Source organism: Lissotriton helveticus, chromosome 3_1, assembly GCF_964261635.1.
Source record: "Lissotriton helveticus chromosome 3_1, aLisHel1.1, whole genome shotgun sequence".
NCBI classification, from domain to species: domain Eukaryota; kingdom Metazoa; phylum Chordata; class Amphibia; order Caudata; family Salamandridae; genus Lissotriton; species Lissotriton helveticus.
This window is the reverse complement of record NC_136061.1, coordinates 445,151,758-445,728,473: the sequence shown is the minus strand read 5'-3', so window position 1 is coordinate 445,728,473 and position 576,716 is coordinate 445,151,758.

Genomic DNA, 576,716 nt, shown 5'->3' with positions numbered 1-576,716 from the left:
GCAGTTTATCAGGGCCCGAGGCTTTGCCCCAAGCTAAACTTTTAATAGCTATCTCGAGTTCTAGCATTGTGATTGGAGCTTCCAATTCCTCTCTTTGAATATCCTCCACACAATGTCCTGTATAGCAACTATTAACAAACTGCTCTATTAACTCTGGGGAGGCATTGTCTTGAGTGTAAAGCTCGGTATAGAATTCTTGGAAAACTCTCATAATACCTTCAGGTGTCTCTATCCTTAAACCATGTCTATTTTCAATAGAAGATATATATTGCATCGACTGTCGTTGTCGCATTCTTTGCGCGAGACACCTCCCCACCATCTCACCATACTCATACCTTTCGGCCTTATACACTTTATATTGAGATGCAATTTTCTGACTCCAGACCCCCGTGATTTTCGCTTTGCATTTCGCCACCTTCTCTTGAGTATTACTGCAATCCTGTCCTCTCCTTATATCATCTATCAAATCACATTCTGCATTGGCCAGGTCTTGCAGTAACTGTTTCATTAGTTCCTTTTCTTTACGTTGCATTGCCCAGCCGTAACTGCATGTCTCACCACGCAACCCCGCTTTAAAGCAGTCCCATACCATCGCATTAGTTGAGGATCCTCGATTAATATCGAAAAACTGTTGGGACCATTCTAACATTTGAGATACATACAGCGTATCTACCAAAAGTTTTTTATTAAATGTGAACAATCTTTGCATGCGAGGTATGCTAGGTATTAACATATCCAACACTACGGGTGCGTGGTCTGATGTGATACGTGGCATTAAGGACATCCGAGCGCCTACTATCAAATCTCGTGTTGAAAAAATATAATCAAGCCGAACAAATTTTTTATGTGGGAAAGAAAAAAAAGTATAACCAGGATCTTGTGGATTTGAAAGTGGCCAACAGTCTACCAAACCATGTTGTAGCAGTAATTGTTTTACCCCCCTGAATACCTTCGGTTTTCGACCCCTATAGTCTTGAAATGTTGGATCCCAGGTATTTATACCCCCATGGATGTTGAAATCTCCCATTACTAACACGGGGGTGTGCCAAAGTGCTAATTCAACATTCAAAAAGTCAAATATATCGGAGTCATCAGTGTTTGAGCCATATACAGTACATATTGTCACAGGGATGTTCCCTATCACACATTCACAAATTGCCCAGCGGCCCATATTATCAGCTTTAACTCTTATGGTTGCAATAATTGATTGGCGCCCCAAAATAGCAACCCCCCGGTTCATAGTAGACTGTTGTGATACAACTAAAACGGTATATCCCAATTCGTTCAGCACTTTACGATTCCCCCATGATATGTGTGTCTCCTGGAGACAAATAATATCTGGTTGTATCAAACGCATTTCGTGCATCACTTTCCTACGTTTTACCAAATTATTCAACCCACAAACATTAAAGGAACATATTCGAAAATTTGTACCAGCCATTTTTTTTGTTTCCTTCACATAAAGCAGTAAATGATAGCCATCCCTTGAAACCAGAACCTTTCATTTCAATATGTCTCACATCTTGTCGGTCTTGAACTGAATTTTCCCCCTTTTCTGCCCCCCTCCACCGTGCACCCTCCCCCCACCCAACACTACCCACAGCGCCCCCTCCCCCACCCCAGTGACCCTCCCCCAACAATGAGGCAATAGGGCCTATTGCCCCTTGATGTGTGTGAGAGTACCTCCAGTGGCTATGGAGATCCTAATCAAAAATAGAAACAGAAAACCCTGAGATTCCAAAATATAGAATAGGATAGTCACATAATAATCAAGTCTATGTTATCTCAGGGTAATGAGTTCAGATATTCTTTGGCTGAGTCTTCCGTTGTAAAAAATCGATTTTGCCCTTTATAAATCGTTTTCAAAGTAGCAGGTTGCAAAAGGAACACTTGCACCTCTTTTGCCTGAAATGCAGGAATTAGTTGACGAAGTCGCCACCGGTTCTCGACAGTAGCATGACAATAATCAGGACGGACGAAAAATTCCACCCCCAGACCTGATCTCTTTTTGTCTGGTCATGCAAGATCGTAAAGTAGCTGTCTAGCCAAGAAATTGTTGAAGGAAATTAAGATAGCCCGTGGATATCGAGCGCTTTGGTTCGCTCGTGCTGGTTGTGACCGAAATGGGAAACGGTGAGCCCGTTGGATTTCTTGCATCCATTGCCACTCCTTAACTTCAGGAAATGCAGCATTAAATAAATCTATAACGAACTGGCGCACATCTTGGCCTTCACGTCCCTCGGGCACACCCAAAATGCGTAAATTATTACGCCGTAACCTATTTTCTAAGTCAGTCAGCTTTGAATTAACATCGGACTTTTGAACCTTAATTTCCTTAATATCACTTTGGTTTTGAACCATATGATCTTCGAGTGTAGAGATGCGACCTTCTGCTTCAGTCATTCTGTCCGTAAAGTCGTTACAGGATTTTGCTAATCGGCGGACAGTATTCTGTAGCTTTTTACAGGCATTGTGAGTTTTTTGATGGTCCGCTTTGGCCTCTGCACGTTGATCAGAAATGGCCTTCAATACTACATCCAATGCCTCCTGCGCCGTTGCACCCATATTATACACCGCCCCACCAGGTTGATCAGCATTGAGATTGTTCTCGATTAATGCCCATTCAGGAATTTCCATAGACCCAGAATGACCACCATTGTCGTTGACCTTATTGCCAGCGGTCAGGTCTGCCCAATTTGCATTCCCTTGCTCGACGGCAGTAAGCTCGAGAGATAGTTTCCCAGTGTTTTCGCCACCGTCCTCCAAGTCTCCCTCCTCTTCCTCCTCCTCTACCTCCTCTTCTATATCCTCCGAGGCGTAGGAGTGCTCTGAATGTTCAGATATTGAATAGTATTCACTATCCTTGCTACCAATCGGATCCCCCTCTCCAGAGTCAGCTATATTTTCTGTGTTAGAAGTCAGTGTAGGGGTAGATATTAAAATGGTAGTATGAATGGAAGCAGGTTGTATGGGCCTAGGGGAGACCACCAAATCTGATAATGCCTCAGTCAAGGTAGTATCTACCAGATTCTCGATATTATCAATATTCTCAGTATTCTCTTTGAGTTCTGTGCCTTCGATACTCTCCTTTTGAGACTTGATCTTATTTTCTGTATCCAATGTGGCCGCTTTTGTCTTTAACTTTGCAAAAATATCGTTCTCAGGGTGAACTAGTAATTCAACAGCAGGGGTCGCCGAGGCCGATACTACGGTCGTTATTTTTGATGTTGTCGTTTTGCCCTTGAGTTGAAACATTTGTGTAATCTTTGGAGTACCAGCTTGGGATCCATCAGCCTCTGTAACATTACTGGGCTCCTGCTTGCCTTTAGCTGCTAGTGCTGCACGTGTACCAATCTGCATCTCTCCAGTCGCTCTGGTTTTCCCGCCACGTGCAGTTTTTGGTGCCATGGTGGAGCCGTATTTAGATCTTTGCCTTTTATCACGGGGAGTCTATCTATCTTCTAAAGGCAGTCTATGTAGCTATTACTTTGCACAAATAGATGAAATGAAAATATAAGAAATATACCTGGTGAATGTCTCTCTAACTTTATGTATGCTGCTACACGATGCACAGACGTCCAGGCACACATCAACTTAAGTCAGCAGAGCTCCAGTTAACCACAGGTCCAGAGGTCCAGATACCGCAGGAAGAGGGCGAAAGTCAGTGTATCAAAATATTCCCTCGAGTATAACCTACAAGCTCCACCAAACGCCGCTTGGGTTAAGTTCGTCAATTACTCCATTACTCCACATTACTCCACATTTCCATTACCGCATTGCTGCAGTACTCCGTCGTTCCGCAGCTCCGTATCTTCGTGGCTCCGTAACTCAGTGACCCCGCCCGCAGCGTCAGCTCAGCTTAGCACACACCTTGGTCGGCGTGACTCCGCCTATGCCTCCGCTCAAGCTCCTGCCCGGGCTCCGTCACCCCGATCAGCTTTCATCGAGACAGTAAGTTTAAAGTTTTTACATTGCCGCCACCGCCGCCAGCTTCTTAAGGATGAAAAACGCGAAGATTGTGCGCTTCAAACGCCGACACAGCCAAAAGCCGGTTTGCTTCTCCCAGCCGCAGTGGGAGCTCTCACACTCGCGTCTGACCGGCAGACGCCATCTTGCCTCTTCGTGGTAAAAGTTTTAAAGTAAAGTTAGTGTAAGCTTAGTCTTTTGTATGCAAAGGGTTTCCTGCTGAACAAAACCAATGTTAGACGTGCATAAACAACTTTGCACAATGTTGATGTCACGGGCAGCCTGATTGTGTACCAAGGCTTGGGAAGAGAACAGATGTCACTGTTCAGCTCTCTCCCGGTCTTGCAACGCAGCACAGTAAGTTTGTCCCAGAGTGCTTAGAATAGTAGGAATGAGGTGGGAAGACCCATATAAACCAAGTAATTATTATAAATGCCTTTAATTAAGAGCTACCCTCCAGCACTTGTTGTGCCATACGGTTTTTCTGGAAAGGAATTTTTTTTTTTATTACAATCATTTTCAATCATTATTATTATCATCATTATTCTTTTCTGGGGCCCACGGTCATTACAATGACAACAGAGCCTCTAAAAATACCTCTGCCAGTAATAAACCTGTTAACAAAAAGAAGTATGCTACTAAGGTAGAAACAAAATTAAAAAGTCTTGATTGCTTCATTAAATAAGTTTTTCTTTATACTTCACAACTTGACAGGTAGGTTGTTCCATAATTTGGGGCCCAGCTGTCTGAAAACCCTCCTCACAGCACTTGAGCTCGTGATGAGGGAGACGCAAGTCTGCCAGAAGAATGTGTGGAAAATCTCACCTTAAAGCAGGAGCTGTCCATGAAATAAAAGACTTTGGGGCTTATTTACAATAAGTGGTGAAGCGTGTCGCTAAGCCAAGAGAGCTAACAACACACTTTGTCACTTTAGAAATGCAGGGCTGCACCATATTTACTAGAATCTGGTGTAGCCCTGCTATTCCCCCTGTGATGGCGCTAACTTTAGCTGCCTAGATACTATAATAATTTGTGCTATGTAAATGTTTATTTTAAATGTGCTTTGGAATGCTGAATGATGTATTAACCTATACCGTGCAAAGAGACTTGCAAATTATGTGCGAAATAATAATGAAATATTAAAACTTCTTTTTAGGGATATCTTATACTTACATGATGAAATTCCAAATAATTAATCCGCCTAATTGGAGAAGTAATGCACTGTATTAAAAAAGTGAGATTCATATTTTAGCACGAATTCATCGTGCAGTGCACAAGCTATGCTTCATGAAGGTCTTAAAACTTGCTTTTCTTTCCTTGCACGCACTTATGAACTGGATAGTCCTGACAAAGGATGAGAACATGAACTCACCTACTTCCTAAATGTCATAACTTATCATATGACTAAAGTACAGTTTACCTAAGGAAAATGCAAAGTAATGGATTACTTAATTCTTCCAGGTTTTTATACTTTTACCTCTTACATCATCTCATCCTACTAAAACTGACTAATGGGACAGAGTGGTCTGACAAATTTGGTGATGTCAAGGGGTGTAAACCAGAAATAGATGGAGTCTGGACAGGGGCGGTTCCTATCTTGCCCATCTCCCCTCTACCCATCTTGCGGAACAGAGACTGACAATTTGGACTTCCAGAAACAACGCAAACTATGACAAAACTACTGCATTTGCTGCCAGCTGTTATGCGTGCATTGTGGTAATCTTTCTGGCTGGAAGGTTTCCAAGACCAGCGCTCCATCTGCAAGGCTGGTTGTCTTATTTTTAAGCCTGTGAAAAACAGATGTCACAGGACCCAGACCGACCTCACTTCCTTGATCTCTACTCAGATGGTAGCCCCCTGATTTGATTAGGAGAGGGGCTGGAAGGGGAGTGTAGTCAGTTGTTTGCCACATCTTTGGGATGGGTTACACAGACACACACACCAAGATGAGAATTTCTCTAATTTTGACTTTTGGGAGAACAGTGCATTCTGGGGCAAAAATATGCCACTCTTTGCCAGAAGTGGTCATAGTAGACAGGAAAGCTTTAGCCGTACTGGTTTGGGTGCCCCCTCCTGCCAGCAAAGAAGGGATGATGAATGTGAAAGAGCTGCAAGAGCGCCTCAGAACACTGCATGGAACAACAAAGAAGGACTGCCCTGTTGGATCCTTAGACTGAACCACAGAAGGCATGAACTCAGAAGGACTGCACATGCTGCACTCACAAGGCTCCATAAAGAAAGGACTGCACCTGTCTCACGGGAAAAAGAGTGGTATCCCTGATCAGCACGCGTACAGCAGACCTGGAAGAAGTCACTCGGAAATTCAAAAAGAGGATTACCTCAGCTGAACAGTTGCAATCGGATTTTCCTGGATTAGACAGGCACAGTGTGGAAAATTTGGCTGGTGCTACTGGTGTATTTCACTGGGTCACTTATGCAGACAACAGAGCCAAGCTCCATCTTATTGTAATAGTGAGCTTGGAATGAGGATGTTGGCCTTAAGAAGGTAGTTGTATCTTTTCCCTCCCAGTGGAGTTTCTACTGGGAAATGAGCTTGAAGCTTCTTAATGGTCAGGGGTGGAAAGGCAGTTCTAAGCTCAAATGCTGAACCTCCTTCAGTGGTTTCGTGTTGTTACGAGGGCACAGGCTGCACACCAGAGGAGTAATGGACAATTGCCCAAGAGTAAGGGCAAAGGGTCTGGTGAGCCAGCCCAAGCACCTCAAGAGGCCCAGGAGGAATCTAACCCTGAGGGGGGAGGGTCTGGTACCAGAAGTGGCAATTCTATCCCAGAAAGATATGTTCGACTTGGCAGAGTTGCAAGGAGCCGGTGGACCCTCCAGAAAGGAGCTGTGCCAGGGACAGCAGGAATGTCCCACCCTTGAGACCTGCGGCAGACTGCCTCCAGGAAAAAGAAGGGTGAAGTCAGTGGTTTCCACAGAGTCTATTCGGAGGATGGTGTTCTCTCTACTGATTTGATATTTTCTAAAGCACGTGATTGCCCTCAGGTGACTTGGCACTGGCAAAATCCAAAGTCCAGCCACATTCTTTTGACAGTGAGAGCTATATGCAAAGTGAAAACAACCAGGTTTTCAACTGCTTACAAAAGCAAAGAAAGTTGACCTGACTTTTAAGAAGCAATGGCAGTCTATTCCAAAGATTACAAGTGGAATGAACAAAACTGCGACCACCCTAGGCTCCTTCCTTGATTCTGGGAATAATCACTTATCTTGAATTGGCTCCACCTGTGCACCTGTTACAGATTTAAATTTTGGAATTTTCTAGAGTAAATTGACAGGCTGTGCTCTGCAACATCTGAAGCTGTTTCATGCCCAAATAAAGGGCATTGCAATAATCAAGTCTAGATATAACAAGGGCGATGACCACTGATTTTTGCAAATCGGGAGGGAGTGAGGTAAACACCTTCCTTAACATTCTTATTATGAAAAAATATGATGATGTCAATTTGTTGGTCTGATTTGCGAATGACAACTCACCATAGAAAATGACCCCTAGGGTTCTTACTTTGGAAACTGGCCGGGAAAGAGGGTCAAGGGTCTTAGTCCACCATGATTGTTTACAGAAGGCAACATCTTTACCAAAAAGAAGAACCTCTATTTTTTGGGAGTGCATCTTAAGGCAGTTACCACTCATCCAGCTGAAAATAGCCTTCAAACATCTATTGAACGGGTCTGCAAACTCCTCTACATTGCTTGAGATTGACACAATGATCTGAGTATCGCCACCATAAGCAATTGTGGTAAAACCAAAAGAATAAACAAGCTTGGCTAAAGAGGGCACATAAATATTAAATAACATAGGCCAGAGCGAAGACTCCTGGGGGACCCCACAAGGCAGGGTGAACAAGTTTGAATTGAAGTCCCCAAAGGCCACCCACCATTGTCCATAATAAGTCCTATCTCTTCTGAGTTACCAAGGCAGACTCAGTACTGTGGCCAGACCTGAAGCCAAACTGAGGTCAGGGACCTCAAAACAGGGGCAACCAGGAGAGTGGGGGCCCCCCCAGATGTATAGAGAGTTCCACCTGATATTGGCTCATGACATCCCCTTAGCTGGACATCTGGGACAGACCAAGACCTTGAGCAGGCTGGTCAACCAATTCTATTGGCCCCTTATGTCTGACAAGGTAAGGAGTTCATTAGCTACTGTGTCAACTGTCAAACCAGTGGCAAGACAGGGGCAAGCCAAAGACAGCAAGACTACAAATAGGGGAATCTCGATCAAACAAGTGATTTGGTGGAGATGTCCTCATATTCTTTGGCATCAAGAATGCACCACTAAAATTGGTGGGGCCTGGGGGTGGCCTTTTGGTAAGCTGTCCATCATGCTGGGAAGACAGTTACACACTTTTAAGGTATACGGGTTGGGACCAAAGAGGCACAGCTTCCAGGTGATTTCAATATTTGCGTACTGGTAGTAATTTAAGAGAACCATGGACTCTGCTCTCACCAGGAGAGGACAACAAAACATTCATGAGGATGGGGGACCATGCCCCCGTTCTTGTGCTGATATTTGCTCCAGAGATCCCATCTTTCATAGCCCGGCCTCTTGATGCCACCCAGGGCAGTGTTGGAGACCGCAAGAGTAGCTGCAATGCCCCCACAGTCCTTGCCGGCTCCCTGCCTCCATCGGCAGACGGCATTGCTCCCACACATAGGGAGCAGCAAAAAATGCTGCTCCCTGCATGTTGGAATACATTTTTCATCAGTTTCCCTGCCCGCTTGAAAACAGGCAAGGAAACAGACAAAAAGTCCCCTCCCAGCGAGAGGGATCCGTTTTCCTGCTCCCGCTCAATGGGAGTGGACTTACTGTTTGCTTCTGCTTGGCAGGAGCTGTCAAAACTCCCGCCAAGCAAGAGCAAACAGCTCAGTCCTAGGGGTGGGCACCCTCGGACATAGGGAGATGGCGTCCCCTGAGGCATTAATGGCTCCAGGAGGGGGGCCACATGCCCCCTCCTTTGTTCTTATAGGGCCTGCCCCGGGGAGGTAGTAGTTGCCAGAGTCAAAGATGACCTGGGTAGGGGGCCGTGCAGCCCCTCTCCTGGTTTAAATATGACCATGCCCCGGCCAGGTTTTGGTCCCTAGGTGTAGAATATGGCCCTGGAGAGGGTTGCGCAGCTCTCCCTCCCTTTTCGTAAATTTCCTTCACCCCAAGGAGGTGGTGGCCCCTGGGGCAATTTTAAACTAAAGAGTGTGGCCCTCATCCTCATGTTTTGTAAATTGCCTGTCCCCCAGGAGGCGGCAGTCCCCAGGGCCCATACTGGCAGTAGGGAGGGAAGCTGAATGCATCCCCCTCCTCATAATATATATAAAAATAAGCACCAAGGGGCTGGACGACATGGGGACTTTTATACAAACAAGCACAGAAGACCTTGCTTTCAAAAAAAATATACAGGATTTTTGTCATGAAAATGTTTTAACAAATATTTTGGGGCCATGGTGTGGTCCCTGAGTGACCCCAGCACTAGGCCTAGGAAAGCAGGATATTCCTAGCATACCCCGTCTCTTTTTTTTACTCTTTTTGTTTGGGACTCCGTTAAATCCAAGTCTCAAAATGGCTGCCAACACTTCCTGGTTAGAGTGTTGGCTGCCAATCAGATCTCTGTACAAAATTGGGTTGATTCGCAGAGCGTCTGGGTCCCTGGATATACAAATTTGGTTTTCATTTAATATTTTGAAAACTACTGAGCGGATTTAGATCAAAACACAAAAAGGGCTCTTTCTGGACCAAGGGCCACATTTAGTATAATTCTGTCTAGCAGTTCGGGCTGTAGTACTGGCTAAAATCTCTGCGGGAGTTAACATGGGAAATGCACTACCCCACCCCCTTTTTCTCGGTCGCTGCTTGATGAATTACCGCTAAACTTTCCATGCACAACTAGAATCAGGAGGTCACTTTTTGTTTATTTCACAAAGATTTGCCAGAAAGCATCAAAGTTATAAGCAAGTCAAAAACACTTTTCCAATGGAAACTAGGCTCTAACCAGTGTGTTTATATATATATATATATAGTGAATATATATATATGTATATATATATATATATATATATTCACTGAATGATGTAATTTGAGATGTCATCAGTGATGTCATCAGTGATGTCACTGACCATGTCATGAGTGATGTAATATATGACATCATCAGCAGTGCATTGTGGGCACGCCAGTTATAGTTAGCTCAACTAACTATAACAGGCGAATTTCTATGCTTTTATATAAGTCAAATGTTCAACTAACTTTAACGTCCCTGAAACCTACGTTTTTTTTTGTGAATTTCTAAGGTTTTTTAAATGATACTTCTTAACTATAACGTCTGTAAAACCTATGGTTTTTTTCAGTGAATTTCAAAGGGTTTTTAAATGTTAATTTCATATTTTAATGTTTATAAAACCTATATTTTTTCTACTATATTTTTTAATATTTTGGAACTTTATTATATTTCATTTTTTTTACTTTAAAAAATACGTAATGTTTTATATCTGCCCCAAAAAATATGTATATTTTTTTTGGGTGAGAAAACTGCGTACAAAGCTCCATCACCACAAGAATCTTATCCGCCAAATTGCTAAACTCGTAAATGATGTGCATTTCGTATCCGACAAGTTCGTGGCACCGCGTCCCGCATAACATCATATTCGCATGAAGTCACCCCAGGTGCTACTTTGGTATCCAACGGGTACGCAGTACCAAGCCACGCGTTAGGTCATGTACATATGGGGTCGAACCCACTGCCCTTTGCGTATTCGACGAGTGCACGCTGCCAGGCCCTGTGTTACGTCACAGACTTATAGTATCGCGCCAAGTACACCATTCCCTTTTTTATTTATGTTTTGTCTCAAAAGTATATCTAAATAACTTTAAACAGTATATGAGAGCACACAAAATCTAAATTATTTTAAACATTTATATTTTTAACTGTAATAAACTTATATTATGATAAATATATTTTGTAAAAATCGCGTCGGGTGCGGCCTTCTTGCTCCCCTGTGCGCAATTGCCATGTGACCTTAAAAAAAAGCATTTGATTGGTTCATAACATTTTCCATTGTAAAAGTTGTACGACCCCACCCATTTTACTCATTCTCTCTACAGCGTTTGATGAGAGACACCTCTTCTGCTTAGAAAGCTTTTTTGAAAAGTATTTTCCTGTATACACATATCTCATACTACACACAACATGCAACGATCATCTTGATCAATATTCATGCTCTGTCCATTAGCCTTCCACGTGTGTTTGCATGCATCTCAAACGTTCCATCGAAAAACAAATATGTGTTACACGATGCCCCTGGTGTGTGTGTGCACATTATTCTGCTGCCTTTTGGCCTGGGTATTGGTGACTCTAAGGAGTATCATCAGCCACGGGCAGACTGCACATCCTTGGTCACATGCCATCTCATTAACAATAGTTTCCGTCTAAATTGCACACTCTGCGAGGTTAAAACTACAAAAGAAGCACACATAAGTGCACTTCCTGGCCAGACAGGAACTGAACAACACCCAAGTTCCCAGAACAATTATTCAGACCCCTACGCTGGCCTGGCGTATGCAAGCCCAGCCCACTTTCCGTACTTATAAATAAGATAACCATGACGCCACACGTCCCTCTTCTTCCACACTACCTCAAATGATATGCCGCATCCACCTCGCATATTACAATGCGCAATAATAAAGAGAAATGCATCCATAAGGTGTACACCATCCTGGCAATCAAGACGGGTTCTAAATTGTGAGCCCTACTGCCCGTCGTCTATGAAAGGCATCCATGAGTTAAACACTCTCCTGCAATCAACATACTATCTGAATTATGAGCACTGCTGCCCGTTTTGTTCGCTCACACAACAATGACAGCAGGTAAGCAGAGCAGCCTGATTGCACAGGGCCTCCAATTGAGCACAGTGCGGCGGGAGGGGTAGAGTGCTTCAGCCTGGCTGCGCAGGTGTGAACAAACGATATTGCCGTGCGTAATGATGTGATCTCTGACCTCATTCAGTCGCATCGGTCTAATTTTAAGGACCAGCTGGACCGTACTGTAGGCCTAAGCCAGCCGGCACCGGTGCCCTAGAGACACGTGGCTTAGGCTTTTGGAACACTGTAGTGAGCTAATTACTAAGTGTACATTACACAGGCTCCCACCATTGCATTACACGTGCATATTATGCTTCTAGCATGCCCTCTGTTCCTTTGCATGTGAACGTTGGCATAACATATTACTATTTAACCTTATGTATTCTCATGCACTCCAACTCCCCTTTGAACCATGATTACCACTAACAGTTGGTAGATCGTACTTCAAAAACGAAGGATGCACTCAACTCCTATTTTCTATCAAGCTTGAAATAAACCTTCATTTACCTCCAGACGTTTCAACCATTAAATTATTTCTCCCTTTTCAGATATTCCATTGATTGCCACAAGAAGGGCAGAGCGGGAGCTGACCCCACATTGATGCCCTGGCATTCTGACACCTTCCATCGTGGTATCAAGAGACCGTCCCTGACCGGAGACCTGGTCTACCGTACAAACGTACCCCGGACTAGGAGCTTACACCGACACGTCGTGGGACACACCAGTGGTGGCAGGTGAGCTGTGAAGCTTTGGTGTGCAAGACCTACAATTGAGCACAGTGGGGGGGAAGGGGTCGGGGTGCAGCACCCTGGGGGCACAGGTGCATACAAGCGATTTTCTTGTAGCTAATAATGTAGGACTATATTATCAAAGAACAGCGATATTATCGCCACTTTAGCGGCAGGAAACTGCAGCTAAAGCGACGATAAGGGGTTGATAATATTCCCTTGTGAATTCCCATAGAAACCCAGGTTCACACTAGAACCTGGGCTTCTAAGGCAATTCACAAGGGCAAATTATCAACCACTTATCGCCGCTTTAGCGGCAGTTTCCTGCTGCTAAAGCAGCGATAATGTTATCGCCCTTCCTTGATAATATGGCCCATAATCTCTGGCCTCATGTATTTAATTTTAAGGACTTGCTGAATCACACTCTTTCTCACAGACCCCAGCATCCTAGTCAAACGGGTGACGGAGGGTAAACACTAAGGGCTGGGTACAATAGGCCGAAGCTCTGTCTCCTCCTCCCTCTCTTCTTTTGACCCTCCCTCCCCTTCTCCCTTCCACCCACTCCCCCTCCCTTCCATTCTCACTATGGTCCTTTCATTCGGACTAACTTTCTTTACCTCTTCCACATAGCACACATACTTATGTTTTATTTTGTCTTGCAGGTTTCCTATGCTGCTTCCACTCACGTTTGTTTTTTTATTATACTGTTCTTTTAAAATTACATTTCGATTTATTTCAGTTTTAATAAAGGTTACTTTTTTCAAATAAATAACTGAGTGTATAGGTCTTCTTTTTCTGACAACACTTGTCTATTATTTATTGTGAAAATCATCTGTTTATAGGAGATTTAAAGGACAACATTATTTAATATTAGAGTGCACCTACCAAACATAATCTAACTGACTATTAGACAAATGAAGCCTGGGTAACTGTACAACTGCAAGAGTTCAATGAGTTTATCACTTTATAACAAATAAGGCACTGCCTAGGACCACCGAGGCTTCAGGGACTGCCGAGGCCCACCCTGCATATTTAAATAAAGACCTGGAGTGTGGCGATCCCCGGACTTCATTTGGTCTCGTACCCCCCGAACATTAAGTAAACAATACCCAGGAAGGTGGCGTTCCCCTAGGCTGCAGAACGTCTCTGTGCCCTTCCGCGCCTAGTTTACATTTGACATTAAGATCCCCAGTCCTACAGAGACCCCGCAATATATTAATTGGATTTGCTACGGAACATTACCCACCAGGGGCCTTATTTAAAAGAACGGGTGAGACCCCTTTTGTTCTTTTCTCTCCATTTTTATCATCTGCATCCCCTCTATTACAGCGATGCAAGGTTTTCCTCCTCTCGCTTCAAGTAGTCAAACAAGTATTTGCTATCACAGGGTGGAAGCCATGCACCACTCTCTAAAAGCAAACACAAATGTCCCGCGAATGCACACCCCGGAACACTATATGAGCTGCGCTTGAGAGGTCGCCCTTCCTAGGACCATGATGCATTTGTAAGTATAAACGCATACTAACACTACTTACACATGTGTAGCACAGCGACCAGAATGTAGTGAAGAAGCAGAGGAAGCTCAAAATCTAAAAATATAAATCCTACCAGAAGTTGGATGACATAGTTCAATGAGCCGACGACCCTGGCATGAGTAGAAACAGCTACACGATGAAAACGGGTCTTCAGCACAGAGCAAGCAATTTTGAAATATCTGTGAGTGGTGCCTTCTTTTTACCTTCTCCCGCTCCTCACCAAATTTATGCAGTGAAGAGGCAGACAGCAGTGCATCCAATAAGTAGATTTATTACAAGAAAACAAGACACCTGAAACAACCACCAACAGGAGCAGACAGCAAAGCAACCGTCTAATTCAGCACCGTGTGCAAACTCCGCAAGGTTCCCCTCATGACAGCCCTACATTCTAACATTACATACCGAGGGGCACATTATCATAGTAGAATGTTAGTATGTAATTCTACTAGAATCTAAGGGGCATATTATCACGGAACAGTGTTAAAATTATCGCCGCTTTAGCGGCAGGAAACTGCAGCTGAAACGGTGATAATGGGTTTGATAATATGCCGTAGAGAATTCCAATAGAAGCCCATGTTCTGGTGTTAACACGGGCCTCCATTGGAAATCAGAAATGCAACGTATTCTATCAACACACTTTCTAGAACATTCTACAACACGTGGAGGTTAAAAGTTCATCAATTTTTTTTAAACCTAACGATATTTTTTTGCAGCATTTTCTCAAACATTTAACGGCACGTGCAGGTTAAAAGTTCACGATTGTTTTAAGTTTGAACGGTGCCTTCCAAATGCAAGTAGCAGGTGTGGTTGAGTTGCTGCTTTTTCTTAACCAATCACAAAGATACTTTTCCACAAAAACGAATGTGCACCCTACTTTTAAAAAACAATGCTTTTCATCTCCCAATCAGGTACCGTTTTGTATGCGAAAAGAAACTAGTTCCCCATCTTTAAACATATCTCTTATTCTACGAAGGAATTGCATGAGCTACAGACATCTTTCCATACCTTCCAGCCATACCTTCAAAATGCTAGTGTGGATCGTAGGACATAGCTATGTTTTCTGGTGCAAGATGTATGCAGAACAGAGACGTATTGACTTAGACCTAGGTTTACAAAATGTGGACATTAAATGGTTTGGACAGAGAGGATTGAAGTGGCACCAATTGTTGCCTTTGGTTAAAACCTGTTTGCATCTCCAACACCCTGACCTCATGATTGTGCACTGTGGGGTAGGTTTGGAAATGCTTATGAAGGACACCTTTGGACAATTGATATTACTTTTGCCTCAGACTGTCTTTGTATATTCTAATATATGCCAAAGACAGAAGTGGAAATGGTCCAAACAATTTTGTCCTCAGATTGAACAATCTTGGGAAAAAGTCAACAAAGCTGTCTCTGCATACCTCAGAGACCACAAAATGGGGTCCATATACAACAACAACATGCGTTTTGATATGGCAGATATATACAGAAGTGATGGAGTACACTTCACAGATCAGGGAAACCGAGTTTTCCTGAATAAATTGAAGCTGTGCATCCGCACTTATATGTAGCTCCAACTAATGAACACAAGGGCTCTTTTTAGAGCCACCCTATAACTTACAACTTAGGCCTGCTATTTTAGGGCCATATAACGCCAACTCCTGCACCCTCGCCAAAATGTATTCTCCACACAGCTGTGGCGCAGTGGCCACACCATCTCACTTTGCAGCACAGACCTCTCACTTTGATCCCCAGCTCTACTCACCCATAAATACACCGCCTAGGCACCATACACAAACTACAATATTTTAAACAAAAGTTCATCCAAGTAGCTATAACTACATGCTGATACTACTTGCACAGATGTGGCACAGCGGCTAGAGCACATGACTTCACAGCATATGACACACAGTTTGGGCTCACGCTTTAATCTCCGACTCCGGCAGCAGCTCAGCTTAGCAGCATGAGACTTTAGACAATACCTCACATATATTCCGTACCCCAGGACTTTCATACCAGTACGGGTCAAATGGCGATCAACACTTCCTAGTTGCAACCGCTTGCACCGCTTGCAGCCAATCAGCAGCAAGCTCATGCTCGTAACGCATCAGCCATTCAGATGGCAGAATTCCCAAATATCGATATCTGTAAATTTCAATATTTCTAAAAAACTACTGAACGAATTTACACCAAATAAACAAAAATGTGCCTTCTAGACCAAGACCCTTCTACCTGCCAAATTTGGGGTAATTCCGTTCACCCATTCGACCTGTAGCTTTGTCTAAAGTTTCCTATGGAAATTAACAAGGAGAAAACACGTTTTGGGACCCCCCCTTTTTTCTCGGCTCCCCCTTGATGAAACACCCCCAAACTTCCAACATAGGAGCTGATCTCAACAACGAATTAGTTTGGAAAATTTCACGAAGATTCATCAATTGGCGGCAAAGGTATTGCGAATAGAAGATTGCCATTTTCCTATGGTAACTAGGTCCCAAGTACGCCAGTAGGTAGTTAGAAACTAGTTTTCATAGGAAAAGCCTTTTTTATATAGCAGTTACTCTGCTACCAAACCCCGACCTGTTAGGCTGAGGCAGCCTTTCCGTCAAGACTTCAATATATATATATTTCATTGGATGCTGTCAGAATGAAAGTGAATAAAATTAGGTAGTGTGTTGGATGCCTTAACAAGAAGTCTTATTATTGGCTGTTGCTTAAGAAAATAAATGAAATACAGACATGGATATGTTTTTAACCTATGAATAAGGCACACCTGCTTTATCTTATTTGGAAGCAGCATGGGCCTATTAGAACATGCTGTGAACATTTTACCTACTGCTTCCACTGGGTTGCTAGGTACATTGAAACAAGACTGTTTTTGGGGGAAGGGTGTTAAAGAGACAGAACATTTTTTTTAAAGTTGGGGAGTGATGTCACAATGTAAGTAATGGCAAGTTTTAATGTCCAACTTAGGAGTATGTAATAAACTGTTGAGTAGTATTTAAATTTCAGAAAAATTAAGCTAGATATAGGTTTGAACTTTCGTCTGTTTTCGCAATTATTCCACGTTGATCGCGCACACATCGTGAAAACGCTTCGACAGGAACCTCGTTTTGAAAGAGAGGGAAAGGTTAACAGATGCAGTAGTATAAAATAAAAGACATGATTGTATTTTGCTACCTTTCTCATTATGACAGAGTGGAAAATTGAACAGGTTGACATTTTAGACTTGCTTTGTATGAGAGTGGTTCACCATTCTGTGCTTAGTTTTTACACATTAACAGTGTCAAAACTATGCAGAAAGAGCTAGAACAACAATATAATCTACAAACTGAATTAAGTGGTATGTATATAACTTTGTATATATTTAAAAAATGTACATTAGAAATGAAGATGTATATGGGAGTTTGATTAAAAGAAGTATCACAGTGATGAGAAAAAATATATGAGATGAACTGTATTTATTAGAAGATATGTGTTTAAGATGTTATTGGTGAAACATTAATTAGTGCTTGCTTATTAAACTGTGTATTTTATTGGAAAATAACAGTATAGTCTTCCGGAAAGTTGCAATGAGGAACTAAGAATGTTTTAAAAGTCTAATCATCATATGCAGAATAGATACATTAGTCATTTGCACTCTGGGATTTGTAGTACTTTTAGTAAAATTAATAAACATGATTAGTGTAGAGAGAAATAAAAGATGAGAACATGTTGTCTGCCTGTATATGAATTAGAAAGAAGTAATACTTGGTATTATTATTATTATTACCACTTATAGAGCACGCAGCTACCCCCAACAGGGGTGTCCCGGCGCTAGCAGCAGCAGTATGATGGTAGCACGGCGATTCATGGAAGGCTGAACAGCCAGGTTTTTAATGTTTTCCTGAACAGTCTCTCTGACTTGGCTTTCCTGATGTGTATTGGCATGGTGTTCCAGAGTGCAGCTGTTTTAACAGAAAACGAGCACCCACCGATTCTCGCTTTTTTATAGCGAGGAACCAATAATAGTTCCTGATGGTTCGATCTAAGGGATCTAGTCTAATTATATTTCTGTACTCGTGCTTTAAGGTAGTTAGGACCTCTCTCCCTCAAAGCCCTATGTGCTATGGTTAGTGCTTTAAACTCTATCTTTTCTTTACTGCAAGCCAGGGAAGGCTCTGCAGGTGAGGGGAGATGTGATGGTGGAGTGGGACGTTCCTGATCAGCCTTGCGGCTGAATTTTGGATGATCTGAAGTTTCCTAATTAAGTATGCAGACTGTTGACGTAGTCTAATTGTGAGGTGATCAAGGCATGAACCACCGTCTTCCTGCTATCCATAGGGAGTAAATGTAGTTTCCAGAAACATTGAGAGGAGACCTAATTAACCTGTGCTTTGATTGTGAGTGCAGATTCAAATTTGACGCCCATGTTTTTTGCCACCTGGGCAGGTTCCGGGGGAGGATTGAGCTCCACAGGCCACCATAGTTCTGATCTGGGCGGTTGCACCTGATTAAAAAATAGCACCTCTGTTTTGTCGGTGTTTAACTTCAGGCATTTGTCTGTCATCCAATATGCGATATTGAGCAGACTCTGCCTGAAGTTAGAGAAGGCTGCCTCCATGTGCTCTTTAAAGGAGAACACCAGATGGGTGTCATCAGCGTAGGAGACAGCCTTAACATTCCATTCCTCGACCAGATAGGCCAGAGGGGTCATATAGGCATTAAAAAGTGTTGGGCTCAATGCCGACCCCTTGGGCACACCACATGTTAGGGATTTAGCCGATGAGATGTGGGGGTGGAGGAAGATTAGCTGGTACCTGTCTTCAAGGAATGATTTGAACCAAGCAAGCATGGTACCCTTTACACCCATCATTTCCAACCGTTTGATCAGTATCCAGTGGGAGACCGTATCAAAGGCCGCGGAGAGATCCAGTAGCACCAACATTGCGCAATTTCCCTGATCAACAGTTTCACGCACAGTCTCTGCAACCTCAAACAGAGCTGTCTCAGTGCTATATCCAGCCCTGAAGCCTGACTGAGAATCGTGAAGAAGGGAATTAGACTCAAGGTGGGCTGATAACTGTCTCTGGACCTCTTTCCCCAGGATTTTTGCGGGTATGGGGAGAAGGGAGGTCGGCCTTTAATTTTTGAGGATAGTTGGGTCAGCATCCTCTTTCTTTAAGATAGGTCTCACATGTGCTGTCTTCCAGGATGCAGGGAAGGAGCCTGATCTCAAAGAGGAATTCCAAATAGAGTGCAGGATCGGGTTGAAGCAAGTGGATAGTAGCTTAAAAACCTGGCCGGACAAGGGTCCATAGGTGAGCCTGAGCTTATACTCTTTAGATCAGCAAATGAAGTATCTAAGCTGAAAGGGCAGATTTCTGACCATTGGTTAACTGATTGGGAAGGTCAGGGGGGTTTGTCTATCTACTCTGACTGCGGGAAGGAACTATACATTGTCTGGATTTTCTTCTGAAAGTAAATGGCTAGGCCTTCACGAAGAATAGGTGAGGAGGTAACCGAGCTCTTTAAAGTCTGGGGTTTAACAAATCCTTGCACTAGATTGAACATCTCTTTCGTCAAGTTGTTTGAGGATTTAATATGCTCTGCAATATAATCCCTGATAGCATGGTGTTTGAGTTTCTTAAATTTCTCAAGCTCAATTTTATATGTATTTTTTGGTAGGTACTGTTAATGCACTTATTCAATTCTCCAGGCACTACTCATATAGTTATGTAAGCATTCAGGCACTGCCTGTTCAGTCAACCAAAAAGAAATGGGCAATATCCATTTGCTGAAACACTCATCCAATAGGCTAGGTGCTATGCATGGGCTTAAACAATCATGTATGCACTATCCAGGCACTGCATTAATAACCTATGTACTATTTATGCACCCTTGCAATCATCCAGGCACTAGAGTTGTACTCATTTAAATATCCTACCAGTATCTATGCATGTATTGAATTATTGAAGCATTAGTCACGCACTTGTCAAATCATTCAGGCTCTACTCATGCACTCATCCAAACACCCACATACTAGTAGTATACTCATGCAGACGCACAGGCAGTAAGTATGCAGAAATGGAATGATCCATGAAGTTACACATAGTCAGGGAATCATTTAGGCACTACTTGTATCCTCAAGGGATCACCTAGGCATTACATATGCACTCATTCGATCATCCAGGGAGTATTGATGTATTCAATCAAAACCCATGTATTTACAAGTTTTACTGAGGAATATGTAGTCTCTAGAAAATATAAGTGATATGTTTACTACAATGGTACTCTTTACGTAATTACATGAGTACATGAGTAGAGCCTCAGTGTTTCATTAGTGCATGCCTGTGCATCAGTATTTCAATGACTGAATGGGTTGTAAGTTGGTGTTTAGATGGCTGCATAGGTTCTGCGCAAATGTTATAATGATTGTATAGTTACAGCCTTGTAAACTTAGTGTTACATTTAAAACGTTTAGATGAAGAGATGTAGTGAAACAGAAAGAACGAGTTGAGAGAGTAGTTTATAAGGCCTTTGCTTTGAAGAGGAAGCGTTCATGTTGGTTCTAAATAGACTGAATAGTCTTGGCAAAATAGTGTTGTGCATGAGGAGACCAAATCAGAAAAAAAGATTTGTGAATAGAAGTAACTGTTGTACAGTTTTTAGTGGACAATGGATACATACTTCTTGAACAGAGGCTATCTTTAATGAAGAAAGCTATCTCCAGGATAATAAATTAGTTCATGCTATTGATTAAAGAGGATGATGTTATGAAATGAAGAATGGTAGTCCTCTAGCAAAAGAGGTGATGGTACCTAGAAATGTAGATGAAGTTATTGCAGAAGAGGGACAAGGAAGGCGTAGTCAGGATACTGCATACAAATGAAATTGTAGTAGCGTTGCTAGTATTAAAAAGTAGTCCATTGATATATTAACGAAATTCCTAAGTATCATTTCACTGCAAAGTTTAAAACACAAAATAAGTCATGCTATGTGGTTTTATAAAGTGCTCAGCTGTCCCAGCAAAGGGGCGTCCGGCACTGATGGCAGAAAACTGCACCGCCTACAACGGAGGAAAAGGGAACGTTTTGATTGCTTTACGAAATGCCAAATAATTCTTAAGGCCGTGGATGGAAATAGGGAGTGTGTTCCAAAGATTTGGAGCTAGAGTACGAAAGGAACGCCCCCCAGCATGGACCCTCCTAACCCAAGGGATAGCTGCCATATGCTGCCCCATCGACCAAAGTTGGCGGGAGGGGGTGTATGGTGCAAGCAGATTGACCAGAATACCTGGGGATGAAGAGTTCAAGATTTTAAATGACATACATAGAGACTTGAACTCTATATGTTTGGCCACAGGCAGCCAGTGAAGCCGATGGCTAGCACTAGATGCTGAGCATGTCCTAGGTAGGACCCTTTGGATTCTAACAATTTCAGACTTGTTGGACCCCAGATAAAGTGAGCTGGCATAGTCTAGTCTCAACAGAATGGAAGCCTGAACAATAACCTGCCTAATGGGGGGGGGGTAAAAAACCCCCAGTAACGGTTTGAGCCCCCATAGTATACCAAAACAGGTCCCCGCCACCTTCTTGATTTGGGTCTGAAAGCTAAGAGCGGAGTCTACCCAGACACCCAGATTTTTTACCACCTGTTTGGGGGAAGGTGCATGTCTCATAGTGGTAGGCCACCAGTTCTCGCTCCACAGCTCAGAATCTTTCCCGACCGGCAGTGCCTCAGACTTGCTGGCATTGAGCTGGAGACAGTTGGCAGTCATCCTCTCCGCAACGGCCTCAAGATCACTCTGGAACTTGCAAGCATCCCGAGTGGAGTCGTCAGAGAGGTTGACTACCAACTGTCTATCAGCCGTGTATGAAACTGCTGTAAGCCCTCTGTTCTTAGCCACCTTGGCTAGCGGTTGAACATACAAGTTAAAGAGGGCGGGGCTCAAGCCTGAGCCCTGCGGCACCCCCTGTTTGGTAGTATGGACTCTAGAAATGAAAGGGGGGGCTGCTACCTGGAAGGTCCTCTCTGAAAGAAAAGAGACAAGCCAGTCCAGGGCCGAGTCCACGATGCCCGCCTCCTCCAACTGCTTCAGCAGGATCTGGTGGCACACAATGTCGAACGCGGCACTAAGATCTAGTAAGATCAGTGCCAAGGTATGACCCTCATCTAGGGCCCGTCTCAGATGTTCGGTCACGGCGAGCAGAGCAGATTCCATGCTGTGACCAGGATGGAAACCATTCTGACAGGGGTCTAGTATGTTATTTTACTCCAGATAGCCCTTTTAAGATCGAATTGACGTAGGCCTCAGAGATCTTGGAAACCCAAGGCAGGAAGGAGATGGGGCAGAAACTCTCTGGTTTGGCTGCGTCAAGACTGTTTTTTTTAACAAGGGCACCACCCTAGCATGTTTCCATGAGTTGGGGACAACAGCCATAGAGAAAGATAGATTGATCACCTCTCTCAAGGGTGCAATGAGCACAGGTAACATTTTCATGAAGTGGTCAGGCTTAAGAGGGTTGGTGTGGGAGCCAGACTTGACCTTGCTACATAGAACGGACAACTCCTCTTGGGAGATAGGCAGAAAAGCGGCTAGAGTGTGCAAAGTGGGGGTCTAGGCACAAGGTCAGAACATAGCGCTGCCTGTGGGAAGGATTTATAGATCTTATTCACCTTCGCCACAAAGAAGGAGGCTAGAGCATCACATTCCTCATCTGACGATATCAGGATTGCATTAGTGGCCGTGGATGATTTAAGTTCTTTGAGTGTTGAAAAGACACTTTTGAATGGGTTATTACTACTCCTGATCTCATCCATATAGTAGGTTGCCCGTTCCGTCTGGATAGCCCTATGATATTTTTTCATCGCTACTTGATAGGACCTCTTCAGGTTTGGGTCATAGTCCCTTCTCCAGGTTCTCTCCAGCCTTTTGCACTTTACGCTGGAAGGTGAGCTTCGCATTGTACCTGGGACTGGATTTGGTGTTATGGCTTTTTGACCACTTTACAGGAATGAGTGAGTCCAGAGCACAGAGAATCCAGTCCGACAGTGATCTACCGGCCATGTCTGAGTCATCTGGAATGCTAGGCATGGTGATGGAGAGAAGGTCATGAAATTGAGCATTATTGAGTTTATGCCAGTGGCGTCTAAGTAAAAGATTCTGTGATACCCTTCTTGCGGGCACAACCCCGAAGAGTCTCACCGATATTAAATAGTGATCAGACCAGCACATTGGGGAGGGGGGTGGACAGTCAGGAGAGACAGGTTAGAAAAACTGGGTCCAGTAAATGGCCCGCAGAGTGTGTAGGGCCCTGCACCAATTGAGATAGCTGACATGCCGCAAGATCAGCCAAAAAATACCACTCACCAATGCAAACTTTAGGTAGGAGGCTGTGTTATGTGAAACTCCTGCTTTATGTTTAGGAGAAATAAGTGCAGCACTTTAGTATGGTAGTGTGGCAGATATAGAAAAGGTTTGTGGTGATGTGCTGTTTCGTTTGTTTGTTCCTGAACAGGATTCTAGGGAAAATGAAGAGTCGTTAAGAGGTGGAGTTGCAGAACAAGACACATATATTACAGTTGATAGTTTTAAAAAAGAGATTACAAAATGTAACACAGTGTTCTATAAAAAAAACAGAGGATTTTTGTATATGATGTTGATGCACTTGCTAGAAGATTTAAACACAGAATGTTGACCTATATTTAAACATTTTAAAAGTAAATTAAGATAATTGGCAAAAGTTACCTGTGTATTTATGTGTAGAGGGACGGTGTGACTTGTTTATACGGAAAGTTATATGTAAGTAGTGTTCCAATAAATTGGAAAATAATAAAATGAACAACGCATAGATATTAGATACCCATTTTGTAAGATAATAACATGCCTGCTAATGTAGAAAAACTATGAAGGGACAAAAATAAAAACAAATCAACATTTATTATTCTTTCCAGCATTGCGAATGGCCGTGACTGCTCTCCAACACTAACTATAACTCCACAATCTATGCAGTATGATGCCATAGGAGAAAACTGTGGAGCCAAATCTTGAAGTTGAGATTGGACTTTTGAATGGACTCGCTGCATCAGTGTTGTTGTGCTGCTATTGTCGTTGAGGGTCCTTCAACTTTGCATTGCCTTCTTGCTTCTCACTATGAACTCCTCTTATGAAATGTACAAAACATATAAAAGGGTGAAAAATTACCATGTATGATATTTGGCAGCATTGGAAATATCTGTATCACACTGCTCACTAGCTGTTATAACAACACTACAGTCCATGCAATACGTGGCCATTCTTGAAAACTCTGAAGCCATATCTGTTAGTAGCCTGTACCTCTAAAGGGACTTTCTGGCCGGAATTATTGCTGCTGCCAGTGATGTAGATGGTCTTCCAGCTTCCTTCTGCTTGATCGGCAGTTGGAGACGTTTTGTATAATAACATTAAAGATGATATAAACGTGAACGACGTCCCACATGTGTCCAAAAAATGTCTCCAGTCAAAATATACCACCTACTCACAATAAACGTCTGGAAAAAAAGATTCAAGGAGGAGTAGGTATATACTTCCTATTCATTTTACTGAACAGTATATTATCCAATGATATTCAGTACTTTCACGGTCATGTGATGTTTTGAGATTGTGCATTGCAATCGTTTGGCAAAAGTTTTTCATTCACCATTTGTTTGGGTGACAATGGGTAGTTTGATGGGTGTTTGGAAGTTATGTTCTATTTGTGATTTCAGATGTTAAGTTATGTTTTGAAACTGTTCATGTTTTATAGATGTGTTGTTAAAATAAAGGTAAACTAATATGCTACTAAACAGCTAGATTAAAACTCTGTGTAAAATATGGGTATATATCTGTTTTTCACTTAGTCATTTGTATTCGTGACTACTCATGTCATTGCGACCTCTGGTGTTGCGGTGTTAAAAAAGACCCAATATTTGCAGTCTATCCTTGGCAATGCCACTCAAAGAATCATACAGGCACTACCTGTGCAATCATCAAGGATGCCCCTTCTCCATCACTCTGCAAATTTGCCACCTCTTGCCATAGTACTAATTGGGGGATGAAGTCTCATTGGCTATTGAGGGTATTTGGGGGCCAAGTATCCCTCTTGTTACCTCCATCAAGTCTCACACAGTTAATTTGCTAAGAGGTCTTTGGAGGCCACCCCCTTTCTACATCACTCTGCCAACAAGTCTCCTGGCATAATACTGGTTAGGAAATAAAGTTATCTTGGATCTGAAAGGACCTTGGGGACCAAGAAGCCCTTTTGGTACTTTCTATTAGTCCCACTCAGTGGAACTTCTGAGAGCTGGTCAGAGGCCCTGCCCCTTTTCCACACCATTCCACCATTCTGCAAAGACCATTGCTACATAAAAACCATGGAAATTCACTGAAATACATGAAAGGACACAGGTAAGTTATAGTTAGGAATTAACATTTAAAAAACCTTAATATTCACTGAAAAAAATCAAAGGTTACAGGGCTTTTACAGTTAGGAAATAGGATAAAAAAACTTCGATATTCACTGAAAAGAACAAAGGTTACAGGGGCGTTATATTTAGGCTGATATTTCACATGTAAAAAACCAGACAAATTCAGTAGTTATAGTTAGCTGAGCTATCTATAAATTGTGCTTTGTAGAAGAGGGTTCCTCTGAGGGTGGTCTTGGGGTTAGTATGGATCTGGAAGTGTAGATGTCCGGCGGAGGGGAGGGCGTCCTCGGTGTTGGTTGTGACGCTGATCGAGTTCCTGTGGATGATGGCAATTTCTCCTCCGGTTTGGTTGATGCGGTCCTTCCGAGTGATCTTGTAGCTGTCCAGGATGGCTATGGCGATGTCGGGGGCTAAGCAGGCGTTCATACAGGTTTCCATGAGGAAGGTGACGTCCGGTGCAGTTGTGTCGAGGAGGTCCCAGAGTTCGATGTCGTGTTTGTGGACGGAGCGGGTGTTGAGAAGGATGCACTTGAGGTGGTTGTTGTTGCATGGTCCGGGGGGCGGGGTGGCGGTGCGGAGGCAAGTGAAGTTGCACGGAGGGCAAGGGCAAGAGAAGGGTCCATGGGTGCGCTTTGGGGTGGCTCGGTAGCAGGTGGATGCTCGGCCGGTGTTGAGTGCGTGGAGGGTGGCGGTGTCGTAGCTCAGCCTGGTTGTATGGCTGCTGCAGGGGCCAGGGGTCATTGCACTGGGCGCAGTCCAGGCACGGACGGGCGCAGACGGGCTTGCCTTAGGCGTGCCTTCGGCGCAGCGGCGCGCCCGCGTCTGCTGCGTGGCTGCGCAGCGGCCTGCATTATGAGGGGTTGAGGGAGGGAGGAGCAGCTGGGAGGAGGGAGTGGGAGCGAATCGGGGCTCGGGGGCGGGCCGCAGGGGAGGCAGCGGCGGGAAACAGATGCGGGGCAGACACGGGATGGGGTGAGGGGAATGAGCGGCACAGACAAGGCAATACAGAATAATGGGATACAACAGTGGGAAAAGCAAAGAAAGATAGAAATCAAGATAGCAAAAAGAAAGACAGGAATTAGGGAGAAGAGGCACAGAGAAACAACAGGTACCAGTGAAGGAGACTCACCACTGGGCCACCGGGGATCGAATCAGCAGGCAGCAGGGCTCAGGGGCACGGCAGGAGCAGTGTGTGCTACCGCGTTGGGGGAGCGACCTGGCCTGAAAACATCGTTAAGGGCTGCCTTTAGATCCTTCAGATTCTGTAGAGCTCCACAGGGGTATACAGAGAGTCCTAGCATTTATAGCCAGGCATTGAAAAGACAGCTTGATTCTTTCCCTGTACCGAAAGGCATGGCTCTTATTCAATATGTCGAGGACATCTTGTTGGCAGCCGATACCCCTGAAAAGTGTGAAGAAGTAACACTGTTATTACTTTCATTTCTTGCATCCCATCATCACAAGGTTTCTTGAAAGAATTCCTAAAACCTAAAAAGGCTTTTTCTTCCACAATACAGGCACTCTCACAATCACTCACTCACAAAACAATCACTTATAAACTCCAACATTCACCTATGCTGCCTTTCACACATTCAGTTACTCACCTATATACCACTGACACATCCATTCACTCAGAAACACAGCCATAAGCACACTCTCCCACCAATACATCCCCTCTCAGATGCACTCATGAACCCATATAGCCACTGATTCACCCACTCACTCATCCATGCATGGAGTCACATGCCTGCACCCACCCACACAGACACTTGTAAATCCATACATATACTCAGAAAACCAATCAATAACCCATACAGCCACTCACGTACCTACTCACTAACCTAAGCAGCCACTTACACACCAACTGACATACTGATATAGACATTCACACAAATTAGCCACTCACCCATACATTCACTGAGACACGTATAATCACTCACTTTTACAGTCAGTCACGCACCCACTAAATCATCCATACGGGCCCTCATACACCCACTAACTCATCAATACACATTGGTGTATATATATTTAACACTCAGAAACATTTTAAAAACACTCTCAGTCACTGGATGATGTAATCAGTGATGTGATTTGAGATGTCATCAGTAATGTCACTGACCACGTCAAGAGTGATGTAATATGTGAGGTCATAAGCAGTGCATTGCGGGGACGTGAGTTATAGTGAACACAGCAAACTATAACTGCAGAACGTCACTGTTTTTATACGAGTGAAACTTGAGCCTAAATATAACGTGCCTATAATCTTTGGGGCAGATTTACAAGCCCCATGCGCCACTTATGCATCACTTTTCCCATGTTAAAAGTGACGCAAAATTGGCGCAAGGGGCTTGTAAATCTGCCCCTTTTTTGTGTGAATTTTTAAGGTTCTTTTTTATTCCATTTCCTAACTATAACGTCCCTATAATCATTGTTTTTTTAAGTGGATTTCTATGGTGATTTAAGTAGTAATGGCATTTGAAGCATGATGCGGAGGGGGGCGGGGACTCTAACCAGCTCTCAGAAATCCCGCCATGTAGGACTTACAGAAAGTACCAGTAGGGCTTTGTGGCCCACAAGTTCCCTCAGCATCCAAGAAGACTCCATTTCCCAATCTGTAGTATTTAAGGAGACACGTTTGTCAGAGTGGTGAATAAAGGGGGCGTGGCCTCTGAAGACCTATTACCAATCCCACTATGTGGGACTAGCTGAAGTTAACAGGTGGGGTTGTTCGCCCCCAGGTCGCCAAGAGGACTTCAATACCCCAACTAGTAGTGCACCAGGAGGCGTGTTTGCAGAGTGATAGAGAAAGGGGGGTGGGGCCACGAAGACCTCTCAGCAATCTCGCAGTGTGGGACTTACTGAAGGTAACAGGAGTGGTAGTTGGCATACAAGAATGTGGAGGTGGTGGTCCCCAGTGCTGCGGGGGGCCCAAGCACCCCCCTACATTCATTTTAATTAAAGCCCCAGCATTAATTGAAAATGAAGCCCTGGGGCGGTGGCGGCCACCGGTGCTGTGGGGGCGGCCCATCACACTTATTTTCAGTAAAGCCCCAGGGAGGTGGTGGTCCCCGGACAGCGGGTGCGGCCATATGGGCCTCTTCTGCATTCATATTTAAATAAGCCCCGGGTAGGGGGTGGTCCCCGGGGCATAATAAGCCCCAGGATGTGGGGCCCCATGCACACCCCCCCTCCTTCATTACTCTCATGTCCACAGGACCCGGTCCACCCAGGGGCCTATAATAAGCTAAGCACGGTAGACACGCTTTGTTTTTTTTCCACTCATCTATCCGTCTATCCTGCCTTTCACTCATCCCATCCATCCATCCTTTCATTCACTCACTCATCCATCCATCCTTTCATCATCCATCATCCTCCCTTTCACTCATCCATCTATTCACCCATCCATCCATCCACCCATCTATCCCCCCTCCCTTTCACTCACCCTTCCACTCTTCCTCTTATCCATCCATCCGCCCTTTCATCCATCCATTCACCCACCCTCCCTTTCATTCAACCATCCTTCCATCCTTTTGTTAATTCAACTACCCATCCAGCCTTTCACTCAGCTATCCATCTACCTTTTCACTCACATCCATCTATCCATCCATACTATCACTCACACACCTTTGTCTGCCAAGTTGCAGGCAGAAGAGGTCCATCAAGAACCTCAACACCGCTTTAGCTGCTAAAGTAGGGGGTGGATTATGCCCCAGCTTCCATTCTTTTACTCATCCATCCATACATCTATCCTTTTGCTCAACCATCTATACACCCTTTCACTTCATCCACCCATCCACCCTGTTACTCCATCCATCCATCCTTTTACTCAGTCATTCATACTTTTGCTCTCTCATTCATCCATACTTTGTGTTATCATCCATTTACCCTTTCAGTCTTCCATCCATCCACCCATTCATCCATCCATCCACCCTCCCATTCATTCATTCATTCATTCATTCATCCATCCATTCTTTCACCTAACCATCCATCCACCTTGTTATCCATCCACCCTCTTTCACTCATCCATCCATTCATCCATCCTTACATCCATCTTTCATCCATTTATCCATCTTTCACTCATTCATCAGTGTTATTATCCATCCATCCTTTTACTGACCCATCCAACCTTTCACTCACACACCTATCCATCCATACTTTCACTCACTCATGCACCCACCCACCCTTTCACAGTATTTATGAGACTTTGCCTGGCGAGTTCCAAACAGAGAACTCCATCTCCACTGTAGCTGCTAAAGCAAGGGGTTCACATCACCCCTTACTCCTTATGTAAGGGATGTGCTTGCAATATTAAGAATGCAAGATGTATCTGGCTGTGTGAGTAATTACAGAAATATTGATGTAAATGGCACCTGCTATTATTTTTTAATTGTTTAATAGCGCTACTCACCTCAGTGTACAGGGTCAGAGCTCGATACATGACACACTGAGGCACAATAAATCATACACATGTGTAAATCAATCTACAGGAAATGTTACATTTGACTATGAGGGTTATAATCTATAAGGTGTAGAAATCACATATCAGCCAATCTTGTAGATATTATATGTTAAGACTGAAAGGTCAAGAGAAACAAAACGTTAGAATATCAAAGCTAATGCAGTGATGGTAGTTGTCTCTACTAATAAAACATTATTTTCCAAAGGAGCCCTTCTGTGCAATCTTGCAATAACAACAGATTGAGACAAAAACAATAAGGATCGAAACACATGACTTAAAGATTGCAAGCAGCTCTTTGAGGCCGGTAAACAGATCATTTTGCTATACTAAAAGGCTTTCACATTATGAGCTGGAAGTAACAAAATACTCACTCTCAAAAAGCTGTAGGTCACTTACCTATCTAATAAAACAAAACAAACCTATGATCTGCATCTTTCATGATTTGCTTTGCAGCAGGTAAATTAGCCCTCCATGCTACTTTATGAGTCAAAGCTGTAACCGGATAAAATATAAAACTCTTCCAGAACTGTGTTAACTAGTTGAGGTATTTGATAACTATTACAAATCCCTCACCATTTCTGGGCACACAATGATCTCTGCAGCAGGCGTCATAACCCTGCGAGCTAATTTAAAATGCAGCTTCCTTGTGACCAATTAAATAATGTATAACACATTTACTGTCACATATGCCCCTATTGCCAATTTTTTGAAACACATACATTGACTGTCAGACGCTGCTATTCAAGTTCCACCCTTCATCACTCCACCCCTTTCCCTCTGCCACACCTTAACCCCTAATTTATGGGTTTCCGGAGAAAAGTTTTTTCCAACTCCAGCCCGGTATGTACGTGTTGAATCGTTGGTGTTTGGTTGCATGTGGTTAGAGTGTAGGCACTATGCAGTTTCTACGTAGCTGGTGTGAGTTAGCGAAACAGTAGAGTGAGCTCGATTTTGGACGATCATGGGTTATTTATTTGTAGGTAAGAATGGAGCGATGGTGTTGCAGTTTGGTAAAAGTGACTACTACTATCTCACTTTAAAACAGATAGGGCCGTGGACGACGTAGCACAACACACAGGAGTGCTGCAGACCACTCCCATCACAAGGACGGGACCACCCTGCAAACAAAACTCCAGTTTAGAGGGATAAGTCTAACCAAAGAAGATATGCTTAAAGCACCACATGCATGTAGATTGCTGGGCCTGCACAAATACACACATTCTTTTTTATAATGCTTGAAGATTCCCTTTCACACAAAGTGTACATTTCTACTTAGGTTAGGACATCTGGGTTATGCAATAGTGTTTGTTGTAGGTTTTTGGTTGTAGGGGCATGTTCTGTCGTGCTAGGCACATCTCTCTCTGCTGTCTTCTGTCCCCGTCACACTCACTCCTCTTAGGCGGCTGTCATGACGCGTCGTCTCGCGCGCTCGCAGCGCCAGACTGACAGGCGATTGTCACTTTGTGGCGCTGCAGGCATCGGTGAGATCGTTAAATCAGTAGCAGAGGGTTTGATTTGGGATTTTAATATGCAGCTAAGCGTGGCGCGTTCCCTGTGCTGCATAGTCCCAGCGGAATAATTGCAGCACCATTAAAATGTGTCCTTTGATTGTTGCGGGGATAGATTTACTAGGTAGCCCAGTTTGTATGTTCTTGTAATATTCGTATAGTTATGCGCCTGGAGGGACACTCACTTTCCCTCAATTATTTGTCTTATGATGTACTTTCACGCTATAATTGCAAGAGTGAATGCTTGTGTGGAGATGTAGGCAGACAGGCACGTGGGATGAGGGCTCATGGGATTCGGTAGCTCAGCAGGATGAAAAGAACGCTTACTTCCTCAATGGCGCCCAAGAAAAAATTTCTAGTGATTGTGACTGACTGGTGGCAGTGCTTGCTGTGTCAGGCTTCTGCCTCACAGCAATGAAGTGAAGTGAATAAATACTTTATTTAGACATGAAAGTTCATTAAAGTGTGTATCGACATTGTAATTAAACTTATTTAATAACACAAATATTGTGATTCAATCATGATAACACATGTAAAACACCTTATAGAAAACACTTAAATCTCAAGAGCAGCAAGGTAGATTCAACACATACTGGTTAAAAGACATTAACTGTAGGGAGGAACAGTCTAAAGTGTTCCTAGCATACCAGGTAAAGTACAAGTGGCTCTTAGCGTAAGAAGGCCACTTGTTCATAAGACAGTAGGACTCAGGGGGTAAAATTAGCACATAAGGTTAAAATACAAACTACTATGGAAAAGTGCAGTCTAAAGTGCTCCTTACGTACCAGCGAAAGTGCAAGTGAGTGTTAGCATAGAAAGGCCACTTGGGCGCAACCTGCGGTGTAACTTTGAGAGTGTTATTTTGGGGTGACGATTAAGCAGACTTTTTGCCAGTGGAGTTTCTATTTGCTTACCAGCTGAATTTCCTTTTTTTTTCATTAAATTTTTATTTGACAAGCAAGTCAAGGAGATTAACATATCCAAATACAAAATCAGAAAAGTAAAATAAATCGAGTACAATTTGGTGCAAGTTCATATTATAACAAATAGAAAAAAGAAAGCGGAGACAAAAGTAAAAGAAGTAATTCGTAGTCAGGACAGATCACTAATAATTAATAGCATCGTTAACCGAAAAAAAACATGCATGATTCTAATCATTACTGGCATTGCAAAAAAATTGCCCCATATTTTAGTAAACTTTATTTTAGCTTTAATTCCTCTATTCCTAGCAATAGCATCTTCCATGGTGTAAATTTCATAAACCAATCTCCACCATTCGGTTGTATGAGGAGGGTTCTGAGCAATTCAGGCCCTAGCTACCACCAGTCTAGCACAAGCCAATGTGATATTTAGCAGATCTTTATAGATAGAGCTAGCCGGGTATATGGACATTAGTACCGCGGCGGCATTTAATGAAAAATTAATCAGTTGATTTTGTATTAAAATATTTTCTATGTCCAACCAGTATTTCCCTAATGATGGGCACGAGGAAATCATATGTATGAGGTCTGCTGCCACCAGACCGCATTTAGGACATTTAGTGCGATCATTATAGAAATTATTTTGTGCCCATTTTGAGAACTTTAATGGAGTGTAGTACAATAGGCTAATCGTCCTATAGGATTGGAGTTTCAAACTGGAGGACTGGACGGATTTACTAATGTTGACTAAGGCAGAAGAAATATTCTTGGTTGTCACGTTAGATCCTAAGCTAGCAGTCCATTTTAGAGCCAATCTAGGGGCTTCATGAAAACTATTTTGACTAAGAAACTTGTATCCCGGACTAATTAAGGATTTTCTATGCACAGAATAAAAGCAAGTCCATATATCCGAGCTGGTAATTTCTACCAGATTCATTTTACGTATTAAATAATCCCTAACTTGAATATATTTTAATCTAATTTTTTCGGGCAATTTATGCAAAAGTTGCAATGTTGGAAATTGTAGAAAACCGTCCGAACCGTAGAGATCCCCTAGTGTCTCAATACCATAGTTAGCCCATTCTCGGGCGGTTTTATCTCTAAAAATATCTGGAAGCCCATGATTGTCCCATATTGGCAGCTCTTAGTGGAAAAACGAAGTATTGCACTTAGTCAGCATCTGTTTCCATATAAATACAGCATCTCTCGCAGTCTTACATTTTACATGTTTGAAGTAATTTGGGTCTTGTACATTTGCCAGAAATTGTTTGGAACGACCACCGAGCATAAATTGGTGGAAAAAATATTGATTATTAACGACAAATAGGCTACGAAGCCGACCTAAAAAAGAGGCAAAAAAATAAGCTTTGAAATCAGGGAAGTTTAAGCCTCCCTTTTCGAGTGGGAGTTTTAATGTAGTCATAGACCTACGAGCCTTCTTATAGCCCCAAATGAAACTACCTAAGATGGCGTCTAATTTTTTAAAGAATAAGTTATTAACGCGGCAAGGTATGGAACGGAAAAGATATAAAAACTTCGGCAGTATGTTCATCTTAATCAAATTTATACGACCTCTGAGGTTTAATGGGATCTTGTGCCATTTTTTCAAAAGATTAGACACTTCTTTTAATAAAGGATCATAATTTAAAGAATTTATATCAGCAATGTTAGATGATATCTTTACCCCTAGATATACTGCAGATTGACAAAGTCCTTGCACTGGTAGATTGGCCTGATAATTCATAATGACTTGTGTTTTATTTATGTTTAATTTATAGCCTGAAATAGTCCCAACATTTTTAGCTTCTGCTGTTATCCCTATTAATGCATCTATAACATTGGTGGTATAAATGGATAAATCATCTGCATATGCGGTAATTTTTAAAGGTTTACCTTCATGTAAGATAGGGGCAATCTTAGTTTGAGCTTCCAAAGCGTTAATAAATGGCTCCATGGAGAGAGCGAAAAGCAGGGGTGATAACGGGCATCCCTGCCGCGTCCCCCGCAGAATTGAAAAAGTTGAAGAGAGTGCCCCAGCATAGCTAATTTTAGCATTAGGGTCCTTATACAATGCCTGTATACTACTCAAAAAACGCCCTCTAAAACCGAATTGCCTTAGGACTCCCCACAAATATTCCCACCCCACTCGGTCGAACGCCTTCTCCGCGTCTAAAAGTATCATACCGAGTGGGGTGAGATTAGTTGTAGCCACATCGAAAGCAGTAATAGCCATGTGTGGTGGTATCCCTCCCAACAACAAAGCCGTGTTGTTGATCATTTACTAATTGGGGCATAAGAGGAGCTAATCGTGTTGCTAAAAGTTTAGAATAAACTTTAGCATCAGTATTTATCAGAGAAATAGGTCTGTAAGACCCACACTCCACAGAAGGTTGGTTTTTCTTTAAAAAAAACATAATTTTAGCTGTCTTCCATGAATCTGGGGCCTTCCCAGTAACAGCAATAGAATTAATGACCAAGCAGAGCAATGGTAGAATTTCATCTGCACAAGTTTTGTATAGCTCTATGGGAAGTGTGTCCTCAACAGCCGCTTTATTAGATGGAAGAGAGTTAACAGCGAGACAAAGCTCTGTTAATGTAACCTCCTCTTCCAATTGGTCAGTTAATGTTTGTTCCAAGTATGTTCCTACAGGCAAGTTCTTATTAATATAGGATTGTATCTGAGATTCAGTGTATCTACTCTCGGGGGTATATACATTTTCATAATATGAGACAAATTGTCCCAGAATTTGTGCTGGTTGAGTGTATAAAATGTTATGTGGGCCCTTGATAGCTTTAACTAGGGTTGTTGCGCGATCATCTGCAACCTTATATGCCAAAAGCTTCCCAACTCTATCCCCACATTCATATTGAGATAATTTGTATTTGATAATTTTCTGAGAATTTTTCTCCCTAAGAGAGCTTTTAAGAGTTGAGCGCAGACTTACCAGTTTAGTTTCTAATTGAGCAATGCTTTGCGCGTTCATCTCATCAGCTCTGAGTCTATCAACGAGTTCATTCTCAAGTAATAAAATATTAGCTAAGAGAGCCTTAGTCTCTTTCTTGCAGACAAAGTTTTGTTTGAGTACGTATTGCTGCGCAACTCCCCTAATAGAAGCTTTACAAGCGTCCTAAACTGATAGGAGATTAGCAGTATTAATATTAATTTCGATGAATTCTTTGATATGTTCCTTAAGCTTAGCTACAAATACTAAGTCTGTTAACAAATATCTAGGGAACGTGAAGGGTCTAAGTTCAGGTACCCTTTGAACAATATTAAATATCAAAAGTATAGGCCTATGATCGGATGAGATCCTTGGGAAGATCTCCATATAACCTGTATTAATTATTTCGTCCAAAGCCCAAGCCAGATCTATTCATGAGCAACGTTTATGTGGTGGGGAGTAATAAGTATATCCAGGTACATCTGGAAACAGATTTCTCCATACGTCTTTAACATTGTGTATCCTTGCTAATTCTAAGATTGCCGCCCTAACTTTACACATGCGTCGAAATATACATCTCTTTGTAACATCCTGATCATAGTCTAACACACAATTAATATCTCCCATCAAAATAAGTTCCCCTTCCCATGCCAGTAGTTCCATATTTAACCAGTCAAAAATATGTGGGTCATCCGTATTGGGCCCATAAATAGCACAAAAAACAAATTAACGATTTTCCAACTGCAATTGGGTAATTGCCCAACGACCCCCGTTGTCCGCCGCTGAATTAATCACTTCTACTCTTAACTGTCGCTTTTTCAAGATGGCCACACCTCGAATAGGAGCATTTAAAGCAGTGCATATAACCAGGTCATATCCCAAATGACCCAATAACTTCTTATCCTTAAAACAAATATGCGTTTCGGTTAACAAAACCATATGTGGATCATATATTTTCAATTCTTCATATACTAGATTTCTTTTATTTTTATTATTCAAGCCTGACACGTTCCAGGCTAAACATCTAAAACGCAGCATACTGGCTAGTTTACAAAGTCAAAATAAACTGCACCTTTCCTTAAATTCAAACTCATTCTTAGTCTATAAGGTACTAAGTCAATCACCCTTAAACTTGTCTTGTCCTTTTCCGTTTTTTCCTCCCACCCTTTCCCCCGTTGTCCTTTCCCTTTCCCACTGTCACCCCTTAACCCTAACCCCCAACCCTTGAAGCACCCCCTCCCCGTATCTCCCCGGAAGCTTACCCCTATCTTCTGCTGCCGGTCAAAAGGCAGCCAGTCAGAGAGGTCTCCCCTAGAGCTACATTCCCTGTATTAACCTCATACAAGAAAAATTAAAAAATCACAAGCTGAGAGAAAAAAAAATGCCATAATGAATTTCCAGTGAGCGTTACAATCTAAAATTTCTTTCCCTTCCATTTTTTTTAGCTATTTCTCGTCTTTCCCCCTCTCTCTCAATCCTTCTTTTCCTTCAACGATCTAATATTAAGCATTTGAATTCATTTTTACAAGTAAATGCTCAGCCTCCTTTACATCATTACAAAAATAAGTATGACCAGACTTCATAACTTTGAGACAAGCAGGTTTTTGAAGAAAAACTGTGGCACCCTTAGATTTGAAAGGATCGATCAGTTTACGCAGCCCCCACCTTTTATCCATAGTGATCTTACTAAGATCAGATTTAACAAACAAAGTTATATTGTCCAATGTCACGGGAGTGTTGGGTCTGGCTTTAATTGAGACTGCTTGTCTTAGCATATAATTGCCAAAGTAGATCATGATTGGGCGTGGATATTTGCTTTCCTTGTTTCTTAAGGTAATAGGTAATCTGTGCACCCGTTGTAGTTGGGAGTCCCAATCCCAATCGGACAGATCAGGAAATGCCCGTTCGAATAATTTGACCAAATAGGCCCTAGCATCTGAGCCCTCTGATCCCTCGGGTATTCCAAAAAGTCTCAAATTCTGTCGCCTCTGCCTGTTTTCCAATTCTTCCACTTTATTCAATAGGGACCCAATTACTTCATGATGTTGACCTGTTTGGGCCGTAGTAGTAGCTAAGGTTTCCTCCACTTCGACAACCCGCTGATGTAATCCATCGATCTCTTTGGTTACCCCGTTCCGTTTATTAGTGACTTCCTGTAAGCAAAGTTGCATCTTGCTATTGTCTTCCCTTAGTTGAAGAAAATGTTCTTGAGACTCTTGACGATGTATCAATAAAGTTTTTAAAATTAAATCCAAGGAAGAAGTATCAGAAGATGCATTGGAAGAGTAAGAGGATGTTACAAATTGCAGAGAAAGGGCCTTGTCACCTAATGGAGTATTAACCGGTGATTTGTCCTTAGAATTAGATTGAGTATGGCCAGGAGATGGCGTAATGTTCTCGGAGGTTGCCTTTGAGATTAACTCCAATGACTCTAGATTTAAATCTTGATCTAGATCTTGATCTTGACCTATCAAAGCCCCATTTTTTACGGGAGTATTTTGCAGATCTTTTAAGGTGCCCCCTTCTGTAGCAATAGTGGTAGTAGTTCCTGGAGAACACAAAACAGTATTCTTAGTGGCCCCTTGAGGTTGCATCCACTTGAGCAAAGGTGTTTGGTCTCTAATGGATTTCCTTGCTGTGTTTATTGGTACTAATGTAGATGCTACCATTATAGGTTTCAGTTTTCTCCCCCCTTTCTTTGCTTTGTTTTTTTCTCCCCCACTTCTTAAAGCCCGAGGGATTATTGTCTTTAGCTTCAAGTATAGCATGTTCTTACTTTTTGAACCCTCCTTCTTCCTCGAGGAGCTCCTCATACTCATACTCATCGTTAGAGTCATTATCCAGCATTTCTTCTGACACCATAGCACACTCTCCATCTACTCTCTGCCCACCTAGGCTCTGATCTGATGCCGGGGGCTGTACTGGTGTAGGTACTAGTACTGGCAAGGAGGTGTTGATATTTTCAGTTATTTCCGTTGGAGCAGAAGCAGCTGCCACTACCGCTGCCCCCATCCCTACCCTCGCCAGAGTAAGTTCCTTAATTGACCCTGCGTTATTGTCTTTTGATTGAATGGAGTAGATGGGTGCATAAGATTGTGGGGATAGAGATAGAGATGGGGATAGAAGGGCAGGATTTACAGGGGATATTGCAGGCTCTTCATCTGACTTTTATTCCTGTATCGCCAGTGTTCCATTTGCCCCCCCTAGCCCCACTACTCCCTCCGGTGTTTCCATATGCTCCGAGACCACACCGGCTTCCAGTTCCGCATCCGTGCTCTTACTAGGGGCACCGGTCCTGGTCCCCATAAGCTTACCAGATTCTGTCTCTGTCTCTGTCTCTGCAGCGGAGGCAGCAGAGGTAAGGCAACCCTTGACTTCTAAGCCCATAGTTTTCATTGAAGCTATCACGGCTGCTAAGTTTTTATTTTTATCCTTGTCTTTTAGAGCTGGTGAAGGAATTCTATCCTTGAAGGGCGTAGAAAGAGAAAGAGGATGCGGGGGAGTAGGTAGCAGCTTACCAGCTTTAGTCTCTGTGCTGCCGGGAATTTCAAGAGCATTGACAGCACGCCGTGGCGTCCTCGCAACTACTGCAGGTGAAATTGGCTTAATCATTTTAAACGCCAAAGTAGACCCTTCTTCTGCACTTTCTCCTGAAGGAACACCTTTCCCAGCTCGGTTCTGTCGGACTGGGTTTTTCCACGTCATCAGCGCTGCTCTTTCGTTTTTTCCGTAAGTAAGTGAGCAAGTCTTTGAACCTTTAAGCTTCTCTCCCCTCTCTCCCCTCTCCTCTCCTCTGTAACAAGTCCTTACATTAATAAAATATAGCAACTCACCGCAGCTTTCTCGGTAGCTTACAGCACTTTTGGAAACTTTTCTCCCAGAGAGCTCCCGATAAACAGGAGGTATACAAAAGAAACGGGTGAGCAACCTCACTAGAGCTGTGACCGTGGCCTCACACAGCTCCTCCGCTAAATCCTCTGCTGAGCCCCCACGCTCCAGCCGCCTCCATGCCTGCGTGCCGAGGGAATGTCAAAAGGGCGCAGGAAAGAGATGTAAAACACCTGCGCAGCCTCTGCCTCTGTCTGTAACAGCGGAGCAAATGGAGCAATAGAGTGGAGCACGGAACGCCCGTCGGCAACAGCATCAGCAGCTCAGCTCGGCTCAGCCCGACCTCCCTCCACGCCTCCGGATTTGCAGCAAGCAAAGCCGTCAATCCAACTATCCCGGTAAATCTGGTATGTCAAGCGCCTTCTCTGTGCTTGCGTAGCGCTCAACTTGTATTTTATCGGTGAAAGGAGGCCAGTGTCTTTTCGGAGAACGGGCTCAATCGGGGAGCGACCTCTCAGTGGCGTCTACGATCCGCCATCCTGATTCCCCGTTATTATGACTCCTATGCAATCCTATGCAGTGCAGTCTTAAAAGACATGAACTGCCCAGTGCAATGGAAAAATTGCTTAGCAGCTATATCAAAAGCCTCATATAAAGACAGATTTTTGATAAACAGTAGAGAAGATCCACTATTCTCACAAATCTAATTTTACTGCCACCTGTTACACAGATTTAGTAAAGTTAGTATTTAAGGTGGGAGTTCATTGCCTTAAAACAGGCAGTTACCATGTACCTGAATGTACTTATGCCACATTTGTTAAAAATACATCTTAATAGATTAATTTCAAGCGACAGGCCAGGGGACAGGCACATTATGTGAGTGGTGTCCTCCTTCCCAGTCTTACACAATCTGCAACAAACGTTATTGATGGTCTTGAGCCAAGGCACTGCATGGATAAGGCCTGGGAGGAAACCACTGTCATAAAAAAACCCTATAAACTGCTTTGGCCACCAGTCTTCCAGGTAGGGCTGTGGCTGAAGAACCTTGTTTTCGCCTATGATCTTACATGAGTGGGATCTGGCTAAGAAGACGCTTTATCTTTCAGCGTAGATGTTTTTTCACAACACTGTTCACCGCTTTTTTAAATGATTCTGGAGGTAAAGTGCTTTCTCACAATGGCTGAAGAGACAGGTCATTGCTTGCCTGGTCTAAGTACTGCCAAGAGTCCGAATTTCTATTTGTTTGTACTTCACACAGAGAGCCTGGCATAGTTGGTTATCCAACAATGACTCAATTTTCTTCCTAACTTTGACATAGCTCCTTTTCTTGCAATTGTTTAGTTTAATAAGCCAAACTTTTGCCTTATCTGAGCCAACTAGGCATTGCACAGAAGTCAAAAAGTGATCCAAATAATTTTGCGATGATCGTGTTTAAGTTAGGCCCATCTCTGCCTAGTAGGGCCTGCCCCAGAGGAGATACTTGGTGAAAGCCTTGCTGCAATTACCTTTAGCAGAGGCATGTAGTTATGGCCTCCTAAGGATCTCTGCAATGCACAGAATGTGAGGAGTAGATTGCTACCCTTCCTCTGCTGGTCCTACTTATGTTGGTGGAAGGAGGCCTTATCGTCAATTAGTACCCCAAGCTATCTGTAATGTTAACCATTTCCAGTTGACAACCTTGTAAATACCAGCTGCAAGAATTCCGCTTTCTATTGCTGACTTCCATTACCTTGGATGTTTTCTCGTTTATTGACATCCTGTTGGCAGAAGAGTAATGAGATGATGTGTCAATGAGTCGTTGCAGGCCAATTTTGTTTGACCTAATAATATTACATCATCTACATAACAAAAGATTTGAGATGTATATGTCGCCCAGTCTTGGGGGATGTGCATTTATTACATTCAAGGCTACAGGGAGAGGTTGGCCAGGAAGAGGTTAAACAAGTACAGTGCCAACACACTTCCTTGTTTTAAGCCGTGGGTGGTGTATATTTTCCTGGACAGGAAGGCACCATCATCTATTCTCACCCTTGTCCAGGTTCCCAAGTATAGCATCTGTATTGTCTTCAGTAGCCCAACTGGGATACCCCAGTGGGCCATCTTTTGCCAGAGGAGTTTGCACTGCACACAGTCGAATGCAGATTTAAATTCTACAACGTAAGATGGGGGCGTGGCTTACACGGCAACAAGATGGCCGTGTAGCTCCGAAGCTTCAGACACCGTTTTCCGATGTACGCTGTTTCGGGACGGAATTGCCCTTTATAACGTCGATCGGACGTCGGACTTTTTCATTATTCAATGCGGTGAGCATTTTATCCATCTTTTGCCACTTCTTTTGCTTTTTAATGATTTCTAACGGCGTAATTCGGCTCCTCTTTAATAATGGCTGCCATTTTGTCTGCCTCGCTTATTGCGCCCAATGTACCTCAAAATTTTCTTTTTCTCTTCAGTTTTCGCTTTTCTACAGCTATATTGATGCCTCTTTTTCTGATTATATTGAGGGCTTTGTTTGCTTGCTGCAGCAACGCTGATGTTATTGGTTCTGCTGTCATGTGCTGAACTCGCTCTTCCTCTTTAGTGAGCTGCCACCATTTTATGCCTCATCAAATGTTGTTTTTGAGGAACTGTGCCATGGTATCTTGTTGAGCCTTTACCTTCACCTCCTTTTTTGTCTATAGTAAACGATATTCATTATTTGCTGCCACTTTGCTACTATTGTTTTCTCTTGCTAAATATGTGCTAATTGCACTGCATTCTCAGTCAGCAGCCGTCATTTTGTACTTCATTTGCTGCTTAATTTGAGGAACAACTTCACATCTCCTTGACTTGATTTCATTGCTATTAAACTTTATTGCATTTGTTATGGGGAAAATCAGGATTCCTAAGCTTGCTGCTTCCACCAAACCTACTGTGTGTTCAGACTCTGACTCTAATTGTATGGATGACCTATCTTCTCAGAAATCTGATCATCCTTCCGGCACCATTCCAAAAATGCAGCCATTAGGCAAACTACCAACTCTCTCTTCCAAAGGTCCAAAAAAAGACCCTCCTTCCCCAGTGAATTCTTCCTTAGACTCCATGGATATCATCCTCAAAGAAATCAGTGCCTTGAAACCTTTTATGGAGGAAACCACCAGAACTCTACAGTTTTTGCATGATAAATGGTCCTCATTAGACTTACGAGTGCTCATTGAGGAAAACACAAATGAATCTCTTCAAGCTTCTTGTTCTCAGATTTCTTTGTTGCAGTCAGATATATCTCTCCTTAAGAAACAGACAGAGGCCCTGGAAAATCGAAATCGGAGGAATACCCTTCAACTTTATGGTCTCCCTGAAAATATTGAAGGTTCCAACCAGACTGCCTTTTTTCAGTCTTTTTTGCCCAAACTCTTGGACTTGCCTGCCATTACATCTCTTAACATCCAACGGGCTCACAGACTTGGTCCTAAAATGTCAGTAAAACCTCGTGGTGTCATCATGCTTTTTCTACAATACACGGACCTATTGCAGGTCCTATCTGCTGTCCAGGCTAAAAAACAAATCTTCTGGGAAAGCCATCATCTTTTTCTTTCATAAGATGTAGCTAAAGTCACAACGGATCACCGATATTTTTTTCTTGATTTACGTCCTTAACTGCATGCCATTAACGCCAGGTTGAACTTCTTCAACCCTGTCTCTTCAAGGTTACATACCAAGACAAGACTACAACATTTGAAGATCCAGTGGCGCTGCAGGAATTTCAACGCCATCATGGAGCTGTGGTTATGGACACTTCCAAACCGTCTTAGTTGGTCTATTTGCCTCATGTTATGTAGTTATCGTCTCCTCTCGGTTGTCCATTGATTGTTGTTTTGTTATTTTTACAATATTTTACCATTGTATTTATTGTTGTTTTGTTTCTATTTCTTGTATTAATTTCATATTGTGTTTTGTTCTCTCTATATTTCTCATACATCTCTTTCCACGGTTATTACTTTTCCTTTTATTAATCGTTTCTTCCTTTTCACAAAAAGGTGTCTTTCTCTACAATCCATTCTTTGTTGACCATCCTGTTGCGTTCCAGTCATGATTTTTCCTCATCGGATTTCGGTGACGCTCCGTAAATGTCGTCATCGTCTTCTGGTGTAGTCATTCCCCACTCGTTTTGTATTTGTAGGTATGTTTTTCAGTTGTCTTTTGTATGACATGTCCTGTCTCTTTATTTTTCATCTTAATGTTTCTCCTTTTGTCTTTTCTTCTATTGGTCCTTTTTTACGCCTTCTTTTTTCTCTTTCTTTTCTCTCTCTCTCTTTCCTTTTCTATTGTTCTCCACTCTAGCACAATTTCTCTATCCCTTTTACCTTCTTCTCCTCTATTTGTTTTAACCAATTGTAATTCCTGTTTCTTGTAAGCATTATACCTGTTCATACTCCTTTTTCACTAAGTCACATTTCAGGTTACTACTGGAACATTGAAGAGTTAAACAATCCTATCAAAAGGCAACAGGTGCTATCTCATCTAGCCAAGCTAAAAACTGATATTGCCTTACTCCAGGAATCTCATATTCCTGCAGATGAAGCTTACAAGCTGAAGAGATGTTGGGTGGGGCATGTGTTTAACTCTCCTGCTATAGGTAAGATAAATGGAGTTTTGATTTTATGTCATAAAAAATTACATGTTTCCATCGTCCACCAAGAGCATGATGTTGAAGGTCATTGGGTTATTGTTAAACTTTTTGTTGATTAGATTTCTTTAGTTATTTTTAATGTTTATGCCCCTACAGGGGTTGATAAGGTTTTTTGGTCTAATGTCTCTGAAAAGTTACTTTCTTATGATGATGATTACATTATTCTTGGTGGTGATTACAATCAAGTTTTTGATCCCATTTTAGATAGACACATCCTAAAGTTAAGATTATCCCTTCCAAAATGCATTCACAGTTTACCTCCACTGTTCACCGCAAAGCTTTGGTAGACATTTGGAGATTATTACACCCTGACCTTAGAGAATATAGTTTCTACTTGGCCCCCCATCACTCCAAGTCCGGTATTGATTATCGTTTTCTAAGTAAATCCCTGACCCAACACTCCATTCATTCTGAAATTGTCTCTATCCTAATTTCAGACCACCCCCCTGTGCTTGTAGATATTGACCTTATGCCTTTTTCTCCACACCCAGGAAGATGGCGATTTTATAATTCTTTACTCCTTGATCCAATTTTTTTGTAACCAATTCAACTCTTTTGCTACTGATTTTTTTGCTATCAACAATATCCCTGTTACGCCATTTGTTATGGCATGGGATTCCTTTAAGGCTGCTGCCAGAGGCTTTATTGTAAATTTCGCCCAATCCATTCAATTACTTAATAAAATTAACAATTCGAATACACATAGTATCATTCCAACACTAAATCCTCCTTGAAAAGTCTCATTGACGCTAAATTCACTTTCAACAGATTATCCACTGATGCGGCCTCTAATTATTTATGGAAAAGTAGTTCCCGTTATTATGGGGGTCAAAACCAAATGGGAAATTTACTGGCTAATTATTTAAAAGTGAGAAAAGAACGTACAAAGATAGAATCTCTTCAAGACCTCGCCGGCACTTCTCTTTTCAATGATAAGGATATTTTGCAGGAGTTTGTTTCCTTTTATAAGACTCTATACCAGAGGTCTTCAATCTGTGGGGCGCGACCCCCAGGGGGGTCGTGGAGTTCTGGGAAGGGGGTCACAGATTCTGTCAAAGACTGCAGTTCCTTTGCCTTAGTGGCGTTGGTCGGGCTGATTGAGGGTGCTCACGGCGGAGGCCTAATTCACACTGAGGGGTGAAAAACATCAAAGCCTCATTAACAAGTAAAAGGTCTTTTAAAGACCTGTGAAGTACTCGGGCGTGGCTTTGTGTGTGTGTCCCTGAAGCTGTTTCAGCCCGGCTCACATACACGAGGAGGGGGGGGCTGGTGGAGGAGGCTGTAGTCCTTTGAGTTCAATGGCACGCCTGGAGCTGTGGGTCCTGCCAGTAAAGCACGTAAAAGGTCCTCTCCCCCGTCCCCCTCTGACACGTCCCATAAATCATTGGTTCAAGTCCCAGGAGCCCTCATATCTGTTCTTCACTGTGAGATGTTGTTACAGCCTGTCTGCCTCCCCTCCCCGCTCCCAGCAGGGAGGCACAGAGAACTGGTGTAAAGTCGGACGACAACCTGCACCAGAAAAGGGAGCCCAGCCCAGAGCTACACCTGAAGGGCAACAGCCATGGAGCCACTGATCATGCAGGCCGGACACCCAGGAGGGCCACAACACCCATGCCACCATCTCCAGGAACCGCCACCATCCCGGACCTCCACAGCCCCCACCAGGAACAACACTGAGGCAGCGCAGACAAAGACAGCGACCTTCAGAGAATACTACAACCTCACAGACCCAACACGAGAGAATGTCATGGCCCACTACAGGGATATCCATCCTCCGCATCCTGACCACCATTGCACACAGGCTGACGGTACCAACACAGCGGACAACCAACATCCCACCTCAGACAAAGCTGCTGGCCATGCTGTACGTGTTGGCCTCTGGTACCTTCCAACCAACAACTGCCAGAGTCGAAGCAGTCTCTTAGCCAGCCCAATCCATGTCCCTCACAACGGTTGTGGATGTCATCACCAGCTTGGTACTCCACTATCTATACTTCCCCCACACTGCCCTGGAACAGCTGGAGACCAAGCCAGGCATCTACGCCATAGCTGGATTCCCACACATGTTGGGGGCAATTGACTGCACACATGTCCTACTTGTGCCCCCTGGCAACACTGTACACAATACCCGCAACAGAAAGCACACATATTCCATCAATGTGCAGGCAACAGTGGACCACCGGGGAATCTCCACCAACGTCTACACCAACCACCCAGGCAATGTGCATGGTCCCTACATCTTCTGACAGTCCACCATCAACCAGCGCTACCAGGATGGCACCTACGTAAATGCACCGCTCGTTGGCAAGTACCAAATGAACACACCTCAACTCCACAATCATGCAACTCACAAAACTGGGAATGCACACATTACAAACTCACATACAACATGCCAAACAACATGCCCACCCACCAGACACAACAGCACAACTTACTGAGGGAACCTGGGCCAGCCTTCTACATAAGCCATCAATGGCATGGCACCTCAGCCACAAAAAAGCAGATTGTGGGGAGAGGTGGGGACCAGGCATGTGCGAAGGCAGCAAATGACCGATGAATGAGAATGTACACAATGCCAAGTGTGGCGTGGATGAGATGGCCAGACTGCAGCATGCAGACCACACACATATCCATGTTGACATACACTGCTGGTGTTTGGAGTGTAGTGGACAGTGGACGCAACCATGTCACCCCAGCCAGTGGGGAAGATAACAGAAATGTAGCTTGTTATGTTCCCCTCTGTAAGCGTTAACGGAGTGGCCTGGCCTGGTATACCCCAGGCCAGTGTAGGGGTGTGAATAAAAAGCACGTAGCTCTGGGCATGGTCCTCTTCCGCAATGCCCAGCGTCTCTGCCAAGCCGGCGCCCCTCACCCCGCCATGGGCCGACGCCGTGAGCAATGCTACCTGTGATCTTCGGCACCTGCTGCGCCCCTGCCCGCTGGTCCTCCGAACCAGTCTTGCTTGCCCCTGCGCACCCAGGCCTAAATGCTCAACTGCAGACATCGGCGTGTGTCAAGGAGGGCTCACCATGTGCTGGTGCAAGCTCCAAGCCCTCGACCATCAGGGCCTCCGCAACACAGGCCTGCAGTACTCCTTTCTCGTTGACGTACTCCACCGGCATACACAGCGGACTAGTAGGTCACACATTTGGAACTGAGTCTTGATTACACCATGGCAGAGAACATTATTTTTGGCTGATTTTAAGTCACTATACTCCCTTCGATGTGGTACCACCATGTCTCTGTATAGCATTCCAACCACACGTGTCTGTTGGCCCATGCAGACTACTGACCTCGGGCCACACTGCGCTTGAATAGGTCACACATTTGGAACTGAGTCTTGATTATTCAAAGGCAGAGTACATATCATTGCACCCAGGAGAGGTGTAAGAGGATGACGCGTTTCAGTCAGGAGGAAACAAGGATCATCGTTACGGAGGTGATCGAACACTATCGACAACTGCCCTGGTGTCACTAACTCTGTGCATCGCAAGCTGAAGACACATGGCTGTGGGCCACTGCTGACCGCTGCCTCCGGCCTTCACTGCAGTCAAATAGGTCACACATTTGGGATCGAGTCTTGATTTAGCATTGGCCGAGTTCATATCACTGTACCGGCATCAACGCAGACTGCATCCCCTCTCAGCCCGGGTACCACTAAGTTCCCCGACATTCATGGACACTCTCTGGTTGAACTTTGGTGGCGTCTTAGACTATGGACTGGGGGTTGTCTTCATCCTCATGTAGCTGATACCGACATGCTGGTAATAACGAGGCTGTAGCATTCCACTGACCCATTTGCCGCTTCCAGATGGCTTCTGCCCCCTGCATTATGCCCTGGAGGACACTTTCCACTCTCCCGCCGCAGCCCTCTGCCACATTCCCCTTGGACAACGACGAGAACCCGCTCAGTCCGCGTGGCCCTACCTCAGTGCACCACAAGTCACGTCCCTTTGCGGTGTGCCTGTGCTGGCCACTGTGCATCCTGGACCACTAACTCTGTGCAGCTCGAGTCGGGGACCCTACCTTCTGAGATATTGGATGGTCTATGAAACGATGGCCTTGGGGTCATTGCTGCCATGTGTATGTGGTCCTGCGCTGTCCGCTGCCTCCGGCCTCAACTGCGGTCCACCAGGGCTCACACATCAAATCGAGGCATGACCGGCCAGGATGTCGCATCACCGCAGGAGCCACACACCACCACCGCTAGGACCATTGCCAACTGCCAGAGTTGAAACAGTTCTACTGGCAGACTAACGGAGTTGCTCACATCTGTCGTGGATGCCATCATCTGCCTGATACCCTGCTCAGCACTCCAGGTGCCACTAAATCAGTGCACCGCAACCCATGGACCGTTACTGATGAAGTTTTGTGTTGTGGAGATGTAACACAGCAATGCCACCTCAGGTATTGTGGGACACCTGGGAAGATGATGAGGAAGATGATGCAGGTGTAACACACCCCACTGCAACTGCATCAGGTATATCCCAAAGGGACACTATCCTAGACAATTTCTTCACATGAATGCGCTCAGCTCTAGTGCCCCAAACTCAGTGCACTGCAACTCACAGACACTTCTGTTTGCATATTGGGTGACCTCTGTACTTGCTCCGGCTACCTTCAAGATGCTCTGCAGTTGTCTCTGTTATGCTGGTGTTTTCAGTTTCGGTTTTGATGGTGTTCACTGTTCAAGTTGTTGCCAGCACCTACCACTCCTTGAGGGCTGGCTTACACTCACCACACACACATCCAGCACAGGCATCACTGTACATGTGGCCCTGCCAATAAAGGGGCCGGGCGCACATGCCCATAGCCAGTTCCACAAACTATCTACATGTATCTGTGTGGTCATAATGTATGCATTAGGGCCCAGGCCCTACAACATTACATTGTGCTGTGTACAGCGGGCACACATATATCACTGCAGGCAGTGGGTTAAATCTTGGACATGTAGCTTTGTTGTCACCCACTCAATATGTAAGAGGAGTGGACTTTGGCCGTCGTACACAGGTCCAGCGTGGGTGTGTGAATGATAATTGCATGTCTCTGGGCGTTGTTCAGTCCTGGAAATGTGCAAATGCATGTGTCTCTGTCGCAGTGTGGGTCTCCTTTGTGTGGTGTAGGTGGTCCCTGAAGTGAATTAGACACCCCCGTATGTGATCTAGTTTGTCTTACATGGGTTCAGACCCCACCTGCACTTGTTCGGCCACCTCCTTTTGGCATTCTGACACCTGGCATAGGAATGCCATGTGTGGCTTGGTGAAGTGTTGGGAGCCAGCCGTGTTGGCGGGTGCTTCCTGCCTTGTGATCTGTGCAGGGGCTGGGTTCTCCTCTATGTAGCTTGGCTGCCCTGGTCTTGGTGGTGAGTTGCCTGGGATATCCATGAGCTGTTGTTGGGTGTCGGTGTCAAAGGTGTGGTGGTCCTCTCCAGCATCACAGATGAGTGGCCTGCTCTGCTCTGCTGGAGGTGTTGTTTGTCCCTCTGCAATGTGGAGGCAAGATGCATGTAGAAATTGTGTTGACATGTATGTTGGTGCATTGTTCTTGTTTATATGCAGACTGTATGACAATGTACATTGTGACTGTTTGGGAGGTGTTGGATTTTGATGCGGGACAGTGGACATTTGGACTACATGACAGATGTGAGGTTGTACGCGTACATTTCCATCTTACAATTTCCTGCTCTGTTAGATGTAGTTGGCCTGTTCCTGTGCATGTGCGGAGCCAGTTGTGTCCTCTGTTCTGCAGTGTCGGGGTTGCACATTGTACCACATTGTCGTCAATGTGTGTGTGCTGTTATTGCTGTGTGTGTGTGTTGCAGTGTGCCACGGAGATCAGGGACATGATCCAGGGTCATTGTGGGTGTGCAGGCTGCTACAAATCGTTGTGCATGTGTGCCATTGTGCCCATCTCCCCTCAGACACCAGTCCCTGGTCTGTTGATGTTGTGTCAGGACCTCTCGAGCTGGATACCAACTCCTTGCACCATCTCCACACTGATGACTGTGGCCTCCATTTCCTCCAACTCCTCCTGCGGCGCTGGACTCCCACCTCCTGTCACCGTTGCTGCCTTCCTGTTGGCAGCGGGCATGTGCTTGGTTTTGCTTTCCACATCATGCCAGTGCCTCTTGGCCTCCTCCATTGACCTCTCGACACTCCGACTGCATTCACATTCGTCTAATTGTGGGTCAGTTGATGGTAGTGTTCTGTCACCTCCGTCACGCTGATCTGGTTTTCCTGCGGACTGCACCCCGCCTTCCTCTCCCTCTTCTCCTTGGCCTTCCCCGAACCCGTTGTTCTTTGCTGATGTGAATACTAAGTTAACACAGCATTATTTTCCTGCGATAGACTGCGATATTGGCAACCCCTTAAAATCAAATACTTGGGCCTATGGTTCGCTCCTTCACTATTGGACACTTTAAAGTTCAACTTTGATTATATTATTGAAAAATGTAATGATACCATTACATGCTCGCATCCCGTTTTCCTATCATGGTGGGGTCATTTGGATTCCATTAAGATGATGCTTTCACCTCTTATCTTATACATTCTCTCCATGATTCCTATTCATATTCCTGCAAAATGATTCTATTCTCCTAAAATTGTTATGGAAAGGCAAGCGTTCTCGCATAGCCTTGTCCTATTTAAAGAAAGGCAAACCTAATGGGGGTCTCCTGTTTCCTGATTTCAAAACTTATCATCTCTCTTTCTCTTTAAAACAAGCTGCTCACTTGCTCTCTACGAATCTCCCTTTATAACCCCCTCTTTGGTTAAAAATAGAAACTATTTTTATTGCTCCTTTCTCTTTTAGAGAAACTTTGTCCTTCACTTCTAGTATGGCTTCTCTTTGCTCTCCTATCATTCCAGTTCTCGTAAACTTTTGACTCCTATATTATCCTCTTATCTCCCTATTAGCTCCACTCATCAACGATCCATTTGGCATAATACATCTCAATGGATTCATAATCGCTCTATATACTGGAAATCATGGCACTCTAGAGGCTCAAATTGGATCTCTCAACCCACTTCAGATAACCAACCCCTTACTTTCGCTGATCTCTAATCCCAATTTTCCTTACCTTCGTCCTCTCGATCACAATGTAATCTTCTTTATCCTTCTCTCATCCAATATCTTCAAAATGTACCTATTGCTAATGCTTTCCCTCCTGTTGCAGGGATTCTGCTCCTATACAGAACTCTGTATAGAGACTTGGGACCCCAGTGAATTAGGGTGTGCCAAAACTCACCTTAGTAGTACCCAAAATCCCCTACCAGACTAGCATCAGTGTCTCATTGTCTCTTCCAAAATACCAATGATTAGACACCCCAGAACATGTGACTTAGGTTACCTCAGGCCATGTGGAAAACATGAACACTCTTTCGTTATACTCTCGTACCAGTCCAAAACAGGGAGTAAAAGAAGACACGTGCAAGTTTGAAATATTTATTTCTAACGCCGTGTTCTCATGCGCAGCATCTTAGCTAATACAAGCAGACATATTATCAGAAACAAGATTGTCAGCATAGTTACTATTCCATAAAACACAAAGGGAGAAAGCATGTTATAATGCTAAATGGAAACAGGTTTAAAATATACCTATATTTCACCCTTCCTTGCTAGTAGGTTATTTTATATCTACAGAAGGTCTCTTGGGACTACAAAGGCGGCCCCATACCTCTGGTATTAACAGAAATGGATCACATCAGATTCTGCACCAGCTCTCAGCATACGAATGTTCTCCAAGTGTGTGTAATCATGCCTACGCAGTGCATTATTAAAACGCGCCAATCTAAGAGGTGGCCACAGCTGCATATGTGTCATGTCTAGAACGTGCACTGATCAGTCCGAACAACAACCACTGTGTTGAAATAACTTTGAAGGCCTCGGCAGTCACTGTTCAGACTAAGCTTACCAAGCAAGGCTGCTAATATAGAAAAAGGCACATAAAGAGAGTGGTCCCAGTACGTAGTGTCTGTGTAGAAAAGAGCATAACAATCCGAATTTACATGTAAATATAGAAACATGAATGCATATATATATATATATATATATATATATATATATATATATATATTCACAGAAAAAACCATAGGTTATAGACCATATATAGTTAGGAATTAGCATTTACAAAACCTTGAAAATTCACTGAAAAAACCATAGGTTATAGACCATATATAGTTAGGAATTAGCATTTAGAAAACCTTATTTTACTCACACAAAACCATTGAAATTCCATATATAGTTAGTTGCACTAACTATATATCGCGCACCCGCAATCCACTGCTGATGATGTCACATATTACATCATTCATGACATGGTCAGTGACATCACTGATGACATCACTGATGACATCTCAAATGACATCACTGATGACATCACTGATGACATCTCATTTGACATTACTGATCACATCACTGATGACATCATTCATGTGATGATACAATGAACCTCTTCAGACTCTAATATAACCTTAGATACACTCAGTGTAAACAGACACTCACAGACTGTCACTCATCCATGGAGTTACTCACACACCTAGTCAGTCTTGCAAAGAATCAATCACACCTCGATTTCCTCAACTATATAGTTATACACACCTTACTTATTGGAACATATAATAACACATATTTACTCTGTTATACAATCCCTGATACAAGTTCACAATAATCCATACAGCCACTCACACATTCACTGGCTCTTATGCACAGTTATTTATATATGTCAACTATCACATGTACTGTGTTTTACATATGTACTTACTTTGACATGTAGCACTGAGATATCCATTCACTCACCAATACACTCATGCACACAGTCAACCGCCCATACAGATGTTTCCACATGCACTTTTGAACCCATACATCTAGTGAATCAACTGCTCACACATCTATGCACAGAGTCATACACCTCCCAGACACCCACACACACACTCAGTCTCCCATACAAATACTTGGGCAACTAATCAATAACCCATATAGTTAGTCATATAGCTAATGATCAACACATGCATCAGATTACAAAACAACAGACACAATGATGCACAATTTAAAACAGTTTAGTCACTAACCCATGCACTCAGTGAGACACATTTAATCACTCACTTATACAGTCAGTCATGCACCTACTAAATCCTTCATCCAGACACTTATACATCCACTCATTCTTCAATATGTAAGACATATTTTAACTTTACAGAAGCATACAGTCACTGGATGTTGTCATCAGTGATGTCATCAGTGATGTCATTTGAGATGTCATCAGTGATGTCATCAGTGATGTCACTGACCATGTCATGAATGATGTAATATGTGACATCATCAGCAGTGGATTGCGGGTGCGCGATATATAGTTAGTGCAACTAACTATATATGGAATTTCAATGGTTTTGTGTGAGTAAAATAAGGTTTTCTAAATGCTAATTCCTAACTATATATGGTCTATAACCTATGGTTTTTTTCAGTGAATTTTCAAGGTTTTGTAAATGCTAATTCCTAACTATATATGGTCTATAACCTATGGTTTTTTCTGTGAATTTCATTGGTTTTTTAACAGCTAATATCTGTAGCTGTAAAATGTATTCTTCTTTAAATCCAAAAATATATTTTATATGTTTATGAATAATTTTTTTTTAAAATATTTTTTTTTCTTCGTTCCCGCTTTGCGAATCGGGAAGCTTCCCGTTAGCTGACCTTGATGCCGCGAAATAGACCGCGAGCCGGTAAACGTTTCTTTACCGCAAGTGCCGCGTTAGAAAACAACATCGTGACGCCTCCCGTCCGCATGACGTTCCACGTTGTCGCGTGATACGTCATATGACGTGCTACGTTAGCGAACTGGTACGCGAAGCGAGTGCCAAAGCGCAGGTTTCTGGAAGCAAACCGGGAGGCCCTGCAAAGCGCTTAACGTAAACACAGCAAGTCATGTGACTTGGTAATAACACTTTTCATTGGTTCATTTCACTTTTGGTTTCCTAATGATGTAAGACTAGGTCATATAATCTAAAATGAACACTTTTGATTGGTTGAGAACTCTTGTTTTTCCCAAATGATGAAAATCCCTCCTTCTTTCCTCACTCTGACTTTCATCATTGTGAGAGAAAGACCCTTTGTGATCACTGAGCAATGGCTTCTTTAGTAGCTTCAGCTGGTGCTTCCCCACCACCTCCACCACATCCAAGGAAGAGTGGACCACCTGCTCAAGTTGTAATTCAACAAGAAGAAGAAGAAGAGGAACAGGAGGACGAGCACGAAGAGAGGCAGTTTTTGCCTGAGCAGCCCAAGACGTCTCACCGGAAAGAAAACTTCATTTGGCAATTTTTTTAAATTCCCAAAGGTCAGAAAAAAGTAAATGCAAGATACGTAACTTGCCTTATATGTCAAGATAGACTGTCCAGAGGGACCGACAAAAAATACAGTTTCGGAAACTACACAATGCATCGCCATATGACTAGGTGGCATCCTAACAACTACAGTGCTGCACAGTTTCGGAACGACCTAGATAATCTCCCTATTATGGCCAGAAGATCTGTTGTACCGGAAGTAACGGGACCAGAGGGCAGGGAGATGGTGCCAAATATACAAATGAGATTTGGTGAAGTAAAACACACCTGCGTATTTTGCGATGGATTCATTTCCTACGGAGAAAGAAGCATCACTCTGATCAACAGAGCTATTGACTATCATATGCAAGTTTGTCCGAAACGCCCAAAATAATAAATACTTCTTTTTTTTGTTTTGTTGCTCCTGTTGAGCCCTTTACAATGAATCGTTTTCATTGCCCCCTCCAAGAAAAACCCAAAAAAATATAAAACTGTTCCGAAAAATTCAAAAACAGTAAAAAAATGTTCAGAAAAAAAAAAAAAAAGTTCTTTTCAGAACTACCTCCCCGTTATTAAAAAATTGGTACAATATTTGGAACTGTGCCAACCTCTATTTCTCTTAGTTCGCTTCCTAGTTCGCTCGCTGGTACGCGAACTGGAAGCGAACCAAAAACAGTAAGTATAAGGGAAGGAAACACACACTTATGTTAAAAGAAAGACAGCTATAGGGGAGTAAACTAGAGATACTATTACCCATAATCCACTACTGATGATGTCACATATTACATCATTCATGACATGCTCAGTGACATCATCAGCAGAGGATTGCGGGTTTTTTGGCAACATGCCTTATCCACGGTTTAATAACGCTGCCTTTTGCTTTATATAAGTTTTCAAATTGTATGAAATATATACCAATAGGTCTTTATGAACCTTTAGGTAGTGCTTTTGTTCATGAGGTCTGGTCGCTTCCATACACATACAGATGTTTCAAAGATGATCAAGAAGTTTATCTGAATGGAGAGGAATGCACTGAGACGCCAGATCATTCACTAATGTGTAGGCACATACAGTTACACGATTCATGCAACAAACACCGACCAAATATGGCTTGCGTGTTGCAAGGCACGCCAGTTCCTGCTATCATCCCCACGTTCAAGTTGTTGGAAAATGGTAGTTATTTGATGCTCAATAATGAAGATTGTTCTGAGTTAATTAAAAGTATTCCTTTTATCGTAACAGTAAGTGAACGGGTTATTTGCTGCAGAAATGTTCTATTTCCTCCCACACATGAACATAGGGAGTTTTCAATCTGGCCACAAATACCAACCTTGGGACACGTTTCAACGGCATGACAAGAATAAGAGCTCTTTTGTCTCAGAGAGAGGTGGCCTTGAGTTCGGCCCGTGAAACTTTCGTACTTCACATAGCGAACACCCGTACACAGGTTTGCCTTTCAATTTCAGCAACATGTTTCCGACTATCTTTAACGCATCCTCCACAAAATCCCTGGCACACTTTTTTAAAGTTGTTACCAGTGGTCTCGTGACTTCATTTGAGAAAATCTTTGGAGTCATCCCTGCTCCCTTTCATTGTATTTTCTGCACTCTGGTTCGTGGATTGGCATTTTTACTTGCATTACCAGCGGACGCTCTTGTGCTTTTTTACATTTTTAAATATGGATGTCCCTCCTATGCAACCTCCGACCCTGCAGCTGCTGACACTGTTCCGCAATCGCATGCTAGAATATTATGGCACAATGCCGTTGGCGATATTAAGCACGGCATATGGATTATCTTTTCGGTTCTCCTACTTCACCTGTGTCCAGCCTGTATTTCACTGCCTGACCTGTGATTTCGATTGGGCCATTGATTTGTGTCTCTGCGGACCGGTTTCTCCTGACGTCGACTTTAATCAGCTGATGACTCCTATCATTACTCACGAGTTGATTTGTCCTGGCGAAAGGATTATGGCTGTGGCATTGATGCATGGACTACTTGGTCCCTGGAATTTACTGGCGGCAGCACAGTCTTTCTTGGAACACAGCTTTCTTGAAAACCCACCGAGCTGTCCTCTGATGGTGATAGAGGATCCGGTGCTGGGAGAGCACGTATGTTCTTTTCCGCTTTTAAATTGGATGGCTGAACTGTTTTCGGATGAAGACGGTGACTTCCTATTGGAGGCTGTTGCAGCTTATTTTGCATACACAGTTATGTCATAGACCTTTTTCATGTTTGATATGCTGAGTACTAGCATTTCATTGACAATTCATTGACTTATTTGTCAAGTTTTTATTATTTACCTTGCCTATTGGCTTAAGACTCGATAAAGTACTTGGCTGTTTTATTTTTCTTTAGCATTGAATTTTCCTAGTTTTTAATGCTTTACCTTGCGGACCGTCCACATATAAACTTGCAATCTGCTCTCATGAGATGGCACTTCTATTATCTTATTCAGTTCGTTTCCGGATCATGAGGAGGTGTCATCTAGGTCCTGGATATCTTTACACCGTGTTAAGTTAGCATGGGCTCATTACCGGTTTAAACGCCATTTTTCCTTTTTTGCAACTTCTGCACACGACACTTAGTTGTTGCTTTAGCTTTCCACCTAGTAGTTCATCGTGGTTTACATGAGAATAATATGTTATTGGTCTACTATCTGCTTTACTTGTTAAACTATATCTGTACAGCGAGTGCTAAAGTTTCAAGAACAACACGATACAGAATTGTTATGAGGTCTGATCTCCACGACTTCATACTCATAACATAAGTGCAACTTCTGCCAATTCTGGGCATGAGGCGGGTTTTATATTGCTTTGCCGAACACACATACACAACAGTTGATGCGGTTCACATGAAGAGAGAGCTGGTGTATGCTGATGTGATTCCTTCAAATCTAAGACACTAAAGTATGGACACGCCCTAAACCAACACAAAGAGACCTTCTTAGCAAATAATATAATATGTGTATTAGGGAGGGTGAGATATAAGCAGCCGCGGGCCGTGGAGGGAGTTACGATGGGGCAGGGAGGCGGGGAGGGGGAGAAGCAGGGTGGAGCCCTCTCTACCTTGCCCCTCCCCCTCCCCGCCTCCCTGCCCCACCGTAACTCCCTCCACGGCCCGCGGCTGCTTATAAGTGTTGCTAACTCTTATTCATTTACAGCATGTTAACATACTGTCACCATTCGCTTTTTATGTACTAGTAACTATGCTGGTAATTTTGCTACTGATAATATGTGTACTTGTATTCTCCACCCTGCTTCTCCCCCTCCCCGCCTCCCTGCCTCACCGTAACTCCCTCCACGGCCCGCGGCTGCTTATAAGTGTTGCTAACTCTTATTCATTTACAGCATGTTAACATACTATCACCATTCGCTTTTTATGTACTAGTAACTATGCTGGTAATTTTGCTACTGATAATATGTGTACTTTTATTATCTAAGGTACTACGCCTGAGAAGACGGCATTAGTAAATAAACATTTCAAATACACATCTGTTCTTCTTAACTCCATGTTCTGGTTTCTAAGAAATCTATAACGACCGACTGTTCATGAGTTCCACGTATCCTGAGGTACTATAAGTTCATATTCTGGATTGTCTAAACATTGAGAGTTTGTTATATCCAATGTGACACTGTACCTAGCTTGCTAAATAGTTTTTGATTACTAACGTGAGTTTTGGGACACCCTAATTCGCCGAGGTTCCAATCCTCTGTCCACAGTTCTGTGTGAGAACAGAAACCCTGCGACAGGGGCACCCCCGACCCTTGCTGGAGCTTCATCACACTTGCGATACAACTCCAGCAATGCGCCACCTTTACGGCACAGATACATCACGCATCTGTGCTGTTTTTGCCCCATGATGCGCCGCATTGTAAATGCAGCACACCATAGGTGACGGAACAGCGGCACAGAATGACTAACACATCCCTGGTGATGCGCCAGTCATCATAAATCTATCCCTATGCTTCTTATCTTGTTAGAGATGAACCGCCATATGTATCATCAAAGTTATTTGCATTTCCTAAATAGCGAACTTTAAGGAATAAATAGCGATTCTTTACCATTCCTAGTTTGCGATGAGCTATTTGCTAATTAGCCGAATGTAGCCCAATGAAGCCCAATGTAGCCCAATGTAGCCCAAAGATGGCCGCCAGACACACAAAAAAACAAATGTAGCCCAAATATCAGCCAGATGTAGCCCAACTATAGCCCAGTGACAGAATGACCAATCAGCTTCGCAAACCTCCGTTACGCGAAGCGGAGCGCTGTTACAGATATATATCTTTTTTTGAACGTTAATTTCTCAAAATCCACTGGAGCACATATATTGAGACCTAGCAAAGGCACATCGGGCTACCAGTCCCTAATATTTTGCCAAGTTTCGTGCAAATCCATTCAGCCGTTCAATTATTATTTTTATTATTTTTTTTTGCCCCGCGGGGCCCTTTTAAAACCTCCACATCAAACCTAGGGGGTCAGCGAGGATCTACTATGCCCCCTTATAGTTATTTCCCCCTTTGTTTTGACCTCCTCTTGTCTCTCGATCCTACCGAGAGACAAGATGGCGGCCGCTACGGACTGTTTGGAATGTTGACAGACGCCGGAGAACCAATCAGCTTCGCTTCACAAAGCTCCGTTGCGCGAAAAGTCCGCGAACCAGAGCGCTAACCGGTCCGCTGTTACAGATATATATCTTTTTTTAAACGTTAATTTCTCAAAATCCACTGGAGCACATATATTGAGACCTACAAAAGGCACATCGGGCTACCAGTCCCTACAATTTTGCCAAGTTTCGTGCAAATCCATTCAGCCGTTCGGGCTAAAAGTGAGGCCAACCGCCCTATGGAAAACTCAATGTTAAAAACACGTTTTGGGACCCCCCTTTTTTCTCGGCCCCCACTGGACGAACCCCCCCCAAATTTTCAAGGGCTGCTCAGAAACAAAATGTGCCATTTTCCTGAAAATTTCAGCCAATTCCGTCCACAAACGCCAAAGTTATTAGACATAGAATTTTCAAAAAACCCATAGAGAAAAAATCCTAACTATATATACCTACTGGCGACCGCCAGTAGGTAATATATATATATATGTATATATATATATATATATATATAGATATATATCAAGTTAGCACACTGTTATTTAATCACAATGTGCATGAGGGTGCAATTTGTCATATATACATTACATTTTCATAATTAGAGTACATTAGTGCCCCAGGGATTGGAGGGGTGGGATGGGGTGTTCAGTGGAAAAAAGGGAATGGGCGAGATTTAACACAGTACAACATGCTGGTCCTGAACTTGAAAGTACATGAATAGGTTATTCCACCCTGGCTTCACCATAGAGCCTGCTTAAAGAAAGAGACAATCAATGTTCAAAGCTTATTTGATTGAAAACCATGCTGCATGCGCTTGTATAAATATCCTGGATACTGGTTGCGCAAGCCGGTAGGGGGTTAGGTCTGTCGACGTTCGACCCCAAGCATAAAGTTAGGTATCCTTAGGACCTTAAAACGGGGTCTTCATCAGGACGTGGGGGGTGTGGTGGGGCAGGATTATCTGTAATAATGAGGTGCAGTGAGTAATACAGTATAAAGTAGCATAGTGATTAAAAACGTAGAAGGCGCCAGAAGGCCAGAAGGCATTTACCCTGGTAAGTGACATCAATAGTTGGGACGTCCGGCTCCAATTAGAAGGAGAACGCAAAGCAACCTGCAAAACATAGAAAGCAGAGATTAGTTGCTGTGCCTGCGCCTTGTACGACCCCAGATTGCTATAGAAGAAGACCTGTGAAATGTTTGGCCTCTGTGTCTAGTAATGTTATAAGACAATAGTTTTCCGGGCAATGGCGATTGTCTACTTTGAAATGGAGTTGATGATGGATCCCTTCCATGATTCAAGGATTGTCTCTAGTTGAAGAGCACTGTTAAAAGCTATCAACAAGTTGGATGTCCAAAAAAAGCAGCACTTTTTTTATACAGAGCTTGCGGGATTCCATTTGGGCTAAGTGCTCTATCTTGTCTGCTCTTGTTAATTAAGGCATGGATTTGCTCTACTGTCAAATGTCGCGGAAACATGACTGGATTTGTAGGTGGCAAAGCGATGGTTCAACTTTCCTTCTCCTGAGTGAAAGATATTATATTCACTGGAGTCTGAGTAAAATGCTTGGTTAACAAGGCGATCCAGTTCGCTTTTATCACATTTGAACTCAGGACGACTGTCATGTCCCAGTTTAGGTTGTTGATCAGTCTTCAGAAGTCTCTTGAATGCTTCTTTTTCCTAAGATACAATGCTTTTGCCCAGAGGTTTTGCTTTACTTTTGTTTTCTCCTCCCAGACAGTTCTCCAGTATATTTTGTTTACTTCTTTGAGGTCTGCGTGCAATTCGGAATTCCACAGGTGTCTTTTGATAAGCCTTAGGGCTCTGTTTAGGTTTCTCCTTATGATAAATCAGGAGGAAGTTATGGTCTTCTTTTTTTAAGTCTTGCAGACACACTTTCGCTTGATTGACACTTGGACTGGTTTTTGATGAAGCATCCAGTAATTTATTAGTGAAAATTGACTACTTTAGTATGTGTCAAGGCTTTGGTTGTTAAGGCATTGGTAAAGTAGGTCTGAGGCAATAGCTACAGTTGACCTCATTGTGTCATTGGTCAAGCGTAATTTCTGGTAGTTTGTTGTAACAAGATCCCCCGGCAGAAAATTAGCCTCTTGGCGTAGATGGCAGTGAACCTTGTAGGCTATAATTTGTTGCCCATGGCCACTCTCATCTGTTTTTATGATGCGGTATGTCGAGATTAAATGGAATAGGGGGAGTGATGCTATAGTATAATCAATAGTGGGGTGTGAGCCTCCTGAATAAAAGGAACTTCTTGGTACATGCATTCAGGACTCTTAACTGAAGAGATTCCAGATCTTTTACCAGTGAGACAGCCTCGGCTTCCCTTGGTCTGCTGGTTGCAAGTACATTGGACTGTATGAACTGCCCAGCTGTGGTTCTGTTGCAGTGTGTCCTCTTCTCGGGTAAAGGACCCCAGCAAGTTAATTTTAAAATCCCTTGTGATAAGAAAACCCAGGGGTTGGATCTTGAAGACTATCTGATGCATTTACCAGTTTGGAGCACATTGTTTTCCTGGCTCATGTGTCAGGGTGAATGTAGAGATTAATGAGCAGCAGAGGTCGTGTAGCTGCAATGTGCCATTTCTAGAGTTTGACTATTAAAATATTGTTGTCATCTAGTTCCACCAACCTGCTTTCCGTTTTAAGTGCTGCAGCTATAAAGGTAGCCAGTCCCTTCAGACAACCAAACGTATTTGATTTCTGTGCTAGATTGAAGTAACCAGAAAATCCTTACATTGCCAATGGACGTGTATCCCAAGTTTCTTTTAGGTGAATAATTGGAAATTCCCCTCAAAGGTTTGTTAATTTCTTGTTATGACTTTTTGTGTACACCCCATTTATATTTATATGCATACTTTCATGACATCCACTGATTTAGATTATAAGTTTGAGTTAAGCGCTGCAGGTGTTTGAGACAACTGCATTTCGGCCATCAGGGGAGACTGTTGCCATGCAAGACTGCAGACGGACAGCCTATATTTAATTCAATGGAACTCAGCTTGACCTTGGATAATGTTGTTTCTTATAACAGCAAAAGGGAGGGCAAGGACCGTGCTATTCTGCCAGTGGGGTTCCTGAGGATTGATTGGATTTGTTTGTCGCCATCAGAAACCCTCTTCCACAAGATCTCCTTCTGATAAACAAGAAGTGCTGGATAGGCAGATGGGAGAGGCTTGCTTATTTTAATTCCCTAGCTGGCAAAGTATTCTTTCTACTGAAGGACTTCACTAGCTAGTAGGTTGGAGGACCATGTTACGAGGGTTGGCTATTGCACATTGTCCCCCCTAGATGGAAGGAATTCGATTGATTTAATGTCTACCGACGTTGTCTTCTTAAGAGATGGAATTGCCTGCAAGAGTTTCAGAATGTTGGCATACTTACGAATATCATGTCTTCCCACGGACTGAAATTGTGGAGTGAAGATCATGACAATTTGCTTTTGGGGCTGGGGGCAGGTGATCTTCTCAGTGGGTTCATTACTAATGAAAAGCACCGCCGGGACAGCACCAATTCTCTAATCTTGAGTTTGAACTGCTGTAGAAGTAGTTGATTAATCTGACTGATTTGAACAGCATATTGACTGTCCCTGCTGGTAATCATGGGCTCTTATGATGGACGAGCCTCCTATCTTTTGCAGACTTCCTGATTGATGGGGCCTGAGACTGGGCTTATTGCGGAGGGTCCCAAAGTTCGACCTAGGGTGGGTAGCTCTTGCACTTCAATAGGGCTGTTGCTCCGAATTAGAATGCTTGAGTGTTTGACGAAAACTGGAAAATGCTTCCTTTTTGGTAAAGTGACAATGCTGCTTGGTACAGCCCCCCTCTATCCCTGATTTCCCATTAATCGGGCTACTGGGAACTCTGATGTTGCTGGGGACCTGGGGTGGTTACCCTGGTGTACATGAGGCATTTATAATGCAGGAAACTTCCATGTTTTTTAGATCTTCTATTAGAGTAGATAGAAGATTTGGGATTGTTGCAAATGAGTTGATCAGGGGGGCACAGGTGCAGTCTACGTAAATTGCTGCAGCATAAGTTTGTGCTCGGATTATGAGATTGTTGAGATCCAACAGCTTTTGGTTGATACCTGCAACCGAGTTTTCCATAAAATTATGCAAATCCACTTGGACATCAATTTCATTGGACTGGTACATAAGGGCTTCTAGCGTCAATTGAGATGTTCTGAATAGGAGACCCCAAACCGGCACAGCTTCAGTCTCACCTTAGTTTTGGAGATTTTCATTGTATGTGACAGTGCGTGATTGTCTATGTTTCCTTTGGGTTGTTTGTTATGGGCCTCAGGGGACGGGTTATTAAGTATACCTGAAGGGCTCCAGTTGCTGATGTCTTCGTCCTTTTGGGAGCATAGTTCATTCACTCGCTGACCTGCCCTGGGTGGCATTGGCCTGATGGTGCTTGATGGAACTTAAATCCTGGCCAGTGCTCTTGATCCATATGGTCTGGGAGTTAGGGTGCTGGGAGGGTGTTTGAGTTGTCTGTAATGGTGAAAAGGGGCCTGGCTGGATCTTTTAAAAAGCCAAATTGATGTGGAAGGTTTCTGTATTTCTCGAACATGCAAGTACAAGGTGAAATTAAAGGCTCCTTCTCCCAGAGACATTTTGCCTTACTGCTTTTCGTTGCTAGGCAAGATTGCATTTTTTTCTTCCTCTTTGTGCACGGTTGTGGTGACCTGACTCTTAATTAACACATGTTGCCTGCCTCAAACAAAGTCTGCAAGAAGGGGGGGCAGGGAGCGGGCACCAAAGTGTACACCAGCCACACTGGTCTAATGTCAGCTACCTCTAAGCACTGTAAAGTGACAGCAGTTGAGCTAATTAGCTGCATTGTCCAATCCTCAACTGGAGGACGACTGTACGCCCACACCATAACATAACGTAACACGTGTATTTGTAAAGCGCACTTATCATCCATGGGTCTCAAGGCACTGAATATCAGATGTTTATTGTTACCCAACTCAATGGTACTCATTTTATCGACCTCAGATGGATGAAAGGTGAGTGGACCTGCTGAGATTTGAACCTGTGACCATAAGGTCAAGCACAGGCCCCTGCACTGAATGCATTAGTCCATTAGGCCACCAGACCCGGCCTGGTTGGTGAAGCAGCTTTTATTAATTCTCTCAAAATGTACCCATGATACTTTTCTCGTACTCGATTAGATGTGTGCTTGGCTACTTAATTGACTGGCTGTTTAGTGAGTTAGTGCCACTTCTGGTGTCTACTATCTGTGGGGTGGTGGACAACAAGATCCTTCCAGTACCAGGTTATTTAAGAGCTATAGAATTTTTGTCTGGAGGTCGGGTGCTGATGGCCGCAGCTCTGCTGCCACCTGTTGTACTAAGCCACGTTGGTGCCCCCTGCTGAAAGCTGTGCTAGAGCTCCCATGCCTCTGCATGGCATGAGCTGCAGCAGCTGCAGCAAGTCTGCATCAGCGGCTGGAGCTGGAGGGGCTCAAGCACACCAGTGCATTCCAATGAGCTCCAGCATCATTGATCTACTTTCTCCAAATGCCCTCTTTGGTGTCTTGCAGCTTCCATGTGTATGATTTCTCACTGGTGGGAGGCAGAGTCCCCTGAAGTCCATGGGCTGCCCCCGCTTTGATGCCCCGCTCTACTGGCTCCACTTTTCCGCTATTCTCCACAGTCTTTCTCAGGAGACAGCCGGGTGTCGAGGAGCACGGAGCTGAGCGGAGCAATGTTGCGGTGTGCAGATAAAATATCGAGATTTAAATTTCGAACTACTGGAATATCGAGTCCTAAATATCTTCAGTGAGAAATATTCACAGCAAGAATATTGTGGGTCAAGAATATTGATTTGAAGGTAAGAAACATCGTTAAAAAAATATAGAAATCAATAATATCGTTTGCAAAAATATAGTTGTTTAAAATATCTTTTTTTTAGTGTTATGTATTTTAGTATATATTTTAAATGTATGTGATGTATATTTTGTATAAGTATTGTTGTTGTTTTTTAATATGTGTTACATTTACAGCAGTAATCAGTTTTATTTTTATTCAATTTTGCTTCTTTCAGTTCCATAGCGGGTTGTGTGTTTATAGGGGAATAAGATTGGAAGTAATTTAATTATAATAATGAATGATATATTTTGATGTATTAATATTTATTTAATTGAGATTTTATACGGTTAATTGTGGAAAGTAATTTATTTTTTAAACTAGTTGGAATATAGCCTGGAGATAGAGCCCGAAAATGAGAGGAGTTACCTCTAATAGTAGCAAGGGAGGGATCCCCAGGGGGTGTGGGTCGGTTTTTCACTTGAAATATAAAAAAGCAAAATGTTCATTTACACACTGGGTGGGGGAGCAAGTGGGAGAATTTTGTTTTTCTCATTTAACAATTCTAATTCAAAGGAGCTCTGGACCTATTTTTTAAAATCAGTAATACTGGTAATCATTTAGTACTCTATGCCTAAAAACATTAGAGTAAAAGACATGGAAATCATGTCTTGGAATGTGAACGGATTGAGGGTCCCCTCTAGAAGAAAAAGGATACTAGAACATCTAAGATTATCAGACAGATTATCAGTGGAGAAGTGTGGCTCACTGGTTAGAGCGGCAGACTCTGAAGCAGAGATCGGGCCCGGGACCAGGGTTCAAGCCCCGACGCGGCAGGGTCTTGGGCTTAATGTCTGCGGACTCGATAATTCTTGCCTCGACGCCTACTCTAATCATGGGTGCCACGCTGCAACTCTGGGCAATAGCTTGCTTAATCTCCACAATGGCCCCTACAACACTGGGATGCCGGGCTTCACCTTGGGGGTGCCCAGGAGGGGCATCTCACAGGGAGAGCAGGAAGGGTTCCACAGCGTTATACAGCCCCGGGACGCCCCGTTGGGGCAGCTGTGTGCTTTACAAAATACACTACATTACATTACTGTACGATTTTCCTTATCCAAAAATCTCATTTACTTAGAGAGAAATGGACAATGGTTTTAAAGCACTAGAAATTTATTGAACACTGTATTTGTACAAACCAATCTTTCACAACGAAAGGAGTAGCCATCTTAATAAAAGAAACACCGTTAGCAATGTTAGGTGAATGTATAGTTGATCCACTGGGGAGGCGGGCAATTGCTAAGGTAAAAATCAGTGGGGCTTGGATGACTTTTGTAAGTTATTATAGACCGAATTTGGATGATCCGGCCTCTCTATATACTCTACTTCTCCGTCTAACTGAAGCTAATGATTATATAATATTGGGTGGGATTTTAATCTGGTCTTAGACTCGAGTCAAGACTCTACCTCACGTAGAGTAGCATCTAATACACAAAAAATGAGAGTGGCTTTAAGACAATTATTGTCAGATATAGGGCTAGTAGATATTTGGAGAGAAATGGCTAATAAGTCCAAAACAAATGGTGGGAAATTTACGTTTCATAATAAAAAATGTGGACACCGGTCAAGAATTGACTTTTTTTTAGGTTGCGAAGTGGCAAGCAGAAACACAACGCAAGTTAGTCATGTCCCAGAGCATATGTCAGTTGTTTAAAAATAGCTATGTATAATGCCCAACCACTGCGGAGGTGGACCATCAATCGAGCACTATTATTATAAAACACTATAATTGAAAAAATAAGAGCAGAAACTAAATAATTCTTTGACATTAATCCTAATTCAGCTCCAGTCCAAATTATTTGGGATACTTATAAGGCTTTCTTGAGGGGTGCCTTAGTAGCTATACCTTGTTCACAAGCTAAGAAAGTACAAGAGGAGACCAAAAAGTTAGAGAATGAGATATACAGACTCCATGAAAGCCTTGAAAGGGAGCAGGGGAACCCAAATATCTTAAATAGACTAGCAACTGCAAAACATAAGCTTGCTGATTTCTTAGAAATCATAATTTTAAAAAAGTGCGACACTAGCAAACTAGCTTATCATGAATACGGGGAAGGGTGTAGTAAACTCCTCGCTTGGATAACAAAAAACGATCAAATGAGAAACTGGATAAAGGATCTCCGATGTTTAGACACTGGAAGTAGAACTACAGATGTTGCCAAAATCGAGGAGGGTTTTGTTCAATTCTTTAGAAATCTATACACGGAGGAGATGACAATCGATGAAAATTTCATGGATACGTTTCTACCGGAGTTAGCTCTTCCCTCCCTTCAACAAAACAAAAAAGAGCAAATAAATCACCCCATATCTATGGAAGAAATAACTCAACTAAAAAAAGGAAAAGAGGCTGGTCTCGACTCTATTCCCAATGAGATCTACAGTATATTGAAAGAAGAATTGGCACCTATTCTTCAACAATTATTTAATTCATCCTTTATTAGAAGGCCATAGCCACCCTGTTTTATGGGAAGTGGCAACCATCAAAATTCTTTTGAAACCAAATACAAATCCCTAACTCTGCAAGTCCTATAGGTCTATTTCTCTCTAAAACTGTGATTATAAAATCTATACACAGATTATCACTAAACGCTTGGATAAAGTTTTGGGTCCGCTTATACACCCCGACCAAAAAGGGTTCATGAAAGGGAGGCAGCTCAGTGAACTAATACAAGATCTTATTGGAGCTATAGATATGGCTCAGACCGACAAGACCCCTTTGGCAATAATGACATTCGATGCTGCCAAAGCTTTTTTATTGAGTCAACTGGTCTTTCCTGTTTAAAGTTATACAGCGTTTTGACCTAGGTGAATCATGTCTGACAGCAATTAAAGCCATCTACAAAAAACCCTCGGCAAAAATCCTCATTAATGGGAAACTAACTAGATCTATACAAATCGGAAGAGGAACTAGACAAGGATGTCCCCTTTCAACTTTACTTTTTAATATCTTTATCAAACCTCTGGCCTGTAAATTAAGAGCCTGCCAGAATATTATCCCCTTCAAATGTAATGGTTGGGAGAAAAAAATTAGGTTGTACGCGGACGACCTTGTCATTTATACCGGTAATCTAGAAACATCATACCCAGAAATTTGGGCAGAGATAGAGAATTTTGGAAAGGTCTCAGGATACCTTCTCAACCAACAAAAAATAGAATTAATGAAATGGAATACTAATTTTAGGAGCATTTACACAAGAAAGGAAATAAGATACCTGGGAAAACATCGACAAAATAGCCCTAGCTAACTTTGAAAAAGTGACAAAGAAAGTAAGCTCTCAATTACAATCATGGGAGGCACTTTCTCTTTCCTTTTTGGGTAAATCTAATTTATTAATAATGTAAATTGTTCCAAAATATACGTACCTGTTTAATACCATCCCTCTAGAGTTTCCAAAAATTTTGTTCAAGAAGGTGCAAGGGCTCTTTTCAAGCTTCATATGGGGAAACAAAAGCCCAAGAATAGGTTTCAAAAACTAAGGGGGTCATTAGGATGGCGGGCGGATTGCCCCCACTAGGCTGGCGGTAGCCACCACTGGCCTGGCGGGGGAATCTGCCCGCCATCCTCACACAAATGACCACCCCCGCCATATTAGTATGACGGGGGGACCGCGGCGGACGGAAAGACCGTCTGCAGCTTTTCCGCCCCAGTCGCCTTGCGGCCGGGGTCGGAAAAGGTTTAATATGGTAGCGGTGTCTATTAGACACCACCAGCCATATTACAATGGGCTTAGTTAGATGCCGCTACGGAAAGGCATGAGGTCTTCACTTTTGGGGCCCCCAGAATGAAGGAGAGGTAGGGAGTGCACACGGGGTGGGGGTACCCGTGCTACCCCCCAGCATTTGTATACACGAAGCGGCTGGCACCGCCCGGTGCCTGCCGCTTTGTGTATGCAAATGCATACATGCACTTTTAGCATTGTGGCGGGCGGTGCTGAGAGCACCGCCCGCCACAATGTTAAAAATGAGGGTTGAGCCCGCCACTGTGGCGTGCGCATCCTAATCCCCACCACGGGATCCCCATTCTTATGGCCGGCGGTCCCAATCCCCGTGAGCATGGTAGGTGGGCAAAGTCCACCCGCCATCCTAATGACCCCCTTTGAAAGAGAAAAGAATATAGAGGAATAGAAACTCCTGAATTGTATCTGTATATGTGTATGTGTGCCTTTCAGTTGAAAAACTTTCAGCAACTAATGTCTTTATAAAGCTCTAACAACTGACTTTACTCAACAAGCAGGGAGCTTCCTTTTAAAATTTGCCCACCCAAAATGTTTTAAAAAGGTAAAATTGAAGATTTTGTTATCAGCTATAAAGCTTTGGTCCCAAGTGAGACGCCTTTTAAAAATCCCTTACTATAATGAGATCACCCTAGTCTGGGATTCTCCAGGGATACCGCTGTGTTTAGAAGATGCCCTGGCGGTTCCTCTGCGGAGGTGCGGGGTCACCATATGGGGGCAACTCCTGTTCGATGCAGAACTTATCTATTGGCCTCACCTATTGGCGATCTTTTGAGAACTCAGTTTCGAAGTTCAAATATTATCAATTACTAAGCTAGACAAAATCTACGGAAAAAGAGTTAAAAGGGAACTCAAACTTGGCTCTAAAGATGTGCTCCCACCAATCAAAAACAAAAGAAGTGGCAGAGTGGTCTTGGCTACTTGTTCAAAACAGGAAAGAAAAGCAGGCTACGTTTACGGAGATATAGACGAAGGACCTGCCAGATGATGACCTCGAAAATATTGGGCAAGTATCTATGTCTTTTCTATGGTCTTGTATAAATGACGCACCTTTAAAAAAGAACCACCTTTTTACAGTACACAAGGTCTATTAGACACCCCAGAAAATATCAAAAATGGGGAACCGGGAGATTAAGAAGTGTCCTAAATGTGGAGAAGACATAGCAAACGAGGTCCATATGTTCTGGAGCTGCCCGGTAAAATATTCTTACTGGAAAAAAGTGGGTAAGACCATTTCAGATATTATGGGGTTGGATATAAAATTGATAACTGTGTCTATTATTTTTGGGTTACCTCCAAAGGAGGTAGACGGATGGTTATTAACAAAAAGCAATAATGCTCTTTTTTTTACTTTGAAATTACTAGCTAGTAGGGAGCTTTGCATTAAATGGATTTTGCCCTGCCCCCCCCCCACAGAAGAAGAATGGATTCATTACATTCAGAGGGTAACCTCTTTAGACCAATCTGGTAAATACACAAAAAAGATAAAATACTGGGAATGATGGGATAAATGGGTGGAGGCAGGTTCTGGGCACATATAAAGTTTCCTGTAGCGGGGTTTACTTTTCCTTTCTCTGGCTCAGATAGGTGGAGGGTAACCTTTTTCTCTAATTGTTTCTCATTATGGTGATATTATGATTTCTGGGTCCAGTGATTAAGAATATGCTCTAGACAGAGCCCCCTGGATGGGACCGTTTCTATCCTATGAAAAGAAGAAATACAGTGGTCTATTGCTAACTCAAGATTAGGTTTGGAGGCCATATAAGTAATCTGGAGATACGTGGTATCCTTCTCTCCTTTGGGGTGTGACCAGGCCGGTAAAAACTACCTTTAGATACTTGAAATAGTCAGAGTAACCCCTTCTTGATTTTGGAGCATATTAAGGTTAAAGGAGGACACACAAAAAGTATTGTTTTTGTTTTTTAATATATTTGTTACATTTATAGCAGTTATCAGTTTTATTTTAATTCAGTTTTGCATCTTTCCGTTCCATAGCGGGTTGTGGGTTTATAGGGGACTAAGATTGGAAGTAATTTAATTATAATAATTAATGATATATTTTTATGTATTAATATTTATTTAATTGAGATGTTGTGCTGGTAATTGTGGAAAGTAATTTATTTTTAATTAATTAATAATTAGTTGTTAATTAATATTATTTCATTAATTGAAAATTAAATATGGGAATTGTTTAATTAATTTTAGGTGTGGGTTGCGGGGTTAATGGGGTGAAGGGTGGGAAGTTAATTCACTATATGTGTTTTAATTAGTTTTTCAATTAATAATATTTATTTAATTGATAATTAATTATGTCAATTATGGAAGTGCATTGTATTTTTAATTTAGATGTGGGTTGTGAATTGTGTGGTGTTACAGGCTAGGATGGACATAAAATAAATGTATGTAATAATGTTTTTGTTAATAAATAATTTCTAACGAAAAACATTTGTTTGTTTGAACAATATTTATATATTCAGCGGGGCGGGCCTCGGATTACTCGGCTTACTCGCTTGTGCTTCCTTGCACGGAGACCAGACGCCGCGAGCATCGACTGAACTGCCGGTCAGCCCGGAATCTCCCGCGGAGTCGATGACATCGAGGCAGACCCGCTCTGCAAGAACCGGGAGGACTGAGAAAGCAGCGAAGCTGGACTGCTCAGGTACGATGGCTACTGGCGAAGGTAAAACGCCATTGGGGGACTCTACTGTTAGAGCTAAAATGGCCACGGGTGTAAACATTACAGGTAGAGTTTTAACTAAGGCTATGGCGGATAAACAAACAACATCTCCTGCTGTGTCTGATGAAAGCGCTAGAAACACAGCTGAAATATTGCTTCCGTGTAACGAGACTGCGAGAGTAACTTTAACCTGTCAAAAATTGCCTTCTGTGAATGAATTAGAGGGAGCAAAGGGCAATGAACGAAATAATATAAATGCAATTAACACAGCCAACGGTGCCCGGATGATAATGGTGGCAGCAGATAAGGCAATTTCTAAGGGCAAAAATAAAGGTACGGATAAAATTGCTAAGGTGGACAAGGCTATACCCTGTGTAGATAGAGATTCTATCATTGAGGGTGAAACAATAACTGTGATTCAAAGTGACATGGTAGAACTATACAAAGATGCGACTGTTGCCATTTCTACTGCTGAAATGAGTGCAGATACAGGCAATTTAGATACTGCACCGGAACCTTCTCATGTTATTATTAACATACCTATCGAGTATATCAACCTCGATGTAACACAAACCACTTTGGCGAAAATTGACGGGCTTACAGCTGAACCTATAACGATATCCGATAAACAACACCGCGAGAACTTATCAGGAAAGAAAACTGTAGGCTGCTTGCATAAAGATGACATTGAGATAGCTGAGGAGAGCTCTAATCCTGAATATGAAGAGATTTCTGATGAGGGTGAAATGGATGGAGCCCGTAACAATAGATCTAATGTTGGCAAATCAACTGGATTAAGAAAAGCAAAAATGAAGGCTAAAACCAAACAAAAAAATACAACCCGCAAACCACTGACTAAAGAACCTGCTGTAAGTAAGAAAGGACGCAAGGCTATAGTTGATGATAGCCCATTGAGAAAATGGATTGAAGCAAAAGGGGGAGTAAAGAGTATGGCTCTAAGACTTTCTGGTACAAGCCCTGAGGATGACTTAAACCTGCGAGGTAGAAATATATCTCTCAAAATGGTGTCCACAAAAACATCAATGCCTATAAACGATGATATAACAGCTTCATCAATTATTACAAATATTGAATCTAGAGATGCGGACTCCAATCTGATAACTCAAAATGATACTTTAGAAACAACTATGTCTATGAATACTGGGAGTAGCCCTGCAATCAATAACCTTACCAAGGTACAAGAGGATATGGCTAATTTAACACCCAGCTTAACATCGATTGAAATAGCACTTGAGAACAACCCACTGAAATTGTCTAACATTGGATACATCGAAACAGAGGAAACAGATATGGGCTTCAGCTCCTCTGAGACTAACAATTTGCTTACAATAGCAGACCACACGGACACTTCAAGCCAATTGCAAACCCAAATACGGATACAGGGTACAACACCAGATCTCTCAGATACTATATCTATGGACTTAATTATGCAAACTCTCTTAGCACAAAGAAAGGAAAGCCAACAACAATACTTACAATTAAGAGAGGACAATACCAAAATACAGGCTTTTATGAGTGAAGTTTGTCAAAAACTTGGAGGGGTCGCAAAAGAGATGGATGATTTAAAACAACGAGTTGTAGAAGTGGAAGAAGGTGCAAATAGATCAGAATCAACTACAAGATCTAACTCTATACGTGTTTCTAAATTGGAGGCCAAAGTGGAAGATATGGAGAATCGAGCACGCAGACATAACCTCAGACTTTATGGAATTCCCGAAGGCACGGAGGGGGCTGATCCCAGATCTTTTGTTGTGAATCTATTCCAAAGAGCCTTTAGTGATTTATCGGATTGGGACTGGGATTCCAAACTCCAGCGAGTACACAGACTACCTCTTTTCCAAAAAAACAAAAATAACAAATTTCCTAGACCGTTCTTGATTTATTTTGGAATTTCTTATTGAGACAAGCAGTATCACTTAAGGCCAAACCCAATAGCCCTGTTACTATTGATAACATTACTTTTTTTGTGAGGTCAGACTTGAGCAAAGGTACAATGGACCGACGTTGGGAACTTCGTAAAATGATCGACTCCTTCAAGGCCATAGGATGTACGGTTTATTTACAAGAACCTGCCCGCCTTAAGGTTATAAGAAATGGTCAATCTCTATTTTTTACTGAACCGGAAGAGGCGGTGCAGGCTCTAGAGATATTTACACTAGAAAGAGACAAATGAACTAATATTAACGGGATATACTCACGGTCTAAAAATTTGTTGATATGATTACTTAAAAAATACAGGCTCCGTACTCTATCTATTCTTCTTTCTTTTTTCTCTTGCTTTTCCTTTATGGTGAATCACGACTATATTTTGGAAGTGGGTGGGGTAGTCTCCATGCATGTTACTTCACAGTGCTGCCCTTTCAGTGGCAGCAAGGGATAGAGGAGTGCTCCCCCCGAAGGGACGAGAGGGTGAAAGGGTGGGAGAAGGTAGAAGACAAGGGTGGGGGGGAGGGGTAAAAAAAGGGAGAAGACTCTTATTGCAAGAAATGGATATGCTTTAAGTAATAACAAAACATATTTCTACAATAAAGTCTATAAACTGAGGAGAATCAATACTATTGAAAGGACTATAAGATATAAAGATGTATAAATTAAGATTATTACGTTGGAATGTTGCTGGTCTCAATAGTAAATTGAAGAGAAGATTAGTACAAGAAGAGATTGAAATGTATAAACCCTACTTTGTGTTACTTTCAGAAACTCATATGAGCTATCAGGAAAAAAAACTATTATCCCAAATGGGCTATGAACTGGTGGTATGCTCCACTTTAGGAGCTTCTATTCGGGGGATTGCCATTCTAAAACAAAAACGAATCTTGTCTGAAATTATTAAGACAGCTTCAGACACACGGGGAAGGTGGGCGATAGCTCAGATACAGTGCAAAAATAAAAAAATTGTTTTCTGTGTGTTATATGGGCCTAACATAGACAATCCTAAATTATATGAGCAATTAAGCATAGAGTTACTAGAATGGGAGGGTGAAGTTTTAGTCATGGGTGATTTCAACTGTGTTATAAATTACAAAATAGATTCCACAGGGCAAGGTTCTTCAAACAGGATGTGAAAGGTCAGATCTGCAATACTCGAAATGTAATTTGAAGGATGTATGGCGCTTCAAATACCCCCTAATAGCAGGCCATACTTATTACTCAGCGCCTCACAGATCTTGCTCTAGAATAGACATGATTTGGGCATCTGACCAAATTGCAGAATGTTGCAACCTGGAATTATGCCCAAGAATCACATCTGACCATAATCCGATGCTACTTGAAATTGAAATTAGAGACCAAAAGAGGGATACACGAAACTTCACATTCCCAAGATATCTACTTGTAGAACCTGGATTTATTACACTATTGAAAGAACACATCAAATACTTCATATCACTCAATATTAATTCAGCCAATATAAATATTGTATGGGATACTTGTAAATGTAGTATTAGGGGATTTGCTCAGCAGTATATATTGAGATCAAATGCTGAGAATCGTCGAGTTATTAAAACGACTACTACTAACATACTACAAGTAGAACAACAACTCGCCGAAGCTACGATACAATCAAAAATAAACACTGATGAGCTAAGAATAAAGCTGGCTGAACTACAATCATCTATCAAAAAAACTCTTAGAGAAAGATATAGCGCGAAAATTCATAAATATAAACTGGCTCAATATGAAGGGGGAGATAGAATTGGTAAAGTGCTGGCATATAAGACAGCTGATAAAAAAGCTAGAACTAAAATTAAGACAATTATAGGTCTAGATCAATGCGATTACGAACAATCAGATCAGATTTTAAACCAGTTTGTCAGCTATTATCAAAACCTGTACACCCCAGATAATATACCCCCTAAAGCTACATTATTGCAATATCTTAACAAATATCTACCAATACAAAGAGATTTAGGTAAAGAAATTTCTCAACAATTAAGCTAAAAAATAACAATACCTGAAACAAATTTAGCAATTTCTGCCCTACCTCTAGGAAAAGCAGTCGGAGAGGACTGTTTATCGCTGCAACTATATAAAATCTGTGCTCAGGAACTAGTACCTTTATTAGAAGAAGTGATTAACTCGATAACCAGATTTGGGAAGGCTCCAGCATCATGGAAAATAGCCAAAATAATTTTCTTTCTCAAAAAAGGCAAACCCCCGAAAGAGTGTGGCTCTTACCGGCCAATATCTTTGCTCAACTCGGATGCAATTTTTTTTTCCAAGATTTCGGCTAATCGTCTTGCTCCCATCATGCCAAACCTGGTTCATCTACAACAACATGGCTCTGTGATGGGAAGAGATACTACAGCCCATGTAAATACAGCAATTACAGCCTTTGATGTTGCCGCAACTACTCTCACCCCACTCGGAATGGTCATGTTGGATGCGGAAAAGGCATTTGATCGAGTGGGGTGGGAATATCTGTGGGAAGTACTAAAGAAAATGGGCATCTATGGACCATTTTTTGATTGGGTCTGCGCACTTTATGATAACCGGCTGGCCAAGATTAGCTATGGGGGGGAAGGACTCAATTAACTTCCGGATAGGAAGAGGAACAAGGCAAGGCTGCCGTCTCTCCCCTCTGCTTTTTGCTCTATCTTTGGAGCCTTTCTTAAACGCATTAACTGAACAGGCTAATATTATCCCAACTTACCATGGTGAAAAGAGCTTAAAGATAACGGCTTTTGCAGACGATATCGCGGTATACACAACAGACCTAGTCAAAGCTATACCCGAAATAGTTGAAGAAGCTATACAATTTGGCAACGTGTCAGGTTATAAATTGAACGTGAGCAAGACACAAGTTATTGCTAACTATAACCCAGAGGAACCAATCCCCGGCACATGTCAAAGTGCGACATATTTAGGAATTAAGTTAGCAGCCAATACTGAGAAAATAATAAATATGAATTATGAATCTTTATTAAAAGAAACTGCTGTAATTTTTAAAAAATGGCACAAGATCCCACTTAGCCTAGTAGGGCGAATTAACCTGGTAAAAATGAACATACTACCTAAAGTATTATATCTATTTAGGGCTATACCTTTACAACCAAATAAACTTTTTTTCAAAAAATTGGATGGCATTTGTAGTAGCTTTTTATGGGGATATAAAAAAGCTCGTAGGGCTATGAAACTCCTGGAACTACCAATCGAAAAGGGGGGTCTTCCTTTTCCTGATTTTAATTTATATTTTCTTGCAACCTTTTTTCATCGTATAAGAAGTTTGATGAAAAATGAAAATCCTTTATTTTACCATCAGTACATGCTGGGACCAGACAGTAACCAATTTGTATTTCGCTTACACGATCCTAACTATTTCAAACGTGTCAAATTCAAGACGGCTAGACACATTAAAAAAATTTGGGATCAAATTATGACTACTGATAAAAGTTCCTTTTTTAATGCTGAACTTAGACTTTGGGGCAATCCAGGTCTTCCAGATATATTTTCAGACGGGACAGGAAATCTGTGGACCCGACATGGTATTAGTATTTTGGGAGATTTATACGGCCCAAATGGCTTTCTGGATTTTGATATACTTAAAACCATATTTGGTCTAACAAATGATATGTACTTTAAATATATACAAATAAGAGATTACCTGCTCCGTAAAATGAAAATATTGGAAGTAACCCAATCAGACTTATTAGCCTATCTATACTCTGAAAAAACAAAATCACTTATTAGTTTGGACTATAAATACTTAACAGGTGGCAAATATGACGATAGCACCAAAATTGCGTCTAAATGGTCTGGCAGACTTGGCATGAACATTAGCCCTGTACAGATTGCAGCCTCACTATCTCATATAAACTCTATAGTACATTCCTCCAATTTAAGACTACAATCATATAGAACACTTACACAACTATACTACACCCCACAAAGAATATCTAACTGTACACAGGGTAACTCAGCAATTGATAAAACAAAATGTCCGAAATGCGATTTGACTGCAGCCGGAATAGAACACATGTTGTATTCTTGCCCCAAGCTATTTACATACTGGAAGGGAATAATGGATGTTCTAAAACGTAAACAAATTACTACTCTGGTGCTTTCTGCACATTTGGTCCTTTTAGACATTCAAGATGTTAACTGCCAGCATAAAGATCTCATAACTATAATATTTGCTTGCGCTAGGTTAGTGATAGCAAGATCATGGATTTCTAAAGAACCTCCAAATATATCAGAATGGTGCACTTTGATAAGCGAAATAAGAGTAATGGAACTTACGCTAGCAAAACATAGAGGCCCAAAAGCGTGCAAAAAAACGGAAAAGATCTGGAAACATTTTCTTGAACTCTGAAAAACTTACTGTATAACTCTTACTCAAAAAAGAGGCCAAACTTATTTGTGATTCTCTCTCATATGTATAAATACTACATATGTTTTTCTATAATGTATTGTTTTCCTCTCTGGTCTCTATATATGTTTTTTATATCTATTGATTTGTGTATCCACTATATTTTGGTATATTTTTGATATGTGAATGTAATTTGTTCCTTCTTGCAATAATAAACATATTTTAAAAAAAAAAGAACAATATTTATATATTTTATTCAATATAATATTTATAGGTATTTGTCATGTGTATTTAATATTATAATGTGCTTTTATTTTTTATAATTTATAATATTAAATATATTTGTATTTTAATTTGTAACATTTATAAATATTTTAATTTATTTTGTTTTCAATTATTTTTGTGATTGTTGATATTTTGTTTGTTTTTAATTTTTAATTGACTGTACCAAGAATATATTCATTTTTATCCCTACGCAATCCAACACTTTCCCTACTGTTGCACTCACTGGTGTGGGAATAGTATTTTTTACTCCTCCGCTATCCAACACTTTTCCTACTCTTGCACTCATTGGAGTGGGAACAGTCATTTTTACCTCTCTGCTATCCAACATTTTCCCTACTGTTGCACTCACTGGAGTGGTAATAGTAATTTTCACCTCTCCGCTATCGAACACTTCCACTCTGATGCACTGACTGGAGTGGGAATAGTAATTTTTACCCCTCCACTAAGCTGGAAATCATAAAGCGGTGGCATGACTTGAAGAGGGTTGTCAAAGAAAAGAGGAACAAGAACCATGAGCTGGCTCAGAGGACTGGTGGGGGCCCTCCCATTCCACCAAGAACATTCACTGCATGGGTGGAGAAGGTGCTTGCCATACTGCATCCAGAGAGTCTCACAGGAATACCCGGGGAGTGCAGGCTGGTAAGTACAAACAAATGTAGACCATCAGACTGCTATGTACTGTCCAGCACAACTACAAAGCTAAATCTCAGAGGCCCAAGTACATTCAAATGCACCACAAATATCCAACAGATGTCCCACAGATGTGATATCCACTCCATCTGAACTGCCCCATAGGTAGACAACACATACAGGGTTGTATGTGTCCAGGCAACCAGCACTACATCTCCCAATAGGCCCCCCTGTCCCACCCCTGAGCAGGATGTAGCACTCCCCCCACCCAGAAGCATGTGCCAGCCATTGTATGGTTCCCACTCACCTAACAGATAGGTAGCCATCTTCCCAGGTTGTTCTGTTTGGGGGTGGGAGGCCTGCAATACTACTCCCAGCATGCTCCCTTGTTCCCCAGCTGAGCAAGATAGAGTACTCCCCACCCACCCAGAAGCATGTGGCAGCCATTGTAATACAACAACAAAACTCACAGGTAGGTAGCCATCTACCCAGGTTGTTCTGTTGGGGGGTGGGAAACCTGCAATACTACTCCCACCAGGCCCCCCTGTCCTACCCCTGAGCAGGATGGAGCCCTCTCCACCCACCCAGAAGCATGTGCCAGCCATTGTATGGTTCCCATTCACCTAACAGATAGGTAGCCATCTTCCCAGGTTGTTCTGTGTGGGGGTGGGTGGCCTGCAACACTACTCTAAGCATGCCCCCTTGTTTCCCGGCTGAGCAAGATGGCACACTCCCCATTCACCCTGAAGCATGTGGCAGCCATTATAGTACACCAAACAAACTCACAGGTAGGTAGCCATCTACCCAGGTTGTTGTGTTGGGGATGGGAGGCCTGCAATACTGCTCCTACCAGGCCCCCCTGTACCACCCCTGAGCAGGATGGAGCACTCCCCACCCACCCAGAAGCATGTGGAAGCTATTGTATTGTATGGTTTCCACTCACCTAACAGATAGGTAGCCATCTTCCCAGGTTGTTCTGTTTGGGGGTGGGAGGCCTTCAACACTACTCCCAGCATGCTCCTTTGTTCCCCGGCTGAGCAAGATGGAGCACTCCCACATACCCAAAAGCATGTGGCAGCCATTGTATGGTTCACCCTCATCTAACAGGTAGGTAGCCCAGGTCATGCTGTTTGGGGGTGGGAGGCCTGCAATACTTCTCCCAGCATGCTCCCTTGTTCCCCAGCTGAGCAAGATGGAGCATTCCCCACCCACCCAGAAACATATGCCCGCCATTGCATTACAACAACCAAACTAACAGGTAGTTAGCCATTATCACAAGGAGGGCTCTTTGGGGCTGGGAGGCCTGCACTACAACTTCTACCAGGCACCCCTGTCCCACCCCTGAGCAGGATGGAAGCCTCTAACACACACATACAGAGATGTGTCACAAATCCAACACAAATGTGAAAACAGAACAGGTAAATAGCCAGTACATGCACCCAGCCATTCCTTTCAAAAAGCATAGTGCCATATGACAACACCAGCCCTCACTTCACACAAAAATACACACACATCCTATTGCCACTCACAGTGAGCAGACAGCTAAGCAAATGTAACTGTCACAGCAACCAAAGTGTGACACACCAATTCACATGTAGAAGAAAGTCTGTGCACAATCATGCACAGCACTGAATGACATGTATAAGCGCCATGTGGCCAGAGCATCAAGGACCATATGAAAGCAAAGAAAGCATGGTTGGTGGTACAAATTTAGATTTGCACATGACATGACAAAGGTATGCATGAGATGTCAATGGCCAGTTCAGAGTAATCAACAAAGAGGCTTCACATAAATTCTTTGCTGCGCTAGTTGCTAGATAGCAACATTTCCCTGTAATCACAAAATATGCATGTGGCTCATGGTATGTTTCAACATGATACACCATGGACAAGTAATGCATGTACCTCAACATCATGTCAGGAGGCACAGTGGTGTGCATACAAACAACGTGATCATTAGTCAACAGTGTGGTGTTCAAACAGTGAATAATACACATCTAACACAAAGCTTGTGGGGTGCACTACAATGACCATTTCTCCTCTGTCCCACAGGTGACCAAGAACTGAGTGCAGAGGACAACACAGCAACCTGCAGAGCCAATCTCCCCCTGCATGGAACATGGACTCTCTGATGTTGACTCTCGGAATTCAGAGGACAAGGAGCTTGAAGCCGCCCCATCTGTTGTGCCAGGGCACAATAGGTCCCACGACCCCATTGTCCCCCCGACTAAATCTGCACCAACACCAACCTATCCGCAGACCCCTGCTATTACTGCCTGTGCGTCCTCCACCGCTATTAACAGCACCACCAGTGCTGCCTAAAACACCCTCCCTGACATAGAGGATGACCAGCCCATACCACCAATTGAGGAGGGCAGGGAGATGATGCGGGGGCCCACATTGGTGAGGCAACAGCTCCGTGGCAGCAGGGCAGGTGGGAGGGCAATGGTCAGTCACAGACAGCCAGACCTTGGGATTAAAGCCCTGGACAACATCAATCGAGTCCTTACTGCCTATGAGCGTGCCCAGTAATGAATGGGCCAATCAGAAGAAGATTCACAAGAGATCCACCTGCTGTTGAGGTCCATGGACACCCGCATGGGCCAAATTGTGTACCTCTTGGGCCAGCTAGTGGCAGTACTGAGGGACAGGCCTGCACACAACCAACAACTCCACCTCCCTTTGGTGTGCCACAGGATGACAGTTCACCATCCTCCCCTGCGACCACACAGAGGGATGAGTCTTTAGACCCCACTGGCCCTACAGCAGAGGCCCCACTGCCAAGCGATGAAGGGACCGTCCCAAGAAATCCCTGGGAGTATCCCATTACAAAACACCTGCCAAACGTCAGTCACGGAGCCAGCCATGAAGGCAACCCTCTTCACTACTGCATTTACTTTTTGGACTGTCCTTACCCACACTGCCTTGTGAATGGCATCTGTCTGTTGGACTGGGTGACTACTCGATTCTCTCATTTACCATAACTGTCAACTCACTGCTTCACTAATCACCTCAATGTAAATGTTCAGCCCCCCTCACATGTCACCATTGTAAATAAATACTCCTTACACACATGTCGCTGTTTCAGCTCCATGTTTATTCCAGGATGTGAAGTCTTCACCATGATTACAATGTACCAGAAGCATGGAATGTATGTAGGCAAGGAGAGGCTGAAGGGACCTAGGAAAACACAACAAAACAAGATTCAAAAGTCAGGGGTTGGCATCACAGACATCACACAACACTTAACATAAAGCTACTCCGTCATGCACACATCACAATGAGCAACAGTGCCAACATACACATCCTGTAGATGTGCCAAAATACCCTGTTCGGGAAACAACAGTCAACTGAGTCAACAACCGGCTGCAGTCACAAAGTTCACATACGCCTTGCCAACAACAGCAACATCATCAGACAATGGGTCCGTTGTACAACGTCGCTCATCTTCAAGTGAAGTTGCGGGTGATGAGCTGATGAGGCAGGTTGACACCTTCCTCCTCTTCACTATCCTCGTTACTGGACACGGGTTGGTTTACAGGCGGGGTCCTTGGCTGCTCATCAGCATCTAGGAGCAGGGAGATCTCCTTGCGAATGGCCACATTGCAGACAACATGCAGCATGTAACTACAATCTGATATACCTCCTGGGTGAGTACATCAGTGCACCTTCATCTTGTCCAAGCACCAAAATCGTGACTTCAGGAGACCAAATACGCTCCACCACACGAAGTGTCCTCCCATGGGCATCATTGTAGCTGACTTGATTCCGCAGTGGGCTCAGCAACCAAGGTCGGTTGGGATATGCAGAGTCACTAGGTGTGAGAAACACAGAGAAACCTGTAATGATACTGTGGCAGAGGACAGCATGCAACACACACAGCATGCTAATTGACTCTGAGTACTCACCCACAATCCATGCATGCTCAGGTAGCAAATTAGCCATCAGCTGTGGTACAATGCTGTTACGCATGATGTACGAGTCATGGGCCGAGCCTGGAAATTTGGCACACAAGTGCTAGATGATCACATCTGCCTGGCACACTACTTGCACATTTATTGAGAGGAAATGTTTACAATTCATGTAGATGAGCTCAAGTGCCGGTGGTGGAACCAGCCCAACATGTGTGCAATCAATGGTACTGACAACATGGGGGGATGTGTCCAAGGGCATAAAAATCACCCTTCACACCTGCCAAATCACGCCCCCTGGGGAAATGGATATATCTGTCCTTGTAGATCATCATAGCGGATAGGATATCACGCAACACTATGCTGAACATAGGTTGCAACATCCCACCTGCATTGGACACCATGTACTGGAAAGATCCAGAAGCAAAAAAGTGCAGGGCCGCCATAACCTTAGATGTTGGTGTGAAAGCACCCGGATATGTCCTGCGAGGAAGCAGGCGGGGCTCCAACATAGCACATAGGTCTTTGAGGGTGTTTCTATCCAGACTGATTTTCCATAGGACATCCTCATCCTCCATGTCTGTCAACACTGTGAAGGGACGATGCACATTTGGTCTCCTCCTAGGTGAGATAAGAGAGGACACATGTCAATGCAATCCACCAGGAGATATGTCTGACATCTTATGTTTTGACTGACACAATGGCAACAATGACTAGCATCACAGTTGAGCCTACAGCATACCTTACATGTAGGAACACCTTTAGCTACACTAGTCGTACATTTGTCCACCTTTCACACAGCAAGTACCTACAACACAATATCTGACCATGAGAATGTCCTAAGGGATATGGCCACATCTTGCATGAGCAGCCCTGAGAGTATTTCAGATAGCATATGTGTAGAACAGCAACACAACTGTCTCATACCTAGCTGCAGTACCTGCCAGACCTTCAGGTGTAAGAGGACACATATCAACAACACAATGAGCACAGTCTGTGCGAGAAAAACAGGTATGTGCATGAGCCAGGAAAAGTAGGGACTCAAATCAGCACATTGTTCAGTAAGACAATCCTCACTGTGAATTGCTCAGCACTTACACACATTGCTATATGTACCCATTGGAGGGTCCATCACAACACTGTTATAAGGGCATGCCCAGCAATATCACAAGGGACATGTGAGGGAGTACATTCCAATGTCCCAAAGCATAAACACAAACATGGCATATGTAGTCAACAGTGAGGTAAACGTGACATTGGCATTGTGTGCACAATCATGTGCCATATGATCATGTGGCCACTGTGCACTGTTGAGAACTGCACATTAGCCTTTCACACGTGTCCATAGGTGCTGTCAAAGTGCACCGCGACACAAATCACAGTCATTCATGGCAATTTATGGCACCCGTATGTCTGTAGCTACCGCCTGGTACCAGCGGTGTGTCACCGCAAATGCCCAAGATACACTTGCTGTAGTGATACGCATATGCACATGGTCAAATGGCGGTTGGCATGCTCCACCACTAAAATCACGGTCATTCATCGCAATGTATGGGACCCATATTGCGGTAGCTACCACCTGGCACCAGCGGTGTGTCACCGCCAATGCCCAAGACACACTTGCGGTAGTGATAGGCATATGCACATGGTCAAAAGGCGGTTGGCATGCTCCGCCACTAAAATCACAGTCATTCAAGTCAATGTTTGGTACCCATATTGTTTTAGCTACCGCCTGAAACCAACGGTGTGTCACCGCCAATGCCCAAGACACACTCGCGGTAGAGATAGGCATATACACATGATCAAATGATGGTGGGCATGCTCCGCCACCTAATTCGCAGTAGCGCCTGCCTGGCCCCTGCGGTGTGTCACAGCCATGGACCATGCCCTTCGAGCCAATGGGAACCGCAATCACGGTAGCACAATGCAAGATTTGAAGATCACGGTAGGCGTGCTCTGCCACTGCGGAGCCGAACTTTTGATGCATTTGAAAACGGATGACCTGGAACACCAATTGCAGCAGCTCAGTCAGAACCACTGAAAGGACCCCAGGGGGCTATATATGTGTGGGAAAGAGCCCCACATTTCCGAAGCACACAGAGCCTGCTTTCTGAGACCCCTCACCATCACCTGCTGCTGCTCCTGTCTCCAGAGACTACTGCCTGAGACCCCTCACCACCACCTGCTGCTGCTCCTGTATCCAGAGACAGCTGCCTGAGACCCCTCACCATCACCTGCTGCTGCTCCTGTCTCCAAAGACTGATGCCCAAGACCCCTCACGATCAACTGCTGCTTCTCCTGTTTCCAGAGACTGCTGCCTGAAACCCCTCAGCACCACCTGCTGCTGCTCCTGTCTCCAGAGACTGCTGCCTGAGACCCCTCACCACCACCTGCTGCTGCTGCTGTCTCCTGGCCACAGTGATATTGAGGACTGAGAAGATCCATACCAGTCTCTTCACCAGCGAGGAGCGAGGTGGACGAGGTGCTCACACAGTATCCAAGGCCATATGATGTTCCATATGTCGTGGTAAGTCTTCCAGAGTGAGAGTGAGAGTGCAGTGGTGGGCACACATGGAGTTGATCTGCTGCAGTATGTGCCTGAGAGTGTGGGGTTGTGTCATGCTGTGACCAGCATGCTGTGTCCTGGGGAAAGGGATGTGTAGCCTATTTCACATGTCTCCCTGCCTGCTCATCAAGATTGAAGGGACATGTCAGCCATACAGTGACGCAGCAAGTTGGTAATGTAGGAGTCAGGGCAGTGATTGCTTGTGTGAATTGCTGTGTGGGTCCCTGATGTCCTTGACAGGCCCATCTGAAGCCTTAGCTGAGGTTTTCATACAGAGGATAGTGATGGAATTGTGCCTGGCTCCTAATTGTACATCATCTCCAGTTTAGCACTATGCTCAGGACTTCATTACCCAAGGGTGACACTATTGGTGACACAGCAGATTGCCGTATTATTGTGCGCAGCACCCTCCATTCCCACCAGCATGTGTACTGACTGGCATGTGTATGCGCTGTTTCAGCTCTTAATTTGTCCCTTCATGTGACATTTCTGATGCCCCATGTTGGACCTCAGTGTGAGCCCACCTGGCCTGCACAGTCACCACCAAAACTGCCAAGGACACATCACTGAATGTACAGAGTGTTACATGTGGGTATTTAGCGGGACTCTCCATCAATGAGCCATCTCAGCCTTGTAGATTGCACACAACAACCCTTGTGAGGAGGGTGTGGGTTTGTAAGATCATGCCCCTCAATGTGACATCCATGACACAGTGAGCCTTTCACAGGGATAGGACATTGAGGGCTGCGCAGTGGTGGACACAGTGAGTCAACCCTCAAACAGATATAGATATGTACTGTATGTCTTGCTCAACTTAAAAATGGACAGTAGATGTGGGCAGCCTATACATAGCTATCTGTGCTGTCATCCTGCATGTGTATGAGATGGGCAGGTACTGTGTCTACCCTCATACCTGCATGCATTTATGTGTGATTCTCCCATGATAATGTACTATGTGAGATGCTGTATTGTCTCTTTTGGACATATCTGTGAATTTGAGATGAGTTAGTATCATGGTCCTGTACTGAGAGATATTGGTACATAACACTGTGTCACTAAGTTTTCTTCCTCTTGTCTCCCATGCCTGCAGCTCAAAGTCCACCTGCGTAAGGCCTTGTTGAGGGCCATTGCATGCAAGGTGCGGGCTCTGAGTGCCTCCAACCGACGGCACACCCACTGTCACAAGAGGCGGGATGACATCTGCCGGCTGAGCAAGAACATGGCGGAGATGACGCTGGGGCTGCTCCCTCGGCTGGCAGGTTGGTGTGGTGGAGCATAACACAACTATTGGCCCGCATCTTGGCTGTGACACAGCCTGAGCTGGATGCATTTTTAAAGGAGCATCAGCAGCAAGCTAGGGGTGAGTATTCTTGGAAGGGTGACTTTGGCTATGAGTGGCTGCATGTGTTCACCGCCTGTGCCAGCTCTGGGCTATGTGATGTTGGTAATGTGATGCAGGGTCTTGTAAGTGGCCTCTGTGTTGTGTGCAGCTGTCATGCATTTGCCCTGTACTTCCTAATATTGTTTGAGTAATGGGTCCATTGTTACCTCCTGACTGTGTTGCTGACCATGGCAGGGTACAGTCACACGCATTCCCTGTGGAGCTTCTCATCTACTTACTCTGCACTTTGTGCTGTCCTCGCTGTTCCCTGTTGTTTGCCCCAGGCCTGTGCAGGATCTCATGTAACTACTCTGAACATTGGACTGGTTACTGGCCTTGGTGTGTGCCCCTTGCCTGTGCAGGATCTCATGACATACTCTGCACCTTATACTGGCCATTGTCCTTGTTGTTCCCTGCTGTTTTCCCCTTGCCTGTGCAGGATCTCATGTTACTACTCTGCACCTTGAACTGGCCACTGGCCTTGTTGTTTCCTGCTGTTTGCCACTTGCCTGTGCAGGATCTCAATTAACTACTCTTAACATTGGACTGGCCTTGATGTGTGCCCCTTACCTATGCTGGATCTCCTCTACCTCATCTGCACTTTGTCCTGGCCACTGGCCTTGATGTTCACTGTTGTGTGCCCCTTGCCTGTGCAGGATCTCAAGTAACTACTCTGAACATTGGACTGGCCACTGGCCTTGATGTGTGCCCCTTACCTGTGCTGGATCTCATGTACCTCATCTGCACTTTGTGCTGGCCACTGGCCTTTATGTTCACTGCTGTTTGCCCTTTGCCTGTGCTGGATCTCATGTACCTCATATGCAATTAGTTCTGGGCACTGGCCTTGCTCTTGTCTACTTTTGGTGCCTATCTGTGTCATATGTGAATAAAAACAGTTATGCCTGTTGCTGCCTTGTCAGTGTCCTTGCTAAATAAAATGATTTCTGTGAGGGTATGGTTTACTGTGACACATGCACTATCCACTTCAACATTGCCAAATGGCTTGTTTCCTCTGATCATGTTTTATCCACTTTGGGGTCCCAGACTTGTGCATCTGTGGGTGTTGGATTACCAGTATGTGTGTTTGATGAATGACAGCTTAACTTTCTGGGTGTGGTGTTGTCTGTGTGCTGTTTTGATTGTTGCTGTGGGTGTTCATGGTGTGTCACCCATATCTGTCTGGGATTGGTATGTTTGTTGTGCACACACTGCTTGATGTGTATGCAGTGCTGTGAGTGTATGTTGCCGTGTCCTTGCCTGGTGTGCATCCCCTGATGTACTGCTGTGTTTGCAATGTGATTTCTTGGCATGTGTATCTGTTGTGTGTCTGATGTGGCTGTGTGCAGTGTTTGGGCTGTGTTGTCTCTTGCATTTGACAGATGTTCTGTGTGTGGTGTTCTATTTGCATGTCAGTGGGTGTGTTTTGTTGGTGTGTTTCATTCAGATGTGTGTTGCCAGTGTGTTGTGCCTTACTTGTGTGTCTGTCACATGATTTTAGGTCTATTCTAGTCATTCTTGTGCATGTGCAGGCATATGGTACACTATGACAAGGGGGCGTGGCTTGAGCGCCGATGGGAGAGGAGGCGTGAGCTGGTGGCTCCGCGCGCGATCCCTTAAAATATCCTGTTTAAACGTATGCCAAGCTGCACAAATTAAAGCTTCGAGTGTCGGAGAAGTAAAGAAAGGAAACACAAGCGACCTCGACGCAATCGGAACCTTCTGCGTGACCTAGGCACGAGTTGTGGTAGTGGAGCGGCTCTGTGAGGAACTGCAAGATGGCGGCGGAGAATAGCGGATAAAGGGACATCGCAATAAGTAAACCCTTGGGAAAGCCGGTGCGGGGGTGCAGTACGAACGCGAGGAACGGGAGGAATCACCCTGCTGAGACCACGGAGGAGAAGGCGAACACGATGAGCCAAGCGCCTCAGTGCCCAGAGTAACCCACGAACTGAAGGGGAGCACCAAAATGGCGGCCGGGGGGCTGTCCGACCCTTGAGAGGCAGGATTGTGGTGACACGGGCCATGGGACATGGTATCAGCGGTCTGGGCGGGAGAGCAGGCACAGCCGAGCAAAACCTGTGAGCGCTCACAAGGAAGCGGGGAGTTGGTCTGTGGCGGAGCGGCTGGGGGTCAGCTACTACAGCGCGGAGATCGCGGGCCTGGAAGGAGATAACCGAGTGGCCCAAGGACCCTGAGAGACGTGGCGGCGGGGGAAGACAAGCCGAGTCCAACACGTTGGAAGAGGAAACGAAACGCCAGCTGCAGCGCCCGACAGCTGTGCCCGGGTAAGTGTGGTGGAGTGCGCCTGGACCCTGTACTGCAGAGGTGGGAGCGGGAGACAGGTACGCAACACCGCATAAGCAAGGGCGAGGGTGTGAGGACAGCAGCGACAGGCAGAGAGAGCGGACCCAGAGTGATACGAGGAAGGGGCACCGAGGGGACTGGGAACGGACACAGGACATAGTACGATCGAGGGGAAAAGGAGAACACCCCAGGGCCCACAACCTACGTGATGGGCAAATTAAAGCGTATCGTGGAGGAAAGAGACTCTGTAAGCGGGAAGAAGGGGCCCGGTGTCCTGTTGTAGGGAGAAAGCACTGTTGAGGGCCGAGCAGAGAGCGCAGCCGTCCGGGTCACGAGAATGCCGGAGGGGCCGACAATGTAAATACTGAGACCTGGGCAGAATACGGACACACGGCTAGGCGGATAAAGCAATAGGGCCTGTGACAACAGGCGATAGCAGAAACAGGAGATCACGGCGGTTGGGGCTTTACAGGAGTTGGCTGCAGGACCTGCGCGCTGGGGTGGTGAGATACCCAGTGCCCACACCATCAAGGATTAGACTCTATGTGACGCACACTGTTGGACCCTTAAGAGCTGTTCCACGAACGATCAGGGTGATTCATAACAATCAGGGCATTGGGAAAAGAAGCAAGAACCAGTGCGCCCTGGAGCAATGCGGCATAACTTTACGGCACAAAGGGGCAACCTGTTGAGGGATATGAAACCGAAAAATAAGAAAGAGGAGGCTGCGGGGCAGGACGACACTCGTGGAGCAGAGCGAGGGGCTGAGGAGGCAATGTCAGAAACAGGGCTACATCAACATCTTGATAAGATCTTAGAAGCCATTGCGGCAACGAAAGAAGCCCTGCATCAGGACATTGCGCAGGTGGCAGCTGGGCTGGGGCTCCTGCGTGCAGACCACTCGAAGCTGGTAGATAGAGTGAAAGCGAATGAGATGGCCCTTCAGGACCTGAGGCCGACCCATGCAACTGTGGAGCTCAAAATAGGGAATGCTCTGGAATGTATAGTGACATTGGAAAAGAGGGCAGAAGACTCCGAAAGTAGAAACCGATGCAACAACATACGCGTAGTGGGCCTGCCGGAGAAAATAGAGGGGGCCGACATGATTGCTTACTTGGGGAACTGGCTCAAGACGGAGGTTGCACCAGAGGGACTGTCTTCCTACTTCACGCTTGAGAGGGCGCATAGGGTCCCAGCTCGGCAGCCGCTGCCTGGCCGTCCGCCTAGAACGGTGGTGGCCAAGTTACTCCACTATAAAGACAGAGATATGCAGATCCAAAGAGCATGTACAGCTGGGCCCTTCACCGTAGAAAATAGTAAACTCACAATATTCCAAGATTACACGCAGGAGATTCAGAGACGCAGGGCCTCTTATCTGGAAGAAATAGCTCAGAGTGGAAGGGATCCAGTATTCATTGATCTTCCCGGCAAAGTTAAGAGTTATTGTTGATGGTACAATGCAGTTCCTTTTTGCACCCGCAGAAGCGTGGACATGGCTTGAAACATACAGAGCGGGCACAGATCATAAAGGCCACCGACACTCCGAACCGCCTAAAACATCCCAGATGCGTAAATCCCAATGGCTGCAGACAAGAAACAAGAGCCTGCGGAAACAGCAGCCAACTCAAATAGCTGCGGATAGACAAGGGGCATTGGCGGCGACGGCAGAGATAACTGGATCGCAGTGGACTAAATCGGCAGTGGGAACAGAATCAGAGGAAGACAAGATGAGATCGGACATTGAACTCTCAGAAACGGACAGCAGTAAGGGTCCGGCAGTTATGCCCGGAACAGCGGAAGGCATGCTGGATGAATAACCTGCCCGAGTGGACTCTAGCAGTTGGCACCCCAACATGGACTGGTTGAGCATATCATTGCGCCAGGGGGCCGCAGGGGGAAGAGCAAATGCAACAAGTTGAAATATGGGTTCAAGGGCGGCCGGGCCTGAGGCGAGGGCCGCTGCCCGTCGGAACCGAGTTACCCCATAATTGCCCTTAAGGCAACCTGTAGTGGCTACTACAGAATATAGTTGTGCGAATTGTTGTAAAGTTTGGATGGGGGCTGATAGGCTGATATTAGGTCCTGTTCTGGGGGGAGGGATGGGGGTGTTGTATGGGGTGTTGATGCATGGGGGAGTAACGGTGGTGTGGGTGAACGTACCATGAGAAGCGTGAAGCTGAGGGTAAACACAATGGGAACATTACCTGAACTGCGATGTATCACATGGAACGTAAGGGGTCTGAATACAATGACAAGGCGCCACAAGGTTCATGCGTATCTAGTGAGGAGGGGAATCCAAATAGCCCTACTACAAGAAACACATCTTACCAGAGCAGAGGGTCAGGCGCTGCAGCGTAGGTGGAGGGGACAAGTTTTCAGCACAGCATACTCGGCATTCGCTACGGGAGTGCTAATCTGGGTGAGAGCAGGTGTCCCTTTCCAGGCCACGAGACATGTCTTAGACCCAGAGGGCAGATATGTAGCGGTGGAAGGAAGGCTGTACGGTAGGGACATTGTACTATGTAGCATATATGCCCCAAATGTGGACCAGGCACGCTTTCTGGATCGACTATCGGGAGCACTTGCACACTATTTGGCCGGTCCAGCAATAGTGGGAGGGGACTTTAATTCAATAACGGATATAGAGCTGGACAGGTCACATCCTCCACTAGTCGACTCTTCAGTTCGGAGATTAGCCAAAAGCAGATCCGACTGGCAGGACAGATGGGGGTTGGTAGATACATGGCGCAGGCAACATCCCCGAGACAGAGATTATTCCTTCTTTTCAACAATACATGAGCTCCATGTCAGGTTAGATACAATTTTATGCTCTTTCTCGATTGTCCACGTGGCAGCACACTCTGAGTACCTAGCAAGAACTATATCTGATCACAACCCGCAGTTAATGTCAATTAAATGGCTGCGTGTGTGGTCCACGATCCCTACATGGCGGCTCCGCCCGGAAACACTGGAAGACCAAGTCTTTCGTACAGAATTACAAGGGGGCATTGAACGTTATTTTGAGGAAAATCAGGGAACGGCTTCTACCAGAGCAGTTGAATGAGTCGCTTTTAAAGTAGTCATAAGGGGGCTATGTATCAGTAACTATTCAGGAGTCAGGAAAGCGGTGCTTAATGATGTGGCAAAAGCAGAGGATAACGACAAAAGCACAATGCTAAAGAGGGTCCGGTCCAAAAGGGAGAAAGATTTAATGATCAAAGTGCACCCTATCCCCTAATCCTACTTACAATAAGCACAAAAAAGGGGGTGCTACTAGTCAGAATAGGCTAGAAAGTGTCTGCTTTCTCATAGAGGATGTGTGTGTGTAAACTACAACGTAAGACGGGTGAAAGAAAGAAAACCCATCAGCCCACCCATTGGCGGAACTTCATCATCTGGGATTTTTGGAATGCAAACTGGTATCCACTAGGTTGCTCACTGTTGTTATTGTGAGCAAACTCTAGTAACGGATCCGCCAGTAATGGAAAGCCATAGAGTGGTGGTATGAAAAGCTGTGGGAAGAAAGAGTTGCAGTGCTCGAAAAATGTGTATGTGCTAATAGAATAGTGATGTGTTAAAATTGACTAACATGGTGCCAAAAATGAATTTTATTATGGTGGTCACCATGGTGCCAAGGTTAAAAGCAGAGTGTGGATAGCGTTTAACAAATACTACTACCTTGATGGAATGTTAAGTGGTCGACATGTTTCAGCCAAGAATGGCTTTCTTCAGGACCTATAATAACACTACTGCAACTGTGACAAAACAGTGTAATGAAGACTACATACCATGCATGAATGACCTACCATCTGAAGAAGTAGTGAATGGTGGCTTCAATAATCATGGTTGTGGAATCACCTCTCCTGGAAGAAAAACAGTGTATACAGACACACACAGTGTAACAGATGAAAGCAACATTTGAGAGAAGACATATAACAGCCAACGAGACATTGCTCATTCAATATTTTGTTAGATAATCACTCACCCAAATTTTACTTGGGAGTGGCCTCACCTCGCCTGGCACTCGCTCAGGTAATGAGGCCCCGCTCTGAAGAAATGGAAACAAATCTGATGACCTACTGACTTAGTACTATAGAGGTGTACACCATCACTCAGAAAACCTGGTACCGACTTGAGTTTTACCTTTCAATCTCCCCTTTTTATTCATTTTCTGAGATGCTTGCGCCTCATGGAGTGAATCTAAGTTGGGATTTTGCTGGCGTCCCATCGCAACCCTGGGGGTGTAAGCTGGGCTCCTATTGGCTGTTCTCTAAACCAGTAGCGCCTCTAGGCTTATATAAACTCATTGTGTGTTAATGGACACATTTGCCCATTCATCCTGGTGAGCATGGCTTCCAATCTGGTCCGCCCGACTAGTGTATGTCAGCACTTTGCAGCATCGAGAGCAATCCGGGTAGGCATCTCTACGTTTTTGCCACAGTCTATGTACATTGGACCTCGCTCTGTTCTGTTGCCTTGCAATTTACTGCTGTGAACCGCCGTCGTGGCTCTCCCTCTGGTCCTCCGTCTTTCGTGGACATTAGCACATGATTATTTCTGATACACCACGAAAAACTGCATTTCCTATTGATATGCTTCCTCGTTGGTCCGAATACATCTGGCTCCTGCCTGCGCCCAAGAGAACGAGGCATAACCAGGTTGACCTTGCCGTCTTCACATTACTATCGCAGGGCGGAAACTAGGTTCCTATTGGCTGCCCCACGAACTAATAAAAAGACTGGTAACACTGCCTTGCTGATTCAAACCTATCAGGCTTTCTTTTATATGCCGTTTCAGTATTATGCTTTACTTAGGGCGAGCATGTTTTCCTTTCTGGTTCGCCCTGTACGCTAAACATCAGCACTGTAAAGCCTCGAGGTACACCCTTGGAAACGGGAACTTCCGTTTACACGTTCTCTCGATGGTCAGCATACATCACATTTAAGCGGCCCTCCCTGTCCGTCCAGTTACCTTCCCCTCAGCTCAGTAGGGGTTTGAGGTACCGACGGACAGGTGAGTGCAGCGGATCACGACAGCTTCAGAATAAGCGCTCTGGAAGGTTCTATAGTCCTGTCTTTATGGGGCTTTACTTTTGAGCCATTTTTGTTACATTTCAGAAATTGGAAATTTAACAGATCAGCGCTCCTTATCCAATGTCTCTCTGACCTTGCGCCATGGTTGTACTTTTTCTACTGAATATTTCACTCTTTTTTCAATTGGTAAATCATGCTACAAGTTTGAGTGCACAGTGTTTCCTAAATTTAACAATACATGCGGAGTTGCCAAATGGTCTATTTGCAGCTTTGCATATGTTCTTTACTTTACTGAATTTTAACCTTATTAATCATCAATTGGCTGGACTAGCTGAGAACTGCGGTCCTTGCCATGCCCATTTTTTGACACCAGGGGATACATTTACAAAGTGGAACTAATACCAGAAAAGCGACTCTAAAGGTATTTTTGTTTCCATTTCTTCAGAGCGTGGCCTCATTACCTGAGCGAGTGCCAGGTGAGGTGAGGCCACTACCAAGTAAAATTTGGGTGAGTGATTATCTAACAAAATATCTAATATCTAATAAAATATGAAACTGAATCCAGACAAAACTGAGACACTCCTCATCTCGAACAAGGAAGACAACCCTCAAATCACAGAATGGCTAAAAGCAATCGATGCGCTTAAAGGAAATCTTACTCTAGCAGACTCCGTTAAATCTCTTGGCATCATCATAGACCCCAAACTAAACATGGTAAAACACATCAAGAATGCAGCCAAAGGTGCTTTCTTTAACCTCAGACTGTTGAATAAGATCAAACCCTACATTCCCAACAAGGATCTCAAACTGGCCACTCAATCTCTGGTACTATCAAGACTAGACTATGGGAACGCAATACTAACAGGCATCCCGAAATTGAACTTGGCACCGATCAAAACAACACTACATGCTGCAGCTAGAATGATTACCGGCATCAAAAAATCGGATCACATCTCCCCAGCACTCAAGGAACTCAAATGGCTCCCAGTAGAAATGCGTAGTAACTTCAGAACGGCCTGCCTAACCCACAAAGCCCTCCATACCGGCAAACCCGAATACCTGGCAAAAAAACTCAAAAAAGCAGGCCAAGCCAGGAATCTGAGAAGCTCTAACTCCTTCCTGCTCATCCTACCTAAAACCAGAAAGAAAAGAACAGCGGACTGCTCTTTCACTGGAAATGCCCCCAAAATCTGGAACTCCATCCCCCCGCACATCAGAACTATTCCATCTTTTGTGGAATTCAAAAGGCAACTCAAACCCTTGTTCCTGATCCGCTCCCTTGGTTGTGGATAACAGGGGTCAGCAAGCAACCCCTGAACTATGTGACTACAGTGAATCCCATAACCAAAGAAGTTCGGCAACCCACCCATGTTCCGCTTACTATGTCACTCATTGAATGCTAATACCTTACATATGTTATGTTTATACAGATTTTTGTCATTCTATTACTGTAAAGCGCTATAGAAAACTTCCTAAATAAATAAATAAATATTGAATGAGCAATGTCTCGTTGGCTGTTATATGTCTTCTCACAAATGTTGCTTTCATCTGTTACACTGTGTGTGTCTGTATACACTGTTTTTCTTCCAGGAGAGGTGATTCCACAACCATGATTATTGAAGCCACCATTCACTACTTCTTCAGATGGTAGGTCATTCATGCATGGTATAAGAAATACAAGAGTATTCCCTAAGCACAACGTACACATATCTGTGAGTATTACAGATAGTATCAATTCACAAATAATTGTCCATACCAGCGCATCCAAAGTGTGAAAAAATCCTTATTTTTATTCTCAATCCATAGGTGTTCGTGAAGACTTGTAGATGCCACTTTAAAAATAATTTTTTCCTTACCATTTGCCACATGGACTATGCGCTGTTAAAACCTCACCATCTGTTGCTTTAGTCTATTCATGCATGGTATGTAGTCTTCATTACACTGTTTTGTCACAGTTGCAGTAGTGTTATTATAGTTCCTGAAGAAAGCCATTCTTGGCTGAAACTTGTCGACCACTTAACATTCCATCAAGGTAGTAGTATTTGTTAAACTCTATACACACTCTGCTTTTAACCTTGGCACCATGGTGACTGCCATAATAAATTTCATTTTTGGCACCATGTTAGTCAATTTTAACACATCACTATTCTATTACCACATACACATTTTTCGATCACTGCAACTCTTTCTTCCCACAGCTTTTCATACCACCACTCTATGGCTTTCCATCACTGGCGGATCCGTTACTAGAGTTTGCTCACAATAACAACAGTGAGCAACCTAGTGGATACCAGTTTGCATTCCAAAAATCCCAGGTGATGAAGTTCCGCCAATGGGTGGGCTGATGGGTTTTCTGTCTTTCACCCGTCTTACTTTGTAGTTTACACACACACATCCTCTATGAGAAAGCAGACACTTTCTAGCCTATTCTGACTAGTAGCACCCCCTTTTTTGTGTTCATTAAAAGCAGAGGATAACCTGAGGGAAATGGAAAGACGAAGGCCGGAGCAGCCGATGTTACAAGCGGGGCTACTAGAAGCAAAGGAAAGGGTAGCGGTTGAAGTCGAGCGGTTGCGAAGCTTTGACTATAAGGGCTATACAGCGAGAGTACATGCAGAAGGAGATAAAGTAGGAACGCTTTTGGCACGGCTAGCGAACCCAGTACCGAAAGGTGGCCCGATCATGAGAATAGAAATAGACACAAGAGCTTTGGTTCATTCACGGGCAGAGGTGCTTTTGCGGTTTCTAAATTACTATGAATCTCTGTACAAGAGTGCTCTGGAAGCAGAGGATGCAGACATAGAAGAGTACCTGGCAGAGGCCCACTCCCACAATTAGAAGAAGAACAGGCAAAGCTGGTGGGGCAGGGCACAACACTAGCTGAGATCTGGAATGCAATTAAACACATGGCCCGGAACAAAACACCGGGAGTGGATGGTCTGCCCATAGAATTCTACACAAAATACATAGACATTTTGGCACCCCGCTTGTTGGAGGTCTTTACAGAGGCCGGGGAGCTAGGCCACTTGCCAGTGTCGTTGCGAGAGGCGCTGATTATCCCTCTACTAAAACCAGGGAGAGCGGACGTAGATGTGACCTCTCATAGGCCATTATCCATGCTGACAGCGGAATATAAGATTTTGAGTCGGATACTGACGAGCCGACTCCTGCCACACATGACTAGGCTGGTGCATGCAGACCAAGCGGGGTTCATCCTGACTAGGAACACTGATTCAAACATAAGACGGTTAATACGGGTTATTGGTGAAGGCCAACATGACTCACGATTACCAGCGATCCTTTCTGTGGACATAGAGAAGGCTTTTGACAGCTTGGAATGGACATTCCTACACAGGGCATTGGAACGGTTCGGGTTGGGCAAACAATTTGGAAACTGGACGAGAGTATTGTATTCCTCGGCAACGGCCAGAGTGTGACTGGGGGAGGTAATATCCACCCACTATCCAGTTCTGAGGGGGACGAGGCAGGGGTCCTCGTTGTCCCCACTGCTATTTGCATTAGCAATAGAGCCCCTCGCAGCCCGAGCGCGATTAGGACAGATTTACCAGGGTTTGAGGTTCAATGGCATACCGCAGTATATATCTTTGTACGCGGATGACTTGCTCCTCTTCTTGGAGAACACTGAGGAAGCATTGCGAGGAGCAATATCTTTGCTATCGCGATATGGGGAGATCTCGGGCCTTAAGGTAAATTGGTGTAAGACGTGTCTCTTCCCGATCCGGCCTTGCTCGAATCCACCGATGGTGGTGGGGGAGATTACATGGGACCCAACGTGCCTCACCTATCTGGGGGTTAGAATCTATCATGACAATACAGATTTGCTGGAAGGGAATGTGTGGTGCTGTATAAAGGCTCTGAAAGGGTGTATGGCGTTCTGGTCAACACTCCCTCTATCGGTGATGGGAAGAGTGGCTTTGCTCAAAATGGTGGCTTTACCCAGATTGCTTTACTATTTTCGTACCTTACCAATCTGGATACCACCACGAATATTTAAGGAACTAAGGTCCCTGACCATAGCTTTATGTGGGGTAAAGGGAGAATGTTAGTAGCGTTGACTACTTTGATGAGACCTAAGCTGGAGGGCGGAATGGCTGTACCTGATTTTGAGCTTTATTATTTAGCGGCGCAGCTGCAGATTCACAAGGTATTGCAGTGGAATTTAGGGGCCCTGAAACTATGCGAGGAAAGGGGATACAACGACATGTCCTGTCTTACATAGTCCTACAGCAGAAACTGGATCTGCGGGACTTAATAATGGAAGAGAGGACGCTGAGGCTATGCTGGAATAGGAGCCAACGCAAGGCCGGGGTAGCCCACCCATATGCACCGGAGATTCCACTGGGAATGCTGACAGCACTTCCGCATGGAGGGGACTGGACCCCCCTATTGGAAGGGGAACAATTGGGAATCCAAATGGTGGGGGATTTGTATACGGATGGGGAGTTGATGCCATTTCAGGCGATACAGGAAATGTATGGTTTCCCTGAAGGTAGCTTCCTGATTCATGCAGCAGTTACGGCGGCAATTCGGAAGCACTGGAAAGGTGGAAAGGCGGAGCCAGTGACCACAATGGCCTGCCAATATGTCGTAATGGCAGCGGGAACCATTAAAGCAGTCACGTGCCTTCAATCTAGGATGTTACATGAAGAATTGCGACTGTTAGTAGACCTGAAATTAAAGTGGGAAGCGAGTATAGGCCGACCAATACCAGAGGCAACATGGGACCACATTCTTAAGAGAACATGGAAGGGAAGCAGAAATGCGCGGTTTCAGCAGGTACAATTCTTTATACTACATCGAGCTTACCTGACTCCGGGAAAGATCAGGAAATATTTCCAGGTCCAGGACGCGGCGTGCCCCAGATGCCTGGAGAGGGATGTGGAACTGGAACATATGCTATGGCACTGCCCGACTATGGGGAGTTATTGGGCAGAGGTGGGGGAACTCTTGAATGCTATAACGGATAGACAACTAGAGTACGACATGGCAACTTGCTTGCTGCACTGGTTACCACACACAGCTAAAACCAAAATAACCAGCAAGTTTATTGATCTAGGGCTATTATTAGCTAAGCAAGAAATAACTTGGCACTGGAAATCAAGGGAAGGACCATTGAGCAAGCGCTGGCGTGCAGAGTTCTGTAAGTGGGCGAGCAGCGAGAGTGTCATCAAGTTCCAACAAGCTAAACAAGTGGAAAATGAAAAGACTTTGGAGATGGCAAGAGCTTGGGAGGCACTGGTCCAGGTTTTGCTGGAATCACAATTGGAGGTGGGGGATGAATAAGTAATAATCGTGCATGTGATCATCAATAAGTGAACAGTATTGTGAATAACTATCTGTACAGCTAATAATGTGATGAGATATGGGAGTCTGAAAATGCCAAGAATTGCATCCTTGTTTTCACACTGGTGTCCCCACGGAGTGGACACGCCTTAGCGAGCGTGGACCCCCGGAGGACTCACTCTTTTTCTTTTATTTCACTGGTCATAACACGCATTAGACAGCAGAAACATGTTGACCATCCACACCAGGACACTGGGGTTCTAATACAAACCACCATGTGGCCTCACTGTTTTTAATGTGAGCAGCTGGCCCACTAATAAAGTTATTTGGGTCCAGCTGTGATCTTTTAACATTCACCTGTATCACTGATCACTCACTTCAATAACACTTTCTTAACAAAAACCCGCTCCGCTGCAATTGCAGGCGTCGTAGCACACAGGGGGGGCATTCGGTCCCTCCTGTGGGAACCCTATGATGAAGCATGTCACCACTATGGTGAGTGAGGGTTCTTTTAAGAAAATAGTTTTTTCTCCCCTTTTTCCAGTCTGTTGACCGCACATGTTAGTATATTTCTTTCTATAACTGTGTTTTCCTTTAGGTAGAGACACTGTCACTTGTGAATTCACAGTAACAGGCACTCTTTTGTTGTTATAGTCTGAAAATGCCCACACCAACGAGAGAAAGGGGGGAGGGATCCCAGGGGTGAGTTGGGAGTTAAAAATGGGGACATATTTGATGGATATGGATGATGTGATAAATGTTTCAATCTGTATGGTGGAAGAAAACCAATAAAATATGTTTTTTTTTTAAAAATGGTACACTATGACACCATGTTGACTTGATGGATGGTGTGGTATGTCTGTCTGTGTGTCATTGTAGGCCCATTTCTCCCAGTTTGTGTCCATGAATGTTTTGTGATGATGCACTTCTTGTCTGTGTTGTGGTACGTTGTCTGTGCATTGTTCCTGACTGATGAGGTTGTGTACTACTGTTGTGTCTGTGCTCCCATTGCATTTCCACAGTTTTGCTGCACTGGTCATGCCTGGTCTTGTTGGGGGTCTGTGTGTGTTTTTATTGAGTTATGTGTTTGGCTGTTATTTTTGTGCACACTTTGGTTCAGGCTTCCCTGTGTGTGTGTGATGTTTGTGGATCCCCCCAGGGTGTGTGATTGTTTGTCAGTGTATTGACTGGATATTATTGGCACCCTTCTGTGTGTTTGACACTGGTGTTGTGTTCTGTAGGAGTGAGAGTGTATGTAGGAGTGAGAGTGTATGTTGTGAAGGTTCATACTTGTGTTTGACAACCATGGAGTGGTGCAATGGGGCCTGTGTGTTGTGCTGCTAACATACTCCGGTCAAGTAGTTGGATATAGATGTGTGGCTGATCACCGGTTGACGTCATACCCTTCCTTTCATCCCTGTGTATATACATAGGTTGCCTTGCTGTCTCCCTGAGGTGACTGTGGTTTGATTTCACTCACTGTGCCTGCCGTGTGAAATTTGATGGGCTGAGGTTGTTATATGTTCCTTCTCTTGCATGTGCTGTACACATGCTTTGTGGTCCTTGGCCTTCCATTTGTGTGCACCTCACTTTAGGTTTCCTATTTGTTGTCCTCCATTCTGCTGGTTTGTTGTCTGTGTATGTAGCTGTGTGTCAGTGTGTCAGTGTGGGGTATGTCTGTGTGACTTCGCAGGCTGTGTGTCCAGTTGAGTGTTTGTTCATTATCTGTGTGTGTGTTTATTTTGCGCTTGTACTCAGTTTTCTTGCCATGAGTGTGGTGTTGTTGTGGTGTGTGGGTTGACCTGGCCCTGTGCTTCTGTGCTGTGTATTCCTCTGCAGCAACGCCTGCTGAGGCTATCTCCCTAGTTGTTTGGTGTGTGGTGTAGGTTGTGGGCTCACCTGGCTGGTCGTTGTGCAAGGGGGAGCACAGGAGGGGCACATGGCATGTCCCTTCATGTTGGGGGGCCTGGTGCGTGGAGTGCGGAGGTTTGGCCCTGTGAACCTTGTGCACTGCCCATGCCTGGTGCTGGTCCTGCCTACTACATTGTGCGCATGTTTTCACGCAGCTCCACCGCTGTGGTGACGTGATCTGGACATTACTTCAAAATCGCGGTTGATGGGTGACCTGGATGCGGAGGGGTGACTCGGTGACAGGTAGGACATGTGTGGGTACACTTATGGTTGTGTTCCTGTCCCCACCAGGGTGTGTGGTGTGGACAGGAACCCTGCATCTGCACATGGGTAATGTGTTGTTGTTGTGTGCGGAGTGGTGTTATTGTGTACCTGCGTCGTCGTCAGTGACGGTGCATGAGTTGCTGGTAGTGTATCAGGAACAGCACCGGGAAGACGTGTAGAGCTTGATCCATTGCGGTGAGGACCGGGCGGTGAGGACCCGAACTCTGGTTTCACGCTCCACTGTTGAGCTTCCGATGTCTCTGGTTGGGCACTTTCTCTGCTGCGGTGCGACTGGTTGTTTAGAGCATCCTGATTTGTACAGCGGTCGAGATGTAGTTCCGCACAGCGGTGGGTCTCTATTGGCTCCCGCCGCCATGGTGGTGGGCGCTTTTTACGCCAGTTCGCATTGCACCACGGCAGACAGGAAATGGGCTATGTTCGGCCATACTAATATTGCAGCTGGGAGGACCGCTACTGGCGTGCAGAAAAAGCCTTTTTTCCCCAGCACCGCGGTGGTGCCTCCGTCCGCCATCATAATGGGCCCCTTTGTATTCAGATCAATTATGTACCATGAATCGAGGATACGCAGTTGTTTTTCCCTGTTGCCACCTCGTATGTGTTTCATAATCTGATCTGTGCCAAAGAATTCCAATTGTTTATTGTTGCCATTATGTATATTATGGAAGTGTCTTGCTATAGGATAATTCAAATCCCGATTGGTTGTGGCCTGTTGGTGTTCTAAGATATGTTTCTTCAATTGCAATTTAGTGCTCTCTATATATCTGAGGCAACAAGGGCACTCGAGAACATAGACCACAAATTCAGTAGTGCATGCGATAATTTTACGAATTTGTCTTGTTTTGCCATGTTCGGTCTTAAGATCCTTACAACTATAACTGTTTTTACAGGCTTTGCAAGAATTGCATTTGTAAAAACCTTCTTGTGATCCCAGCCAAGTTGTGGGGGGCTGAGTTGCCTGAAAGCTACGGACAAGCTTGTCTTTGAAGGACCTTGATCTTCTGTAAGTGATCAGAGGGGAAACGCCAACACTTTTTCCAATTACTGGGTCTGACTTAATGAGGCCACAATGTTTTCACAAAATTGTTTTAAATTTGTTGGATCTCCTGTTAATGTGGTAACTAATCTGGGTACCCCATCAGATTGTTTGTTTTTAGGGTTTTGCATCTTTTTGAATAGGACATAATCCCTTTGACATCTTGTAATTTACTTTTTGCCTGTGACAAAACTCTGTTCGAATATTCTCTCTCTCCAAACCTTTTTGCCATGTTGTTCTGTTCTTTAGTAAAACGATCCTCTGAACTGCAATTTCTGTTTGTTTGCAAAAACTCACCATATGGACTACTGTTAACGAGAGAGCTAGGATGATGACTGCGGGTATGTAGTGTACTATTGGCAGCTGTTTCTTTTCTAAATAAAGTGGTGACCAGAGGTGACCCCAACCTTGTCCTCATGGCCAGGCGTAGCACGCAACCCTATCTGCTGCCTGTCTCGACTTCCTCTGTCGCGCACTCCTTCTTGAGCCATCCCTCCTGCGAGGACATCTCACACTGGCAGCAGCTGCCCATAGAAGAAACATCCTCAGTCGCCTCAATCGAGCGCAAGCATACTCCCACCTGAGCCTAAGAAAAGGCAAAAAGTAAAAAAAGGTCAAGGGTGCTGAAACAGGACAGCTGCCAAGATGTAGAAGAAGGTGACCAAGTACGGTACGAAAGAGGAGGTGAGTCAAATTGGAGCACTGTTAGAGGGCGATTGCCATAGTAGGCACATTTAGACTAGAGCTGGCTGTAGAGAAAGCTGACTGGAACTACAAATGTGAGCACTGGGAAAACTAATAGGGAGGACTTCCAAGGAGAAGATTTGGAAGGGGCTATCCACCTGTGAGACGGAGTGATGGAAGACGCCAAACCTCTGAACGGGAGATCTTGGACCTCAGAGTTCCTTTATGCACACAGAGAGCCACACCTACCTACTCTATATATATATATATATATACATATATATATATATATATATTTATATATATATATTTCGAACAAAAGAGGCGGCACTCCCAGATGGATTTTAGCATTTTAATTCAGCGTTTTACCCCACCAACGCGCTTCAGCCACAGTCACGGTTGGTAAGTCCTTCTTTGATTTCTACATTTATACCTTCCCATCTCTGCCTTTAAGTGGCATTATGGGATATGTAGCTTTTCATATATGTTCCACAATTTCACAAAAAATAGAAACAGTCCAACGAACTCCAAATCCCAGCAGGCACTATTCCGGCGCTGCAGAGCAGGTGGTGTGTGGGAGTGGGAACAACTGTAGGGTAGTGCCAGCTACAGGTGAGTTGGGTGGTCGTAGATCAAAGAAAAGGGCGGGAGACCGCCCTGAGTCCCCTATAACTGCAGCGGCCAGTCCCTTCAGATAGGCACATGCGTGGGGGCAGTCAAATATGAGACTCCAAGCTTCCTCGAGATAAAATATCTCAGTCCACACACGGTGTCCTGTTGTTCCTGGCGGACATCGGAAATACTGATCCCTCAGTTTTGAAATCGCTGCGAACAGCGGGTTGCCAGTGTTTCATTCTGTGTCACTGGTTGTCAAAAGTTTTTATTCCCAATCCAATCTATACAATTGTAGGAAAAGTGTTAGAGTCTGGAGGGGTAAAATGTACTATTCCTATTCCAGTCAGGGCAATGGTAGTGCAAGTGTTGGATTGCGGAGGGGCAAAATGTTATGTTATGATAATTTGTAGCGCGCACAGCTACTCAAAAGAGTGTCCCGTCGCGAGCCCAAGAGTAACAAAGAAACAGGTAGAAGAAGAAAAGCCAGGACAAGCTAGTTAAACAGGACAGTTTTGTGTTTTTTCCTAAACTGAGTAGGATTCTCAAGACTACGCAGATCCAGGAGAAGGGAATTCCAATATGTTGCGGCCAGATTGGCCAATGAGCTGCCCCCCTTACGTTTCAGGCGAAACCTGGAGACAGTAGCCAGGAGCATGTTCGAGGAACGAAGAGACCTGCCTGCGGTGTAAAACTGAAAGTGTTTCCTGAGATAGGCAGGGCCATACTCGTAAAGCGCAGCATGAGCAATGACCAAAGCCTTACTGGCAACCAGTGTAAATTACGCATATTTTGCCTAACACTGGAGCGCTTAGGTAAGTCCAACAGCAGCCGAGCAGCAGTATTCTGGACAACCTGCAACCAGAGAGACGACACACAATGCATTCGCATAATCAATGCGAGAGGTGACCAAAGCACTAATGACAGTTTCTTTAGCAGGAAGGGGCAGCAGCGGCAAAAATCTACGTAGGAGTTTTAAAATGCCAAAGCAAGTGCCAGTTAGTTTACTGATCTGATTACCAAGGCTAAGCTTTTCATCAAACCAGATACCAAGATTTTTTACAGGGTGGCCAGATGGAGAGGGACTAAGCGATTCATTGGGCCTCAAGTTATGCCAAAACAATGGGGGGAACTCCCCAAAGAAAAGGATCTCAGCTTTGTCTGCATTACATTTCAACTGAGCCAACGAAAGCCAGTTAAATACAGCAGACAGGTGAGCCTTGACATGAGAGGTAGCAGCCTCGTGCTTCTTCCAAGTAAACAAAAGTTGAGTGGTATAGGCAGACACTTTAGCACCCAAGTCCTCGGCCAGCTGAATAAGAGGGGTCATTTAAAGACTGAATAACAAAGGACTCAATATAGACCCCTGAGGAACCCCTGTGAGCAGAGCTTTAGATGTTGACACAAAAGGGGGGATTCAAACTTGTTGGGTTCTATCTTTCCAAAATGGATTTTAACCACTCCCAGGCAACACCAATGATGCCCAACTACTGCAGACGGGCAAGGAGAAGTGAATGGCGGACAGTGTCAAAAGCGGCCAAGAGGTCCAGTATCACCAAGGCAGCCCTGCCCCAGCATCCAAAGTCTCACGAATGGACTCCGCTACTTCCACTAGGGCAGAATTAGTACTGTGTGAGGTCCTGAACCCCGATTGGGCAGGATGGAGAAGGCCCTGCTGCTCAGTGAAGGAGGTGAGCTGTTTGTTGACTATTTTCCGCATACTTTGGCAATGGCTGGAAGCAAAGAGATGGGGCAATAGCTGGAAGGGCCAAAGTCGGCGTTTTAATAGGAGGGACAAGCAACGCCTGTTTCCAATCAGTGTGAATGGAAACAAGTGTTAGCGAGGCATTAATCACCTGATTCAGGAGTGGATTGATAACAACAGCTGCTTTAGCTATGAGTTTGGCAGGGCAAGGATCATGAGTGTAGCCCTATTTAAGGCAAGATAAATCAGCTAAGGAGCCCAACTGAGATACAAGGTTGAATGAAGAAAGAGTAGCATTGGCAGAGGGACCAGATAGGTGATCAGAGGACATCTGAGAGGGCTGGATATCAAGGTTATGAAAATGCGATTGCACGCCCTGACCTTATTAGTAAAACAATTGGACGGTTCTTCACACCATGGGAGGGAAGGGATGCGGGCCAAATTAATTGCATTGGGGGAAGTAAAGCTTGGTAAAATGTTAAACAGCTCTTTAGTGTTATTGCTCGACAGGGCAATACGATCAGTGTAATAAGTTCGCTTAGCTAAAACAATAGCCACATAATAATTTTTGGGCTGCTTTCAATTTGATCTTGGCCTCTGACCTATAGTTTTGTCTCCATTTCCTTTCGACCCATTTACAATTCTGTTTCTGAAATTTAAGCTGGGGCGAGAACCATGGTTTAGACAGAGGGGAATTATGGCGGATGTATGACGTTACAACGCAGGCTATTACAACGCCTGCCTTTACAACGCGGTTTTTATATCGCAATCCATTACAACGCATAGTGCTTTTGGGTGTTGGATAGTGAATTATTTAATTTACTATTCCAACTCCAGTCCCCATGGATAGTAGGGAAGGTGTTGGATAGTAAATTAAACGTATTCCCTATCCTAGCGCGCCCCCAGCGCAATGCGTTGTAATGGTTTGCGTTGTAATGACCGCGTTGTAATGGTATTGCATTGTAAAAGTTTCCATGTAAAGGTTGTTTACCATTATGGCGACTGGGTTTAGCTTCCGGAGTGAGATCGACCACCACCTTCTCAATCCAGCTATTAAAATGAGCAAGAGCAGGAGCAAAATCAGCAGGGAGTGAAGGCTGACATTCTGGTAGAGCAAAACAAAATGCAGCCGGCTCAATTTTAGAAGGAGCCCTACACAGGCCATTAAAACGAGGCCTGAGAGAAGGAGGACCTTTGGAAATCTGCCAGGAAAAAGGGATCAAATAGAGCAAATAACATCTAACGTGTGCCACCACAGTGAGTCGAGCAGACACATATTGTTGGAGGAAAGACGATTGGACCACAGCTAGAAAGTCACACGTGTCACTCCCATCCGTGTTATCAATATGAATGTTACAGTCACCGAGAAGCAGAAAATGCAAATATCGCAAAGCCCTAGGCATGATCCAGTTGGCAAGCAGCTTGGGGAAGGGACCAGCAGGTCCAGGGATGATGATAAAGCAATATCCCACCCAGACCATAGTGAGGAGGAATTTTGATGCAGAAATCGAGGGTTTCAATGCCAGGCAAATCGTCAGTTCACTGCATTGACACTCCCACTCTTCTCTCACAACCAACGCAACACCCCCGCCCCACCCGAATTTGCGATCAGCTCTAAATATCGTAAACCCGTTAGGGAGAGCCATTTGAACCACAGGATTGGAGGAAGGGGTAAGCCAAGTTTCTGTTACAAAAAGCAGGCCCAAAGACTCATCTGTGAGCAAATCAAAAATATCCTGATAATGCCTTGAAATTGAGCGGGCATTAATAAGCACAGCCTTAATAATACGGGACACATTCCCGCCCTAAGGCTCACCAGCAGAAACGAGGGGGAACAGAGGGAGTTCAAGCTTACACTTATAGCAGGTGTAGTTGTTGTGCACCGCAGCATCCCATCTCCCACATTTATTAGAGTTAAGGGACAGCAGCTCATTACCATTACACAGAAAAGGATCAGCACTAGTATAGACTAGTGCACTGGAATAGTGGCTGGTTCATGGCGCTACTGGGGTGCTGCCGGGCGCAGTTGGGCTTGCCTTAGGCACACCCGCTGCATGTGTCCACTGCCCACTCGCGCAGCACGCATTTTTAAAACCCCCGCACTCTTAGATCACTAGAGCACGCACTACACTAGGCTCTAGGCTGGCTCAACCAGGCAGTGGGAGCCACAAAGGGAAATGCGAGGTCAGGCAGAGCGAACAGCCGCCAAAAACAGAAGCAACAGATTCAATTTACAAAAAAGATACGATTCATTAAGAACACAGCAGAACACAGTAAAAACATGCAAAGATAAAAATACTGCAACTAAAGGAGTGTCAACTACAGAGTGCAAAGGTTCAGTGTGCTCTGGGCGAAAGAAGGGAAAGAAGCCCAGGTTAGATGTCCTGCACATCTAACATGGGCTTCTCTTGGAATTCTATAACACATATTAGCAAGTCCATTATCGCCATTTTAGCAGCAGTTTCCTGCCACTAAAATGGCGATAATTTTAACAAGGTTCTTGCTAATATGCCCCAGAGTCCCATGGAATCAAAGAGAATTGCCCAGAACCACACAATGTGGTTAACTGAGCAAGCTAGGACTTTAACTCAAGTTTCTTGATTCCACAGCAGGGGGTTTAGCCCCTCCAGCACATCTCTATGTAGGGTGATTTTTGCGGGCTGCTGCTGAATGGTAGCTGACTCATAGGGCCTATGAGAGGTTAACGGGGGTGACTTTACTTTCCCTGCTGCCACTGCTGGGCCTGAGGCAAACAGAGGTGGACTAGTACATGAAATAGCTACAAACACTGAGGTATGGTAAGGTGGCGGCAAAATGAAGTCACAGCAGACACAGGAGGCTTGACATGTGACTGCATCTGTTCACATGCTACTTCCCTTCCTGGTGCTCGGGTTTGCCTAGAAAGTACTCAACTGTTCAAAGAGTCAGCCCCCCCTCGAGCTCTCACTCCTATGGCCACATTTTGTGATTGGTCTGTCTCAAAAGTCAGGTATATTGAAGCAGGGAATGGCTAGGCTCATACACAAGAAACTTATATTTAGGCCCAGTCGGTGACAGTGACTTCTGTTCTTTTGTGGCCACTGGAAAACTCTGTGGACTGCTTTGAATCCCTAGGCATGGATCAATTCACAGTGAGTATACTGCAGTAGAGACGGTCAGTTCACCAAGAATGCACACTTCGCAGTGAGCATGCTGCAGTAAAGATGCTCATCTCATCAGGCATTGGCAAAGCTATGCAAGGTCTATTGGTTTTGTCAATTTCTTTAGCCATGTTGTACAGCAGCATTGCTGAAGGTAAAAATAAAATGCTATGGCGCGGCCAGTATTGACCATGCTATAGTGCTTTTATTTTGCTTACAGTCAACATGATTAAAAAAGTATTGACAAACCCAATAGATCTCGCATAGGCAAGACCTACTGGCATTGCTAATGCTTTTTATGGTTAAGCACTCTATGGAACTGCATGTGTTTTACAGCTGTCTCCCTCGTGTACTTCTCTCCCTCTACACTCTGTGTTGCTCTTCATCAACCTTGTGCTTCTCCTCGTCCTTCCTTCATGCACTCGTCCTGTGTACGCACCCATTGCTTCTTTCCCACCTGCTTCGTGTTGCTCTGTTGCTCCTCCTCACTCCCATCTTGTGTTGGTTTCCCAAAATTGTCTCCTCTTTTCTTGCCTGTTACTTCTCTTCCCTCACCCCTGCCCTCCATGTTGCTTCCCCCACTGTGCCCTCCTCTCTCACACTTTGCTTCTCCTTGTGCAGCATTTATCAATTTTAGAAATGCTGCACAGAATCAGGTATGCTGTACAGCAGAGTAAAAATCACTGGCAAAGTTAATAAGTCTCAAAGGAGCGAAATACGGGAAATGCCAAACATTGTTTTATTGTCTAACTTCTAAGGCAGTGCCCATATGGTGATGAATCTTTATTTTTCATCTGTAGCCCCGCAATACTTTTTTCAAGTGACTGTGCACTGCTGTGAGAGAAATGAGGCAGTATTGAAAATTGCAACTATAAAGCCAATTTTCATTTTGTGAGCTGTAGTTCATTTTAGTTGAAAACATATACAGGCCTAGTCCAAACCTGCGCTCTCGCAGTTTCTTTCACCCCAAATGAAAATGGGTTGAGCTAGGACGCCAAGATTATTGTGCACGTGCTTAAGCCTTGTAAATAATCGTTTCTTGTTATGTTGAGCATCATCAGCTCAGGACACTGCTGCAGGATCAGATTGAGACATATAAGCATATCCAGATGGAGACCTGGACACAGATCTGCGTATTTGGGAAACTGTGAGCATGCCCATAAACCTACATCACCCCTGTCAAGGAGCTCCTGCAGCTCAGACCGATGCACAACACTTGCAACAAGAAACAGTATGGAAATCATGTTCCTCCACTTGAATAGATGCCTGGGGCTCTCTCAAATGAGGATATAAGGAAGATTTACCTGACGAGGTAAGTTAGCAGAGCTGTTTGCCTATTGAGGGCACCATGATTGGACCCTCTCCTGCACTGTCAACAACTAAAGCCATACCCTAATGAGGCTGCTTCAGGAAATCTCTCCACCTATACCGTTGAAGTTAAGCTGCTCTCACAGACTCAATGTTTCACATCTTCACCCGCTTACTTTGGGCTTTGTACTGGACCTGTACTGTGGTAGAGTGAGGCTTTCTGTTGTATCTATCCCTTTAAGTTGTACATTCTCACCAGAGAATGCAAGCATGTCACTAAAGAATTCTAGATATGTGTCAGTTGTTCTCCAGGTCTCAGATGTAGATGACTTGCCTCCTTGTTGGGTTAATAAACCTCTTTCAACTACCTTTCTGAGTATTGCATCTTTACAATACTGGCGACGATGAACCCAGCAGGTGATTACGAACCCAGCGCTATGAAGACCTCATTTTATTGATTCGTTTTTTTTTCTCAACTTAAAAGAAAAATCCTCGTTTTCTGCTCTTCATTGTGCACTACGTGAATTGTGAGGAGAATCTGACTGGCGGCACCGGCACCCGGCGGAAGGTACATTTTATGACTTTAGACTGAAAATTGGTGTGTTTTGTCGAAATATCCCTACCTCCGTTACTCGGCATTTTTTGAATCCGACACGAGCTGGTCAACTTCATTGGAGCGTGCCTGTCTGGAACGTGATCTGCACGAGCTGTTCTGTTACATCGGAGTGTGCCTGCCTGGAGCGTGCTCGCCATTATCTCTCCGCGTCTTCTCTCCTCAAGTGTCACGTCACACGCAACGTGCCTGACGCTTTCGAGCCACACGTCACAGACAGCAAGTTACCTAGGTGAGAAACAATCAGACGCGCCTCTGTTAACATACGCGCATTCCAGTCACCTAGCAACCGCGTGTCTGCCAGTGCGACGTGCTTGATCCTCGGCCATTTGTCAAACGCGCTGTAGATTTTTCCTACGCGCTGAAGATTTCTTATGTTTACCAAGTATTACATGGACATTCCTACATCTACGAAGTGAGGCAAGTCATAAATTTTTGTTGATACAGTTGACCTTGGACGTATTTATCAGACTGTACATAGTAGTCAAGATTGATTACTTCTGATCTTTTTGTTGATCTTTTGATGTGTATATCTGACTGAGGCAGTAGAATATCAGTCTTTAAAATTGAACTAAACTTTTTCAAATGAAAACGGCTGTACGCAGAGTACATTAACTGCATGTGAAACAAGCAAAAGGAGTTTGTCTAAAGTAGCGAAACAAGCAAAGCACACTAGGATAGTGCGGAAACCTTTGTTATTTTAACTCCTTATTTTGAGTTATTATTTTGGATTGTTGTGTTAGCTTATTTATTTATCTTGTTATTTTAGTTTGTTTAGTTGTTTTCTTTCAGCATGTCATCTTCTACGAGTGGAATGAATCAACCTCCCCAGTTTTTAAGTGAGCAAGGTGAACCTATCTTACCGTGGAAAAAGTGGAAACCTATTTTTGACTCTTATTTACTTGCAATTGGTGGAGAGAAGTTTTCCGCTGTCAGGAAACAAGCTGTCTTACTAAACAACCTTGGAATTGAGGGTAGAAACATTTATGACAGTTTAGATCCGATACCTATTGGCAGAGGTGCTGGTGAACCTTCGGATGTATTTGAAATGAGTGTCCTTCTACTCAAAAATCATTTTGGTGCACGCATTAACGTTGTCATGGAAAGACACAAGTTTTTTATGCGTGTTCAGGCTAAGAATGAGAGAGTTGGGAATTACGTTGCTGCACTCAAATCCCTTGCACAGACTTGCGATTTTGAACTCTTAACTGATTCTCTCATCCGTGATCAACTCGTCCGTTGCACAAATGATCTTAAAATCCAAGAGAAATTGTTGTCCAAAAATCCAAATTTAAAAGAGGCTATACTCATTGTTGAGAGTGTTGAACATACCTCCACTTGGGTCAAAGAAATCAGGAAAGGCCCTTCGCAGAATGATCCGGTTGCGAATGTTAGTCAAGAGCACCGACAAACTCCCCAACCTGAGTGTAATGTTGCTGTTGTCAGTAAAACTTCCTCCAAACAAGAAAAAACCACAACCAAAACAGAAAAACCTAAGCAAAACTTTGGTGGTAATAGTTTTAATAGAGAGAACAAATTTAGATGCCCCAGATGTGGTAGCGAAAAACATGGCCCAAATTACCCAAACTGTTTTGCAAAAAGTACAGTTTGTAGAAATTGTGGGAGGAAGGGTCACTATGCAAGGATGTGCAAGAGTAACAAAGTCAATTGTATTGATGATGATGAAGCTTATTCTCAGGATTCCATTCATTGCATTACGGATGATGTTATCAATGGTGTGAATCAAGTTGATGATGATATAGTTGTCATGCCCTCTTGTGATATTCAAATTGCCAACAAAGTCGTTCCTATGTTAGCTGACTCTGGTTCCCTGTTCACTCTTATCAGTGATAAGTTTTGGTTTGCAAATTTTGATGGAGACAAAATTAAACTCATAGCCTCTGATATCAATCCGGTAGGGTATGCCAAACAGAAGATTGAGGTATTGGGATATTCCATCCAAACTATTGCATTTAAAGGGAGGGAAACGGTTGGTAAGGTGTACATTGCCAAGAGGGGGGATAATCTTCTTGGTTGGCGCCACCAAAGAAATCTGGGGATCACGTTAAATCCCAATGCAACCGAACAAGTCATGTTAGTATCTGTTGTAGGTGATTTTTCTGATGTTCTTGAGAAATTCCCAGAAGTGTTTACTGATGATCTAGGATTACTCCAAGGATTCAAACACAGGATAATTCTGAAAGGCAGTGCCAAGCCTGTAGTGCATAAGGTCAGGAAGGTGCCCAACCTTATGTTGCAACCCCTGCAAGTTGAGATTGACAGGTTATTGAAACTTGGCGTTATCGAGGAGATAGAATCCTCAGAATGGCTTGCGCCGATTGTTTTGGCACCCAAGGACAAGGGAACCAAAATTAGGATGTGTGTGGACCTCAGGAGTCTCAACAGTGCTATTTGGGTGGACAGGCAGCCTTTGCCTAATATCAATGAGATTTTGACCAAGTTAGGTGGTGCTACTCTATTTAGTGTCATGGATCTGTCATCAGCTTACCACCAGGTTCTGTTACATGAGGAGTCAAGACACTTGACTTCTTTTGTTACTCCCATCGGTGCATACAGGTTCGTTAGAATGCCTTTTGGTTTAGCCAGTGCGGCCGCTTGCTTCCAAAGGATCATGAAAAATGTCCTTTCCGGCATTGACTGTGTCCTCTTTTTTCAGGATGACATTTTGGTCCACGGTGCCGATGTCAGCAGACATGATATTACCCTTTTTGCTGTTTTGACAAGACTTAAGAAGGCGGGTCTGACGATTAAACGTGAGAAATGCAAATTCAGGGTTAGGTCTGTGTCTTATCTGGGACACAACATATCTGGGGAGGGCATCAGTCCTAAGATTGATCTTGCAGAAGCCATTCTTCAGGCCCAACCTCCTTCTAATAAGGATCAAGTAAAGTCTTTTAATGGGTTATCGGAGTATTACTCCAAGTTTATTCCAAATTTCGCTAGCGTTATGCAACCTATCAGACTTCTACTTAAGAAGGGTGCGGTTTTTGATTGGAATAAAGAATGTTCTATTGCTTTTGGGATAGTCAAGGCGGAAATTGCTAAAATGCCTACTTTGGGTCATTTTGATGTATGCAAAAAGACAATTTTATCTACTGATGCCAGTTTACGTGGTTTAGGGGCAGTGTTGACACAGTTGGTAGATGGTTCAGAAAAGGTTATTGGTTTCGCCTCGCGCTCTTTGAAGGGTGCAGAGGAGCGTTATTCGGTCATTGAGCGTGAAGCTTTAGGATGTTATTGGGCCATTAATCATTTCAGATTCTATCTGTGGGGCCTACCATTTATAGTAAGATCTGACCATAAACCTTTGGTGCAGTTGTTCTCATGTAGAAATGTCGAATGTACTACACCCAGAATTAAGAGATGGGTTGAAGGTCTTATGGAATACAATTTTTATGTTGAGTATTTACCTGGCCCCAAGAATGTCCCTGCTGATTTTCTTTCCAGGTTGCCTATTGAAAAGTTGGCCACGTATGATCTGGATGCTTCTACCGTTTCATGGGTAAGAGAATCTGCCTTAAATGAAGTGGAGTGGAAAGGCTGTTTTCCTGGCGACCCAGCTAGGGAGTTTGTATTGGAAGCCACAGTAAATGGTTGGCCTGTTTTGAAAGAAGTTCCCAATTTGGCAAAAGGTTTTTGGAATGTAAAGGACGAGTTGAACATTGTTCAAGGCGAACTATTTAGGGGCGACAGACTAATTCCCCCTTCTGGTATGAGAGAAAAGATAATCAACCTAGCCCATGAGGGACATTTAGGTCGTAGCCTCACCAAAGCAAGGGTGAGAGAATCCTATTGGTGGCCCGAGTTGGACCGGGAAGTTGAAACAGTTGTCAAAGACTGTCACATTTGTGCCGGTAACGATAAATCGAGGAAAGTGTGTACTCCACCTCTTTCTCCTGTTGCCATTCCTGAACGACCTTGGTCCAAGGTGGCCATTGATATAGTAGGACCTTTTGTGAATCTCGGACTATCTGAGAGATTTGTTGTCGTCCTTGTTGACTACACTTCTAAGTGGTTGTCGGCTGCTTGCATGGGAACCGTTTTGAGCAGAAATATCATAAAATTCTTAAGGATGCTTTCACCTGTGAAGGGGTACCAGACACTTTAGTTTCAGACAATGGTGTCCAGTTCACCTCTCAAGAGATGTCTGATTTCTTGAAAGACCTCTCCATAACCCATCATAAGTCTGCCCTTTATTCTCCACAGGCGAATGGTTTGGTGGAAAGTATGAATAGATTGATTAAAGCGTGTGCCCAGACCGCCTTGGAGAGAGGACTTCCTCTAAAACCCATTCTTAGAGAAAAGTTGTGGGCGCATAGAAATGCTCCCAATAGTGTGACTGGTATTTCACCATTCGAGAAACTCAGGGGCCGTGTTGCTGGTTCAAAACTCAATCCTTTGTGGTTGTCTATTAAAGATAGAGGCATTGTAATTAAAGATCCTAGGTTGTGTAATTATCAGGAAAGATACAAGCGCAGGTATGATGCATTGAAGGGTGTGAAAGATCCTTTTTGGAAAGTAGGTGATTTTGTATTCATCAAAAAGGGTCTTTGGTCCCCGAAGGGAGAATCTAAATTTTTTGGGCCAAGGCGCATTGTGAAAGTCATGAAGAACGTAGTCATGCTTGCGGGGGGTGATGTTTGGAGCATGTCACGTTTGTCGAGGAGTGTGGAGGGGGGTGATGGTGTTATAGAACCCGCTGATGCTCCTGTGATACCTAACCCTCGGAAAAGTGTTAGTAAGGAACAAGTTTGCCCATCATCTTCTCAAGATGCGTGTGTTTCGTCTCGTGAGAATTGCCCATCACATTCTCGTGATGTGTGTGCTTCCTCTTGTAGGATGAAGCCTAGATCCAGGAAACCACCTCCGTATCTCCAAGATTATTGTACTGATTAATTTCTTCTTTTTCAGGTCCTTTAATCTCTTCCTTTCCAGGTCCTTGGTTTTCGCCTTTTTCCCTTTTCCTTAATTTTCCCTCTTTCCCTTTTTATTATCATTATAAGGGAGATGTGTTGTATCTATCCCTTTAAGTTGTACATTCTCACCAGAGAATGCAAGCATGTCACTAAAGAATTCTAGATATGTGTCAGTTGTTCTCCAGGTCTCAGATGTAGATGACTTGCCTCCCTGTTGGGTTAATAAACCTCTTTCAACTACCTTTCTGAGTATTGCATCTTTACAATACTTTCACAATTGCTCTCTATTTTGTACCTCTTCTATGTGTTTGGCAGCAACTTGTGCTATTTCCTGCCCTTGATATGTACCTATTTCTTTTGAGCTGTGAATCTGCCATTGTCATGAAGTGCTTGTGGTGTGTTTTAATGATGCTTCTAGTAAAACATTTCACTATCCGAAAGCTAAACCGAATGCCAATGTCATTGCTTGTTCTTATATATAATGACTGACCTCCCTTAAATATGTGTACAGTTTGTGTTTGATGTTGCGTGTGAAACACACATTTTAAAAAGACCTAGACCACTTTGACTCAATACCACTTGTGCAACACTTTAACCCAACCCTTATTTTGCCAAAATCATTGCGTTAGTTCTGAATTTTCAGTCAGTATGTGCAGTTTTTGAAGCAAAACTACGTCCCTAAATGCAAGATGCTGTTTGTAGAATCATTTGTAGTCCCTATTAGAGATGACGCCACTGACCACTATTAAAAAAGGGCATGGAGTCTTTGAAAGGGTATCCCTCAAGGGCTAGAGAGTGCAGAGAACACCTTTCTAGGGCAGATGCTCTCTCTCTTCCTATTGCTCAAGGCACATATCATTACTCCTTTAAAAACAAAATGAGGAATGATAAAAGACATTGCCTAACACATAGCGGCGTAGCTTCAGCGTTGTGTTTTGGATGTGACACCGCCAAAATAAATGCATTGTTTGGGAGGTAGTCAGGTCTGGGGACCTTGAGTCAGGTCTGCTATGTCTGTGCTGATTTTTCTCCTTATCCTGATTTCACTAAGAGGTTGTAACACAATAATTATTTGGATCAGGACTTAAATACTTATAGCGACTGGTTTACCAAGTAGCACTTCTGCACTTATAGAAGTACTCCTTAAATAGATAAAAATGTGTTTAGAATTAACAAAAAGTGGCAGTAGTAGGCTTGGAAGGCTGCACAAGTCTCAGGTTTCCAGGCATATTACTGGCAATCAACCATCCAAAAGGTGATGCAACCAATACTTGCAAATAGTCTAACCACTGGCAATCACTTGGGGGGGGCATTCGAAATCATTGTTTTTTGCTCACTGTGCCACTCTAAACAGAGGTCCTAATTTACGTTATGGGGGATAGAATAACGGCAGACATGGAAGCAGAGGATTTATGTCTGCTACCCTGTCTTTATTCCACCCACCAAATTTAGAGATGACCGCCGGTCCTGTGGACACCTCTGTACATTGGCAGGAACCAATTCATTGTGGTGGTTCCTGTCAATGTAGGAAAAGTCTGATGCATGGCTCCATAAAACATGACAGCTGGCTGTCAAACCTTCCCATAAATGTTATTGTTCAAAAACAATCTCCCCCAAAAAATAGTTTGTTTTTGAACAATGAAAAAAACGGATCACCCCCACACCAGGAGAGTTTTATTCCATGGTGTGGGGGTCATTTTTCTTTTTTTTACTGTTGATCCTGGTGGTGATGGAAAGTAAAAAAGAATGCAATCTAACCATCCACTCGAAAAAGGATGGGCAGTCAATTGGCTTACCTTCGATGGAGCCCACTCCTCTGGAGGGAGTATTAGATGACACTGTAAAGCTTTCTGTCCTCCAACTAAAAACTGGGTGAGCAGACCTGGAGTTTGGTATAAAGCGTACCTTGTTGTTGATTCAATCAAGTATCATTCTGCCAAACTCTAAATCAGTCCCTGAGAGGCCCACCTAATGCAAATAAATACTGACCCTTTTACTCATGGGAAAAGTCCATAACGAACCTTGGTCAGCTCCCCCTTTCTCCTGTGGCCCACTTCTCTTTTAGCTGAGAAATTTGAGATTCACAACTCTGACTCTTACTGACTTAGCTACGTTCCTTGTAAAATAATAACAGTATCCAATGTGAGCGTGTAAAGGCACACTGTAGGGGTATTTTGCAAGTAAGGGAGACTTCATGCTTTTGTGTTTGCTGTAGACAGTGCTTGAGGCAATATCAGTGCCATCAATAGGGAAAGAAACGGACAACCTGGCCACAAAACAGGGCCACAAACCCTAAAAACGATCCCACTCATTAAGCTGTGAGACCAGACCATTGGGCACTGCCTGATTGCCCTAAAGGCCAGTCGGACCCTGCTCAGTCCATGCTTTCAAGATATCAGGCACACACAAAACTGCAGCCTGGGCTGTGGCAAGGTGTGGAGAGGCTTGTAGCAGAAACTCATTTAGACAAATGGGATTTGAGCTCCTGGGTCTTGGTCTGGTTAGAATTCTATCTGGGGAACTCATCACCGCTATCTTTTACAGGAAGCAGAGTTTTTATTTTGTAATTGGCCTGATGGATTATAAAGTGTCTTAAAACGACCAAATATTTTTAGACCATTTGCCCACCTAATCGTCTGACCATAATTCTAATTCCGAATAGCCAGAAACTATGAGTGACACAACCGGGCTGTAAAAAAGACAGACCTTTACTCTCCCTAACAGTGTGCCCTGTCTTTGGTCTCCTCTGTTTCTTAGAAACAAAGAAATAACCAAAACAACAACTAACAGACACATACTTATGGCCTTATTCAGATGTTAGCTGTAATGTATTTTAACACCTGAGAAAGCAGCTGGGTTATAGTGAACTGCACTGCCAAGTTGAGTCACATAGTAATGGGTATTGCCTGCCTCAACTGGTCAGCTGCCACTTGTCCACAAATAGTAACATGCAAAACAGGAGATGAGAGGCAACACAAGCTGTTTAGTAAGTAGATACAGTTTAGTGTACAGTTGGCAAAGGCAATAATTAGACATAATCATTGTAGTCTTTCCGTTCCATTATTTCAATTGTGCTTGGTTTGCAACATATAGTCAGCCGATGAGTTTCACCCAAACATGGACTTCTTCGGGGCTGCAATAGCATACAATGTATAGATATTTTAGACATCAGTAGAGAAAGACAGCATTTCTAAAACGAGAGAAAATAGAAAGGAGAATTATAGGACGAGAAGACGATCCAAAGAAGTGTGAACCGTAGAAAAAGCTTATGTGAGAGCAAGGTGACGTGAGCTTAAATGAAGGAATGTAAGTGAATAGAAAGAAGGGAGAGAATAAGAGACGAGGAAATAAGAACCACAACGACAGCCCGTGTAAATGACAGAACTGACAGACACTATAATTCGTAGTCGGTCATGGATGAAGTGCGGAATGGACATACCTCTGAGCCAAGAGACCGCCTGTACATCAGTAAGGTTGTGATCCTAGTTCAGTAAGTGGGTGATGTATTCAGAAATGTCCAATTTATTAATACGATCTAGGGAAATTATATTTCTAAGGTTATTTCATTGCTGCGGGACGAGCAAAGTGAAATAAATAAAAAAAGTGTAATATCCTGCGCATGTAACCACAAACTAAATACAAAAAAAATAATAAAAGGCCGGGCTCAGCTAGGAGGCAGTGGTATGAGACGTGTGAAAAATGCCCATAGCATGCTTGCTAGACCGGTACGGTCACTGGTGAAGGTTGCCAGTGGCCTTAACTCCACTAAAAGGCGCCTCAGCGATTATCGCAAAAGGAGCTGTGCGGTCAATCACCCAAAGGTAACTCATCCTGGAAGTGTCCAGTCATGGGCTACCTCTGAACTCCATTAAACTAGGTAGGTTTATTGCAAAGTGGTAGTCTATTACTTCATGAATACCTCTGCTATGGTAACTCAGTCTAGTAGTAAAAGAACAGTTCATTAATGAGCGTAAGCGCAAAGGTAACATTTTCTAAGCACAAGCACTTGCGTGGCGGCATGAAAATAAAAAAGTAGTCAGATCTAATGAGTGAATCATATTAAAAAATTAAAGATAAGTGTAAAGTCCGTATTTAAATATGTCAGCTTCAGAAATGAACCCAAGAAAGTTAAAATCACGATTACGGTCAGTTGTGCATAAGGCTATGTGGCCTAAGTGTATGCTCACAGCACGTCCCTTCACTTACTTGTATGATTCCCAGTGTCGCGTCCATGGTAACCGTGTCAGGTAAGCATCTGATATTTTGCGGGATGGAAACCATCTAGGGGTGCCATGTTTCCTCTGGAATAAAATTAAACAGTGCACGTAGTACTTCTAGGTGCCGGTAGACTCGTCTGTCAACCATCGAGTTGACAACTAGCCTTTCATTGACTTCAGCTGGCTGAACTGACCCCCCATAGTGTCTGTGTTCGGCCATGTTGGTACTGGTTATGAAAAACGTGTAAAAAGGATAATATTCTAAAAGCGAGCCGACATCCGTAGAGTCGGTGGAGACTATACAGGTTCTGGTAGTTGCAAAACAGGTTGCGCCCGGTGTAAACATATGTGCGTAGAATGTTGAGTCCTAACATATCTAAAAATGGCGGATGAATTTGTAAATTTGTAAAGGATAACTGCATGGAAAAATCTAAGAAAGACATTTTTGCAATACAAGAGACAGAATAGGGAAGTGAAGGTAAGAAAGAAGGAATCGAAGAGAGTATGATGACTAAACATACCAAGACGGTGAGAAATTAAAAGTGACTAGGATCTTCCATAAGGCAAGCAAAGTTGCTAGTGAGTCCTTAAGGCAATAGCGTGAATTGGAAGACAAAAATAGATAGTAATAACTTGCTTATTTTAAAGAGGCACGGGGATAGAGAAAAGGCGTCATTTTTTGTGACATAGCTCCTGAGTCAGGAATCAGTTAAAAGTAAGTTCCCTAATATTTCAAACGTAGGTGCATTGGTGTGCGGGCAGTATGGGTACAGTGCCCCACATTCCATTAAAAGCACTGTTTGTGGGATTACAGAGGGAATTCAACATTTGATTCAGTGGGGTTAGAGTGCCCCACATCTAATTAAAAAGCAGAGTGATATGTAGTAATAGGTGAAGTGAACCATTGATACAGCAGGCAATTAAGTCATGTCCTAGTTACATACACAGGTTTACAGCAAATGAGGTTAATGTGTCACATGTCTTAATTCGTTGTTACTCAACATTGTGGGAAGCCAACATTTAAACCAGTTGGTAAAGGGGATAGTGTTGAGAACATATTTGAATTAATGTCATTGTTATGCAGGCAATTGGGTAACAGTGTCAAATAACACAAGCTACAGACAGATAGAATGTACGATGGAATCAACATTTATGTAAAACCGGTCGGCAATAGGGATACAGTGCCACAATGTCCAGTGAAGCATGTTTTGAAAAGTGGGCAAAGAATGAGGATGGAGTCACAGTACCACTGTATTTACAATTACAAACTGAATTGGAAATGTGGGCAATAAGGTTACAGTGCCTCACAATCCAAGGTCCGAATGGCGCAGTGTTTGTTAAACTTAATATTTAAATCTATTAGAGAATTGGCTTATTGGATCAGTAAACCATTGTGTCTCGCAATCCAAGGGTCTGCAGTTGGATATGTAATGGTGCATAGCCTCAGTGTATGTCAATCCCCAGAAGAAAGAAGAGGAAAGTGCACATACATACTGAAACTGAACATTATAGAAAGTAATGCATTTCCTTGTCAGTGTTAAGACCTAGCAAAGAGGAGCATAGAGTGCATATCCATCTGGCTTCTAACTGCCTGAGAACCAGTTCTCTATCCCCATCTCTTTTGTTGCTGATGGCAACATCAATACCATGAAAGTGGAACTTGGTCTTGTCAATTCCGTTCTTGCATTTGTGAGAGACTAGTGCGTATGCTGTGTCACCATTTAGCACTGCTCTACGATGTTCCTGGATGTGTATTTTTAGCTGTCTTGTGGTACTACCCACATAGATCTTGTTACACCCACAGATCAGTACATAGATCACATAGCTGGTAAGACACTTAATAAACTGTTGTATCCTGTGTTGTGTGTTCTTGTTGTAACTAAAAGTCGTGGTCTTGTTACAGCCCAAGCTGCAGATGTTACAGGTGCCACAGATATAAAACCCAAGTGGTTTGTGGAGCCAACTCTGTCACTGTGTTGTCTTACAAAAGGTATAGCTAGGACACAAAGAGTCCCTGATTGTTCTGCATCTTTTGAATGTCATGGATGGTCTCTGCGTGATAATACTATTGACACCTGGAACTCATTTGAGTAGTGCCCAGTGTTTGCCAAGTATCTTGAACACACCTGTCGTGATTGAGTGCAGAGAGTCTTTGCTTGTCCTATTAAGTGCCCTTTCCTTACTCATAAGTGTGTCTTCTCTCTTAAGGGTCTTAACCCTATTTTCTGCCACATTAAGGACACTTGGTTCATAAGCTCTTCTTTTCAGTCTGCCTATTGCCAGTTTCACTTGTGTCAAAGTTTGCTCTCACATACCCTTTTTCTACGGTTCACACTCGTTCGGACCGTCTTCTCTTCCTATCATTCTCCTTTATACGTTTCTCTTGTTTTAGAAGCGCTGTCTTTTTCTACTGATGTCTAAAGTATCTATACATTGTATGCTATTGCAGCCCTGAAGAATCCCATGTTTGGGCAAAATGCTTTGGCTGTCTATAAGATGCAAACCAAGCACAGTGATTACGTCTAATTATTGCCTTAGCCAACTGTACCCTAAACTGTCTCTACTCACTAAACAGCTTGTGTTGCCTGTCATCCCCTGTTTTGAATGTAATGTATTTTATTGGTGGAAAGGTGTGGTAATCGGATTAGCATACATGTTCCCCATTTGTGCAAAATTATTGAAAAATGGTAAAACTGAAAGCCTGCAACATTTATAGTGCATCAGCAAATTGCTAATACCTCACCACGAAACACACTATGGGGCACATGCATCAAGGGTTTTTGCATTCGCAAACGGTGCGATTCACAAAATTCGGCCGTTTGCGAATGCAAATCCCTTTTTTGGGATGCATTAAGCTTTTTGCTTTTTTCGCAATTTAAGAAATCACAATTTATTTGCGATTTCTTAAATTGCGATTGCATTTAAGAAATCGCAATATTGCGATTTCTTAAATGCAATGCATGATTTTTTTTAAATTGCGAAATGGCAAATAGGTAGTGGTAAATTACCATGAAGTTAACCTTCATGGTAATTTGCGAAAACTTTCAGAAGTGCACAAAAGTGCATTTTTGAATGTTTCATTTTACACACACACATGCCCTTGGGGCATGTGTGTGTGAAAAATGTACTTAAAGGTACATTTCAGGGGTGCGGGGGGGGGGTCCTTTGGACCGCCCTGCACCCTTGAAATTGCATTCTCATTTTGCGATTCCTTAATTGCGAATCGCAAAATGAGAATGCCTTCACATTCATTCCTATGCGCCTCTAGGCCCATAGGAATCAATGGAAAGGGATTCCTTAATTGCGATTCGCAAATTGTGAACCGCAATTAAGGAAAATTAAGAAATCGCAAAACAAATTCAATTTCTTGATGCATAGCCGTTTGCGAATTCTTAATTGCGATTCCTTAATTTTCGCAATTAAGAAATCGCAAACGGGAACATTGATGCATTTCGCCGTATGTATGTATGTGCCATCACCACCATGAAACTAAAAAAGCGAGAAACATGCAGAAATAGGGAAAAGTGCATGCTATTTATAATTGTTACCACTTATAAACCGTATCAGTGAGTCGTTAGTAACATCAGTAGCCTTATTATATAACATTGATAGCGTGGTAACTTAATGTACCCGTGGGTTTATCATACCAACCTAAGTAAGAGCCCCAGATTATGAGAGTGGATTGTACAAAGGCCCAGTGGACATGATCAGTCTTCTGTTGTGAGAAGCTAACATTCTGATGCGTGGTGTGCAGGTAATTCCCCAATTAAACTTCCACAGAAGGACAGGCTTGTCACATTTAAACCTTCCACAGATTGGAGCCTGGGATCAGGCGTAGGGGGTGACCTTTTCCTTTTACAAATATTCATGGTGGGTTATAGATTTAGTGAGGGGTTTCTGAGGAGGATTTTTTAAAACGGGACTGAAAAACAATAGCCTCATGAAGAGGCTCTGCAATATTAAAGCACATGCCTCAGTAAATTACGTTTAATATTTCCTTGATTCGGGTATATCTTCTACCCTATTCACTCTTGTTTTTAAAGGCATTTTGTTACTATTGGAAATGAAAATCTCTAAAGAGATCCGAAACCAATAACCTGCGATTAACCCTTAGAGACTGGAATCTCCAGGAGATGAAGAGAACTCTCTGTACAACAAACAGGGCCAAAGCCAGCACACTGAACCGAAAGAAATTAACAAGCGTGCACGGGAGGCGAATGCTCTGTGCATATAAATAGTGCTGGGAACCCGTGTTTAATTAACCATGCAAAGCAGCACAATGAATACAGAATACCTTTATTTGTTGAAAACTGTCAGGCATCGAGAATTATTGCACTGAGGAGTGTTTTTTTTTGTTATGGTAGCTTTAATTCAAGCTAATTGTCTCACTGAAATGTAATATTTTGTGAAAGGTTTTACTTCCGGGATCACTGCCTTCTTGTAAATGGTCTTTTTCATAAAATTTCACTCTGCGTATCATTTCACTTGAGGTACAATCCTCCTGACGAGACTCCATAATGGAGAGGAGATTTCGTTAACTCTTTTTCTATTTTTTTCCAAAGCCCTCGAGCTGCTGTGTACCATTAAGGAGGGCCAACCACAAGATGTTGATGAAACGCTTACCTCGAACCTATCCCTCTCCTTAGACCCCTTTCATTGGAATTACTGACGAGCGGTAGCTTCACCACACGCCACACAACTCACCACTAGACATTACAGAGGTATTGTATGTAATTTCTGGTATGATGGACATTTTTTAGTATTTGATCTTATATGAAGACATGATTTCCTCAGAGATTAATTCACTGGGAAGTCTTACTCAGTTGTGCCTGTCTTGCCAGGGACCAACGGGATTTCTTTCATGCTACCTGATAAATGGCAAGTGGTGTTTCCAAAAACATATCATTGCCATATTTGCACTGTTGCAGGTTGCGGAGTAGCACTGGTAGTTATGTGATTTCTCAAGAGATATCATGGATCATTCTCTAGATGCTGCTCCCTCTTCCAGACTGTGGCATAATCCAAGAACCTCTTGTCAGTCCTCCAGAGAAGGCAGGGTTATTACTGTATAAAATAATTGGGAATATAGAACATATTAGTGAATACAATACAATATTTTAGTGAATATAAATAAGATAGTGAAACACCAATAGAAATAACTAAACGTATTATAGAATGTGTAGGAAAGTAGGATCTGCTTTCATGGTTACTTTTTGATGGTGTTGCTCTGTTTTGTGACTAGTGTGACTTGGATTTTGCTAATCAGGGCCCCAGTCACAGTGCTTTCTCCCTAAATTGGACAGTGGTGAGTACTTTGGTACCTTTGCATTTGGTTGCTGATTCCCTTCTAAGCTCCTAGTACAAGGTGCTAAGGTACCCAGGGCATTGGTACACCAGGGGTTTCCCATGGGCTGCAGCATATATTGTGCAACCCATTAGAGACCACTCAAACTGTGACTAGAGGCCTGCCATTGAAGCTTGAGTAAGCTTGTGCTAGTACCACTTATGACAGATATAGGTTTTCTTATATCTGAGATCACTGCACTAAAAACCTATGTCACCCCTAAGGCAGGTCTTTCAATCCTGAAGGCAGGGTGCTAGGCTATAAGTTTGAGGGTACCCTGCATGAGCAGGAAAACCCCTACAAACCCCAGAGTTGATTCTCCAGGCTTTGTAAGTGCAGTCAGCGATTTTGATACATATAGTGGCCATGTGTCATTACGCGATGACTAACAATATATTGGCTGTGCCGAACCTGGGTATGTTTGATATCAAACATGTTGGAATCATACCCAAAACCATTACCGGTGTATGAGGTATGATTCCATGCACCTGGGGCTCCTCCGGGAAGTCCCAAGTGCTCCCAGAAACAGCCTTCCAGGGTCTGCTAGCAAGCTAATACTGCTGCCGACTCCAGACACGATTCTGCCCTCTTACTGCTGAGCTGAGCTCAAACAGGGAAAGGTAGAACAATAGGTTTCCTGTCACAGGGAGGTGTGACCACCTCCCAGACAGGACTTAATGTTTTGGGCTCGGGGCATTTGCCAGCACCACCAGACTGCTTTGATAGGCACATTTGGTGCCCTCCTTGCATACTCCAGTTTGAGCCAGTTCCAGGAGCCCTAGGCTCCTGCTCTGGCGCAAAACTGGACAAAGTACATAGGAGTATCCTCCTTCTGTCCAGCCCCTCCTCAGGAGGGAACTCTGAATCGTTTCAACCCTTTCCCTAGGGTACTTAAGGGCTTACCTGTGGGTGGCTATTTAGATTCTTTGTGAGATCAAGATTCAGGCCCGAAACCACTTCAACTTCGACCATCTGGGAACCGTGGACTACGTTGGACTTCGTCTGGAACCGAGACTGCACCAAGGAATGCTCCTGCTGCTCCTGGTTTCACTGTTATGCAAATCTTTTTCATAATGTGTGCCTGTGCTTTATCCAGGTTCCTCTCCAGACCTGTGGGCATCAAAGACACCCATAGGAAACTCCCTTGGAGTGAAGGAGTCACTCCCCTGCATCTACAGGCATTGCAACAAAGCTGACCGGTCTGCTTCTTCAGGCATCCTATGGACTCCGAAAGGCTCAGCGACACAGCTGGTGGTTCTGCAACTCCCTCGAGGCCTGACCTGTCCTCTCAGCAAGTTTGAGGCCAGTATCCCTTGTCGAAACTGCTGGAACAGAATCCCTGTGCACAACATTGACAGAATATGGAGTACAAAATATCGAGTCATTAACATTGTGGGTCAGGAATATCGACAGCAAGAATATCGTATTGAAGAATATCGACTTAAGGTAAGAAATATCATTTTTTTAAATATTGAAGTGTCCAATATCGTTTGCAAAAATATAGGAGCCGATTCCGATCTCGCTGGGAGTAGACTCCGTCCGACTCGGATCCAGAGGGCTTTCCGATCGACTCGCACTCCGGGGCTGCGAGCACCCGAGTACGATGCAAACAAGCGCAGACGGAAACGGGTCGCTCGGAGCCCCATTGAAGTCAATGGGAGCCTGTTGTACGACGCGTACATAGGCTCCCATTGACGAAAAAGGTACGTTGCGCACAAGTGCGCCCCCTGTAGTGGGGACGCGTGTGTGTGCCACCCACAACGTAAATGTATGTGTAGGGGGACCCTTGTGTCCCCCCCTGTGATCGACTCATACGACTACAGGTGAAGGGGGTCCGGCGCGGACCCCCGAAGTCTGCTTCCCGGGGAGTTTACGTGTTGGAGGCTCAGACTCGATTCGGCTGTCCGAATCCTGCATTGTACTGACTCAGTCGGAAATCGCCTCCATTGCTCGGTGCGGTTTGCTTACAGATGAGACGCATGGAGCGGTTCAGACTCAGAAACGATTCGGTTGGTTATTTCGCGTTTTCTGCATTGTACTTGCTCGCTCGACCAGCTGTACGAGTCGGTCGGTAAACATGCGTAAAGGCTCGTACTTTTTCCGGCCGTATCGCGTTTGGAGCCCTTCCGAGCAAGATCGGAATTGGTCCCATAGTTGTTAAAAATATTGTTTTTTTATTATTGTTCTGTATTTTAGTATATATTTTATATGCATGTGATGTATGTTTTTTTGTATAAGATTTGTTTTTTTTAAATGTATGTGTTATATTTTTAGTAGTTATTAATTATTTTTTATTTGAAGTTTACACTTTTAGTCCCATAGCGAGTTGTGGGTTCATAGGGGAAGAGGGTGAGGAGTAATTTAATTATATTACATTTATTAATATTTTTAATCTGAATTTTGCATTTTTTGATCTATAGTGGGTTGTGTGGGTTTAAAGCAGATTAGGGTGAGAAGTAATTTAATTATAATAAATGTATGTATATTTAATTTTGTTTTTTGTTTTTGTTTAGTTTTGTAACGGGTTGTGGGTTTATAGGGGAATAGGATGAGAAGTTATTTAATTAAATTTAATTTATTGATTACATTGTATTAATTAATATTTGTTTAATTGAGATGTTATAGTGTTAAATGTGTAAATTAATGTATTTTTAATTAATTATGAATTTGTTTTGAATTAATTTGTATTAATTAATTATGGTAATAGTGTAATTAATTTTAGGTGTGTGTTGTGGTGTTTATAGGTGTAAATGGTGGGAAGGAAGAAATTTATTTTTAAGTTATGAATTAATAATTGGTAGTTAACTAATTGTTAATTAATTTTGGTAATAGTGTAATTAATTATATTTGTGTGTGGTTGTTTTTAGAGGTGTAATGGGTAGGAAGGGTGGGAAGTAAATTATTTTTAATTGATGAATTAATAATTAGTTGTGCTATTTGTGTAAATAATTTTATGTGTGTGTTGTGGTGTTTATAGGAGTAAAGATTGGGAAGTAGTTTGTGTTCAATTAATTAATATATAGTTTTTAATCAATGTTCATTATTTGGTATTTATTTTGGGGAAATGTTCATTTTTTGTGTTTTGTTTTTACTTTTAAATTAGTTAAAATAGTTTTTCTTTAAAAAATAATATATAATTGTGCTTTATTATTTTATAGTTTAATTTAGGTGTGTCTGTTGGCTATTAGAATGTTAAAGCTTGTGTACTCAATGTTTTTTTTATTAATAAGAAGTTTATTAATTGATTATTAATTGTGTTAATTATGGAAATGAATGTAATATATAATTGTTCTTTATCATTTTATAGTTTAATTCAGGTGTGTATGTTGGCTATTAGAGTGTTAAAGCGTGTGTACTCAATGTTTTTTTATTAATGAGAAGGTTATTAATTGATTATTAATTGTGTTAATTATGGAAATAAATGTAATTAAAAATGTTGAAGTGTTTTGTAATTGGTGTGATGTTATAGGGTATAAAATAGAATAAATACATTTATGTTTTAAATAATGTTTTTGTTTGTTAATATTTGCTACATTTTATATAATTATTTTTTATAAATATATTTATTAATTTATTTTATATATTATTTGTAGGCTTTTGTAATATGTAATTAATATTATAATATGTGTTCTTTTTATATGTTTAATATAGTTAAATGAATATTTTTTTAAATACTTCTTTTTTATTTTTATGATTTTTAAATTTTGTTAATTTTATTTTTATGATTTTTAAATTTTGTAATTTTTTAGTTTTTTTTTCAACTGTTTAAGTGAATGTTTGCCTCTCCGCTATCCAGCACTTTCCCTAATGTTGCACTCACCGGAGTGGGAATTTGTAATTTTTACCCTTCCCCTATCCAACACTTACCCCACTGTTGCACTCAATGGAGTGGGAATACAATTGTATACCCCTCTGCTATCCAACACTTATTCTACTGGTGTATTCAGTGGAGTGGGAATAGTCATTTTTACCCTTCCGCTATCTAACACTAAAATGTTTACCCCTATCCTATCCAATACTTTCCCTACTGCTGCACTCACTGGAGTGGGAATAGTATTTTATTTTCCACCTGGCTATCCAGCACTTTACCTACTGTTGCATTCACTAGAATGGAAATAGTAATGTTTGCCTCTCCGCTATCTAGCACTTTCCCTAATGTTGCACTCACTGGAGTGGGAATAGTAATTTTTACCCTTCCGATATCCAACACTTACCCCACTGTTGCACTCAATGGAGTGGGAATAGAAATGTATACCCCTCTGCTATCCAACACTTATCCTACTGGTGTATTCAGTGGAGTGGGAATAGTAATGTTTAACATTCCGCTATCTAACACTTTCTCTACCGTTGCATTATTTGGAGTGGGAATATAAATGTTTACCCCTATCCTATCCAATACTTTCCCTACTTCTGCGCTCACTGGAGTGGGAATAGTAATGTGCCCTGAAGATATCTTTAATGTACGTGGAACACGGTGTTTAGCAGTTGTCCGTAGATTTAAATATGTTTATTTCAATGTATTTTTTGTACGTTGACAGTGTCTGAAAGTTCTCTCCCGTCACATAGTGAAAAGGTGGTGGGCTCACCCTATGTTAAACATATGAGAGAAATGCATACATTTATTTAAACCTTATCTATAACCTGCATTTAGAAAAGTACATTCAGTATTTTCAAGCCTGTAATATGCCATTGTAAGATAAATTGCTCAGATTCGACTGTTAACTTTCTCGATTGTATTACTCCATTAGAAAAATAAACACAATAACAATGAATAATGGAACATTTTAGTATTAGGCACCGTATTTCAGAAGATATGCACTGGTCCATAAACAGGTCAAATTAGTCTGCACTATTTTACTAACTGCGCAATGCGCAATGGAACAAACAATAATCCCCTCATGCATTAGGAAAACTAGGTAAAAATGAAAAAAATAACATTGTTGATCCATTGCTGCTAAATATATATGGCAAACGTTTTTGCTTACAAATCTTTTTAGTAGTATTTACTAGTATTACAAAGATTTTAACAAGGAAACTCTAAACTGTTAAGAAATCTTTAAAAATCTTTAAAAAAGAGTGAGCATGCTGATTTTTGACTGTTTGTTCTACTAGCCTAATAATGTTGCTTCCAACATAGACCGATAATTATAAAGTGCAAGACATATTTCTCTGTTTACCTTAGTGCAAATACGGTTTGCTCCATTTCACAAACAGCAAAAAATGGTGCAAATGCAATTGGCCTAATTTATTTTGCATCGCTGCATTGTTTTTGGATCCGGAGTGACAATGCATCTGTTACCAATTATTTAGAATAGCCTTAATGTGGGCAGCCCAGAAGAGTATTTTTTTCTCACCTCGTAATCTTGGCTGTTTGTTAGGTGTTTCATCCTGCCTCCTATTGGATGTCTGCATCCCAATGCACGGGGACTATTGTACATTGGAAAGTAAAATGAATAACCACATAATACATTATTTATCTGATAGATACATTGACTATATAGAAAGCAATCATTTTATATTTTTGCTTTATCACTGTAGTAAGCTTTTTACAAATGTTTTAGTCAGGACTCAAACTGCAAACCAGTTCTAATGTCTTTGCCAATGCTTGTTTAATGCGACTTTAGAGATCAGATAGATGCTATCCAGTCATCTGTTCTTAGTGCTTCGAACATCTTGGGAATCCTGTGGTGCTAGACGTGTTTCCCATGGATTGGTTCATCAGAGGCGTTCAGTGTGACGTGCACAGCACTCCCAAGGACAAACATATGCTGTGGGAAAATGAGAGGGCACAAAGGCAAATAAAGTTCTGCGGCGCCTTGAGGACGAGGTCTTGTCCAAGGCAGTGTCTAAGAACCCCCCTGGATAGCCGGAAACAGTTCACTTGGCTATCAAGATGAGCGGCAGAATGGCGAAGAAGGAAGTCCTTTTGTTTGCAAGGCTTTTCTTTTATTCTGAAACTAAAAAGATCGGCTTTACGGTAAAGAGTTTGAATTAGCATTGAAGTCGAACTACCTCCCCCTTCGCCACAAGTGCCAACAGGATGATGTCACTGGCGGTGAGCAATCCCTGCACAAAAGAAACAAAGCCTCCTTCCCCTTCCCACGCCTACCTTAAAACAGCAACCATTATCTCATGACCTCAGACAGTCATGACCTCAGGAGAGCGCTTATGGTTGCCTCGAATTGAGGTCTAAGAGCTCTCCATGAATGTCTGTTCCAAATCATCCCTCCCTTAAGAAGTCGGAGCAAAGGGTTTCAAAAGATCATGGCTGTTTCCTGTTTTTGTGTAAATCCAGGGTCCGATTGCGACAGAAAATAGGCCGGGCATCAAAATTGAAGTGGCCACATTAGATAGCTAATTAAGTGTCCCACATTTGCAAATCGGGGTCATTTCATTTCAAATCTTTATTCGGCTATCAAAGAAAAACAGCCATAAAAGTACAGACAATAAAATACATTTAAAAGAGAATTAAAACATAGTTTACAATGACAATTATGAACATCAATTCATTTGTTACACTATAACAGAATGCTTTTCTTCGTGTATCAAATCGGGGTTGTTTTTAACTTGTAGGACATACTGCATATCTGTTTTCCAAGGTGTGCAATTAGGCTTGCTGCAGGCAACGTTTGTGGTTGTATAAGAGAAATCAACTGTAAAAACTGTCCCACCAGACCCTAGAAAACGCCAAGCAACCAAATAAACCGACCACCCTATTGGGCACCGCCAGATTGCCATACAGGCCAGTCTGACCCTGTGTAAGCTTCACACTGAAAACACACACGTTTCCAACATCAAACTCTAGTTTCTTACAGGACACACTCAGGCAAGCACTGTGAGGCCTAGATTTCTCAAGCCTTTGAGTTGTCCTTGCATTGCACAAGGTGGTGCAGGGACAATGCAAAGGCTTGAGTAATATTTACAAAGCCACACAAGGGGCAATTTGAGCCGTCTTGTGTGGCTTTGTAAATAAATCGAATGCAACGCAGCTGCATGAAGGCATTCCATAGGTTGAGCATGGTCACTTACCAAGCACCAACCCATGGCTTCCTGGGCATTTCCAGATTTCCTAAAGCTAGTAAACCTTGGAATGTGTCAAGATGCTACACCTTACCCAGTGAGGTGTAATGAGAAGAAAGATCTGTATTTCTCATAATTTCCTCTTTTCACATATGGTAAATTCTGTGGCACACATTAAAAAAGCAACAAAAAAAGGAGAATTCCTTTCTGAGTGTTCGAATTCTAAATAGGCACTGAGGTCTATTCTGGCTTTCTCAAAACAACAGTTAACCCCAAGTAGTGTTACTAACCAAACCTAACAATGGATGTATCAAAATATATTTTTTATTTTGATTTTTTTTAAAAAAGAAAACAAGTACTTTCATATAGGTGCATTCACAGTACATTAAAATCCAGATAACATAAGTATAGTCACATAAAATCATAAAAACTTTTTCAAAAGAAAGACATTTTATACACATACATTCAAATTATTATAGAAACCATAATTTCAAGGTACACAAATAATTTTGATTACTACAGTTAAAAAGAATTTGTCGACGCGTTTCGGTGATTTGTCCTTTGGAACACCTTCTTCAGGACTATTTTAAAAGATCTTCTTTATCTAAAAACAGATACATAACATTTGTTAGTTGTTTAAACTATCAAGGGGATTATTACTTGTAACTGTTGGCAAAGCCCTAAGATTTCTTACATTGGAATGTGGTCCTTTTATGCATTGCCACATCAAATCCGGGAGTTGTAATTCATTATTGTTACTCCTTCACCCTGTTATTGCATCAGGGAATCTATACATAAGAGAGACACATTTTTAAAAATTCACGCATGAATTTAGGAAATACACATACTGGTCCCTTGTGCTTAATATGAGAATTAAACTGCCCACCTACTTTTATTCCATCAGGAAGCCGATCGGCACATGGGTCTTTCTCAATCCAATATTAAGCAGGATTTTTTTCTCATTATTGATACTTGTGCGGCATAGGTCTGAGCACTTCGCGGATCAATCTGTATGTAGACAGCACCTCTTTTTTAAAATTAGATGCGATCAACTCCGCCTGGATAAACGATACATACATTGTTTAGTCAACCCCGTTTTTTTATGTACTTTTAAAACAGGTTGTAATTTAGGATTCGCATCTTATTCCTATACTCGCAGAAAAAATATATATATATGTATACACGTCGCTCAATATTTTATAATGTGAATGAATTTTTCGTCCTGTCCGCCTTTAGGACGGCTTGCATTCAAGTTTGCATTCGTTTTCGCAATTTTTACAAAGAGAATTTCTTGAAAGAAATATATACATATTACGCTCGTTAATCTATACTTAGAGCGAAATTTGCAGATGCAACAACCCTCCGTGTGGGGGACTGTTTACCCTTTTACTCTTTTAAGCTACGTATGTGGCTCTCGACTAATACCCATAACTTAAAACTCGCTATTGACACGGCCCCTCTCTCTTCCAAAATGGATCAGAGTACAGGTCCCACAACCTCGATCATAGGTCCCCCTTACCTCAATTTCGTAATGCGGTCGTTCGGTCTCCCTGGCTATCCCGTCTTGGTTGAAGGCTAGTGTGTGTCTTCCATCTTATATACACACGCTAACCCGGGTTTTACGCAATTATATAAAACACCTGGGTTTCCTTGATCAGTGGGGGATCCTATTTTGGCCGCCATGATGGTAGTTTTGTAATGGCAGGAAGAGCGTCCACATTAAATGACGGACTACTAATTTGGTCGCCCGTATTGCCCTGTTCCAATTATTTAATAGCTTGTCTCGGTCTTTATGATATAAATCTAGTAATTTAAAAAAGCGCTATTTGTTCGTTCACTTTTATTAAAATATGTAACGAGCAACATTTAAATGTGACATTAGATCTTCTCATTAAATTATTTGACATGATGTTATCGGCCATTTTTGTAGTTTTTTAAGTGCCCGTTTTTTAACAACATTTAACTTTACATCGTATTTCCACATGTGCGTTTTCTTATGCATATTCGAAGATGCAAGCGTTTTAGTAGCGCAAATTGTTTATATTTATATTTAATTTATCCTATTTCAATCCGTACATTTTTCCTATGCATAATTGGAAATACCTACATTCTATTTGCGCAAATTATTTATATTAGCGTTTACAATTTTATAATGCTAGGGGCTGCACGTATTCACTCTGCACATGAGGATGTTTTTGGCTTATGAGTAGTTATCAAATGTCCCATTCCTTCCCGAAGTGTAGCTGTGCCAAATAAAACCCACAAAAATTGTATTCGTATGAGTTGGATTCCCTGGCTGAGTGGAGACATGCTTCCCCTTTACAAACAAACCATATACACCTTATTTAAAATCGGCTACCATTATTTAAACATTAAAAAAGGACAATGACCTTAAGGATTGTTTTGTGCAGGACTGTGTTCCTTCCTGCACACATTCATGCCAGTAATACAGACACCCTTGCACTATGGGAAAGGGTACCTGTGCTGGCGCTTGGCAGTAAGCAGTGCACAAGCACAAGAAGTGGGCAGAAATACTCCATATATTTTTAAATCTGGATCATTTCTGCTCATTACTTTTCTTGCAATGTAGTGCAGTAACTTTACTTGCTTCCCAGCGTTGCATGAAAGGTTAGTGTGTCTGTATGTGCCTACCCTTCTTACATCTCTAAATTCACACATCTGAACACTCTTTTGTCTTTGTTTACATAGCCCATCTGAAGACCCATGTGTGTCTGACAGTTGGCCTTATTGTCTACCTGTATCTCAGAACACATATCCATCCGCCTGCCAGTCAGCTTGTTGGTCATTCTCTTTGTTCACACATCTGTTGCATCTCTCTGCTCCTGTGCACATTCATCCATTATCACTATGGGTCATATGTATCAAGGTCAAATGGGTTCGCAAACGCCGAAATTCGTAGAATTTCAGCGTTTGCGAACCCATTTTCGCAAAATGGTATGTATGAAACAATTTGGGTGTAAAATAAGGAATCGCAAAATTTGCCATTCCTTATTTTGCGATTGCATTTAAGGAATCGCATATTTTGCGATTCCTTAAAAGCAATGTATCAAGGAAAAAAATATTCCAAAATGCCCTTAAGGAATCGCAAATTACCACCAACTTCTAGTTGGTGGTAAGTTGCAAATTCTCTTAAACAATAATTTATTTTAAAATCCAAAGGTGCCATGTGACGCTCATACATGCCCTTATGCGCACACATGTCATTTTCAGGGGTGCAGAAGGGTGTTCTTGAGACACCCCTGCACCCTTGAAATTATTCTCAATTTGCGATTAGCAAATTGCGAATCGCAAATTGAGAATCATTTCACATTCATTCCTATGGGCCTCCTGGCCCATAGAAATGAATAGGAAATTATTCCTGAATTGCGATTAGCAATTTGCTAATCGCAATTAAGGAATCTTAAGAAATCGCTAAAAAAAGCAATTTTCTACATACATACCATTTTGCGATTTCTAAATAGTGATTCATTAAAATTTGCTATTAGGAAATCGCAAAAGGGTATGTTGATACATATGGCCCTATGTCTGTTAATCATTGCATCCATCTGTCCATTCACCTGCCTATTCTTGTTAATGTTGGGTAGCCTTGGGGGTCATTTCCATCCCCCCTGCTTCCTAATATATACTAGAATGATCTGTGAGAATTAATATCGGGTATAACCATTAAATGAAACGCCAATAACACTCCACAAAATATTTTTTCATTGTTGTCAAATAATGACTTCCTCTGTTGATTCAATGTGAATGAAATCCCCTTTGCAGGGCAGGGCCATGAGAGCTGCAAGTGATCTTTATATGTGTTTTTTCCAGAAGTTCCAGAATACCTTTGCCAGGAATGCTCCACACAAGCAAGAAAAAAAATGAAAGATGCAAAACATGCTCCTAAGAATTGTTAAAATGCGTTAAGTAAATACCACAGAACGTATAAAAAAACTTATTGAGGAAAATAGGAAAAAGTCATACATATGGCAACTGTCAATACACAACAGTGGCATAAGTTATTCTTGTAGAGTCAGAGGGACCTAATGCAATTCCAACACAAAAGATGGAAATCTTGGAAAGCCTTATATGTGTTGCTATTGCTGGTTAATACATGATAGACCTGGCATCTTTGGCATGTTTTTCTCCTTTCTATTTTGCTTCTGACCTCCTGTTTTTGACTTTGTGCCACATTTCGTTTGTGCTCTCTGTGTAAATTATGATTGTGATTGGTTGTCCATGATTGGCATAGTCGATTTACTGGTAAGACCCTAGTAAAGTGCATTGTGTGTGCCTAGGGCTTGTAATTCAAATGATACTAGTGGGCCTGCAACACTGAATTCGCCACCCACATGAGCAGCTTTGGAAACATTTAATTGCCATGTCGACCTGGGAAGTGCACCCATCTGCCAGGCCCAAACCTTTCCTACTACGACATGTAAGGCACCCCTAAGGTAGCACCAAGGTAGCACCATGGGCAGGGTGCAGTGTATTTAAAAGATAGGATATGTACTGGTGTAGCCAGCAGGATGTAGAAAGCAAAAGTTCTGTCCTTTCACTGCCTATAATAAAAGTACAAGCAGTACACCAGCACAACAAAGCAGCAAGCAGAGCAGAGTGGCAGTTCTCCTCCTGCAGCATCTAGCTCTTCTTCTTGACAGAATCTCCTCTTAGTCCAGACGTTTTCCTAAGTTCTGGTGTCACAACTCCAGTACTTATACCTGTTTCTGCCTTTGAAGTAGACAAACTTCAAGGAAATGCCTCTCTAGTGCACAAGACCCTGCATTTCCTTGATCTGGCTTCAGACACAATACAGGGGGGTGAAGACAACTTCGTATGAGGGCAGGCCCAGCCCTATTCAGGTATCGGTGACAACTTCTCCCACCACTCTAGTTCTGGAAGATCCATCAGCCTTGTTGGTGATGGACATCAGGACATGCAGGGCACACCTCAGCTCTCTTTGTGTGACCATCTAGAGTGAATGCACAAACAGCCGAATTGTCAGTCTACAGGCAGGCAGAGGCACACAATGATAAAGCGAGAAGATGCCCACTTTTATAAAAATGGCATTTTCAAACACGCAAATTAAAAACTAACCTCACTAAACGATGTATTTCAAAATTCTGAGGACAAACAAATCTCTATCTCTTCCCAATTGAAAGTAACAATTGTAAGAGGTTACAAGGCAGCTCCAAGGATAACCTATGGGAGAGATAGTCTTTGCAATAGTGAGAAACGAAATTATAAGTATTTCACTATCAGGACATATAAAGTGGTTTACCATTTCTCCCCCCGTTTCTTGGCTTTGCGCTGCTAAGCTCATGAAGCCATGCCTCTGGACACGCCTCCGGCCCATGATGGGCCATTTAATTCCACCAATAGTGCATACACGCAGTGGGTGTGCCACTGGCACACCAAAGGCAAGCCTGTCTGCGCCTGCCCGCGCTATGGTCGCATAGAGCTCTAGTCCCCCTGGCCTTTCCAGACAAGTTGTAAGGTTTCCGACTGGTTGCTCACAAGAGGCACTTCTACCGCTGAATTACACCACTAAGTGCCTAGCCCCCCATTCCCTTGACATTGCTAGTCTCCCTTTGAAAGCTATCGCCACATGCCCAACTGCAACTTTCTTCTAAAACCTCCCCCTCATGTTCAGGATCCCTCTATTACTACGTCCAATGCCCAGGTGACACACCCTGTATGTAATTCTCTTCTGCCATGCATGCTCTTTAACGCCTGGTCCTTAGGGAAGCATATTATAGAATTGCAACTTTTTATGGAGGATCATGATTTCTCCCTTGCTTTTGTCACCGGAACCTGGATGGACCTTGCTTCTGACACAGATCAGATGGAAGCAATTCCCAAGGGCTACAATATATAAAGGTTCGGCAGACCACTCAAGCGGGGCGGCAGGCTAGCATTTATTCACAAATCCAATTTAACAGTCAATTGTGATCCCTGGTCTTCTTCCATTTGTAAAGTTCTTGCGTTCAATATCAGGATATCTAATTTCTAATACTTTAAAGGCACACTGATTTACCGCCCACCTGGCCCATGAGCAACTTTTGCTCAAGACCTCAGCAGCTTGCTTGCTGAATTTAATTTTTACCTGGAAGCACAAACTGACCCAGACATTTTAAGCCTTCTTCAAACATTGTCCGCCCTGGGCCTCTCTCAATTGGTTGGTGGTCCCACTCACTCAGCTGGGCACCCACTGCATGGCATTTTTACTAATTACCCATCATTTTACATCTCACACTCTATACCATTACTTGGTTCGACCATAATGCTATCTTTTTTCAGATCTCCATTAACTCGCTGCATTCTTCGCCCTGTTCGAACCCGCACATAAGCTCTACTCGGGTTACAACGTTTACAACGCAACTTTTACAACGCACTACCATTACAACGAAAATTTTACAACGCAAAAACTATTACAACGCATACATTTACAACGCATGTTTTTACAACGCAGATACTTTTACAACGCATACCATTACAACGTAAGTATTGGTAAGTATATAATTATATTTAAAATGTTATATGTTTGTTTTTTTGGGTAAAGGGGTATTTTTAGGGTTCAGGGTCAGTTTTGGGTTTTTGGGTAAAGGGGTATTTTTAGGGTTCAGGGTCAGTTTTGTGTTTTTGGGTAAAAGGGTATTTTTAGGGTTCAGGGTCAGTTTTTGGTTTTTGGGTAAAGGGGTATTTTTAGGGTTCAGGGTCAATTTTGGGTTTTTGGGTAATGGGGTATTTTTAGGGTTCAGGGTCAGTTTTGGGTTTTTGGGTAAAGGGGTATTTTTAGGGTTCAAGGTCAGTTTTGGGTTTTTGGGTAAAAGGGTATTTTTAGGGTTCAGGGTCAGTTTTGGGTTTTTGGGTAAAGGGGTATTTTTAGGGTTCAGGGTCAGTTTTGGGTTTTTGGATAAAAGGGTATTTTTAGGGTTTAGGGTCAGTTTTTGGTTTTTGGGTAAAAGGGTATTTTTAGGGTTCAGGGTCAGTTTTGGGTTTTTGGGTAAATGGGTATTTTTAGGGTTCAGGGTCAGTTTGGGGTTTTTGGGTAAAGGGGTATTTTTAGGGTTCAGGGTCAGTTTTGGGTTTTTGGATAAAGGGGTATTTTTAGGGTTCAGGGTCAGTTTTGGGTTTTTGGGTAAAGGGGTATTTTTAGGGTTCAGGGTCAGTTTGGGGTTTTTGGGTAAAGGGGTATTTTTAGGGTTCAGGGTCAGTTTTGGGTTTTTGGGTAAAAGGGTATTTTTAGGGTTTAGGGTCAGTTTTGGGTTTTTGGGTAAAAGGGTATTTTTAGGGTTCAGGGTCAGTTTTGGGTTTTTGGATAAAGGGGTATTTTTAGGGTTCAGGGTCAGTTTTGGGTTTTTGGGTAAAGGGGTATTTTTAGGGTTCAGGGTCAGTTTTGGGTTTTTGGGGTAAAAAAAAATTAAAAGAAATTAATTAAATGAAATGAAATTAAATTAAATTATATTAATTTTACTTATATTACATTAAAAAAATTATTATATACTTACCAATACTTACGTTCTAATGGTATGCGTTGTAAAAGTATATGCGTTGTAAAAAATTGCGTTGTAAATGTATGCGTTGTAATAGTTTTTGCGTTGTAAAAGTTTTGTTGTAAAGGTAGGCGTTGTAAAAGTATGCGTTATAACGTCATACATCCGCTCTACTCGCGTATGGCATAACATTGATCCTGCTACTCCTGCTAGCTTCCTAGCTCTCGATGCTTTTGATGAAGCCGCTGCTCAATACTACCATTGGTTAGCTGCGGCTGGCTCCTCCTTGGACCCTCCTAAGCCAGACAAACTGAAGAGGAACAAGCTCTCTGTCTCCTGGATTTCAGAGGACCTAAAGACCTCCAAGCAGGTTTGCAGAAGGCAATACAAATGTGGCATTGCAATTATAACAGTGAAGAAAAGGCCAAATACAAGTCATGTTTAAGGATTTATATATCTTTTTTTTTAAAGCTAAGACAACTTATTTTGCTTAGAAAATCGAATCTGCTAAGAACTCAAAGAACTTTTTCTAACTGTTACCAAGCTTACAAGGAATCCTGACAAAAAACTCACTATCTCCAGTCAGCCCTTCTGTAATGAGATTGCCAGCTTTTTTTTTCAATGAAGTTGATTCAATCTACAAAGACCTTTCCACTATTCACAATCCACTGCAGGACAATTCCTATTCTCCGGGAGCTACTAGCTTCTCGGCTTTCAATCCCCCATCTATCGACACAGTTACTAGCATGATCAAATCACCCAGATCTTGTTCCCCCAATGACCCTTGTCCTCCTAGGATCGCTGCTTCTATCGCTGACACCTTGGCCCGGTTCCTTACTGATTTCTTCCAACTCATTTTTCAGCATATCTCTTTCCAATTGGATAGAAGAATGCTTCTGTCCTCCTTCTTCTAGGGAAACCTTCACTTGATCCATCGTATCCTAATAACTATCATCTGATATTATGCCTTCCTGTGCGGGCCAAGATTGTTGAGAAAGAAATGAATTCCCAACTTACTGAATTCATTAAATTCCACAACTTACTGGATGTTACTCAATTCGGTTTCCGTTGAGACCATAGCACGAAAACAGCTTTAATCAAGGCCAGTGAAGTGATTAGAATGTCCCTGGGTGCTGGAGGCAAAGCCGCTCTGATCCTCCTTGATCTGTCGGCTGCATTTGACACTTCCACCATAGAAAACTGTTGTCCCGCCTAACTGAGATTGGTATCAAAAGCTTCGCCTGGGACTTACTCAGATCATTCTTACAATCGCATGAACAAGTGGTTCGTCTTGACAACTTTGTCTGCCCACCGTTCTCCCTCCCTGGCGAGGTCCCACAGGGGTCCTCGCTCAGCCCCACAGGGGTCCTCGCTCAGCGACATGCTTTTCCATATTTATGACACACAACTAGCTGAACTCATCAAGTCTTTCGGCTTTGCCCCTATATCCCATGGTGACGACACGCAAATTGTTGCTTCTCTGTAGTGAGGGGCCTGGTTTGAGCACCAACTTCTGTAATTACATTCAGGCAGTCAGCACCCGGATGTCTGTGAACTGCCTTCAGCTGAATTCGAGGAAGACCGAGATCTTCCAGCCCTCTTTTTAGACTCCTGCCTGGTGGCCATATGATTAGGGTCCTCTTCCATCGCCTGTTAGCAAATCTGGGAGTCAACATGAATGACAAACTTTCCTACACTGACGAAGTCAATGCAGTTTCCTCTAAAGTCTTTTGCATTCTTAAGCTGTTAAAAAAGCTCCTTCCTTTTTTTCTACCGCAACTTCTGAAAATCAGTTGTTTTATCTCTTGCAAGGTCCAGACTCTATTATTGCAATGCTCTTTACCTTAATGCACAAAAGTCGGTTCTTGACAAGCTTCAAACCTTACAGAATGCAGCTGTTCATCAACTTCTCAAAATCCCAAATATCAATCAGTGTCTAAACATCTGAAGAGGCTTCACTGGCTCCCCATCAGACACCGAGTTACGTTCAAGCTCCTCTGTATCTCCTACAAAGCCTTACATGACAAGGTCCTGCATTTCTGAAAAACATCTTCAGTTGGTACAATACCAATAGGGCATTAAGAACAGCTTCAGCCAAATCTGTGACTGCCCCTAGATTCAAACATGCGGCATGGGGAGGCCGCAGTTTTGTGCTGGACGCTTCTACCGTCTCAAACAATCTTCCACACTTTATCAAATCCTCTACAAATCTTCTGACCTTCATGAAATCTCTCAAGACCTTGGGGCATATTACCAACCAATAGAGATAATTTTTGTCTCTCACTTGTTTAGAGACAAAAATTATCGCCGCACATCGGCGATTTTTATCGCAGATAAACCTTGCTATTAGCAAGGTTTATCGCAAATGCGATAAAAAACGGCCGCAATGCATGAATATCGCTGAAAAGTCAGCGATATTCATGCATTATCGAGCAAATGCTCTTAGCCATGTTATCCACCTCCCATTGGTTAACATGGCTAAGAACTGCTGAGGGCAGGTGTTAGCTTTTGGAGATATTCGCGCTTAGCGCGAATATCTCCAAAAGTTGGTAATAGGAGATAGCGATGTTAGTGACTGTTTTCAGTCGCTAACATCTTGGCACGCCCACTTTGCATGTCATTAGTGATAAATATCACTGACATGCAAAGCGGGGCCCAAGATGGTGACTATCTCCTATTAGCTGTCGCTAACTGGTGTTAGCGACAGCTTGGTAATAGGGAGATAATTTTATCTCCGCTTTCTTGGCTTTTAAAGCCAAAAAAGCGGAGATAAAGCCCCTTGATAATATGCCCCCTAGTTATTTGATTCACCATAATTCCTTCCATCTCGCACTCTGTAGCCGGTGCCAAGACCCCCTCGAGTATTCTTGCGCTATACAAAGGCATTTAACCTGTTAACATAACATACCTGCAGACTGCATGGGCAAGGCTGAAGTCTGAATGTCATGCCCTATGGACTCTGGAGTAGATGGATTGCATGCAGGGGACTCTGCAGAGGATGTTGTCACAAGTTTCACTCTGCATCTAGAGTCCGCTGGGCATGGATGAATGGTGATAAATGTGGGGTGAAAAATCTACAAAATTAAACAAGTTCACAGTGTGCATTGGCGGTCCATACCATGGATTAAGTAATGCACTAAAATAATGGAGTACAATCACTAGTGGTCACAAGGAGTGGGTACACTTTGTGGCAAAAGGCTTTGCTCTGTTTCCGGACCCCAGTAAGCATAGTTGAATGTTGTTCATTACAACCACTAATGGGATCAAAAAAAACCTAGAGGAATGAAAAACGTATTAAAAGTTATAAAAGTTATTTACAATGCATGGTGGTGGACCACCACTGGAGTCTGCAGACCATAGAAAATTTCATTCACTAGAAACAATGAGCAAGTACTAGAGGTCTACAAAACATAAAAAATGGATCACAATCAGTAGAAGTTCAAATAAAAATAGATGGTTGCGATCAGTAACCATGGACTGAACTACAAACAAATATATTTTGTTTCATATTTTCAGTTTGTGAAATAAATAAAATGTAAAAAGGATGACCATCCTCAGTGCTCAAATCGGTGCAAAGGCCATGAACTACGTCTAGCTGAAAGCTGTGAATATTGGGATCTTTGAAATTGGTGTTTATCATAACATATGACATACTGCTTACATTTCACGGGGGGGGGGATGAGGGGGGCTGCAGGCTATGTGTAGTGAGATCTGGGGGGAAGAAATGGGGTCCAGTTAATTGCTGAATGTCACGGCCTGCTCCTAGTTTCAGATTTGCATGGTGAAGACCTGTGTGAAGCAGACTTTGGGGACAGGAGGGAAGGATGAATTGAGGACACAGTGCACTTGACAGGGTGCAAGTCATGTTTATAAGGCTTTGTTGGATGTGGTGCTGAGTGCAGAGACTGCCCTGAGGCCAGGCCCTGCACGTAGAGTCCATAGAGCGTGGCCAAAGGGCCGATGCCAGTTACCCTATCAGAAGGGCTTCTGGATGCAGGGTCTGGCCAGATACCAGCCATCCACCCAGCGTCAACTGAGTTTAGTTAAAATTCAAACATACAAGCCAATGATGTCAGCAGTGAAGACATTGATGATGTCAACTGTGTCATCACATCTGAGGTCATGAACAGTGGCTAATGGATTCCTATTCAACTATATTTACTTCATTTCAGGGAAGTTGAAGCTTTATATCATAACATAATAGTCCGTGTACTGATTTTAATTAGATCTTTTTAGCTGTTGATTGCCGTATCCATGTATTAATGGGGGAGCATTTTTCTGTGATGATGTTAATATTTCCAACTGATGTAATCGGACTTTGGCTGCAGCAGAGAGAAAAAAATCCTGCTGATTTAAATGTAATTTAAAAAGGATGGAAAGAGTGATCTCATCTTTGCTAACCAATGGTTCATTACTCTTTTTGTGCAGATCATGTTTGCATCACAGAAAATGTTCTCAAGGCAGCAGTTACAGATCCTCTCATTTTTCATCCTTTTTAAGCTTTGTTGTTTTGAATCTCTCAGTGCCTCCTGGTGAGATACTTACATGATAAACATATAGGCCCATAACACAAAGCCATTTGTGCATTAAGAATGATGTTTTGTTCACGAATAGCTGGACCTACACATGTGAAGTATTCACAAATTGTGACCTTGCCTATGTAGATTGACTTAGTCCCACATAAAATTAAACTATGTTTGTATGATTGGAGATTTACACCAGTCAAAGGGGTGAGTAAATCTCTTATCAGAGTAGGAAAAGGAATAGACCCTTCCAAGCTTCGTGGAGTTGCAGAAGAAGGAAATTCTTTCACTGTGGAAAAATGAAAAGAACAAAATGTGCATTCGCGTAGTAGTGCTGCTTTTCTATGTTGTGGTCTGTGCACGTTATTCCACATTATGGAAGTGCTATCATATGATTTTCCCAAGTATGTATCTGGAAACCGGGGATTTGGTACAATTCTACAGGTGTGCCATTAATGAAGTCACAAAAAACCTAAACATTGGTTCAAGTGTTATGTTGTTATGTTATGCAGGTTTCTAGAGCACACTATCACCCGAGAGGGTATCCTGACACTGAGCAGGTGTGAGTTCAGCCGATCCAAGGGCCTAGCAGGACTACTTAAAAAAGCCAGCTTTCAGTTTCTTTCAGATTTCAAGAAGTGAGGAGGAGGCTCGTGTGTGTAGCAGCAGGCCCTTCCACACTTTAGGAGAGAAGTAGGAGAAGGCTTGACCACCATATCTGATTGTCTGTACACGTGGGATGTGTGCTAAACGGAGTCCAGATGAGCAGAGATTTCTGGAAGGTATTTGAAAGCAGATGCCATTGTTGAGGAAGTCTGGGCCACTGTTATATAGTGCCTTGAAAGTGTGGGTGAAAAGGAATTGTCCTGCAGAGGACTGCTGGGTTTGATAATATTTGTGTAGCTTCCATGGAGCGGTCCTCAAAATGCAGAAATAGTATTTATTGGTGTAGTGCTGTAGTCTTCAAGAGGCTGCATTCCTAGAAGGGTCTTGCTGAGGCCATGTAGGTGAGAAGAGAATGTTACAGAATTAAATTACTTCCTTGGTCTTTTCAAAGCCAGTTTAATTTTACTTCAAGACATGCTACCTGTGTTCTTGCATTTCTCATTTCTGTGTCTCAGAGTATCTTTGCTGAAGCTTTGGTGGTGACTATAGTTCTTTTAAGTGAAGTGTGACAGATTTATCAATGCTTCAACATAATTTTAGTTTGTAGCACATGGGCATGGGCCAGTAGAGAAATGTATAAAGGCTGGTGAATGTTAGTTGCTGAAATTTTAGGTCAATAGATTTTCCTGTTTGACCCCCCCCCCCCCCATGAGGCTAAAAATGTTTTCTCACTGCCATGTGGTTAAGACCAATTGACCGCAAACTACTGGGTTTATATTTTCAAGTTTTTGGATAGTAAAAGCGTATTTCCCTCCAATATCCATGCAATGTGCAGGCGGGGTTATAACTAAATCCAGGATTACATTTTTTAACTGTCCTTTGAGTAAAAAGTCAAGTGAATCTGCATCAAATGAGTGGTGGCAGGCCAGCGTAACTTTTAATAATTAGACCATGGCCTGAGAGGCGCTAAATAGCCAGACAGATGGCTCAGTGAGCTACACTGCTTCTGTGACTCTCAAGATTGAGCCCTACCAAAATCAGCAACCTTTCAAACTTCCGAGGTCTATGAATTGAATACAATTGGCTTGGATACTATCAACACATGTGCTGCACTTGGAAACATCAGATATGAACTGTTAAATAAAATAAGAAATGATTATGTAAGTGATCTCCCTTAAAGCTAGTCGATGTGGAGCACTTCAGAATGTATGTCTGGCATGTCAGTATTTATATGTATGTAAGAGGGATAAGGTACATGAAGATTTACTTTCTGTTGGCCTACTGAAGACACTAACGAGGTCAGTAATATCAACCTACAATAATGTTGCATACATTATAGAAACCTACCACTGTATTGTAAAGTAAATATATATTTGCTGCTCTATTCTCCACCCTTACTTATCTTAGTATCTTAGGACATAAACATAATCGTGAATAGTAAATATATTTATATCCTAACAGGGATGTATGACGTTACAACGCATACTTTTACTCCGCGTACCATTACAACGCGGTTTTTACAACGAATACCGTTACAACGCATAGCGCTTAGAGGTGCTGGATAGTGGTAAGTATAATTTTCTATTCCAACTCCAGTCCCCGTGGACACTAGGGAAGGTGTTGGATAGAAAATTAAACTTATTCCCTATCCTAGAGCGCCCCCCAGCGCAATGCGTTGTAATAGTATGCGGAGTAATGGTCGCGTTGTAGTGGTAGTGCGGAGTAAAAGTTGCGTTGTAACAGGTGTATACCCCTAACAGTGTAGTGGTTGCAAAACTATTCACATCTGTTTAACACATCTGTTATAGTGACCCACCACTGGTCTAGCTCTTAACCATGAGCCACAAACTAAAAACGGCAAGTTCCATGTGAGTGTAAAAGTGTGACCGGGGTGCAAGCAATCCAGTGTAAGTGAATCACCTGTGTTTGGTTTGCCTAGCCAAGAAAAAGTGCTATGAGCCTATTTGATTTGCAATATTGAAATCGCTTTGGTGATTGATTCGTTCATTCAGTTAGTCTCTTTTAAAAGTGTAAAACATATTGCCAGGTGACTACATTGCACTGCCGTTTATACTCAGTATGGGTGTGAGGTGTATCCTTCTGTCCTCAGCCATGGTTAAGGTGTTTGTTTTCAGGGGGAAAGTCTCACAGTACCTCACAAAATTACATAATTCATGCCAAAATTCTGAAAGAATGTAGCAATTCCATAAATTATATTGATATCTAAACATAAGCAACACAATGTCGCAGACAATAAACTGGAAGGTTCATCTGGGCCTGCCCTCAATTCCTGGCCTTGGTGTCTCCTTTTGTTCAGGGTGGGGTGGGCCATTCATAGTCATGCACAGTGTAACTGCACGTGAAATCATTCAGATGGCAAGAGCCACAGCGCAACCCACTGCAAGTCTGAGCTCTGTAGAACCACTGTCTCCTTCTAATCTAGTCTCCACTCCTATCTATCTATCTGTCTATCTATCTATCTATCTGTCTATCTATCTATCTATCTATCTATCTATCTATCTATCTATCTATCTATCTATCTATCTATCTATCTATCTATCTATCACATGCCCATCATCTAGGGGTCACCAGGAGTTGCAGCAGTGAGACCTGGCTCAAGCTTGCGCTTGGTGATCTCTGGTCTCAGAGATGTCAAAATCAGTGCCAGGAACCTGTTCTTATGGCATCCGTTGGGGTTTTACTCTCCTGGTTTGTTACTATTTTTTTGTTACACTAATAGTGAATATCATTATGTCATTTATATACAAAATGGAGTACAATTAGCTGGAATGGGACCTTCCTGGCAACCAAAGTAGGTAAACATGTTTTTACATGTATGTTGTGTGACTGCTTGTTGGTGAGAGTGTATTTGTGTGAGTGTACATGTGTGTGTAATCATTAATGTGACAGTGAATGAGAGCAAGAGTTAATGACAGGTAGTGTGTGACAGTGTATGAGTGTCAGTGTGTATGAGTGAGTCAGACTGAGCGAGACTGAGTAAGAGTGACTGCAAGTGCGAGAATGAGTGAGGGAGTGCTAGAGAGTGTGAGAATCAATGTGAGAGAGAGAGACCATGAGTAAGTGGGTGTGAGCAAAACTATTTAGAATGCCTGAGTGAAAGTATACAGAGAAAGTGAAATTTGAGTGACTGTGAATGTGTGAGTCATAGCGAGTGAAAAGTGAAAGAGGGTGAGAGTTAGGAAGTAAGAGTGTGTGCAGGATAGTGAGTGACAATAAATGAGTGAGTGCAATTTGGTCAATATGAATAAGTGAGTGTGAGTGAGAATAAGTGAGTAAGTGGACATAAATGAGCATGATTGAGGTTGTGATAATATGCTTGTGAGTCTGCTGTATGCCATGGCATACTGAAGGTAATTGTTGATGGAGCCACCCATGGCTAAACGCTGGCACTGGCATACTGGAGGCAATTCTTAGCGAGACAAAATACTGGAGGTAGTTGTTGGCATAACAGTATAATGGTGGTATTTACATGCTGGAGGTATTTAGTTCTGAAGGTAGTCCTTGACTTAATGATAAAATACTGGTACTGGCATATGGGAGGTAATTGGTGGCATATAGGGCATGGAGGGAACAATTCTGTAGCTGGTATGCTTGAGGAAATGTTTGGCATCTGTCAAAATGCTGGCACTGTCACAATGGAGGTAATTATTGTCATAAGTGACGGCAACAGGGGTGCATGAAAGGGGGATCCACTACAAAATGCTGGCCCTGACATACCGAGGTAATTGTTGATGTAAGTGTCACTCATGGTATAGGGATGGTATTAATAGCAAAAAATCTGGCTCTAGTATATTGTTTGTCATTTTTGGCCTAGGAGTACACCCATGACAAAATGCTGGTCCTGGCACAATTAAGGTATTTTTTTATATATATATGGGGGCACCCATAGCATATTTTGAAAAAATGTTGTAAACTCCACAGGAATGTCTGGTTCCATTGGCTTGGCACACCATTCGAGGACTTGAATATTTAACGTGTCCTTTCAGAGACTATTGCTTTGTAGAAAAGTTAGGTGAATGTTTCCTTTAAAATGCACTATTTGACCCCAATTTTTTAAAAATGTTCTCAGGGGCAGCCTTCCCGAACCCTATTAGGAGATGTCTGTCTTGCATGCCTCACTTAGCCACTACAATTCAGGGCTAATATTCTGCCCCACAACTTTCAGAGATCATGCACCACCCTAATATATGTGGTATATAAAATAGACGTGTATATGTTGTGTTGTTATATAATCAGATAGCAGTTATGGAACTTCAGTAATGTCACTTATTGTGATGTCACCAGAGTAAAGGTCCTGTGACATGGTCTCCTCAGAAAATTCGGAGTCAAAGGTCATATCATGTCTCTACCTGTGATTTCATTAAGGCCAACAAGCACTTCTTATCATGTAGGGTGACAGAGCGCTTTACATAGCACACATATTATACAAAGACAATAAATCATACAAGTGTTTACAATCAACATAATGGAATTGCTACATAAGACAATGAGGTCTAAAAGATGTAGGAGTCAGAGTCACTTGTTTGTAATTGATACTAATAGATATCATATGTTAAGAGTCCTTGGTCTAGAAAAAACCAAATCAGGCATTAGCACTCAGGATTAAAAACATAACATGGTGGTTGTTGAAGTCTGTACTAATGACAATTTCTAGTCTAGACTACTAGAGAGTAGGGAAGGATTTACAAAAAAAAACCAGTGCATTTCTAAGCCCGTGCATTCAGTTTTCACATGCCACTTTCATTACACTTCATAGCTCCATCAGTACTGAGTGGGGGGTCCCCTCCATGTACTTTGCAGGGGGACCGCATCAGGTTTTGTTATGCCCCTGAGCATGTGGAGCAACAGTCAGGGTTGAGGGTGCGGAGGGTCACAGCATATTAGTGGCTGGAGGTAGGAGGACCAAGGTTACTTGCGTTAGGCACAGATCAGGCGCAGATGGACTTGCCTTGGGCATACCAATGGCAGCATGCTGTGGTCATCCATGCTGCAGCCACTATTTAGAAGGTCCTGGGAGAACGGAGGAGTGATGTCACTTCCTGTGCAGATGGATGATGGGAACTACAGAGGTGTCTCATCCTGTGCAGATGGATCATGGGAAATCCAGTGATGTTGCATCATTTGCATTTGTATCAAGGTCTGTAGTTGGGTCTTATTTGCACCAGCTGAGATTACAGACGTCCCAAAGAATTCCCTCAATGAACGAGAGAGAAGATGGAGAAATACACACACACAAAACGCATAAAGCGAGGAATTCACCAGAGTCCTGCAGCGTCTGAGAAGGTAAATACTAATTGAACACTGCTGCAGAGGCACATGATTTTGGACCTGACACTGTGGGTCTAATTTCAAACCTACAAGACACCAGGCACCAGATTTACTAACGTTTTACGTTGGTGTGGCACCACATATTTGACACAGCCCAAAGCAGAATGTATTTTGGGGTTAACTAATCCACAATAAGCCCGATTTGTGAGGCTTTGGTGGTTTAGTTAAAAATTAAAAGTAACGCAAGGCATGCTTAGCATTACTTTGCATCGGGAAGGCATTTTATGGTTGGAGTATGGACATTCCCGTGCAGCCACCCATGGATTTTGATGGAAACCCAGATTTACTAAAGTCTGTAAAACTGGGTTTGGGCTAAAATGGTGCGCCTATCAGAGGCTGGCATAAAGAGGAGAAATATCTTTAATTTTCCTTAGTACTTCTGTAGCATCCTCCTAGCCTTAGTACCCAGTAATGACTATGCCACAAACAGAGCTTAGTATAACAAGCCTTTATTCATATGCGTGTAACTGTGAACTCAACATTCTAAACCTTCATTCACTTCACCACGCTCCAACTCTTTGTTGACGAACTTATATACAATTATAGCTCTTTGATAAGTCTTCATGGTCTTCTGATCACACATCCTGATTGTATCATCGGAAACTGGGGACACGCAGTAGAAGTGTTATGATCTGCGTTGGCGATGTGGGAGCAACAGCAGTCAAGGGGTTTTCAATTGTCCTAGTCTCTGTATTTATAATGCCCAAAGAGCTGTGAGTTACATGGAGGAAATGCAAGGAAACTCATGTAATGGACTTCCCGGGACATTGGGTAGTCATCATGTGTCATTTGTTGTTTACATGAAAGGGCTCAGCATTGAAGAGACCATCAGATTTTTATTTTCTAGATTGACGGACAAGCACTCAATCTCCTCTATTGAAAATAATGTCTTTTGTATGTCAGTGCTTGAATGCATAGGCCTTCATTTTCCATTTACATTTCAAGTCTTATCACTGATTTCTTCCTCAGTACTTAATCTAATCTTCTGGTGGTCCTTTGAAGTAACTTAGTCACCATGGCAACATCAAGGTTGCAGGGCTTTCAACTGTGGTCAAGTGAGGGGTCAAACAATAAGCTCAAAGAGTAGAGTTCAAGACAGTTTTAAGGTCGATCTTTTCCAATACAGCACGCTGAACACCTTTCTTAAGAGTACTCATGAAATGTTCGATAAGGCCATCTGCCTGTGGCCAAAGAGGTTTGCTCTTCTGATGCTTCACATGAAGATGACTGATAAAGTCTAAATTCTCACCTGTTGAAACGTGGCTCACTGTCAGATTTTAAGATCTCATGAACACCCAATGTTGTGAAGATGATATCTAATCACTTGAGGACTCTTTCTTGAGTAATAGATGGGAGATCATCTATCAATGGAAAACGGGATTATTCATCAACAACCACCATCTGGTGATGTTCATTGTCAAGAAGACTGAAGAAGTCAACGGGAATTCTTTTCCATACATGCTTTGGCAACTGCGACAAGGTGTGATGAGTGTTTTTCATTTAAAGACAGTTGCATAGATGACAGATTTTCAATTCTCTTTCAACTCTCTCATCGAGATGAGGAAACAGGACTTGGTTTTGCAGAGTTCGTTCTGTGGCAATGATTCCACAATATCATTCATGGGCCACTTCAATTAATTGTTGTCGAAGACTCTCGGAAAGAAAATTCTCAAACATCTCAGGATAATGCCTTCCTGAGTAATGGGCAGTTTATCTTTGACATTTTTAAACTTCTGGTTCTCATTGTCACTACTAAAAGGTCAAGTGTGCTTATTCCAAGACTGATGCGTAATATTATTTTTTAGTTTTAAGATGTCACTATCTTGACTTGTGGCAGTGACAATTTGTTCCAGTGAAATGGCAGCTGGTGTGCTTGATTTCACAATTAAATTTATGTAGGCTTCAGCTGTCTTAGAAGGGGTACCAATGCACTGTAGAGGCATTCATGAGAAGTAGCCATTAGGATGTTGCTCTTTTCCTGGATAGTGCGCAATGGTACAGTAGTATTCTTAGCATAGACCCCAACGTTCAATGCAAGGAGGCATCTTTGCCTTTTGTTTGCCAAAGATGGTCAACAGTACTTGATAATCTTTCACAAATTTGAAAGGCTTTCCACATAAGAATACGTAAAAAAAACTTCACAAGCCCACACCACTACTAAAGTTTCTTTCTCAGGTTGTGAATAATCACATTCAGTTTGGGACAAACTTCTGCTTGCATATGCCTCAATATGTCTTTGAGCATTTGGGTGGCTGCTGCGTTGTGCAAAGATTTCGCCTAACCTGATGAGGCTAGCATTAACAACTTCTGTATGAGGCTTTGGATCAAAGTATGCATTCAAGTAGCATTCTCAGTAGCTAGTTTGATTTTCTTGAAGCTTTGCTCGCATTCATGTGACCAATGAAATGAAATATTCTTTTTCATCAGGTCTCTTAACGGAGCACCTATGGTGCCAAAGTTTTGCATATATCTAGAAGAGTAGCTGACCATGCCAAGGAATGAACATAACATGTAAAGATCTGTGGGGGACTGGCAGTTAACAATGCCCGCACTTTAGCTGGACCGGGTGCCATACCCCCACCAGAAAAGATGTGGCCAATAATTTTGGCTTTGCCTTGTGGAATTCACATTTCTCAGCATTCAGGGTTAAATCTGCATCAGCGATCAAATGACACACTTGGATGAGAGCTTTGCATGCTTTTTCTGCGTAGATACGTTAGCCAATATGTCATCGCTCTAATTGATGGCATTCATGGCAGGCTAGATCATATGTCTAATGATACTTTGAAAAAGTTCTGAAGCTGATGAAATGCAAAAACTTAGTGTTGTATAACAGAACAGACCAATCTGTGTAGAACAGGTTGTAATGTATCCACAATTTTCCTCGAGTTCCAACTGATGATATTCTTTATTCAAATCAAGGCGAGAGAAGACCTTCGCACCATTAAATTGTGTTACAGTGTTGGCAATGTGTGGACCTGGATGTCGTTCTCTTTCAATTACCTTCACTGTCTCTTTTTGGGTATTAGCACTATGGGAGAAACCATTGGAGTTGGACCAGTGGAACTTTCAATGGTTTCATGTTTGAGTAAGGATTCAAGTTCTTTTTCAACAGCTTCCTGTAAATGAAATGCAATTTGTCTGTGTCTCTGAGCAATAGTCAGCATTCATTAATGTGTAATTGTACTTTCATAGTCTTGAGCTTTCCTAACCCACGAAACAACAAAGGGAACTGACTAACTATTGGGTGATGAACATTCATGTTATAGTTCACTGATATCAGTCCCTTGTCAGCAGCTGTGCTGAAACTAAGTAAACATTGAGGTACTTGAATGGGTGCTTGTACTTTTGTTCTCTTGTGTTTCATCATTGCTCCAAATCAACCTTGACTTTTTAATGGCGTCGATCCAGCCCATGTATACACTTTGGTTTGAATGCCGTAAGTCTTGGCAATTAAGATAGTCCACAGTATTTCTCCTCAAGCAAAATGTTTTTTGACTCACCACTGTCGATAATAAAAGGATTTGAGCAACCATTTACTTTTACTTCGGACAATGTTTGAATGAGTCTGGTGATTTTACATGCCAACTTCTCTGTGACCTGCATTTTCTTTCACATGAAGCCAATCCAATATATGCACCTGTTTTTCTGAGTTAAACATCGACATTGCACAACCATCTTCTTCACCTTCACTTGACATTGAAACTGAAAAGCTGTTTGGCATTGATTTAGATGATGATCAACTTTGTTTGGTGTCGATATGCCTCAAGTGGGCTTGCGTTGAACATCGCTTCTGGAATGTTCAGGCAACCATTTTGTCTTTGTGCCATGGTTATCCTTCGCCTTGCAAACCATTACAAAATGCTTCTACTGCCCACAGCCTATGCAGATCTGCCCAATGGCGGGACATTTACCTTTGTGTGGAAACGAAAATCCACACTTAAAACACAACTTCTTTTTCTGTGGAGACATCACTTTGTGCTATTCTGCCTTATACTTTTGTTTGCTTTTCATTTTCATGACTGACTCACTCTGGGCATCTCTGTCCTCCATGTTAACAGCTTGTCGACCAGCATGATCTTCAGCTCCAGCAGCCATGTGACCTTGCTTCAGACTAAGAGTTTCTCCCATCATTTGTTGTTTGAATGAATCTGCTAGGAATTCATCTATAACTCTGAGACATATAGCTTCGTCATCATCAAATTCATTGAACTTACAGTGTTTGATGAGTTTATTCAGTATCTCAACAAATTCATCAATGATTTCACCAGCTTTCAATCATTCTTGACCGAAAATGTTCCTTTGGTATCCTACATTTGTCCTTGGATTGAGCTTGAGATTCAAAGCTGCTTTGATTTGAATAACCCTGGGCTTAGGACTACGCTACGCTCGCGGAGAGGCGTAGTTTGCGCTAGTACGCGATTTGTGCGTAGCACTGTGCAAAAACGCGTAGCGCAGCGAGCGAGCATTTTTTGCTTGCTCGTGGTCCTCAACATCAAGTTAGCGACCGCGAGCGAGCAAAATCAACATCCTGGCAAGACTTTTTCCTCATTCGCGATCAGCAACATCAAGTTGCCGATCGCGAGCGTGGATAATAAACCTACCGGCAAGATTCTCAATGCAGGGAGGTCAGGTTTGTCATTGCGAATGGTCGCGTATGTTCCCGACCGCTCGCAATGAGAAACTACCAGTCCGCATTGAGAAAGCCGTTGCTTGAGTACAAATCTACTCGATTGGCAAAAAACTGCTGCTTGCAATGTGCAAGATGCCGTTTGCAATGATTGCGCAGTGAGGAGAAGCATCCGGCACTGTGCAATCAGTGTGAACAGCATATTCCCTACCGCACTACACAGTTCGCGTAGCTACGGGTAGCTTATGAAGTGCGAAGTGCACTTCGTGAAGCTACGCGTAGCGCAACTAATGCGCAAACTACGCCCAGGGTTAGATTTGACAGTATGTCATTTTGTCAGCTTACGTCATTTTCTTAATGACTTCTTTTACACCTTCGGCAGCAAGATTCTTGGGCATTTGATAATCATCTTGTTATCTGCTTCTTCTATTGCATCAATGAAATCATCAAATGCCTCTGTCTAAGCAGTCCATCTATTTATGAGATTGGCTGACACTGAGGGTGGAGTTCTCTACAATACTGTCTGCTATCCACTCGAACCTGTTTCCTCCATACCATCTCTACGGCCCTATGCTGTGCTGGCCTCTTGGTAATCCTGCACAGTCTGTGGAACCTTGACCTATCTTTTAGTCTCCTTTGGGGCCCATCACTTTCATTGAGACATTTGGGGGGATATTCACAACGATTCAATTCCGAATTATCCCCACCTTTACATATTAAAAGTGAAGACAGATTTAACACTCCATTCACAAGCTGGTGCAAACAGCAGACATCGCCTGTATTCCTGCAATAACTTCCCCAAAATACATCTCCAAGGTGGACACCACCAGCTAGCCCTAATGAGATGCAGAGGAGGCGCTCTCGTGCAAAAACACACCAAAAACCACAATACCACTTTCAGAACGAACTACCAGATCTGCGATGCGAAACAAAAACAGGCGATAAGCTGTGGTAGCAGCAGGGAATTAACACATGCTCATTGCTGGTGTAAAACAGGACGATAATCTGCAGTATAAAAGGGAGCTCAGCAAAGAGCCACACCAGAAGACTCACAGTTGCCATGGAGACAATGACCATGCACCAAGGATTCCCATGAGGGCCACAACCCCCACGGCAACCACCCCAGGCCAGCCACCACCCCCAGGACCCGTCCCGCAATCCCCCGGAACACCACAGAGGCAGCGTACACAAAGACAGCGGACCCACCTGAAACGCACCTGCTGCCCACAGTCATGCAACTCACGACACTGCTAATGGGCATGCAGCACAACTACATCCAACATGACACACAACATGCCAACCGACCAGACATGACAACACGACTCCATTAGGAATCCGGCCTTGCCATGCTCACAACCCAATTTGTAACAAAAAGGGGTACCCCAAATAACGTTTCCTATATCAAGGTCTACATAGCATACATGTGGGCATGTATGAAAAAACTTGTTGAATCAATGAGAGAGCAAGGGTAACAAGGGCGCGTCCAGGTCCCCAGAAGCGTATTATGTGTAAACAATATGGACAGACCCAATATATGGTAGTAATAGGTCTAGTCACTGTTTGTGTGGCTGGAATAAGGACCCACTAGGTACTTTTAAAAGACCCCTCACACACCAACCTGGTTGGTGTCATGCTTCATCATCGGGGTTCCAACCAGGCGGCCGAGTGCCACCTGGTTGTGCTACGACGCCTGATTACAGCGGAGCGGGTGTTGGTGCAAGTGTGATGTTAATGGTAATTAAAAAATACCTCTGGGAATCCTTGCCTTTGTATTTTAATTTTGGCGGCCCAGGGTATCGATTAAAATATGTGTAGTGCAACTCCTAAAGGAGTAATGATCCTCTGGGTTGTCTATGTGCAGCGGTCTACTTGTTTCAGCCCCCTTTGTGCTTCTTAGGGCTTTCTTCAGGACCAAAGTGGTGAGAAAAGTGATTGGCAAAGTGGGTAATGCCACGTGAATTAACAATTGTGATATCCCTATACACGCGCTAAGGTAAATGTAAATGTAAATGTAGTATACTTGTAAAGCGCACAGCTGCCCCAGCAACGGGGCGTCCCGGCGCTGTATAACTCTGGGGAACCCGTCCTGGCTTTCCCTGTGGGATGGTCCCTGCTGGGAGTCCCCAAGGTGGAGCCAGGCATCCCCGGAATTGGTGGGGCCGTTGTGGAGATTAGGCAAGCTAATGCCCAGAGTTGCCGAGTGTGATCCCTGATTAGAGTAAGCACCGGAGCGAGAATTATCGAGTCCGCTGACCAAGGTCCACGACCCTGCCGCGTCGGGAATCGAACCCTGGTCCCGGGCCGACTTCTGCTCTCGGGTCTGCCGCCTCTAACCAGTGAGCCACACTACTCCTAAGGTGTGTGGAAAAGAAATAAATAGCAATGGTGTACTCACTGGTACTCCAGAGTAGCAAAAAATCAATGCTACCAGGTTATTTTCAGAGATCGGGGCTCAGAGGGGAGGCACTCCCTGTTTCCGATTTGGAATAGAAGTGGCCTCTCTGGAAACCTATCTGTGGTCCCTCGCGGTCCCGGCTGGTGGCCTGGGGGTACACCTTCCACTGTCCACCGAGACACTCCGCAACACGCTCCTTTTACATCTACAGAAACCTGCTCTTCAATCGTGACCCTGCCCCAGTGCCCCGCAAGTCAGCGTCCCATGGCGGTAGGCCTGGGCAGGATGCTGTGCATCAGGGGCCACTAACTCTGTGCAGCTCAAGTCATGGGGCCTTTATGGTTGAATGGTTGTGTCCTTTGCAATGTACACTGTTGTCGATGTCTGACTGCACCAGGCAGCCCTTGCCGGCTGGTGTGCACACACTCCACACACATCCAACACAGGTGTCACTCAGTATATGTGCCTGCTAATAAATGTGGTCGTGCACACGTGCCCGTAGCCATTCACACCATCTGAGCAAGTGTGTCTGTGTGGTCATTGTGTCAGCATGATGGGCACGGGCCCTGCAACATCAGGCTGGATACTGGACCGGGAGATTGCACGAGTCCTCATGTGCAGTGAGCACATTGAGCCACTACCCGATTGGGCTTTGGTGCACATTGGGGCCAGTAGTTGGAGTCAGCACATCTGTTCGGCTCAGCTGATAGATTACGTCGATGACATGTCAGGTGTGGTGGACTACGATCGCTCATTGGACATGTTGGCCTATGCAGCTGTAGTCACGTTCATGGACAAGTGACAAGGTGCCTGCAGCCACAACAGGATGTGACCCATTGCACTTGTCCCGACACCTGGTTGCATGTTGTGAATCTGGTCACATGTCCCAAGATGACAATGGACATGGCTGCATTGGCTTGGACTCACGATTCATGCGTGGACAACGGACGTGGGTTGGCACTGACTTGTGTTGGTGATGGACTACCCCGAGGTAGAAATGGGCGCTTTCCTATGTTTCTCATTCAGACATGTTGCTGTGTTGGTCTGCATATCGTGGCACTTCTCTTGGCTGTACTGCCACGCTTTCACTTGTCCTAGACTGTGTTGTGTCCTGATTTGTATGGCAATGTGTGTGTCACGGACACTCTGGCTCCCTGCCATACATGCATTGCTACCCCATCAGGACTGTGGGTTTGTACTTGTGCATTGTCATGTCCCTGTTTCGTGCTTAGCCAGATGAGTATGGCCGTTCACCGTTACCAGGCGAGTGTACTTGTATCCTGTGTTCGGTTGTGCAAATGTTGGTGTTTGTGCCACATTGTGTTTGAGGTTGAGGTGCTCTGGTTCCTATGTGTGTGTGCTGCAATGTGTGTGAGATGTCCCATCAGCTCTGATTTGGCTCACCCTTCTCCCTTTCAGGCAATGTGGTTTTCACTTCTGTGCTTGTTCAGTGGTGTGATGTTGCCGGGCTGTGTAACTTGTGCCCTTCGTTGGTGTTGTTAGTCTTGGGCATGGTTTCACTTCAGTGGTGCTGTGCTTCATTGTGCATGTGTGCCATTGTGCCCATCTCCACCTGTCCCCCAGGTCCCTGTGGGTTCCTCTCCCTGTTGCTGTTGTGTCTGTTTTGGGCAGTTTCCGGTCCCAGAGTCCTGCCACCATCTCCAGACTGATGGGGTGGACACCATTTCCACCATGTCATCCAGCTCCAGGTGTGGCGCTGGTCTCCCACCTCGGGTGTGCATTGCTGCCTTCTTCTTGTCTGCGTGTTTCTGCTTGTTTGTGTGTTTTGCATCATTCCGGATGTTCTGTTTTTTTTCCATTATCCTCCTCCGCTCTCAGGCTGCATTCACCTTGTCCAAGATGGCCTGCCATGTGCAGTGTTTTGTTGCCAATGGGGCTTGTGGGGTTGTATGCCGGCTCAGGTTGCCTCCATTGTGCTTGGCTGTTGTCATCTGTTTGTATTGTCTCTTTTTTTCAGGCTTTTGTTGTGCTTACTTCCACCTGTGGTGTGTGACGCGGGCCTGGCGGTGCTAATCCCTGCTTTCCTTATCGCGAATGGGCATTTTTTTGTGTGTTGTGGTTTGTGTTTTTATCTCCGTCGAGATGGTTGTATCGCTGACATCGGCGATCGACGATCGGATGCGATGTGTTAGCTTTCTTTGGTGATGTGTTCGCTTTCTTTGGTGATGTTTAGCACATGTTCTTGTGAATATACCCCCTGGAGTTGTTCTGATCCAGTACCCAGCAGCGTTGGTGGTGTGCCACTTCATGTATGCTTCGTAAGCACAACCCCGGGTACTTCCTCTGGGCTCACTTCCCCAGTGCTATGGTATGGTGACTCTCTTTACTTAGTTCTGGTAAGCACATGACTGTTTATTGTGTTTGAATTGCTTTGCTTTTAGGCGTCTCTTGTACTGTCTAACACCTGGTTGATCTCTGCATCACAGCTCTTCTGATCGCAGTGTTACCTTGCAATTTGCTGTCGCTATTTGCTGCTATTCAAAAACCTGGTTGTATTCGCCTTATATTTTATCACTCATTTTGATGTAAAGCTTCAAGTAGTGTAGTTGCACAGTACCTCTCTTTACTGCCATTCCAGCAGTTTCTTGGCCAACGATATGTAGACTTCTCAGTGAATCTATATTTGTCTTTGAATGTTTTACACTGGCTGGAGATTCACTTTGACTCCACATATGTCAAACGTTGATTCTGCACTTCGACTGAGGTACACATGGCACACGCAAGCTGTTTGCTGGACCAAGGAAAACTCTCTGGGAGAGTACTGTTGATCTTCACATGGTACCACAGCTGGTTCTGAGTAGAACTCAGACCTACACCCACACTGACAGACAATGCTCACAACCTCAGTGTCATCCTCGACAGCCAACTGACCATGAAACAACAAGGCAATGCAGTCACCTCCACTTGCTTCCACATCCTTCACATGCTCCGCAGAATCTTTAGATGGGTCCCAATCAACACCAGAAAGACAGTCACACAGGCCCTTGTCACCAGCTGCCTAGACTATGGTAACGCTCTCAACCTAAAATCTCAACCCAGTTCCTCAACAGACTCCAGACCATACAGAACACTGCAGTGAGACTCATCCTCGACCTCCCCAAACAGGCCCACATCACCAACCACCTCAGAAACCTCCACTGGCTACCCATCAAGAAGAGATTCCAGTTCAATATCCTCACGCATGTATACAATGCCCTACACAACCAAGTACCATCTGCATCAATCATCGACTAAACTTTCACCTACCCACAAGACACCAGCTCTCCGCTTCTCTTGCCCTGACACACACCCTGCATCCTTTGAAGCCACAGCGGTGGCCACTCCTTATCTTACATCACTGCCAAGACCTGGAACACCCTGTCCCTCCACCTCCGTACAGCACCCTCCCTGGTGGACATCAAAAGAAACTCAAGACCTGCTTCTCTGACGGAGACACAGCATCCTCAGTGCCCAGATACCCCTAGGCATGGCATTGCTGCACTATACAAATTGCTGATTGATTGATTGATCTTCAGGTTACTTATCTGCTATCTCAACACCAGTACTATCATCCTCTTCAGCCTGGGTACCAGCTAATGACTACACCACACACGGAGCATAGTATAACACGTCTTTATTCACCTGCGTGTAACCAAGAGCTCACCATTCTAAATCTGCATTCACTTTACTACACTCTAACTCTTAAGTCATAATTCTACAGAGTCCTTAAGGAACAACAAGGGTTCTATCATTGCTAACTCTACTGACACTACAACTTTCTCTTTGCATGTGGGTTGCATTCTGCAGGCATATGCAAAGAGTTATAAGCCTCTAAGGATTGTATCCCTTCCTGCACAAGAACAATCCTGGCCACAATACAGGCATCTTTTCATTTTCGCACAAGAGTGCCTGCCTTGGCTGTAGGCAGCCACAAGGGAGCCAGCGCTGAGAGAGAGCTGAACAGCTCCATATCTTTGTAAATATGGCCCAGTTTAGCTCTCGTCCATTTATGGAACCCAGAGTAGCAACGTGCCTTGCTGCATTGCGTTGTGAGAACCATTAGTAAATCTGTACCAATATACCATCAAGAGACTGATCTTTTAGATCATAGATACGGTAACTGACTCACTCTTCCCACTGTGAGTCTACATCTTGTATTTGCCTTGATAGAAAACCATTGTCTTACCTGTAACACCTCATCTCGAACTTGATGTTCTCTTGAATAATAATAATTTATTTATATTGTATTAGGTATTTGGTGTGATAAAGTATGCTTCCATTTTCATAAAGCTAAAGCACTGGGCTGAATAGTATTTACTATGATTTCTTTTATATGGTTGGTAAGTTCAGAGTCTCTACCCCTACCCTGCCTCCCTGAGAAGCCTAGGACTGCTTGCCTCGCTATCTGGAGAGGCAAGTGCTTAAAGGGTGCACTTGGTTCTTAGTTTTCATGACCAGAGAAGGTTAGGTCCTGGGACATCAGTGAAAAAAGGCCTCAACCAACCATAAGTGCCCCAGGACACCTAAAATAGTTGTGATAGGTGCATTACAATGTAAAAGTGATTGTAAACAATGTTGGGCTAAAACATTGCTTCCGTTTATATCTCCTAGCTTATGGGTCTTTCATCTGAGCATGGTTGCTGTATGAATGTCCTGTGGATCCAAATGAACCCTGGGTGTAGTTCGCGTAGTAGCGATACGTGTAGCTACGCGAAGTGCACTTCGCACTACGCGAGCTACGCGAACTGCGTAGTGCACTTTGCAAAATGCTGTTCGCACTGATTGCACAGTGCCGGATGCTTGTCCGCATTGTGCAATCAGGTCGCAAACTTGACGTTGAGGACCGCTAGCAAGCAAAAAATGACCGATACGCGTGTTTGCACTGTGCTACGTGCAATGCGTATAATGCGCAGTAGCGCAAACTTCGCAAACTACGCGAGAGTAGTGTAGCACTTCGCTCAGGGTTAATCCAAATAGGTTGAAAAAAAAGACAGGTATCACATATATGGCGTAATTTGGGGACTCTCTGTCTTCAATTCGTACACAATACACCAAGGCTGGAAACAAGTGTCTCCTACTAAATCAGTTCTAAAGTTTCTTAATACTCGGGGTAGTTTACTTGCACCCTTTACTAATCAGATGTTCTAACTAGGGCCTACAGAGGACACCTGGCAGTGATCCAAGACTCCCCTTTGAGAAAGTGTATGCAAATATGCTCACACACACACACATACATGCACACACATACACACACATACTCATGCAGGTGCAGGCACACACACACACCCAACCAACCAACACAGACAAGTATACATGACTGGGCTGTGAAGAAAAGCTAAGGATCTCACTGACCAGGTTAGAGCTTTGGCTTGACGTGCAATCTCTAGTTTATGGGTCTTTCATCTGAGCAATGTTGCTGTATGGATGTCCTGTGGATCCAAATTAACCCTGGGTGTAGTTCGCGTAGTAGCGATACGTGTAGCTACGCGAAGTGCACTTCGCACTGCGCGAGCTACGCGAACTGCGTAGTGCACTTTGCAAAATGCTGTTCACACTGATTGCACAGTGCCGGATGCTTGTCCGCATTGTGCAATCAGGTTGCAAACTTGACGTTGAGGACCGCTAGCAAGAAAAAATGACCGGTACGCGTGTTTGCACTGTGCTACGTGCAATTCGCGTAGTGTGAAGTAGCGCAAACTTCGCAAACTACGCGAGAGTAGTGTAGCACTTCGCTCAGGGTTAATCCAAATAGGTTGGAAAAAAAGACAGGTATCACATATATGGTGTAATTTGGGGACTCTCTGTCTTCAATTCGTACACAACACACCAAGGCTGGAAACAAGTGTCTCCTACTAAACCAGTTCTAAAGTTTCTTAATACTCGGGGTAGTTTACTTTCACCCTTTACTAATCAGATGTTCCAACTAGGAACACCTGGCAGTGATCCAAGACTCCCCCTTGAGAAAGTGTATGCAAATATGCTCACACACATACATGCACACACATACACACACATACTCATGCAGGTGCATGCACACACACACACCCAACCAACCAACACAGACAAGTATACATGACAGGGCTGTGAAGAAAAGCTAAGGATCTTAAGGATCTCATTGACCAGGTTAGAGCTTTGGCTTGACGTGCAATCTCTAGTGTTAGTCTACTAACAGTATTCTCAGTCTTTCATCGTGCCAATGGACCCAAGCAAAGTGGTAAATAATGAAAAAAGACAATGTAGCAGTACTCAAAGTGGTCTGTCAGATTAAAAAAATAGATCAGACTTGAAAATGGTACCCCCACGGTCCCCAATGGATAGGGCCGGCCCCAGGGGATGGGGTCCCCGGGGTCATAAGTGGCCCGGGGTGGGCACACGGCCCCCCTCCCCATTATAACATAAAAAAGAAACATAGAAAGGCCGGCCCCGGGGGATGGGGTCCCCGGGGCCATAAATGACCTGAGGAGGGGGGGCACGCAGCCCCCCTCCAATAATTGAATCCAATTTTTAAAAAAGGCCATGCCCCAGGGGATGGGGTCCCCGGGGCCGATTATGGCCTCGGAAGGGGGCCAGGCGGCCCCCTTCCAATTTTTTAATAAAAATAAATAAAATAGGGGTCAGGCCCTGGGGGGTGGGGTCCCCAGGGCCGATAAAAAAGGTAAAGAATGGGGGGCCATGCAGCCCCCTTCTTAAAAAAAGAACATTTTAAAAAAGACCGGCATGGCGCCGGAGGCCCCGACCCCTACCTGCTGGACTCTGCAAACCCGCCCCCTGGCGCATTTGCAGATGGGGAACTAATTCCCCTTAAATACTGGGGGTCCCTGGGGGCCAACTAGCCCACCAGGAACCTCCAGTATGCGCCACGGAGCTGTGTTGCAGAGAGGTGTTCAGAGGCCACACCCCTTTTTACATCTCTCTGCAACGCAGCTCTGTGGTGCTTAATTAAGGTACCTAGTGGGCTAGTTGCACCCCAGGGACACTGAGGATTCAAGGGGACTTAATCCCCCAACTCAAAATGTGCCACAGGGCGCGTTTGCACAGTGGTGAAGGGAGGGGGCGGGCCTAAGGTGAAATGTGTGCAAACACGCACTGTGGCGCATTTTAAGTTGAGGAATTGATTCCTCTACAATCCTGAGGACCCCTGGGGGACAACTAGCCCACCAGGTACCTCTAATAAGTGCCATAGAGCCGCGTTGCAGAGTGTTGTAAAAAGGGTCGTGGTCTATGAACACCTCTCTTTAACGCAGCTTCCTGGTGCATGCTGGAGGTACCTGGTGGGCTAGTTGCACCCCAGGGACCCTGAGTATGCAAGGGGATTTAATCCCCCAACTCAAAATGTGCCCGGGGCGCGTTTGCACAGTGGTGAAGGGAGGGGGCGGGGCCTGAGGTGACATGTGTGCAAACACATGCTGTGGCGCATTTTAAGTTGGGGAATTAATTCCTCTACAATCCTGAGGCCACCTGGGGGACAACTAGCCCACCAAGTACCTCCAATAAGTGCCACAGAGCTGCGTTGCAGAGTGTTGTAAAAAGGGGCGTAGCCTATGAACACCTCTCTGTAACGTAGCTCCCTGGCGCATACTGGAGGTACCTGGTGGGCTAATTGGCCCCCAGGGACCCTCACGATTGAAGTGGAATTAATTCCCCAACTTAAAATGCACCACAGGGCGTGTTTGCACACATGTCACCTCAGGCCCCGCCCCCTTCCTTCACCACTGTGCAAGCGTGCCCCCAGGCAAATTGTAAGTTGGGGAATGAATTCCCCTCCAATACTGAGGGTCTCTGGGGGCCAACTAGCCCACCAGGTACCTCCAGTATGCGTCAGGGAGCTGCGTTGCAGAGAGGTGGTCAGAGGCCACGCCGCTTTTTACACCTCTCTGCAACGCAGCTCTGTGGCGCTTACTGGAGGTACCTAGTGGGCTAGTTGGACCCTAGGGACCCTCAGGATTCAAGGGGTCTTAATCTCCCAACTTAAAATGGCCACATGGCGTGTTTACACAGTGGTGAAGGGAGGGGACGGGGCCGGAGGTGACGTGTGCAAATACGTCCTGTGGCGTGTTTACAGTTGGGGAAATAATTCCCCTTCAATCCTGAGGGCCCCTGGGGGCCAATTATCCCACCAGGTGCTTCCCGTAAGCGCCACTGTGCTGAGTTGCTGAGAGGTGGTACAGGCCGTGCCCCTTTTTACACCTCTCTGCAACGCAGCTCTGTGGCATTACTGGGCTAGTTGGACCCTAGGGACCCTCAGGATTCAAGAGGACTTAGTCTCCCAACTTAAAACGGCCACTGGGCATGTTTACACAGTGGGGAAGGGAGGGGACGGGGCCTGAGGTGACGTGTGCAAAAACACCCTGTGGTACATTTTAAGTTGGGGAAATAATTCCCCTGCAATCCTGAGGGTCCCCGGGGGCTCACTAGCCCACCAGGTGCTACCAGTAGGCACCACTGTGCTGCATTGCAGAGAGGTGGTCCAGGCCCTGCCCCTTTTTACAACTCTCTGCAACGCAGCTCTGTGATGCTTACTGGAGGTACCTAGTGGGCTAGTTGGACCCAAGGGACACTCAGGATTCAAGTGGACTTTATCCCCCAAATTAAAACGGCACAAAGCGTGTTTGCACACATGTCTCCTCAGTCACCCCTCCCTTCACAAGTGTGCAAACGCGCCCTGTTGTGCATTTTAAGAGGTAGTTTTAATTCCCCTGCCCTATTATGTACTAGGGACTTACAGAGGTGGCCATGGTAATCACAGGGGTACCAAGATGCATAGTGTTCCCTAGTGTATGTAGGTGTTTTCTCTGTATCCTAAGTGTCTTTTAGCATAGCACTGGCTCTAGGACTGGTTAGTCAGGGTCAGTAACCACCAGTACCCATCTGAAAAAGTTGAGGATATAGGATGATTTTGCAACAAGGACTCTTTCTGCTCCTCTATTTGTTCTTTCTGCACGTCTTGCTTCTTCCTGCACTTTTCGTCGTCTTTGAGGACTTCTGTTGATTATTTCTGCATTTCTTTTTCTTCTTTTTGTGCATTTGTTCTTCTTTCTTCACATGTCCTACCACTGTAGGCATAGTTAGAAACTTGCATTTAAAGAACCTTGGAAGGTCACTTAAACCGTAGGTTTCAGGCATGTTATAGTTAGAAATTAGCATTTCAAAAACCTTTGAAATTCACTGAAAAAAACATAGGTTTCAGGCACGTTATAGTTAGAAATTAGCATTTAAAAAACCTTTGAAATGCACTGAAAAAATCATAGGTTTTAGGCACGTTATATTTAGAATTTAGCATTTAAAAAACCTTAGAATTTCACTGAAAAAAACATACATTTCAGGGGCGTTATAGTTAGTTGGACATTTCACTCGTACAAAACCATTGAAATTCCCCTGTTATAGTTAGTTCTGCTAAGTATAACTTGCGCGCCCACAATGCACTGCTGATGATGTCACATATTACATCACTCATGAAATGGTCAGTGACATCACTCATGACATCTCTGATGACATCTCAAATGACATCACTGATGACATCGCTGATGACATCATCCTTGTGATAGATTAGTAGACCTCCTCTCACCCTAATATAACCTTTTATACACACAATCAAAAATAGAAATTAACATTTTGAAGACAATGGACATATCAATACTAGTTACAACAACCTATTCAGTAATTCCAAGATCTACACACACATCCACTCATTCACCAACAGTCCAATACAGTCACTCATACATGTACTCACTCATCATATGTACTCATACACATATACATCATGTTACACACTGACACTCATCTATAGAGTTACTCACACACAGTTACACATGCAAAGTATCAAACATCCATTTACTTGCAGATACAGTTATACACACACCACCACACTTACTTCTACAGAAACGTACACATACTTACTCTCTTAAACAATCACTCATGGAAACACATACTTATTTATACTGGAACTCTTCCAATCTCTCACTCTCACATACACCAATACTCACATATACTGGTTTAAAGCATATGTAGTTACTCATAAATACACTATTGAGACAGTCATTCACTCACTAATACACCCATACACACACTCATCCACCTAGACAGTCCTGCATACAAGGTGTCTTCAACACATACAAACAGTGAGTCACTCATTCATGCATCTATGCACTAAGTAATACTCCCCACCGAACCATACAGGCACTCATACTGATACTCAAAAAACCAATTAATAATCCATATAGACACTCATGTAGCTACTCACCAACTCATGCAGCCACTTATACACAAAGTGATAGACTGATTCAGATATTTACATGTTTAAACATTACTCACTAACCCATGTATTCACTAAGATACACTTAATCAGTCAGTTACACAATCAATTTTACAAACAAAATCATCCATTGAGACACTTATATACCCATTTATTCTTTCATGGACCCTGAGATGTACATATATAAAACATATTTAATTTTCAGAAAAACACACATCCACCGGAGGATGTCATCAGTGATGTCATTTGAAATGTAATCAACCATGTCATGAGTGATGTCACTGACCATGTCATGAGTGATGTAATATGTGATGTCATCAGCAGTGCATTGCGGGCGCGCAAGTTATAGTTAATTGAACTAACTATAATGGGAAATTTCAATGGTTTTGTATGAGTGAAATATCCAACTAACTATAACGCTCCTGAAATCTATGTTTTTTTCAGTGAATTTTTAAGGTTTTTTAAATGCTAAATGCTAACTATAACGTGCCTGAAACCTATGCTTTTTTCAGGGAATATGTATATATATTTACACGCACACAAAAAAGATGCAGCCTCACTGAAGGCAATGGAACTGAATGTGTTTATTTTTCTGGAAGTTCGTCACCCATGAGGGTTATGATATTTGTTGCTTGAAACCACATGTCCAATAATGCAATCTGATACTTACTCACGTGGGTCCAATAAAAGGATGTAGTAAAATAATTTTGATGGTTTGACGGTGAAGTTGCACTTGAACAGGTGGCAGCCTGGGATCAAGGATACTGAAATCCGAAACGCGTTAGGCAAAAATGCAGTTTCCAGCAATTTGCATCTTTTGTCACTTACCTGAGTGTGATGATTATATTATAAAGAATTTATACTGACTTATGTTATATTTGTTGGTTATAATTTTTTTATAAGTATATTCCTTGTTTTATTGTAAAATTATTTTATTATTTTTAAAATTAATGTATGTTTTAAATTTAATATTTAAGCATAATATTAAAAAAAATCAATATACTTACCCATTTTTTGATGATAATGCGCTCTTCTATATTTTTGTGCATATTTTTGGCTTTACATACAAAGGGGCTGATTGCGATGTGGCCCGTAAAAAGGATCTGATCGTCAGAGGGCCCTTGCCTCTACCCACGGTGCCCCCTGTTCACCCTGAGGTGCCTGCCACACGGTACAGGGATGAACACAGACTCCCATTCCTCTACGGGAGCTTGTGTACCGGCCGGTTTACAGCCATAACATGAGCTCCTATAGCGGAATGTAAGTATGCGACCGAACATTGGGGGTGATTACAATGGCGGGTGGATTGCCACCGCCAGGCCGGTGGTGGCGATCCACCCGCCATCCCTACTGGATTTACCCCCGCCACATTATCATGGCGGGGGGTACCGCGGCGGACGGAATGTCAGTCTGCCATTTTTCCACCGGTTGGCAATTGGTATGATTGCCAGCCAGGCGGAGCTGGGGCATAATATGGTGGCGGTGCCTGGAAGACACCGCCATCCATATAATGATGCCTGGTTTGAAAGGCCTTTCCACGGTGGCAATGCCGCCATGGAAAGGCAGTACAAAAGGGGGTGGTGATGGACGGAGCATCCGAACCAATCAAACACTCACACCCAGTCAAAAGATCTGGGTTTGACCCAGGAGCGTTCTTTAGCCCACTCTGCCACCCCAGTTCAGACATGGCTATATGCAAATCAGTCTGACCCTGTGCCTCATGGGAACAGTCCAGCCCGAACTGCCAAGCCATGCCTTCCCTGGACCGGAAACAAGCTACCGAGGACCGGTTTCTGGCATTACAGCCGTCTTCAGCCCGGCTTGCTTGAATCCAGTGGCAAAGTGAGCAAGGGACTCACGTCTGAGCATACCCTGCCACACTTATTGCGGCCAAAAGCGGTACAAAAGGGGGTAATGCCAGAAACGGGTCCTCGGAAGCTTGTTTCCGGTCCAGGGAAGGCATGGCTTGGCAGTTCGGGCTGGACTGTTCCCATGAGGCACAGGGTCAGACTGATTTGCATATAGCCATGTCTGAACTGGGGTGGCAGAGTGGGCTAAAGAACGGTGATGGATTAAACCCAGATCTTTTGACTGGGTGTGAGTGTTTGATTGGTTCAGATGCTCCGTCCATCACCACCCCCTTTTGTACCGCCATGGAAAGGCAGGCAGGGATGTGCTTTGGGGGCCCTATGTGGGCCCCTGGGGGCTTGGGGGGTGGGGGGCTGCACTTGAGGGGTACCTATGGTACCTCCCTTCATTGCCATGCACAAGGTGGCAGGCACTGCGCGGTGCATTTCACGTTGTGCATGGCAATGCACAACATGCCTCTTTGGCATTGCAGCACCCGCCGCAATGTCATAGATGCGGAAGGCGACCGCCAGGGTGGAGGTCGCATCCTAAGTGGCAGTGTCAGACCGCCGCACCACTGGCAGCCGGACCCAGCAACACTAGGGTGGCGGGCAGATTAAACTCCGCCCGCCATCCTAATGGGCCCCATTGTCCAGTCGCATCATGATGAGGCAGTCGAGGCCACCAATCAGAGGTCAGTTGGTCCCGTTTCCGAGACGGTGTTACGTCCGCTCGCTCAACATCATAATAGAACCCTATATGTGTTGTCGATATTTCTGTCCTCAATAGTTTTGTTGCCGATATTTTTGTCACTGATATTTCATCAAACAACTTCATGTGCACTTGTGCATTGTGACACATGCAAATTACTGGCCAATTGTATGCATGCACATGGCAATGACAAAAAGCATTGGGAAAATCAACAGCTCACTCTTTGGGAGCAGAGGCCTAGTGACCTTGCTAAATCTGCTCTGTGTATACTGTGGCGATCTTTGTAAGAGAAATATTGTTTCCCTTGGCTGTGAATAGACTCATCCTTTACCATCTGCCAACAACACTGCCATGTGTTATTTGAAGAGCTAATCGTCCTACTGCAATTATTTGAAGATTTTTCGTTGACATTCTTTTTATTCATACTGTAAGGTTTAGTATGATTCCAAATAACCTCCGAAAGCCTGTCAGGCAGTCCAGGTTTTGAGAGGGTTGTGGGCAAACATAAATCCACCACATCCTAATCAACCCCTGAATCCTAAACTTCATAATTAGCCAAAAGGACTTTGAAACTGCAAAGCATCATTTACTATGTTGCTCCATGACTCGGTATGAGAGATCTACGTATATCAGCCTGTTATTGGTTTTAGTGACATGGGGGTCCTGTAAAGTTGTTATATATTTTATTCACATTTCTCATGTTAGAAAGGTATATATCAATGTAGCTAGTTGTTTTAAAATAGTTCCATTTATTTTTTTCTAATGAACATATTGATTAATGACGTATAAACTTAATGTTTTTCTTTTTTATTTTATAATATTTACAGTTTCATGGCATTATTGTTAAATCATAAACCTATTTTAAAATAAATGAATTACCATTTAGGATTAAGGCTGATCAATCTATTCTTCCACCCTGGCATTTTCCCAGTGTGCCATACCCCGGGGTTTGCCACGACCCAACCATACCTCTATGGCCCTATTCTAGTGTAGAGCCGGGCTGCTTTTAACAATTTTGCCAGGTCTGATTTTGGTTATCAGTTCTGTCCTGGGGCAAAGTATGTTGATCTCTGGAGCTTTCTCAGAATAGATTCGGCAACATACCATGAGCTTGCAGACGTTCACAGATTATTTGGTGTGAGTTATGTTATTTGGAATTATAAACTGCAAATGAATACCAGAAGGTGTCAAGGCTTTACCACTGAGGAAAAGGACAGAAAGAGATTCCAGATGAGACTACTTTGGGAAGACACAGGTTTTAAGGCTTTTCTAAAATTGAGTAAGTTATGAATGGATCTAATATGTGGTGGTAAGTTATAGTCGGAAGAGATGTGTAATTGTGTAGATATCTCAGCCAGTATGTGAATTTCTTGTACCAGAATTTTCATGTCTTCATCCTGTTTTACAAAATTGCTGTATTAGGGAAGTTGATTACATTGATGGATTTTCCACAGGTGAGATTTTCTGAAAAGTGGTCACTAATGAATATATCATCTGTGTAACTGAAGTAGGCCAGCTGTTCCACTTGCTGCTGTAGAAATGCCTCTTCTTGACTGATAGAAAAAAATAGCATTTTGTCAAGTACGTTGTTTTGCATTAGGCATTTCAAATGGAAAGTGAATTAGTGTGGTGTGAAGCTCAAATCTCTGATATCTGTAATTATAGTGATTGGAATGGCCCCTGTGTCAGCTCACACCACACGGACGCCATCTTTGGAGTACCAAGGAAAACCCCCAATCTACAATGGAGCGGCCACAAAAGAATCCTCACGCAGGATTACTCAAAGACTACAGTAGACATAGGAAAAAGGTTTCTAGCCCAGAGAGACCAGTTGAGGAATGAAAACATCCTATTCTCCTTCGCGGGCCCAACTAAATTTAGGATAAGCAACAAAGGAAGAACACACATATTTGAGGATCCAATGGAACTATCAAGATACCTTCAAGGACCAGTCCAACAAGAAATGGAGACCACAGCCTCGACGTCAGGAAAGAGAAGCACGTCACCAGATTAAGTGGCGGAATAGGCAAGGAAAGCCAAGCGAGAAGATATGGACAATCACAAGTAACCTATATGCCCAAGGGGGAATCAAGAATGAAGCAACAACAAGAGACAATTTATCTACATCAAGACAACAAAGTCTGCCTCACAAACTCTAGATTCCCAAGGGAGAAACAAGAATGAAGCAACAACAAGAGACAATTTATCTACCTCAAGACAACAAAGCCTACCTCATAAAATCGCCAAATAGACCCTGAGGGAGACCGAAACCGCAATGAAAACAGAAGCTCTGCAGGAGACAACGCCAATGATCAATGTGTATATTGTAAGATAACAAAGACTACCTCTTATACAAACCAGGCAGTAACTGCTGTAAGCTGTATCCCCAAAGACAATTAATCATTAGACTTCAGGTCGTGATTTTGGGGAACAAGGTCGTGACCACACTCAAGAAATGTCCACGCTCATCGAAGAGAAGACAACCAGGAGCGGAGATAAGACTCTGATATATCCTTTTTACTGACAATATGGGGAGAACTTAGTATGTTAAAACATCTATCATATGAGCCCATAGATCAGCTCTATGTAGAGTAAAGGAGACACACCAGATGTGAGCCAAGATATCCCGGGGAGAGGGCGGTGCGGGGGGGTTCTTGCCGTCGCACATCTACAGCACGAGATCTTAGCTCAGGGGAAGGGGGAGGGAGGAGGCATAGGGGGGAGGGAGGGGGCATGGGGGCAGTTTGTCTGTTTTGTTTTGTTCGTCATGTTTGTCTTGTCCACGTAAAAGCACACACAACACCGTTGGGAAGGCCGTCCGATACAATGTTGCTACAACAGTCACCTACCCTGACACACGACACTAAGCGAAAGGAGCTTAAAAGCCACAGTCAACAAACCAGCACAGGTACCAATACAAGTAGATCCACAAATCACTATGCCTGTCCTTACAAGTTCACTGGGTAATCACCTGCATCACTTCGGTATATTTATTCTCATCAGTAGTGGGTGTATTTATCGCCTACTACCTACTAGTGTTGTCTCTAATCACTCTTTGTGTAGATTCTCATACTTAAAAAAACCAATGTGTGTGTGTAACCTTATTCCCTGTGCTGGTCTAATGACCCTCTCTACCCTACTCTAGTGAAAAAAGGGGAGGGGGGTTGGCAATGCCTCACGGGAGTAACCACCAGGAGGAATTGTCAAACTGGTACTCGCTTGACTCCCTACTATCTCATCATCAGCAGTTGCCAACCCAGAAAAATAAAGGGGATAAAATGTGCACAAAAAGAAAACTCTGTGTAGTTACGTGAGTGACCCTGTAGCAATAGGACCTATCCTCTAGAGTATGAGTTATAGGCCCCACCTAATTTAAAAAGAACTCAGCTCCACTAGCATTTCCCACTTTATTCTTTGCCGTGTGCCTGTCCTAGTTAAAAACAACCAACATGTTTCATCGCCGCAATTTACTTTACCGGCGAATTCGTCAGGGTTATTCTGGGTCACTGTGATTCTTGCACTTTTCCCTTTTGATTTTCTCCCTTTATTGTACCAGGTCGCCTTATGTAGCAACGCGTACCAGGCTCCCGTGGAAGAAAATAATATTGAGAGAACCCCTTTTATCCATGTATGGGTTCTTGCAACCGCCCTCCGGTCGGTATCGTTCGTGCAGTAAGATGTGGCCTCCGCTCACCCTGCTGCTCAATACAAGTAGAAACAAAAGGGAAGTCTGGAGAGAGGAAAAGCAACGCCCAAATAGGGTAAACAATGACACATAATAATAATAGAACAAGTCCACCTAGCACCAGCACATCCCTGCACGCACATCTGAAGATAGTTTCCCTCAACGTTAAGGGTCTAAATCACCCAGTGAAGAGAAAAAAGGTACTAGACTACTTAGCCAAAACTAAGGGTGATGTTATTCTCTTGCAAGAGACCAAGCTATCCAGGGAGGACGCAAGCAAACTTAGGGCAAGGTGGTTTGGACAGATAGCCTGTTCACCAGCAGTGAGCAAGTAGAGAGGGGTCATAACTCTGGTAAACAGGAAATCTAAGATAACCATTGAAAGTGAACAGCACGATAGAGAAGGGAGACTACTAATAACACAATTGAAGAGAGGCGAAGAAACCATAACCGTAGCTAACACATATGCACCTAACGCAGATGACACAGTATACTGGGAGGAAATATCGAAAAGACTAGAGACAATTTCCCCGAATGACATGACAATACTGGCAGGGGACTTCAACCTACCTCTAGACTACACACTAAACAGACAGTCGACGTCCCAAGTCAGACCTCCAGCATCGCATAACACTTTAAACAACATATGTAACACATTCAACCTGAAAGACCCCTGGAGACTACAACACCCGATACCAGGGACTACACCATTTATTCAAACCCCCACAACTCTTACAGTAGAATAGAATACATCTTCATATCAGGCTCACATACACACTTAATAGAACACACCAAAATCGCAGCTAGAACAATTTCTGAACACTCATGCATAAGCTTAGCCTACATCTAACAGGCGGACACAACGAAAATCCAACCCGCAGATGGTGATTTATTAACATAGTCATGGCAAAGCAAGAAGACAAGACCAGAATAGAGCAAGCCATCAACGACTACATCGCAGACAATGACACGCCAGACATAGACCCCAAAACACTGTGGAATGCACTCAAAGCGACAATTAGAGGGACACTGATAGAAATCAAAGCAAGACGGGATAGAGAAGCAAAAGTCCAATTAGTCCATCTGGAAAGAGATAGCAAGCAACTAGAAACAAGACACATAAGGGACACTTCGAACCCAGACTTGCTAAAAGTGCTTACAGGTAAAAAGTATGAGTTCAACAGAATACTGAGCAAGCGTGCAGGCCTTTGGATAAAAAGATACAAACAAATTAACTTCTATGTGTCGAACAAGGCAGGGAAAATCCTAGGGTCATACCTTAAGCACAAACAGAGGCAACACTCCATCGCATCAATCACAGACGCAAACAACACCACACACACCAAACACAAAGACAACCTCCGCACATTCAGGGAATTCTACCAAGAACTCTATAAAAGTGATGAGACTCTAGACCGGAAGGGCTGCAGCGCCTACCTAGACATACTGAACCTGCCCAAGATATCGAACGAGGAGGCCAAGGCATTAGGACAAGAAATAAAGCCTAATGAGATTGCCCTGGCTATCAAAGCCTTAAAAGACAACAAAGCTCCAGGGCCTGATGGCTACACAGCACCCTTCTATAAAGCATTCCAAACTAACCTTCTCCCAACCATGAAGAAATCCTTTAACCACTGTGAGAAGGAGGGGAAAGTCACCAAGACCATGGCAGAAGCACATATTATAGTCATACCCAAAGAAGGCAAGGACATACAGCACCCCCATAACTTCCGACCCATCTCACTAGTTAACATAGACTGCAAGATATACGCCAAAATCCTAGCCACTAGGCTAAACAAACTGCTTCCTCAGCTGATTAAGAACACACAAGTAGGCTTCCTGAAAACACGTATGTCCCACGATAACACTAGACTCCTCCAAATCAGACAAGCCGGCAGTTGCGATCACACTGGATGCTGAGAAAGCCTTTAACAGAGTCTCATGTCATTTCCTAGAACAGAGTATGCGGGTATACAACCTAGGTGAAGACTCCATAAGGAAGGTAATGCCTCTTAGAACCCCCAAGGTTCAGATAGCCATAAATGGGTTAATAACACACCAATTCTCTCTTCAAAGGGGCACGAGACAAGGCTGCCCCTTATCACCAGCGCTATTCCTGTTAGCTCTCGAGCCCCTGATTAGGGATATCCTGGCCAATACTAGTATGAGAGGAGTAAACATCAACAACACAACAGTTAAAATTGCTGCATACGTAGACGATATACTTATAACGACAGAGGAATCAGAATCGTCTATTGTAGCACTGATGGACACCATAGGAGTGTATTCTTCTCACGCCGGGTACAAACTAAACAGGGACAAATCGGAGTGTATGCCACTCAACATACACACCACTAGAGAGGTATTAGGCGCCTCAGGACTAGCGTGGCAGCCAGGGTTCGTGAAATACCTGGGGATCCAATTTGGGAAGAATCTAAAGACCACTCTCGAATATAACGAGAAACTAACCTTAGGAAAGATTAGAGGGCTCTTAGAAGGATGTTCGCCCAAATTTATCAGGTGGTGGGGGAGAATAGACACCATAAAGATGATGATCACACCAGTCGTAAACTATCTGGCAGGAATGCTCTCCCTCATACTCACAGACGACTTCCACTGCAAGATAGACCAAATGATAAACAAATTCATATGGCGAGACAAAAAAACAAGAATAGGCCTCCCAAAACTAAAGTTAGAGAAGCGACTGGGAGGACTAAACGTGGCGGACTACAGGACATTCCAAATATCCTTCATAGCCAGACATGGAATGTACTGGGTATTGCCAAACCAAAAATACACACCTACCTGGCTTTCAATTGAGAAAGCCATTCTTAACAACACCGACCCCATGATTCTCCTTACCGCTAACAAGCAGCCACAAAAGAACAACACAATACTTAAAAACACAAGACTCACACTTCTTAAAGTACATCAGAAACTTGAACATAGCATCAAAAACTCGAGCTGGGAATCCCTATGGGCGATCCCCAAGATCAAATACAGAGGAAAACCACTAGACATAGAATCTTGGAAAAAGCTAGAGATCTCATTCCCGGCCCACTTGGAAGAGGGAGGGAGCCATGCACATTCAACAACCTTAAAAAATGCCATATCCTCCCGGACATAGAACTCTACAACTTCCTCACAATCAAAACAGCCATAGCAAAGTAAAAAATAACGAAGCACAAACCCTCGATCATCCAGTATTTGGAGAACCGAAACAAGGTAGGACACTAGGTGTCTCACTATACATACTCCTCCCCCCCAGCTCCTCAAAACTGACCAACAAGAATACCAGGTACTGGGCATCCCAACTAGACATCACACTCACTGAATAAGAGGAACACACCCTCTGGGCGTCCCCAGGGAAAAACATGATCTCCCCAGTCCTAGCACAGACAAAACTATGGCTATTACACCAAACATACTGGACCCCAGCATGCCTAGCGTCATTAGGACTTAGAGAAAACGACCGCTGCTGGAACTGTGACTCAGAAAAGGAAGACCTTGCGCACCTTATATACCACTGTGCTAAGGTTAGCTAGTTCTGGAAAAAAGTCTTCGCATTCATAAATAAGGCCCTAGACTGTACACTAAAAGAAGAATTTGCCACAATCACCATGGCGTTCCTAACAGCAGACATAGCCACACAACATGACAGAGACCTACTAGACTTCCTATTAAAGTCGGCAGCCAAAATGGTGCTTGCCAAATGGAAGGACACATCCAAATCCGCATTCAAGGGGTGGCTGAACTGGGTGACATTCCTTAGAGGAGCTGACAGCACAGCGCTAAGAAATGCCCCATGGAAAAACCCCAACTGAAGGCTGTGGACAACCCTAGACAAGTTCCTAGGCACATACGATCCACCTTGAACAACAAGTTCAGAGCCCTATAGCAGGGGACCATGGTAAAGCCAGCGGCTGTAGAACGATACAACGAAGGGATAAAGGGATGAGAGTGTATGGAGAGGAGGGTGACTGGAAAGGCAGTAGATTCAAACGTACCCTCCAGATTGACGGTCAACCATAAAACCTGCGCCATCACTTCTATGTTTTATGTTTTATGTTATGTGTTGGAACCTACACAGGCCAGAACCGACACAGAACTATCACTAGTGCTTACATGTTTTATGTTAAATGTCTGGCAAGTCAGTGGGGCATAGCTCGATGTCAGTCACGCTACAAGCCAATACCCATCATCGACCTACAGCCAAAATCAATGTCGTGAGCCCAGGCGAGAACAATCTGCGCAACACTGTGTATTATTGTATGTTATATATGTCCTATTTTGTATTGTGAAAATTCCAATAAAAATTTACAAAGAAAAAAAAAAGGAACTTCTGGCATGTAGCAACACAACCAGTACAGTACACCATCATCCACAGTGGCAAGGAAGGTCTAGGCCCTGATTTAGAGTTTGTTTTACAGCTACTCAGTCACAAACATAAGGGATCTCATGTCAGCTTCTTGCAAGCATGTTACATCCTAAGAGATCGTGTAATAAAGCAAGAGAATATCTGCCACCTTTGTGATGGAGTAACCTGTCCGCCAGGCACCAAATTAGGCCCTTCGTGTGGCAGATGCCTTGTATGTGGCAGGTTGCAGAAGAAGTGAATTATAGCATGAAAAAGCATTTAATATTCAGAGCAGGTTAAATAGGCCAGAGATATTTTCTATGAAGCTCGACTTCAAAAGTAATCAGTTGATGAGGATATTGGGGACTCTGTAATTTAGTGAACACGTAGGGGCAGATTTAGAAGAAAGTGACGCTCCTGTATAGATGCGTCACTTTTCCTGCGCCACCATTAGAAACCCTTGCGCCACTATGAATGCACTGTGTGCCGTGTTTACAATACGGTGCACCATGGCGCAAGAATTGACAGATGCATCAGAAATTCTGACACATCTGTTGACACAAAAGTCACATATTGCTGGAGTTGTGTCGCAAGCACAACGCAACTCCAGCAATGCAGGGGGAGGCCTATCCTCATTGCACTGCGTCACTCCTTCCGCCTGCTTCAAGCAGTGTTAAGAATTTGACGTAGTGGCGTCCTAGAAGTTGTGCAGTGAAATCTTGCAGATTTCACTGCGTCACTTCTATGAGGCTTATTTTGCGCTGGAACGCCCACCCTGCACACATTATACTTAATGCAGATACAATGTGACGCAGTACATTACAATGTGACACATCTCCCTAGATGCGTCACGTTGTAAATGGGCCGCATTTTTACGCTGCTGCTGCGTCACAAAAAGTGACGCAATAGGAGCGCAAACATGATGCAAGGGGCTTGTAAATCTGCCCCTCAGACAGTTTCTGTGCATAAGCACAACTCTTTAACTATAATGAAGGCACATGGTTTTTCACATTCCTGTGTGTAATTTTGGCTAGTTCTCAGTAGTGAAGTTTTGCCAGTTGCTGTCAGTATTCTTTCTCAGAATTCATTGAATTTGGAGATTATAAGCAGGGAGAGACGAGAAATAGGTAAAGTTGAATAAACGATGGGCTGTGAGGGGCAGTAGAAACGCTGCCCCCGGTGGGGTGATTCGGCGGAAGCGGTGAGTGCTGTACCGAGCGGTGCGCTGCCGGTGCGGAGGCCCGACACATCTGCGGCTGGGGAGCGCATCAACGCAAGCACGGGGTCAAGTGGCGGCCTACCGTTCAAGAGGCGGCTGGCTGCGGACGGAGCCGGGGGCGGACCGCCGGGTGCCTCGATATCCCTGGGCACGACTGAGCGGAGGAAGAGAGGCTGAATGCGGGGATATTGCACGCTGATAGAATTCCACAGGCCCGGGTGACAGGATCTGACCCGGAGGCCTGCTCAAGGTACCCCCCCACTGTGCTAGACGACCGCAGCCCCGACACTGCGATGCTTGGAATGTTGGAACGAGGAGGTAGGAAAGCCGTATTACCCCCGCTGCTGTGAGGGCTGGCACTACACATTTTATATTTGTGACACTCTCTCCGCACTGGGGTGTGGAGTGGCATTGTGTGCTATGTAGAGTGGGGTAATGGACAATACTGCCGCACTGCAATGTTAATGGCACAGTTGGTGGCTGAGTCTTAATAGCCCGCACGGTGAACGGTGCGCACTGCATATATACTATACAACCACGGTGCTACCTAACTGCGACGCTGCCAGCAGACACACAGTGGGGACTCCCTGGAGGTGATACCAGAGGCCACCCTTGCCACGAAGAGACGGAAAGGGTGCCGGCGAGCCGGCAGTGTCTGGTGAACAATATAAACACAAGTGCCTTGCACGCTCCTGGATCTGGCCATGAGGGAATAGCCTGAGATACTGCGATTTGCAGGACCTTGCATGAAGCGCACCCGGGGACCGGTCCCTGGGCTGACACAAGCCGGACACTGGAATAAACGCGGAGTGAGCTATGCCATCAGACAGGCGGTGATTTGCCTGCCCCTCCGGCTAGGGGCCCTTGCCGAACGCGGTGGGATCGTCTTGGCTGACGCACATTTACCCTCCTGCCCTATGAGATCGGCCCGGTGCGGCCGAGTGCTGCACTGACTGGGCGCTAACGTCGTAGGAGCAAATCACGAACCTTGGGGGCAGCGAACTCCTTCTCCAGCCGCTCGCCACCTCTGGGGTCCCTACGCTGCAGTTCTCTCACGCCGCAGTTGTCCAGTCTGGTACAAAAGGGGGTGGTGATGGACGGAGCATCTGAACCAATCAAACACTCACACCCAGTCAAAAGATCTGGGTTTGAGCCATCACCGTTCTTTAGCCCACTCTGCCACCCCAGTTCAGACATGGCTATATGCAAATCAGTCTGACCCAGTGCCTAATGGGAACAGTCCAGCCCGAACTGCCAAGCCATGCCTTCCCTGGACCGGAAACAAGCTTCCGAGGACCGGTTTCTGGCATTACAGCCGTCTTCAGCCCGGCTTGCTTGAATCCAGTGGCAAAGTGAGCAAGGGACTCACGTCTGAGCATACCCTGCCACACTTATGGTGGCCAAAGCAGTACAAAAGGGGGTGGTGATGGACGGAGCATCTGAACCAATCAAACACTCACACCCAGTCAAAAGATCTGGGTTTGATCCATCACCGTTCTTTAGCCCACTCTGCCACCCCAGTTCAGACATGGCTATATGCAAATTAGTCTGACCCTGTGCCTCATGGGAACAGTCCAGCCCGAACTGCCAAGCCATGCCTACCCTGGACCGGAAGCAAGCTTCCGAGGACCGGTTTCTGGCATTACAGCCGTCTTCAGCCCAGCTTGCTTCAATCCAGTGGCAAAGTGAGCAAGGGACTCACGTTTGAGCATACCCTGCCACACTTATGGCGGCAGTTGTCCAGTCCAGCAGGAGGACGCCGCGGGTAGACTACAGCTCCCAGAGTGCTTGCCGAGCACTTCCGCCTGCCAGCACGCCCGGACGCGCTTGAAAGGGAGCAGGCTTCGTCCGCATCGCAGGACGCGCGCGGGCGAGCGCAGGGCTAAGCCCGGGCAAAGGGCGGGCCGTATGTGGCCGTCTGGAGACGGAGGAGGACGGGACGGGCCCGGTCCCTAACATCTGCGGATTGGAAAACACCTGGGAAAACCCACGGACAAGATTCGGGTCAGTACATGATACTCCTTTTGCCATATGAGTAACAGGTGACGGCGAGAGGCACCTCGAACTAGAGACGCTTGGGTGTAATAGTGGGCGGGTGACATTGCCTGGATATCTACTGATCATAGTGTGGTGATACCTGGAAATAAACTGCTGCCTGACCCATAAAGAAAAACGATTAGCACATGAACACGGCAAGCACAGTGCAAACAAGGTCATCAAAATTAACTAATGGTAACCCCCTAGTCGCCTCTAATGGTAGTAAACCTAAAGGTATCCCTAAATTGATCCCGGACAAACCTACTGCCATTGATAGAATGCTACGTCAAGCATTAGGGAAAGTAGCATCGGAGATTGAGAGAACAGAGAGAAGTCTCTTATTAACTCCCCAACCTACCCCACTAACCCTGGAGCTAGACTCAGAAGACCAAACATCGCTATTAGACCCACCTGATCTTGAGATATTTGAAATTCCCTGCGCTCAAGAGGGGACCTCATTGGTACAGGAGATAACCTCCGGGGGGGAAACACCACAAACCTGCGAGGCTAATAAACTAAGAAGAACAAGGCCAGGCGCAAGAAAGCCACCCCGAATAAGGCTCCGTTAGATAGTCCCACCACAGATAAAAGGTCCACTGGGGGGGCTGCATTAAACACACAAGATCCCCCTATGTGGGTATCCCAAATAATCACCAACTTACAAACCCATCTAGAACAACTTATTACCAATCAAACTAAATTGATTCTCAGCAGATTGGACAAAGTAATAAATTTGGTTAAAACAAAGGGGCTGCCAGGTGGTAGTAACTCTGCCCCTCCAGGGAAAAATCAATCGAAGGAGGATACTATCACTAGTTTAGAAATGCCATCTGTAAACACCCCTGGAAATGTCCAAGGCAACATTACTCAACAACCCCTGACTCCTCCGAACACACAACTAGAAGGCCCGACATTGCTTCCACCGACTCTGCCCGCTGCCAGTAGAGACGCACCTCAGGGAGCGTCAAAGGACACACATCGAGTAATGGTTCATAGACAATCCACGAACCCCCCCATAAGCCAGAACCCACCAGAGAACAACACCAATAAGGGGCATTTTAACACAGCAGTAACCCTTAATTTACCCCCTGACTCAGCACCATATGTAACTATCCTTACAGGAGTCCCAGTGCTGAGGCCAGAACAGGTGGAAACATATGGCGAACTCAAAAATAAAACCATGTTCTGGTTAAATAAGTGCAGGCCCCTGGTAGGCATGGAACAGGGTGAGATAATAATGGTCAGGCGGGTGAATTGGGTGGGAACCAGACCCAATGAGGATACCGGGGACTGTGTGGTGGCGAACTTTAGAAACAGGCAGGTCGTGGTTCAGATATTAAGTTGGGGCCCAACCTCTGAGATTAGCAACATCAGATCCATGCCTCTTAGATACTTTTATCCCAAAGGGGTCCATAATCGGGGGAGTGCCACTGGAAAACTGAAAGCTAGGGAGTGGAATTTAGTGGCGCATAATCGTAGACCGCACCATGTAGGCATAAGGAACCAGGGCTGGATTGATCTTCAGAATAGATTCGGCCCTCTGCCCACCCTAGAAGGAGTAGATTGACTAGGGACAGACACAAACCTTAGACATGTACAAGTTAGGGACCAGATTCATGGACAGACAAAGACACCTTGGACTAAAACACCTCAAAATGAGTTAGCGCAGAGAGGGGAAAGTAAGGGGGCAAGCATGGAAGAGAGTATTCAACCAGGTAGCGTAAGGGAGATCGAGCCAACGGGACTAGACAGTACTGATTCAGGCACCCAAGTGATAAATACAAATAAGGTAGCTGACCCTAATGAAATTACCATACTGGAAGGAAACAAACTTACTTACCCCCCCAGAGTCAGGTCAAGAAGAACAGCTGGGCGGGACGGTCTGAAAATACTATCCTGGAATGTGGCAGGACTTGCGGCCAAATATGAAGATCAGGAATGGAGGCAATACATCGCCGGGTTTCATGTAATATGCATGCAGGAGACCTGGATGATTGATTGTAACCATTTCTCCCTTTCTCAGTCCCGGCACACAGGTCAGCCACAGGGAGAGCTATGGGAGGGCTGATCGTATATCTAGACCTTCTTATACAAGGGGTCTGGTCCAACTTTAACTGGGCATCACAGAATATGATGGCTGTGGGCTTTCGCTCAAAAGGGTTAAACATCATCCTGGTTAATTGGTATAACGCGGTGGGGGCAAATGGGAAAGGAAATGCAATAAAAGACCTAGATTCCCGCCTAAATGCCCAGCTGACGATGATGCCAAAAGCAAAATCGGCAGCAGCCCCATCTGTAGTCCTGGTAGGGGATTCTAACTGTCATCTCTGCGCAAAACTTAGGCCACTGAATAAGGATGGTCACGGTGTACAGTGGAGAAAGGCCCACATTTCTCGCATTCTAGGGAAGGGGTGGAGTTAGATAAGGTGCTGAAAGGCCATAACTTGGTCCACACAATGGACCTGATAGAGATGGGCAGTGGAGAGGAGCTCAACCCTACCTTTAAGGGCAGAGGATGTAGGTCGCACATTGACTACATTATGGTGTCACCTATACTTAAAAGTTAGGTTAGTAGGGTGGACATAGAAAATAGCATATTTAGCAACCACAACCCCCTGGTGCTAGAATTAAAAGGCACGACTATTAAAAACATATCATGTGGGGTAGGAGCGATAGAGAAGATATCGGACCAAGGGAGAAGACTTAGATGGTCTAAAATAGATGGTGATAAGTTTTACAAAAACCTAATAACTACAGGGGCAGATCCATTAAATACATGCCTCGACCCCAACATTGGGGGAGTCGCTGTAGTAATTGCATTTGAAAAGATGGCACACCTCATTGATGGACTATTAAGGACCACTAGGACGAGGACACCATTGACCCCTGAATCCAGATGGTTCGATAAAGAATGCTCAAAGGCACACAAAGAGCTCAAATATAGCCTAAAAATAACACCTAGAGGCAGTATTTACATAGCTCAATGTAGGTTGAACTACAAGAAAGCACAAAAAACCCGTAAAAGCAGTCTCCAATTACAAGCTTGGGCGGATCTAAGAGAGGCGGCGGAAAGAAGAGATATGACTGAGTTCTGGAAAATTATAAATAAACCATGTTTCCAGGACTCAAATGCCCCACAAATTTTAAACACTATTCTGCCTGAGCAGTGGTACTCCCATTTCAGTAATTTATATAATCATACGGGCGAAATAAACAATGATGAAGGGCAGAGGTTAGAACTGACTGCACGCCTAGACATTACCCTGGCTGAAGTAGAAGGAGCAATCTTGGGGCTAACTAAGAATAAGGCGCCCGGCCCGGATGGAATTCCTCCTTACCTATACCTCAGTAAAATTGAGCTGTGGGTGCCGATTCTCACTAGGGTCTTGAACGCGGCAGTGGAGGCGGGTCTGCCGCGTTCTTGGTCCTCGGCCAGCATAGTTCCAATTTTAAAAAAAGGAAACCGAGACGATCCCAATTGCTATCGCCCGATATCTCTGATTGATGTCACGGCGAAGGTCCTGGGTAGGGTGGTTTTAAATAGCCTGACCGAATGGGCAGATACCCACCGGGTAATAACGGACACGCAATATGGGTTTAGGGAGGGGAGGTCGACCACGGACCAATGCCTGAATCTTTACTTGTTGGTCGCAAAGTACACCTTAGCTAGCAAGGAAGCTGTCTATCTGGGATTCATGGACCTCTCTGCAGCATTTGATCATGTGAACAGAGAGAAGCTATGGGCCCTGATGAAAGGTTTAGGGGTGGACTAGAATTTAGTTAATGTCTTAAAGGCTTTGTACTGGAACACAACAGCGTCCGTCCTTTTGAACCAAGACGGAAGCAAGACCTCACCATTTCCATGCACTAGTGGAGTGCGGCAGGGTTGCATCTTAGCACCTTTTTTGTTTTCACTCTATATTAATAATTTAGACAGGGACTTATGTAAACTTGGAGTGGACTCCCCCCAAATAGGCACCCGCCCAGTCCCCGTCCTGCTTTATGCGGACGACGCGGTGTTATTAGCCCGGACACCGCGGGGGTTACAGAGGCTTATTGATGGATTTGTGAGTTTCATGGCCTGCCTTGATATGACGGCAAATTTGGACAAATCATATGTTATGCTCGCGGGAGCCAGGCCAGATAAGAAATTTGCTTATAAAATAGGAACCCACAGAATTAATCTAGTGCAGTCCTTTCCCTATCTAGGTGTACTATTTGATGGGCTTCTAAAATTTAGATCTTTAGTGGACAAACACTGCGCCAAATTGGTGACTTCATCTGGTGCCATAATGGGGTATGGGAGAAGGCTGGAGAGATGGTCTCCCGAGCAAGTGATGAATTTGTACAGATGGATATGCTGCGCCAAGGTAGCCTACGGGGCGGAAATGTGGGGCTTTGTGAACATACACCCGGTTCAGGCAGAGGAAAACAAATTCTTCAGAAGGATACTGAAAGTTCCATCTAGTACATCTGCCTACATTCTACACGAGGAACTGGGAGAACCCTACATTGAAGACCAGATTAAGATCAGACCTCTTTTGGCCTGGGTGAAAATCTGGTACAACCCCGAGGCAGACCTCAGCAGACAAATTATCACAGACTGTTTGAAACGAGACAAATGGGGTTCTATCCCCTGGCTAAATTATGTAAAGTGTACCCTGGAGGCTATTGACTGTAAGAATCTCTTTACAGAACCTGAAGCCCTTACTGCCCAGAACAAAACAATGGTTAAGAAAATGTTTGGGGAATGGACAATTGCCAGGAGGGCGGCTACTGAAGAGTGTAAATCTACAGTGGGGGCTTATAGATTATTGAAAATAGAGAGTGGAAGGGAACCCTATCTCTCACTGATTCATAATGCACAGGACAGATTTTACATGACCCGATTTAGATTAAACCTGTTGCATCACTTGCTGGCTGATCCCCCTGGTTTTACCTTAACGGTCGAGCAGAAGGGTACCTGCGGCTGCGACAATAGGTCTCCACAGGATACCCTTCATTTTGTTTTATTGTGTCCTTTTTATTCATTACCTAGGCGAAAGTTCCTGGTGGGTCTACTGAAACGGGCCAGGTTTAAACATGCTAAGGTAGCATTGATGTTCTTGCAGATGGCTAATGATGCATATACCCTTTGCTGTATTACAAGTTTTATTAAGATGGCAGTGAGGCTAAGGAACTCAAGAGAGATGAGCTAAATACGATGCCCTATAATTTGAGATGTTGGACTAACTGAAATGAAATGTACTGGATGAACTATTCTTTTACATATTTTTTAATGTATTTTTATCTGTTTTTATGTACTTTTATGGTTTCTTTTTAAGTGCCGAATAAAGAAATATTTGATTTGATTTGATTTGAATAAACGATGAGTATAAACAAGGGTTTTGGAGAAGAATGCTGTAAGAAATAAAAGGAAGGATTCTTGTGCAGACACAGCTTACAATTTACAGAAGCATCATGTATTTTGTGCATTCATGATGCAGTAAAGTCAATTTCCTTCACCGCTCATCCGCTCCAGTCACTCCCTAACCCCCTACAGCGCTAGAAGTACAGGGAGACAAACTTGAGGTGGGATTGCCATACCTGTTCAGCGTAACTTTTCAGTATGTTGAGAGAACAACAACATTTTGAAATTATTTCTGGAATGATTGATAACGGGACTCGAGCCTTTCCTTTGGGAATACAATATGTGGGCCGAGGTGAGTGGTAGGAAAATGATTAAAAGTAACAGCCGTAAAAACTCTTCATATCTGTCCCGCTTTGCTGTCAACCCCGAGGTCCCTGTATACTTCTCATTATCTAGCAACACGTGTTAAAGACACAAATCAATTCAAAAGCCTCTTCACAGAAAGCGCATTCAGCAGCACCATTGGGTGTGTTGTCAATGATCAGGAGAGACCTCCAGGGCTAAGGTTTCTGCTTGTCTGCGCGCGTGAGCATGAACGCAGCGAGTGACCTGCAGCAGCAGACCATGGGCACTAAGCACCTCCGTATGGGGAGGATGCTTTGAATGAAGCAGTCACTCTAACTCCATAACAAGCCCACTTTGGGCATTTATTTAAACACGACTGTGGCGGTTTTTGATGCGCTGACCGTAAATCTATGTACCTTACCTTGGACTACAAGCAGCATCGTTTTACACTTTTAACCAGCTATTGTTTTTTAATTATTGTGTAAATTATTGATGAGTTACTGTCCCCGCCATTTTTTGCATTTTGTGATACCTATTCTATTTATACATTATTAATAGGCGGATTTGATGGGAGCACATTCCCCATGGATTACACATTAATATGGAAATTTACCGAAGCATGAAAGACACTGATGAGGTTTTCAGTTTCATAAACTTTTATTCGATTATCAATTGTATAATCATAAAAAGTACATAAAGAAAGACATTTCCAACGCTTAAATGAGTTTAAAAAGTACAGCAAAAAAGTAGAACACGTACTAGGAATAAAATTTACAGTTTTAAGTACTTCTAGTTAGTTTGAAATGTTTTGACGTGTTATAATAACTGCTTTAAGAAAGGTCACTATAAGTTTTGCTACGTGTGGCGTGTACAGAGACTGCATGAAAAAGAGCGCAGTATTGCATTGTCTATAGCCACTGGACCGAAGAAATGGAATGATCCACTTTTTCCGTGGAAATTTATAGTATTTACAGAATAAAATAACGTGGATCGTTGACTGTGGGGAAGTTCCATCGCATGGGCATTTTATCAGGTTGTGGGACCAATTTTGAGTATCAGGAAATGTAACTAAGCGAAAAAAGATGTTAAAACGAAATCTTGTTAATAAAAATTTCTCGTAATTTGATAGAAGGCGTCAAATATGGTTGTATGCCTTTGCAGGACTGTTGTGCACAGATTTTTTCGTTAGAGGGTTTTAAGATCTCAGTTTGATTCCGCAGTTCTCGCAGGTGGCCCAGACACATTGATTTTAATTTCTTCCTGGAAATGTCTTCGATTGATTCGGGGTCATCAAAGTAAGATTTGTGTCCTAAGTCATTAAAAAAGTTCCAGATGTAAGTCAGCCAAGGAATTTTTCACCAGTTAGCCAGGGCTAAGCAGTCTGTGATGAGAGAGCGGGTTAGGTGGCATTCAGGGTTAGTCCATATTCGGTGCCACAATAAAATTGGTTGGGAGCGGATGGTGTCTCCAATGTACTCCATACCTAGCTCACAATGCGAAGCTAGAATTGGGGAACTTTGGGGGAGGGCTAAAACATATTTAATAAAGCCATTCTCTGTTATTTGTAATTGGTCTATACGTCCATAACCCCAGACACCAGCTCCGTAGGTAGCCACACTGTCGCACTTTGCATAGTATATGGTTAAGAGTTCAGGTGGCGCTGGTTTTCCCAATTTCCTCGAGAACGACCATCAAGGCCGATGTTGCCCTCCGAAAGTGAAGGTTTCTGGCATCAATTGCCTGGCGCCAGTTTACCGCATCATCCACTAAAATTCCCAGGTAGGGGTAGGCTGACGTTTTTTCTAGCTTCATTTTATCGACCATTATCGGTTTAGGGTGTTTGACCCTAGGACCAATATGCATTATAAAGGTTTTCTTTATGTTTATTTTGAGGCCGAGTGAGTCCATAAATGTAGCATATTTGTTAATTTGTCTCTGGAGTTGGTTTAGAGTTCGTGCCAGAATTACTGAGTCATCAGCATATAAAAGTGTTGGTATCGGACGCTGACTTATCTGCGGTAGGTCCTGGCTCCCTTCTAGCATAGCCTGCTCAAGCCCATTTGTATAGAGGTTGAACAGGAAGGGAGCCAGTACACATCCCTGTCTTACTCCCTTGGTTATTTCGAATGGGCGGGACAATTCACCACTGGTGCCAAATCTAACACGCCCTGAGGCATTAGAATATAGTTCACGTACAAAAGCTATTAGTGGAGGGTCCACTCCAAGGTCGCTAAGTATTTGCCAGAGTTTAGGATGTTGGACGCAGTCAAATGCCGCACTTAGGTCGACGTAGACGAGGAAGATGTTACCTCCTTTGGCGCCAACGTATTTCCCGGCCAGAAGGGCAAGGTTAAGAGCCTGCTCCACAGTCCCAAGCCCCTTCTGGAAACCATATTGTAGGTCGGTTATGATGTTATTCTCCCGGGCCCATGTTTGTAAACGGTCCAGGAGCACTCGACCCGCGATCTTACCCATGGAATCCAGAAGAGAGATTGGTCTGTAGCAGGCTGGGTCGTTACGGTCGCCCTTTTTGAAGATAGGTAAAAGGACTGACGTCGACCACGACTGGAAAAGCCCGACCGAGGTGACAGCTGACATGACCCGAGTGATTAGCTGGGACCAGAACTCTACATTGTGGAGAAAGATGTCCATTGGAACTCCATCGGGGCCAGAGGCCTTGCCAGATTTTGATGCCCTGATTGCTTTTATGACTTCGGTAAGATGGAAATGGATGTTTATCGGATAGGTGTAGTTTTCCTGTAGATGGTCCTCGCTTGTTCCTGTACCATTTCCTGCTACACCGCCCGCAGGTGGGCCAAAGATTTTTGAAAAATGGGTGACCCAATCCTCTTCCGTTATTGCCACGTCTAGATGATTGGTTTCTCTGCCATTTGTCAGGAATGGGGACCTTATGACTTGCCAGAATAGGGTACTGTCCTTTCTTTGGGAGCTGTCGTGCAGTTGTAACCAAAGTTCTTGTTTGATTTGTTTTTTACGATCCCTGTTTTTCTTAAGTTGGAAATGTCTAAAAGGTCCCTCGTAGGTCTATGTAGAGCTTCTTTTAGAGTTGAAAGTGCCTTTCGACAAGCGGTATCAAACCATCTCGTGGTAGGGGGGTTGTTATTCTTTTTTAGCTTGACAAATAGTTCATCCCTTATCGTTTCTTGGATACTTTGGAAACTGCTGACGATTGTTTGAGGTGATGACTCCAGGGACATACATTCAGATATCAAGTGCTCGGATTTTCCGAGGACCCTCTGGGATATCTCTTCCGGGTCGATCTTGGCCCATTTGACCGTATAGCCATTTAATTTGTTCATGACAAGTGAGTGCTGGTTGAGAAGGCTCGGCTTTGCAGGGTGGTCATTTGCCATTGTGATGGTGATCCTTATACTGAGTGGATAGTGGTCACTCATTGGGTTAGTCTCAGTTTCAAAGTGTGCTAGTTGCCCTTTAAGTGAGTGGGAGGCTATTATGTAGTCTATAGTTGTTAGAAAGCCTCTTCCATGGAAGGTTGGTAGGAAGTCCTGCTGCGGGTTTACTAGTTCGTTCATAAAGTCCAAGTCTAGGGAGAATATGATGTCATTCAGCTTACTTCCACAAATCGTATGGGCAAAATGTGGTATGGGGGTTGCAAGTTCGTTTTCCAGCCCACAGATTCCTCTTTTATGGTTTGGACATAGAGGCAAGTTAAAGTCGACGCCCCATACAAAGTATGTTGTGTTTTTGTCGTTTTCGGTTTGGAAGGTTGTTAAAGAAGTGGCAATCTCTGTTAAGTTTGACCAACAGTCCAATGGGCCGAATTATTATAATAGTTGATAAGAATATAGATGTTACCAGTTGTGGGGATTATCTGCATAATTTGGTATGTTGACGTTTCTTTTAGAAGTCTTGTGGATTTGAAGGGAAGAGTATTAGCAATATAGATCATAAGCCCCCCCTTTGGCCTGCCCATGTTTCCCTGCACTGCTGGGGTGAAGAAGGTTTTGTATCCCGTTAGATGCATCGGGGTTGTGCACCATGTTTCTTGCAGGCAGAGGATCTGGTGTTCCCTGGCTGTATCAAGCCAAGGCTCTGATGTTATCTTAGAGGACAGACCTGCGACGTTCCAGTATGCAATGGAAAGACTCAGGTCGGTGGGTTCCGGGGATATATGGGAAGGAGGCAATTCCCTCAAGGGACTCACTGGCGGGGTTTCTGTCGGATACCCTGTCTGAGTCTGGGGAAAGTTGGTAGGATCTCTTGAAGCTTTTGTTGGAGGAACTTGTGAATCGGGCCCTATCCCTAGGGGATCAGTGATTAATGCGAACGTAACATTTGAGGAACTGAGGGAGACATCTGCGGTTGTCTCTGGCTTTTGATTTATACTGAAAGGGGAAGTTTGTTTTACTTTCAGAGCAGATTTAGGTGAAGGTCGCTCATGAGTTAGATGCACTGGTGGATAGGTGATATTAGTGTTCTTTCTCTTGGATTCAGACCAAAACGGTCAATCCACCATCTCTAGACAGTCAAAGCGATTTTGCGTGGGAAAGCCCTGCCAACCTTCATAAGAGTGATAGGGTCTATCCTGCCAGTTCTGCCTTGGCCAATCTCTAAGTATGTTTCTGCTTCCGTGGTCATAGGTATGCCCCACCTGCTTCCATTGTTCAATTTGGGGCTGATGCCAGTTCCAGGTTGGGGTATAGTGATGTTGCTTAGTTGGAGGATAAAAGAAAGAGAGATGGCGAGCATCTATTCCTCCCTTTTTTTCCAACGAGGGCCAAGAGCAAATATGGTCCACAGTGGAAGGGTCTCTACAGGATACGATGATACAATCTCCGTGGATCAACTTTGGTACTTTACCTACCCAAGTCACCCTGCGGACTGTAGAGATCCCTCCAGAGTGATGGAATTCTAGTGGCCTGTTAATGCTTAGCCATTGTATGACCTTGTTTTTGAGTGACCCGGCGGTTTCTGAGGTGTCTTCTGTTAGTTCGGGTACACCAGTGAGTATAAATGTATATGGCGTGGCCTCTGGGGGCAGATGAACTGGACGTCTAACTCTTGGTGTTTTTTTTGGGATCTTTTTTGGTGAAAGCTGGGGACGGGCCATTGATTTAGATGGTAAGGGTGTTGTCTTTTTGGTATTTTGAGTTGGAATCACATTTCCCGGTATGGCCCCTGTTGTACCTAAGGTTACCGGGCCAATATTAGGTGTATGTTGATTCGTCGCCAAGATTGTTTTGGTCTGTTGTGGTTGAGACGTTACTTTTTGAAAGTTTTGCTTTGAAACGTTGTGTTTTGGGTTTTGAGGAGAATGGGTGATCAAAGTTGATTGTTTTGTTACTTTGGGTGGTTGTTGTTGGTGGGATGTTTTTGGATACTGAGTCACATTACGGGGCTCTTTTATTGCGGAATGTGCACTCGTAGTGTGAAGAGTAGTGGAAAGAATTGCCATTTGAGCTTCGAGATTCCTAACACTTAATTGTATAGGTTTCAAGTGCTGTAGCAAGAGGTCTTTTAGTGCAGTTAATATGTAAGAAGTAGTTTTACAAGTTCCACAGGGTTTGTCAGTAGCCTCGTTATAGGTGGTAGGAGGCAAAAGATTAGTTTGTAATGGGGTTGTTGAGATTAGTTGGACAGATTTTGTGGTTTGATTTAGTGATTCCCCCCCCTGTACCGTCGCGTGACCGGGGAAAGACACCATGGGTGCTACACTGTCAGTGGGGTTTGTACTACCTTGTTTAGGGATGGCTCCTTCTCTTACCCCTCGAAGGTAAATATCTATGTTGGTGTCAGAACCTTCGAGCGATTGACAAGCTGCTAAATCGGGAGTTGCCTCTAAATTATCTGACGATGATGATAGATCTGACTCAAATTGAGTTACAGATAGATCTACTGTAGATAGAATTGTATTGGTGTCATGAGCAAGCACAGTCACAGGGAGAGAAGAGTTTGGGAGAGTTTGATGAATGGGAGAAGCTGCAGTTGCTATGGTGCCCAGTGACGAGCGTTTCGCATTCATTAGGTCCAGAGAGACTCTTTTTTCAAGTAGAGATATGCTCTGGTTGATTGCCTCGTTTGTCTGTGAGATAAATAGGTCAATTGGTCCAGTTATTTTGGCTACGGCTTGGGCGTTTTTGGATTTGGTTTTGGCGTTTTTTCTGGTTCTGGTAAGCATGATGCAAGTATGCTGAGAAGTAATGAGCTCTGGAGTGGAGTAGGTTACAAGCTGTTGTAAACCAGAGCCAAGGGGAGTGGCCCGGGCCCGGTCTCTACCGGTCACTAACGGGCAACAACGGGCCCGCCCTTGGCCCGGGCTTCGCCCCGGGCTTCGGCCTGCGCGCGTCCCGCGATGCGCGGTACTGCTTTCACCTAAATTCCTGTTTGTTTAGAGGGGGCGTGGCACTGGGAGGGGGCGCGGCTCTCACGGGAAGAGGACACAGCTGATGTTGCTTGCTGGTCCTCGCAGTCCCTGTGCCGCGCCTCTCACCTCCGCTGCGGCCTCGATGTATGTCTTCTCCTCACGCTAGGCTCTGGAAAGGCTGGAAGGCGGGTTGGCTACTCCTGTAGCACTGATCCAAAGTCAAGTGGCAAAAACCTCTGTGCGAGCGGCACCTGCGAAGCGGGGGCCGCGAGAGGTGAAGAGCGCTGCTTGAGGGGGCGTGGCACTGGGAGGGGGCGCGGCTCTCACGGGAAGAGGACACAGCTGATGTTGCTTGCTGGTCCTCGCAGTCCCTGTGCCGCGCCTCTCACCTCCGCTGCGGCCTCGATGTATGTCTTCTACTGATGAGGTATGTTTGAACTCTCTACTGGGAAGGGCTTATAGATAATAAGTTATCGCAGTGACCACTCTTAAACGCTCTATCAATATGAACATGCTTTACCGAAAGGTACATTTGGAACATATTGTAACATGTGGTTCATGTGTTTGATTACAACATGAGGTCCACAATCTGGTTTCTCTATGAATCTCGAGGTGGAAAACCTATTGGATGACACTTTAGATGGAATATGGCACCCCTTTGGTTTGCCAGTATTGCCCCAATCTAGAGGAGTAGGGGAAGGGCTCCTCAACACACTGTTATTTATGTTGTGTTTTTTCTTTTTGTGTCTTCCGATGAATAGTCTTGTCTTTTTTTTTAGCATATTATGTCTATTGTCATGATTATATGTATGTATAGGCCCTTTATTTTCAAATTATGGGCTTTCTTTATATTTTTGCTTGTTTTAATGTATGGATTTTGTGCTAGTTTTCGTGTTTTGTTGAGAATCTTGTGAATATTCTTTTCATTGTTATTTGCCTATTCGATGACTGTATTTGGTTTTTTTTATGGTGTATTGCACAGTTGTGTTTATATATGTCTTTGTATGTTATTTACAGCCCCGAGGAAGTTCGGAAAAGTCCTTTTTCTTGAACGAAACGCATTGGCTGGACATTTTTCATGTACATGTGTTGGTATCTGAGGAGAAAATAAAGGATTGAACCTGATTCTGTAAAGATACATTGTTTTGAATTTCATTTGAACGTGATATACCCTCCTGGTGCACCATTCCATTCAAAATACCAGTTTCTATCTGCAAAGCAGTGGTACCAATCAGCGGCAGGTACAGGAATTGCTGTGCACTGGACCATACTCCGTTTAACGTGGAAAGAGGTGCAGGACCTAATGTCCGTCGTTGGTTCTTAGAAGTTTTTGACTTTTAACAAGCCCACTTTGGGTAAAAGATGGAGGCTTTCTCTCCCCTCTATAGACTGAAGTGTCTAGAGGGAGCTTAGTGAAACAAGGAGGAGCTAGGAGTCAGAGGTCCCTGGTGCGTGTGACTCAGTCATGAGTCGAGAGGAAAGTGGCAAATTCCGGCTTTGGCTTTTACAGCTTTGCTCCACTCCTCTCCATCTCCGCTTCCTTTCCTTGGTAAAGATGATATGCAAAAGCTAAATGCAACTGACAGCAAAACACAGGAAATTAGTATTTTTGTGAAGCCCCCTAACAAGCCTTTTTCAGCCCATTTGCTAGGTTCAATTTTCTTTCATGAATCATTCAGTCTCCCACACTTACAGAATCCCTGAGGGAGAATAGCAGTGCTTCGGGTCTACTAAGCAGGTCTGCCTGTAAGTATTTAATCATAATCAGTCATCCACACCTCTGTTGTTCTGTGGACTTAATAGAAATAAAGCAGCATAAGCAATCATCAGGGGCCATTGCCTGTCAAAAATGCTTTTACAAAAATTCCTCTTTGAAAATTGCTGCCGCTCCCTGCAAATCGCAAGGGTGTGCCATTAGTTATTCTCCCTTTGGGAAGACTGACCTATGAGGAAGGGGCACTTTGTTCCTCTCCCTTTATTATTAGGCCATTCAGGGCTGGGCCGCCTGTTTCTTGAAAGGCGTCACTTCTGCTTGGGGTGTGTTGCACCTAAGGGCATAGTATGGGGTTTAAACCTCACCACAGACCCTTCTTTGTCCTCTTTTCCTTGGGAGCTGTAGCCACTCGGCGTGCAGTACTTTCCCTTCGAACATTTAGAATTCAATAAAACTTTGAGGGTAGCAAAGTGCATTTTGTACTACATCAATAGTTGTAAAAAATGCTATTTGCATACCTACGTGAAGTGGTCTCTGCTCCGTCTCTCTTATCTTTTATGAGAAATCTTAGACTCAACTGTAGGGTCTCCACACACATAAGTGAGGGACATAGGAGAGTGACTGGAAAATGGGCAATATTTATGATCTAAGGGAAGAGGTCAGGGCCGGAGGGGCTACCGCGCAGTTTGGAATGCTGCTGAGCTGGGGGATGATTTCGTTCATGGAGACCTGCGTGTGTTAAACGAAATTCGTTTTGCATTAATTATTTCGAAGCACACGCAGGTCTCCATGAACGAAATCAGCCCCCACCGCAGTGAAAGCAGCCCCCAGCTCGGCAGCATTCCAAACTGCCCAGTAGTCAGTCCGGCCCTGGAAGGGGTAAAAGGCGGAGGATAAGGGACGGTTGAGGAGGGGTTTGGAGAGGGACATGCACACACGCATAAAATAGTAAGCCCATTGCTATTCACAAACTAACTTTCTATAGTGTCTGTAGCCTAAAAGCCCCCAAAACAGTTGTAACTGTACTCCAGTTCATAGCTGGAGTAAGTGCAGCTCCACCCATGGCCACTTGCATGTACTGCAACACTCTCTCATAGAAAACAAGCATTTGCAATGCAATTTGTCTCGCCTTCGGGGTCTTATATTTATTTAGCTATGCAACACATTAACCTGGGTGCTAAAACATCTACTGTTCTTTAACATGGAGGGAGAGTAAGCACCAAACCGCGTAACACGCCAGGTATGGGAACACATGGAGAGAAATATTGCCTTTCAGCGGGAAATGGTATAGGCCAAAGCTCTGTTTTTAATATAAAATCAGGGCCTTCGGTGGTCATATCACTGAAAATACAAGATTGCGGAAGACAATTTCTATGGACTGGAATCTAGAGAATTCTAAAGTGATTCTGGTATTTTACTGACCTTTGCTGGTCATTTTCTATCAAGAATATTAAATAGAGGCAGTTGCCAGAAAAATTAAAAAAAGAAAGTCCCTCAGCAGAAAGCAGTGCAGGTATTTTACTGACCTCTACTGGTCGTTTTCTACCAAGACAGTTAAATAGGCAGTTGAACAAGCAGAAAGCAATTCTGGTATTTTACTGAGCTCTACTGGTCGTTTTCTATCTAGACAGGTAAATAGAGGCAGTTAAACAGAAAAAATAGTCCCTAAGTGGAAGCCGACAAGTTCTAGGGCTGCTCTCCAGAGCCCACAAAGTACATACACATAGAAGTATATACTAAAGTATATACAAGAGGTCTTGAATGCTCGATCTAAAAATGGAGCTAGGGACTTAAAATAAAACCCATAGGATCTAGTGGTAAAATAATTAAATTATTTAAACTGTTAAGAAATATATTTACATTTTATTTAATGTAAAAAAACTAAAAACAAAAGCTAATTGCTAATTTATTTTAAAATATTTTATTAAAATGTTTTCAATTTCAAAATGTATACATATTTCATATTTATCGAGAAATAATGGGGATTTTGATGATTCTATATATCCCTTTTAATAAATTGAAATTCCTAATGAAAAATTGGGGGTACATGCATCAAGCATTTTACCGGTTCGCAGAATCGGCCTGTTTAATACCGGTAAAATGCTATTTCTGATGCATCAAGCCCAAAGGTATTCGCAATTAAGGTAATCTCAATTTTTGTGATTTCCTTATTTGCAAATGCGGTTAGGGAATCGCAAATTGTGATTCCATAAATGCAATGCATCATGCATTCACAAATTGTGTTTTCGAAATTTGGAATTGCAAATTACCATCAACTTCAAGTTCATGGTAATTTGCGATTTCTTAGAAAAATGCATAACATTGCATTTTCTAAGTGCCACTACTTTGATTCAACACCCAATATTTTGTCTGATTACATGCACCTAGCCTGATCTATTCAGAGCCTTTTTAAATCTAGAACAATTAATTTCTATTGCTTCTTTTCACAATGGAGATTCCTTTCAAACAGGACAGTAAGTGAGGCTTGTGTTTTACCACCTAAGCTGCCAGAATTTCGAACATACTATAGTATCAAGCAGGAACCTTGGGCAGTGTCTTACCAGATGAATGTGACAATTAACAACATCTGCATATAAATTGTGATATGGGTGGATATGCTATGCTATGCTATTACTATTTGTATAGCAAGAATATGGGTGCCTAATATGATCCAGGGTTCCGTGTGATAATACCTTGGCTGACTCAGAACAATGGAAGTCATTGACAGACTAAAATTCAGATGTAATGGGGTCATACATAATCTATTTTGATACCCACCCTCCTTGAACAACTGCAGAACCCCGTGAGACTTCAGGAACTGATCATGTTTAACTTAAATGACGCTCCCAACAACTTGAATATTGTTGAACTGGAGACACAATAAAAATGTATGTTGCAGATTAATAAAATGTAGACAATATCCTGGTTAAGATAGAAAGGAGTGCGTTGATTCTTCCTGGCAAAGAAAGACAGGATAGATATTGAAGAAGAGGTGAGCACATTTACTTGTTTGAGAGGGCAGAAGTAATAAAACAGGTACTCACTAAAGTAAGTTGAGCTCTGATGCTAAGTATTGTATTACATAGAGTGAAGGTAGCTAAAGGGCAGGAGGGATTCTGATTATGGTGCACAGATTGCAGAGCGTATGCAGGAAACTGGACTTAAGAAAGAGCAAGTAATTTAGTTACCACAAGAAAAGCAGGCTTCACTACTCATAGAAAGGAGAAATGTCCATCTACACAATCAAAGCAGGTGTAAAGACAAGGCCCTGCCACAAAGGGAGAGTTGTTACTATCAACTCAAGTGTCATAGGAAGTCTTGAAGACTAAGCTGAATGAATCTGAAGGAGAGCATTGGACTTGCAGTCAATAACAGGAGCTTTCAAGCACCCCATAAATGCAAAATCTACCAAGACAACAGAGCAGAGGCAATGCCAAAGAAAAGCAAAAATGTTGAGCCTGTGGGAAGCAAGTATTGAGTTCTTGTGAGGCAATGATAAACAGATTCAATATTTCTGAAATGCTTTGGAGAGGCAGCCGATCTCCAATTAACATTGTTTCTATCTTCAATACTTCAAAAATACATCTTCAGAAGGCAATAGTCAATGGGTATACTCATGCTCGTACTTATATCATGACTTCATGATGCGTGAAAGTTCACAGAGCACAGTTTTTCCTCCTCACTAGTTCCGCCTTAGTCTTTATTAGTTGTGCAGGTACCCGACAACAAAGCTCAGGCACTAGGCTGCTATTCCATGGCAACCTAAACCCCAATAAGAGTGTACCATTATCTCAATAGAAGTCAATAGATGTTGATTTATCCTAGCAGAGAATGAAGGAGAAGAGAGAATAGTAGAGTATACATTGTAGATGCTGGTTCATTAGAGCATTCTTAATGATCATAACCTTTTTAGTCAACAAGGTATTGAACACAAGCTGACACTAGATCAATGGCAGAACTTATTTAGAGGGTCATCAACAACCTCAATAGATGCAACAGGAAAATTCAGTTGATAATGAAATTGGAGGAAAAGAAAACTGTATTCAATAAGAAAGTATAATATGTCTTTTGTGTGTGGCAATACTTATTTGTAAGCTCCAGGCACATCAGGGACATTGTTTTTCTTTTTTGTTGTTGCTGAATCAACCCTCCATTTGGGAGACTCTTTCTGTAAAACAAAAAAAGCTTTATATTTTTTTCATACTTGCTCTTTCCCTGTTGACGGGGACACTTTGACATGGTGCGCATCTCGAAGTTTGGTGAGTGTTTTTTATCAGATTATGGTGGCTCATCTGCTAAGCCTTGTATGAGCCCTTCTATTTTTTCGAAAAGTCATTTTGAGGTGGTGGCCTTCGATGTTACAAATTATCAAGAGCCTGAATCAAACAGTAGGGTGTCAGTGGGGTGCATACTTTCAGGTACAGCAAAGTATGTCAATGTTAGAGGTAGGGGTTGTCAGAGTGATTGAGAACAGATTGAATACCTATGTGTATTTGTTGAAGAGCTAGATCTCCAACTGGGTGTTGCAAAATTTTATTTTCTGGGTTAAAAAGGAATAAAACCTCACGCAGGTCCTTTCATTCATTCTGAGACATTCTGTTATGATGTTTAGACGAGCGTGGTGATTAGCTACATAAAGCACAAATAATCGATTTGGAAATATGTATAGATAAGAGTCGTGATCACCCAAGTTCGTTTTCTGATATGCAATGTTTGAGTTAGGTAGCAGATTTCAAGGATTTGTGTTAAGAATGGAAGGTATGTTACACTGTGAAAATAGTTTAGGTCTTCCAGGTCAACTGTTAGTTTGTATTTTTTAGGGGTTACTTGACTTATTTTTAAGCCTATCCAACCTACCCGTGTTGTCTACCTTCATCCAGGTGGGGGGCATGGTTGTGCCTTTGTGAAGAATTTCATAATTTAAAACTTTGAAAAGTTGTATGAAGGTCATGAAGGATCAGGCTTCAGTGTCAGTGTTGTGATTACTTCATTCAGAGCAACCTCTTTGGACGATGGCAATATCTCTATTATTGAGAAGCAACAGGGAAGTTTCAGTCTGTGTTTGTTACTTCTCCTAAAACAGTGGCAAATCCTCTCTCTTTTCTTTACAGTTACACACCAATAGAGCAGCTAAGGCAGTGATGGTATGTTAGGATAATGCTCAGGTAGGTTTCCATCATGATCGCTAATAGTCTCAATCTTGGGCCTTGTAATTTATGGAGCTACCTGGCTGGGCTGCAAAATTGCATAGGCTAAGTAGGAGCATAGGTGACAGTCGTGCTGTGAGTTCTGAAGGTGTGGTAGGTTGGCTGTGCAGGAGGGGAGGGGTAGTTGATTTTTTTAGTCTGGTATTCTTGGTTAACTAACCCTCTTACATTATAAATACTAGTTTAGGATACCAGCCCAATCTAACTCTCTCTGATCATCGCTTCCATCAGTCAGGTTTGGTCTGTGGCATAAAGGTGGTAGGAAGGGAAACCAGTAAAATCAAAATGTTGACTTAAATACTTCACTTCTCTGTTTGGGAGCTGGGAGGAAGCATAGTTCACTATTGGCATTAAATACCTGTGCTGCTGCCTAGTTGATGCGTATGATGAGAGTCCTGAAGATCAGAGGATATAGTTAGGGTGACATAGTTCTCAGATACTCCTCATGATGAGTCTGCACATAATGGTCCTCAAGATTGGGAGCTTAAGACTCCAGAAAGTGGAAGTAATTGATAGACAAATTGTTTCTGCTGCAGAGGTTCCTATTCTAAGATACAAATAATTATCTAATCCTAAGGGACAGACCCTGGAGATATGGTAGAAGGTCCTAGCCTCTGCCACTGAATGACTACTGCTAACTGACATGCAGAAAAATTAGACCATCAAAGGTAGACTTTTATCAGTAAACCATAAACCATGCAACCCTTTAGTATGAGGTGCTCCACAATACAAAGTGGGTTAGTAGAAAAATTGCAATAAAGCTGTTGGTCTAAGCCCCCTCACAGCTTGGTAAAATTATGCCATCATGGCCTGTAAAGTTTTTCCAGTTTATCTGTGTTTCTTCCCCAGTGAACTTGACAGTTATGTAATTCTTCTGGAGATACTGTTTGTCCTTTTTTCATGGCCAGTGGTGTGCTCTACTGACCGGGGGAGATGCAGAGTGTACTCCCTTTATGAGTAATGGTGGCTGCTATTGTAGATGTACCATTGTCTCCCCTTCACCTCGGCTGACCTATACCTTGAAGATACACCTTAACGTGTTTATCATGACACCGTCGACCATTACCACATCAAAGGGTAAGAGGGTTAAAATATTTATTTTCAATTTAACTAAGGTATTTATAAATTCATTTGGAATACTTGTGTGTGCTGCACAAGAAGGCGAATTTGTTTGGGAAAGCTGGCTGTGTCTATTTTGGACATGACTACATATACTATTACTTTTCCAGTTCCAAGTGGCTTGTTACAAAACAAAACCTAAAATTCACTAACATTTTCAAATTGCATTAAGCTATGCAACCTATAAACCACACCCTAGAGCTGCACAGCTTATCACAAACATGACTTCACTAACGTAATCACAAATTACATCATCAATGATATCACTTCATCATATATAATACAACTGATGAGATCTCATTTGAAAATCAGCATTGATCATATTCCTTGAGTAATAGCTCTACCCACAGGGTGTGAGCAAAGGCCTCAACACAGCCAGTTAACACCATGCAGTCTATTCAATGGAAATGCAATAATAGGTGCTATTGAGACAATTGGGGCTACTGCACTTGGCTACGCAGAGTAGTTATGTGCAATTGGTGGCTGGATGCAGGACCTGGCAAAATAAAAAATCTACAAAGATGAATGATCAACAGTCCTTCTTAGGGCTGTAGTCCATGCCCAGCTGGTTATGTTGCCTACGTGAATACATGAACTGGTGCAGAGCCTGGCTAAAGGTCGAAAGCAGGTCACCTTGCACCTGTGCGCAACTATTGATAGTCACCACATCACTTGTGTAATTGTCGTGCCTTAAATTAAATGTTTACCTTTCCTGTCTTCTTGTGAAATTGTGAACATCCACCCTAGAACAAAAGTTTGGCTTCATTGAGGAACTTTGATGCAGCCTTAAGGATAGCCCTGTGGGATTGAGACACTCCAAGATGTGTAAAAGCTGGATCTAAGAACTCTATCGACCCCGTGTCCTCACTGTCCTCGGGCCCTACTTTTATTGGAAGGGACTTTAATGCTGTTTCCTCCCCGGATCTGGACACGTCCACCCCCCGTCCCACAGTAAGATCACTGGTGAGACCACTGTTGAGACCCGAGGCGATGATACAGAGTCTTTGGATTCGGCAGGTAACTTTTATTCCATGAATTATCTATCTCAAGTGTTGGACTCTGATAGTACAGAAGAGATTGTACAAGATACGGGGTTATTGCAAGAGCGAGAAAAATCTTATTCTGATTTAGACCAAGAAGAGCTTGATTCAGACCCAGAGGAGTCCCCAAATAGACCCGACTGGGGAGGGGAAGAAGAAGCGGAGAACTCTAACTCTACATTGCGGGGACTACATAGGTCTAATTCACCTCAAACACCTCAAACACCTCTAATTCCCGGATCTCATAATCCATCTGATGAATTACCTGAAATAACATTGGAAGTATTATATCGTGTAATGCTACACCATAGAGAGGAATCTAAAACTGAAAATCTCCGAACCCAGGGAGCTGTAAAAAAGCTACAAAATAATCTGAGAAAAGTAATGAAAATTTCTAATGATACAATTTTGAGAGTAACTGAGACGGAGAGTAGAATTTCACAAATGGAAGATTCTATGGCACAGCAGAGTATACAACTGAAATCAATGGAGGGTCTGAAAGAGGAGATTAATTGGAAGCTCGTAGATTTGGAAAATAGATCTCGCCGCAATAATCTCCGAGTCCTGGGTGTACAGGAGGGGAAGAAAAATGCAAATCCACGTCAATTTATGATAGAACTTTTTTCTGCTGCTTTCCCTGAGTTAAGTCAATGGAAGTGGGAGATCGAAATTCAAAGGGCGCACAGATTTCCGTTCCAGGCGAGACAAGATTCAGCCTCAGCTTCCAAACCACGAGCTATTCTGATTTCATTGAATAATTTCCTTGCAAGAGAAGCTCTTTATGACTTAGCAAGACCTAATAAAAAGCACAAGGTTCGAGATATTGAGTTCTTTGTACGACCGGACTACTGTCATGCTACTGTGCAACTAAGATGGCAATTAAGACAGCTAATTACTTTTAAGCATGGGCGGATTTTGCGGATCCACGATTCACGAATTTGCGGATTCACGGATCGTGGATCCGCAAAATCCGCGGATTTTGCGGATTGGCGGATTTGGGGGCGGGGCTTCCTCGAGTGTGTGGGCGGGGCCAAACGGACGGGGCTTCCATGCGAGCGCACATGCCCCTTGTGTGAATACAAAAGGTCAGAGACCGATCAGAGCAGCAGATTAAGAGACAGACGCCCCTGGTCACAGCACGGGGATTGCGCACGTGAAAGCCAAAGATGCAAATGCCTCTGGGCAGCATCACAGCGGATTTCCGATGGTATATTTGGGAAGAAGGCACATCTGCCCAGCCTCCCAACGCTCACGATTTTTTTTGGGCTGATGAATGAGTCACTGCATTTGCGCTTCAACTAGTTCCAGCGACCAAGTGTGTGTTACTATGCAATCGCGCCGAAGTGCGCAGGGGGGGTCCCTTGAGTGAAATGTCCATCATAGTGGGTAAATGGCGGGAAGACGGGCGGGTGCACACCTCGAGTGTGTGGGCGGGGCCAAACGGACGGGGCTTCCATGCGAGCGCACATGCCCCTTGTGTGAATACAAAAGGTCAGAGACCGATCAGAGCAGCAGATTAAGAGACAGAAGCCCCTGGTCACAGGAACAGCACGGGGATTGCGCACGTGAAAGCCACGTGATTATTTTTGGGCTGATGAATGAGTCACTGAATTTAAGCTTCAACTAGGGCACATATTTATTCACGAAGAAAGACACACCATGTAACTAATTTACGATGGCGCCGGCAAGCTGCCAGCGCCATCCTGCAAAAGTTACTTAATTAGCTTCAACTCGAGCCCCTGCTTTATCTTATCTGTTAGAGCTTCCTGTCGAAGCTAATTAAGTAACCATTTGAGGATGGCGCTGGCAGCTTGCCGGCGCCATCGTAAATTATTTAGGTTTGAACTTTTGACCGCAAAATCCGCTCTGATCGCGGATTGCGGATTCTCGGTAAATTCGCGAGAGTTCGCGGATCGCGGATTTACCGAAAATCCGCAAAATCCGCGATCGGAGCGGATTTTGCGCTCATGCTTAATTACTTTATTTCAGTCAAAAGGAGCCCAAGCATTTCTTCTAAACCCGGCCAAACTTAAAGTGATCCATAAAGAACGTTCTATGTTCTTTACTTCCGAGGTAGCAGCCAAAGAATTTCTAATGTCTCTTTGAGAGGATTACGAACTATGGAGTATGAGCTATGAGCTATGTGTAATGAATCATGAACCATGAACACAATTGAAAATGCGAAAACTACCTAAAAACTATCTAAAATCTGCTTTCTTTTCTTCCACCCGGCTAGCAGGGTAGTAAGAAAGTGATGTAATATGTTAATAAGGGGGAAAGAAGGCATGCTATAAGTTAGCAACTGATATAGTAAATGAATATAGCAAATGAAGGATAAAATTTGCTCTGATATTTTTTAGGTAACTGACATAGTAAATAAATATAGCAAATGAAGGATAAAATTTGCTCTGATATTTCTAGGCATGATTGACTGATTCGTGGCTCTAATGATTATGAAGAGAGTATAATAATCATGACAAGAACCACATGAGGAGAACCACCTAGCGCTCATCACATCATCAATACGAGGGACCAGTATGTCCCTCTGCCCTGACAGTACTGAGGGGTGGGGAGGGTGGGGGGGTTCAAGGGGAGCCCAGAGGGAGGTGTGGGTGTGGGGAGGGTGGGGGATAAAAACGAAGTTGCAAGTAAAAATAGATTTTTTATTATTTTGTTACGGGTAGCTATTCTGTTATGTTTTGTTAAGTTTTTCGTCAGAGAGAAAAATTTGAAATCTCATTGGATTACACACTTATACACTCATATTGTTTGTCTAAATTGGTGCCTCATATGTGAAGTAAATGCTGTTATAAATATTGTTATAAATGGGAAAATTACGTGTGTGTTCTTGGAACATATGTGGTTTGAATAATAAAAAGAAGAGGGGAATAGCGGCACAAATCTTACAGTCTATGAAATGTGATATACTGTGTATCCAGGAATCACATATTGTGTGGAAGGATAGATATCTATATAAAGATCTAGGTATGCAGCTAGCTGTATGTACATCTCAAGGCTCAACAACAAAAGGTTTTGCTATTTTATTTAGGAAATGCACAGGTATACTAATTCGACACAAGGCAGACAAATATGGTAGATGGGCAATAGCAGAGTTTAAAATTAATAATGTATTATGGACTATATGCGGTATATATGCTCCAAATGTGGATGATCCAGCTATGCTTGACTTTTTAAATCTTGAACTACCTAACTGGTCTTCATCATTAATACTTTGTGGTGACTTTAATATTCATCTAGATTCTAATAAGGATATATGTGATGTATCTTGTTACCAGGGAGTTAAAAAGAAGTCATTTTTGTCTTTGCGATCATTGGCTCTAGATCATGGTTTGGTCGATGTAGTTTATGAAAAAAAAAACTTATCTCCCGTGTTTACATTCTTTTCCCATCCACATAAAAAGTTTGTACGTTTGGATTATTTTTTTCTTAAAAAATCATTTATTTATGACACAAATTTTGAGTTATTTCCACGCATAATTTCTGACCATAATCCAATACTGATTGAAATTAAAACTGATAAAACAATTATCCAACCGAATCCCTGGACTTTTGATCGTAAACTATTATATGATCCAGAATATTTAGATATATTGGCTATGTGGATGAAAGAATTTTTTGATATTAATAGAGGAACCGCGTCTACTCAAATTGTATGGGACACTTTCAAATCAGGGATAAGGGGAGAGACTCTGTCTTATACTATTAAAAAACAGAAAATTATGCGTGAAAAGAAGGATAAGGTATTTGAGAAAGTATTATTTTGGGAAAAGGAATTAATAACAGCAATAATACGCCAACAACCAATATCGGGTATAGAATCAAGTTTAGCGAGCAGCAAGGCTCTCTGCTATGAATTCTTTGCAGATAAATTAGCACAATTGATGGCAAGCTATAAAACCCAGATATACGAGATAGGTGAAAATACAGGAAAAATCTTAGCAAAAAGAATTAGACAAAAAGAAGCCTATAATGCCATCAACATAATTCAAGACGAAACAGGTCAAATACATAACATACAAGAGGAAGTTCTGGAAGTTTTCCGCAAGTTTTATCTTAAACTTTATACACAAGAGGATGACCATTACTCATCTGATACATGTTTGAACTTTGCCACGGGAAATCTTCTGCCATCCCTTTCTTATGACCAAAAACTAGTGTTGGATGCCGCGATTACATGGGAAGAAATTGAGAATGCATTAAGTTCACTAGCAATAGGTAAAGCAACTGGTCCGGACCTCATTCCACTAGAATTCTACAAGGTTTTTAGAAGGTACATAAAAAGTGATATGCTTGCTACTTTTCTAGAGGCACAAAAAGGTATACCACCAGAATCTTGGGCTACTTCAGTAATTATGACTTTTTTTAAAAAAAGATAAAGATCCGGTTAACCCAGCCTCTTATAGGCCAATATCTTTAATCAATGCAGACAGTAAAATTTATTCGAAAATACTTGCCACAAGACTATCAAAGATTATACCATCAATTGTCTCTCGTTGGCAACACGGATTCATTCCTAATAGAGATACGGCTGACCATATACGTAGAATTATAGCTATGATGGATTGGGCAGAAGCCTCTAATACATCTATAGGGATTACTTTGCTCGATGCTGAAAAAGCATTCGACAGAGTGTCGTGGCCCTATCTCTGGGATTTGTTATATATGAAAGGTTTCGGATCAGGAATGATAAACGCACTTAAAGCATTATATAAAAACCCAGTATCAGCAATTAAAATAGGTCCTAATAAGTCTGCATCATTTCCTATTCAACGAGGAACACGTCAGGGATGTCCATCCTCTCCTCTTCTTTTTGCTATATACATAGATATCTTTCTTAACCAGTTAAATAGGGATGAGAATATAGCTCCGCTACAGCTAGGAGGTATGACATATAGAGCTCTTGCATATGCAGATGATCTGGTAGTGGTTACTAAAGATATTGAAAGAACTTTTATGAGGATTGAAGAACTAGCGGGCATATTTGGATCTTTTTCTGGTTATAAATTAAATCTGTTTAAAACGCAAATTCTGTTTATAGGATCAAATCCACCGCCAATTAGAAACATAGTTTCTGAGGCAGTTTATTTAGGAATCAGATTAACAACACCGATTTCAAAAATACCTAGTATAAATTACACTCCGATTCTCAAAAAGGCTAATTCAACTCTGGAAAGAATAAATCATTTACATCTGTCTCTCCATGGTCGAAACAATGTCTTAAAGATGCTCATACTACCGACATTTCTTTATCTATTTAGAACAATCCCTCTGGAATTGCCCTTAAGCTTCTTTCAAGAAATTGAAAGAAGTGCAGTAAGATTTCTGTGGGGTTATAGAGGTATTAGGAAAGCATATAAGAAATTGATTACACCGAAAGATAGAGGGGGCTGGGCCGCACCACATTTTCTATTTTACTATCTAGCAGCTGTACTTCAATATATGTTTCCTTTAATTGTTGGTAATAAAGTCCCCACTTCTTGGGCACAGTATCCGAATATTTATGAAGTTGTATTGGGCACCGAAGCGAACTACCATTTGTTAAAAATAATAGAGCCAAGCTATTATAAAAAAACAAAATTCAAGATATTAGCAGCAGCATATAAAGCTTGGCGAATTATCAAAAAAGTGCTTGGTATTAGAAAAGTTACAAGGTACACTCCATTAAATTCTATTAACTGTTTTCCACCTATATTTAGAGACCAGGTGATGAAAAAATGGAATATTAAGGGGATTCTTTTTCTCTCTGACCTATATACAAATAACCATGAAACATTACTCTCTTTTGGTGAACTTCAAAATAATTTCAAACTTCCTTCTTATGATTATTTTAAATATCTACAGATCCATAGTTTTTTACATTCACCCTCCAACATAACAAGACAGGATTTAATGCCAAATCTGCTTATAGATAGCCTAAATAATAAAAGAAGAATAGGGTATTATTATAAGATTCTAATGACTTATCTACCGGATGACTTTAACAATTTGGTAACAAATGGGAAGAGAAATTAGGTGCAAAGGACTTATCTCTAAAAGAGTCAATTAAGATGGCCACCTCTATATTATTCTCTGGGCGTAATCGTAGTCAACACTATATGATTTTGTGTGACCTCTATTATACACCTGCAAAAGTTTTGAAATGGGGTTCTATTGCTGGAATCAAATGTAACCGGTGTAATCAAAGAGGGGCTGATACATTACATATGTTTTATTTGTGCGTAAAGCTTGCTAGGGTAATTTCTGATATTCATAAATTTATTGAAAATATTCTCTGTAAAACTATGGTTATATCACCTGAATTAATATTATTTGGTGTCTCTAAAGATTCAATAGACATAGAAGAAGCAAATTTATTATTTATTATGATGGCTGAATTACGTGCATGCATATCACAACAGTGGATTAGCCCAGAACCGCCAACATTTTCTACATGGAGGGGTCGTCTCTTAGCTAGATTTAAACTTGAATCAGCAATTTATGCTACTAAAGGAAAAAGAAGGAAACTACTTGGCATAAAAATTTGGACACCAATTCAAAAATGGATTGATGGAGTAACGACTTAATGAACCTTTTTCATTTTATTATTGTATTGTATACTGTACTTCTTTTGAATATACGATCATAATATGCATTTGAATACTATGATAAAAGAAGGATATGTTATATGTTTAATCTTGCAACTTAAACTTCAATAAAAAAAAAATTTAAAAAAAAAAGAACCGCGCAGGAGAAACAATTACTGAACTGGTCCGAATCGCTGGGGCTTTGCGATGCATGGCGTATCTGGCATCCACAGACCAAACAGTTCTCCCACACCTCGGCAGCCCATCACACGCATGCGCGCATCGACGCAATCTTTGTCCCCTCGACGGACTGTGCTGTAATTTAAGATTTACATATTCTCCCTAGGGGTCTATCTGACCACTAGCCCGTCTTACTCAGCTCGGGACTCCCTCCTCCCTCACTGTGTCCGACGTGGAGGATGAACGCATAATTCCTCCAGGAAAAGGAGTTCGGGAAGGTAGTGGGGCAACAACTCAAGCAGTACTTTTTGGCCAACGACGGGTATGTGTCCTCTCCGGGTACCCTTTGGGAGGCGAGTAAGGCCACAATCCATGGTGTTGCTAAGGGCCAGCTTAAGCGTCAGCAGCAGGAGCAACTGCAACAGATTTCCTCCCGCGAGGAGCAGGTGCTGCACCTTGAACAAAACTTGTCTGTAGCTGGAGACGCGCTCGGGGAGAGACTACTGGCTGGCCTCCACGCTGAGATTAGCCAACTTTGCCAGGGTATATGGATGGGGTGACAAGAATGGCTTCCTCATTCATAGGTTGGCCACCTATCTCAGGGTGAACCGCATTATTCCTGAAATAGTTGATCCGGATGGCTCGGTGCACCGCTCCTCTAGGAAGATTGCCCGCGCCTTCCTCTCCTACTACCACCATCTATACACGGCCAACTCCCCAACACTTTCGCTTTCAGGCTTGCTAGAAACCGGGAGCGCTTGCCTTCTGCGATTAGACCCCACGGTCCAGGCGGATCTCGACCGTCCCATCACTCATGAGGAGATCGGCGAGGCAATAACCCTTTCTGCCTCTGGAAAAACGCCCGGTCCAGACGGCCTCCCACAAGAATTCTATGCTCTATATCGCGAGACCCTCATTCCATACCTTGCTGGATTGTTTGTGGAGGCGGTTGACAAGGGTTCCTTCCCCCCAGAGACAGACCTGGCCACCATTGTGCTTCTTCCCCAATCCCAGCCACCCGCTCCTAGATGTGCTGACTACCGCCCCATCTCCCTTATTAATACGGATCTAAAACCTTTTGCCACAATCCTGGCTCAGCGGCTCCAGCCACACCTGTATGTCTTGGTTCACCAGGACCAGTGCGGGTTTATCCCCTCCTGTGGTACCCAACATTGTCTCCAATGACTGCACCTGTCCGTGGCCCACCGTCACTTGCTCACCCCATACTTGGCGGTCCTCCTGATGGATTTCAAGAAAGCCTTCAACTCGGTAGATTGGGAGTTTCTGGACGCCGTTCTCATCACGATGGGCTTCGGTCCAAACTTCCGGAGTCTGGACCGTGTTCTTTACGCCCACCCAAGAGCTTGTGTTTTAGTCAACGGGGTCCTGTCGACGCCCTTTCCTGTCTGCCAAGGAACGCAACAGGGATGCCCTCTCTCTCCACTACTCTTCGCCCTAGTGATGGAAGCCTTAGCAACTTTGATATGGTCCGAGAGGAGTGTGCAAGGTTGGGCTTGGCCCAAGGCAGAGGCTGACAAGATCTCCCTCTAGGCGGGCAATGTTCTTATCTATTTGGTGGACCCGGCCCGGTCTGGGCCTCACTGCCTCCGGATTCTCCAGTCCTTTGAACCGGCTTCCGGCCTCCGGCTTAACCCTGGCAAGTGGTGGTACCTCTCCACCTATCCAGAGATTGTTATGACTGGCAGTCCAACACACCAATCCGGCGGCATTCGTTTAAATACCTAGGGATATGGTGACCGTGCTCCCTGACTTGGGCTGGGCCCTTAACATTACTCCTTTGATTAAGAAAGCCAAATCGGACCTTCAGAAATGGCAGACGCTACCTCTGAACCCCATGGGGGAGAGTCGCCCTGCTTAAAATGATGATTCTTCCCAGGTTCCTCTACGTCCTTCAAAATACCCCCCTCTGCTTCCCAAAGAACTGGTTCCGGGAGCTAGACAGTATGGTCTCTAAATTCCTATGGGGGAACGGGAGAGCTCGCCTCGACCTAAACACCTGCAGGATACCATCATTTGACGGGGGTCTGGGGATGACTCACGTACATTTTTATTACCTGGCAACACGCTTACTCTCCATACATGATTGGTTTAACGGGGGTGGTCTGACCCGGCCTACAGGCTTGAGCTGCACACGCTGACACTGACTGACATCCAAACCATGCTTTATGGGAACCCCATTCCTTCCCGACTACTGGACATGACACGCTCCATTCTCTTTGCCTGGTGGGCGGTGCTGCCGCACACTCAGTGGACACACAGATTGACCCGGTGCACCCCCCTCTGGCACAGCACCTGGCTTAAGGAGGTGAGTGGCCCACAGGGCTTTCGCTCCTGGGACCTAATAGGGATCTCTCAACTGGATGATGTATGGGCGAGTGACCATATGTGCTCCTTTGCAGACCTACGGGCCTGTTATTCACCAGTCCCAATTCTACAAATATTTGCAGCTTTGCCACACCCTCCATGTACACCTCCCTGAGGGCACACAGTTCCCTGAGCACAACCCGCCTGAGGCACAGATCATGCTTGGGGACCTGGGGAAGGGGGGAGTCTCCCGCTTCTACCATACACTAATTAATAATACCCCGACCACGCTAGACAGACTCCGACATCAATGTGAGCAATGGGTGGGAACTCTGGACGAGGCGGATTGGTGTGATGCCCTGATGGCCCCTAGGACTATCACCGCTTCCGCCAGACTTCGCTTGGTCCAACTATACTACTTGCACGCAGCCTACCTGACCCCAGCATGCCTTCATCGGGCTGGACTTCGTCCATCCCCCGCGTGCACTAGGTGCGCACATGAACCCGCTGACTTCTTCCACATGGTATGGGCTTGACCCAAGTTGACACGGTTCTGGGGTGACATTGAAGAATAACTTATGGAGGTGCTGGGTTGGGAGGTCCCCCACGATCCTCGACACGCACTTCTGGGGATTACAGTTGGGCTGGACGGGTCCAGGAATGAAAAACTGTTTGTCACTACTGAAATGGCTGTGGCTAAAAGGGACATAACAACCTCCTGGATATGTCCGGATTCCACGAGCGTTGGACTCTGGCGGAGCGGTGTTGACTGGTGCGCTGCGCAGGAGCAAACACTGTATGAGGCACGTATTTGTCCCAAGAAATATCATAGGGTGTGGCGGAAGTGGCTGGGGGGACTTGTTTAGATTTATAGGAAATGTCTACTTATACTATTTTGTAACCTGCCAAATTCGTACATCGAGAAAGTCTTACCTGTTGTATATATCTATGCTTTTATGCATTGCAATATGTGGCTGGAATTGTGTGTGAAAACAATAAAAATTGGTTTATCAAAAAAGAAATGGATCTAATATAGCAAATTAGAGGAATACCAGATGCAAATAGTAATACTGGGCATCACAACTGTTGGTGATGAAATATTTGGCCTTTGCACCACAGCAGGAACCCATACTAAGGTAAAAAGACTATCTCTTAACTACTACCTTTGCGTTAGTGGTGGGTATACTTCAAGCTATTCATAGATATTGTTAAGTTTTTTTGTAGAGCCACATTGACACACATAGTACATACATATTATTTCTCATATAATTTTATTTTCACAATTATAAGCATTGCCAGTCATTTTTTTATTTTCTTTTTTAACAAAAGCTTATTTTTTAAATAGCAAAAATTCCATATATTAGGAAAATAAACCGTCCTCACTTACCTATCAAAACCATGAACATCTCATACCACATACATACCACACTCTCTCTCATACAACACATTCAGTTAAAAGCAGCACTAAATGGGCAGAATGTCTCTATATTTGTATAAGTACTTATTCATGCAATATAATTTTTACTGAATTATAAGGTGCCAGTATCCAAATTTGTGATTGCAGACATCTCACAAAAAGTGAAGAACTGGTCTTACCCACCACCTGCTGTCATGCTTCATCATAGACCAGTCCTCGCTCTCTAAAAGCTCGGTTTGATAGAGGGCGGGCATGCACCTGGCAACAGGGATGCACTTCTAAAGCAAGTGGTGGCCCTTAGAGAAAAAAAGTGAATTAAAAAGCCATTGCAGATGTCAAATTGAATTTAATATTTCTGGCATCTATATGGTGTTTTAAAAAAAGGGTGATCGGTGTGTTGGGGATGTAATTGTCCCCCCACCGATGTCAAAGGGTCAAAATGTTTCTGCCAGGTGGCCCAGTAGGGTCCATGGCATTCATCAGGACCTAAGTGAGAAAAACTATGGGCTCCGCTCTTACCAAACTGTGGTGAGAGGGTAACCACTGTGTCACTTTTTTCTGTAAGGGCCCCCACTCAGTTTAGAAGGGCATCGTTAGGTGCATATCCGCCCTCTATCAAACCGAGTTTTTAGAGGGCGAGAACTGGTCTATGATGTAGCATGACACCAGGTGGTATGTGAGACCAGTCCTTTACTTTTTGTGAGATGTCTGCACTCACAAACTAGGAATCATTTGCACCTAGATCCCCCCCACTAGGAGCAGCTCTGTTGTGTTTAAACAGTTATGATGGAGGCTGCTGACTCCCAGTACCCAGTGCCTCTAGTTCCCTCATCCCAGATACACTCTGGGTTTTGTGGTTACACTGTATCCAAATTCACAGGTTCTAAATAGATATACACAACCATAGAAAAATGAACATTTCATAAGTTATATGTCATCCACTAGAAATTAAGGATTCATTTGAGTCAGCAGACAATGCGCAAAGTACCCAATCTTAGTGTAGTTGAACAGTGTCAATGTGTGGGATTCTCAATCCACCCTAAATAGGGCTCAATGCTGCATTTTGTAGAAATGCTAGCATACCTAATGCTAGAATGTATGACCTGAGACCTTCCAAACTAATGTTCATAAGTGATTCAGGTAAGATTGTTTGACAATCAATTTATGTTTGGCTCCAATAAAGGAGGATTTGTCAAACAGATCCTCAAGGCCTAATGCCTTGAATGTGTTTTTAATATATAAGAAAGCCATGGTATCTGGGAAGCTTTATCTAATGACAGGCAATCTGCCAGGCAAGTTCTGGTGAAGACATTCTTAGATGTAACTCAAATTGTATACAGAAGCTTCCAGGTATGTCAGCCCAAGTTCTTCATGACAAATTAAAGTGGCTGTGGTGCCTGGAACGGAGACTAAAATGATTGACTTTAATGAAGATCATTGTTTATTTCTTTAATGTGGTATGTTGGAAGGAATTATATCTGTGCAGTTTACTTATGGACAAAGGTTGGTAGCTGGTTTGATGTAATATTTAAAGATTCTTGGAGATTCAAACTATTTTTCAAAAGAGAATATCCCTGTACCAACCAGAAGGGAACAGCCTAGTTGACAGAAGTAAGAGAACCATTAAATAATATATTTAGCTGGCTAACAATCATGGCAAAGCCTGGAAATAGGAGGTAAGAAGATGGTTGGTGATGTGCATGTTGACCCCTCATGCCACTACAGGGATTGTACCCTTTGAAATATTGAAGGGAAGAAAGGCAAACATCTTGTTGTCTCCGACTGGTGGTGAAAATGCCAACTATGAAAGGGCTTTCCAAGTTTGTGTCTCCCATTGCAGTGGTTAAATTGTTCAAAGGTGCTCTGAAACCTAATGAAGGGGTATAGTATATGAACCATGTATCATTGTATGAATGAGTTAGCATTTGCTATAAATAGTCTAATTTATTTTTCCTGGGGAAATGTTGGTTCCTTTATTTACCCTTTCCTTATTTGCATTCTGTTTCCTAATTTAATTTTGTATGTATTTCGGGCATTTTAGATGTGTGTAGTGGGAGATGTAATTTATTGTACATATGTAGGGTGTTTACCTTTGTTGTTTTTGTCACAGATGAGGTCTGTGGCATCCTGTGCAGTGAAACTCTGCATAAGTTCTATGCCTGGTGCTCTTTAGGGAGTTCCAGAATTATTGGAGAGTGGGATATGTTGAACTCTGGTAGTTATAGTCTGGGCTGTGGCTAGAATGCTAAATAAATTAGCCAATCACTCAATCAATCATAGCATTTGTATAGCGCGCTACTCACCCGGAAGGGTCTCAAGGCACTTGGGGGAAAGGGGCCGCTACTGCTCGAACAGCCAGGTCTTGAGTTGTCTCCTGAAGGCGAGGTGGTCCTGGGTCAGCCGGAGGTGGATGGGGAGGGAGTTCCATGTCTTGGCCGCCAGGTAGGAGAAGGATCTGCCTCCGGCGGTGGCTCTTCGGATGCGTGGTACGGCGGCGAGGGCGAGGCTAGCGGACCGTAGCTGGCGGGTGGGCGTGTGGAAGGTCAGGCGGTCGTTGAGGTACTTGGGGCCCAGGTTGTGGAGAGACTTGTGTGCGTGGGTGAGGAGCCTCTGAACCTGATCCTATTATCTTTGTGTTTTCCTTTCAATATTTTAAAGGAGATGAGACAGGTGGGGAGAGTGAGAGTGAGAGTGAGTTTTCTGTTAAAATTAACCCCTTCAAGATAGCACCCCCAGGAGGAAAAGACCTTTTGTAAATTCAGAACATTTTAAGTGCCCAGATCACCCTCTATCAATGCGATGGGTAATAGATGCCGTGTGCCAAGCAGGGGTGGCTCCTCCGCTATGGCGGAGGAGCGTCGCCACCCCTGTCAGCACTTTCCAAATCATGAAAAATAAAACAATAATAAAACGGGTGTAAAACCCCTTTTATTATCGTTTTATTTTCCTTTCCCAAGTCTTTGGGGTAGGGCCACAGTGACGACAGGCACTGAGGGGAGTGGTATGTGCACTTCGTTCAAGGCAAATTACAGTTTGGCTGGCTGTTTCAGGCCGCCAAAACCATCATGCTCAATGAAAGATCTCTCCAACTCAGTAGTGCTGCTGGGATGGAGATAACAGAAATAGACTCACGGTCTGTCCTGGAGCGGAAATTGAGGGCACTCAGGCCTACCCATAAGCTGCTCTCATGCCATAACAGGCACAGACAATTTAGAAAGTGTAGCTATTATATTAAAGATTCATAATCAATGCATACAAGCAGCATTTTAAGTAGCTCAGTTATAATACCAATAGCACATGGCATAACACCACACATTTAGTCAAATATTTTCAAAGAGGAGGGTTAAAGCATTAAAGATTACCACCACCAATGAAGGCAGGAGAATGGTTAAAAAAGAGGAAACATCTCATTCAGTAAAGGGTCAAGTTAAAGTACTCTAGGGAAATATCACTGAACATGAGAAAGAACAAAAATCGGGAAAGTTCAGTTTTGGTATCTCACCAAATCAGTCCAAAAGAGTTCAATAAGCAAGTTCATTGGAAAAGGAAAATCAGAGGTTGTCAGCAAGAAAAGGAATTGTAAAAGCATTCCAAGTCATCTGACAACAAGGGTCAAAAAGTATGAGAGCCCTTCAATCTGCTTCTCCGTGTCTAATCCTCAACTATCCCTCCTTTGGGGAGATTGTCTTCATAATATTGATGATGCAGTTGTGACATCAGCGATTGGACCACAGTGGTCTGTCCATTGTGTAGTCATCTTCCATTTGTCAGGTGCCATTTGCTAATCCAGCCTTATTTCCCAAGCTAGTCATGAGAAACCAAAGTCTTTGATATTCTCAAAGGCTTGCTAGTGTTAGAAAATAAAATAAAAACATTTATTTATAGCTCCTTCTTGGGTACAGTCCAAGGATCCATTTCCACCAATTCACACACACAAGGAATAAGGCTTAATTCATTGTCAAATTGTTACATTAGGCAGGAACAGTTAAAGCAACATTTAAAAGACACAAGTCAAAATTAATTTCACTAGGCCATGAAATAGGGCAGCCTAAGAGAATTTCAATGCATTAAAATAATCTTCTTTTAGTGAATCAACTCATTAACCCTTTCTGTGTGGACGATGGAACGGTTCCATACTCCGCCACAGTGGACGATGGAACTGTTCCATCCTCTGCACACATCCAGGAAATACCTTTGCTGTTTACAGCAGCAGGGTTTTTATTTTTTTTATTTTTCAGCCTCTGGAGCATGTGAAGAACTTCCCCTGCCACCCAAGGCATTTTTTTGTGTGTAATGACGATCAGCTCCCATGGCGCACTGTCATCATTACTTTGAAAGTGAGATGTGACGATAGGCTCATTGGAAAAAAAGGATCAGTTTTTGCTGGAAAAATGCACTGCATCCATGTTGCGTTTTGGGCTGTTTCCTGTCGTGGGCACTAGGGCTACCCACACAAGGGAGATACCATTTTTTATCATGAGACTTAGGGGAATGCAGTGTGGAAAGAAGTTTGTATCTCCCTCCAGGATCCAGAACTTTCCATTACAGAAATGTAAGGAAAATCAGTTTTTTAGTCAAACTTTTAAGTTTGTAAGGGATTCTGGGTAATAAAATGTGGTGAGAGCCACACAAGTCAGCCTGCGGTGTCTTATTTTCACATTGTGCCAGTTGGCTAGATTTGCTTAGTTGCCGGCTGAGCTAGGGTCCAAATCTTGGGGGTAAGCAGAATAATAGAACATGTGTTATTACCAATTGTCTGGGCCTTAGATGGCTTTTCCTGCATGGCTGAGTTCAGAAGTTCTGACTGGGCCCCCGCTGGGCCATGGGTAGGGAGCCCCTATCCTGGGCAAGGGGGTCCATCTGGCATGGGGAGGCTTTTGCTGCTTGGCCAAGTTCAGAGGTTCTGACTGGGGCCCCTACTGGCCCCAAGGTGGGAGCCCCCAATCCTGGGCCTCATCCTCATGCCCAATACTTGGCAAATCACCTGGGGCAGGATTCCGCTGGCCAGGAGAGGCCTCCCCTGCGTGACTGGGCACAGAAGCTCTGACACGGGTTTGCCGGGCCTAGGGTCAGGTGCTCCCACCCTGGGATCCATCCGTGGGCCTGTCACACCACCAATGACCTGGGACAGGGGTTCATTAGGCCCAAACAGGCTTCTCCTACTTGGCCAGGTTCAGGAGCTCTGGCCAGGGCTCAGGCGGGCTCTAGAGTGAGTGCCCCCCATTCTGACACCGTTCTCTGGCCTGCCACATGGCACAGTGCCCAGGACAGGGTCCTGTGGGCACAAGGATGCCTATTATATACACATATGGAATCCATGGGTCTCCAGTGTTCCTATAAGGACCAATTCAAAAGCACAAATAATAGTGACACGAGTCTAGTGTAAAAACCTGAAAAAGTCATGTTTAAGAGGACGGAATCCCATCACCCACCGAGGTTGCATGCTTTCATCATCTGGGATCTCCTCTTAGTTGCAATTCCTAGTGCAACCAAGGGCTGCAAACCCCTCACTGTGATGGTGGAGCTCACATAGGTTTTATAAGAAGGACAATGAGTCTGATCTCCTAAGATCTCTGAAGCATGAGTGAGATTGTGTGGAGTGAAGTGTTTGCAGTGCCAACAGAAGGTAATTAAGTGATTTTAAAATTGACTACCAAACGAAAAAGGTATATTTAATAGTTATTGCTTGGTGTCAAACAATAAAAACAGTGCAAACGCAATCTGGATAAATTTGCGATTGCGTAGGTCTAGAAAGAGGGTCTACATGTTTCAGCCATGACGATGGTACTTTGATCTTGGCCTTCCTCAGGACCAAAACGGAAAAGCTACTGCAAAATAGTGTATGTGAAAAAATAATAATCAAAAAGACAGTGATAACACGTAGGTGGAACATTACAATCTACAGTAACCTGTGGTCTTCATTGCGAAGGATCTACAGGATTTGTCTTGTCACCTGGGAAAGAATCAACACAGTGATAGTCTATTTGTCGTTCATACCTAAATCATATCAGTATGGATGCCTACCCTGTGCCGAATGCTAAAGCTCTGGCTGCGTCCCAGGACCCATCAGGCCTTGGGTGGGTACTCCTGGACCCGGCTTTGTCCTCCGGCCTTCTGCACCACCAGGGGCCTTGGACAGAGGTACTGCAGGCCTGGGGAGGCCCCCCCACTTTGCTGGCATGTTAAGGTGCCTTGGGGCCCTGGGTCAGAGTCCCAGCTGGTGCTCAGAGCACCCGGGCCACAGAGTCCCCATTCTCTCCAAGGACAATCAAAAGCCCTTTCTTTAAATCACAGAGTGAACAGATGGTCATCCTTCGAGTCAGGCCACCAGGACGCTACAAGCTCCTAGGCAACCTGGTCATGATCAATGCTTTCCAATGGCCTGTCCAGATGGGAGTTCTGCCCTAGAAGACCCGATGAGGGTTCATTTGCTTCCTTATGCCCAACCAGAACTCCAGGAGGATAGGTGCGTTTGTGCGTTCGTTCCCATCTGTCACTCGGTGTGTACAGATTACAAGAAAAGGGGTAGCCTTCCTCTGGATTACTTGGGACATGGTACTCTGGTCTCCCTTTGGTCCAGTGGTTCTCAGCCAGTGACCAGATGGCCCAAGACCCAGGACCTCGACCTGGGCCCCTTGAGCTCCCCGGGGTTGGGGCCCCCCATCGTGGGCTCTGTCATAAGGCCCGCCGCATAGCAAAGTGCTCAGCATGGGGCCTAGAGAGGCCTCCCCGGCGTGGCTGGGCACAAGCTCTCCGACCAGGCCCAGGGGCGGGCACTTTCTCCATGGGCTCCGTCCTCCAGCCTGCCAAACTGGCACAAGGGCCCAGGACTGTGTTCCATCTTGCCAGGGGAGCCTTACCATGTTCAGCCATGTTCAGTAAGTTATGACCAGGACCCCGGTGAGCCCCAGGGTGGGAGACCCCATCCTGGACTTGCCACTAGGTAAAGAGCCCTGGACGTGTTTTTGCGGGCCCAGAGGCTCTGAATGTGCCATGGGGCAGCAACGGTCCACAGGAAGTGTCCTCCAGCTGTCTGCACATCCAAGGGTCCAGGACAGGAGTTCCTTTGGGCCTGGGAAGGCTTCCCCTGCTGGGTCAGGTTGAAAAGCTCTGACCAGGACCCGGAACGCCCTATGGTGGAAGCTCTCAATCTTGGACCCCGTCTTCAGACCCGCTGTGTGACATAGTGCTTAGGACAGGGTCCAGTGGGCACAGGGAGGCGTCCCTGGCACGGCCATGCCAGGGAGCTCCTTCTGGGGCCACTCTCGGCCCCAGAACAGAAGCTCCTACCCCGGGTTCCATCCTCCAGTCTGCTGCATCACCAAGGGCCTGGGGTGGGTGTCCATCAGGGTCCCCCTCGCAGCCCCGTGCCTGAGGCCAAGCTGGTGCTTGAGCACCCAGGCCACAGAGTGTCCGTCCCCGCCAAGGGCATGCAGAAGCCCTTTCGTAGAGGCACAGTGAGACCGGATGGCCAGCCTTCGAGCCCCACAGCCCTCTGGATGTGTGCAATGCTTTCCAATGGCATGTCCAGATGGACGGGCTACACTGGAAATCCCTATGAGGGCTCATTTGCTTCCTCGAGCCAAGCCAGGGTTCCAGGAGGTCTGATGCATTTGGCCCTGCTGTCCCCTCTGTCACTCGGTGCGCACAGATTACAAGAAATGGTGGTAGCCTTACTCCAGATTATTAGGGAAAGGGTACTCTGGACCCTCTTGCGGTCCAGTGGTTCTCAGCCGGGTGCTGCAAGGCCCTGGGCTGGTCTTTCCAGTCCCCCAGGGGCCTGGGCCCACACCTGCCTCCCAGCTCTGCCTGATGGGCCTTTCCTCCGACCATGCCTTCCCTGAGAGCACGCAGGGACACAATGCTGACATCTTGGTGCACGGTGGCCAGACTGTGGAGGGTCCAGCCAGCCCCATATACTCTGAATGATTGGGCAAGCTTGGCCCATTTAGGGATGAGCTGCTTGGCCACCCTCAGCTGTTGTTTCAAGCAAAAAGCTTACACCCTGCCAGGCGCCGTCTGACTCGAGGTCTTCCCATTCATGGAGGCCCTAACCAGCAGAGTGAAGACCAGCAGCCTGGGCAGCTTGCGCCCCCCAGAGTTCCACATAGAGTGGAAGGGGTCAGGTGACGCCTGGTCCCGGATGCTGCCTTGCGGTCCTGGCCCCTGCGTGCCACACCATTGCCCCTTTTGCCCAGTGCATTTTCACAGCAGTTCAGAACAACCATTCCATGGGGTGTCCCCGCCTCTCAGTCCGGCACCCCAGTACCTCGCTCATGCTGCGTAACAGCACTCCTCTCCCTTCTGTGGAGATGGCTGGGCCCGTTGGTGCTACACCTGTACCCCCAGAAAGCCCCCCCAGGCATTTGGGCTTCCCCAAAAGGCTCCGGAGGGGTGCGAAGGTCAGTCCAGGATGAGCACATGGCTCCCAACTCCGGTTCCATCAGGTATGGCTACCAGGTTGACCATGCCAGTAGCATATGTGTGTCTCAAAGTTTAAGCCATGCATGTGTAAGTGCTCACGGCTGGTACAGTGAAGTTGCGAATGGCTCATTAAACAGATATGGTTTATTTGATTGCTCTTTCTGTTACCTGGATAACTGTGGGAATTCTAGAGCTAATTCATGACAATGATTGCTGTACTCCCAGGATGCGTGCATTTATCAGACCAAGACCAATCCGGCCTCGTCTGTCCGCTTTGGTGACTCTAGATAACCTCTGCCCGATAGCACGGCCCAATGAAAGTGACAACACATACAGATGTCTAGCACATCAACTTTCATGGTACTTTCTGGGCCTACCATGGTAACCACAGGTAATGGGGAATCAGGGTTCAATTCCGGAGAGGGAGCCTGTGAAATGGCTACCACACCTTTGGAGGTAGGCAAGTGCTCAAATTACCCATGCCCGACTCGGGAGAGGTAGTGATGAAAAATAACAATACACAACTCTTTTGAGGCCCTGTAATTGAAATGAGTACACTTCAAATCCTTTAACGAGGTGCCAGCAGCTGTGGTAATCCCAGCTCCAACAGCATATATTAAAGTTACTGCTGTTTAAAAGCTCATAGTTGGATCTTGGGATCCAGCTGGCAGTCTGCCACGAGGCGAGCTACCGCCTGTCCTAGCCCATGCCTCTCTGCACCCCTTTGATGGTCTTGACTGAGTGTCCTGGGGATCCGAAGCATTTACTTTGAAAAAATTAGAGTGTTCAAAGAAGGCCAGTCACCTGAATACTCCAGCTAGGAATAATAAAATAGGACTCTGGTTCAATTTTGTTGGTTTTGGAACTGAGGCCATTATTAAGAGGGATGGCCAGGGGCATTCAAATTATGCCGCTAGAGGTGAAATTCTTGGACTGGCACAAGACAAACCAAAGTGAAAGCATTTGCCAAGAATGTTTTCATTAATCGAGCAGGGGCAGCTCCTCTGCTATGATGGAGGATCGGTGCCCCACTGCTTTTAAGCAGTGCACTGCAAAGGAAACATAAAATGATCATTCCTGTTGCTTTGCGGGAGAGCAGGTGGGCGGGGCTCCTCTACTCCCGGAGCAGGAAAGGGGAGGAGTGGTTTTCCCACTCCTAAGTGCACAATGACTGTTTCGTCAGCCCTCTCGGGCCACCCAAACCAGTCATGCACACTTTCCCCGTTCTCTATAAAGACTGCTTTACAGCTACAAATCCCAGGACCCCATCCCCTGGCTGAGCACCAAGCCAGGACGGTCAAAACCAATCCAAGCGCTGCATTGCAGCGTTGTGATTGGTATGGGGAGCCTGGGTGCTGACCAATCACATAGCTGCATTGCAGTGTTGTGATTGGTCAGGGGAAGCTTTTCTGTGTTTCCTGTGCCTCTGAAAGCAGGAGCAGAGATGCAGGACCTGCAAGGCAAGTGTTTCTTTTTTATTTTACCGTTCCCCCCAATCCCACTTGCCCCCCCACGGCCCGGGTACCCACCCCACCACCCGCAAACCACGCCACTGTAATCAAGAACAAAAGTCAGAGGTTTGAAGACGATCAGACATGATAGTAGTTCTGACTATAGACGATGCTGAATAGCGATCTGGTGGTGTTATTCCCATGATTGTCTGTGTTGTCCCACCGCTGCCTAAGTTCACCGTCTCTGGTGCCCACCTCCCCAGTCCCACCAGGTCCGAGGGGGTGCTTGCCTGCCTCCATGGCAATCAGCCTCAGATCTGGGAAAAAGTGTGCGCTGCTGCAACCTCTGCCCAGACCAAGACTAATCTGACAGCCCAGGGGTCGACTTCCGATGCACCCCCAAGCTTCGCCATCCAACTACAACCTCAGATATAGTGACCGGCTGAATTTAACCATATTACTAAGTGGAGGAAAAGAAACTAACCAGGATTTCTTCAGTGACAGCGAGTGAAGAGGGAACAGCCCAACGCTGAATACCCACCCGACGGCAGGCATAGGAAAAGTTGTCATACAGGAGACCTACTCTCTGGCGATGCTCAGGGGGCTAATGTCCTTCTGATTGAGACTCACCCCGCAGAGGTTGTTAGGCTGTTAGCAGCATGTGGTGCACCTGGATCAGGTCTTCTCAGAGTCGGGTTTCTTGGGAATATAGCCCACCGCTGGTGATAAACTCCATCTAAGGCTAAATATGGACATGAGACCGATAGCCAACAAGTACCGTATCTTTGAAGAGAATGTTCAAGAGGGCGTGAAACCATTGAGAGGTAAACAGGTGGGGTTAGTGCAGTAAACCCGGAGGATTCAACATGGCGGGAAAGTCGTTTGTCTGGGAGGGCAGATCCCCTCTTTGGGACCGGAGACCAGGCACACCCGAACCCTTCAGGGTGCTTTTCCTTCTCAGTGGTGTACCACGACTGGCTCTCGATCAGCTGGGAAGGCTTCAGGGTGGCAAGTGACTCCCCTCCAACAGAGAGGTTGCAGACAATCTGGCAGCAGCTTTGCTGTGTCCATGGTGCTGAGGGTGATTTGATCACCTCCGCACCCTCCCCAGGCAACAACTCCTGGCCCCTATCGGGGTGTGCCTAGAGTGAGGAAGAGGGTTGGGTCCCCTGCTTCCAGCAAGAGTGTTGATGGGAGGGACTGTGCCAGGCAGAGAGGCCTGCAGCAATGTTGGTTACCCACCTGAACACGTACCAAGGAGTCTAAAATGTGCACAAGTTGGAGGACCGACTGAAACTTGTGATGCAATGAAGGTGAGAAGGTGGGATTCCTCCACAAAGCCATTTGCGGGCTCACCACTGGCCCATCTCACCCTCCCCGTTGGGGAGGTGGAGCATGAGCATGTGTGATAGAACCTGAAAGATGGTGAACTATGTCTAGGCATGACAAAGCCAGAGGAAACTCTAGTGGAAGTCCTTATGGATCTGACATACAAATCGGTCATCCGACCTGGGACGCTCATCAGACCCCAGAAAAGGTGTTGGTTGATATAGACAGCAGAACTGGAGCTACAGGCCAATACCCGCCCGCTACTGGCGCTAAGAGCCATGAGGGCTAAGTTGCGTCGAGTAGAACAGCCACTGAGGTGTGCACGAAGCCCAGGGCAAGGGTCTGGGTGGAGCCACCACAGGTGCAGTGCTTGGTGGTAGTAGCAAATAATAAAACAAGAACTTTGAAGTCGAGAAGAATTCCAGATGAACATCAGTGAACATGGGTCAGTCAGTCCTAAGAGATGGGCAAGCGCTGTTCGGAAGGGATGATTGATGGCCTCCGTTGCCCTCGGCCTATCGAAAAGGAGTCAGGTTCAGATCCCTAAACCCAGAGTGGTGAAGATCGGTGCCCTTGCAGCATCCAGTGCGGTAACATAAGCGATCCCAGAGAAGCCGGCGGGAGCCCAGTGGAGAGGTCTCTTTTCTTTGAAATGATACTACAGTGCAGTGGAGCCTCAGTTGGCCTGGGATAGCTGACCTCTTTGGACAGTGCATAGAGCCGCTCACTTGGGGACCGGAGCATGGACGGAAGGGGGCTGCCTCCATCACCCTTAGTATACTGCATCTTCGTGGGGCACCCAGTGCTAAATCATTCATGGACAACCTGATTCTGGGTCAGGGTTTTGTAAGCAGCAGAGCAGCTACATCACAGTGATCTATTGAAATTTACCCTCAGAGCCAAGCTTTTGTCTCCGTCTGTGGGTACCTGCGACTCCACCACACCCGTAGGTCTCTCTGCTGCCAGGCTGGCGGGAGGGTTGTGGAAGGGTTGTAGGCCAGTGGGAGGCTTCTCCCACTATGGGTCGCTGGGTTGTCCCTGGCCCTCTGGTCATCTGGCTATGTGACCAGATGGTCCGGAGGCAGGGCAACCAGATGGCTGCCACCGGGGCTAACTCCAACTTTTGCACTCTAACTGGAGATCTGTAAATCCTCACTCTGTGGGCTTAATAGTCAAGGAAAGTGAGCATCCGGGCAAGCCGGTCGGAAGAGGATGGCTGGGCTTTACCCTCCTTGGCACCAGGAAGGTGGAAGGCACCCACTCAAAGCAGCACCTTGACCTGTGGACCGGGGAGGACTCTCTTGCTCATTCCACTTGGTTTTCGGGCAAAGAGCGACTGTGAGAAGCTGGCTCTGTATATACTATAACAAAGTAAAGTAGAGTGTGCACAGAGTCCAGTGGATCCCCACAGGCTTTACAGAGGCTAAAGTAGCCAATAGTAATGCTATGTGACCAGATGGCCCGGGGGCAGGGCAACCAGATGGCCAGCAACCGGGGCTAACTCAAACTTTTGCACTCTAACTGGAGAGCTGTAAATCCTCACTCTGTGGAGCTTAATAGTCAAGGAAAGTGAGCATCCCGGGCAAGCCCGTGGGAAGAGGATGGCTGGGCTTAACCCTCCTTGGCACCAGGAAGGTGGAAGGCACCCACTCAAAGCAGCACCTTGATCTGTGGACCGGGGAGGACTCTTTTGCTCATTCCACTTTGTTTTCGGGCAAAGAGCGACTGTAAGAAGTTGGCTCTGTATATACTATACCAAACTAAAGTAGAGTGTGCACAGAGTCCAGTGGATCCCCACAGGCTTTACAGAGGCTAAAGTAGCCAATAGTAATGCTCTCTTTCGTTGTAGTGTGGGCGAGCAATTAAGCATATCAGAGGGTTACGTTAAGTATTTGTTGTACACACTCGGGTAAGAAATGATCACACACACTCAATGACTAAATCTGAGACCACTGGTTTATAACAATATTACTTTGTTAATTTTATTACTAGAACCAAAGAAAACTAGTTGCAGGTAAGTACAGTTTTCAAACTGGCAATACTTTCAATGCAGTAAATGATTACTTAGTACAGGACTTCAGTTCAGCAAGATAAACAGTTTTTAGAAACAGCAATACATTGCAGATCAAGAATAATATACTCTTATTGCAATATTTCACATGAGCAATGTTATCTTACTGAGAGGAAAACAAGAATGCAATTTCACAGGTAAGTACTTTATTCACAAACCCTGTCTTCACAGGACAAGATTCTAGTGAAAACCAAGACTGTACTATCAGCAGCACTGGGCTCCTCAAGGCTGGGGGGCTGTGGGTGCAGTGGTGTCCTTGGACAAGGGAAAAGCCTTACAGGGGCCGGTCACGGCCTAGGGGGTCCTTCGTGTTGAGGCTGCAGGCATCTTCATGGAAACCAGGAGGGGTCAGCCCATGGTGGACTCTGGATCTGGATCGCTGGGGAATCTCGCTGGGACTGGTGGGTTACTTGGACTCAGGCCAGAGGCGTTGGGTGCAGTGGTGGATCTGCAAGCAGGGTTTTGCGGGTTTGCAAGTCACAAATGCCTTTCTTGGAGTTTCTTGTTGAACAGGGCTGCTGTTCTCGGGGGGGGGGGGGTCGGATCTTTGTTTAAGGCAGCCGTCCTTCTAGAGGTTTTTGTAAGCTGCTGTCCTGCGGAACGATTCATCGGTTTTCGCAGGATCTCCGTGTGCTGTAGACATGCCCATAGGGCTGGGGGCCAAGTCAGTAGGTGTCTTTAGTGTTCCTCTGCTGCATGGCTTTTCTTTTTAGGTCATCAGGAACTAAGGATTAAGGCTCAGCGGCATTCCTAAATACTCAATTTAAGGGTGTTAGAGGGTCTGGAATGTAGTAGCCAACAGGCTACTTACCATTAAGGTGAATGCACCCTTTGTATGTCCACTCCATTTGGGTTATGGGGCATACCCCTAGTCCTATTGGCTAGAATTGTCCCCAAAAATATGGAGGATTCTCAACAGAGGGGGTCACTTCTGCTCAGGACACTTAGTGGTGAGAGGGGACACACTTCGCCTGCTTACTAATTTTCCCATGACCTTGCCACCAAAAAGGTGGGCTTGGTCAGGTGGGTGGCCATCTCCACTAGCGGAGGAGGCCCTGGCCAGCATAGCAAAGGGCAGGAAGCCCTTGAAGTGTACCACCCTTCAATGTTGTTCCTGCCTGGGGGTAGGTGTGAAGCACCTCCACGCAGAGCAGGCTTTGTTTCTGACTCACAAGAGCAAAGGCTCTCACCTCAGGGGGTCAGAAACATGTCTAGAAGTGGCAGGCTGGTGCATACTAGTCTGGCACACACTAGTGGCTTGGTACGTTTTTAGAGGGCTCCTCTTAAGTGCCCTCTGTGGGCATTTATTAAGGAATCCAACACTGGCATCACTGTGGGCGCATTAATCTGAGATGTTTGGTACCAAACATCTAGGAATTCGTTAAAGCCAATATGTAGCTGTGGAACTCATAGTGACAAGTTCCCAGCCCTTGTGTCAGTATGGCTTCACCTTGCACTTATAATGTCTAAGAATGGACTTAGACACTATAGGGGCATATCTACGGTGTACCCTGCCTTAGGGCTGCAAGGCCTGCCGTAGGGGTGATCTACCTATTCCTCTTGCAATGGTAGTAGTCCTGGCACACAGGGATGTGTGCCAGGTTGACTCGTCACTTTTATCTGCATCAAAGCTCGCAGGCTGCAGTGGCTGGGTGCATGGGTTTAGTGAGGGGTCTCCTCGGGTGGCAAAATACATGCCACAGCCCTTAGAGACCCCCTTTGGTCACAATGCCCTTGGTACCACTGGTACCTTTTACCAGGGACCTATATGTAGGCCAATGGTGTGCCAATTGTGGAAACAGTTTTGGGAAAAAACACAGGCACTGGGAACCTAGTTAGCAAGAGACCAGTGCAAAGATGCATCAGAATCAGCAAAAAGTGGGGAGTAACCAAGCCAAAAGGGGTACTTTCCTACAGCGGAGACCAGCCCTTCATGAAGACCCAGCCCCCCAGGGGCCGAGCTGGAACACAAGCTCTAGAGAACTCTGAGAAGCCCTCAGCAGATGCCTGGGCACAGTCTTGAATGGCAGAGACTGTTGATGATGTCCTGCGCCATATATAACAACAACAAAGGAGTGACTGGGATTTAAATCATATCAAAAATAAAAAATAAAAGAGTGTGATATTATCCCGCTTGGTGTCGCAAATGTGATCAATACTCACACACGTGCTAGCACCTAGCAAGGAAAGGAAAATCTGTCTCCTTGTGTACGCCTGGTGGGTCCTACTTTGAGGAAGAAACCTAAAGGGCTTAATAATCACCCTGTGCTGAAAAGAGGGAAGAACCTTATTTATTAGAAGGACCCTCACTCACCACTAATTGGTGACATGCTTCATCATTGGGTCCCCGCTGGGGTGACCGAGTGTCCCCCCAGCGTGCTACGACGCCTGGTTACAGCGGAGCAGGATGTGGTGAGTGCAACAGTGCCGAAATTAGGAGGTGACTAATAGTGAAAGTGTAAGTGTATTAAAAAATGCAAGGTTGTGCCTTTACAAAAATCTTTAATAATGGCCAGCCTGCATTAAATAAAAACAAGGTGGACGGACTCCTCAGGTTTTGAATTAAGGAACCGGAGTCCTAATCAGAATCAAACAATGGTCAACATGTTTCTGCTGTAAGTTGCATTTTGCTCAGCATTCGTCAGGACCTTAGCCAAGGTCCTCCGGTGGTGTGCGCGCGCTAAGGCGCACCCTCCCAGGAGGCTCGTAGTGTGAAAAATATGTACAGTGTTGAAAATCAGGAAATTTTCGTGATTTGATCACTATAGATTCAGTAGCGATACATAAAAAACCTGTAAAGGAAAAGGAGACAGACAAACAAACACACATGGAGAGAAATTAGCCAATTAATTTCTTCTATCAGATGCAGTTCTGATCACTGTGATATACAGGTTGTGGCGTCAGAATTAATTAGCATAACGCCAAACATGAGGTGTTACCCCAGATCATGGGGTTAGTTGCACCTAGATCAACTTGATTTCCCGTCCAAATAATGTAACGGGTGTCAGTCACTTGCTCGGCTGGGTAAATCGTGGCGAACAGTGTATTGTTCGTTTCACCATTATAAAACGATGTGGTAAAAAATGCAGTGTTTAGAACGGTATGTATGTTAATAAAACTCACAGATAGTGAGGATCGATAACAATGAGTTGACAAGGGCACCCCCTTCTAAGAAGAGGAAATGGGTGAATGAACCAACCTCATTGGAGGCAAAATCATGCCCCGTCGGAACAGACAGCGCGGGACATCTTCACGCGGTGTAAATCTGTTGGAAACCAAGACCGCACGGAGTTAGCCAGAAAAGGACCCTAGGAAAACTTAAATTTGGGGAAGGTCGGTGTTAAGAAGAACTTACTTTAACCTCCGCGGCTCCCCGCAATGTACCTGCTCACTCGGCTGCTGTCTTCCGGGAATGCCGTGAGAGGCGGGGGGGGGGGTGGCTTAAAAACACACGCTCCGTGATAGGTTCTGAGGCACACGTGGGTAGATCACATGTTTTGCTTAGTGACGCGCCCTCCGGGTTAAAGGGAAATAGACCCGGAAAGGAGAGTGCACGGGATGGGGTTCGAATCCCGGTTCAGATGCAAATGCATTTCGGGATAGCCCAACCCGATTGCTAAAATATCAAAAAGGCCAAAACTATTTAAACACACAAATGTCCGTAAGTTTTATTAGGACCCCAGGTGTAAGGTTATTATTAAACAATGGATGTCCTCCCGTCATGTACACAAATGGCAAAAAATATGCATTGGAGGTGAATGTTCCTAAACGGTGTATACCTTGCCTATATTCTAATGAGAGTTACACCGCAAATAAGGATACAGATACAGGCTAGCAAAAGGGCCAGCATTTGGTCACTTCAACGGGAAAGGGGGGTGGAAACCCGAAAGTGTGTTAATAATTGAGCATAAGTTTATATATATCTGATATTGGGTCAGTCTCTGTGTATTGTGCTGTACTTAAAGGGTACTCAGGAATTACTTCTGCCAAGCGGTGAAATTAAGCAGGTTAGCTAGATGGAAATGCTGTCAACTGAAGTCAAAGCTGAACCTCTCTATCTCTTGAGCACACTAGCCCATGGTATATCATCGTTGAGGCCAGTTTTATTAGTGCCCAGGCGATACACCCAGCGTTGTTCTTTCTCAAATAACGTGGATTCAGAAGCGTTATCCAAGTGCTCAAGGATTGTCCATTCTAGGTCATTCGGTGTATGATTGAATTGTAAGAAATGTGATGTCAGTTTGGTTGATGATTTTTACAACGTATATTACTGCGATGTTCGCAGATTCTGATTTTTATACGTCTGGATGTCATTCCCACATATAATAGTCCGCACCTACATGTAATCAAATACACGACATTTGAGGTATTACAATTTGTATGGCAGCGCTGCTCCCAGCGTGTGCCATCTGTCAGGTCAAGGAACTTGGTGTGGGAGGTGAGGTGGCAGATATTACAATTCCCACACGGGTGGTGACCAGTGACCGGTGGTAAACCCCATGCATTGAGAACATTTGGTATTTGATTGTTAATTTTGTCATCCCTTGGTCGCGTGTGGACCAGGGAGTCCTTGAGACTAGTAGCCCTTTTATATGAAAAAAGAGGCTTCTGCCAATGTTTTTTATTGCTGGTGATGATCCTCCAATTTTTGGATATACACTTGCTCACTGCATTTGATAGCGGGTTGAAAGTTGTCACACACGTTAGAGGGATCTCACCTTCCAGAAGAGCATCCCTTTGTTGGTGTCTAGCCCTCTTCTGGCTCTTCTTAATTATCCCCATCGGGTACCCTCTGTGTTCCAATTTGGCGGTCAATGCAGTAGCTTGTTGTTTGTAGGTAGATAGATTGCTACAATTACGCCTTAACCTCAGATACTGGCCATACGGAAGATTTTCCCGCAGTGCCCGTGGGTGATAACTGGTGAAGTGTAGTCAATTGTTTTTTGCGGTCGGCTTGTAGAAGGTACTTGTCTCAAGCCGATCACCTTCCCTCCTGATGGCAACATCCAAAAAAGTTAGTTCCTCGTGGGAGTGTTCATGGGTGAATCTCAGGTGGTCATCGCAAGTATTGACCCACGAGAAGCGCTCTGTTAGTGTGGTCTCATCTCCTTGCCAAATCATAAACACATCGTCTATGTAGCGTTTCCATACGGCGATGTTATTGCCGTATGGGTTCATGGGATGCAGTATGTGTTTTGACTCAAAGTCAAACACATAGAGCCCTGCCACCTATGGGGCAAAGGTGCTGCCCATTGATGTCCCTGTTGCTTGCAAATAGATCGGGCCATCATATTAAAAAAAGTTGCGTTTCAGGGCGAGGGTAGCGCAGTCAACTACAAAATCACGGGTAGTATTGAAACTCCAGACCACTCGGTCTAGTGCTTCCTTAACTACCTTGAAGGTGTCATCCTGCGGAATGCAGGTGTACAAACTCTCGATATCCATCGAGACAAGGAAACATGGGTCATTGGGCAAAGTGATTGTACTGAGCAAATGGAGAAAACTCTTAGTGTCCTTGAGATAGGTACTGGTTGATTGTACTATAGGTCTTAGAAAGAAATCACAGTATTGTGAGAGGGGTTCCAGAAGTGAGCCCAGACCGGACACAATTGGTCTCCCGGGGGGGGGGGGTAACACATTCATATGTGTTTTCGGTAGTATATAGAAATAAGGAACTCGCCCCTCCGACATTGTCAGAAAGTCTGCCTCCTTCTTGGTGATCCAGCCATCCCTTTCTGCTGTTGACACAAGTTCAATGATTTCGTCTCTCAAGTCATCTGTTGGGTCCACTTCGAGGGGGATATAGTTGACAACATTGCTCAAAAGGCATCGACACTCGGTTTCATAATCTTTTTTGTTGAGAATCACGATCCCTCCCCCTTTGTCCGCACTCTTGATGATAACATCCTTGTTCTTTTTTAAGGATTGGATGGCCTTGAATTTATCAGCGGTTAAGTTCTTAAAAGGGGTGGGTTCTTGAAGCTCTTCCACTTCTTTAAATACAGCCTGTTCAAAGGCCAGAATGTCTGGTGTAACAGTATGTGGGGGTGGAGTGAAAGTGGACTTGGATTTAAAATCAGTATCACTTTCAATCCCTTCCACTTGGACTTTATCAGTGGATTCAAAGAAGTTTTTCAACCGGAGCTTCCTAAAAAATTGGTTCAGCTCACAGTGGAGTTTGAAACGGTCAAGCCTAGGGGTAGGAATAAACCCTAGTCCTTTTTCCAGTACCTCTGTTTCCGATTGTGAAAGGCTATGGGAAGATAAATTAACCACTAAGGTTTCACGTTGCTGGGCCCTGGCCTCTGGTCGGTTGTTGTGGTGGTAGTGAGATCCCTTGTTCCCTCTTGCATGTCCCAATGTACTTGATTGGGGCCTTTCTGTCTCCCCCAATTGCCCCGCCTGCCTCTGTCCTGAAAAGGATGCGGGTATCCTTGGGGATTGAAATTTGGATATGGCATGAAATTTGGATTCCAGCCCATCATGGGCAGGAATGGTGCCTGAAAAGGGTTCGGATGATACGGACCCATTGCTTGTTGGGGGAATGGTGCTTGCCAATTTGACGGGTGGTATTCCTGTGGAAATTGCTGTAGTCCCCGTCCTCGTCCTTTGCCTCTGCCCCTCCCTCTAGGTCTTCTCCCTGTGCTATCAGTACTAGAACCACTAGTGTTAGAGTCTGCTGAAGTGTCGGAATTATAACCTGCACTCGTGGGAGGAATAAAGTCAGGAGTAGAGTAAGGATAGACTTTGGAATAGGACCATCTTTTTAGATCTTTCTGTAGCTTCTGCGATTTGGATTGGGCCAGATTTTCTTTGAACTCGTTTTGCTCTTTGGCGGCCTGTGTCTGGGGCCGGGCCGGACCAGACTGGTCGATCAGGCATAGTTGGGCCTATATGCCTACTTTGGACTGCTTGTTTGGAAACACCAGATTGTGGCCCTAGTCAGGGCTTCCAAGCCACAGAGCAGACAGGAAAGGGCTTAGCAGGGTCAGAAAGCCACCCAGGAGGTACCATCAGTAGTCCCAGTGCAAGGCTTACCATTCTTTTAAGAACAAGAGGGGTCTGGCAAAGGGAAAGCAGAAGACCAGGGAAGCCCACTCCTCTTTCTACGGCATGGAGGGGGGCTGTGGTAGTGCCCTCGGTCTGAACTGTGGCAGGCCTGGGCTCCATGCGCCGGCCATCCATGCTGCCAAGAGTGCATGAGAACTGGGCTCCGCAGTCACAGACAGGGCGGCCTGTGCCCATGGTCGGTCCAGACCAGAGTCTGGTTGATCGGGCATAGTTGGGCCTATTTGCCTACTTTGGGCTGCTTGGTTGGACACACCAGACCATGGCCCTGGTCAGGGATTCCAAGCCACAGAACAGACACAACAGGGCTCAGCAAGTCAGGGAAGCAGCAGACCCAGGTCTACCTAGCATGCGGTGTTGTAAAGGGAATGCTGCTCCTGGGTGGCCGGGTTCTGAGGATATTAGCAGGGCCCTCGCTGGGCAATGGGGTCGGAGCCCATGTCCTAGGCTCCATCCTCTAGGCTTCTACATTGCAAGAGGACTGGAACGGGGGTCCTGCATGCCCAGGGAGGCTTCCCCTGCTTGGTTGAGTTCAGAAGCACGGGTCAGGACCTGGGCCAGGCCTCTACTGGGCCCTCTGTTGAGATCCCCCATCCTGTGGTCTGTCGCATGTCCAAGTGCCCGAGATGGGGTCCCGTGGGCATGGGGAGGCCTCCCCTTAATGGCTGGGTTCAGAAGCTCGAGTCTGCAGTAGTATTTTTTATTTTTTGTTGGTGCATGAATCAGCATGTACAATGCGATGAAAGCGATGCCATGACGATTTCTATCATGGTTTGTCTGTTTTTATTGCAGAGCGGGGCCCCCTTCCCTGAGTAATTACCAGGTTGAGGTGAGGGTAACACCCATTGATGATGGGTAAGTGATGTACTATATATATATTATGTAGACTAATGCGAAACCAGTTAAGGTTTCCAGCCATATACTCACTTATGGCTTTTTGAAATTGTGTAATTGTAAGTGCGGTTTAGAACGTTCTGTAATTTTCATTTGTCTTTACAGGTAACCGATAATTTCCTCTACTACTTCTTAGATTGGACATTACCGGTGGAGTATAAAAATTGTTACTGTTGCCAATTTTCACTAGATCATATAATTTTCCACGAATTGTGTTACTTGCAGCAATTTAAAATTCTTTATTGATCTGGTCCTGAGGAATGCCCCGATACATTTGGATCTTTTAGTGGGCAGAAACATGTCGACCTATAATATTGCTTAACATTTGATCATTTCGAATGTTAGTAGATTGCTTTTTAAGTATGACAAGTGATCTCTAAGAATAAAGTTTGGAAAGAGTTCCCTTAGTCATTTTTAACACACTTTTTTTGTATCATTTAATGCTGCACACACGTTTGACCCTCTTCACATAGCATGAATTTGTGCCCATGGGTTTTTGTGGTAAACTCTGTTGAGTGAACATCCATCCTCGAGTCTTCGATCTGCTCAAGACTGTCCAGTCAATCACTCGAGACTGGTGTCTGAGTTAGAGGTGGTCAGTTCCAAATGATGAAATCTCACGAAATGTGAATGATGGGTACTGACAAGAAACACTCTCCTCTCTGACTGAGGTGGCTGGTACCTTTACCTGTTGACATATCTCCATCCTATTCCGCTATTCACTTTTACACTATTTTGTTTAGACCCAAGGTGCATTGTGTTATTTATGTAGATTATAGGGGATATACACCTTGCTGGTCTTTAAACTACTCCCTGAGACCCCCTTAATGTTTTGTGTTTCATGTTTTCTGATTCAAGTCTGCCTGTTCCTGAAAGCTGGGAAGATGGTGATTTCAGCACCACAATCCCTTTGTTGATGCCGTTTGCAGGAGAGAAAAAAATACACTTTCTTATGCAGCATTTGTTTCCCAAATAAACCCAAATTGAACTATATTTTGACTAATTTCTCATTCCCCTCTAGGGGAATCCACAAATTCCAGGTACCTTTAGAAGCCCCAGGATGCTGGAAGAAAAGGATGCAAATTTGGCGTGGATTCCTTATGTCGCCTAAGAGCGAAATATCCCAAATACCAAAAAAATGCTTAGCAAAGTATGGGGCAAAGGCCTAGCAGCGAAAGGGTTAATAACTATTGAAAACATTATAAAATAAATCAAACGTTTCATATTAAGACATAATAATAGTTTTGTTGGCAATTACATATTAAAAATTAACAATCCTAAATATGGCCTACTCAAAAGGAACAACATGTAAACCAATTTAAAAAATCATTAAAACAAAATTGTTTTCATTAATATACATTCTTTGTGATGTTAGGTACTTATGTTAAACATTTCAAGCATGCGCCCCTTATCAACATTGATTTGCACCAATGTCAAGTTTGTGAAAACAATCTGCAATTGAAATCAACAAAAATGCTAAACTTCTCATTAGTCTTCATAACATCTTGTTATTGTTAATATTTTATTAATGCTACTGTTTCTAGCTAATCAAGCACGCTTTTACTGTGCTATTTCAACGTTTTCTCTGTTTCTGTGTTGTTTTTCTCCAACTTGTGTAAGGTGCATGTTATTATTTCTCTGTCAAAATTAGTGTGTATGTAGTGTAAAGAATAATCAATCACTACGCTGTTACAAAATCCATGCTCTTGCTACACATCTCGCCTCACTGTGTCTTGTATTGAGAATTCCTTGCTTGGCCTGCCTTGCATATAATGTTCTTTTACCTGGCAAGGTAATCCAGTATATTACCCCGATGCCAACATGCATTATGAGATAAAGGTGTTTGGGTACTTACTTTGACAATCTACCCACTGGGATCTCAAGTTTATGCCCTCTTTCATTTAAAGAATAATTATTGTTTGCTCTTTTGAATGAATGCACCCTTTTAAGTATTTCACCTTTTATATGTTTACTGTATGTATGTCAGGGAAGAGGTGTGGCGCAGCAGCGAGGGTGCCTGACTCCGGAACACAGGGGCTCACGGTTCATTCGCTGGCGGCAGGTTAGCCCAGCATCATGTGACTCTGGACAAAAGGTTGCTTAATCTTCCAGACGGCCTCCAGCACATTGAAACACCCTCAAGGAATTGTTCGAGCTTTACAAATACTGGTATTTTATTATTAAGCATTTTTATTTGGTTTTCTTTTTCCTCCTTCTACCATGCGTTCACCTTTTGGAATTGATCCCTGCCGCCGGGTCCATTTATTTAATATCCAGTTCTGTATGTACGCAGGCACTACTCAGCAGGTGTGCAATGCCCTCAGTGGTAAAAGACTGCGACTTCCCAGAAGCAAACAAGAACTCTAGAATTTTACTTGTACAATGTTAATTGCACATCTCAAATTATTACAAAGTGCCTAGCTGTAAAGCACTATGGAAATTCAATAAATGAATAATTAATTAGGTACCGTAGTGAGAAAGAGGAAGTAAGGGGTAATGAGAGACACAGCGTTCCTAATGATTATGATTAAGGCTCCCAGTTTTCTGTTTTCACAGATTTTTACAGATAAATACAGGCAGAAACCCATCTTTTTTCCTGACTGCATTCATTTTTAAATATGAAAAAATAAGGAAAATAGTTTTTTGTTTACGACTCACACTACTGTCAATCATGAGTACTCGGCCGGAAGCTGTGCATATTGGCAGGTAACTCATTTACTTACTTATGCATACTATCTCTCCTGGGGTATAGGCCTGCAACCCGGACTCTCCAGCCACCTCTGTCCTGGGCGTTTCTTTCAATCTGAATTCAGGTCTAAGTTGTCTCATTGCAGGCAGCCTTGAGGTCTCGGTGGCAGGCTATTCTTGGCCTTCTCCTTTTCATTTTCCCTTGAGGGTGCCAAGTCAGGGATTGCCTGGTAGTGTTTAATGTGGGCATGCAGAGGGTGGGACCGATCCTCTAATAGCGTCTTTTCGTGATTTTTTCACGAGTAGGGAGTTAGAAAGTTTGCTGCCATATGTTGCTGTTGCTGATCGTGTTTGGAGCGCTGATTTGGAGATTTTCCTCAGGCAAGTGTTGATGAAGGTCTGAACTTTATTGGTGATGGTCACTATTGTCTTCCAAGTTTCTGCTCCATAAAGAAGGACCAATATTATGTTGGTGTTAAAAAGCCTGATCTTGGTTTGTAGAATAGGGGCCAGATGTAGGTAGGCTTTTACCGGTCGGTAACGGCCGAATTCGGCCGTTACCGACCGGTAAAAGGCATTTGAGATGTAGGGGGCAGAATCGGTAAATTTACCGTTCTGTAAATTTACCGATAGGTAATTTTACAGAATCTGTAAATATACCGGTCGGTAAATTTACTGACCGGTATATTTACAGAATCTGTAAAATCGATATGTAGGTGGGACTCTTATGAGTCCCACAAGGCCTTAGAAATCGGTATTTTACCATCAAATTCAATTTGATGGTGAAATACCGATTCAGGTGTGCATGCAAATGTGCGCATGCACACCTGTGCCATATGACAGGCAGACCTGCCCTTAGGGCAGGTATGCCTGCCATATGGCCCCCGAACCTTTTTTGGGGGTGCTAGAGGGTGTCAAAGTGACACCCCCTGCACCCTTGCCAAAAATCTGTATTTACCGATCGGTAAATACCGACCTGTAATGCCCCATTCATTCCTATGGGCTTCATAGCCCATAGGAATGAATGGAGCATTACAGGTCGGTATTTACCGAATCGGTAAATACCGACTTTTACCGATTCGGTAAATAAACATCTGGATTTCCCTACATCTCCCCCCTTCATATTTACCGACTTTTAAATACCGAATCGGTAAAATTCGGTATTTAAGGGTCGGTAAATATGCTTTACCTACATCTAGCCCTTAGGTCCTTGGAGCTCTCGATCTTCTTTAGCTGAATGAAGGTAGCCCTTGCTTTGCCAATTCTTGCCTAGACATTGGTGGCTGTGCTACCCTGCTGGTCTTTGACACTGCTAAGATACTTGAGGGCCTCAACCTCTTTCAGTGCATCACCTGCATGTTTGACTGCAGTTGTGCTGGCTCTGTTAGCCTTCAGGATCTTGGTTTTTCCCCTGTGAATGTTGAGACTAAGTTGTGCTGATGTAGCCGCAATCTTGTTGGTCTTCTCTTACATCTGCCGATGGGTATGGGAGAGTAGTGCCAGATCACCTGCAAAGTCCAGGTCATCAAGGTGTCCACTAGATCCTATCTCTTCTCCTTGCTGTGTCTGTCGTAATGATCCTGTCTATGGCCATCTGGAAGGGAAAAGGGGAGAGCAAACTACCCTGGTGGGCTCCAGTCCTCACTTGGAAGGCTTCCGTGAGTCATCCTCCATGGACTATCTTGCAGGTCATGCCATCATGAGTTCCTGATGAGTCTTACAAGTCAATCTGGCACACCATAGTGGTAGAGGAGTTTCCAAAAGGTCTCTATAACCACACCCTCAAATGCCTACACATAATGGATGAAGTTGACATAGAGGGAAGAGTCCCATTCCATCAATTACTCAATGATGATGCTCAGTGTTGCAATATGGTCTGTACAGGATATATCTTTGCAGAAGTCAGCTTGCTGATCTCGCAACTGAGCATCGACTTGTTCCTTTATTCTGTTCAGGGTTGAAGTACTCTGTTTAACACTTTGCCTGATGTTGATAGAGGAGTTATACCTCTGTAGTTTGTGCATTCACTCAGGTCACATTTCTTGAGAATGTTGATGAGATATCCCTCGTTCTAGTCCTACAGCACCTTTGAGGCATGAAAAGCTGCAGACTGGAAGGAGATTGCGAGATAGAGGAGTTAAAAAAGAAAAATATTTTCCTAATGAAGCTTAAATAACTGCAGCCTTTAAGCTGTTTAAGTTGTTCTACAAAGCAAATGCTTGCAGGTTACTGTATTGAACTATAGATGGCTAAACCCAGTGGACTTTCAGACATGAGTAAACATCTGTTGGTTAAATAAATGTGAAAATATACCCATTGCAGCTTCATTTTTTAAACTGAGCACAATATAAATATGGATAAAAAACAGATAAAATGAGCAAACAAATAAATACGGATTAATACAAATGCACATGTCAAAAATATAAATAAAATAAAACCAGGAGCCCTAATTATGACTGGGGTTTATATTGCTTCCCACAAGTCTGACGAAGATAGGGAGACACTGTCCTTACAACTAGTTTTACGCTGTGTACGGGCAAGCTGGGAAATGCCTTTCCATACACCTCTGCCATACGCCTCGACAGCACCCCTGCCATTCTGCTCGGAATGGACAGGCCCGTCGGCCCACTCCTTTCATCACTTTCCTGTAAAGCTGTAATGTGAGCCTCGGCTTACCCTGAGCCACGCTGGTGTTGCACAGGAGATATAAGTGAAGAATGAACGCATGATGTTAATAGCCCCTTCCAAAGAGATTAATTGCGTTATAAGAGCAGTCTCCTGAGCTGCAAACGCGTATAACCCGAGCTCAGAACACTTAGCATTCAAGTCCCCCCACCACGAGACCAAAGGTTTGATCCTACTAGCAATTTCCCACAGCGGGGAGAAAAATCTTAATTCAATGTTTACAGCTCTTCTTTCACCAATATTCAAAATGGCCTGTGTCAGTAATGCCGGGGTGCCTTACAATACATACCAGAACCTCCACCCTTCTCATCCACAAAAACATGGAAAGTGTCCATCGAGGCGCTGCTGTAATTGACAATATGAAAGACATATTTCTAACACGTTATTTTGCCTGCAGGGTTACGGTGTGGGCTATTTCATTTATTTTTATTTTTATGTCGTGCCTAGATTTAGTTGCAATTTACTGGGCTTTAAACGAATGCGACCTTGGAAGCGATATGATTGAGCACACAGGTTATTTTGTGCAGCGCCATCAATTGCTACATCTTACTTCCCATATGCTTTTATATCTTTATTGGAATTTTATATTGTGCAATTACAACGTTAAAATGTATTTATTTTATTGGACGTAAGCGGTAAATAATTGATGTCTGCCGGAATTCATGTTTTTCTCGATGTTGTAAGCATACACAGTCTCCTTGCATTCTCATTTCTCATCTGTCCTTCACGAATTTTCTATGCTATTCAAATTATTTATCCTCACTGTTCTTCAGGCTCCAACTGTCCCTGGGTCCTGTCTTGCTTTTATTCTTTTTTGCTTCTTAGAGTTGCACAAAACTAAGCATTAAAGTACACATTTGTTGAATTCAGACCCTAAAAGGACAGTGGAAATGATACGGAGGATTAACCCCTTCGCTGCTAGGCCTTTTCCCCCTCCTGTGCTAAGGCTTTTTTTGGTGTTTTGGGGTAGTGCGCGCTTAGGCCCTTGTAACTTTTTGACCACATAAGGGATCCGCGCCAAATTTGCGTCCTTTTCTTCCAACATCATGGGGATTCTAAAGGCGCCCAGGGTTTGTGGATTCCCTTGGAGGGGTCCCAGAAATTAACCAAAATATAGTGTTTTTTTTTGTTTTTTTCAGAAAAATGGGAAAAACGGGCTGCAAATGAAAGCCTCTGGCTTTTTCCCTGAAAATGGTATCAAAAAAGGGTTTGTGGGGCTGAATTCTCCATTTTCTCAGCTTTTAGGGAATGACAGTGTTTTGTCAGAGAACCGAAATTTTTCACTCAGTTTTGGCATTTTTCTGGGACATAGCCTATTTTTGCTATTTTTAGAGCTTTCCACCTCCTTCCAGTTAATGGTAGAAATGAGTTTGAAAGCAATAATGGATCCTGGAAAGCTTTACATTTTCGAAAAATAGACAAAATTCTGAATTCAGAAAGGGGTCATTTGTCTAAATCCATGAAGGTTTCGTTATAGAAACTAACAGTTAGATATTGGAATATTTGAAAATTTGTTGAAAACAACAGCCTTTTGTCTCAACGTTTTCACCTATAACTTTCTCTAATTTTGACAGCTCTTGGAAAGCAATATACCGTTACATCCGTTAGACCTTCCTGGTTGTGGGGATATATGGGACTTGTAGTTTCACCAAGAACCCGACGAACCCAGATCCAAAAACTGAGCAGCAACTTGCAATGGTATTTTTTCATTTACTGGGTATAGTGCACTTTGTCTTGGAAAATGTACACATGGAATAATCTGTATGAAAGACACCTATGTATGTATGAATTGGGTACAAATTATAGAGTTCAGAAACAGTATATAATTGCACATTTTCAAAGTTGGGAATACTCATACTAGCATGAGAATTATTGGTCATTTTTCATAAAGTTTTTTTTTCTACACAATATCTTTCATTCAAAGGGAGAAATGCAAGAAAGCTCAATTGGTAATAACAGTTGATTTACAAATCTGAATTACCCCAAGTGTCCCGATAAAAACGGTACCTCACTTGTGTGGGTCGGCCTTGTGCCTGCGACAGGAAACGGCGCAAAATGCAACGTGGTCACACCTAAATTTTGCAGTTACAAATTGACCCTTTTTTGGCAAAGTGCCTACCTGTAGTTTTTGCACCCTAGTTCTTCCGGCACCTAGGGAAACCTAGCAAACCTATACATTTTTGAAAAGTAGACACCCAGGGGAATTCAGGATGGGATGACTCGACTGCCTACCACCAGGTTTTGTTACCCAGAATCCCTTGCAAAGCTCAGATTTTGACAAAAAAAACACATTTTCCTCACATTTCTGTGGTGGAAAGTTCTGGAATCTGCGTGGATCAACAAATTTCCACCCACCCAGCGTGCCCCCAGGTCTCCCGAAAAAAATGGTACCTCACTTGTGTGGGTCGGCCTTGTGCCTACGACGGGAAACGGCACAAAATGCAACGTGGTCGCTCCTCAATTTCCCAGTGAAATCTTAAGCTCTTTGGACAAAGAGACTACCTTTTGTTTTTGAGCCGTAGCTCAACCAGCACCTAGGAAAACCTAGCAAACCTATACATTTTTGAAAACTAGACACCAAGGGCAATTCAGGATGGGGTGACTCGTCTGCCTACCCCCAGGTTTTGTTACCCAGAATCCCTTGCAAACATAAATATTTGACCACAAAAACACATTTTCCTCACATTTCTGTGGTGGAAAGTTCTGGAATCTGCGTGGATCAACAAATTTCCACCCACCCAGCATGCCCCCAGGTCTCCCGAAAAAAATGGTACCTCACTTGCGTGGGTAGGCATAGTGGCTGCGACATGAAACAGCGCAAAACGCAGCATGGTCGCACCTCAATTTCCCAGTGAAATTTAGCACGATTCGGACAAAAAGACTACCTTTTGTTTTTGCGCCGTAGCTCTGCCAGCACCTAGGGAAACCTAGCAACCCTATACATTTTAGAAAACTAGACACCAAGGGCAATTCAGGATGGGGTGACTCGTCTGCCTACCCCCAGGTTTTGTTACCCAGAATCCCTTTCAAACATAAAAATGTGACCAAAAAAACACATTTTCCTCACATTTCTGTGGTGGAAAGTTCTGGAATCTGCGTGGATCAACAAATTTCCACCCACCCAGCGTGCCCCCAGGTCTCCCGAAAAAAATGGTACCTCACTTGCGTGGGTAGGCATAGTGGCTGCGACATGAAACAGCGCAAAACGCAGCATGGTCGCACCTCAATTTCCCAGTGAAATTTAGCACGATTCGGACAAAAAGACTACCTTTTCTTTTTGCGCCGTAGCTCTGCCAGCACCTAGGGAAACCTAGCAACCCTATACATTTTAGAAAATTAGACACCCAGGGCAATTCAGGATGGGGTGACTCGTCTGCCTACCCCCAGGTTTTGTTACCCAGAATCCCTTTCAAACATAAAAATTTGACCAAAAAAACACATTTTCCTCACATTTCTGTGGTGGAAAGTTCTGGAATCTGCGTGGATCAACAAATTTCCACCCACCCAGCGTGCCCCCAGGTCTCCCGAAAAAAATGGTACCTCACTTGCGTGGGTAGGCATAGTGGCTGCGACATGAAACCGCGCAAAACGCAGCATGGTCGCACCTCAATTTCCCAGTGAAATTTAGCACGATTCGGACAAAAAGACTACCTTTTGTTTTTGCGCCGTAGCTCTGCCAGCACCAAGGGAAACCTAGCAACCCTATACATTTTTGAAAACTAGACAACCAGGGCAATTCAGGACGGGGTGACTCGTCTGCCTACCCCCAGGTTTTGTTACCCAGAATCCCTTTCAAACAAAATAATTTGACCAAAAAAACACATTTTCCTCACATTTCTGTGGTGGAAAGTTCTGGAATCTGCGTGGATCAACAAATTTCCACCCACCCAGCGTGCCCCCAGGTCTCCCGAAAAAAATTGTACCTCACTTGCGTGGGTAGGCATAGTGGCTGCGACATGAAACAGCGCAAAACGCAGCATGGTCGCACCTCAATTTCCCAGTGAAATTTTGCACGATTCGGACAAAAAGACTACCTTTTGTTTTTGCGCCGTAGCTCTGCCAGCACCTAGGGAAACCTAGCAAACCTATACATTTCTGAAAACTAGACACCCAGGGCAATTCAGGATGGGGTGACTCGTCTGCCTACCCCCAGGTTTTGTTACCCAGAATCCCTTTCAAACAAAACAATTTGACCAAAAAAACACATTTTCCTCACATTTCTGTGGTGGAAAGTTCTGGAATCTGCGTGGATCAACAAATTTCCATCCACCCAGTGTGCCCCCAGGTCTCCCGAAAAAAATGGTGTCCCACTTGCGTGGGTAGGCATAGTGGCTGCGACATGAAACAGCGCAAAACGCAGCATGGTCGCATCTCAATTTCCCAGTGAAATTTTGCACGATTTGGACAAAAAGACTACCTTTTGTTTTTGCGCCGTAGCTCTGCCAGCACCTAGGGAAACCTAGCAAACCTATACATTTCTGAAAGCTAGACACCCAGGGCAATTTAGGATGGGATGACTCGTCTGCCTACCCCCAGGTTTTGTTACCCAGAATCCCTTTCAAACAAAAAAATGTGACCAAAAAAACACATTTTCCTCACATTTCTGTGGTGGAAAGTTCTGGAATCTGCGTGGATCAACAAATTTCCATCCACCCAGCGTGCCCCCAGGTCTCCCGAAATAAATGGTACCTCACTTGCGTGGGTAGGCATAGTGGCTGCGACATGAAACAGCGCAAAACACAGCATGGTCGCACCTCAATTTCCCAGTGAAATTTTGCACGATTCGGACAAAAAGACTACCTTTTGTTTTTGCGCCGTAGCTCTGCCAGCACCTAGGGAAACCTAGCAAACCTATACATTTCTGAAAACTAGACACCCAGGGCAATTCAGGATGGGGTGACTCGTCTGCCTACCCCCAGGTTTTGTTACCCAGAATCCCTTACAAACATAAAAATTTGACCAAAAAAACACATTTTCCTCACATTTCTGTGGTGGAAAGTTCTGGAATCTGCGTGGATCAACAAATTTCCACCCACCCAGCGTGCCCCCAGGTCTCCCAAAAAAATGGTACCTCACTTGCGTGGGTAGGCATAGTGGCTGCGACATGAAACCGCGCAAAACGCAGCATGGTCGCACCTCAATTTCCCAGTGAAATTTAGCACGATTCGGACAAAAAGACTACCTTTTGTTTTTACGCCGTAGCTCTGCCAGCACCTAGGGAAACCTAGCAAACCTATACATTTCTGAAAACTAGACACCCAGGGCAATTCAGGATGGGGTGACTCGTCTGCCTACCCCCAGGTTTTGTTACCCAGAATCCCTTACAAGCATAAAAATTTGACCAAAAAAACACATTTTCCTCACATTTCTGTGGTGGAAAGTTCTGGAATCTGCGTGGATCAACAAATTTCCACCCACCCAGCGTGCCCCCAGGTCTCCCGAAAAAAATGGTACCTCACTTGCATGGGTAGGCATAGTGGCTGCGACATGAAACCGCGCAAAACGCAGCATGGTCGCACCTCAATTTCCCAGTGAAATTTAGCACGATTCGGACTACCTTTTGTTTTTACGCCGTAGCTCTGCCAGCACCTAGGGAAACCTAGCAAACCTATACATTTCTGAAAACTAGACACCCAGGGCAATTCATAATGGGGTGACTCGTCTGCCTACCCCCAGGTTTTGTTACCCAGAATCCCTTACAAACATAAAAATTTGACCAAAAAAACACATTTTCCTCACATTTCTGTGGTGGAAAGTTCTGGAATCTGCGTGGATCAACAAATTTCCACCCACCCAGCGTGCCCCCAGGTCTCCCGAAAAAAATGGTACCTCACTTGCGTGGGTAGGCATAGTGGCTGCGACATAAAACAGCGCAAAACGCAGCATGGTCGCACCTCAATTTCCCAGTGAAATTTAGCACGATTCGGACAAAAAGACTACCTTTTGTTTTTGCGCCGTAGCTCTGCCAGCACCTAGGGAAACCTAGCAAACCTATACATTTTTGAAAACTAGACACCCAGGGGAATTCAGGATGGGGTGACTCGTCTGCCTACCCCCAGGTTTTGTTACCCAGAATCCCTTGAAAACATAAAAATGTGACCAAAAAAACACATTTTCCTCACATTTCTGTGGTGGAAAGTTCTGGAATCTGCGTGGATCAACAAATTTCCACTCACCCAGCGTGCCCCCAGGTCTCCCGAAAAAAACGGTACCTCACTTGCGTGGGTAGACATAGTGGCTGCAACAGGAAACGGTTCAAATCGTACGGTGGTGAATTTACATTACCTTATTGCAAAACTACCTTGATTTTGGGGGGGGGGATCTGAATTTGTGGCCCGGGGCTCGGTGGTATTCTTTGCAAAGTAGCAAACCCAAACAGTTCTGAAAACTAGACACCCGGGGGAGTCCAGGGAGGTATGGCATGCATGGGTCCCCCAATGTTTTCCTACCCAGAACTCTCTGCAAACCTTAAAATTAGGTAAAAATTGCACTTTTCCAAACTTTTTGGCGTGGGATCGCCGTGCCCGCAAAAAAGTTGTACCACCCTGCGTTCCCCTTGTTCTCCCGAGTAAAAGGATACCTCACTTGTGTGGGTGCCCCAAAGCAGAACACCCCAAAAATGAATTTTGAAAAAGGTAGTTTTTACTCATATTTACGTTTTACAAATTAAGCACCCCAGCCTAAGTCACTTGCCTTTGGCCCACCCACACAAGTGAGGTATCATTTTACTCGGGAGAACAAGGGAAACGCTGGGTGGTAGGACATTTGTTCCGGCAGCGAGATCCCACCCAAAAAAGTATGGAAAAGTTGGTTTTTGGACCAAAATTTCAGGTTTGCAGGGGTTTCTGGGTAGGAAAACATCATTGGGGGACCCACGCATGCCATACCACCCTGGACTCCCCCGGGTGTCTAGTTCTCAGAACTGTTTGGGTTTGGTAGTTTCCAAAGATGCCTGCCAAGCCCCGGGCCAAAAGCTCAGGTGACCCCCTCAAAAAATAAGATTATTTGGCTAAAGGTAATGTTTTCGTCTCCACAGTATGAATTGGGCCTTTTCCTAAAGCAGCCGCTATGCCTACCCACGCAAGTGAGGTACCATTTTTATCGGGAGACCTTGGGGAACGCTGGGTGGGAGGTAATTTGTGTGAGCCCAGTGATGCCACGCTTTCCCACACTAAAACGTGTGAAAAAAAGGATTTTTTCCAAGCAAAAAATGAGGTTTGCAAGGGATTCTGGGTAAAGGAACGTTGGAGGATCCACGCAAGCCATACCTCCTTGGAAGCCCCCGGGTGTCTACTTTTCAGAAATGTGTGGGTTTGGTAGGTTTCCCTAGATGGCTGTCTCGCACGGGGCCAAAAACCTGGGTAACCCCTCTTGCAAAAGCTGGTGGACATGAATTCTCCAGCTTTTGCAAGAGGGGCTACCTGGGTTTCTGGCCACGTGCGAGACAGCCATCTAGGGAAACCTACCAAACCCACACATTTCTGAAAAGTAGACACCCGGGGGAGTCCAGGGAGGTATGGCATGCGTGGGTCCCCCAATGTTTTCCTACCCAGAACTCCTTGAAAACATAAAAATGTGACCAAAAAAACACATTTTCCTCACATTTCTGTGGTGGAAAGTTCTGGAATCTGCGTGGATCAACAAATTTCCACTCACCCAGCGTGCCCCCAGGTCTCCCGAAAAAAACGGTACCTCACTTGCGTGGGTAGACATAGTGGCTGCAACAGGAAACGGTTCAAATCGTACGGTGGTGAATTTACATTACCTTATTGCAAAACTACCTTGATTTTGGGGGGGGGGGGATCTGAATTCGTGGCCCGGGGCTCGGTGGTATTCTTTGCAAAGTAGCAAACCCAAACAGTTCTGAAAACTAGACACCCGGGGGAGTCCAGGGAGGTATGGCATGCATGGGTCCCCCAATGTTTTCCTACCCAGAACTCTCTGCAAACCTTAAAATTAGGTAAAAATTGCACTTTTCCAAACTTTTTGGCGTGGGATCGCCGTGCCGGCAAAAAAGTCGTACCACCCTGCGTTCCCCTTGTTCTCCCGAGTAAAAGGATACCTCACTTGTGTGGGTGCCCCAAAGCAGAACACCCCAAAAATGAATTTTGAAAAAGGTAGTTTTTACTCATATTTACGTTTTACAAATTAAGCACCCCAGCCTAAGTCACTTGCCTTTGGCCCACCCACACAAGTGAGGTATCATTTTACTCGGGAGAACAAGGGAAACGCTGGGTGGTAGGACATTTGTTCCGGCAGCGAGATCCCACCCAAAAAAGTATGGAAAAGTTGGTTTTTGGACCAAAATTTCAGGTTTGCAGGGGTTTCTGGGTAGGAAAACATTGGGGGACCCACGCATGCCATACCACCCTGGACTCCCCCGGGTGTCTAGTTCTCAGAACTGTTTGGGTTTGGTAGTTTCCAAAGATGCCTGCCAAGCCCCGGGCCAAAAGCTCAGGTGACCCCCTCAAAAAATAAGATTATTTGGCTAAAGGTAATGTTTTCGTCTCCACAGTATGAATTGGGCCTTTTCCTAAAGCAGCCGCTATGCCTACCCACGCAAGTGAGGTACCATTTTTATCGGGAGACCTTGGGGAACGCTGGGTGGGAGGTAATTTGTGTGAGCCCAGTGATGCCACGCTTTCCCACACTAAAACGTGTGAAAAAAAATGATTTTTTCCAAGCAAAAAATGAGGTTTGCAAGGGATTCTGGGTAAAGGAACGTTGGAGGATCCACGCAAGCCATACCTCCTTGGAAGCCCCCGGGTGTCTACTTTTCAGAAATGTGTGGGTTTGGTAGGTTTCCCTAGATGGCTGTCTCGCACGGGGCCAAAAACCCGGGTAACCCCTCTTGCAAAAGCTGGTGGACATGAATTCTCCAGCTTTTGCAAGAGGGGCTACCTGGGTTTCTGGCCACGTGCGAGACAGCCATCTAGGGAAACCTACCAAACCCACACATTTCTGAAAAGTAGACACCCGGGGGAGTCCAGGGAGGTATGGCATGCGTGGGTCCCCCAATGTTTTCCTACCCAGAACTCCTTGAAAACATAAAAATGTGACCAAAAAAACACATTTTCCTCACATTTCTGTGGTGGAAAGTTCTGGAATCTGCGTGGATCAACAAATTTCCACCCACCCAGCGTGCCCCCAGGTCTCCCGAAAAAAACGGTACCTCACTTGCGTGGGTAGACATAGTGGCTGCAACAGGAAACGGTTCAAATCGTACGGTGGTGAATTTACATTAACTTATTGCAAAACTACCTTGATTTTTGGGGGGGGGATCTGAATTTGTGGCCCGGGGCTCGGTGGTATTCTTTGCAAAGTAGCAAACCCAAACAGTTCTGAAAACTAGACACCCGGGGGAGTCCAGGGAGGTATGGCATGCATGGGTCCCCCAATGTTTTCCTACCCAGAACTCTCTGCAAACCTTAAAAGTAGGTAAAAATTGCACTTTTCCAAACTTTTTGGCGTGGGATCGCCGTGCCGGCAAAAAAGTCGTACCACCCTGCGTTCCCCTTGTTCTCCCGAGTAAAAGGATACCTCACTTGTGTGGGTGCCCCAAAGCAGAACACCCCAAAAATGAATTTTGAAAAAGGTAGTTTTTACTCATATTTACGTTTTACAAATTAAGCACCCCAGCCTAAGTCACTTGCCTTTGGCCCACCCACACAAGTGAGGTATCATTTTACTCGGGAGAACAAGGGAAACGCTGGGTGGTAGGAAATTTGTTCCGGCAGCGAGATCCCACCCAAAAAAGTATGGAAAAGTTGGTTTTTGGACCAAAATTTCAGGTTTGCAGGGGTTTCTGGGTAGGAAAACTTTGGGGGACCCACGCATGCCATACCACCCTGGACTCCCCCGGGTGTCTAGTTCTCAGAACTGTTTGGGTTTGGTAGTTTCCAAAGATGCCTGCCAAGCCCCGGGCCAAAAGCTCAGGTGACCCCCTCAAAAAATAAGATTATTTGGCTAAAGGTAATGTTTTCGTCTCCACAGTATGAATTGGGCCTTTTCCTAAAGCAGCCGCTATGCCTACCCACGCAAGTGAGGTACCATTTTTATCGGGAGACCTTGGGGAACGCTGGGTGGGAGGTAATTTGTGTGAGCCCAGTGATGCCACGCTTTCCCACACTAAAACGTGTGAAAAAAAAGGATTTTTTCCAAGCAAAAAATGAGGTTTGCAAGGGATTCTGGGTAAAGGAACGTTGGAGGATCCACGCAAGCCATACCTCCTTGGAAGCCCCCGGGTGTCTACTTTTCAGAAATGTGTGGGTTTGGTAGGTTTCCCTAGATGGCTGTCTCGCACGGGGCCAAAAACCCGGGTAACCCCTCTTGCAAAAGCTGGTGGACATGAATTCTCCAGCTTTTGCAAGAGGGGCTACCTGGGTTTCTGGCCACGTGCGAGACAGCCATCTAGGGAAACCTACCAAACCCACACATTTCTGAAAAGTAGACACCCGGGGGAGTCCAGGGAGGTATGGCATGCGTGGGTCCCCCAATGTTTTCCTACCCAGAACTCCTTGCAAACCTTAATTAGGTAAAAATAGCACTTTTCCAAAAATTTTGCCGTGGGATCGCCGTGCCGGCAAAAATGTCCTACCACCCAGCGTTCCCCTTGTTCTCCCGAGTAAAAGGGTACCTCACCTTAACAGAGTTACTCAAAAGTCAAACATTCAAGCACGGCTATCTATTCCTCAAAGACACACACATACAGGTTGGATTTGGCACGAGGGCGAGTGATGGTTCAGTATATAAAATTTTATTAACAAGATATTTCAAAAAAATGAAATGCTCTGTCAATAAATAAATGCATAAAAACCGAACCAGTGACTCGCAACTCGTGAGCTGTAAAGCCACGACAAGGCACCAACCATTTTACAGGCCATTCACGCACCTTTCATACCTGATACAAACAAGACCACTGACACCATCTGGAATAAAAGCAACACATTACAACAATCACAATAAGGGACAAGGTACACCCTAATGCAGAAAGAGAAAAAAAACAATTATTACTGCACACCCATCTAATCCGCAAGCACACACACATACTGGTTGGATTTGGCACGAGGGTGAGTGATGATTCAGTACATACAATTGTATACGCAAGTAATTTCACAAAAATGAAATACACTGTGTATAATTGCAAGTATGATAAACTGAACCACTGACTCACAGCTCGTGAGCTGTAAAGCCACGTCAAGGCACCAACCTCTTTACAGGCCATTCATACACCTTTCGTACGTGTGACACATTCAAAACATTCACACCGCCAGCCGCGGACCCATCACATTTCAACACTCACACCAGCAAACAGCGCCATTCAAGGGCCCATCACTTTCACACGCCCACATTTCTGACACTGGAACTACACAAATTGATGGACTGCGTGGAGTGTCACTCAACAAGCAGTGTGTGCAGTGACCAACAGAAAGTAACTACTCACACACCGCCAGCTGAGCGCCAGTCCACCCACACCACCAGCCAAGCACCAGACCATGCACACCGCCAGCCAAACACTCAGCGCACACCACCAGCCAAGCGCCTCTCCACGCACACCGCCAGCCAAGCACCACTCCGTGCACAGACAGCTAAACACCGCTCCACGCACACCCTCCAGCCAAGTACCACTCCACAAACACCACCAGCCAAGCGCCACTCCACACACACTGCCAGCCAAGCACCATTCCACACACACTGCCAGCCAAGCACCACTCCACACACACCGCCAGCCAAGCAGCACTCCACACACACCGCCAGCCAAGCACCACTCCACACACACTGCCAGCCAAGCACCACTCCACACACACCGCCAGCCAAGCACCACTCCACACACACCGCCAGCCAAGCACCACTCCACACACACCACCAGCCAAGCACCACTCCACACACACCATCAGCCAAACACCACTCCATGCACAGACAGCCAAGTACCACTCCACGAACACCACCAGCCAAGCGCCACTCCACACACACCGCCAGCAAAGCACCACTCCGTGCACAGACAGCCAAGCACCACTCCACACACACCGCCAGCCAAGCACCACTCCACACACACCGCCAGGCAAGCACCACTCCACACACACCGCCAGCCAAGCGCAACTCCACACACACCGCCAGCCAAGCACCAGCCGGCACACACCACAAACACATTTAGAATTCTTTTTTTGAAAATAACACTAAACAAATGGAAATACCTACAAATCAGGTAACACAAATTCTTAAAATAAAAACTTTGCACTAATGCCAATCCTTGAAACAAACTAAAAATGTTTTACAGAATGCAGACCAGGCAATTCACTTTACAGCTCATTCAAACTCCCAATAGTTCTTTTGCGTGTGGTACGATTTAAAACAAGCTGACATACACAATGCAGGCTTAGAAGGACAGTCAGGACAGTATATACGAGACTCCTTCCGCACGCCTCTTCGCCAACAGACTCTGCATCTTCTAGTCGGAAAGTCTCTAGCAGTAGTGGAAGGAATAGATTCAGGAAAGGGGTGATCTTGCAATCTAGCCACTTCCTCCACCACTCCAAATCTAGGAACACTTGCCTGCTGCACAAGTACAAGGCTGCCTATTATAGACTCCTGAAACTTAAGAAAAGTCATCTTCGTCTCAGGACAAGACTTCTGGTACACAACGAAAGCATTAAATGATGCCAAGTGGAACAGATGGATAGCCAACTTCTTGTACCAAACGTAAGCCTTTCGAAGAGCAGCATAAGGTTCCAACCTCTGATCTACTCTGTCAACACCACCCATGAACTTATTGTAAGCTAGAATGCACACAGGTTTGCGCACTTCAGCACCCTGACCCCAAACAGGCACAGGTACAGTACTTTCATCGTGGATAGTAGTCAGCATGTACACATCTCTCTTGTCTGAATACTTCACAGCTAAAAGCCCCCCACATCGCAATGCCGTAGACTGTCCCCGCACAAGCCTTTTGCAAACAAGTTCCTTTGGGAAACCTTTACGGTTACTGCGCATTGTGCCACAAGCAACAGTGCCCACTTTGGCCAACTCCTTGAACAACTGCACACCAGTGTAGAAGTTATCTACATATAAATGATGGCCTTTGTTAAATAATCCTCTACCTAGTTCCCACACAATTTTCTCAGTTACTCCAAAAGTAGAAGGACAACCAGGAGGGTTAATGCGGGACTCCTTACCAGTGTACACCCTGAAATTGTAGACATATCCAGTCTCACTGTCACACAGCATATACAGTTTGATTCCATAGCGTGACCTCTTACTAGGAATGTATTGCCTAAAAACCAAGCGGCCCTTGAACAACACCAAAGACTCATCCACTGCAATTTCTTTACCAGGGACAAAAATCTCAGAAAAACGATCAACAAAGTGATCAAGGACAGGCCGAATTTTAAACAAACGGTCACAATCAGGGTGATCGCGTGACAACGCTAAACTATTATCAGCAAAATGCATCATCCGAAGAAGAAGCGTATACCGATCACGACTTATGACTGCTGGAAATATAGCTGTTACCATCAAGGGACTAGTGGACCAATATGAAGTAATTGATGACTTCCTTATCAAGCCCATCAAAAAAGTTAATCCCAGAAACTTCTTCATCTCTTCAACATTGGTGGGAGTCCACCGGATTGCTCTACAATAGGGCTTAAGGCTGGCACTGTTGGCCCTCAAATATTGTTCTGCATACAAATTGGTTTGGTCAACAATCTCTTGCAAAAACACATCGTCAAAAAACAACTGAAAAAAATTAATTGGTAGAAAATTCTCTGTATTCACTCTACACCCAGGAACACCAGTGAACTCTGGCAATGCCGGCTGCACCAAGCCAGGGGGAACCCAGAGGCCATCCCTATCAACGGGGGGAGCAGCCACCCCAGCCTGCAGCACCGAAACATCTTGCTGCTGTTCTCCAACGGGAAGCCTAACAGCCACAGATACTTCTGGCTGCACAACACCAACAGAAGACGTAGCATCCCCAGAGGGCTCTTCCTGCACTACACCAACGGGAAGCCCAGCAGCCTGAGATGCTTCTTGCTGCACTACACCACCGGGAAACCCAGCAGGCCCAGATGCCTCTTGCCGCTCTACACCAATGGGAAGCCTAACAGCCCCAGATGCCTCTTGCTGCACTACACCAGCAGGAAGACGAAAAGCACCAGATGCCCCTTTGCGCACCACAGCAATGTGAAGCCTTTTGGGTGCAGGCTCCAGCCCACTTGCCTCTTGCCGACGTAAAAAGAAAGGAAACCTTGCAGCCCTAGGCAGCAACACAGGTGCCTCTTGGCCCACTACCGGCAACACAATTTCCTCCTGTACCATAGGCCCTTCATCAGCACTAGAAGAAGAGTCATCATCCGATGATGATGATTCCATGCGAAGAGAAAACTCACTGCCTGAATCTTCTGCCGCTTCCTGGGAGTCCGAATCGGACTCAGACTCTGAACCATGGTCCGAGGAAGACTCAAAAAGCAAACCAAGAACCTGCTGAGCAGTAATCCTGCGACTAGCCATTATCCTTACAAAGCAAGAAGACTGCACACACAAGTGAACAACAACCTACACTGTGCAAAGTAAGAAGTAAACAAGGTAAGGCTTTCACTAAAAGATAAATACAATCCAAAACAATTTCACTCTTACAAAATATAGCTACACTCACCAGCACCTACTCTGTTGAGACACAGCGAAAAGAAATGAAATCCCACTAGAAAGAAAAAAAGAAATGACATTAGAAAACAAAGTGCACATCAAACACTAATGCTGAAAAAAAAAACACAGAGCCACACAAACTGCTAGAAGTACAACCTTTTTCAAAAAGACAAACATCAAGGGGAAGTAGTACAAAATACATTCACTTACCAAGCACAAGCAACTACACAAGCTGCAAACAGACACGCAACCTACAACAATCCAAACAGCAAAACCCTGGAACAAGACAAAAATAGAGAAGAAAAAAAAATTACTACCACATTTCACAAACAATATAACAATTAAAAAAACAACACACAAATTGGCCCCCCAAATTAAAATTCGGCCAGATGGGCCATCAATTAGGGCTTAGACCAAATGAGATTAGATGAGGTTTAACATCAAGACACTGGATAATTTTTTTAATTTTTTTAAAGTGCCTGACCACTTTGGTGCCAGTCAGTCTTTTGCTACTACCAGTACCCATATCACACAGGGGCAGTAAGGACATTCATACACCTTTTGTACGTGTGACACATACAAAACATTCACACCGCCAGCCGCCCATCACTTTCACACGCCCACATATCTGACATAGCAACTACAGAAAATGATGGACTGCGTAGAGTGTCACTCAACTAGCAGTGTGTGTAGTGACCAACAGAAAGTAACTACTCACACACCGCCAGCAGAGTTCCAGTCCACCCACACCACCATCCAAGCACCAGACCATGCACACCGCCAGCCAAACCCCACTCAGCGCACACCGACAGCCAAGTACCACTCCACGCACACCATCCAGCCAAGTACCATTCCGCACACACCGCCAGCCAAACAGCACTCCCCACACACCGCCAGCCAAACACCACTCCACACACACCGCCAGCCAAGCAGCACTCCGTGCACAGACAGCAAAGTAGCACTCCACGCACACCACCAGCCAAGCGCCACTCAACACACACCTCCAGCCAAGCAGCACTCCGTGCACAGACAGCAAAGTAGCACTCCACGCACACCACCAGCCAAGCGCCACTCCACACACACCGCCAGCCAAGCAGCACTCCGTGCACAGACAGCAAAGTAGCACTCCACGCACACCACCAGCCAAGCGCCACTCAACACACACCTCCAGCCAAGCAGCACTCCGTGCACAGACAGCAAAGTAGCACTCCACGCACACCACCAGCCAAGCGCCACTCCACACACACCGCCAGCCAAGCAGCACTCCGTGCACAGACAGCAAAGTAGCACTCCACGCACACCACCAGCCAAGCGCCACTCCACACACACCGCCAGCCAAGCAGCACTCCGTGCACAGACAGCAAAGTAGCACTCCACGCACACCACCAGCCAAACGCCACTCCACACACACCGCCAGCCAAGCAGCACTCCGTGCACAGACAGCAAAGTAGCACTCCACGCACACCACCAGCCAAGCGCCACTCCACACACACCGCCAGCCAAGCACCACTCCGTGCACAGACAGCAAAGTAGCACTCCACGCACACCACCTGCCAAGCGCCACTCCACAAGCACCACCAGCCAAGCACCACTCACCGCCAGCCAAGCACCATCCAGCCAAGCGCCACTCCACACACACCGCCAGCCAAGCGCCACTCCACACACACCGCCAGCCAAGCAGCACTCCGTGCACTGACAGCAAAGTAGCACTCCACGCACACCACCAGCCAAGCGCCACTCCACACACACCGCCAGCCAAGCAGCACTCCGTGCACAGACAGCAAAGTAGCACTCCACGCACACTAACAGCCAAGCGCCACTCCACACACACCGCCAGCCAAGCACCACTCCGTGCACAGACAGCAAAGTAGCACTCCACGCACACCACCTGCCAAGCGCCACTCCACAAGCACCACCAGCCAAGCACCACTCACCGCCAGCCAAGCACCATCCAGCCAAGCGCCACTCCACACACACCACCAGCCAAGCGCCACTCCACACACACCGCCAGCCAAGCAGCTCTCCGTGCACAGACAGCAAAGTAGCACTCCACGCACACCACCAGCCAAGCGCCACTCCACACACACCGCCAGCCAAGCAGCACTCCGTGCACAGACAGCAAAGTAGCACTCCACGCACACCACCAGCCAAGCGCCACTCCACACACACCACCAGCCAAGCAGCACTCTGTGCACAGACAGCAAAGTAGCACTCCACGCACACCACCAGCCAAGCGCCACTCCACACACACCGCCAGCCAAGCACCACTCCGTGCACAGACAGCCAAGTACCACTCTACACACACCACCAGCCAAGCGCCACTCCACACACACCGCCAGCCAAGCACCACTCCGTGCATAGATAGCCAAGTACCCCTCCACGCACACCGCCAGCCAAACACCACTCAGCGCACACCGACAGCCAAGTACCACTCCACACACACCGCCAGCCAAGCACCGCTCCACGCACACCATCCAGCCAAGTACCACTCCCCACACACACCACCAGCAAACATGCCCAAGGGGTCGCTTCCTAAAAACTTTGTGTTAGTGGCCATTTTCCGCCCCCCCTGGGGGCAAAACGGCAAAAAAAACAGGCCAATTTGCCCCCAGGGTGGACAGAAAACCAAAAACACAATCATGTCCACCTGGAAGCGACCCTTACCCAAGGGGTCGCTTCCCAAAACAAACACATTGCCCCAACAAAAATCCCTGGTTCTAGTGGGTAATTTCTGCCCCCCCTGGGGGCATAACGGCCGAAAAACGGGCCGATTTCCCCCCAGGGGGGGCAGAAAAACGAAAACATACTCAGACCCCGCCTGGAAGCGACCCTTGCCCAAGGGGTCGCTTCCTAAAAACTAAAATTACATCCCTGGTGTCTAGTGGGCATTTTCTGTCCCCCCTGGGGGCAAAACGGCAAAAAAAAACGGGCCGATTTGCCCCCAGGGGGGACAGAAAAACGTAAACAAAATCAATGGCCGCAATCTTGGCTATAATCAATATCCCTGGTGCTAGTGGGGAATTTCTGCCCCCCCTGGGGGCAAAACGGCCGAAAAAACGGGCCGATTTCCCCCCATGGGGGGCAGAAAAACGAAAACATATTGCCAGTCCGCCTGGAAGCGACCCTTGCCCAAGGGGTCACTTCCTAAAAACTAAAATGATATCCCTGGTGTCTAGTGGGGGCATTTCCGCCGCACAATCGCGACGCTGTGCGCGATCGTGAGGCAGAAATGCCCTGCAAAGAGACATCAGGGGAAAGGAAAATCTCTTTCCTCTCCCCTGATGCCTCTTCGCTGCCCCAAACCCCCGCCGAAGTCCAGAACACCTACCTTCTTCTCCGGCGCTCAGGAAGCAAATGACTTCCCGAGCGCTGGGAATCCCTGATGATGTCAGCGCGCGCTGTGCGCGCTGACGTCATCAGGGATTACCATGGGGGGGGCGGGGGCGGCAGCGGAAGCTCTTCCGCTGCCGCCCCCATTGCAAAAACGAAGATCAGAGAGCCTCGGAGGGAGCGCCAGCGCTTCCCCCGAGGGTGGGGCTGATGACGAGCTGGCCTTGTCATCCGCGCAGGACAGGTAAGCGCGATGACGAGCCCAGCTCGTCATTAGCCCCGAAGGGGTTAAAGGGAAAATGCAACGGATGCTACCCCTTTTCCCTAAGGAAGCTGTGACTGATTCTGGGTGTTTTTTTACATGTAGGTGGTTGTCCACTGGTGCCTAACAGCATCTTCAAGTATTTGGTGTTAGCATTTTGAAAGTGTGAGCCTAGCTAAAGAGCCCAGTTTTAGTTTCTCCCAGATCTCCTTCTTGTCTCACTCTTCTGCATTTCTTATGTTTGATGGTCATCCTGACATACAACGTTATGATGTTACGGAATGTTTTAATGCATACATTGGCATGTCATGTGCTTGCTAACTCCTTAGTGCCACTTGGGCTAAATTCAATGCTTCTCCATCTTCATTCCAGGTGCAAGCTTCCATGGGCTTCTGTGGGGGCAGCCACCCCTTCATGTCAGCACACTTGCAGAATGATGATTGACAAGATATTCACTTGGAAATGGTTTCATAGCTCTTACACCACTGGATGACAAGGACAGAAGTTACATATCCCAAGAGACGCGGTAAGGAAGAGGTGAAAAGGTGAAATAGGGTATCTGTGACGACATACCATTGATGGTTTCAGATCAGGCTGAGATCGTATGTAACTGGGCACCAATAATGTGCCCGGTTCAACGAACATAAGAATAGTTCTGACAATAGTTCTGACATGTGGACTAGCTTCATCCTTTTCAACAAATTATCAGAGATTCTTTAGTGGCTGCACCTTAAGTGCTGGCACATTGAGGTATGTGAGTTGCTGCCATTTGGTTCCAAGTCTGGCCCAAGGCATACCTGATCATGCAGCACATTTTGATACATGTTTGTCTATAAACAAGATCTTCTTTGCTCGAGCTTCCTCACAAGCATTGTTGGATTGATGGGAAGCCCAACTGGAAGCGCCACATGGCTGATGATTCCCTTGCCTTGAGTGAGGTAACGTGCTAGAGATGGATCGTCCAGGAGCATGTCTTTGTCAAAAGTCACCTGTGGTAAATGACTACAATCGTATCATCCATTAGGGTGACCAACTGTCCATCATTTTCATGGACTGTCCGTGAATTTACCGTAATGTCCGTTGTCCGTGAAGGAAGTTTCCACGGACGGCATTTGTCCGTAATTTTAGCCTTGGTGCTAAATGACAAGTATTCAGAAGTTGAGATGGCTCAGCTGAAGCAGATCGTAGGGGGTCGTGTGTGAGGTGATTCAGAGGGAGGGGCAGCCAGGGGGCTGAGCTGCTTCAAAGAAATAGTTAATCTGCGCATGTAAAAGCTGCTTGAATGTGAAATGGGTGTTAATTGCTAGAGTTCCTGTTAAGCTGCCTCAAGTGAATGATTTCTTCTTTCTGCTGAAACTGCAAATGCAGGAGCTAATTTCAAAATGTTTGCTAGGTTGGCTCACTCACTGCCCATGCCCCCACTTCATTCATCTTTCCGACTTGCTTCTTGTGACTATCTTGAGTTTCTCGGTTTGGATGTCCCACTTTAAATGAGGCAATGCAGTGATATGTTGTGATGTGATTGTAAGAAGACATGCTATCTCACAGATGTTTTATACTAAGGCATGCAACAACAAAAAATCTCCACTGTTTTGAAAGCAAGTCTCAAGCATAAAGTTAGGACACATACACAATTTTGAAACATCTGAGATGCTATTGGTTTACAGAAGGGCTGCTTTCTTTACATATTTAGTTCTGCATCTAAAAGGTGATGCAGAAAATGTTTCACCATCAAGCGCCATTTCTCTCCATGATGATCAAATATATTTCTCTGTCCCAAGAGCTGCATGTACATTCTATCGTTTGTGTGCCATTTCAGGATTGCATGTAAAACTACTGCCAACATTTGCTTCTTGCATTAATCTTTTTCAAGGTGTCCTATCACTGAAAGTTTCAGCAAATCCCACCCAATCAATCAATCAGGAAATTGTAAGCATGCTATATACCCGCGAGGGTCTCAAGGAGCTGAAGGGGCAAAATAACTTCAAGATCAAGGTAGTATAGCAGCGAGGTATCTCCACAATTAGGATGAAAGAGAGCAAAAATGGGGCTTATTTATGGGCCCTTGCATCACTTTGCACAGCTGGTGCGTCTCTTTTTGTGACGCACCAGCGGTGTAAATAATGAGCCATGTTGCTCCATATTTACAAGGTGACGCATCTAGGTAGATGCCTCACTTTGTAAACCCCTGCGCCACATTATACCTGTGCCAGGTATAATGTATGGAGGGGGGCATTCTGACGCAAGAAAGGGTCGTAGAAGTGACGTAGTGAAATCTATAAGATTTCACTGCGCCACTTCTAGGATTTTTTTTTGTCCTCATTTAACATAAATAAGTGAGAAATCTTTAAGCAAACCCAGGGTCTATTCAAGGATCCCGTATATATATGAAGGTACCTTCAGGTTGCTAGGCCCTCCGGGAATCTAATAAAACCAGTTGCCAAGATTCTAGTAGACATAAGTGTAGAGGGTGGTACCTTTCGCCACCGCAAAATAAATGCACTAACTCCGCACTCACATATTTAATAATTATTGGACTTTTATGTATGTGAAGGCAAATAGCAAAATAAATTATATCAAACCATATTCTCCCAATCAACGCAATTCCTCCATATTTTGCATCTTTTCCTAGCTGAACTAGCCAGATCTAAATTATGAATGCACCTAACCCAGGCAACCCAATCTAATACTACTGGTGATTGTGGTGTGATCAATTTTGGGCAAATTTCACACCTGGCAAGAAGGACCAATACAAATAAAAGAGAAGCCTGTGAATTAGACAAATTATAACTAACACACTCCTCCTGTAGGACCCCAAATATAACCAGACTTAAGCTTACCATAATCTCTCGCCCCAGAACCTCCGAGACGGTCTTACCTATGTCTTGCCAGAAGCCCTGGATGGAAGGACACTGCCAAAACATATGCAAATCATCCGCATCATCAGAATCGCACTTCGGACAAACCTTTTGATGAACACATTCCAGCATGGTCAGCGACTAGCTGCCGCCCCCCCCCTCATCCGGCACCCAACACCAAGGAACGTGGACACGAGACGTGTTTACTCTTTGGAAGGCGGGCGCTAGTCGCCCGGCCGTATTTATTAAAGTATGAAATTAAAAAAGGGTTTTAATTGCATAATCAACAATGAAATACAAAAATCAGCAGGACATTCAGTTGTACAATCGTTATCAACAAGTTTGAGAGCCTGACCTTAACAAAACTCTAATACAAGTAGTTCCTAGCTTAACTAAACATCCTATCTTGATTTTTGTACATTTCTGGCCATATGGCAGGGTCACTACCGGTGTCAGGTCCTACAAGCGGCGCCTTCCCCTTAGAAGTGCGCATGCGCAGTGTTACCCCCGGAATTGCCCGGTCTACGCCCCAAACTCCATTTACCCACTAAAGGAGGGCCCTTACTCTGCGCCGGTGGCGTCATGAGTCCACGCGCGCGGGGTGGCTACCAGCCTAAGGAAAGCGTGAACTACTCCTACCCGCGCTCCTTTGCATATTACCTTGCCCCTGGAGTACTGGGAGTGGCCCGCAGGCTCCTCCCCCTGGGCGGGAACCTCCATAGGATGATGCCCGCCCCCTCAGACCTCAAATATGTGCTCACCGATAATGACCTTACCGCATGCCCCATACCTAATAAATACGACGACCTATGGAAAAAAGTCTAAAAGGACAACTACACTGGCTAATAAAGAACAGTATCAACGCATAGCTACAAAGGGAAAAAAGGCCTAACGACACATGGCATAAAATTACAATTCGGTTCACGCATGTTGCTCATAATCACAATAACTACGTATATCTACAAAGGGAAAAAAGGCCTAAAGACACTCATCTTCAATTATAGTTCACTCCACACATCAATTTTCTACAAAGGGAAAAAAGGTCCTGACAACAGATCACAAAGTACCACAACAACCTACTTTCCCCCGCGGTCTATACCTATGAAACTTACCATGAGACCGGACCTAACGCTGCTTAAACTTTGTACCAAGGGATGGTGGGTGGGAAACAAAGAAGCCCCGAACGCGGGGCACAACGTTCAGCAAGGGAGCGTCCAGGGACAAGGGAGTCTCCTGGGCGCTCCCTACCTCTTATTCCCGAGGGGCCGGGTGGCCCCTCCTCACGCCCGCCCCCCCCGACCCGGAACCAGTCCATTGATTCCGGGTCAGGAGGAGCGCCGGCCAATCGGCGGTGGGCCGCGCCCCCAGGGCACGCCCCCACCGTCGAAGGACCCGAGGGGAGAAGGGGTGAGGCGGTCGCCGCGCCGCCATGCGTGCGGGGGGGCCGAGGGCCCCCCCTTTTCACATGGTCAGCGACTAGCTGCCGCCCCCCCCCTCATCCGGCACCCAACACCAAGGAACGTGGACACGAGACGTGTTTACTCTTTGGAAGGCGGGCGCTAGTCGCCCGGCCGTATTTATTAAAGTATGAAATTAAAAAAGGGTTTTAATTGCATAATCAACAATGAAATACAAAAATCAGCAGGACATTCAGTTGTACAATCGTTATCAACAAGTTTGAGAGCCTGACCTTAACAAAACTCTAATACAAGTAGTTCCTAGCTTAACTAAACATCCTATCTTGATTTTTGTACATTTCTGGCCATATGGCAGGGTCACTACCGGTGTCAGGTCCTACAAGCGGCGCCTTCCCCTTAGAAGTGCGCATGCGCAGTGTTACCCCCGGAATTGCCCGGTCTACGCCCCAAACTCCATTTACCCACTAAAGGAGGGCCCTTACTCTGCGCCGGTGGCGTCATGAGTCCACGCGCGCGGGGTGGCTACCAGCCTAAGGAAAGCGTGAACTACTCCTACCCGCGCTCCTTTGCATATTACCTTGCCCCTGGAGTACTGGGAGTGGCCCGCAGGCTCCTCCCCCTGGGCGGGAACCTCCATAGGATGATGCCCGCCCCCTCAGACCTCAAATATGTGCTCACCGATAATGACCTTACCGCCACAGGCCAGTATTGTTAACCGACGATCTGGCCTCCCCCTCTAACCCCTATCTAAGGACACATCCTCCTACCCCAGCCCTCCAGCCAAGCCCAGATATTGTCAGCCCATAGGACATTACCCTCTTCTGTCAGATGAACCCCGTCTTTCAAGTAATACTTTTGACCCCAGATGCACCCATGAGGTATTGACTGTAACACGGGTGTTCGGAACAACCTATCCAGCCGTGTGTTGATCCTCTTTACCGAGTGATTCAACGCCCTGACTGAATCGCCCCCCCGCCACTGAAGTCGAGGTATTAGTTGTGACCACACTAGTGTACACCCGGGGCAGGTCCTAGCTATCCAACCCGCTGTCGAGATAATCTCCTCAATCAAGGTGCGCCTGCCCAGTGTTGCCAAATCGTTCTCCCCAAGGTGAAGTATCACCACTGACGGTGGAGCCCGCTGGCGTGCTAACAGCCCTTGGAAGAATCCCCTAAACTCGTGAAGACACAACCCGCCTCTGCCAAAGAAGGTGATATTCAACCCTAGTTGTGCCGCCCTTTCTTTCTTGCCACCTGACAGGAAAACACATTCCGCTCGCTTAACATATGAATGACCAACAATCCAGACATTGTTCTTTGTCGTTTCCTGGTCGCCGCTCTGTGCCGATGAATATTGGCGGTGCCCGACGACAAATTCCTCCCCTGCGTAACAGGTCTGAGAAACTGTAAGAGAGCGGAAAAGAGACCAAGCGTGAGAGACAGGTCATCATAGCATGTCAATCCGAACATAACGTTTATAGCAGTCTGACGACCACCTCCCAATTGTCTTCACTCTTTCCACCGGGAGGCCCCCCGCCACCGCCTCAGTTGCTGCCCCAATCCTGAAGGAATGAGATCCAAAATCTCTAGGATCAAGACCCGCTTTTGTAACCCCTATTTCGAACACTCTCCTGAACTGATACCTGGTCAGGGGGCTCCCGTCGGCGTGACAGAGCAACACCCTGCCTACTGAACCGACCAATAATCCCATGAGGGATTCCACGTGCCTCACCGGGCAGCACGGGTTGGCGGGGGCCCGTCGCAGAACTATGGTGTGACCCCTAGCTTCTTGATCGGTCTTTGATTTCTGGATAATCACCCACATGGTGTCACCCCTTATCGTCACCCCAGCCTTCTGCAAGCCACCTAGTATGTCAGCCTTAGATCCCGCCACAAGTTCACTAATTCTCAGTGCCCCATAAAATGCCAGGGAAAATGCCGCCCTAAAAAGAAGCACTTCCCACTCTGAGTTACAAACAATCTCCAGCGTGCCCAGTAAGGCTGTTAGCCGGGCCAACCCCATGGGCTTCCTTTTATCCTTCTGGTGTCCTTGAATACGGCGCCATCCCCTTAAAGCCTTGCGTATCATAAAGGTATTGGTGGGATCCCGGAAGCCCCTAGCTTGAGCGAAGAATGACACTGCTGCCCTATGTCTGGTTGCCGCTGCTACTGAACGCCCCTCTTTGTGCATCCATTCTAAATATGCTGCAAACCCATCCTCCTTCGCCCAAAGCACTTCCCACTGTGGCCCCAAAAAAGAACAATAAGACAGAAACGCCCCTTCGTAAGCCGTCTTGGTCCTGGGGGCTAGGCTAGCGACCACGAGGTCTTGTAATCTGGGGCACCAATCTGCCAAAGTACTGCTGGGAAGTGTGCTGGCGAGGGGTCTGCTGTGGGGAGATGTTCCCTGAAAACCTGCATTTTGAAGCGAGAAAGGGCGTCAGCAGCATTGTTTAAAACACCAGGGACATGTTTGGCTCTAAAATTAGCATTCAGTTTAAGGCAACGCAGAACAATTTCTTTGATCAAACGAAGTATGAAAGGACACCGCGCCCCCTGCTGATTGATACATTCCACCACTGTCATGTTGTCTGACCAAAACACCACTGATTGGTTACATAGGTGTTCGGGCCAAACCATCAGTGCCACCCATATTGGAAAAAGTTCCAGGAAGCCAATGTTGCCGAGCAAACCCCATGTGTTCCATTCTTCTGGCCATTGTTGAGCGACCCACCTATCCCCTAGGATGGCACCAAAGCCCACACTACCGGCCGCATCGGTCCATAGTCCTAACTCCGCTGATGTAGTGAGCGGGCCGGGCCAGACCACCCTACCGTTAAAATCCCCAGGAATGCCATCCAAATAAGCATGTCCTGGCGAATTTCAGACGATAGGCGCGTGCGGTGGTGTTTTTCCCTCAGCCCCTGCATCGCGTGCGCGATGGAGCGAGAGAAGGGGCGAGCCATTGGGATGATTCTTAGTGCGAAATTCAGTTGCCCTACCACCTCCTGTAATTGCTGCAAAGTGACCTTCTCTTTCCGGAGGCATAACTGAAGCGACGTCTTGAATTTGCACACCTTGTCCTTAGGTAGTCTAAAACATTTCTCCATCGAGTCAATCTCGATGCCCAGAAATTCCAAGCAGGTGGTCGGGCCCACCGTCTTCCCAGGCGCAAGCGGGACCCCAAAAGCCCGCATGAGCACGCAAAATTCCTGCAATGCTAGTGCGCACTCCTGAGAACCCGCTGTACCGAGGAAGAGGAAATCATCTAAGTAATGCATGACCCTTCGGTGGCCTGTCACCTGTCTCATGGCCCACTCAAGAAACGAACTAAACATCTCAAAGTAAGCGCAAGAAATAGAACAACCCATAGGCATGCATTTGTCCATGTAGAAGCTATCCCTAAAGGTGAAACCTAAAAGATGTTGGTCCGCCGGGTGGACTGGGAGGAGGCGGAAGGCGGACTCTATGTCTGATTTCGCCATCAGCGCCCCGGGTCCAGTGGCCTGTAATAGGGTCACAGCCTGATCAAAAGAGGCGTACTTAACACTACAGATACCTTCGTCAATGGCATCATTCAGTGAGGCCCCCTTTGGCGCTGATAGGTTATGAATCAATCTGAATTGCCCCTTCTCTTTCTTGGGGACAACTCCCAATGGGGAACACACAAAGTTGTGTACTGGCACTGCAGAAAAAGGGCCTGATATCCTGCCTAAGGAAAGCTCCTTGTCAATTTTGGCGGCCACAACAGCCGGATTGTGTGTGACTGATAATTGATTTCTACAATGCGCACTGCCTGTGTATCCCCCGGCCGGAATCCTAAAACCTTTAGAAAAACCTTCCTGGAGTAGGGTGGCCGCTTTGTGGTCCGGGTATCTGTTCAAGAATGGAATCATTGCCACCACATCCACTGGAGTGGGGGGGCGTGACGTGTCTGACTTATAGTGGCCTTCCCCTACCTCTCTGTCCCGTGTTACCTTGCTTGGACCTACAGGTAGATTCTGGGTGAGAGGGGTGGCCACAGGAGGCACATGCATGCCTAAACTTACACGCGGCCCGTGTGCAGGTACGCTTATTAAAATCCCAGCACACTCCTTTCTTCTCTGGCCCACCTGACCTAAATTTCCCCGGTACTTCACCCGTTTGGGGGGGCCGAAAGGGCTGCTGCGGTCTAGTGAACACCCTGCCAGCGCCGAACTGGGGGGGAGGTGCAGTGTCAGAGAACTGTTTGTGCCAGGCCAAGGAATCTACCGAGTCCCATGGTAATGCTCTATTGAATTCCAATGCCTTCCTAAAATTTACATCATAACCCTTCCATGCTTCCCCAGAATACTGCTGACTCCACCCCACAATCCTGCTCGAGTAGCAAGCCAATGCAGCCTGCAGATCTGGAGGACGCTCAGCCTTAACTGCAGTGAAAACGGCCCATGCTTGCATCCAATTATTGAGATTCTCTTCAACCCTGAATCTAGTACACTGCGCCCTCCATTCACTCGGGAGCATCCACTCTTTCAGTGCTTTTGCCTGCTCCATTTCCCTATTATCCAATAATAAAGAATAAATGTACACGTATTTATCAGCCCAAATCATTTCCTTAACAGCTAAAGACACATGTTGAGCTAGATTTTCGCTCCTGGAAGGTACTACGCCGTCCCCCAAGAGCGGCAATGCCACTTCCTTACCAAGTGCGGGCACCGGGGGCGGCTGCCCTCGTACTCCGTCCAGCTGGGGAACACTTGGACCTGCAAGGGGAGAAGAAATTGGCAATGCAACACTGTCTGCGATCGGTGCCGACCTGATTTTTTCTACGAACCTTGCAGCCTCTGCTGCATGGTCCACCGAATTCGGGAAGGCTCCTCCTTTTTGGAGCCATGGCATCATGGCCGTTAACTGAGCTAACAATTCGGGTGGCATTGAATCTGCGTTACCCCCCGGGACAACAGGTACCACTGGGGTTATGCCCAGTGGTCCTGGCACAGCTGGCAAAGCGGGCGTCGGGTGTGGCCCGCCCGTACCCGGGATTGTGGGCACCGGTGCGGAAGCAGCCCCAGCGTCTACTGGTTGACCTGCCGGCACCGGCACCACAGGGGCAATGGGTGTAGGCACCTGTGGGGGTGGGACCACCGCGGGCGGTGCGGCGGGTAACGGATCCCCTGGGCCTGGGGTGGGGACCGCCTCCTTGGGTCTTTTGGACCTGGGTTTCCCTTGCGGGGTGACAAATTCCCCTCTTGGCACTGGTGCCACCCTCTTGCGGACCGGTCTCCCGGACGGGCCCGGGGCCTCGCCCTCTCTATCCTCCAGCCGGGCTTCCCGCTCCTTAATTTGTCCTAGCTGTTGTTTAATGTCACACATCTCCCGCATCATAGCCCGCATCATAGCCTCCATGTTGGACCCCCTTTTTCCACCCCTTGGACCTGGCATGATGCTAACCCCCCAAAAAACACCCGCTGCCTACTTAATTCCCAACCGGTCAGCTGTGAGTACCTTTCAGATGGAGGGTCACCAGGGGGCTTTCAGCACCATGCACCGGCGACCGCAACACTAGCGGCTTGTCCGCTTATGTAAGGGGGTGAGTAAACCTAATGTAGACCCACCCGGCGGCCACCAGGAGCTATGAATGCTAGCCCCCCGTACCCCTCTTACCGACCCCTCCTGTATCCTCGTCGACGACGGTGATCTGCGGTCACAGCCCTCACCACGTTGCGTGCACCGTCTGCTGAAATGCGCCAATAATGTAGTTAAGGTAGCCTGGAATTGAAAACAAGTATTAATACCGTGTAACAGAGCAGTTGCACAAAAACTCCTTGAATCAATGGCCTTAAATTACACTAATGCAACAGACTGGTACCCTCCTGAGCCCTTTTATTGTGCGCTGTGTGCAACTACTTAAACAACAAGTTATTGACTAATTAATACCCCACAATAGCGACCATTACTTGAAGCAATGCCACGTTTGTATGCTTGAACAACAATTCACATATCAGTTAATACCACATATTAATGAAAACACTTTCAATAAATGTCACCTTGCTTTTATACCATTCGTGGACTGACTATAGCAAATGGATTATAACTAAATACTGCAATGTCTCCTCGTTTTCTTAAAATTGCACAGTTTGTGGCACAATCAGCACACTGAATTATAACCAAAGACTGCACTGTAGCGTGACAAACAGTTACACAAATGCTCCCTTGTTTTGTACACTTCCCAAAGGGTCACCCCTCCAGGTGCTGCCCTGGTCGACCCTGCTTCGCCGCTTTCTATGGAGCGTGCAAAGCCCACCTCTTAATCACGATCAAATTGCCCCCTTGCGCCTGTTTTGTCGTTCCTCCTAAAGCGCGCCAAAATTGCCTGCTCCAGAGATAATAGCGGCGCCTAATTACTGATTTTCAAGCCTGTCCTCGCAGCGAGCCACCGCTGCCCCCACCCGATACCTTAGTGCTCCGTGCTTCCTCGACTGGTACCGGCGCCCGCGGTGTGACGCCCACGCAAGGCTTTCCTGGCTGTCGACGAAGATCGCTCAGTAATCTCCCGACGCGGCTCCACGCGGCAGGTCTCGCTCAGTAATCTCCCGACGCGGCTCCACGCGGCCGGTCTCCGTAAGCCCTTGATAACCTAAAGGAACAAGGGAGAAAAAACACCGTCGCCTCGCGTCCCTGGCCTGCCGGCGCTCTCACAACGCGGCTGCTTCCAAGCTTCCGCCCAACCGACCTAAATAAATAAAAAAGGAAAAAATTACTAAAACAAAGAAGCCCCGAACGCGGGGCACAACGTTCAGCAAGGGAGCGTCCAGGGACAAGGGAGTCTCCTGGGCGCTCCCTACCTCTTATTCCCGAGGGGCCGGGTGGCCCCTCCTCACGCCCGCCCCCCCCGACCCGGAACCAGTCCATTGATTCCGGGTCAGGAGGAGCGCCGGCCAATCGGCGGTGGGCCGCGCCCCCAGGGCACGCCCCCACCGTCGAAGGACCCGAGGGGAGAAGGGGTGAGGCGGTCGCCGCGCCGCCATGCGTGCGGGGGGGCCGAGGGCCCCCCCTTTTCATTTGGCCAACTTCTTCGGGGACTAGTATGCCCTATGGTGTGTGAACAATGGTTCTTCTTAAGATAGGCAGCTGTGACCACATTCCATAAAGTGCGCATTGATACTTGCCGTAGGTGTGTTACGTTGGTCGAAGGCAGGTCTCTTCTCCAGGACTCCTCTATAGCTACTAAGGGGGGATTCACTCTTGATCAGAAGCCAATACCATTTCGAAACCTCTTTTTGTTGAAATTGGGGGACACTAAGAGAAAGTTCATGTTCTACATTAGCTCCTTCTGCTTGTCCAAATGTGAGGCCCAGCTAGATAGCTGATAGAACTTAAATCTAGCAAGTCTTTGGTGCGAAGAATTGTACAGCATGTACCACAATAGGAGTTTATTCCCTTGAAGCAGTTGGCCCCAACACAAAATACTTTCCTCCTGTAATACAATGGATAGACTGTCTGTTAAGCAGACTGGCATACCTGGGGGATTCTAAATGTGGGCCCCAGCACTATAATAAGAAATCTTCAGGATATTCCTGATTAGAAACCAAACTTCACAGACCAAACTTAGAACCTTGACTTTAATATTTTGTAGAGTATTTAGGGTGTCCAAATTTAAAAAGATATCCATCGCCACCTTGTGCTGTATTTTTAGACATGGCTAGCAACAGAGGAGGAAAACAGGAAGAGTTGAATAGCAAAACAATAAAAGCGAAGGTCTGGACTAGTAATACCCCCCTCAACCTTTGAACATCTCAGCTTCCGCCATGCAATCTTCACCCCCTTATTAGCCAAAAGAAAACTATTTACTAGCCCTTCTACTTTTTTCAAAGCAGACTAATCAAAAGATAAAGAGATTGTGTTAAAAATAAAAGTGAACTTTGGCAAGATTGATACCTTAATTAGATTGGAATTACCTAAAATAGATAATGCAAGACTGTTCCAAGAATTTAATGACAAAACCATTTCTTTCCGTTTAAGGTCTAAATTTACCAAGGCTGTCTTAGCGATATCATGAGTGATTTGGATGCCGAGCTAACGGATTTGCTGTTTTGTTGTAACTGTACTTACAGATGTGTTCCAAGTCATAATCTCTGTCTTTTGAGGATTGATTAAGTACCCTGAAAACCTTTCAAAGTTCATCAGAAGTTTCTCCAGACAGGGTAAGATAGCAGGGGAATCACTTGAGAAGATCATCAAGTCATCAGCATACCAGACTTTTTTCTCCCAACCCTCCCATCTGCTAGGCGTAAAAATATTACTAGCCCTAATGCTACAAGCCAGGGGTTCTATATATAAATTGAATAATAAAGGAGATAGTGGGCATCTCTGTCTTGTCCCCCGTTCTAGCTTAATTCATTTAGAGAGAGTGGCATTGATAATAAGTCTCGCAGTGGGTGTTTTATAGATGTTTTTAATGGCACCAACAAAATAATCGCCCAACCCAAACCATCGAGTCATATAAGTTAAAAAAGGCCAGTTCACTCGATCAAAAGCCTTCGCTGCATCGAAAGCAAAAAGCGAGAGGGGCTGATTATGGGCAGTGGCTATATCAATCGCCCAGATTAACTCATGCGTTAGTTCGTGAATCTGACCTCTGAATAATCTCTTCTGGTCCAAATGGACCATGGTACTCATTACCAACTTCAGCCTCCCTGCTAAAATTTGTGCAAAGATTTTATAATCGCAGTTTAGTAGCGAGATAGGCCTATATGACTCACAGTTCTTTGGGTTTTTATTTGGTTTAAGAATCAAAGAAACAGCGGCCTCATCCCATGACTTGGGGATTGGGTTTTTTTCAGAAAAAATCCTATCGAACAGAGTCACAAGAACCGGGGTGATCTCTTCAGCCAACGGCACATAAAATTTATTCGGGATGGCATCTGTTCCCGCTGCACTACCCTTCTTTAAATATTTCAGCATGATCTTCAATTCTGTTAAATCAATATTTCGATTCAACAGACTAGTTTGACATTCTATGAGGCGAGGAAGAGGTATATCTTCAATATACCTCTTAATTTGCGGCTTAAGACCACTAGGTCTTTTGTATACAAGTCCTGGAAAAAAAACTTGAATGCCTGTTCTATTTTCAGATTATATGAGGAAGTCTATCCTGAGTCAAGCGTAATTTCTTTAATTAAATTCCTAGATTGATTTATCCGGGACTTCCAAGCGAGGAGATTCTCGCATCCCTCACCACACTCATAATTGGCTAGCCTCCTGACCTCCCATTTTTTCCTAATTATATCGTCCAGGTGGTCTTTTAATAACTGCTTCTTAGCAGTTAACTCTCTTCCTTCCTCCCCATCCAATTGCCCTTTCTAGCGGTATTTACACTCAAGTCTTGCTCTAAAGATATCTTTCTCCAACTTCCGTAGGAACTTCTCTTAGTCTCCTTATGTTTCTTATCAGTCAAACTTATCAAAACCCCTTTAATAAATGCTTTATATGCATCCCAAATAATTTCCAATGAGGCAGAGTTTAAGTTAATGTCGAAGAAAGTTTATGTTTCTTTCTTCAACTGTGCAATTGTCAGGGGATTCAGGAGGAGTGTTCTATCAAAAGTCCTTAGGAATTAATGAGAAGGTATTCCTTATTTGCGAATCTCAATTTGCGATTCTCAAATAAGGAATATGTAGGATTCGCAAAAAAATTCGTAAATCCTACATACATTGCATTTTGCGATTCTCTAATTCCGATTCGCAACAAATCGCAATTAGAGATTCGCAAAATTTGTATTTGATACGTATGGCACTTGGCGAACTAACGCAACAGCAGAATGGTCAGAGAGGTGTCTAATTAATGATGTACAATTCAGCAATCTTAAATCAATCAGGAAGAAATCAATACAGGAACAATGTCCGTTTTTTTACTATGGATTGTAAAATCCGATGGTGCACCCAAACCCATGTATTTTTCCCTCCAAATATCTATCAGACCTAGGCCCCTCATCAATACTTTTATAAATGAACCCATTTTTGAAGAGACTACTTTCCTCCCACTAGACTTGTTTAGAACTGGGTTCAAAAGAATGTTTACATCTCATCCCATTATGAGAGGATAGTTAGATTGAATCAAATGACTATGGATTATGTTTAAACGGGTTTCATCGTCTATATTGGGTCCATAATAGCCAACCATGGTATACCACTCCTTTTAAATGTTAACACCACAAATGACCCAACGCCCTTTAGAGCCCACCTTAACCTGATCTAAAGTAGCTCTAGCTGCATGCTTAGTAATAACAGCTACACCTTTAGTATAACAATAATGTGTTGTGTGACAGGAGAAATCAATCCATCTCTGCTTATCACAGATGCATTTCCATTCCTCACATGTTAGGTGAGTCTCTTGAAGGATGATCATTTCAAACTCAGATTGGTGCAGATATTGGAAGATTCTCTTCTGTCTACTTAAGGCTCTTAAACCATTAACATTCCACGTCATGGTTGATAGCTATGATACAACCTGCCTCAAATGAAAGAGTCATTTATAACCTGATTTACCAAACTGATCTCTTCAATCAAGTGTGGGCTCCTTTCCTACAAACAGATGATGTTTGTGTAGTAAATACCATTGCGAATCCTTTGCTAAACACTAATTAATTTATTCATGCTAATTTCTCTTTACTTTTCTCCTGTCCTATGTTATACTGATGTCTTTTTATCTTATTTCTTCTATTTAGTTATTCTGACATGGATAGCAATAATATAGTTAGGAAATGTGATGGATTCAATTTATGTCTTGGAACTACATAATCTTCTTAGCAGGCAAGAATTAAAAAAAATCTATCACACTGTTATAATGTTATTTGTTATATTTATATTTAATTCTTCTATTTATCTTTTTAAAATGTGCTAAAATGTAATTTAACATTTTTAATAATTGCAATAATTTAATAATTTAATAATTTAACAATCATATTCAGTTATGTATTTGACTTTTGGATTTTATTACTCAGCTTTTTACTATCCTAGTCCTTCATTTGAATTTTGTAAATGTATTTATCTTAAGTACTCTATGTATTGTCTTGCACTTAGATCTATATTTTCCATTTATATTTCCATTAATGTATCAATTATCTTATGCTTGGCTGAATTTGCTTGTTCACCTTTTTATATCCCATAGACGTATGGCTTATTTATATATTTATATATCTGCTAATATATAATGTTAGCTACTGTTTTAAGTTATTTATGTATCGTACTTATAAAATGCTAATAAAAAATGTCAACACAAAAAAAGCATTCCACGGTAGGAGTTTAGGTGAAGTTAAAAAAAGAGTGCCAGTAGGATAAGTTGTTTACCGATCCACCCACTTTTATTTGTGCTATCTCGTCTATTTGACAAATGAGGACTTTTTTTCCCCTATTTTGCTTCTCACCTGGTGAAAAAAAGAAGTAAAGAATTAGCATCCTCAAGCTGTGCCCACCCCACCCTCCAAGGGTAACCCTTTTGCGCCTACAGATACGTCAGAAATACTGACGTGTCTGTAACTCCTTGCGACATAATGCGTCATACTGTAAATATGACGCATCATTGGGGTCGCAAGAAAGATGCAATGAAAAGTGGCGTATCGCTTTTTCTCACAGCGATGCGTCACTTTTCATAAATGAGGGCCAAAATGTCTTGATTTACTGGAGTACTGTACGTGGAATTCCTCGGGGAAATGGTGCAAGGTCGGTTGCAAGAAGATGTTTGTAAAAGTTTCATTGCAAAATATTAAGGAGTATGCTTTTATCAATTGTTTTATTTTTATAACCACCATTGCCTTAAAATTGCTAGCTTTGCCATTACCTAGAGCTTCAATGTTCTTAAATCATAAGAAATGCCAGAAAAAGACCTGCACAGTTGTTCAAAGCTGCGCGCATACCGAAAAACGTGAAGTGCGCGGCGACTCAACCTAATATAAACTTATTTTGACTTGTACTTATGTTGGTTGCCTAGTTTCTTACTTGTATACTTTGTGCAACTTCCTCTGATCTGTCTATAAACTGTACCTTTTGTTGCCAATTTTTGTCCTGAATTTTGACCTTCTGCCCTGAATTCTTGTCCTGAATTTTGACCCTTCGTCCTGAACTTTTACGCTCAACCTCCTGAATTTGCACCCTTGCCACCTAGTCATCCTATCATCCATTGTGTCCTCCAACACAGAGAGCCATCGTATCTTTTTAGCCGTTAGCGTTCACACCTGGGTTACATATTATTGTCATATGAGGCTCCATATGTGTTCCTCGTCTGTCTGGACTCGTCTGCCATTTCTAATTTACAAATGTTGCCGGTTTCATCTTCGGCAGGGCCTCTCTGGCTCGGAGTGCACGAGAGCACGAGCCAGCAGTGCATTTAGCAGTGTCTTTGTTCATCCCAGTACATTGTCTTTATTACACCTCATTTGACTTCTGATTTTGCTCGTGCAACAAATCAGAGGCCATCACCAACGTTTACGGGTGCCATTCGCAGAGGCATATAACAGTACACCTGAAGTTCTCTTTTACATATTCTTACATGCCTTTGTGAACTAGACTAGCCCAAAACATCTAACATGGAATTCAAATGGGAAAAAACTGGAATTTTCATAGACAGTAAACACTGAAAGTACGGTCTCCTTATTGCGTTTTTTACCGCTAGGGAGATCGAATGTCGTTACAACGCATGCTTTTTCCACGCATGCCTTTACAACACAGGTTTTACAACGCAAGTCCTTACAACGACTTGCGTTGGGGGGCGCTGGATAGCGGAATAGTTTAATTCACTATTCCAACTCCAGTCCCCGTGGATAGTAGGGAAGGTTTTGGATAGTAAATTAAACTATTCCCTATCCTACAGCACCCTCCAGCGCAAGTCGTTGTAGCGACTTGCGTTGTGATACCTGCGTTGTAAAGGTACTGCGTGGAAAAAGTTTCGTTGTAAAGGATGTTTCCCGGGAGATCAATTTCTCGGAACTGATTCACAAGGGCTTGTAAGTGTGTGAAAGACTGTTTCTGTTGTACTACTTCCCTTAATCATAAATGCTTTTGTGTTTTTTTGCATGTTGTCTGTTGTATCAATCTCGTGTTTTTTCGTTGTTTTCTGTGTGCTCGGTGTTTACAAATGTAGTTTATTTTGAGCTTTGATTAGAGCTGTGAAAGTACTTTGTGTTCTTTGGTATGGCAAAGATGCTCTGGGGGAAGTACATCTCATTATGTTGTTATCCCATCTAGATCTGTATGCTTTAAATATTTGCTTGAAGTGATTGCTAGTAATATTGTAGGTTTTATACATTCTGCTATCTTTTGCTGTTGGCAAGGTAACCCTGAGTGTACCTGGGGATGTATATCGTTAAGTGCCCCAGGGCAACGGAGCTGCGAGAGGGTGCACTGAGGGTGCACCCCATAGAGTTGGTCCACAGTCAGTCCATATCCACTATGGGTATGGGGAAAAGACGGGGGCCCATGGACCCCTAAGACATCGCCTGCAGGCAGGTGTAGTCACCTGCAGTAGTATCTCTGCCCCTGTTTCAAATGCAAGCTACTTTGCCAACTGCAGGATGAAACGCAGACTGGCTACTTCAAACAGTCTTTAACTAATAAATTCCCCCAGGGCAAGCTTAAGTTTGCCGCTGTGCTGAGGACAGCACTTTCAATGCAAAGGAGTGCATGGAGTCTGTTTACACCTACTGCACATAATTAAAGATGGGCAGTGCTGCAAACAGGGACAATGTGTCCTATATGTAATGCAGGCCCAGGTGTTTTGTTTGCCATAACTATTTCACGTGCATGTTGTAGATTTTGTTGATCCTATTGTTTCATCCAGGGGACAGAGATTAGGCATTCTGTCATAGTGGGTTTTACTGTGCTGTGATATGAGTATAATACTGAATTCATTTCGCCCACTTTGCTGTGTGAATAGTAGAACCATCCTGTATACAACGTTTGTTGTTTTGGTTGAGTATATTGCAATGTGCGTTCAACATATGGGGGAGTTACTGGTGGAGCATGGATGTTGATTCACCAAAATTACAGGGTTAGCGGAAGTGACATCTCATGACCTTTGACCCTAAATTTTCCAGGAAGTGGTGTCACATGACCTTAACCCTGATGACATCACAATATTTAACATCGCTGAAATTCTGTAAAATCTGTCATATCTGCATGATAAGTATAACACATAACACAACACAGGCAAATTACCATTTTAGAAACCATCTATATTAGGGTGCCTACCTGATCTTTGAAAGTGGCGGGATGGAATACCTACCCTGAATTGTAGTGTGGCCGACCTCTTCTAGGTGGGCTCGGGGGGGAGGTCTCCCAACAGAATTTTCCCATAAATTTGCAATAAAGGCATAGGCTCTGAAAGGCCACGCATTCATATTTTAGTCCTTTCAAGGTGTGTCAAGACAATGAAACCTGATGCTATTGAGGAGAGTATCCCATTTCTTTTAAAATGGATGCCACTTTGTGTTAAAAATTACCTGTATTTTGCCAGGGCCAGGATTTTGTCAGAGGTGCCCCTCATATGCCATGCCCCCTTCACCCCCAGACCAAAATGTACCTACAATATCTTAGTGTCAGACATATGCAATGAATTCCATCATATATCTTGTGTTATCAAATTACCTATAGTGCGTCAGGGCTAGTATTTTGCAATGGTTGCCCGTATCCCAACTGTCATGGTTTTCTTTCCTTAAGCCAAGAAATATGTCCATTGAGCTAGCAACTGCATTTTTCCATGAGGGCCCATTATGCCAAGAATTACCTCCAGCATGACACAGGGTTCTGTCATGCCCACCATGTGCCTCCAGTATGCCAGTATTTTGCCATGAGTGCCTCTATCAGCTAAGAATTACCTTCAGTATACCAGGGCCAGTAGAAGGCTAGCAAGCATAACATTGTCATTCACGCTCACTTACATTCACTCACTCACACTCATTCTCACTCACACTTAATCATTCATTCTCACATGCACTCATTTATTTTCTCACTCACTCACATTCACTCAAACTCATTCACTCATACTTTCTCGCTTATGTGCACTCACTCTTTTTGTCACTCATTCTGACTCACTCATACTCACTGACACTGAACCTCATTTATTTTCACTCTTTCTTGTCATTGGCTCTCACTCACTACCTGTAATTGGCTCTCATACACTTTAACTTACACACACCCTGCTTACACATAGAGACACATGCTCACACACATGCATGCTCTCTTCCAGACAAACACACTTTCACCATCAAGCAGGCACACTACATACATTTAAAAACATTTTTATTTTACTTACAACATGTGACCCTGAGTGTCTCTTTCCAGCTTCGGGTGTTCAATTTTTTATTACACTTATAGTGAATAATAAATAAATATTATTCACTATTAGCGAATGGGCAACAAACGAAGGTGAAGCAGGATGCCCATAAGGATGAGATGCCTCTGTCTTCTTTGCGTTGATTTTGCTACCTCTGAGGCCAGGGGTCGGAAATGCAGTGCCAAGGGTTGCAAGGTGCAAGCCAGGGATCACAGCTGCGACCTTTGGTGAACCCTAAATGACGTCCATGTGGTGGAGTGGTAGCATCTGCAATTGGACCCATGAGTCCAGCAAACTGTGGGTTCCTTATCTTCTTCCACGTTTCCAGATACCAAATGAGGAGATGCCCATCTTGGGGGCATTTGAGAAGCCTTTAGAGGGCTAGTGATACAAATGCCACAACGGGACTCTTTTTGGGGCAGTAGGAGAACACATGCATTATATCTAAATGTTTTAGGGAGCAAATCAACAGAATATCACAGAACCCATGACCCTCCCTCGCGCGCAACCCCAGAAAGGCAAGTATGGCCTGGGATGCAGGTTGGAATAATCAAAAGACTAAAGATAGACTCTGTCTGCTGTGGCAGGTAGTGGAATGGATATAGTGGTCTTTAAATAATGTTGTGTTCTATGAATATCTATAAATTAGATAACAATAAATTAGAAACAATAAATTTGAAAACATGTACCTTGGTCATTCACAACCACCACACCAGGGCTATATGTTCTTTAGCGTTCTCCTAAGTACTGTGTGATATTGAAACCTCACAGAAGTGAATTTATGTATACACAAGAAGAAATACACACTGTTGCTATACGGTCGTCACAGGTGTATGCTATTTCAGGGGGTAACGATTGTCAGATATTGTTCTTCACAGACAGAAAAACTTGTGTTAAAGTCAAGCAATAAAGCCAGACACAGGTGTTGTTCTTTTTAGAAGTCAGTAGAGTAGCTACCCTTCTGTAGAGTTTTGGGAGCAATGACCAAATATCACAATGATGTATAAAAATATGAGTGCCAGTGCCCTTGTCAGGAGGCCACTTCAGCTTGCACCACCCATTGACTCTACTAGTGCTATTAATGACAGTACCATCACAACTAACCATCACGCTCATACAAGTGTGACAATTCAGACTTTAAATATACATTAAAAAGCATTTGCAATGCAATAGGTCTTGCATTTACATGAGTTTGAGCTATTGGCATTGTAAATGACAATGCCTTTTATTTATGTGTTTTTAAAACAGATACGTGAATGGCATTGTCATTACAATACCAATACTCCAAACTTTCGCAAATGGGAGACCTATTGCATGGCAAATGCATGCTATAATTTTTTTTAAAGCATTAGGAGAGAGCGTGTACTGTCTACAACAGTAGGCAGGACAAAGCTATTTGAGAAAATAGTGCTCGGAGGTACTTAAAGCTTATTGAGAAACAACACAAGTAACAGGGGGTGTCACACAAAATGAGAAAAGGCGGTACTAAGTAGGGACTACTAAGCCTTTTGACCAATGAACGGCCACAGTTTACAGTGTACAATGACACAAGCCAATGAAAAATATGGTTGTAGAATGGGAGGAGCTTCAAGTACCTACCTCAATACAGCATGCCCCGCAGAGCATGCACTGCCCAGGCTCGACCTAAAAAAGTAGCTCCAAAAGCACAAGCAGTGGAAGGACACTGAGCATGGAAGCAGTACTTGGGGCGCCATGCTCCAGGAAAGGCCAAACACAAGAAGAGGCTGTCAAGTCGGTACACATTGGCTGAAGAGGTGCGAGCACATGAAAGTGATGATGAAGCTAACCAATGGGCGAGCTCTGAGCCCCCTGAAAGTAAACAAAATGTTTTACAAGCAGCAGTGTATGTACTGTTCCAGGCAAGACCTAAAAATTATGGCAAACTGCACCGCATAACTGAAAGGCTTGTTTCGTAAAAAAAAAGCACTAGCAAACAGCTTCACAGCCTCTTTGGTTTATCTTTTTAAATATTTAAACGTTTTTATTGCAAGCAAATGGTGGCGACATTAGGTGGAGGTCTGTTTTCTTTTCAAATGAAAGAGTCATTTATAACCTGATTTACCAAACTGATCTCTTCAATCAAGTGTGGGCTCCTTTCCTACAAACAGATGATGTTTGTGTAGTAAATACCATTGCGAATCCTTTGCTAAACACTAATTAATTTATTCATGCTAATTTCTCTTTACTTTTCTCCTGTCCTATGTTATACTGATGTCTTTTTATCTTATTTCTTCTATTTAGTTATTCTGACATGGATAGCAATAATATAGTTAGGAAATGTGATGGATTCAATTTATGTCTTGGAATTACATAATCTTCTTAGCAGGCAAGAATTTAAAAAAATCTATCACACTGTTATAATGTTATTTGTTATATTTATATTTAATTCTTCTATTTATCTTTTTAAAATGTGCTAAAATGTAATTTAACATTTTTAATAATTGCAATAATTTAATAATTTAATAATTTAACAATCATATTCAGTTATGTATTTGACTTTTGGATTTTATTACTCAGCTTTTTACTATCCTAGTCCTTCATTTGAATTTTGTAAATGTATTTATCTTAAGTACTCTATGTATTGTCTTGCACTTAGATCTATATTTTCCATTTATATTTCCATTAATGTATCAATTATCTTATGCTTGGCTGAATTTGCTTGTTCACCTTTTTATATCCCATAGACGTATGGCTTATTTATATATTTATATATCTGCTAATATATAATGTTAGCTACTGTTTTAAGTTATTTATGTATCGTACTTATAAAATGCTAATAAAAAATGTCAACACAAAAAAAGCATTCCACGGTAGGAGTTTAGGTGAAGTTAAAAAAAGAGTGCCAGTAGGATAAGTTGTTTACCGATCCACCCACTTTTATTTGTGCTATCTCGTCTATTTGACAAATGAGGACTTTTTTTCCCCTATTTTGCTTCTCACCTGGTGAAAAAAAGAAGTAAAGAATTAGCATCCTCAAGCTGTGCCCACCCCACCCTCCAAGGGTAACCCTTTTGCGCCTACAGATACGTCAGAAATACTGACGTGTCTGTAACTCCTTGCGACATAATGCGTCATACTGTAAATATGACGCATCATTGGGGTCGCAAGAAAGATGCAATGAAAAGTGGCGTATCGCTTTTTCTCACAGCGATGCGTCACTTTTCATAAATGAGGGCCAAAATGTCTTGATTTACTGGAGTACTGTACGTGGAATTCCTCGGGGAAATGGTGCAAGGTCGGTTGCAAGAAGATGTTTGTAAAAGTTTCATTGCAAAATATTAAGGAGGATGCTTTTATCAATTGTTTTATTTTTATAACCACCATTGCCTTAAAATTGCTAGCTTTGCCATTACCTAGAGCTTCAATGTTCTTAAATCATAAGAAATGCCAGAAAAAGACCTGCACAGTTGTTCAAAGCTGCGCGCATACCGAAAAACGTGAAGTGCGCGGCGACTCAACCTAATATAAACTTATTTTGACTTGTACTTATGTTGGTTGCCTAGTTTCTTACTTGTATACTTTGTGCAACTTCCTCTGATCTGTCTATAAACTGTACCTTTTGTTGCCAATTTGTGTCCTGAATTTTGACCTTCTGCCCTGAATTCTTGTCCTGAATTTTGACCCTTCGTCCTGAACTTTTACGCTCAACCTCCTGAATTTGCACCCTTGCCACCTAGTCATCCTATCATCCATTGTGTCCTCCAACACAGAGAGCCATCGTATCTTTTTAGCCGTTAGCGTCCACACCTGGGTTACATATTATTGTCATATGAGGCTCCATATGTGTTCCTCGTCTGTCTGGACTCGTCTGCCATTTCTAATTTACAAATGTTGCCGGTTTCATCTTCGGCAGGGCCTCTCTGGCTCGGAGTGCACTAGAGCACGAGCCAGCAGTGCATTTAGCAGTGTCTTTGTTCATCCCAGTACATTGTCTTTATTACACCTCATTTGACTTCTGATTTTGCTCGTGCAACAAATCAGAGGCCATCACCAACGTTTACGGGTGCCATTCGCAGAGGCATATAACAGTACACCTGAAGTTCTCTTTTACATATTCTTACATGCCTTTGTGAACTAGACTAGCCCAAAACATCTAACATGGAATTCAAATGGGAAAAAACTGGAATTTTCATAGACAGTAAACACTGAAAGTACGGTCTCCTTATTGCGTTTTTTACCGCTAGGGAGATCGAATGTATGTCGTTACAACGCATGCTTTTTCCACGCATGCCTTTACAACACAGGTTTTACAACGCAAGTCCTTACAACGACTTGCGTTGGGGGGCGCTGGATAGCGGAATAGTTTAATTCACTATTCCAACTCCAGTCCCCGTGGATAGTAGGGAAGGTTTTGGATAGTAAATTAAACTATTCCCTATCCTACAGCACCCTCCAGCGCAAGTCGTTGTAGCGACTTGCGTTGTGATACCTGCGTTGTAAAGGTACTGCGTGGAAAAGTTTCGTTGTAAAGGATGTTTCCCGGGAGATCAATTTCTCGGAACTGATTCACAAGGGCTTGTAAGTGTGTGAAAGACTGTTTCTGTTGTACTACTTCCCTTAATCATAAATGCTTTTGTGTTTTTTTGCATGTTGTCTGTTGTATCAATCTCGTGTTTTTTCGTTGTTTTCTGTGTGCTCGGTGTTTACAAATGTAGTTTATTTTGAGCTTTGATTAGAGCTGTGAAAGTACTTTGTGTTCTTTGGTATGGCAAAGATGCTCTGGGGGAAGTACATCTCATTATGTTGTTATCCCATCTAGATCTGTATGCTTTAAATATTTGCTTGAAGTGATTGCTAGTAATATTGTAGGTTTTATACATTCTGCTATCTTTTGCTGTTGGCAAGGTAACCCTGAGTGTACCTGGGGATGTATATCGTTAAGTGCCCCAGGGCAACGGAGCTGCGAGAGGGTGCACTGAGGGTGCACCCCATAGAGTTGGTCCACAGTCAGTCCATATCCACTATGGGTATGGGGAAAAGACGGGGGCCCATGGACCCCTAAGACATCGCCTGCAGGCAGGTGTAGTCACCTGCAGTAGTATCTCTGCCCCTGTTTCAAATGCAAGCTACTTTGCCAACTGCAGGATGAAACGCAGACTGGCTACTTCAAACAGTCTTTAACTAATAAATTCCCCCAGGGCAAGCTTAAGTTTGCCGCTGTGCTGAGGACAGCACTTTCAATGCAAAGGAGTGCATGGAGTCTGTTTACACCTACTGCACATAATTAAAGATGGGCAGTGCTGCAAACAGGGACAATGTGTCCTATATGTAATGCAGGCCCAGGTGTTTTGTTTGCCATAACTATTTCACGTGCATGTTGTAGATTTTGTTGATCCTATTGTTTCATCCAGGGGACAGAGATTAGGCATTCTGTCATAGTGGGTTTTACTGTGCTGTGATATGAGTATAATACTGAATTCATTTCGCCCACTTTGCTGTGTGAATAGTAGAACCATCCTGTATACAACGTTTGTTGTTTTGGTTGAGTATATTGCAATGTGCGTTCAACATATGGGGGAGTTACTGGTGGAGCATGGATGTTGATTCACCAAAATTACAGGGTTAGCGGAAGTGACATCTCATGACCTTTGACCCTAAATTTTCCAGGAAGTGGTGTCACATGACCTTAACCCTGATGACATCACAATATTTAACATCGCTGAAATTCTGTAAAATCTGTCATATCTGCATGATAAGTATAACACATAACACAACACAGGCAAATTACCATTTTAGAAACCATCTATATTAGGGTGCCTACCTGATCTTTGAAAGTGGCGGGATGGAATACCTACCCTGAATTGTAGTGTGGCCGACCTCTTCTAGGTGGGCTCGGGGGGGAGGTCTCCCAACAGAATTTTCCCATAAGTTTGCAATAAAGGCATAGGCTCTGAAAGGCCACGCATTCATATTTTAGTCCTTTCAAGGTGTGTCAAGACAATGAAACCTGATGCTATTGAGGAGTGTATCCCATTTCTTTTAAAATGGATGCCACTTTGTGTTAAAAATTACCTGTATTTTGCCAGGGCCAGGATTTTGTCAGAGGTGCCCCTCATATGCCATGCCCCCTTCACCCCCAGACCAAAATGTACCTACAATATCTTAGTGTCAGACATATGCAATGAATTCCATCATATATCTTGTGTTATCAAATTACCTATAGTGCGTCAGGGCTAGTATTTTGCAATGGTTGCCCGTATCCCAACTGTCATGGTTTTCTTTCCTTAAGCCAAGAAATATGTCCATTGAGCTAGCAACTGCATTTTTCCATGAGGGCCCATTATGCCAAGAATTACCTCCAGCATGACACAGGGTTCTGTCATGCCCACCATGTGCCTCCAGTATGCCAGTATTTTGCCATGAGTGCCTCTATCAGCTAAGAATTACCTTCAGTATACCAGGGCCAGTAGAAGGCTAGCAAGCATAACATTGTCATTCACGCTCACTTACATTCACTCACTCACACTCATTCTCACTCACACTTAATCATTCATTCTCACATGCACTCATTTATTTTCTCACTCACTCACATTCACTCAAACTCATTCACTCATACTTTCTCGCTTATGTGCACTCACTCTTTTTGTCACTCATTCTGACTCACTCATACTCACTGACACTGAACCTCATTTATTTTCACTCTTTCTTGTCATTGGCTCTCACTCACTACCTGTAATTGGCTCTCATACACTTTAACTTACACACACCCTGCTTACACATAGAGACACATGCTCACACACATGCATGCTCTCTTCCAGACAAACACACTTTCACCATCAAGCAGGCACACTACATACATTTAAAAACATTTTTATTTTACTTACAACATGTGACCCTGAGTGTCTCTTTCCAGCTTCGGGTGTTCAATTTTTTATTACACTTATAGTGAATAATAAATAAATATTATTCACTATTAGCGAATGGGCAACAAACGAAGGTGAAGCAGGATGCCCATAAGGATGAGATGCCTCTGTCTTCTTTGCGTTGATTTTGCTACCTCTGAGGCCAGGGGTCGGAAATGCAGTGCCAAGGGTTGCAAGGTGCAAGCCAGGGATCACAGCTGCGACCTTTGGTGAACCCTAAATGACGTCCATGTGGTGGAGTGGTAGCATCTGCAATTGGACCCATGAGTCCAGCAAACTGTGGGTTCCTTATCTTCTTCCACGTTTCCAGATACCAAATGAGGAGATGCCCATCTTGGGGGCATTTGAGAAGCCTTTAGAGGGCTAGTGATACAAATGCCACAACGGGACTCTTTTTGGGGCAGTAGGAGAACACATGCATTATATCTAAATGTTTTAGGGAGCAAATCAACAGAATATCAAAGAACCCATGACCCTCCCTCGCGCGCAACCCCAGAAAGGCAAGTATGGCCTGGGATGCAGGTTGGAATAATCAAAAGACTAAAGATAGACTCTGTCTGCTGTGGCAGGTAGTGGAATGGATATAGTGGTCTTTAAATAATGTTGTGTTCTATGAATATCTATAAATTAGATAACAATAAATTAGAAACAATAAATTTGAAAACATGTACCTTGGTCATTCACAACCACCACACCAGGGCTATATGTTCTTTAGCGTTCTCCTAAGTACTGTGTGATATTGAAACCTCACAGAAGTGAATTTATGTATACACAAGAAGAAATACACACTGTTGCTATACGGTCGTCACAGGTGTATGCTATTTCAGGGGGTAACGATTGTCAGATATTGTTCTTCACAGACAGAAAAACTTGTGTTAAAGTCAAGCAATAAAGCCAGACACAGGTGTTGTTCTTTTTAGAAGTCAGTAGAGTAGCTACCCTTCTGTAGAGTTTTGGGAGCAATGACCAAATATCACAACGATGTATAAAAATATGAGTGCCAGTGCCCTTGTCAGGAGGCCACTTCAGCTTGCACCACCCATTGACTCTACTAGTGCTATTAATGACAGTACCATCACAAATAACCATCACGCTCATACAAGTGTGACAATTCAGACTTTAAATATACATTAAAAAGCATTTGCAATGCAATAGGTCTTGCATTTACATGAGTTTGAGCTATTGGCATTGTAAATGACAATGCCTTTTATTTATGTGTTTTTAAAACAGATACGTGAATGACATTGTCATTACAATACCAATACTCTAAACTTTCGCAAATGGGAGACCTATTGCATGGCAGATGCATGCTATAATTTTTTTTAAAGCATTAGGAGAGAGCGTGTACTGTCTACAACAGTAGGCAGGACAAAGCTATTTGAGAAAATAGTGCTCGGAGGTACTTAAAGCTTATTGAGAAACAACACAAGTAACAGGGGGTGTCACACAAAATGAGAAAAGGCGGTACTAAGTAGGGACTACTAAGCCTTTTGACCAATGAACGGCCACAGTTTACAGTGTACAATGACACAAGCCAATGAAAAATATGGTTGTAGAATGGGAGGAGCTTCAAGTACCTACCTCAATACAGCATGCCCCGCAGAGCATGCACTGCCCAGGCTCGACCTAAAAAAGTAGCTCCAAAAGCACAAGCAGTGGAAGGACACTGAGCATGGAAGCAGTACTTGGGGCGCCATGCTCCAGGAAAGGCCAAACACAAGAAGAGGCTGTCAAGTCGGTACACATTGGCTGAAGAGGTGCGAGCACATGAAAGTGATGATGAAGCTAACCAATGGGCGAGCTCTGAGCCCCCTGAAAGTAAACAAAATGTTTTACAAGCAGCAGTGTATGTACTGTTCCAGGCAAGACCTAAAAATTATGGCAAACTGCACCGCACAACTGAAAGGCTTGTTTCGTAAAAAAAAAGCACTAGCAAACAGCTTCACAGCCTCTTTGGTTTATCTTTTTAAATATTTAAACGTTTTTATTGCAAGCAAATGGTGGCGACATTAGGTGGAGGTCTGTTTTCTTTTTATGGCATGTACTTGCAAATAAAAAATAAAATAAAAAATAACAGTGGAAAGCCAGACCAACTGGCTATCTCAGTGCTTGTTTTTACTTGCATCTACTCAAGGTTTATCTGCCAAATCGTGTGTTTAGTTTGCCAATGCTCTTATGTGTTGTGAAAGATTGTGCTTCTTCCTCAAGCTAATGGTGTAGGCAGAAACAGACAAGCATTTGCAATGCAATAGGTCTAGCATTTGCGAGAGTTTGAAGTATTGGCATTGTAAATGACAATGCCTTTTATTTATGTGTTTTGAGAACCAGCAAGCTGTGCGTAAAACGGACTTTGTACTTATAGTTGTTGCTTACGAGAAGCAAGTCTAGCAGTAACTGCTCCTCTTTTACTGCTGGCCTTGCTTCTCGTAAGAAAGGACTATAAGTGCAAAGTGTGTGTTTACGCACCTCTTGCAGGTTTTCAAAACACATAAATGAAATGCATTGTCATTTACAATGCAAATAGTTCTAACGCTCGCAAATGCGAGACCTCTTGCATTGCAAATGCTTGTTTGGAATGTACCCCATTCTCCCACCAGAACCTCATTGTGAAATTATGCTGAATTGTGAGGGATCACTTTGGGGACACTACTGACGCCAACCCATGCTGATGTGTGTAAATATAAACAATACAACCTGTATTAAGGCATGCTTCATCCACTCAGAATGTCGCAGAAGCAGATCATGTTAAGTGTCAAAGAGAGAGGGAGGAAAGGTACTGGAGCAAGTTCACTTCCCGTGGTATGTATGTATTAATCAAAGAGAATTAGATCTGGAGTGGGTGCTCCTAGCGTATGTTTGTTTTGGAAAGGAAACACATTGTGCTTATAATAATTCCCTCACTCACCAATCTAGTTGGTGACTTGCTTCATCATTGGGCCCCACCCAAGGTACTGAGTGCACCTTGGGTGTGCTGCGACGCCTGGATACAGAGGAGCTGGTATTGTGCCATGAGAGTACAGTGAAAGGAAGTGAGTGAATGTTAAAAAGACTGTCCTAAGGGTCCCATAGGTTAAAAATGACTATTTTAATAAATGGGCTCTTGGCAGTGAGTAAAAACGAGAGACGGATATTTAAGGAGGTCTTAAGGTAACGCCAATATCCTAGTCGGTCAACAAGTTTCAACCATGCTCTCTTTAATGGTATGGCTTTCTCAGGACCTATGTGTAGTGCAAAGTGAGTGGTCTAAAAAAGTGTTAATCAAAGACCGATTATGTGACACACGCACTAAGGTGTGCTATATTGGGTAGAGGAGAATTTCCTCTAACAGTGCTTTCACAGACAGTTTCTGGGAAAGGCCCCATGAGTTCCATGCGGGGGCCCAACCTGTAGTCACACTTTCGTCAAGGTCGAGGGCCCTGCTCGATATCTGATGTGACTGCCATGGAGCTCCGTGGTAGGAAGCAGATCAGCCATAGGTTTGCACATCCTCAGTGTTAAATGGTGCGGAATTGGGAGGCATCACTTTTGAGAACACTGCTCATGGCACCTCAATGTGATGTGTGTAAATAAAAAGTACTATACAACCTGTATTAACTCAGGCGTCATCCATTCAGAATGCTGCATAAGCAGCTACAGGTCTACACTCCCTCAGTGTGTGATTATGCAGAACTGTAAGGCATCACTTTTGGAAATAACCGCTGATGGCAGCCCATTGTGATGTGTTCATTAAAAATGATACAACCTTATTTACACAGGCTCAAACACTCATAAACAGCCTTAGCCAAAGGTCTGCACCTCCTCAGCTAATAAAGCCAACATGAGGCGTGATGATAAAGATCCCTGTCAGCAGGACATTGCGTCCAAGTCACACCATCAGAGCTCAACACGTTGTAATTCCACATGTAGTTTGACACTGTGCGACTGTGCATATAAACTGGTCACCATCAGAGCTGTGCAAATGTTGTTTTCACTTGCAAATCTCATCCATTTAGCAAAGTCAGCAAAGTTTCCCAGTTTTCCTTTGATCAGGTAGAGGTTTTTCTCCACTAAGGGGCCGATTCCGATCTGGGTCAAAAAAGGTCTCCGACCGAGCTTGATCCGGAGTGTTTTCCAACCGCGCGGAGTCCTGCAGCCGACCGAGCGAGTACGATGCGACCGCATGCTGCTGGGCTCGATTCGGTCAGACTCCCATAGAAGTCACTGGGAGCCGGTCTTATGACGCGTACTTGGGCTCCCATTGACTGAATGGGGACTTCTCGAACAAGCGTGCCCCCGACAGTGGGTACGTGTCGGTGCCATCCGCGGCGTACATGCCTGTGTTGGGGAGATCCTTGGGTCTCCCCCTGTGTCTGAGTCGTAAGGCTGTGGGTGACAGTGGGTCCGCCGCAGACCCCCAAAGACAACTTCCTGGACATTTTGTGAGCCGGAAACTTCGACTCGCACTGCCTGTCCGACGCATGCATCGTACTGACTCGGTCATAAATCGCATCCATTGCACAGCACGGTTTAATTACGGACGAGACGTATGAAGCGGTTTGGACCCAGAAATGACTTGGTCGGTGAATTTCACGTCGCTCACATCATACTTGCTCGCGCGTATAGCTGTACGAGTCAGGCGGATAACAGGCATACGGCTCATACTTTTTCCGGCTGGATCGCGTTCGGTGCCCTTCTGAGCGAGATCAGAAGCGGCCCCTTAAAAGTAGTATTTTCATTCTAATAAAGCCAAGTTTTGCTCAAAATAAAATCTGTCTGCATGTGATCAACAACTATTAGTATATTTAATCATATTTCCAGTCTGCAGTATTTCCTGTGCAACTTTACATCTTGCAGAGTTTTTCTATGCACAGCTATTTTAACATTAAAGAAGGACGGGTACAACATAAGCATTATATTTTGACAGATTACATTTTCATCCTGTATTTGTAAGACCAACCCCCTGTGGTTAATTGATGCTATTGTTACCCAGTTTATCATCTTTGTAAACATGAAGAGTGAAGTTTTGCTCGAATCTGTGAACTGTATGTAGCACTAGGACGTCAGCAGAGAGCACTTGTGTTTGCCACAGAGCAGCTAAAGTTATATTTTTATTATATCATGTGACTTGACCATCACGGTGTTATAGGGAGCATGCATGTGACCAGCACCATGGAATGTGCCCCTAATATTGTGCAAGAGACAAAACCCATTGCTTTGCTCTAGAATGCACCATCGTATGACGCAAAGGGATATTCCCTGACTATTTTGCAAGATAACATGTCTATCACATTATGCCATGGAATATTGTCATGCTCTTGTGCATGTGCAAGGTCCGAATTCCAATAATATTCGGCCATCCGGGTGCTGTGCCATACAGCATCTTCTACAACAGAGCTCCTTTCCTGGGAAAGAGGCATGGATACCACCCGGTAGAGGTGCTGTGGAAAGGAAATGGGCAATTAAAAGAGCGGATTGTCTGCGGGACCCACAGTGAGGCTACGGTAGGTGGGGCCATTACTGCTCAGTAATTACACTGCAGCAATGTTTATTGTTTGCCCTCTACCCTCAATGAGGCTTAATTATGTACCTCGTTGATAAGTGTTTCTTATTTAAAGGGTAAAAAGCACAAGCATTCCAAAGACCAGCCAACCGAAACCGAGCAGAGAGGAAAAACAGAAATATTGCACCGCTACCAGCATTAAGTGGCAAGAGAGATCGAGAACATGCAAGAGGGCCAGTCGCTATGGAAGGGTACTAAGCACACAAAGGAGGGACAAATTCAACAAATTCACCAATGAAATGCCAGAATTTCACAACGTCACTCAAAATAATGAATAGAAAGCATGGGGTGCCAAAAAGCCGACATAAGAGATTACAGCATGCCTCGCAGAGCAGTGCATGCGCACTGTCTCTAGGCACGACCTAAAAATGACTAATGCATGCCGCAAAAGCTTTGGGTGGCAGGTATAAGTTATTGCAATGTATATTTAATTATTTAACAACTCTTGTTTGCTCCTCACAAAATCAAACAAACAGTGCCACCATATGGCAGGCCGTCATAAGAGCTGGTGTTGACAATAAAGTGCAGTGCCGAGTGCTTCAAACCCTGGGCTCAAATTAAGCACTGCATATTTACAAACAAGTACATAGAAGTTATGCAAGAACTTAATAAAATCAGATGTTACTCAATGCCCGTTAATGAGAAGACTATATTTCAGACACAATTTACAAACATTAGCATTGATGTAATTTGGAAGCCCCTCATTGGTATTACATACTACCTCTCCTAAGATAGCGGGTTGCAAATGCGTTAATAAGTATTACTCTTCTGAAGAATAACATGTCTATCCCTGCTTTTTTATTGTATGACTCATTCACAGATGGCCCAAACCAATCTTCAACGTGCAGTCCTCTGGGTACAAATCACCTGGGGGTCTATTATAATGTTGGGCGGATCACCACCGTCCTTATGGCGGTGGCGATCCGCTAGACATTATCTCCCGCCCGCCCCCCACTTCCCCCCACCATATTATGATGGCAGGGGTACCGCAGAAGACGGAAGACCTTTCGCCGCTTTTCCACATTGAATATGGTGGCGGTGTCTGCAAGACACTGTCTGAAACTGAACTCGGACAAGACGGAAGTCCTCATCCTGGGATCTTCGCCCTCCGCCTGGGACGACTCCTGGTGGCCCCCAGCCCTGGGCACCGCACCCAAGCTAACCGACCACGCACGCAACCTGGGCTTCATCCTGGACCCCTCCCTCTCGATGACCAGACAAGTCAACGCCGTCTCCTCATCGTGCTTCAACACCCTGCGTATGCTTCGCAAGATCTTCCGCTGGATCCCGATCGAGACCAGGAAGACTGTCACCCAGGCACTCGTCACCAGCCGACTGGACTACGGAAACGCCCTCTACGCCGGAACCACAGCCAAGCTACAGAAAAGACTCCAGCGCATCCAGAACGCCTCCGCCCGACTCATCCTGGATGTCCCCCGACGCAGCCACATCTCCAGCCACCTGAGGAACCTGCACTGGCTCCCCATCGACAAGAGGATCACGTTCCGGCTCCTCACCCACGCACCCAAGTCTCTCCACGACCTGGGCCCCAAGTACCTCAACGACCGCCTGACCTTCTACACGCCCACCCGCCAGCTACGGTCCACCAGCCTCGCCCTCGCAGCCGTACCAAGCATCCGAAGAGCCACCGCCGGAGGAAGATCCTTCTCTTACCTGGCTGCCAAGACTTGGAACTCCCTCCCCATCCACCTTCGGCTGACCCAGGACCATCTCGCCTTCAGAAAACAACTCAAGACCTGGCTGTTCGAGCAGTAGCATACCCCTCACCCCAAGCGCCTTGAGACCCTCCCGGGTGAGTAGTGCGCTATACAAATGGCATGATTGATTGATTGATTGATTGATTCATATTACTATACAGGCGGGAAGCAGCCTTTCAACGCCGCCACGGAAAGGCATGCGGTATGTGCAGTTGGGGGCTCGTTGCGGGCCCCCAGGATGTTGGGGGGTGGAGGGTGAACATGGGGGGTACCAATGGTACCCCCGTGCATTTACATGCACAAATGCCTTTTTTGCATTGAGGTGGGTGCTGCTGACAGCATCGCCCGCCGCAATGTAAAAAATGCGGGAATTGTGTATGCGGGACCGCCACGCACATATCAGGCGGTCCAATTTCACGATGCAAAGACCCCCTGGTGTTGAGACAGAATATCGAGTTGGAAATGTCGACTTACACAAATCTCGAGTTGGAAATATCGTGATTAAGAAATATCGACAGCAAGAATATCGAATTTAAGGTAAAAAATATCATTTTTTTAAATATAGAAGTCATTAATATTGTTTGCAAAAATACAGTTGTTTAAAATATCGATTTTCTAAGCAGTGTTATGTATTTTAGTTAATATTTTAAATATGTGTGATTTTGTATAAGTATTGTTGTTGCTTTTCAATATACGTGTTAAATTTCTAGTAGTTATGAATTTTATTATAATAAAATGTTGGACTTTTTTTTATTCCATAGTGTGTCGTGGGTTTATAGGTGAAGAGGGTGGGTAGTAATTTAATTATAATAAATTAATGATTATTTTTTATTTATTTAATTTAGATATCATAGTGTTGATTGTGGGAAGTAATTTATTTGTATCTAATTATTAATTGCTTGGTAATTATTATTAATGAGTTCATTGATAATTAGTTATGGAAATTGTGTAATTAATTTTAAGTGCAGGTTATGGGATTTATAGGTGTAACAGGTGGTAAATTTATGAATAATTAGTTGTTAATTTATATTAACAAATTAATTGTTAATTACTGTGATTTTGTAGGTGTGTGTGGTGGGTTTTATGGGGTAAAGGGTTGAAAGTAATTTATGTTTAATTAATTAATCATTCATTGTTAATTAATATTAATGAATTCATTTATAATTAAATATGGAATTTTTGTAATTAAGATTAGGTGTGGGTTATGGGGTTTATAGGAGTAAAGGCTGAGAAGTAATTTATGTTTAATTAATTAAAAATTTGTTGATCATTAATAATCATTAATTAATTCATTCATTCATTATTATTTAATTGGGGTATTTGTTTATATTTTTGGTGTGTAGGTTTTATTGTTATAGGGGTACAGTGTGGGGAGTAAATTCATGTTACTTACTTTATAATTAGTTGTTAAATACTATTAGCTTTTTGATTGAAAATAGGTTTTAATTATGTAATACATTTTTTTACAGTTTAATTTTAGCTGTGGTTTGTAGGGATTATAGGGGTAAAGAGTGGGAAGCGAAATAATTTTTAGGAGTTTTAATTTGTTTTTTAATTAATAACATTTCTTTAATTTGTAATTAATTTTGTTAATTAAGGAAGTAAATTGTTTTCAAATTTAAATGTGGGTTGAGAATTGTGTGGTGTTGTAGGGTAGGAAATAAAAAAGTACCTTTATGTAATAATTGTTTTCGTTTCTAAATAATTTCTAATAAAAAATGTATTTATTTCGAAATTATGTTTTATTTAATTTAATATAATATTTGTAGGCATTTGTCATATGTATTTAACATAATATTTTTGGGAATTGTTTTTAATGTTAAATATATTTATATTTTTAAAATGTTTCACATATTTATGATTTTTTTATTTATTTTGTTTGTTACATATTTTTCTTGTTAAAATTTAGTTTGTTTTTAATTTTGAACTGACTGGAGTGATAATAATAATTGTTACTCCTCTGCAATCAATTAATCTATCAGTGAACTTGTAGAGATCGCTATTTAGCCGTGAGGGGGGCGGGGTGCTGCTACCGCTCGAAGAGCCAGGTCTTGAGGAGCCTTCTGAAGGTGAGCAGGTCTTGGGTCTGCCGCAGGTGGGTGGGGAGGGTGTTCCAGGTCTTGGCGGCGAGGAAGGAGAAGGATCTGCCGCCGGAGGTCATTCGTTGTATGCGCGGGACGGCGGCAAGGGAGAGGCTGGCGTAGCGGGGTTGCCGGGCAGGGGTGTAGAATTTGAGTTTGTCGTTCAGGTAGGCTGGTCTGGTGTTGTAGAGTGCCTTGTGTGCGTGGGTGAGGAGTTTGAAGGTGATCTTCTTGTTGACGGGGAGCCAGTGCAGGTCTCTTAGGTGGAAGGTGATGTGGCTGCAGCGGGGGACGTTGAGGATCAGTCGGCCTGAGGCGTTCTGGATGCGTTGTAGTCGTCGCAGGTGTTTGGCCGGGATGCCTGCATAGAGTGCGTTCCCGTTTTCCAGCCTGCTGCTGACGATCGCTTGGGTCAATGTTCTTCTTGTTTCTATCGGGATCCACTTGTTCCTGTTACTAGTTCCTGCAAAGCATGCAGAGGGTGTTGTAGCAGGAGGAGGAGATGGTGCTGACCTGCTTTGACATGGAGAGGGAGGAGTCGAGGATGAATCCTAGGTTGCGTGCGTGGTCCGTGGGTGTTGGCACTGCTCCCAGTGTGGTCGGCCACCAGGAGTCGTCCCACACAGAGGGGGTGGGACCTAGGATGAGGACCTCCGTCTTGTCCGAGTTCAGTTTCAGACGGCTGTTCCTCATCCACTCGGCTATGGCATTCATTCCCTCGTGGAGGCTGGTTTTGGCGGTGTGCGGGTCCTTGGTGAGGGAAAGCATGATCTGGGTGTTGTCGGCATTGGAGATGATGTTCAGGTCATGCTGGCGGGCCACTTGTGCGAGGGGAGCCATGTAGACATTGAACAGGGTCGGGCTGAGGGATGAGCCCTGGGGCACGCCGCAGATGATGTTGATGGCTTCGGATAGGAAGGGCGGGAGGCGGACTCTCTGGGTTCTGCCGGATAGGAAGGACGTGGTCAGGTCCAGGACCTTCTTCTGGATTCCGGCTTCTTGGAGGCGTGTTCTTAGTGTGCTGTGGCAGACCGTGTCGAAGGCGGCTGACAGGTCCAGGAGGATGAGGGCTGAAGTTTCGCCGTTGTCTAGCTGGTGCGTGATGTCGTCTGTGGCGGCGATGAGGGCAGTCTTGGTGCTGTGGTTGCGTCTGAATCCGGACTGGGATGGGTCCAGGATGTTGTTGTCCTCGAGGTGGCGGGTCAGCTGCGTGTTGGCGATTTTCTCGATGACCTACGCCGGGAAGGGGAACAGGGAGAAGGGTCGGAAATTCTTGAGGTCTTTGGGGTCCGCCTTGGGCTTCTTGAGGAGGGCGTTGATTTTGGCGTGCTTCCAACTTTCCGGGAATGTCGCTGTGTTGAAGGAGATGTTGATGATCTTCCGCAGTTGGGGTGCGATGGTTGCGTCAGCTTTGTTGAAAACGTGGTGTGGGCAGGGGTCTGACGGGGAACCAGAGTGGATGGAGTTCATGACCTTGCGTGTCTCTTCGTCGTTGACGTGGCACCAGGAGGTCAGCTGGTTGGTGCCAGAGGCGTTCGGGGTGTGGTCTGATGCGGTCGGGGTGGATGAGGAGTTGAAGCTGTCGTGGATGTCGGCGATTTTGCGATGGAAGAAGGTGGCCAGTGAATCGCACAGATCTTGCGAGGGCGGGATGTCGTTGCTGTTGGCGCTGGGGTTGGAGAGTTCCTTCACTATGTTGAACAGTTCTTTGCTGTCATGTGCGTTGTTATCCAGTCGGGATATGAAGGACCATCTCTTGGCTGTTCTGATGAGGAGGTGATGTCTGCGGATGGCGTCCTTGTGGGCTGCGTGGCTGTCTGGTGCGCGGTCGTGCAGCCATTTCTTCTCCAGCTTCCGGCATGTTCGTTTGGAGATCTGGAGTTCTTCGGTGAACCAGGTGGCTTTCTTGCTGGGGTGGTTGTTGGAGGGTTTTTTGATCAGTGCGAGGCTGTTGGCGCAGTCATCGATCCACTGTCTGAAGTTTCAGGCGGCGGCATCTGTGTCGGTGGGGTCGGAGGGTGGGTTCTGGGTGAGGGTGGAGGTCAGCTGGTCTTCGGTGATTTTGTTCCAGCAGCGGCGGGGCAGCAGTTGGGTGCGGTGGTGCGTGGTTGGTTTCTTGTAGGTGAAGTGGATGCATCGGTGGTCAGTCCAGTGGAGTTCAATGGTGTGGTTGAAGGCGACGTGTGTGCTGGTGGAGAAGACGGGTCAAGCGCGTGGCCGGCGGCGTTGGTGGGTTCGGTGACGAGTTGTCGGAGGCCGAGGTTGGTGAGGTTGTCGATCAGGGCAGTGGAGTGGCGTTGTTGTTGTTCTCGAGGTGGAAGTTCAGGTCCCCATGGAGGATGTAATCCATGGAGGCGAGTGCGTGGGTGCTGGCGAGGTTGGCAACGGAGTCGCTGAAGAGGGCCTGGGGTCCAGCGGGTCTGTAGATGAGTGTTCCTCTGAGGGTGGTGTTGGGGTCGGCGTAGATCCGGAAGTGAAGGTGTTCGGCGGAGTTGTGGGAGTCGTCTGCAAGGGTGTGGACCTGAAGGGTGGACTTGTGTACGATGGCTATTCCTCTTCGCATCCCGTTGGTGCGGTCTCTGCAGGAGATCTTGCAGCCGTCCAGTACGGCTATGGCAATGTCAGGTGCCGATGAGTCGTTCCACCAGGTCTCGGTCAGGAAGGCAACGTCTGGGGCGGTGGTATCGAGCAGGTCCCAGAGCTCGACGGCGTGCTTATGTGCAGAGCGAGTGTTGAGGTGTATGCAGCGGAGGTGGTTGGGTCCATTCCTTGGGGGTTTGGTGGTTCTGTCGCATGTGAAGTTGCAGGTGAGGCAGGAGAAGGGTCCGTGGGTGCGTTTTGGGCCGGCCTGGAAGCAGTGGTGGTCTTGGACGATTTTGAGAGCGTGGAAAGTGTTGGCGTCGTATCGTCTTCTGGCGTTGTGGCGTTTGCGGGGACCAGGGGTTCTGACGCTGGGCGCGGTCCAGGCACGGACGGATGCAGACGGGCTTGCCTTTGTCGCGCCTTCGGTGCGCCCGCTGCGCGTCCTGGCAGTGGCCGGCATATAAGGCGGGGAGGGAGGGAGGAGCAGCTGGGAAGCGGGAAGGCGAGGGGGCGTGGCCGCGGGGTCAGCGGCGGGAAGAGAGTAGGCACAGAAGCAAAGAAGGGGGTGGGGGGAACAATACTGGGATACAGTGGCAGAAAATACAAGCAATGGAGACAGAAATAACAATGCACAAGAGTGGAGTAACAAAAAACAAAACTGAAGGCAAACCAAAGTGACACAAAGGTCCTGGGGCACTGAAGACTTGAACATGCAGAGAACTGCAGCAGTGGGATGAGCACACACAGGTGGTGCTGCTCGGCAGTAGTGGGTGCCACCTGGCCTGCAAGCAGGGTCAGGGGTCACCGACACTAATTCAACTCTTTCCCTACTGTTGCACTCACTAGTGTGGGAATAGTAATTTGTACCCCTCTGCTAGCCAACACTTTCCCTACTGTTGCACTGACTGGTGTGGGAATAGTAATTTTCACCCCTTTGCTATCTAACACTTATCCTACTTTTACAATTATTGGAGTGGGTGTAGTAATTTTTACACCTCCGCTATCCAACACTTTCCCTACTGTTGAACTTACTGGATTTAGAATAGTAATTTTTACCCCTCCACTATCCAATACTTTCGCTACTGTTTCACTCCCTGGAGTGGGAATAGTAATTTTTACCCCTCTGATATCCAACACTTTCCCCACTGTTACACTCACTGGAGTGGGAATAGTAATTTTTACCCCTCTGCTATCTAACACTTTGCCTACTGTTACACCTACTGGAGTGGGAATAGTAATTTTACCCCGCCCCTATCCAACACTTTCCCTACTGTTACACCTAGTGGAGTTGGAATAGTAATTTTTATCCCTCCGCTATCTAACACTTTCCCTACTGTTGCACTCACTGTAGTGGGACATTTAAGTTTGAAGATTTTTAAATAGTTTAATGTTTTAATTAATAATAGAATGTTTTTTAATTAGATTTTATGTTATTGGTACATATATATATTTGTACATTTTTATATGATGTTAAAATGATAAAATACATTAAAATGAAAAGTTTATTAATTGTTTCAAAGTAAATATGTATGAATTATTATGTATGTGTGTTTAATTTTTTTAAATTAAGTTTATTTATTATATATTTTCTTATTTACATTAAATATACTTTTTTATATTAATGTACATATTTAACACATTAAGGGGCAGATTTACAAGCACCTTGTACCACTTTTGCATCACTTTAACTTGAAAAAAGCGACATAAAAGTGGTGCAAGGGGCTTGTAAATCTGCCCCTTAATACTGAACATTTTATTTTTTTATCTATATATAAAATGGGATACTTTGCACAACTATATTTTTTACATCAATATTTTTTGGGGGGATATTTTTGTACTTACCTGTTTAAGTATAGGGAGTTGATATTTTTGCATTCTATATTTTTTCATCAATATTTTTTACTGTATGTTTTACCTCGATATTTTGTCAGTGAACCGCAATGCGCTCTACAAGTAACTATGCATATATACAAGTGGCTGACATTCACTTGCCACAGTGCATTGGTTCACTGATTAAATATCGATTTAAAAAATGCTGATGGGGATGTTGTTCCAGTTCATGAGATAAAAGGTGGAGACTGCTTGATTTCTAGCTTTCTTTTTTTTTGCAGTTTTTCGTTTCCAGTCTGTGCTGGTATCTGCTGTGCCTCCACCAGGGTTGGATTGGGATAAAATTGGGCCCGCACCCACAAAATAAAATGTCCTACATTTGCGTATTGCCTTTCCGCAAAACACTGCTTCTGCAAAGTTTTATGAAAGAAAGGGGTTGAGGGGCATGTTTTATTAACTTCACTTGGATAAAAAAAAATGCACAGATTAGTTCACACTGCTGAGCCACACATGAATTCAAGTGAGGCCACTTCTGCTCATTCAGCATACATTAATGGGCCAGCTAAGCGAGAGAAAGGGAGTGATACCTCGGGCCCATCTGCCTATAGAAAGGCCACTCAGGCACCCACTGGGCTGCTGGCGGCATTCCTACAGCACAGAGAGCCCCCAGGCTGCCCAAAAAATGCAGCACACACCTAGAACACGGCTACCGGCCCGTCAGCCATTTCCAAAGGGCCCATGTTACCAATCCGACCCTGGCCTCTACCCACTTGAAACACTTCATTTATTTGACAATTATGGAGGTGATGGTTCTGGTTGGTCTTGTGTGTGATGCAGCTCATCTTCAAGATGATGCTGACTTGGAGTGGGAGCAAGTATAACTTCATCAGGGTTGGGCTATGCACTCAAACTTCTTTATGCATTTGATGAGATTTATTTATTTATTTATTTATTTATTTATTTATAGTGTTTTATATAGCGCGAACAAGACCCGTGGGTATCAGAGCGCTTAACATATAAGATTACAGATTGACATTATAGTAGCAATTATAGCAGCAAAACAGATATGGAGGTAGACGGCGGTATGCTATCAAGGGTGATTAGATAGAGGATTACAGATTAACATAGAAGATTACAAATTGACATTATAGTAGCAATTATAGCAGCAAAACAGATATGAGGTAGGAGGTAGGAGGCAATATGCTATCTAGGGTGATTAGATAAATATATTCCTAACGCCTGTGCAATTAGCATTAAGAGGTGCATAAGGTTTAGCTTGTGTCATAGGCATACAGTCAAGTTCGATGAGGTAGGGTTACATATTATTATCAGTCCAAATATCATAGTAATTAGCAATAAGAGTTGAATGGGTATAGCTAGTAGCAACGAACATAAATACTAACAGGTTAAGGTAGAGGTAATATCTTTGGGTGTGAGACATAGTGCAGATATCACCTAAATATGAGGTAGCAATAGAGTGTAAAGCCGAGGCTTGAGTGGTAATCAGTCATTTGTCTTATTGGTCTTCCGATTATTCATGATGATTCCAGTCCTCTTTGGCGGAAATGTTCATACACTGGTCTGTGGGCATCTCTATGTAGGGTACTTACTCATCATGTGGCTTTTCAGTTCCCTTTTAAATGCTGCAATATTTTGAATCTTCCTGATGTAAGGAGGGAGTGAATTCCAGACTCTGGGGGCGGCTCCCGAAAAAGCTCGGACATAGGTCTTTTTTTTCTGGAAGAAGGCCGGCCGCAGGAGCAACTCTTTAGCGCTTCTAGTTGATCTGTTACCTCCCGATAGCTTAATTTTCTTGGCTAGATATCTCGGCGTGTTGTAGTGGACCGCTTTGTGTGTGATACAGGCCATCTTCATTTTAATTCTAGCATTGTAGGGTAACCAGTTTAGTGCCTTCAGGTGAGGAGATATGTGATCAAATTTCCTCGTTCCCGTGATGAGTCTTGCCGCTGCGTTGAGACAGGCTTTTAGTGGTGCAGTGGATGTTTTCGGTAGGCCAGCTAACGTAGTGCAGCCATATTCGATCCTCGAGATAACTAGCGATTGGATAGCAAGTTTTAGATCTGCTTCTGAGATAAAGGGTTTCAGTTTTCTTAGATAGTTCAAGTGGAAACGGGCGCTCTTGGCCATTGAGTTGATGTGTTCTTTCATGTCGAGGTTCTCGTCCAATGTAATTCCTAGTGATTTGGCTGAATTAACTAGGGTCGGAGTGCAGTTAAGCGCAGTCACCAGTTTCGCCCATTCCTTTGCCTCTGTGTGACTCCTTGTCGGTGAGATTAACAGGAATTCTGTTTTATTGGCATTAAGTTTCAGGTGATTGGCTGTTAGCCATTGCAACGCTCTCTTTAGAGTTTCATTCATAAGGTCAATGTCATCACTGCAGGCAATCTTCATATATATTTGCGTGTCGTCTGCGTACATGTGGTAGGAGATCTGTGATTTTCGAAGAATCTCTGTGAGAGGTTCTACATACAAGTTGAATAGATCTGGGGATAGCGTTGAACCTTGAGGGACCCCTATTGCGTTAGGGCATGGAGAAGAGATTGCTTGGTTGACCAGGAATAGCTGAGTCCTGTTCTGCAGGAAGGAGTTAAACCAATTCAGTACGTTTCCAGATAAACCCATCCTGTCTTGTAGTCTGGTCATCAGTATCTCATGATTTACCATGTTAAATGCTGATGACAGGTCTAGGAGGATCAGTAGGCACGCCTGATTTTGGTCAAGGGCTTGTAAGGCGTCATCAACAATATGTAAGATCGCAGTTTCAGTACTGTGCCCTGTTCTGAAGTCTGATTGGCAGTCACCTAGTAATGAGAACTTAGCGATGTGTTGACTCAGTTGGCCTTGCACGCATTTCTCAATAAGTTTGGCCAGTAAAGGGATGTTGGTCACCGGTCGGTAGTTATTCGGGTCTGTTGCATCCGCTGTCGGTTTTTTGATGATGGGAACTACCTGCCCCGTTTTTAGGCAGTCAGGGAGGGTCCCTTGTGCAAGTGAGGCATTTATTATCTCAGTCCAGATCGGAACTAGAGTGTGGCTGATTTCTCTTACACATTTTGCCGGTAGCGGGTCTTGGTAGTGGTTGTTAGGTCTAAGTTCCGCTAGCGTTTTGGCGATCTTTCCCTGGTTGTATAGTTCAAATGTGTCCCAACTTGCCTTATTTTTTGTTAGAGGATCTTCCGTTGTCGCATTCGCCTCATTATTAGATGAGGGAAGGGTCGTGAGGTTAGCCGCTGCATTTGTGAGCTCAACTTCTAGCAGTTTAGATTTTTCCGTGAAAAATGAGGAGAATTTCTCGCAACTTATGGGATTTTTTGGGTTCTCTTGAGCCGTTTTGGTTAGTTTATTTGACTGTTGTTTTAGCATCTCGAAGAGTTTTGGAGGTCTGTTTATGGCATTGTCCAGTTCTGCCCTTATATATTCTTTTTTGGCGTTGGTTATCTTTAAGTTATATTGTTTTCTGGTTTTTCTGAGGGCCTTCAGTTCGGGGGAGGAGGGATGCTGTCTCCGTTTCCTTTCAGCTATTCTCAGTTTTCGCCTGTCCTCGTTCAGTGCTTCATTAAACCAAGGATTTTTGGGCTTTTCCGAGACTCTTTTCAATTTTTGAGGCAAGGTGTCATTGACTATATTACCGATCGAGGTTATGTAGTGATCAGTCAGCTCATTGACATTCTGCCTGTTATTACGAGGCTTCAGGTCTTTCTCACATCTTTCAACCAATAGTTCAATATTAGCTTCTTTTGTGTCTCGTATCAGTTTTTTGACCTTGCGGGGTTGCATGTTCCTGCCTTTTTTCATTGTAGGTATCGCGAATGTTATAGCGTGATGGTCAGACCAATCACACGGGTCTATAGCGGTGATTGAAGTCTCTTTGTTTCTAGAAATTATCCAGTCTAAAGTCGCTCCTTGTGAGTGAGTGGGCTGGGTGCATACTTGAGTGAGGTTTAGCTCCTTGAGGAAGTCTTTGATCGATTTAACCATTTTGTCATTGTCGTCGTCCCAGTGGAGGTTAAAGTCACCTAGGAATATGTTGTTGGCATCCGGGTTAGAGTTGGCAGTTATGATCTCTATAAGATGCTCTGTGAACTTTGCATTATCTCCAGGTGGGTGGTAGAACGCATGAAGGTTGTAGCTTTGATTGGTGATCTTATGTTAAGACCAAGGTATTCACAGGATTCTATAGGGTCAGATTGGAATTGGTTGACCTCTATCTCTGAGCGGTGAATGCACGCTATACCTCCTCCCACTTTCCTTGGTCTGTCTAACCTGACAATGTTATATTGAGGTGGTACTAGAAGATCCATGGTAGGAGAGGATGATTCATTGAGCCATGTTTCCGTGAGGATGGCCAGGTCGATTTCCTTGTTGAGGATTAGGGCGGCTATGTCTGATGCATGTTTATTTGCCGAACGACAGTTAAGTAGTAGGCAGTTCAGTGTTTTCTGTGAGTTGACGCTGTTTCCATTTTCGATTTCGGTTGTATTTACCTGGATATGTAGTAAGTTGTGGTGCATTGCTTTCCTATCATTCTTTCTGGACGTTCTATTAGGGTCAATAGGTATAATTTCGATAATCTCTTCCTTTCTCGAAGCTGGTTGTTCATAAGATCGAAGTAGGGCATGAGTTTCTTCGTTTGGAATGGGGTTGGTCCTGTTTGGTCGGTTAGGTCGGAGTACTAGATTCTGGATGTGTGTGATCTTAGAGTTCGTATTTATCGTCATCTCCCATATTTTCCCAATTGTCTGTGAAACTTTCATCGAGTCTTGTGCCATGTTGCTTATTAGTTTCTTGAGCTCCTTGATTTCTTTCTGTGTTCGGGATAATTTCTTAAGTGAGCTAGATCTGGCAGTTTGCGTTCTGCATTTTGCTCTCCCCCGTGAATGGTCTGTTCTCCTTGCCACATATCTTATCGTTGTATCCTTAATTTGGTTGTGATTGCTGATTCTATTAAGGGTGTCGCCATTGTTTCCTGTATTGTTAGGTGTAGGGGGTGTTTTTGTGGGTAAAGATCTGTGGAGTTCTAGATTCGTATTCGAAGGAGGTTGGGGAAGGTGGATAGCCTCTATCATGTTCCTTTCGTAGTTCTCATCATAGGGGGGCTCAGTCTGAGCTGAGCTACCCTCTTCAATTGGAGTGGCCACGTGTGCTGGCGGCAATGGTTCTTCCATTACGGTCTGGTTCTTCTCTTCGTTTTCACTGATATTATATACCGCTATCCTTTCAGTCTCGTTCTCCGGTATTGCCATCGCCGTTTCCGATAAATCTCCGGAGTTAGAGATTTGATTGTTCCGGCGGTCAGTTAGATTGGCATCTCTAGTTACAGGGTAGTTGTTGTCAGGTGTGATATCTGGTGGGGTCATGTTTTGTTGGTGATTTGGTCTTACTATATTTTGTTGGTGATTAGGTCCTACTATGGATTCCTTTAAAGTTTGGAAAGTTATCTCAAATTTCTCGAGTTCTTTGTTAGTAGCTTGTATCAGCACTATTCCCGTTTTATACATAGTAATGCATACTTCTGTATTACATCTTTTAGTTATTGAGGTCGTTATTTTTGTGCCATGTGGTATGTTTCTTACAGTTTTTGTGAACAGCATTTTTGTAATGGCATTACGCCATTTAGCTGTTCTGTCTGTGTAGAATATCAGGTCATTCATCATGATACCTTTAACTGTATCAAAATAATGGGCTGTCACATTCAGGAGCCCATCTCAGATGACAACTATGTCCAATTATCTGATTCATTGTGGACGGCAGAAGTGATAATCGCATTTTACGGAGCATATGCTTCAAATAATACAAACAACGGAAAAGTACATTTATTTGAAGTAATGTGTTTTAATCTTTGCCGTTTGTGGCTATCACTGATAATAACGATTGTTTGCACGGATTTCACTCATCTGAGTGATTATGTGTTAGGAAACTGTAAACACCCAGAGTCTGGATTAGATGAGGATTGCCAAGGCTGCTATTGACAGCCTTACTCCCTTCGGAGTTCGGACTCACGGCACAACAGTTCTCCGCTATACAGTGTCAGATCAGGGAGTTCTTTCACAGCAAAGTGCAGCAGGGACCCCAGCTGCAGAAGAAGAGCACAGAGAGTGTGGAGCGCCTACCATGAAGTGTCACAGTATTGGTGGAAAAGCTGAACTGCGAAGGACAGGTAGAAAGGTCTGGTATCCTGATTTGCAGACGTTTATAGCTCCACACTAGCTTCGAAATGACCCTCATCCTATGGTTGCAGTGAGGTTTCATGGCTTCATGGCTCTGGAATGTGCCAAGATCACCAGACGCTGCTCCTGCTCTGCTGGGTTCGAATGATCCCCATTGTCTGACTGTACTTGGGGAATGGCATGCCAGCTGCTACCACCTCAAGGTCATTGTGTGGGCCTTGTACTTAATATGAGCCAGTGGTTGCCGATGGGGTCCACCAGCACTCTTTTTTTGAGATGGCACTCTTTTTTTATTATCTGACATTTTTCGAGAGCGTGAGAGGGAAAAACAAACACAGGGGAGAGAAAGAGAGAGCATGAAATCCTCACAAAGAATAAAACAGGAACCTATAAGAGTGAGTTAAGGGGGTAAGGGGTAGTGGATTAAAGAGGCTTGGGATGGATCCCAAACTAGGCAGCCTGGGTATTGGGCGCTCGGACATGTAATGGTGCCGGACGCATTTTTCTGAGCAGAGCTCTGGGCACCAGCACTCATCCTTTTACAAGTTAAGCATTGGTGGCCCCTCTATCTTGCTGCCATACTGTCGCTTCCTCTGCAGTGCTGAGCTACCATGCACCCTAGCCCCTGGCCTCTGGCTCAACCCAAGGGCCAGATACTATGGGGTCCATTATGATGTCGGGCGGATTTCCCCCGCCAGGCTGGGGGCAATCCGCCCGACATCATAATGGGCATCCGCATATGTTTTCCCCCGCCATATTAGTATGGCGGTGGGGACCTTGGCGGACGAAAAGACAATCCGCCGCTTTTCCGCCCCGGTCGCCTTGCGGCTGGAGCAGAAAAGGAATAATATGGTGGCGGTGTCTATCAGACACCGCCAGCCATCTTATGATGGACAATTGTGGATGCCTTACCGTGGTGGCAATGCCGCCACGGAAAGGCATGCGGAGAATCCCTGCGGGGGCCCGTTGTGGGCCCCCAGGGACTCCCGGAGGGTGGGGGGTGCACATGGGGGGTACCTATGGTACTCCCCAGCAATTCCATGCACAGCATGCTTTCCTGCCATTGTGGCGGGCGGTGCTAACTGCACCGCCCGCCACAATGGTAGGAATGCGGGATGCACCCGCCACTGTGGCGGGCGCATCCTAATGCTGCCGACGGGACCCCTGCCCTTATGGTGGGCGGTCCCTACTACCGCAAGGTTGGCGGACGGGCAAAGTCCGCCCGCCATCCTAATGAGGCCCTTAGTTTATCACCAACAACAGGGCTCATCTGCGACATGTTGTAACTTTACAAAACGAATAATAAATATAGAAATGAAAGTTCTAATCCTTCCAACATATTTGATAAATAAATAGGGATATATTCAACGAGACATACAATTTGGAATCAATGCACGGATTAGAGAGATAACAGTATTAACACCATAAAAGGATTATTATCACCCAGGGGCTGAAGAGAGCACTAAATCCAACAGTACAGGATATGTATTGATTTTAAGGCCCAGCCTTTTCTTATCATATGAAGATTGTAAAAACAAGCCCTCTTTCTGTACGATAGCAGAAGGGATTGTTTATTTAATCCTATCACCAGGCGAATAGCCTGCCAGAACAATATTAATGGAATTTTTCTTAGATTCTTATTAAATGTGGTTAACGGCTCAGAATGAAGGGTAGACTGCAGTTTAAATTTACACTTTATGTAAGGCTTTTATTCTAATGGCTGCAATACTTTCCAACTAAATGAATGCAGTGTACTTCCATTTCTCTAAATTGTGTTTTATTTCCTCTAGGAGTGGAGCCAATTTCAAATGAAAATTTCAGCTTCAGGCTTTTGAAATGTGCGCTATTTAGAAGGGCGAGTCTGTCACATACAGAGATGAGAGATCATTGAATGGCCCAGCGATTTTCCAAGAAGGTTGATTAAAATATGTTGGTGCACCATTCATCATAATATTGCAGGTGCTTTACTTATAATGATGGCAGCAGTGATTACAAGGAAGTCAGGTTTTGCATTCAGCAGTCCACTTGAGGTGGAAACAATATGCAGGCCAGTGTATGTTGTGATTGACTGTATAGTCTGGATGTATGACGTTACAACGCATACTTTTACTCCGCATACCATTACAACGCGGTATTTACAACGAATACCGTTACAACGCATAGCGCTTTGGGGTGCTGGATAGTGGTAAGTATAATTTACTATTCTAACTCCAGTCCCCGTGGACCCTAGGGAAGGTGTTGGATAGTAAATTAAACTTACCTCTTATCCTAGAGCGCCCCCCAGCGCAATGCGTTGTAATGTCATGCGTTGTAATGCCCGCGTTGTAATGGTAGTGCGGAGTAAAAGTTGCGTTCTAACGGGTGTATACCGTATAGTCTGTGTGCCTGTCTGACACTGCATGTTGGAGTCCATTTGGACTTCATGTTTGTGTGGCATCCCAAAATCATGGTGGGCTTTGTGCAACGCTGTGCAAGTCTCTGCTGACCCTTGACATTCCTTTCCTTCCTTCTCTGAGTACAGGGTCCCTGTGAGCAGGTATGTTAACCACCAGCCATGTGTAGTTGCTTGAGTGCCTCTGCAAGGAGCTCCATGCGCCTTCCCTCTTCTGGCCTCAATTCACATACATAAAGGTTCTGACCACCGTCCCACAGATCCACACGACCAGAACCGGAGAAAGATCCTTCTCCTACCTCGCCGCCAAGACCTGGAACACCATGCCTCTCCACCTCAGGCAATCCCTGTCACTGACCCAATCCAGGAAGAATCTCAGGACCTAGCTCTTTGATTGAACCCCAGCGCCGAGACAGATCAGCGGCCACCCGCCTCCCGCCTCAACGCCTTGAGACTGTCATGGGTGAGTAGCTGCGATTTATAAACTCCTTATTAATTGATTGATTGACTTCCTTTTCTGGATTAGATACAATGTGTAGTCCTGTTGTGTGTGATCCTTGCATGTGCTGATGATTTAGTGTCAATGCTCCATGTAATTTGAGGAACCCCCTACCCCTATCAAATTCAAATTAATTAGAAGAGCTGATTGGACTGTATTTACTAGTGATATGCCCTGTTTGCTCAGTACTGTGTTCCACACTTTTCTTCCAAAGTGAAGATCCATGCAAGTCTATCAGCGAAGACTTACAGTCTGATTTAGAATTTGGCAGATGGGCACTTTATTACATGTGCCATACAATATAATGAGCTTGTAATGAGCAGGATGGAATATCCATCTCATTTGTGACAGAGTAACCAGTCCAACAAACTCTAAATCAGGCCCTTCATTTCTAGAGTTGCTCACTACATTCCTTCCAAGCTAGGGGATACGCATGAACTTGGACCCAAGACAAAGTACTGCTGCAGCATCCTATGTGTTGATTGATTGCTGTCTGAAGATTAGACACTGGACTGTCCCCGTAGATAGACTGTCCTCTTGCCTGGATATCCAGAGCAAGCTCTTGTAAGAGCAATCCTAGAAAGTGTCCGCTTCAGAACATGCGGTACCTTGGAGTCAGCTGCTTGAGTTCTGCACTTGAAACACACAAAAGGTGATGGGAGGCTGCTTGCAATAAGTCTGACCACTGGCAATCACTCAGGGTAGCACTCCAACCCATTGTTCTTTTTGCTCACCATGCCACCTCCGTTTAGACCCAGCCATATGTAAATCAGTCTTGACCCTGCTGTAATCGGAGCAGTCGAGCAGATTGGAATGGCATGGTGAGCAAAAAAAGATGGATTTAGGCCCAGATCTCTGTACTGGGGTGAATGTATGACATTGTTCTGCATTCTGTCCATCAATAGTTCTTTTTGCATTTGCCACCCCGAGAGAGATGGGTATGCTCAGACGTGAGTCCCGTGCTCTCCATGCAACTGGAATCAAGCTATCCTGGCAGAAGAGGGGTGAAACCCCGAAACCGGTCCTGGGATACTTGTTTCAGGACCTGGCTTGACAGTTCGGGCCGGACTGTTCCCATGAGGCACAGGGTCAAGACTGATTTGCATATGGCTGTGTTCAAACTGGAATGGCATGGTGAACACAAAAACGATGGGTTTAGGCCCAGATCTCTGTCCTGGGGTGAAAGTATGACATTGTTCTGCATTTTGTCCATCAAAAGTTCTTTTTGCATTTGTCACCCCGAGTTAGACAGGTATGCTCAGATGTGAGTCCTGTGCTCTCCATGCCACTGGAATCAAGCTATCCTGGCTGAATAGGGCAGAATCCCTGAAACCGGTCCTAGGATGCTTGTTTCCAGTCCAGGGAGGACCTGGCTTGGCAGTTCGGGCTGGACTGTTCCCATGAGGCACAGAGTCAAGACTGATTTGCATATGGCTGGGTTCAAACTTGAATGGTATGGTGAGCAAAAAAACTATGGATTTAGGCCCAGATCTCTGTACTGGGGTGAATGTAGAACATTGTTCTGCATTATGTCCATCAATAGTTCTTTTTGCATTATTTATACGAAGGCCCAAGAAGAAGATTTATGTTACTTGGGGAGCAAATTGTCCTCCCTGTTCTTAACAAACGGGTGGGCTAAAGATCATATCATCCCCTATATAGAGGCCATGCCTAACCCAAAGCTCAGAAATGTAATACTGAAATTTAGAGTCGGCTTGAACCCATGTAACATTAATTGTAAGATAAAATCCTTAATAACGAACTAACAAGGCCTGTGCTCTTGTGGCCTTCAAGTAAAATGTAGTAGCCCACATATCTTGATGAATTGTTTGTGGTTTTTAGAAGAACAGCAAAAAAAATTAAAACCCATTTTTATTGCGTATAAAACTATTAGTAGGGACCAAACACTTAGTCTATTGATAATTATAAGATTTTTAAAGGTGACATGTGCAATAGGAAGATTTTTAACTGCAATACAGGAGTCGTTGAAGGAGATGGTAATATATTTTGAAATTAGCATGTGGTAGAAACTCGATTTTAACCATGACCTGTGGATTATCCCTAATTCTAGGAAACTGTATAACATGTATAAATGTAAAGCTAATGTATAAGTGACCTTTTTCCTATTTTGGTGATGAAATAGGAGCGCCTTATAGGTGGGTTGAGTTCCCATTGTATATTTTATCAGGTTTTTACTGTATTTTATATTGTTCTTACGATTACAGTGTTTGTACAACTTACTTCTTATTTGTTTGTAATGTGGCACTTTTTTATGGCTAAATATGTCAAATAAATATATATGTAACAACAACACCACTCAAAACTTTGCATTCTTTGTCATTAGTTTCCTCATATTCATTGTCTTGTCCCCAAAATGTGGTATAAACCTTGAATAATATTTGGCAAACCCTAAAAAGTATTGTAATTGGTCATTAGTCCTTGTCTTTAGGGGCTGGGGCATCTTTTATGGCTTTTGCTAACTTTACTTTGGAAGACACATCATGCTCATCCAACCTGTGCTCCAAATATTCTACACCACCCTTCTCGATCTTACATTTCTCCATTTGATCGTCAAACCGCTTTCACGCAATTTTGACAAAACACAAAGCAAGCTTTTGTCATGCGTCTCCTAGTCCTTACAAATATCAGAATGTTATCCTGGATATAAATTATTATTATTTTGAGTTTTATATATTGCTAGCTAGACCCGAAGGTATGAGAGCGCTTTACATGTCATGTTTGGTATACCTTGGAACAGATGGCACATTGCCCTTTGGTAAGTCTAAGGTAGAAAACACCTTAGCTTCCTTGACCAACATCAACATATCACCTATGTTGGGCAAAGGATGCCTGTCTACCCATATCTCCACATTGAGATCTTGGAGATTGACATACATTTTTAGATCACCATTAGCCTTCTTTGCTAGCACAACTGGAGCTAGCCACTCTAATGACTCTATTTCCTTGACAATATTCTCTTCACACAACCTGCGGAACTCCTTCCTCAAAGGCTCGTACTGGGTGCGCCTTGTGTACTTTGGGTGTAGCACTGTACTTCATTCTAATTTTATGCATGAATCCTTTTAACAATTCCAAATTGAAACTGATGACTTTGGGATACTTCCCTTTCCAACTGTTCTGCAATACTGCATTGAAACTGGGCTTCAAACTGGATTCCGCCTCAATTACTTGGTCCAGGTAATTAGGGTCCAATTTTATTTGCTATTCCCTTTGTTGAAGCCAACACAACAAAAAAAATCCATCTTTCGGGAGCTTCACCTTCAATATGGTTGAGACATTTCAAAGTATCATTGAAGTACCCCACCAGATCGATTGGCTTATTTCCATACGCCACCAATCTGACATCTGATAGTTTCATATACTTTACAGGAAATTTGCTCAAGTTCTGCTCTCCAATGAGTGTAAAACGTGCCCCTGAATCGACTATTAGCTGCACCGCCACACTGGCCACAGTCATTGTTCAAAATAGATTAGTGTCCAATAGGCGCCACTGTTGCAAATAAAGATAGCTCCTTAGTAGGCAGGTCATGTAGGTTTTAAGATGTTCATCAGAACGGACTCAGCACTGTCCATAAAACACAATGGTTTCCTCTTCAACAAAAGGATTACAACGCCTTGTGAGGACTTGAATTTGTATTGACGTGCTACATCAAATGTGATTTGACTGAAACCAGCCTTGTTCACCGATATGGAGGCGCTATATTTTTTCCGTATTTACATCGAGAAATTGTGACATGTGCAGAAAACAGTGAAAAAATACATTGATTTCTTGCCAAACATAACCAGCAGTTAACATATTTAATGCTCTATATTATGAACACAGCCATATTTGGTAAGTTGTAATTAAAGCGTTTCTATGACCCTAGATATAAAAAAAATGGATTTCCTTTAATTTATCACAAACTACTGAATGGATTTACACCAAATAACAAAAAGCATTTTCTGGGACCCAAAACCTACCTTTCAGCCAACTTTGTGTAATTCTGTCCAGCAGTTCAGGCTGCAGGCGTGTCTTAAGGCTCTGTGTAAATTAACATGGGAAATATACTTTTTTGACCCCACGCTTTTTATCAGCCCTCGCTAGACGGATCACCCCAAAACTCTTCATGCACAAAAGAATCGCCAGAGACACCTTTAAAAACAAATGTTTATGAAGATTCGCCAAACGGCGCGAAAGTTATAGGCAAATGAAAAAAATGCTTTTCCTACACAAATATGGTTGTAACTATAACTACCTACTGGTGACCAGTAGGTAATGTATATATATATATTCACTGAAAAAACCATAGGTTATAGACCATATATAGTTAGGAATTAGCATTTACAAAACCTTGAAAATTCACTGAAAAAACCATAGGTTATAGACCATATATAGTTAGGAATTAGCATTTAAAAAACCTTTTTTTACTCACACAAAACCATTGAAATTCCATATATAGTTAGTTAGTTGCACTAACTATATATCGCGCACCCGCAATCCACTGCTGATCATGTCACATATTACATCATTCATGACATGGTCAGTGACATCACTGATGACATCACTGATGACATCTCAAATGACAGTGGAAGTATACGTGTCTGGACGAAGGATTTAGTAGGTGCATGACTGAATGTATGAGTGAGTGATTAAATGTGTCTCACTGAGTGCATGGGTTAGTGACTAAACTGTCTTAATTTGTGCATCATTATGTCTGTTGTTCTGTAAACTGCTGCATGTGTTGATCAGTAGCTATATGATTAACTATATGGGTTATTGATTGATTGTCCAAGTATTTGTATGGGAGACTGAGTGTGTGTGTGGCTGGCTGGGAGGTGTGTGACTCTGTGCAGATCAATGTGTACTTGTATCAATGATTGTATAAGAGAGTAAGTATGTGTTAGTATATGTTTGAAAATGTAAGGTGCTCTATGTTTAACTGTATAGACAAGAAAATGGAAGTGTGATTGATTCTTTACAGGACTGACTAGGTGTGTGAGTAACTCCATGGATGAGTGGCAGAGTGTGAGTGTCTGTATAGGTGTATGAGTGCATATGATAGTGTTGTAAAGATGAGTGATGGTATGTATGAATGATTGTATGGGTGAATGAGTGAATGTGTGTGTAGACGTAGGAATCAGTGAGTGCGTATGTAGTAACTAGTATTGGTGTGTCAATGGTTTCAAAAATTATACTCTGTATTTAACACTGGGTGTAACAGAGGTTATATTAAAATGTGAGGAGATGCATTGTATTGTCACATGAATGATATCATCAGTAATGTGGTCATTGATGTCAAATGAGATGTCATCAGTGATGTCATCAGTGATGTCATTTGAGATGTCATCAGTGATGTCATCAGTGATGTCACTGACCATGTCATGAATGATGTAATATGTGACATGATCAGCAGTGGATTGCGGGTGCGCGATATATAGTTAGTGCAACTAACTAACTATATATGGAATTTCAATGGTTTTGTGTGAGTAAAAAAAGGTTTTTAAATGCTAATTCCTAACTATATATGGTCTATAACCTATGGTTTTTTCAGTGAATTTCATTGGTTTTTTAAAAGCTAATATCTATATCTGTAAAATATATTCTTTATTACGTGACGTATCACGTAGCCACGTGAGACGCCTCATGACACGTCGCATAACCGTGACGTATCGGCTCTGCAGCGCAAACAAAACCCGTAACGTAAGCGCGCCGGAGCACGCTTACAGATATATATATCTTTTTTAACCTTAATTAGCCAAAATCCACACGTGCACATATCTTGAGGCCTTGCAAAGGCACATCAAACAAACAGTCCCTACAATTTTTCTAAGTTTTCTTGATAATCTATTCCATTTTTTTTTTTTTTTACTGTTTCTCTTGTTACGCTTACCGGGACGCTACCCGGTACGCGAACCGGACGCTCCAAAAACACAAGATGGCGGACTCCCGTTACGCTGCCGGTTAGCTGCCCGGTTCGCGTACCGGGAAGCGCCTCTACCGCGAAAAATCGCAATTTTTTTTTGCCCCGCGGGGGACTTTAATATCCCCCTCATCAATCCTATGGGGTCAGGAGGGGTTTACCTTGCCCCCTTTCCTTCATTTCCCCCTTCGTTTTTCACCACATCTTGTCTCTCGAACCTACCGAGAAACAAGATGGCGGCCGCTCCGGACTGTTTACAATGTTGACAGCTACGCTGCCGGTTAGCTTCCCGGTTAGCTGCCCGGTGAGCTGCCCGGTTCGCGTACCGGGACGCGCCTCTACTGCGAAATTTTTATTTTTTTTTTTTCCCCCCGCGGGCACTTTAATATCCCCCTCATCAATCCTAGGGGGTCAGGAGGGGTCTACCTTGCCCCCTTTCCTTCATTCTCCCCTTCGTTTTTCACCACATCTTGTCTCTCGATCCTACCGAGAGACAAGATGGCGGCCGCTCCGGACTGTTTAGAATGTTGACAGACACCGGAGAGCCAATCAGCTTCGCTTCGCGAAGTTCCGTTACGCGTCAGGTACGCGAACCGGAGCGCTGCCCGGAGCGCGCTTACAGATATATATCTTTTTTTGAACGTTAATTTCTCAAAATCCACTGGAGCACATATCTTGAGACCTAGCAAAGGCACATCGGGCTAACAGTCCCTACAATTTTGCCAAGTTTCGTGCAAATCCATTCAGCCGTTCGAGCTAAAAGTGAGGCCAACCGCCCTATGGAAATTAACATGGGAAAAACACGTTTTGGGACCCCCCTTTTTTCTCAGCCCCCCCTTGACGAACCCCCCCAAATTTTCAGTGGCTGCTCAGAAACAAAATGTTCCATTTTCCTGAACATTTCAGCCAATTCCGTCCACAAACGCCAAAGTTATTAGACATAGAATTTTCAAAAATCCCATAGAGAAAAAATCCTAACTATATATACCTACTGGCGACCGCCAGTAGGTAATATATATATATATATATATATATATGTATATATATATATATATATATATATATATACATATATATATATATATATACATATTCCACTCCTTCCTGCTTCTCCAGGCACGGGCTTCTCCAGGCACGGCACGCAGGACACAAAGACCACCACACAGCTCATCCAGTACAACAGGTCAGTTTATTATCGCCTTAGTTCTCCCTCTGGCATGACGCGGTTCGGGTATGGACTACCCTTGATCACATAACGGTACAATGATTTAAGAGACCTTTAAGTACTCATTTTTTTCTTCCTCTTTGCTAAGCACACCACGTGGTTCATGAAAAGTGAAGATATACTTTAAACATATAAGTCGAGTGGCTCTTTCATTTTTGTGAAAACAGCACATATGGATAATTACATTTCGTGATCAATATACACTGGTTATTTGCATACAATATAACTGCATAAATGCATATGCGGTAAACATGGACTGGATTTGTGCAAATTTGCAAGAATAAATGATTGTGGCATGTGTTCTTTCATTATATACAATTTAAATATTATACAATAAATTATTCATTATCTACACATAACATAATTGTACAAAAATATCTATGCACATATATATATGTATATACAACTCCATCATCCATTATTTGCAATATATATTTACATATAGTACAAAATAGAGAATAAAAAACATGTTCTTGCAGCTTGAATGCTGCTCATATGTTCAAAACTATGCCACTATGTAAACTTGAATACTCTCTCTTTACCAGCTCCCATGTTATTAAATACTTAGTTAAAAGCCATTGTGCAAATTATCTGCCTGAATGCAGACGCCTATGTGCAACTACGCTTATTGTGCAAAATTGATCTATTATCATTAATCCAAGTGCAATAAACTTTACTGAATAGAATTCAAATTTAACTTATGACAACTGAGCCCAGTTGTCACAAAGAGCTCACTCAAGATTTTATATACAAAAAAAGTGCTAAGTGCTGTATAAAAAAATGAGCAAATGCAAAAAATAATGTGATAATATTTACAGTGAAGCTATATGCAAAGTTGTCAATGTCATTATAAGTAATAATGATCTGTCAATAAAACGGTATAAGACAATGTTATGTGTGGATCAGTTACATTATTCGCAGGGAGTATATTTCTTCTGTTCAATTAGCTCTCATGTGGACAATGTCATCATTCTATGTTGATCCACCCAATGCACAAAATTGCCAAGTTTGTCCATCCAATTGCAGGGCGCTGTGTACATGTATTTCTTCTAGATCGTTGTTCCTATTTTATCATATCTTCAGAAGTTTCTAAAAAAGGGGGGAAAAAATAGAAATAATCAGGTTGATCTAAAGAAATGTATGTAGAGCCTCCGTGTTATTAATATATATATATGCAAATAAACCATATCTTCACCACTCCATATGCATAGAGCTGAACGGACACCAGTTTTTCTCAGTGCAGTATTTTTATTTAGTGCATTCCGCCATGACCCATTTCAGCCCCTAGAGGCCTTGATCACGTACTGATGTTTCCATTCATTTTTAAAGTGACAGTGCATAAGAAAAATGGAAAACAGACTTGTGGTTTGTTTTTTCCACAGCAGTATTTACACCAATTGAAAACATTTAGGGTTCCATTAGGATTGCGGGCGGATCGCCCTCGCCAGGCTGGCGGTAGCCACCGCCGGCCTGGCGGGAACGATCTGCCCGCCATCCATGCCGGAATGACCCCCCGCCATATTATCATGGCTGGAGGGTCCGGGGCAGACGGAAAGACCAGGCAGAAAAGGGTTCTTTATGTTGGTGGTGTCTATCAGACACCGCCAGCCATATTATAATGGGCATTTTCCAATGCAATGCCGCCACGGAAAGGCATGCGGAGTCTGCTTTGGGGGCCTGTTGCGGGCCCCCAGGGACTCCAGGGAGGTGGGGGTGCACATGGGGGGGTACCATAGAGTTCCATGCACAACATGGCAGGCACCGCACGGTGCCTGCCATGTTGTGCATGGAAGTGCACAGCATGCCTTCCTGGTATTGTGGCGGGCGGTGCTGAGTGCACCGCCCGCCACAATGTCAGGAATGCTGGATGTGCCCGCCACTGTTCCGGCGCATCCTAATTTCCCCCACGGGACCCCCGCCCTTATGGCGGGCGGTCCCTTTCTACGTTGGGATGGTGGGCGGATAAAGTCCGCCCGTCATCCTAACGGGCCCCTAAATTCTCTGTACATTCAATGGTATTTTTAGCTTAAATGCTAATTAATTTCTGTTTAAATACAATTATGTTCACCCAGGAAAACATGGAATTAAAAATTAATTGCATAAATGCATGATTTCCTTAGCACTCCACAACAGCAGGCATTAAAATTGCATTAAGGCAGTGATCTTACAGAATCCAGGACTAGAGTATCCAATTGTATGTCGACTTTTATTAGAATGCTGAAAACCGAATAGCCTCTCCTTTTGGTCAATACTACTGTCAGGTCCCAAAGTGTAGTCCTAGTATCACATTTCATTTCAGTATGTATCATTGCATAAACACCTGAATACATGAATATATATATATATATATGGATAAATATATAATTAAATAAATAAATAAATAAATATATATTTATAATATAGTAAAACCGCTCTACTTAATACCAATCCTTAAAATTAGTGCAAATATCGTGATTGACTTGTGCAAATTAACAAATGACCTGATATATACCTATAGGTTTGCCTATACTAAACACTGTTAGAGACCAGCCAGTATCATCAAATATATATCTGTTTTGCCTGCTGAATAATGACTCCGGGGAACAAATATCATATTGTTAAACATACTGCTAGAAAGTGAATGTTGCTGTGAAGTGCAAATTGGTGATAATCCTTCGGTTGACCTTCAACTTTAGGAATCCTAATTAAAAAAAAAATTAAAGAATAAATTCTATGTTCAACATTGGGACTGTACATCTCAGTTATCCCATGTGACTAGATTTGGAAACAACAAATGGGTGGGGGAGGCATAAAATATATTTAGAAAGGTTTAAATCCTACATAGGTTCTTACATTTTATCAAAGCTAAAATGTAATAAAATCCAGTTATCTACAATATAAAAAAGTACATCTGTATATACTTAGAATAAACTTTTGAAAGACGCTGGTGCAACTATTCTGATTTTCACATGTTGCTATTTGCAGATTAATCCTGGAGCCATGTGTATAAGTCCTCCGTAGTGTTCAATCCATTGGGAGTTTTGCAATCCAATTCTAATATATATTTTGTTTCCAAGCGCCTAAGACGTGCTTCCCTATCACCTCCCTGCTTGGAAACTTGAACACTATCTATCACAAAATACTTCAGATGCTCCAAATTATTTGAGTGCACCTCCTTAAAATGTCTTGCAACAGGATAGGACTCGTCTGAGTTGGTGATGGCCCTTGGGTGCTGTAGTACTCTCTTGTGAACATGCAGTTTAGTGCTTCCCACATACTGCAGGCCACAAGAGCACTCCAGCATGTATATTGCAGATTCAGACTTGCACAATAATCACTTGTCAATTGTACAGGGCTTGTCTTTAAACAGTGTGGAATATGTTGTTTTATTTACTCTATACTTGCAAACCCTGCAAGACTGACATTTGAAAAACCCTTTTCGGTTAGTTAACCAACTACTCTTGGGTTTTAGCTCCGGCTATTATTCACCTCCAGCCTCCTGGTACTGGGTGCCCGTCTATAAGTGATTGCAGGTGAGCGTGGTAGATTTTCACCCAAAACAGGATCACTTAAAATCAAACGCCAGCTTTTCTTAAAAATTCTGTACAGACTATCCTTCTGGTTATTATAAATTAGGATAAGCCTGGGACTGTTATTCATTTTGTCCACCTTAGTTTGTGATGGTACCGCAGGAGTGTTTTTTTATACCCTTAGCAGATTTTGTCAACAGATCAGTGCGAGACATTTCTCCAGTGCATTTTATTGCATCATCCAGGATGTTCTCAGCATATCCCCTCTCACGGAACCTATCTTTACATTGTTGCTGAGCTATCTCTAAATCCTCATCCCAACTGCAGATTCTCCGAATCTGCAACATATCCCCATAGGGGATACTGCATATCGTGTGTTTTGGGTGGAAACTGGATGAGTGGAGTATAGAGTTACCAGCTGTTATTTTGCGGTGCAACCTAGTTTCAAGTTGGTTGTTAACTACAAACACCTCCACATCTAAAAACATAATAGAGACCTCACTGATATCATGGGTAAAATGCAAATTCAAATTGTTAATATTCAGTTTCATCACAAATTCATCAGCACTCCTTCTGTCTCCTAGCCAAACTATAAAAAGGTAATCGATATATCTAATCCACCTGATTATATTTTTGGATAGATATTCGGCAAAATTCTGTTGTTAAGCCCTTGCATTCCCACCATCCCATATGTAAGCAGGCGTAGCTAGGGGAAAAACTCACCCCCATAGCTACGCCTCTTACTTGGTGGTAAATATTTTGATCAAACATGAAGTAATTGTTCTCTAGGCAGAATCTTGTGAGATCTAGTAACATCTTATTATGCGTAAAGAACTTAATGGGTCTCTTGCCTAGGAAGCAGCTCAAAGCTCTCATACCAACCTCATGTCTAATTGACGTATATAAATTGGAGACATCCAGTGCCAACAGTAAAAGTCCATTGTTCTATTGAAAACCATGAATTTGTTTTAAAAAATCTGTTGTGTCTCACACATATGATGGGAGTTGATTTACATGTTCCTGTAAAAAGGAATCTATATATACCGACTCCAACAACCCCTGCTTGGCTGAGATTATCGATCTCCCTGGTGGACAGGTAATGTTCTTATGTACCTTAGGCAATAAATACATGATAGGTAAAACAGGGTAGTCATTTTTTAGAAATTTAAATTCATCGTGATTTAATAATCCCTTGCTTTTCCAGGCCAAAAGTTTGGTGAATAATGTGTTTTGTACTTCCTTGGTTGCTTGGCTTGATTCTATAGCATTCCCGATCCATCAGTTGGCGTGATGTTTCCTCCTGATATAATTTGAGGGGCCATATAACCACGTTGCCCCCCCTTATCCGAGCTACGAACTACTATAGAATCAATGTCCCACAATTTCTTTATTAATTGATGGTATTGCCACTGATGTCTGTTTCACCTAATTGCCATTTCTTTTTCAATTTTAAAGTTCAGTATCTTTATTTCCGCCGTGACAATTTCATGGAACGAGTCCACAGAGTCCTTGGGCATCATTGGATAAAATTTTGACTTTGCTTTAAATCCTGTATTTGGTGTGGCATTCATCACAACAGAATCATTTTCCAGTTTTCCTTGTGTGGACATCTCCTCATCTGGGCCACAATCCTACTCCAAGCCAGGCAAGTCGCGCAATACATTTACATCCTCCGTGGACAGATTATCATGTGCCTTACAAGGGGCTGCCGATGTTGCACTTTTTTGATATTTTTGCAATTTGATCTTCCTAATAAAACTATATATGTCCGCTTTAGTTTGTGGGTAACTAGAATTAAGGAAGGAAAGTCCCAAAGACAGAAGTTGTTGTTCTGCCTCATCCAGCACCATTTCTGAGAGATTGATAATGGTGTTTGTATTGCTATTTTGCAGTTGGGTTTGTTATTGTTGTTTGCACCTCCAACCCCTGTTGTTTGGTTTGGATATCTTTGCTCTGGCGCCTGCATCTACGTCTTTCCTTTTGTTTGATGTTTCTCCTCCTGTTGCGTTGGGCTTTTGAATCGTGTTTCTGGGATGTAAGGTTTGCTGCCTTTCCTCCCGTAAAAAACCCACCTCTTCAACCAGCGTATGTTTCCGTGCATTTAACCCTCTCGGGGTACACTCTGTTTCGGATTCAGTCTCAGCGGAAGAACTTAGATCAGATGCTGAGGCTGCTGTGGTTATTGACCCACTGCTCAGGCCAGCCCTTGCTCTTTCATCCTTTTGATCCTCATATTTCCTGTAATTAGACCTGGCCGCATCATATTTACGTGCAAAAGTAAATATTTGGCCCTGGTCATAATCGTTCTTGTCACGCTGAAAATTGTATGTTTTGTGCTTTTTTATTATGTCCTCATCTTTTTTCAGCCTTGCAGTCATATCTTCCCTTAATTTACTGATCACTTCATTGCCTTCTATAGCCCTTATTGTAACATTCAATTGATCAATTTGGTTCTGCAAGTCCTGTCTGTCAATTTCCGTGTAGTCAATCAGAATTTTCATCAATCTTTTGGATGAATCCAAATTACACTCCCCCCAATCACGGAGCATATTTGGATTAAGATTGTCATAGCTCGGAGCAAGCATAATTCTAAAGCCCCGGGGAACCCTACCTACCTCCAAATACTTGGATAGGGAACGGTGCTCCCACCACTTAGCTTGCTCCGAGCGAATCAGATTCTCCAGTTTTTTATATTGCTCCTTCAAACTCGGTGTGCCGCTGCTGCTGCTATCGCTAACACTTAGCTTTTCTGTGCGTGCAGCTGCCCCTTCCACAAACATTTCCTCCGCTGCCTCCTCTCTCCCCCGCAGTACATCGGTGGCCGTTCTGCACAATTGAAATTCGTTTGGCTCGACAGCATTCTTCCGTGCCGATTAGAGCCTTGCACACCTCTCACTCGACACTGATGGGACATTCGTACCTTGTGCGTCTGCTTTGGAATCCGTGTCCTCCGACTGTCTCCACCCCAACTCCACACCCATAGAAGCTGCTGCCACTGTCGAGGGGCTGTGCGACTTTCTCCTCCAAGAGATCCTTCACTTCCGATTTTCACACCGGCACCGGCTTTCTGTCACACTGCCCAAACTCGAGAGGGGGTCCTCTATGTCCGAGAAAGCCGCCTCAGACAAAAGTGCAAATAAACCGTATCTTCACCACTCCATATCCATAGAGCTAGAAAAGGAACGGGCACCAGTTTTTCTCCGTGCAGTATTTTTATTTAGTGCATTCCGCCATGATGCGTTCAGCCACTAGAGACCTTGATCACATGACCTACTGATGTTTCCATTCACTTTTAAAGTGACAGTGCATAAGAAAAATGGAAAACAGACTCGCCATCTGTTTTTCCACAGCAGTATTTACACCAATTGAAAACATTAAATTCTCTGTACATTCAATGGTATTTTTAGCTTAAATGCTGATTAATTTCTGTTTAAATACAATTATGTTCAACCAGGAATATATATGCTGGAGGTTCCTGGGGGCCAACTAGCCCTACAGGTACCTCCAGTAAGCGCCACCGAGCTGCGTTACAGATTGTTGAAAAAAGGGGCTTGGCCTCTGAACACTTCCCTGCAATGCAGCTCCCTGGCGCATACTGGAGGTACCTGGTGGGCAAGTTGGCCTCCAGGGGACCTCAGGATTGAAGAGGAATTAATTCCCCAACTTAAAATGCGCCACAGGGCGTGTTTGCACACATGTCACCTCAGGCCCCGCCCCCTTTCTTCACCATTGTGCAAATGTGCTCTGTGGTGCTTTTTAAGTTGAGGAATTAATACCTCTTCAATCTTGAGGGTCACTGGGGGCCAACTAGCCCACCAGGAACCTCCAGCATGCGCCAGGGGACTGCGTTGCTGAGAGCTGTTCTGAGGCCACGCACCCTTTTACGCAGCTCCGTGGCACTTACTGGAGGTACCTGGTGGGCTAGTTGGCCCCCAGGGGACCTCAGGATTCAAGGGGACTTAATCCTCCAACTTAAAACGCGCAATGGGGTGCTATCAGGACAGACCTCAGTGTAGCATCTTTGAGCCCAGTACTGATCCTGAATAGTAATTCTAACCGTACTTACCAGTAACTTGAATTTCCTTCCATCGGCTAACATTGACTAGTTTCACTTGGAAATTCTCCTGTGTGTGGTGTTTTGGAACTTACAAATATTCCTCTAAAATCAGCCGAACTAAGAATTCCAATTTAGTCACCTGTTATCAGGAGAGACCTCAGTGCTGCATTTTTGAGCCCAGTACTGATCCTGAAAAGTAATTTTGACTGTACTTACCAGTAACTTGAATTTTCTTCCATAGGCTAACATTGACTGGTTTCACTTGGAAATTCTTCTAAGTGTGGAGTTCTGGAACTTTAAACTATTCACCTAAAATCATCAGAACAGCGAAATCCGATTTACTCACCTGTTATCAGGAGAGAAGCTAGTGCTGCATCTTTTAGCCGAGCTCTGACCCTGAAAAGTAATTCTAACCGTACTTACCAGTAACTTGTATTTCCTTCCATAGGAATCTATTGTGTAGTTTTCACCAGAAAAGTTTCTAAGTGTCGAGTCTCACAAACTACAAATATTCCTTAAATATCGCCTGTATGACTTAAATGCATTCTTTGAACTGTTTACAGGAGATGCACCAGTGCTGGATCCAGGATTCACCACTGAGTAAGAAAAAGTAACAATAGCACTACTTACCTGCTAAGTAAATTTCCTCCCATAGGATAACATTGGTGATTCTATGTGAAAAAGTTTCTAAGTGTCAACTTTTAAAATACAATAATACTCTTTAAAAATCACTAGTGTAGCCAAAACGCTTTTACTCAACTGTTTACAGGAGATGTCTAAGATCCAGTCCTGTGGTTAGAAAAGTAATCCATAAAGTAACTAATTGCATTTAACTAGAAATCCCCATTGAGCTAAATGTTGCATTGTGTTTGATATTGTGTTTCCCAATGCAACAACTATAACTACTGTACTTAAAAGTCTATTGCTTATTTGCAAAGTATTTAAACTAAATTAATTCATTCTGCGAAAGTATGTTTGTAATGTAATGTATAATGTTATAATAATGTAATTAAAAATAATAAATATCTAAAACTAAATAGTTTTAAAAAATGTAGTAAATCAGTATCAAAAAAATAAATATAACACATAATACATTTAAAGATTGTCATTGAAAAAACCATTGAAATTCACTGAAAAAAACATAGGTTTCAGACATGTTATAGTTAGGAATTAGCATTTAAAAAACCTTTGAAATTCACTGCAAAAACCATAGGTTTTAGACATGTTATAGTTAGGAATTAGCATTTAGAAAACCTTGGAAATTCACTGAAAAAACCATAGGTTTTAGAGGTGTTATAGTTAGCTGGACATTTCACTCATACAAAACCATTGAAATTCCTCCGTTATAGTTAGTTCTGCTAACTATAACTCGTGCGCCCGCAATCCACTGCTGATGATGTCACATATTACACCATTCATGACACGGTCAGTGAGATCACTGATGATATCACTGATGACATCTCAAATGACATGTGACATGTGACATCATCAGCAGTGGATTGCGGACGTACGAATTTTAGTTAGCAGTACTAACTATAACGGAGGAATTTCAATGGTTTTGTACGAGGGAAATTTCCAGCTAACTATAATTCCCCTAAAACCTATCTTTTTTTCAGTGAATTTCTAAGGTTTTTTAAATTCTAATTCTAATTCCTAACTATAACATGTCTTAAACCTATGGTTTTTTCAGTGAATATATATATATGCTGGCAGGGCGAGCTTCCACAAATAAAATGTAATCTGCTCACTGCATTTCCTGGGACAGCTCCTCTTTCCTCGCCTTGAAGCGCTCCGGTTTATGTGGGAGTTCGAGGTTATATATATGGGGAAGGAAAATATGTTATCGGTGAGGGAATATGAGCTACAATGCGACCTGCAAGATCTCCTAAATGAGGGAAACCTAGAAAACATTCAGGAGGTAACAGATACAGCAGTAACCAATATTCCTGGGAATACAACATTTAAACCGAAGTCAACATATAACCCAGTGATGGCACATGATAATATCGACGTGTTCAGTGAAATGGTAACATCAGAGTTAAAGAAATTAAACAAAAAAACTCTGTTGAGAGACAAAGACATGACAAGGCAAAATAATTCTTTTGGTAGCCTGATGAAAAAACTGCAGGAAGATGATAAAACTGTGATCAGGCAATCGGACAAGGGGGGCAATATTGTCCTGTGGCCCTTGTCCTCGTATCTGGAGGAGGCTCTAAAACAATTGGGTGACAGACTATGCTATGGCAGGTGTGATCGGTCAGTATTCAAACAGGCATGGGAGAGGTTGAACTCAAAATTATACACGTGGAGAGGACAAGGTCTTCTAAGTGGGGATGAGCTTAAATTTTTGAAAACTAACCATCCGATAACTCCAGTGTTTTACCTGATCCCCAAGATCCATAAGGACAGTGCTAAGCCACCTGGGAGGCCCATAATCTCAGCATGTGGGGGGACATTTGAAAAAGTGTCAAGGTATATTGACCATTTCCTCCAAGACTTTGTGAAATCCCTACCATCATATATCAGAGACACCATGGATTTTTTACAAAAGATTAAATCTGTGAAGTGGACTACAGAATACTTATTGGTGACATTGGATGTCACTGCCCTCTACACAAGTATCAATCATGTAGACGGAGTGAGGGCAGTGAAACATTATTTGAGTAAAAGACCAATGTGTATGCTTGAACATAATAATATGTTGGTGGAGATGTTGGAAATGTGTCTTAATAACAACTACTTTTTATTCCAAAACCAAATGTTCCAGCAATTGCGAGGAGTGGCAATGGGGGCCTGCTTCTCTCCCAGTTACTCATGTCTGCACATGGGGCTGTGGGAGGAGCAGGTCCTAGGCAATGCATTTAGTGAAATCATGTCCAGTAAGATAATATCTTGGTACAGATTTATAGACGATTTGTTTATAATCTGGAAGGGGACAGTAAGTGAGGTGGAACAATTCATCAGCAATATCAATCAAAATGAATTGAATTTACACTTCACAGGTATCATCAGTGAAAGTAAAGTAAATTTTCTTGATGTAGAGGTCTATGTAGAGGAAGGCGAACTGCAGACGAAATTACATCGCAAAAAAACTGCAGGGAATACAATCCTCCATGCCTCGAGTCAACACCCCAACCATCTAATCCGCAGTATCCCCTACGGGGAGATGCTGAGGATTAGACGTATTTGCAGTACAGATGTAGCCTGCCATGAAGCACAGAAAGAAAGCAAGGAAAGGTTCCTACAGAGGGGCTACACAATTAGTGTGGTGTCTAGAGCAATTGAAAGGGCTAATGCGGCCACAATATCCCAGATAACATCAATGGGGGTAGAATCTATAGTGTCAAGAAAAGCAGAGGGACAACCAAGACTAATTCTGGGCTTTAGTAGCCAACATAGACTGATAAAGAACATTGTTAAAAAGAACTGGCATATAGTCACAGGGGACCCTGTGATTGGTAGAACAATAGCAGCCTTTCCGGCTGTTACGTATAGCCGTGCAAGGTCTATGAACGACATGTTAGTCAGCAGTAGCCCGGAAATACCAACTAAAAGCAACTGGTTGGGTAAAAGTAGGGGGTTCCTCAAATGTGCCGTATGTAAGGCGTGCACCATAGGAAAGAACAAAACATCATACAGTTCTCCGTTCAGTGAAACGGAAATTCCTATTTCTAAGAAGATAACCTGCAAGTCAGATTATGTCATCTATGTCTTAGAATGTATTTGTGGACTTTGCTACGTAGGTAGCACGAAATTACAAGTCCACAGGCGCATATTGCAGCATATGAGGGCAGTCACTAACAAGGACGAAGCTTATCCTGTGGCTAGGCATGTTAATTTATGCCACAAGGGAGATATGAACTGCCTGAGATATTATGCAATAGATATGGTGCTGCCAGCACGCCGGGGTGGAAACAGAGAGGCAAAATTGAGAGTTCTGGAAACCCGGTATATTCTTGAACTTGACACTAAGACACCGTCGGGTCTCAATGCGACTGAAGATTTGTATACTTGCTTACATTTGGAATAACAACAGGAGCGAGTATGGTAAATCAGTTGGTAATAATGCACAAATACATCAAGATATGGGGAAAATCGTAACAAGCTGTAATATCAAGTCTGCCAGATTTTAAAATAACAATAGTAAGGACACTTAACTAGGTAACAATCACATTATTTTTTTCTTCTAGTGGTGCTTGGATAGAACGAGATATAATTGCAGGCAATGTAGTAGCAGTGGTCCGGAATTTCATTGACAATGCCCACTTGGGCGGAATTATTTTTAAACCTCATAAAAACAATAGACTTCCCCTTTGGAAATTTGCACAATGCACTTTATTGTCTTGCTATTTTGCACAGAGAGTATTTTTTGTACAGTGATTATTTATGATCTCTTGTATATAGGTGTATTGCAATTTTGCACATGTATGAATATTTATTTTAAATATTTATTGTATTTATTGCGGAATTTTGCACAAATCCGAGGGTTGTACTATCATAATGTTGAAACGAGGTTTGAAAATAACATGAAAACAATGTAAATATTGGTTTGTCACAAAAATCCGGTCTAGGCTGAAGTATTTTTTTCATTTCTATAGGCTTGGAATCATGTGACCGATCCAGCACTACAAATCACTGGGTGTGTTTTGACCACGTCATGTGATCAAGGGCTTCAGGGCCCGAAACGCGTCATGGCGACCAAGAGGGTGCACAGAAAATAAAGCGTTAAAATCATTCGAATGGGTCCGTTCCGTTATTTGGCATGCATGCTGTGTTAGCTGAATTTTCGGAGTTCCTGACATATATATATATATATATATATATATATATATATATATATATATATATATATATATATATATATATATATATATATATATATATATATATATATATATATATATATATATATATATATATATATATATGCTTGAAGGATCGTTCCCCAAAGGATTAACGAACAGCAGACCCAGGAGTGCAGGTGAAGTTTTCTTTATTTTCAAATAAGTGCAACAACAACAACAGCCGGCATGACGCGTTTCAGCCTCAACGGAGGCCTTGATCACATATATATATACTACCAACATAAACACAACGCCTAGACTAATCACAGGATATAACTTATATCACAAAAACATCAGGAAAATCCTGTACAGGCACTGGCCACTGATTAAAAATGACACAGTCATAGGCCAGAGTTGTGCTAAACCACCCCAGCTTACGTTCAGGAGAGCTACATCAATGACCCAAGAATTGGTCAATTATGCACCTTCTGCTCCACCCAAAAAGATCTGGTTGCATTCCCAACCTGGCTTCTATAAATGCACCAAGTGCAAGGCATGCCAACATGGGGTCAATACTAAAACAGTCAAGTTCCCTTTCAGAAAATCCCCTTTTAAAATCAGACAACACTACACGTGCAAAACAGACTTTGCGGTGTACGTCCTCAAATGCCCCTGTGACTTAATCTATGTGGGGAGCACCATACACCCAGTGCATGTAAGGATTCTCCAACACCTCAGAGCCATCAACAATGATGACCAAGCATATCCTGTGGCTCGCCATATCAATGCCCACCACAGCGGAAAAGCGGAGGAACTCACTTACTTTGTATTAGACAGTGTAGCGCCAAACCCCAGGGGAGGAAACAGACAACAAAAATTGAGGCGACTTGAATCAAAGTACATCATACAGCTTAACAGCAAGATCCCATTTGGTCTCAACGCTGACGAGGCACTGAGTGTACACCTTTAATATGGCACTCAGAAAACACATATGTCACCTCCCCCCACGATCTCTTGAATAATACCCATTCCACTGAGAACATCTAGTTTCACCATCTAGGACTCGGTCCTTTTTAAATCACTTAGTGCACGTTCAATTAAGTAATGTTTCTTGTAACCACTCTTTTTCACACACTTCCAACCCACTACCAAGCAGTACAACCCAGGACTCGAATCAATGTTGCAAGCTACTTCCATAAGTAAGGTCCCCTTCTTGACAATTATTAACTGCTCTTCCACATGACAGACGGCATCAGAAACAGTCATAGGGCGAATATCCTTAAAGAGGCAAGCAGGAATTGCTCCAACAAGACACACGTCGAATGCCCACTCGGGCGGGATCCCGTGCCCCTGTATGGCTACATCCCCTTAACGCACTTGCGTTTAATCTCAGCCATCGGGTCACATTTACGACTGTGTCAACCATTAATCACTTTCACTCACTTGAGTAAAACCTTGCCGATCGCAGGCGCAACAGCTAAACACAGCGGCCCTTTCAAATGTTTTCTAAAACATTGACCCGCGATAACAGAGCGCCTCACATCCTGGAGAAATAAAAGTGCCCGCTTGTTTCTCCTTTTACTCGGCGAAGGCCCCGTTAACACTACGACATGCCTGCCTCCAGATCAGCTCACCCTTATCTTACCTCTAGAACACGGTGAGGCAGGGATGCATTGCACTCACGTCTGGTCACGCACAAGCATCATGAGCTTACAGATTGTAGAGCAGCTGGGGTTTTATCCACGTGGTAGAGGAACTCTTCCATGTCTAAAGTAGCACGTAGCAGACAGCAGCTATGGGTGCTATATAAAGCCATACTTCACAAACTAAACAGCCACAATTCTCAAATAACAAGAATTAGTAAACACTGTTATTAATTACCAAATTGTAAAGATGTATTTACAAGGTTTTGAGTTAATCTTTTGCTTTATGTGAACAATGACTTGCATGTTTTATGCGCATCCAACTTTTCCATGTTCATAGTCACATGGTCACCTATGACACTGGGTTGTACTATCACATGTCTAATATGCACTAGTATAAATGATGCTCACCAACTTGGTGCAAGCAGATGTAGTGAACAAGGCGGACTTGTCCGCCGAAACGCGTCTGATCGTTCTTATTGGCAAATAAAAACCTTTGATCTTCATCCACGGAGTCGGTGCCTGTTCTTTTGAATAGCCAAGCCAGGATTGGAAAAATAATTTAAGGCTATCTGGAGCCTTTCACACCGACCCTCCTCGTTCAGGAGCACCCCGTATTTCCAGAGCAAGCGAACCTTGGACAATCTTCTTCAACCAGAGGAATACAGGGAGCCCCCTGCGGTGATATTCAGATCTGGCAGACACTGCTTCCGCAACGCAACCGTGAGTAACCCTGATCCAGTGGCAGCTGGAGGGCTGACAGGGAGCTAGGGACCCACGGGGTATCGCAAGGGAGTGAGTGTAGAAGCCGGGAACACTGTAACTAATACCAGCGGGAGAGGTAGTCCCCAGCCCGCATCGCGCCACAAAGGCAGTGGATGTCAAAGGAGTATAATTAACACCAATATAGCGATGTCAGCAGAATGGGACAAAGAGTGTGAAGCGGCTGCTCTCGACATCTTCAAAGAGCAAGCTGAACCTGCAAAAACCTCAACAGCAAGCACAAGTGCACAGCAGGCACCTCAGGGAAATGAAACCAAGAAACTTTTGACTGCACTTGAAAAGCTGAGAAAAGCTGAAGTAGCCAAATGGTGGGAGTGCACATCCCTCAAGAAATACCTCGATGTTGGCAGAATACCTAGAGGCCTAAGAGTGTTGGTGGCGCCCACATATGAGGACCCTGACCCAGCCATGCTGCAAGCCTGGGCAGACAATAGTGCGGAATCATCACGCAATATGTTGCGCATCCTGGTGCAGTTTGCTACTTCGGACAGGGAGAAATTACTCTTGAAAATTAACTGCGTCATGGAAGAGCTGGCCAAAGTACCAAACCAGGAACTGGTCAAGAAAGGACTGGAAGATATCAATACCAGAGTAAAGAAACTTGTAAGTACCATCAAAATCAGGAAAGCAGAAAAATTCCAGAGGGACAGAAACGATTATCTCCAAGGCAGAATCTACACCTTTGCAAGGAAGTTTGAAAATATACGAAGACAGCAACTCTCCGCCACGGGCGGAATCCCTATGAGCCCTCAAGTGATGAGCGAATCCGAAGTAAGCTCAGGAGCTGAGTCAGATCTGGAGACAGGAATCAATGCTAATCCCAAAAAGACTGTCCCAACACCAATGGATGAGTTCGCTTTTTTAAGGATGGAACGGCTAATGAGCCTACGACCCAGAACGCGAAGGGGAGATCAAACCACAAACATCCAAACCAATCAAACAGCAGAAGGAGGAAAAACAGACGCTGGGGCGGACATGGTACAAAGAACAAAAAACACATACAGACGCAACAGGAGACGATGAACACAGACACACCAACTACCAACACAGTCGTAAATCTTTCAACCATGGAGCTAACAACTGATGAAGAAAAAACTCTGAGACTGGGCCTTTCCTTTTGCAAAGAGACCAATTTTAACTATGCAGAAACAAGAATTGATCTTTACCAGTTTACACGCAAACTCAAACTACAAAAATATTTTTCATCACAAAAAGATAAAACTCAGGACAGTATGTCCTTAATAGAACCCATTGCCACCCCACACCCCATGAGGGTCGCAGACTTTGAGGCATTGAAGGACATCACGGAATTAGAAATGAACGTGGTAGACGGGAGCCTAACAAACACACAAACAGGGGCATTGTCAAACATCCTAATTCATGCCACAGAAAAAAGCCCGTTCAAGCCAAAATCAACGTTCTATCCCCCTATGCCCAGGGATAATATTGACATGTTTGCGGATAAAGTAATCAATGACTTAAAAGAATTGGCCTGCATAAGTAGCAATGAATTCAACAAAAACACCAACAACCAAAGGAAAGAATATGACAAACTGATGGAAAAACTGAAAAAAAGACCTGACATAGTAGTTCGCAACGCGGACAAGGGAGGTAACATAGTGCTATGGCCGTTTGACATGTACGAAAAAGAGGCCATGTCCCAATTACAAGACAAAGAATGCTCTTATTAGAACTAGTAGCACGAACATTTACAACATCAAGGATAGATACCACACCTGTCTCTACAACTGGAGGGGAAAAGGCCTCATTTCAAAACAAGAATTGGAATTTCTAAAAAATGACTATCCGATCACCCCACAGTTGTATCTTATTCCTAAAATTCACAAAAACCCAAGCTGCCCACCAGGAAGACCCATAATCTCTGCTATAGGAAGTCTCTTTGAGAACACGAGTAAATACATTGACTATTTCCTTCAACCGATAGTAAGAACCTTGCCAGCTTATCTTCAAGACACTGGGGACTTCTTGAATTGTATATATGATTATGTTTGGGAAGATGATTACAGCTTTGTTACCTTAGATGTCCAGAGCTTATACACAAGCATCAGACACAGGGACGGCTTGAAAGCGATGCAGCACTTCTTGGGAAACAGAGACATATCCCTTTTCCAACATACATTGATGCTGTTACACATGGCAGAATGGTGTCTGGAGAACAATACCTTTGCATACAACAAGCTCCTGTACAAACAAATCCAAGGGACAGCCATGGGTACTTGCTTCGCCCCCAGCTATGCTAATTTGCATATGGGCTGGTGGGAGGAGCAAGTACTCATGTCCCAACACCACCACGCAATGACCAACAACGTGGTTCTGTACAGGCGCTACATAGATGATATTTTCATCCTGTGGCGTGGCACAGAAGAAAGCGCCCTTCAATTCTCCAGAGACTTAAATAACAACAACCTAAATCTGAAATTTACATGTACGGCGAGCAAAGAAAGCATCACTTTTTTAGACCTTGAGGTATTTCATGAGGGAGGTAAAATACAGACTCGCACTCATAGAAAAGAGACTGCAGGGAACACCATTTTGCACTCATCTAGCTTTCACCCCACAAGCCTCAAAGAAAGCATTCCTTATGCTGAATGCATAAGGATGAAGAGAAATTGCAGCCTACAGAAAGACCTCATAACAAGCACAGACAGTCTCTGTGCCAGACTAAAAGATAGAGGATACAGCCCTAACACCTTGAAAAAACCGAGACCAAAGAGTGACCGCCTGGACAGGTCGGATTTGCTCCAAAAAAAGCCCAAAGCAGCTAATGACACCAAAACTACCAACATAAACACAACGCCTAGACTAATCACAGGATATAACTTATATCACAAAAACATCAGGAAAATCCTGTACAGGCACTGGCCACTGATTAAAAATGACACAGTCATAGGCCAGAGTTGTGCTAAACCACCCCAGCTTACGTTCAGGAGAGCTACATCAATGATCCAAGAATTGGTCAATTATGCACCTTCTGCTCCACCCAAAAAGATCTGGTTGCATTCCCAACCTGGCTTCTATAAATGCACCAAGTGCAAGGCATGCCAACATGGGGTCAATACTAAAACAGTCAAGTTCCCTTTCAGAAAATCCCCATTTAAAATCAGACAACACTACACGTGCAAAACAGACTTTGCGGTGTACGTCCTCAAATGCCCCTGTGACTTAATCTATGTGGGGAGCACCATACACCCAGTGCATGTAAGGATTCGCCAACACCTCAGAGCCATCAACAATGATGACCCAGCATATCCTGTGGCTCGCCATATCAATGCCCACCACAGCGGAAAAGCGGAGGAACTCACTTACTTTGTATTAGACAGTGTAGCGCCAAACCCCAGGGGAGGAAACAGACAACAAAAATTGAGGCGACTTGAATCAAAGTACATCATACAGCTTAGCAGCAAGATCCCATTTGGTCTCAACGCTCACGAGGCACTGAGTGTACACCTTTACTATGGCACTCAGAAAACACATATGTCACCTCCCCCCACGATCTCTTGAATAATACCCATTCCACTGACAACATCTAGTTTCACCATCTAGGACTCGGTCCTTTTTAAATCACTTAGTGCACATTCAATTAAGTAATGTTTCTTGTAACCACTCTTTTTCACACACTTCCAACCCACTACCAAGCAGTACAACCCAGGACTCGAATCAATATTGCAAGCTACTTCCATAAGTAAGGTCCCCTTCTTGACAATTATTAACTGCTCTTCCACATGACAGACGGCATCAGAAACAGTCATAGGGCGAATATCCTTAAAGAGGCAAGCAGGAATTGCTCCAACAAGACACATGTCGAATGCCCACTCGGGCGGGATCCCGTGCCCCTGTATGGCTACATCCCCTTAACGCACTTGCGTTTAATCTCAGCCATCGGGTCACATTTACGACCGTGTCAACCATTAATCACTTTCACTCACTTGAGTAAAACCTTGCCGATCGCAGGTGCAACAGCTAAACACAGCGGCCCTTTCAAATGTTTTCTAAAACATTGACCCGCGATAACAGAGCGCCTCACATCCTGGAGAAATAAAAGTGCCCGCTTGTTTCTCCTTTTACTCGGCGAAGGCCCCGTTAACACTACGACATGCCTGCCTCCAGATCAGCTCACCCTTATCTTACCTCTAGAACACGGTGAGGCAGGGATGCATTGCACTCACGTCTGGTCACGCACAAGCATCATGAGATTACAGATTGTAGAGCAGCTGGGGTTTTATCCACGTGGTAGAGGAACTCTTCCATGTCTAAAGTAGCACGTAGCAGACAGCAGCTATGGGTGCTATATAAAGCCATACTTCACAAACTAAACAGCCACAATTCTCAAATAACAAGAATTAGTAAACACTGTTATTAATTACCAAATTGTAAAGATGTATTTACAAGGTTTTGAGTTAATCTTTTGCTTTATGTGAACAATGACTTGCATGTTTTGCGCGCATCCAACTTTTCCATGTTCATAGTCACATGGTCACCTATGACACTGGGTTGTACTATCACATGTCTAATATGCACTAGTATAAATGATGCTCACCAACTTGGTGCAAGCAGATGTAGTGAACAAGGCGGACTTGTCTGCCGAAACGCGTCTGATCGTTCTTATTGGAAATAAAAACCTTTGATCTTCATCCACGGAGTCGGTGCCTGTTCTTTTGAATAGCCAAGCCAGGATTGGAAATATATATATATATATATATATATATATTCACTGAAAAAACCATAGGTTTCACACCAGTTATAGTTAGCTGGAAGTTTTACTGGCATAAAACCAATGAAATTCCCACGTTATAGTTAGTTGGACTCACTATAACTTGCGCGTGCAATACACTGCTGATGACGTTACATATTACATCACTCATGACATGGTCAGTGACATCACTCATGACATCACTGATGACACCATCCAGTGAATGTGTGTCTTTCTGAAAAATAAATATTAGTGAGTAATGTTTAAATATTAAATATATGTATTAATGTTTCACTTTGTGTATAAGTGGCTGCATGGGTTGGTGAGTAGCTACATGTGTATGTATATGGGTTATTAGATGTTTTTCTTAGTATCAGTATAAGTGTTTGTATGGTTTGGTGGGGGTATTACTTAGCACATAGATGCATGAATGACTGACTCTCTGTTTGTATGTGTTTTGAATACAGCACATGTGCAGGACTGTATGGGTGGATGAGTGTGTATATGTGTATGTTAGTGAGTGAATGACTGTCTCACTAGTGTCTTTATCAGTAACTACATATGTTTTAATGTAGTATATGTGAATTTTGATGTATATAAGTGAGTATATGTGAGAGTAAGGGATTGTAAGAGTTCCTGTTTAAATAAGTTTGTGTTTCTATAAGTGATTGTTTAAGAGAGTAAGTATGTGTAAGGTTCCTTAGAAGTAAGGTGGTAGTGTGTATAGCTGTATATGCAAATAAATGGATGTTCAATAGTTTTTTTGCATGTGTGAGTATGTGTGAGAGTATCTTTTGGATGACTGTCGGTGTGTAACAGGATGTATAGGTGTATCACTACATATGATGAGTGAGTATATGTATGAGTGACTACATAGAACTGTTGGTGAATGAGTGGATGTGTATATAGATGGTGGAATTACTGAATTGGTTGTTGTAACTGGTATGGTATCTCCATTTTTTTGAAAATGTTAGTTTCTATTTTTGAATATGTGTTTCAAGGGTTACATTACAGTGAAAGGAGGTCTGTCACTCTGTCACAAGGATGGTGTCATCAGTGATGTCATGAGTGATGTCACTGACCATGTCATAAGTGATGTAATATGTGACGTCATCAGCAGGGCATTGCACGCACAAGTTATAGTGAGTCCAACTAACTATAACGTGGGAATTTCATTGGTTTTATGCCAGTAAAATTTCCAGCTAACTATAACTGGTGTGAAACCTATGGTTTTTTCAGTGAATTTAATAGGTTTTTTAAATGCTAATTCCTAACTATAACTGGTGTGAAACCTATGGTTTTTTCAGTGAATTTCATAGGTTTTTTAATAGCAAATCTCTATAGGTATGAAAAGTAATATTTTGTATAATTAATTTTATATTGTATATTTATATAATTTTTGTAAAAAAAATTTTTGCCCGGGGCGCGTACCAGGGGGCGCCCGGGTCAGCGCAATGTTGCGGCGCGCCCCATGGCGCGTACCAGGGAGCGTCCCGTTAGCGCTATTTTCGCGAACGAAAACAACATTGTGACGTTTGGCGTAGACGCGTGATGCGTCATATGACGCACAGCGTAAGCGCACCCGGAAGCATGCGAGCGCATACGATCGCGCAACGTCTTGACGCGCTTACACTACGCGCCAGCGGGCGCGCCCCGGGGGGCACGTAGCGTAAGCGCGTCGGGTCATGTGACCTGAAAATAACACTTTCTATTGGTGCAGAACAGTTTTGGTTTCCAAATGAGTAAAGCCCGGGTCATATGACCTGAAAATAACACTTCTCATTGGTTCAGGATACTTTGTTTTTTGCAAATGATGAAAGACCCCACCTTCTTTCCTTATTCTGACTTTGTCCTTTGACTGAGGAAGACCTGTTTCAGCAATAGAGAGAGAACTATTTTGTACTTTCAAATGGCTACTGTAGCTGCAACAGCTGGAGCATCTGCACCACCACCACCACCACCAAGAGGACCACCACAACAGTACATTGGTGGTCAAGAAGAGGAGGAGGAGGAAGAGGAAGAGGAGGATGGGAGAACATGGCTGCCTGAACAAAATACCCCATACAAGCCCAGGTCACACATTGTATGGGAGTTTTTTTCAATCCCAGAGGGCAAGAAAAAAGTGAATGCGGCCAAGGTAACTTGCCTAATCTGTGGCGAACAACTCTCAAGGGGCAACCCAAACAAAAAATATTCCTTTGGTAATAATACCATGATTCAACATATGACCCAGAAGCATCCAAACAACTATTCTCGTGCAGAGCTCAGGGAACTGGCCAGTAACCTCCCCCAGTCTTCAAGGACCACCTCCAAAAGAACACAACCCACTCCATCGGGACCAGAAACAACGGAGATGATGCCTTGTATACAACCACGGTTTGCAGATTTTAGAATCACATGTATTGCATGTGGCAAGCTCATCGGCTATGGTGAAAAGAGCATGAAGCTCGTCGTCCTTGCTGGTGACAATCACAAATGCCCCAAAAAACAGTATTTTTTTCCGTTTTTTGTTTTTTGCTCCTGTTGAGCCATTTACAATTCCCTGTTTTTGTTTCTCCCCATAAAAAATACAAAAAAAAATAAAACTGTTTTGAAAAGCCAAAAAAAGTACAAAATGTTCAAAAAACATTAAAAAAATATAAAACAACAAAAAGAAGAAAAAACAGTTCTTTTTAGAACTACCTTTCATTTATAAAAATAAACCTATATTTTTAATGAATCTCTGTAAAAAAAAAATTCTTAGGGTACGCGTACCGGGGCGCGCCCCCCCAAAAAAATTGAATTATTTTTTTATGAAGGAGTTAGCATGAGGGAAGAACACAAAGAGAGTAATGTTAAGAGAAAGAGAGCTACAGGATGAACACAGAGGGATTGTTTATTACATAGTAAAAAACAGAGAAGGTGTAATAGGGTGAAAGTGAGAAAAGTAAAATGACTAAAGGAGCGAAAGAAGGGAAGAGAGAGGAAGAAGACTAAAGTAGAGATAGTGGGAGAATGTGAGTGGGTGTTGAAAGAAAAAGAAAGGACAGTAAAAAATTGAGAATGAAGGGTAGTGGCGTAACCAGGATAAATGAAGAACGGTGAGTGAGGGTAAGAAAAGACCAGTTAGTGTAAGTAAATAGGGGTGAAAGAGGGAGAAAAATTGAATTAGGATAAGACATGGGGAGTGACAAAGAGAAAAGACAAAGAGAGTAAAGAAAACAGTACCTGAATGGGTTTCAGTGAAACAGCAAAGAAAGATAAGTAATGCAGTGTGTGTGACTTATAGGGAGTCAGTGGGTGTAGGTCGGGGTGTGGGTGTGTAAGGTGTGTCTGTGGGTGTGGCTGTGTGGGGTGTTTTGGTGTGGGTGGAGGTGAGGGTGTGTGAAGTATGTGTGAGGAGTGTATGGGTGTGGGGTGTATATGTGTGCGATGTATGTGTGTGTATGGAATGTGTGTGTGTATGTGAAGAGTGTGTGTGGTGGGATTTTTTGTGTGTATGAGGTGTGTGTGTGTGTGGGGTGTATGTTAGCGGTGTGTGTATGTATTGAGAGGGGGATGAGGTGTGTGTGTAGGAGTAAGGTAAATAATTAAGAAAAACAGAATGAGTGAAGAAGCAAAGGAAGGGAACAGAGGGTAAGTGAAGTAAAGAATAGGGATTGAAAGAAGTTGAATATGAGAGAGGAAATAGGGAAATTGGAGTAAACATGGAGAATAAGAATAAGTGAGGGAAGCAGAATAAAGACACAGGAGTGAGGTTGTTTGAGAAAATATTAGTGAGCTTAAAGCAAAGGGTGATGACAAAATACATTTTTATAGTCATACTTACCATATAATAAATGTAACTTTAATTAATTTTTTTACTACACTTTGTATCTGTGAAAGAGAGAAGAAAAAATAAGTTATAATTAGTAAAATGTGTATTTTAAATTAAAATATACAAATGAAGAGGTTACAAATCATAACAGTGTATTTAGAAATAAAGTAAGAGTGAAGGACACAGAAAGGGAAATAAAGTAAGGTAGAAGGATAAAAAGAGAAAAAAAGAAATAGAATGAGAGCAAATTACTAAGAGTAAGGCATATAGATTCACTGACACAGAGGAAGAGAAGAACAGAGAAATGAACTGAAGGTAAGAAAGATACTAAACCAATGTGAGTTAGCAAAACTAAGTCAGGAAACAGTAGTAAGTAAAAAGATAATAACAGAGACGGAAAAGAGTCTAATTAAGGATGCATTTAGAAGATTGAGAAATAGAAGATAACTGAGAGTAAGTGAAGAACAGTCAAAGTGAAGGGATGAAGGGAGAGAGGATAATATACAACGATTGAGGGAAATGGAGTCAGAAAGTTAGTAGACAGACACACTAAGAGAAAAACTGAGTGAGGTGGAGTACAATGAGTGAGAAAAGGAAATGAGTAAGGAGCAAAAAAAGGAAAGAGAGGAGAAGAGGACTAAAAGAGTGGTACTGAGAGAAAATAATTTGGGGATGAAAGTAAAGAGAAGGACATTGAAAGAAAGGAAATGAGGGATAGTAATGGAACCAGAGTAAAAGAAATGGGATGAAGAACGATGAGAGAGGAGCAGTGAAGTTGTTGTAAAAGAAATGATAGAAGGTAGATAAACACAAGTGAACATAACACAAGGAGAGTGAGGCACTGAGGACATAGAGGTAGTGAACGAAAAATAGAGAAAAGAGGTCACAAGAAAGGAGCAAACAAAGATAAGCGAGGGAGAGTGGGTGAGTTATAGTGATAGAGTACAACAATACTGCTCAGTGAGTAAAGAGGAATTAGTAAAAGAGCAAAGGAGGAAAAGACGGAAAAGGGAAGTAAAGCAGAGAGACTGAAAGCTGAAAAGTGGTGCAAGGGACAGAGGGGATGCAGACAGTTGAAATGAGAATGAGGGGTTGTGAAAGAAGTGGAGTAAACGAATGGGTGTGAAACAGAGTGAGAGAAAGGCAGTGTGAGTGAGTAAAGAGAGCTGAAAGAGAGAGGAAAAAGGAAAGTGAGTGTTAGAGAATGGGAATACAATTTAATTTACACAATCCAAAGTATAGAATAACTTGTACAACATGTTACATAGTTTATTTTTGCTGTTCTCAGAATATATTGAATTTCACTTAAAACAGTGAGTTCAAATTACTCATCATATGACAGCGGGAAAAAAAACCCACAATCTAAAAGATTGTGTTTTAAAAAAAAAACACAATCTAAAAGATTGTGTTTTAAAAAAAAACTTAGATACTGACAAATGACAAATGTACCCTAATCTTTGATTGACTTACTTTTCCTTGAGGCCAAATAGTATATCATGGAGGTCCTTTTTTTCGTTGCAAAGTACTCTGCTGTTCACTAAACAAAAACATTTCATCGACTTTCTAGAAGAAAAGCTCCAAGAACATCTGAAATATTTTCATTATTTTCATATACTCCTTTTTTTCAGTCATGACTCTTTACTCACACCTGTACCTTTCCTTTTGGCCAAATAGTGTCAGATGTAAGAGTATATTTTCAAATTAACTCTAAGAAACTCTTAAATTACCTTTTTTCCGACGTTCTTAAAGAAAGGCTCATACAACATTTTCACAATATTTAAGTATTTGTAAAACCATCTCTGACTCACTCATGTTCATCATTTTCTATAATACTAATATCACTTACTATGAGATCCACTTACAGTACATATATGACAAGTCAATTTTATATATTACCTGGATCACTTTTACTCAGAATATATTTTTAAACAGCAAAATAACCTTTATTAACTGCTCCCGTCTTCAAAGGCCAATTACCTTTACTTAAATTTTGGTTGTAAAAACACAAGGTATGAATTTTTTAAGCCAAAATGCAAACATTGTTTGAAAGTCAAATGAATGTCGTTACAGTGGGTCCAACCTTTACAACTTTTTAAATAGCATGTGTAATGCCCTGATGTTGTAGAAGGACCGTCATGAAAAATAATAGCTACAGTTGCAAAGGTTCTTCCTGATATTGATAACTAAGAACCAACGAAATTTTTAATAGAAGTTGTCAATTTAGTTCCATCAGGTCTACATCGTTGGAACATTAAAATGACATACTGACCATAATTTTGTAGAAATAATGTGGACAGCATTGTAGACTTACATTGGGTACACACCATATTGTGATCCGCTGTTTTAACTAGATTATTAAAAGGCACTGATTTGCAGTCTGGTAAAGTCAAATATATAAATCTTTCAGTGTCTATTCTAGTAGTACTTGATAAAGTACAGTTGTCGCAGTCATGCTGCCATTGATAAGAAAGGCTAAAAAGATTTTTTATATCTACACCTTCATCTTCCAATACATCAAACATATACATTAAAAATTCCTGACAATCCTGCTGAATATTCTGTGAAAATTGATTTTGACCAGAACATATGTCTAGAAGATTTCGAATTTCTGAAACACTTTCTATTTTTGCTCTATTACTGCTACATTTCTCAAACACGGAATTCAACAAACAACAGAATCTTTGATCCCGATTTTCAACAATCTGTTCTTGTATATTTTGAAGAAAAAAAACAACATTAACCACTACATTAGCATAGCAGTTGACACCAGAACTGTTTTCAAACTGAAATCCAACAACATCTTCAACAGAATCTTTTTTCTTTAATTACAGTTTCATCTACTTTTTGTCTTTTTGCTACTAACTCACTGCAATTATTCTCATTTCTTCTTTTTCGGCCTACCACACGTTTTTCAAACAGAGGATATTGAGGCAAATGTGGAGCATACTCTCTTCTTAACCTATTGTATTCTTTAACACAATCTAGATCAGCACAAATCTTTGTTTCATCACACTCAGTCAAGTACAATCCTGATAAAGTTCTGACTCGTGATAATGCCACATATGCCATACCCTCTTTAAACACAGAACTTCCAATGTTCACCAAAGCGCTATCTACACTTAAACCTTGAGATTTATGAATTGTCACCGCATATGCCAAACAAATAGGAAACTGTTTTCGGCGTACATATAAGTCTTTCACAAGCAAAAATCTAGCTGAACAACGACAAATGTGTTCTATTTCCTCAATGCCATCAAACTTAATTTTTAAAATTTCAATTCCATCTCTATTTTTGTAATTCACAAAACCAACAACATGACCCATTGCTCCATTTACCAGACCTCTTTCAACATTTAAATTCCTTCTCAAAATGATACGACAATTTAAACACACATTCAGAGTCTTTTCAAAACCAGCAGTTTTAGATATAGTCTTCTCTAATGAATCCAATTTTGATTTCAAATTTTCAGACAAAATAATTGTTGCTCCCATATGTTCAATTTTATCTATAGCTTCCAGTTTCACTATCTCTTCATTTTCTAACTTCAACATTTTGTTGTTGAACATGGAACATTCTTTCAGAGTTGGCATCAAACATATGCCAGATTTCTTCTCGTTTATTTTCTTAAAAATATACTCAGGAAGAATGTTTTCATTTGGGTACAAATTTGAAATTAATCGTCCATGTAAAGCTTCTTTCCCTTGCTGACTTACTTTTCCGATTCTTACATCTTGTAGAATATTTTTATAATCTTCATCCTTTGCCTGCCGCATATTTTGAAGCAGTTCTGCATATTTGAAGTTTAACCATATATTAACGTTTCCAATGCTTCCTAGGCACTTCCTGGTATCTTCATGCGTGAGCATTTTGAACACAGGTTGTCCTTTCACTGGAGTCAACTGCAGTAGATCTCCAAAAATAATAATATGTTTTCCTCCAAATAAGACATCATAGTCTGTTCTAAGAATTTCTTGCATTCTCAAATGCACAAAAGCAAGCATTATATTTGACACCATGCTTACTTCATCAATGATAAGAAGTTTCATTTTCTTCAGGACTCTCGAAACTTCGGAACACGCATCTCCAGATAGCTTGTGATATTGCAATTTGTTATCATGCTCCACTGGCAGCATCAGTAAATGATGTAAAGTAATCCCTTTAATGTTATGTGCTGCCAGCCCAGTTGGAGCAGTAACAACACAAGATAGCGGTGATTCAGTCCTTTTCTGCAGATAAGTTGCAATTGCTTTAATCAGAAAACTTTTTCCAGTTCCCGCTTCTCCACTTACGTACAGTTGGACTGGTTTAAATGATGTACATGAGCACTCTTTTTTCTCATGAGTGAATCCATGTTCAATTTGATCTGTGACTTCGTCATATATCTGTTTCTGCTCAAGGTTTAGTTGTTTCACCAAATCTTCTAAGTTAACTACATCATCTTGAGCTTGTTCCATAGCTCTTTCCACCTCATCCATGGCAGTGGCAGCTTCATTTTGAATAATTGGTCCTCCAAGTGGATCCTGACTCAATGAAGCAGAACTCTGACTGTCTTGAGAACTGTCTCTAGCAATCTCTGCAGCAATTGTGGCTTCTTGCTCTATTTCTTCGTTCAACATTTGCAGATAATTTGGAAAAACAGGACATTCTATGGTATCTTTGGTTGCATTAAAAGAATCTTCGTAACAGAGAAAATCTCCAAGTAGTTCCTCTTCTGTACGCCATGGCTTAAAGAGTTGCAAAAGAGCTAAATAGTAAAATTCCCTTTTGTCTGGATTTTCACAACTCAATTTTCGATGATTAATCAAATGGCCTTTTTTCTGTTTCACTAGACATACTTCACATCCAATGACAGCATATATTCCATTATTGATATCTTCTCTGATGTTCCTCTTATAAATATAGCTTTGAAGAACTTCAAAGAGACAAGCGTTCTCAAGGTGAGGACTTCTATTTGGATAGTATGTATCCAACATGTTTGTCTTCAAAATATCTGTACTTTCTGGTTCTTTCTCCGCCAAATACTCTATCTCTCGTACAGATTTCAAAACTCGATTTCGTGTTGCAGCAAGACCTAGACTCACCCAAATGATGGTTCTAGATTTGGCATAGTGACTTGCTGATGACAATTGATCAGAACATTCATATGCTCCAATTTCTCGATGCGACAACATCTTCAGACTGTAACTGTATAATTTCTTGCTTAGACTCTTTTCATGTGAAATGTCCTCCCACATTTCCTTCAGTTCTGTCTTTTCTTTTTTTGTGATGTAAGACATCACAGATCGAGCCACAGCAATAGAGTTGTCAGCAACAAATTGAATATCCATGTTAGCATTCCACATGGACAAAATCACTGGGTTGTAGTCGTTGATGTACTTGGGCTCTTCGTTTCTTTTTAAATTGTATGTATTTTTTGGTGACTTCCTCGTCACAGTATGTCGTAGAGAAGACATCAAATTATTTACTCTTCCTTTAGAAATCACTGGTCGTGGAAAGCTGAAACGACATTTTGTGTAGAACTTGTCCTTGTTTCTGAATTTTCGACGACAGTACTTTCCACAACGATGGGATTGAAAGCGTAAAACTTGTTGCCTTAAACTGTTTTCTTCGGTAGTTTTCGGAACAGCACATGTTGAATACTCTTCAATGAAGCTCATCACTGTCTCATCCGAATCTGTTCCAAATTTGGGTGCATCTTTAATCCACAACAACATATGTATGTGAGGAGCACCTCTCGCTTGATACTCCTTTCTCCAAAAGAAATCCAAAACCTCTCCAAGGGGAGGATTTTTTTTGTTGGTAATAAAAGACATCATAGCTTCAAATCTATGATTGAAATATCTGCATACATTCACTGGATCCAAAGAACACAGTTCTCCAGGTGTTTTGAATTCTATATTTTGTATATTTGCATTTGCCTCGCGTAGAAATTCAAGTAAGTCGTACCATGCATACTCGGCACAGCTAAGAGTGAGGAACCATGTAGGAGTTCCTAAGTTTCTTAGCATACATTTCAATTCCCCATGACGACTGTACCAATACTGTTTGTACCACACTGACATGCCATGAGATTGATTAAATGAGATTCCAAAATATTATCTTGCAGATTCACTTTCTCCATAAAGTCCCTCGCCGAAACATTTTGCAGATGTGCTCCACTTTTCAGTATATGGTTTACTGCATAAGAAAGCCCAGACAAGTCACTTTCATACAGTAAATGAAACAAATAGGGAATGCATTGACGAAACCTTGGATCTTCAGCATATAATCTTACAGTTCGATATTCAGATGCAGGAATTTGAAGTGGTCGATCGTCACATCGTCCACCTCGACCTGTTGGAAATAGCTGTGGAAAACAACGAGCTTCCAAACTTTCTTCCCATACACTAATGGGACTTCCTTTTGCTGCTTTCATTTGAAACAATTCAATTGCATTCCCCATTACTTCTTTGGAATGCAAAGGATGAACAGTATAATGTTCATATATTTCTTCACTTCTAGACACATCAACTTTTTCAATTTGGCCGCCTGAACAATCACTGTCTTCATCTGCAGCTGTTTCCTCTGCTGCAACACATACATCTTTGTAATACTCATTGTTTTTGACTAAATACAACGTTGCCTTTTTGACTTTCCTAACATCCACTAAATCTTGCCAGATTTTCTTACTCTTTGTCGGAACCCCATTAACTAGAATAACTAAAGGTTCCTCTTCTACTTTTTCTATACCAATTGTATCAATATTTTTTTTAAATCTAGAGGCAAATAAACAACTCTTCCCTTTAATCCTCTCTGCAAATCTGTAGGAGGCAATGTCCCTATCTTAGGCTCCATGCGAACAATTGCCTGAAAAGGATGGACACATTGAATCAAAATAGACTCATATGTATTTAAATCCATCAATTCACGGGGAATGTCTACCAACTCCAGATTATTATGAACAGCTCTGGCAGGCATTCTGTTTTGATTTAATTTATCATAACAATATTTACAAATACGCTGATCACAACTCAAATCAAAACAATTCTCCACCACAAAATCCTTCCACTCATAATTATTCATCTTTTCACTTTTTACGTATAAATCAACTAATCTAGTTTGATGTTTATAATGACTTCGTCGACAACACACACAAGTAAAATTCGGCCTTTCACTTGATTTCACCTTAAACCTGGTAATTTCCTGCTCAAACTTTTCTGTACTTGAAATCTGTACATTCTCTTCCACATTACCTTGAATTGCTGTGTCAATTTCTACACTGTCCTCTTTTTCACCAAAATAACAAATCTCAATTTCTTCACAAGTCTTCTTCACATCTAATTCAGTTCCATGCAAAAGAGCACTGTTTAATTGTTTAAGCTTAAGTGCTGGACTTTTTGCATAATCCAACATTCTCACTAATTTCCTCATTTTGGTATGATGCACTGCTAACATCCTAAAATGATGAAAAACACTCTGACAAACTTTTCTAGAAAGACAAGCCAGTGAATGCCCTTGCAAACCTGTGTTTTCTCTCACTCTGCAAGGATCTAAGTCTTGCAACAACTTCACTTTCTGCTTTAGACTTTTCTTACTATATGTACGTAAGAAATTACAAAACAAATCAATTGATTCCTGTCGCACACTACAAATACGACTACACTTCCAAGTGTACACTGGACCCTTAGTACGTCTCCCTAAAACTTCATCAGTTAACACCTCTTCTGGTTCTCTAGGCACAAGTTTCTCTTTTTCAATCGGACAACCGTCTTTCACTTCATACGCTCAACCACTGGTGTAAACTGCATGCACTAAATCATTCTCCTGGAAGTAACTCTCCTCATTAAAAAATGGCTCACAACTTGAACTGTGCATCCATTCTCCTGAAAAAACTTTACAAAAATTAGTCCGATTAATTACTCTTTTCCATCTACTGTTTGATTTGAAAACATCAATTGTCTTGTTAAGTGTCCTAATTCTATTGATTATTAAAATAAATAATTTTTTCTTAACGTCAAAAGTCTGATCAACAATCTTCTCTACACTTTTCTTTTTCTTATAAAAAGCAGCTCTCTGTTTACCTTTCCTAATGTTTTTTAACAAATTTAAAACCACCCTATTGCGAAACATTTGTTTACAAATGTCTCTAAGCTGATTCTGCCTTCTATTCCTATACATATTATTCTCTCCGGCTTCAGTTGTAGGATTTTTGAGGTTCTCTCCTTCCTTTTCAAATTTACTCTCTCATTCTCTTTTTCTACATGCTGTCCAACATTTTTACTTGATCTACATATGTTCCGTAAGAAAGACTTCGTGGTCTTACCAGGAGCTTTGTTCCTGTTTTTTGAAGTATTTGTTGTTGAAGAGTGCTGTAATTTCGTTGCTGTTTTTGTTTGGAACCGTATTTCATTCTTCCTTCTTCTTTGCCTCGAGGGCATCTTTCCTTACTCTTGAAATCTTGATTTCAATCTGTTAAAAAAAAAATAGCACATTATAGACCACTATTATCAAACAACAAAGCAATGACAAAAAGCAAATGGTCTATTCAGGGTTACAGATCAAGTGAGGATTCTCCAAGGGTGCAGAAGCGGTGATGATAGAGCGCACAAGGCCACCCGACCAATAATTTTCGCCGTTTCCGGCTTCAGGGCCCATATACTTTCAAATCACCATATACATTGACCAGGTGACTTCACGAGCTCTACCAATTTGTGTGTGTGTTCCCTACTATTATTTCTCAGTGCACCCGACTTACCATCCACCGATGCGGGTACCTAATGACCACAATGAATCAGGGAGCTAGCTGTAAAAGGAAAGGAAGCAAAATACAAACCCAACCAATAACATTCAAAATACTGTTGAAATGACCACGGACAAAGGGAAGTTTTAAAATGTTTATCTAAAGTTCATTTGCTTCATGCATAAGGTACATTAGAATAAGGCAATCAATAACCAAGATAATGTAAATGATGTAACTATAGAGAAATAACGACAAAGTAATCATTGAAATATTGACATAAAATGCTACGAGAAGATACTATGCTATTCAGTAATATTTAAGCATGGGCAGACTATTGTATGTATAACTACAGGAGGGCCTATAAAGAGTAACACGCTTCACTTAAAGTAAACGGGCCTTTAAATAGTCTAGGCAATGAGGTTCTAGACCATATCAGAAAATGACAAACTGCAATGCAAAATATAATTTCTAGCAAGTGAGAAGGCATGAGAACAAACTTATGGAAAAATGTAAATGACTTTCAATAGTTGCGGAAAGACATGGAAAAATAACATGTGCAATGGGAAACTTTATTGAAGCAAAAGTTAGAAATTCAGAAGGTGCAAGATTTTAAGAGGTTCAGAGCAATATTTACCTAGTATGGTGTGGAAACCAAACCCTGGCCACGGGTCAGTTAAGGACAGGAAACCCTCAAGGAAGGATACCCCTCAAAGGACAGCAGGTGCAGAATGGACACCCTGGACAGGACAGGATACCCTCGGATTAGGAATCAGGACAGGACCTCAGGACAGGACAGCAAACCCTCAGACAGGACCGCTCAGGACAGGACCGGAACCCACAGTTCGGAAGCAACGCCTGCGCTCCACCCGCACTGCAGCTATCGATCAAGACCCCGATTGGGTCAACGAACTCCCAGCAAAGTGCTTCGCCAGCACTTTTAAGGTTTCAGTAGAACCTTAGTCTATGGTCAATTTCGGACAGAGTGCTCCGCAGCGCTCTGTATCTTCAGTCACCTATTGAGTACGATGGGTCAGTGACAGGTCAGCTAAACCAGACAAGTCGGACGGTTCCCTAGGTGAACCCAGGGTAGATATACAGTTTGGGGACAGTGTACCACCCCCCAATGTTGCAAAGTGTCAGAATCCCTCAATTTCGATTGGTCCTAAGGTAGGATTTGGGTAACACACCAATCACAATGCAATATTTCAAGCCTGTATTTGCATGTTTGGGCACCGCCTAGACAGATTGGGGTTCCCATGAGAAGCTACACGGCAAGCAGTAGCACAATATTACATTGTAACATATAAGGAGCCACATTCGCTGTTCTCGCAGGGCAGAGGTGACTTTCTCAGGAGCATCTCGCCCATCGCTGCCAACTGGCTATTTTCCATCAGTCAAGGTCTGCTGTGCCTCAGAGTTTGCGCAGGCGCAGAAGGGACCTCCAATATGGCTCTCCTCTCTCTCAGACCCCCATTCCCCGCGGTACATGAAAAGTAAGCGAAAACAAATTAATACATAATAATGTCATCATGAAAACACATCACAGGGTTTGTACTTTCTACTTATCATCATAAAATATACTTATGCAGTTTAAATGTTAGCTACATGGATACAGGCACAAGAGCAGTGGCACGAGCAGTACCACATGATGGGCACAGCTATGCATTACGCATGCGCATAAATTTCCCTCCACTTCTGCAGACACGTCAGGACACGTGAGTGTGGCTGACGCATGCGCAGTAACTAAAATACAAGCGGCGGCCATATTAAAGGACACGGATTAAATGCATTAGAAATACACATAGGCAAGCTTCGTACCTTTACTTAAAACTTAATATAAATGTTAGTAAGACGTACATTTGTTACTTTATTACACATACACGAGGTTCATGACTTCAGCAAGTCCGCAAAATATGCGAAGCTTTGCTTCATCAATCCCCTCTTTGATGATATTTACTATCATCACAAACTAAATGGAACCAGATGCCAACTTTCTTTCACACTTTATACACCTCTATCTCTTCCAACAATCGTTCCAACTTCTCTCTTTCAGTTCTGGTAGGGTGAGAAGTCTTCACCTTCTTGTATATCTGATCATTCACTTCTTCCAATTCAATCTCATCCACACTCCGTTTCAACCCTCTTGCATTTATCTCGTGCTTCTTGGTGCGCTTGCGGCATTTACAACAGATAAAAATGAGAAATATGATAAGACCTATAATACCAATTGGCATCAGTATCTTGAACAATAAGCTTTTACCTACGCTAGCAAGCCAATGACCTACATTTGAGAGACCATCTACCAGTCTCTTCCAGGCACTATCAACCTCGAGTGGTTTGAGTTCCTTTGTCAAATTAGTAATGTTTTTCACATATCTTTTGATCTGTACACTTTTATCCGGAATATAAGTGCAACAATGTTGCGCCTTCAACATCCGGCAGACTCCGCCCTCTTTCGCTAATAAGGTGTCAAGAGCAAGTCGATTCTGCAAAACCATTGATCTGATCGCAACCATTTCGGTATTGACCAGCAGAAATCCATGAGCTGTCTCAGTAGACAAGACATCCACTATAGTAGACAATTTACAAATTCTGTGAGTGTTCAGAACCACTCCCACTCCAGGTATCAGTGCACTGAAAATACTACCCATAATTTCACCTATACTTTCTCTTTTACTATGCACTAAGCCATTAGTATCTTCATTGCTTCCAGCTTTTCCATTCACATGGTATATTTTCGGGAAGACAATGCCAAAATAGCAGCTTCCATACCAGTGATCCGGCAATTTGAAATAAGCCTTGTCCCCACAAATATAATAAATTCCAGGAAACACAGGCTCTGACCCATTTTTGAAACCCCAACCTCCAATTACCTTGTAATTATGTTCGCATTCACTGGAACCAATGAAAACATTATTATAATAGCTAGTCTTCTCGCGATGAAGACATAGCTTGCCTTTCTTTTCAAAATCCAGCAACAGAGCAGGTCCCGCCCCACCATTTGAGGTGCCTTCCATGTTCTCTGCCCACTTTGGCTTTTTCTGACTTTCGTCATTAGCCTTCTTTTGTATTTTAATTCTTCTTTTCTCTGCCATGTTCAGGAACATCTTTTCCTGTTCACGCAAAGAACAAGTCAAGTTATCTCTGTGTGCATCAGCTATGTCAATGTTACCTATAGTCAAAAAGTAATCTCCCATATATCTTATGGTGTCGCTTTTGGTATGTACAGGATTCAAGTTCCCACGTATAGGAAGTTCAGAAAAGATCACGTCATTATTAGAGTAATAGTACTGTAACGGTCCTCTTTTGTAAAATAAACTAGCTAAAATGCTACAGGAGATTCCATATGTCAATGGCAAGTGATGGTATGTCACGCCTTCAGCCACAGAGGTAGGTAGCTTCATGCAGACATAGCAATCTTCAATTTCCATAGTCTCTACATAGTGTATTAACAAATTTGCAAAAACATTTAAGTGTGTCCTGTTCTTAATTCCATGATAATGTAGTCCTCCCTCATCTGATGCTTCTAAGTTTTGCTTTGTTTGTCTCAGTGCTCTCTCATGTCTCGCTACACTCTGTGTTGTCAACTCCTCACTGTCAGTATTTATAATTTCAGTAGGGACAATGTTAGTGTCTTTACTTACAGTAAAGGGTATAAAGATTGTTAGTCCTATCCAGATTACTATCAGTACTACTATACTACATATACACACCTTGCAGCACGTCTTGCAACGACTGCAACTAGGTCTACCATTCACAGTTGAATCAGACATTTCGGCTCAGAAGAAGTTTCTCGACCCCTCTTTGTGTCTTTACACAACTAGCTTACTTTTGTGCAAATTCACGGCGGTTCGTCTTCTTCTTCAGCAGAGTACTCAGGGACGGGCTCTCCGTCGCTTACGTCAGTTATATCAAGATCTTCAAGTTCTTCCAAAACGAGTGTCCATTCAGGAGACTTGTACTTTTTGTTTTGTCTTTTTATTCGTTCACTCCTTCTTTTGGAAGAGTTTTCTTCTTGCTCTGCTATCCGCGCACTTCTCCTTGCTTCTGCACGTTTTTCTTCCACCGTCTTTATCCTTAGCCTTAATTTCTTTATGAACCTAGGCTCAAGGTTGTTTCTTTTCTTAAGTCTCTTAGTTGGTACTTGAACTTCACCTTCTTCTCTTATCCTCTTGTTCTCTTTCGCTTGTGGCAATTCTGCTTCACTTTCTTCTTCTTCTTCCCCTATCTGGCTAGTTCCAGGGCTAGCATCAAATTCTTCTGCCTGGTTACTAATCTGGCTTTGTTCAGGAATATTTTGTTTTTGGCTTTCGATTGTCTCTGTTTCTGTTTCTGTTTCCTGAACCCGTTCTTCTAACCCTATCTGATCCTGTTCAAGCACTTCGATCTCTTGATTTTCTTCTGCTCGAACTATCACTCTATGTCTAAGCTGTCCCTTGTCCACATCAGGAGTTAGCGGTGGTGTATCGAATACCTGTTCTGTCCCTGTCTGACCTTCTCCTTCCTCAGTTTTGATGTGAATCTCAAGCGGCTGAGGTTCTTCGCCTGTGCCTTGCTTTTCCTGACTAGTCCACTCTCTACCTTCACAAAGTCGCTCTCTTGTTCGGATGGGATCTTCGGTCAGATCAATCATCGGTATCCATTCTTCTGGCCATATGCTTGGCAGCTCGTCATCAGCTACTCCTGGCTCAGCTTCCTGGGCCTCTTCAGCAGGCTGGATTCTCGGCAGTTCGTAGTCAACTACTCCTGGGCCAACGTCTGCTGTTCCTGCAGCCTGACTGGTACTGGGCTGTTCGTTGTCAGCTGCTTCTGGTCTGGCTCCTGCAGAGTCCTCTGCTGGATGCCCTTCTTCTTCAAGTTCTTTGTCTGGTAATACCTTCTGGGTGTGGCCAGCGTGGATCCACTGGGGAATACCTGCGACCTTCACTGCAGTGGTTGTTACCAGGATTACTTGGCGTTTCTTTCCCCACCTTGGTGCCAGACAGCTTGATCGAGTGTGCTTCTTTATTTTTACCCAGTCTCCTGGAACCAAGTTGTGGAGAGGAGTCGTTGGATTGAGGATGCCGTCGTCTCCAATCTGGCGAGAGATAGAACGCACTTGGTCACCCAATCTTCTGCAGTATTCAAGCACTAAATCATCAGTAATACTCAACAGTTTGCTTCCTGGCACCCATGCTTGTCTCATCACTCTTCCCATAATGATTTCATGGGGACTTAGGCCTGTCTTGCGGTCAGGAACACTTCTCAGCCCCATCAGGACCAGGGGCAGGGCCTTCACCCAGGTCATGCCAGTTGCATCAGTCAGCTTTGCTAGTCTGTTTTTGATAGTTCCATTTACTTGTTCCACTACTCCAGAAGCCTCTGGATGATATGCACAGTGAAGTTTCTGTCTTATTCCAAAGGCCTTACAGAGTTCAGCCAGTATTTCATTCTGAAAATGTCCACCCTTATCTGATTCAATAATGAATGGCACCCCGAATCTAGGTATCAGTTCTTTTAGTAAACACTTCGCTACTGTCAGTGCGTCACTTTGGGGAGTAGGGTAAGCTTCTACCCATTTTGAAAATACGCAAACAATGACAAGGACATATCGCTTCCCTTCACAACGGGGCATGGTGATGAAATCAATCTGTATCCTTACAAAGGGACCCCCTGATCTCCCAATTTTGCTCAGTTCAACCATTGTCCTCTTGCCTGGGTTCATCTGTTGACATGACAGGCACCTCTGGCAGAGGGACTCTGCTACTTTCCTGAACTTCTTACTGTACCAAGTCTGTTGAAATACCAGAATCATGGCATCCCTACCAATGTGTGATCCTTCGTGTATTAATCTTGCCATTGTGCCAAGCAAATGTCGGGGTAACACAGGCATACCAGTTGGGCCCAAAATGACACCATCCACACGTCTCGGTCTGCACCCATCCTCCTTCCATTTCTCTCTTTCTTGCCAAGGGGCCGACTCCTGCCACTCTCTCACTTCATCCCAAGTAGGCACTTCCTCAAACACTTGAAGTTGGCAGCTGGCTCCGATCCCCCCTCGTTTAGGATTAACGATATAGTGATCTCTGGCCCACCATTGGGCCACTCGATCAGCATAATCGTTTCCCATTGATACTTTGTCCATGCTCTTCTTATGAGCAACGCATTTTACCACTGCCAGTTCCTTGGGTAACTGGATGGCCTCTAAAAGGTCATGAACAACTTTTCCATTTCGAATGGGAGTACCTGAGGAAGTCAGGAATTCCCTCTGTAGCCACAATTGGCCAAAGTCATGCACAACTCCATAACAGTACTGACTGTCAGTATACACTGTTATGCGTAGGTTCTTCCCAATTTTGCAAGCTTTTATCATAGCAATCAATTCGGCTACTTGTGCAGACTTGATGTTATATAGGTAACCTGCTTCTTCAATTTTTGTTAAAGAGACTACTGCATAAGCAGCACTCAGGCCTCCTAGTTCATGTCTTAGACAGGAACCATCTACAAACAGTTCTTTATCATGCTCAGGCAATGGCGTTTCTTTTATGTCTGGGCGTGGTTTGGTGCTGAACTCTGTCAGATCAATGCAGTCATGTTCATCATCATCCCCACCTTCCATTTCCAGGGGGTCGGGGAGTAAAGTGGCAGGGTTCAGAATACCGCACCTAACAATGCTTACATTTGCTGCACCCACAAGAATCCTCTCGTATTTAGTCAGCCGACTAGGGGTGAGATACTGCGTTTTAGTTCTAGTCAATAAAATTACCACTCCATGTGAAACATACACAGTCACAGGATGTCCCATGACAATGGACTCACTCTGTTCTAAACTTGCGCAGGTAGCAGCTACTGCTTTCAGACAGCCTGGTAACTCAGCAGCTACTGGGTCCAAGGTGGCAGAGAAATAGGCCACAGGCCTTCTGGTCGTGCCATGTTCTTGAGTCAGGACTGACAAGGCGCAATTATCGCGAGTGTCACAGAATAGGGCAAACTCTTTGGAATAATCTGGCATTCCCAACGCAGGTGCTGTACACAGACAGTTTTTCAGTCTTGTGAAGGCCATTAGGCTTTCATCGTCCCACTCTACAATGTCTGGCATTCCTCTCGTGGTCATTTTTATCAAAGGCCTGGCTAAGACTGCAAATCCCAGAATCCATTGCCTGCAGTACCCTAGTACACCCAGGAACATTCTGATTTCTTTTTGAGTACGGGGCAGCTGCATCTTTTGAATTATTCTCACTCTTTCTGATGTGACTTTTCTGACACCCTTTTCTATCTGGTGTCCTAGATATTTCACTGATTTGGCACAGAACTGTAGTTTGTCAGGGGCCACTTTATGCCCTTTCTCACACAGATGATTTAGTAGGGCAATGGTGTCAACTACACAGTCCCTATGACTTTTAGACGCCAATAGAAGGTCGTCTATGTACTGCACTAAGACAGAGTTCCCAGGTAAGGTCAAAGTCTCTAGACATTTCTTCAAGATCTGATTAAAGATAGAGGGGCTCTCTGTATACCCCTGAGGGACCCGATTCCAGCAATACACGTGACCTTCGAAGGCAAATGAGAAAAGAAATTTGCTGTCGGGGTGCAGGGGTATCGAAAAGAATGCATGACACAAATCAATCACAGTGAACCACTCAGCATCCCAAGGAATCTGGTACAATATCACTGCTGGGTTCGGGACAATAGGGCAGCAAGGAACTACAATTTTGTTTACCTTTCTTAGGTCTTGCACTACCCTATACTTGCCACTAGGCTTCTTGATACCCATAATCGGTGAGTTGCATGGGCTACTCATCACTTCCTGTATGATGTTTCCTTCTAATAATTTTTGTATTTCCAGAGTGACACCGGCTTTCACTTCAGCATTCATTCGGTAGGGCTTAGTGTTAGGATATACTGCATTGTCCTTGATGGCTATCTGTATGGGGTCCACATCTTTCATTAATCCCACATCTTTTCCAGTGAAATCCCACACCTCTGGCTTTACTGCTTCCTGGAGTTCTTGGGGCAAGTCCTGTAGGGTCAATCTTTTAATTTCTGAGTCAGGTCTGAGTAACAATAGTTTATAAATGCCATCTTCATCTGGGGTCTGAATTTCAACACCCTTTGGTGTGCAAAAGATGGTACAGTTCATTTTGCACAGCAAATCACGACCCAGTAGATTCACTGGACTGGTGTCACAGACGACAAACCTATGCATCTGTTTAAAATTTCCAATTGAAATCTCCATTGGTTCGGTAACAGGAGTACTAATCAATTGATTAGATACACCCACTACTTGGATATTTTCTCCTGAGAGGGGTAGGTTTGGAACGTCCACTGTTCTTACAGTAGAACGGGTAGCGCCAGTGTCCAACAGAAAGGTGACATCATTTCCGTCAACCTTTCCTTCAATGTAAGGTCCAGACTGGACTACCGGCAAGGAAGCGCCAAGTACGCACTCCTCGTCCTCCCCTCTCAGGCCCCGTCAGTACTGATCATTACAAAGGAAGGTATCATTCAGCAGATACTGCGAAGTTGCTGTATTTCTGTTCTCACCGCTTTCCCAAACTTCTATCTCCTCACCCTCTGCCTGTTTTCCCCTGTATACCTGCTTTGGCGCCCGAGGCACCTGTACTGTTTTTACCTGTGGTTGCGTTTTTCTTGGTCTTTCTTTCTGCGTCTGTGGAGTTAAATCAGGTGTTTTGGGGTTATCATCGGCCAAATAGGGACACTCGTTTCGCCAGTGTCCAATTTCGCCGCACTGATGGCAGGGAAATTTCTTCATAGCCTCTTCCCTGCTAAATTTGGGCCGGGGCTTTCCTCCACCCCCTCCCCCAGGACTTTTGTTCTCAGCATTTTTAACCATGTTACTCAACTGTTTTTCCTGCTGTTCTGCGAGCTTTACTTGAGCCCACATCACCTTTTCCTTAAGGGCCTTTTTCTTTTCTGCCATCTCGTCCTCGCAGTACTTAGCGTACCGCAGGACCTCATCCATTTTTTTTGTATGCCAACAGATTTTATTATCTTTTATCCACTGACAAATTTCAGGTCTTAAACCATTTACAAACCTGTAAATAAAGTGCGTCATGTCTTTCAAATCGATGTTATCAATACCACTGTATGTTTTGAATACCTGTAATAATCTCTCATAGAAGGAGTGCACTGTCTCGTCCCTTTCCTGTGTTGTTCTATCTATTTTTGTCCAATCAGTTTCCTTTGCGGGCACCTTTTCTTTCAAATGCTGAATTACCTGCTCATATTTTCGCATGACATCCTTTGATGGCTCCCCTGTTTCCTTATTTCTTGGGTACTCTTCACTAGGCCAGTCTATGGCTATTTTACACTGGGTCCATAAATCTACCGGAACCACAATATCGAAAAACCCATCCAGGTCTTTCCACAGACACTTCTGTACCTTCACGAACCTTTCCACCTGCCTGTACCAGTCTACTGGTTTCTCTCGTAATTTTGGAAAATCGTTCGTAAAGGACACAATATCCTGTCTGGACCAGGGGACATGCACATATTTCCCTCCAGGTACTTCGCGCATGGGGCATAACTGCTCAGGTTTTTCTACCTCCCTTAAAGCAAACTCAGGAGTCACTTGTCGGGAGCGAGCCTCTTCCCTCTTTTTCGCCCACCTGCTTCTCCATCTTTCCACGTCTCCCCATTTTTGCAGTACCCCCAATAATTCTTTAATCTGCAACTTTTTTCCTGCCACATTCAGGTGCTCTATATCTTTGTCGGAGAAGTCTGCTCTGTACGGTTTCTGCAAGGGCTTGGATTTTGAGATATCTACCCCCATACTAGCTGCGGTGTCTGTCAGTTTTTCGTGGAGCACTCTGGTGTTCCTTGTAAAACTTTTACACATAAACGACAATTCTTCTTCAGAGTAGGTATTTAATCGATCCAACCCCACATTTCCTGCCATTAATTCTTCTATTTCTACTCTCAGCTTGTAGAGGTCTAAAGGTTTCGTTTGCGGAGTCTGTTTCTCTAATTCGCGACTCCAACTCTCAATTTCATCCGGAGTTACCAGAGAGACACTCCTAGTACCTGTTGCTGACTCTAATTTAATTTCTTTCGCATTAAAAGGGTTATGCCTCTGCTGCATTCCCCTCCCGGTCGGTTTGTTTGGTAAGTCCATGAACGCAACTTCAGACTCACACTCACTGGACTGATCGTCTATGATTATCGGTTCCTGTCTCGGGGGTGCCATGACTGGGGTCATGACTGGAGTAATCGGATTTCCCTGACCATTTCCGTATAACGGAACCACTGGTCCAATAGTTACTGGAATAGTCAATGCCTCAGGACTGGTATTTAACTGGGAAATTTTCTGAATTATTTCTGTCCTTTGTCTAGCTAGAGCCTCTTGCTCTTTTTCCACTAGTATCCTCCTTAAAGTCGTATCATGTAATATCTGTGGGGTCAATGGAGGAGTAAAACTCGGGGCAGTAGGATGCGTTTCACTTGGTCCCCCACCATAATTTGGTTTCGGAAATAAAGTTCCAGTGTTAAAGGACCTGCGCTCTTCCTCATATGGAGGTTGAACAAAAGGCAGTCCTGAATTCGATGGTTTCTCTTCGTTTTCATACAGGGGTCTGGGAAAGAAAATTTTCGTACGTGAATATTTTTCTTCCTGACTTGCGGGCACTTTGGGATATATATCCCTTGTTTCCGCCGGTTCGGGTTTCTCAAAATAGGGCAATACTTGACCACCCCCTCCCAGTCCTAGGGATCTGTCTTCTTCCTTGAGGAAGTGGCGTCGGGGAGCATCCCCTACACTGGAAGGTCGGGTTCCCTCATTATAAGGTGGCGGACTTCTGGTACAGATGTCATCTATCAATTCATCATCTGACTCCCCAGGGCCCCCCCAATGCTTACACTTTTCGGTACTTTTCTCACCCGCTGCAGGGTTATGACATGCCGGCATCATGGGAAACAGACCCTCAACAATCATGCTCTGCCTCCACTGTTTCATCCTTTTATCCCTGGACTCCTGTTTCAGCCTGGGGTACCACTTGGTCAAACCCTTGTCCATTCGGGGTCTTTCTCTTTCAAAGGCCTCAATCTCCCATTCCTCTAATGCCTCATACTGCGTTAGTCTCGGTCTGGGATGCAATTCATTCATGCGGGTTCTCAAATTAAATAAAATCCGGCCATTGAAAGTGCCGTCTAACGGAAAAGCCAATACTCCGTCATCTTTTGTGTACTTCACCCAATTCTCCAACCACACACAGGTATTGTACCCTCGGTCAAACATCATGAATGAGGCAGGAGTATTGGGTGGTGGGACAAGAACACCTTCTCTAGATTTAATCGGTTTGTCCGTTTTAAAATAATTTTTCACCTTACTTACAAGGGACAATTTTCTCTTGCTTCCGTACATAATATCGTATCTATTAGTCTTCCACTGATCCCTTTCAAACCCTAGGTGCCTTGGATCAGGTCGAGTTCCTGTAGTCTGCGAGTGCCACATACGACTTCTACGCTAAACTTTGTTTACCAACTACCTCCAATCAGAACGCGCTTCAGAAATCCGTGCAACCAATGGGTGCGCGACTCTGAATAATCTCCGCCAATGGGTGCACGGCCCCTTCGTGAGACAGTTCCCACGCTCTGGCGCTCACCCCTCCTTTACAATCTCAGCTCAGCTACCCGCCCGCTGCTTCTACCAATCCCAGCGCGGCACAGAGTGACGTCAGAGGCGCTTCGCGACTGACTCCCTCCCTTCACAAGGTAACGGAAACTTTCTTTCTTTTAAAGTGCTCAGTGCTTGGTTATTTTACAACAAATACACATTCGCCACAGTGCTCAAGTGTCTAGATAGGAACGCTTTGTTTTACTGCAAGTAAACTACTTCCATTTACTTTTCACACACTGCGAGTAGATCTCTTCCGCCTACCCTTCACTTTAGCATCGGTGAACCTGTTATTCCCCAAAACTCATCCCCTTCTCCGGGATATATCTGAGTCTAGGGTTTCTCAGCGGACCCCTTTGCTTTCACCCAAGCTCCGAGGAACCTGCTACTCTTCCGATGTGACCCTTGCTAGGTTACGCCACTATGGGAATTTTGCCAATGAACCCCGTTACTGACATTTATTCACACATGTATTCAGAAAACCCTAGTTAGTGCTTCCCGGTTATCTTAACCTGCACCTAACTTTCCTCGAGCCTGTGACCTCAGGACAATGGATTCTATTCACCACTTTCCCTTTCAATTCCCCGGGGAGTTCGGACAACACAAAACTAAACGGTTTACGAGCGCATGGATTAATACATATAACAATATAAGAACAAGAATAATAACAATACAGCAATTCATGAATTCCAAAACAGCGTATTCTCAAGAGAATGATCAGGTCTCTTAGAACAGCCGCTCTTCTAGCAGCATTAATGTACTAGCAGCTTCCGACTTGACTAGACCAACTAGTCCCTGCCTTACTCTCAACTAGTCCCTAACCATCCTCTGGCTACCAGTAAAACTGATAGAGCGCGCGAGGCCACCCGACCAATAGTTTTCGCCGTTTCCGGCTTCAGGGCCCATATACTTTCAAATCACCATATACATTGACCAGGTGACTTCACGAGCTCTACCAATTTGTGTGTGTGTTCCCTACTATTATTTCTCAGTGCACCCGACTTACCATCCACCGATGCGGGTACCTAATGACCACAATGAATCAGGGAGCTAGCTGTAAAAGGAAAGGCAGCAAAATACAAACCCAACCAATAACATTCAAAATACTGTTGAAATGACCACGGACAACGGGAAGTTTTAAAATGTTTATCTAAAGTTCATTTGCTTCATGCATAAGGTACATTAGAATAAGGCAATCAATAACCAAGATAATGTAAATGATGTAACTATAGAGAAATAACGACAAAGTAATCATTGAAATATTGACATAAAATGCTACGAGAAGATACTATGCTATTCAGTAATATTTAAGCATGGGCAGACTATTGTATGTATAACTACAGGAGGGCCTATAAAGAGTAACACGCTTCACTTAAAGTAAACGGGCCTTTAAATAGTCTAGGCAATGAGGTTCTAGACCATATCAGAAAATGACAAACTGCAATGCAAAATATAATTTCTAGCAAGTGAGAAGGCATGAGAACAAACTTATGGAAAAATGTAAATGACTTTCAATAGTTGCGGAAAGACATGGAAAAATAACATGTGCAATGGGAAACTTTATTGAAGCAAAAGTTAGAAATTCAGAAGGTGCAAGATTTTAAGAGGTTCAGAGCAATATTTACCTAGTATGGTGTGGAAACCAAACCCTGGCCACGGGTCAGTTAAGGACAGGAAACCCTCAAGGAAGGATACCCCTCAAAGGACAGCAGGTGCAGAATGGACACCCCGGACAGGACAGGATACCCTCGGATTAGGAATCAGGACAGGACCTCAGGACAGGACAGCAAACCCTCAGACAGGACCGCTCAGGACAGGACCGGAACCCACAGTTCGGAAGCAACGCCTGCGCTCCACCCGCTCTGCAGCTATCGATCAAGACCCTGATTGGGTCAACGAACTCCCAGCAAAGTGCTTCGCCAGCACTTTTAAGGTTTCAATAGAACCTTAGTCTATGGTCAATTTCGGACAGAGTGCTCCGCAGCGCTCTGTATCTTCAGTCACCTATTGAGTACGATGGGTCAGTGACAGGTCAGCTAAACCAGACAAGTCGGACGGTTCCCTAGGTGAACCCAGGGTAGATATACAGTTTGGGGACAGTGTACCACCCCCCAATGTTGCAAAGTGTCAGAATCCCTCAATTTCGATTGGTCCTAAGGTAGGATTTGGGTAACACACCAATCACAATGCAATATTTCAAGCCTGTATTTGCATGTTTGGGCACCGCCTAGACAGATTGGGGTTCCCATGAGAAGCTACACGGCAAGCAGTAGCACAATATTACATTGTAACATATAAGAAGCCACATTCGCTGTTCTCGCAGGGCAGAGGTGACTTTCTCAGGAGCATCTCGCCCATCGCTGCCAACTGGCTATTTTCCATCAGTCAAGGTCTGCTGTGCCTCAGAGTTTGCGCAGGCGCAGAAGGGACCTCCAATATGGCTCTCCTCTCTCTCAGACCCCCATTCCCCGCGGTACATGAAAAGTAAGCGAAAACAAATTAATACATAATAATGTCATCATGAAAACACATCACAGGGTTTGTACTTTCTACTTATCATCATAAAATATACTTATGCAGTTTAAATGTTAGCTACATGGATACAGGCACAAGAGCAGTGGCACGAGCAGTACCACATGATGGGCACAGCTATGCATTACGCATGCGCATAAATTTCCCTCCACTTCTGCAGACACGTCAGGACACGTGAGTGTGGCTGACGCATGCGCAGTAACTAAAATACAAGCGGCGGCCATATTAAAGGACACGGATTAAATGCATTAGAAATACACATAGGCAAGCTTCGTACCTTTACTTAAAACTTAATATAAATGTTAGTAAGACGTACATTTGTTACTTTATTACACATACACGAGGTTCATGACTTCAGCAAGTCCGCAAAATATGCGAAGCTTTGCTTCATCAATCCCCTCTTTGATGATATTTACTATCATCACAAACTAAATGGAACCAGATGCCAACTTTCTTTCACACTTTATACACCTCTATCTCTTCCAACAATCGTTCCAACTTCTCTCTTTCAGTTCTGGTAGGGTGAGAAGTCTTCACCTTCTTGTATATCTGATCATTCACTTCTTCCAATTCAATCTCATCCACACTCCGTTTCAACCCTCTTGCATTTACCTCGTGCTTCTTGGTGCGCTTGCGGCATTTACAACAGATAAAAATGAGAAATATGATAAGACCTATAATACCAATTGGCATCAGTATCTTGAACAATAAGCTTTTACCTACGCTAGCAAGCCAATGACCTACATTTGAGAGACCATCTACCAGTCTCTTCCAGGCACTATCAACCTCGAGTGGTTTGAGTTCCTTTGTCAAATTAGTAATGTTTTTCAGTTTAAATGTTAGCTACATGGATACAGGCACAAGAGCAGTGGCACGAGCAGTACCACATGATGGGCACAGCTATGCATTACGCATGCGCATAAATTTCCCTCCACTTCTGCAGACACGTCAGGACACGTGAGTGTGGCTGACGCATGCGCAGTAACTAAAATACAAGCGGCGGCCATATTAAAGGACACGGATTAAATGCATTAGAAATACACATAGGCAAGCTTCATACCTTTACTTAAAACTTAATATAAATGTTAGTAAGACGTACATTTGTTACTTTATTACACATACACGAGGTTCATGACTTCAGCAAGTCCGCAAAATATGCGAAGCTTTGCTTCATCAGTGAGACCTGTATTGAAGAGTGTAGTGGAAGAGAGGTATGTCCACAGGTACAAAGAAAGTGAGACCTGTGTCTAAGAGTGCAGTAGGAGATAAGCTTCATAAAGTCTAGTCCACTGCACTCTTACACACAGGCTTCACCACCTATGTTCTCCAGGAAAGGCCTCTCTCCCACTACAGTCTTGAACTCAGGCCTCACCTCGTCTTTCCCTCTGGACATGCCTCACCTCATCTACACAATCTACTTCCTAATCTAAGGTAACACACGTGACATTATTGTGAAAAGATGAAATATATGTATTTAATCATGCAGACACTATTTATTCCTTCTCAAAAAACTAAAAGTCATTTTTTTTCACCAAAATCATTTTTTAAACAACATTATAGACATACCGTGCAGGTCCTATGTACAAGCAATCAGTGTCCATGACTACAATGGAGAGGACTAACCTCCTCTTACCCTTGGACAAGCCTTACCTCATCTCTGTCCTCTGAACAGGCCTCAATGTATTGAGTATAATTGATAGTAAGTAGGTGCATATGAGGTAACGCATGTCCAAGGGTGTAAATAAGCTGAGGCCTGTGTAAGCATGCCAATTAGTTGAAGTCTATTCAGGGTTCCAGATGAGGTAAGGATTGTCTAGGGGTGCAAAAGAAGTATGGCCTCTATTGAAGAGTGTAGAAGAAGAGAGATCTGTCAACGGGTGCAAAGAACTTGAGACCTGTGTCTAAGAGTGCAGTGGGGGATAGGCTTCATGAAGCCTAGTCCACTGCACTCTTAGACACAGGTCTCACCACTTATGCTCTCCAAGAAAAGCCTCTCTCCCACTACAGTCTGGAACACAGGCCTCACCTCTTCTGTCCCTCTGGACATGCCTCACCCCATCTGTACAATCTACTTCCTATTCTGAGGTAACACAGGTGACATGATTGTGAAAAGGTAAAAAAAAGTATGTAATCATGCACACACTATTTATTCTTTCTCAAAAATGTAAAATACATTATTTTGCCCCAAAAATGTTTCAGTAGTGCAATGAAAAGCTTATACATATGACCTTTTCTCTGTTTTTCAAATCTTATTCTAAAAAAAGATTATGAGGCCTAAGCAGGAGTGCAGATGTGATGAAACCTGTCCAGGGGAGCACAAAAGGTGAGGCTTGTGTCCAAGAGTGCAGTGGACAGGACTAAACTGGAGTAGTGTGCAAAAAAAAGATGAGCCTCATTTATAAAGCCCTGCGTCAGTTTTGCGCTACTGATGTGTCACTTTTTGTGATGCATCGGCGGCATAAAACATGTGCCTTGTTGCGCCATATTTAAAAAGTGACGCATGTAGGTAGATGCGTCACTTTTTAAACCTCTGCGCCACATTATACCTCTTTCAGGTGTAATGTACACAGAAGGGTCATTTCTCCGCACAAAGCCTCGTAATAGTGACACAGTGAAATGTATGAGATTTCACTGCATCACTTTTAGGACACTTTTACGTCAAAATTTTGCGCCTACCTTACAGCAGATATAAGACTGAGGCAAACGCTTTCACATGCAGCTTTCCCCATGTGAAAGGATGCATTGCTGGAGTACAAGCATTCCATTTCAGTACTGAAAACTCACTATTTTACAAAATACATTTCCTCTCTCTTGCAAACAATCCTTCCAAGCATTACCCAAAAAATAACACAAACCAACAGCAAAGAAGCTCAGTATGCTTCCTAATCTGAGGTAGCACAGGTGACATGGTTGTGAAAAGTTCAAATTTTTTAATGTAATCATGCACACACTATTTATTGTTTCTCAAAAATGTAGAATTCATTGATTTGTCCCAAAATCGATTTTTCAATAACATTTTAGAAACACAGTGCAGGTCCTACTATTTATTCTTTCTAAAAAATGTGAAACTCATTAATTTGCACCAAAAAAATTTTAGTAGTGTAATGAAAAGCTTATACATATGACCTTTTCTCTGTTTTTCAAATGTTATTCTAAAAAAAGATTATAAGGCCTAAGCAGGAGTGCTCATGTGATGAAGCCTGTCCAGGGGAGCACAAAACGTGAGGCTTGTGTCCAAGAGTGCAGTGGACAGGACTAAACTGGAGTAGTGTGCAAAAAAAAGATGAGCCTCATTTATAAAGCCCTGCGTCAGTTTTGGGCTACTGATGCGTCACTTTTTGTGACGCAGCGCATAAAACATGTGCCTTGTTGCGCCATATTTAAAAAGTAACGCATGTAGGTAGATGCGTCATTTTTTAAACCTCTGCGCCACATTATACCTCTGTCAGGTGTAATGTACACAGAGGGGTCATTTCTCCGCAAAAAGCCTCGTAATAGTGACACAGTGAAATCTATGAGATTTCACTGCGTCACTTTTAGGACACTGTTACATCAAAATCTTGCACCTGCCTCACAGCAGGCATAAGACTGAGGCAAACGAATTCACATGGGGCTTTCCCCATGTGAAAGGATTCTGACACCTAAGCAGGAGTGCAGATGAGATGAAGCCTGTCCAGGGGAGCACAAAAGGTGAGGCTTGTGTCCAAGAGTGCAGTGGACAGGACTAAACTGGAGTAGTGTGGAAAAAAAAGATGAGCCTCATTTATAAAGCCCTGCGTCATTTTTGCGCTACTGATGCGTCAGTTTTTGTGACGCATTGGCGCATAAAACATATGCCTTGTTGCGCCATATTTAAAAAGTGACGCATGTAGGTAGATGCGTCATTTTCTAAACCTCTGCGCCACATTATACCTCTGTCAGGTGTAATGTACTTAGAGGGGTCATTTCTCCGCAAAAAGCCTCGTAATACTGACGCAGTGAAATCTATGAGATTTCACTGCATGACTTTTAGGACACTGTTACGTCAAAATCTTGCACCTGCCTCACAGCAGGCATAAGACGGAGGCAAAGGATTCTGACACCTAAGCAGGAGTGCAGATGAGATGAAGCCTGTCCAGGGGAGCACAAAAGGTGAGGCTTGTGTCCAAGAGTGCAGTGGACAAGACTAAACTGGAGTAGTGTGCAAAAAAAAATGAACCTCATTTATGAGGCCCTGCGTCAGTTTTGCACTGCTGATGCGTCACTTTTTGTGACGTATCGGCGGCATAAAACATGGGCCTTGTTGCGCCATATTTAAAAAGTGACGCATGTAGGTAGATGCGTCACTTTTTAAACCTCTGCGCCACATTATACCTCTGTCAGGTGTAATGTACACAGAGGGGTCATTTCTCCGCAGAAAACCTCGTAATAGTGACGCAGTGAAATCTATGAGATTTCACTGCGTCACTTTTTAGACACTGTTATGTCAAAATCTTGCGCCTGCCTCACAGCAGACATAAGACTGAGGCAAACGCTTTCACATGGAGCTTTCCCCATGTGAAAGGATGCATTGCTGGAGTACAAGCATTCCATTTCAGTACTGAAAACTCACTATTTTACAAAATACATTTCCTATCTCTTGCAAACATTCCTACCAAGCATTACCCAAAAAATGAAACAAACCAACAGCAAAGAAACTCAGTCTGCTTCCCAATCTGATGTAAAATAGGTAACATGTTTGTAAAAGATTCAAATATTTTTATATAATTATGCACACACTATTTATTCCTTCTTAAAAATGTTAAAGCCATGGATTTGCACTAAAATCGTTTTTCAATTACCATTTTAGGAACAGAACACAGGTCCTATGTACAAGCATTCATTTTCACTACTGAAAGCCATTAATTTGCCCTAAAATCGTTCTTTATTTAATATTTTATGAACAGAGGACAGATCCTATTTACAAGCATTCATTTTCACTACTAAAACCCATTGTTTTGCACTAAAATCATTTTTCAATTAACATTTTAGAAACACTGCACAGATCCTATATACAGGCATTCATTTTCACTACTCAAACCCATTGATTTGCACTAAAATCGTTTTTCAATTACCATTTTAGGAACAGAACACAGATCCTATGTACAAGCATTCATTTTCACTACTGAAAGCCAATAATTTGCCCTAAAATCGTTCTTTATTTAATATTTTATGAACAGAGGACAGATCCTATTTACAAGCATTCATTTTCACTACTAAAACCCATTGTTTTGCACTAAAATCGTTTTTCAATTAACATTTTAGAAACACTGCACAGATCCTATATACAAGCATTCATTTTCACTACTCAAATCCATTGATTTGCACTAAAATCGTTTTTCAATTACCATTTTAGGAACAGAACACAGATCCTATGTACAAGCATTCATTTTCACTACTGAAAGCCAATAATTTGCCCTAAAATCGTTTTTTATTTAATATTTTATGAACAGAGGACAGATCCTATTTATAAGCATTCATTTTCACTACTAAAACCCATTGTTTTGAACTAAAATCGTTTTTCAATTAACATTTTAGAAACACTGCACAGATCCTATATACAAGCATTCATTTTCACTACTCAAACCCATTGATTTGCACTAAAATCGTTTTTCAATTACCATTTTAGGAACAGAACACAGGTCCTATGTACAAGCATTCATTTTCACTACTGAAAGCCATTAATTTGCCCTAAAATCGTTTTTTATTTAATATTTTATGAACAGATGACAGATCCTATTTATAAGCATTCATTTTCACTACTAAAACTCATTGTTTTGCACTAAAATCGTTTTTAAATTAACATTTTAGAAACACTGCACAGATCCTATATACAAGCATTCGTTTTCACTACTCAAACCCATTGATTTGCACTAAAATCGTTTTTCAATTACCATTTTAGGAACACAACACAGGTCCTATGTACAAGCATTCATTTTCACTACTGAAACCCATTCATTTACCCTAAAATTGATTTTTAAAATAACATTTTAGATACAGAGTGCAAGTCCTATGTACTACCATTCAACTTCACTACTGAAACATCACTATTTCACAAAATACAAATCCTCTATTTTACAAATATAGAAACCATGCATTTTCAAAAAGCATCACACAAACCAACAGCAAAGAAAATCAATGTGCTTCTTAATCTGTACTCTCTATCTAAATGAATCATAACTCACCTTTACAAATGCTTTGGGAGATTCAGAACAGTGTCAGATACACACACCAATATTTCTTTAGCAGAGCACAAGGTATATTCTCCAGGCACTGCAACCATTAATGGCACAGAAAACCTCTAATTGTACACACATATTCCTCATGGTAACCAATCAAAACTCTTCCCTCTCTATTTTCAAATCAACACCCTTCCCCCCCTCAGCCCTTTCTACCTGTTACCATAGCAACTCCCTCCTCACTGACCTCCGAGGGTTAAAAGTTTATTCTACAATGTTGCAAATCAAATGAGCAAGGATGTTTGACCTCTCAATACACCAGCTTATCCACTGCAATCTTTCTTTAAATTACTTTTTTTAACCATTCAAATTACTTCTTACACACAACAGAACCATGCACCCTAACTTTCAGTTTTCAACTATCTGAATCCACCAATCATTCCTTGTGATTCAAGAGCACTGAAACTCCACAATTTTTTTTGTAAACTCCTACTGTTCCAACTGCCATTTCAATCCTACACTTCATCTGACGGCACCAGAACCTCCTCTCAACATGTACTCTGTCTGGATTATTGGACATAGCTACATTCACTGGGCTCAAAGGTATGCAGCTACCAGAAATTTTCACAACCTTGATTTACCAAATGTGCACATAAAATGGATTGGCCAAAGAGGATTGAGATGTCATCAATTGATACCATTGGTGAAAACCTTTTACCATCTGCCTCACCCTGACCTCATAATTTTGCACTGTGGTGGAAATGACCTAGGCACTTTGACTGGGGTAGGTCTGGAGATGGTTTTAAAGGACACCTTTGGGCAATTGATGACACTTTTTTCACAAACTGCCATGGTATATTCCAATATATGCCAAAGACAGAAATGGAACTGGTCCAACCAATTTTGTCCACAATTTGAGAAAGCACGGAAACATGTGAATAAATCTGTTTCTGCTTACATGAGAGACTATGGAATGGGTTCAATATACAACAACAACTTGCGTTACAACATGCAAGATATCTACAGAGGAGATGGTGTGCACTTTTCAGATGAGGGGAATAGAATATTCCTCCTGAATTTAAGACTGTGCATTGGTACCTACTTTAATCAGCCACAGAACCCAAAAGCCCTTTTCAGGGCTACCCTATCTCTGATCACTCCAAAAGATTATCTTTTTCTAACTTTTTTCACTATTTTTCACCAAAGTACGCTCCTCGGTACACTCCCCGGTGCGCGTACCGGGCGCTCCCCCCGCGAAAAATATATATATATATTTTTTTCCGCCTATATGGGCCTCCTAAGACTCCCTCAGAAAACCTAGAGGGTCAGGGAGTGCCTACGATGCCCCCTTATACCCATTCCCGACGTTGTTTGTCCTCCATTTTCTGTCTCAAATCTACCGAAACACAAAATGGAGGACTCCCGTTGCGCTGCCGGTACGCGTACCGGGGTGCGCACCGGGAAGCGCTCCCCAAAAATGTTAAAAGTTAATTTACATAAAAACCACCGGAGAAACTTTCACCAAATATAGAATAGGCCATACTACATACCAGTCCCTACCATTTTCCCAAATTTGGTGGAATTCCATTGAGCCATTTGGCCTGTAGCCCTCTCTAAATATCCTGAGGTGAATTATTTGACAAAAACACATCTGAAGTGTTAGAATTTACAACCAATTAAAATGTTACTTTCATTTTCTACTATTATTTCATGACATTTGATTGGTTATGTACATGAATATATATAAAGAAAGAGAGGGAAACACAGCCATTTTGACTACTACTTCCTGAAGTACATTTCAAAAGGATTTTCACTGAGAACTTAAACTTCTTTTTCAAAGGTAAGATGTTATTTTGAAAACTGAAGTATGTTGTGCACTTTAAGTTAATTTGGAAAACATTTTTTGATAGTTATATACTATCCCTCTGTAATAGTTATAGATTGAGATAGGCTTCTCTGTTATAGATATGAATGGAGTTAGGCTTGTATTGTATAATTATCAATTTACTTAGTCTTTATGATATACACTTTTTTATATTTCTACTTCCAGCCTGATACCATACACTGCCCAAAGATAACTTCACTGTTAAAAAATCAAAACTACCTGTCTGAACTTAAACCCAACAGTGCCCTATCTCTACTGATATATTTATTTTTTATGCAATTTACAGCAACATAATGGAAGGAGATCAAAATAAATGTAATATTTCATTCGAACTTGATCTTCAGGACAACCCAGAGGAAGAGAATAACGATTCAGATTTTTTGGATCAGTCTCTTGATGAAGAGTTTCTGAAATATGTGGACGAAATGGAATCATGTAATCCAAATGAGGACATTCCCGACGACATAATGTTGGAAGTCTTATTAAATTTTGAAAAATCAGAGCAATAAATTTATATTTATTAATTAAAAATTGTTCCAGACATTATTCTTTTTTATATGTAATCAATGAAATAGTACCAAAATGAATATAATATAATGTGAGACTTATAGTATACTGTGCAATTTTTTTGTGTTACATAGTAATTTTGCTCATAGTTACTTCCTTTCTCCCACTTTATTATCTCCAATGTGTATTTGACATCTCTTTTTCATCTCCTGCCTCCATGTTGTTTCTGCTTTCCTGACAGACTATAGTATAGATTCCATATACCACAATAACTTCTGTAACAACATGCAAATTATCTACAGATGAGACAGTCTACATTGAATTTAAGACTCTGCATTGGTACCTACATGTTGGTACTTAAATAACCCACACAACACAACAACTCTATTCAGAGCTACCCTACCTCTAAGCACTTTAAATTATTATTTTAGTGTTTCACTGAGTTTTCCCCATGTGTGGGGGGGAGGTGTGTGTGGGGGATGTGTGGGGTGTGTCTGTGAGGTGTGTGTGTGTGTGTGTCTGGGGGGGGATGAGGTGTATAGGTGTGTGTAGGTGTGTGGGGTATGTGGGTGTGGGTGGGGATGTGGGTGTGTTAGGTGTGTGTGTGGGTGTGGGTGTGTGGGGTGTTTGGGTTTAGGTGGGGCTGTGGGGGTGTGAGGTGTGTGTGGGGTGTGTGTGGGTGTGGGGGGTATGTGTGTAGAATGTGTGTGTATGTGTGGGATGTGTGGATGTGTCTGTGAGGTGTGTGTGTGTGTGGGGGGGAGGTGTGTATGTGGGATGTGTGGGGTGTGTCTGTGAGGTATCTGTGTGTGCGTGTGAGTGTGTGTGTTGGGGGGGTGAGGTGTGTGTGTGAGTGTGGGTGTGTGGGATGTGGGTGTGGGTGTGGATGTGTAAGATGTCGGTGTCGGGTTTTTGGGTGTGAGTGGAGGTGTGCGTGTGTGAGGTGTGTGTGGGGAGTGTGTGGGTGTGGGTGTGTGGAGTTGTGTGTGTGTGGGTGTGGGTGGGACGTACTTGAAGGTACCTAAAACAGCCACAGAACCCAAAAGCTCTTTTCAGAGCTACCCTACCTGTAATCACTCAAAATGATTATTTTACACTATTATTTTCACTATTTTTCACCAAAGTACGCTCCCCGGTACGCTCCCCGGTGCGCGTACGGGCGCTCCCCCCGCGAAAATCGAAAAAAAATTTAAAAAAATGTTTCACCAGCGGGACCCTTTTATGGCCCCCACATCAAACCTACGGGGTCAGGGGGGTCTACCCTGCCCCCTTATGGTCATTTCCCCCTTTGTTTTTGCCACTTCTTGTGTCTCGATCCTACCGAGACACAAGATGGCGGCCACTGCGGACTGTTTAGAATGTTTACAGACACCTGAGAGCCAATCAGCTTTCCGTGCGCAAGTCGCGTGGCGCGCCCGGAGCGCTCCCCGATGCGCGTACCGGGGCGCGGCTATAGATATATAATTTTTTTTTAACCTAAATTACTCAAAATCCTCTGGAACACATATCTTGAGTCATAGCAAAGGAACATCGGACTACCAGTCCCTACAATTTTGCCAAGTTTTGTGAAAATCCATTCAGCCGTTCGAGCTGAAAGTGAGTTCGACCGCCCTATGGAAATTAACATGGGGAAAACACGTTTTAGGACCCCCCTTTTATCTCGGCCCCCGCTTGACAAATGCCCCCCAAACTTTCAGGGAAGGAGCGGAGCACCGCGAGGCAAAGTTGAGGAAAATTTCAGGCAGATTCCTCCACCGGCGCCAAAGTTATTCCAAATAGAATGTTACGATTTCCCTATGGAAATCAATCCTAACCATAACTACCTACTGGCGACCGCCAGTAGGTAATATATATATATCTATAGACCCCCTCAGAAAACCTAGAGGGTCAGGGAGTGCCTACGATGCCCCCTTATACCCATTCCAGACGTTGTTTGTCCTCCATTTTCTGTCTCAAATCTACCGAAACACAAAATGGAGGACTCCCGTTGCGCTGCCGGTACGCGTACCGGGGCGCGCACCGGGAAGCGCTCCCCAAAAATTTTTAAAGTTAATTTACATAAAAACCACCGGAGAAACTTTCACCAAATATAGAATAGGCCATACTACATACCAGTCCCTACCATTTTCCCAAATTTGGTAGAATTCCATTGAGCCATTTGGCCTGTAGCCCTCTATAAATATCCTGAGGTGAATTACTTGACAAAAACACATCTGAAGTGTTAGAATTTACAACCAATTAAAATGTTACTTTCATTTTCTACTATTATTTCATGACATTTGATTGGTTATGTACATGAATATATATAAAGAAAGAGAGGGAAACACAGCCATTTTGACTACTACTTCCTGAAGTACATTTCAAAAGGATTTTCACTGAGAACTTAAACTTCTTTTTCAAAGGTAAGATGTTATTTTGAAAACTGAAGTATGTTGTGCACTTTAAGTTAATTTGGAAAACATTTTCTGATAGTTATATACTATCCCTCTGTAATAGTTATAGATTGAGATAGGCTTCTCTGTTATAGATATGGATGGAGTTAGGCTTGTATTGTATAATTATCAATTCACTTAGTCTTTATGATATACACTTTTTTATATTTCTACTTCCAGCCTGATACCATACACTGCCCAAAGATAACTTCACTGTTAAAAAATCAAAACTACCTGTCTGAACTTAAACCCAACAGTGCCCTATCTCTACTGATATATTTGTGTGTGTGTGGGTGTGGGTGGGACGTACTTGAAGGTACCTAAAACAGCCACAGAACCCAAAAGCTCTTTTCAGAGCTACCCTACCTGTAATCACTCAAAATGATTATTTTACACTATTATTTTCACTATTTTTCACCAAAGTACGCTCCCCGGTACGCTCCCCGGTGCGCGTACCGGGCGCTCCCCCCGCGAAAATCGAAAAAACATTTTACAAAATGTTTCACCAGCGGGACCCTTTTATGGCCCCCACATCAAACCTACGGGGTCAGGGGGGTCTACCCTGCCCCCTTATGGTCATTTCCCCCTTTGTTTTTGCCACCTCTTGTGTCTCGATCCTACCGAGACACAAGATGGCGGCCACTGCGGACTGTTTAGAATGTTTACAGACACCTGAGAGCCAATCAGCTTTCCGTGCGCAAGTCGTGTGGCGCGCCCGGAGCGCTCCCCGATGCGCGTACCAGGGCGCGGCTATAGATATATAATTTTTTTTTAACCTAAATTACTCAAAATCCTCTGGAACACATATCTTGAGACATAGCAAAGGCACATCGGACTAACAGTCCCTACAATTTTGCCAAGTTTTGTGAAAATCCATTCAGCCGTTCGAGCTGAAAGTGAGTTTGACCGCCCTATGGAAATTAACATGGGGAAAACACGTTTTAGGACCCCCCTTTTATCTCGGCCCCCGCTTGACAAATGCCCCCCAAACTTTCAGGGAAGGAGCGGAGCGCCGCGAGGCAAAGTTGAGGAAAATTTCAGGCAGATTCCTCCACCGGCGCCAAAGTTATTCCAAATAGAATGTTACGATTTCCCTATGGAAATCAATCCTAACCATAACTGCCTACTGGCGACCGCCAGTAGGTAATAAATATATATCTATATATTACCTACTGGCGGTCGCCAGTAGGTATATAAAGTTAGGATTTTTTCTCTATGGGATTTTTGAAAATTCTATGTCTAATAACTTTGGCGTTTGTGGACGGAATTGGCTGAAATTTTCAGGAAAATGGAACATTTTGTTTCTGAGCAGCCCCTGAAAATTTGGGGGGGTTTCGTCAAGGGGGGGCCGAGAAAAAAGGGGGGTCCCAAAACGTGTTTTTAACATTGAGTTTTCCATAGGGCGGTTGGCCTCACTTTTAGCCCGAACGGCTGAATGGATTTGCACGAAACTTGGCAAAATTGTAGGGACTGGTAGCCCGATGTGCCTTTGCTAGGTCTCAATATATGTGCTCCAGTGGATTTTGAGAAATTAACGTTAAAAAAAAGATATATATCTGTAACAGCGGACCGGGCAGCGTTCCAGTTCGCGTACTTTTCGCGGTACGGAGCTTTGTGAAGCGAAGCTGATTGGTTCTGCGGCGTCTGTAAACATTCCAAACAGTCCGTAGCGGCCGCCATCTTGTCTCTCGGTAGGATCGAGAGACAAGAGGAGGCCAAAGCGAAGGGGCAAATGACCATAAGGGGGCATAGTAGATCCTCGCTGACCCCCTAGGTTTGATGTGGAGGTTTTAAAAGGGCCCCGCGGGGCAAAAAAAAAAAAAAATAATAATAATCGAACGGCTGAATGGATTTGCACGAAACTTGGCAAAATATTAGGGACTGGTAGCCCGATGTGCCTTTGCTAGGTTTCAATATATGTGCTCCAGTGGATTTTGAGAAATTAACGTTCAAAAAAAGATATATATCTGTAACAGCGCTCCGCTTCGCGTACTTTTCGCGTTACGGAGCTTTGCGAAGGTGATTGGTTCTCCGGCGTCTGTAAACATTCCAAACAGTCCGTAGTGGCCGCCATCTTGTCTCTCGGTAGGATCGAGAGACAAGAGGAGGCCAAAGCGAAGGGGCAAATGACCATAAGGGGGCATAGTAGATCCTCCCTGACCTCTTAGGTTTGATGTACCATTTTGCCAAGTTTGGTGTAATTCCGTTCAGCCATTCAGGCTGTAGACGTATCTAAATGTCCTATGGAAAATTGCATGGGGAAAACACATTTGAAAGTGTTGAAATTTAGAACCAATTAAAATGTTACTTTGGTTTTGTATTTGTGTGTGATGAAAGTTAATTGGTTATGTATATATCTAAAATGAGAGGAAACCACAGCCATTTTGTGATACTACTGTCTGAGGTACATTTGTGAGGAATTTTTGGTGCTCAATTTCTGGTGTTTGGTTTACACAGTACTAACACTTCTCCTACTTTTAAAAAGGTGAGTTGTTAATTTGTAAGGGGAACTATGTTGTACACTTTAAGATAATTTGAAAAATGTTTTCTGTTATTTATTTACAGTCCTTCTTTATGTATTATGTATTACTAAAAACGATAAATGAAAGTGATTAATTTTTTCTGCAAAAAGCGCGAATATCTCCAAAAACTAACACCTGCCCTGAGCAGTTCTTAGCCATGTTATCCAATGGGAGGTGGATAACATGGCTAAGAGCATTAGCTCGGTAATGCATGAATATCGCTGACTTTTTAGCGATATTCATGCATTGCGGCCGTTTTTTATCGCATTTGCGATAAACCTTGATAATAGCAAGGTTTATCTTCGATAATTTCTGACGATGCTTAGCGGTAAAAAATTCGTTGCTAAGCATCGTTAGCGATAAATATCGCTTAACTTTGGCAATATGCACCAACATCTGTTAACGTTCGATTCGAAGGAAATGAGGAAGTGTTGAAAAACATTGTCTGCGCCATCTTGCCTTTTTTGAAATGCCACACTTTTGTTGTGCAGTGATGTCATTTGAGATGTCATCTGTCATCAGTGATGTCACTGACCATGTCATGAATGATGTAATATGTGACATCATCAGCAGTGGATTGCGGGTGCGCGATATATAGTTAGTGCAACTAACTATATATGGAATTTCAATGGTTTTGTGTGAGTAAAATAAGGTTTTTTAAATGCTAATTCCTAACGATATATGGTCTATAACCTATGGTTTTTTCAGTGAATTTTCAAGGTTTTGTAAATGCTAATTCCTAACTATATATGGTCTATAACCTATGGTTTTTTCAGTGATATATATATATATATATATATATATATATATATATATATATATATATATATATATATATATATATCGCACACAGAAAGGTTGCCCTTGAAAGTCGCCACACACGGAGGGGTGTAAACACAAATCGGCACAGGTAGCAGGGTTGATCAGCATGCCACAAGCCTTCCAAACATGCCATACGCGTTTCGAGCATCTGCATGCTCTTGTTCACTGGCTGCAATGAAGAGGAAAAACGGGCTGATGGAAACAACTGTTTTTAATGAATAACAAGCCCCGCCCTGGTGGGCGTCACGAACCTAAGCATTGTGGTCAAAATAGTTTGTTTAAGCTCACTCCATCAATCCAAGTGGGCACCGCTACCTCCATCATCATTAAAATGTCAAACCCGGTTAGGTGAAAAGCATTGTCCGCTCTGCTGCTATCTTGAAAATATATACCAGTGTCTGAGGCCCCCTCCGTTCCCATTGGTGTTCATATAATGAACACACAGGATCCGCCCAGCGGCGGGGCGACTTAGCGACCGAACCAGCTGCATTAAATCACACACAGAAAGGTTGCCATTGAAAGTCGCCACACGGAGGGGTGTAAACACAAATCGCCACAGGTAGCAGGGTTGATCAGCATGCCACAAGCCTTCCAAACATGCCATACGCGTTGAAAACGGGCTGATAGAAACAACTGTTTTTAATGAATTAAAAATAGTTGTTTCCTTCAGCCCATTTTTCCTCTTCATTATATATATATATAATAATATATCTCTTAGAGTCCTCTCGCCTCTTCATCCCCTTTCGGCGGAAGTCACGGCACAGCAAGCAGGTAAGTTTCTTTCAAAATTATTTTATTTTACACACCATGTGCAAAAGTTTCCGTGCAGTAAATTAGACTGCCTACGCGTTTCGGCTACTCCTAGCCCAAAAAGCATTTTTTCCAAAAAAGATCTGTTGCGAGTTGTGCTGGATCCACGACTCCCGCTGAACTTATTTTAAAAAACGAATCACGGACTCCTGCACTTTGTTTCGAATTGGTACCCAGGTGGATCCAATTTCAGGGGCATGTCTATAATATATAGGAGGGGGTGCATGTGCCCCCTCCTAGCATCCCTGAAGCCCCAGGAACCACCACCTCTCCGGGGCATTTTTCATAATTTATGTGGGGTTGCCCTCACAGCAACCACTGCATTCTGGGAATCACCACCTCCCCAGGGCAAATAGTTTAATAATTGCAGGGGACCTGTGCAACCCCCCCACAGTCCAGGGGACCACCACCTCCCCAGAGCAAAATGTGACACAAATGTGGGGTCACAAGCAGTGCATTGTGGGGGACTTAAGTTATACTTAGCTCAGGTAACTATAACTGCCGAATTTCACTGCTTTTGTACAAGTGATATCTGAGCCTAACTATAACTTCTCTGTAACCTCTGTTTTTTTTCAGTGAAAATCTAAGGTGTTTTAAATTTTATTTGCTAACTATAACGACCCTGTAACCTTTGGCGGAGCCGATCATCGACGTGGGTGGTCAAGAATCCATCGACATCGTGAAATCGTCCGGAACCGTGGTTTCGGCACCATCGTGACATCACCTCCTCTCCGGTAAGGAACCGACGCCTCCCCTACCTGTGCAAGCATCTAGGACACCGGCGCATCATCTCCCCCGAAGTATGGAACCGATGCTGCAATGTGTCAATGACGCCGTACCTCCCGATGCCGTGAGCTGTCTTTGTTTTCACATTTCCCGGGTACTGTTCTCTGTGGGTCTTTTTTGACTCCGGGCCCGACGCCGTGCACCTCGCAGTCGGCACCGTACTTTTTTTTTTTTTTTACCTTGACATCGTATCTGTTGCTGAAGACTGTTTTTAAGTGAATAACCTATTCTTGAACTATTTCTACCACCTTAAAGAATTAATATTGATTACAGTATTGTGGATTTTTGTCATTTGTGGTCTTGTGATGTCTATATAAAGAATACTTATTTTTATAAAATTATGTTGCGTCCATCTGTGGTGTTTTCACTAGATTGCTGTATGTGTTCACAAATGCTTAACACACTGCCACAGAGATAAGCCTGTCTGCTCGTGCCAATCTACCAAGGGGGTGAGCAGGGGTTATCCAGTAGTGTAATCCCCTTTCCCTGACTTAGAAGCAAGGGTCCCTAATTGGTCAAAGGTGTATACCATTGCCAACAAGATACCCCCAGTTCTAATATCTCCTAACATTGACATACTGCTAATTTCATTTTTCACTATTGCAGGGACTATCTCTCCCATACGGAAACATTTGGATTGTGTTGAAATATCTTTAAAGTGTAATTTCTCATTGGGAACAGATAGAGATTTGGAGTCTGGAGTCTCTGAACTCACAATTTAAAAATATATCTTTTGGTGCAGTTGGTTTTTAAATTACGTGTTTGAAAGGCCACTTTTAGAAAGTGGGCATTTTCTTGCTTAATCATTCTGTGCCTCTGCATGTCTGTAAAATACATGTCTGGAATGTCTGATAGTTGGGCTCTTGTGCATTCACTCTAGACAGTCACACAGAGGGAGCTGAGGAGTGCCTTGCATATCCTGATGGACCATCACAACGCTGATGGGCCTTCCTGAGCCAGGATGGTTGGAGGAGTTGTCACCTACACCTAAATAGGGCTGTGCCTGTCCTCACACAAAGTTGTCTCCAGCCCCCCTGTAGTATGACTGGAGACAGGTCAGGAAAAGGCACGGTCTTGTGCACTAAAATGACTTTCTTTTGAAGGTTGCCTACTTCAAAGGCAGAAAAGAGTATAAGTATTGAACCTCTGACACTCCAAAATCAGAACACTTCTGGACTGAGGACAGTCTGCCAGGAAGAAGAGCTGTATGCTGTAGGAGTGACTGTTACTCTGTTTGTTGCTCTGTTGTGCTGGCCTGCTGCTTGCCGCTTCTGTCCTGGGAGTGAAAGGACTGGACTTTTGTTATACTGTAATGCTCTCTCCTCTCGTGCTGCCTCGTGGGACCGCCTGAGCTCATGCTGGTAATTCTCTTGTGCCTCCGAGCCCAGGATTCTCTCAGGCAGCCGTTACTGGCATCTCGGACTCGGCTCAGCTGGTCGGGTTTATTTACTTCCCTCTTATCTGAATAAACCTTTACTTCTACATACAAAGAGTTCCTGTTTATTTACGACATTTTTTGGGGACGATTTGCCATGGCCCAGAAAACATCGAAGAAACATACCCATGGCACAGATAACATCAAAGAACCATCTTAAAGGCATTTTGAACATGCAGGCATTTTTTAAAAGAAGTTGCAAAGAATCCACGGTCAACCCGGCAGCTTACAAGTGTGTCCCTCACTTCAAGACTAATCGTTGATATCATACAGTTTACCGAGTTGTTTCACAAGAAAAAGGTATGTGACTTTTAGAATTACCTTTTCGGAGTACAGCACACTTTTGCTTGCATATGCGGCTTTCCCTTGCTCACAGCTTTCAGATCCCGTTTCCTTGATAATTGCTTCAACTCAAAGGAAACTCATGCTGCCTCGTTTATTAAAAGGGCAACACCGCTAATATACGTGGACTCCTTCGCAGCTCACATTTCTCTGATTCTTCTTAAATTTAACAAGGAAACTCATGCTGCATCATTCATTAAAAGGGCAACACAAAAAACTTTTTCTTGCCCCACCTTTGCCAAATCTTACAGCGGCAAGATTTGTGGGCCCCACTTATGCCCTTTAATACCTTAAAATTACAGCACTAAGCCATTACTTAAGAATCAGCTGCCAGATTACAAGTATTTAGGCATACATAAAGGAGTACATCCCTACAACTGTGACAAACACACATAAGTTCATTGTTTGTCCATACAGTAATTTTTATGTTTATTACAACTGTGACACACACAATATTTTTTCTTTTAAAGCTATAACTGTGACACACACATAATATCTGTTTTATCACTACAACTGTGACACACACACACATCTTTAACGTGTGTCATATTATTTGTATTGTTGTATCACAGAATAAAGTGATATTGTACTGTCTCATTCCATGATGAATGACACCAATTCTATCCTAGCACCATCTCCATTCTTAAACTCTAAAGGTGAACCTTCCATGGACAGGGATGATTGGTGTGAAGCTGTTGAAAATTATATTGTAGCTCTAGATGACTCTAAGTTTTCTGCAGTCCGCAAAAAAGCTTTACTCTTAGGAGCCTTAGGTAAAGAGGGACAAAGAATTTTCCGATGTCACCTCTTGAAATAGATGATGTTTACAAAGATGCTTTGTTAAGATTGTGTACTAGATTTACCAAACAAGAAAATATAGTTATGCGTAGACACAAATGTTATACGCAGCCACAAACACCTAACAAATCCATAGATTAATTTGTGTCCAGATTGTTTGGCAACATGCAGAAGGAGATAATCAGGGATCAATTAATTGTACAATGCTATAGTAAGAAAACCCAAGAAAAACTATGGGCTGCTAGCAACCCTTCTTTAAAGGAGGCTATTACTACAGCCAAAGTTGTAGAAGAGAGTGCCAAATGCATGAAAGAGTTAAAAATGATACAACAGGAAAAGAATTCAGAAGTAGCTGTATTACAAGCTAGTTCTAGTGATGTAGTTAATCCTCTACGTGCAAAACAATCCCAAAGCATGGCACCCTGAGGAGGGAAAAACACGATGACTAGACCGTCAATCTCAGTTGGGCACAAACAAAACACACGCTCATGCCATAGATGTGGTAGCCCTTTTCATTTAGCAGACTCTAAAAACTGCTTTGCTTTGGGGAAAAATGTTTGAAATGTGGAAAAAAAGGACATTTTGCACGTATGTTTAAGGCGGCATTTAGCAAGAATGTTGCTGTGATAGAGAATGAGGAACTGGATGATGAGGCACAAATTATGATGATTGAGTCAGAGTGCAGCGCCAACATCAGAAATGACATTGCCTTGACACGCCCAAAGGCGGATTTTGATATAAATGGACAAACAGTATCACTTATGGTTGATACTGGTTCATTATGTACCATAATCCCAAAAAAGCTGTTTGATGACTCTTGCAAAAGTGCCAACTTAATACCTTCAGATGTTATTTTAAAAGGTTAACAGGGTACAAATATAGGAGTTTTGGGCTACTTTGAAGCTTGTATTACTTTCAAGCATAGAGTTATTAATAGTAAAATGTATGTATCTCTTCATGGCCCAGCTATCTTGGGGTGGCTTCACCAATGACTTGAATATCAGAGTTGACCCAAGGGCTGATCCATCCGTATTGTGCATTCACAGTGATAATTGTGATTTACAAAGTATTTTGGCAAGTCATGGAAAAGTGTTTAATGCTGTGTTAGGAGAAGCTATTGGATTTCAGCATGTGATAAGACTCAAAAAGGACGCTGTACCAGTTAAATATGTTGCAAGGAAAATACCACTGTCCGCTAGAACTGAAGTCAGGAACATCATCAAACAAATGCTCGACGATGGTGTCATTGAAACCGTGGAGGCTACGTAATGGTTATCTCGTTATCCCTCAGAAACAAGATGGTTCCTTGCGTTTCTGTGTGGACATGAGAAGTCTGAACAAAGCTGTCATAATAGACAATCTTCCCCTCCCCAGCATCAACGAAATTGTCCTCGGTTTGGCTGGTGGTAAAATCTTCTCGAGATTAGATTTACGCAGCGCCTGCCACCAAATCAAACTTCACCCCAACTCCAAAGAATATACTTCTCTCATAACCCCTGAAGATACCTATCAGTTTAAAAGACGTACGTTTGGTTTATGCTCTGCTGCGAGTGCTTTCCAGAGAATCATCACAGAAATCTTGAAGGGCATCGATCGGGTGGTATTCTTCCAAGACGACATTTTGATCTACGGTATCAACATTGGTGACCACAAATCTATCTTGGATACAGTTCTGTCACGACTAGCCACTGTTGGGTTGACCCTACGCAAAGACAAATGTGTTTTTGCTGTCCGAGAAGTGGTCAAGAATTTTGCAGGGAAAGCCGAACTATTGAGAGAACTTCTGAGAAGGGGGAAGGTATTCTCATGGGTAGATGAACAAAATAGAGCTTTTAACCTAATCAAAGAGAACATTGTTAATGCCAACATCCTCACTAGTTTTGCAACACATTTACCTACTGTTTTAACTGTAGACACCTGTGCTGTAGGCATTGGAGCTGTTTGAACAGAGAAGCACTCTGGACAAGAGCCTTTGCGTCTCGCTGCTTAACTGAGATGGAGAGGAATTACTCTGTTATCGAGCATGAGGCACCGGCAGCTGCTGGGCTACAAAACATTTTAGAGTTTTCTTATGGGGTGTACCATTCGTTCTTATAACTGACCATAAGCCTTTACTAAAAGTATTAGCCCCTGGTGGTATTAAAAACTGTTCTGGCAGGCTTGCCAGGCTAGCAGTTAGTGTGCAAGATTTCTTGTGTAATATTGAATATGTGCCTGGTTGGTACAACAGTGTGGCAGACTGTTTATCAAGATTACCAGACACAAAGACAACCTCAGGTGAGTTACTTACTGAAAGTGTGGCTGCCTATCTAGAGGATCTCACAGATGATCTCTGTAAGTCCATTTCTAAAGAGGAATGGCTGGTAGGCATGAAAACAATGAAAAGCTTAGTTAAAATGACCAAAGAAGGAGTATCCAGACCAAGCACCGTTTTACCTGGTCTTAGACCCTAAATCCAATTACAAGATGAGATTTCCACACAAGGGGAATACATTGTATTGAGGGGTGAGAAATACATACCACCAGAATCGCTCAGACCTCGAGTTATTGCTTTGGCTCATGAAAGTCATCTGGGCCAGACCCTTACGGCTAGACGGTTAAAAGTAAGATTTTGGTGGCCAGGCATTGATTATCAGGTGAAAAAATAGGTTGAAAATGTGCTGTTTGCAAAGAGTCTGAAAAGAGACTTCAAGTCTCTACAACTCTTCTACTTAAAAACATGTGGTTTCCCAGGAGGGTGTGTGGCAAAAAGTTTGCATGGATTTCATTGGTCCTTTCCAAGAGAAGTTCACTTTGGTATTGGTTGATTCTACTTCTACTTCAAGGTGGGTGGAAGTTGCTTTTATGAAAAATATCAATGCACAATCCACCATCAAGGTACTCAATAACATTTTCAGTAGAGAGGGTATACCTTCTTCACTTTTATCAGATAATGGCACACAACTTACGTCTAAGGAAATGGAGTCTTACTTTAATCATGTGGGTTTAAAACATTTACATATGTCATTATATAACCCACAAACTAACAGTTTATGCGAAAGAGTAAATAAGCTAGTTAAAGGTACCATGCAATTAGCCTTAGCATCCAACCGTTCTATTCAAAAAGAGATTAAAGAAATGCTTTGGGCGTATTGCACCACAGTACATCAGGGTATGTCACAATCCCCTTTCGAATTGATGAGAGGCAGACAAGCTCGTACGAAACTAGTTCCTACGTGGTTGTCTAAACAATAATTTGAAGTTTCTCCTTCTCCCCATTCATATTTCAATTTTACGGGTAGGAGGAAAATGTCTCTAGGTGACTTAGTCAAAGTCAAACCTGGAGGTACACACAGGGCTTTTAACCAATTCAGAGGCCCATTTCAGGTTAAATATGTGGGTGAAAATTATGTGAAACTGGTAAATGGTCAAACATGAAACCTTCGAAGGGTGGCCTTGTATCACAAAAAAGAAAATGTTTCTTCAAATTCTTCCCTTTCACAACGGCCAATGTTGCTATCCCATGACATGGCTCTTAGTAATCGTGAAAGACCTGTTCGTGATCGAAAATCACCTGCATATTTAAAAGATTTTGTTTAGTTGTTTATATAGGAAAGGCATGGGTAGGTGGTCATGGATAGTCATATAGTTACATTGCTTGGTATTTCTTATCCAATGATTTAATGTTTTTAAATGATTTAATGCTTTGTTTGTGATCTAATGTTTCTTCTTTGCAGCTCATTCATTTGATTGTATTTTAGCTTGTTATCTCATGTTTTTCATTTCCATGTTGAAGGAAATGAGATATGTTATATTTACTGTAATGCTCTTTCCTCTCGTGCTACCTCGTGGGACCGCCTGAACTCGTGCTGGCAATTCTCTTGTGCCACCGAGCCCAGGATTGTCTCAGGCAGCCGTTACTGGCATCTCCAACTCGGCTCAGCTGGTCGGGTTTATTTACTTTCCTCTTATCTAAATAAACCTTTTCTTCTACATACAAAGAGTTCCTGTTTATTTACGACAACTTTGCTTTGTACATCCTGCTTCCACGGTTGTCCAAGGGCTTGTGCGTGCTTGTCTCCTGTTAAGAAGTCTCAGGGTCATCTAAGACTTCACCTTCCAGTGCCTGGGCTCTTCTGCTGGGAGTCCTGACTTTCCAAGTGGTGCCAAATCCAGTTCCTGGGCCCTTGAAAGTGTAACCTGCTGACCTTACGGAGAAAATCCATGCATCGACTCCTAGTGCTTGTTATCTTGATGCCTCGCTGAAAAAGATCGACGCTGCCTACCCTGAAGCGTGGTTCCAGCTTGAAGCATTGACCCCGGCTTTCACCGCAGGCCAAAGTTTGCCATCACTGCCCATCAGAAAAATTGCAGCAGCGTGAGTTCCGAGCACTGTGTCAACGACTCTGATGCAGCAGCTTCTTCGTGGCTGTGAAATCAACACAGTGCCTGCATCACCACTGTCACATCGACATAGTGCAACTTGATTTTTGACACATCATCACTCAACACCGATTCTTCATCGACACCGCACCGCAGATTGGAACCGAGGCTGTGTATCCAGAAACCGCTGCATCACCTCCCCTACCAGTAAGGAACCGATGCATCACCTCCCTTGCCTAGCAGTAAGGAACCGACACATCACCTCCCCTGCCAGTAAAGAACCGATGCATCACCTCTCCTGTGTAGTAAGGAACCTACGAATCACCTCCCTTGCCTAGCAGTAAGGAACTGACACATCACTTCCCCTGCCAGTAAGGAACCGAGACATTACCAGTCCTGTGTAGTAAGGAACCTATGCATCCCTTTGCTTTTCCGGCTCCTCATCTCCCCTGCGTCTTGCATCGTCTTTGACTTTTGATGCATCCAAGGTACTTTGTGCTAAAACAAACTCATCCATTGATTTCTATAGACTAAACTTGCTTAATCTTTTTAGAGTGTTATCTTGACTCGCGCATGTTGGATTTTTGTCATTTCGGTCTTGTTTTATTCAGAGAAATATTGGCTATTTTTCTAAACTGGTCTGGACTCCTTTTTAGTGTTTTCACTGTGTTTCTGTGTGTGTGGTTACAAAGGGGGTGAGCAGGGGTTATCTTACCTGTGTGACTCCTTTACCCTGAGTAGAGTGAGTTTCCCGAATTGAACTAGCTGCAAACCCCTGCCAACAAGAGACCCAATTTCTAAAACTGTTGCAGTGTTACTAGAAGATGGTGACAGTGGAAGCAGCCAGTGTGAGTCTTGGGGCTCCATGGAGGAGGGATCGTGTGAGGGTGGTGTGATGTTTGCATGTGGCTTTATTATTCTTGTGAGAGTGAAATAATTGTTTTTTTCCCTTTCTAATGTATTTGTTAATAATACAGTATTACGTTTTTTGATTTATTGTTTTTAGATAGCTGGATAAGTTATATGTGTATTGCTTAGATAGGCTGGGGCTTTATACTGCATATTGTCCTTTGCTTATATATTTATGATATTATTTCAGACTGTATGTGTGCATAATTTTGTAGTTGTCCGTTGGCTAATGTACCTGTCGTGCTCAGATGTGTTGAAGTTTTGCAGCAATAAATCTTCCATCATAGATCATTCCTTCTGACTGAGGTTGTGTTGTCCCTAGCTAGTCAATGATCAAAATTCTTCTTCCACTGCCAGTACAGGCATGCGTAGGAGCCTGGGTGTGCCTGGTGACTTCCCTCAATTTCAATCCAAGTGTCTGGAGTGCAGTCATACAAACATGCAGCTAAATGGAGCCTCTAAACTTGGTTTCATTCCATGAATACGCCCTCCCACGCCTACGTAGTTGCATTGTTTGTTTCAACAGGCAGCAACTCTAAGAACAAAAGGACCATTGAGGGATGTGTGATACATAGAGATATATAGAGTCCTTTGAAAAGGCAATGGGTCTCATCACGTCCCTTTATCCGTCACTGTGCAGTTCGGTCTCGCTTCTGTGCTGTGGGTAACAGGATCGCCAAGTCATGTGCACGCTCATTACAGACTTGTGGCAACTCGTAGGGTGCAGCCTGGGCCAGTGTGACTGTGCCTGGGCCTGCTCCAGTCTCTTAGGTTGCAGCTTTTGAATCTTGCCTTGCTTTACCTCTCTGGAAGACTGTCAAGGTTTACTAAAATGTGAAGTCAGGTGAATGACTTGTGCGCCTCTGGTGGCAACTTTTGGAGCTACAGTTTTTTTTTTATGAGGTCTACCTCTCATATTCAGGAACCATGAGCACTGATGGGTATAATGGTTCTCTTTATTCTACCAAGGGGACAACCCACCTTTTTCCAAGATGGCTGCTGGAGCAAATGCTGCTCTGCGTCTTCTGTAACAAGGGTTACTTTTTGGACACAGGGGTTGCTCATGTATATGTGTATGGGTTACTCAGTATGGAACACTATGTAATTGTATGGTATGGAATGGTATTGTATGATATGGTTTCAGCTGATTATATAGCACCGATGCCTCCCTGAACCTGATCCGTAGTTTCTGACAATAGCTATACATTTGTAAAGAAGCTTGTTATTGTTCCTGCAAGTGAATAAGATTGTGATTGTCTTCATGCTGACGAGGGCAGATTAGAGAAATACCACATATTGCTTAGTAATGCCTTGAGATTCATAAAACGGGATGGCAGAGAAATATTCTGGCTGATCATTGTATTTCTGCACTTACAGCTCTCGGAGCTTTCTCTAACTTCTTGAGGTTCTTTTCTGACCCCAATGGGGTATGCATGGTTTAAATGTAGCCCAGAGGGAGTTCAGTGGCTTGGAACCCTCTTTGACTCCAGACCACCTGCTGGAAGAGAGTTTGGGGAAGGGAATTGAAATCAAAGGGATCATCTCGTGTGCACGAGCATCAGCAGCACTGCCTTGAGAAAAAGCAGGTACCTGAACTTGCACACACGCAGCCCTTATCGACACCCTAATCATAAACTGCAGCACTCTTCCTGGCAGGTTTTAAGTAGACTGGCCCATGATCAGCCCTCACCAAGAGCCTGGTCTGTTTCATCGGTCCCCGATCTGGCGCCACGGCAGTCCTCTCAGCAGCTCTAGAACAGCAGCACAGCTGAGCACATGGCAGCATCTCAGTCCATTCTCGAAAATGAGCAGCCCGGGAAGACGAGCAATCCCGTCACTAGCACGGGAATAGCACAAGAGCAGCCCTGATTTACGACTCATAAGTTATGAGTAGGCGAAGCCTTCTCTAGAAACTTTCAAATCAGCCTTCAGACCCAACTACTCCAACTCCTGTTCAACGCCACCTGCACCGACTGCCTCATGGCCGCACTCTGGACCGTCTTACATTGTCTAAAAATAGATTGTTCCCCACTACTCCCCACATGCTGGCGACGTGTTTTCTTGGTTCACGATCGTCCAAATCTTGTATGTGTTGCATTGCATACAGCATTTCTTTTCGAAAATCTCCCAAATATACATTCAGTCACCGACGTGCATACCTCAGTTATGTTATGTTATGTTATGTTATGTTATGGGAACTTATATCGCGCACAGCTGCTCCAGCGAAGGGGCGTCCTGGCGCTTGACAAGGTAAACAACACAACACAACAAAGAGAGCAGCAGACTAAAAAAGAACCAACAAGCTAAGGAAATAGAAAGGTCTTAATGGCCCTACAAAATGAGATAAGATCATCCAGCACACGGATCTCTAGAGGAAGGGAATTCCACAGGACCGCAGCCCGCACTCGAAATGAGCGGCCTCCAGCTCGACTAAGCTTAAACCGGGGAACCACTGCAAGTTCATGGCCCAAACATCTTAAGGAGCGGGAAGGAACGTACGAAGACAGGAGGTTAGTAAGAATCTGGGGAGAGGAGCCCTTGAGGATTTTGTAAGACAGGCAAAGCACTTTAAATTGAATCCTCTGCTTAATCGGCAGCCAATGGAGGGAACGCAAGGTGTTGGCGACGGAACAGAACCTGGGCAGACCCACCACTGCTCTGGCTGCAGCGTTCTGAACACGCTGCAGACGGATGATTTCAGCCTGGTTAACCCCTACCAGGAGGGAGCTGCGTAGTCAAGCCGAGAGACCACCGTCGCCTGCACCACTAGCTGCCTGGTCGAGGCGTCAAAAAATTTCAAGACTGGTCTTAAACCCCGCAGAATGCCAAAACAGCATGCAGCAGTTCTCTTGGTGTGACAAACAAAGCTAAGGGCAGGATCTAACCACACCCCAAGATTTTTTATCTCCGTTACCGGAGTCGGGGTGGTCCCAAGTTCAGGAGGCCACCACATGTTTCCCCAGAGTTCTGCCTGCTTGCCGATGATCATGATCTCTGTTTTTTTTGCGTTCAGCTGGAGACAGTTGGAATTCATCCAGCTGGCAACCGCCTGCAGTCCATTCTGGAACCTTGGGGCATCCAGGCGGGAATCCCCGCTGAGCGTGACCGCCAACTGAGTGTCGTCAGCGTATGAGACCATAGTCATGCCCCACTGCTTGACGACATCAGCCAACGGCCTCACGTATAGGTTGAACAACGTGGGGCTCAGCGAGGATCCCTGTGGGACCCCAAGGCCCAGAGGATGGAATTCGGACTGGTAGGGCGGAATAGCCACGCAAAAAGATCGATCGGCAAGAAAAGAGCGGAACCATTGAAGGGCAGACCCTACGATGCCAACTTCCTCCAGGCGCTGAAGAAGGATCCTGTGCGAAACGGTGTCAAAGGCGGCGCTAGGATCTAATAAAACAAGCGCCGCCGTTTGACCCGCATCTAGCACAGAGCGCAGGTGTTCCACCATGGAGAGTAGGGCTGTCTCCGTGCTGTGGCCAGCACGGAAACCGTTCTGCGTAGGGTCCAAGATATTGGCCTGCGAGAGATGGTCTGACAGGGCCATATTCACATGGACCTCCGCTACTTTCGCAGGCCACGGGAGAAGCGATATCGGACGGTAGTTCTCAGGTTTGAGAGGATCTAGAGAAGGCTTCTTCAGGATGGGCGTAACCACCGCCTTCTTCCCCTTGGCGGGGACCGTGCCTGAAGCAAGCAAAAGATTGATCAGAGAACACACCGGTAAAAGACCGAAGGATGACGGGTCCCTGAACAAAGCCGGTCTAAGCGGATCAGCCGGGGAACCAGACTTGATTTGCTGAGCCAGTTTATTAAAACTCTCAGGCAACAGACAGGGGAGAGTATGCAAAACACCGTGCTCTTGGGGACTAAGAGAAACTCCAGCATACGGCATAGCAGTAGGGAAGGCTCGATAGATGGCTTGGACCACAATGTGTGGTGGAGCAAGTTTCGCTAATAGAGGCCTTTTTTGCCATCAGATCTTTAAGAGCCTTAAAAATGGATTTAGAGGGATTCGAGCTATTACGGAATTCAAAAGCATAGAACGCCGCGCGAGCTCTACAGACAGCGCGGTGATAAGATTTAATAGTGGCGAGATACGAGGCTTTTTTACTGGCATCGTATGTTTTCCGCCATTCTCTTTCTGCGCGTATGCATGGGCTTTTTAGTGCGCGTAAGGATCCGTCATACCAAGGGCTAGGGACCCTTAAGCCACATTTGCTCAGCGTCACCCGAATGAGAGAATCAAGAGCCCGAGTGACCCACTCGCAGAAGAGGTTATAGCCCGTTTCCACATTATCTAACGGGCCCAGCGGGTCCTCAGACAGAATGCGGTAAAAATACTCTAATCTGAGCTTATTCCAGTGTCGTCTAGAGACGACTCTGGCCATAGGTTTAGGAGGGTGCTCATACAATGGGCACTGAATCGTCACTAAAAAATGATCAGTCCAGGCCAGGGGAGTGGAAGTTATAACCCTGGCCTCTGCAAGATTCGTGAAAAAAGGATCCAGAGTATGTCCTCCCACATGAGTGGGATGAGTGACCAATTGAGATAGTTGAAGGGCCTCCAAGTCAGCCAGAGTACGACTGACAGCAGGGGCGGTCAAATTATCAAAGTGGAGATTCAAATCCCCCAGGATGGAAAAATTAGCGCATCCTACAGCCAGCGTACTAATAGTGTCTGGAAGTGCCTCCCTGAACGCCACGTCACTACCCGGAGGACGATAAATCAGCATGCCAGAGAAAGAGAAGTGGGGGCTGATTGAAATCTTAAAGGAAGCGCTTTCACAGCCAGCCATTTTTAGACCTCTCCAATCGCAAGGGTAGCAGGACCTGACAACAAGCGCTATTCCCCCACTTCTTGTGGAACGATTAAGCGTGTACATCGAGTACTCAGCGGGGATAGCCAAGTTAAGAATAGCCGCGTCAGCCTCCTGCAACCAGGTCTCAGTGATACAAAAAATATCGGGTGACTCATCCTTGATAAGGTCGTGGATTACTTGGTAGTGTTTCACCAGCGACCTAACATTAAGGTTCCAAATGCTAAGCTCACGCAAGGGGCATTTACTCCTAGGTACTAAAGCCTTACCCATATAACGAGAAAGAGCGGGGGTACAGAGCGACCATCTACCGCAAACACACTGGTAGGGGCCACACAAAGGACTAACCGATGCCACATCACACCTGGGGACTTGCTGTCTGATGGACAATAGATCGTCACTCGAGTAGCGGATCATCACATCCACCAAAGTGCCGAAAGATAGAGGTTCTTCAGCCCTGCCCAGCGCGTCCCTAACGCGGACGGGCGCGGACGGGCGCAGACGGGCAGGACTCTGGCACGACTCAGGCTACGCGAAGGCGCCCCAGCTGCGCGTCCCCGCTGCGCGGGGGGGAACGACTTTAAGTAGGCATCCCGCGAGGCTGCCCGAGCGCTAGAACGCTCGTAATGGCGCCCGCCTAAACTCCAATGCCTGACCTAAGATGGCGCCCACCAAAATCACACCCCGAGAACCGGACCCGCCCAAATGGCGGTGCTTCCAACTATTAGTGTGCAGGTGAGGGGGCAAACAGGTCTCAATATAAAAACAGGGTACAAGTAGTAACAAAAAGATAACACAAATGAAAAACGGGAGATTAAAAGTTACAGCGCCTCACACAGCACGAGCGCAAAGAGCCTCAAATATCGCAGCAGCGCAGGGTACTTTGTCCAGGCTTCCCACAGTGAGAGGACCGCCTTAAGTAGGCGTCCCGCGAGGCTGCCCGAGCGCTAGAACGCTCGTAATGGCGCCCGCCGAAACTCCAATGCCTGACCTAAAATGGCGCCCACCAAAATCACACCCCGAGAACCGGACCCGCCCAAACGGCGGTGCTTCCAACTATTATTGTGCAGGTGAGGGGGCAAACAGGTCTCAATATAAAAACAGGGTACAAGTAGTAACAAAAAGATAACACAAATGAAAAACGGGAGATTAAAAGTTACAGCGCCTCACACAGCGCGAGCGCAAAGAGCCTCAAATATCGCAGCAGCGCAGGGTACCTTGTCCAGGCTTTCCACAGTGAGAGGACCGCCTTAAGTAGGCGTCCCGCGAGGTTGCCCGAGCGCTAGAACGCTCATAATGGCGTCCGCCTAAACTCCAATGCCTGACCTAAGATGGCGCCCACCAAAATCACACCCCGAGAACCGGACCCGCCCAAACGGCGGTGCTTCCAACTATTAGTGTGCAGGTGAGGGGGCAAACAGGTCTCAATATAAAAACAGGGTACAAGTAGTAACAAAAAAATAACACAAATGAAAAACGGGAGATTAAAAGTTACAGCGCCTCACACAGCGCGAGCGCAAAGAGCCTCAAATATCGCAGCAGCGCAGGGTACCTTGTCCAGGCTTCCCACAATGAGAGGACCGCCTTAAGTAGGCGTCCCGCGAGGCTGCCCGAGCGCTAGAACGCTCGTAATGGCGCCCGCCTAAACTCCAATGCCTGACCTAAGATGGCGCCCACCAAAATCACACCCCGAGAACCGGACCTGCCCAAACGGCGGTGCTTCCAACTATTAGTGTGCAGGTGAGGGGGCAAACAGGTCTCAATATAAAAACAGGGTACAAGTAGTAACAAAAAGATAACACAAATGAAAAACGGGAGATTAAAAGTTACAGCGCCTCACACAGCGCGAGCGCAAAGAGCCTCAAATATCGCAGCAGCGCAGGGTACCTTGTCAGTCATAATACTCATCGCTTCCGAAAACCATCACTCCCACCAGCAGCATCCAAGCACAGGCTGGGACTACAGGTGTAGTTCTGAGTGGGTGATTTGCCTACCCCTCTGACGAAGTCCCCTGCTAGAGAAGCACGTGCTTCAGCAAGGAAAGACCCGGCCAGGGGGCGCATGAGCAAAATACAGGTCTAATTGCCTGGCATTGATCCGTAAATTGAGACCCGCCACCATGATTAATTCTCACCCAGAAGCCCCCGCAGCAACGAGGGGGGGAGGGTTGGGGGGGGTCAAGGCTGCTGTAGCCCACTTGCACCCGAGCTTATAAATCGAGCCCAGGTCCTTAAAGAGGGAAGTGAAAAGCTGATGTATGTCAGTCCTCAACCTCAGGTCACTAACATTAACCCTCAGAACCTGCCACACTCAGCTCCATGGCTACAACTAAAAGCAGCCTAATTGTTCACTAATGTGGCGTGAGCTGTAGTTACTGGAGTGATCTTAATGATTCATGCACTGTTTACAACCACTCTCCGATCAGTGGAACGTTCCCCTATATATCACTATAAGCGCACAGAGCAAATGCTACATAAATAATTGGGGAAAGAGGGAGGAAAGATTCTGTATACAGCTTAGTCTCGTGTGTTGTGCACAGGCACTATTTTGTAATTGGTTGAGGCCTGAGATGAAAGCAAAGGGCCTCAACAAATGTGAGTTGGGTGGCCTCGTCATAGTCATGAGTTGGGTAGTTACCGAAAAGCCCCCCACTTCTTGGAGAAATGCTAAAACGGAAGGTTAATCTGTCAAAGGAATTTTATCAATCACATAGATAGAATAATCTAGGAAATTCTGCCAGTAGATTTCCTAATGGGTTTACCATTTTATTCACTCCAGAAATTGGTGGACTTTCCTTCACTAGCCCAACTCTAAAGGTGCAGGCGCCAGCCACCCACACCTGAAACTAGGAACCTTTCACTCAGTCGTTATTGAATGTGCTGGACTAGGAATTTTAAAACAATTGCTCAAACGAAATCAGACATTGCAATGAGAATCCACAGCAACATGTGATCTCAGTTTGAGGAAAGCTCCCTACATAGGCAGCTCTATGGTCCTTCGGGCCATACATATTTGGAATTCTTAATAGAAAGGTCTCCCTACCTTCTCAAACCTCTCACTTTTTAGGTAAAAGACGAAAACGTGACTCTGCAGCGCTCCCTTAAAGAATAGCATACAAATGGCAATACTGACTCTTTACAATCCATCCTACCCTCCAGGAGCCAATAACCCGAGTGGAAAGTAGCCTAAACTTTACAGAGACAACAGACCTGAGTAGATGAACTGCAATAGAGGGTAGCCCAGCACAGTAGTTCTGCTGGTGGGCTGTCCCCCTTTTTAGGGCTCCTTCTCTGTTGTTAAGTCTCGCAAAGTGTTGTGCTAACTTTACAAACATAATTAATGTTTATCTGTCGCATTTGCAGAGGCAAGTCTGCCACCAGGTTTGACAGATTTATCGCTGTGGAATAGCGGTACCAGAAGAGCGGCTGATTTTCTTCTTCAATGGGTAAATACAGTATCACTAACAAAAAGAAGCCTTGCACCGTACGTCCTCTTAACATTTCTAGTAACAGAACAGGCCTGTCGCCATTAGCATATCCATTGAAGTCGCAAATGGGTGAACCAATATTGATTGTATTTCACCATGCAAGGGTTTTCTTGAGACAGCGTCATAGCTAACATTCCCTTCAAAAAGCTCTTTTGAGTTTTTCCACAGGTGAAACCTAGGTCAGCTGATCCAGGTTTAAGCTCAAAAACAAAGCTAAAGATCTTCATGTTTTTTTCAATTACTTCGAGTCCACGCACTCATTTATTGGATCCCCATATGAGGGCTAAGGTCCACATTCAGATTCCCATTGCCAGTTCCTCAATGGGTGTTAAGGTCATCCCAAGAGCAACCAAGTAGAGCCTCCCTGCAAACATTGCGCAGTTATGTCCTCAGAAGTCTAGAGACTCAATCAATATTCTTCCCATAAGGGACTGATGATCCTTTTAGCGGGCCACGAATACACCATCAGACTCAGAGGGAATAACCTCTCCTTCCTCCTCTCTCCTTGCTTCAGCTGCTAGATGTGGGATTCATGACGTCACAGCACTAGATAGATAAATGCGCCTTAATTTCTAAGCAATCTACCCACTCGTCAGTGCCTCATCTGTATCCCTCAATAGCTGGATTCCCTGCTTAATCAGTTTGTAAGTGCCATTCCTCCATAATTAATCATTCACCTTATCTTTGGCCTCATACGTTCAGATTATTGCTCCTCATTCCTTTAAGCATCTCTTTGGGTCACATTATAGCAAAGAAATCAGCGTACTCACTGACGCACTAATTCACAAAACTTTTGCACCAGTTGACCAAATGCCTAAGGCAGGCTGCTCATAATACATTGTCTCTATGTATGTTCTCCGTGCCTCGAAACTAAATTTCCAGAAATTCTACAAGCTCTGTCTGGCTCTCCCCCTACACCCTACACTGCCCAAAGAGGCCCTCAGATGCCGACTCTGCAAAAAGAGCTGAAGTGATCCAAGGTGAAAAATAGGAAAGTATAAGATAAAAATCAACACACAAGCCAAGGGCGAGCCCTGGTTCGAGGGTCTGTATACGTAGAAGCCTGTGCCAACTTCCAGAAGAATATCTATTAATGCGTTCAACGCACCAATTCATTGAAAAGACTGTAACGTGAATCAGATTGGCTTGGGCGGTCGGCCATTTTGTTGCTGCTCTCCTCCTCCGCGTTGTTCCTGTGGTACCCAGCGCCGACGCTGGGATCGGCTTACTAATGCGGATAGCATGGGCATCTGGCGCTATGAGTGATGTGACGTCGACTTCAGGGACTGGGTGTCAGTAGCAGACTTTGCAATTGTACTTGGGATTGAAGGATCACATATTATCCACTTGTAGAAATCACACATGCAGATTCGCGACGCTAAAAAAAAATCGAGCACTGTGGCACAAAAAGGGCTAACAGACATCATCAGTCACAAAGCACGACAAATTAAGTGGCTGAAAATCCATCCGGAGAGGGAGCAAGAGATACTTCGCCCGAGTAGCATCATGCTATTAAGCAACACAATAGGAGGAAATCATTTGTCAGGACAGGCAATCAATACATATGAGGAGATGACAAAGAAAACAGATAACGCACTTGCCTGTGACACAAAAGCTCAAAGAGGCCGACGGGCGAGGCAGCTACTGGCTAACAAGGCAGATTGTGTGAGTGGAACATCAGAAAGAACAAAAGTGAAACCCTAATACATATGCAATAGGAAACCAATTAGGACGTAATTAGAATCAAAATGGAGACACAAACAGTGACATATGGTCGTACTATCCCTTTTAACAAAAGTTGATTCACAACTATGTTAAACACATATGTGCTTAATGTGGTATCTCAGCCCATATCTTGGAATATTAAGATAGCGATACCTGGATGGTTATAAAAATTCCATCAAATAGTAATACATCATTTTAATTTTGCAGCTTAACACTACAGTAACTCAGGCACATCTAACCTGGGCATCTATAGGAATTCTATAACGCATATTAGCAAGCCCATTATCGCCGTTTTAGCGTCAGTTTCCTGCCACTAAAACAGCGATAATTTTAACGAGGTTCCTTGCTAATATGCCCCACAATGTTTTATATTTTAGCAAGGGCCCCAGAATAATGGTAGGCCCTCGGAAACCTCTATTTAAAAAAAAATTAAAAAAAGAATGGTATTTTATTAAATTTTTAGAGATATTAAAGTGAGCCAGGGAAAAACACGAGCTGTGCAAGCCAACTAAATGTGGTTATTTCTCAAAACATCAGTCGCTCTTTTTCGACTGGACAGGCAACAGCTCGTTTCTAGGGAGCGGAGGCTAAAATTATCGCCGCTTTAGCGGCAGGAAACTACAGCTAAAGCGGAGATAATGGGCTTCATATTATGCCCTTGTGAATTCCCATAGAAGCCAATGTTCACGCCAGAACCTGGGCTTCTATGGGAATTCTCAAGGGCCTATTATCAAGCTCATTATCGCCGCTTTAGTGGCAGTTTCCTCCCGCTAAAGCGGCGATAATTTTAACACCATTCTTGATAATACGCCCCTTCGTTCTTTATTTCTTAGTCTACCTAATTCTAAGAAAAAGAATCCCTGGTATGATGTCACTTGGAGATCTGACATATCTTTGGTGTCTTCCTCATTTTTCAAGAATGAGAAATAACACAAACAGCAGCACCAGCATTGCACAGAAACACAGGATCTGCTCCCGGCAGCTTTTCGGGGTCCTGCACCTCATTCTCAGCCGAGTGTGAGTTCTGATTCGAGTTCTATACTGGCACACATCGCAGCGCAGTGCAAATCCATCCTCTTCTGTTGATGCAGCAGCATCCAACACCTGGGAAAGGCCTGTGACCCAATACATAGCATCCCTTGTATCACTGATTTACAGAAGTCTTAACTGGGCTGATGTCAGTGGGGATGTGGGGATAATGTCACAGAATACTGAAAACTCTTCTGTACTGATAAACCTTCCCCTACATCCTTCTTCGACTTCGGGCGCGCCGCTGGTGCACCGAAGGCGCGTCAAAGGCAAGCACGTCTGTGCCGTCTGCGCCCGTCTGCGACCCGTTCGCAACCAGCACCAGGAACCCTGGACCTCCGCCCCGCCAATGCTACGACCCAGCAGCACTCCACGCACTCAACCCAGGCTGCAACAACAACTGCAAGCTAGCATCACCAGCCGACACCCATGGACCCTTCAGCTGTCACCGCTGCCGGCACACCTGCAGAACTGCCAAGAACACGGATCCAGCACAACCCGCCCACAAGAAAACAACCAAACCGAAGACCCTGCAATGCATCCTCCTCAACGTCCGATCCCTCCACAAACACGCCACAGAAATCTGGGACCTCCTCGACAGCACCACCCCGGACGTAGCATTCTTCACCGAAACCTGGAGCAACACCACCTCGGTACCGGACAACGCCATCGCCATCCCCCAAGGATACAAGATCTCCAGGAAGGACCGCACCACCCACACAAGAGGAGGAATCGCCATCGTCCACAAATCCAGACTCCGCCTGAGCACACTCCCGGACGAGTCCACAGAACTGATGGAACACCTTCACTTCAAGATACTGGCCAGCCCCACCGCCGCCCTCCGAGGAACCCTCATCTACCAACCCCCTGGACCCCGCGGACCCTTCGCCAACTCCATCACGGACATTATCTCCCCGCATACCATCGCATCCACCAACTACACCCTGCTGGGAGACCTCAACTTCCACCTTGACAATCAACTGGACCCCAACACCACATGCCTCCTGGACAACCTCCACAACATTGCACTCCGCCAGATCGTGACCGAGCCCGCGCACTCAGCAGGACACACCCTCGACTCCCTCTTCACTACAGGAAACTCCATCACCTTCAGCCACACCACCGAACTCCCATGGACCGACCATCGTTGCGTCCACTTCACCTTCAGAACACCCACCATCCACAGACACCAGCACCTGCTTCCACAAAGAAACAGGACCAAAATCACCGACGACCAGCTCACCTCCTCACTCAACAACTCCACCCCAACCATCGCGGAAAACGACGACCCCAACACCGCAGCCCGAACCCTGCATAGATGGATCTCGGACAGCACCAACACCATAGCCCCCCTCAAGAAAAACAACAATACCTGTGCCAAGAAAGCCGGATGGTTTACCACCGAACTTCAAGAATCCAGGCGCACATGCCGCCGCCTCGAAAAGGCCTGGAGAAACACCAAATCCACAGAATCCAACAACAACTTCTGAGCCGCCACCAACGCCCACCATCAACTCATCAGAGAAATGAGGAAAAAAGCGATTGAAGACAGAATCTCCACCCACGCACACAACAGCAAGAAACTCTTCAGCATCATCAAGGAGTTCGCCCAACCCACCAGCGAGTCTACCAACATCCCTCCCTCACAAGACCTCTGCGACAAACTCAGCACCTTTTTCCACCACAAAATCAAGAGCATCTACGACAACTTCGACGAAGACAACCAACACACTGAACCCTCACCAACCACCCCCGACACCCGGAAACCAGCGATTGATGACTGGACAGCCCTCACCACCGAAGACACACTGAAGACAATGAAGTCAATCCACTCAGGGGCCCCCACGGACCGCTGCCCCCACCACATCTTCAACAGAGCCGCCGACACCATCGCACCCATGCTCCGCCACACCATCAACCGCTCCCTGGCGACCGCCTCGTTCCCCGACGACTGGAAACACGCCGAGGTGAACCCCCTCCTAAAGAAACCCTCAGCGGACCCCACCGACCTCAAAAACTACAGACCCATCTCCCTGCTCCCGTTCCCAGTGAAAGTCATTGAGAAAGCCATCAACAGCCAACTCGCCACATTCATTGAAGAACACAACATCCTCGACTCCTCCCAATCCGGCTTCAGAAAAAACCACAGTACGGAAACCGCCCTCTTCGCCGCAACAGACGACATCCGCACCCTACTGGACAAAGGAGAAACAGTAGCCCTCATCCTCCTCGACCTATCAGCGGCGTTCGACACAGTCTCCCACCGCACCCTAATACGCAGTCTCTAAGACGCAGGAATCCAGGACAAGGCCCTCGACTGGATCTGCTCCTTCCTCTCCGGCATGACGCAGCGGGTCAGACTCCCCCCTTTCCTCTCGGACCCCACACCTACCACCTGCGGAGTCCCCCAGGGCTCCATCCTCAGCCCGACGCTCTTCAACGTCTACATGGCTCCACTTGCCCCGATCGTCAGAACCTACGGACTCAACATCGTGTCATACGCAGACGACACCCAGCTCATCCTCTCCCTATCCAACGAGCCCAACACCGCCAGACGCAACTTTCGAGAAGGTATGGAAGCCATCGCCAAATGGATGAAAAACAGCTGCCTACAACTAAACACCAACAAAACAGAAGTACTCATCATGGGCCAAAACCCCGACGCCTGGAGCGACACCTGGTGGCCCATCGCCCTCGGAAACCCGCCAACCCCCACAGACCACGCACGCAACCTGGGAATCAACCTGGACTCCGAGCTCAAAATGGACCGCCAGATCATCTCTGTCTCATCTTCCTGCTTCCACACCCTCCGCCTCCTTTGAAAGACCTTCAAATGGATCCCCCTCCAACACCGAAAGACAGTTACTCACGCCCTGGTCACCAGCAGACTCGACTACGGCAATGCACTCTACGCCGGAATAAAGAAAAACCTCATCCGCAAGCTATAGAACATCCAGAACGCCGCCGCAAGACTGGTCCTCAACCTGCCAAAACACTGCCACATCTCCCAGCACCTGCGCACACTCCACTGGCTCCCCGTCGAGGCGAGAATCACCTTTAAGTAGCTCACCCACGCACACAAGGCCCTCCACGGCACCGGACCAGCATACCTTAACAGCCGACTCAAATTCCACGCACCCCAAAGGACCCTACGATCAGCCCAGCTCTCCTACGCCATGGTCCCCCGCACCAGAAAGACCAGACTGGGAGGCCCCTCCTTCTCCTACCTCGTGGCCAAAGCATGGAACGCCCTTCCGCTCCACCTCAGACAGACAACATCGCTCCCCATCTTCGCAAGAAACCTTAAAACCTGGCTCTTCGACAGACCCCCTCCTTGATGGAATGGAACCTGCACCCCCCCTCACCCCTAGCACCTTGAGACCCTTACGGGTGAGTAGTCGCGCTTTAACAAACCCCTGATTGATTGATTGATAGTACTTCTATGGATATAAACGAGCTTCTAGCCACACTAGATAAAAAAAACTTATTTGGATTCAACATTACAGGTAAAAATAGAATATTGCGCCACTGATCACAAAGGTAGTTATCCTGCTTTATATAACTGAACTACTACCATTAAAAGGTGAGACTCATTCCACAGAAAGACAGTGGTGATCAAATTATAATCTTGTAGCTAAGTCACTACATCTGCAATCAGTGATTCAGTATCCAAGCAGAAACAAAACATATCTGCTGCCAAATGTGAGTAAGACCCTCATACATCTTAATTATTTTGTAAATCTCACCAGAGATCATACAATATACATATACATATTCATAAATAAAATAAAATAGGTAAGAGTAAGATAATGTTACAATATAGGAGTATTATTACATAACAAAGGTAAGAAAAGATAAAAGACTTCCTTAACAATTAAAACAATAAAACCCATAATCTCAGTTTGTGGAGATTTTACAAAAGACTGTCCTTCATTAGCAGATACACTTCTGGCATTTAGAAAAATGGGCCACAGAAATCTTCTTCTTTAAGATTGTACAGCTGGACAGGGGAAAAAAATGTGATTCAAATCTTGAACTCCATTGTTGTGAAAAGTGTAGGTGTGATCTTTATATTTTACTTGTTTCCAAGGCTCATGTTATACTGCTAATCGCAGGAGTGCTTGTTCACTTTAATAGCAAGAACATTTTCCTAACCAATTGATGTAAAAACAGTTCAATGTGTGGTTGATTTTTTTTTATCCAAGTGGTGTCTAAAATCCATTTATAGTTATATAATTGTGAACAGTGATTTAAATAGTTAAAAAAAATCAAAGTCAAGGGAGAAATTCTTGCAGAAGGCACTACATGATTCCTTCCACGTAAAGATCTCACTAAATAAGAACTATGTAAGAAAATACTCTTGTCATTTGGCTTGTACCTCTCTGGTAAATCTGTTTGTTTGTTGGACAACATAAACATCAGGACTGTGCCGAACTGACTCCGTGCACACCCTCAGGATATCTTGGACGCTATCCCTGTTAGCTCACACTGCACCATCTGCACCCCTAACCTTACAGGGTGACACAAGTGTATGTAACCTCAGAAAATGACAGCCCTGATCCCCCAAGGAATTTGTGGTAACACATCTAGCAAGCTTTTGTTTAGTTACTCATGCATACCCACGAAATACACACGAAATACTGCTGCGACATTTATTGAAGCATTGTGATTCTTGATTTATTTGTGTGTGCTGTGATAATCAGTAGAATGAAACAGAACAGCATATTTAGCAGTATTAGAATAGTGAAAATGATGAACAATTATACCATTGTGCTATAACAATGAATGTATGCTGGCACATTAGTACTGTATTATAGTGTACTCCTACATAGCTCTTCCTAACCTAGTTTCCTTAGGGTGTGTGAGCTGCCAAAACCCTGTTGGGTGGTCTAAGTCCCCATTACCTGTGGGTAAGTGTCATTAGGGTGCCTGTCTTGGTCGTAAGCAGGACATCCCTCTTTGCAGGGGTAAACAGGAATCAGTTGGGCTGGAATTCTGTGATGCTGCAACCCCGTAGTGTCAGCAAAATGCTCCTCTACCTTAAACAAGGGAGCAATGCTGTATGTATAACAACAACACCCATGCTGCAATGCTGAAGCCGCAGCCAAGCTGCTATTTGTTTTATCCTATTGTGATAGTTTTGTTGCCTACAGGACAACAAAATGCAACAACATTTGCACAAATTAAATGGATCCCTTGTACAGAATGTTCAAGGAGTCGTGATAGTATGCCTCTGAAGTGAAAATGTAAGCAATGTAGTTACAGAGCATATTATCCTGCACAGGCACATGAGCAACTGTATGTCAAAAGTCACTGTGAATGAAAGAAGGTAATTCAAGAAACATGAGCTTGTAAAATGGTAGTGTGTAACTAGACCTATCCTAACTACATGATACTCTGAAGAATGGAGTAGCTGAAAATTCCAACGAAGAATGAAGCAAGCCCTACAACATAGGCACCAGGAAGACCAAACCTGAGTCTCACATTTGTTGGACAATAAAGAATGCACTGGTCTTTGAATGGTTTGCTGCGAACAAGTTTGACACTCAACACCTGCTGTGCTCCTCCAAAGAACTCATGAAGAGCAAAACAAGTGTTTCTGGGGCTAAGAAAATGTGAAAATATTTAATGAATTAACAGTCATCAAGCTTTGCTCCACTGAAGGAACTGTAACTTAGCAAAGATGAGCACATAGACCAGAATATACTGGGAGGAATACTAAGTAATGATGATGCTCAGTTTCTTTTTAAACTGATGTCAAGAAAGGGGAACTTGACTCACCGTAGTTCCAATATGCACAAAATGTAAAATTTTGTTTGTACCTGTGTGGCTTGCCAATTCCTTAACAGAACCATTGGTCACCAGGAATCATTAAGATAATTGGAACCTTCATTTCTGGTATTCTGACATGGTTTTTAACCTCTACCTGTAAAACTGTCAAAGAGCTAGGCATAATCTTAGATGCAAACCTGTCTCCAGAACCCAAAATAGCAGCTGAAGGAAGTGGCAACCACTCTTACTACTCTAATCAAGTCTCACTTGCACTATGCTAACATGTGCCTTTTTATCCTACCAAACAAATTCTGACAAGGCTGCAGCTGAATCGGAATGTAGCAGCTTTCCTAATTTCTAATTGTACTTTCAAGGACCATTTCACTCCTTAAAAAGGTACAAAAAATTATTCTTGCAGGCAAAATCTACATTCTTCTCTAACAAAATCTTAAATTCAGATAATAAGTCTAAGGTCATCTTTGAGACGATCAGAGAACTATCTAATCCTGACAGACTCTGCACCTGCTGTCCTTACCCAAAATCTACGTGATGAGTTGAACCATTTTTTTGTGTAGAAAATAAAAGGTCTAAAAAACAATATCCCTTCTAGTACTCAAGCCTTCAACATACCTTCAGAAGATAGAAAGTCTATGTCTCTTTCTGCTTTTCCAGCCATCAGCAAAGAGCGGCTTGCCGAGCTGATGGTCACAGTCAAAACAGGGTCACCGACCCATATCTATCCTCCACACGTCCAAAAGACAATTTTTTCTTGCTTTCCGGATATAGCAATGTCTCTTCTCAATTTATCTCTTACCCAGGGCATGGTCCCCAACTCCTTTAGGGAGGAAGTAGTGCTTCCTCTTTTATAAAGAAGGTAGGGCCGACCCCACAATACTTTAGACCTGCAGACCTATTTCTTTGATGCCTTATTTAGCTAAATTACTAGAGTCTCATGTGGTCCAACACCTTTGCTCCTTGTGGAGGAGGCAGGCTACCTGAACTCCCACAAGGCCGATTTCCGTCCTGCACATTTCACTGAGACAGTCATTCTCGCTGTTATGGACGAAACGAGGATGGGAGGATACAATGGGTCAACACAGGCACTGGTCCTGCTGGACCTCCCAGTGGCATTTGACACGATTGATCATACTTTAATAGTTTATTAATCAACCGTGTCAGTAATGCAGAACTGTGTGGCACCTTGCTTGAGTGGTTGACCTCCTTACTCAAAGATCGGATTCAGTCAGTCTCCCTTCCCCCATTTCACTCTGCCAAAGTCCACTTGGACTGTGGTGTGCCTCAGGGATCGTCCTTGTCTGCCGCTTGCATAACTTTTACATCCATCCTTTAATACACTCTTTTCAGAAGCATGATGTAAAAATATTTATTTACGCTGATGACATGCAGCTAATTTTTGCGATCAACTCTATAGAGTCTAAGGTACTCTTTCAAAACACCATGCTTTATATTTGGGACTGGGTGAATTTTCTTCAGTTAAAGTTAAACTCCTATAAAACCTAAGTGGTAGTAACGAAAAATAACTCAATCCAATGGAACCCCTCCTTCTGGCTTTTAGAATTAGGCTCTTCCCCCATGCCTAAGAGAGTGGTGAAAAGCCTTGGGATTCTTACTGATGAAGATGTGTCTCTCAAACAACAGATTGGAGCTGTGTCATCCTCTTGCCATCTCCGACTTCGAAGAATAAGGAAAATCTGCACACATTTTACAGAGAAAGCTGTCATTCAAATTATCATCGCCTAAGTGATATCGTGAATTGACTATGCAAATGCCTCTACTTGGGACTCCCTACTGGATTAATTCACAGGTTGCAATTGGTGCAAAATAGGTGGCCCGGCTGGTCTTCTGTCAGCCCCAACATTGTCATACTAAGTTACTGATGGAAAAGCTCCACTGGCCCAGAGGACCATCTTTAAAACAGCCTGTATGATTTTTTAAGGCTTTTCATGATAAAAGCCCCGCTTTTATATCAAACAGACTTCAGCGCGACATACCTGCTTGGCATCTGAGATCAGCTTATCTCAATTTACTAACGGTGCCAAGAAGCAAAAGGAAAAGGCTTAGAGGGTCCAGTTCTTCTGTATTGGCTCCTCTTACATGGAACACCCTCGCCTTGGATTTTAGATCAGTATCCAACTATGGGAAATTGAGGAGACTCTTCAAAACAGTGCTGTTCCAACAATCCTATTCCTAAACTGGTGATCGATGCTTCCCTCTGCTACTAGCACCAAGCGAGCTTATGGTGAACGCGAGCTCTACAAGTGACCCATAACATAACTCCTTTTCCTTTTCTGCTACATTGGTTACTTGTTGAACATAGGATTATTTTCAAGTCAAAAGGCATCATTCATGCGAATCTTCATGGACAAGATTCTTCGGGGCATATTTACAAGTGCCGCTTTTACGTCGCAGTTGCGTCAATTTTGTGAGGCAGCAGCGGCGCAAAAGATGCGCCATGATGCGGGGTATTTACAACGTGACGCATCTCCGAGATGCGTCACGTTGTAAAGCCCTGCACCAGAAGAGGCGTACCATCGCAGGGGGAGGCGTTCCAGCGCAGGAACGCCTCCCAAAAGTGGCTGAGTGAAATCAACAAGATTTCACTCAGTCACTTATGGGCCCATGCTGTGTCAAAACCCTGCGCCTGCTTGAAGCAGGCGTAAGGATTGACGCAGCATTGTGCACATAGGCCCCCCTGATCATTGCTGGAGCTGCGTCGCGCTTGCGATGCAACTCCAGCAATGCGCCGCTTTTACGGCACAGATGCGTGACGCATCTGTGCCGTTTTTGCCCCATGGTGCGCCGCATTGTAAATGCGGCGCATCAAGGGTGGCGGAGCTGCGGCGCACAATTACTGGCGCATCCCTGCCGATATGCAGGGTGCGCCAGTAATTGTAAATCTGCCCCTTCATTTCTAGCTGACAAATTGTGTATCCATAGAAGTTTTAGAGAATAACACTCAGACAGCAAAAGTTGTTTGACTTGAAACTACTACTACCGGCCAGAGGGCTTTTTCTTTCCAAAAAGGAATCATCTTCCTTTTGCCATTTTCTAAAATCAGCTAAAAATGTACTCGTTTAAAATTGCATTTAATTTACCATAACTTTGCTGTATGAGAAGCAAGATTTCTTGTAAGTGAATAAATATTGCCATGAAGGTATGGTGTCTGTTGGGCTTAAGAAAATACTATACAACATAATTCAAGTTTCAAAGGGTAGATAACGTAGTTTCATCAGAGTTGGAGTGATGTGGTTGACCTGTTTCAGATGCTTCATGATACGTAGCAGTGTATGGGATGCCAAAGTAGTGCCTGTGAGGCTAATTAGCAGACTGTTGCGACCATTGACGTTGTAGAAGACCAGAGCTTGCACTATATTTCCAAACTCAGCTTCTGGGAGAAAGGGTTTCACTTTCTTCAGCAGGGATAGCTGGTGCAATATCGTATTTCACTTTGTGGTGATGTGTACTTTGAATAGAATGTTTGTTGCGGGTGATTCCAAAAAATATATTGCACTCTCTGTCAGCTTGAGGGTGAGTTAGACGTCATCTAGGTTTATGTCAGAGAGCCAGGGCTGAATCTGTGATTATTTGCAGCTGATGGTGAACACATTTAGCCTACATCAGGCAGCTATGTGGAGACAGCCTTTTCAACGATTTGTCATATGAATGGTGAATAGGAGATAGCACAGTCTTTAGATAGATCATCTTGGTCAAAGGTTGGGTTGTTGAGCAGATGGAGAATCTGCCATGTCATAAGTGCATCGAGAAAGATTCATTTGCTGAGGAAGGCAATACTATGCTGAGAGGTTTAAGGACATCTACTTGGGAATAAAGTAACAGAACCCTGTATACAATAAGGATGTTGTGATTGACCTTGACATTTTAGAGGCATTACAAAAACCAATAGCTCTGCGTGGTTGCAGAACTCTTTCATGTGTCTTAATATAGATATACATGGCTGGGGTACCCTAGGAAATGCCTAGTGAATAGTGTGGAGCCTATTATGAATGATAATTAGCATTTACCAATTTTGAAATTCTTTGTGACACTGTTATTATAGTGGTTGCAGCAGTCGCTTACAGAACAGAACAATGATATGTGGTTTGTGAAATATAATTTATTGAGCAATAAAGATAATAGGAGCTGCCAGCAGGCCAGACTGGTCCTCTCCTTCACTGGATCCTCCCCAACTGACACTTCAAACTGTTCTCATTCTGACCTATCAACATTCTTCACTCTGATCGTATTACATTTCAGAGTGGCAAATACTTCCAGCCTGGACAGAACATTACCTTACTAGAGTGCTCAACACTCATGTTGAGTGAGAATGGCACCCAAACCACTGTTATCCAACACAATAAATTAGGGTTGAATGGTTTCAATGTTTTAGAACTCACCAGCTGGTTTTGAACCCTCTCAAAAGATTCTTGACACAGGCCAACCTAAGAAAAACGTGCATCCTTCTTTAGTAACACAGTGAGTGACTTAGTGTGCAAGGCATTGTATGGAACGAGAATAAGATTCACACATACCCATGAAAGATATTAGGCCCACTTTCTTTGGGTGATGGAGCATCAATTATGGCCTCCACCAACCAGGGCCTGGGTTCGATCCCTTCATCCGAAACCAAGTGGCCCAAATATTCGACTTTGGATTAGGAGAACTTACACTTATCAGTTTTAAGAGCCACGCCTTTTTCTTGAAGTATCATAAATGTGCGCTCAAGTACGGCATTGTGTTAGTCATCTATGGATGCAAAAATGAGAACATCACTCTGAAAGATAGCAACACAGTTCATCCCATGAAGCATTTGGTGCATGATCCTCTCAAACAATGATGCTGCAGAAAGCAAACTAAATGGCATCCTTCAGTATTGGTATGTACCCACAGAGGAAGCAGATCTCATATATTGTCTGGTGCCTGGTTCTAACATTAATTGATGGTAGGCAGATGTCAAATCCAATTTACCAAAACCCACTACAGCATTAATTTGAGCCAATAACTCTTGCATTTTGAATAACGGGTGTGAGTCCACCCAAATGGCTTTGTTTAGACTCCTCAAGTCAACATGGGCTCTCAAATCACCACTACGCTTACGTGGAACAACCAGTGGTAACAACCATATAGAAGACCCTATAGTTTCGATTGTCCCCTTTTCGCATAAAGACTACAACTCTTTTTTTCCAAGTCATTTCTGCTGGAAAATAGCACACTCTGTAATTTATGCTTCACAGGGATCCTTCTTTGATGTTAATCCTCATTTGGAACCAGTAATGGTACCAAGATTATTACTGAAAACAGACAGGAACTTGTTCCTGAGCACTTAAGACATATTTTCACTGACAACAGACACTGTTGCTTAGTCCCTGGTCTCAACATACCATCATTAGTAGTTCACAGCACACTCATAGCCAGGACACCATCAGACTGAAGACTAAGTAGTGTAAAAATGCAAATACAAGACAGCAGGCCTTTCCATCCGTGCTCTCAAGATCTAAAGCAGCATCTCTGTATCTAACATGACTTCCCCAATGCTGCTCAAAATTTAGAAAAGAGTTTAGGACCTACCTAAACACTAAACACTAAATCACAATGCATTAACCGTCTATAACTCAGCTTCCTCTCCAATTACTCATTGACTTTTTGTTGTTTGTCTTTTGACTATATACAGCGCACCATTGCCTTTTGGCTAAGTTTGTGCTATAGAAATACTATATGCAAACACACATACAAGTATTTGATGTTCTTTTTATGTCATTTATTTCAAGATCAAGTGTAGTGGTTTACTATTTCATTGGTAGATTTTGAGGAATGTCAGTGATTTATTCTATTCCATCCTATCTGGACGAGTTGGTGGAGATGAGTTGTCTGGCATGTATGTGGAATATGAGGCGGTGGTTCAGATATTCTGGTCCTGCATTGTGGAGAGCTTAGTAGGCATGTGTGAGGAGCTTGAAGTTGATTCTCTTGTTGATCGGGAGCCAGTGGAGTTGTCAGAGGAGTTGTGTTATATGGCTGTGGAGGATCAGTTTGGATGCAGCATTTTGCACGTTCTGTACTTTACTGAAATGTTCCCGGGTGGCGCTGGCATAGAGATTGTTGCCGTAGTAAAGTCTGCTGGTGATGAGTGTGCAGGTGACCATCTTTATGGATTCTGTGGGGATCCATTTGAATATCTTTCAAAGCAGGTGGAGCGTGTGGAATCAGGATGAGGATCCTGTGTTGATGTAGCGGTTCATTGTGAGCGTGAAGTCCAGTAAGATGCTGAGGTTGCGTGTGTGGTTTGTAAGGGTGGGAGTGTTCCTAGTGTGGTGGGCCACCTGCAGTTGTCCCATGCTGAGGGGGCAGATCCCAGGATGAGAACCTCAGTCTTGTTCAAGTTGAGCTTGAGCCAGCTGTCTTTCATCCAGGTAGCAACGACCTTCATTCCGCTGTGAAAGTTGATTCTGGCGGCTGTGGGTTCATTGGTGAGCAAGAGGATCAGCTGGGTTTCATTGGCATAGGAGATGATGTTGAGTTTGTTACTTCTGACGTGGCTGCTAGGGGGCCATGTAGACGTTAACGAGACTCAGGGAGGAGCCATGGGTCACTCCGTAGCTGATCTCTGTAGGTTCTAAGAGAAATGGGGGTAGTCTGAGTTGCTGTGTACAGTGGGTAAGGAATGAGCTGATCCAGTCCAGTTACTTGTTGAGGATGCCGGCATTGTGGAGTCTCCTGATTAGGGTGTGGTGGGAGACAGTTTCAAAGGCGGCTAAAAGATCCTGTAGGATGGGGGCTGCATTTTTACCCTGGTCGAGGAGGGAGCAGATGTCATCGGTGGACGCGAGGAGTGCGGCCTTGGTTCTGTGATTGCTTCGAAAGCCATATTGGGAGGTGTCCAGGACATGGTTCTCTTAAATTAATTTGGAGCGTTGGGAATTGATTGCCTTCTCGATGACGTTGGTTGGGAAGGGGATAAGGGAGATGGGTCTGAAGTTCTTGAGGACAGCCAACCAAGTCTGTTGTTTGGATCAGTGCGGTTTTCCATATACCTGCATAGATGTGTGTGATCAGCTTGCGAGGAGAATAGTTAGCAAGCATCTCTTCTAGTACTGTGAACGTAGGGGGGCTGCCAGAAATGTATCATAGAGAACTCTCAGTAATGGTCATAGCTGATAGTAGGTCATGGTGTCCGCAACAGAAGCCGTGAAGTCCCAAAACACCTGCTGGTGGGCAACAAAGCTGCCCTTCGGGTACACCGCCCCAAAGGAGGTCAGCTGTATCCAGCAATGATGCACTCGAGTCTCCACATCAGCTGGCAGCAGTGGTTGTCCTGAAATCAGAACTGACAGGGCAAACATATAATCAAGACATGCTGTCCTCCGCAGCTCATTCCATGCCAATACTGTGCATGCATGGTATCCACCTTGTGTCGCACTCACTGTACAGGGCCAAATAAAGCTACCGAAGCGGGCACAGGGCCTCATGATCAGTCTCAGGTGCATTGTGTGCTGATATTGTTTAGGTTGCAGCCAGTAGTGTGCAAAGTGCACCTGGGCCCTGAGGAAGTGCAAGTCGATATCAGTTGTCTCAACCCCACCCTGCTCAGAGGGAAGCATCAGTACCTGCAATGTAACTGACTAGCCTGCACACCTACCTAGTTTAAACCTACTCTTCCAAATGTAAATGAAAGTTACGTATGTGTGGGAGCTTTCCCAGTAATGAATTGTGCCCACAATCCCTTGTACAACAGCTCTGTAAGGACCTGGTCTAACCCAGGTCTGACTGGGAGCTCAACCTAAGTCCATTCAAGGTTTCACAATTGTATTATCAAATTCGTACATCGCTTGTCCCAATTTAAACATAATATGCTGTACAAAGGTTCTAGTTCAAAATATTCGTTTTTACTGAGCGTAATAAACCAAGTTCATAAAGCTTAAACAAATCTAGAAATTGTACATTTGAAATCAAAAAGCTTTTGCTTAATACATTGTTATCTCACATATGTGTATGTCATCTTTTGCGTTTTTCCAAAAAATACATGAATAAATAATACACATCAAAACATATCCCAATGCATTTCGGGTCACTAATGGACCCTTCTTCAGGGGTTGATCCTTTCCAATCGGTATTGATCCTTGATGTTCAATTAATGTTCTATTTATAAGCACTTCAATGCTATATTTCAGACACTGTGAAAATAATAATCACCATAATGGGAATGTAAGTTTTTAGGTGTGAAAAATAAAAGATATTAAGCCGCAGCTGCACTAAATCATATATTGTTAAAAAACCAAATGAAATAATATGATAATATTGTGAAGGCTCTATGGAGCTAACAGGTCATAATGAGAATGTAAGTGTGAGCTACTGTCATGCCAATCTTTAAAAGGTTAACCGTGACTGCGCTGAGGTACCGAAGTGTTAGGAAAAACCTGCTGCCAAATGTGAATATTCTCACCCTCTAACGTAAAATAAAACGTACCGTTCACCAGACACCGAGTGGTAGAGAACCTGCGAACCAAGTGCAACTCGTGTACACCTATATAAAGAATGCCGGCTTACCCAACGAGCAGAAACAATAGTTGGTAGTCTCAAGGACTCAAAGAAATCGTCCGGTTCTGAAAATGCATGTATACATGTGTCAATCATCCACTGTAATAGGGAACAGAACGTCTCAAGTGCGCAATCTATGTGTACTGGCTTACCAAAAGACGAGTGTTGTGAATCAAGATTCAATTCTTCCCGCTGGCTGCGGTGCATCAAAGACAAAGTGGCCAGAACTTCCTGAAATATAAAGAAGCGAGTGCATCAGTCACCCGCCTATGCTTAGCCCGTGTTCTAAGAAATCCCGAAAAGCGGAAAGCGCTTGGACGATTCCTACCTCCGTTGTCACGGCGTGCTCTAACCCTCGACCTCGAAACTTCTTCCGGTAACAACATCCGGTCCAACGCAACCTCCATTATATAGTATTACGCCCTGTCCTTGGGCTAATTACCAGTTCTCAATTCATTTAGTCTTAAAGGGCTCGATACTAATTCGAGGCTGAAACACTGTCGGGGAAGTGCTAAAGGGAATGGCTACCTTTTAGTATGTGTTTTGTAATGAACCCGGCGATTTTTGGACGCAGCAGTTTTATGAAGAAAACACGGCGCTTATTCTGAGCCGTGAACGGTGTCAAGAGGTGCTTATTCTGCTAGATCCCATGGTGAAAATTAAAAAGTATACACTCATAGCATTTTAAAATGAAGGAACATTGAGGAAAATGCTAAACAATAAAATGTGCAACTTAAGTGGACACAATAAAGATTGATATCGTGCTCTTAACCATAATATGCAAATAACACACATGAAGTCCATGTGCCTTCGTGTAAACAATAACATAAACAGTTATCAATGAAATATAAGCGGTCTAAACTATAAAGGACATATTTACCAGTGTCCGCGAGGCTACTGGTTAATATTATAACAGTGCATGTTGAATCAACTAAGTTTATGCGGTCTCTCTCATAATTCATCCCAATATGACAAGACAATCGAGCGTACGTTACCACAAGAACAGTATAAACATTAAAGAACATATTTACATTGTATACAGTGCATGTTGGATCTAATCATGTCATGAGGCCTCATGTTCGCATTATAACAGTGCTTATTACTTCAAGTCATTTACATGGGACCACATTCATAATGCATCTGTTCATAAAAAACACAACATCTCATATTGATCATTAAGCCCCCCCGCAGATTTTGAATGAGTTAAAGGAAGATATTTACAATTTGCAACAGGAACTAACCAGAATCATACCAACAGAGGATTGGACTAAAATCTTGGAGGACATCAATCGAAGACTGGATACCCATGCGAAAGAGGTGCATGATCGTAAAATACGAAAGTTTCGTAGGGATACGATCGATTATAAATTAGACGAAGTCTATACGTGGGCGGAAGCCTATGCACAAAGAAGATTCACAAGCAGACCGATTCCTAAACAAACATCATCAGAGGAAAGCATAGTACAGGACGAAGACTTATCTCTACAAAGGGCACCGGCTCCTGTCGTGAGCACAGAGTCTCAAGAACCAACAGCATCTGGGTCATCTAGAGGCGTGAAACCTTCTTTTTTAGCGGAAGGACAATCAGCAACCCACCCACCCGACCTACCAACAGAAGTAAGACCAAACGGATCAGGAGGGGACAAAGTAGCAAAAAAAGTTCCAGAAGGAGGAAGACCGCAGAGAGTAGTCACGAAAAAGGTAACCTAGTGGTGAACATTTCGAGCCGACAACTGTCGACAGAGCAACTGAACATTTTAAACAAAGGGACCTCATTTGTTCCCACCTATGTATCAAATGGTCTGGAAACGGAAATAGCCCTTTTCAAATTCTTACGAAAATTGAGACTTAAGTGGTTTTTTTCCACCACAACATCAAACGGGTCACAGCGACCCAGGGAAATATTCAAGCCTAAAAGTAAATTTATGTCCCCTATCTCGCACAAAATATTGGATAATTTTGAAACTCTTGTAAAAAAGGATTTAGAATCTATCAAGTATGAAACACCCAAGAATTCCAATCTCTCCAAAAGAGAAAAACGTATTTTGAACAATTTGAGACAGGACACGTCCATTACTTTTCAACCAGCGGACAAGGGAGGAGCACTTGTTATTATGGACACTACTTTTTACGATCAAAAGGTAGAGGAGCATGTGCATGACACATCCACGTACATTCAACTTGAAAAGGACCCCACTCAGGAATTCAGTGCATTTCTAGATGAGATCATCATTAAAGCAGAAAACGCCGGCACCATTAACACCAACACGGCTAGATACTTGAAAACCACTGAACCGCAAGTGCCACATATATACATGCTCCCAAAAATTCATAAGAGTTTAGAGGACCCACCATTTCGACCCATTGTAGCTGGATGCGGATCCATACATGAACCAGTTGGACGTTATGTTGATTTTCATTTACAGCCTTTAGTACAATCATGGGGAACATATTTGAAAGACACCACAGATTGTTTAATCAAATTATCAGAAGTAAACGATCTTATTGACGACAGGACAATACTGTGCACCATAGACGTGGTGGCACTTTATACGTCAATTGCCCACATGGAAGGTTTGGAAGCCATAGAATGGAGACTGTTACAATCAGATTTAGATCAACAACTGTGTGTGTTTTTACTTGAATTGTTACACTTTTCACTATTTCATAGTTATTTCAACTGGCAATCGCACTACTTTCTGCAGAAAACAGGTACATCAATGGGCTTTTCAGGAGCGCCATCTTATGCTAACACATTCATGGCACATTTTGAACAACAGCATATACTCACAGACCACAGATGGATGAACAATTTGATACTTTTTTTAAGGTACATTGATGACATTTTGGTCCTCTGGCGGGGTACCAAACAGGAACTAGTTGAAAGAATTCAAGAACTCAACGAATGCAACCCACGAATTAAATTCACTTATGATATTCAAGATCTAAGGATACATTTCTTGGATATAGAAATACAAAAAAAGTCACAAGGAATTTCAACCACTGTTTACCGAAAAGCCACGGATGTTAACAATGCGTTGCACTACACCAGTGCACATCCAAGAAACTTGAAGAACCATTTGCCCACATCACAACTGATGCGCATTAAAAGAATTTCATCGGATGCAGGTGAATGTGAACGTTCAATCAAAGAGCAACTAAAGAGGTACACCGAGAGAGGCTACCCCAAAAAGGTACTAGAAGACGCGGAACAACGAGTACGACAAATCGATCGTGAAAATTTGTTGAAAAAAACTGAAAAGTCACCAAATGAACGCATAGTTTTCGTCATGAAACATTCCACCCAATCCCACAGGATCAGACAAATATTGAAAAAGCGGTGGGAAATGATCGCGAATGAACCTGATTTCATCCACATATTCAAAAAATTTCCAATTATAGCACACACTCGTGCTAAGAATATAAGGGAAATACTCAAAAAACCTCAAAGAAACCAGACGATCACTTTCAAAGGGATGAGAAAGTGTTACAATTGTGGACAGTGTAACAACACAATAGTGAGTAAGACCTTTTCACATCCACAAACTGGTAAAGACATTATTTTGAAATTCAATGCTGATTGCAACTCCACAGGAGTCATTTATGCCATACAGTGTCCATGTGGACTCACATATGTGGGTCGCACATCTAGAAAAATTAAGACTCGAATTATAGAGCATAAAAGTACAATACGCAACAAATCCACTACTTCCAGCTTAGCGACACATTGGATCAGTGCATCACACACCATACCACAATTGAGATACACAGTATTAGAAGTGGTAGAAAAACACTCAGGAATAGATCATAATGTGGCTTTGTCCCGTAGAGAAACTTTCTGGATTAGGAAATTAGGCACCCTCACACCGGGGGGGCTTAATGATCAATATGAGATGTTGTGTTTTTTATGAACAGATGCATTATGAATGTGGTCCCATGTAAATGACTTGAAGTAATAAGCACTGTTATAATGCGAACATGAGGCCTCATGACATGATTAGATCCAACATGCACTGTATACAATGTAAATATGTTCTTTAATGTTTATACTGTTCTTGTGGTAACGTACGCTCGATTGTCTTGTCATATTGGGATGAATTATGAGAGAGACCGCATAAACTTAGTTGATTCAACATGCACTGTTATAATATTAACCAGTAGCCTCGCGGACACTGGTAAATATGTCCTTTATAGTTTAGACCGCTTATATTTCATTGATAACTGTTTATGTTATTGTTTACACGAAGGCACATGGACTTCATGTGTGTTATTTGCACATTATGGTTAAGAGCACGATATCAATCTTTATTGTGTCCACTTAAGTTGCACATTTTATTGTTTAGCATTTTCCTCAATGTTCCTTCATTTTAAAATGCTATGAGTGTATACTTTTTAATTTTCACCATGGGATCTAGCAGAATAAGCACCTCTTGACACCGTTCACGGCTCAGAATAAGCGCCGTGTTTTCTTCATAAAACTGCTGCGTCCAAAAATCGCCGGGTTCATTACAAAACACATACTAAAAGGTAGCCATTCCCTTTAGCACTTCCCCGACAGTGTTTCAGCCTCGAATTAGTATCGAGCCCTTTAAGACTAAATGAATTGAGAACTGGTAATTAGCCCAAGGACAGGGCGTAATACTATATAATGGAGGTTGCGTTGGACCGGATGTTGTTACCGGAAGAAGTTTCGAGGTCGAGGGTTAGAGCACGCCGTGACAACGGAGGTAGGAATCGTCCAAGCGCTTTCCGCTTTTCGGGATTTCTTAGAACACGGGCTAAGCATAGGCGGGTGACTGATGCACTCGCTTCTTTATATTTCAGGAAGTTCTGGCCACTTTGTCTTTGATGCACCGCAGCCAGCGGGAAGAATTGAATCTTGATTCACAACACTCGTCTTTTGGTAAGCCAGTAGACATAGATTGCGCACTTGAGACGTTCTGTTCCCTATTACAGTGGATGATTGACACATGTATACATGCATTTTCAGAACCGGACGATTTCTTTGAGTCCTTGAGACTACCAACTATTGTTTCTGCTCGTTGGGTAAGCCGGCATTCTTTATATAGGTGTACACGAGTTGCACTTGGTTCGCAGGTTCTCTACCACTCGGTGTCTGGTGAACGGTACGTTTTATTTTACGTTAGAGGGTGAGAATATTCACATTTGGCAGCAGGTTTTTCCTAACACTTCGGTACCTCAGCGCAGTCACGGTTAACCTTTTAAAGATTGGCATGACAGTAGCTCACACTTACATTCTCATTATGACCTGTTAGCTCCATAGAGCCTTCACAATATTATCATATTATTTCATTTGGTTTTTTAACAATATATGATTTAGTGCAGCTGCGGCTTAATATCTTTTATTTTTCACACCTAAAAACTTACATTCCCATTATGGTGATTATTATTTTCACAGTGTCTGAAATATAGCATTGAAGTGCTTATAAATAGAACATTAATTGAACATCAAGGATCAATACCGATTGGAAAGGATCAACCCCTGAAGAAGGGTCCATTAGTGACCCGAAATGCATTGGGATATGTTTTGATGTGTATTATTTATTCATGTATTTTTTGGAAAAACGCAAAAGATGACATACACATATGTGAGATAACAATGTATTAAGCAAAAGCTTTTTGATTTCAAATGTACAATTTCTAGATTTGTTTAAGCTTTATGAACTTGGTTTATTACGCTCAGTAAAAACGAATATTTTGAACTAGAACCTTTGTACAGCATATTATGTTTAAATTGGGACAAGCGATGTACGAATTTGATAATACAATTGTGAAACCTTGAATGGACTTAGGTTGAGCTCCCAGTCAGACCTGGGTTAGACCAGGTCCTTACAAAGCATCAGTACCTCCCATACAGGCCCATGCCATCGATATAAGGTGGGATCAGAAATTCTTATGGAAGCATGCCTGTAGAGATAGTGGCAGATTGATAAATAAGTAGAAAAATTGGGGGAGTATAACCATTTTCACTATAGCCAACCTCCCGGTAAGGGTCTAGTGGTAGCTGCGACCAGGTGGAAACCCGGTCCACGAGCCATGTCATCAATCTGCCATAATTCTCCTGCTAAAGTTCCTCTAGATCCCAGCTGAGCCAGATGCCAAAATATGAGACCGAGTCAGGATCCCACAGCAGTTGGCAGTCAGAGGTGAAGATCTGAGTTGCCTTCTTAAGAAAATTATAATACCCACCATGCCACATAAGCAAATGACTTACGGGAGAAGAAGATCAAGATTCTGGGTCTCTAACATATAGAGAAACGTCCTCGCTGCAAACGGTCCCGTATTAACTGGGCTACTCATGGCAAATAAAAAAGGTGAAAATGGGTACCTCTGACGCATGCCCGAGATATTGCCCAAGAAGATGAGATTGTTCCATTAATTCACAGGCATGCGACAGGCAGGGTGTTGATTAAATGGGTCAGATGTATGAATTTATTACCGACCCCTAGACGCTCTAGTAGATGGAAAAGGTAGGGTGATTTGAGTGAGTCAAATGCCTTAGTGGCTTCTAGGAATGCAGCAGAAGCCCTGAGGGTAGGGTAAATCATGTGGAGGGGGGCAAAGAACATACACAGGTTATGGGCCATTGACCTGCCTGGTGCAAAGCCCAACTGGTCCAGTCAGACCACGAGTGGCAAGAGGGGAAGGAGCGCAAGGCAATCAGCGCCAGGATTTTGTCATCAATATTTACTGTGGAGAGCAGCTTATAGGAATGGCAGAGCTTAGGGTTCTTATCAGGATTCAAGAGAGTTAGTATGAGGGCCTTGCAAAGAGAAGTTGGAAGTGCACCAGTCCACACAGTCACAGCTTACAAATAAAGGAGGTGTGGCACAAGCATGGGTGAAAATTCCATTTAAAAGGAAGAGATGAGGTCATTAAGGCCAGGAGCTTTATCCCCAGGCAGACCCCCAATGACCTGAACAATTTATTATACCGTGAATGGTTCATTGAGGAACGGGGCGATGGCCCTCTTCCAGCCAGAGCAGATGTATTGAGCCCAGATAGGGGGTCAAGTCGGGGAAGGGGATAAATGTTGGGAGGAGTAAAGATCAGCATAAAAGCTCCCCATGGTACCTGCATATTGTGGTGATAGTTCACTGTTCAATCACGTAGTCCCTTTCCCAGGGTTTGTGAAGTAGTTCAGCCAAGGTTTTGCCTGCTATGCCCCCTTCCCGTACATGCTAGTATGGGCCTCCTTCCCAAAATAGTGATTATCCTGAAATGCTGCTTCCTCATATTCTGAGAGTTTGCAATGGGTAGACATGAGTAGTTCCCCTTTGCGAGATTCAAAATGAAAGAGTTCTAAAGCATGATTCTCTGCATCCAGTCGGGGCAGTTCTTAAGCACCCCAGCCTGTTTTGCAATGCAAACCCCCTGAATGGTCACCTTAAAGGACTCCCACAGGATGGATGAGTAGTCAACTGACTGCAACTTATGTTTTCATTATTCCAGTTAGGCTTCTCAAACTTTACTTTGGAATACCTGGTCCCACAGCTCACCGGGGAGCATTCTCCAAGAAAACACACAGGGGGCTGTGTCCGGCAGGTGGAGCTCCAAAAGTACTGGGGCATGGTCGTACAACGTTTGCAGGAGATGCTGGACATCAGTGGTCCAGGAGACAACATCTCTGGTGGCCAACCAGAAGTCGATTCTGGACCAAGTGTTGTGTGTGGATGTTATGTATGTTCCCTCTGAACTGTGTATGTAGTGGTGTGCCCCGGATATCTGTAAGGCTATTGTCAGTAATAATGGTATGCAGTCATGCAGCGGATTGTGGGTGTGGCTGACGTGTCTCACTAATCTATACATGCTGGAGACCAGTACTACATTAAAGTCCCCACCCCACAGCACAGCCCTCATGCCCATAATCCCTACCAGGCACTAGACCTCCGCAAAAAAGGGAATCATTCATACCGGGGCCATACACCGACACTAGTATCAATGTACGTGCCCGTAAAATCCCTGCCAGAGTGACATCACAAAGCATGCAGAGCATATGCCAATGCAGATCTCTGAGGAACACCACCGCAACTACCCATGCATAATTCGGGTAGTAGCCTACATGCTTCTCACCGAATTAATTTGTCCTTAATTGTGTCTGCATCGCATCCATCAAATGTAACTCCTGTACCAAGTAGATATCAATTTTATGTCATTGTAAATATGCAAAGGTTTATCGTGCATTCCGTCTGTCATCCATGCCTCTAATGTTACAATTAAGCATTTAACTGCCACAACTGAGAGACTGCATTGCGGATGCAGGGGATGTTCATAGTCGGTCAGGTGTGTACATTGTAGAGGGGAAGGGCCTCAGAGCTGAGTGGCTAAACAAAGTGAGAAAACAAACAAAAGGTATACTATAAAAACATTGCCTCCACTCATAACCCACAACCCACTTTGGCCCCCCCCAAACAGGCCAAACAAGACCACCCACCCACGCATCACCTCCCTTAGAGGGATCAAAAGGAAAATGAAGGGACTCATTCCAAAGGAGCAAAGTAGCGGGCCAACGCTCTCTTAGCACAGGATGTGCTGGGTGGCCGGAACCCAAGGCCGGTGTGTGTTACATCACTGCTGGCAATTCTGGTCACTAACTCTGCACCATCCAACAGAATCTCACTGTCCCAGGATTGAGAAGGGAAGCATGGTGAAGGAAAAAATCACAGGCCTTGTAGCAAGGCGCCACCTCAGAGACAAAATATAGGGCCTAGTCTGTCAATCATTTTCAGTGAGGTTGCCTCAACCTGATCCCACAGGTGACGACGGCCGGTCAGGCTCAGCAGCCATAAGACCTCTGGTAAATCTGGCTACTGCCTTTGGGTCCCTAAATAAGTGCTTTTTCTGTAAATGGTGTATACGGAGTTTGGACATATAAATAAGGGAGTACTTGGCATCTGTCTTCTGTAGTGTTTAATTTCCAGGGATAAAGTTTTGTCTAGCAGCCTGGACAGCAAGGATGAAATCCGGAAAGAATGAGATTTTGTTCTCTGGGTATTGGAAAAGCCTCGCTAGTATTCTGGCGAGGAGGGGCCGCCGGAGATGAGTGCTATCCCAGTGATCTGTGTGCCCTTTTGACAATCAGCGTAGGGAGAGGACCTCCCTAAAGAGGGTGTGCAGCTTCTTTTCCACAAAGTCTTCCATGTGATCCATATTGGTTGATTCTCAGGCCCCCTAAAATACTCAAATTGCTGCATTGTGACCACAAATCCAAATCTTCATTTTTATTGCAGGTGGTTTCATATAGTTTCTCCATCTGGAATACTCGCACCCCAGCCAAGGAGTGCGTATTTTGATGTCCAATGTGTGGTGTTCGAGTTGATCCAGATACTCTTCATGCTCGTCTACATTCTCCTACAAACAGTCAAAACAATCAGCAAGCATGCCAATTTTCGTGTTCAGGCAGGCACACAGGCTTTGTTTAAGGTCGATGAACATGGAGGGAATGTGAGGCTCCAGGGCAGTTCCCCCGCCTACCCAGGAGCTTACCGCAAGGTCCTCCTACTAGGAATCCATGGTACACGCCTGTAGTGCTATTAAGAATGATATATTGACCTTTGAATCCATCCTATGTAATTGACTCCATTTTCTGTGCTGTCTCCATCTTGTGTAACAGACTACATTTTCTGTGCTCGCATTCAGCTGCAAGGTGGGTAGGGGGTGTTTTCGCTCTTCACTTGTCTTCGCTCCTCACTGAGCAGAGTAAACTGGTACATGTTGTGTGGGATAACTGCCTGGTACCTTTCAGGGCAGAGATTGTTGTTGCTACAGAAATGTGTGGAGAGTACAGATCTGTCTCAGAGTCAAAATACAGGGGCCTGGCCGGCTTCTGTCTTGACCTTGACACAGGCCAGTACGGTCAGCTCGGTTTTTTCGTAACAGACAAACGGGGGAGAGGTTTCTAGAACCTTTACCTCGGGTTGAGTAAATCTATTAAAAGCAGGGATTCTTGACACCCAGATGGGAGCTCGCTTGTGGGGCAGACGTGTCATCACATTTGAATTTGGGCCCTGATCGAGTAGCCTGCCTGGGCTGTCAAAAGGGCTCCTCCAGCTCGAGTTGGCAATGATGTTAAGTGAACGATCGGTTAGGTGTTACTTCCTTTGTGTATATAATGTTTGCGGTTCTCTGCTCCTTGTTTATATGCTACATGTTATTCTGGTTTTGTGCCTAAGTTAATTGATATTTGGGAGTCTGCATTAACCAATATATTTTGCCTTACTTATGAAAATTTTGGATTAATAAATGTGTGTGTCGCTTTAATTGCAGCTGAATCTGTTTTCATGCCTCGCCATAGGAGAGTGCTGGGTCTTGTTTTGTTGCCTCATCTTTTGGGAGTGCTGTTTTACATGTGTTATTCAAAGGTGCAGCAGTGCATTTGCCTCCTCCTCAGGAGGGCTGGGTTTAGGTGTGTCCTATTGTTACAAATCAGAAGCACCACGTCATTGGTGTCACAAACAGAATTAAAAAAAAAATAACGGGGAAAGAAAAATGTTTCGTAATGTAGTCAAATTCCCAGATACCAACCGAAATACCTAGGTGGGTAGTAGCCCCCTTTGGTATGCTTGCCCACAAGTGAAACCAAAGGTGATGATGGACGGAGCGTTGACAATACAAAAACTCACCCCCAGTCAACTGATCTGGGTTTAATCCATCACCGATGGACTGACTGATTTGCATATGGCCATGTCTGAAATGGAATGTATGACGTTATAACGCATGCATTTACAACGCATGCCATCACAACGCAACTTTTACATCGCAGGTGCCATTACAACGCATGGCATTACAACACAGGTATTTACAACGCAGGGGCTATTACAACGCATGCCATTAGAACGTAAGTATAGGTAAGTATATAATTTAAATTACAAATGTAAATAATTCTAATTTAATTAATTTAATTTAATTTAATTTAATTAATTTAATATAAATTTAATTTTACTTTATTTTTACCCTGTACCCTTTTACCCAAAAACCCATAACTGACCCAGAACCCTAAAAATGCCCCTTTACCCAAAAACCCAAAACTGACCCTGAACCCTAAAAATACCCCTTTACCCAAAAACTGAAAACTGACCCTGAACCCTAAAAATACCCCTTTACCCAAAAACCCCAAACTGACCCTGAACCCTAAAAATGCCCCTTTACCCAAAAACTGAAAACTGACCCTGAACCCTAAAAATACCCCTTTACCCATAAATTGAAAACTGACCCTGAACCCTAAAAATACCCCTTTACCCAAAAACTGAAAACTGACCCTGAACCCTAAAAATACCCCTTTTCCCAAAAACTGAAAACTGACCCTGAACCCTAAAAATACCCCTTAACCCAAAAACTGAAAACTGACCCTGAACCCTAAAAATACCCCTTTACCCAAAAACTGAAAACTGACCCTGAACCCTAAAAATACCCCTTTACCCAAAAACTGAAAACTGACCCTGAACCCTAAAAATACCCCTTTACCCAAAAACTGAAAACTGACCCTGAACCCTAAAAATACCCCTTTACCCAAAAACTGAAAACTGACCCTGAACCCTAAAAATACCCCTTTACCCATAAACTGAAAACTGACCCTGAACCCTAAAAATACCCCTTTACCCATAAACTGAAAACTGACCCTGAACCCTAAAAATACCCCTTTACCCAAAAACTGAAAACTGACCCTGAACCCTAAAAATACCCCTTTACCCATAAACTGAAAACTGACCCTGAACCCTAAAAATACCCCTTTACCCAAAAACTGAAAACTGACCCTGAACCCTAAAAATACCCCTTTACCCAAAAACCCATAACTGACCCTGAACCCTAAAAATACCCCTTTACCAAAAAACCCAAAACTGACCCTTAACCCAAAAAATACCCCATTAAAAAAAAACATATAACAATTTAAATATAATTATATACTTACCAATACTTACGTTGTAATGGTATGCGTTGTAATAGCACCTGCGTTGTAAATACCTGCGTTGTAAATACCTGCGTTGTAATGGTTTTTGCGTTGTAAAAGTTTCATTGTAATGGTAGTGCGTTGTAAAAGTTGCGATGTAATGGTTGTTTCCCCTGAAATGGGGTGGCTGAGTGGGCTAAAGAATGGTGATGGATTAAACCCAGATCAGTTGACTGGGGGTTAGTGTTTGATTTGCTCAAACGCTTCGTCCATCATCCCCTTTTGTATCGCTTTCTTCGCCCTAAGTATGGCAGGGTATGCTCAGACGTGAGTCCCTTGCTCACTTGGCCACTGGATTCAAGAAAGCCTGGCTGATGAGGATTATGAATCCGAAACCGGTCCCAGGATGCTTGTTTCCGGTCCATGGAAGACATGGCTTGGCAGTTCGGGCTGGACTGTTCCAATGAGGCACAGGGTCAGACTGATTTGCATATGGCCATGTCTGAAATGGGGTGGCTGAGTGGGCTAAAGAATGGTGATGGATTAAACCCAGATCAGTTGACTGGGGGTGAGTGTTTGATTTGCTGATACGCTCCGTCCATCATCCCCTTTTGTATCGCTTTGTTTTCCCACAAGTGGGCTCCTTGCGCTGGGCTGAGTGAAAATTGGAATATGCGTTTAGCTGACGCTGAGCCAGCATAAGTTGCTGCCTGTTTGCAAAAAGTGCATGTTGAGAAAGGGAAAGAGCTTAGCACATTAGGGCAAAGAGGCTGAATCCTCTTATGTGCTTATCGTAAAATGCATGAAAAATGTGTTGAGTTGCAGCAGGACCATGAAAAAATGGAAAAACTGTTTGTTCAAGCTAAGAATACCTCTAACTTGTCAGAATAAGCTATTACAAGATACGTTGGAAACTTACCAGACTGTAGTGGAGAAGGATGCAGTATGTATCGCACAAAGTATAAGAAGAGGAGGGGAAGGGTTAACAAGAGAAAATTGTGTTTAGCTATCGCAACGATAGGAATTGATTGAAACCCAGAAACGTAGGATAGAAATATTTAGGATTCTTCAGAGTTTTAAGACTCTGGAGGAGAGTGTGATCAAACTAGCAGCCAGGGTGAGTCGGAAGAACGAAAGGTGGTTCAAGCACAGCCCATATACCGACGGAAGATACAGGGAGGTCCAATTATCCACAGGGGGTTGTGATGGATTATGTGGAGGATTTTACTCAGCAGGAGATTAATGACATTTAATTCCAGACAGAAACCCGGAGAATCTTTGCTTACATGGATGGTGAGGCTGTTTGATATAGGAGCCTTGGGGTGATGTTGGATCACGGAGATGTTGTGAAATTTTGGATGCTCAGAACTGATCCCACTGTGCAGTAGCAGTTTAGGAATTACAGAGATAATAATCAGACCAGCCTGTTACAATTGACAGTGGTTGGACGTAGTCATAAATACCCAACAGAGTCAGACTGGTAAGTGAATGATAAACCTTGGTATACATTAAGAGATGCTATGCAGAGGCTTAAGGAGGAAGTGATGAAAACTGCTATATTGCTGGATAATGCACATAAGTTGATGGATGGGCTGTTGATTGTGTCAGTGCAAAATAAAATAATCCATTTGACTCCCACAGCTAACAAACAGGTGATGATGGCTATGCTAAGTAACCAGACTGGTACTAATTTGGCACAGGTGATTGAGGCAGTTCGTGAGTTGGGAGAGTTGGGGGACTGGATTAAGACTGAAAGAGCCTCCAGGTCTGAGACTCATACAGATAATAACAAACTGTATAGGAGAGATATGTTTATGGCTTTGTTGAGGGATGGAGTGAAGAAAGAGCAGATAGGTGGAATAGAGACTAGAAGACTGTTGGAGACCTATACGATAAGAGGGTTGGACAAAAAGAAAGGAAGCAGGAAAGTGAATAAGCAGGATAAAATGCAAGGAAAAGGAAGGTGAGAGAGCTGCCCATTTGAAGATAAAGGAGGGAGAGATTCAGAAAGTGTATGGCTCAGTGAGAACCGGAGGGAGGAGGAGTTTCATTGAGAGTTGGCAGGTTGTACCCGGATTTGACCTGGGTAGGGGTGAAGATTGAAAGCAGATTAAGAAATAGGTCAAGCTCTGGTACAGAGATGGGCTCACAAAGACAATAGACCTTACGTTGACATAGAAATGTATTGGAAACATCGTAATGTTCAGAAGGTTCGAGCCTTGGTAGACACCAGAGTGGAGGACACTTTGATATATGGAAATCCGAAAAAGTTGAAAGGACAACATTTCACAATCACAGGCTTAGGCAGAAAAGAGACACCAGCTGTGCAGACAGAGGCCCAAATGAAAATAGGGAGAATACCAAAAGGAGAGTACACTTTATTAATTGTGGGCCTCTCTGTATATATTATTGGAAATAATTTCTTGAAGGGAATGACTCTGAATTTGAAGGAGGGGTACTATCGTTTTGGATCAGAAAGGTAAATTTCAATTGGCGCCATAAGGGTGGGTCGCTTGAAGATTCTTCCAGTAAATGTGCCCCAGGCTACTAAGGTTATTGATTTGAAACAGTACAGAATTCCAGGACGGCATGAGGAGCATGAGGAGATCAATGCAACCATACAAGACTTGATAGAGGCAGGGGTGGTGATTCCAATCCCTACCGCCTGGAATAAGCCTGTTTGGACTGTGCACAAAAGTGATTGTAGTTGGCGCATGACAGTTGATTATCGTGAATTGAACAAGCACACACCTCCTTTAACTGCTGCTGTTCTGAATCTGTTACCTTAATAGAGAAAATACAGAAGCATCCTGGGACTTGGTATGCGTCTATTGATATAGCCAATGCTTTCTTGTCTATACCAATAGCCCCCCAAGAGCATTCCGCTTCTTTCTCATGGGGCGGTAGGTACTTCACATTTAAAAAACTGCCTATGGGGTACTTGCACCGCCCTACTATCTGTCACCGGCTGGTGGCAGAGCACTAAGTTGAGGTACCAGTTATTCCTGGGGTACAGCTTTGCCATTACATTGACAGCGTGACACAAGAACCAGTGCAGATTCAGCTGGACAGGATTGTGGAGCATTTGCAGAGTAAAGGATGGGAGATAAATCCTGCAAAAGTACAAGGACCCTCTCAAACAAAGTGTGAAGTTTTTGGGCATTCAATGGCATCAGAGACACAGGTGGTGCCACAGGTAAGACAAAAGATCAACAAATTTGCTGTGCCATGAAATAGAAAGTAAGCTCATAGGTTCATTGGGTTGTTTGATTTTTGGAGACAGCATAAATCTCACTTGAGTCAGATTTTGACCCCTTTGTACAAAGTTACACGAAAGAAAAATGTGTTTGAATGGGAGAGCAGCAACAAATTGCATTTTAATCAGCAAAACAGGCTATACAGCGAGCTTTGGATGTGTGGCCTGGCCAGTGCGAAAGGGGGATGTTGAGCTGAATGTGACGGTGCAAGGACTGTATGCTAATTGGAGTCTGTGGCAGAAGCAAGGAAAAACAAGGGTGCCTTTAGGATTTTGGACAAAGTAATTACAGGATGCTAGAGAGCATTACACTTCCTCTAAAAAACAGTTGCTTGCATATTATTGGGCCCTGGTGGATATTGAGCAGTTGACCCAAGGGCACAATGTCCTCTTGAGACCTGAGCTTCCTTTAATACAATGGTTGATAAGTTCCCCCAAGACTCACAGAATAGGACATGCGCAAGAAGCCAACATAATCAAGTAGAAATGGTACATACAGTACAGGGCCCAAGTAGGTCTCAAAAGCACTGCAGTATAGCATGAGCAGGTGACACAAGCCCCAATGGGAGATACAGAGGTGTTGCATGATGTGCCTGAGATAGAGGAATCTCCTGTGAAGTGGGGTTGGCTGTTTGAAGAATTGTCATCAGAAGACAAGAAGCATGTGTGATTCACTGATGGTGCAGCCAGGTATATGGGGGCTAAAAGGTACTGGAAAGCGGTGTCATACAATCTTGTGACTAACAAATTGTTGAATACTACTGGAGAGGGAAAGCGTAGCCAGTTTGCAGAACTATATGCTTTGTATCACACCTTGAAACAAGATTTGCAAGGAAAATGTCACCTATACATTGACTTGTGGTCCACTGCCAAAAGGTTAGCTACTTGACATGCCCATAACTGGATGATACATTAAAAAGAAGTGTGGGGTAACGAGTAATAGCAAATGATTTGGGAAATGTTACCCCAAAGCACAGTTACTGTGTATCATGTAGATGCTCACTGTCCCACCAACTCACTCGACTGCTGGTTTAATTCCCTTACAGATGAAAAAGCTAAATTTTAGAGGCAGAGCTGGCAACGCAGGATTCTGATCTGGTTGGGATTGCAAAATGGGCACATCAGAAGTGCGGACATTTCAGAGAGAAAGTTACTAGCAGGTGGGCAGAGAATAGAGGAAACACATTTCCCTAGATTTGATAAAGAACACAATTTTACAATGTCCTATTTGTCATCATACCCAACATAGACTACTTCCACAGATAGTGAGAGGCCAGCTAGGCAGAGGAAAATTACCAGCACAGATCCGGCAGATTGATTACATTGGGCCCATGCCAACTAGTCAAGGATGTCACTATGTTTTCATGGCTGTGGACACATACTCTGGATATTTTATAGCATTTTCATGTAAATGTGCTACTCAGTTGAATGCATTGAAAATGTTAGACTTGCTGATTTTGTACTATGGAATTCCACTGCAAATTCAAAGTGACAATGGGTCTCATATTAAAGGAAATTTGGTGCAGGATTATTGTGCACAACACAATATTGAGTGGGTCTTTCACATTCTCTATTACCCGCAGGCTGCGGGCCTCATTGAACAGATAAATGGATTGTTGAAAGATCAATTAAGTTGTCAGATGGGTCATTGAAAAATTTAAGCGATCATTTGAATGAAGTGTTACAAATACTAAACAATAGACCCTTAGCAAATGCTGAAACCCCTCTAATGTAGATGCTAACCGCAGCTTTGCAGATTAAGCCTCATGGGGCCACTAATACAATTCTCTACTGGGAGACAGCTCCCAGAGCCTTGGCTCTGTACCGGGTGACACCAGAGGCTGCAGATCTTGATTTTCATGCTTTGAAACAGTACAGACTCAAAGCAAGAGATATAGCATTCATTGAGACAGGAGTAGGAATCCAGATTCCCCCAGAGCACTTTGACTTGATTGCCCCTCGATCTGGGTTGGCTCTCAAAGACATTCAAGTGCTGGGAGGGGCTATTGATGCAGACTATGAAGGTGAAATCAAGGTTCTTCTACTGAACAGCGGAGATGCTGATTGATTTTACAAACTGGAGACAGAATCCCTCAATTAGTGATAATGCCAGAATATGGAGGGATAGTAAAAAAGGGTACTGCCCCAGCCCTTCTCACAGTATGAGGGGAAAATAGTACCCCTGAACAGGCAGAAGTTATTGCAACAGGAAAAGACAACAGGACATATGTATCAAGCCCTTTCGCAAAGGGGCGATTCTAGGAATCCGCCCATTTGCAAATGGGACGATTCTAGGAATCAGCCCATTTACAAATGGGAAAAGGCCTTTTGGGATGTATCTAAGCATGAGCGTCAAATCCGCTCCGCTCGCGGATTTCGCGGATTTTCGGTAAATCCGCAATCCGCGAACTCCCGCGAATTTACCGAAAATCCGTGAATACGCGAGCGGCGGATTCGGGGGGCAAAAGTTCAAGCCTTCAAGCTTGAAGTTGTAACTATTTTAGGATGGCGCCCGCAAGCTGCCAGCGCCATCCTAAAATAGTTACTAAAAGCTTGAAGTTGTAACTATTTTAGGATGGCGCCGGCAAGCTGCCAGCGCCATCCTAAAATAGTTACTAAGTCAGCTAAGTTAGCTTCAACAGGAAGCACTAATAGATAAAATAAAGCAGGTGCTCGAGCACCTGCTTTATTTTATCTATTAGTGCTTCCTGATCGGTCTCTGACTTTTTATACACACAAGAGGCATGGACTCGCATGGAATCCACGCACGTTTTGTCCCGCTCACACACTCGCGGTGTGCACCGTCTTCCCGCCATTTACCCACTATGATGGACAGTTGAAGCTCAAATTCAGTGACGCATTCATCAGCCCAAAAACAATCGTGAGCATTGTCGAGGCTGGGCAGGTGTGCTTTCTTCCTAAATCTACAGTCGAAATTCAGCTGTGATGCTGGATAGAGGCCTTTGCATCCTTGACTTTCACAAGCGCAATCCCCTGGCTGTTCCTGTGACCAGGAGCTTCTTTCTCTTCATCTGCTGCTCTGATCGGTCTCTGACCTTTTATACACACCAGAGGCATGTGTGCTCGCATGGAAGCCCCGCCCCTTTGGCCCCGCCCACACACTTGCGGTGTGAACCGTCTTCCCGCCATTTACCCACTATGATGGACAGTTGAAGCTCAAATTCAGTGATGCATAAATCAGCCCAAAAACAATCATGAGCATTGTCGAGGCTGGGCAGGTGTGCTTTCTTCCCAAATCTACCGTCGAAAATCAGCTGTGATGCTGGATAGAGGCCTTTGCATCCTTGACTTTCACGAGCGCAATCCGCAAATCCGCGAATTTTGCGGATCAACAATACGCAAATCCGCAAAATTCACGGATCGTGGATCCGTGAAATCCGCCAATGCTTAGATGTATCCTCCCAAAAGACCATCACAAAATAGAGAAAATCAAAATCTGCGATTCCATATTTTGCGATTGCATTTAAGGGATCGCAAATTGCGATTCCTTAAATGCGATGCAGAAAGCACCCAAGTTGTTCTATTTTGGCTTAAGAAATCCCATATTACAACCAGCTTCAAGTTGGTGGTAATTTGCGATTACTTTGAAAAAAATATTTTTTTGCATTTTTCAAAGTGCAATGTGGCACACATACATGCCCTTAGGGTACATACAGGGGTGCAACAAGGTTTCCCTTTGACACACTTGCACCCTTGAAATTGTATTTGCAATTTGTGAGTACCTAATGGGTACTCACAAATTGCGAATGTCTTCCAATTCATTCCTATGGGACTCTAAGCCCATAGGAATGAATAATAATAATAAGAATCCACATTTGTAAAGCGTGACAATCAGCCGTAAGGGTCTCTAGGTGCTGGGGGCCGTCGGGAAGATTAAGCAAGCTTTTGCCCAGAGTCACATGGTGCTGGGCTAATCTGCCACCGGGGATCGAACCGTGATCCCCAGATTCCGGAGTCAGTCACCCTGACCGCGGCGCCACACCTCTTCCTTTGGGAAAGTATTCCTTAATTGCAATCGCAGTCCATATTAGCGATTCACAAAAAATCGCTATAAGGGACTTGCAAAACAGGTTTTTCATAGATATGCCCCAAGTCCTGTTAATCATGAAACCAGGGCAGGAGGAGTGGGAACATGTGCCTGCTAATAAATGTTACTTGCGAGAATGAATAATACCTGTTTGTTCTCTGTTCTTTTAGATCATAGCATGGCGTGTTTATGCTCTGCTTGCACTAGCTGGAGTGTTTTTGACCATGTTTGAGTAGTGCCGGGAGAGACCGAGTGCCCCTTTCTCCGAAGTGTCCAGCCAACAGTGCAGACTGACATTGTTGCTGGCTCAACTTGCACAGGCAGTCCTCAACAGGTCATACTTTTGCATGACGAACATGAAGAGCACAATGGATATTATTTCCACAGATCTAGTAGCTATACCTACCCCATCAATATACTGCTGCAGTCATTCAATGTCACAAATGCAGACGAGGCAGTGAAGGAATATGATGTGAGTACTCACATGTCACCTTATGAGTCTTGCTGGTTTTATACAGAAACTACTGATGATACTTGGAATAATCTAACACAAGTGATAATGTACAATGTCACTGAAGGTGACATTTTTTATAATATGACCTGCGATTCAATTAACATTGGTAAATGTGCTCAAATACGACTTGAAGGAACTGAATCACAAATGACGTGGGAACAACAAATCTTATGCAAAAATTAAATTTAGAGTACATGTAAAAATATGCATAACAATATGTCATGTAAAGATGTAGTATCTGCTGCCAGCCATATCAAACACGTTAAATTGCTTATGAGGTGGTTATTTTCTTGTGGTAATGTTACATACACATATATCCCAGCAAATATTACAGGTGGACCATCAGCCTTTACTAGATTGAGTCTCATGATGTTCCCATTAAATTCTACAACACGTGCGGAATATGAGAGACGCTGTTCAACTCAGTAAACATTGTGATTATGAAGTTCCTTTTTTATCTAAGTCTGAATATATCAGTTTAGCTGCTTCAATAGTAGGAATTCCAGGCCTAACTATTAATAATTCTAGAGCCTTTAGTGAACTAGCATGTTTGATAGTGAAAAATATTAATCATATATCAGTTGCTTTAGCAGAATTATTATTAGATGTGTAGGGGAAAGAAAAGCTATCTTACAAAACAGAGCTGCGCTTGATTATTTACTCTTAAAACATTATCACGGATATTCAGATTTTAATGGAATGTGTTGCTTCAATCTTTCAGATTATTCTAAATTGATTCAGTTGGCTAAAGATGTCAAGAAGGATGTAGAGAAAGAATGGTGCGATTGGTTGTCTAGATGTGCCGGATTTTGGTAAACTACGCTCTGTTTTAGGCGGGATAATATAAGCAATATGTATCTTGATATCATTATGTTGTTTTATCCAGTGTGAGCCTAATCTCTTATCTATGCTTTGACCTAAAGCAGTTGATTTCAGACCAGTCTGTCATGAAAGTCAATGGTCAAAGGACAGAAGTAATGTTATTAAGAATGATATGTTGACCATTGAATCCATCTTTTGTAATTGACTCCATTTTCTGTGCTGACTCCATTTTTAGTAACAGACTCTATTTTCTGTGCGAGCAGGCAGCTGCAAGGTGGGGAGTGGATGTTTTCACTCTTCACTCATTTTCGCTCCTTATCGAGCAAAATAAACAGGAACATGTTGTTTGGGATTCATGCTTGGTACATTTCAGGACAGAGATTGTTGTTGCCAGAGAAATGTGTGGAAGGTACAGCTCTGTCTCAGACTCAAAATACAGGGGCCTGGCCAGCTTCTGTCTTGACCTTGACACAGATCGGTACGGACAGCTCGGTTTTTTGGTAATAGAAGAAAGGGGGCGAGGTTTCTTGAGTAAAGATATTAAAAGCAGGGAATCCTGCTACCCAGATGGGAGCTGGCTTGTGCGGCAGATGTGTCATCACAAGTGAATTTGGGTCCGGATTGAGAATCCTGCCTGGGTTGTAAAAAGGGCTCCTCCAGCTTGAGTTGGCAAGGATGCTGAGTGAACGATCGGTGAGGTGTTACTTACTTTGTGTATATAATTTCTAAGTTTCTCTGTTTCATGTATATATGCTACATGTTATTCTGGTTTTGTGCCTCAGTTACTTGATGTTTGGGAGTCTGCATTAACAAATATATTTTGCCTTTCTTCTGAAACTATTGGATTAGTAAATGTGTGTATCACTTTAAATGCACCTAATTCGTTTTTTTTTGCCTCGACTTAAAAGAGTGCTGGGTCTTGTTTTGTTGCCTCGTTTTAGTGCTGTTTTACATGTGTTATTCAAAGGTGCAGCAATGCATTTGCCTCCTCTCAGGATGGCTGGGTTTAGGTGGGTCCTATTGTTCCAAATCAGAAGCACTACAGATCCATCCTGCACGATTGAAAGGGCATCTTGGATTGGTTTTTTTGTCTTTCCCATGAGACAGGCTGGCCACGCACACGGCCACTGGGGTTGCACATCTTGAGTCAGGGCACGCCAGGCCCAAAAAGTCAAGCTGTTCCGCTCATAGGACAATACCTCCTTTCATTTGTATTTGAATCAGTTATTTATAGAGCAAACTGTGACCAGAATGGTATCCTCGCACTAGATAGCTAAAAGTCATTGATGAATGCAGAAATAGGGTACAACAGCGGAAGTCTAAAATGTCCTCCCAGTGATTAGTTAGGGAAGAGCCAAGTTTTAAGGGCCTTCCTAAACTTAAGCAAGTCAGTTTGGGATCTTACTTGGGATAATAACTTGTTCCATAACTGTGCCGCTTTAACAGTAAAGGCACGCCCTCCTTGCCCCACTTTGCTAAATCTCTGCTCTAGAACAAAATTGATTGTGGTTGAACGAATTGAGCTGCCAGGGGTGCATTTCATCAATATAGCCTGAAAAGGCTTTGATCCTTTGTTATGCGGAGCTTTAAAAACAGTATAGAGCGATTTAAAAGTAATCATCTGTTTGATGGGTAGCCAGTGGAGATCTCCAAGAGCACCACAGGCAGAGGAGCTCAGAGGTCTGTTCAATGTTAATTTGGCTGTAACTATCTGGACGCGTTCCAATTTCTTTAACAAGTTAGGGGCTACCTGAAAAAGAGCATTACAATATTCCAACCTACTGAGTATTACGCATCTAGAAATCAGGGATCTTGCTTTGACAGGTTGCAAATGGTTACAATTTCCAAGGCCTTGGACAAGAGCGAAGCATACCCCAAATACTCCATTCATGTGCTTCTCAAATGAAAGAACTTCATCCAGCAAGTCTACCAGATTTTGGACCATCGTTAAAATTCCAAGAGGGGTCTCTGTAGGCAAAGGCCAGATATTGGAGGGTACAGATCCTGGGATTTTACTTGGAGGACAACACAGGATCTATGTTTTACCTCCATTTAACTTGAGGGAATTTGCACTCATCCAATTAGATATGTCTAATATACAGGCCTGAAAATTACTAGTCAAATCCAACCGATTATTGTTGAGTGAATTAATCAGTTTAGTTTCATCTACATAATTGATAACCATGATTTTGTAGGATTTGAGGAGACAGATTAATGGCTTGATAAATACATTAAACATAATTGGACTTAGGAGCGTTATCTTCAATTGTTCTGAATTTAGAGCAGAAAGGGGGCATGACCACAGCCTGGCAACGATCTTGTAAATATAACTTTAGCCACTTTGCCACAGGACCACCAACACCCACTGAGGATAGTCTAGACATTAGAGTGTGGTGGTTCACTGTGTCAAAGGCAGCTGACAGGTCAAGGTAGACCAACACCACCAAATGCCTGCTGGCTGTCTTCCTACGCATTTCGTCAGTAGCACAAAGCAATGTGGTCTCAGTTACACGGCGAGGCTGGAAGCTAAATTGCTCTTCCTCTAACCATGAGTGATCCTCCACGTATTGGGACAACATGTTGCCAATGTGTTGTTTTAATATTTTTTCTGGAAAAGTGAGGATGGAGATTGGTCTAAAGTTGGCCAAGATTGTGGGATCCGCTGAAACTTTCTTTGATGGTGACTTAACTATAGTCCTTCACAGCATTTTGGCACCACACTGGTTTCCATGCATGCCCCACTAGGCAGACATAATGCAGCATCCCAATGCTGGGTGGCCAAGCAGGTTATGCTTGTGGGGCTGTCCCCATCTCTGAATGAGGCCGGATCCAGGGTCCACCACCAGTAATTCAGCACCTCTTAGGCCCAATCAGGTCGCAGATGTAGGGCCTCACCAATGGGCACTGTATCACCCTGTGTGCATAATCATGGCCGGTAAGAGCACACCTGAGGTAGCCAGTGGGCTACAGTTCTCAGGGTGTAGTGTCAGTGATAGAGGTGCACAGTCCTGCACATACAAGTCCTCAAGATGGGCAGCAGACCCCCTCATGAGCTCTCCCAGATGGAATGGACCAGTCCTCAAAGCGCCCTTCCACGTGACCAGGACAGCACCAACATACAACGCCGCCCACTGAGGCCATGCAAGGTGAGATCCAGGAAGGAGCGTTCAGCAGTGCAGATGACCAGATATTCTTCTCCCCCTCAAGCCCATCTCTGAATGGACCCCCAGCAAAAATCTCCACCAGTCCAGCCCTGATGAGGCAAGTAGGCTACCAGGCCATCGAAAGAAGGCCCTTCTTTCAGCCCTGCCTTTTCCCAGGAAACCATCCTTGGAGTGCACGAGCAGGCCAGCAAAAGCAGACAGGCCCTGAACCCCAGATGTTAAGGCTGATGCCACAAGTTCCCAGAGCCACACACTTGGGGGCGCAAACACAGATGTATCCTCAGCCGACGATTCAGGGCCAAAGGCAACCGTGCCTCTGCACCCCCACATACCACACCAGGCAGGTCTGTCGCCTCACGATCCTCTCTTATTCCGGCTGACAAGGACAGGCCTGTATACTGCAGCTGCATCACAAAGGATCGCCTCTACCGGGCGAAGCATGCTTTCAATTTCACAGATGGGATCTCCCTACCCAAATGTTAACTAGCCACAGGCCCAATTAGTAGCCCGCGGTCCTGTGTGAGTCCAAGTGCTGCATCATCCCGGGTGGCTTGCGAGGGGGTTATGGTGAGCCCTATGTCTCCACTCACCACTAGGGTCACCGCAGGCCTCCCAGGATCACTTGGCACCCACTGCTATCTTTCAAGCTCCCCCACGGGTAAAAGGCATTGCTGGCCGCCCTCCCCTAGCGCCATTATTTACAGAAGTCAGCTACCCTCTGCCATACCAGCTATCAGGCTGCGCCTCCTCAGGAGCGAGATCTTGATTTCATCACACTCTCCTTCTCTGCACTGTTATCATCAGATGCAGCAAGGCATCGGGGTGCTGGGTATTGTCTTACACGGATGATGCCGCTCCACTTCACGGATAAATGTTGGATTGTCAACCTGGCTGGCAGAGCCTCCTGAAGAGGCAGCCATCTTTCTGCCTGGCTCACTAGTACCCCCCTCAACATATTTTAGTGGCCTACATCACTTAACTTTGATATATACTGATTCTGATGTCAGACTCTCTCATGAGGGAGCCCAGTTATTGGATGGTCCCCGACAGGCACTAGACCATCAGCTCCCCCGGTTGCAACTATGGATGCAGGAATGAATGGCTGAGGGCCTGAGGGGACTCAGGAAAACTACAGTCTTTAATTAACAATAAGGGGCCCTGTTTCTTCAGTTGGAGGGAGATGACTGCCATCTAGATGCCATTGCAAGATCCCTCAACTTCTGTAATGCAGATAATATGTATTTGTAAAGACTACTAAATAGGTGGTTATACAGAAGGATTGTGATTCTTCACATCCAAGGACAATATCCAGCTTCCTTCTTACTCCTCCTGATAGCAAAACCCTCAAGCTGGGATTTGAGGGATAGGTTTTCTATCCTTCCTTTTTAACAGCCTAGACATGCTATCTGTCCCCAGGACATGCCACGGAATCAGCAAGGAGGATCAAAATATTTATGGTGGTTCCTCATTGGTAATAGAGGTCCTGGTTCCCACTCCTGTAACAGATGCCAATGGAGTGAAAGTGGACCGTCCTGTTGTTTTTGCCTCTTTTGAGAAGGCCTTGAGTTTCCCTTCCTAGCCTCCAGGGGATGTATGAAATGGTATGTGAGTGAGAGACTTGGTCTCATGCAGGCCTCCTTGAGAGAATTAGGGCTCAATCTCCGGCTCTGTATAATCCTGTTGTAAGGATCAACTTATAACTGGTGTACCTTAATGCAATTTGCTGCTTGTTCTGGGGTCCTTAATAAGACCTTGGACTTCCTCGGGGTAGGTTCATGCTAAGTTGTTATGCCTCTAGTTTGTTGCTGTTATACTCATAGGGGTTACTGAGATGGTATATGCAGGAAAGAGCCCTATGCCAGACTTATAGCGAGGAATTCCTTGTTCCCATTTTGGTAGTTACTGCTATTTTTGACAACTTATCCGTTTGAACCCCTGAAGGATGCATCTCTCTGTTACCTAACTTTTAGCTTCCAGGTGTGTATGTGAGGTGATCAACCTGAAATTCAAGTAACCCTACATACAGTTCCTCCTGGAGGAAAATATGCTTCTTCTTCCTCTGTACACACCCAAGGAAATTTATATATTGCTCTGTTCAGAATATTGTACTTTCCTCTCTAGTTGACATATTCACTGTAATAGGTGAGGGGGTTTCCCTGTTTTCTCCATTTAGTATGGCCATTAAACTTTATCAGGTTAGAACAATGGCTTTTCATAGACCATTTATCAACTATGCACTGCAACACTTGTAGGAAAAGCAGACAGCAGTCTCCCTTAATAAGTGAGTACACCTGGTCCTCAAATGTTTTATGCATTCACCAAGATTTACTGAACATTTCAGGAGGATCCACACAATATTTGTTTGTTTGCCTCTTGTTAGTATGCAGTGTTGGCATTTGCAGGTCTCTGAAGTAGACTTCCCCAATAAGCTTTGTATTTCACTGCAAGCTCAATGAGTCCTTTTTGCAGCTTGGCTACAGAAAGCTTCTGCTTTCTGTTGCAGATAGCATTGTATACAATGTTCATAGTATGTTCATTGGCTCAGCCCATTGCTTAGGATTGACTGACTTACTCATCTATCTCATTTCCACGACTTTTTAGGAGTCTCTCATCCCTATTCTTGTGTTAGTTCCACATCTGGAGTATTTTGTTTTACTCTTGATTTTGATTCAATATGTTGTATTTTTCCCTGCTGTTACTAGCATTGGATAACCGTGACTACAGGGCCTTTTGGAATCTGGTAAAGTCCGGAAAGGCTGACGGTCCCTCAGCCATAGCCCCGAACGTAAGCGAAGAGGCTTGGATCATGCATTATAAAAACTTGTATTCCTTAACCATCACTCGCCCCCCGGTCGTGCTCTCAGAGAGTAAAGACCCTAAAAACCTGGCCCAGGGGCTCTCTAGATGCACCATGTTAGAAGTTCATGCTGCCTTGAGGTCCTTACCGTCAGGAAAAGCGCCAGGCCTTGACAGGATCCCGGGTGACATGTTCCTTAGCGAGCAGAAGGTTTGGGCACGATATATCTGGCTATTGTTCAATGCTATCTTTCAGGGCATGGAAGTTCCGCCCACCTGGCTCAGAGCCGAAATCATTCCTATTCTTAAGAAGGGCTCCCCCCTTGATCCGGTGAACTACCGACCAATTAGCCTCATAGACATCTTGCAAAAACTGTTTGCCCCAATACTTCTCTGCAGGCTACAGTAATTGATTGAAGACCACAAGATTCTTACCCCCCTTCAGGCGTGGTTTAGGGCTACGGTTTCTACTATGGATCAACTTTTTAGACTAAACCTAATCCACTGGAAAGTGGTCACCAAGGGGGGACGCAGTTTGTACCTGATCTTCGTAGACCTCCGATCTGCATTCAATCTCGTGAATAGAGACAAGCTCTGGGCCATCCTGCAAGAAATGGGAATCCCCATTATCGATGCCAAATGATACAACGTCTGCATCAAGGAAACTATGCCAGGGTCCGTTATGGAAAAATGAGAGAGCTTTCGGCTCCCTTTGGAGTCGAAAAGGGGGTCAGGCAGGGGTGCGTGCTGGCCCCCACACTTTTCTCGCTCTTTCTTAATGGCCTGGTTGATAATGTTTTAGGACTGAAAGATCTAGATTCCCCATGTCTGGCAGACCGTCTTATCCCAGCTCTAATGTACGCTGACGATACGTTACCTATCTCCAAGTCATCTATGGGTATACAGCGTACATAGGATGCATTTTGTAACTTTTGCTCACTCAGGAATCTGGAGATTAACCTTGATAAAACAAAATACATGGTTTTTAATGCTAGAACGATAAATTGTCCTCACCCCCAACTGAAGGGCAAGGCCCTGGGAAGAACATCCACATTCGACTATCTGGGGATCACCCTGAATGATCGTATGGATTGGTGGTCTCACGTGGGCAAAGCCAACCTTAAACTAGCTCAGGTATCAGGGGGTATCCTAAAGGTACATAACGAATGCCCTCAAAAAATCTTACCGCCTCCAATAGAAATATACAAGGCCCAAGCAAGGGGAGGAGAGCCCTATGGAGTAGAACTCTGGGGCCACACTAATATAGGCACTCTGGAAGCGACCGAGAACAGCTTTCTGATACGCCTACTACGTCTCCCCCATAGCACTCCCCTACTCCATCTAAGTCTATACGTTGGCCTGACCCCAATTAGGGACACCACCACTGATCGCCCCTTACTCTATTGGAGACGACTCTGGAGCACTCCAGAGCTTAGTCCTTACAGGGAGGAACTGAATGACTTCCTACTCACGCAGGGGGCAGGGAAGATACCTTGGCTTATGCATATTAAACACCTATGCCAGTCCCTGGGAAGGGCTGACCTATGGCTCACCCCAGAATAGTCTTGCCCCTGTATTTCCAATAAATCTCTTGCATTAGCGCTTAAAGATCACCACCTAGCCATTCTATATCGGAATGGTAACGTAGGGGAGCTAATCTCTAGATTTTTGGAAGTCAAATGCACGTATCGCTTTGAACAATTCTTGGATACCATCCAGCCCCCCTTGCAAAAAAACTATACGTGCAATTTAGACACGGAACGCTTCCGGTAAGGGATTTTACTAACAAGTGGGCTGGAGCAAATTCTACACCCAAGGACTGCCCAGGCTGTTCAGCTAGTATAGAATCAGATTTACACATCTTACTCTTCTGCCCTTCCTACGCCACTCCCAGAGCCAAATGGATCTTACAACTTTGTAAAAATTTGGGTATCAGAAATTATCAGTCAGTGTACCGTATTTTAAGATTTGACCCCTCCCCCTTGATGGTATTTGTGACCTCAAGATTTCTATTTTATATGTGGTGTCAAAGAAAGGCCAACCTTAAGGCGCAAAATCCTGTGCTCAACGCCTAGGTAGTTTATTTTATAAAATGAGGTGGGGGCTGGCAAGTGATAAGAGAAGATATAAGATATTAAAATCTAGCCTCCACGTTTTGTATCTAATGCCATCAACCACTTACTAGACAGTTTGTGATCAACTTTTATTAACATTTCTATTAATGATTTTAAAGGATTTTATTGTCATAACTCAGTTGACCTGTTCAGTTCACTCATTTTTAATGTTTACATTTTTTATTGTGTTCTTATCTGTATACTGCTTTTATGACCCATGGCCGAAATAAAGTTTATGACTGACTGACTGACCTATTCTTGTGTTAGTTCCACCTCTGGAGTATTTTGTTTTACTCTTGATTTTGATTCAATATGTTGTATTTTTTCCCTGCTGATGTCATGGAATTAATTTGTTTGAGGAAATGGCTTATTGCAGGTTCAGCCCCACTTTATGACTAGTGGGTGCTGGTGTAATGACTCTGAGAGTGTACTGAGGTCTGCTAACCAGACCTCAGTACCAATGCTCTGATACTTAAAAGTTTATATTTAATTGGATAGTAGCCAATTGACATGGGCTAACTCACTTACAAGCCCCTAGTATATAATACTAGAGGTACCTAGGGCCTGTAAGCTAAAGTGTTCCTCATGGGCTGCAGCACTTATTGTGCAAACATAAGTGTGCCACTGCAGACGGATAAAGCAAACTGCTAGGTTGACTTTGCTATTTAAACTAATGACAAAGTCCAGACCCTCCTTTATAATGCATATGTGCCTAATCAGGTAGCCATCTGGCCCTAAGGCAGGGTAGTATCTATTAAAAAGGAGAACATGTAACAATGAGAACATGTATTTTTATATTTTAACCCTAAAAACCCCCAAATTTACATTTTTACTGTAGAAAGGCTAGAAGCCTCATTGGCTATTAGCGTGTTACACGCTGCCAACTCAGTTGTGCTAACTGAATGAGACTACTAAATGTTGTACTTCAAGGTATCAAAAAATCGCTATATTAAACTCTACTTGATGCCGAAGTAAACTTTTATTTAACTTTTGATTATAAAGCAACATTAGAAAGTTGACACTCAGTTGCCCAAATGTTCAGTGGCAATTTACAGTTTCTAGGCACAAGACAGCCTTCTGCCCTCCTGAGGAGAGGTGAGAACTACTCCCAATAAATGACAAAATAGAGGCCTGGCATTCAAAGTGGTGTTACATCTTCCATTCCTGAACCCCCAAAAATTATACTCATGTATTATATTATTTAAGAAGACAAATAATAACTTACCTCTGTGGTAAAGTCCTGCGTTGTAAGGTACCTAAATATGGCCTACGTGGTACTTATCTGCATGGTAAAGACTGCATAATAGAGATGCTGCATGCTAATGGATACATGGTAAAGGTTACATAGCGTACCAAACATGGAACTGGGAGATATGTAAAGACTGGTATTGGAACATGCTGGGCAATGGGTGAATGAGCTGGGCTTTCTCATTGTTCTATCACTATCCAGGACTAGGAAAATGTTTTCATGCTTGCCCTATATTGCACTGAGCGAGCACATTTTATAGCTCGTCCAAATCTCTCATGTTTTCTAAAGAGCCACAGATTTTACTATGGATCTAAGTGGAAGCTTATGAAATATTTCTGTAATTTGTGAACTGGCTCAGTGTCCGTGGCACATAATTTCTCTAGAGCAGAAAATCACGTTTGTCAATAACATTATTATGTGTTACTCTGTTAAGGTTGCTTTTATGGTATGGCGGGTGTGGGCTGAGCCACCCTTAACACTAGGGTGGGTGACCCACTGAAGGCTTTACCCAGGCTGAAGCCAGAGACCTGGCTCAACTTGAGGTCCACTTGAAAACTGTGGCTGTGAGGAAACTCAGAATATGCTTAGCAGTGCCGTACATAGTGGCAACGCTAGCATATTGCTGTGCGAGACCTCTCAAGGGATTGCGGATCCCCGACAGTTGCAGCGGTCTTGTGGAAGTGGGACTGCTACACTCGGAATGTGGTGGTCAGACTGCCACTGCAGCAGTTCCCGCCACCGCGAGTACGGCGATCCTATGGACCTCATGCCTTTCTTTAACTTACACTCTTGGACCCTTTATCTCAATCTTGCAGGTTCTTTTTCATCACTGCTTTCTCCCTTTGCCTCAGATTTTCCATCTTTCTCTTCTCCCTTTCCTCTGTACTGAATGTTAATGTTAATGGGTTTTATAAAGCGTGACAGCTGCCCCAGCAAAGAGGCATCCCGGCGCTGACAGCAATGAGGTGACAAGATCAAGGACGGGCCCTAGAGAGGCCTACAAAGTGGGAAAGAGAGAGGTTTTGATGGCTTTCATGAATTCTAGATAACTGTTAAGGCCACGAATGTGGGCAGGCAGCGAGTTCCAAAGAATTGCCACTCAGTGCCGGAAAGAACGGCCTCCGACGCGAACCCTCCTAACCCGGGGACCACCACCAGGTGTCCCATTGAACGGAGCTGACGGGAGGGAGCATAGGGTAAAAGCAGGTCAGCCAGAATACCAGGAGAAGCAGATTTCAGGACTTTGCAGGCTATACAGAGAGCCTTGAACTTAATCCGCACGGCCACAGGCAGCCAGTGAAGACGGCGTATAGTGTTAGTCACTGAACAGGTTCTACTTAAACTGAGGAGAGTTCTTGCGGATGCATTCTGTACTCTCTGTAGCCTATTTATTTCTGTCTTGTTAGCTTCCCAATACAGTGAGTGAGCGTAATCAAGTCTAGACATAATCAAGGCCTGAATGATGATCTTCCTGGTGGGGACATCAAAGAAGCCCAGAATGGGTTTGAGTCCTCGCAACAGCGCAAAACATGTTCCAGCCACCCTTTTAGTTTGGGACTGGAAGTTGAGGGAAGCATCCATCCAAACCCCTAAATTCTTCACTGCCTGCTTGGGGGAGGGGGCGGTGCCTAGGTTCTTATGCCACCAAAGCTTGTTCCATAGACCATGGTCCTTTTCCACCAACAACACCTCCGGCTTGTTAGCGTTAAGTTGGAGACAGTTGGTGGTCATTCACTCGGCGACTGCTACAAGATCGCTTTGAAACTTAAGAGCATCCTGCTTACAGTCACTTGAGAGAGCTACCACCAGCTGTGTGTCATCGGTGTAGGAGACCATGGTTAGCCCTCTGCTCTTGGCTACTACAGCCAGCGGTTGTACGTATAGATTGAAAAGCAGAGGGCTCAAGGAGGAGCTGTGGGGCACCCCTTGCTTGATGGGAAAGATGCCAGAGGTGAAGGGGGGATATATCACCTGAAAAATCCTATCAGCAAAGAATGAGGTGAGCCACTTGAGGGCTGAGCCTACAATTCCAGCCTCCTCCAGGCATCGCAACAGAATGGCATGGGACACAGTATCAAACGTGGCACTGAGATCCAAAAGGATCAGTGCAGAGTCTGCCCTGCATCCAGAGCTGTCCAAAGATGTTCTGTCACAGCCAAGAGCGCCGACTCTGGCTGAAGCCATTTTAGGAAGGGTCTAAACTGTTGTTGGAGTTCAGGTGGTCCGTGAGGAGGGAGTTGATATAGGCCTCCATGATCTTTGTGGCCCAAGGTATCAGGGAGATCGGCCGAAAGTTTTCTTTTTTTTTTACGTCTGAGGAGGGTTTTTAGGCAGCGGTATCACCCTGGCAGCAGTAGGCACAACTGCTGTACCAAGAGACCCATTGATCACCTGTCCTAAGGGAAGTGAGATAGTGGATAACATTTTCCGAAATTGGTCAGGTTTCAGTGGATCGGCTGGAGAGCCTGACTTGATTTGGGAGCATAGGGCAAGTAATTGCTCTGGAGGGATAGGAGACTATCGAAAAGATACTCTTCGCTGGGTTGATACTCTCACTGATTTGTTGAGCATAAAATGCTGTGCGCTCAACTTGGATGGCCCTGTGATAGCTTCTTATGGCTACCCAGTAGCGATCCTTAGAGGCTGGGTCAAAATCCCTTCTCCTGGTTCTTTCTAGCCTTTTACAGATTTTTTCGCAGTTCAGCTAATTTAGTGTTGTACCATGGGTTGGGTTTTGATTTGCGATTCATAGACAACTTAGCCGGGATCAGGCCATCCAACGGCTGGTTAATCCAATCGGTAAAGACTGAATTAGCTTCATTGGGGTCAGCCGGTAGAACTACTGATGAAAAATAATTCACGATCTTCAAAGTGCCACCACTGCATCAAATTACCCCCAGGTCCCTTATGTCCTCGGCCCATTCATTACTAATGGAGATAACCATCTCCCGACAGAAATTAAAACAAGAGGAATGCTGGGATATGCCTACTGCCCCTCCCCCGGGAGTATAAAGGTAGTACATACCCAGCAGCCCACCTGTTCTTTTTTTCTGTCTGTCGACAGTTTTTGCTGATGATTGCTGGTGCTGCTCCTGCTGGGCTTGAGTAGCTTCTTCTCCTGTGGTTCCCCGACCGGCTGCCTGGCTGTGCGGTTGGGGTATCTGGCTCCTTGCCTCCCGGCCTGCTGGGCTTGCTGAGTGGCTTGGTCTTTGGCCGGCTCTTGTCTTTTCATGCTTTTGGATTTCGTGCCGGCCCTTTGCGGCTGGTGAGCCGGCCTCCCTAGAGTCCTTCCGGGTTGTTTTCTTGTCTCCCTGTGGCTTGGCAGGTTGGGAGTCGAGATGTTCCTGCCTTCCTGTTTTCCCCGGCCTTGTGGGGCTTCGTTTGCTGCTTTTATGGAGGCGGCTTCGTGTGGAAGGTGGAAGGGGGGGGGGCCTTGTTGCTGTTGGCGCCCCCTCGGGTAAGTGGCGCGTAGCGGTTTTCATTTTTTACCGGTGGCTTCCTGTGGGTGCGCTGGTGATTCCCCTCAGGATTCCCTTTTTGCTTTCACCGCGTTTGCTACGTTTCCTTTTCCCCCTGTTAATGTAGCCCGTCTCGGGCGTTGTTTTTTGTGGGACTTCGTTGGTGGCCGGGGTTCGTTTCCCTGAGCTGCTACGTGTGGGGAATTGAGTCCGGGGTGGGGTGCTTTCATTACTGCATGAGGGTGACTTCTACTCCGTGCACGGCCGACTTTGGTGCTGGGCTGCCAGGTTCGAGCCTGGATTGCACGTGCATATATGTGGATGGCTTTACGATATATTGATGGATGTTCCCGTTTTACACATTTTGCATTCGCCGTTCCGTGTTGCCCCTGTCTGCGGTCTCGTTCGGGACGTCTGTTGGGCTGTGGGGGCCGTGTGGCGGGGTTCTGGGTCCGGCACCGCGGGTTCCGGGCCTTCTTCCCCTGGGCTGCTCGGCAGGCTCTTCCTTGAGTCCAGGCTTTGTTCCTTTGCCGGCCTGTCCTGTTGCTGGCACATGCGCTGTCTCCGTGGGTACTTTGGTTAGGTCCTTAGTCCCGCGCATTTCTTTTTTTGACATCTGTTTGTGTTGGTATTCACGTTAGGGGCCTCTTGGTTCGCAGGTCTGGCTCTGTGTTGCCTTCCGATGTCCTTGGCTTCTCGTGGTATGAGTCATTTTGACCGGTTCCGACTTTGCTGTTTGAGTGCCGGTGCTGGTTTTGGCCTGGTTTTGTTGTGCATTTTCTTCATGTGCTGCTGCGTTGGTCTGTTTTTCTGTGCCTTGTGCTCGGCCACTGCCTGCCCGGATTGGATCCGTTGGTTTTTCGTATCCCAGCTGGTCCGCTCGGCCTTTCATCCTTCTGGGGTTGTTCCGTTGTGTTGGTTGACTGTGGCCTTCTGTTGTTCAGCGCCTGGTTCCCTCTGGGTGTGCGTGCACTTTTATGTTTCACTTGTGCTTATGTGTCCATTGCTTGGGGCTTGTTGTGCGCTTTGCTGTACGTGGGTCTGTATGGGGCGCTGTGTGGGGAACGTCTCTTTGTTCCCTGCCTCTGTTCCTTGGCTCCCTTTGGGTGTGTGTGTTTCGTCCTCTTGGGGCTGGCTGGGCTGCGTCCTGGGGGCCTGCCCTCTTCCCTTTGCACCTTGTCGAGTTGGCGTGATTTTGCAGTGCTGTGTTTCTCCTGCGCCTTTGGTATTAGGTTTTCTGTAGCTGCTGTCTCGGGGTTCCGCGCTGCTTGTTTTCTGGCCTCCGGTCGGGCCCGGGTTTTTACGGTTCTCCGGTGGTGGGTGTTCCATGGGTCTGTTCGGCTCGGGTTGGCGTGGGTTCCGGTCGCCTCTGTGGGGGCTGGTTCTTTTTCGTTGTTCCTGCCATTGCTTGCTCGTGGGTTTCCCTGTGTTGTTGGGGTTTTCCTGCCTGCTTGCTTGAACCTTGCCCTCTGCTTCTCTTGTGCCGGGGTCGCTTCTTTTCTTCTGCTGCCTGTTGGTTTGCATTCTGTTCTGCCCCGCCTGGTTGTGGGTCGGTGTTCCTGCTCCTTGGGCCGCTGATGGAGTTGTGGGGGTCCTGCGGGCTCCTCTGGTTCCGGTTGACATGCCGTCCTGTTCTCCCTCGATGGCCTTGCCTCCGCTGCGGGCTGGCTGTTGTGGCCTCTGCTCTGCTTGGGGTTCTGGTTCTTCCCTTCCTGGCCTCTGTGTGGTTGGTCGGCGTTTGGGGCTCCTGGTTCCTGGCCCTGTTCCTCCCTTCCTTTGGGCTGCGCCTGGTTCCTCTCGTGGCTGCTTGCCGGTGTTGTGCCGGTGGTTCTTTGGGGGTGCTCTGTCGCCCTATTCCTTGGGTGCGGCTGTTCTGTTCCTCCCTGCCTGCGTCTGTGGTTGGGTGTGCTGCCTGGTGGGGGCCTGCCTGGTTCTTTCTAGTGCTGTGGCCTTCCTTTGCTCCTTCCGGGGGCTTCCGGTGTTTCCCGGGGCTTTTTCTATGGGCCTGGCCAGGCTGCCTTTGCGCTGGCTCTCCCTGTGCTTGCCTTTGGCTTGGTTCTGTTGTTCCTGGCCTCCCCTTCTGTTTCTGGGGTGTTGCCTGCCATGGTTTGTTCCTGGCTGGGGCCTCCTGGTGTCTGCCGGGTTCTGTCTTGCCTCCTGTTCTCGGGGTTGGAGTGTTGTCCCCACGCTCCATTGTCTGTTCGTTGGTTGTGCTGGGTCTGGCCGGGTTGGTTCCTGCCTGGCCTGGTTGCCTTGGCTTCTTCCTTCGGTTTTCCTCCCTGCCTCTTCTGGTTTTGGTGGTGGTGCTGGGTAGCCGTTGTTGTTGCCTCTCCTGGGCCTGTGGTGTTCTTCTCTCCCCTGGTTTGGGGGGGGGGGTTTGCTGGCTCCGCTCTTTCAGGGGTTCTGTCGCTGGTGTTGTGCCTCAGCTTTCCCTATTCTCCTATTTTTCGGGAGGGGCTGTTTTTTGGTCGCTCCTGCTGGATCTGCCTCCCGGCCTGCTGGGCTTGCTGGGCGGCATGGATTCCTGCTGGCCGGTGTTCCGGATTTTTTCGGTCCTTTGTGGCTGGTGCCCCGCCTCCCGGTTCTTCCGGGTCGCTGTGAGCGTCTCCCCGCTGCTTGGTCGTGTGGGAGTCGCACTGCGCTGGGTGTTGGTGCTTGCGGTTGCTTCTGCTTGTCCTTTGGCGGTGGCTTTCTGTGGTTGCCTGTTGCCTTGGGCTTCCTCCCTGTTGGCTCCTGTTCTGGGCTGGTCTGCTGTTTCTGTTTGGTCCGTCCTGTTCTGGGTTGCCTGGTTGAGCTCTTTCTGCGGTACTGGGCTGCCTGATTGGGTCTCTGTTGGGATTTCTTGTATGGCCTGGCACTCCTTTGCGGGTGTTCTGTCTGCCTGTGGGTTGGCTGGTCCCTCTGCTGTGGGGTTCCGGTTCCTTGTGGGTGTGGTGTGTTCCGGTCTGCTTCTTGGTTCTGGCCGTGGCTCTTTCACTCTCTTGTTTTCCCTGCTTGCCTCTTCTTGGTTTCGTTGGGGCGTCCCCGGGGCTGTAGGCTCTCCGGCCTGTGCTCTGTTGGGGACTTCCCTTCTTTGGCCTTCCCCCGGTTTGGGTTAGGTTCTGCGGGTTGCTTGTGGCTTCGGCTTTGGCTTCCTGTCTGTATCCCCGGTTGCGGCTTTTCGCCGTGCGGGGTTCGTCCCCTGTGCTTGCCCTGCCTTGGGTCTTGCCGGGCTGTGGGGTGTGGTTTGCTTGTGCTTTCCTCCCTGGCTGCGGTTGCTTCTGTGAGGTCCTCTGGGGTGGTTTTGCCTCGGTCTCTCTGGCCTCTGGGTTTCTGCCCCGGTCCTTTGCTTGGGCTGTTTGGGGTCTTTGTGCCTGGCCTGTCTCTGGTTTAGCTTAGCTGTGGTTGTTGTGTCCTTCGTGGTTCCCTTGCTTTTGTCTTGGGTCCTCCGGGTACTTGGCCCGTCCGGTTGCACTCCTGCTTTGGTGTTCAGGTTTGCCTTCTTCGGGCTGTTGCTTCCTGCTCCAGTTTCCTCCGCTTTGGCTGGAGTTCTGTTTTGGGGTTCCTGGGGTTCCTTCGGTTCCCTTTTCCTCTTTTTCCGGGTCTCTTTGTCCTGGTTGGTTGCCCTTGTTTGTTCTTCCTGCTCGGGTTTCCTGGAGGTGCTGGTTCCCTTTGCCTTGTGTCCTCGTCTTGCGGGACCTGGTGGCTTGGCTTCCTAGGGTTTGCTCTTCGTTCCCTGGTGCCTGGGTTTTCTCTCTTTCCCTGTCCATGGGCTCAGTCTTGCCTTCCGGGTTGGGTGCTGGTGGGCTTCTGCTGTTCTTCCCGGGGTTGGTTTTGTTGGACCTTTGGTTCCTCTGGTCCGCTTGTCTCCTGCCTGTTCTTGCCTGGGTTGTCTTCTTCTGCCCGTTTCTGGCTTGTTGGCCTGGTGGCTCTTGGCCTTTCTCTTTGTTTGGCCTCTCTTCTGCTGTTGTCCTCTTGCCTGTGGTGGCTTGGGTGTCTGTGCTCTCCCTGTCGCTGGTTGGCTGTGGGGTGTTCCTGCGGTGGGCTGGTTGGCCTCTGTGGTGGCCGGTCTGGTCGTCTGGCTATGCTCCCTTGGTTTTGTTGGGTGTGTGCTGGGCTGGTTGGAGTCCTCTGTTGTCGGGGGCTCTGCCTGTGTTTTCCCCGGTTCTTCCTTTTTCTTCCTGCGGTTGCTGCCTTGGTGTGGTTTCCGGGTTGGCTTCTGTTTGGTTTGAGAAGGCCGGCTTTTTCTGCTTTGGTATTTCTCCATTAGTAATGAATGGGCCGAGGACATAAGGGACCTGGGGGTAATGCTCTATTACTTACCGGTAATCTTCATTACTCCTGGTCCCGTTGTCCTCGGCCCATTCATACGCCCCTCCCTCCCTCCCGGGCGGCCGGCCTTCCTGTCTGGGCTTGTTAGTACAGGTGGGCTGCTGGGTATGTACTACCTTTATACTCCCGGGGGGAGGGGCAGTAGGGATATCCCAGCATTCCTCTTGTTTTAATTTCTGTCGGGAGATGGTTATCTCCATTAGTAATGAATGGGCCGAGGACAACGGGACCAGGAGTAATGAAGATTACCGGTAAGTAATAGAGCATTAAGCACTGCTTATAACACATTTACTGTTCTAATCCTCTTCAAAAGGATGAAAGGTTCGGTCGGCTCTGCTGAAATTGAAACTGCTGAAGGTCCGCACACTTGTGTTTGCAGCAGGTGCCTTTATTTACCTGGCCTACTATTCAGTAAAAGCCGTTTCCGTGCAGTATCACTTGAGAAGGCAGTAGTCTACTAGCACAGAGTCATTATGACAGGTTATGGTACCCAGGACGTCAATGGGAAGGTGAAGTTTGGAAGGCAGTCAAGGGTATGAGACGCCTGCATGCCCTCTGGGGCGGCTAATTGACCGTGTGCTTGCATGGAAAGTACCAGACGGGGAACAATGCTAGCTCTGGTAATGACAACCACCGCTGAAGACTCCAGGAGCCTGGAGGCGATGGAGCATTTGGGGAGCATCGACCGTAACATGGTTACAATTCAAATGTAAATGCAGATTGCAACAAGGGCTGGGGGGGGGGGACCTTTAACTTTAAAAAGAAAACTTTACAGAAATGAATACTTTGTTGCTGCGTTTTCTAGCACCCATGTATATGTTTGCCTGTTTCTAAACAGGTTCTCATTAAAAATGCACCACCACTGTTTACCTGGGAAGAGAAGTGTACAAGAAAGACGTTCAAGCCACTCTAATTCTCCTCCAAATAGGGAAGAGCTGAAGTCTTTAAAGAACATGACAGTGTCAGTTCACTTCTGAAGTCTTTAAAGAACATGACAATATCAGTTCCCTTCCGCTCTCTTAACCCAGCGAGCTCCCCAGTCACTCACTGGCTGCATCTTTGAATCTGACTATGTACATCCCTTCCATGACAATAAGCTTGGTTGGCGCTGCACAAATACCACAAACATACATATGAGAAAGGAAGAACTCAGACTATGAGGATTGGAGTGTTAAACAGTTCAGGTTTGGGAAGTGAGTGAACTTTACTTCTAAATCGCAGGCTATGCAAATGCAAAAGCACTTCATACATAGGACCTATGCGGTGGGCTGCATAATCTGGAGCCTGGCAGACAAATTACTAATGCCCCACAGCGACGTTGACCAATAATGTAGGTTAGTTATTTATTTCTAATATCAGTGTCAGGAGGATTGAAATGTCTTCAGACCACATAGATTGCTGCACACATAATGTGTAACAAGATGGCCAAAACCTGGTCCAGGAAGGGGTAGACTCCTACTGCACCTGTGAGACATTATTCAGGGTTCTCTCACTGCAATATGGTCTACTAAGTGTCAGGTATATTTTGGGGATAGAAACCTCCCCGTGCTTCAGGGTCATTGTGTTTTTGTTGTTTCTGAAACTGACTAAAGATTTGGGAGTTTGTTTGCGAAAAAAAAGAATGCTGAGCAGAGCCAATCTATGCAAGAGCTGTAGACACCTTAAGTATGACAGGCAGTTCTCTGCCAGTGGAATGGTGGGACAGGGCCTTAGTTGAACTGGTTGGCTGTCCTCCAAGATCAAAATTACTCTATTAGCCCATATAAGGTTGGACAGTTCTAATATTGTCTATGCTGGTCACCCAAAATCTCAAATCCAGAAATTAGAAATGCATAATCAGTCAGCTAGATCGTCTCGAGGAAACAGAAAGTTTGAGCCGATCTCTCCTGCCCTGAAGTGACTCCTGTACAGCAGAGGATCTCAATCACGTTATATACATACCATTCCAGGCAAAAGCCACTTCTTCAACCATCCCCCTTTTTATCTGTGGGATCTGGCCACAAAGAAAACGTATACCGATTACCTCATTTTGCCTGTACCCGAGCAAGCCCCAAAAATATTGTGCTTTTAAATTAATTAAACCCTTGTTGAAGAAATATTCTAGACTTTGTTGGTATTTCTCATCTACCTATGTGTCCCCGTTTCCCCACTGGAGGGACTTAACAAAACTTAGGGCCATATGTATCAAGCAAATTCGCATTCGCAAAGGCCGAAATTCGCAGAATTTCGGCCTTTGCGAATGCTAATTTGCTAAATGGTATGTATGAAACATTTTGGCTGCAAAATAAGGAATCACAATATATGCCATTCCTTATTTTGCGATTGCACTTAAGGAATCACAAATGTTGTGATTCCTTAAATGCAATGTATCAAAGAAAAATTAATTCAAAAATGCCCATAAGGATTCGCAAATTACCACCAACTTCTAGTTGGTGGTAAGTTGCGAATTCTTTTAAATAAGCAATTTTTTTAAAATCCAAAGGTGCCATATGACGCTCATACATGCCCTTAGGGCATGTATGTGCGCCATATGCCCACACATGTCATTTTCAGGGGTGCAGCAGGGTGTTCTTGTGACACCCCTGCACCCTTGAAAATATCCTCAATTTGCGATTAGCAAATTGCGAATCGCAAATTGAGTATAATTTCACATTCATTCCTATGGGCCTCATGGCCCATAGAAATGAATGGGAAATTATTCCTTAATTGCGATTAGCAATTTGCTAATCGCAATTAAGGAATTTTAAGGAATCGCTAAAAAATAGCAAATTTCTTCAGACATACCATTTTGCAATTTCTAAATAGCGATTCCTTAAAAATCGCTATTTAGGAATCGCAATAGGGTATGTTGATACATATGGCCCATGGCCTGTAACCTTTTCGCTCTGTCGCTGACTTTTGTTACCTGCCTTCCTTCCAGTAATACAAAATAAAAGGATCCTATCACACCTTTTTTCTGTTTCCCTATGCCAGCGAGTTGTTCGGGGGAAGCTTCAGGTAAGTACTTGGGGGCAGATTTACGAGCCCCTGGCGACACTTTTACGCTGCCGTTGCATCACTTTTGTGACGCAGCGGCGGCATAAACAATGTGCCATGTTGCGACTTATTTACAACATGGCGCATCTAGGCAGATGCGTCACGTTGTAAAGCCCTGCGCCACATGAAACCTGCGTCAGCTTTCATGTGGGCGTTCTGTCGCAGGGTAGGCGTTCCCTCGAAGGAAAGCCCCGTAAAACTGACGCAGTGAAATCTACATGATTTCACTGAGTCACTTTTACGATGCTGCTGCGTCAAATCCTTACGCCTGCTTGAAGCAGGTATAAGGAGTGACGCACCACGTTATGTATGGGTGGCCCCTGTGCATTGCAGGAGTTGCGTCGCTCTTGCGACACGACTCCAGCAATGCGCAGCCCGTACGCCACAAGATGCGTCACGCATCTGCCCTTCCTTGCACCATGGTGCGCCGCAATGTAAATGCGGTGCATCTGTGGTGGCGCAAGGAGGAAATTGCGTGACGCATCAGTTCTGGCGCATCCCTGCTGATTTGCAGAGATGCGCCAAGACTTGTAAATATGCCCCTTGGTTTCTTCAAATATTGGTTCCAGTGCCTTACCTTGGTTTAGGCAGAATAGTGAGGTAGGAATGTGTATGCTATTTTCAGATTTCTTTTGTCATATCGTAGCTCTGGACAATGTCAGATTGCGGGTCCTTTAACATCGACTCTGAAAGTGAAGACCTCAGGTAAGTATTAAGTCAGGTCAGAGATGTATTGCAGACAGAAGCTGCTACTTCCGTGAGAATCCGACAGAAGGAGCACTGCCAGCATCCTAGCGTGTCTGAAATAGACTAGACATGGCCATAATGGCTGCCGGGATCACTACCTGCGTGAGCATCCTAAAAAAACATCTAGAGTGCTCCACTCCTTCAGAGTCCCAAAGATCTATTCAGCGATCATGACATTTTCACAAGTATACCCAGAACACCATTATCATTTCTCCCTGGCACAACTACACAAACCACTTCTCCAGAACTTGCAATCCTGAGAAGGCGCTGCCCCCAGGGCAATCATGAACTCACAGCTGACATGGGGCAGTGCATTTGTGAGTAGCAGGGGGACTCTTTGAAGCAGCCACTCCATCGTTCACAGAGCAGGCAGCATGCAACCTACTATTCAAAGGAAAACAGAGATGCACCTGCGGAAAAGTTCTGTGAGTGACTGCCCCCATCTGCAGGAGGCTGCCTCGTGGGTTCATGGGACTCCATTTTCTACCTTTCAGAGGGCGCCTTTGGGGAGTGCTGTGCCTCTGCACCACCTACTGCTGCACAGTCATTGTACTCTTGATGGCCTATCTGCCTGTGTGCCTGCTTCCATAATACTGCACGGATGCAGAAGCAAACTGTTTGCTTTATTTACAAAAGGCCAGGCAGCCATCCAAATGAAGGAAGTACACTTACTATGGCACCAGCGTCCCCATCTGCCATACCATAGTGTCCGGTGGTGCAGAAAACTAGAGCTCATTCCCGTGGGGTTTCTGAGGCACTGCATGAAATACAGCCCCTGGAGTCTTACACTGACACTAGCCTAAATATTTCCATCACTTCTAAGTGCTCTGAGGTGGTCACAAAGCAACATGGTTCTAAAACCATTATATAATTATTTCTTTTTAATGAGCTTGATATAGTACTCTTTGTTGCTTTGTGACCATCATTTGGGTGTCAAAACATAGGTTTTGGGGTCAAGTAATAATACAAAGACAAAGAATTACTCCTCAGAGCAACCCTCCTGCCATTTTCTAAAATGGCGGCTATAATAGATGATGAAGAGACATATACAGATGTAAAACAAATAATAATGTTTTTTAATCCTTTTATGTATACACCAAATAATGTTTATCATCTGAATATGAAAAAAATAATGTTTATCACTCCTCTTCTAAACACATTTTCATAGTTCACTTTATTTATTTGTTTTGGCAATCGCTTCTGGTACATTTGCAGAATGTTGAACATTTGAGAAGAGCATATCGACAGGGACATCATTTTGTAGCACAGATTTGGCAAGTACATGTATGTGTAAGTTCTGTGGGTGGAGGCTTTAGAAATTTCTTAGGCTTTAGTACCTCATCAATATCTTTCCAACTAAATTCACATGGACCTTTCTCTACAAATGCATGATTCAACACATTTACACATCTGATCAAATAGAATGCTCTTTTAATGTGTCCATATACAGCATATGACATTGGTGGAAGGTCACTTAGCGAGTCTGATTTCTTGAACTCACTGTACCGAAGATTGTCAAATGTGTTACAGAAAGACCTCGTTTTCTCACATTCCCAAGGTATTTTTCAACATCTTTAAAGTCACATTCTTCTTCTGTCTCAACAAATCATTTTAGAAACTTCACAGTTTTAGCAGTTAAAGTTTCAAGCTTTCTTCCAATTTTGCTGATAGTGTCATCACCCGTAAGAATATGTGCCTTGATGAGAACACTGGGCATCTCTGGGTCAAGTTTCTTGTATAAAATATGAAGAGGTATTAAGTTTCTTTTCTCTCCTGTTCCATAAAAAATCTATAACTGCGACAATCCTGGATTTATGAACATTGCAACAAATTTAAGTAGCGCAATAATAACATCCGTGTCATTTGACAGTACAATGACTCGAGTGGAATCATTTGAAAAAGCCCACGCATCATGTGGCATAACACGTAAATCAGCTTCTTCCTATTTGCTATTCCTGTACTTTTTAAATATATCTCTGCTGCCACCAATCCTGACGATTATTCCACTTGCAATATTTGGAAATTCAGTGTTCACTGAAGCATCAGCAATGTTTTGGCAAGTTAACATCTCCAAGTTCATCTTATTCGTTGTTGATGACCAGAATTTATTAAGATCCACAGGTATATGTGTTGACCTTTTGATGCAGCCAAAGTCAATTGTTCCACTTGTAGACATTCTTTGACAGATAGTTCAAGATAACAATCAAAGACAATGTGCAGTACTTGCAAGGTGCACACTGACTTGTATGTCTGTAGAACAGTCTGAACGAACTCTCCGAAGTTTTGCCTGGATGAAATATTGAACATGCGCAATTGTGACATATAGTCCACAACAACAGCAGTTTTCAATGAGGACACGTTTTAGAATTGAAAGGCTTCAGGTGAGATTTTTCTTTTTAACTCTTGTCCGAGTTTGGGCTTTACTGGTTTGGTTGCAGCATCTCCATCAAATAATGTGTTTGTTGTAAGAAGATCATGTAATCTGTTTTGTAGTAGCTGCTTGAACAAACCTCTTACTATGGCAATTAAAGAATGGAAGTTTAGCTTTAGTGATTATGTCAAACAGCTTTTTCTCTTTCAATACAAATCTGTCCTGCTTCAGTTCTGTGTAAAGTTTTGATCCATGTGCCAGGACATCTAGTAGATGAGTCTTTATATCGTTATCCACATATTGTTTGGTCATGAAGTTGTGTAGTCGCACAAGCTCAGTTATTTCGAAGGGGTTTTCTTGCTGCTGCATGAAATGAAGAAGGCTGTCAACATATTTATTAAAACATTTCCCTCTCTTTTCCACAGGTTTGTGATGAGGAACAGTTTCACAATGGTCCAATAATTTTGAATTTGTCATCTCTCTGAAAACATTGCAAATAGAAAGGACTTCATGGTAAACTAGCTGCCATTGAGCAACACATTCACTTTAATGTGTCTGACAAACAATTCCTTTGAAGCCTTTCTGTGATCTGGATCGTCTTTTCCAGTTTCATATCTGGATCCAAAGCATTGAACCTTCCCTCTCTGTCTTTCACCACAAAATGTCTTTGGATGAATTTTCTGTAAAGGCATGGTTTTTCCACCGCATTCAATCAATCAGGGGTTTTAAAGCACGCTACTCACCCGTGATGGTCTAAAGGCGCTGGTGGAGGGGTTGCGAGCATCTCCGTAGGTCATTCGAATATCCAGGTCTTGAGGTCCTTTCTGAATTGGTGCAGTGTCAGGCTTCGTCCCATGCAGTGGGGGAGTTTGTTCCAGGTCTTGATCGTGAAGTAGAAGAAGGATCTGCCACTGCTCTTTCCCTGTGGATGCGGGGAACCATGGCTAGGGTGAGGTCGGCAGAGCGGAGGTTTCTCTTGGGAGCATGGAAAGAGATTCATTCATTGAGGTATTGGGGTCCTGTGTTATGGAGGGCTTTGTAGGCATGTGTGAGCAGTTTGAAGGCTATCTTCTTTCGACGGGGAGCATGTAGAGATCGCAGAGGTGCTGGGTGATGTGGTCATGTTGTGGTGGATCACTGACATAATATCGACGACACAAATATCGAGATACACAAATATCGAGTCAAAAATATCGATTGACAAAATATCGACTCCCTATCTTCAAACAGGTAAGTACCAAAATATCGACTCCAAAATATCGACTTACAAAAATATAGACTGTCAAAATATCGATTTTTTTAAATGTCTTAAAATTAAGTTAAAACTAATATAGTAATAAATATATTTAATATAAACTTAGAAATAATTAATAAAGAAATGTAATTTTAATAAATAATTTATATAATTTAAAAAATTATATCACCAAAAATTACACACACACATATATATATATATATTCACTGAAAAAACCATAGGTTATAGACCATATATAGTTAGGAATTAGCATTTACAAAACCTTGAAAATTCACTGAAAAAACCATAGGTTATAGACCATATATAGTTAGGAATTAGCATTTAAAAAACCTTATTTTACTCACACAAAACCATTGAAATTCCATATATAGTTAGTTGCACTAACTATATATCGCGCACCTGCAATCCACTGCTGATCATGTCACATATTACATCATTCATGACATGGTCAGTGACATCACTGATGACATCACTGATGACATCTCAAATGACATCACTGATGACATCACTGATGACATCTCATTTGACATCATTCTTGTGCTAATACGATAAACCTCTTCAGACTCTAATATAACCTTAGATACACTCAGTGTATACAGACACTCACACACTTCCACTCATCCATGGAGTTACTCACACACCCAGTCAGTCATGCAAAGAAACAATCTCATCTCCATTTCTTCAACTATACAGTTAAACACACCTTACTTATTGAAACATATACTAACACATATTTACTCTCTTATACAATCCCTGATACAAGTTCACAATGATCGATACAACCACTCACTCATTCGGTGGCTCTCATGCACAGTTATTTATATATGCCAACTCTCACATGTACTGTGTTTTACATATGTACTTACTATGACATGTAGCATTGAGATATCCATTCACTCATCAATACACTCATGCACACAGTCAACTGCCCATGTAGCTGTTTCCACATGCACTCTTGAACTCATACACCTAGTGAATAAACTGTTCACACATCTATGCATAGAGTCACACACCTTCCAGCCACCCCCACACAAACTCAATCTCCCATAGAAATACTTGGGCAAACAATTAATAACACATATAGCCTCTCGTATAGCTAATGATCAACACATGCAGCAGTTTACAGAACAACAGACATAATGATGCACAAATTAAGACAGTTTAGTCACTAACCCATGCATTCAGTGAGACACATTTAATCACTCACTCATACAGTCAGTCACGCACCTACTAAATCCTTCATCCAGACACTTATACATCCACTCATTCTTCAATATGTAAGATGTATTTTAACTTTACAGAAACATACAGTCACTGGATGTTGTCATCAGTGATGTCATCAGTGATGTCATTTGAGATGTCATCAGTGATGTCATCAGTGATGTCACTGACCATGTCATGAATGATGTAATATGTGACATGATCAGCAGTGGATTGCAGGTGCGCGATATATAGTTAGTGCAACTAACTATATATGGAATTTCAATGGTTTTGTGTGAGTAAAATAAGGTTTTTTAAATGCTAATTCCTAACTATATATGGTCTATAACCTATGGTTTTTTCAGTGAATTTTCAAGGTTTTGTAAATGCTAATTCCTAACTATATATGGTCTATAACCTATGGTTTTTTCAGTGAATTTCAATGGTTTTTTAATAGCAAATATCATAAGCTGTCGAATGTCAAGTACGTGGTAAGTGAAAACATTTTCGTGTTTATGCACACTGATCTGCTTTGAATGGTGCCCCCCCCCCTCATTTCTATTAGGAGTACTCTCTCTTTGCAGATAGTGAAAGGTAGTTAACGCAGGCCTTTGCCCCCGTTGTAATCCGTCGTGCCTGCTTCTCTCTCCATTTGATTGATTGTTAACCAAGTATTTACTGTTTTAGAATTAGTTCTCTTTGGTTCATTCTCTATTTACAAACAAACACAGAGTCGCAATACTCTGTTTAGTCTTTGCAGATAACGAAAAATCGTGTAAAAAAAAAGAAAAGGAATCGAGCAAAATCAGTAGGCCACTAATGGGATCTCTTTTTGACCTCGCTAAAATAGAAACATTAGGAACAACACCTCATGACAAATACAAAACTAGTGAGATGAACTGAACTCCACACAATGATGGCTGCAAAACAGCTCGGCTCCGCCACCCACCCCGCCCAAAATAACGATAAAGAGCGGCTGCCATGATTGGTTGCGGAATGGCCACGACGGAGCTACGAAATGATGCTGCTCTCATGCTAACCCCAGCTTCAGTCTGAAACATCCAGAAACACTGTAGACTACCAATTCGATCAGTTCCGGTAGCGCCCCAATGTAACCCGGTAGAGAAGAACTAGCCCTCCCCTCTTTCACTGATGGTTCTTGTTGCCTGTCCCTTCTGTTCTCATTTAACAGAACTATTTAGCCTGCTGAAAGGGGTTGTGTTCCGACCGCTGGTTGGTGGAGACATTTTGACTATATTCTGGACCTGCGTTGTCGCGTAATGCGTCATATGACGCGCCGCGTTAGCGCATCCGGAAGTCATCCGGGGCGCGCAGCGCGTAACGTAAGCATAACAAGTCATGTGACTTGTTAATAAAACTTTTCATTGGTTCATTTTACTTTTCTTATTGTAATGATGAAAGGCTTGCTCATATGACCTAAAAATTACGCTTTTCATTACTTCCGAACATTATTTTTTCTTAAATATATGTTATAATGTTCCAGGCTAATGTACTTTCCCGGAAATTTTACAACTGTCCTGCAAGTAAAATATATTCTTTTTTCGAGAAAAAGAGCGTTTCTTCGTCCCATGATGGAGCCGTTGAGCAAAAGAGGGTCGACCTGCTGTCTTAGTCGCCGATACGCCTGAATATGAGATTCTTATCGATCACTTTATGTTGCAGGAATAGAAAACACAACAGCCCTTGACCATTTATCTTTACTGCGTTCCTTCGTATTATACCTTTTACCCTTCATGTAATTGGTCTGCTTTATTTCACTTGCCTTTTAATGATTCTAAAACAGTGACTATTATTACAAACTTTACCAATGTATATACTACTACCATGTTTTCTTTTAAAAACCTTTATTGTGAAAATTTCATTATACAAATACGAGCCTATAACCACGTGGGCCGGCCACGGAGCAAACTGTAATCGTATGTGATGAGTAGACATTTACACTGTAGAGGAACGTAACGGGCGGGCCATTAGGTTGCAAGAACTAAGGTGTCTAACAGTTACGGAATCGGTGGACGTACATTTTATAATTAAAATACGACAGGGCCAGTTACAATAAAATTATCTAGATATACATTTGCGGGCAAGTACCATGGGTGACGTTAATTCGAACTTTCAACAGTACAGTAATCAATAACACATCAGAACTTAATATCAATAGGGATGTCGAAATATTCAATCAATTCTCGTCCCCGCCCGCCATGTGCTTCAAAACTGCATACGTATCTCGTGATTTCAAGGTTCTGCAACCAGTACACAACAAGGAGTTACGAGTCCCATTTATTCCGGCGCCATTTTGGGCGAGGACGGGCAGGTCCAGGATATAGTCAAAATGTCTCTACCAACCATCGACTATGATGATGTTCATATGCTGTATTTATTAGAGTAACACTCATCTGCCCACATGAAATTAATTTACCACAATCTAAACATGTCATTTTAATCTTTCCAAAGTTCTTCTAAATATTTGGGACCGTTTCCCTTGCCTCTGAAGCTCTCAGTGCCACTTCTTTGATGAATGTACTAGCAGGTCAGGGGTTCTCCTCCAAATCTCTCTTTTATGCAGCACTATAATTAATTGGTGCCACCTCTCCATATGACGATGCATGGTATAGTTACCACAACTATATATTTTTTCGGTTCCTCTGGAGAGTTCATCGTGGCAGATGAAGCGTGTAACATACCGGGCATTTACCTTTTTTTGCATGTACAGGAAAGGAAAAAAAAATCGAGCGTTCGAGTTCTTAGGTGTCCCAGGGCCATTTTAGTGGACCAGGCCCAAATCCAAAGAACAGCTATCTCACAGGCTAATGGGGCGACCCACGCCGAGTTTCAGCATTGTAGGATGACCACACAAGTACAGCAACTTGCTAGACATCACCTCGGTGCCATCCGGATCTCGGCGCCCCACTGCAGATGAAGTGCCTCTCAACTATGAAACCACCAGAAAACGCTTGAGTCAGCTTTGTGTGAAGCCGCCATTTTGATTCAATCAATAGCGTCCCCCTGCACACATTCAGGGACCTGGTCGTGTCTTCAGGTCAAACGAATTTGGGACAAGATGCAGAAAGGAAAAGGAAAAAAGTTCCGCCGGACCCCGGGAGGTGGCCGCCTATGTCATGGGCGATCTTAGGCCACACCAGGGCAATAGTGAAGCTGCAGCAGGTGCAAATAAGCTTCAGACAGTGTTACAAGCGCTGCTCAGAACTCTCAACTATGACACCACCTCGGTGCCATCCGGATCTTGGCGCCTTGTGCTGGTTCCGGCCTATTCACACATCGGTCCGCTACTGACGCCACCTCACAGGCCAACGGGGCACCCCACGCCGACTTTCGGCGCAGCATTGTAGGATGGCCACACCAGTGCGGCAAATTGCTGGACACCACCTCGGTGCCATCCAGATCTCGGCGCGTTGTGCTGCCTTCGGCCTATTCGCCACAAGTGCGCACGCAACTCAGCTGCATAGCGAGTGAAACACCAAGGGGCGCCCCACTGCAGCCGAGGAACCTCCATCTTGGGGGCGACGCACAGCATCACATTGCTTTCCAATGCAGTCAGATCCTCAAACAGCCCCCACTGACTGACGCGAACTCACAGGCCAACGGGGCGCCCCACGCCGACTTTCGGCGCAGCATTGTAGGATGGCCACACCAGTGCGGCAAGTTGCTGGACACCACCTCGGTGCCATCCGGATCTTGGCGCGTTGTGCTGCCTTTGGCCCCATTCGCACATCAGTCCGCTACTGACGCCATCTCACAGGCTAATGGGGCGCCCCACGCCGACTTTCAGCATTGTAGGATGACCACACCAGTACAGCAACTTGCTAGACATCACCTCGGTGCCATCCGGATCTCGGCGCCCCACTGCAGATGAAGTGCCTCTCAACTATGAAACCACCACTGTGACATCCGGATCTTGGCGCGTTGTGCTGCCTTCGGCCTATTCGCACATCGGTCCGCTACTGACGCCATCTCACAGGCTAATGGGGCGACCCACGCCGAGTTTCAGCATTGTAGGATGACCACACCAACTTGCTAGACATCACCTCGGTGCCATCCGAATCTTGGCATCTCAACGCCTAGTGGTATCTTCCATACAGAAAATATTGTTACGCTACCTTTGGCCCCATTCGCACATCAGTCCGCAACTTAGACATCACCTCGGTGCCATCCGGATCTTGGCATCTCAGCGCCTTGTGGTGTCTTCTCGTCAGAAAATATTGTTGCGCTGCCTTTGGCCCCATTCGCACATCAGTCCGCTACTGACACCATCTCACAGGCCAACAGGGCGCCCCACGCCGACTTTCAGCATTGTAGGATGGCCACACCAGTGCGGCAACTTACTAGACACCACCTCGGTGCCATCCGGATCTTGGCGCGTTGTGCTGCCTTCGGCCTATTCGCACATCGGTCCGCTACTGACGCAAACTCACAGGCCAACGGGGCGCCCCACGCCGACTTTCAACATTGTAGGATGGCCACACCAGTGCTGCAACTTGCTGGACACCACCTCGGTGCCATCCGGATCTTGGCGCGTTGTGCTGCCTTCGGCCTATTCGCACATCGGTCCGCTACTGACGCCGCCTCACGTGCCAACGTATTTTCTCCGCATTTTATACCCTATGCCGCATAACAGGTCATGTGACTTGTTTATAAAACTTTTCATTGGTTCATTTTACTTTTGGTTTCCTAATGATGGAAGGCTTGATCATATGACCTAAAAACAACACTTTTCATTGGATGAAAACTTTTTTTTTTTCCAAACGATGAAAGCCCCACCTTGTTTCTGGATGTTTCAGACTGAAGCTGGCGTCAGCATGAGAGCACCACCATCTCGTAGCTCCGTCGTAGTCATTCCGCGAGCAATCATGGCAGCCGCTCCCCACCAGAAGCCTGCAGGAGTCGGGGCCCCCAAAACTTTTGATGAATTCTCAAGGCGGAGGGGACGCTTTCGAGAATGGGGTCCAAGACCTAGCAGACAAGCGTCCGATTTCCAAGGTGTCCCAGGGCCATTTCAGTGGACCAGGCCCAAAAAGGAAAGAGCCTGCCGCCATTTTGAGAGTCCTGTGACAGCCGCCTATCGCTGCACCGCAAGAGTGGGCGCAACTCAGCTGAATTGCGGCTTTTGACACAGTGGACCAAAAACGGACGGAATGGCAACTGAAACGGTAAAGGGGCGCCCCACTACAACAGATGACACTCCACCTGGAGAGGCCCGTTCACGCCGCCTCCCCCGGGGCGCCCCACGCCGTTATTCGGAGCAGCATTGTAGGATACCAAAACCAGTGCGGCAACTTACTGGACATCACCTTGGTGCCATCGTTCTGCTGCCTTGGAACTATTCGCACAACAGTTTGCTACTGAAGACCCACCCCCCGCGACGCCCCACGCCGTTATTTGCTGGGTGGCAACTTACTAGACATCACTTTCGTGTCATCTAGATTTCAGCGCGTTCTGCTGCCTTGGAACTATTCGCACAACAGTTTGCTACTGATGACCCGCCCCACGCCGGAAATCTGGACGTTGTGCTGCGTTGGGACTATTCGCACAGCCGACCGCTACTTCGTTGTTTTTCCCTAAAAATGTTTATATGTTATTACTATTTTTGTTTTCTTGTATATATTTATAAATTATTAAAGTTTTATAATCTTACTACTTTGTCGGAGTGCTATATATTTTTAATGTGACACATAATTGTAAAAACTTTTATGTACAAAGAGTCATCCCTGGAATCTTCCGCTTCACGCTCGGTCCCCTCCCCAATCACAATACAGGATGGTTTTCAGATAATAGCAACGCTTCTGCTGTGACGGATCTCATCGAGTGTGGGCCTTGATCTACTATAACTCCTTTGAAGAGGGGTGAATCTTTACAGCTGTGGCCATAAACTACATCTGCAGGGCTAGCTGATACCCTAGGACCAGCCTGGACAATCGGACACAGAGGAAAAGGAGTGTCAGAGGGTGCAGTAGTGAATAGGGCGAAAGGGAGGTGTCGGGCGGGCACAGGGTGTGATTCTCAGGAAAGAGCAGCGCAGATGGGGGGAGGTTTATTACCCATGCATAAGACAGAGAGCGGGGGTGACCACTGCCTGGGGGAGATGCTTGCGAGGGTGGGGAGCCATGCTAAGGATCGACAGCGTGCACAGAGTGGGTCTGGTCAAGGCATCTAAAATGGCTGCCGTGCACGACAAAAGTGTGGCATTTGAAAAAAGACAAGATGGCGCAGACAATGTTTTTCAACACTTCCTGATTTCCTTCGAATCGAACGTTAACAGACGTTGGGGCATATTACCAAAGTTAAGCGATATTTATCCCTAACGATGCATTGCAAAGATTTTTTTACCGTCAGAAATTATCGCAGATAAACCTTTCTATTATCAAAGTTTATCGCAAATACGATAAAAACCGACCGCAATGCATTAATATCGCTGAAAACTCAGCGATATTCATGCATTACCGAGCTAATCCTCTTAGCCATGTTATCCACCTCCCATAGGATAACATGGCTAAGAACTGCTCAGGGCAGCTGTTACTTTTTGGAGATATTCGCGCTTATCTCGAATATTTCCAAAAGTTGATAATAGGAGATAGCGATGTTAGCGACTGTTTCCAGTCGCTAACATCTTGGCATGCCCACTTTGCATGTCATTAGTGATAAATATCACTCACATGCAAAGTGGGGCCCAAGATGGTCGCTATCTCCTACTAGCCGTCGCTAACTGGTGTTAGCAACAGCTAGGTAATACAGATATAATTTTATCTCCGCGAAGCGGAGCGCTGTTACAGATATATATCTTGTTTTTGAACGTTAATTTCTCAAAATGCACTGAAGCACATATATTGAGACCTAGCAAAGGCACATCGGGCTACCAGTCCCTAATATTTTACCAAGTTTCGTGCAAATCCATTCAGCCGTTCGATTATTATTATTATTTATTTTTTTTGCCCCGCGGGGCCCTTTTAAAACCTCCACATCAAACCTAGGGGATCAGCGAGGATCTACTATGCCCCCTTATGGTCATTTGCCCCTTCGCTTTGGCCTCCTCTTGTCTCTCGATCCTACCGAGAGACAAGATGGCGGCCGCTACGGACTGTTTGGAATGTTTACAGACACCGGAGAGCCAATCAGCTTCGCTTCGCAAAGCTCCGTAACGCGAAAAGTACGCGAAGCGGTGCGCTGTTACAGATATATATCTTTTTTTGAACGTTAATTTCTCAAAATCCACTGAAGCACATATATTGAGACCTAGCAAAGGCACATCGGGCTACCAGTCCCTACAATTTTGCCAAGTTTCGTGCAAATCCATTCAGCCGTAAGATTATTATTATACCGAGAGACAAGATAGCGGCCGCTACGGACTGTTTGGAATGTTTACAGACACCGGAGAGCCAATCAGCTTCGCTTCGCAAAGCTCCGTAACGCGAAAAGTACGCGAAGCGGTGCGCTGTTACAGATATATATCTTTTTTTGAACGTTAATTTCTCAAAATCCACTGAAGCACATATATTGAGACCTAGCAAAGGCACATCGGGCTACCAGTCCCTACAATTTTGCCAAGTTTCGTGCAAATCCATTCAGCCGTAAGATTATTATTATAATTTTTTTTTTTTGCCCCGCGGGGCCCTTTTAAAACCTCCACATCAAACCTAGGGGGTCAGCGAGGATCTACTATTCCCCCTTATGGTCATTTACCCCTTCGCTTTGGCCTCCTCTTGTCTCTCGATCCTACCGAGAGACAAGATGGCGGCCACTACGGACTGTTTGCGGCCACTACGGACTGTTTGGAATGTTGACAGACGCCGGAGAACCAATCAGCTTCGCTTCACAAAGCTCCGTTGCGCGAAAAGTACGCGTCCTAGGCCGCTGCCCGGTCCGCGCTTACAGATATATATCTTTTTTTAAACGTTAATTTCTCAAAATCCACTGGAGCACATATATTGAGACCTACAAAAGGCACATCGGGCTACCAGTCCCTACAATTTTGCCAAGTTTCGTGCAAATCCATTCAGCCGTTCGGGCTAAAAGTGAGGCCAACCGCCCTATGGAAATTAACATGGGAAAAACGCGTTTTGGGACCCCCCTTTTTTCTCGGCCCCCCCTTGACGAACCCCCCCCAAATTTTCAAAGGCTGCTCAGAAACAAAATGTGCCATTTTCCTGAAAATTTCAGCCAATTCCGTCCACAAACGGCAAAGTTATTAGACATAGAATTTTCAAAAATCCCATAGAGAAAAAATCCTAACTATATATACCTACTGGCGACCGCCAGTAGGTAATATATATATATATATATATATATATATATATATATATAAATATAAACATATTATTAAATAAACATATATAACATTTTAGAAAATGTTTAAAATGTATTGTTACAACTATAGTGAGTTCAACATTAGCAAAAGTGTTGGATAGCGTAGAGGTCAAATTTACTACTCCCACTCCAGTGGGTGCAACAGTAGGGAAAGCGCTGGATAGCGTAGAGGTTAAAATTACTATTCCCACTCCAGGGATGTATGACGTTACAACGCATACTTTTACAACGCCTACCATTACAGCAAAACTTTTACAACGCAAAAACTTTTACAACGCATACATTTACAACGCAAGATTTTACAACGCATATACCTTTACAACGCATACCATTACAACGTAAGTATTGGTAAGTATATAATAATTTTTTGAATATAAATTAATAAAAAATATTATAATATAATTTAATACCAAAACCAAAGGAGAAAAGACCCTCAGCTTCCTTGCTTCTAAAGCTTGGAACAAATTACCCAAAACTCTCAGACAGCAAACCCAGGAAAAATCTTTTAGAAAGCTGTTAAAAACATGGATCTTCAACCTCCCGGACGACTATTCCAAAACCTCCATCTAATCCTCCTGGACTGGTTCATTTAGGTTCTAAGCGCCAAGATGCTCCCTCCGGAGCGAACGTCGCGCTCTAGAAATACCACACAAATATCAAATATCAAATATCAAATATAATTTAATTTTATTAAATAAATTTAATTTAAATGTAATTTTACTTTATTTTTACAAAGTACCCCTGTACCCCGAAAACCCAAAACTGACCCTGAACCCTAAAAATACCCCTTTACCCATAAACTGAAAACTGACCCTGAACACTAAAAATACCCCTTTACCCGAAAACTGACCCTGAACCCTAAAAATACCCCTTTACCCCAAAAACTGAAAACTGACCCTGAACGCTAAAAATACCCCTTTACCCAAAAACTGAAAACTGACCCTGAACCCTAAAAATACCCCTTTACCCCAAAAACTGAAAACTGACCCTGAACCCTAAAAATACCCCTTTACCCCAAAAACTGAAAACTGACCCTGAACCCTAAAAATACCCCTTTACCCCAAAAACTGAAAACTGACCCTGAACCCTAAAAATACCCCTTTACCCAAAAACTGAAAACTGACCCTGAACCCTTAAAATACCCCTTTACCCCAAAAACTGAAAACTGACCCTGAACCCTAAAAATACCCCTTTACCCAAAAACTGAAAACTGACCCTGAACCCTAAAAATACCCCTTTACCCAAAAACTGAAAACTGACCCTGAACCCTAAAAATACCCCTTTACCCAAAAACTGAAAACTGACCCTGAACCCTAAAAATACCCCTTTACCTAAAAACTGAAAACTGACCCTGATCCCTAAAAATACCCCTTTACCCCAAAAACAGAAAACTGACCCTGAACCCTAAAAATACCCCTTTACCCCAAAAACTGAAAACTGACCCTGAACCCTAAAAATACCCCTTTACCCAAAAACTGAAAACTGACCCTGAACCCTAAAAATACCCCTTTACCCAAAAACTGAAAACTGACCCTGAACCCTAAAAATACCCCTTTACCCAAAAACTGAAAACTGACCCTGAACCCTAAAAATACCCCTTTACCTAAAAACTGAAAACTGACCCTGATCCCTAAAAATACCCCTTTACCCCAAAAACAGAAAACTGACCCTGAACCCTAAAAATACCCCTTTACCCCAAAAACTGAAAACTGACCCTGAACCCTAAAAATACCCCTTTACCCAAAAACTGAAAACTGACCCTGAACCCTAAAAATACCCCTTTACCCAAAAACTGAAAACTGACCCTGAACCCTAAAAATACCCCTTTACCCAAAATCCCAAACATATAACCTTTTAAAAATAATTATATACTTACTAATACTTACATTGTAATAGTATGCGTTGTAACGGTATCTGCGTTTTAAAAACATGCTTTGTAAATGTATGCGTTGTAAAAGTTTTTGCAATTTAAAAGTTTTGTTGTAATGGTAGTGCATAGTAAAAGTAGCGTTGTAAACGTTGCATACCCACTCCAGTGGGTGCAACAGTAGGGAAAGTGTTGGATAGCGTAGGGGTTAAAATTACTATTCCAACTTCAGAGAGTGCAATAGTAGGGAAAGTAAATACTTCACAAATATATATAAATAACATAAATATTAATACCAATTACAAATAATTAAAATATTAAAAAAGTGTATACAAATATTAAATATTTATTTATAAATACAAAATAAAATTATTTAATTATAAAAATTGCCTACTCATACTAATTAATTACCTATTAACAATAAATTAATTTACAATTTAAAAATTAATAAATTATTTTCAATTACCAATTATATTTTAATTAATTACCAATTAATAATTAATTAACAATTAATTCTAAATAAATATCAATACATAAATTAACATATTTAATAAATTATAATTAAATTACTTCCCACCCTATTCCCCTATAAACACACAACCCGCTACAGAAAATAAATTACTAAAATTAAAATATTTATCAATTAATCAATTATAATTAATTACCAATTATATTTTAATTAATTACCAATTAATAATTAATTAACAATTAATTCTAAATAAATATCAATAAATAAATTAACATATTTAATTAATTATAATTAAATTACTTCCCACCCTATTCCCCTATAAACCCACAACCCGCTACAGAAAATAAATTACTAAAATTAAAATATATATCAATTAATCAATTATAATTAATTACCAATTATATTTTAATTAATTACCAATTAATAATTAATTAACAATTCTAAATAAATATCAATACATAAATTAACATATTTAATTAATTATAATTAAATTACTTCCCACCCTATTCCCCTATAAACCCACAACCCGCTACAGAAAATAAATTACTAAAATTAAAATATTTATCAATTAATCAATTATAATTATTACCAATTATATTTTAATTAATTACCAATTAATAATTAATTAACAATTAATTCTAAATAGATATTAATAAATAAATTAACATATTTAATTAATTAGAATTAAATTACTTCCCACCCTATTCCCCTATAAACCCACAACCCGCTACAGACTTATATTACACAAAAAATAAAAATTATTATTAACTTACCTTAAATTCGATATTTTTGTTGTCTATATTATGTCTAGTCGATATTATGTCCATTCTATATTTTTGATTCGATATTATGTCCATTCTATTCGATATTAATTTTCTCTAGTCGATATTTTTGTTGTCTATATTATGTCTAGTCGATATTATGTCCATTCTATATTTTTTACTCGATATTCTGTCCAGTCGAAATAAAAGACTCGATATTATGACTGTACACCGTTGTGGTATGTCGAGGATAAGTCTGGCTGCAGCGTTCTGGACAGTCTGGAGTTTGCGTAGGAGATTTTTGTTGATTCTGGCATGGAGGGCGTTTTTGTAGTCCAGTCTGCTGGTCATGAGTGCGTAGGTGACAGTATTCCTGTCGTCGGTGGGGATCCATTTAAAAGTCTAGCTTCTTCACTCTTTCCAAATACCAGGACCCATAACTCAGGTAGTTGATGCACTCAGATTCACAGTAATCAGTGACTCCATGGTCTTCACGTGCCGCTCCCAATTACCTTCACAATCACTTGTACCAAGTTTTCAGTAGAGCCATCATGTGTAAAACATTTCCCCAGTACTTAAAAAGCCCACATTTTTCTTCACATTCTGTGACAAACTCTATGAACTTGGTTTTCAGGTTTTCCGATTTTGAACCGAGTACATTGAACATTATGCCTTTTGAAGAAAGTGTACTCTGTGCCTTATTCACTTTCGAGGCAAGATATGCATAACCTAATTTGACATTCTTGTTCAGAAAGCATTCCTATACAATGATTCTATTCTGGGAGATCAGAGCCTAAATTCCAGCCCACGGAGGAACTGGACTTTTCTTCATCCTGCAGTCCACAACGAATAAGTGCTATAAGAAATTCAGTTAATTCAGCATTGCAGACAACAGCAGAAAATCCATGCCCTCAGCCACTTTGAAACTTTCGGGTAGACTGGGACGTGTTGGTGGCTTGTGTGTGATTTTGAGCACGTTGGTAAGGCAGCTGGGTTATAAGTTTGCAGCTTTGTTTGTTTATGCCTACAGCTGGCACAGCTTGTTACCCAGCAGCTACTACATTGTTACAGTCTTGAAAAAGAATCATGGCAGTATCATGTGTACTGGATCTTCCAGACAAAGAAGAGTTGTCTTCAAAATCAAAATTATCAAGAGCAGCAAAGGTAAACCCTTTCCCAGTACAGTGACTTGAAAGTGGGGTGCTGTTGGATTCACAAGATTTCACAGCATGATCTCCCAACAAGTTCCAGCTCCGTACTATGTAATTATAACTTGCTGATACACTAATTATACTCATTGAAGTGATTAGCTCTTTACTTCTGTACTTGTCATAGATTGCGTGGGCAGTCATCATGTTTAGTGGAGTTTTCTTTTTGCTGTGATGTAATTCATAAATGATGATTTGCCTGTCAGTTCATGGTATTGTCTTCCACTTCTTCGCTTAAATCTTCAAAGCCATCATCAATGTTGTAGGCTTCTGTTCTAAACTCAAGAGCTTTAGTTTGTAACAGTTTTGCTTTGCTGTAATGAAACAATGATGTAAAAAATCTTAAGATAACATCAGCCATTCTTGTTGACTCTGATAATTTGCAGAAATTTGGGGCATCACAAAATTTGTCCCTAAGTCAAAAATCTGAATCGTTTCTTAAATGGTTCCCACTGATTTTACTGCATCCTGTGATCATCCTTTTGACAGCAAGTGCTTCAGGAGTCAAATCAGCCGTGTACACCATAAGTGGCTCATTCTTTTTGTTAGACTGACAAAAACAAACTCTGTCATTGTACATTCTCATCAGAAAAAGCGTAATATCATTTTTATGGATCAATACAGTTTCATTAATGATGACCATTATTTCTCTGATCTCACTGAGTGTGAACCCGTAGTCAGCACTCAAGAGTGGGTTTAAAACTTCAATTGCTTTTTCAAAGAGTACAAACTTAACTGAAGGCTGGTGGCTATATTGTTGCTTGGAGCTCATTGTACATTCATATTTCTTGAATGCATGCATGCATGCAGCTCGGGTGGGCATACAAATGCACTGCAAATACATTCACCTTGCTGTTTTGATCAGCTACTCGGCTAAAAACTTTATCCTGGAGGCATCTTGCTGTAGATAAAAACATGTTTGCCCTTTGAGACTCACATACTCTTAATTTATGTTCTTTATTTCTTTATTTAAAGAGTTTTATATAGCGCTGGCTAGACCCGAAGGTATCAGAGCGCTTTACATTAGGTTCCATATGGTTGCAAAATTACACCAGTTACAAGTTACCAATGATATTAGTAAAAACATTTAAGGAGCATAGAAGAAAAGGAAAATGGAGTGAGAAGGGTAAGGGGGTAGAGGAGCGAGGGGTACGGTCTAGATATAATGGAGAGACGAAGGGAAAGTATGCCCAAGATCCGGCTGGGTAGGTGACGGCCGAGGGGGAATCCGTAGCCTATCTCCTCTACAGCTATCAGGTAGCTCCACCGGGCATTGGTCAAATTGCTAGGTCACAACAGAAAAACATTAAAGGGATAGAAGGCAAGAAGAAGGGAGCGTAAAGGGGGAAAGGGGTAGGGTGAAGGGGTAGGAGTTAGATACGATAGAGAGACAAAGTAACATCTGCCCAAAGTCCGGCTTGGTAGGTGACGGCCAAGGTAAATGGATCGTCAAAAGTTACAGGGTGGCTGCCTATCACATTGCAAGGTGAATGTGTTCCCTGCGATAATGGGAACATTCCTAAACCTCCAATAATGTGAGATTCCATAAACACTGTGCACTCTCTGAGAAGGTTACCTGAGACTCCAGGGCAGAAATGCAGGATCTCTCCCCAACAACGGGGGGAAGGAGTACTTTGGCGAGGGGTACATTTAAAGGAGGCCAATTAAGGCCTTTTCCAATAATATGTGAGTCCCAAGCACTGTGGACTTTCTCAGAGGGGAATCTGAGGCTCCGGCGCAATAATGCTAGGTCCCTCCCCAACAAGGGGAGAGGGAACGCTTTGGCAAAGGGCACATTGAAGGAGGCCATAAGGCGCCTACATCCCTAGAGCAGCTAACCTAGAAGGTAAGGGGAAATAGATCAAAATCCATTCACCCTCAAGATCTAAAATGAAGGGGCTAGCAGAAAAAGAGCGTGGGCAGAGAAGGAAAATGCGGACACCTTGGGAAAAATGAATGCGGAGGGAAAGGGAAGATGTGGCCTGGGGAGAGAGATTCAGCCGCCATAGTGAGGACAAGCCGGTATAAGCAGGCTCAACAGGGAACAGTTATCGGAGCTGGCAAAAAACCCAGAGTAGTCAGTGTGTAAGCAAGGGTAATAGTAAGAGACAAAATTAAACAGAGAGAGTAAAGGAAAGAAGTAGTGCAGTACAATACAAACCATAGTATTAAGACATGCAAATAATCGGGGGGACATAACATAAGAGAATGGGGGAACCAGAGGTATCAATAAAAATTTAATACAATGTGAATGTCCGTGGGGAGGAGAGAAGAACAGTAATAGTTCGGAAGGGGGTCAGTGGGGCCGGCAGTAGGGACCAAGTTGCAAGTTGGCGGCCGAGACCGGAGTGACCATTGGAGATGGACTCAAAATGGTGGGGGGGATGTAGTTCAAAAGTCCAGAGGAATAGTTTCTTCTTACCTCCGTATAAAACCTCCATGTTTTTCCATGCATTAGACGGGTGGCAAGCCAGGAGGGGTGGCAGTAGGAAACCCATCGGTGGCAAAGTCGGGAGGCAGTAGGGAGGGCTGGGGGGGGGGTAAAGAGTCTCGTACACAGTCTGATTCATCGGCGGCCAACCTGAGGGCATCGGCAGTGGCATCGGAATCGGCAGTTAACACAATGAAGATCCTCTGCTTTCTGATCAGTTGTTGAAAGTAGACGAGTGGTAACTATTGATCTTCTAAGTGGATGGGCATGTGGTTTGGTTGTTCAGTAAAAAAGGGGTTTTCCCTTGGCGGACAGACTAAAGTTTTACAAGCTTGCTAGTTGTCTAGGTCACCCAAACATGGACAGTGGGTCCTACACAATATGATACACCAACATGATAATATGGCTCACTATTTATTTTTTGTTAATAAAATATTTTTATCATGGATATTACACTTCTTAAAAACAACATATTGCACACTTGCATTAAAACACATTACAATTTCATTGACAAAATTTGTGTACACATAATGCTTAAAAACACATGAACTAACAATCATTTCTTATCGTCATAAATTGGCTATACAAAGAAATAACAGAGGGGGAGAGACATACAAAGACACTCCTTATTAGTCATCAAATTTGCACATCTGAGAACCTAACATTCGAAAAATCTAAACCTGGACCCGCTCCATATCTTGTCTACAGGGTAGATTCGGTCTCTTGATTGTGCAGAGGTGGCGTCGACGCGTTTCGATGGCTTCTATTGATAATATACCATCTTTATCAAGACTAAATAATCGGTCTCTCCTGCTTCTGGGCACTGGTTGGTTGCCACTAACAAGATTTGTCCTGCGGATAAACATATTGCCATAAGTATCTTGCATAGGTATCATCTTAATTCTATGTGGGCATCATATGTACTATTGCTACTTTCATAAAGTTCATTATTCGTATACATGAGATTCAAATTCTCCTCCTAATTTATCCATGCTATGCAGTGTCATACTATTCATTTACCACACCTTGATAGGAGACACTCCATTTGGATTGCTTTGTAACATTATGCATATTAGGAATTTCATGTCCCCAACTCATGCGCATTTCATGTTTTGCACAGCTTCCATTAGTAATTGCTTCTATACATACACAAGCTATTGACTCTAATGATGATATTTGGGCATGGGTAATCATTTATATAGACACCCTCTTGGTGGAAAACGTGTTATTTCTATTTAGGGATTTAGTCAGATTTTTTCCTCCTCTCCTATTCTATTTCACTGCATTTTGATATTTTTATGTTTCCTATATCATGCAGTGCGAATTATAAACTGTCTATACGGGTTTTAGGAGTTTGTTCATGCACTATTGTCGTTTACCTGATTACATAGTAGTTAGTAGTATTTTCAAGGGTTCTCTAGTTTCAGTTATTCAGCCCTTCGTGATACTACATTCCTTCTGTAACATGGATAGATAGTTTCGTTATCCTATGCATATATTATATCTGTAATTTATCACTTGATTTTTGCGCTATCTCAAACCTTTACCTTGTTATTGATGTTTATTTTCATAGGGTCCGCTCTTTCTATACCCTTTCAATCGCACTTTGTTTCCCTATGGGAGAAAAAAAGGGACAAACTCACCCTTTTTTCTCCCATAGGGAAACAAAGTGCGATTGAAAGGGTGTAGAAAGGGCAGACCCTATAATATATGCATTTTCCACCAAGAGGGTGTCTATACAAAAACACAAATCAAAAATCGAAAATGTTTTTGTGGAGTGTTATCAAGGGACCAGGACTATGTCTGGCTATGTTGAACACAAAGTTGTGATAACTATCTGAAAGCCCTTCACACTGTAAACATAGCTTAGAGGGAGGGCCACTGAGTGGACACTGTTTGTTTTCATTGTTATTGGTAGGGTGGAGACTCAGCACAAATGTGTCATGCAAAACGCAGCTGAAAGGCATATTTTTCACTTTATAAATTTACATAAGAAGGAATGTGAAAACCTACAGTAAAATAGATTTAACCAGCAGGGAGCTGCCTTAAATGAGGAGGCTGGCCACAAAGCCTTTATTGCAGCCTGTCCAGCATTAATCCATTTAGGTTAATGGTGCATTCGCTCCTGAGAGAAACTTTTTACTTATGCAAATATAGGGAAAAACCATTTCACACTATTTAACTGTTATTGCAATATCAATTTCCTCCTAGTCCGTGGGAACTTTGCAAAACATATAGCAACTAATTTATGTGCATCATAGAGGTTTTACAGATGAAGCTGAAGTCTCTGACCAAATCGCAAAAGGAGCTGATTTAACACTGTTTTTGATATTTACATTATAAAAAAGAAGCAATATGATTTTGCGTCAAAGAGAGTGCAACTTATCGAAACCGAAAAGTGAAGAAAAAAAATGTTCTCTACATGGTATTTTGTAGGAGCAAAAATAATATGAGACCTGTTTGTGGAATGTTTGCCCAAAAGCAAACGTAGGGTACTCCATTCTATATTATACTATATATTATAACTCATTGTGGGTTTACAGGGGAATAGGGTTGGAAGTAATTTAATTATATTAAAGTCATTAATTTATTTTTATTTGAATTTTGCGTTTTTTGTTCCATAGCGGGTTGTGGGTTTATAGGGGAATAAGGTGAGATGTAATGTAATTATATTAAATGTATTGATTAATTTGTAAATATTTGTTAATTTAATGTATTAATATTTGTTTAATTGAGATGTTATTGTGTTAAATGAGTAAAGTAGATTATTATTTATGAATTAATAATTGGTTATTGGTTAAATTTAATTAATTAATTGGTAATTAATTATGGTAAATATGTAATTAATTTCAGGTGTGTGTTGTGGTGTTTGTTGTGCTAAAGGGTGGGAAGTAATTTATTATTAATTGATGGATTAATAATTGGTTGGGAATTGGTTTTAATTAATCAATTAGTAATTATGGTAATTGTGTAATTAATTTTAGGTGTGCTTTGTGGTGTTTATAGGAGTAAAGGGTGGTAAGTAATTTGTGTTCAATTAACTAATATATAGTTGTTAATGTTAATTATTTGATATTTATTTTGGATAATTGTTAATTTTTTTGTGTTTTTACTTTTAAAGGGTTAAAGGGTGGGTATTAAATTAAATGTAATTATTTAAATATTAGTAGTAGTTTTACATTTTAAAATAAGTTTTAATTGTGTTTATTATTTTATATTTCATAGTTTAATTTAGGTGTGTGTTTTGGATATTATAGTGTTAAAGTTTGTGTAGTTAATTAATGTTTATTAGTTGATTATTAATTATGTTAATTATGTAAATAAATGTAATTAAAAATGTTGAAGTGCTTTGTTATTGGTGTGGTGTTATATGTTAGGAAATGAAATAAATACATTTATGTTTGAATTAATTTTTTTGTTTGTAAATATTTACTAGTTGAAAAGAATTATTTCTTTGTAAATGTATTTTTGTTACATAATATTACTATGTAATTAATATTTAATATGTTTTCTTTTAATATGCTTAAGATGTTTTACATTCATTTTTTAAATATTGTTTAAAAAAAATTGTTTAAGTGTTTGAGTTTGAGTAGAAAAAAAATGTCTCCGCTATCCAACACTTTCCCTACTGTTGCCGTCACTGGAGTGAAAATAGTATTTTTTGCCCCTCCGCAATCCAGCACTTTCCCTACTTTTGCACTCACTGGAGTGGGAAAAGTAATTTTTACCCCTCCGCTCTCCAACGCTTTCTGTATTTTTGCTCTCAATGGAATGGGAATAGTATATTTCACCCCTTCACTATCAAACACTTTCCCTACTGTTCCACTCACTGGAGTTGGAATAGTAATTTTTACCCCTCCGCTATCCAGCCCTTACCCTTCTGTTGCACTCACTCGAGTGGGAACAGTAATTTTTACCTCTTCGCTATACAATACTTATTGTTCTGTTGCACTAGGTGGAGTGGGGATAGTAATTTTTACCTCTCTGCTATCCAACACGTTCCCTACTGTTGATCTCACTGGATTTGGAATAGTACATTTCACCCCTCCACTATCAAACACTTTCCCTACTGTTGCACTCACTGGAGTTGGAATAGTAATTTTTACCCCTCCGCTATCCAGCCCTTACCCTTCTGTTGCACTCACTGGAGTGGGAATAGTAATTTTTACCTCTTTGCTATACAATACTTATTCTTCTGTTGCACTAGGTGGAGTGGGGATAGTAATTTTTACCCCTCAACTATCCAACACTTTTCCTACTGCTACTCTTACTGGAGTGGGAATTGTCATTTTAACCCCTTTGGTATCCAACACTTACCCTGCTGTTGCACTTACTGGAGTGGGAATAGTCATTTTTTCCCCTCCGCTTTTCACCAAAACCTTCCCTACTGTTGCTCTCACTGTAATGGGAATAGTAATTTTTACCCCTCCGCTATCCAAAACTTTCCCTACTGTTGCACTCTTGGAGTGGGAATAGTAATTTTTACATATTCGCTATCCAACACTTTCCCTACTGTTGCTCCTACTGGAGTGGGAATAGCAATTTTTACCCCTGCGCTATCCAACACTTTCCCTACTGTTGCACTTACTCGAGTGGAAATACAATTTTTTTCCCCTCCGCTATCCAACACTTTCCCTACTGTTGCACTCTTTGGAGTGGGAATAGTAAATTTAATTATTTTGCTATCCAACACTTTCTCCACTGTTGCACTTATTGTATTGGGCAATATAAGTTTACATATCTTTCTATAGTTTAATGTTTTAATTTATTCTAGAATGTTTTTTTTATATTTGAAATTATTTATATATATATATATCCAAGCAGATTGGGTTCTTCTGAGACCATTACTCCCATCGTCGGGTGGCGTACATCGGCGGCGAACCCCGACCGTTACTTCTTTATTACTTCAAAGTTGCTGGTCAGCAAGTACGCACTCAGAGACAGATACTGATGTAAAGTTTTATTCCCAAATTACGCTACGCGTTTCAACACTATGCAGTGTCTTGATCACACAATGCTTCGAAGTATACTGGCATTTTTGTAACTAAAACAAACCACAATCAACATAAACAAGGGTGTCCCTTTGCACAAATCACGTGACTTGAACTGTAATGTTGTCGGCCATCATTGAGTGGTGACATACTGTTACTAGACACAGCCTGCACCCTCCAAAATCAAGTATATATGCTCACACAAATAGGCTGCCTCACGAGTCAATCTGCATAGAGACAATTTATATACACATGCTTCCAAATTCTTTCTTTGGAATGTACGCCTAGCAGTTTAATCGGTCTAGTGCCATTAATTATAACGTCCTAGGCTTAATGCAGTTGGCGGTTGGCGACTTAATGCCCACACTTATTCCCCGCCCTGCTTACTGGTATTGTCCCGAATTATTTACCTCATCAAGGCTAAAATATTCGAAATTCATACTAACTGATGCATACGGTCTAGTGCCCTTATTGCTTCTTGTTAATGCATACCAGTCCAGTGCATCTCACCAGATCAACCCACAGTTTATCAAACATTCTTCAGTTTCTATGTGGTATTGCCAATTCCAGCAATATAGCGCAGTCTAGTGCTCAAATAATACCCAAAATTTAAGTGCTTCCAAACTCATTTAAAAGGAGGAGAGAAACCAGTTTGGAAACTCAGTATGGTGCCGAGGTAGTGAAGTGAAGGTTCTCTCGTGTCCTAAAAAAATTGTGATAAAAAGTGAAATTAAAATCTTATTGCACTAAAAAGACATATATATACAGTGAACAAAAGCCGGAAAAGGTCAGTTATCAGGTTAATTCAATAATTTACATTGCATTGGTTACCAGCATCTAATGACTCATATTAGCACAATCACGTATACAAATGAGTTGCCAGTTCCTCATCAAGGTTATGGCCCCCAGGGAACCTGGTCTCGAGATCTAAAATCCACCTTGATTCTCGTTTTCTGAGTGCCAACAGCCGATTTCCCCCTCTTTTACCAATATTAACCTGTTCCACTATGTAATATTTCAATAGGTTATTATTGGATTGATGGTATTCAGAGAAATGTCTTGCTATGGGATATTTGCTGTCCTTGTGTGTAATTGCTCTAAGGTGTTCCTGCACTCTTTTTTTGGCCATACAGATTGTGCTCCCCACATATTTTTTGTTGCAGGGACATTCCAGAACATACACTACATATGTGGAATTGCAAGTCAAGAATTGTTTAATCTCCTTAGGTTTGGGATTCCCTGGTATGTGTATCTTTTTCACCATGACACTAGCCAGGCACGCACGGCAATGTCCGCAAGGATAGAAGCCTTTAAGACCCTGCACATGTGTCCTTTTCTCTGTGATGTCTCCCTTTACTAGTATGTCCCGGAGATTATGTCCTCGCCTGTAGGTAATACTTGGTCTTTCCCTTATACGTGGCCCTATGATGTTGTCCGATTTAAGGATAGACCAGTGATCAGTAACTATTTTATGGATTTTCTTTGATTCATTGTTGAATGTTGTGATTATTCTAGTCTGGATCTCATCTTCCCCTGTGTTTTTGTTGCTTTTGGGTAGAAGAGCATTAGTTCTGTCTATTTGTAAGACTTTAGAGACTGCTTTTTTGAGTACCCACTCGGGATATCCCCTCTCCCGGAATCTCGATATCATAGTGGCTTGTTCCTCTAAAAATCCCTCTGGGTCACTGCAGTTTCTTTTGGCCCTTAGTAATTCGCCAAAGGGAATGCTCCATTTCAGTGGGTCAGGGTGGGCGCTTAAGGCGTGCAACAGACTGTTGCCGGCCGTCTCCTTTCTATGCAGTTTTGTAACAAGCTTCCCCTGACTAACCTGAATTTCTGTATCTAGAAATTCTACACATTCACCACTGATGTTGCTCGTGAGATGTTTATTGTATCCATTAGAATTAAGTTTTTCAATAAATGTTTCTGCCTCACTCTTGGTACCATGCCAAACCACAAACAGGTCATCTATGTACCTGATCCAAGTACCTACTTTCTCAAAGTATTCCTTCAGCTGGACATCATTCCTTATTTCCTCCTCCCATTTACCCAGGAAGAGGTTAGCAAAGCTCGGCGCGAAGGCCGAGCCCATAGCCACGCCTCGGACTTGTTTGAAAATGTCCCCATCAAACATAAAAAAGTTATTTCGTAGGCACATTTTCATCATGTCCATAATCATAGATGTGTGGTCTAGGTAGCATATATTTCTGGTTTTAAGATAGTGGTAACTCGCTTCCATACCCTGGACGTGGTCTATGATGGTATATAGAGCACTAACGTCCAGGGTAATGAGCAAAGATCCTTCTATCCAATGCAATTCGTTGATTTTATTGAGAAAATCAGTCGTATCTTTAATGTGAGAGGGTAATTTACAGACGTATTCTCTCAGGAAGTGGTCAATGTATTTAGATAGATTTTCATTGACGCTTCCAATGGAAGATACTATAGGTCTTCCAGGGGGATTAATAGGGTCTTTATGAACCTTGGGTAGTAAATAAAAAATGGGTAACTTAGGATAATCATTCTTAAGGAATTTAAACTCCTGCCATGTAATAAGGCCTTCATTTTGCCATTCAGTGAGATTTCCCCACGTTTCCATGATACTCTCATGATAGGCATTGATATTACTTTTACCGTAAAAAGCCCCCGTTTCCAATTGTCTTAGAGCTTCCTTGATGTATAGCTCTCTTCCCCACAAAACAACGTTGCCCCCCTTGTCTGAGGGTCTAAGAACCACACTCCTATCCTCTGCCAATGAGAGAATAAATTCTCTCTGTGTGTAAGATAGATTAGAATTCCTGTGTGGGTGTTTGTAGTATGTGTGTTTCAATTTGGTCAATTCCTTATTTACCTCTTCCTGAAACGTATCAATAGAGTCATGGGGCATAATTGGACAGAAGACAGATTTCGGTTTGAATGGTGTTTTGGCAGCCCTATCTATTCTGGTGTCATCAATTACAAACCCTTGGTAATCCTCTTCCCCCTCCTCAGATCTTAACCCGCCCAAAGAGTGCACAGTGTTCAGCATACTGATATCCTCTATCCTCAATATATGGGATTCAGTAGTTTCCTCCTCCATGCTCGGAGAATTTTCCTTTCTGTTACCCAGGATATGCCATTTAGAAAGTTTTAATTTACGAATAAATTTGAAAATGTCTATCCTGGTTTCCGCATAGTCAAACAGTTCTGTGGGGCAAAAAGTCAAACCTAGACATAAAGTTTCTTTTTCTTTAAATGTCAATTCCCTGGGTGAAAGATTAATAATAGTCTTATTTACCATTTCAGGATCCATGATCATTTTCTTCTCTGGTAAACCTTTCTTTTGTTTCCCACGGGTTACTGCTTCTTTTCTTCCCCACTGCTTGAACTTGAGCCGTCTCTGGCGTGATCTGCTTTGCCTCTTCCTCTTCCCCTTGGTCGACCTCTTGTCGTATTCTTTGTCTGAAATGTAGGTTGTTGGGTTGATTCCACTTCTTTTTTGCGCCTGGTTCTCAGCACTCGAAATTCGTCTAAAAAAGACGCCTGCTTTTTGGTTACTATCACCACTTCCGCGTCCGTGGAGGTACTCCCCGTCCTCCTGGATGCATCCGTCTCAGAATCACTTGTGACTATTGGAGTTGCTGCGATTGGTTCCTTTGCGGGGGATGCGGAGCTTTTGTTTTCAGCTCCTTGTTGATTGTAGAGATAGTCATATTTTGGGCTATATGTGAGAATACGCCCACTCTCATAGTCCCCGCAATCCCTATGTAATTTTCTTTGTTTTCTATATTTTATATCGTCCTCATACTTTTTGAGTCTTGATTTGAGATCACTTTTAAATCGAGTGATGGTCTCCTGATCTGGATTCTGTGAGAATTCATTCTCCAAGTCTTTCAATTCTTGTAGGATATCCTCCCTTTCTTCCCACGCATATTGGATTAAAATGCATAGCATGTTCTTAGAGCTGGCCGCCGAATTCTTTGCCCAATCTTCTAACATTTTTGGTTTTGGAGACTCATGGGAGGGGGTAATGTAAATTCTTAGACCGCGGGGTACCATCTCTTTTTCTACGTAATCTTGAAGCGACGTTGCTTCCCACCATCGGGAACTCTCCTGTTTTTTTAGTTTTTCGTATTTCCGCAGTTTAGCTGAATGCTAAACTGCGGAAATACGAAAAACTAAAAAAACAGGAGAGTTCCCGATGTTGGGAAGCAACGTCGCTTCAAGATTCGCTTCAAGATTACGTAGAAAAAGAGATGGTACCCCGCGGTCTAAGAATTTACATTACCCCCTCCCATGAGTCTCCAAAACCAAAAATGTTAGAAGATTGGGCAAAGAATTCGGCGGCCAGCTCTAAGAACATGCTATGCATTTTAATCCAATATGCGTGGGAAGAAAGGGAGGATATCCTACAAGAATTGAAAGACTTGGAGAATGAATTCTCACAGAATCCAGATCAGGAGACCATCACTCGATTTAAAAGTGATCTCAAATCAAGACTCAAAAAGTATGAGGACGATATAAAATATAGAAAACAAAGAAAATTACATAGGGATTGCGGGGACTATGAGAGTGGGCGTATTCTCACATATAGCCCAAAATATGACTATCTCTACAATCAACAAGGAGCTGAAAACAAAAGCTCCGCATCCCCCGCAAAGGAACCAATCGCAGCAACTCCAATAGTCACAAGTGATTCTGAGACGGATGCATCCAGGAGGACGGGGAGTACCTCCACGGACGCGGAAGTGGTGATAGTAACCAAAAAGCAGGCGTCTTTTTTAGACGAATTTCGAGTGCTGAGAACCAGGCGCAAAAAAGAAGTGGAATCAACCCAACAACCTACATTTCAGACAAAGAATACGACAAGAGGTCGACCAAGGGGAAGAGGAAGAGGCAAAGCAGATCACGCCAGAGACGGCTCAAGTTCAAGCAGAGGGGAAGAAAAGAAGCAGAAACCCGTGGGAAACAAAAGAAAGGTTTACCAGAGAAGAAAATGATCATGGATCCTGAAATGGTAAATAAGACTATTATTAATCTTTCACCCAGGGAATTGACATTTAAAGAAAAAGAAACTTTATGTCTAGGTTTGACTTTTTGCCCCACAGAACTGTTTGACTATGCGGAAACCAGGATAGACATTTTCAAATTTATTCGTAAATTAAAACTTTCTAAATGGCATATCCTGGGTAACAGAAAGGAAAATTCTCCGAGCATGGAGGAGGAAACTACTGAATCCCATATATTGAGGATAGAGGATATCAGTATGCTGAACACTGTGCACTCTTTGGGCGGGTTAAGATCTGAGGAGGGGGAAGAGGATTACCAAGGGTTTGTAATTGATGACACCAGAATAGATAGGGCTGCCAAAACACCATTCAAACCGAAATCTGTCTTCTGTCCAATTATGCCCCATGACTCTATTGATACGTTTCAGGAAGTGGTAAATAAGGAATTGACCAAATTGAAACACACATACTACAAACACCCACACAGGAATTCTAATCTATCTTACACACAGAGAGAATTTATTCTCTCATTGGCAGAGGATAGGAGTGTGGTTCTTAGACCCTCAGACAAGGGGGGCAACGTTGTTTTGTGGGGAAGAGAGCTATACATCAAGGAAGCTCTAAGACAATTGGAAACGGGGGCTTTTTACGGTAAAAGTAATATCAATGCCTATCATGAGAGTATCATGGAAACGTGGGGAAATCTCACTGAATGGCAAAATGAAGGCCTTATTACATGGCAGGAGTTTAAATTCCTTAAGAATGATTATCCTAAGTTACCCATTTTTTATTTACTACCCAAGGTTCATAAAGACCCTATTAATCCCCCTGGAAGACCTATAGTATCTTCCATTGGAAGCGTCAATGAAAATCTATCTAAATACATTGACCACTTCCTGAGAGAATACGTCTGTAAATTACCCTCTCACATTAAAGATACGACTGATTTTCTCAATAAAATCAACGAATTGCATTGGATAGAAGGATCTTTGCTCATTACCCTGGACGTTAGTGCTCTATATACCATCATAGACCACGTCCAGGGTATGGAAGCGAGTTACCACTATCTTAAAACCAGAAATATATGCTACCTAGACCACACATCTATGATTATGGACATGATGAAAATGTGCCTACGAAATAACTTTTTTATGTTTGATGGGGACATTTTCAAACAAGTCCGAGGCGTGGCTATGGGCTCGGCCTTCTCGCCGAGCTTTGCTAACCTCTTCCTGGGTAAATGGGAGGAGGAAATAAGGAATGATGTCCAGCTGAAGGAATACTTTGAGAAAGTAGGTACTTGGATCAGGTACATAGATGACCTGTTTGTGGTTTGGCATGGTACCAAGAGTGAGGCAGAAACATTTATTGAAAAACTTAATTCTAATGGATACAATATACATCTCACGAGCAACATCAGTGGTGAATGTGTAGAATTTCTAGATACAGAAATTCCGGTTAGTCAGGGGAAGCTTGTTACAAAACTGCATAGAAAGGAGACGGCCGGCAACAGTCTGTTGCACGCCTTAAGCGCCCACCCTGACCCACTGAAATGGAGCATTCCCTTTGGCGAATTACTAAGGGCCAAAAGAAACTGCAGTGACCCAGAGGGATTTTTAGAGGAACAAGCCACTATGATATCGAGATTCCGGGAGAGGGGATATCCCGAGTGGGTACTCAAAAAAGCAGTCTCTAAAGTCTTACAAATAGACAGAACTAATGCTCTTCTACCCAAAAGCAACAAAAACACAGGGGAAGATGAGATCCAGACTAGAATAATCACAACATTCAACAATGAATCAAAGAAAATCCATAAAATAGTTACTGATCACTGGTCTATCCTTAAATCGGACAACATCATAGGGCCACGTATAAGGGAAAGACCAAGTATTACCTACAGGCGAGGACATAATCTCCGGGACATACTAGTAAAGGGAGACATCACAGAGAAAAGGACACATGTGCAGGGTCTTAAAGGCTTCTATCCTTGCGGACATTGCCGTGCGTGCATGGCTAGTGTCATGGTGAAAAAGATACACATACCAGGGAATCCCAAACCTAAGGAGATTAAACAATTCTTGACTTGCAATTCCACATATGTAGTGTATGTTCTGGAATGTCCCTGCAACAAAAAATATGTGGGGAGCACAATCTGTATGGCCAAAAAAAGAGTGCAGGAACACCTTAGAGCAATTACACACAAGGACAGCAAATATCCCATAGCAAGACATTTCTCTGAATACCATCAATCCAATAATAACCTATTGAAATATTACATAGTGGAACAGGTTAATATTGGTAAAAGAGGGGGAAATCGGCTGTTGGCACTCAGAAAACGAGAATCAAGGTGGATTTTAGATCTCGAGACCAGGTTCCCTGGGGGCCATAACCTTGATGAGGAACTGGCAACTCATTTGTATACGTGATTGTGCTAATATGAGTCATTAGATGCTGGTAACCAATGCAATGTAAATTATTGAATTAACCTGATAACTGACCTTTTCCGGCTTTTGTTCACTGTATATATATGTCTTTTTAGTGCAATAAGATTTTAATTTCACTTTTTATCACAATTTTTTTAGGACACGAGAGAACCTTCACTTCACTACCTCGGCACCATACTGAGTTTCCAAACTGGTTTCCCTCCTCCTTTTAAATGAGTTTGGAAGCACTTAAATTTTGGGTATTATTTGAGCACTAGACTGCGCTATATTGCTGGCATTGGCAATACCACATAGAAACTGAAGAATGTTTGATAAACTGTGGGTTGATCTGGTGAGATGCACTGGACTGGTATGCATTAACAAGAAGCAATAAGGGCACTAGACCGTATGCATCAGTTAGTATGAATTTCGAATATTTTAGCCTTGATGAGGTAAATAATTCGGGACAATACCAGTAAGCAGGGCGGGGAAAAAGTGTGGGCATTAAGTCGCCAACCGCCAACTGCATTAAGCCTAGGACGTTATAATTAATGGCACTAGACCGATTAAACTGCTAGGCGTACATTCCAAAGAAAGAATTTGGAAGCATGTGTATATAAATTGTCTCTATGCAGATTGACTCGTGAGGCAGCCTATTTGTGTGAGCATATATACTTGATTTTGGAGGGTGCAGGCTGTGTCTAGTAACAGTATGTCACCACTCAATGATGGCCGACAACATTACAGTTCAAGTCACGTGATTTGTGCAAAGGGACACCCTTGTTTATGTTGATTGTGGTTTGTTTTAGTTACAAAAATGCCAGTATACTTCGAAGCATTGTGTGATCAAGACACTGCATAGTGTTGAAACGCGTAGCGTAATTTGGGAATAAAACTTTACATCAGTATCTGTCTCTGAGTGCGTACTTGCTGACCAGCAACTTTGAAGTAATATATATATATATATATATATATATATATATATATATATATAATTTTTTGAGTTTTTTTAAACATTTTTTAAATAAATTAAAGATAATAGTTTATTAATTATTTTAAAGTAAATATATGTATATGTATACATTATTATGTTTCAGCGCTTTTTTTAATTAAGTTTATTTGTTATATTTTGTAAAATGTATATTAAATGTAATTAATGTTAGAATTAATAATAATATTAAATATATTTAATTTTTTTAATGTTTTTATATATATATATTTAAATCGATATTTTGTACAACTATAATTTTTACATCAATATTTTTGTACTTACCTGTTTAAGTATAGGAGTTGATATTTTTGTATTCTATAAAAAAATTATACTTAGAACATCAATATTTTTTATATCAATATTCTATCAGTGAACCCAAAATGCCTACTGCCAGACATCAAGGTGAAAGACAGGTCACAGACTTTAGTTACAGCTGCAGTTTAAACGAAAACTGACTTTTGATTACAAAATAGGAATTAGGAATTATTGGTTTGATCTATTTTTCGAAAATGAACCTGGATGAGCAGAAAGATATTTAAGAAAACATGTTTATTTTGTGCCGGCTATTGGGCATTACAGGACAGATAACATGTCTCTCTATGTTTCTACAAATTCCGAACTGCAGCATTTTGTTAAATCTGACCTTCATTAAACTAATTCTAATATATTTTTGCAACAAATTGCTCACTACTTTTTTCTATATTTACGTTTGTGCTACAGATTCACTTATATTTTTCATGTCTGCAACCAAACTACTTCTATCATAGGAATTGCAGGGCACCAAGGTCTAAAGTGGTTTGTGGGAAGGGTGAGTGTGTGTCCAAGTATTAAAGAGAATAAAATACCCTCTGATGTACATTAAACGGATATTGCACGTCAGTCACCTGAGTTCCATGACCTTATAAAGAAACTCAATTTTCAGCCTTGTTCCTCTATAGGACCAGATAACTCTTCAGTGACTTGCAATGCTCTTATAATGTATCGTGGCAGTACTTAATCACACATGTAAAAACAGACGGCTGCTAATTGTAACGAACAGGTTTCAACAGTCAAATACACAGCCTTCATTGCTATAGAAGTGCCCCTTTCTCTCCAGTTGTATTTTGTTACCACGGTTTCATTTTAGCTCTCAAGGAATTGCAGGAAAGCGCGCGGAAGCCTCGGTAATGGGATAAGAGGCTAACAGATGTGAAATGCACGGACTGAATGCATAACTAGCCATCAAGGAAGCATGAATGTCCTCCCCTTGCAGCAGCAAGGGCTCTCTTGTTACACTTTAATAGCTCTGCTATAATACTGACTGTAGATGCGCTCCAATCAATGTGTGTTACAAGGCAATCGTTATCCTAGGAGACAGAGGTGGGTAGGGACGGGGCCTGTCTCAGGCCTTGGCAGCTGGACTCTCATTTTTGATTTACCCTAAAAGTCAGAGTCCAACCTTCGCCCTCTGCTGCACCTAGCCTCATACGTACCCCTGAGATTAATGCACATTTACTGTACAGATAAGGATTACAAAAGCATAGCACTAGTATTAGAATCTGACTTGTCCATAGAGGTGCAATGATCACCAACATAAAATATGTTGAAGTGATTGGAGAAAGGGCATTTTATTTTTGAGGATGTACTTGGATTCCTGAACTGCACCTTGAGCCACGGGTTCGAACTCGTAGTGTCGATTTCAAATGCACTACAGCAGCAATTTATATATTGGTCCTGTACACCTATCTATTGAACTAATTTGCGATTCCTATGTAAAATCTTTGTTGTGCACGATCAGAATGATAAATCACACAGAAAACATAACACACCACAATTGTCCGAGGTAAATATAGCCCGGTCAAACTATGAAATTTACTAGATAAAAATGCCCAGACATTTCTGATACATGTAGAATTTGATGCAGAACGTGTTCTACATATTATGTCCAATTTATCCAGGTAATACTCAGCAAGGAGGTATTTCCCACACACAGTGAATACCTTATGGTGGGAAAGTGGTATTTACTAGATGCAGTATATACCCAGCCCATTTCAGTCATACTCACAGCCTTAGAAGCAGAACAACTGTCCCTTATAAGTTATTTGAAATATAATTTGAAATAAAGAGAAAGCAACATAATGCAATTTCTTTCCTTTTCTCCACATCAGAAAACTGAGATGTGTGAGTTGTTAGATTTACCGTGTAGATTCCTGTGATGAGGGTAGCACACCTCTTTGCAGGATGTTTTTCTACAATTTACTTTCATTGATGTTTTACACTTATTCCTAGGTAATGAATAACTAACACAACATCTATCCTTCCTCTTTATCAGCGGAAGCACTGTATCACAACACTGACATATCCATCAACGCAGGGATTATTCTTTTCATAGAAATGCATTACTTGTTACAATTGGGTCCCGGTATCTGCTATCACAGGGTGAAACATCTATATAACTACAACTAAAACAACACATTACAATAGAAGTTAAAGTGAAGAATCTAACAATTAGGAAAGAAAAACAAGTCAGAAAATCATGTTGTTACATCTTTGTACCTAATGCAGAACTTCAGGCATCTGCACATAACAGGTTGAGTTGCCGAGTTGGCCTCTACAGCGATGACTTTACCTCCATGTGGGGCAAACATATCCGGGGCTTTACAGTACTCTTGGATTGATCGTAGCAAACCTTTTAAGTAACTGCACATTCTGATGGTTTCCAAATAATTCTTGAATTGGATCTGTACATTTACAGAGAGTCAATGTAAAGTCTGGTGCATTGCACAAACTTGACTATGAAGCGGGCTGGGATCGACGGGGGAAACATTGACGACTGCATTTCTCGGCATCGCCTGACTTTCTTTGACATGTTTATGGGATTGACCCAATATTGTCTCAAGAAAATATCTCATCCACAATATCGACTAGCACTATATTGTCAAGGTAACTACGTGTTGAAAATAAATACGTGGGCAGATACTTCCCTATATATACCTAGCTTGACAAGATAGTGGTAGTTGATATAATGGATGTGGTATTTGTATAGGTTTATACTAATGACCTCAATATTGTGACAAGCAACGAATTGCAATGGTTGTGGAAAGAGCCATTATTAGAGAGCCACACCTGGGTGAGGGAAATACATTTGCCTTCTAGAATCGTAAAGACATGAAGTAAAGACTGAATCCATATCTACAGTACTTGTAAGCGCCACCCTTGTGAACCCCGGATAATTCCAGATGTGCTGTTCTGCACAAGAGGAGTCTCTTCCATCAGTCCCCTGTTGATTGCATCATTTTTCACTGATTTTACTCTCATGCTGAGCTGTTGGTTACTGTAAAGAGATCCCGATAACTACATTGCTGTGTAAATCATGCTGCCACTGTGAGCAGTTCTGTTTATTGGTATTGCAATGTCTAGGCTGGGAACAAACCGTATTAGTACATTAATGCGTCCATGATCCACTCCATGCTTAGATCCACCTATTTGTGCATCTATAAAATGTTCTTGCCTGGTTGTGTTATTTATTTACAATAAAGTTTGGCAATTAATAACACCTATAAAAAATATGTGCAAGAGTTTCGAACAATAACACCAACAACATAAAGTTAAGCAAATCAATGCCAACATTCATCTACTCAAACTGGAAGGTGCATTCTCGCATGCAGTAGGATACGTTTAGTGCATTAAATAAAAATGACCCATCAGACACAGAGTCAAATTTTAAACTCTACAGCTAATGCACAGAGTGTTCTGTGTTCTATGGCAAGGAGAAATCAGGCCTGCAAGAGTGACTGTGTCACTGCAAAGTGGGTCAAAGGCTGCCGCACATGTGGATGTTCTCTCAAACTCTTAGCCCGATGATCCTGGAATCATCTCCTTTAATATATATACCATTCAATCAATCATATTTAAGCTTTGGGCAAGCCCTCAAAAGCTACTTATTCTTCTAACTCGTGCCTTAGTTACTTTCATTTTGCTTCTCAGTCTCCCGTGTCTCTCTTTTATCACTAAGATGCCTCTTTGACGTCTAGTGTCCGCCATAAGATTAGAAGAATAACCCATTTGAGGTGCACTTGCACACTGAGAGATTAAAATAGAAATAAAATGATAAAAATGTGCTATGTCCCATCTACTAGCACAGTTGTAAGGTTTAACGTTGATGGGTCAGTCCCAGATGCCATTTTATTGAGGGTAGACTAGCATTTTTGTAGCAACCAAGTCTTCTGCCCAGATAACAGGAAAGAGCAGAGAAAGCACAGTGATTAGGTCTCGCCTAGCGTACACAGTGCATGCGCTGATGCGCCTTGGCGAGACTACTGTTGTGGGTTTGGTGTGCGAAAGGAGACAAAACTGTGCGCGCACGGACAGGTGATGTGCACGCGCATGGCGTCTCCTCTCTCGCGTCTCCTCTGAAGGTGGACAGAAGATGTGTAATACGTACGTTTGCACATCTCCTGTCCCCGCGTGAACACAGCATGTGCATGCCGCGTTTTCACTTTCCCTCCCAAACTTGTCAAAGGAGAGCTTGGAAGCGTGAGCCGTGCACTGAAGCCACGCCCCGCTCGGAGGAAAGCAACCAGTGAATCCTTGGATATTGGTATTAAAGTTGCTTTGCAGTGCTTGTTTTAGTTGATGATTTTTACGCATGTAGCTCCCCGCACTGCGAATGTCCAGCCGTAGGCAGTTTAATGTTTATTTTTTGCTGGTGGTTTTTAGATCATAACATCTAGAACTACTCCAAGATGCTATAGGAGGAGTTGTAGTTTAAAGTAGAAAGATCTTCCTCTGATCTCAGAAAACCGGCATAATCTTGCATAGGTTCCAGGATTCTCATTGTGATTATTACGCATAGTGCCAAGATTACGCCATGTTGTTTAAACATGATTTAATTTCGCTAAACATGCAATGACAGGAGCACTGCTAAAAGCGAAGACAAGCGCCTGTTTGCATCACTCACGATTTGCGATATTTCATTTTCCGCAATATGCCGAAATGGCCACTTGATCCCGGATCAGCATTTTTGCTTACTTATGGGTAACTTTTTTCCATTTTGTGCCATTCAGTGGTCTGTTTTTACCAACCTTTACATGATGAAAGTCTGAGTCAATTAAAGGCATAGCGCAGTAGGTGGGCGATGTTTTGCATGCTTGTGGAATGCTTGTAAGTTCATTATGTACCCAGCACGAGCTCAGGCACAGGACTGCATAATTTCAGAGGACTCTAACCTGCAGCTGCAGAGTTTGCATGAAATGCAGTATTTGCTGCTTTCCATATGTTCAGAACATTTGCTTGCAATCAGTGCCCATCGGTGCATGGTATGCACGAGACTCGATGCCATACCTTGAGTTAATCTCTTTTACATTTGGGCCCTGAGCTGTGTCTCTTCTGCTAGGAACACCCTGTATTACCACATCTGAAAGGCAACTTTTCTTGGAAAAAGCTGGGGACTCCCGAGTCCTTCAAGGTTGTGTGAAGGCTCTTTTTAAACATGTGGGGCCCTGCTAACTTAGGTCTCAGATGACTTTACCAGAGCTGCAGCTCCACCTTACTTTTCTTACCCGAACTAGGAGGAATATTTATAATAAATATTGGAAAATTCAAGGCGAAACGAAGTTGACCACATTTTAAGTCATGAGCACCCTGTTGTAAGATATTTTGCAATCTAAACCAGTTAATATATTATTGCAATAACATTTTAAGGTGTGGCCAATTGCCCAGGGCCCCGCCTTCCAAGAGGCCTTGTGGTAAAGAGAGCGTGGCAGTCAATAGTCCTGCTATAACGACATTGCTCATAAAAACTGCTTTTTTTCTACTTTGACAATAAAACAAGCATGCTCAACTGAAGCCTGGGACCATAGGTACCAAGGCTTTTTGCCAAGGCCAAGTCGCACAAAGCGCTGCTGAACAATGCAAACTCTTGCAAGGGGATGTCATATTTTGCATTGCAAAGGTTCCAATTTCTCACTGCAAATAGCATTTTGTGCCACTTTGCACCACTTTACATCAAGGGGGAGTTACCTGGGTGTAAGTTGGGAAGATTTGCACAAGCCCCCATCATTTTTCATACCCAAAGTCTGATCTAGTAAGATAACAGACCAGGCGTTGGATCAAAAAATAAACCCTCGTTTAAGCAGGCACTAACAAGGTGAAATGCTTTCATTTCTGCAAACATTCCACACAATGAACGTGTGCGGCAGTGTGCATCACACACACAATGTGTGGAATGTTTAAGAATGCTTCTAGGTATATGATTCTGTACTGGAAGGGTATGCTTCCAGTCTAGATTCTGTGCTAATCAGCCCATGCACATGTCGGCATCAGGGTATAAACATTGCATAGAGAAAACTGTTTGAGAAAGAAAACCTATTAAAAGGGTTTTAGAAACACCTATGCAAACCGATTCAATCTAGAGTAAAACACTGAGGCAAACTTTTGTAATCTGGTTCACAAAATCCTATGCAAAGCTATTGTAATCTAGTGCAAAAACTTCAATACAAAACTATTGTAATCCGGTGCACAAACACCGATGCAAGCTTTTGTAAGCTGGAGCACAAAATGAATAATATTCCTCCAAATTAAGCTTTTATATGCAGATGCCTTTACTTTATTGGCTTTAACACCCATTGCCTTACAAAGAAACCTAAATGTTTTACATGACTATACTGTGAAAACAATTCTTAAAATTATTGTGCAAAAAGAGAGCAGGCTGTGCTGGAAACTGGGGGAGAATACAATGAATTGTGAGAAAATGCATTCATATTTAGGTAGGATCGTCTCTCAAAACCTAGATTCAAAATCCCATATTGAGCATATCAGCTTAGAAGCTATAAGCTATTGTGGAGCGATAACTTCATTTTATAAAGCTGGTGGGAAAAGACACTTTAAAAATACAGGTGGGCAAACCAACAAATTAATATTGAGAGTCGAGCCAAGGGTCTGGCTTGGCTCTTGGGGCCCCGTGCGAGAGACGAGATCTGAAAATGTTTGACATGAACATTTTACAACAAGCCTCACATGAAATATGATAAGGTCTCTTCAAATTTCAAAAAAGTGCATTTCTTTAACATGTGGAAGCTTTTCCATTAGTATGTCACATTATAGCAATGCACTGAGAAGTTTGTATAAAAAGTGATAGTTTATAGGTCGATCCTGGGCAGTGCATGCGCTGCTCTGCTCTGCAAGGCATGCTGTATTGAGGTAGGGACTTGAAGCTCCGTCCACACTTTTCTTTGGCTGGCGTCATTTCCACTGTAAACTGTGGCTATTCATTGGTGAAAAGGCTTAGTAGTCCCTCCTTCGTAAAGCCTTGTCTCATTTTGTAACCTCCCATGGCGACACCCTCTGTTACATGTGTTGTTGCTCAGCAGGCTTTAATTACAGCCTCCGAGCACTATTTTCTCAAATAGCTTTGTCCTGGCTGCTGTTGCAGGCAGGACACGCTCTCTCCTAACGCTTTCTTAACGCGTCTCTTTTCAAAGTATGACCGGAGGCCGCACGTAATGGAGGCGGTGATGTTGATTTACTGAGTGGGCAACCATTCGCGCTGTCACAGTGTTAAAGTCAGGGGTGTCACTAGAAGAATGGCGTTTGCTGTATACGCATCCATGTCTCCATAAGCTTCGATATCGGTGGAGCAACAGTGGGAGACAAGGGCTGGACACTATTGGAAACCGGTGATTTAGTCAGAGTACATAAGGGAAGCAACTAATTTTTGCAGGGAAATGTATATCCATACTACTATTATAAAGAGAGAGCTGAAACCTTTGAGGCGGGTAAACTCAAGAAGTACAGCACCAATCACAACACCCAATACAGCATTGGAAAAGGGAGTTGCAGCAGATGGGCATAGGCTATACAGGTGGCCACCATATACATTAGAAATGTCAAAGAACCTTAGGAGTAAAGTAGTCCCTTGTGGGCGTGGGCGTTGGCGTGTCGGGGGCGTGTTCGTGGGCGTGTCAAACTACACACATTTTACTTTGTGGCCGTAACCGTTGTCAGAGGGGCGTGGGCGTGTCAAACTACACACTCAGAGGGCCATGGGTGTGTCAGGGGCGTGGTCTTAGCCGTGTCAAAGTACACACATTATACTTTGTGAAAGGGGCGTACCACACAGCGTTCTCAGAGGGGCGTGCCACAAATTTTATAACAAAAAAATGGCCACGTCATTCAGTAGCGTGCCTTTCCATTCACGAGTTATAATCACTTCTCATACGTCCGTATAGAAGACACAAGGTGCATCGCATTCATGCACATTGCCATTCAGGTGGCGTTAATAACATATGTTGCGAAACAACCTTTGTGGGCATAAACGTTACCGATCTCAACTGGGGATAAACGCAGGCGTCTCAGAATGCACACGCCCACACGTCTCAGAATGCACACGCCCACAAACAACAACGCTGAACAGCACGCACACCTCACGACGTGCACGAACGCTAATCTCACTGTGATGAGATTAGCGTTCGTGCACGTCGTGAGCGTGTGTATTCTAAGACGCTTGCTGCATTGGAAAGCGGTGGGGTAGCATTCGGTAAAGTTTGCCGTCCTTCAGGTAAATCTTTTTTATACCCGGACAACGTCGGGATGGGTAGCTAGTATAAAATAAAGAAGGTGAACGTCTGCATACCCCAAAAGTGAATGTTTTTTACTCTGGCCTATAAACCAGACCAAAGGTCATCCCGATGGACGCCGCATCTCCTGCTCATGGAAGCAAACTGAAAGTGTCACTTCTGGGAATAAATTATCCTCCGGCTCTCTGCCTCATTGTCACCACATATGAACTCACCATATCTTAGCGCCCCGGTTTCCTCTCCCTTGAGGGCTGCAATATGATTCTTCGGGGAGTCATGTCCCTAGCCCCAAGTTTTCACCCGAAAGACAGAAACAACTTTACACTAGAGAGAGGCGAACTCAGCCCCACATCAAAGTGCTGAATTCCAAGCTCTCTCCAACTCTCGCTTTTCTGGATTCAGCCACAGAAAGATGACAAACTAGCATTTGCAATGCAATAGAACTCACATTTGCAAAAGTTTAAGCTATTTGCATTGTAAATGACAATGCCTTTTATTTATCTGTTTTAAAAACAACACATAAATACAAGGCATTTTCATTTACACAATGCCAATAGCTTAAACTCTCATAAATGCGAGACCTATTGCATTGCAAATGCTTGCTTTCAGATGGCAATGATAATCTCAGAATGCACAGGCTCTAATCAAAACAAAATTATATATGTGTTTACGATAGCAACTGAGGGCCATATTTATCAATATTTCAAGCAATAAAACACAGCAAGCCACCTTGCTGAGCTGCACTGCGTGAAAGGTAAAGGAAAGGAATGTGCCGTATTTACTATTATACGGCATATTCCTGTTCTTTCCTGGCACTGGTGCACTTTTGGCTGCCTAGCCCAACATAGGCACCCTTGTGTCATGTTGAAAGTATGCCTGCATTGCAGGGGGGATTTGTTTTGTGCGGGTAAGTGACACCTTCCTGCACAAAAAAAATCCTCAGAGGTCGCAGAACGCAGCACACTACTTTATAAATTAAATATATTTTATATCATTGACTCAAAAAATGTTAAACTGTATCATTAAAAATTGCTTGAAGATGTTAAGTTAGTGATGTTGATTTTCACTGGATCTGTCTTGTAAGGTGTCATAAGATTTTATTTGTTTGATAAGAATGGGTGGTTGAACGTAATGTGATGATAGATTTCATGCTTGGTGTGAATGTTATGTGTGCAATAATAATTTTTTACTTTTATTGCGATATATATCATGGATGCAGGAGATCAATGCTATGAATTGTCTATTGTTGATTGTGAATAAGTTTTGGCTACAATGAAAACTTACGTACCATGAGCCATAAAATTCTGTATGTATTGATATAAAAATAAGTAAGGCTGCCGTGGGTTATTCTGCAATGCAGTTAAGTGATGCTCCATCTTTAAAAGTTCTTACTTGCCCGAACATTGAAGTTGACCAATCCAGGCCAGGTCTCATACAAGAGCAGCTACTTGAAAATGTGTCTAGATCGTTTGTTTGCAATGGTTCACAGTTGGACGCATCTCCAGGTGAACCCACAAAAGACAAATACTAACTTCCAGAGCAAATCTGTCACTCGATAAAGCAAGCTTGGAACCAGAACACCCAGAAGTTTATGGTGATGAAGAACCTTTAATTCATTAAAATGTTGATGGCAAGAAAATTTGGAGCAACTATGGCACCTCTGCTGAGATGAAATTGGGATCTGCTTTTTCATCAAGTGTGGCATAATTTGCCTTCTTTTGACAAAGGAGATCCCTGGGCACAGACCCTCCGTGACTATGGGGCTAACCAAGTGTCCTGGATAGCAGCTCTAGGGACACCGGGCAGGCTACAGACGCTGAAGCTTCAGTGGCAGCCAATGCAACGTATGGATTTTTCTTCACTAAGGTAACTCCATAATTACTCAGAGCTTGTTACTCTGTATGTGTAGCTCCAGGTTGCATGAATATATTTCTGAATAGAAAGAAATGAGTTCCCTACTAAAGAGCCTGCACAATCTGGTAACCTAACATATTATTGCTTGGCTTTCTTCTTGCTATCCAACAAACTGCACCTGTGTGGTTTTGATTGCAACTTTCGTCGCATTTACAAAATTGGCAGTGGCCGTATTTCAAATGTGCTTGTTCTTATTCGTATTCATATTTACAATAGCATTCCTCCATCTCTGGGGGGATAAGAGTAGGTGTCTCTTGGGACTTCCTCGACTCTCGAAGCAGGTAAGAGAGTTGTGTACCGAATGAGGCAAGTAGACAAGCCCTCACGTGACCCATCATTTTTGCAGAAATGTCAATGCAGAAAGGTCTTCCACCAGTTGATTGCCCGGCATGGACACCGGCCCAACCCAAACATCTGGCAGCTAACAAAAAGAAGAAGGATGGAAAAGGATGTACCATCCAGACACAGTGGGACAAGAAAAGCTACAGAGTCTGAACACTGGCATGGCAGGGGTCATAGGCTCTCCAGTACAGACAATACTGACTCTCATTTTGATGCTTCACTGACCAAGTCTAAAAGATCATCTGAATGCACCACTAGCACGTAAAGGACATCCAGCACTACTCTCATTCGGTACTTTGGTAAACTATGACCAGGTTCTTTGAGACACCAAACTGAGCAGGGAGAACTAGTGTTGCACAATACAAGGTTGAGTAAATTGGCCCAATATTACTTAAGGCATTTATTTTACCTTGCTTGAATGCTGACAAAATAGGGTTAAGCACCTAGGGATAGCTGAGTATGTGTCATGCATGCCATGAATGATCAAAAACCCTAATGTTGCATCATTATATTTTATTTAAACTGAACATGTCCCTAGGGTTCGGCTACAATCTTCCCTTCGTAGGCAGTATTGTGTTATTGTTGCTTTTTTCCACTCACCAGAGCTGTGCATCTGCCACTTAACTCTATAGTCTCATCCATCGTCTCTTCTAACTGACTTGACTTCATGGTCCATGCCTTGGTAGCTATTGGATGCCTCACTGTCCTCTTCACTGAGCATCCTCTCCCCCATCCCTCCCTCACCGTTCTGACTCATAGAGACGACACACAATCTCTAGACATCTGTGCAGTGGAGATTAAGCATGCAGAGACTGAGTGCAAACACAAGATGTGCTAGGAAAGGCACAAACAGGGGAATCAAGAACACAATCGAAAGGTAAATAGAGCTAATGGTCTCTCGGGAGCCTAGTTCAATCACAGTAAGGACATGAGCACAGGGGCACTGATTTTGCAGAACGAGACTCCTCTTCCCCTTCCTTCATATCAGTCATGTCTCTCTCGCCTCTTCTCATCTACCCTACTCCTCCCCCTGTACTCTGAGATTAAGAAAACGAATACAACAGATTTCTTTATCGCCACCCACATGCAACTCACATTCCAACCTGCACAAACTGGTGAAAAACACAAAGAATATAGTAGAAAAACAAACAAGATAGAGAAAACAGCAGCGGGATGGGCAGGGGCGTGCAGGAAATCATTTGGTAAAAGGTTGAAATACGGGACTGTCCAGAAGTGCACCCTAAAACAGAGCAAACCTCCATGATGTAATCTACCACAAAAACTCTCAGAGGCCATGAAAATGGCTTAGGCCATTCCATACAAAAAAGCCGTATAAAATAACTTACACATAGTAATCTAATGTTAAAGCAACCATGTTCACTCTGTGCTGTAGGTAAGAACAGGCAAGCATGAGCACCATTCCTAAAAATCCCACCTAGAATTCTCAGCAAGATGTTTTTCTCTTCACCACCATAATCAACTCATCTTTACTGTTGCTCTAAGTCTTGCTTTCTTATACAAAGTAATTGTGTCCGCGGGGATCACACTATTCATAATTAAGTGCGTTATTTGTAGAACAGGAGATTATCACCTCACCTGGCATGCTGGATCCTCATTCTACAGTGATTGACAGTGAGTGCAAACGTGTGCGCTGTGCATCGTGATCCCTGCACAGTTCTAAGCATCCAAGTCTGTGCTTGCTGCAGGTATATTTCGTGCAGGCAGACGCCAGACGAAGTTACTCACTGCTGTTCACCTCTGGGACACACTGACTCATCACCAGCTCTCATTGCATCATCCTCTTTGACAAAGGGATTGCTCGGCCACAGAAATCCCCACAGGTTGGAATCCACCTCGTTATTCTAGTGTGGAAAACCCCAGCTGTGCTAACCTAGATATGGAAATAGGCCTTGCGGTTTAACTGTTGCTCTCCCGGTGCTCTGCATGCCCGAGGCGAAGCCTGTCCACCGCCAAGGACTGGCTGTAATTGTAACATGTGCCCTCGGGGCTCCATTTTAAAACCTGCTGTCTGCTTGAATTAGACCTTACTAACAAGAAATCAATGTCTGCCTTCTCAACAACATCAGAAAACCTCCAGTTCTACGGAATTAATGTTTTTGTGTTAGGAAGACAATAACGTTCTCGGTGCGTATTCATTCACAAGCTAAGGCGTCTCTTTTTTTTTAGTTTTTTTCCTCAAATGAGGGAGGCCACTTTAATCTTCAATCGAATTTAGGAAGAATCGAAGCTCTGTGTGAACGATGTTTTGGTGGCATTAACAGGGACAGGCGGTTAAGCCATCACGTGACAGAAAAGGTGTTGTGTGTAAACTTCTGTTTGTACACCACAGTGTCCTGTGCGCTCATGCAGCAAGGGACCGGTCATAACGCAACCGGACTCCTTCACTTTACAACCATCACTGCTCACAATTCCATGAGATGGCAGCGCGGCAGGCGCTACAGTTTTAGACCACACTGCTGCTCTTGGCAACATGCCTTGTTTGCCTACTTATTACAGTCTGACCAACAGTGTGCCACTGATTCTGTCAGATACACACACAGGAATTTAGAGAAACAAATTGTGTTAAGTTGAACTGCCAAACTCATCTAATCCACCTGACCTAATCGAGAACCAGTGTGTTTAAGTTCTTTTGGTATAGCGCCTGTCTTGTAGTGTAGTTCCTGTATTCCCAATAGGCTCTGCGCATTGGAATAATATATCCTATAGATGTGACGTAGGACTTATGTCTACTAGGTCGCTATCGAATATATTAGACTTATTGTGTGTGCCAGCTAGCTCAGAGGTCACTAGAAACTTTCTCGAATTCACAAGAAGGGATTTAGTTTCTGACAACCGCATAAACATGACAACCTTGTTTCCCCAAGATAAAACTGATCTTCAGAGTCGTGGAAACAATAGATAGATATTTTACTCAGTCATTCGTGCATGCTTCGTTTCACCAGAGGTGCAGAGAAATAGAGGGACAGGCGTTTTCATATTTATTGAACAGTCTTCTTTCTCATGCAGAAGAAATGAACTGCTACAATCGTAAGACTTGTTGCAAAGTATAATGCGTACAGTATGAAGAGTAGGATAAAATAATACTGTAAAAGCATTGTATGGTTCCTAGACCATAGATAAATACATACATAAATAACAAAGGCTAAAAAGTACTCAACTGGTGCTTCTAAAATACCCCTACCCCGATGTACCTAACCTGAGTCTAGTATTAGGGAAGAAGTAAGTGAGGTGTAGCATAAATTTAGTATTCTTTTTGCCAAGAATTTATCCAAGATTTCTCTTAGGGTCTAATCAGCTCTGTACCTTGGTTTTAGAATGAAGGAGGTCAGTCTCAGGACTCGATTTCCCAACAACCCGCAAGGGTAGCTTGGAAACACTGGAGCTGGATTTCTCGGCCAGAGAAAAGACAGCGTCTCTCTCAGTGCGTCTGCTGGAGGGTCGGCTTCCTTTGGCACTTCCTGTAGCAGGATGGGTCGGGCAAGTAGATAGTCGAACTGCTCCAAACTACAGTGTGTTTGCTAAGGCAAGTGTGGGCATATTTATACCTTGAAGGTGCCGAGATTGACGTAAAGGTGGACATAATAATGTCATCAAAGAGTCTCAATTCTTTGAAAACTCCATGAGTTCTTGGATAAATCAATATTCAAGCAAGTTGAAGTCCCTAGCTGCTGAAGCCGAGTTTTCCAAGGAATCGTTGTGGATTTTCGGAACAAGTGAAAGTAGCCATGCCGTATTTGGACTGCATGAGATATGTCTAAATATGGTTATGATTTCTATGGCTATATATGGACATGGTGATTTAGACCTATTTAAGGGTATGAATCGAGAAAATTACACTAGGGTCCTAAAATGTTCCACAACAGTCTAGCGTGGTGCTTCTTGCTGTTCCTTGTTGGCACAATGATTGGTCGCTTGTCCCTCACAACCTGCGAGCAGTCTATTTTTTGAGTGCTGGGCACTGGAACCGTGCATCAGCAATGAATGAACATGTGAAGCGTGCAAATGGCATCATACCGTATCTCCCAAAAATTGACATACTGATCCTCCAGGAAAGGTGGGCAAATGAGTCCACGTCATCAATCAGATTTATTGAACTGTTTACCCCAGCAATTAAGAGCAACAATAAAGGTAGACCTAAGGAAGACATATCGATCTATGGTATTATCAAGCACGGCGTTAACATTATCGCCGCTTTAGCGGCAGAAAACTGCAGCTAAAGCGGCGATAATGGGCTTGATAATACGCCATCGAGAATTCCCATAGAAGCCGATGTTCACACCAGAACATGAGCTTCTATGGGTATTCACAAGGGCGTATTATCAAGCCCATTATCGCCGCTTTATCAGCAGTTTTCTACCGCTAAAGCGGCGACATTGTTAACGCCGTTTCTTGATAATATGCCCCTATGTCTCATCCTAGATATCTCTACAAACAACCAGATTGGAACAAACAGTGTCTTTGATGCAAAAGGTAGTAGAAAATGGGCCACAATGGCTGCCTTTCAACCTTTTAATTTTGAACATCTATGTAAATCCATTGAAAAAACAAAAACATAATCCTGTTCACACCTTACAATCAGGGATCACAAAGACAACAGCAGGCCACAAGGACTCCTGTCAGTTGACCTCAGGCAATCTAAACATGAATCTCTTCGCCTCACTTACACCAGACGAGATATTAACTACCTTTGACTCCCAGTGAAGGATACCCCTTCAAGTAAAATCGAATCATGCAAAACAAAGACAACTCAGTGGAATCCTTTGTAAATCACTCACTGTGACTTTCACAGTCTAAGACTCCTAAATTGCCAAACAATGGATGACCAGCATCCTTGACCCACACATTGCACAACAAGCTCAAAGACGATCCTCGACTACACACGGGCCACTGTTTCCTCTTGCTGATGTGTTTAAAATAGACCAGGATACAGAAAGTGCCCACTTTCCACAACACATTAAACTCAACCTCGACATTCAAGCTCATAAAGCATTCAAGAAACTTGGATCTACTCCCTGCGCAATGAACCTCAAGAGACTAGTCTGGAAGGGCACTATTGCACAATCAGTTGAGTTGGTGCTTGAAGCCTTTTTAGCCACACTGTCAGCTAATACCCAAAATCCAATCACCATATGGGAAACTTTAGTAAAAACCATAAATGCATGCCAAAAACCAGCAAACAGCAAGGTCCACCAAATGACAAATAGCCTGGCAAGATCCAGCAGTCTGCTGCCGACTTTTTGATCCTTAAAAAGGGAACTAAACAGCGATCTATGACTTCTATCCCGCAACAGCTTAAATGAAAACAAAAAGGCAAAGTTCCGTGCGTTTTGAAGAAAATATAATCGCAAGATCTGCGAGCACAATAACAACCATGCAGATATCATCTGGACCAAATAGCTTGTGACCTGGTCATAACTCCAAAAAAGTCTGGGGGACTATAGATAATCTTGAAATAGGACAGGTAGCTGCAAACAATGTCAACATCTCTGAACTTGCTTGGGTCTCTCATTTTTGATCCTTGGGGCAGTCGATGGACTCCCGGACAAATATATCACGTTGCAATACAAACAATTACAATGTATGCCTTTATAACGTGGTTTTTACATCGCAGCATCCAATACAACGCATGATTTTACAACGCGTGCCATCACAATGCATTTTTAGAAACTATATTTCCAATGCATTCAATTACAACGCATACCATTACATTGCATAGTACGTTTAGGGCAAGAGTAGGGTAAGTGTTGGATAGTGTAGGGGTAAAAAGTGCTATTCCTACTCCAGTGAGTGAAACAGTAGGGTGAGTATTGGATAGTATAGGGGTAAATATTACTATCCTCATGTACCCGAAAAAAACCATACCCACCATAAAACTAAATTACTTACCTTATAATGCGTTGTAATGGCATGTGTTGTTGTGACATGCGCTGTAATACCATGCGTTATAATGGCATGCAATGTAAAGGCAGCTACGTTTTAATTACTGCGTTGTAAAGACAGTGCGTTGTGATGGTTGTTTCCACTCCCGGACTCAAGTAAAGCACCCAAGCTCTCTCATACCATCTCATCCATTCCATTCCATGTACGTAATCAAACATAGAACACATTATCAATTAAAGTAAGGCAGATGGAGCTGCAGGCCCCAATGGCCTTCCACAGACACTATTCAAAGACAACCCACTACATGGGCAAAAATGTTAACTCCGCTTTATAAGCGAGGGCTCTTGAATGGTCAGATCCCAGATTTAAGGTGAGGCGACCCCAAACATCTGATCTTCAATGGCTGAGACCCCTCAATTCCAGGAAACTACTAGGAAATTTTGTTGCTGGACATTGATGCAAAATACTATGGGGGCATCCTCCTAGAGGACCTGGAGGCTTGGGTATCCCATAGCAACATCATACAATTAAACCAACCAAGATTCAGAATAGGAAAGCGTACTACCACCAACCTAATGGTCATTGCACTTATGATTGAAAAAATAAAATGAAGCCGCTCCCTTCGCTACGTTTCTTTCATAGACTTCAAGTTGGCCTTGGATTCGGCCCCAAGAGCTCTTCTTGAGAAAAACGAATTGCCCTAGCGATCGCTCAACACCTACTCAATGCAATACAGGAGCTCCATACCAGTACCTGGGTGTGCATAAAAGTAGGGGACAGGAGCACCTTCTCAAGAAAAATCCCAACTACAGTTGGCTAGGAACAAGAATGCATCCTCACATCTTCCTGGCAGACTTGGCAATCTCTGAAAACGACCTATCAGTCCACCCTCCCAGACTAGGGGAAATGCACCTGGGGAGTCTGCTTTACACAGATAATACACTGCTGATGAGCCATACCAAAGCAGGCCTACATAGGCTGTTACATCTTTTACATTCTTACTCCACCAAGAACCATCTTTATGTGAATTTACAGAAGACTCAAATATTGATAATAGGGAACAAAATCAAAAAAGATGGCAAGTCGTTAATGAATAGCAGCATGATTACCAAAGAAAATACCTATATATACTTTGGCGTCCAAATTGACAGCAGAAGATCAAATCAACTGCACAGAAAGTACATTCATTACAGGGCAAAGCATCTGCCTGGGACTGCCTCAAAGCCCCTCTTGGAGGTAATCAGGGCAAACCTGATACCGACAGTTGCATATGTCCCGAAAGCCCTGTATGCAGGGTTGCCCAACTCCCTGATACCCTGGTCCAAACAGCCTATCAGAAGATCATTTAAGTACCTCCAGGGGCATCCCCGGCTTAAACACGCCTGGAATTCGGACTCACCAGCCAAAATGTAATGCACCAGGGGTTGTTTGTAAAATTTTGCCACAGACTTTGAAGCTCGCAACTTGCAATATTAAATCAAGTCCTCTGGAAAGAAATGGAGGCCCAAGGAGTGTCTTTTGTACCTAGAGCATACCTGGTCCAGGTAACCTTGTCTCTGGCCTTCAAAGCCATAGTAAATAAAGCCTCGCTGCACCTCTCTTGCATCACAGACAAGAGAATGCGGGCAACGTGAACACAAGCCTACTTGGTTATAAACAGCTATTAGGCCCTGCCCTTCTGACCCCACCTGGCAGCTGGCCGCTCTGCAACAGTGAAATGGCAGGTCATCAGACATAGGCTAGAAGACCTCCCAATCATAGACCTGGCACTGAGATGGTGGAACCCGGACAACAGGAGCAAATCCACTCTACAACATGCCAGTTCACTTTACGACACACCAATCCACTCTACAGCACACCACTCCGCCCCACTCTATGCTGCTACACTCTATGTCACTCTGCTATATGCCACTCCACTCTACTCTATTCTACTCCATGCTTCTCCTAGCTACACCACTCTACTCTATGCCACTCCATTCTAACTATTCCACTCTATGCCACTCCACTGTAAGCCATTCCACTCTACTTCACTTCACCCTGCGCCCCTCTCCTCTATGCTCCTCGTCTGTAAAACACTGTATGACATGCCAATTCACTGTACTCCGCGACACACCACTCAACTGTACACCACTCTACTCTACAACATACCACTCCACTCTATGCCACTCCATTCTACACCATTCCACTCTAAGTTTCTCCACTCTACGATACTCCCAGGGCCGACTTAACAACATTATAGGTCCCCTGGCAAAGCAGCGCACTGGGACCTGCCTATACAACCACTCACAGGAATAAAAATGTTTAATGGAAAATTAGTGTTAAGTTCTGATCTGCATGGGGACCCTATGTTCCTGGGGCCCCTCAGGGACATGCCCAACATGCCCATGTGTTAAGACAGCACTGGACTCTCCACTCTACGTCACTCCACTCTGCACTGTTTCACTCTACTCCAATCCACTCCACACTGTTCCACTTGAAGCCACTCCACTGTAGGACACAGTTCAACATGTCACTACATGACAACACACTCCACTCTACGCTACTTTACTCTACTCTTTGATATGCCACTACACTCTATGCCACACCACTCTACGCCACTCCACTCTATTGCACTCTACTTTACACAGCTCTTCTCTACACCACTGCACTCTATGCAAGTACACTCTATGCCACTGCACATAACACCACTCTACTTTATGCCACTGCACTCTACTGTACTCTGCATCCCTGCAATCTACACCACTGCAGCTTACACCACAATACTTTACTCTGCACCACTGTACTGTATTCCAGTGCACTGTATGCCACTGCACTCTATATCACTGCAATATGTGCCACACTATTCTGCAGCACTCTACGCCACTGCACTTTATTGCACTGGACTTTAGGCCATTGCAGTCTATGTCATTGTACTCTATGCCACTGCACTGTACTCAACACCACTGAATGCCACTGTGCACCAGTCTACTGTGCACCATTGCACTCTATGCCACCTCACTCTATGCCACTCTACTATAGTCTGCACCTCTGTACTCTATGCCACTGCACTCTATGCCAGTGCTCTATAAACCACTACACTGTACACTAGTCTATTCTATGTCTCTGCACTGTACATCACACTACTCTGTACCACTCTACTGTACCCCAGTGCATTATACACCTACTGTACTCTGCAGGACTCTACGCCAATGCACTGTACACCACTACATTCCATGCCATTCTACTGTACTATACACCACTCTTCTCTTTGCCACTGACCTCCACTCCACTGCAATCTACTCTGCACCACTCTCCTTTACAATACTGCATCTTATTCCACTGCACTCTATGCCACTCCATTCTACTCAACTGTACGCCCATCTACGGTACTCCTCTCCATGCCCCTCCACTCTACGCCACTCTACTGTACACCATACCACTACAATCCACATAGTGCTGCCCTACACCACCCTTCGACTCCACTTCTTTCCACATAATGTCACTCTACTCTATGCCATTGTACCATACGGCAGTCTACTGTGTGCCACTCTACTTTATGCCACTCTACTGTACTCCACTTCACTATACGCCACTCTACTGTACTCTGGTCTGCACCACTGTACTCGATGGCACTGAAATCTATGCCACTGCACTGTACGCCAGTGCAATCTACACCAGTGCACTGTACGCCAGTGCACTCTATGCCACTGCATTCTATGGCACTGCACTGTACTCTGTACCACTCTTTGCCTCTGCACTCTATTCCACTGAACTCTACTCTGCACCACTCTACTGGTCAGCACTATACTCTATGCCACTCTATTCTGCACAAGTTCACCATGCTCCACAGCACTCTACACCATTGCAATCTACACCAATTCATTCTACTCTGTACCACTGTACGCCACTGAACTCTATTCTCCTATACTCTATTTAGCACCACTCTACTGTATGCTGCTACATTGTACACCACTCTACTGTACTCTACACCACTACACTCTATGCCACTGCACTCTATACCATTCTACTCTGCAGCACTCTACTTTACAGCACTGCACTGCAAGCCACTGCACTCTTTGCCACTGCACTGTACACCACTCTATTCTATGTCACTGCCATGTATACCACTCTACTCTGCACTACTGTATTCTACTGCACTGTACCCTACTGTACTATATGCCACACTACACCACTCAACACCACTGCAGTCTGTGCCACTGCACTGTGGTAGTTATAGCTAGGTCTGCTTTACCATAGAAAGAATGTGTTTTTGGTTTCCTAATACCATTGGCCTCGTTTGAAGAATCTTCACAAAAAATGTTCCCAAAAAATAGTCATCCACCTCAGCTCCTCCCTGGTAAGTTTCGGAGTGATCCGTCAAGATGGGCAGAGAGAAAAGGAGGTGGAGTGTTCCAAAACATAAAATCCCTAAGCATTTTGCATAGACTTCTTTAAGACAGCTACAGCAAAAACTGCTTAACGGAATTACACCAAATTTGGAGGATGCTAGATCTTGGTCTGCAGATTGTTCTATTCATGATTTGGTGTAAATCCGTTCAGTCGTTTTTGAGAACTTAAGGATCAAACATAATTGTATAGTTGGACAGTTGGGTCCGCAAGAGTCTCGAGAGACTCTTGTGGGAGTGCCTGTTTAGAAATGGAGCATTCTGATTGGCCCTGGATGCTTTATTTCCCATGGGCCATCTAGTTTTGCAGGAAGAGTGAGTGCTTTGAATGGTTGCCGGAAACATGAGAAGAAGATTGCTGGAAGTCATTATAGGACTCTGGGACTCAGTCACTTGTCCTGAAATGAAAAAAAACAGTATAACGGCAGGGTGAGATACTTTGATCCCCTAGGTCCCATGGGGAACCCAGAGGGACACCCTTTAATTCGGCCCAAAATAAAATTGTGCTGGGCCACATTTAAATAGCTCAAGCACTGGGGAGGCCACCCCTGGGTTGAATTCATAAAGGGGAGGGGGCTGCATTGCCCCCCTCCCTAGGACTCCAAAAGCCCTTGAGGCCTGCACCCAGAGTAGAATTTTTTTATAGGGGGAGGGGGCCCCAGAGACTCCCTTCCTGAGCCTCTAAAGGCCCTGGAGAGCCGAACCAGGGGCCTACATTTGAGAAAATGGGTAGGGGGCTGTGCGGACCCCCTCCTCAACCCCTGGGGTCAAAGTCTTATACGGTGTAACCCTGGGGTATGGAGTCCCCAGGGCCTAACAATGCTCAAAGAGGGGGCACCTGTGGCACTCCTCCCCTTTAATAAATAGAAATGGCCCTGGGGAATGGAGTCCGCAGGGCCTAATGAGGCTCAGGGAAGGGGACCATAACCAAAGGCTGTGTGCAGTGAGATGTTGAGATGTCATGAGTGATGTAATATGTGAAGTCATAAGCAGTGCATGGCTGGGGAACAAGTTATAGTAAGCTCTACTAACTATAACTGGTGAAAGTCTATGCTTTTTTAGTTCAAGATGTTAATGTTGTCAATGACAAATTCACCTAACTATAATGTTACTTTAACCCTTGTTTTTTTCAGTGAATATATATATATATATACACACACACATATATATATGAAAAACAGATTCAAACCCAAACTTCCAGCAATCCTCAATGCACAGGGACACCACTGGAGAAGGAGACGAGAACCGACCCAATATTGCAGGTGAAAACTTAATTTATTTCATTTTTTTTGCCGCCTGCCAGCATAACGTTTCGGCCTGCCCAGAGGCCTTGATCACACAACGCTGTTGGAGGGGAAGTCCATTTTTAAAGTGCAAAGTGCAAATTAAACTGTTACATGATTGGATGTCACGGATGCCAGCATGAAGGGAAATAGAGAACATACTATAAATGGGTTTACAAATATTGTTAAAAACCTCATAGTAGTAAGAGCAAAAATAGCAAGTCTTTAAAACATTGTTGTTAAAAAACGTATAAACACTTCGATAAATGAATTAATTCATATCAATCCAGACAGTGCAATCATATGGATACAATTGATAGACAGCCGAGGCAAAGCCCTAGTATAATAAAACCAAAGTGGGTTAAATCCATATCAACAAATGTAATCCAAAAGATGTAAACATTCACAACCCTGCGGCAATTAAAGTGCAAACACTATGTAACACCAGTGCAAAAAGAATGTGCAAAAATATGTGCAGATATTAATATAAGAGACCCAACTCTTATATTAAGAAATCATTAAAACAAATAGTGTTGTTAAAAACCACTGTACTGGATAGAGAAGGAGGCAAGCACCTATGTTGTCCCCCTGATTAAGAAATTACAGTAATGGGGAAGTATATTGTAGAGACTCTATATAGAATCTTCATATAACAAAAATGCTAAGGTGGTGATAGAGTGGAGACTTAGAGACAGGTGTAAAAATCTTCGCTGGCATTCAGGCCAAGAGGGGACTGGCAATCCAGATCCACAATATATCTTGTCTCAAGAGCTCGCAGGATAGCCTCACGATTCCCTCCCCTCCTCAGGGGTGGAACTGCATCAATAACAAAATATTGTAACAGCTGACTTTGATTACCGTGGTAATCTTTAAAATGGCGTGCGACTGGGTAAGCGGTGTAACTGGTGTTGATGGCCCTGATGGGCTGGAGTATCCGTTTGTGAACCTGCAGTTTGGTACTCCCAACATACCGCAGGCCACATGGACACTCCAGCACATACACCGCGAACTCAGTCTTGCACGTCAGATGTTTGTGGATCACACGAGGAATGTCAGAAAAAGTTGTAATATATTATGTCCTACTCACCCCGTGTTTGCAAGCCTTACACGATGCGAACTTCCTGAAACCCTTACTGGCCTGTAGCCAGGAGGTATTGGTTGTTACCCCTGGACTGGACTTAACCAGAGCATCGCCCATCGAGCGTGATTTCCTAAAGGAAATTTCAGGCTTGGCTGACATCAAGTTACCAATAACCGGATCGTTGCATATCAGGTTCCAATTTTTGTTAACTATTCTGCAGAGAGCCTGGTGCTGTCTATTGTACGTCAGTACAAGTCTGACCGGTTGTTTGGTATTTTTAGGTTCTGCTAAATGGGATTTCTTATGAAGCAGAGCCTCTTTCCTCGGAATGGAATTAACCTTCCAAATAGCCGCATCTAATGCTGTCTCAATGTAACCTCTGGCCAAAAATCATTTTTTACTGTCTTCCTGTGCTACCTTACATTGGAACTCAGTGCTGCAAATGTGTCGGATAAGCAGCATTTCCCCATAGGGGATACTGCGTATCAGATGTGCCGGATGGTGACTTTTGGCGTGCAGCACTGTATTACCAGCTGTAGGTTTTCTGTATAGCATCGTCTCCAGTTTGTTGTTATTCACCACTACCTCTACATCCAAAAAACAGATTCTGTCCTGACTGATGTTTGAGTTAAAAACGAGATTGAAAACATTATTGTTGATCATATCTATGAAGTCACTGGCCTGTTTTTGGTACCCCGCCATATAAAGAAAATATCATCAATATAGCGGAACCAGTGTACCACATGCTCAACAAAAAATCATGGAATGTGCCATGGAGGACCTACTCCTCCCAGTAGCCCATATGCAACAGGCATAACTGGGAGAAAAGCAAGCCCCCATGGCCACACCCCTGATTTGCTGGAAAAATTGGTTGTTGAACATGCAAAAGTTGTTCTGTAGGCAAAAAGAAATCATAGTCATCAACATTTTGTTATGTTCATGCAATTGGATTGGTCTGTTAACCAAATAGAATTGTATAGCTCTCAATCCGTCAATGTGCCACTCTTTTTAGTGTCTGGCTATGGGGTAGTGCGGGTCACATTTGCCAATTGCTCTCATGTGCTCAAGGATATTCTTTTTCACTGGATGGATAGTGCTGCCTACATACTGCTTGCTGCGGGGTTGCTCCAAGATGTAAATAGCATATTTGGAACTGCAAATCAGGAACTGAGTAATCTTTTTAGTTCCTTTGCCATAATACACTCAAAATTCTTTCTCTGTGGCACTGTTTATGAGGCTCTTGTACTTCTTACAGGGAAAGCAGCACCTTAAATTGTTACTAGCGGTGTTACTCACTGTAACATTATTCTGCACCAGGATATCCCTGAAATAGCATCCGCTCCTGTAAGTAATGCTGGGCTTGTCATTTAATAGAGCACAAATGGTGGAATCATATCTTAAAATGTCCCAATTTTTACTGACTACCTTGGCACTGTCTTTGGACCTACAATTATATGTTGTGATCAGTCTGGTAGCTTCTTTTGCATCTGTTATAGTGGGCGGGCTCTGAAACAGGATAGTATTACTAGAAATATTTCTGATACATACTTTGGCATTATTCAGAACCCACACGGGATAACCTCTTTACTTGAATCTTTGCATCATACTTTTCTCCTTCTCAAGATAAATCTCCTCATTGCTAAGATGATGTTTTGCCCTCTGCAGTTCATATGAGGAATATTCAACTTGACTGTTTCCAGGTGGATCCTGACAGCATTGAGGATACTATCGCCCACTGTATACAGACTGGTCTGCAATTTGGTCTCTCTGGGCCCGATTCACAAAACTAACTTAAGACAAAATCCTAAACTTACTACCATTTTCGTATTCACAGAAAGCACTTACTAATTTTGGTATTCACAGAACACACTTACTCATTTCGGTATTCACAGAAGTTAGGACTCCTAACTTTAGGACTCCTAAATGCCTTCTGTGAATACCCAAAGTCTTAAAATTAGGATTTTTCTCAATTTAGTAATAGTAAAGTTGGGACTCCTAACTTTAGGATGCCTAAATGCCTTCTGTGAATACCCAAAGTCTTAAAATTAGGATTTTTCTCAATTTAGTAATAGTAAAGTTGGGACTCCTAACTTTAGGACTCCTAAATGCCTTCTGTGAATACCCAAAGTCTTAAAATTAGGATTTTTCTCAGTTTAGGAGTCCTAAGGTTAGGAGTCCTAACTTTACTACTACTAAATTAGTAGATATATAGTCACTGAAAAAATGTTAAAGGGAGGTTATAGTTAGGTGAAACTTAGCAGTGTATGGCTTGAAGAGCAAAAAAACCCCAAAAGCAGATATTTAGCAAGTCTGTAAAGATATGACCAGGAAGAAAAATCTAGAAAACAAATCAAATTTCAAAGAGATGAGGAGGTCCATGGTGAGGGTAAAACAAAATATTCACATTTGCCAGTAGATTCAGTAACTTGAGAAATAAATGTTATGTTATGTTATTGCGTGTTTTGTATAGCGCTCAGCTACTCCGAGGAGTGTCTCGGCGCTTCTAACCTGATGCGGAGCGGGGCAGGCAGAGGAAGACCAGATCTACTGAATGAAGAGCCAAGATTTCAGATCTTTCCTAAAAGCTAGCAATGTGCCAGTCTTTCTCAGAGTGATAGGCAAGGAATTCCACAGTTGTGGTGCCAAGTGTCTGAAAGAACGGCCTCCAATACGGGCACGCCGAATACCAGGAACGGCGGCCAAGGCTTGCGACGCTGACCTCAGTGATCTAGATGGCTGGTAAAAAGTCAGCCGCTTACTGATATACTTCGCACCAATTCCGTGGAGAGCTTTAAAAGCCAGTGTCATCATCTTAAAAACAATACACTTCCGAATAGGAAGCCAATGTAGAGTTTTCAAGAGTTCTTTAGCGCTGGATCTCCGATGAAGGCCCGCGATGGCGCGCGTGCAGCGGAATTTTGGACTATTTGGAGACGCGATAAAAGGTACTCCGGGAGTCCGAGATATAACGCGTTCTCAAAGTCCAAGCGAGAGCCTATTAAACCCTGCACCGTGATCTTTCTATGGGCGAAGGACAGCAGCGGGAGAAATTTCCTCAACATCTTGAGAATGCCGAAGCCTTTACCGGCTAGGCCAAGAATCTGGGGCTTCAGAGTGAGACCGTTGTTAATTACCACTCCTAGGTTCTTGGCCAAGGTAGAAGCGGCAGAAGGAGGAAACATGGCCGCAGGCCACCAAACTTTCCAACTAGGATCCGAAAGGCAGCCGAAAAAAAGCACCTCAGATTTATCCGAGTTGCATTTAAGGCTGTTGGACTGGAACCAATTAAACACAGCCTCGAGGCAGCCTTTGATGCTCTCTCCATCGAAATCCCCACCCCTCTTGCCGGAGAAGAGGAGCTGGGTGTCATCCACGTAAGAAACGATCTGGGCACCGTATGACTCCGCCAGTGCCGCCAAGGGGGTAAAAAAGAGGTTAAAAAGAGTCAGACTCAAAATTGAGCCCTGAGGCACTCCCACCTCCAATGGCGGCACCATGGCAGAGTACGGGGGGGCCCAGACCGTTTGGCGGCGGTTCGCTAGAAAGGACTCAAACCAGTTGAACACCGTCCCCCGCAGTCCGATCTCACTAAGTCTAGAGAGGAGACCTCCATGGGGGATGGTGTCAAAAGCCGCCGAAAGATCCATCATTACCAGCATCGCCTTTCCCCCTGAATCCAAAACATCCCTGATGGCCTCCGTAACTTCCAATAGAGCCATCTCCGTGCTCATATTGGGGCGGAAGCCAGACTGGGTGTTATGCAAGATGTTGTTAGTCTCGAGGAAGTTGGAGAGGGAACAGTGGACATGCTTCTCCACGACCTTGGCAAATGCTGGAAGCAGAGAGATGGGCCTGTAATTGGCGTGTACCAAGGGGTCAAGATTAGGCTTTTTTAGAAGTGGTAAAATAAGAGCATGTTTCCAAGCCGAAGGAACCACTCCTGAACTAAGTGAAAGGTTAAGGACTGGATTAATTAAGGCATTGATAGCTTGTGGCGACTTCGCGAGAAATTTGGCCGGGCAAGGGTCCAAAGTGGAACCTGATTTAAGTTTGGCCAGAAGATCCAGTGAAACTGGCAGGGAGAGGGCGGGGAAGGAAGAGAGGACAAGAACGTCAGCAGAAAGGATCTAACTACATCAGAAATGGTGATTAATTAATCAATTCAATCAGGCATAGACAACTGAAGAAGAACCAAAAGAACAAGAAAAGCAAAAGGTGGCTGCAAATAAATTGTGTGATTTAGATGAAATGCTCCTCGCCCAACAGCAATGGGAAAAACTTCAAGGACCCTTCCTCTTCATAGAAGAGGGGGAAGAAGAGGAGGCCACTGATGACATTAAGGTCTCCCTCTGTTCCTTCTTTCCCATCTAACCCCCTCCCTGCTCTAGCTCCTCGGTGAATGTCTCCTTGTATCGTCGGTTCTATCGGTAGTGTGATGGAAGAGGTGCCTCATATTTGTGTGTCAAAGTGTGCTGTGATCATCTCACGCATTAAGAGACAAAGACAGTGACTTACTTTTAGCCTCCCTCTTTTCAGTGTGTCTGCTGCAACCCTGCCTCTGTAGTCTCTTTGCACTTATTGTAACTGCAATCCTGAGGGCGACACCCACTAGGGCTTGTGATACACACGACCCATCCTGGCAATGGTGTCAGTTTTTAGATATTGTGAACTGATGCAACCACCTCACACTATTCCCAGGGTGAAAGTGTGGAGAACCGGGCCTTATGGGCCAAGCGGCGCAGGACACGCCTAATATCTCCGGGTTCACCTGCCTTGTCGAACAGAGACACAAGACACTCTGTTCGGCGTAGAAAATCAGATGTATTAGCTGCAGCTAAGCACAGTGGTCCTAGAAGTTACGGAAAGTAGATTCTCAGGAGACTGCCACTTAATTCCGTGGCACACAATCTATTATAGTACACAGATTTACAATGCCCACTCCCAAACATACAAAACTGACAAAGAGGAATAGTTCGAAAACAAGCTATCGAATGTCCAAAACACACCCTTCCTTCAGACCCCGTGTGCTCTCCTCCCCTCAAGTTAATCAACACTAGTGCCCGTAATTCAATTTGCAGGTGGTAGAACATGTTTGAATACTTCAAAAGATAGTTTATGTAACAAGAGAATACACGAAGAGAATAGCGAAGGCCAGTCAAATTAGATAAAGTCAGGAAGAATAGTGAGAGCCAAACAGTCAGTCAAGACAGGGATTAGTGGACTTGGCCAGACCTTGACCTTGAGGCCCATAGGAATCAATGTCAATTACGGAATCGGTAAATACCGATTCGGTAAAATTACCGAATTTGCAAGGGGGACAGGGTGTCACTTTGACACCCTGTTGCACCCCTGATTCTGGCTTGTGTATGCCCTAAGGGCATGTATGTGTGCCACATGGCACAGGTGTACATGCACAGATGTGCATGTACACAGGAATTCGTTATTTACCATGACATAGTATGTCATGGTAAATAACGAATTATTAAGGGCCGGTGGCACTGTTTTCAGTGCCACCTACATCACAAACTTGAGATTCGGTAAATTTACCGATGCGGTAATTTACAGAACCTGTAAATTTACCGATTCTGTAAATATACCGCTTCGGTAAATTTAAGTCCCCCTACATATCAATCCCCAAATACCGGTCAGTAAAGGCCGAAATCGGCCGTTACCGACCGGTATTTGGTGGCCTACATCTGGCCCTTAGAAGTTAAATAAAGCAAACACAAGGAGATTGTGTGTCTTTTACTTAGGGGTTAAATAGGCAGAGAAATCTCTTTCAATTGATCCGTTGTCCATACTAAACATGCAGGTTTCCGTCAGTGACACAGTGACACAGCAAATGTCTACCAAATAATTTTCAGTATCAGAAACCACCGCAATTGACCCTGTGGCACATCAGGAGCTTGCTTGAACTCCTGACAAGAAAAGCAATTTCTCTTTTCTGGTCCCAATAATGCCAACTGACATGAATGTAGTTATTTCAGATGTGTCTATTGGTTCACAAGCTGACCTGTCACTTCTACCTAGGATGGAGGAAAACTGGCTTCCGCTCAAGATTTCCCAGACTTCCAGCCTGCAGTTTTCTCTGTGAGAACCTGACAGTCCTTTATAGACCTCTATAAAAAAGTTAAGTATTGGGGCTGTTCAAAATCGTACTGGCTACAGGAGGTTTGAGATTTCTCTACATGCCCCAAAAGGCACTAGGGCGCGCACCCAAAAGATTATTCCCACAGTGCCTGCATTTTACTTTTGGGTATGCCAGTAAGATGTCCATAGCCTAGCCCAAAATCTGTGCACCTGAATACATGGGAAAGTCCGTGGTATGACATGAGGTTTCCACATCTCCATGATGTGCTGGAATGATTACGCAGACACCGATTCACCTGTGTGAGATTCATACACACCTTGTGATGTGGGCCACATGTATGACCTAACAATTTGCAACTCACAAATTGCGTCGCATTTGCAACTCGCAATTTGCGTCTTGCAAATCGGGATGTAAAACAGTGTCTCAGACACTGTTAGCGATTCCTAATGGGTCTCGAATTGCATGCTTCATGAATATTAATGAGACGGTCGCAATTTGCAACCCGATTAGGAATGGCTAGCACTCCGAGGGATGATGACTGGCTGGGGTAAGCAGACCACCATGTCTGGGTCTGCTTTTAAAATAAAGCAGTCTTTTTTTTATTTTTTAAATGCAGCCTGTTTTTGTCAAAGGAAAACAGGATGCATTAAAAAAAGAAAAATGAACGTTTCTGTCTCATTTTTTTAAGAGTTAGCAGTGGTCCCTGGGACCACTGCCTGCTGTTAAAAATATTTTCTCACATACTCACAAAGGGAAGGGATCCTCTAGGGACCCCTTCTCGTTTGCGAGTGGTTTACCACCTAATTGAAGTAGGTAGTAAACTGCAAGTGTTTTGAGGCTGCAAGTGCAGTCACAAAACAATTGTACATGGCATGTTGACTCGTTAATAGGAAGGGACACCCCTTCCTAATAGCGGGAATCGCAAATGCTATTTTGCGAGTCAGTGACTCGCAAATCAGCATTTGTACATGCCATTACTCTTTTTTGCGGTCGCAAACAGAAGGTTCTGCCGATTTCGGTCGCAAAATAGTGTTGTATATCTGACCCATGGTGCTTTCACCTAGGTGGGCGGCTAAAATATGCACCATTCTTAGAAGAGTTAGAAAAGTCATCCATCTCTGTGGAGGCAAACACTCAACTTGACTTGGTGGAGAAGCTTGGCTCAATGGTTAGAGCGGCAGACCCTGATGCAGAGGTCTGGCCCGGGACTAGGGTTCAATTCCCGCCTCGGCGGTTCTTGGACTCAATTTTCCCGGACCTGATAATTCTCGCCTCGGTGCCTAGTCTAATCATGCGTCCCACTCTGTGACTCTGGGCAATAGCTTGCTTAATCTCCACAACGGCCCCAGCAGCGCTTGGATGCCTGGCTTCACCTTGGGGGTGCCCAGGAGTGGACATTTCACAGGAAAGCCAGGATGGGTTCCACAGCGGTATGAATACAGCGCTACAAGACCTCTGGGTAGAAGTGCGCTATATAAATACAAACACATTTACATTTGAGACAAACTCCCAAATCATATTCATATTAACTCTAATTCCAACCTGGAGCGTAGATGTACATACCAGCCGGGTTCTTCCTGATGTTTACAATAGGTACTGGGCACACGTATAGAATAAACACTATAGATACAGTGAAAGTACTCATAAGAAAGTCTACACCGGTGGTTCAATGTAAGTTGTTTATGCAGATGGTGTTCTTTAGAAGTAAAAAAACAACGCCAGCCGACACGTGTTTCGTCACCAGGTCAAAGCCTGTGACTCTTCAGGGCTGTAAATCATATAATGAAATAGGAACAAAAAATATATATATACAAAGCGTATACAAGTGCGTTTAGTGCCATGATAGACACAAAAGGGTGATCACACACAGCACCCTGATTAATAGTGGAAATCCTAGTAACCTAAAATACAATTTTGTGGTGATGGCGTGAGGTGGTTGCAAACGGAATGCACCACCTGATTGCATAAAGTGGAATAGTGGGAAAACAAACAGAACGAAATCATGGATAAAAGCCTGGATGCGGTAAATCATTTGTTGGAAGAGAATACTATTATCTCTAGGAATACAAGCGACTTTTTTAAAATAATAATTGATTTAAAAGGTCTGATACCAGAAAACGATAAGTACAGTTATTTTACCAATAGGTCAGTATAAAGTCATAATTGTTTTGTTGATAAGAGGCAAATGGAAATAAAAACGTCACAAAACCTGACGCAGCCTGTCTAGAGAATAGTGCAATTAATATTTAAATATTTCCGTCTGTTATCAAGAGTAGAATGAAAGTAACATTTTGAGATCAAACATATTGATTCGGACACCCTAAGTGTTGACTTAACAGTTACAAACGGTTTAAACAAGGTTACGTCAACACATCTTGAAAGAGACATTTTAGAGTCAAATAGGTAACTTGATTATACCATTTATGAGAAAAGGCGGACGATGGAGTGCACATTTATCATGCATCATGCGATAACAAAAAACTGTATGTGGTCAAGACAGACTAACTAAAATACGATCCTGGTCGGCGCAGAAAAATATGTGTGGAGACGAGTGTAACGGGGTGTGGCGAAGAAAACAGTGATTACAATCATGCACGCCAAGGTGAAGAGAGTGAAGACATCAATGTCATGAAGTTTTACCTGCTATGGCGTGGTGTGTAAATCTGAAAAGGAGAGATAAGGGATGGGGAGCCGTAAGGTGCGTACGAGTAATAATGTGGACCGGCAATGGGTAAAACAATAAAAGGAAAAGTAACTGAGCTACTGGTGTTACGCAACTCACCGTTGTACCCAGTGATATTTCCGACCCGGTGTACGGGTTAAAGGAAGGCCACTGGTAGGGCAGATATAGATGCAAAAATGGAACACGAGTGGGTAAGTCCGTGTTCATGAGAGACCTGTAAAAAATCGAGTGCGTGGGTCAACATGTGTGAGAGGCCATAGTTTGGGGTCAGCACAGCGTGATAATGACGGAAAGAAAGTTACCTCTGAGTGCCGTGTCCTGACAGTGCTCGTCTCGCCTCGGAGAGTAGGAGGCCGAGCACCACCTGCTGTCTTGTTTTCGTCTGTCAGATTCCTTCTGACAGTGGTGAGTTTTTGGATACCGAGGCAGTAGCCTCATTACTTCACAATCATTTTGAATTTTTTAGTCGCTGTTTAGGTTGTCTTATTGATGTGTGACGCTTTTTATCACAGTGGAGGTTGCATCACATGGTCATCTCAGTGATGGGCCGCGGGTAGCGGTCAATTGAGTATGCAGAATTGTCAGCATGTTTCCTCAGAGAGTCTTGTCTTTGTCCATCAAGTTCCTCCTGATAGTGTTGAGTTGGGTGCCTGCCGCGGCGATTATGCCATCTGGCAGCGGTGAGTTTTTGGTTGCTTGCCGAGGCGATTATGCCATCTGGCAGCAGTGAGTTTTGGTTGCTTGCAGAGGCTATTATGCCATCTGGCAGCGGTGAGTTTTTGGTTGCTTGCCGAGGCGATTATGCCATCTGGCAGCGGTGAGTTTTGCGTACCTGCCGGCGTTTGCCTTCAAGCAGTTATGAGTGTTTGGATGCCGCGTTTCTGTTTCAGTTTCGCAAGGCTAGCGCTTCAATGGGACGCGGGTAGCGGTCAAATGGGTTTGTAGAGATGTCTGCGATAGGAGGCCGAGCATGGAGCGGATGTTCCATTTAAGAGGGGGCGTGACTGAAAAAGGCTGGAACTGTGACCGAAATGCCATGGTGTCAACCAGAAGTAGTCGAAACGCTGGAATGGGGCGTGACCGAGACACTGGCGTGGTAACCTCGGTGTGTGCCGGAAGTGAGTGAAAAGAACTATTGCGAATAATAGGGGAGGTGCGGCTCCATGGAGATGGCAAACAGGTGCCATGGGGGGATAGCAACTAGGATAAACAAGCATTGGAAATGCAATCGGGCTCGGATTTATTTGAGTTTGAGCTAATGGCATTGTAAATGGCAATGTGTTTTCGCCATGTGTTATGGAGTGTGTGCATGTGGTGTGTAGTGGAATTATGTGAGTTAGATTGGAATTGTAGCAATGGTGGCATGCTGTGCTTTACATGAATATGCTTAAAAGTAAAGTGTACCATACTGACATTGCTACAATAGTTAATTGTGGATGCGTTAACAATTGATGCATGCACTGATGGCTGGTGGTGTGTTTGTGACTGCCTGTAGAAATTGTGCACTGATGGCTGGTGGTGTGTGTGCTTGGTAAAAGACTGCACTGCCGCCTGGAGGTGTGTGTGCCTGGTGGAAGGGTGCACTGACGGCTGGTGGGTGTGTGGTTGGTAAAAGCGTGCACAGATGGCTGATGGAGTGTGTGTTTGGTGAAAGTGTGCATGATGGTTGCTGGTGAGTGCGCCTTGTAAAAGAATGCACTGACGGCTGGTGTTGTACGCCTGGTGGTGTTTGTGGTTTGTGAAAGCGTGCATTGATGGCTGGTGGTGTTTGGCCCTGGTGAAAGCGTGCACTGTCGGCTGGTGGTGTGTTGTTGTGTGTGTGGTTGTGTGTGTAGTGGTGAGTGTGTGGTGGTGAGTCTGTGGGGGTGAGTGTGTGGTAGTGAGTGTGTTACACCAATGTGGCGCACTGGTGCCACTGCACCTGCTCCACCAATGGTAGCTACACCTACGCCACACTGGTACCACTGCACCTGCTCCACCAAATATACTTACACCACACCGGTACCACTGCACATGCTGCACTAATGATAGCTACGCCACACTGGTGCCACTGCACCTGCTGCACAATCATAGCTAAGTAACACTGATAACACTGCACCTGCTACACAACGCCATCTACCACACACTGGTGCCACTGCACCTGCTGCACAATCATAGCTAAGCAACACTATCACTGCAACTGCTCCACCAAATATACTTACACCACACGGGTGCCACAGCACCTGCTGCACAATTGTAGCTATGTCACACTGGTGCCACTGCACCTGCTGTACAATGGTAGCTACGCCACACTGGTGGTACTACACCTGCTGCGCAATAATAGCTAAGTAACACTGATAACACCTCACCTGCTCCACGAATGGTAACTACGCCACACACTGGTGCCACTGCACCTGCTGCACAATCAAAGCTAAGCAACACTACCACTGCACCTGCTCCACCAATGGTAGCCACCACTCACCGGTACCACTGCACATGCTGCACCAATGATAGCTACGCCACACTGGTGCCACTGCACCTGCTGCACAATCATAGCTAAGTAACACTGATAACACTACACCTGCTACACAACGCCATCTACCACACACTGGTGCCACTGCACCTGCTGCACAATAATAGCTAAGCAACACTACCACTGCAACTGCTCCACCTATGGTAGCTACCACACACTGGTACCACTGCACCTGCTGCACTAAACTGGTACCACAGCACCTGCTCCACCAATGGTAGCTACGCCTACGCCACACTGGTAACACTGCACCTGCTCCACCAAATATACTTACACCACACCGGTACCACTGCACATGCTGCACCAATGATAGCTACGCCACACTGGTGCCACTGCCCCTGCTGCACAATCATAGCTAAGTAACACTGATAACACTGCACCTGCTACACAACGCCATCTACCACACACTGGTGCCACTGCACCTTCTGCACAATCCTAGCTAAGCAACACTACCACTGCACCTGCTCCACCAATGGTAGCTACCACTCACCGGTACCACTGCACATGCTGCACCAATGATAGCTACGCCACACTGGTGCCACTGCACCTGCTGCACAATTTTAGCTAAGCAACACTACCACTGCAACTGCTCCACCTATGGTGCTATGCCACACTGGTGCCACTGCACCTACTGCACAATGGTAGCTAGGCCACACTGGTGGTACTACACCTGCTACGCAATAATAGCTAAGTAACACTGATAACACCTCACCTGCTCCACGAATGGTAACTACGCCACACACTGGTGCCACTGCACCTGCTGCACAATCATAGCTAAGCAACAATACCACTGCACCTGCTCCACCTATGGTAGCTACCACACACTGGTGCCACTGCACCTGCTGCACAATCATAGCTAAGCAACACTACCACTGCACCTGCTCCACCAATGGTAGCCACCACTCACCGGTACCACTGCACATGCAGCACCAATGATAGCTACGCCACACTGGTGCCACTGCACCAGCTGCACAATCATAGCTAAGTAACACTGATAACACTACACCTGCTACACAACGCCATCTACCACACACTGGTGCCACTGCACCTGCTGCACAATCATAGCTAAGCAACACTACCACTGCAACTGCTCCACCTATGGTGCTATGCCACACTGGTGCCACTGCACCTACTGCACAATGGTAGCTAGGCCACACTGGTGGTACTACACCTGCTGCGCAATAATAGCTAAGTAACACTGATAACACCTCACCTGCTCCACGAATGGTAACTACGCCACACACTGGTGCCACTGCACCTGCTGCACATTCATAGCTAAGCAACAATACCACTGCACCTGCTCCACCTATGGTAGCTACCACACACTGGTGCCACTGCACCTGCTGCACAATCATAGCTAAGCAACACTACCACTGCACCTGCTCCACCAATGGTAGCTACCACTCACCGGTACCACTGCACATGCAGCACCAATGATAGCTATGCCACACTGGTGCCACTGCACCAGCTGCACAATCATAGCTAAGTAACACTGATAACACTACACCTGCTACACAACGCCATCTACCACACACTGGTGCCACTGCACCTGCTGCACAATCATAGCTAAGCAACACTACCACTGCAACTGCTCCACCTATGGTGCTATGCCACACTGGTGCCACTGCACTTACTGCACAATGGTAGCTACGCCACACTGGTGGTACTACACCTGCTGCGCAATCATAGCTAAGTAAGACTGATAACACCTCACCTGCTCCACGAATGATAACTACGCCACACACTGGTGCCACTGCACTTGCTGCACAATCATAGCTAAGCAACACTACCACTGCACCTGCTCCACCAATGGTAGCTACCACTCACCGGTACCACTGCACATGCTGCACCAATGATAGCTACGCCACACTGGTGCCACTGCACCTGCTGCACAATCATAGCTAAGTAACACTGACAACACTACACCTGCTACACAACACCATCTACCACATACTGGTGCCACTGCACCTGCTGCACAATCATAGCTAAGCAACACTACCACTGCAACTGCTCCACCTATGGTGCTATGCCACACTGGTGCCACTGCACCTACTGCACAATGGTAGCTAGGCCACACTGGTGGTACTACACCTGCTGCGCAATAATAGCTAAGTAACACTGATAACACCTCACCTGCTCCACGAATGGTAACTACGCCACACACTGGTGCCACTGCACCTGCTGCACAATCATAGCTAAGCAACAATACCACTGCACCTGCTCCACCTATGGTAGCTACCACATACTGGTGCCACTGCACCTGCTGCACAATCATAGCTAAGCAACACTACCACTGCACCTGCTCCACCAATGGTAGATACGACTCACCGGTACCACTGCACATGCAGCACCAATGATAGCTACGCCACACTGGTGCCACTGCACCAGCTGCACAATCATAGCTAAGTAACACTGATAACACTACACCTGCTACACAACGCCATCTACCACACACTGGTGCCACTGCACCTGCTGCACAATCATAGCTAAGCAACACTACCACTGCAACTGCTCCACCTATGGTGCTATGCCACACTGGTGCCACTGCACCTACTGCACAATGGTAGCTACGCCACACTGGTGGTACTACACCTGCTGCGCAATCATAGCTAAGTAAGACTGATAACACCTCACCTGCTCCACGAATGATAACTACGCCACACACTGGTGCCACTGCACCTGCTGCACAATCATAGCTAAGCAACACTACCACTGCACCTGCTCCACCAATGGTAGCTACCACTCACCGGTACCACTGCACATGCTGCACCAATGATAGCTACGCCACACTGGTGCCACTGCACCTGCTGCACAATCATAGCTAAGTAACACTGATAACACTACACCTGCTACACAACGCCATCTACCACACACTGGTACCACTGCACCTGCTGCACAATCATAGCTAAGCAACACCACCACTGCAACTGCTCCCCCTATGGTGCTATGCCACACTGGTGCCACTGCACCTACTGCACAGTGGTAGCTGCGCCACACTGGTGGTACTACACCTGCTGCGCAATCATAGCTAAGTAACACTGATAACACCTCACCTGCTCCACGAATGATAACTACGCCACACAATGGTGCCACTGCACCTGCTGCACAATCATAGCTAAGCAACACTACCACTGCACCTGCTCCACCAATGGTAGCTACCACTCACTGGCACCACTGCACATGCTGCACCAATGATAGCTACGCCACACTGGTGCCACTGCACCTGCTGCACAATCATAGCTAAGTAACACTGATAACACTACACCTGCTACACAACGCCATCTACCACACACTGGTGCCACTGCACCTGCTGCACAATCATAGCTAAGCAACACTACCACTGCAACTGCTCCACCTATGGTGCTATGCCACACTGGTGCCACTGCACCTACTGCACAATGGTAGCTATGCAACACTGGTGGTACTACACCTGCTGCGCAATAATAGCTAAGTAACACTGATAACACCTCACCTGCTCCACGAATGATAACTACGCCACACACTGCTGCCACTGCACCTGCTGCACAATCATAGCTAAGCAACACTACCACTGCACCTGCTCCACCAATGGTAGCTACCACTCACCGGTACCACTGCACATGCTGCACCAATGATAGCTACGCCACACTGGTGCCACTGCACCTGCTGCACAATCATAGCTACGTAACACTGATAACACTACACCTGCTACACAACGCCATCTACCACACACTGGTGCCACTGCACCTGCTGCACAATCATAGCTAAGCAACACTACCACTGCAACTGCTCCACCTATGGTGCTATGCCACACTGGTGCCACTGCACCTACTGCACAATGGTAGCTACGCAACACTGGCGGTACTACACCTGCTGCGCAATAATAGCTAAGTAACACTGATAACACCTCACCTGCTCCACGAATGGTAACTACGCCACACACTGGTGCCACTGCACCTGCTGCACAATCATAGCTAAGTAACACTGATAACACTGCACCTGCTACACAACGCCATCTACCACACACTGGTGCCACTGCACCTGAGCTAAGCAACACTACCACTGTAACTGCTCCACCTATGGTAGCTACCACACACTGGTACCACTGCACCTGCTGCACTAATGATAGCTACACCACACTGGTGCCACTGAACCTGCTGCACAATGGTAGCTACCACACACTGGTACCACTGCACCTGCTGCACTCATAATAGCTACACCACACTGGTGCCACTGCCCCTGCTCCACTAATGATAGCTACACCACACTGGTGCCACTGCACCTGCTGCACAACGGAAGCCACCGTCTATATAAACACAGCTGTAGTCAGTAAAGAAAAGCAGATCTGCATGAAAAGAGGAAACGCGAGACACAGAACAAGCACGAACGCGCGCCACTCACTGCAGACTGGTGAACGCGCCCCGACCATCTGGATTCTATTACGGTGGCACCATGACAGCTCCTAATTGAAATTTATAACACTCCCCTGCGCGCGTAACCACACAAAATATGGCGGAAGTGCCCTAAATGATTTACACATGGCCTATTGCGTGAAGGCTACTAGAAAGACAGCACAGCGAAGATGAATCAGTATGCAGATGGTAAAAAAAAGGACTGAATAAGCTCGCGCACTGAGGAATTTTTCCTGCAAGATTCAAAAGCCCTTAACAAAAGGAGCTCGGAGCTCCGCCCCCCTGCTGTCGCGGGGGGGGCGTAGGCGAGCCCTAAAAATATATAATAACAGAGGTCACAGGATCATGTTTGTACAGATTCGAATTTTCCTAAGAGTCATGTTCAAACTTTCAGTATGGGTGCACTCATTAGAATACAATTCATGATAGAAAAACATATTTTCGGGAATAAAAGCAATGTATGTGAATACACTGAAAATTAACAATCAAATGGGTAAATCACAAGTGGAGTCCATAGGTGACATTGCAGAATGAGGGCAGATAGAAAAGTCAAAGTAGCTCACATTAATTACATTTTATTTTCATTGTAAACAACTTGTGTAAAAATGTATATCATGCAAATTTGTAAGATTGCTTTGACAGTGCCATGTACACATAGGCATAGATTCATCAAGCGAAATAGCGATCGCAATAGCTGCGAAACAGCGATTGCGATTGCAATTTCCGCTCCCGCAATTCATCAACTACAAAAGCAGCAAATAGCGAATTCGCAAAACAAAGAATCGCAAAACCATTTTGTAATCCCCATTGCGATTCCTTAATAGCAATTTCCCACATTTTCTGCAAAATATATTGCGAATTCTCAACTATATTTCGAAATCGCAAAAAAAATCACAAATCAAATTCATCATAAATCGCAATTTGCGAAAATACCCAAATTCTCTAAAAACGAGTTGCAATTTAAGGAGTAGCTAAACCAGGTGGTAACCATGAAGTCCAATTGGAAAAAAAGGGAAAATCAAACACACTTAAGGAGACTCAGTAGGAGCATGAGGAAAGTCACAATGCCAGGTCTCTACATCGCGGCAAGGCGGCTGAGGCTCCAGGCTGCAGCCCAGAACCGACACAGGATCCAGGAGCGCATCTTCCGGCTGCGGATTACACTCCTGGGACAGACTGAAGAGGAGATCTACTCAAATACAGGCTCAATAGGGCAATGATAAAGAAGCTAATCAGAGACCTTGACTCCCTGATGCAGCACCCAACACGGAGGACCAATGCCGTGCCCACCCATGTCCAGGTCCTGTGCTGCCTGCACCTCCTGGCCTCCGGAAGCTTCCAGGGGATAGTCGCATATGCAGGGGGTATATCACAGAGTACCCTGTCACGCTGCCTACAGAGTTACTGGACGCCATGCTGAGCCGGATACACCACTACATCACCTTCCCAACAACCCAACAGGACTTAACGCAAGCTAAACTGGACTTCTATCACACCGCCCATTTCCCCCATGTAATTGGCTGTATTGACTGCACCCACATTCACATCTGTCCACCCGCTGAGACCGAATACATGTACCTGAACCGCAAGTCATACCACTCACTCAACATCCAGATGGTCTGCAATGCGAAGACCATCATCACAGACATTGTGGGCCAATACCCGGGGAGCACGCATGATTCATTCATCTTCCGGCGTAGCGGCATACACACCCGCTTGGCCAGGGGTGAATTTAGCGAAGGACATCTCCTAGGTAAGTACACATGCCCACATACAGTATGTCAAGACCATGTTGCTGCGCATAACAGGCACTGACCCTCTGCTCCTATCCTTCAGGTGACAGCGCCTACGGCCTCCGTGAATACCTCCTCACCCCATACCTCAACCCTGCTACACCACAGGAACGGCGTTACAATGCTGCACACATACACACCAGAAATGTTATTGAGCGGACATTTGGCATGTTAAAGAGTCGATTCCGCATCCTCCACAAGACTGGTGGGGCCCTCAAATACCAGCCTGAGGTCTGCTGCCGCATCGTGGCCGTGTGTGCCATACTCCACAATATTGCCACCAAGCAGAGGATACCTGTGGAGGTGTCTGGTAGTTAGTTGGAGGGGGACAACCTGCCACCTGCACATTCGCATCATGCACGCAGGGAGAATCCTGCTGAAGGACACAGGCGCCGCTAAGAACATCACGCTGAACTATTTCTAGTGCACCCATACCCCTCACACAACACTGCACTCATGCATGCCACATGAATTAATGACATGAGGAAGATTTGTGTTCAAAATAAATTCTTATTTTTTTGGTCAACAAGCTCTAGATGTGCTTTAAATCAGCAAACATTTTACAACTGTATTGAGTCATACAGGCTCTTGTATCCAGAGCAGGCGTGCGTGGTTACATCACCATGGCACTGCCGGTAATGTTTAGTCAGTCACTGGCGCCTCCTGCTGGATGCACCCTGTCGCCTCTCTAACTCCACGTTGGGAGTGTCTGGCCGTGATGCAGCACTGGGCCTGGAACTGCGGCACCTTTCAGGTAGCACCGGCACAGACAGGCTGCTCAGGCTCGATGTGCCTTCACTGGCATCATCAGCCCCCCTTGCATGGCCATGGCCGCACACCTGTTGGCTCTCAACAGCGGTGGTGACCAAAACCAGGGCCCTTGCTAGATCTTGACAGCATTGTACCATCTGTAGCTGCATGGCCAGTGACTTGCGCGACAACTGTGAAGTGGCGTTCCCAATGAGGTGGTTTGACCGGGTATAGGCAGATAGCCGTGTCAGTAGCTGGCGGTGGCGTCGGCGGGTGATGTCCTGCTGCGCCACCATCAGTTGGTTGCTCTCTTTCACTGCAGCGGTTAGCTCCTGCACACTTTCAGTCAGTTGGTTTATATTGCGTGCAGTTTTGTACAGCTGCAGCTGCATGGCTGCCATGTGCTGTACCTGCTTGCGGTGCACAGAAAGCATCTGGGCTTCAATACCTAGCCCTAGATTTTGTGCCTGTTGCTTCATGTCTGGTCGTGTGGCCACAGAGCGCTGCTGCCTCAACCAGCCGCTTGCCTGGGACCGCACAGTGGCTGTGCGGCGTGTCTGCCTCCTGGGTAGTGGTGGGGTCTGCTCCACTGCCTTGCGTGATGCCTGGGGTGGTTGAACTCCTCCTATGGCTGCAGGGGTGGCCCTGTGCGTTTGGGAAGGTGCTTGTCCAGGTACTGGTGCAGGTGCAGGCACATGTGATGGTCCAGGTGCTGGTGCTGTTTGGCTCTCTCCCTCCGTCTCATCTGGAGTCTCCACGATATGGAGTGTCTCGGCATCTGTAGTACCTGTGATGTGAATGAGTGCATGATTAATGATATGATTCAAGCCCCTGGGATGTAGCAACATGCATGCAGGCTTGCATTCCCTGACTGGCTTTAGGGGTACGTTTCACTTGACTGTTCTGGCTGTGTGTGGCTATATGGGCACATTGTCACACTACAGGTCCCACAATGCAATTGGGTGTTTGGGATGGGCAGGGACTGCATTATTGGGGTTACCAATATGGCTTGCTCTGGGGGCATGGGCATTGTTGGTGGACAGGGTCGCAGTTGCATGGTTCTTACCTTGTGATTGGTTTGTAGCACGGCAGGTGTCCAGCTGAGTGACCCCCACACAGGCTACAGGGTTGATGGTGTCCTCCACCAAGTACTCCAGTGGTGTGTTTGCGGGAACTGTGGAGTCTCCTCCTCCAGTGGCCAATCTCTCCCGAGTCTCTCCGCAATGCGCTCTTTGGCACGGCCTCTAAGGTCGTACCAACTCTTCTTGAGGTCATCGATTGACCGCTGTGTCACTCCAACGGCGTTTACCTTTGCCCTGCGCAGCCAGATGCGCCTTTTGTCAGCCTCAGGCACCTTCAAGGAAAGCTTTCCGAACAGCTTGTCATGGTCCCTGCTGACTCCCTCTATCAAGTACTCCAGTTTTTGTTCAGAGAACTTGATTTTCCGCTTCCTGCCAGTTTCACTGGATCCTGCTGCATCCTGGGACATTCTGGTATCGATGTGTGTCCTGTCTTGGGACTGCAGGTTGTGTCTCCTGGAGCTCAGTGCTGTGCCTCCTCCTCTATCCAGCTCTGTGTTCCAAATGAGACATGGAGCTGCCTACTTCCTGGTTGTGATGGCATCATTGTGCTCAAAATGCGACTTCCCGTTTTTGCGATCTCGCAATCTGCAAGATCGCTATTTGCGATTTCGGTATTTGCGAAATCGCAATTTGGGGTTGGGAAACAGCCGATTCTGCGATTTAATAGCGATTTTGGGTAATTTGCATACGGCGAGCGATTTTGATGATGCATCCCATTCTGCGAATTCTAGATAGCGATTCGGTATTTTTCGCTATTTAGAATTCGCAGAGTGGGTGCTTGATGCATCTGGGGGTTAATTGTTTTATCGTGATACATTTATTGATTTTATGCCCAATTTACCTTTATTGGGACTTTTTTTGCTGCTAGCATACATGCCCTTTGTTTCATACTAGCAGCCCGTCCCGATGTTGTCCGTGTATGAAATAGAATGTGTGTAATGTGTGTATTTGGCAAGGGCAATTTATGTTAAAATCTTGCGGTAGACAACATTTTTTGTTTCATTAGAATAGGGACCGAGAAGGGCCAGCTGCAGCCCTGGTTGATGTTAGCAGGTGCGTGTAATTGGTGTAGTGAACTGCCGCCTGAGCCCGGCTACAACCCTGGTTGATGTTAGCAGGCGCGTGTAATGTCGTTGAATGAGAGAGTTATCAGCCACAGGTAAATCCGATTAATTAGTAGAGTTCAGTGACAGCGAGTAGGAGAGGCTGCAGTAATTGTCCCCGCAGACACGCTCATTTGCGTGTTCCCCCGCATGAGGCCCAGATGCAGGCCTGTTTGAGGTTAGCAGGCGCGTGTTCCCCCGCTTGAGGCCCAGCTGCAGCCCTGGTTGATGTTATCAGGCGCGTGTAATTAGTGTACTTATCCGCCGCCTGAGCCCGGCTATAGCCCTGGTTGATGGTAGCAGGCGGTCTAATTTCGTTGAATGAGAGAGTTCAGTAACAGTGCGCAGGAGAGGCTGCAGTAATGTTACTTACCATGCCTCCAGCTGAACGCGTTTGTCATGCCCCCAGCACACGGCCACAGCAGAATGAATGAATGAAAGGGGGATTTGTAGAGCGCAACTCAGCCCAAGGGCGTCAAGGCGCTGATTAAGACGATCTTCTGATTAATGTACGACCCACATGGCATGAAGGGTGGAATGTAGCGCATGCCCCCAGCATTTCTCACGCCCCCAGCATACCCCTTGATGCGGCGCAATTGCGTTCACATGGCATGAAGGCCGGACACACCCCCCAGCGTGTCAAGCCCCCAGCGTGTCACGCCCCCAGCATGCCCCTTGATGCTGCGCAGCAACGTAATTGGCGCTTGTATGTACGACTCACATGGCATGAAGGGCGGACACACGCCCCCAGCGTTTGTCACGCCCCCAGTGTTTGTCACGCCCCCCAGCACACGTCCACAGCCCACGGCGTGATGGCCCTACCACACGCCCCCAGCGTTAGTCAAGCCCCCCAGCCCACGCCCACAGCACAACGCAGACACGCCCACAAGGGACTACTTTGCTGGCACGGTTCTTTTACCTTTTAAATGTATATGGTGTCCTACGGTACAATTGTATGTCTTGCACTGTATGATTGTGATGAACACCACTGTTTCTTGAAAAGTGAATAAAAACAATTGAAAATATAAAAAAAAATGTATATGGTGGCCGTCTGCATAGCCTATGTCCTTCTGCTGTAACTGCCCTTTCCAACGCTGTATTGGGCGTTGTGATTGGTGCTGTGGTTACTGAGATTACCCGCCTCAAAGGTTTGGGCTCTCTCTTTATAATATTAGTATGGATATGGATTGCAGTGTATTCTAATTTCTTAGCATTATTTAGCACTCAGTACTTTCTTGCTGCTGTTGCCTCTTTGCCACCCTTCAGTTCCATTTTCTTTTGCAGAAAGAACATTTTCCTAGGTGTTGAGCCTTCGCTCGCCATCTTGGTACCCCCTCACTTAGTTTCGCACCTGAACCTCCATTCCATTTTAGATACAGTGCATTTTAGTATTTTGTCCATAACACAATGTGCAGATCACCCTAAGGTCATTTAGGACCTACTCTTACCTATTCAGCCTATACAAACTGCATCCTGAATTTTTGCAAGAACCCTTCTAGCATTATAATCTCATCTGGCTACTAAAATCTTCTCGAAGGAATTTACTTATTCGTCCATCTTTTAAGTAAGTTAGAACAGGTGGTAGAGCCTTTGCTTTTTAGCAGCAAAAACTGACATTCATTTGTCCTTCAGAAACAACTTCAGAAAACAGCTGAAGACTGTTTAGTTATCTCACGGGCAGATTTAGAAGCCCCTTGCACCATTTTTGCGTCACTTTTCCTATGTTAAAAGTGACGCAAAAGTAGCGCAAGGGGCCTGTAAATCTGCCTCAGAGTATTTCAAATACGGATGAAGTACGGCTAAAGTATTAATTCCTTTCTTTTTCTTCATGTCTTCTAATAGGTTATATGTTTTGACAAAATTCAAGAACCCAGCTGGTTTGCACTTTGTAAGTACTCGAATCAATCAATCAATCAATCAATCAATCATTATGGATCAATTTATCTAGGAGACTTGATCCACACACAGTCACTCCTTTCTCCCACCACATCAACTCCCAACTCCTAATTGACAAGCATTCTCCTTCACCTCAGGACCACCCCAGCATTCCAATTAAGACATCAAAGGTGGCTTAATATTTTTGCTGGCTTAATCTTTGTGCTGACGAATCAGCACAACAGAAACATACATAAACACATCATACTGACAAACAAACAGTTAGATGCTGGTAAATTCCATATGTATGTATGAGCAAGCTGCTCCAGCACAGTCAGCAGAGTTTCTGTACCTGAAAACCAGAACTGGTGCTTTTGACAGGAAAAGATCATTGTAAAAATTGAGGTATCCAGCCCAATGTGTAGATTTTCTTGTGAATTGACACTTAGGGCCTCATTTATGAGACTCCTTTTGCCTCCGAAACGTCACTTTTTGTGACGTACCGTGGCGCAGAAGCCTGCGTGATATTTATCATGGAGCACTAAGCAACTTTTTTTGGCTTAATGCTGCCTGATAAATATCATTACCTATAACGCAGTGTCCTGAGTTAAAGGGGCGTGCAATGGGTGTTGCTGGGGGCATTCCCAGAAACATCCATTGCCTTCTGACACTGCCCAGGATTTACGAGAAATCGTAAATCTGAGGCAGTGCCAAAAGCTTGCGCCTCCCCAGGGGAGGAATAAGGGAGGCGCAACGAGAAATATCTTTATTTCTCCTCGTTTTTCTTTTTTCTATGTGTGCAGCACACATAGAAAGAGGAAAAAGCCACTTGTGATTATTTTTGTACAGAAAGGTTTCCCTTCCTGTACAAAAATAATCATCCCCACAATGCAGGCACCCTCGCACCATGGTGCAAAGGTGTCTGTATTGGCGCACGACAGCCCATTGTGCGCCGCCGCAGTGGAAATGGACAGGAATGCGCCGTATCTTTTAGATATGGCACATTCCTGCCCTTTTCTTTTGTCATAGGGAAGCGCAGCAGGCTTTAAAGCCTGCGCGCTGCCCTATGACAAAACCTCATAAATGAGCCCTAAATGTTTACCAATTGGTGATGCAATGTACCCCAATGCAACTTTATTCAGGCCTTCTGGGCGAAGACAATCTAATCTGCAGCAATTAGCTCTGCTTTGCGTTCTATCTTAGCGCATCCTGTCAGTTACTTTAAATGGTCCCCACACAAACTAAGGGGCAGATTTTTGAAGGCCTTGCGCCACCGGTGCGTCACTTTATTTGACGCAACGGCGGCGCAAACAATGCGCCCTATTTACAACGTGACGCAGCTCCAGCAATGCGCCACCTTTACGGCACAGATGCGTCACGCATCTGTGCCGTTTTTGCCCCATGGTGCGCCGCATTGTAAATGCGGCGCACCATGGGTGGTGGAGCAGCGGCGCAGGATGACTGGCGCATCCCTGGGGATGCGCCAGTCATCATAAATCTGCCCCTAGGATCTTTGACCCTTTCTACAGGGTAAAACGTAAGACAACATCAAACAGGACACCTTCAGATAAATGCGTGTTTTATAAATTAAAATATAATAGAGACATTTCAAGAGAGGGGTACTATCTGTTTATAAGAGGTGCATACACCAGTGGCAGCTGGCATCTACGGGGCAGGTGGGAGGAGCAGGCGCGCACAAATATTCATATTAAAAAACTTACCTGCACAATGTCCTCCGTCCTCTGATGTGGACCGCTTCTCAGGAACTGGTTGCAGTGAGGGATACAGTCCTGGCGCTGCTCTCATGCTGTGAGAGAAGTGCCAGGATTGGAGGAAGTGACCTCACTCGGCGCTTCCCAGTGCCCTAAGAGCCTGCCCTTACTCTAACCCAGCTGTCTCAAAACAGCTGGGTTAGAAGTTTCATATTGTGCAAGCCTGGCTAGTCACCACAAGACGGGAGGCCAAAGGGGCATGCACACTTTGAAGAGTGCACAAACTGCGCATCCACCGCCCTGCTGCTGTTATTCGGCAGCGGCCTCGGCTCCGTCCTGATGCTCAGTTCAGGGCAGGAGGGTGAAAAATAAAATGGTAATGAATTACCATTTTATTTTTCATCTTTGGTGGTAATTTAATGGGGTGAAGCTCCTCCGCTCCAACGCTCCCTGGCATACTACAGCCAATTAAATCAATACTTGAAAAAATAAAATTAGGCTACCAAGCCACATTTACAAAAAGTTACAGTGCATTGCTATGAGTCATAAAAATGTAGTGCTATGTCATGCAAGTTACTTACTACAGCACTACCCATAACTGTGCGAGCACGAGGAAAGTGGTGGTGTGCACCCAAGGCATGACCTACACAGCAATGTGTTATGCTAATGTTTAAAGAGTGAATCAAAGATGGGGCCACACATGCCTAACGTTCCAACATGACAAGGCAGGTGGGCACAATTCACAGGAGGGGGCGAGGGGTTTTCGGGATGGTACCAGGAAAAAAAAAGCTGAAAATGACCCCCGGGAGGAGGTGGAGATTTCTCTCACTAGGGTTATAGTACAGGATTCTAATCTTTTTACCACATCTAAGTTCCTAAGTAAGAATGCTGCCTTGCGGGAAGGCATCCTCGATAAAGTCAATGTGGTGGCACAAACATTACAATTGCAGGAACAATGGGAAGTTGATACAGAATCTGAGGGCTGCTATGGCAACAGGAAATGGCCTAGTAGATCTCCATTTTCTCGACCTCCTGGCTTTAGGCTCATTATGCTCTGGGATCTTCACTGCTTACACTACAGGCCTATACAATGAGGTTGTGCTATGGCTCTGCCTAAATATGTGTTTATATAATTAATGCACTTGAAAAAATATATAAACCATATATGGAAATGTGCAGAGAATAATATTCTATGTATTACCTTTGGGGAAGGCAGGAAGTCTTCACCTCTCATGAGTCATCCTCACACTCAACAATGTTAATTAACAGCTATTACACTCTTGCCATCTGTATATATACTCTATAGGATACACATTAATAGAAGAATAAACAGAGGATGACTGCTGGTTCTTTTGTTGGTAAAGGAGCTGACTGACGGTGGTGAACAAAATGGCAGACTATGTCTTAATTATGTTTGGGCGCGATTTTTCAGAGAGCTTGGGGGATATCTTGAATCTCTAAGCAAGGTTTGAGTGATGCGACAGGAGCTGTTGATCACTGCAAGAGATTCAAGGTTTGTGTCATCATTCACCCGATCTTCCAATCTCACTGCATTAGCGCAAATACAGGACGGAGCGACTGCAGTAAACATTCACTAAAGTTCTTCATTTTGCACAGGGTGTGTAGGTAAGGTTGAACTGGCTTATAGGCACTCAGACAGGGCACCACGGGTTAGTCTGATAGGTCAGTATGTGGGCCGTTTATATGGCTGTTTGTGGCCTGTTTTATTGTCTGTTGGGCCAGCTTTAACTGTTGAATTCCCTGATCATTTCTCGCAGCAAATCTATGCAATCTTCAATACCTTGCAAAACAGCTATACAAAGTTGTACAGCTTCTACCACCCGGTAGGAACAGTGCATTTCTTGGATAAAATAAACATTGGTATAGAGTCAGGCTGATTCTATGCATCCCCTCAAGATATGCTGACCTGTAGTCCTGCTACCTCACAATGCCACCATGTGTACCTCAAAACCAAGGAAGGTAACAAATGGATTGGGCAACCTCAGAACTGACTACCCTAAATCCCCAAGGAATTGTCGTAACAGATCTAGAACCTTTTCGCTCAGTCACTTGTGCATGCCTAGAGAGATACACAAGAAATACACAAAGAGGTGTTTCAATATTTATTGAGCCATTGTGATTCTTGTGCAAAATATATGTGCTGCAATGATTAACAGACAGAAGCAGACAAAACTGATCAGTAATATGAGAACAGTAAAAAGGATAAACAGTTCCACCAATGTGCTAGAGCAGTGTAAATACACTGGCATCTAAGTTTTGTGTATAGGGTACTCCTACTATGCACTCCCTAACCCAGAAGCCTAGGTGAAATGTTCTGCAAAAAACCCCTACTGGATGATGTAACCCCCCATTACCTGAAGGTAAGTTTATGCAGGTCCCCATCTTGGTCACAAGTTGGACAGACCTCGTTGTAAAGGGAAGATAGAAATCAGCTGAGCTGAGAGTCCGAAACAGGGACCTCGCAGGTACAGTGAAGTGTTCCACTAAATTGAACACGGAAATGTGTGTGTATTATAATAACAATATCCATTCTTCCATGCTGAGGCCTCAGCCAGGTGGCCATTGTTTATCCTCTTGTGATAAATATGTGCCCAAAGGATGAATAACAACATTTGAACAATGTATGCTTAGGCCTTGTACTAAATGCTCAAGGTGTCCTGATATTATACTTACGAAGTGGAAATATAAGCAATATGGTTTCAGAGAAACAAATCCTGCACTATCACTCAGGCAAATATTTGTCTAAAGTCATCATGTAGAAAAGAAGGCAATGGAAGAAAGTGCGCATGTAAAATGGCAGTGTTTGTTCCCGGGGCTAATACAGCCACCTGACAACAGCATATCTTTACAAGTACAAAACAGCCCCAATTTACAAACATGTACCACACTTTAGATATCTAACTCACTAATGTGGTCCACTTTTTTCTTGGGTGCCCGGGCATAATTTCTGTCCCAGTCTGAACCTGTGGGTCTGATTCACAAAAGGCCTGCGCACTCGTGACGGAGGCCCGACAGTGATGGGGGAGTCTCTGCACTCGGGCAGCATCTCTGCAATGAGAATTCTTAATAGGAAGGAAAAGTAGCTTTAAAATGTCTCTAATTTACCATCGTTTAGAAATTATTTAAACTGCACTTATGGTAAAAATGTGCACCAACAAGGAGTATTTTCACACCAAATGTGGCGGGTTGAAAAACTATTAACAGGGAAGGCATTTTGAATGAAATAAAGAAACAAACAAACAAAATAATGTCATAATATTTACCATTTCCCAACCCTGTGCATTAGTGCAAGTTAGGAAGGAAAACTTTAAACCTGGCTATCATTTTTTTTTGCTTTGTAAACAAAACATCATTCTAAGCACATAGATAAGGAAAAATAATAAAATGTGATGTTTTTATCGGTTACTGCATTTGGCTTAAGACTATAAAAAAGGTAAATCATGGTACAACAGTTTGGGGGTCATTACCTAGAAATAATTATGGATACTTTTGAGATTTTACAATTAAGGCACAGGTCTTTGCAGGACACAGCTACATGCCTGTTTTTGTGTGATTTCACTTTCTTAATGACATATATTTAACTCGGAATTTCTCTGACTTAGTGTATGAGCTTCAGACAGCACAGCTCAGAAACACACGAAGGCAATCACTGCTCGCTATTTTCAATGCAGCTCCTATAAGAATGCACACGTTCACTATACATCATCTATTTTTCTTCTGTACAACCCTTTATAAAAAATATGATTTCATCGGTAGATTAAAAAAGGTATTCCCTTTGCAAAATGGTTACATCTGATTGGGATGTTTAGGATCTCTGCTTTATAACTGAAATATATTGTTAAACCCACATTGCAAATAGCATACAATTAATATAGAGCAAACAGGAGAAAACAAAAAGCCTATTCTTGCAACTGTTTTTGAATTATAAACACCAGCAGATGGGGTAGAGCTGGAGATTGATTTAGCCCTTTTCGGTCAATACTCAAAAACACTTACATAGGCTTTGGGTTTTCTTCTGTGTCTTCTATTTAAATCTGCGCCCTTTATGTGCCAGATTAATACAAAATCTTCCTTTATAATGTGAACAGAGGGGGCACTAGGAAACACCTAAGGCAGTGATTCTTAATGTTTTCATTTCTGTGGATCCCCACTTAATCATTACTGAAACTCAAGGACCCCTGCTGAATCATTATTGAAATTCAGCGGCATCCACCCCAGTCATTACTGGAAGCCAGGGACCCCGACAAAAGCATTTCCGTTATTTTGAGCTGCAAAACAAAAAACACACAAAAAAGAAACAAATGATAAGCATTCATTTTAAGGCGAAGGTTTAAGCTTTTCTTAATTCAATTGAAGCTACTCATTGTCTATACTATGTTCTATTTGATACACCCACACTGCTCCCATGAATACATCTGAGGTTTACCTAATGTATTAATACAATTGTTTTCCTTCTTTTATATTATTTACACTGTATTAATCTGTTAATATTATTTAATTTTCTAAGCACTCACGGGTCCCCTGAGTAAGCTTTGCATACGCCCCGCGGTCCCCGGACCACAGTTTTAGAACCACTGGCCTGAAGGTATTTTGGCTTAACTAATGTTAATTTTTTTTTTAATTAATCAAAATATTTTTTAATTAATCAAAAATCTTAGATCCAAAACTGTGGATAAGCGCATTGACAAATAAATCAAAAATTATAAGTTGGTTGGGGTCATCATTAGGTGATTGGTAGGGTCTGGATGCAGAGAAACTCCTTTTCACAGCACAGTGTTGCAATCACTGAGTCTGAATCCAAGAAAAAAGATAAGAAAGGAACAGACAGAGAACAAGAAGTTCGAGAAGAGGAGAGAGTGCTGCGGGGCGGTGGGGTGGGGCGGGGGAGGGACAGGATGGGGGTAGTGGAGTCAGACTTGCGACAGCCAGGAGTAAACGAAGTAAGCAAATAAATAAAACTATTTACCTTGTGCTCGCTGCATCGCCGAGTTGGCGATGCAGCGAGCGCAAGGTAAATAGTTTTATTTGTTTACTTACTTACTTTACTCCTGGGCGTTGTTTGTCCAACTGCACTACCTACCCACCCTGCCTCTCCCCGCACCACTGCCCCGCAGCACTCCCTCTGCGAGCCACCACTGGAGAGGAGAGATGTAAAAAAAGGGGAGAATGGCAGATTGTGTGTAAAACCTCAGAATGGCAGTCCTGTGTTGCCTATCTCTTGCCAAAGGCTTTACATTAATTGACACATGTGCGACCACTCTGCTGTCTAAAACAAACATCTGTAAATCTTTGTCAAAAGCCACATCCTATATTCTTTGTCACTTGAAGTCTGGATCTACTGTATGAGTTCTTAATCTATCAATTTTGTGTACTTTGATTTAAGGCTTGGTGTCTGAAAGTTACTACCTGTAAGATCTGTGTAAACTAGGGGATAAACCACACACAAAGAGAAGGGGGAGGAAGAAAATCCCTACTTCGTCCTCCTCTGGGTATACCTAGTGACACACTGAGAAGTAAAGAAGTATAAATCGCTTTTTAAGACAGATAACAGTTAGCAAAGTTCAATGCTTAGAAAAACTGCCCTCATCCACAAACATTTGTGGCATGCTTTATCATTGGGCTGCTGGACACACCTCTGCACAGACCAATGCCTGAGGTGAAGCAATAGGGTGGGAGAGACAATACAAACATATATAAAAGGTCTGGATCATAAAGGAAAATAATATTCAAAACATCAGTCAAAGCCAGTATTTATAGCACTTTTCAATAAATAGTTAGGAAACCAAATACCAGAAGAAATCACTTAGTCATTAGTCTTGAGTACTATGATCCATAATTGGCATGTTAATAATGAATAAAAAGGAGTATAGATGCATTCTTATTTAGGTACCAGACTTCATCCATTTCAGAATATCAAGCTCTATTTGTGGCTTCGTAACCTATCATTTATTTAATTTATGGAAGTAGGAAATAAGGGATGGTGTAACCACCTTCTTATTCAGCTTTCAGTATTACCATTCCCTTGAATACAGAAATCCATGTTTAAAAAGGTTCATTGTTTGTCTTTCCTATTTAGTGTTATCTTCCTACTCATGGTTACAGAAAACCAAAACCCGTTCAATTGACCAAGAGTTCTTTGAAGCAAGATGCTGTTTGATTTTAGAAGTCAGATTTGAAAGCAAACAGTTTAAGTCTGCTCCACAAGTGGTTATTGGTACTGGGTAGCTTCCTGTGGTGTGAAAAATTGGAGAAGAGTACAAATAATTAAAATTCTGAGTTTGAGAGGCACAGACAAAAACACCTGCTGTCTCAGTCAAAACCGTTTAGGAAGACCAACCAGCGCTAAGGCAACCACCATGATAACACCCATGTAAATAAGTATTACTGCCAGCCGCGGTCCATGCAGGTAACAGTAGTGGGGCGGTGGGGCAGGGTTGGGGGGAATTTGAAGTACGATGCTGAGGGAAAATTTATTATTTATTTAATTTTCCCTCTGCATCGTCCCTTGAAATCCCCTCAACATGGCCCTACCACCCCATCGTTGTTACCTGCACGGACCGCGGCTGATTACTGCACCTACCATGCATCTACTTTTAATTTTGCTGCTCTCACTGGTTGTTTAGGCTTGAAAGTGCCAACATGTGAAGTGACATTGGCTAAGTAGTCAGTGCTGGTGATTGGTGCCACATGCATGAGTAACATTTTCAATTGTTTTCTTTGCATTCTCATACTTGCGCTTTTCATTTTTACAAATGAAGGATTTCAAGCCCCGGACCGCAAAGCAAGAAAACAAAATAGAAAATGATGAGCTACTCACATCTAATGTGTGACAAAATAGGAAATCTGCAAACTACACCAATTCACAGCAAATAATGAAAAGTCTACCATTTTACCGACTCCTTAATTCTTGGCATTCTAGGTCATTTTAACCTCTTCGATGCTTCGGACGGCCCCTGGCCATCCGACGTTACAGTGAGCATGTGCGGAGGACAGTCGGGGGCCGTCCAAACCATGCATGCGTCAATCTTTAGGGCGAAGAGGTTAAAAATTTCAGCCAGAATACTGGATGAAAAATACATAGGTTGAATCCTTTTTTAATTAAACTAAAACACAGTTCACATAGTTGTGCCCAAACACAACCAAAATGTGCCCTGCAGTGCCCACTCACATTAGTGCAAATTCTCACGTTTCTGCCCAAAAATCTGCCCCATAAATTCACCAAAATGAAAATAGCTTTATTGATCTGTGATTCAGACTGTTTTTGTCAATGGCATCAAGCCCCAAACACATAACGTTATCTCAGGAAACATTCTTACAATCTAGAATCACACAAACATTCTGATGATTCAGTTTTGAAGAAGTTCCTTTCACCTAGGACTACCAATGAGACAAATCAGGCCAGTGGCGGCTGGTGACATTTGAAAGTGGTGCGGCGTAAAATAGTCGTTGTACTGTACAGTGGTGCACAAGCGTAGTGAGCGAGCCCGAACACCCTACGTGGGGTTTGGAATGGCTCTCATCCGAGAAAAGTTTGAAAAAAGAGTGGACAAATGGTGCATTTTTAAGCAAATTTGAGAAATTAAGATAATAATAATACATTTAAATAACCTAACACATGAAGTCAAATTGGAATAAAGCAATTAGAAGTAGCAATGAGAAGTAGACCTTAAAACATGTATGCTTCACTTCATGTTATATGAGCCAGGGAGAGCGGGAAGGCACCTTCACTGGCACTCTCTCTCAGCACGCCTTGAGTCCTTCCACTCAGACTGAAACTCTGATCTATGCATTAAGGGGTCATCCAATTACAAGGAAAGACCTCCTCTGGCATGTTTTCCAAGACTATATTTTCAGCAACTGTATATACGGCTAGAGGAGACTCTCCCCGGCCCCTTCCCCACTGCAGGTGAAGACAGAATGGCAGAGAAGTGGAGACATTTGGCACGCACATGTTGCAGGTGAAGTAAGATCGTAGAAGGACTTGTGCATACACTGACTTCATTGCCTGCATGTTGGAACTGCTGCATGTAAAGACAAACTGTGGCAGTAACTCAGACAATAAGCATGCACGTGTTGCATGGCGAAGGCAACTTTGAACTGACTGAGAGAACGAGTCTACATGAACTTCCTGCAGCAAAGTCAGATTGGTAGAAAAGAGACGGTCTCTTTTGCCGCATACAGCAATACCCAAGCAAAGATATGAGGTGCTGCAAATACAAATGATTATGTGCAGCTTTCGTGCTTCAGATGCAACAACACGGCAAATACAAGTCCAACATGATCCAAATACCTACCACAGCAAACCTCCACTTGCATGCTGCAAATACTCCAGAAAATACCTCAGGGCAGCAAATAAACACCCAGCGTCCTGCCCCCCATAAGCACACCCGCTGAATGCCCCAAATATCGCAAGACTGCACATGCACATTCAATATACCACAACATAACAGGTGCACACTGATTACGCTGGAAAAATGTAACACTGAAACACACCCTTAGGATTGCAAATATCCTGAACTGCAGCTACAACCATGTCACGGTACAAAATAACCCTACAGAAAAACAAGATGTGGATAATGCAAATACCTAAAGTTGAAAGACACACCCAACATACTGTAAATATTTAGTACAGCAAAAGCAGTCCAATTATGCTGCAAATGCCTCTATGTAAAAACACCCCACGCACGCACAACTAACCAACAGGTGGAAATACCCCAAACACATACTGGCATATTCAGCAGCACTATAAATGCATATTCTACATTTTCCAAACAAATGGCAATATACTGGAAATACCACAACATTGCAAATTTCCCATCACTGTAAATGCTCTGCTCTGAAAATTCGCCCACACCACTAAGGTGTAGTGAAGGCAGGGCCTTGCTTGCGCACATTGCTATGTTAGCGTAAGCTTATTAGAAGTTTAAACGCCATTTTACCTTTTTGCCGCTTTTGCACACAGCACTGCATATAGCTGTTGTTGTAAGTTTGACTTTGTGAATATCTTCACATGAGAATGGCTTGTTTTCAACACCCCTAGACTTACATCGCAACCTGTGAGTGCTGAAGCCTCCAAGGTTATCATAACAATGTTAGCTGTTATTCAGGCTGATTGTCTCATTCTTAGACACAACATGCCTTGCAGCTGCAGCTAACTGAAATTCTGGCACCTTTAATATTGCACTGCATACATGACTTTAGGCACTTGGAGAAAATCAGTTTACCAGAGAGCGAGAGCTTTGGCAGATCCTAATGTGATTCATGCCTACTGATCTTGGAGGTATGGGGTCCCCTATTCAAGCCTAAGAGACTTTCTATCTATACTACTATAATAAAGTAAGAACTTTCAGGCTTTGAGGCGGGTAAACTCGGGAACCACAGCGCCAATCTACACACCCGATACACCGTTGAAATCGTCAGGGTGTGTAGATGGTTATAGGCTATATAAATATTAAAAATAAACGTTATTTACAAAATGTATATTAAAAAAAAAGTAGTCCCTCTAAAGTAGCGCCGGCCGCGATGTGCGTGCTCATGTCAGGAGCACGGGGAGGAGCGGTGTCCGAGGAGCGGCGTAAATGGCGCAGGGGATGAGCGGTGACGTGAGTAGCAGCGGACAGGCCAGCGGCGGTGCAAGCAGCGGAGAGGCAGACATCGCGCGGAGGAGGAGCGGCGGCGGACAGCCGGTGAGGAGCAGAGCGGCGAGGAGCGTTGAACTAAGGAGCGGCGACTGAGGTAAGGCTCTGCGGCGGCGGACAGGCGGTGAGGAGTAGAGCGGCTAGGAGCGGTGAACTAAGGAGCGGCGGCTGAGGTAAGGCTCCGGGGACAATGTCGGGGCAGGCGGGGGTCGGGGCAGGCGGGGGACGGGGCGGGCGGGGCACGGGCTGCCGGGCAATGTCCGGGGAGGCAGGGGTAGGGGAAGCCTTAATGGCTTCGGGGACAATGTCGGGGAAGGCAGGGGTCGGGGCAGGCAGGGGACGGCGCGGGCGGGGGCACGAGCTGCTGGGCAATGTCGGGGGAGGCAGGGGTAGGGGAAGCCTTAATGCTCCAGGACAAGGTCGGGACGGGCTGCTAGTATTTTATAAAAACATAATTCCTAGCTAGGGAGGGTGGCATACAAGGCACTATAGGACCTGTTTCCACTATTCATTATAATATGATTTCTCTTTTTGTGTTTTATGGAATTGTAACAATGCTGATCATATTATTTTTATTCATATGTCTGCTTATGATAGCAAAAATACTGCATCTTAGAGCACGTCGTTAAAATAAATATTTTAAACTTTATTGTGTCTCTTTTTTACCTATGTTGTGGACTGGTATGAGAATACCAAATGAAAGAGTGTTCTTGATTCCCACCATTCCTGAGAGTAATCTGGGTCGCATGTTCTGGGTTGTCTAATCATTGGTTACTGTGCTATAGTACGAAGAGCTAATGTGACACTGATGCTAGTCGGTTGGGGGTTCTAGGTACCGAAGTGAGTTTTTTGGTCCACCACTATTCACTGATGTCCTGGGTCTCTGTGCACAGTTCTGTGTGTGAGCAGAATCCCTGCAAAATGGCGCACCTAACGTAGTGGTCTTATTTTGAGACTCTCGAGTAGTGCATGTATCAGTCCACAACTCATCACTATTGTTTCTGGTTGACAGCTGTGATGAATTAACCTACTTATAGTTACATAGGTCTTTTCAAGCTTGATAATTTAAAACTGTTCGTACTTTGAGTTACTACCCATTAGTGCTACGCTATATTTTCATTATACTTCTTCTCTACTGTGTCCTTATGGCTGACATTGAGATGCTGCAACATAGTAGGGCAGCCATCCGCAATCATTTGCAGACCTATGGCATCACTGTGGAGGGCTTGGAGGTAGTTTTCGTGGTGAGTGCTGAGGCAGCTTACCCGTTTGAGCTTTTCTACTCATAGGTTATCTTTCTTGCAGTCAATGCGGATTCTGGCATGTTTCACTTTTATACTCCCACTGCCGTGCCTCTAAACTACACCCCATATAGGACACTGGAGATTCCTATTACAGCATGGCAACATAGAGTTTGGTTTAATGGCGCCCTTCCTTAATCATTAACGCCGGTTCCGTTGGGCCCTTTGTCTATTCCCGGGGCCACAAGGCCAGTTTTGGCTGAGTACACGCCGCATCCGCGTTATCTGCAAGTAACTATAGATGAATTGCGTGCACTCTATGCATCCCTCATTGGAGTGCATGGGGCTCTTATGCAATACGTCTCCCGCCACGTCCAGGTGGGGCCACCTGGTGCTGCGGTGCAACCAGCTGGACACGCTGGGATGAAAATTAATCCATTCTTCGTTTCGGTCATGGGCAAGCGGCCGCAAGAAAAGGATGATATGCCTTTTTGGCTTGCGAGAAATTTGACCAGCCAGAAGAAGTATTTCCTAATACAACTCCTGTTCAGAAACACAGGATCCTTACGATAAGTTTGCAGAAATACTTAATCCCGGAGGTAGCTGATTTTAAGACCTGGGGTAAGATTTTTGCGACAGTCTATACTAAGTGCTTTGGCACTCCGTCCATGGCTGTCCTACCCTCCGTCATTAAGCATGTCCAGGATGAACACGGAGTGAAGGCAGCTGTTGAATTGGGAATGAGACTCATTGGAGCGTTTGAGGTTGTTTCCGATCTAGTCCGTGATAATGTCAAGGGTAATGCAGTAAATTTCCAGGTGTCTAATGCTCTGCGTGATTTCCCCGATGCCGATAAGCCCTGGCAGTTACCGAAAATCATTGCAGAGGCTTATAAGACCACTGGCCGCAATAGTTTAGGTGTTAAGCCTTTTGCTAAAGCAGCACAGAAGCAAACTCAGGAGCAGAAGTCTAATAAAGATGAACACCCCAATTTCCCAAAGCAAAATTGGAATAGGAATATAAAACAGGGGAAAAAGCAACAGAAACAGGGGTCACGTCCTTCTTCACCAATACCTGTGTCTACTGAGCGCACATATGATTTGCGCAACCATGCTAATATAAAGTCACCTGATCGTTTTCAGGTTCCTGATCAATGTTCTCCTCGCTCTTTGGAGGATACATTGGTCTCACCTACCGGTGGAGGAGATGGCAGCAAAGGTCAGGGTGGCCAACACAGCAGTGAGCAACCCTGCACGACTGATGGTAAAGGCAAGCATGTCGACTTTCAGCTTCATTGACCCCAGTTTCAAAAGACGAAAGTTGCAACATGAATTAATTAATTGTGGGTTTCTTACGCGCTAGATTCGACTCCCGAAGGAGTATCTCTGCGCTATAGACCGCTGGGGAACCCATCCTGGCTTTCCCTGTGAGATGGTCCCTACTGGGTATCTCCAAGGTGAAACCAGGCATCCGCGGCGTATGTGGGGGGCCGTTGTGGAGATGAGGCAAGCTAATGCCCAGAGTTGCCGAGTGTGATCCCTGGTTAGAGTAGGCACCGAGGCGAGAATTATCGAGTCCGCTGACCCTGGTCCACGACCCTGCCGCATCGGGAATTGAACCCTGGTCCCGGGTCTGCCGCCTCTAACCAGTGAGCCACACCACTCCACCGTGGCTCATCGTGGCGGAGATCCTTGAATAATTGTATTATCAAGGTGTGATTAAAACGTGTGTGTCTCCGATGAATAATCCTCTTTTTACTGTGACCAAGCCTGATGGCTCGTACCGTTTTGTAATGGATTACCGTCACTTAATCTCCCATTTTCGTACCTGCGCGGTACAGAATACTCACAGTTCTGCCCATGTGGATAGTCTTGTGCGTAAAAGGTTTAAGACCACACTTGACATATCCAATGGCTTTTTCAGCCATAACCTGTCCTCTATTAGTAGTGAATGGACAGCTTTCACCTGTGGCGGTAAACAAAAACAGTTCAAAAGATTAGCTATATGCTATAAAAACAGTCCAGGCGTCTTTGCCACCCGCATTGTTTCTCTTTTGGAGAGGCTCGACCCTGATGCATGTTCGTATGACATTTATCTCACAGACAATGAATTATGGCCGCATCTGTGTCGCGTTGACCGCATCATTTGTATGTTTGCGGACTTCGGATACAAATTAAACTTTGCAAAAATCACACATTCCAGAGTATACAGTGTTGTTCCTGGGCTTTGAGCTCAACAATGAAGGTCAAGGTTTGGCACCTCACTTCCTGGAGAAATGCGACAGCTGCACGCTCTGACAACTCTGAAAAAACTACAGCCTTTACTGTTTTTTTTTACTTTGGGCGTACTTACATTCCCGATTATGCCCAGTGTATCAAGCGGCTTTATGCCTTTGTACAACCAACTTACTCCAAATCTTGCTGACTGCCTGAACATTCTGCAATTTTGCAATCTTTGCAGTCTGATCTTCTTGAATCTCAATACCTACTGACTCTTGACAACCACACCAACCTGGTAATAAGAATCGTACCTTGGGCGATGGATTTCACGTACCTGACTTTTAATGAGGGTGACACAGTTCCTATTGCTTACAAGTCACACTTGTACACTTCGGCTGAAATGCGGTTTTCCACTGTGGAAAAAGTTTTGACTGCAGTGCAGATGGCGATTCTGAAAGAACGGGCACTGACACAGGGGAAAAGCATGTTGGTTGTTACACCGTAACCTGCCTTGGAGGCAATGATGAAAGTCAGTGTATCGAATTTGAAAGCTTTGCATCCTCGGTGGATACAATGGGCCACGTCTTTGAAATCTCCGGATGTCACGTTCATTTTTGATTCCTCTTTGCAAACTCAGGAGTTTTTGCAGTATGAATTTGTTCATCCGGCTCCTCTGACCATGCGCCCACTGCAGGATTTCCATTGTATCATTCACACGGACGGATCGGCGCAACCCGCGACGGATTCAAAGCATGCGTATTCATCAGCCTGCGCAATTGTGGTTGGTACTATGGTGAATGGGGAGTTCAAGTCCGATGTCATACATACACAGACATTATGGGACTGTACCACCCAGTTGGCAGAGCTACGTGCTCTGGTGCTTGCACTGGAGTACGCTGATCCTAGTGTGACTACTCTTATTGTAAGTGACTCTTACTACTGTGTTCAGTCTTACAAGGACAGCTTATTCTTTTTCGACTCAGAATGACTATAGTGATTCCAAAGGTAGCACGATTAAGCACAAAATGCTATGGGTTCGAGCGGCTGAGCTTAAAGAATGGCTCCCACTCGTCTTTGTAATTCATACTCTTGGTCACCAACGCGTGGGGGTACACGCTGTTGGTAACTGTCTTGCTGATGAAGCAGCGAAGACCGCAGTTGCGACATACTTAGTAGCAGCAGTTACACGTTCCAACAGTAAGATTGCTGATGACATCTTGGCAGCTATTGCCGCATCAGAGATGGGAAGGTAATTACCCTAAAGGTTTCCCTTCTAACTATTCTTATCATGTAAGTCCTGATAAAGCTCCCTATGTGAGAATTAATGACGTTGGTGATAGGTTGATTCCCAACACGAATGTGGTACCTTTCATTCGGACCAGGGTCCAGCGGGCAATTCGGTTGTGGAGCGAATGAACCGCGACTTAACGCAATCCTTGACAGCTAAGGTTTTAGGTACAGGCCGTAACTGGCTAGCCCATCTCTATCGCGTACAGCGTGCACTTAATAATCTCCCTAGAAAGTATCTGGGTGGGAGGACCCCATACGAAATGCTCTTTGGCATCAAAATGTTTGTTCCGGAACTTGAGGGTCTAGACATGGCGGCGTCTGCCGCATCCTTTGATGTAGATGAACATTCTAATGTTTTGCAGAACCTACAAAAGACCAGAGACAGTCTTACAAAGGAACACTTGCCCTCGACATCTGATGCTGCTCTTCAGGTTCTGGTAGTTGGCTGGATACCTCGAGTTGGTGATCTGGTCCGTGAGAAGGTGGAGAACAAGAAGGAGTTTGGCCCCTCATATCGGGAACCAGTTCCTCAATCAATCAATCAGGAGTTTGTTAAAGCGTGACTACTCACCCGTAAGGGTCTCAAGGCGCTAGGGGTGGGGGGGGGTTTGGGGGGGGGTGCAGGTTCCATTCCATCAAGGAGGGGGTCTGTCGAAAAGCCAGGTTTTGAGGTTTCTTGCGAAGATGGGGAGCGATGTTGTCTGTCTGAGGTGGAGCGGAAGGGCGTTCCATGCTTTGGCCGCGAGGAAGGAGAAGGAGCGGCCTCCCGATCTGGTCTTTCTGGTGCGGGGGACCACAGCGTAGGAAAGCTGGGCTGATCGTAGGGTCCTTTGGGGTGCGTGGAATTTGAGTCGGCTGTTCAGGTATGCTGGTCCGGTGCCGTGGAGGGCCTTGTGTGCATGGGTGAGCATCTTAAAGGTGATTCTCGCCTCGACGGGGAGCCAGTGGAGTGTGTGCAGGTGCTGGGAGATGTGGCAGTGTTTTGGCAGGTTGAGGACCAGTCTTGCGGCGGCGTTCTGGATGTTCTGTAGCTTGCGGATGAGGTTTTTGTTTATTCCGGCGTAGAGTGCGTTGCCGTAGTCGAGTCTGCTGGTGACCAGGGCGTGAGTGACTGTCTTTTGGTGTTCGAGGGGGATTCATTTGAAGGTCTTACAAAGGAGGCGTAGGGTGTGGAAGCAGGAAGATGAGACAGAGTTGATCTGGCGGTCCATTTTGAGCTCGGAGTCCAGGATGATTCCCAGGTTGCGTGCGTGGTCTGTGGGGGTTGGCGGGTTTCCGAGGGCGGTGGGCCACCAGGTGTCACTCCAGGCGTCGGGGTTTGGGCCCATGATGAGTACTTCTGTTTTGTTGGTGTTTAGTTGTAGGCAGCTGTTTTTCATCCATTTGGCGATGGCTTCCATGCCTTCTCGAAAGTTGCGTCTGGCGGTGTTGGGCTCGTTGGATAGGGAGAGGATGAGCTGGGTGTCGTCTGCATATGACACGATGTTGAGTCCGTAGGTTCTGACGATGGGGGCAAGTGGAGCCATGTAGACGTTGAAGAGCGTCGGGCTGAGGGAGGAGCCCTGGGGGACTCCGCAGGTGATAGGTGTGGGGTCCGAGAGGAAAGGGGGGAGTCTGACCCGCTGCGTCCTGCTGGAGAGGAAGGAGCAGATCCAGTCGAGGGCCTTGTCCTGGATTCCTGCATCGTAGAGTCTGCGTATTAGGGTGCAGTGGGAGACTGTGTCGAACGCCGCTGATAGGTCGAGGAGGATGAGGGCTACTGTTTCTCCTTTGTCCAGTAAGGTGCGGATGTCGTCTGTTGCGGCGAGGAGGGCGGTTTCCGTACTGTGTTTTTTTCTGAAGCCGGATTGGGAGGAGTCGAGGATGTTGTGTTCTTCAATGAATGTGGCGAGTTGGCTGTTGATGGCTTTCTCGATGACTTTCGCTGGGAACGGGAGCAGGGAGATGGGTCTGTAGTTTTTGAGGTCGGTGGGGTCCGCTGAGGGTTTCTTTAGGAGGGGGTTGACCTCGGCGTGTTTCCAGTCGTCGGGGAATGAGGCGGTCGCCAGGGAGCGGTTGATGGTTTGGCGGAGCATGGGTGCGATGGTGTTGGCGGCTCTGTTGAAGATGTGGTGGGGGCAGGGGTCCGTGGGGGCCCCTGAGCGGATTGACTTCATTGTCTTCAGTGTGTCTTCGGTGGTGAGGGCTGTCCAGTCATCAATCGCTGGTTTCCGGGTGTCGGGGGTGGTTGGTGAGGGTTCAGTGTGTTGGTTGTCTTCGTCGAAGTTGTCGTAGATGCTCTTGATTTTGTGGTGGAAAAAGATGCTAAGTTTGTCGCAGAGGTCTTGTGAGGGAGGGATGTCGGTAGACTCGCTGGTGGGTTGGGCGAACTCCTTGATGATGCTGAAGAGTTCCTTGCTGTTGTGTGCGTGGGTGGAGATTCTGTCTTCAATCGCTTTTTTCCTCGTTTCTCTGATGAGTTGATGGTGGGGGTTGGTGGCGGCTCTGAAGTTGTTGTGGGCTTCTGTGGATTTGGTGTTTCTCCAGGCCTTTTCGAGGCGGCGGCATGTGCGCCTGGACTCTCGAAGTTCGGTGGTAAACCATCTGGCTTTCTTGGCACGGGTATTGTTGTTTTTCTTGAGGGGGGCTATGGTGTTGGTGCTGTCTGAGATCCATCTATGCAGGGTTCGGGCTGCGGTGTTGGGGTCGTCGTTTTCCGCGATGGTTGGGGTGGAGTTGTTGAGTGAGGAGGTGAGCTGGTCATCGGTGATTTTGGTCCAGTTTCTTTGTGGAAGCAGGTGCTGGTGTCTGTGGATGGTGGGTGTTCTGAATGTGAAGTGGACGCAACGATGGTCGGTCCATGGGAGTTCGGTGGTGTGGCTGAAGGTGATGGAGTTTCCTGTAGTGAAGAGGGGGTCGAGGGTGTGTCCTGCCTAGTGCGTGGGCTCGGTCACGATCTGGCGGAGTCCAATGTTGTGGAGGTTGTCCAGAAGGGATGTGGTGTTGGGGTCCAGTTGATTGTCGAGGTGGAAGTTGAGGTCTCCCAGCAGGGTGTAGTTAGTGGATGCGATGGCCTGCGGGGAGATAATGTCCGTAATGGAGTTGGCGAAGGGTCCGCGGGGTCCAGGGGGTCGGTAGATGAGGGTTCCTCGGAGGGCGGCGGTGGGGCTGGCCAGTATCTTGAAGTGAAGGTGTTCCATCAGTTCTGTGGACTCGTCAGGGAGTGTGCTCAGGCGGAGGCTGGATTTGTGGACGATGGCGATTCCTCCTCCTGGGTGGATGGGGCGGTCCTTCCTGGAGATCTTGTATCCTTGGGGGATGGCGATGGCGATGTCCGGTCCCGAGGTGGTGTTGGTCCAGGTTTCGGTGAAGAATGCTACGTCTGGGGTTGTGCTGTCGAGGAGGTCCCAGATTTCTGTGGCGTGTTTGTGGAGGGATCGGACGTTGAGGAGGATGCATTGCAGGGTCTTCGGTTCGGTTGTGTTCTTGTGGGCGGGTTGTGCTGGATCCGTGTTCTTGGCGGTGCTGCAGGTGTGCCGGCAGCGGTGACAGCTGAAGGGTCCATGAGTGTCGGCTGGTGATGCTAGCTTGCAGTTGTTGTTGCAGCCTGGGTTGAGTGCGTGGAGTGCTGCTGGGTCGTAGCATTGGCGGGGCGGAGGTCTAGGGTTCCTGGTGCTGGTCGCGGACGGGTCGCAGACGGGCGCAGACGTGCTTGCCTTTGACGCACCTTCGGTGCACCAGCGGCGCGCCCGCAGCCTGCGGCCGCTGCGCGGCCGCGCAGTGGCCGCCATTAAGTAGGGGTCGGGGAGGGCTGGACAGCTGGGAGGCGGGAGCGGGGAGGGGAGCTGGATTGGGCCGGTCGTGCTGGGGGGGAGAGGCCGCGGGGGCAGCAGCGGCGGGGAAAGGTAAAGGGAGGAAAGAAGGGATAAAGAAAAAAGGGAAAATAAGCAGAAATAAGGCACAGAAGAGCAGAGATGCAGAAAAGAGCAGAAAGGAGAAAGATAGAAAGGGTAAAAAAACGAGTGAAAACGGGTGAAGGAGCAGAGGGAGAGAAAGGGAAAATGGGCAAAAATAAGGCACAAAAGAGCAGAGGTGCAGAAAGGTGAAAGATAGAAAGGGAAAAAAACGAGTGAAAACGAGTGAAGGAGCAGAGGGAGAGAAAGGGAAATGGGCAGAAATAAGGCGCAAAAGAGCAGAGGTGCAGAAAGGTGAAAGATAGAAAGGGGAGAAAAAGGAGTGAAGGAGCAGAAAGAAAGAAAGGAGACAGAGGTCCACTGGACCACCAGGGATGAGGCGCAGGGAAACCTGCGGGTGGAGGAGGGCCTCGATCACCAACACTCAAGAGTGCAGGGGCAGGGGCACCTCACTTAATGGTGGAGCTGCGAGGGTGGGAGAGCAATTTCACTGACAATGAGTCAGTGGTCTTGCTCGCCTGTCCCCGCAGTGGCCGCCATTAAGTAGGGGTCGGGGAGGGCTGGACAGCTGGGAGGCGGGAGCGGGGAGGGGAGCTGGATTGGGCCGGTCGTGCTGGGGGGGGAGGGGCCGCAGGGGCAGCAGCGGCGGGGAAAGGTAAAGGGAGGAAAGAAGGGATAAAGAAAAAAGGGAAAATAAGCAGACATAAGGCACAAAAGAGCAGAGATGCAGAAAAGAGCAGAAAGGAATAAGATAGAAAGGGTAAAAAAACGAGTGAAAACGGGTGAAGGAGCAGAGGGAGAGAAAGGGAAAATGGGCAAAAATAAGGCACAAAAGAGCAGAGGTGCAGAAAGGTGAAAGATAGAAAGGGAAAAAAACGAGTGAAAACGAGTGAAGGAGCAGAGGGAGAGAAAGGGAAATGGGCAGAAATAAGGCGCGAAAGAGCAGAGGTGCAGAAAGGTGAAAGATAGAAAGGGGAGAAAAAGGAGTGAAGGAGCAGAAAGAAAGAAAGGAGACAGAGGTCCACTGGACCACCAGGGATGAGGCGCAGGGAAACCTGCGGGTGGAGGAGGGCCTCGATCACCAACACTCAAGAGTGCAGGGGCAGGGGCACCTCACTTAATGGTGGAGCTGCGAGGGTGGGAGAGCAATTTCACTGACAATGAGTCAGTGGTCTTGCTCGCCTGTCCCCGCAGTGGCCGCCATTAAGTAGGGGTCGGGGAGGGCTGGACAGCTGGGAGGCGGGAGCGGGGAGGGGAGCTGGATTGGGCCGGTCGTGCTGGGGGGGGAGAGGCCGCGGGGGAAGCAGCGGCGGGGAAAGGTAAAGGGAGGAAAGAAGGGATAAAGAAAAAAGGGAAAATAAGCAGAAATAAGGCAGAAAAGAGCAGAGATGCAGAAAAGAGCAGAAAGGAGAAAGATAGAAAGGGTAAAAAAACGAGTGAAAACGGGTGAAGGAGCAGAGGGAGAGAAAGGGAAAATGGGCAAAAATAAGGCACAAAAGAGCAGAGGTGCAGAAAGGTGAAAGATAGAAAGGGAAAAAAACGAGTGAAAACGAGTGAAGGAGCAGAGGGAGAGAAAGGGAAATGGGCAGAAATAAGGCGCAAAAGAGCAGAGGTGCAGAAAGGTGAAAGATAGAAAGGGGGGAAAAAGGAGTGAAGGAGCAGAAAGAAAGAAAGGAGACAGAGGTCCACTGGACCACCAGGGATGAGGCGCAGGGAAACCTGCGGGTGGAGGAGGGCCTCGATCACCAACACTCAAGAGTGCAGGGGCAGGGGCACCTCACTTAATGGTGGAGCTGCGAGGGTGGGAGAGCAATTTCACTGACAATGAGTCAGTGGTCTTGTTCCTGTACTTGGCGTGCAGGGCACAAGAACAGTCATTTTACCCCCACTTCCTGGTCGCAAGTAAAACAGGTACATCTCCATTGACAATGTCAAATTACAGCGAGTGGCCGATTCTTCTTAGTATGACACCTGCGGTCTCTTGTCCAGCGATGCTGAGAAATTCTGTTTTGGCTCCGGCAATTGCCACCAGGCCTGACATTGAAATCGAGATGCCTACAGTTACTAATCCTTCACTAAGTTCATTGGCTGGTGATTCCCTTAATGATACTGAGTATACCTACCCAACAGACTTGTTGATGCCTGATTTGCAAACAAGTGCAGTTAACCAGTCGCGTTTTTTACTTGACACGGAATCTACAACATCAAAGTCACCATCGGAAAATTTCTATTTTTTCTGTTTGGTTTAAAAAATATTTTTTGATACCTCCTTAGACTTACATTTGGCTAGTGCTATTTTCAATTTCTTTTATTCATGTCAATTGGATTTGTTGTGTATTTTTTTCCGTTTTGTGAATGGACACTATGTTAAAGAAAGAACTTCAATTAGACTATTTGATGGAACTTTGGCGCCCCACTTTTCATCACATAGAATAAAAGGGACCAGGCTTTCGTTAACATCACAGCTTGGCCAGTTCTAGATGGTATTGTATCGGATGCTATAAAATTTCAGATACATGGCCTAACAGAGGTTATTAATGTTCTCAATGTACTACGTGTTTCAATGGGGTATGTGGTGAAAAAAAACTTTCGCTCTGATGATTGGGATGTCCAAGCCGTAGAGGCTCTGTTTTCGGATTTGAAATAATATGCTGCTTTTGATGCTGAAGATTTTTATTTAGATTCAGAAAATTATGCAGACTTGTTTTGCTACCGACATTATGGCAATCATTTTCTGCATAAAGCTAACACGTTTGGAAATGCGGTCAATTACACACAATGTGAACATTGTCCTTCTCCCATTGAAGGCAGCTTGAAAACTCTTCTAAAGAAGTTCACTTATGTTACTGATTTTAATCAGTCCAATCCCGAGGCATTTTGTTGTAGGACGGCTGCTAAGTCCTCTTCCAAAGTTAGACTTACCCACACTAAATTATTGTATTCAAAGTCCTTTATCGACCAATTGGCTATAGGGGGCTATGAGCTGTGGAAGGATACTGTTGATCTTAATGCCGTTTGGGGTTCAAAGGGCTGGCAGGTATAAGACACTGAGGCTTTGCATTGTGCATGTCTCATCCCGAACCATATGTTGTTTCTGAATTTGAAAATTTCACAAACTACCTGCTTTGGATTGGCTGCAACGAAAAAAATTAAATGCTCCTTCACACAGATAGGTCCCTAAGTGAGTTACGGACTCTGATACTAAATTCCTCTTTTACCATTTCCAGTTTTGATTCCCAAGGTTAGTATTTATGGCAAAAGAGTTCAGATTTGTGTCAACATCGTTTTCTGGGTCTGGCCCCTGGATATACACAGGTTAGGGTGGATCCCCGTTTTGAAAGTACCATACTGTTACTACCTTTTCGGTAGGCAAATTATGTCAGAGTTGGCTCAAACATTCCACCTTAGCGTCAGTTAAACTCCATTTGTCCAAATGGACTGATTATGTTGATCTAAATGATTTTGTTAAAGGCCCTGCAGGTGGCAGGTCGAAGAGATTTATTTATGGTTTATAAACTGTTTATAACAAAGTGTGGAAATTATCACAAATTGAAGCTGCATCTAGATTACGTGCTATTGACTAGGCTAATTTGGAAAAAGTGCTTGCAGTTGTTGATAACAGTATTAACACCCTTTCTTCCCGAATTTACACTTTGGATAATATTGTTTCATCTGCTGTTGATATCGTGCAGGATGAAGTGTCTGTTTTGTACCATGGTCAAAATCAATTACGTTCAATCATGTAATTTGCTTGGACGTTGCAAACGTTGAAGGCTCGGAAAGTTCCTTGGGACTACATGAATAAGTCTTCTTTGTTTTTACCTTTCAAATTGACTTTAAAACAACAATTTATGTTGATGAAAGATGCTACGTATTCACGGTTGCATATTGAAAAACTGAAACCTTTACCGTTTTCTGTGGCCGAATATAACTCAGCTGTAGGGCTTATTCATGGGTTAATAACATTACCTTTTCCACTTTTCAAATTCAATTTGTGTATGAAATACTATGCCATAGGCAGATATCAACATTTGGGAAGTGCCTATCTCCATGAAGTTTGGTCTCTGCCATTCACCTATAGGTGGCTAAGTGAGGGTAAAGAAGTTTATTTGAAGGGTGAAGATTGCACTTTGACACCTGATCACTCATTAGTTTGCAGGAACATCCAATTGCATGGCTCTTGCAATTCTGATGCCCCGAATTTAGCATGCACTTTAAAAGGAAATCCTGTTGCGGCCGTAACGCGACTTTCACGTTGCTAGCAAATGGTAGTTATTTGCTTTTAAATAATGAAGATTGCTGTGGTATGCTGGCAGGGTTTCCGTACATTGTTACTGTTTCTCAACGTGTAGTCTGTTGCCAAAATGTGCTATTCCCTCCTCCGCATGGGAAGCTCGATCTATCCATCTGGCCTTCCATTCCCACCTTGAAAGCAGAGTTCAACAAGATGAGTCGAATAAGGGCTCTATTGTCTCAAAAAGAAGTCGCCCCTTACTTCTTCGCGTGAAACATTCCTCCTTCACATGGCAAACACTCGCACCGAGGTACATGCCCTTTTGAATACAGATGTCCCCCTGCATTTCGGTGCTTTGATTCACACTATATTTAATGCCTCATTGACCACGGCCTTGGTGCACTTTTTTTAAATTGTAAGTTCTGGCCTTGTGACCAAGATCCAAACTTTATTTGGTGTGATACCGGCATTTTTTCATTCTATTTTCTCCAGCCTCTTTGGCGGTTTACCGTTAATTCTCGCCTTGGCTGCCGGTATACTGCTGTTGATTTGCTTGCTCAAAAATGGCTGCACAATCGGTGCCCCATGACAACCTGCCAAGTTTGCTCTACTTTCATAACCGGATGCTGATTACTATGGCGCTATTGCTGGCTACCCTGGGTGTAACGTATGGATTATCTTTCCTGTTCTCGTACTTTACATGCGTGCAGCCTATCTTCCATTGCTTGGATTGCGGTTTTGAATGGGCTCTGCATTTGTGTCTCTGCAACACGGTGTCTCCTAACCCGGATTATGCTCTACTAATGAATCCCTTAGTTGCCCATGAGTTAGACTGTTCTGGTATTGGAATAGTGGCCTGTGCAGCAGCTTATGGAGTCCTAGGTAATTAGAATACATGGGCTGCAGCCCCTGACTTTCTGGCACGCAGTTATCTTGAAGAACACCCGAGTTGTCCTCTGATGGTGCTAGAGGATCCGGCTATTGAAGAACATGTGTGTTCTTTTCCATTGGTGAATTGGATGGCTGAAATGTTTTATGATGATAACAGCGACTTCCTATTGGAGGCAGTTGCAACGTACTGTGCCTATACGCTGTTGGATTGAAGTGACAGTTTTTCTACTTCACACGTACTGGACTCATGATTTTTTTATTCATTTTTTCTTTCAACACATTACATGTGTTTAACACTATACAACTCCTGCTGGGTTTTGAAATTTTTTATGGTTCCTAATTCGGAATTTTACTCCCAATTAAATCAAGTTTGGCAAAATGTTGAACTTGGTTCTGTCTCATTCGAACTTGAACTCTGTGTTCCAAAATTGCCCCCCTTTTTTTGTGCGTTTTCCGATCAAGGGAGGGTGTAGTGAAGGCAGGGCCTTGCTTGCGTACATTGCTTTGTTAGAATAAGCTTATTAGAAGTTTAAACGCCATTTTACCTTTTTGCCGCTTTTGCACACGAGACTGCATGTAGCTGTTTTTGTAAGTTTGACTTCGTGAATATCTTCACATGAGAATGGCTTGTTTTCAACACCCCTAGATTTACATTGCGACCTTAGTCTGCACAGTGAGTGCTGAAGCCTCCAAGGTTATCATAACAATGTTAGTTTCAGGGGCTGCGCTGAGGACACCGCGCACCCCTTGTTCTTCTGGGACTTCCTTGTTTCCGTGCCGCCACCAGAGCGCCCCACGCTGAGCGTTCCCTCCCCCTCTGACGGGCAGGTCACGAGGGCGGGGACGGGCGTGTCTTACATCTTGGGCTGCTCTCTGGTTGGCGGGGCAGCTCCTCTGTCCCTCCCCCCCTGGCAATTTCTACCTGCCGGGCAAGTCCCGCCCTAGCTCTTTTGAATCGCCAGACCTCCCGAGGCTTCGCCGGGAGCAACAACGCTGCCGAGGCGCGGCGCAACGTTCATTTTTAACTGTGCTTGGACACTTTTACTTACCTTGCTCCTCGTTTCAGGGGCTGCGCTGAGGACACCGCGCACCCCTTGTTCTTCTGGGACTTCCTTGTTTCCTTGCCGCCACCAGAGCGCCCCACGCTGAGCGTTCCTTCCCCCTCTGACGGGCAGGTAACGAGGGCGGGGACGGGCGTGTCTTACATCTTGGGCTGCTCTCTGGTTGGCGGGGCAGCTCCTCTGTCCCTCCACCCCCTGCCACGCCTTACTGTTTCCGGTTCCCTACTTATGGCACTACTATCCCGGCCGCGCAGCGGACGAGCGCAGCGGGCGCGTCGAAGGCGCTCCGAAGTTGCGCCTAAGTTAAGCCCGTCTGCGCCCGTCCGCGACGGGCCGGGACCAGGGGCCACACCCCCTGTCCTCTTGTTGTCATACACATCTGCACAACTCCTCGCCTGCTCCACTGAGGTGTCTCTTTCCCATACTCTTATGCAGCATCTTGTTGCACTAGATATTTATGTCCCCCATGCAGACCGTGTTGTGTTCTCACATCCAATTATTCCTTTGCCTACGCCGGACATTGACTCCCCCCCCATTGTACCCTCATCACCCCCTCACACTGCTTCTGCCTATCTCCTCAATACTCGCTCGGCAGGCAAACACCAACTTGACCTGTTTAACCTTCTAACTACAGACTCCCCAGATTTTCTGTTCCTAACGGAAACATGGTTTTCGGAGGCTTCCCTCCCCGACATTCTTGCCATCCTTCCCCATTCTTATTATGTCCTCCGGGCCGACCGCCCCGCGGACAAGACTGGGGGGGGTATTGCCATGATTGTCCGATCCACCATTCAATTCCAGCTTCTCCCCCAAGCACCTATCGCTGGAGTGGACTTCCTGGTCGCTCGCTCCTCCAATCTGTCTGCACCTCTTACTATTGTCCTTGTCTACCGCCCTCCCCTGAACATGCCCCTGTTTGTGGCCTCCCTGCAGGAACTCCTCGCCACGCTGGTGGTTAATAACTCCTCTGTTCTCCTGCTTGGGGATTTTAACTACTGGCCTGGCGACCCCAGGGAGGACCCAGCATCCAAGGACTTTACGGCCACTCTCCTCTGTCTCAACCTTAAGTCCCATGTTTTGGTCCCTACCCACAATCTTGGACATATCCTGGACCAAGTCTGGTCATCCCAGGACATAGTTTCCCCCCCCAGCATCCTCCCATGTACATGGTCTGATCACTCTCTTATTTCTTTCTCTATCACTACTGGCTCCCCCCACAAGCCCCTTCGTCCCAAGAATGTCTTTTCCCGTAGTTGGAATCGTGTTGACTTGGCCTCCCTCTCTCACTCCCTTGCTTCTTCTTCCCCTGACCTCACTGGCATTCCCCTTGATTCACAGGCCGCTGCAGTTGGTAACTGGCTCTCTTCCGCATGTGATTTAGTAGCCCCCCTCAAGTTAATCAAGTCCATTCGCCCTCACGAGGCTCACCGCTGGTTTAGCCCGGAGCTCAAGACTCTCAAATTGGAGCTTAGACGCTCAGAGCGCCTTTGGCGCCGTAGTTACTGCCCTGACCACAAGGCCAAATATAAATTTCTTCTTAAGGAGTACAAGAAGGCCATCTTGGCCACTAAGATCAAGTATTTCTCCAAACAAGTGGCGCTCTCGGCTAACAAATCTAAAGAAATTTTCTCTTTGGTTAACAACTTGGCCACCTCTGATCGTGCTTGCCCTCACTTCACTCCCTCCCAGGCTCTTTGCTCTTCTCTTAACAACTTCTTTGTCGAGAAGATTGTTAAAATTAAATCTAACATCTTGATCACTCCTTTTACTCCTCTTCACTCTGTCCCCTCTGCGCTTAAATTTTCTTTTTCTTCTTTTCCCCCCCTTTCCTTGGACTCTTTCCTAGCTCTGCTCACTAAAATTAAGTCTGGCTCCCCCACTGACTGTGCCCCTGCCCGCATTCTTAAAATCCTTTTTTCTTCCTGTCCTGACACCCCTCTCTCCCTTCTTAATGCCTCTCTCTCCACTGGATTGGTCCCTTCTTCATTTAAATCTGCTATTGTCTCTCCTATTCTTAAAAAACCTGGTCTTGATTCTTCTTTTCTCTCTAACTTTAGACCTATCTCTCTTCTTCCTTATCTTTCTAAAATTCTCGAATCTTATGTTACTTCCTGTCTCTCTGCTTATGTTGAACAGAACCAGCTCCTGGCCTCTCACCAAGCCGGTTTCCGTTCGGGTCATTCGACCGAAACCGTGGTTTTAGCCGTCCTTGACGAGCTTAAAGCCAAGGCCGACGTCAACTCTCCTCAAGCTTTGATCCTCCTCGACTTGTCCGCTGCGTTTGACACGGTCGACCATAACATTCTTTTGGACAGTGTCAGCGCAGCGGGCATACGAGGCTCTGTCCTCTCCTGGATCACTTCCTTTTTGACAGGTCGTTCTCAAGCCGTCCACCTTCCTGGCTTTTCTGCTTCCCCCCTCCCGGTGCCCTGTGGGGTTCCCCAAGGTTCCTCCCTTTCTCCCCTTCTCTTCAACCTCTACATTCACCCTCTTATCTCTTCCCTTCTTGAGCTGGGGGTCTCTGTGTATAACTACGCTGACGACCTCCAGCTCGTCTTTGATCTTTCCTCTTCTTCTCACTCTCTATCCTTTTTTCACTCCACCATGGTCTTTATTTCTGGGTGGATGAGCGCCAACCACCTCAGGCTCAATCCAGATAAGACTGAGCTTGTCCTGATTGGCGGCTCATCCAGCCCCTGGTCCCCTGCTTTCTGGCCTTCCATTCTTGGCCCTCCTCCCACCCCCGTCCCCTCCGTTAAAACTCTGGGCATCAAGGTCAGACAGGACCTGTCCATGCATGGCCAGGTCAGTGCCGTGGTGTCCTCCTGTTTTCTCTCCCTCCGGATGATCCGGAAAATCTCTCGTTTCTTTTCTTTTGATTCCCTTAAAATCATTATTTCTGCCCTTATTACCTCCCGCCTTGATTATGGCAATAGCTTGTTCGCTGGCATTCCTGCCTATGAATCCCGCCGCTTACAAGCTATCCAAAATCAGGCTGCCCGTCTCATCTTTCACTTGCCCAAAACCCATCACATCACTCCCGTCCTCAAATTCCTTCATTGGTTGCCCATTTTTCAGAGATCTTTGTTCAAATTGGGGTGCCTTGTTTATCGGGCCCTTGATCACTCTGCACCGGCTTTCATCAATTCTCTGATTTCCCTTCACACCCCTGCCCGCACTCTCCGTTCATCATCTTCTGCCCTCCTCACTGTTCCCCGTTTTCACAAATCTCGCACTGGTGGAACCCGTTTCTCTGTTCTTGCCCCCCGGTTCTGGAACTCTCTTCCTCTTTCTATGCGCTCGATCCCTATCTTTTCACACTTCCGTAAAGCGCTAAAAACTTTTCTGTTTGCCCTGGCCTACCCCCGCTAATCCTCTTGGCCCTGTCTGTCCGGTTCTTTAGAGCTCCCAGCGCCAGGAAGCCGTTTTGGCCATCGCGCGCTTTACAAATATTTTCATTCATTCATTCATTCATTCATTCATTCATTTAGCTGTTATTCGGGCTGATCAGCTCACGCTTAGACACAACATGCGCGCAGCTGCAGCTAACTCAAATTCTGGCGCCTTAATATTGCACTGCATACATGATTTTAGTCACTTGGAGAAAATCCATTTACCAGAGAGCGAAAGCTTTGGCAGATCCTGATGTGATTCACTCTTGCTGATCTTGGAGGTATGGGGTCCCCTATTCAAGCCTAAGAGACTTTCTATATTTTATAAAACATAGTTTCTAGCTAGGGAGGGTGGCGTACAAGGCACTATAGGACCTGTTTCCACTATTCATTATAATATGATTTCTCCTTTTGTGCTTTTGGAATTGTAACAATGCTGATCATATTAGTTTTTAATCATATGCCTGCTTATGTTAGCAAAAATACTGCATCTTAGAGCACGTCGTTAAAATAAATATTTTAAACTTTATCGTGTCTCTTTTTCACCCATGTTGTGGACTGGTATGAGAATAACAAACGAAAGAATGTTCTTGATTTCCACCATTCCTGAGAGTAACCTATGTCGCATGTTCTGGGTTATCTAATCATTGGCTACTTTGCTATAGGACAAAGAGCTAATGTGACACTGATGCTAGTCGGTTAGGGGTTCTAGGTACTGAGGTGAGTTTTTTTAGTCCACCACAATTCACTGATATACACAGGTTAGTGGGTCTCTGTGCACAGTTCTGTGTGTGAGCAGAATCCCTGCAACAAAGGGTCAGTACTGAACATATCGTAACACTGCAAACATATCAATCACTGTAACTCCCATAACAGTTGAATGCCCCTAAACTGCAAATAAGACACTACAAACAACCCCAACGCAAGGACCCCAGAGCAAAGACTTGCAAAACACTGCCAATGCTGAAAAGGGGCAATTATCTCAACACTAAAACGCACAACCGGTCAAATGTCTGAGGCGCAGCAAAAAAGACATGTCAGTAAATCCCTGCCTACTACTGCACATGATCCAGTACTAGAAATGCCAGCACTGTAAATTAAATGCCAACCACACGCCCTCCAAAGCTACCATCTCTGTCGGTATGCACGTGCATATTCAAAGAGACCGTTACATCAAACAAACACCCTGCAATTCCAACCCCCGGGTACTCACTGTCCCCAGAGCCCAGCAGGATGAGGAGAAGGAGAAGGCAGGAGCAGAGCACCAGCCAAGACATCTTCACCGCGTGAGTTGTGGCCGGCAAGACAGGCGGGCAGGTGGGGGGGACGGTAATTAAATTAAAATTAAATCTTACCGCCTCAGCTCCTGCTGCTCCTGGCCGCGTTTGACCTAGGCAGCCTCCCTCCCATCCCCTCCCCTAAGCCAATCACAACGCTGCAATGGCAGCGTTGTGTTTGGTGGGGTGCAGTTGATGGCACCCCAGCCGGGCACCTAAGGGGAGGCCATTTTCTCTACGCAGGCTGCATGCAGCCTACATAGAGAAAATGTACAGTGCGCATGACTGCTTTGGTCCGCCCTGGGGCTGACCAAACAGTCAGGGCCCATAACATTGGGCAAGCCACTACCCCTCTGCCTTCGAGCAGGACCACCCAACCACCCGCCCCCAACCAGACACTTCTGCTTTCTCGCAATGCAAGAAGCAGAAACATAAAATGGCAGTTTTACCATTTTATGCTTCTGCTTCTCGCACTGCGAGAAATCAGTGGGGTGATGTCCCCACACGCCAATGGAGGAGCTGCCACTGAAACAGGCAGCATTATTCTATCAATGGCGGTACTTAGAGTTAAGACAAAAAGTCTCTGCTGACTCTTGACTGCAGAGCAAATGAATGCAAGGCACAGCTTGTCATTTATTAGAGCCTGGGAAATTAACTTGAATCTCGTATCTCAGATCTGAACTAAATTTGAGACTTCTTCAGACTTCAATTTAACTGAACATTTGGGAGATCTGTGTACCAGAAGATTCAGTTTGCCATGAACTATTGTAGATTGCAGCACCAATTTCTAGCATGCCTGTATCCGCCAGGGTTTAACTCGGACAAAAGTATAGGCCTGGCACCTAAATAAAAGTGTATATAGCTAAAAAAAAAAAGTGTCTACATTTGCCAAGCAGTCCTGTTTTGATCTTTTTAAGAAACCCTGCATGTTTTTTTGCAAAGTATGGGAGACCGCATGCATTTGTGTTTGTGGCATCTAATTTCTGGGATAATATTAACAGTAAGCAACCAGCCCACTTGGGCATATAACAAGACAACAAACTGCTAAAAACGGCCCACACACCGGTCTGTTAGACCATCCCATCAGGCACCACACTCTTGCCCTATTGGCCAGTCCGACACTGGTATCTGCAAACAGAACCTTGCACAGGATTGTCATCACTGCTCTTTTACGGTCCTTATACTGTGTCATAGCACGCAAAATTAATGGCATGCATTTGTGGCACTCGCCATTAAGGGTCTAATTAGAAGCCTAGCGATGCTCAGACCGCCAGACTCGTGGTGGGGTGGCTGTGCGCCACATTACGACCTTGGCGGTCATGCCACCCTGGGGCCGCTGACTCCACCAGGGAACCACCATTCCATGGCAGTTGCGCGGCGATCTTGAGGCAGTAATTTGATTGGCAGAACTGCTGCGGTCTCGCCAAGCATATTACAACTTTCCCCACCGCCATTGATTTCATGGAGGTCTTTCCTCCAGGAAAACAGTGGCGGTAAGGAAACAAAGGAGACCCTGAAGGGCCCCCTTGTGACTCACTCCATGTGGATGCACACAGGAGGCACAACATGTGTACTTCTGTGTGCATGCACCCCCAGTTCCAGCACGGTATGGACTTCATAGTCCATGCTGTACTGGAACTTCCTTTGACATTCCCACGGCAGTGCCTATTTTATTAAAAAAGTCATAATACGGCAGACAGTTTTCACATGGGTTTGGGGGTGTGGCGGTCTTGCCGCCGCACCACCAAACTCGTAATCGGGCCCTAAGTCTTTGGCTGTGCTCTTCAAGAGTATTAACCACCCAAACAAAATCCTTGGGCCTGTTTTAACAATTAGATACTAGCCAAAATGGTGCAAGATGGCCTACTCCGGTAGCTCTGGTAAAAAAAAGAGTGAGGTTATTTCGACCATTTCTCTAATCTGAAACTTAAAAAGTTGCAGATATGTTTTCACTACTGCTTTGCTATAGTTTCCTGAAAGAATGCTGTCGTTAGTAGCAAATGCACTCATGGGGTCCACAGAACACACTATTATCTTACTTTGGACATGTGGAACAGTGGGCAGGTTTCCAATTCCATGTATTTCACTGCACTTTATGCTAATTTAAAATGCACTTATACCCAACACAAACATCACCCACCCTCCCAAGTAGACAACTGTTGTTCAGCTTTACTATATTCAGCACTGATGCGTCTCACATGCCTGTGACTATTCTGATAAAATTAAATGACACATGTTTGCTTGGTTTCAAACAGTGGCTTTGGCTACTGTTTTGTTACATCTGAGAAAGTTAGATAGTCCAGACCATGCCAATTTGCAAGTAATTCCATGTTCCCTGTTTTTCACCGTGCCTGAAAGTCATTGTGCAGAACACCAGTAGAAAGAAAACTGAGAAACAAATAAATGTGTGGACTTTTCACTTGTTCTTTTCAACCCCGAAATGATTGAGGTAGCTGGAGAGGGACAATGGTTTTCCTCTACATTCCCTCACCCAAGAAATGTTTACTCAATGGAATTCCATGGTATAGATGCTTCAGACTCTATTTTAACAATGAAGTCACTAATGGTTATATTTACAGCAGTGTCGGGTCATAAATAACTATGACTCCTCAGCATTAGAAGCCAAAAAAATATATCATGTAGACCATTAAAGCATTTGAGTACACCAGTTAGGTAGAAAGAAATGGAGATTTTACATTGAGCCATGTCTTATGCTGTAGGACCAGATGAAGATGATAGGAAAGGATTTAAGAGGTGGTGTGATGATGAAGCTGTGGGTCTGATCCGAGGGATACTATGGTGGTTTAATGCAAATATAAGTATCAAGACAAAGGTCTTGATATCCCCTCATCAGCACAGCCTTGGTGTACCTTCTGCAGGGGGTAAAAACTGATTAATTTAACTATAATGATGGTGTACTTCTCCTAAGGGCATAGATATTCTACAGAATCACGAAAGATAACCAATGGTGTTAGATACAATAAGTTTGGTTGTTGTCACAACTAATCATGTTTGTGGGACACAAGGTTTTCTGCACTGGTCGTTTCTGTTCCAAATCATTGTGGTGAGGTGTGTTAGCACAATGTAGTCAATGTATTCAAACTAAGACCACAAATCACAAAATGCATATGTTATAATCTGAAAGCCAAACAGTGAAACATTGAGTGTGCTTTCACCATGGAGGAATCTGGCAACCCAAACTCTGCATTGTACATGGCTTCTTAGAACTTACTGGTACTGTACTATTTAATGACATCCTACCATGATTCCTCCTTAGTGGTATTGATGTACATTGATGAATCACAACTTGTGTAATTCCTCCTATGGTAATAGAAGTAGCGCTGGAAAGTGCGATGTCCCTGTCACTGCATAATATGTAAAAACATAAGTTCAGGGACAGGGTCGGCTCTAGGGCGGTGCGACCGCTGCCATTGCACCAAGTGCTGGCTTCTGGGGGCATGGGGCGGGGGGGCGCCACTATGTTTGCAAGTTTATTATTAATTGAAAGCACCTGCTGCAGCGTTCGTTTCGTCCAGCAATTTCCGGGCAACAAAAAAAAGTCAGGATAAATCCTGTGATTAATGTTCTTCCTGTAGAAAGAAATGAGTTGGGTTTTGACTCACAATAAAGTACTGCAAAGGGTTAATACGCCTGTTGCAGAAAACAAATACCGAACAGATTACAAAGTGCATATAATTTAAATAGGTCAGTGGGTTATTGCTTTTAAATTAGACATCATTTTGGTACTTGCAATTTAGAAGTTAAAATCCTAATATAGGATTGGAACTTATAAATTGCAAATAACAAAATGATGTCTCTTTTAACAGCAGTAACCCATTGACCTATTTACGTTCTTTGCACTTTGTAATTGTACTGAACTATTAACTTTTATCAAAGAACTGCATGCAAGATTCAAAGTATAGATTTGAGGAAAGATTAATGTTGAAAAAAGGATTAATTTGGGCAGAAATCCATTCTCATTATTAAAGAGAACACCCAACTATGGTGTTGCTTTTTAAATTCTGAGTTTCTGCTTGTCTGGACCAAGCTCTATTGAACTATACTGCCTACTGTACTGGGCACTGTTAAAGGGTGGTGGTGAGGGAATCCGTGGGGATGTGGTCATTGGGGGGCGCCAACAAACATTGTCGCACCGGGCGCCACCAGCTCTAAAGCCGTCCCTGTTCAGGGACCCAAAGTGTTTTTAGCAGCCGGTTATGTTATGCTATCAGCATTTAATTAAGTGCAAACAGCTCACTCCAAAAGTAGTGTCTTGGCACTAAAGCCTAATACAGAGAGGGCAGATAGCACACACACCTGAAAAATCGGCTGAGTAGTAGTATGGTATTTACTGTAACATGCAGATTTTGGAACACTGAGCATCAAAATCTGCATATTATCCCCCCAAAAACTTGAAATATGTGACATTTTTGCATTCAGTAAATTCCGAAGCCTGGGGAGTCAGATTTTACCAGGTGTGAAATATAGCAGCTAAGCCTCAGGGCCCTATTCTTTGTAGGCAAGGAATACTGAGATCGTTTATTGCTACTAATCATGTCACTTAGAAAGGAATATGACTGCTGAAAATATTAGGGAGTTAAACATTTGAATTGTTTATGATTGGAGGGGCCTTATCTCACTATCTGCCTGGCCTACTCTTTAAAACACCCAGCTTTACCAATGCAAAGAATATATCTGGTGAGCACTGAAAAGGAAAGACGACTTTGAATTTCTGCCTGCCTGAGAATTAGGTAGAGTCTTCAGTCCTGTCTTGGCATATCTGCTCCTTTATTTTCCTCAGGTTAGGGAGGACTAGATACATGCTGAGCATTGCTGACCCGCAGCTGCTGCCTGCCTGCAAGCATTCTAGTGGACCAGGTACAGCTGCTGTTTTCGTGAGCAGATCTTTTTGGTTATGCTGGGACTGCTTCAACAAGTCCGACCTCATGGAGGCATTTTTTACTACAGTTCCCAAGCTTGCTCTGCTCAAGAATTTCAATCTCAAGAAACGTTTCTGAGTTCAAAGGTGAAAACGTTTATCCAGACCATCCACCAGCTTTTACCCTGAAGCGGTCACTCACAATTCACTCAAAGAGAACTTAAGAGCTCATGATATTTCTCGGGAATCACTGAACATTTTTCATGTTGTACATTTCCCCATAGGGTGAAAATAATCACACTTTCTATGCTTTTGTGGGTGCGGAGAACCCCTAAAATCTTAGACCCCAAAATAATTCCTCAACTGCACGCCCAGGGGTAGGTGACTCAGGGACAGTGTTAAACTTCAATTTCATGAGGTAATGTGTCCTTAGATAAGGTGCAACACAGCATATCAAGTACACAGTAAATTAAGTAAGGACAGACTCAATAAGTGAGTTCTAGGGCAGCATTATATAATTTAAATAGATATATTACATACATTCAAAAGGCTACAATAGGGGAACTATAAATGCAGATCTATATATTTATTGTCGTGAAGGTTCTCACTAATAGGAAAATACAGAATAATAGGCAAAACCAAGAATGATTCTAAGTCTCAAATGAGCAGCAAATCAATAAGAAATCAGGCAGCAGCTTCCCTACTAGTATTTGAAAGGTATCTACCTCACTCCACAAATTTGAGGTTTACATAGGAAATCTTCTTAAAGAATTTAATGAAAACTGTGGAGATTCCTAATGGTGTAAGCAAAAGAATACAATTCTACCAAAATCAGAGCACACAATATTATAGTGTGTTATACAGTGTCACATGGCCTTACCATATAAGCACTATCCCTCTACATGAATATTGATTCAGCCCCCCTCTATGCTAATGTCATCCACAGATCACAGAATAAACTGGTTATAAAGCAACAGTGAAATATTGTGAATTAATACAATGCAGCAAGAATGTGGAAGAACATTACTGAGTCCATGTTAGAGAGACTTCTTCGAGAACAATGTAATTCGGAAGTAATCACACATGACTTTGCATGACAGTGCGCAGCAGGATTAATAAACAGCGAATATACAGAGTTAGAATTCCTTTTTGAACCAGATGGTGTCAAGGTCTAGCTGACACCTAGTTAGCATCAGCCAAAAAAAGGTACTTTAACTGATCACCTCAAAATCGTTTCAACAGCAATAACATCAGATAAGTGTGCACATGTAAAGACGAGTATAGATTCACACCCTGCATGTTGTTAATAATGTACAATTTAATACATGGATAAAAACGTCTACACTATGATATGACATTTTTTTCTCTTTTTTATTATTTTTTCTTTAACCGTTATCTGATTTTCTTCATATTTGAGACATCTTTTTTTCAATATTTATCTTTGTAACTAACTTGGCTTGGGCCTTTATAATTTATTTACCCCTTGTCTGTATTTTCGTACATTTATCACATGTAATTTCGAAAGGAAAGCTTTGAGATGTTGCAAGCTGGCAAGGGTATTTGGCCCTTTAAGGAGAATGGGCATAAGGAAGATTAGATTAAATATTGGAGAATGAAAGAAGGGTAGGGGGTTCATCAGAGAAAGAAGAAAGAAAGAAGAAAGACAGAAAGAAAGCAAGAAAGAAAGGCAGAAAGAAAAAAGGAAGGAAGGAAGGAAGAAAGAAAGAGAACAAGGAAGGATGAAATGGAAGAAAGGAACGGAGAGAGAAGCCCCCAAACAACTGAAAAGTGTCAAGATTCTGGGACACTGGAAGTTAATAAAAGGACATAACCTCCTATTAGAAGGCGTACACGTAAATTGGGGAGGGTCCTGGCAAACAGACAGGCATCAGCACTTAAGAAATTAAGGCCCGGTGCCCTTCAATGGGTCCTTGGCGGGACGGCTGAGATCTTCATTCCGTATGCTGTACAATGTAAGGAGAAGGGATCTGCGGCCTGCTAAGAAAAGGATGAGGATGTTTAAAAACACAGACACGCTTCTCACAGACGACTTCCGACATTTATTTATTTCTGTACTATTATCTCTGCAACTCAAATCAGCCAGCTGCATTTCATTGGATGCAGCGCGGAGGCAGAGGGCGGGAGGCGGCCTGTCATTGATCGCTGAGCTATCGGGAGATAGTGTGGGGTGATGGTGACGCAGCAAGCCAGCAGAGGCCCAGGGGAGCCGCGGCGAGCAGGCGGACAGAGAGCGGGGCAGTGACGGGGAGGGCAGGCAGGCTGTGGCTGCGAGCACGTGGAAGCAGGTGGCCACTCAAGAAAAGGCGGGGAGTTTACAGGCTACATTGATGACATACATAACCCTGTGTCCACGACCACCCAGCCGAGCGTCCTCACATGCATGGGTGGCAGGGCCTCATTTACAAGTGAATTACAGGTGCAGTGGTCTCTTCTGCTCAGGCTGTCACTAACTCACCCAGGGGTTCCAGGTTGTCCATGAACCGGGGCCGCAGTCTCACTACACCCAACATGGACCGTTTACCGTTTTATACTCGGAAGGCGGGCACAATTCGCAATTGTTGTAAATAGATAACATGATCAGTAGAGAGGGTTGACTCACATTAGTAACACACACGAAATGGTTTCACTGACATCTGGAAAGAGCCACATTTATTCTACCTCTTTTATTTACACATTTCAGAACGGTGCTCAGTTTGAGCTGGTGGTTGCAGGTGGGGCCCACCAGCACTCTTTTATGTGGACCAGTACGAACAGCAAAAATGGAAAGAAGAAGGAAGAGAAAGAAAGAAAAACGGTGACAACAGGAGAAAGCAGAACAGAAGGAAGGTACAATAGCGACTTGGGACAGGGAGAGTATATCGGTGGATGAGAGAGGCTTTATGTGAAGTAAAGTGTAGACAGCACTGTGTTACTCCGCAACCTCAACATTTGGCAGCAGCGCCATAGGGTTTCTGAGGAAAATGTAGTCCCTGGCACTTATTCTTTAATAAATCACTCACTGTTTCAGAATTGCTTAATTAGTCCTAAGGGTCTTTGGTGATTCGTTTTGTAGTTTCTTTAATGCTATCTAATCGACCATGGACTAAGAAAGAGAAGAAAGGGGATAAGTGTATGTGAAAAAAAAGATAAAAAAAGAGGGACCGGTGAAAAAAAATAGGAGGGGTGGAGAAAGGTGAGAGCGATACAATGTAAAGGGAGGAGAAAAATAAATTACAGACCCTAGGAGTTATTTGGGAATTCGATTTAGGAGTAAGAAGCAACAGCGAGAGAGAAAGAGAGTTGTTAGTTCCACAAGTATAACACCGCTTGTTGCAATCACCCCCGTACACCACCATTTGTCACCCTCTGATGGCAGGTTTGTTTGAATAAAGGTTGCCAGCTCGCTTCTCCCGGGTCAATCAGCTCTGTGCCCATACATAATTGTGATATGATTTATTCCTTTGTTCCTGACCTAAGGCAGAACACATCAGTGGTGAGGAGTGATGGGATCAGCCCCGGTTCAGTCATTTACACCCACTGTCCATGTCACCAAACTCAGTGACAAGCACCGCTGTAATTCCATATATGCTGCTGTCCTGGTGTCACAGTGCTTGCTACACACTGGGCCTGGCACTCCGGCTGCCACACCGTAAAGAGGGTGAAATGACAAACAAAGCAGCTGAGACAATCAGTTCTTTTTATTCTGTGTCTAATCCATAGTAGCGGGAGCCCATGGGAGTGCGTCCACGTCCAGTGCCTTTCCACCTGCAACTGCCTAGCAGCAGCTTTCGGAGCACACCCGTCGTGCAGACAGTCCCTGCCATCCACCGAATAACATCAAGTTGATCGCATGCACTACTGTTAGAATTAAAGCATGACACAACCAGAACACATGGAACGGTAAGTAACAAAGAAAGGTCTACCACAGTGATGCACCATCATTGAACACACACACCGCTGCTCCTGAATCAAAGCCAGCGGCGAGCTCTGGCCTCCTGCATCACTGTGCATGGGAGGAGCAGGTTAGAATGTGATCTCCATCAACCAGTGAGATGTGTGTGACAATATGGAGGTCATGAATGAATCACAGACACATATTAAAATCCCTGCCGAGCAAAAGATCTGCAACCAATGGCTCCAACAGGGAAGTGAGGGAGTGAAAGTAGTCTGTTTGATCTTGGTTTAAAGCATAATTACTTCCTGGTGTAATTTTCCTGCCCAGTAGACCATCCTTATGTAACACACAGCGCCCTTCCTTATCGATGGTGGAGTGGATACGCTTGTGGGTATACTCACTCTTATCCAAATAAGTGTCCCCCGTCCAAAGGCTGAAAAGGAGGTAGGTATAACTCGCCTCACCACCGGCACCTACTTCACAAGCTCTCAATCTCTCCCCCTGTAAGGTGAGTCTCCTGTAAAATACCCGCCTGCACCCCCCTACGCGCAGGTATCTGTGAATATTATGGCAATTAGGTGTAAAATCCATCCCCCAGATGTTCCAGGTCAAGAACTTTAGTGTATGACGCTGGTTCTGCATCTGACCAAACAATGTGTGTGCTCCATATACACCCTCTAGGCATCACCCAGTGGCCAACTTCTCCACATTAATCAATAGCACAACCCCCGAGAAAATACATAAAAATCCCAACTATAAACTAATCTTCTCAAGAGCAGTGCAGCAATGGCTGCCTGCCCAAAGCTGTAAGGGGAATACATGGTCAATAGAATGTCACCTCCAGTTTCCTGGCAGGGGCCAATCCGGGAGAGGCAGTCTATGTAGTGCAGGCAAGACCAGGTGTGCGCTAGTCCTATATCTGACTACTGTCTGAGTGCGCAGCTAAGCGCCTAACGGGTATCCATGGCACCCTCGGTCCTAAGTAAATAGTATAAGTGGATATAGGCAGCCTCCCTAAGCCTAAAGCTTCCACAGACCCGTGCCCAGCAGCACAAAATACACCACCCTACCTTCACTTCTGTTAATCTGCCATCTTGCCAGTAACGTAGCTCTCAGGTCAGTTCGTCCACTGATTGCAGAGTCACCAACGGCATGGCAGCACCATCCACCAGTAAAGTTCCAGATTCTGAGAAAACTGATTCTCGGTCCAAAGGGGTGCCAGCCTCAGAGTCAGACCCTTGAATCGTCACCTGGAGATTTCTCTTTCTGTTTCCATCTTTCTTCTCTTTCCAAATTTTTCATCTGTACCACTGGGGTGGTCTTTGTGGTATGGTTTCTTATCTCTATCCTCGTTGGAACACATATTGAGTAATATACTTGTTTATATATTTCTTTATATATATACTTATACTTTCATGTTTCAGACCTTATCCAATTTGAAAACAGGCTCCATGAATGCTTTGTTCTTTTCGCTTGGGTGTCCTACGCCACCACTTAAGTTCTATGCTTAACTCCCTGATGAAGGTGGCACATCCAACCTCGAGTTTCTTCTCACTGAAACACGTGGGAGCATAACCTTCCCCAATATAACTGTCAGCATGAACCTACTGATGTATGTATATGATTTGTAGCAAATTATATTGATGTAGATATATAACATCATTACTGGAAGACTTGTCAATGGATGTCTAGGCTGATGTATAATTGGCTAAAGAATTAAAGCCAACATGGGATTGCAAATAGTGTTTTTAATATATGGATTGAATTATCTTTTTCTCCTTCCTTTTTCTGCTTAGAATGACTGTGTGATTGTTTTGATGTGTGATTTTGCTTTTCTTGCTTGATCTATAAGACAGGGAGCATGAGATAAACAAAAACAAAAGTGTTGTATAACAACAATGGGTATGTACTGAGTAATAACGTGTTTTTGAACAGGTCTGTCTCATGTTAATGATTACTTATTGAGTTTTACCTTTCTAAACAAATGGAGAAGCGTGACTTTTTCCAATATATTTTGATTGATACAAAATGGCATCCCCAGAATTGTAAACAAGAACACCCCTGCACCTCTGAAGATCAGAATAACTGTGCTGCTGTCAGAGGAGCCTGAAGAAAGATGAGACCTGATTGCCTTGAACCAAGGATCCCAAAAGTGTCTCCAAGGGTCTGTTGTCTGACCTTCTGTTTGAGCGACAAGGACACAACAAGCTTCCAGATGCTTTTCCTGCTTACCATCTGACCAGACGCAACTGGGCCTGACCTGGTACCCTCTTGCAGCCTCTGTGGGAGTGAGTCCTGGTCCTCATGTGCTGGCCTTAAGATCTTGGAACCTTGGAGTCCAAGTGCAATGCAGAGCTCCACAGAGCGGCACAACTCCTCACCAAAGACTTCCCTGGATCTGGCGCCTAGTGATGCAGAGCCCCGCAGATTCGTGCCACACAGTCCTCACATTGAAGTCAGAAGATAAAACTTCCAATCGTGATAAGCCTGGTCCTTTATCCGACGTGCTCCATTTCGGCCAGCCTGAATTCTTGACTATGTCCCTGTCTGACGCAGATACCTACAGTTTGTGCTTTGTGCCTTTTGGTGCTATTTACACTTAAGATTTTAAAAACTTGTAGCTTAAGTTGTACTGATGGGAATTTTGTGATTGCGGTGTCATTCTATTTATTAAAATGTAGTCTATTTTTCTTAATTGGTCTGAGATTCCTCTCGTGGTGTGTTTTAACTTTATTACTGTTTGAGTACTGCATAAATACATACACATTGCTTCTAAGTTAAGCCTGACTGCTTCTGTACTCAGCTACAAGAGACTTAAGCACATGTTCATTTAGTAACGTTTGTGATGCACCCTCACAAGAGTTCTGAGCCCCTTCAACAAAAACTGTTCCTTACATAATGCTTATCAATCTGATTGTATTTGTGCATATCTACTTTTGTATCATAGCGTGCACAGCAGGATGTGTCGTTAGCATTTAATTTATTTTTATTGGTGTGACTTGCATGGTTTATCCCATGAATCCAAGTGTATTTAATTTCATTACCAGATCAGGTGTACCAATATTCGTTGCATGCATGCTGGTAAGGTGAAAGGTATTTTAAGACATTCCTATGGTGTTATAATATGGAGTCAGAGCTGTCGCCAGAGATTGTGTGCCTGCTTTTACATACAAGGAATTTACAGAAGGTGGCACAATATTATGTGAAAGTATGGCCATTGTGAGTGTGTTAATTGGCTGGTCTTGTGCTGAACTGAAAGCAACTTGTTTCAAGACGCTAGCTTAATGAGTGATTGATGAATGGGACCGAAGTAAATGAACATGGAGCATTAGCAGGTTAGAACTAGCCTGCTGGAGATTTCTCTTTGTGACCAAAGTGTGAACCACAACTCGAAAATCGCCTCTCTCTTGCCTGGCAAGAGCCAGTAAGCCAACATTTTGCATGAACAACTTTGCATAGACATTGTTTTTCTTACCAAATAGGTAACAGGACCAACTGCTGTGTTGTTATTGGTTAGTGCTGACTCACAGCTATATTTGTCTTGCAACCACTGAGGGATCTTGGGAAATAGATGCTCATGTCCTGCATGTTGCTAGTTTCTGCCTGCTTTGTAAGTCTGGCGTTAGCCAAGACGTTTTGGTTTTACTAAAATTATAAATAATATTACTAACAGTGGCGTTCAGCAAGCCCTCTACGTCCATTGGTCTGTTGTTATGTCATTCACATTTATATTCTCCCTACTACAGCATACGTCATGGACCAGTGGGTCTGCACACCTCAGCCATCGGTTAACGTCACTATGAGTGATGGCTTTCTGCTCTTTCTCAAAGAGCACATCCACACAAAGTAGTGCCCTTCATTACCAAGGACTGCTATGGCAAAGGGGGTCCTTTGTGAGGCCAAACAAACATGTTGATTTTAACCATGCCCATTTTTATATTGATTAGGGACCAGCAAGGCCGGCTCTAGGGTGGTGTGATCGGTGCCACAGCCCCCGGGCGTTGACTTGGGGTGGGGGTGTCATTTTTGAAAATGTGTATTAACATTTTAAAAGCACCTGCTGCCTCTTCCTGGCCTTCAGCAACTTTCAAACATCAATTAAAATGTCAAGAGAAGTCCAGTGATTAATCGTTTTCCTGGAAAGAGACTGGAGGTTTGTCTAGTGGAAGTTTTGATTCATCCTAAGATAGCACAGAGGGTTAAAATGCCTGCTGCTAAGAACGTGTACCATGAAGATAACAAAGTGCATATAATGTAAACAGATCAGTGGGTTACTGCTTCTCTAAGAGAGCTCCTTTTGTAACTTGTCGTTTATAAGTCAAAATCCTAATCTAGAACATTGATCTATTAACTGTCACCCTAAAGCTGCTGCAAACTGCAAGGTATATGTTAGAACTATATGTTTTTTTTGCCCAGTCTTTCATTATCCTAATCTTGTGAAAAAGGTTAATTTGGGTAGAAAACAATTTTTTTATGAAAGAGAACCCCTAACAATGATGTTACGTTTTAAATTCTGAATTTGTGCCTTTCCTGAGTAAGAACTTTAACTATATTGCCTACCAGTATCTTTTACATGTCACTCCTACACTACACCTTGTAGTACTGTCTGATGTAACATTTCCTATACACTGATGTACACACGTATGATTGTCTCTGTGCAATGTGTGTGTGGTGTAAAGTGCTCTGACACCTTACACTGGTTTGAGTTGTGCTATAAAACTAAATGAATCTGAGAGACTTGAGAGGCACTGGTTAACCCCTTTGCTGCAGAGGTAATACTGCCGCGGCGCTGGGGGGGAGAGGGGGCCGTGCGGCACCGCCATGCTTGTGACGGAGTGGTTCCGTCACGGCCCTGCCCGCTCAATAAAACGGCTGCGCAGTAGTGGAATTGACGCCGCGCAGGCGGGGCGGCCGCGCCGTGACGTCACCATCACAGCGCGTCCTTGGCTAGTGACGGAGTGGTTCCGTAACGAGCACAGAAGGGGTTAAAGGGTGCTAGTGAGGAAATCCGTGGCTGAGGTGGTCATGGGGGGAAGGCGTCAACGGACATTATCGCACAGGCCACCACCAGTGCTAAAGCTGGCCCTGGGGACCAGCAGCTCCTCAAAAATAAAGTTTTAGAAAAACTCTGACAAAACAAACGAAGCATTGATAAACCCAAAAAGGCTGTCAGTGAACGTAGGCCTATTGGCCCTACCAGTGCTTGTTCTACCGTAAAGTTTCAAAGATCAGGAGCAATGAAGTGGTATGTTTCCACAATATAGTGATTTCAGCCTACATTTGCAAAACTTGCCTAAAACATTTCTGAGTTTAAAAGAAACCCCAGAAAATGCATCGATTTTGTCATATTTTCTATAATTTTTCATGTCTTCCTCCTTTCACCATCTTGTTCCCCTAACCGCTGTTTTACCTGTTATGTTCTTCCATAAACCGCTCTCTACCTCTCTGTGTATTGCTGGTTATGTATAAGTAAAGGGTTGATGAATCCCATTGATGTTCTTTTGTGCAGTGTGCTGATGCCTCCTTGTTTGAGTTGTGCTTGATAAGAACGTGAAATAAATACATAAATACATGTAGAAATAAGTAAATGCATTCCCCTTCGTCGTTTGTTAGTTATTTGAATTATTCCAAATACTGCATTGCCGTTTAGAGTTAGAGGTTAACATTCAACCACAAAGACAGGAAGTTTCAACATATACATTGGCCCACACGGGCGCGCGCTTCAGGGGTTATTTCTCAGCATCAATCACACAGTGAGTAATGCTAGGTTAAAGAAGAGTGGGAAGGACCCATGATGCCCAAAACGCCACAAAGTGAACTTTGAGCGCAGCCTGAAAAATAATATTGCTAACTGTCATAGTCATAGTCATAGTCATAATTTCTTGTATAGCGCACATTTCACAATAGTCTCAAGGCGTTTAGCAACAAACGACAACCAGGTGTAAAAGGGGGCAAATGAGAGAAGATTAATTGGGGAAGAGCCAGGTTTTTAAGCCCTTACGAAAAGCCTGATAATTGGAGAGAGACAGCAGGTGTGTAGGTAGTTTGTTCCATAGTTGAGGGGCTAAGTAAGAAAAGGCTCTACAACCCATTCTAGATGTTCTAGCCCTAGGCTGTACCAGAAGGGCTTTAGTACTAGACCTTAAGGCTCTGGAGGGTTTGTACCTGGCCACTTTCTCAACAAGATAAGAAGGTCCAGTCCCATGTAGAAGTTTATGTGTGAGACTAAGGATCTTAAACTGGCTTCTTTGTCGCACTGGGAGCCAGTGCAATTGTCTAAGACAGGGCAAGGAGGGGAATCTGGGGGGCAAATCTAGCACCAAGCGTGCAGCAGCGTTTTGAAGGGTTTGTAGCGTAACAAGCCCTCATTGATAGAGTTATACATTGCGTTGCCATAATCCAGGCGACTAACAACCAGTCCTTGGACCAAAGGTTTTCTGGATTCAATGGGTAGCCATCTGAAAATCTTCCTCAATTTTCGTAGTATACCATAACAGATGCCAGATACTTGGTTAACCTGAGCTTTCATGGATAGGGCACATTCGAGCATTATTCCCAGGTTACGAACCGCCTCTTTGGGCTCAGGACATGGTCCCAATTCTAAAGGCCACCAGTCATGTGACCACTGTGACTTTGCCTTGCCAAGTAGCATAATTTCAGTTTTGCTGAAATTAAGCTGGAGATTATTTTCATTCATCCATTCGCTGATGTGGATCATACATCTCTTAAATCTTGTGCGGGTGTCAAGAACGTCTGGACTACAGGTAATAAGAACCTGCGTGTCGTCCGCGTAGGACACTGTGGTGAAACCGTAAGATTTGTTAATTCTGGCCAATGGGGTGAGATAAATGTTGAATAACATGGGGCTCAGTATAGACCCCTGAGGAACCCCAACAGAAAGAGGAGTCCTACTGGATTCCAAAGAGTTAATCCTGATGTAAGTATGCCGGTCGGCAAGGAAACTCTTAAACCAGGCAAGAGCCTTGCCTCTGACACCAATCTCCCACAGCCGTCGATGAAGGATGCTGTGGGAGATGGTGTCAAAGGCTGCTGAAAGATCTAATAAGATCAAGAATGCGGAATCACCTCTGTCCAGTGTGAGACGTATGTTATCCACCACTTCTATCACTGCCGTTTCAGTGCCATGGGCAGCACGGAAGCCTGATTGCGACGGATCTAAAAGTGAATGAGTTTCCACAAAACTGGAAATACGTTTGTTGACAAGGTGTTCCTGTACCTTTCCAAAGTAGGGTAATAAAGATATGGGCCTGTAATTGGAGGCAATGGTGGGGTTGCTAGAGGGCTTTTTAAGGATGGGTTTTACCTGGACCACCTTCCAGCTGCTAGGCATAGATGCCCGCTCAAAGGAGGTGTTATAGATTTTAGAGAGAGAGCAGGCCAGGCGTGGAAATATTTCATTGCACTTACGAGGGGTTAGCGAATCTGTGGGAGAACCCGATTTTACTTTCTCCAGTGCAACTAACACTTCAGCAGCCGTGGTGGACTCAAATTCCATAAGCAAAGCACCCTCAGTATGGTGAGGAGTCAAAGAGTCACAGGGAGGTACCTCAGCGGTTAAGGTGTCATTGGGTCCGGGGGTTGTAAATGTAGAGTAGATGGATTTGATTTTATTATAAAAATGCGCGGCCAATGC